The sequence below is a fragment of the Papio anubis genome, chromosome 11 (assembly GCF_008728515.1).
Source record: "Papio anubis isolate 15944 chromosome 11, Panubis1.0, whole genome shotgun sequence".
NCBI classification, from domain to species: Eukaryota; Metazoa; Chordata; class Mammalia; order Primates; family Cercopithecidae; genus Papio; species Papio anubis.
The window spans coordinates 40,649,365-41,198,139 of record NC_044986.1 but is presented as its reverse complement, the minus strand read 5'-3'; the positions used below and the strand labels follow the sequence as shown (position 1 = coordinate 41,198,139).

At 41.2% G+C, this 548,775-nt stretch overlaps 5 protein-coding genes, 1 long non-coding RNA gene and 4 pseudogenes across 21 annotated transcripts; 6 read left to right on the top strand and 4 right to left on the bottom strand.

Annotated features, from left to right (window-relative positions):
- Positions 1-12,194: 12,194 nt before the first annotated feature.
- LOC101010625 lies at positions 12,195-14,178 on the bottom strand (annotated as a pseudogene). The gene is made up of 2 exons (XR_001891677.3): positions 13,606-14,178; positions 12,195-13,297 (listed from the first exon to the last, which is right to left on the bottom strand). The product of XR_001891677.3 is annotated as a eukaryotic translation initiation factor 2 subunit 2-like (transcript).
- An 18,245-nt stretch (positions 14,179-32,423) lies between these two features.
- HHEX (hematopoietically expressed homeobox) lies at positions 32,424-38,119 on the top strand. The gene is made up of 4 exons (XM_003904001.5): positions 32,424-32,842; positions 34,846-35,024; positions 35,181-35,231; positions 37,023-38,119. Exons 1-4 carry the CDS (start codon positions 32,482-32,484, stop codon positions 37,242-37,244), a joined length of 813 nt encoding a protein of 270 aa, XP_003904050.1. The 5' UTR covers positions 32,424-32,481; the 3' UTR covers positions 37,245-38,119.
- Positions 38,120-137,315: 99,196 nt separating this feature from the next.
- Positions 137,316-138,561, top strand: LOC101011686 (annotated as a pseudogene). The gene has a single exon (XR_651846.4). The product of XR_651846.4 is annotated as a non-histone chromosomal protein HMG-17 pseudogene (transcript).
- Positions 138,562-175,566: 37,005 nt separating this feature from the next.
- On the top strand, positions 175,567-389,850 carry EXOC6 (exocyst complex component 6). Of its 13 annotated transcripts, none has more exons than XM_031652176.1 (24): positions 175,642-175,816; positions 179,130-179,241; positions 223,753-223,924; positions 225,207-225,254; positions 225,343-225,433; positions 229,894-229,939; positions 240,014-240,218; positions 245,536-245,691; positions 249,723-249,791; positions 256,295-256,378; positions 262,071-262,117; positions 262,236-262,356; positions 263,728-263,799; positions 268,574-268,671; positions 276,573-276,678; positions 280,578-280,687; positions 282,958-283,069; positions 283,899-284,033; positions 301,696-301,875; positions 324,994-325,135; positions 341,911-341,984; positions 385,494-385,606; positions 386,795-386,907; positions 389,722-389,845. In XM_031652176.1, the coding sequence occupies exons 1-24, from the start codon at positions 175,780-175,782 to the stop codon at positions 389,745-389,747; spliced, it is 2,469 nt and encodes an 822-aa protein (XP_031508036.1). In that variant the 5' UTR covers positions 175,642-175,779; the 3' UTR covers positions 389,748-389,845. The 13 variants fall into 13 exon arrangements, with proteins under 13 accessions (XP_009213242.2, XP_031508036.1, XP_031508035.1 ...); XM_031652175.1 differs by lacking the exon at positions 175,642-175,816 and adding an exon at positions 178,954-179,037; XM_031652177.1 differs by lacking the exon at positions 175,642-175,816 and adding an exon at positions 220,808-220,899 and having other exon boundaries at positions 179,045-179,241; positions 389,722-389,844.
- Positions 389,851-389,880: 30 nt separating this feature from the next.
- Positions 389,881-392,966, top strand: LOC110744052 (cytochrome P450 26C1). The gene is given in 4 exon segments (XM_031651920.1): positions 389,881-390,313; positions 390,525-390,850; positions 391,320-391,724; positions 391,726-392,966. Coding segments are annotated over 4 exon segments (1,257 nt in total). The 3' UTR covers positions 391,819-392,966.
- On the top strand, positions 390,507-406,572 carry LOC101013243 (cytochrome P450 26A1). 2 transcript variants are annotated; one of them, XM_021943479.2, is made up of 8 exons: positions 390,507-390,850; positions 392,966-393,121; positions 403,359-403,583; positions 403,830-404,120; positions 404,200-404,358; positions 404,880-405,014; positions 405,615-405,767; positions 406,039-406,572. In XM_021943479.2, the coding sequence occupies exons 2-8, from the start codon at positions 393,107-393,109 to the stop codon at positions 406,378-406,380; spliced, it is 1,320 nt and encodes a 439-aa protein (XP_021799171.1). In that variant the 5' UTR covers positions 390,507-390,850; positions 392,966-393,106; the 3' UTR covers positions 406,381-406,572. The 2 variants fall into 2 exon arrangements, with proteins under 2 accessions (XP_021799171.1, XP_003904055.1); XM_003904006.4 differs by lacking the exons at positions 390,507-390,850; positions 392,966-393,121 and adding an exon at positions 402,896-403,173.
- Positions 395,590-398,890, top strand: LOC116269429 (cytochrome P450 26C1). Its single transcript, XM_031652181.1, has one exon. The coding sequence runs from the start codon at positions 397,416-397,418 to the stop codon at positions 397,761-397,763; it is 348 nt and encodes a 115-aa protein (XP_031508041.1). The 5' UTR covers positions 395,590-397,415; the 3' UTR covers positions 397,764-398,890.
- Positions 406,573-415,931: 9,359 nt separating the features above from the next.
- Positions 415,932-417,705, bottom strand: LOC103887654. Its single transcript, XR_651847.3, has 3 exons — positions 417,182-417,705; positions 416,983-417,092; positions 415,932-416,500 (listed from the first exon to the last, which is right to left on the bottom strand). It is a non-coding gene; the product is annotated as an uncharacterized LOC103887654 (long non-coding RNA).
- A 16,390-nt stretch (positions 417,706-434,095) lies between these two features.
- LOC116269386 lies at positions 434,096-446,072 on the bottom strand (annotated as a pseudogene).
- A 92,359-nt stretch (positions 446,073-538,431) lies between these two features.
- On the bottom strand, positions 538,432-541,406 carry LOC101013826 (annotated as a pseudogene).
- Positions 541,407-548,775: the final 7,369 nt, after the last annotated feature.

Here is a 548,775-nt window from a genome sequence, read left to right as displayed (position 1 = left end):
TTTCCAGAGTTACCACATGATAGTAAAGTAATATTCAGCTTCCAACAAAAAACTGTGAAGCATGCAAAGAAATTACAGCCCACTTACAGCAAAAATTAAAATAAACTATTTGAGGAAGCATAGACATTGGACTTGAAGACAACATTTGTAAATCAACTGTCTCAAAAGTGCTCAAAGAGCTAAGGGAATACAGGGAAACAATGTCCCATAGAGATTTTCAAAGGAATTATAAAAAGGAACCATAAAAATTAGCTGAAAGGTACAATAAAAAAGGGGGGATAATCACTGAATGGTTCTAATAGCAGATATGGCCAGACAGTAGAAAGAATCAGTGAAGCTGAAGGTAGATCAGTTGAAATTACCCATCTGAGGAGCAGAAGAACAAAGGAAAGAAGCAATTTAAGAGGCCTGTGGATTACCACCAAGCATACCAACCTTTGCAAAATAGGAGTTTGAGAAGGAGAGAAGAGAGAAAGGGGCAGAAAGGATATTTGAAATAACGGCCCCAAACACCTCACATTTGTGAAAACACTTGAATGTACCCATCCAAGAAGTTTGCAGAACTCCAAATAGGATAAGTCAGGAGAGATCCATGTTGAGACATACATAAACTGTCCAAAACTGAAGAGAGGATCTTGGAAGCAGTAAGACAGTGGCCATCAGAGAAAAGCAAATCCAAATCACAGTGAGATACCACTTCACATCCAGAAGGATGGCTATAACAAAAAATACAGAAAAAACAAAGTGTTGTTGGGGATGCTGGAAAATGGGAACCTTTTTGTTTTCTGAGATGAAGTTCATTCTGTTGGCCAGGCTGGAGTGCAGTGGCTCTGTCTCAGCTCACTGCCACCCCTGCCCTCTGGGTTCCAGTGATTCTCCTGCCTCAGCTTCTGGAGTAGCTGGGATTACAGGTGCCCACCATCACACCCAACTAATTTTTTTTCTGGCTAATTTTTATATTTTTAGTAGAGATGGGGTTTCACCATGTTGCCCGGGTTAGTCTTGAACTCCTGGTCTCAAGTGATCCACCTGTCTTGGCCTCCCAAAGTACTAAGATTTCAGGCATGAGCCACCCCGCCCAGCCTGAAAATGGGAACCTTGTACATTGTTCATGGGAATGTAAAATGGTTCAGTCACTGTAAACAAAGAGTTTGGTGGTTCCTGAAAAAGATAAACAGAATTATCATATAGCCCAGCAATTCCATTCCTAGCTGTCTGCCCAAGAGAAAACATGCATCCACAAAAATGTATACACAGATGCTGTAGTAGCACTACTCACAGTGACCCAGTGGTGTAAACAACCCATCAATATATGAATGGATAAACAAAATGTATTATATACATATGATAGATTACTCAGCCATAAAAATGAAGTACAGATACATGCTACCATATGGATAAACACCAAAAACATTATGCTAAGTGAAAGAAGTAAGACACAAAAGTTCACATATTCTATGATTCTAGTTTTATGAAATATCCAGAATAGGTAAATTCATAGAATCACCAGACTGGTGGTGGTTAAATCTGGTGTGAGGAGGGGAATGAAGAGTGACTGCTTAATGGGTATGGGATGTTGGAAATATGTTGGAACTAGACAAGGAGGGTGCAATACCTGAGGTCAACAGTTCGAGACCAGCCTGAGCAACATTGTGAAACCCCGTCTCTACTAAAAATACAAAAAATAGCCAGGTGTGGTGGCAGACGTCTGTAATCCCAGCTACTCGAGAGGCTGAGGCAGGAGAATCGCTTGAACCTGGGAGGCGGAGGTCGCAGTGAGCCGAGATTGCACCACTGCACTCCAGCCTGAGTGACAGACTGTTTTGTTTGTTTTTGAGACAGAGTTTTATTCTTGCTGCCCAGGCTGGAGTGCAATGGCGCAATCTCGGCTCACTGCAACCTCCGCCTCCCAGGTTCAAGTGATTCTCCTGCCTCAGCCTCCCAAGTAGCTGGGACTACAGGTGCCCACCACCACACCCGGCTAATTTTTTACAGTTTTTAGTAGAGATGGGGTTTCATCGTGTTAGCTAGGATGGTCTCGATCTCCTGACCTTGTGATCCACCCGCCTCGGCCTCCCAAAGTGCTGGGATTACAGGCGTGAGCCACCACGCCCGGCCTGATTTTTGTATTTTTAGTAGAGACAGGCTTTCTCCATGTTGGTCAGGCTGGTTTCGAACCCCCGACCTCAGATGATTCACCCACCTCGGCCTCCCAAAGTGCTGGGATCATAGGCAGGAGTCACCGCACCTGGCCAGGGTTCTTAAACTATATATGAATCAGTATAATAATTTTTGAAAGTACACCATGATTAATTCGTGATGTATCTTGTAAGCCTTTGGGCAATAACTAGGCAACATTTTTAATGGATATAAAACAGATTCATAAAAGTACTCAGTTAATTTTAGAATTACAGAAAATGAGGGAAAGGGGACAAAGAACAAAGAAAACAAACAGAAAAGAAGTAGCAAATGGATATATTTAAGCCCAATAACCACATTAAATGAAGTGGTTTAAATAAACGAATTAAAAGATCATCGGATTGGATAAAAAGTAATTATAATCTATCTACAAGAAGCCCACTTCAGATAGAAAAGCTATATACAGATTAACAAGAAAAGGATGGGAAAAGATATACAAACCCTCATCCAAAGAAAGCTGGAGTGTCTAGATTACTACCAAAGTTGACTTTAGAATAAGGAATGTCACCAAGGATAATGAGGAACATTACATAATGATATTTTAATAAACATCTTAAATAACACAACTAGAGAGAAAATCAAAATGATATTGAAAACCTGACAACTCTGTCAACCAACTTGACCTAATGAATATTTATAGAACAATACACCCAACAATAGGAGAATATATTATTTGTGAAGTTCTTGAAACATTCAAACAATATGAACTATATTCTGAGTCATTAAAAAACAACTCCACAAGTTTTAAAGAATTGAAATCATACAAGTATGAAGTCAATACATACAACTTGAAGTCGATAATACATACAACTTGAAGTCAATCCAAGTCATACAACTTGAAGTCAATAATACATAGTTGGAAAATCCCCAACTATGTATTATTGACTTCAAGTTTAACTCAATTTTAAGTCAAGTTTAATTCCCCAAATATTTCCAAATATCTGGAAATTAAACAACACAATTCTAAACCCACTGATCAAAGAGGAAGTCACATGTAAAATTAGAAAATGTTAAATGGTGGCTTGTGCCTGTAATAGCAGCTACTCTGGAGGCTGAGGCAGGAGGATCTCTTCAGGTCAGGAGTGTGAGAGCAGCCTGGGCAACATAGCAAGACCCTATCTCTACAAAACAAAAAAAATAAAAAATTTGGCCAGGTGCAGTGGCTCACGCCTTTCATCCAACACTTTGGGAGTCAAATGCAGGCAGATCACTTGAGCTCAGGAGTTCAAAACCAGCCTAAGCAACCTGGTGGGGCCCCCATCTCTACTAAAAATAGAAAAAATTAGCTGGGTGTGGTGGAGCATGCCTTTATTCCCAGTTACTTGGGGAGGCTGAGGTGGGAGGATGGCTTGAGCCCAGGAGGCAGAGGTGGCAGTGAGCCAAGACTGGCATTCTGGCCTGAGTGATGGAGTGAGATCCCATCTCAAAAAAAAAAAAAAAAATTAGTTGAGTGTGGTGACACACACCTGTAGTTCCAGCTGAGGCTAAGACAGGAGGATCACTTGAGCTCAGAGTTTGAAGCTGTGGTGAGCTATGCTTGTGTCACTGGACTCCAGCCTGGGAGACAGAGCAGGACTCTAGGAAAAAAGAAAAAAATATATAAAATATATGTATATTATACAATATATAATGTGTGTGTTATATATATGTAAGTATGTACATACATGCATGTTTGCATATGTACATATATGTATACATAATATATACATACATATACATACATATATGTATGTAGGTATAATTATATAATATATGTAGGTATGTACAACTATAAATTTCTTTCTAGGCACTGCTTTAGTTACATCCCATAAATTTTGATATGTTGTATATTTGTTTCTTTCCTCTCATAGTATTATGTAATATCCCTTGTGACTTTTTCTTTAACCAACAGGTTATTTAGGAGTGTGTTGTCTAATTTCCTCATATGTGTGAACTTCTCAAATGTCCTTCTGTTATTTCTAATTTTGTTCTATTATAGTTGGAGAAAAATACTTTGTATTACTGCAATCAATTTAAATGTATTGAGATTTGTTTTATGGCCTAACATATGGTCTATCCTGGAAATGTTCCATCCCCACTTGAGAAAAATGTATCTTACACTGTTGTTCGGTGGAATGTTCTACAAAAATCTGTTAGGTCTAATTGGATTATAGTATTGTTCAAGTCTTTTATTACCCTCTTGATCTTCTGCCTATTTGTTTTATTAGTAAAAGTGGCATATTTGGCCAGGCGCAGTGGCTCACACCTATAATCCCAGCACTTTGTGAAGCCGAGGTGGGTGAATCAAGAGGTCAGGCGATCCAGACCATCCTGGCTAATACGGTGAAACCCTGTCTCTACTAAAAATATAAAAAAATTAGCCAAGCTTGGTGGCGGGCACCTGTAGTCCCAGCTACTCAGGAGGCTGAGGCAGGAGAATGGTGTGAACCTGGGAGGCAGAGCTTGCAGTGAGCCGAGATGGCACCACTGCACTCCAGCCTGGGGGACACAGTGAGACTCTGTCTCAAAAAAAAAAAAAGTGGCATATTTAAGTCCCCAACTGTTATTTTTTAATTGTCTCTTTCTCTCTTCAATTCTGTTATTTTTTGTTTCATGTATTTTGGGGTTCTGTTGTTAATTACATATGTTTGTAGTTAAGCCTTGCTAATAAACTGATACTTTTATCATTAAAATATGTCCCTTTTTATAATTGGTAACACTTTTTGCCTTAAAATCTATTTTGTGAGATATTAGAATAGCCACCTCAGGTCTCTTTGAGTTACAGTATGCATAGTGTAGCTTTTGCCGTCTTTTTTTTTTTTTTTTTCTTGAGACGGAGTCTCACTTGTCATCCAGGCTGGAGTGCAATGTCATGGTCTCTGCTCACTGCAACCTCCGCCTCTCGGGTTCAAGCAATTCTCCTGCCTCATCCACCTGAGTAGCTGTGACTACAGGCTCAGGCCACCACACCTGGCTTATTTTTGTATTTTTAGTAGAGATGGGGTTTCACTATGTTGGCCAGGCTGGTCTCGAACTCCTGACCTTGTGATCTGCCTGCCTTGGCCTCTCAAAGTGCTGGGATTACAGGCATGAGCCACTGCACCCAGCCGCCAACCTTTTACTTTCAACATATTCACGTCTTTGAATCTAGTGTGTTACTTGTAAGACAATATACAGTTGAATCATTTTTAAAATCCATTTGCCATTCTCTTACTTTTGACTGGAGTGTTTAATCAATTTCACGTCATTACTATTAAGGAAGGAATTACATCTGCCATTTTGCTATATTCTCTATATGTCTTATGTCATTTTTCCTTTCTATTTTCCATTATTCTCCTCATTTGTATTAAATAGATATTTTCTAATATACTATTTTAATTCCTTTGTCATTTCATTTTTTTTACCACGTATATTTTTGAGTCATTTCCTTTGTTGTTTTGAAGATTACAATTAACAACTTAATTTAACAATCTAGTTTACGTTACTACCAATTTAATATCAATAGTATACAAAATCTAGCTCCTACGTAGCTCTGTTTCCTTTCCCCTTCTTTGCAATGTTGTCATAATTACATGTTCATACATTGTGTGCCCATCAGCACAGGTTTATAAGTATAACTTTATGCAGTAGTCTTTAAAATCATTTAAAAGAAAAAAAGAATTATAAGCAAAAATATATTAATATGGTCTTTTATATTTATTTAGTTTTCTTTACCAGTGCCCTTTATTTCTTCATGTGGTCTCAAATTACTGTCTAGTGTTCCTTCATTTCAACTTGATGGACCCCCTTTAGTATTTCTTGTGTGACAGGTTTGCTAATGACAAATTGTCTCAGTTTTGTTTATCTGGGAATGACTTAAATTTTGCTTCATCTTTGAAGGTTGGTTTTGCTGGATATAAAATTCTTGGTTGACAGTCTTTTTCAGCACTTTGAATGTCATCCCATGGCTTTCTGGCCTCCATGGTTACTGATAAGAAGTCAGCTGTTAATCACGTGAAGGAGCTCTTCTAAATGATTAATTGTATTTCTCTTTCTTCAAGACTCTTCTTTGGATTTTGACAGTTTGATTATGATGATGTGTATAAGTGTGGATCTTTTTAAGTTTGTCTTAGTTGGAGTTCACCGAGCTTCTTGGATATGGAGATAAATGTTTTTCAACAAATTTATTTTGTTTTTCAGCAAAAAATACTTTTCGGCAAATTGTTTCTTCAAATATTATTTCTGTCCTTTTCTACTCTCTTCTACTAGGATTCTCATTATGTGTATGGTGGTAGACTTGGTGTCCCGCAGGTCTCTGATGTTGTATTCATTTTTATTTATCCCTCTTCCTGTCTGTTCTTCAGACTAGACAATCACAATTGACTTTTCTTCAATTTTTCCTCAACTGACTTTTTTAAGAACTTCAAGATGTCTCTTGCATGAACTTGTAGGTTTTGTTTGTGAGTTATTGTTGACTCTAAAGGAACACCTCGTTGCAGAAACAGGAACCAGGTCTAGGAGTTTTACTGTCAAGCCATAGAAATAGGCCTGAGAGTAGGCCTCGAGCCACTTAATATATTCTTCACTGACAATTCTGGTGTTTCCTAGAGATCCAATGGATCCAAAAGGACTTTTGCCGAGTCTTGGTTTTTGCTTAATCACATTTGCTTGTGAGTCCCTCTAGTGAATTTTTAATTTCAGTTATTGCATTTTTTAACTTTTTTTTTTTTGAGATGGAGTTTCGCTCTGTCACCCAGGCTGAAGTGCAGTGACAACATCTCAGCTCACTGCAAGCTCCACCTTCCGGGTTCACGCCATTCTCCTCCCTCAGCCTCCTGAGTAGCTAGGACTACAGGCACCTGCCACCAAGCCCGGCTAATTTTTTGTATTTATTTATTTATTTATTTTAGTAGAGGCGGGGTTTCACCATTGTTAGCCAGAATTGTCTCCATCTCCTGACCTCATGAAGCCTGCCTCAGCCTCCCAAAGTGCTGGGATTACAGGCATGAGCCACTGCGCCTGGCCACTTTTTAACATTTTTAAAAACATGATTTCCTTTAATGCTTTGAATACATTTAAAATATCCTCAAGGATAGTTTCTATAGATTGCTATTTTCCTGTGTAAGAACAATACTTTATTTCTTTGCTTGTCTCATAATTTTATACAGAAAGCTGACATTTCTTTGTTGTTGTTGTTGTTGTTGCTTGAAACAGAGTCTCACTATTGCCTAGGCTAGAGTGCACTGTTGCGATCTCAGCTCACTGCAACCTCTGCCTCCCGGACTTAAGTAGTTCTCATGCCTCAGTTTCCCAACTAGCTGGTACTAAAGGCATGTGCCACCACGCTTGGCTAATTTTTGTATTTTTAGTAGAGATGAGGTTTCACCATGTTGGCCAGGCTGGTCTCAATCTCCTGACCTCTAATGACCCGCTTGCCTCGGCCTCTCAAAGTGCTGGGATTACAGGTGTGAACTACCATGCTGGGCCAAAAACTGACATTTCTAATAATACAATGTGACTACTCTGGAAATCAAACTATTTCCCCTTCTAACGACTTGTTGATGTTGGGGTTTTTTTAGTGGCTTTTCCAAATGAATCTGTGAAGTATGTCTTCTTTCTCACTAAATTCTCTGCTCACTTAGCTTAGTCGTCAGCTAGTGACTAGATAGTTACTTAAGGGCCGGGCGCGGTGGCTCAAGCCTGTAATCCCAGCACTTTGGGAGGCCGAGACGGGTGGATCACGAGGTCAGGAGATCGAGACCATCCTGGCTAACACGGTGAAACCCCGTCTCTACTAAAAAATACAAAAAACTAGCCGGGCGAGGTGGCGGGCGCCTGTAGTCCCAGCTACTCGGGAGGCTGAGGCAGGAGAATGGTGGGAACCCAGGAGGCGGAGCTTGTAGTGAGCTGAGATCCGGCCATAGCACACCAGCCTGGGTGACAGAGCAAGACTCCGTCTCAAAAAAAAAAAAAAAAAAAGATAGTTACTTAAATGACTGAATCTGTTTACTGTCCCAGCCATTTCCAAGAGGCTCTGTGTATGTTTGTGTTGGGGCACCCTTCACACTCAGGCAGGCATTTAAAAATGCTGACAGCTTTTGCCATTTTTTTTTTTTTTTTTGCAGTGCTTCAAGGTCAGCCAGATGTTGTGTTAGAACTTCGGACCTTCTTAGGTCTTTCCTCGGCATGTGGACAGATTTGAGCATGCACATAGCCCATGCATGTGTGTGGCCTTCTAGAGTCCCATGAATATGTCAGCAGTTTTATTTGTTTCTTTTTTTTGAGATGGAGCTTAGCTCTTGTTGCCCAGTCTGGAGTGCAATGGCGCAATCTCGGCTCACTGCAAGCTCTGCCTCCTGGGTTCGAGCGATTCTTCTGCCTTAGCCTCCCGAGTAGCTGGGATTACAGGCGCCCGCTACCATGCCTGGCTAATTTTTGTATTTTTAGTAGAGATAGGGTTTCACCATGTAGGTCAGGCTAGTCTCCAACTCCTGACCTCAGGTGATCTGCCTGCCCCGGCCTCCCAAAGTGCTGGATTACAGGCATGAGCCACTGCGCCCAGCCCCTAATTTTTCTATTTTTAGTAGAGACAGGGTTTCAACATGTCGGCCAGGCTGGTTTCAAACTCCTTACCTCAGGTGATCTGCCTGTCTCAGCCTCCCAAAGTGCTGGGATTACAGTTGTGCAGTATGTCAGCAGTTTTGAAAGCCCCTTATGGACACCTCATTCCTCAGCTCTTCTTTTGATTTTTTTTTTGGCTGAGGGGGGCAGCTTGTTTGCCTCAACTGTTATCACTACCTCAGTTAGCTGCATGTTAGCCATGCTACTAATTATTTTCAACAAATGTCCCAGGTGAAAAGCTATTCTCACTGAGCATGGTCTGAGTTGGGTCAAATAAAAGCAAACATTTGTTTTTTAATTTTATTTATTTTTTTATTATACTTTTAAGTTCTAGGGTACATGTGCACAACGTGCAGGTTTGTTACATATGTATACATGTGCCATGGTGGTGTGCTGCACCCATTAACTAGTCATTTACATTTATTTTATTTTCTTTAGAGACAGGGTCTTGCTCTATCACCCAGGTTGGAGTGCAGTGGTGTGACCATAGCTCACTGAAGCCTCGAACTCCTGGGCTCAAGCAATTCCCCTGCTTCAGCCTCCCAAGTCGCTGAGACTATAGGTGTGTGCCACTATGCCTAATTTTTTTTATTTGTTGTAGGGGCAGTGTCTCACTCTGTTGCCCAGGCTGGTCTTGAACGCCTAGCCTCACACAATCCTTCCACCTCAGCCTCCCAAAGTAATGGGATTATAGGCATGAGCCACTGTGGCTGGCCAAGGCAAGTCTTGTGAATGAGGATTTCCAGGGAATTGTCAGACAGGCCAAATAAGGACAGGTCTCAAATAATGCTATTTTGGGGATCTCCAAACCCATTTTGTCCTAACAAGTGGCTGCTAGGCTACTGGTCTTCACTATGATTGTAGAACTGTTGGTTTTGAAGACTAATGAGGAGTTGAGGAGAGTGTTGAGAATAAGGCAAGTTAAAACACCACAAAGCTCACCATTCTTACTGAGGTACAGCCTTTAAAAAAAAGAAAAGAGTTCTTTGGGTTATTGCAAAGCTTTCGTTAATTTCAGAATTCTGAAAATTTTTATTTTACAAGTTATCTCAATATTCTCACTGCTTTTATGGAGGAATAGGTTTTTAGAGGCCCTTACTCCACCATTCCTACCGACCTCACCTCATTCAGTAATTTGAAGGCATCATGCCATTGTCTGCTTCATTTTTTCTGTTGCAAAATCATAGTCAGTTTAATTATTGTTCCTATGAAAATAATCTTTTTCTCCTTGGTTACTTTTTTTTTTTTTCTTTGAGACAGGGTCTGGCTCTGTCACTCAAGCTGGAATGCAATGGCACGATTTCAGCTCACTCCAACCTCCATCTCCCGGGCTCAAGCCATCCTCCCACCTCAGCCTCCTGAGTAGCTAAGAATATAGTCATGCATGACCATGCTCAGTTAGTTTTTGTATTTTTAGTAGAGACAGGGTTTTGCCATGTTGCCCAGGCTGGTCTTGATCTCCAGAGTTCAAAGCAATCCACCTGCCTCTGCTCTTTGGTTACTTTTAAGATATTTCTTTATCTTTGGTTTTTAGCAGTTTTGCTATGATATACCTCAGTGTGACTTTGTATGTATCCCGTTTAGGGTTTATACAGTGCTATAGACCTAATTGTGTCTCCCCACCCCCCAGTCCACATATTGAAGCCCTAACTCTCAATGTGAATGTATTTGGAAATAGGGCCTATAAGGAATGAATTAAGGTTTAATGCGGTCTTGAGGGTGGGGTTCTGGTACGACAGAATATATCCTTGTAGAGAAATACCAGAGAGGGCCCTTTCCCCCTGCATCCCACTCTGCCACGTGAGAACACAGCGAAAAAGCACCATCTGCAACCTAGGAAGCGAGCTCTCACCAGAACCCAACTGTGCTGGCACCCTGATCCTAGACTTTCAGCCTCCACAATTTGAAAACATTTCTGTTCAAGCCACCCATTCTGGCTAGGTGTGGTGGCTCACACCTGTAATCCCAGAACTTTGGGAGGCCAAGCCAGGAGGATCACCTGAGGTCAGGACTTCGAGACCAGTCTGGCTAACATGGTGAAACTACGTCTCTACTAAAAATATAAAAATTAGCCAGGCATGATAGCACACACCTGTAGTCTCAGCTACTTGGGAGGCTGAGGCATGAGAATGGCTTGAACCTGGGAGATGGAGGTTGCAGTGAGCTGAGATTGCACCACTGCGCTCCAGACTGAGCAAAACTCCATCTAAAAAAGAAAAAAAAAGCCACCCATTCTATGGTATTTTATGGCAGCATGAGCTGACTAATACATAGTGCTTCAGTCCCATTCTTTTTTTCCGAGACGCCAGTTACATGTATGTTAGACTTCTTTACCATAACCTCTTTATGTTTCTCATCCTTTTGCCTACCCATGCCTTAGTAACAGATGACCCTTAAATAATGCAGGGGTTAGGGGTGCTGTCCCACCCCATGCAGTTGAAAATTTGTGTATAACTTTTTTTTTTTTTAAAGACAGAGTCTTGGTTTGTCGCCAGGCTGGAGCGCAGTGGGATGATCTCAGCTCACTGCAACCTCTGCCTCCTGGGTTCAGGGTTCAAGTGATTCTCCTGCCTCAGCCTCCCGAGTAGCTGGGATTACAGGCGTGAGCTACCGCACCGGCCTTGTATAACTTTTCACCCCCCCCAGAACTCAGCTATGAATAGCTTACTGTTGACTGGAAGCCTTACTGATAACATAAACAGTCCATTAACACATATTTTGTATCTGTATTATATACTGTACTCTTACAATAAGTAAGTTAGAGGGAATAAAATGTTATCTTAAAAGGCATGAGGAAAATATATTTACTATTAAGTGGAAGTGGATCATCATAAAGGTATTTGTCTTTATTGTCTTCATGCTGAGGAGGAGGAAAAGGATGAAGAGGAAGAAGAGGAGGGGGAGGAGGAGGAGGAAGGGTTGGTCTTGCTGTCTCAGGAGCAGCAGAAGTGGAAGAAAATCTATGTATAAGTGGATCCACACGGTTCAAGCCCATGTTGTTCAAGGGTCAACTGTAACTATTTTCTTACAACTATCACCCAGTCTTTTTCTCTTTTTAACTGACTAGTCAGTAAGTAAACCCATCCCCTGTTCATAATTTTTTTGCATTTTTCAATTCTAGAATTTCCATCCAATTACTTTTTATAGTTTTCAGCCAAAGTACTCCATCTTGTCTTTAAAGTTTTTGAAAATTCAATTTTTAAAAACTTTGTTTGGGCTGGGCATGGTGGCTCACGCCTATAATCCCTGCACTTTGAGAGGCCGAGGTGGAAGGATTGCTTGAGGCCAGGAGTTCAAGACCAGCCTGGGCAACATAGGGAGACTTTTTGTCTCTACAAAAATTTTAAAAATTACACCAGTGTGGTGACATGCACCTGTAGTCCTGGCTACTTGGGAGGCTGAGGTGGGAGGATCACCTGAGCCCAAGAGTTGAAGCTGCAGTGAGATATAATCACACCACTGCACGCCAGCCTAGATACAGAGCAAGATCCTGTCTCAAAATCTTGTTTTACAACTCCATTAGCTGTATGGTGCTTTTTTTTTCACTGTTATAATAACTTTAATTTAACTTGCATTTTACAGAAGTCTAGGAACGATTTTAAAAAAGCACCTCCTTACCCCATATCATGTTTCTTTGACAGGTGTTAAAGTAGACAATGAGTATGTCAACAGCTTGAGCATCAGCGTCTTGCAAGGACTTCAGATCAATCAACCGCTCGCCAAAAATCTTGGCAGCTTTTTAAATCTTGCTTTTAATACAATGGTACATCCACTCTGATGGCAAACCTGTACAGCCACATCTCCACAACACGCTTTGCAAAATCAGTGATTAGCAAATTAGTTAGCTTTGGCACGGAGCTTTGCTCGCTTGCCCATGACAGCCTGGAAGCCGGTTTTGATGCTGGCAACAGAACATCTAGAATGACAAGTTTCGCACTGTAGGAAATAGAGTCACGTGTCCTTTTGCAGGATTGTGTCCAGTAATCGGCACGTGTGACAAGTGACATATTCCTTGATATATCTTCTCAAGGCATTTTCTATCTGTTTCTGTTGGAATCTTCCTTTGATGACAAGTTGATTATTACCAGCTATAGAACTACTTGTACCCAATTCAGCCAACAAAAATGCAGGAGATGTTTGAGCTGACGATGTAATAGTTTACAGATATGTGTAAAGTTGACAAAAGTTTTCTTGGTTCCTAGTTGGACGAACTGTGGAGGTTTCATGACAAATTTCCTTTTCTCCCCAGCAACCAGATCTGGATTCTTTTCCCTCGTGATGTTGAACACTCAATTCAGTAGCTCCTCATATGTGTAGTCTCTTTCTGAGCCTGCCCAAGCAGGGCCTATCTGATTACCGAATGAGATACCATCATCTTTTTTGCTGTCTTCATCTTCTAGAGCTTCATCTTTCTCTAGTATTTCATCCTCATCTGGGAATTTGACCTTCTTTTTCTTCTTTTTATTGCCAAGCATAATGTCACGGTCATCCTCTGGTTTAGTTAGTTCTTGAACATCACCTTTTTTTTTTTTTTTTGAGACAGAGTCACTCTGTGTCACCCAGGCTGGAGTGCAGTGACGCGATCTCGACTCACTGTAACCTCCGCCTCCCAGGTTCAAGCAGTTCTCTGCCTCAGATTCCCATGTAGCTGGGACTACAGGTGCTGGCCACCATGCATGACTAATTTTTGTATTTTTAGTAGAGATGGGGTTTCACCATGTTGGTCAGGCTGGTCTCGAACTCCCGACCTTAGGTGATCCGCCGGCCTCAGCCTCCCAAAGTGCTGGGATTACAGGCGGGAGCCACTGTACCCGGCTTGAACATCACTTTCAATCTTAAGATCCTTTACGCTTTATTTAGCTTCATCAGTATCAAACATCTTTTTAGTTTTTTTCTTCTTTTTCTTTTGATTAAAGAAGTTCAAGTCATCTAGATCACCAGAAGCATCTTTTTTCCCAGTGCCCTCTTCATCAGCTTCCAAATCTTTGTCCTCATTTGGCTCTGGCTCCACTTGTTTTGTTTCTGAAGGCTGGTTTTCTCAGTTTGGGTATCCCCTTCCTCATCTAACATAAAAGGCTTCTTTTTCTTCTTTTTCTTTTTGTTCATAGTAGGATCAAAAATCATCTCCTCCCCAGACATGGCTGCGGCTCGAGTGGGCTTGGCACGGACGGGAAGTCAGGCTGGTGAGCCCCAGGCCCCAGCGGCAGCGCTGCTCCTGCCGGTACCTCTCCCACCACCGCACCGGTGCTTTTTATGTTTATTTTTTTTATTGTCTGTCTTTTCTCTTGGTTTTGGATCAAGGGCTATCTTCTTGTATACCAGATTCTTTCTTTTCTTTTTTTCTTTTTTTTTGAGACAGAGTCTTGCTCTATTGCCCAGGCTGGAGTGCAATGGCAGGATCTCGGCTCACTGCAACCTCTGCCTCCTGATTTCAAGCGATTCTCCTGACTCAGCCTCTCGAGTAGCTGGGACTACAGGGCGCCTGCCACCACGCCCAGCTAATTTTTTGTATTTTTAGTAGAGACAGTGTTTCGCCGTGTTAGCCAGGATGGTCTCGATTTCCTGACCTTGTGATCCACCCACCTCAGCCTCCCAAAGTGGTGGGATTATAGGCGTCAGCCACTGCACCCAGCCTGTATACCAGGTTCTTTTTTTAAGGAGTGTAAACAGCTGTATTTTACGGGTGCACAATGTTTTTAAAATTGTAACATTTAAAAACTTTGTCATATCTGCTAATTAATTCTATAAACAATATTGATGTCTCTTTGATATACGATACGACACTGTTTATTTTCTTTTTAAAAAATTTTTAATAATAATAAAAAAGACTATCTGCTGGGCACAGTGGCTCATGCCTGTAATCCCAGCATTTTGGGAGGCCAAGGCAGGCAGTCACCTGAGGTCAGGAGTTCGAGACCAGCCTGGCCAACGTGGTGAAACCCCGTTTCTATTAAAAATAAAAAAAGTAGCCGGACATGGTGGCAGACACTTGTAATCCCAGCTACTCGGGAGGCTGAGGCAGGAGAATTGCTTGAACCTGGGTAGCGGAGATTGCAGTGAGCTGAGATTGCGCTATTACACTCCAGCCTGGGCGACAAGAGCAAAACTTCGTCTCAAAAAAAAAAAAAAAAAAAAAAGAAGAACCTAATAACAGTACACTTTCAATTATTCTCTTTAATCTTTTCTATGATTGCTTTTATTTTATTTATAAATGTGCAATAAACCCACAATACATTCCACTATATTTCTTTTTGAAAGTTAATAATTTTTAGAGATCAAAAATAAACGTAAAAAAGTTTTTATATGTAATTTTAGTCATTTCCAGAAATCTTCATTTTTTGTGTGTAGATTTCTTTGCTTTGTGTGTAATATCAGATTCTGTGCTATCATATTCCTCTGGCTTAAAGAACTTCCTTTTTTTTTTGAGGCAAGCTCTTGCTTTGTCACCCAGGCTAGAGTGTAGTGGCACAGTCACAGCTCACTGCAGCCTCTACCTTTTGGGCTCAAGCAGTCCTCCCACCCCAGCCTCCCAAGGAGCTGGGACTACAGGTGTGCACCACCATGCCTGGCTACTTCTTTCCTTTTTTTTTTTTTTTTTGTAGAGACAAGGTCTCACTATATTGCCCAGACTGGTCTCAAACTCCTGGGCTCAAGTGATCCACCTTGGCCTCCCAAAGTGCTGGGATTACAGACGGGAACGACCACGCCTGGCCTAAGAACTCCTTTTAACATTTCTTTTCTTTCTTTCTTTCTTTTTTTTTTTTTGAGATGGAGTTTCACCTTCACTCTTGTTGCTCAGGCTGGAGTGCAATGGTGCGATTTCGGCTCACCACAACCTCCGCCTCCCGGATTCAAGCAATTCTCCTGCCTCAGCCTCCTGAGTAGCTGAGATTACAGGCATGCGCCACCACGCCTAGCTAATTTTTGTATTTTTAGTACAGACGGGCTTCCCCATGTTGGTCAGGCTGGTCTTGAACTCCCGACCTCAGGTGACCCACCCGCCTCAGCCTCCCAAAGTGCTGGGATTACAGGTGGGAGCCACCGTGTCTGGCCAATATTTCTTATAGTACAGGACTGTTGGTAATAAATTGTTAGGTTTGTTTTCTAAGGAAGTATTTATTTTGCCTTCATTTTTGAAAAGTATTTTCATTGAGTATAGAACTCTGGTTAAAAGTGGGTTTTTTCAATATTTTTTAAATGTCACTTTATTGTCTTCTGGTTTGCACAGTTTTAATGAAAAACCTGGTATAATTCTTATCTTCATTCCTCTGCATTTAATGTGCCTTCTGTTTTTGGTTGTCTTCAAAGTGTTCTCTTTCTGGTTTTCAGTAGTGTGGTGGGGGGCTAGGTTGCTAGAGGGTGTTTCTTTTCTTTTGAAACAAGCATCTTGCTCTGTTGCTCAGGCTGGAGTACAGTGGTGTGATTACAGCTCACTGCAGCCTCGAACTCCTGGGTGGGAGTTGACTCCTAGGCAGGAGTCAGTACAGGGCAGCAAATGCTGAGGTTTCACAGGGGCCTCTCTGGAAACCTCGCCCTGAAGGCCCCTGCTTGTCTTACAGAGCTCTGAAATGCCTCTGCGATCATCCTTCCTTTGCCTTAATAAACGGAACCTGGTTTTCCTCTAGTCCTACTAATCTCTTTAGCAAATTGTTGCTTGGCCATGGCCTTGGTTTGCTCTCCTGAAGATGCCTTTTCACTCTTTACCAGGCCAGGCCGTGAATTTTCTAAATCTTTCTGCTCTGCTTCCCTTTTAGTGATACATTCAATCTTTAAATTATTTCTCATCAGGCCTGGCGCCATGGCTCACGCCTGTAATCCCAGCACTTTGGGAGGCTGAGGTAGGTGGATCACTTGAAGCCAGGAGTTTGAGACTATCCTGGCCAACATGGTGAAACCCTGTCTCTACTAAAATTACAAAAATTAGCCAGGCGTGGTGCTGCACGCCAGTAATCTCAGCTACTCAGGAGGCTGAGGCAGGAGAATCGCTTGAACCTGGGAGGTTCAAGTGAGCTGAGCTGAGATAGCGCCACAGCACTCTAGCTTGAGCGACAGAGCCAGACTCCATCTCAAAAAAGAAAAAGAAAGAAATGAAATTAATTATTTCTCATCAGTTCCTTCGTGGGAGTAAAAAAATTCTTTCTATCCTCTCATATCTTACTACATGCAGTTAAAAGTAGCCACGAAGCTCCTTCAATATTTTGCATCTTAGAGATTTTTCCACGAGATATTCTATTTATTTTTTATTGTTGTTTATTTTTTTGAGATGGAGTTTTGCTCTTGTCACCCAGGTTGGAGTGCAATGGCACAATCTTGGCTCACTGCAACCTCCACCTCCTGGGTTCAAGCAATTCTCCTGCCTCAGTCTCACAATTAGCTGGGATTACAGGTGTATGCTACCACTCCTGGCTAATTTTTTTGTATTATTAGTAGAGACAGGGTTTCACCATGTTGGCTAGACTGGTCTTGAACTCCTGACCTCAGGTGATCCACCTGCCATGGCCTCCAAAAGGGCTGGGATTACACGCATGAGCCACCGTGCCCAGCCCAGATATTCTATTAATAGTTCATCACACTCAAGTTCTGCCTTCCACAAAGCCCTAGGACATGGACGAAATTCTATCAAGTTCTTTGCAACGGTATAAGAAGGATGGTCTTTACTCCAGTTTGCAATATCTTATTCCTCATTTCTATCTGAGACCCATCAGAATGGCCTTCATTGTCCATATTTCTTCTTTTCTTTTTTTGAGACAGAGTCTCACTCTGTCTCCCAGGCTGGAGTGCAGTGGTGTGATCTGGGCTCACTGCAACCTCCGCCTCCCAGGTTTAAGCAATTCTCCTGCCTCAGCCTCTCGAGTAGCTGGGATTACAGGCACACACCACCATGCCCAACTGATTTTTGTATTTTTAGTAGAGACAGGGTTTCACCATATTGGTAAGGCTGGTCTCGAACTTCTGACCTCAAGTGATCCACCCACCCTGGGCTCCTAAAGTGTTGGGATTACAGGCATGAGCCACTGAGCCTGGACTACTGTCCATATTTCTATGAACATGCTAAGCAACATCACTCTAGTAATCTAGTAATCTAGAAGGTCCAAACTTTGCCAACAGCTTTTCTCTTCTTCTGAGCCTTCTTGAGAATTGCCCTTAGTGCTCCACTCATGGCAGTCTAGGTGTTTTCTTTTTTTTTTTTTTTTTTTTCGAGAAGGAGTCTGGCTGTGTCGCCCGGGCTGGAGTGCAGTGGCCGGATCTCAGCTCACTGCAAGCTCCGCCTTCTGGGTTTACGCCATTCTCCTGCCTCAGCCTCCCGAGTAGCTGGGATTACAGGCGCCCGCCACCTCACCCGGCTAGTTTTTTGTATTTTTTAGTAGAGACGAGGTTTCACCGTGTTAGCCAGGATGGTCTCGATCTCCTGACCTTGTGATCCGCCCGTCTCGGCCTCCCAAAGTGCTGGGATTACAGGCTTGAGCCACCGCGCCCGGCCCAGTCTAGGTGTTTTCTAGCCTGCTCTTCCAAATTCTTCCAGCCTCTATGCCTTACCCGGTTCCAAACTTGCTTCCACATTTTCAGGCATTTGTTATAGCATCAGCCCTGCTTCTTGGTACCAGTTTTCTGTCTTGGTCCATTTTGTACTGCTATAACAGAATATCTGAAGACTAACTTATAAAGAAAAAATGTATTTAGCTCCCAAACTTTTGAGTTCTGGAGCCCGGAAAGTCCAATATGAAGGTGCCAGCATCTAATGAGGGCTTTCCTGCTGCATCATCCCGTGGTGGAAGATGAGAGAGTGGGAAAGGATGAGGGAGGGCTGACTCGATTTTATAACAAACCCACTATCTCGACAATGAATCCACTCCCATAATAACAACCTTAATCCATTCATGAGGGCAGATCATTCATGACCTAATCACCTTTTACACATCCCATCTCTCAACACTGTTGCATTAGGGGATTACATTTACAACACAAAACTTTGTGGGATACATTCAACTCATAGCATTTGCATAATTTATGAAGTTAAAAAATCAATCAACCAAAAAATTGTTTGCCCTTAAACATGGGAGAAGGAAAGATGGGCTGAGCTAAGGTTTTTGGGTTTTTTGTTTGTTTTTGTTTTCGTAGAGATGGGGTTTCACCATGTTGCCCAGGTTAGTCTTGAACTTCTGAGCTCAAAAGATGCTCTTGCTTCAGCCTCCCAGATTGCTGGGATTACAGGCATGAGCCACCATGCCTGGCCTGAACTAGTTTTTTCTACAGCTATTTTTCTGCCACTAGGCAAAATTTATTCAACTCTCCTCAAACAGAAGGAAGTAGAGAACTTACTGGGTCAGGCATAGTACTAAACATTTTAAAACCATATGATACGAGTGTAATTATTAGCCGGCCTTTTTTTAAAAGGCTAAACTCAAAACAAAACAATAAAAAAACACACCCTGAGAAAGAGTAAATGCCTTGCCGAACGTCACAGAGTTAGGAAGTTTAGAGAAAAGTCCATACTTTTAACTACTGGGTAACACTACCTTCTATATTCAGGAATATATATAAACATTGTACAAAAAATTCAGTTGCTAAGCAAAGGTAAGAAGATGAGACTATTGTCCATGTGATATTTGGCACATTGCCACACTAGTGACTAGAGAATCTAGAGTATTAGATTCATTGAATTTCCAGCTCTTGAATCTTCATGTTATATATTTATTATAATTAAATCCACTACAATAACACCAACAAAAATCAGATAGTCTGGAGCTTTTCAGGACATTCATTTACCAATACCATTATAACAAAGCTCCTTGAGGGCAGGAGCCTTGTCCTATTAATATTTATATTCTCCACTAGATATTTATATCTAGTACGATAGACCCTGGGTAAATTTCTAACTGAAAACCTCCCTATAGTAACAGATTTCCAAAATTCAGACAAGGCACATTTATTTCAAGCAATATTTGCTAGAGAAATGCTCTACTTTACCATAAAAGAATTAGAAGAGCCCCTTGAGCTACTTTTCTCCATTATCATTATTGTAGTTGTCATTGGCATTATTATTATCACCATGGCAACTACCATTTATTAAGTGCTTACTCTATGCTACTGATTTACTGCAACAACTCATTTTATCATCACAATACTATTACGAGAAAGATATTACCATCCCTATGCTACCTGAAGGACACTGGGGCACGAAGAAGTTAAGAAACTAATCAGGCTGGGCTTGGTGGCACACACTTGTAATCCCAGCACTTCAGGAGGCTGAGGCGGGCAGATCTCAAGGTCAGGAGTTCAAGACCAGCCTGACCAATTTGGTGAAACCCCGTCTCCACTAAAAATACAAAAATTAGCTGGGCGTGGTGGGGCACACCTGTAGTCCCAGCTACTCGGGAGGCTGAGGCAGGAGAATCCCTTGAACCTGGGAGGCAGAGGTTTCAGTGAACCAAGATCATGCCACTGCACTCCAGCCTAGGTGACAGAGTGAGACTGTCTCAAAAAAAAAAAAAAAAAAAAGAGGAAACTAATCAAAGCACACAGTTAAATTGGTGGGACTTGAATTCAAAATCATGTTTGCATGTGACCCATTATTGGGTATATTCTCAAATAAATATAACTAATTCTACCATAAAGATGCATGCACTAGCATGTTCATTGCAGCACAGTTCACAATAGCAAAGACAAGGAATCAATCCAAATGTCCATCCAAAGTAGACTGGATAAAGAAAATGTGGTACATAGACACCATGGAATAGTACACAGCCATAACAAAGAATGAGATTATGTTCTCTGCAGCAATATGGATGGAGATGGGGGCCATTAACCTAAGCAAACTAATGCAGGATCAGAAAACCAAACACCACACGTTCTTGCTTATAAGTAGGAGCTGAACATTGAGATAAAGAAGGGAGTAATAGATGCCAGGGTCTAACTGAAGGTGGAGGGTGAGGACCGAAAAACTACCTAAAGGGTACTATGCTTATTACTTGGGTGACAAAATAGTATGTACACCAAACCCCTGCAACATGCGATTTATCTATAGAACCAACCTGTACATGTACCCCTGAAACTAAAAGTTTTAAACAATCATGTTTATTTGACTCCATTCATGCAGCTTTTCAAAAATACCTATCATGCACCTACTATATGCCAGACACTTTTTAGAAACCGGGTTCAAAATTCAAAAAGTACAAAAGTGGCAGCATAAAGCCACTTCCCATCTCATTCTCCCCTGCCTCTCTCCACCACTGTGTCTACACCACCAACCAGCTTCCCTCTTTTGAGCAACCAATGTTATCAGTTTCTGGTGAGGCCTGTAACTTCAGTCAGGGAGTTCCTTTTTGGGTCAAACCTTGGCATGGGCAATCTCTCACACCTCTCCGAATGACCTCAGACTTCTTCAATAAGCCAATCTTTTTTTTTTTTTTTTTGAGATGGAGTCTTGCCCTATCACCCAGCCTGGAGTGCAGTGGCATGATCTCGGCTCACCACAACCTCTGCCTCCCGGGTTCAAATCATTCTCCTGCCTCAGCCTCCCGAGTAGCTGGGATTACAGGTGTGTGTCACCACTCCCAGCTAATTTTTGTATTTTGAGTAGAGACGGGGTTTCACCATGTTGGCCAGGCTGGTCTTGAACTCCTGACCTTGTGATCCACCCACCTCGGCCTCCCAAAGTGCTGGGATTACAGGCATGAGCCACCGTGCCTGGCCAGCGATAAGCCAATCTTAAATAATTCAGTGTTTCAGGCCCATTTCACGTCTGGGGGAAACATGTCTCGGGAAGGCAGCTTATGTTTGAAACGAGATGAAGTCCTTATGGAACGGAAGGGTGAGTTCCTGTAGGTTAATTCACAATGTCTTTACCATGAAGCCTCTGTTTTTCTAGGAGGCGGCCATCCTCAGCTCTCATAGATCCCCACACTTAGAAAGTCCACACTGCTTCCCTTCCACCTCTGTCTGAACCGGGCTCTCTCTGACACTGGCAGCCCCGCAGAACACGGGTCTTGCGACTTCTTTGTGGGCCTGGCATCGTGACATTTGTTGCCTTTTCCTTTTCTCAGAGTGGAATCTTTACAGTGCTCCTTAAAGTGAAGGATGGTGGAATTTTGTGGCCATAAGATCTGAGAGGACATTGTGAAAATTTTAAAATCAGGAACAGAATTTGGACTGGCTTTCAGGTTTTCCAATAGACTTTGAGATCTTTGGCAGTAAGTCCCTCTTCCCCTACTTTCTCGGTGGTGATTAGAAGGGCACCTGGTTAGCGAAAAACATGCAAATTAAAAGGCACAGGATCAAGAGGAGCAGGCTGTTCCTCCTGAATAGAGGTGTCCATTGTCCAGACAGCATGAGTCCTGGTTTATCATTGAGATTAATAGTACCGGCCAGGTGTGGTGGCTCATACCTGTAATCCCAGCACTTTGAGAGGCTGAGGCTGGCAGATCACCTGAGGTCAGGAATTTGAGACTAGCCTGACCAATATGGTGAAACCCCATCTCTACTAAAAATAAAAAATTACCCGGGCTGTGGTGGCATGCACCTGTAATCCCAGCTACTCAGGAGGCTGAGACAGGAGAATTGCTTGAACCTGGGAGTCAGAGGTTGCAGTGAGCCGAGATCATGCCACTGCACTCCAGCCTGGGCAACAGAGAGAGATCCTGTCTCAAGAAACAAAAAACGGCCAGGCGAGGTGACTTGCGCTTGTAATCCCAGTACTTTGGGAGGCTGAGGCTGGCGGACCACCTGAGGTCAGGAGTTTGAGACCACCCTGGCCAACATGGTGAAACCCCGTCTCTACTAAAAATACAAAAATTAGCCAGGCATGGTGGTGGCATCTGTAATCCCAGCTACTCTGGAGGCTGAGGCAGGAGAATCACTCAGACCCGGGAGGTGGAGGTTGCAGTGAGCTGAGATCACGCCACTGCACTCCAGCCTGGGCACTCCAACAAAACTGAAACTCCGTCCCCCGCCAAAAAAAGATGTTGATAGTACTTTCTCAGGACTTATTGCCTAGGAGTTTGGCTGTATATCTACAGATTTAGATTATATGTAGAAATCTCACTTCTGATATTATAACCCTCGTTTAAAATTATTATAGGGTACATTACTGGCTTTCATATATCCTTTCATCGTCTAAAAAAAAAACTACGTAGAGGCTGGGTGTGGTGGCTCACACCTGTAATCCCAGCATTTTGGGAAATTGAGACAGGCCAATCACTTGAGGACAGGAGTTTGAGACCAGCCTGGCCAACATGATGAAACCCCATCTCGACTAAAAATACAAAAATGAGCTAGGCATGGTGGCACAGGCCTCTAGTCCCAGCTACTCGGGAGGCTGAGGCACAAGAATCACTTGAGCCTGGGAGGCGGAGGTTGCAGTGAGCTGATATCACGCCACTGCACTCTAGCCTGGGTGACAGAGGGAGACTCCGTCTCAAAAAAAAAAAAAAAAAAAAGAACCAAACCTACCAGTTGTATTGAGATATAATTCACATATCATAAAATTTACTCATTTAAAGTTTTTTTTGGCCGGGTGTGGTGGCTCATGTCTGTAATCCCAGCACTTTGGGAGGCTGAGGTGGGTGGATTACCTGAGGTTAGGAGTTCGAGACCAGCCTGGGCAAGATGGTGAAACCCCGTCTCCACCAAAAATACAAAAATTAGTTGGGTGTGGTAGCGCACACCAGTAATCTCAGCTACTCAGGAGGCTGAGGCAGGAGACTTGCTTGAATCTGGGAAGCAGAGGTTGCAGTGAGCCAAGATCATGCCACTGCACTCCAGCCTGGGTAACAGAGTGAACTCCGCCTTGTCTCAAAAAACAAAAAAAAAAAAAAAAAAAGAAGAAAAAGTGTTATTAAAGCTATTCACAAAGCTGTGTAACAACCACCACAATAACTGTTAGAACATTTTCATCACTCCAGAAAGAAACCCTGTATCCACCAGCAGTCACCCTTCATTTATCCCCAACCTCCTCAGCCTTGGCAAACACTACTCCACTTTTCATTTCTACACATTTGCCTATTCTGAACATCTCATATACAGCAGGGGTGTCCAATCTTTTGGCTTCCCTGGGCCACACTGGAAGAGGAACTATCTTGGGCTACACTAAAATACACTAACACTAATGATTGCTGATGAGCTAAAAAAAAAAAAAAAAAAAAAAAAATCTCATCATGTTTTAAGAAAGTTTCCGAATCTGTGATGGACTGCATTCAAAGCCACCCTGGGCCACATGTGACCCATGGGCCGTGGGCTGGACAAACTTGAAAGATACATACAATATGTGGGCTTTTGCATTTGACTTCTTTTGAAAATAAACCTTTTCAAAGTTCATCCATGTATCAGATGTATCTTTTTATTACCAAATAATATTCCATTGTATGGATATACCACTTTGAACATATACATTCATCATTTGAGGGACATTTGGGTTGTTTCCACTTTTTGGCTATTATAAATAATTCTGCTGTGAACATTAGTGAACGAGTTTTTGTGTGGACACATGTTTTCATTTTGTGGGAATATACCCAAGAATAGAATCATTGGGTCATGTGGTAACATTATGTTTAAACTTTTCAGGCATTGCCAGACTGCTTTTCCAAGCTGCTGCTTCATTTTACATTGCAATTAGCAAAGCATGGGGTTCCAAATCTCCACATCCTCACTAACACTTGTGTTTTTAAAATTATTATAGCTATCCTAGTGGACGTGAAGTGGCATCTCATTGTGGTTTTGATTTGCATTTCCCTGATGACTAATGACATTGAATATCTTTTCATGTGCTTATTGGCTATTTGTATATCTTCTTTGGAGAAATACCTATTCAGACCTTTAGCCCATTTAAAGAACTGGGTGCTCTTTTTATTATTGAATTCTTCATCACTTTTTAAATTGAGCAGTTACCTAAAGCTCTACCTAAAGCTCCATGGTCAGTAAAATTCACCCACATGACAGTGGTATGTGATGCACCTTGTAGTATGTAAAATGTGGAAAAAGGCTAGGCGTGGTGGCTCATGCGTGTAATCCCAGCACTTTGGGAGGCTGAGACTGGTGGATCACCTGAGGCCAGGTGTTCAAGACTAGCCTGGCCAACATGGCAAAACTTCATCTCTACTAAAAATACAAAAATTAGCCAGTACCTGTAATCCCAGCTACTCGGGAGGCTGAGGCAGGAGAATTGCTTGAATGCAGGAGGTGGAGGTTGCAGTGAGCCAAGATCACGCCATTGCACTCCAGCCTGGATGACAGAGCAAGACTCCATCTCAAAAAAAAAAAAAAAAAAATTGGAAAAAGACCATCACTGAAGCAATGTCATGATGCCTACTGCTTATGTATTTCAGGGCTCTGATTCCATTTCTGATGTGGATGAGGCATTTCTGTTTGATCAGGTTAGTATTTTGTAAGTTAGTAAACCACTAAAGCACTAACGAGATTTTGTCAAATATTTGAAAAATATATGATTTGATATGAAATTCAATAAATGCTTTAGTCATCCCAACAGTTGAAGATAAAACTTAGTGTAAGTATAAATAGAACCAAGTTGTTATAATAAAATCCACTGATGCTTTCAAGCTATAGCTAACTTGAATTTTTACCTCTACACATATTTATTAAAAGTAAGTTGCAAAACGTTTACCTAAATTCCTTCTAGATAAATTACAAGAACCTTCTCACAAATTTGGTCTTTTGCACAACAGCAATGGCTAAAATAAATGGGGCCAAATTTTTGGAGAAAGTCTTGTTTAATTCAGAATATAATTAAAATCTCATGTAGCTTTATTGGTTTTAGTATCCAGCAGAGAAAAAATATTGAAACTCCAAGAGATTTTGAATTAAATAGCTACAACAGTTTTGTTTTATTAGTTCTGACTGTGTGAAAAAAAATCATAAGGACAACTTTGGAAAAATCTAGTTCTTTTAGGGCCCCAAATGACTTTTAAAACAATAAAACAAACTATAAAACGTACACAAGTGATATTAAAAATTATGTAGTTCAATAAATGTGACATTCACAAATGTGGTTGTAATTTTTTTTTTAACTTTAGCTAAGTGAACATGGATCTGATGATTAGATGTAGAAAAGGTAGTGTTATATAGCTTAACAGAATTAAGTGCTTCAGTTTGCCAGTGAGAATTATGTAGCTGAATTGGAATGTTTTACCAATGCCTTCTCAGATCTCCATCTACTTCCCAGGATCTGTGGCTAAATCAAAGAAAGAGAGGATGCTTCCTTTATTAGTGATTATTTAATAATTCTATGCTAGTGATTATTTCCCTAGCATTTTAATATATATTTTTAAAAGATCTGTAGATTTAGATCTTTTGGCTGGTGGTTGAATCATGCACAGAATAAACCAGTACCATAAACTCATACTATTTCTGAAGATGGGGAATAAAGGCTGGCTAGTGATTTACTGTGAAAGCATTAAATGAATTGGAGTCATCATCTGTTACTTGCGGAGTAGAAGGGGCAGGAAAAAGGAGAACAACAAAAACAAGGGGGAAACATTTTGTGAGAAAAATAATAAGCACAGTTTTCTGCTTAGTTTACTGAGGTCCCAATCTTTGAAGACCCAAACATAACTTGTGAAGGTAGGTTTGAATTTCAGATAACTGTTCTTTCTTGGTCCCCAGAGCTTGTCTCTGTCCTTGGAACACAGAAGAGCACATTGAATTCATCAGGCCATTCATGAGAATGATGACTGGTGGAGATGGCATAACATTGGAGCTGACCCACAGAGGGATCAATGATTCCCAAATAACGCTTCACTGATAGTTTCCAGGGGCAAGGCACTACCTGAAATTGTACGCAATCTTCACAAATTATTCAAAACATTTTGCCTTTAAAAAAATGGATGGTAGGCCGGGCATGGTGGCTCATGCCTGTAATCCCAGCACTTTGGGAGGCCGAGACGGGAGGATCATGAGGTCAGGAGATCGAGACCATCCTGGCTAATACGGTGAAACCCCATCTCTACTAAAAGTACAAAAGAATTAGCTGGGTGTGGTGGCGGGCGCCTGTAGTCCCAGCTATTTGGGAGGCTGAGGCAGGAGAATGGCGTGAACCCGGAAGGCAGAGCTTGCAGTGAGCCAAGATGGCGCCACTGCACTCCAGCCTGGGTGACAGAGCGAGACTCCGTCACAAAAAAAAAAAAAAAAAAAAAAAGGATGGTAAAAAGGAATTTGAGATTTAAAAAAAGAAATGGTGTTTTCATTTTTTTCTCATTTTTACATTGAAAACTTTCAAATCTATAGGAATTATGGTAATTTAATTACTATGTGTAATTATAAAAAAGCTAAAATTAGAGTACAACAAATACTTATATACCCTGAAATTATAGTAAAACAAATGCCTGTATACTCTTCGCCTAAATTCACCAGTTAATAATTCTCGATACAGGCATACCTCATTTTATTGTGCTTCACGTTATTATGCTTTGCAGATACTGCTGTTTTTTACAAATTGAAGCTTTGTGACGCCCCTGCATCAAGCAAGTCTATTGGCACCATTTTCCCAAGAATATGTGCCCATTTTATGTCTTTGTGTAACATTTGGGTAATTCTTGTAATATTTATTATTATATCTGTAATGATGATCTGTGATCAGTGACCTTTGATGTTACTGCTGTAATCGTTTTGGGGCACCACAAACTGCACCCATATAAGATGGCTAACTTAATAAATGTCGTGTGTTCTGACTGTCCTACTGACAGGCTGTTCCCCAGTCTCTTTCCTTCTCTCCTTGGGCCTCTTTATTCCTTGAGAGACAACAATATTGAAATTGGGCAAATTAGTAACCCTACAATAGCCCTTAAGTGTTCAAGGGAAAGCAAGAATCGCATGTCTCTTTCAATCAAAAGCAAGAAATGATTAAGCTCAGCAAGGAGGTCACGTAGAAAGTTAAGATCCACCAGAAGTTAGACAAGCTGTGAACACAACGGAAGAGTTCTTGAAGGAAATGTAAGGTGGTACTCCAATGAACAAATGAATGCTAAGAAGTGAAACAGCCTTATTGCTGATCTGGAGAAAGTGCAAGTGGTCTGGATAGAAGATTAAACCAGCCACAACATTCCCTTACACGAAAGCCTAATCCAGAGCAAGGCCCCAACTCTCTTCAATTCTATGAAGGCTGAGAAAGGTGAGGAAGCTGCAGAAGAAATGGTGGATATTAGATGAGGTTGGTTCACGAGGTTTAAAGAAGGAAGCCATCACCATAACATAAAAGTGCAAGGTAAAGCAGAAAATGTTGATAGAAAAGGTGCAGCAAATTACCCAGAAGATCTAGCTAAGATCACTGATGAACATGGCTACACTAAACTGATTCTACATGTAGATCAAAAAGCCTTCTATTGGAAGAAGATGCCATCTAGGACTTTCATAGCTAGTGAGAAGTCAATGCTGGCTTCAGAGTTTCAAAGGACAGTCTGACTCTTGTTAGGTGCTAATGCAGCTGACACTTAAGTTGAAAGCAATGCTTATTGGCCATTCTGAAAATCCTAGGGCCCTTAAGAATTATGCTACATCTACTCTGCCTGTGCCCTATAAATAAAACAACAAAGCCTAGATGGCAGCACATCATTTTACTGTGTGGTTTACTGAATATTTTAAGCCTACTGTTGAGATCTACTGCTCAGGGAAAAAAAAAATATGCCTTTCAAATTATTACTGATCATTGACAATGCACCTGGTCACCCAAGAGCTCTGAAGATATACAAAGAGATGAATGTTGTTTTCATGCCTGCTAACACAACATCCATTCTGCAGGCCATGAATCAAAGAGTGATTTTGATTTTCAAATCTTATTACTTAAGAAATACATTTTGTAAGGCTATAGCTGCCATAGACAGTGATTCCTCTGATGGATGTGGGCAAAGTCAAGTGAAACCCTTCTGGAAAAGATTCACCACTCCAGAGGCCATGATTCATGGGAGGAGGTAAAAATATCAACATTAATAGAAGTTTGGAAGAAGTTGATTCCAACCCTCACAGATGACTTTGAGGGGTTCAAGATTTCGGTGGAGAAATTAATTGCATATGTGCTGAAAACAGCAAGAGAAATAGAAGTGGAGCCTGAAGATGTGACTGAATTGCTGCAATCTCATGATACAACTTGAATGACGAGGAGTTACTTCTTACGGATGAGCAAAGAAAGTGTTTTTTTGAGATGGAATCTACTTCTGCTGAATATGCTGTGAACATTATTGAAATGACAACAAAGGATTTAGAATATTACATAGCTGGATGCAATGGTTCATGCCTGTAATCCATTTAGGGAGGCAGAGGCAGGAGAATAGCTTGAGCCCAGTAGTTCGAGACCTGCCTGGGCAATGTAGTGAGACTCCATTCTCTACAAAAAGGAAAAAAAAAGGACAAAAAAGAGAGAGACTATTACACAACCACACTTGATAGAGCAGCACAGGGTTTGAGAAAATGAACTCCGATTTTGAAAGTTCTACTGTGGATAAAAATGCTATCAAACATCATCACCACATGCTACAGAGAAATCTTTTATGAATGGAGCAGTCAATAGATGTGGCAAACTTCATTGTTGTCTTTAAGGAATTGCCACAGCCACCCCAACCTTCTGTGCCTCCCACCCTGCAGTCATCCACATCAAGGCAACACCCCTCAAAAGCAAAAAGATTATGACTTGCTGAAGGCACAGATGATTGTTAGCAATTTTTTCTTTTTTGAGATGGAGTCTCATTCTGTTGCCCAGGCTGGAGTGTAGTAGCATGATCTCAGCTCACTGCAACCTCTTCCTCCCGGATTCAAGCAATTTCCGGCTAATTTTTGTATTTTTAGTAGACACGGGGTTTTACTATATTGGCCAGGCTGGTCTTGAACTCATGACCTCAAGTGATCCGCTGGCCTTGGCCTCCCAAAGTACTAGGATTACAGGCATGAGCTAACACCCCTTGCCGATAGTTAGCAATTTTTTTTAGTAACAAAGTATTTTTAAATTAAGGTATGTACATTGTTTTTTCAGACATAATGCTATTGAACACTGAATACAGTATAAAGATAACCTCCTTTATATGCACTGGGAAACCAACGAATTCATGTGACTTGCTTTATTGCTATGTTTATTTATTGAAGTGGTCTGGAACTGAACCTGTGATATCTCCCTCTTTATATATACATCTATGTGCATATACATAGATATGTGTGTATAAATATACATGTAGATGTGTGTGCACATATATGTATATATTGAAGCATATGAAAGTAAGCTGCAGATATGACCCATCACCCCTAAACACTTTAGCTTGCAACTCCCAAGATCGCAGACATTTTCCAAAGTAACTTACAATACCAATATCATATCTAAAAGAATACTAATAATGTCAACTAACATATACTTCATAGTTTGTCCCCACTATCCCCCCATAAAAAGCAATGTCTTTTATAGTTTTTTAAAATCTAGAATCCAGTTAATTGGGATGATATTATGAGGCCTTGTGAAAATCCTCATCCTCAACATTTCACTCGTTAGTTGATGATGACTCTTTCTTGAAAGAATTATTACGTTTTTTGATTGTACCAATTTTTCTGCATCTGTTAGCTGGCATTCTTCCAGCTTTCACATCCACTGCACGTTTCCCCCTCTGAGTACCACTACGGACTCACGAATTGTTATATTCAAAGTGGTATAAATCTATAATGTATTTTTAAAGCTTAAATCACCCCAAATTTTGCCGATGGAAACCACTCCAAGGTGGTCCCTATTTTCTTTTCACGGTTTCTGGCACAAGATGTCTTTGAGCTTACCTTGTACTTTTCTTGCCCTAGACCTAGAATCAGTCACTTCTTCAAGGACTTACTTATACGACAAATAGGTCATACATCCATCTAGTGCAAGTCTCCAAATATTCACAGCCATACATGTTCCCTCCAATCCATCCCTTTCTTCATAGTCAACCAATGTTCGTTATCCTTCCAGAGATAGTTTATGTCATATATAAAATTATAATTTATATATACTATATAATAGAGCAATTATATTCTTACCTACCCCCAACATGCTTTAACTCGAATGACAGTGTAGTACATTTCTGAGTTTGTCTGGGCTTGTAGCTCTTGTCTGTCCTTAGATTCTGAAAGATACCTGTTAACACTACCCTAAAAAGATTAGGAGCCTTTAGGCCAAGTCTCAAATGTTTCAGGTGAGAAAAACTCAGGGATGGTGACTTGATGAAAGTTGCATTAACTAACAACGCTCACATGCTGTTCTCTGGACTTGGAATGTGAAAGCACCCTGGGCTTGCTGACACCTACTCGCTTTTCAAACATCAATTCTTGGGAAGCTTTTCCCTTCCTTAATGTCCCCCAGATAGCTGATGTCCCCTTGTTACAGGTTTTAGATCATTATGTACATCTCCTTCCTAGCACATACATGTATTAAAATTTGTTTCCTGTCTCCGTGAGGAGAGGGACTACATCCGTCCTTTTCACTGCTGGCACACACTAGTTGCTCAACAAAAATGTGCGAAGTGAAACTCGAACAGGCGGTCAGGCTCACAGTCCACGCCTCTTCCTACTGTGGTCCCGCTGCGTTTGGACAAATAGTTCCAAATTATAAACTTTAAAACCTGAGAAGTCTCAGTAGAAAAAGCTGGGAAAAAGCTGGGAAGTCTTTCCATTTCCACGATTAATGGAGCACCTTAGCAGAAACCGCTCACCGCGAGGTGTGACGACCGCAGGAGGGCGTCAATCAAGAAAATGCCCCCTTGCCCCGCAGGCGAGTGGAGCCGCACAGAGCCGAGGCCATACCGGCCAGCGGTACGGACTGCCTCAATAGAAAACACGTGCAAAACCAGAGAGCCAGACTGCGCGCAGCTGCGACCCTCAAGAGCCGGCAGAAAAGACACGGAGCAGCCCCCACTGGATTGTAGACTGCATAGCCTCCGCCCGGCGCTGTAGAACCCGGGTCTCCCCTTGATTGCTGCTCGGTGCGGCTTCTGCCAGCATCCTCGCGGAAGTGGCTTGAGTCCGAGGCCTCCAAATGAAACCGGGTGGAGCGGCCAAGAGCCCGCAGCACCTGAACGCCAGCCATCCGAACCCCGCCGAGCCGCAGCTAAGGGCCGCGGAGCAGCCCTAGGAACCCAGGGCGCTGTCCCGCTCTGAGCTCGGGAGACGGCCGGGGTGACAGCCGGCGCCACTGTTAATCCAGGGAGCGCACCCACTGGGAAGGCGTCTTAGGCCAGCGGCCTCTGCTCCCGCCGAGTCCCGCTGCTCCCCGCCTGGAAACGCCTGCTGCCACCCCGGGCCCGGGGCCGGACGGCGCTCCCAAATTTCGGCAGAGGTGCCTCGGGACCGCGGACAGGGCCGCTGGAGCCCGCACTCCAGGCGGCCGCCTTCCTCGCGCCTCCCCCGACGCACGCGGCCCCGGGCTTCCCTCGAGGGCGTCCTCAGCCGGGGTGCCTGGAGCCCCGAGGGGCGACGGCGGCGGCGGGGCACCAGGGAGCCAGGTCCCCGGAGCCTGGAAGCAAGCGCGTCCCAGGGGCGGGGAGCTCGGCAGGCTGGGCGGGCCGGGGTGGGGGCGGGCGGCAGCTCCTGGGGCCCCGCGCCATTGGCCGCAGGGCCCGGCGGCAGGAAGGGGCCAGCGAGCGCGGCCCCACCCCGCGGCCGGCGGAGCCTATCGCCGGGAGCGCGGAGCGCGGATAAATGTAGCGCCGCGGCGCGAGCTAGTAGCTCTGCGAGGGGCCGAAGCGCGGCGGAGCCATGCAGTACCCGCACCCCGGGCCGGCGGCGGGCGCCGTGGGGGTGCCGCTGTATGCGCCCACGCCGCTGCTGCAGCCAGCACACCCGACGCCCTTTTACATCGAAGACATCCTGGGCCGCGGGCCCGCCGCGCCCACGCCCGCCCCCACGCTGCCGTCCCCCAACTCCTCCTTCACCAGCCTCGTGTCCCCCTACCGGACCCCGGTGTACGAGCCCACGCCGATCCACCCCGCCTTCTCGCACCACTCCGCCGCCGCACTGGCCGCTGCCTACGGACCCGGCGGCTTCGGGGGCCCTCTCTACCCCTTCCCGCGGACGGTGAACGACTACACGCACGCCCTGCTCCGCCACGACCCCCTGGGTAAGGCGGCCGGGCGAGGGTGGGGGTGAGGAGGCGCCACCCGGCAGGTGGCAGCGCCGGGGAGGCCAAGGGGGCGAAGGGGGCAGGCCGTAGACGGCTGTGGCAAAAGCGATGAAAAATCGGCTGTGGGGCACGCGCGGCGACAGGAGGCGCGCGGCCGGGGCTGACCGCACCGTGACTCAGATTGGTTTTCCTGCACCTTGCAGGCGTCGGGGCCCGCGGGCCGGCGATAGACCTCGCGGCGAGAGCAGCCGTGGACCGCGCGTGTCACCCGGGGTGGGGCTCCCTTAGCGGGAGGGATGGGGAAAGGGGCGTCGAGGCGCCTGGGCCGGCCCCCGTGGGGCAGCCGGGCCCGGGTGACTACGGGGCTGGACCTGGTTCAACAGGCTTGTGCAGTGAAAGAGCCTGACCCTTTCCGTTCATACAGGAAATCTTGAGTTCTCGATAGGAGTAAATCTGGTTTCAGAAGCTGTTAAGTGTTTTCCTGGCTGCATGAAGCAGACCCTTCCCCCGGAGTAGTGCACGCTGCTGATTATTTTATCGACATCCTCAATACAGACAAATTCAGGAAACACTCGACTTCTGATAGCCGGGATCCGTTTTTCTGATATTGTTCATTTCCTCTGTGTGGGATGTGACTTTATGGCAGCTAAAATAACCAGTTGCTTCCTATTTTTTTTTTCGAGGCTGTTTTGCACCAGTCTGAAGCCTGACGCAAGCAAAATCTCGAAAAAACAATGCTAGCTTTCAAAGCGTTGAGGTGCAGGCCTGCACACTGACGGACACACCGACCGACACTACTTTGGGAGTAGGAAGCAGCAGCTGCTGGTCGCCAGTTAGGAAGGGAAGCAGGGACACATAGGGCATATATTCCAGAACTTCGGGGCTTGTCCCCTCACTGTGCGGCCTAAGAAATAAGCCGCCCGTGGTCCGCGCTGTGGGTGACCCTTGGCGCCTTCGAGGTCTGGAGCCCTAGGGTAAATAAGGAAACGGGGCGCCTCTAGAGTTTTAAATGAACTCTGTTATTAGAAGCTTCAGTAGGGACCCTGAAAACAATTAACGTCTTAATTAGCATTTTAATGTCGCCATTATTATGGCGCGGCCTCTAGCTCGGCCCTCTACCTTACCTTCTCGCCGTTACAGGGAGGGGGATTGTATTTTTAGTTCATCTTTTTATGATTTTCAGTTGTTATCCTGTCTGATTCCAGCCTCGAGGGTTTGATGATGCGGCCCGAGCCTGGTTGTGGTCGCCTGTCGGGGCTGGAGCGGGACCCTCAGCCGGGCCGGACCTGGGGGCTAACGTTTTCACAGTGCGCCCTGAGTTTCCTTGGGTTACTGCTGGGACCGCGCAGGAGGAAGCAAAGGGTTTTTCGAGCTAGACCAACAGGAAACACATTGACGGAAATGTTGCCATAGCCCATGGGGTGGCTTTAACTGGCCGCCCCCGCGGGCTGGGTGTGAAATCAGAGGAGGCCGCGGCTCCCCCAGCCAGGATTGGAGGCTCCTCGCGCGGCCTAATGCGGGCGTCCGGGCCGGAGCGCTTCCCGCGCAGCCAGGCCTTGGCGGTGCAGCAGCCCCGCTCCTCCCCAACACGCACACACCCGGTGTTCGAAAGTGCGGCCCACCAAGGGAGATCCAACGGGGCAAAAAGTTATGTATAAATCCGAGATCCACTGGTGAAAGAGGGTCATGGTATTGTAAAACCAGCAGGTAGTGCGCATTTTTTTCGGGGTTAAAGATATGTCTGGATTTAGTTCTAGGTGTGACGGCTGTGTGTCTGTGTGTGTGTACAAGGCTGTGTGCATCTGCGGTGTCGGGTGTGACTTTGGGTATGTTTATGTGTTGATGGGAACGTGTTAGGTCCACGTGCCGGTGGGTGTATGTGAACGTGTCTGGTTGGGTGGCCTCCTGGCCAACCTTTGTCATCCCCTGGGCCCGGCAGCTCTGGGGTCTGACCAGGCCGCTCCAGGGCCGTGGGTGAGCGTCGCTCTTTCCGCCCGCAGGCAAACCTCTACTCTGGAGCCCCTTCTTGCAGAGGCCTCTGCATAAAAGGAAAGGCGGCCAGGTGAGGTTCTCCAACGACCAGACCATCGAGCTGGAGAAGAAGTTCGAGACGCAGAAATATCTCTCTCCGCCCGAAAGGAAGCGTCTGGCCAAGATGCTGCAGCTCAGCGAGAGACAGGTGAGCTCGTTCGGGGGCCTGGGGCCGCCTCCCGGGAAGGGAAGGCTTCTGGGGCAGGGGTCGCCGGGTCACCGAGAGAGAGGCGAGGAGCCACCCTGCCCTCTGGCACGTCCCGATGCGGGCTCGTGGCAAGTTTTCTTTCTCTCTTTCCTGTAGGTCAAAACCTGGTTTCAGAATCGACGCGCTAAATGGAGGAGATTAAAACAGGTATGGACATGGTTCTGTTTCTATGGAAATAAATATTTTTATCACGTTATCTCAGTGCAAGGCTGTTATGGGTTGTATGCAAAAGTCATTTAAGAGACTATTTAACCTCTTCACCTTGATTAAAAAGACAAATAGTCCTGCTGAAATTCAGGATGAGTTGCTCAGGTGGCAGTAATGCTAAAAGCACCTAATGGGGTTCCTATATCAATTATGCTTGGGTTTTCACACACTGGCTAGTAAAACTCCCAGCTAATTGTTTTATAAATCCCATATGTTGTTTATCTAATTAACGCAGGAAAGATAAAGTAATTGACAGTAAATGACTTAAGCAGTTATCTTTGGGAGAAAATTGTTTCTTTTATTTACACAGCCATAATAAAACCAGGCAGAACTCAAGGGTAAATATAAAGAAACAAACACCTTTAAGTTTTGTTTGCACTGTTTTTTTAGAAGAATTAAATGTCAGGGAGTTTAAAAATTATTTTCCATCTAATGCCAGCTCTTAAAATGAAATATAAAACTTGTAAGAAAATATTCAAGCCTGTTTGAAAAGTAGCTTAAACTTTCTAACAGTCTTTCTTCCAGTGACCTTGTTTCGCAATATGCGATAAAAAGTAAAGGCTAATTTGGTTTTTTAAAAGAAGGTCTATTGACTTAAAGCTAAACATTCATTTTTGATGTCCTAATCTGGATATATTCTCCATAGTTATCTGATAATTGCTGAATTGTTCACTTGTCATTGTATATACAGTTTATAATAAATACTTTGAAACAATGAGTAGAGAAATTTAAAGCAAAGTGGATTTTAAAATTTATTGATCATTACTTTTTCATTAAAAAGAAAGTGTCCCAAAGAATATTTTGAAATAGAAAATAAAATTCCTGTAATTTCATTACTGTAATGTGATTTAAATATTTGCAGATTCACTCTCAATTTGTGACCTTGTACATCTATTTGTTGAGACTATAGGCTTGCAACTATATAACAAATAGATGTTGTAATATTTCTGTGTAGTATTTATATGCATTTTAGACAAGCATAGGATTAAAAATTCACTAGCTTATATACTTAATAGTTCTTGGTCAAAGGCTTGACTCTAGTTTACCAGAGACCTTAAAAATAGTGGTTTCTATGTAATATGGGGATATTTCCCAGAAATTTGCCCCAGATTTTAAGTAAATTGTAGCTAATTGTCTACGTTCTCAGTTGGCAGCCTTCTTCCAGATACACATTTTTTTCTTTGCCATGATTTTTTAACTTGTTATACATTTACACATGTAGATGTTTATAAATTTGCTCCAGAAAATGAATGAAAAAAATCCAGTCTAATAATTTTGAAACTTTATTCTTAATTCACCATTTAGCATTCTTATTTTTAAAATGTCGGAAAGACTGTTAATTGGCAAGGTGTTTAAATATTTAAAGAATGAAGTTAAGGTGTATCTGTAGAGATTGGATTTTCTTTCCCCCTTAAACTTTTGAGAATATTGAAACCATGGGTCTGGGCTGGTATTAAGTAACCAGAATTCATGTTCAATTGGTGTAATATATCACACTTATGTTCATGATTGGTTCTCATCTTTTAAGCATATAATCTTTGATATGACAGAAACTTTTCTTACAAAGTGAGAGAAAAGCACAAGTATGTATCTCCTGAATGAGATTATAAACTAAAAACAGTAAACTAAAAATTAAAAGATGGAATCGGATGAGGAGACATTTTGATATATTCCTCTCACTATCCATATTTTATGATCCTTCCAATCTCCATTTTCATTTCCTTTATTCAGGAGAACCCTCAAAGCAATAAAAAAGAAGAACTGGAAAATTTGGACAGTTCCTGTGATCAGAGGCAAGATTTGCCCAGTGAACAGAATAAAGGTGCTTCTTTGGATAGCTCTCAATGTTCGCCCTCCCCTGCCTCCCAGGAAGACCTTGAATCAGAGATTTCAGAGGATTCTGATCAGGAAGTGGACATTGAGGGCGATAAAGGCTATTTTAATGCTGGATGATGACCACTGGCATTGGCATGTTCAGAAAACTGGATTTAGGAATAATATTTTGCTACAGAAAATCTTCATAGAAGAACTGGAAGGCTATATAAGAAAGGGAATCAATTTTCTGGTATTCTGGAAACCTAAAAATATTTGGTGCACTGCTCAGTTAACAAACCTACATGGAGACCTTGATTTTGACTTAACAAATAGTTTATGTACCGATCTTAGGTGGTTTTCATAAAGTGACATTGTAGTGATTAAATTCATCCCCCTTTAAAAAAAAAAGTTGTTTTCACTATTTATAAAAAAGTAATTTTGAGCTTTTTGTTAAATTTAAATTTTTAAGTTACAGCTTTAAGGGTTTTAATAGGACCTTCTTGAATGTCTTTTCTGTAATCTGTGTATCTCCCACTTAATGGAAAGGCAAAGGGATACCCCAAATCCAGAGGTGCCTACATTTCAGGCAGCCTTGGAGTATTTTAAAATGAAAACATTCTTTACTTTTATATGACATTCTTATACTGGCGTCTTAAATCCAAAACCATTTCAGAGCTCTTGTCTCAGAGATGTGTGTTCTTTTTGTCAGAGATATAGCTGATAAGAATCTTAAATGCTTGTTTTGCACTATCACTTAGTACCTGTTTGACCAAGGTGTTAAGGGGATAGTACCTCCCAATTCAAGCAGAGAAACTGACCTAAAATTAATCGCAGATGAACTAGAAGTCACAGCTTAATTAAATGTAAGTAGATTGTAGATACTGTTTTATATCAAACAATGTTTATAATGTGTATATAGAATTGTTCACTGTAAAAAAAAAAAAAAATGGCCAAAATGGTTTTTTTTAATAAGTAACTTGACTGTAAAATAAAGCCATCCGTGGGACGACTGACCTCGTTGCAAGTCTAATTCTTTGATTAAAAAAATCTGCATACCTTTTCTTGACCTCCTGGGTGCCTGGCGTGGTGCTGGGCTCTGGGGACAGGAAGTGACTGGAGCTGCATCTTGTTGGGGCCCTCGCTCTGAGGCCCGGGACCGTGGCTGGGTGCTTGGAATGTGGGTTGGGGTCTCTCCCGGGGCGTTTGCCTTGGGGCTCTGCTCCTGCCGGCGGATGGCGAGCCGGGCAGGTTCGAGTCCCGGGCACGCCAGGCGACGGGAAGAGCCGAGGCCCAGGCCCGCTACGCTGCGAAGCGCGGGACTGTCTGGACCCCATCGATTCGCCTCAGCCCCCAGGCTGGCCCTCGCCGTCCTTGACCGGCTGAGTCAACACCGCGTCATCTCTCTGTGGCCGGGGCTCAGGAGCCGGCTCCGCACCGCTGGGCCCGCGGTGGGGAGGTTCGTGTGGGGGGATGGGGGACCCTGGCCGAGAGGAGTGGGGAGGTGGTTTGCACTGAGAGCGGTTCTCGAACCCGGGGAACTTCAGAACCTCCTGCAGGGCTTGTGGAAACTCATTGCCAGCCCTGTTCCTGGAGTTCTGATCTGTTAGGACTGGGCTGGGACCGGGAATTTGTATTTCCAGCAAGCGCTGAGGTGACACCAAAGCTGCGGGCCCGGACACCACCCCTGGGGAACCACTGATATAAGCGCTTGAGGGTGTGGAAGAAGCAGCTGGGACCGGCACTCCTCCCTCCCACCTGCTTCCCCCGGGTAACTCTGGCCAGCAAGAGGCTGGGGCGGAGGCCTGAGAGGAAGGAAAGGCGAGGGGGAACAGAAGAACGCGGGGCTTATCCAGGCTAGTGGGAGTGAGGTTTGATGGCTGAGCCCAGGATGCAGGGTGGAGGAGGGGACACTATGAGATGGAGGGAGAATGGGGTGCTGAGGTTAGGTGGGTGTGGGGGCCCAGGTTTCTGACTCTTCAGGGTATTGCTAGTCTGTGCCAGCTGCTTGCCTAGCTGAGCCATCAGGTCTCTGACATTCTAGGTAAACCATGACAGAGACCTTTTCGGGAGAGGTCTGGAAATCTCTCCTCTAGCCTTGGCCTCCATGGAGGCCTCTAGTTGGAGAGTTGGGTACCTCCTGGCTAAGGACTTGTGAAGGAATGCCCCCTACCCCTGGCCTGGCTCCCAGGGCTGTGGTACCCCCAGATATGGACACTCAGATGAAGACAGTGAAAAAGTCATTGCTCTTAGGGACTTGTCATATCCTGCCTCCTTAGATTCTAAGAAGGCCCCTAGAATTGCAGGGGAATTAAGATTTCTGAGAAAAGCAGTCCTAGCCCTTAAGCAGAGAGGTGTGGTTAGACTTGGAAGATTTGGGTTGGTGTTTTAGTTATTGGCCTCAAATCATTTGTAGAATGAAGATGGTCTAGTTGAACCACACGAACCCCTTCCAGCTCCCAAATTCCCAACTCAGTTCATGCTGTCATTATTGTTCTCCCTACTCCCCATGTCTCCTCAGCCTTGGCACCCAAAGTGGCCACCCAGAGGGAGAGTTTCCCTTCCCATCAGCTGTAGGCTCCAAGCTCCAGACCCTGCCTAACAGATTACATCAGGGTTTCAAAGGTCATAATCTGTCTCGTCTGAAAATGGGATTGTCCGTATCAGATTTTTGGAGAATGGGAGGCTTATGGATGTAATATTAAAGTAATCCTGAAACCTGTGTGTGTGTTTCACTTCTGGAGATAAACCCTGGTTAATGTTTATTCTTGAGAGTAACCGTATCATGACTATTCAGCAGAGAAATACAGACTAATGTATTGATTGACACTAGAAAATTTGAGGGGTCAAATCTAGTTTTAAAGTTGACAATTCCCTGAAATCAGGCTGCTTTCCAGTTTCAAGCTTATCTTAACTCTCTTCAAGTCACTCCCATTCTGAATCTAAACATGTCCTTAAGAATCAAGAGCATGTTAACTGGAGGAGGTGCAATATTCTCAGGACACAGGTAGGCATTCACTTTTCTGAAGTACCCCATTGCAGATTGCCAATGAAGATTTAGAAATTCCTCCTACGATCCGGGCATTTTTCATTTGTTTGTCTTTTGGCTATTTCATGTCGAAGCAGCACGTATGACCTTTACAGCACAACTCCTGTCTTGTTTTTAACTCTTTTTATCAGGAGATTCAACTTGAAAACGGTTATCATTTAGCAGAAAGACAAACAGAAAAGCACATTTTTGTAAGCAAAACGTTAATGATTGGAAGAATTGCCCTAATTTCACCATGACAGTGTGTGATTAATCCCCTGGGTCGTGTACTTATACTTTAAGTTATTCAGTTCATTGGTCTTTGATATTCAGAACCCTTTCTAACTTAATATGATATTGATTTTGTTGGATGATGTACTTTGACTCTTTAAACAATATCACTTTTAGAGATGACTAGCCTACTGTGTAGTATTTTATTCAGAGAACTATTGCATAACATTTCTTTTTCTTACTTTTTATGGTTTTCTCAGGGTGAAAGCTGATAAGACATCTTGTGGGAAAAGAGGAAACCATCTCTGATAGTGAAAGTACCTTTTCTCTTTCAACTTTTCTGACAAGCTTGTGTGTGTGTGTGTGTGGTTTTCATTACTGTGAATACTCATCTTAGTTAATGGGGGCAGACAGGGATTCAAGAAAACTTATTTGGACTTGGGGAAAATGCATTTTGCTAGGGACAGAAGACACCAAAATTCCCACTCCAGATATATTGGCATGTGGAAGCTGATGAACTCAAAATCTCCTGATTTTGATTTTTTTTCAAGATCTACTAATCAATGATCCTTTAAATCTGTGATTAGAGGTACTTATGTGACTACTTACAATATGGGACAGAATGTGAATACCAAACAATCACCCAGGATGCTTCTAAATGATTGGGAGTTCAAGCTGGGCATGGTGGCTCATGCCTGTAATCCAGCACTTTGGGAGGCCAAGGTGGGCAGATCACTTGAGGTCAGGAGTTTGGGACAAGCCTGGCCAACATGGTGAAACTCTGTCTCTACTAAAACTACAAAATTAGGTGGGCATGGTGGCACGCACCTGTAATCCCAGCTACTCGGTAGGCTGAGGCAGGAGAATGGCTTGAACCCAGGAGGCAGAGGTTGCAGCGAGCTGAGATCATGCCACTGCACTCCAGCCTGGGTTACAGCGTGAGCCTCTGTCTCAAAAAAAGAAAAAAAAGAAAAAAGAAAAAAAGAAAAAAAAGAAATGATTAGTTCAGTATTTTGTGGTCAAAATAATCAGGTTGGACTGACATTTATTTTTCAGTCCATAGAAGTTTTAGGAAGTCCCAGTTGGGCTCTGTATATGTCTAATCTAATTTTGTCCCTTGATATGTATTTTTTGGTATTGCTGATAACTCCAGATAAGAAGCACTTTGGAGACTCCTCCCACTCATCCAAAGATCTGAGACCCCAGGTCTACAGAAGAGCAGTTACCCCTTCACATGTGGCTGTAGGAAAACCAGAATCACCCCGTTGTGGATACAAGCATGGCTCGCAGCAGGGGAGATGGAACCCCCTACCCTTCTCTTGCTGGCCGGAGCCCCGGGGGACACCGGCATCCTCTGCCTACGTCCCTCAGTTCCTAGAGCGGAAAGCGTCCGTCCCTGGCCCGCCGTGGGCCCCGAGTGTCAGTCAGAAAAGCTAGACAGCCCGAGTGATTCCCTTCTTCTGAGATAGCTCTTTGGTTCGCAGTTGCAGGCGGGAAACCTATTCAGTCGGATGTACACAAACCTCTCTGGAGGGCTGCGGCGAAGGGACCTTGGAGCTGGCAGAGGCATTTCCTGTCTGCGGAGGATCTTGACTTTGGAGCATCCGGCCGTCGCCGCGAGCAGCCGAACACTTTCCTGCGTCGCTACTTTAAAAAAAAAAAAAAAAGTCACTGCCAGTATCAGGCGACTTTCCACATGAAAGCCAATGAGGCCGCTTCCCACTTTAAAAACATTTGTTTAAAACATATTTTCTAAGCATTCCTTAGACTCCTTTTTATTTTGGAAGGTGAGTTTGGTGTCCTTGAAAAACCGTAAGTATTCAAAAATCTCATTCTCTCTGAAGACAACTTCATAGATGAACAAGTATGGGAAACAGTTAACAGTAGAGGATCCCTCCCCTGATGCTCGCAGACGCTTGCAGTAAGACATGCTCATAACCTTGTTTATGTTTTTCTTTCATGGTTCATGCCCTTCCATCCTTCTGCTCCCCACTTTTCCTTCCTCATCTTATTCATTCCCTTTCTCTTTTTTCCCCCTTCCCTTTTAGGATTCCTCATCTTCATTCAGTTTACTTCCCCATTTAGAATAGAAAATGACTAATCTCCGCTCTTTGGATGTCACTATTGGGGCCAAGATTTTCTTTACATTTCTAGAAATGTTCAACTTTTAGCTGAGGTGAGAATCCTGTTTGAGGGAAATGTTGCTGGAGTCCTAATGCGTTGCTCCCATCCCACCAGGGATTTTTTTTTTTTTTAAACAAAACAAAATAAGCAATAATAATAACATAGGCCGGGCACGGTGGCTCATGCCTGTGATCCCAGCACTTTGGGAGGCGGAGGCAGGCAGATGATTTGAGGTCAGGAGTTCAAGACCAGCCTGGCCAACATGGTGAAACCCCGCCTCTGTTAAAACAAATACAAAAATTGGCACGATGTGGTGGCAGGTGCCTGTAATCCCAGCTACTCAGGAGGCTGAGGCAGGAAAATCACTTGAACCTGGGAGGTGGAGGTTGCAGTGAGCCACTGCACTCCAGCCTGGGTGACAAAGCGGGACTCCATCTCAAAAAATAATTAAAAAAAATAACATAAATAGAAGAGTAATAATCCCTGTGTCTCTAGGGTCCAGGCACTCAGTAGCACTAGAGTGTAACGGAGCTGACACAGAGAGATGCTGCAATAAGGGGTGGACAGCAGATGCTGTGGCAGAGTCCGCCAGGGACTCCCAACCAGAGAAAAGGAAAAGGAAGGCTGTTCCACGGAGAAGGACGATCCTGTACACGGGCCTGGAGGTGAAAGAGGGCAGGGAGTATGCATGACTGGACTCCAGAGATTTTGGATTTGAGAATTTTGAATGAGGGATTGTGGACCTATGTTCTTTCTACGCACCACAAAGGTCTCTTTGTTCTTGCATTGGCACTTTCCTCTCTCTGGAACTCTCTTCTCCCCAGATATAGCCTCATGGCTTGCTCCTCCTCTACTTCAGACATGGCCTTCCCTTGCCGCCTTTCTACGTGCCAACCTCCTCTTCCTATCCCCAAAAACAATTTAATTTTCTCTATTTCACTTAATGCAATTGGATATAATATTTTTACTGCCTTATTTATTATTTGTCCTCATTGACATATGAACATCATGAGGGTAGGGATTTTTGTCTGTTTTGTTCACTGCTATGTATCTTCAGCCTGACCTATTAGGTGCTTGTTAAACATACGTTAAATTAATGAATTACTGAGCGTGTACTATGTGCTGCTAAATATTATGTAAGTCTTTCACCTGCTTTATATCATTTAATCATCAACGACTGTATGAGGTAGAGGCTGTTATCAACCCCATTTTCCAGATAAGGAAACTGTCACTGAGAAGTTAAGCCCAAAACCTCAATTACCATACTGGTCAATGTTGTAATGAGAAATTCCTCATTGAATCTGTTGCATTCTTGAGAAGGTATCAAATCAAGTCTAATTCTAGCTATCAGAAGAGAGTTGAGGCCTTTTTTTTTCTCATCTTATTTAATCTTTTGCCTTGATTCAAGTCTAGCATTACATCTGGAAGGGATTATGATACAGTATAGGGGATAAGCAATTTCTGTGTATGTAACATATTATTCTATTACATTAGGAAACTAATAAGCTGGGTGAAGTACCATTTTCCCCTCAGTTTTCTGGGGAAATGAGCATTATAAGATATACTTTATATCTTTCAAAGTGTTTAAAAAAAAAAAAAAGTTGGCCAGGCGTGGTGGCTCACGCCTGTAATCCCAGCACTTTGGGAGGCCGAGTCGGGCAGATCATGAGATCAAGAGATCAAGACCATCCTGACCAACATGGTGAAATCTCATCTCCACTAAAAATACAAAAATTAGCCGGGCATGGTGGTGCACTCCTGTAATCCCAGCTACTTGGGAGGCTGAGGCAGGAGAATCACTTGAACCCGGGAGGCAGAGGTTGCAGTGAGCTGAGATGGGGTCACTGCACTCCATCCAGCCTGGAGACAAAATGAGACTTCATCTCAAAAAAAAAAAAATATATATATATATATATATTTAAATGTCCATATATATAAAATATCCATATATATAAAATATCCATATATATAAAAGTTTGCCTCTCATCTGGCCCGTTGAGGCATGTTCCACAAGGGACTCTGAACATGGCAGTGTGATGGCTTACTATTTGTGTCCCCAGCATCCAGCACTGTGTTTGGCCTACAGTAAACTTTTAATAAATATCGTATTACAGAATGAAAGTGAAAGCCATGTGCCCTCCCTGAAGGAAAGGAGAGCCGTTTCTCTCCCTCCCCAAGCCCTGCACTCTCACTATACTTCCTATTCTTTGGCCACCAGAAACACAGCTTGCCTGAATGGCTTTGGGAGCACAGCAGAAAGCATAGTGGGTAGGGGCTGTAAGTGCTGCAGAGACACTTGTCAGGTGCCAACTTGGGCCACAGGTGAGGGGAGGACATATTTAGGTCTATTTAAGCCTAAACAAGCTCTAAAAGAAAATGTTCTCTCCCATCTTTTTACCAGCATAAATTTGAAGAGGAAATGCTTCTATGGTTTTATTAGCCATTTTTCCCTTTCAGACTTGGCAATTTCATTCAATTTCCAGTTCACACTTCTCAATTTCAATCAAGAGTTTTATTTAAAATATACCCAGTTTCCTGGAAAAAAAAAGATGACACTATTTGGGATGGGCTGTGATCACTACTATTTTTATCAGCATCATCTATTCAGAAAATGGAAGCAGGAAATCCAAATGTTTTAAAATTATTTCTGAAAGTATTTTATGAATTGCAAAGAAACAAGTGTAGAAGGAACAGAAAGTGTTTGCTTCACATGCTCTTTCAAAGTTTTAACTTTCCTTAGCTGCTTATGGAATCTGCATTACTACAGACTTTCCATTAATTGTAGATTAGACCAGACTAATTCAATAAGTGTTTAAAAAATGGACCCTGAGTGCAGGTTCAGACGTCTAAAGGAAATGACTTGACAGTACCGAGGTGGAAAGGAGTGAGAAGTTATGATGATATATGGTGCTGTTGATCAGTTAATTGAAGGTAAAATTTTTAGCTTCACCAAGCAATTACCTGATCTCATTAAGGTCTTTAAAATCACCTAAGTACCATTTTGCCTGAGGCAGCTGCCCCTTGTTTAGAAGTTATTTCAGGCATTAAGAAAAACACAATGTTAATGGTGACCAGGGAATTTATGTGTGCAGTTTCTGGTATATATTGTTCTGAATCTTAGCCATTATTCAGTATTATCCATCCTGTATCAACATGGAGCACTAAAATATATTTACATTTTGCATATATTTACATTTCGTATTTGTTTTACTTTTCAAATGTATTTTAAAGCATGTTTACAAGATAGTTTTTTTACAAGTAAAATTTGTCAAGAGATATGGATTGTCAATTTTTTTCAAGAAACTATTTATTAAAATATAATATATATATTTTAAAAGCTCACAGATCATAGGTGTACGGCTTACAGCCTGACTACACTATGTAACTAGAATCTGTATCTTGAAATAGAACATTACCAGATCCCAAGGAGCTCTCTTTATGCCCCCTCTAGGTCACTATCCCCAACCCCACTCCAAGGGACTCCACTAACCTGATTCCAAATGGTATAGATTCATTTGCCAATTTTTGAACTTTATGAAAGTAAAATCCCACAGTATTTTCTCTTTTATCTCCCATTCCTTTAATTTTTAGGTTTTGGTTTTTTTTTTTTTTTTTTTTTTGGAGACAGAGTCTTGCTCTGTCACCCAGGCTGGAGTGCAGTGGCGTGATCTCGGCTCACTGCAAACTTGCCTCCCAGGTTCAAGCAATTCTCCTGTCTCAGCCTCCTGAGTAGCTGGGATTACAGGTATCTGCCATCACACCTGGCAAATTTTTGTATTTTTAGTAGAGATGGGGTTTCACCATGTTGGGCAGACTGGTCTCGAAGTCCTGACCTCAAGTGGTCTACCCGCCTCGGCCTCCCGAAGTGCTGGGATTACAGGAGTGAGCCACCATGCCCGGCTGCCCATTCCTTTAGTTTTTTGCTGGTAAAATTCATCCACGTTATGGTGTGATGTTGTTTGTTCATCCTCACTGCTGCATAGTGGTCCATTGTATGAATTTTCATGTTAGTTCAAATAATGCATCTAAATATAAAAACTGTACCATAAAATTTACATTTGAAAATGACACTGCTCACATTTTACTGGACTCCAGGACTCCTAGGTGTAGAGAATGAAAGACAGCAGAAAGACCAGGAGCATTAGGCTGTCAAGAAACAAATTACTGCAACCTTTCACATATCAGAAGGGCTGGGAATATCAGTAACCAAAATATCACTTATTTTTCCCACTCATGTGGGTTAAATGAAAAATCACCTAGGTTGGGTGCGGTTGCTCACGCTTGTGATCCCAGCACTTTGGGAGGCTGAAGCGATTGGATCACTTGTGGTCAGGAGTTCGAGACCAGCCTGGGCAACATGGTGACACCCATCTCTACTAAAAGTACCAAACAACAACAACAACAACAACGACAACAAAGACTCTAAAAAATTAATCAGGCGTGGTGGCGGGTACCTGTAATCCCAGCTACTCGGGAGGCTGAGGCAGGAGAATTGTTTGAACCTGGGAGGCAGAGGTTGCAGTGAACTGAGATCATGCCACTGCACTCCAGCCTGGGCAACAAAGCAAGAATCCATCTCCAAAAAGAAAAAAAAAAATCTCTAAAGACAACTTTATTTTAATTCTGGACATAGGTCTTCCTGTAGTTACAGTATTTTATTTCAGTGGTTTTAGGAATTTAGTTTGCATTCTATTCCACTTTCATTTTCTGTTGCTTTGATGTTTATGATTATAAAGCTGCTATGGGATGGTGTACTGGATTTTATGCCTAGATTTGCTGTTAAGTAGCAATGTGACTTTGGACATGTCACTTACCTCTCTGTTTCCTCATCATAAAATGAGGCGCTTCCACCAGGTCATCTTTTTTTTTTTTTTTTCTTTTTTATTTGAAATGGAGTCTCACTCTGTCACCCAGGCTGGAGTGTAGTGGCGCAATCTTTGCTCACTGCAACCTCTGCCTCCCGGGTTCAAGAGATTCTCCTGCCTCAGCCTCCGGAGTAGCTGGGATTACAGGCACACACCACCATCCTGTCTAATATTTGTATTTTTTAGGAGAGATGAGGTTTCACCATGTTGGCCAGGCTGGTCTCAAATTCCTGACCTCAGGTGATCCACTCCCCTTGGCCTCCCAAAGTGCTAGGATTATAGGCGTGAGCCATTGCACCCAGCCTAGGTCATCTTTATGTTGCACTTAACACTAAGACGCTATATTTTTCTGTTCTATATCTTTCTAAGCAACATATTCATCCCCTAAACTTCAGTGGCTATGTGTTTTAGGTGTTGAGGGGAGTGAAGAATCTTTTATTTCACCAGCCTTCTGATGTTCACTCCCTGAGCAGGACTTGTCTTATACTTAAGGTCAGTTCTAAGGTTGAATCAAGGCTCAGTCTCTATCAAAGCCTATAAAAGCTCACCCTAGGGAAGTGTTTCCCAGTTGTCCATATATTTTCAAACAAATAATAGGGTATTGAAGTAAACTCGAATGTTGATTATAATTTTTCTATCAAATTATTCAAGTATTCATTCAGAAAATATTTATTGAGCACCTACTATGTGGCAAGTGGTATGAGAAGCCCTGGGGATATAAATTTGCATAAGGCACAGTAGGATGACTTTGAAGACCAGAAAAAACATCCTTTTAATTTCCAATATTCAAGGATGAACCTATTTTTATCCTAAGCATAATTATAATTTTGCTTGCTATATAATAATTTCATGCTGTTTAAGTTCTTGAGTTTGTCTTGCAAAACTTTTGCCAAGCAACCCATAGCAAAATATTTAATAACACATGGGCATTCCAAAGTCATAAATAAGAAATGAAGTGGACCTCCTTTTAGAGCATGTCCCCACAAATGCCCTCTTCTCTCCTCATTTCCATTCTGGGGTCAATGCCCACTTCACCTCCCACACAGTGTGGTTGAAATAACGATAAAAGTGTCTCCAACAGATGGCATTATCTGGCATCCCACACCCAGGACTGTCATCTCTCCCTTGACATTTCCTTCCTTTAGCATTGAGGCTGTGAATCTGCCCATCTCCCCTGGTTTCCTCCAGGTAACTCCACCTTGGGCAAGGTTTGCATTATGTGTATATATATATATCTATATTTACATGTATAAAAGTATATGTATACATATTTTTAGAGGCAAGGTCTCGCTCTGTCACCCAGGCTGGAGTACAGTGGCATAATCATAGCTCACTGCAGCCTCCAACTCTTGGGCACAAGGGATCCTTCCACCTCGGGCCCGCAAGTAGCTGGGACTATAGGTGCATACTACCACACTTGGCTAATTTAAAAAAAATTTTTATAGAGGTAAGATCTCTATGTTATCCAGGCTGGTCTTGAACTCCCAGCCTTAAGCAATCCTCCTGCCTCAGCCTCCCAAAGTGCTTGGGATTACAAGCATGAGCTACCCTTTGGGCACATAATATATTATTAGGTAGAGATGGCATGGTTTCTTAATTCTCTTGTTGGGTTAATGTTGTTTTGTTATTATAAAATTTTCTAAAATGAAAATGTTTTCCCTCCATTTCAGTTTAATTCCTTCTAGAGTATATTCGTAGAAAATGAATCATTGAGGCAAAGGGTTGAATATTTGATAAATACTGTGAAATTACTTCCTGGGAAAGTTCTATCAATTTATATCAGTGGAGAACAAGGATTATTTCTCTATATCTTCACCAATGGAAGTGCTGTTTTTCTAATCTTAATTATTTAGGAGAAGAATAGTATGCTGTATTTTAGTTTTATGTTTCATTTATTTCATTATTCCCAAAGGTGAATTTTAAAAATATTCTGGCTGGGCACGGTGGCTCACGCCTGTAATCCCAGAACTTTGGGAGGCCGAGGCGGGAGGATCATGAGGTCAGGAGATCGAGACCATCCTGGCTAACACAGTGAAACCCTATCTCTACTAAAAATACAAAAAATTAGCCGGGTGTGGTGGCACGTAGCTGTAGTCCCAACTACTTCCAGAGGCTGAGGGAGGAGAATCACTTGAACCCGGGAGGTGGCGGTTGCAGTGAGCCGAAATCACGCAACTGCACTCCAGCCTGGGTGACAGAGTGAGACTCTGTCTCAAAAATTAAAAAAATGTATATATGCTAACCTTTTATTTCTTTATCTTCTTTAGTATAATGTCTTTCATGTCTTAGTCCTTTTTGTGGATTTATTTGAATTTTTTATTTTTTTATTTTTTGAGACAGTTCACTCTGTTGCCCAGGCTGGAGTGCAGTGGTGCCATCTCGGCTCACTGCAACCTCCGCCTCCCAGGTTCAACCAATTCTCCTGCCTCAGTCTCCCGAGTAGCTGGAACTACAGGTGCGCACCCCCATGCCCGGCTAATTTTTTGCATTTTTAGTAGAGACGGGGTTTCACCATTTAGGTCAGGCTGGTCTCAAACTCCCGACCTCAGGTGATCCGCCCGCCTCTGCTTCCCAAAGTGCTGAGATTCCAGGTGGAAGCCACCATGTCCAGCTGATTTATTTGAATTCTTTATGTTGGAAGATATAAACTTTTTGCCTTATTTATTGCAAAAATGTTTCTCAGTTATTTAAGAAGATGTTTAGGAAAACAGAAAATTTCTGTGTAGTCAAATGTAACAATCTCTTTTATTATTTCTTTCTTTTCTCGTAAGCTTAGAAAGATTCCCTCATTCAGAAAGCAAATGGACATCCACATACATTAAACAAAAACCCTCCCCCTAAAACTCTTCCTTCTCTCCCCAACCCCTCATTATTTTACATTTAATGCTTAATCTACCTGAAATTCATTTTGCTCAACAATATCAGGTAAGGAACTAAAATAAAAAATTACCCCCAAATACCTAACTGTTTCATTCATGCAATAATCATTTCTTTTTGCCCTTTTCCTGGATTAAATGTCTAAAAACACCTTGGTTTCTGGACTAATTGCTATGTTCTTTCAATTTTGTTTTTGTATTTTGTGTGGCTGGGCTTACGGACTAGAATTTGCTTTCTGTAGCAGAAGGATGAGAGCTTCTGTTCATTCTTACATATAATCAGCTTTCTCCTTCAAAGGTGTGAGTTGGCTTTTAAAACAAACAATAGCTAGCCTTCTCATCAGATTCTCTTCAGAGTCTACCATATCTGGGTTTTCCTGTTTATGACTTTTTTTGTGTGTGTGTGAGACTGAGCCTGTCTCTGTTGCCCAGGCTGGAGTTCAGTGGCACGATCTCGGCTCACTGCAAACTCCGTCTCCCAGGTTCAAGTGATTCTCCTGTCTCAGCCTCCCGAGTAGCTGGGATTACAGGCGCCCGCCACCACGCCCGGCTAATTTTTGTATTTTCAGTAGAGATGCAGTTTCACCATATTGGTCAGGCTGGTCTCAAACTCTTGATCTCAGGTGATCCGCCCACCTCAGCCTCCTAGAGTGCTGGGATTACAGGTGTGAGCTATCGTGCCTGGCCTTCTGTTCATGACTCTTGCACTGCAGATGAAAGTGCTATCAGAACCTACAGAGCACTGAACTCAAGAAACAGAACGTAGGAAGCTTTATGTGTATCATTGGCTGAATCCTCTGACATGGAGGAGCAAGTGCCCTGCCTGCTAGTCCATTTCTATTTTAAATTATAGTGTACTACTCCAGTGGTGTATTAGAAAAAGTCTTTAGATGAAAACAATAGCTAACACTTACTGGAGACTTATATTTTTTGCATTTTTTTTCAAATCTTTATGAATGTCCTCAGTAAAGTTAAATATTTTCTTTAATACATACTCATTAAAAATTTTCAAGTTTATTGAGGTGAAATATTACATAAAATTAGCCATTTTAAAGTGAACAATTCAGTGGCATTTAGTACATTCAAAATGTTGTACAAACACCACCTTTATTTGTTCCAAAACATTTTCTTTTCCTTTTTTTTTTTGATTTAGCTTTTGGTGCCCAGGCTGGAGGGCAGTGGCATGATCTCGGCTGACTGCAACCTCCACCCGCTGGGTTCAAGCGATTCTCCTGCCTTAGCCTCCTGAGTAGCTGGGATTACAGGCGCGTGCCACCACACCTGGCTAAGGTTTTGTATTTTTGGTAGAGATGGGGTTTCACCGTGTTGGCCAGGATGGTCTCGAACTCCTGACCTCAGGTGATCCACCTGCCTCGGCCTCCCAAAGTTCAGGGATTACAGGCAGGAGCCACCATGCCCGGCCAGTTTCAAAACATTATCATCTTTCCAAAGTAAAACTCTGCATCCATTAAGCAGTCACTCCCCATTCTCTCTTCTCCCCATTTTCTGGCAACCACCAATCTGCTTTCTGGATGGGTTTACTTATTCTAAGCATTTCACACAAATGGAATAATACAATATGTGATCTTTCATTTCTTATTTATAAAACATTAGCATAATGTGTTTGAGGTTCATCCACGTTGTAGCATGTATCGGTACTTCATTCTTTCTTATGGCTGGACAATATTTCATTGTATAAATAAAACACAGTTTATTTATCCATTTGTTAGTTGATGGACGTTTGGGTTGTTCCCACATTTTGGCAATTGTGAGTAGTGCTGCTATGAACCTGTGTGTCCAAGTACTTATTTGAGTATCTGTTTTCAGTTACTTGGGGTATATGCCTAGGAGTGAAATTGCTGGGCCATATGGCAATTGTATATTTAACTTTTTGAGGAAATTCTAAATCATTTTCCATCATCACTGCGCCATTTTACATTCCTACCAGCAACGTTTGAGGATTCCAGTTTCTCCGTCCTTACCAATACTTGTTGTTTTCCTTTTATAGAAAAATTATAGCCAACCTCATGGGTATGAAGTGGTATATCTTTGTGGTTTTGATTTGCATTTCTCTAATGACTAATGATGTTGGGCACCTTTTATATGCCTATTTGCATTTGTATACCTTCTTTGCTTTTTTATTTTTTATTTTTGAGTAGCCAAGTGCAGTAGTGAGAAGGGGGAAAGAGTAGAACAAGGAGTTCGATCTATAACTGACTCTGAACAATCAACTGAGATAACTCACTATCTTCAGATCAGCCTGTATACCTTCTTTGGAGAAATGTCTTTTCAAATTTTTTACTCATTTAAAAATTGTGTTGTTTGTCTTTTTTGTTGTTGAGTTGTAGGAGTTTGTTACATATTCTGGATACTGAACCATTATCAGATATATGATTTGCAAATATTTTTTCCCCATTCTGTAGGTTGTCTTTTCATTTTTAAAAAATTGATACATAACAATTGTACTTATTTAGAGGGTACATGTAATATTTTGATACATGCATACAATGTGTAATGATCAAATCAGGGTAACTGGAATATCCATCACCTCAAACATTTATCATTTCTTTTTGTTGAGAACATTCCACATCTTCTAGCTACTTTGAAATATACAATAAATTATTGATAACCATTCTTTCACTTTTTTGATAATGTTCTTTTTTGTATAGAAGTTTTTAATTTTGATGAAGTTCCATTTCTCAATTTTTCTTTCATTGCTCAAGCTTTTGATGTCACAGTTAAGAATCAGTTGTCAAATCCAAGGTCATAAAGATTTACTCCTATGGTTTCTTCAAATAGATTTATTATTTTAGCTCTTATATTTGAGTTGTTGATTCATTTTGAGTTACTTTTTGGATATGGTATGAGGCAGCTTCATTCTTTTTGTTTTAATTTTTTTTTTTTTTTTGAGACAGAGTCTCACTCTGTTGCCCAGGCTGGAGTACAGTAGTGCGATCTTGGCTCACTCCAACCTTGGCCTTCTGGGTTCAAGCGATTCGCCTGCCTCAGCCTCCCAAGTAGCTGGGATTACAGGCGTCTGCCACCAGGCCTGGCAAATTTTTGTATTTTTAGTAGATACAGGTTTCATCATGTTGGCCAGGCTGGTCTTGAACCCCTGACCTCAAGTGATCCACCCACCTCGGCCTCACAAAGTGCTGGGATTATAGGCGTGAGCCATCATGCCCAGCCAAAGCTTCATTGTTTTGCAAGCCGATATCCAATTGTCCTAGTACCACTTATAGAGATTATGCTTTTCCCACTGAATGGTTTTAGCACCCTGTTGAAGATCAATTAACTATAGACATATGGGTTTATTTCTGTACTTTCTTTTTTTTATTTTAATTTTTTTTTAAATGGAGTCTCACTCTGTTGCCTAGGCTGGAGTGCAGTGGCATGATCTCAGTTCACTGTAACCTCCGCCTCCTGGCTTCAAGGGATTTTCATGCCTAGCTTCCCAAGTAGTTGAGACCACAGGTACATGCCACCATGCCTGGATAATTTGTGTGTGTGTGTGTGTGTGTGTGTGTGTTTTTGAGACGGGGTCTTGCTCTGTCACCCAGGCTGGAGTGCAGTATTGCGATCTTGGCTCACTACAAGTTCTGCCTCCCGGGTTCATGCCATTCTCCTGCCTCAGCCTCCCGAGTAGCTGGGACTACAGGTGCCTGCCACCACACCCCGCTAATTTTTTTGTATTTTTTAGTAGAGACAGGGTTTCACCATGTTAGCCAGGATGGTCTCGATCTCCTGACCTCAGGTCATCCTCCTGTCACAGCCTCCCAAAGTTCTGGGATTGCAGGCGTGTGACATCACGCCCGATCCTGAGCTTATTTTCTTAAGAATTACATACCGTCTCTGTCGAAGAGGAGAGACCATTGGCACTTAATACGTTGTTTACTTTAGGTTTACAAAAGGTTAGATAAACAAAAAGACTAAAAATCTGTTTGTACTAGCGAACGTTTCTTAATTGGTAACCCACAGTTAGGTTGATAGACATACTGAGCAATTTTTCTTGTTCACATATAGTACTTAATTTTTGTCAAGTTTGTGACTGCTCAGTTTTGCATCCTCCTTTGTCTTCCTCTTTTCATGACCTTATTTCTTCAGATGAATGTTTTGAGGTTATTTTCTATTTTGAGAAAACTATACAAATCTGATTTATTATCACAATAGCTCAAAAGTAGTTCCTGTTGAAGCTGTCCACATTGTCAATACTGTGACCTCCTGTCAGTCTCCTACACTGGATGGGAAACTCAAGCTGAGATTTCTCCAAAGTGCTTCCCACAGTGGCTGAACTAATTTCAATTCCCACCAATGGTATATAGGCGTTCCCTTTTCTCCACAGCCTCGCCAGCATCTGATGTTTTTTGACTTTTTAATAATAGCTGTTCTGACTGGTGTGAGATGGTATCTCGCTGTGGTTTTGATTTGCATTTCTCTGATGACTAGTGATGTTGAGCATTTTTCATACATTTGTTGCCTGCTTGTGTGTCTTCTTTTGAGAAGTGTCTGTTCATGTCTTTTGTCCACTTTTTAATGTGGTTATTTGTTTTTTACCTGTTGGATTATTTAAGTTTCTTATAATTTTGGATATCAGACCTTTGTCTGATGCAGTTTGTGAATATTTTCTCTCCCATTCTGTAGGTTGTCTATTTACTCTGTTGATAGTTTCTTTTGCTGTGCAGAGGCTCTTTAGTTTAATTAGGTTCCATTTGTCAATTTTTGTTTTTGTTGCAATTGCTTTTGAGGACTTATTCATACATTCTTTCCCAAAGCCGATATTCAGAATGATGTTTCCTAGATTTTCTTCTAGGATTCTTTTTTTTTTTTTTTTTTTTTTTTAGACAGAGTTTCACTCTTTTTGCCCGGGCTGGAGTGCAATGGCGCGATCTCGGCTCACCGCAACCTCCGCCTCCCGGGTTCAAGCGATTCTCCTGCCTCAGCCTCCCGAGTAGCTGGGATTACAGGCATGTGCCACCACCCCGGCTAATTTTTTTTTGTATTTTTAGTAGAGACAGGGTTTCCCCATGTTGGTCAGGCTGGTCTTGAACTCCCGACCTCAGGTGATCCACCTGCCTCGGCCTCCCGAAGTGCTGGGATTACAAGCGTGAGCCACCCCGCCCGGCCTCTTCTAGGATTCTTATACTTTGAGGTCTAACATTTAAATCTTTAATCCATCTTGACTTGATTTTTGTGTATGGTAAGAGGGAAGGATCCAGTTTCATTCTTCTGCAAATGGATAGCCAGCTATCCCAGCATCACTTATTGAATAGGGGAGTCCTTTCCCCATTGCTTATTTTTGTTGACTTTGCTGAAGATTAGATGGCTGTAGGTTTGTGGTGTCATGCCTTTTGAATGCATTTTTTTTTCTTTGTCACTTAGCACAATGCATTTGAGGTTTATCTGTGTTCATATGCTTATTAATAGTTCCTTTGTTTCTGAGTAGTATTCCATAGTATGCATGTACCTCAGTTTGTTTATTTGGTGCTTGAAGAACATTTGAATTGTTTCCAGTTGTTGGTGATTACAAATAAAGCAGCTGTAAACAGTTAACATAAAGGTATTTGTGTAAACATATGTTCTCGTTTCTCTTGGGTACGTATCTAGGAATGGGATTCCTGAATTATAGGATAAATGAAGGTTTAATAAGAAACTGCCAAACATTTTCAGTTTTGTAGAGCCACCACAACGAATTATCACGGTCTTGGTGGCTTAAAACAACAGAATTTTTATTGCCTCATAGTTCTGTGACGCTAGAAGTTCAAATTCAAAATGTTGGCAGGCCCATACACCCTCTGAAAGTTCTAGGGGAGAATTCTTCCTTCCTTTTTTTTTTTTTTTTTCTGAGACAGACTGTCACTCTGTCACCTAGGCTGGAGCACAGTGGGGCAATCTCAGCTCACTGCAGCCTCTGCCTCCCGAGTTCCAGCAATACTCCTGCCTCAGGCTGCCGAGTAGCTGGGATTACAGGTGCCCACCACCTTGCCCGGCTAATTTTTGTCTTTTTAGTAGAGACAGTGTTTCACCATGTTGGCCAGGTTGGTCTCAAATTCCTGACCTTAAGTGATCTGCCCGCCTTGGCCTCCCAAAGTGCTGGGATCTTTGGGGTATCGATTTTCTTCCTGGAAACCTTTGTGGCCGGTGGCACCTTTGCCTGAGTTCTTGTGTCCAGGAAGAATGAGGTACGCAGACAAGTGAAAGGTGAAGACGTCAAAGGGGAGCTTTATTTAGTGTTAGCACAGCTCAGAGGAGACCCACAGTGGGTAGCTCCCCTCTGCAGGCAGGTTGTCCCATGGAGTGTTCAGCTCTCAGCAGAGAGGAGGCCCTGGAGAGGGTGGCTCCTCTCCACAGGCAGGTTGTTAAGGGCATCTCTGCAGCTCTCTGAAGCTCTCAGCAGAGAGGGTAGCTCCTCTCTGCAGCTAGTCCTCTCATTGTCTGTCCATCCTCTGCCCTCTTCTTGCTGAGCCCAGGGCTCAGAGGGGAGGAAGTATGTGCTGATTGGCCCATGGCAGCCATAGGTGGCCTGGAGGAGGCACCACAACTCCTCACTCTGGTCTGTGGGACTGGCAACCCAGCCCCCTCTCTGGCCTGAAGGTGTGGCCTTACTGGAACGTGTTCCCTTCCCCGCAGGAATCTGTCTGCCTTCTGCTGCCATTCATGACCCCAGGGCTCAGCCCCCACGCTGCTCAGTGATTGGAGCAGGCACTGGGAGAGGAGAGAGGCCAGGCAGTGGGAGCAGACAACCCCAGGCATGCAGGTATGGGTGGGGAGGGGCCTTCTTGGGCCCCCGAGGGTGCAGGCTGCAGAGATGCCTGGGTCCTGTGCCTGGGAGGGCGGCTGCAGCTGCACCCTGGGAGCTACCACCCCTCCAACTTGGAAGCCTCTTCCTCTGCTTGTCCCTGGCTCCTGCCTGCTCTGTGGAGCAGGAGGCCCAGGTCTGCAGCTGCGGGTCCAGGGGCTGCAGTTGCACCCAGTGGGGCAGGGCCCCTGCCTGCTCAGTAGAGCAGGAGGACTGGGTCTGTGGCCATGGTCAGCTACCATCCCTGGGATGACAGGCATGAGCCACTAGCCTGACCCTTCCTTCCTCTTCTCACCTTCTGGTAGCTCCTGCAAACCTTGGAATTCCTTGGTTTGCAACTGTTCACTCAATCTCTGCCTTTATCTGCACAGGCCTTCTCTCCTGTGTCTTTCTGTGTTTTTTCCTTTTTTTAAGGACACTAGTCATTGGGTTTACAGCCCACCCTTATCAAGTATGACCTCACTTTAACTAATTATATCTGCAAAGACCCTATTTTCAAGTAAGTTCACATTTTTAGGTTTAGGGTGGACATGAATTTTGGGGGGAACACTTACTCAGCCCACCCTGGTGGCTGTACCATGTTGCATTCCCACTAGCAGTGCCTGAGAGTTACAGTTGTTCCCAATCCTCACAACTTCAGGCTTAGCAACTTCAGGAGATAGGAGAGTTTCATTAGAAGTCTCAGGACTGTCTCTCATTGGGCTGCCTTGGCATACATGTGCGTTCATCCTTGAACTTATCGCTACAGCACAGACATGGAACATGATGGTTGGCCAGGACGTGGTCATGTCCCTACTCCTAAAGGTAGGAATGGGCAGGGGTCAGTGCCACATGAATCATGTAAATTGACTGTGGATAAGGGGCTCCCTGGAAGAAAACTAGGGAGATGTTAACAGAAGAAGAGGAACTGAATGATTGTCTGGTAAAAACAACTAATTTCCTCTACAAATAGGAAAGTGCCTTTTGCAACGGCTTCTTATCAGTTTCCAACAACTGCTGGAATCAAAGCAATTGATTATTTTCAATGTGCTGGGCACTATGCCACGTGTTTTACATGGCTCCAATTTCCCCAGCATTCCTCTGGGGAAGATTCCACTACTCTCACCGTTTTTTGTTTTCTTTCTTTTCTTTTCTTTTGAGGCAGAGTCTCGCTCTGTCACCCAGGCTAGAGTGCAGTGGCACGATTTCTGCTCACTGCAACCTCCACCTCCCAGGTTCAAGCAATTCTCCTGCCTCGGCCTCCCGAGCAGCTGGGATTACAGGCGTCTGCCACCACGCCCAGCTAACTTTTGTATTTTTAGTAGAGATGGGGTTTCACCATGTTGGCCAGGTTGGTCTCGAATGCCTGACTTCAAGTGATTGCCCTCCTCGGCCTCCCAAAGTGCTGGGATTACAGGCGTGAGCCACCGTGCCCAGCTCACCCTTTTTACATGTAGGAAACTAAGACTTGGAGACTTTGGATAACATTCCAAAATTCACGTAGCTATTAGGGGGTACCCTGGATCCTGGGCCAGGTCTGCTAACGTTGGTGCGCATTATACTGTCCTCATATCTCTCCCCAGTCTCCCAACCAGCCAGTCTGTCCCTGTCTACCTGGATTTGATCCTTTCATTAACATGAATAATTTCATGGAGTGGTAACTTTTTTTTTTTTTTTTTAAACATTTCAGGGCTTTTCCTAGTGATAACCTCTGCTTCCTGCTGAGTTCTGGATCTAGAGCACAGGCAGGTTTCCTGCCCTTTCTCCCGTAGCTACTGAACTCTGACTTTGTACTGATGGAGTGTCTGGGGCCCAAAAGAGATTTCTGGCCTTCACCTGGCAGCAGTAGACCGCTAATTTATATCAGAGTGTGTTTCTTGCCCCTCCCCCAGGGGCAGACAGGCACCACCTTGTCCTCAGACAAGACTCAAGGCATGAATGGGCTTCTCTAGGTATGCCTGCTCCACCCTAAAACCTTGGCAGATGCTGTAGGGCTGTACTACCAAGGGGGAAGGGTCTCCTAGGCCTCCTGCGCTGTTTCGTCTTTCTCATGCACACCGAGTAGAGGCCAGAGGGAAAGGTGGCAAGCAAATGGGGATTTCTCTGTGTCCAGCATGCTCAGGACTTCTAAACTGCCCTGCTAGCTTATCCTTTGCCGGTAAGAATTTGTTTTCTTCTTAGCCAATTTTCTGATGATTGTCTGTTCTTCCTATTCTCTGCCAAAAGAGGAAACAGCTGGTGTGTCTTGTCCCTCTTTGGAAGGACTTGTGAGCTTTAGGAATTCAGTTCCCTTGATTGCTTTGTATAATAGCTCAATTTGCTGATGAACTAAAACAAAACTATGGTTTTGTATGTCTTATGGGTTATCCATTTTTTAATATATTTATTTGACACATTGAGGGTTTTTTTGTTTTGTTTTTGAGACAGAGTCTCACTCTGTTACCCAGGCTGGTGCGCAGTGGCGCAATCTTGGCTCACTGCAACCAACCTCCACCTCTTGGGTTTAAGCGATTCTCCTTCCTCAGCCTCCCAAGTAGCTGGGATTACAGGTGCCCGCCACTATGCCCAGCTAATTTTTGTATTTTTAGTAGAGATGGGGTTTCACCATGTTGGCCAGGCTGGTCTCGAGTTTCTGACCTTAGGTGATCTGCCCGCTTCGGCCTCTCAAAGTGCTGGGATTACAGGCGTGAGCCACCGCGCCTGGCTGTTTAGCTATTTTTTTCTTGTGTATGCCAGCCTCACAGAGTGTGGGATATGAGAAAGAAAGGATCCTAGGGTTGAATAAACCTGAGAAATTTGTCATGCATTATCCTCTTCTGGATATTTACATGGTACATTCACATCTTAAAGACCCTGAGAATTCCTGCAGAATAGAGAAATATATATATATATATATAAATATATATATTTGAAATGGAGTCTCGCTCTTGTTGCCCAGGCTGGAGCACAATGGCACAATCTCAGCTCACTGCAGCCTCCACCTCCCAGGTTCAAGCAATTCTCCTGCCTCAGCCTCTCAAGTAGCTGAGATTATAGGCATGCACCACCACACCTGACTAATTTTGTAGTTTTAGTAGAGACGCAGTTTCACCATGTTGGTCAGGCTGGTCTCAAACTCCTGACCTTAGGCAATCCACCAGCCTCGGCCTCCCAAAGTCTTGAGATTATAGGCATAAACCACCACACCCAGCCTAGAGAAGCAAATTTAACTTTGTTTAACAAAGTGTCCCTAAAGTTTGTTTGATCATAGAACCCTTTGCTTGTGTAGCACTCATTATTTCCCTTAGAATTAACATTCTGTGAACACAGTTTGGGAAATAGAGGGCTGGATGTTGATGTTTTATTGTCTGGGAACCTAGAACCAAAATAGCCAGGATCCATAAAGATAGTAACAGAATTGTTGTGGGTATGTCTAGAACCAAAAGCCATCCTAAAGATTGGGTGGAGGTTCTGGGTGATACCGAGGCACTCAGCAATGGCCTTGGTCAGTAGTCCGTGTTTCATCTTATACGCTATAACTTCAGAGATGGCCAGGTGTGGTCACTCACTCCTGTAATCCCAGTGCTTTGCGAGGCCGAGGCGGGTGGATTAGTTGCGGTCAGGAGTTTAAGACCAACATAGCGAAACCTCATCTCTACTAAAAATACAAAAATTAGCTGGGTGTGGTGGCAGGCAGCTGTAATCCTAGCTATTTGGGAGGCTGAGGCAGGAGAATCGCTTGAACCTGGGAGTCAGAAGTTGCAGTGAGTAGAGATTGTGCCGCTGCACTCCAGCCTGGACAACAGAGTGAGATTCTGTCTCAGAAATACAGAAACAAAAACAGAAACAACAAAAGACCTCAGAAAGGACACCTGGATGAATGAGACACAAAGTCAAAATAAAATGAAAGTCTCTAGATCATTCCATGGACTCTCCTTTCTGACACACCCATCTCACTCTCTGAAACCAGTAAGGAATCTGTTCCTGGCCCCTGTGTTTATACAGCTTGCTCTGATGGCTGGTCCTCACCAACCCTGCTGTGGTTGGGGCCGACTCTGAATATGAAGCTGCTATTATATAGTAGGGCTGGATGCGAACCTGTTTTGTGGATCTTCATCCTAATTGTAATTATTTCTCAGCCTCACATTTAAACTCCTTTGCTTCTGGGCCCTGGTCTGCCCCATGGATTTGAGAGTGGGCATTTAGTCTCTCTGCTCTGTGCCCCTCAGTTCCATTACCATCCCTTGAAGTAGACTAGACACCTGTTGTTTTCAGCTCCTTACATCCCTTTTATTTTTGCTTATGGGACACCACCTCTCTCCTCCATCCTATATTCAGGTGGGTCTGCCTGTCCGTAATTGCTGGTAGGGACCAAAGCTGGGGTTCAAACTCAAGGGATCTGACTCCAAAACTCACTTTCATAAAAATTACTCTAGCTTGCTTCCTGGTGCCAAATTGCATTGCTTTTCATTGCATTTAATTTTTAACACTCTAGATCGTGAAATATACTAGAGTTTCTCTCCAGTCATTTGGATAACCACATGTCAGACAATATTTGAGTCAAGGTTTAAGATTACACAAAATAAACCAAAGTTCTCATCTCATAACAGGGAAAAGTTTCATCTTACTAGTTTTAATGGTGGCAAAAAATTAAGGGTTCTGTTTGAAAAATTATTTTTACTCTAAGATCCTTAGCCTTTTTATTCCTCAACTACATCAGTTAAAATGTGGCCATGTATGATGATTAGGGAAGCAAACAGCTCTTTCTGAAAGATACTAACCTAATTACTCTGGAAATATCAACCATGAATCAAGAAGTATATTATGACTTAATTGTTCATTACACAAAATTTAGATAATCCTTCATTTCTTCCATGCCTTTCCTCTCTCCATCTAGAAGCATATTTAACTAAGTAATCAGAGGTACTAACTATTCACAGCCTAGGCAAGTGTGGGCAAATAACCACTGCAATAACACATTGCAGCCTCAGAAATGACTGGCTATGAATAAGCACATAGCACTTAGTCTGCTCCTTCTTATGTGTTTGCCAATACATTTGCAATTTCATGCACAGTTTTAAATGTTAAGCATTAATCTGAAATGGGCACTGAAGCATCAATAAAGTCTACAATTTGCCCCCTTTAATGAAAATGCTAGATATAGATTTAATGCAAAACTAAACATTTGGCTCAATATGTTCTACTCCAGTAAATTAGCTAGTGTTTGTCATCTTTTTAAAAAAACGGGGGTTGAATGCCTCATTTCACATGGTTTTGTTAGGAACAGATAGAAAGCTGATAAACAACCCATTTGTTCTATGACAGTAGCTCCTAGTCACACTACTGAAGTTAAGCTTCAGTGCTCATTTCCTTTACAAATCCTGTTGTGAGTTTAAGTGGCCTGCTGTTGAATATTTGACTGAAGTGTAGCCTTGATGAGAGTGTTTTCCCAGAGGAACACAGACGAAGCTTTTTTGGACGGTGGCCCTAGAGCAGTGGATTCTGAAATGACTCGGTGAACCTGAAAGGGAACAGGGCATCAGTGAGCCCTACTGTGTGCTATTTGAAACTGTCAGAGATGTTATCCCACAGCAGCCCCAAAAGGTTCATGTAATTGCCCTCTACTTGGCCAGATGAGGAAACCGAGGGCTAGAGATGAAGCTGTGTAGCTAGGAAGTGATGAAACCTGGATTTGACCCCACTCACTATTTCACACTGTCTGGCAGCTGGGAGCTGCCCTTCTTCTATCTCTACCAGTGGTGCATTATTTGTCATTCAAGGAGCTTACACATGCCACCTCCTCCAGGAAGTCATTGCTGACTGCTCACTATTAACCATCCTTCTTATGTGTTTTTATTGTACTTTGTCTGTTTCCAATGTAGTCCTTAATTTCGAACCTTTTGGTACATTAATTTTAATACCTGTCTGACTCTTTATAAGGGAAAGGGCTATCTCTTACATCGACCTTCTATATACTGCAGGACTTTCACTATCAAAGGCACTCAATAAATGTTCATTGAGGCTGGGCATGGTGGCTCACACCCCTAATCCCAGTACTTTTGGTGGCCAAGGTGGAAGGATCACTTGAGGCCAGGAGTTTGAGACCAGCCTGTGAAACATAGCAAGACCTCATCTCTGCAAAAAAAAAATTTTTTTTTGAGACGGAGTCTTGCTCTGTGGCCAGGCTGGAGTGCAGTGGTGTGATCTCGGCTCACCGCAACCTCCGCCTCCCGGGTTCAAGCGATTCTCCTGCCTCAGCCTCCCAAGTAGCTGAGATTACAATGGCGTGCCACCATGCCCAGCTAATTTTTGTATTTTTAGTGGAGACGGGGTTTCACCATGTTGGCCAGGATGGTCTCGATCTCCTGACCTCGTGATCCACCTGCCTCAGCCTCCCAAAGTGCTGGGCTTATAGGCATGAGCCACTGCACCCAGCCAAAACGTTTTTTTAAAAAATTAGCCAGGCGTGGTGGTGAGCACCAGTACTCTGAGCTACTCAGGAGGCTTAGGTGGGAGGATTGCTTAAGTCCAGAAGGTCGAGGCTGTAGTGAGCTATGATTACACCACTGCACTGCAGCCTAGGTGACAGAGTGAGACCTGTCTCCAAAAAGAGTTAAAAAACTGTTCATTGAAATGTTTATAAAATAGATGGTTCTCAATATCTCATATCCTATTTCCAGAATTATGAAGAACAGTACAGTCGAGGGGGCAGGTCTTGCAGTAAGCCTGGCTGAGTTTGAATCCCAGCTGTATGACCTTAGGAGAGTTGCAGAGCTTCTCTGAGTTTCCTATTCCTTCTGTTATAAAACAAGGATAGGAATAGTAGCTACTGCAAAAGGTTGTTGCAAAAGTCCAATAAGAGAAGGCACACATAGTGCTTAGAATAGTGCCTGGTACATAGAAAATGCTCACTGAACCTTGGCTATCATTTCCGGAAATGTTTGGAGATTTTTACTGCACAGGCGAGAAACTTTGTGGCACTGGTTGTTTACCATTTTAAAACGTAAAAAAAAAAAAAGGCAATATTTGATTTGATTAATAGTTGAACTGACAACGTGCAAGAACCATTTAATAATGACCAATAATTAAAGATTATGGAAAAAGAAATGATTTAAGAAGGCCAAGACCCAGGCCCGGGTATTGGTAAGCCCAGAACTCATCACATGCCTGGAGTTGACAGTTCGATCAATTCTAGTCTTGAATATGGGCAGGAGATTTTTGTAAAAAAAAAGTTTTTGGGCAATATGCATACTGCTTTCTTTTTTTCTTTCTCTTTTCCTGCCCCCTGGGCAATATGCGTACTGCTTTCTGAGAATGACTTTCCAAATAATTGTGTACCTACTGACGCAGGTGTCATAATTTCCAAACCCATCCAATCAATATGTACCGGAGAGAGATCTGCTCACAGTTCAGAGAGCTACTTTGGAAACTCCAGTGGGCCATTCTATTCCTTGTTCTGGATAACCAACTGACTAACCTACCTGCCTATTTAACACTATTTGACTTGGGTAAGCCCCTCAACATCCCTTGGGACTTGAATCTTCTTATGGATAAATATGGATCAAAATATGGATACCTCTCCTTCCTTTCCCTGTTTGGACCTCACTTTCTCATCTATAAAATGACCAGGTGGCCTCTCAGTCCCTCCTCTGGCTAACCTTCCATGGTTCTACCTCCTCTGGGATGCTGTAAAGTCAGTTCAATGATATTGACTAAGCTCCTGTGAACTTCCTGACCCACAGCCCAGCTGGACACCAACTGACTAGAAGAGTTGATGGCCACATGGGGAAGAACTGCCTCTCTTCAACTGCTGGACAGGGAAAGGAGGGGTGGGGCAGCTGCTGATGGCTATGTCTTCCCCTGTGTCCTGGTCACCTGGCCTCTGCTTGCATGTAACAACTCTATTTTTGGACAGGAGGTGGGTGGCAGGAGGGCCCAGAGGTCTGAATTTTCTTAAACAGTCAGGCATCCTTGGGCTGACACGGTGTCCTTGCTCTCACCAAAGGACATGATGAGTGTATAGAAAGTGAAGCTACATGAGCAGCCCATTGTGAAGGGAGGAGAAGGGCAGGAGGTCTTGTAGCCTAGACTCTTTGGCTCCAGATGGCTGGAAAAGTCAACAGCTCTAGACAGTTTCCCAAGCCGGCTGTGCACCAGCAGCACTTGGAAAGGTGGTTTGAAGTACAGATTTGTGGGCTGTAGCTTAGAACAGTCTGATTCAGTAGGTGAATGGCCTGAGCGTCTTATTTTTAGCAAACTCCCCAAGTGGTTCTTGTGCATAGCAAGGCTTGGGAATCCCTTTGGTTTAGGTCATAGGGAGATCGAAGCTGTAAGAGAAGAATGGCTCACGAAGCACATCAGCTCCACCCATGCTCCAGTGGGGTTGGCAGTATGCGGCATCCCAGCTCATTCCAGCTGTGTCTTGGTTGTGTCTTAAAATCTCAAAGCCTCGATGCTTATTTCTAAAATAGGAACCATACTGACAACCCTATAATATCAATGTGAGGGTGAAATGGATGATACCCATAAGGCATTTAGCAGGGGGCCTGGCATAGAGTGAGCATTGAATAAATGTTAGCTATTGTCATTCTTGTTGTTGTTGACATTATTACGGAGGGCCAGGTGCGGTGGCTCCCACTTGTCATCTCAGCACTTTTGGAGGTTGAGGTGCAAGAATTGCTTGAGGCCAGGAGTTCGAGACCAGCCTGGGCAACATAACAAGCTCCTGTTTCTATAAAAACAAAAACAAACAAACAAACAAAAACAACCTGAAAAAATTAGCCAGGTGTGGTGGTGCATGCCTTTAGTCCTAGCTACTCAGGAGGTTGAGAAGAGAGAATCACTTGAACTCAGAAGTTGGAAGTTGCAGTGAGCTATGATTGTGCCACTGAACTCATCTCTTAAAAAAAAAAATAAAAAGAAAGGATCTTTAAATTCTTAAAAAAAAAAAAAAAAAAAACCAAGCAAAAACCATTATTAACTAATGAAGCACTTGGCCATTCCTGCTGTTGTTCTCTTCCTTATTATAGGGTGGGTGTCTTAGTTTGGGCTGCTAGAACAAATACAACAGACTGGGTACTTAAACAACAAACATTTCTTTCACACAGTTCTGGAGACTGGAAGCCCAAGGTCAAGGTACTCACAGATCTAGTGTCTGAAGCGGGTTCACCTTCTGGTTCAGAGATGGCTGTCTTCTCACTAGGTGCTCACATGGCAGAGAGCCGAGAGACACAGGAAGCAACCGCTCATGTCTCTTCTTAGAAAAGCATGAATTCCATTTCTGAGGGCTCTACTCTCATGATCTAATCACCTCTCAAATCCCTGCCTCCTAATTCCATCACACTGGGGGTAAAGATTTCAACATATGAATTCTGTTCAGTCCATAACAGTGGGGTAGCCCTGGACAACATCTAAGTTCTTGTTCGCTACATGATTTGCTTCAGAGCCCCCAACAAACTGCACTTCTAACACATTTTACAAAGATGACTCATAAAAGTAGGCTAAAAAATGTTAATATTATTCTAACTGGGTGAGGAGTATTTAACTGGCTATTAAGATATTCCTTCAATTTCCTTAATATGAAATATTTCATAAAAACAACAACAATAAACTAAGCTAACATTCATAAATGCCAGCTGATTTGTTCATGTTAATCCCAGCTGGTGTGACCTTGATCAAAATGGGTAAGCAGACAAAATGGCCTTCAGGATCCTCCAGTTGTGTGACTATACTCCCCTCTTTTAGACCCCCGTCACTCCCTCCCAAGTTCTTCAGCCACCCAAGACCTCCCTTCCTCAAGGACTTGTTCTTCCAGAGCTCCTGATCTCATCTTGGAACTAGTCTGACTGGAGGTATTAACAGTTGATGGTGGCTTAATTTCGATTTCTGCTTTTTCTCATAAACCAAGTGGCATACACGTCGGACGCCTGCCTGTGAGTGATGAGGACATTTTGATGGAGGGTGAAAGTTGTACACTACCTTCGCAAACTACCAGGTGTAAAGCTGTTCCCTTGTTGCAGTGGAAAGGTCAACCCCATTTCAATGTTACAATGTTCAGTTTCTGTTCAGAGCAATTCAGAATGGTGCCAAACAACTGCTCAATTCAGGCGTGTGTGTGTGCATGTGTGCGTGCGTGCGTGTGTGTGTGCGTGTGTGCGTGTGTTTAACCTGTCAATTTGTTGGTTGAAAAAAAGTGATGAGTTGCCTTTATGTAAACAAAATAGCCAGTTAATTGACTGGGATTTTCACTTTTTAACCAGTCATCATTGCGAAGACAAAGAGAACTTTTGCTAAGTTGCTTTTGACAATGTCACACAGTCAAACAAGCACAAATTCAAGGTGAGATTTTCCTTTTGTTACTATCCTCCTCTGGTGTGAATACCTAACCTGATATCAGAGCTTTCTCTTCTTCCTTCACAGTCCTCCCGATGGGCTTTGATTCCCTGAGTCTTAGTTTTCTCCTGAGGAGGCACCTCTCTCTCGGATACCTGCAGCGCTGCCCAAACTTCAATCATTCCCATATCGCTCTCCTGGTTTTTGCCATATCCATGTATCACCCTTCCTATCATTGAACCAGCTTTCTTTATATAAAATCACTTAGAAAATAAATTTATTTTTGCCAGGCACGGTGGCTCACACCTGTAATCCCAGTACTTTGGGAGGCCAAGGCGGGTGGATCACCTGAGGTCAGGAGTTTGAGATCAGACTAACCAACATGGTGAAACCCTGTCTCTATTAAAAATACAGAATTAGCCAGGCATGACAGTACATGCCTGTAATCCCAGTTACTTGGGGGACTGAGGCAGGAGAATCGCTTGAACCCAGGAGGCGGAGGTTGCAGTGAGCCGAGATTGCACCATTGCACTCCAGCCTGGGTGACAAGAGCAAAATTCTGTCTCGAAAAACAACAACAACAAAAAAGAAAATAGATTCATTTTTAAAGAGAACTTTACATTATTACCATAAATGGGAAACCAGTATTACTCACCATACATACAGGGTAACCATAAAAATTAACACAGTGAAAACAAAACAGTGTTCCTAAATTCTAGCTGTATTCCCTAATAAGAATCTTGACCTAAGACCTGCTTTTTCTAATAAAAAAATAAAGGAGGGCCGGGCATGGTGGCTCACGCCTGTAATCCCAGCACTTTGGGAGGCTGAGGCGGGCGAATCACTTGAGGTCAGGAGTTCCAGACCAGCCTGGCTAACATGGAAAAACCCCATCCCTACTAAAAATACAAAAATTACCTCAGCATGGTGGTGCATGTCTGTAGTCCCAGCTACTCGGGTGGCTGAGGCAGGAGAATCACTTGAACCTGGGAGAATCACTTGAACCTGGGGTGAGCCGAGATAACGCCACTGCACTCCAGCCTGGGTGACAGAGTGAAACTCCGTCTCGGAAAAAAAAAAAAAAAAGGGAGTAGCAAGTGTTAAACTTTAAAAACATATTAGCATCAAACTCAGATTTTTTCTCCTTGATTTAATCCAAACAACCAAAAAGCTAATAACCTGTTTAAGTAATCAACTGTTATTTAATGCCTACAGTGATCCCTTATGCTAAAAGTAGCCACATCCCACTCTTTGGAGCTCTGGATCCCTGCAAATGGTCTTCTAATCAGGCTACCTGGTTCTATTCTGGCCTTAATACCTTGAATGCCCAAGCCACCCACTCCCTTGTTAGCTTTGGAGTCTTGCATTCTTTCCCAGCGTCTTCTACAAGTCTCTTCAGGCCTTTGTACCTTTGTACCTCACCTCACCTGCCACTCATTCAGGTCCACACAGATGCTAATTTTGTGAGCATTTTTCCTAAACCCTGCCTCAAAGACTTCCAAAGAAGGCTGACAGTGTGTCACTTAGTCTCTCAGAGCCTCCATTTCCTCATCAGCAAATCAGGGAAGTCTAATCATTCTGGCCTCACAGACTGTTGCAAGGATTAACTGATTCAATGGAGAGAAAGTGCCTTGCACAATGGTCGTAATATGTGCTCAATAAGCAGCCACGTGTTGTTAGCCATGGAGTCATCCAGTCTGACCCCAGTGCCAACTTCTTTCAGTCAGTCAGTTCTTGAACTACCTCTTAGCCCTTGCGACGCACATTCACTGGCTCTTACAAATGCCAATAAGTTGTTGCTTTACTCAGACTCCTGGTCAGTGATGGTTGATTGTCTGGAATGCCATGTGTGTTTGCTTGGTGCATCTCAAACCTGGATTAGCTACCGAAGTCAAGGAGTCCTGCAAGGGAGTGTGATTGGAGAGCATGTCCTACTGTTCCCACCAGAGAGATTCATGGCTTCGTGGACAGCCTTTGTTTTTCTCCCTTAGTGGACATAAGTAGAGGGACAGTTTTTACAAGGGACTGTGGCCATTTGCTCTCAAGGGGCTTTGGAGTCTCCTCCTGAGTATGAGGCAGTAAGTTCCCAAGGTAAGATCAGTTTCTTTGTGCAAGCCTCTCCAGCGCGTCTTTGCCTTACACACTAGACTCTTGGAACCCAGGTTCATCCTCTTATAAAAGGATGCCAAGCAGAGGGTCATACAGTAAAGGGAGGTAAACATTCTTTTAAACTAGTTATCAATTCAACACAGCACAGTGGTGTTGGGTTACCAGGGTCAACAGTCAGCGGTCACATTCCTCAGCTGTTTGATTGGGGCAGTGCATTAACGAACAGCCAGGAAAACTCTTTCTGATTAATTATGTTGATAAGTTTTTTTGTAGTGTGCTACAAGTTCTTTTAATTTAATCTGCTTGGACAGCAGCCCATTCAGGTGAAGTGTCTTGACTTATCTAAAGAAGCACTGATGAGAAGGCTACTGGGCCTGGGATTTTATTGTGCTATCATGTAATCATTAACACATGTGGCTACTGTTTTCCTGCATTTTGATTTTCTTCTTGAAAGGAAGGACATGTCTGTGGGGTGGGGGTATTAGGGAAGTAAGGATGAGGCCCGGCAGCAGTGACAGGAAAAGAGGATGCTATTACTAGCTTAGCCTGAAAACACTATCTTTATTGCCAGGAGTAAAAGTATTTGAAAGCACTAATAATGACTTCAGTGAATACTCATCTTTTAAAAAACAGCAAAGGATGACGAGGACATACTTCTTTCAAAGAGTGGAAATCTTCTGGATTAGGGTTGTCCAATCTTTTTGCTTCCCTGGGCCACAATGGAAGAAAAATTGTCTTGGGTCACACATAAAATACACTCACACTAATGGTAGCTGATGAGCTTTAAAAAATTGCAAAAAAACCTCATAATGTTATAAGAAAGTTTATGAATTTGTGTTGGGCTACATTCAAAGCTATCCTGGGCCATGTGTGGCACATGGGCTGCAAGTTGGACAAGCTTGTTCTAGATCAAGGTTTCTCCACCTTGGCAATACTGGCATTTTGGGCTGGATAAGTCTGTGTTGTGGGGTGCCTGTCCTGTACACTGTAGGATGGGTAGCCTCTTCCCAGTAGGTGCCAGCAGCACCCCTCTCCCCAACAATTGTGATAACCAAAAAGATCTGTAGACATTGCCAAATGTCTCCTGGGGCACAAAATTGCCCCCAGTGGAGAACCACTGTCCTGGATGTACAGATTCAAATCTTAAGTAGCCTATTATGACTCTCTGCTGATCTCTTTCCATCACCTCATTTAAGACACAATTCAGCCAGGCCCGGCTCACACCTGTAATCCCAGCACTTTGGGAGGCCGAGGCAGGCAGATCACGAGGTCAGGAGATTGAGACCATCCTGGCTAACATGCTGAAACCCCGTCTCTACTAAAAAAAAATGCAAAAAAATTAGCCGGTCGTGGTGGCGGGCGCCTGTAGTCCCAGCTACTTGGGAGGCTGAGGCAGGAGAATGGCGTGAATCCGGGAGGCGGAGCTTGCAGTGAGCCAAGATCGCGCCACTGCACTCCAGCCTGGGAGACAGTGAAACTCCATCTCAAAAAAAAAAAAAAAAAAAAAAAGACACAATTCAACACATAACTCTTCCAGGGTGCCAGTCCTCACTGACTTCTTTGTCATCTGTCCTCCCTACATTGAGACCTTGGGTCTATACTATCTCCTCCTTCCTTCTCTTCTTCCTCTACTCCCTTCTTGTTTTTTCATCCACAGAACTCTGTTCTGAGCAACTGTTCAATATCAAGTTGTGAATTAACCAGGGAATTATTTCTCCCTTATATTTGTGACAGACGTCTATCTCAGAGGCAACCCAGACAAAATTTCCCAAATGGTCCAAAAATAAAATGAATATTTTTTGATTAAAAACAGATGTCTAGGCCGGGTGCAGTGGCTCATTCCTGTAATCCCAACACTTTGGGAGGCGAGGGTGTGGATCACCTGAGGTCAGGAGTTCAAGACCAGTCTGGCCAACATGGTGAAATCCCATCTCTACTAATAATACAAAAATTAGCCAGGTGTGGTGGGGTGCCCCTATAGTCCCAGCTACTCAAGAGGCTAAGACAGGAGAATTGCTTGAACCCAGGAGGTAGAGTTTGCAGTGAGCTAAGATAGAGCCACTGCACTGCAGCCTGGTTCACAGAGCTAGACTCAGCCTCAAAAACAAACAAACAAACAAACAACAGAAAAAAAAAAAAAACACAGACGTCTAGGCCAGGCACAGTGGCTTGCGCCTGTAATCCCAACACATTGGGAGGCCAAGGAGGGAGGATCGCTTGAAACACGGAGTTCAAGACCAGCCTGGGCAATGTAGTGAGACCCTGTCTCTATTAAAAATAAGAGAGCGAGAGGGAGAGAGAAAGCAAAAAAATACGTGTCTAAATGGGGGCAATTTAAATTTGAGGTGAAAAGTAGCAGGAAGAAGTGGCAGAATTACAGAAATTTAAAATAGCTCACATTCTGCAAGCACTTAATCCACTATATGCCACGTGCATTATCTCATTTAATTCACACATTACCCCATTTTGTAGAGGAGGAAATAGAGTTTTAGTGAAGTGAAGAAATTTATGCAAGTCCCCGGAGTTGAACTGGCAGTGTGAGGATTTAAACCCCGGCAGCTTGATCCTGGGGTGGGTCCTCAGCCCCTGTTCACACAGTTACAGTCCTAAAGGGGTGGAAAGTCATCAAATGAGGCTGAGGACCAAGGGCAGGGTGACTTTTCAGGAGCTGTAAGAACAACTTGTCTGAATTCTAGAGGCCCCAGCTTTCAGTGTCTGGACCTATGCAAATCTACAAGTGAATGTGGTCCCATTTCTTTGTTTCCATCTGTCTTAGTGAAACTGCCTCTGCTTAGCGGTGTGGAGTATTGCTTTCCCAGTTTAGAAAGTTAATTTATCAAGGCAGCTGAAGTGAAGAATATGGTTCAAGAGGGTGCTTCAGCTAGCAGGTGCTAGGGGAGTGGGGTGGGGGCGGGGAATGTAGGGCTGGAGAATCAGGAAATAAATTAAATCTTTGACCCTTGATGACTGTGGGAGAAAAACATGTGTGGACATAGATCCAAAGCCTTGGCAGTACCTATCCCTTACCTGTCCTAAGCCGCGATTTTTGCTCATTTTGTATTTCTCATATGAAAGCACAAAGTTGTAGTTTCCAATTTCTTGGTGGCAAAATTGTGGGCAAACATTGAAAAAGAATTGAAAAATCTTTCCCCTTGTCATTCCTCCTCCTCCTCCTCCTCTTCTTCTGTTTTTGTTTTTTGTTTTTTGAGATGGAGTCTCGCTCTGTTGCCAGGCTGAAGTGCAGTGGCTCAGCTCACTGCTGCAACCTCTGCCTCTGGGTTCAAGAGATTCTCCTGCCTCAGCCTCCCAGGTAGCACATGCCATCATGTCTGGCTAATTTTTGTATTCTTAGTAGAGATGGGATTTGCCATGTTGGCCAGGCTGGTCTTGAACTCCTGTCCTCAAGTGATCCACCTGCCTCAGCCTCCCAAAGTGCTGGGATTACAGATGTGAGCCACCATGCCCGGCCTCTAGCCTCCTCTTGAGCCACCTTTTCTTCATCCTGTGCTCCTGCCATACTGGCCTTTCCACCGTTCCTGCCTCAGGACCTTTGCACATGATGGCCACTTTACATGGGTGCTGACTCCTTTGCCCAGGTAAGCTCCTCGGGTCTTTGTTTACATATCACTTCCTCAGAGGGGTTTCCTGGCTTCCTTCCCTAAGCTGATTCCTTCCTTCACTGTTCTCTCAGCACTTCCTTTTTTTGGGGGGAGGCAGGGAGCAGAGTCTCACTCTGTTGCCCAGGCTGGAGTGCAATGGCATGACCTTGGCTCACTGAAACCTCTGACTCCTGGGTTGAAGTGATTCTTTGCCTCAGCCTCCCAAGTAGCACACGCTATCATGCCTGGCTAATTTTTGTATTCTTAGTAGAGACGGGGTTTCACCATGTTGGCCAGGCTGGTCTTGAACTCCTGCCCTCAAGTGATCCACCTGCCTCAGCCTCCCAAAGTGCTGGGATTACAGGCGTGAGCCACCATGCCTGGCCTTCTCAGCACTTCTTTTGGAGAATTTTCCATAACTTAATGTTTGTCTCCCAGCTAGACTATAAGCTCCCTGAGAACAGAGACTTAGCATCCCATATGGCAGTGGCACACAATGGCCTGGCACACAGTGTTTTATAAATATTCGCTGAGGGAATACATGAAGTCTAGACTGAGTATTTGGTTGATTTGGAAGCAATTGTGTGTTTCCTGCCTTTTAACTTTAAAAATGTGTGAAAATTTTCAAATGTACATAAAATTAGAATAATACAATGAACTTTTATATACGCATCACCTGGGTTCACCAATTGTCAAGATTTTGCCACATTTACATGATTTTTTTTCCCTTTTTTAACTTAAAATTTTCCCTAGCCTTCTAAAGGCACAGAAACATTAGCTACTATTCATTGTGTTTACTACGTGCCAGCAAATGTGCTAAATGTTTCTTTCTTTTTTTTGAGACAGAGTTTCGCTCTGTCACCCAGGCTGGAGTGCAGTGGCGAGATCTCAGCTCACTGCAAACTCTGCCTCCCGGGTTCAAGTGATTCTCCTGCCTCAGCCTCCTGGGTAGCTGGAATTACAGGTGCCTGCCACCACACCTGGCTAATTTTTTGTATTTTTAGTAGAGTCGGGGTTTCACCATGTTGGCCTGGCTGGTCTCGAACTCCTGAGCTCGGGTGATCCACCTGCCTCGGCCTCCCAGAGTGCTGGGATTAGTAGGCGTGAGTCACTACTCCTGGCCTAAATGTTTCTTACATATGTTGTTATTTAATCTTCTCAACAGCTCTGCTGTGGGTATTATAACCCTCTTTTAGAAAGGTGGACGCTGTTGACACAGTGTAAGTCACTTTATGCAGTGTTCCCACTTTAGTAGGTGGAAATCTGGGACTCCAAAGTTCATGTTCTCAACTACCAAACGTTGCTCTTTATAGATTTTATCAAACACATTTCTCTCCCACCTGCCCTTTCTTCTTCATACCTACTTAAATGTTTGAAACATTTTTATTGTGCCTAACCTGGAGGGCAAGTGCTCTAGTGCCTGTGAAAAAAGAACAGCAATTGGCTTTATTATTCTCCTAATAAAAAATCAATTTGGCAATAAACATTTATTGAACCATTTTTTATTTATCAAGCACCATATGAAGAGCTGGGGAGACAACAGTGAATGAAATAAATATTGTCTCTAGTCTTACAGAGCACAGTAGAGTCAGGTTCTCCAACAGTAATTCAGATAGTTTGTGGTTGGATCCACCCCATGTAAAAATCCTCTTGGCTTTCCAACTGAGACTGTGGGTTTACAATGAGCAAAGTAAGATGGAGCAGCTGACGCTGAGGGTTCAAAACAGTCAACTCCACTATTTAGAGGTTTCTTCTCTGACACTCCCCTCTACTTTTTTCCTTGCCCTCTGTTTCCTGACTATCCTGGAGCAGTACTGCTTTCATCTCTGATTGGACAAAGGAAGGGACCAGATATGTAATTCGAATTTACTCTGATAGCTACAAAGGTCTTCTGTGTTCAGTTGTGCAATTTGTGCACTGCACAAAGACATCTGGTTGAGGAGCTGGCTGGAGCTGAAACCCTGCTTGCGCCCCATTTGCCAAGGGGTGGCCCCAACCTGGGGCTCTGCCAGCCTTGAGAAAGAGCCTCCTTTTCTACCTACCAAGCTTCCCACGGCAGACACACAGGAACCATGGGTCTATGAGCTACAGAAGCATCCCATGAACTTGAGGAAGCCCTCTTGGCCAACCTAGAAAGAGAATGGAAAAGGAGATCATTGAAACAGCTGGGTCAAATTGAAATTTTGGATTATGTGTGAAGCTCACCATTTGTACTCTCCATGTCACCCTTGGACTCAGTGGATGGAATTCAAAGTGCCTTCAGGTTTGATGGCAGTAAGAATGTCAGTTCAACACAGGAAAAAGGCATGGTGGTTAAAAGCATACACTTTATAGGGTACATAATGTGACTTGCGAGACTTCTTGCCAGCAAGTAATAGAAGAGAATGGGAAGAATTGGTAACAATTTTTAGGTGGTTTATTTCCTAGACTTAATTCCCAGTGTTAAGTGGATCGCCTCATCATAGTGATGAAGAGAATACTAACACCTGCCCAGCCCTCTCAGCATAAAGCAAGAGGTTTTCCACAGGGAGTATATTCACTGTTTTTATGATTGTGTATAGTAATATTAATAGCTTTCACTTAGTAAGCACAGATACGTGCAGGGCATTGTACTGAGAATTTCACCTACATTGCTTTATTGAATTCTCTTTATATCTGCATAAAGGAGGTATGATTACATTTTATGCATGGGGACACTGACATTTGAGTTACCTAAGGTTATATAATAAAGAAGTGGTACAGCAGGGCTTGAACCCTTGCCTTTTGACTTCAAAACCCACACCTGGCCGGGTGCAGTGGCTCACATCTGTAATCCCAGCACTCTGGGAGGCCAAGGTGGGAGGATCACTTGAAGTCAGGAGTTTGAGACCAGCCTGGCCAACATGGTGAAACCCCATCTCTACTAAAAATACAAAAATTAGCTGGGCATGGTGGCAGGCACCTGTCATCCCAGCTACTTAGGAGGCTGAGGCAGGAGAATCGCTTGAACCCAGGAGGCCAAGGTTGCAGTGAGCTGAGATTGCACCACTGCACTCCAGTCTGGGTGTCAGAGCAAGACTCTGTCTCAAAAAAAAAAAAAGACCAAAACCCACACCTGTAACCACCACGCATGCCTGTTTTGGGAGAAGAGTCTGTCCTGTTAGGTCTCTCTCCTGGCCTGGAGAACCTACCATGCACATCTCAGACTTCTGTTCAAACATATCAAACTTCCCCCAACTTGGGATCTTTTTTAGCTTTCTTTTCTTGAATACCCACTGTCTTCATGCATAACTGATGAATAGGAATCCTTCTTGGGGCCGGGCGTGGTGGCTCAAGCCTGTAATTTCAGTACTTTAGGAGGCCGAGACGGACGGATCACGAGGTCCGGAGATCAAGACCATCCTGGCTAACACGGTGAAACCCCGTCTCTACTAAAAAATACAAAAAAACTAGCTGGGCGAGGTGGCCGGTGCCTGTAGTCCCAGCTACTCGGGAGGCTGAGGCAGGAGAATGGCGTGAGCCCGGGAGGCCGAGTTTGCAGTGAGCTGAGATCCGGCCACTGCACTCTAGCCTGGGCGACAGAGCGAGACTCTGTCTCAACAAAAAAAAAAAAAAAAAAGAATCCTTCTTGGGCAGTGCAGCAAACTGGCCACTTTTTCTCAGTTAGTGTTATCACAACTCACCCTCATGTCACAAACCACACCCCAGCCAAGGCCTTTAACCTCTGCCAACCTCATGACTCATCAGAAGCACTGTTATAAGTATATTAAAACATTTTGTAAGGGTTTTTCTGCCAACCTCAATAGCTCAGCAGAAAACTGACATAAGAAAATATTTTTAAAATCTTATAAGGATTTTTCTGTTTGACTATCTCCCCACAGCTGTCCACAAGAGAGGACAGTAATCCAAAAGGCAAGGTGTGTCTTTTTGAGTAATGGGATTTGGGAGGATCAAAGATACTTCAGTTTAACAGGATGAAAAATGTCTTTCATGGGAACTTGGGGCAGGAGGTGTTGGCACTGTGAGGTGGTTTGCATGGTCCTAAGATCACAGGTATGATCAGGTGTTGACTGTAATTAGTTTTTGTTTTGGGTTGAGGCGAGAGAATTGGTGCGCAATTCTTGGCTAGCGTTGGTATTTTCCTTCACCTCTTAAATGGCAGAGTTCATAGTTTTTGTAAGACAAAGTTACCAACCTCATGATAACAATAACTCACATTTGTTTTGTACTTACCCTTTACTGTTTATGGACATTCTTTTATTTAATCCTCACAACCGCTTTGTGAAGAGGCATATTCATTATTGGCATTTTGCAGATGGCAAGATGGAGGCTCACAAAGGGTATGAAGCTGTGGCTGTGTAAGCTGAACAAGTGTAGAGAGCTAAGGTACGATAAGAAAACTACAGTTAATAATACTGTATTCTGTACTGGTGTTCGCCAAAAGAGAAGATTTTAGGTATTTTTTTTTTTTTTTTTTAAGACAGGGTCTTGCTCTGTCACTCAGGCTGGAGTGCAGTAGTGAAATCTGAGCTCACCACAGTCAAGACCTCTGCGGCTTAAATGGTCCTGCCACCTTGACCTCCCAAAGTGCTGGGTTTACAGACATGAGCCACCGTGCCTGGAAGATTCTGAGTACTCTTAACACACACACACACAAACACACACACACACAAGAAAGAGAGAGAGAGAGTTATCTGGGCACAGTGGCACATGCCTGTAGTCCCAGCTTCCCAGCTACTTGGGAGGCTGAGGTGGGAGGATTGCTTGAGCCCAGGAGTTCAAGGCTGCAGTGAGCTACTATGGCACCACTGTGCTCCAGCCTAGGTGACAGAGTGAGACCCTGTCTTAAAAATAGTAATAATAAAATAAAATAAAGTAAAAAAATGTAGCTATGAAGTGATGGGTATGTTAATTTGCTTGACTATGGTAATCACCTGGGCATGTGTATGTACCTCAAGATAAGTGTAGCCAAACATGTTACATACCTTAAGTATGTACAATTTAAAAACAAGACAGAGGCTCAGGAAGGAGAAATAACTCACTCAAGGTCACAGAGCTAGTAAGTGGCAGAGCCTGGATTCAAAAGTAAGCAGCTGCCTCCAGGTTGGGCTCATCATCATATTTCATGTACCCTCTAAATTCTTGTGGGGAAATTAGGATGCTTATTCAATCCATGCTGCATATAGAGGTTGTTAGGTGGTGAATACTTCTTGTCCATTTTTGTTTCAAAGATGGGGTTTCCCCCAAATACCCCTGGCCTCTGTCTCACCTTTACTCTCCCCCTGGGGAGATGAGAGGGTTGCCTGAGTGTGAGAAAGAAGGGAACACATGGCCTAGCCTTTTTTTTTTTTTTTTTTTTTTTTTTTGAGACGGAGTCTCGCTGTGTCCCCCAGGCAGGAGTGCAGGAGCCGGATCTCAGCTCACTGCAAGCTCCGCCTCCCGGGTTTACGCCATTCTCCTGCCTCAGCCTCCCGAGTAGCTGGGACTACAGAGGCCCGCCACCTCGCCCGGCTAGTTTTTTGTGTTTTTTTAGTAGAGACGGGGTTTCACCGGGTTAGCCAGTATGGTCTGCATCTCCTGACCTAGTGATCCACCCGTCTTGGCCTCCCAAAGTGCTGGGATTACAGGCTTGAGCCACCGCGGCCGGCCGGCCTAGCCTTTTAACGACACATCTTGTTCTGCTCCTCCAGGGGCAGGTCTTCCTAGCTGGGTGAGGTGGGAGGCCTTCGGAGTTCTAGTGCTCCAGAGTATGTGAGTCTGCCTATCTTTGGAGTTTAATATGAGGAGACCCTTGGCCCTATATAAGCCACAGTTTCCAAATCAGCTTATTAAAGGGGATATTTGGCCCCTATTTTATTATTCTCTTGTTTTCTTTCTCTGTTGATCTAGAACTCCAGATGGAGAAGAGAGTGTTATATATTCCCACTGTACCCTCTCCCAAGAGCTACTGTGGAAAATAAATAAAGAAATATGGGTCGGGTGCAGTGGCTCACGCCTGTAATCCCAGCACTTTGGGAGGCAGATCACCTGAGGTCAGAAGTTCGAGACCAGCCTGGCCCCATCTCTACTAAAAATATAAAAATTAGCCGAGTGTGGTGGCAGGCGCCTGTAATCCCAGCTACTCGGGAGGCTGAGGCAGAGAATTGCTTGAACCTGGGAAGCGGAGGTTGCAGTAAGCCAAGATTGCACCACTGCACTGCACTCCAGCCTGGGTGACAAGAGAGAGACTCTGTCTCAAAATAAAAAAATAAAAAGAAAAAAGAAAGAAAGAAGTGAGTTAAGTATTAAGACATCATATGAACGAAAGACTCTTGATCTAACATTCAATGAATCTACTGGGCACACTGGCTCATGCCTGCAATCTCAATTGAGGTTGGGTGGGTAGATGGCTTGAGCCCAGGAGTTCAAGACCAGCCTGCACAACATAGAGTGACCCTGTTCTACCAAAAAACACAATCTATCAGCCGGGCATGTGGCGTGCACCTGTAGTCTCAGCTACTCAAGAGGCTGAGGAGGCAGGATTGCTTGAGCCTGGGATGTTGAGGCTGCGGTGAGCCAAGATCACACCATTGCACTTCAGCCTGGGCTACAGAGCAATACCCTATCTCAAAAAAAAAAAAAAAAGAAAGAAAGAAAAGAAAAACCAAAAACCCATCCAATGAATCCACTCCCTCCCAGGGTAATTGGTTCATCAATTGAGTTAAAGAAGAACATAGCAGGTACTTTGCTTACATGATCTCACTTAACTGCTGTAATAATCAGGTGAGATGAAATTTATTATCTCTGTCTCATCCATAAGAAAACTGTATCTTATTCAGTCAACAAATATTGGGTATAGCCCATAGCCAGACTTTATTCTAGGAGGCTCAGGAAGGTCATGGGAATTGCTCAAGATTGTATATAGCTAGTCAGTGGAAGAACTAGGATTTGAATTCGGGTCTGACCAATGCCATGGGTTAGGCTTTCCTTGGAGAGATGGGAGAGTGGGAACAAATAAAATAATGACAATAAACATATTGAGCCCTGACTTTATACCAGTATGAAACTTTATACCACTCAGTGCTTGTGATGCATTACCTCATCGCGTCTTTGCATCATCCTTACAAAGCAGGTATTGTTATCCTCATTATATACATGAGGAACATGAAGCTCAGTGATGTTAAACATGAGGCTCAATGAGCTCAGGAGTTCGAGACCACCCTGGCCAACATGATGAAACCCTGTATCTACCAAAAATATAAAAATTAGCCAGGTGTGGTGGCGCATGCCTATAGTCCCAGCTACTCGGGAGGCTGAGGTGGGAGGATTGCTTGAGCCTGGAAGCTGGAGGTTGCAGTGAGCTGAGATTGCACTGCTGCACTCCAGCCTGGGTGACAGAGTGAGACCCCATCTTTTTTTTTTTTTTTTTTTTGAGACAGAGTCTTGCTCTCACCCAGGCTGGAGTGCAGTAGCATGATCTCAGCTTACTACAACCTACAACCTCCACCTCTCAGGTTCAAGCAATTCTTCTGCTTCAGCCTCTTGAGTAGCTGGGATTACAGGTGCCTACCACCACACCCAGCTAATTTTCATCTTTTTTCAGTAGAGACGAGGTTTCATCATGTTGGCAGATTGGTCTCGAACTCCTGACCTCAAGTGATCCACCCACCTCAGCCTCCCAAAGTGCTGGGATCACAGGTTTGAGCCACCGTTCCTGGTCAACCCCATCTTAAAAAAAATCAAAACAAAACAGTAAATGGTAGAGCTCCAATTGAAGCCAGGTCTTCTCATTCCAAACTGTTAGCCTATGTGTAGTATTGCCTTTGTTTTCCTGCCTTTACAAAGGTAGTTGGGAGACATAGCCTCTGATATGACATCAGAACACCTTGAAACAATTAATTAAAAAGTGCAGATCAACCTGGTGGATGTGCATGGAGGTGCCCCAGAGTGGGGGAGGAAGGCAGAGGATGAGGTATGTGGGAGAAAGGGCTAGGAAGCAGAGTGAAGTGATTAATATTGGGTAGGTTGAACCAGGCTTCATGGGAGGCATTTTCAGCCAGGTTTCAGCTGATATATGCTTGATGACAGCAGAGAAAAATAACAGGGCAAGTCTGAGAATCAGGGATAATTTTTGAATGGCGTGACTTTGTACATGGTAAGTCAGTTGTAAAAAAAACAAACAAAGCAACAGCAACAACAGCAAAACTCCATCTCCTCTGAAATGTAGGAATTGCCCTGTTGAAGAGATGGGCTGTATCCAGGTCCTCAGGGTTTTGTTTGCGTGAACATTCAAGACCCAGAAAATCCTGGATTTTATCATGGTTTTCTGTTGTTAATTAATTGGGGTGAGTATGGGGTCATTTAATTTTTCTGGACCTTAATATCCTTATCTCTAAAATGAATGTGTATCCTCCAAAGTTCCATCTAGCAATAATATTTCTTCTCCTTTCTTTCAGGGCAGAGGACAATACCAGCCTCTGGCACACAGACAATGGTTGAGAAATGCTTGTTGGCTGGGTGTGGTGGTGCAAGCCTGTAATCACAGCACTTTGGGAAGTCAAGGTGGGCAAATTGCTTGAGTCCAGGAGTTCGAGACCAGCCTGGGCAACAGGGCAAGCCTCATCTCTACAAAAATAAACAAAAAATTAGCCGGACATGTTGGTGCGCACCTGGGGTCCCAGCTGCTCAGGAGGCTGAGGTGGGAGGATCGCTTGAGCCCAGGAGGTTGAGATTGCAGTGAGCTGTGATTGTGCCACTGCACTCCAGCCTGGGAGACAGAGTGAGACTATATCTCAAAAAAAAAAAAAAAAAAAAAGTTGACTTGAACTAATTAAAGGCAGTGGTACTAATTGAAAACCAAATTCTCCCCGTGTGGGCATGTCCTGCTTGCCATCTTGTTGCCTGTGCTCCATAGGTCATGTGGCCTTGCACCTGAGTTATCCAGCTTGTCATCTCCTTGTTGAGGAAACCTCTCCCCGCCTTTCCCCACAAAAATCACTTTGCTTCCCTCATTCTAAACTCTCCCTGGTATAGGCTCAATCTCTCTATGAATCCCTTGCATTCTTAATTCTTCCTCTGCCTTCTAGCTTTCCTGTTCTTAGGTATGGCTGAACTGGCGGTGTGCTTACTTTTCATTTTTCCTTTGATGAATGGATAGTGTCTCACTTGCTCTCTTCCTGGAGACTGAACACATGCCTACATGAAGAGTGTGGAGGAAGCCATATGATTGAAGGGGCAATGTCTAGTAATGTCATGCCTTAATTGTAGGCTCAAATTTTAATGATGAATTAACTTCTTGAAAGTTGATCTTTAGGCCAGGTGCAGCGGCTCACACCCATAATCCCAGCACTTTGGGAGGGTGAGGCAGGAGGATCTCTTGAGCCCAGGAATCTGGGACCAGCCTTGTGACATGGCACAATGGCATCTCTACTAAAAATACAAAAAAAAAAAAAAAAAAAATTAGCTGGGCATAGTGGCGCACACCTGTAGTCCCAGCTACTTGGGAGGCTGAGGTGGGGAGATTGCGTGAACCTGGGAGGTTGAGGCTGCAGTGAGCTGTGATGTTGCCACTGCACTCCAGTCTGAGTGACAGAGCAAGACCCTGTCTCAAAAAAAAAAGAAAAGAAAGTTGATCTTTAAAATGAAGTGTGTACAGTGAGAGGAATATTTCAAGGAGGAATGGTTCTTTCATATATTTGGTTTAAGCAGATTTATTTAGTATTATATATAAATCAACCATGTATTTGATGGACTTCTTCACTTTTCACTTGCATGGCTTAGCACCGTACCTGCAAAGCCCAATCTTTCTTTCTTTTTCTTACCATAGGCATGAATACCATTTTATTATTATTATTTTTGAGATGGAGCCTCGCTCTGTCACCCAGGCTGGAGTGCAGTGGCATGATCTTGGCTCACTGCAACCTCCGCCTTGCGGGTTCAAGCGATTCTCCTACCTCAGACTCCCAAGTAGCTGGGATTACAGGAGCCCACCACCATGTCCTGCTATATATATATATAGCAGTTTCTTTCTTTTTCCTTTTTTTTTTTTTTTTTTTAGTAGAAATGGGGTTTCACCATGTTGGCCAGGCTAGTCTCGAACTTCTGACCTCAAGTGATCCATCTGTGTCAGCCTCCCAAAATGCTGGGATTACAGATGAGCCACTGTGCCCAGTCCCTCTCCTCTCCTCTCCTCTCCCTTCCCCTCCCCTCCTCGCCCCTTCTCTCGTCTCTTCTCTTCTCCTTTTCACTCTCTCTCTCTCTCTTTTTAAAGAGCTTGAGTCTCTCTGCTCAAAATTTCAACCTCAGAAAGTTTACTCACCTGGATTACTTTCATCTGGGCTTCTGAGACTGCGTCAGCGCCTTGGAACCCAGCTGATCTACCTGTTTGTGGCAGTAGAGCGGCAGATGCCCTGGTTGGCCTCTGGTCTCCAGTCTCTCCTTGTTCCTCACTAACAGGCCTCCAGCTGGGCTTAGGGCCAGAGCCCCTTGAAGCTGAAGTGTCTACAACCCAGGTCTGGCCAAAAAGATATCCGTAGAAGCTTCCTCCGGGGGCTCTCAGGAGAGCCCCATTGTTTCCCTGATAAAAAGGGACAAGTCCAATCAGTACATGTGTTTTGCCCTTGACTCCTCCCCTTCTTTCTGTGTGGAGTATGAGCACCATGCTGGAGGGGCAGCAGCCCAGCTTTCCATTGTGAGGAAGAAAGTCAGGCACTAAGAGTAGCAGAGAAAAGTTAGAAGGAAGCTGGGACCTTGTTTTCTGTAAGCAACTGCTTCAGCCTTATCTTAAGACTTCTATAATGTGAAAAAAAAAAAAAGAGAAAAAAACCCTATTTGGTTAAGTGCTGTGTTCAGTTACTTGCAGCTAAGTAAAATTTTAAATGATGCGGTGGCTCATACTTGTAATCCCAGCACTTTGGGAAGCCGAGGCAGCCTAATGACTTGAGGTCAGGAGTTCAAGATCAGCCTGGCCAACATGGTGAAACATTGCCTCTACTATAAATACAAAAAAAATTAGCTGGGCATTGTGGCGGGTGCCTGTAATCCCAGCTACTTGGGAGGCTGAGGCAGGAGAATCGCTTGAATCCAGGAGGCAGAGGTTGCAGTGAGCCAAGATCGCACTACTGCACTCCAGCCTGGGTGACAGAGTGAAACTCCATCTCAAAAAAAAAAAAAAAAAAAAAGGAAAAAGAAAGAAACCCTATCTCTACTAAAAATACGAAATTAGCTGGGTGTGGTGGCACGTGCCTGTAGTCCCAGCTACTCAGAGGGCTGAGACAGGAGAATCGCTTGAACTCGGGAGGTGGAGGCTGCAGTGAGTCAACATTGCACCACTGCACTCCAGCCTGGACGAGACAGAGTGAGACTCCGTCTCAAAAAAAAAAAAAAACAACAACAACTTTTTTTTAACTGATGCAACTAGAAAATAGAGGAAAATGTGAAAATTATAGGCCTCAGGAAACACTTGACATATCTTGACAATATTGGCAGCCAAATGTAGCTGGTCATTAGTATATTTTGCCCGGTGTTGGTCTATCCAGAGTTTGTCAGTGATTATTTGGGCCCTCTCTTTCTTCCTTCCTTTCTTTCCTTCCTTCCTTTCCTTTTCAACAAATTTTGCTGAACAGCTTCTATATCTATGAAACAAAATAGCCGTATCTGCCTTCAAATAATTATACAAATCTATAATTATGGAACAATCTAAATACAATAAAAGAAAATACAGATGACAGTGAGGATATGTAATTGAGGCACCAGATCTGGTCAGGGAGGCTGAGGGGCTGAGGTCTGCTCTGAGACTAGAAGGATGAACAGGAGTCTATTAGGCAAAGGCGGTGGCCAGAGTGAAAAGCAGCAGCATGCATGAAGGCCCCAGGGCTATAGAGAGCATGGTGCTTTTGAGGAACTGAAAGTAGTGCCCTGTGACTGAAATATTGAGAGTAAAAAAGAAAGTAGCACAAAATTAGGCTGGAGACATAAACAGGGGCCAGATGATGCTGGGCCCTGTGGTCAGTTTATATTAAGGATTTGGGTCTTTATCCTAGATGAATAGGAAGTCATGGAAGATTCTAAACCTGTAGGGTGACCTGACCAGATTTGAGTTTAACAAAACAAGTGCCATTCTAGTCATATGAACTAGAATGGACTAGAATGGAGATGTAAGGTGCAGGTGATGTGGGGAGCCCATTTAGGATACCAGACAGAGGATGTGGGCAAGGTGAGGGATGAGGGCAGCTTGGATTAAGGGGTGGCAGTGGAGGTGTAGAAAAGTTTTGGGATTTGAATACTATTTAAAATGTAAAACTTATAGGGCCTGGTGATGGAGTAGAAATAACTGTTGATGGGTGGAGGAGTTCCAAGAGGACTCCTCGATTCTGGCTTGCAAAACTGGATGTCCAGTAGGGGATGGGGGTGGCATTTACTGAGAAAAGAAACCTGGAGGAGGCCTGAGTTGGGTGGGGGGCATCACGATGAGTTCCCACTGAACACACCAAGCGTGAGGAGCCTGGAGACAGCCATGGGGCTGTGGGAGTAGGTGGTGTGAGTAGGATCTGGTGCTTAGCCGAGAGGTCTGAGCTGGAAGCATCAGCATTTAGATGGAGTGGATGAAGTCATAAATCATGAGATTATTTAAGGAGAGAAGACAGTGAACAGAGAAGGGGGCTTAGGACCAAGCTGATACCAAGATGAATAACCTTGTTTCCACCCTCAAGGAGCTATGGCTGCGTAGAGGTGATGAGCTATGCACGTATGTAATTACAGTATCGTCAGAAAAGGACTTATACTCTACCAATACCATAAATGATGCATTCGGAGGAGGGAAACACTATACCAGCTGAAGGGATTAGCAACAGCTTCATGGAAACACATTTAAGACCATCTTTTTTTTTTTTTTTTGGCAGGGGGGCAGGGTCTCACTCTGTTGCCCAGGCTGCAGTGCAGTGGCATGATCATGGCTCACTGCAATCTGGAGCTCCTAGGCTCAAGCAATCTTCCTGCCTCAGCCTCCCAGGTAGCTAGGACTACAGGTGCGTGCCACAATTCTTTTAAAAAATTGTAGAGATAGGGTCTTGAACTCCGGACTCAGGTGATCCTCTTGCCTTGGCCTCCCAAAGTACTGGGATTATAGTCATGAGCCACTGCACCCAGCCTTAAGACCATCTTTGTTGTATAGCTAGAATAAAGTGAGGCGGATGAGGGTAGCAATAGGCTTCCAAGTGGAAAGAGTGACTTGACAAAGAGTTTGAGGCTGAAAAACCAAGACCCATGGCAAATTTCAGGGAGTTCAGCTTATCTGGAGATAGGGTATAAGTGGGGAATCATTTAAAAGGCGAGTTGGAGCCAGACTGAGGAGGGCTGCAAAATTCCTGGCTGAGGTGCTTGACCTGTAGGAGTGGGGACCTAACTAAGGTTTGTAGGACAAGTAGGGGGAGGGTGCCTTGACTAAAACAGTGATTGAACAAGACTCCTGGATTCCCATGTGGGAAAAAAAATTGTGTGTGTGTATTTAGGAAACCTCATAGAATACAGCCCTGGTAGTCCTGTGGGCCCACAGGAAATGGACAGTGGTTTGTCTCTGTTTCCCTGGAGACACACGCATGGTCTCTTGTCTTTGCCTCTCTCAGCTCTCCCGTACTCTTTGCAGATCAGCTTTCTTGTAAGGGCCTTGGCTTCTACTTTTCCTTCACCTGCTTTGCAGGAAGTTTGGGTTGCCATGGCACCCATTCTGACCCGGATCCACTGGATCTTATATCAGACCCCACCATCATTTGCTGCAGTCTCTCTGCTGATCATAGCATAAAGACAGGCTGTACCTTTTGGTGACTCCAAGTTGATATTCTAGTCACAATCAATACAATAATCTAACAGATCTCCTGATCACATTTCCTGTTGGTGGGTAAGTCTAGCATTTGCACAGATTTGCTGGACACAACTTGACTCACATTGTTTCCACATTTGTTTAATAACAGGTTATTATCTGCTGTAAGAATGAGGACAGGAACTGTGTTTGTCTTGTCTCCCACTGTGTCTATTGCCGTATAACAAATTACCCCAAAACTTGGTGGCTTAATACAGTAGGCATTTATGATCTCACAGTTTCTGTAAGTTAAGGATTTGGAAGTAGCTTGTCTGGATGGCTGTGGTTTGGGTTGCTTATGAAGTTGCAGTCAGGATGTTGGTTGGGTTACAGTCATCTGAAAGCTTGAATGAAGCTGGAGGATCCACTTCCAAGATGGCTCACTCACATGGCTGTTGGCAGAAGGCTTCAGTTCCTTATGACATGGACCTTTCCATAGGGCTGCTTGAGTGTCCTCACGACATGGTAGTTGATTTTCCCCAGAACAATTGATCCAAGAGAGAGCAAGGAGGTGGACATACACTACCTTTTATAACCTAGTCTCAGAAGTCATACATCATCACTATTGCTACATTCTATTTGTTAGAAGTGAGTCATTATGTCTGTTCCACACTCAAGGGAAAGAGGAATTAGGCTCCATCATTGAAGGGAAAATTGTAAAATAATTTGTAGTTGTATTTTATATTTTTTATTTTTTTTGAGACAAAGCCTCACTGTTTTGCCCAGGCTGGAGTGCAGTGGTGCAAACACAGCTCAGTCAGCCTCAATCTCCTAGGCTCAAGGATTCCTCCCACCTCAGCTTCCCAAGTAACTGGAACTATAGGTGTGTGCCACCATGCCCAGCTACTTTTTTATTTTTTGTAGAGACAGGGTCTTACTGTGTGGCCCAGTCTGGTCTAGAATTCCTGGGCTCAAGTGATCCTCCTGCCTCTGCCTCCCAAAGTGTTGGGATTACAGATGTGAGCCACCATGCCTGGCTGCAGATGTATTTTAAAACCACCACAGCCACCGTAACTTTAGCACCTATTATGGTGCCTGACATATAGCAGTTAATAATGGCTTGCAAAAGGAACAGTTGTTCTCTCTCCTAAACTTGATTCACTAGCACTGAAAGAGTGGCAGTCACTATAAGGCAGGCCGTCATACCAAGGAATGGCCATTTCAGGCTTCATTCAGCTTTAGTGTCTTCCCATGTGTTGTTCTATCAGGAAATGGTGGGCCATTTTGAGAAGTCGCTTGGCCAAGAACACAAATATAGGCTGCTGAGATCCCTTTAGATGTTGGCATAAAACTAGCCAAAGAGAGAGGAGGTCTCAGAGGTTTGTAAGAGTTGAGTTCTGCTAGCGAATTAGAATTTTTATTAAATATTTATAATAGGGGCTTCTAATAAAATTATTAATACTATTATTTTGAGGAACAAATCCTTTATATTTAATATATCTCTGAAGACTTGGGATTATTTGTGTCTATAAGATCAAATGGCAGGGTGCGGGCCTGTAATCCCAGCTCTTTGGGAGGCTGAGGCAGGCAGATCACTTGAGATCAGGAGTTCGAGACCAACCTGGCCAACATGGTGACACTCTGTCTGTACTAAAAATACAAAATTAGCAGAGTGTGGTGGTGTGCGCCTGTGATGCCAACTACTTGGGAGGCTGAAACAAGAGAATTGCTTGAACACGGGAGATGGAGGTTGCAGTGAGCCGAGATTGTGCCATTGCACTCCAGCCTGGACAACAGAGCAAGACTTAGTCTCAAAAAAAAAAAAAAAAAAAAATCAAATAGATTCAGGTCAGAGCAGGTGCTGTGGAACATAACCATGGTGGAGCAGGAGCACAATGGGGTTCTTTATTACAGTTCTTTGCATCCCAAGTATTCAAAGAGAAAAGAAGGTGGGTGTTAGGTGCTGCGGCCACGGACTTGACATTCAGTGGGGAGGAGTGCAATGAGCTGCAGCACTGTTTTGTTGTTATTGTTGGAGATGAGGTCTTGCTATGTTGCCCAGGCTAGAATGCAGTGGCTATTCACAGGCATGATCATAGCACACCACAACCTCAGACTCCTAACCTCAAGTGATCCTCCTGCCTCAGCCTCTCAAGTAGCTGGGATTGCAGGTATGTGCCACTGTACCTGGCTACAGCACCTTTAGAATCCACCATAGCTTTCATGCTGGAGCTGTGCTCTTCCTGGTCAGCCCATAGCCAATGACAGAGAATGGTGAGTGCAGGCCTAGCTATTTCTGTCTAACGTGGGACTTCTCAAATGGCTCCCTGTGGAGCTGACTGAGATTCTGTCACATCTGTCTTGTGATCCTAGGCTCTCCCTGCCCAGTTCTGCTGCCTCCTCCTTTATCTTCCACGGGTGTCTCCCTCTCCCAAGTGAGCCTCTTGCTCTCTTGGCTTTATCTCAGCATTCCGGAGGACATGAATGACACGGGAGGAATGAGGCCATGTGGTCATGATAACCATTGGAAGACCTACTGGGCAAGCCTTTAAGATCTTCTAGCTCAGGCTTTGAGAACTAGTGTCTGCTGGATGGCGATCTTGGCTTTAGAAACTTATTTTGGAAGGAATTTCCAAATTGCTTACATGATATTGTAGGCCAAGGTGGAAGTTTGGGCGTCATTGTAGATGAGGGTACTGGTATCAAGGCTCCCCCGGAATGGAGAAGAACAGCGCAAGGGGCTCACCAGACAAGCTCCTCAGAGCAGTCAGAACTGTGTTTCCCCAGTGCTGGGACACAGGGAGGCAGTCTCACTGTGCACTATTGCCATTTGCAGGAGGTGACAGAGCTTGCCCAAGGAAGGGGCAGGAGATTGCGGTGGTTAAGTGCTTTGGAGGCAAATAGGCCTGGGTGTGAGCCTGGCAGTGCTACCTACTAGCTTTGTGATGTTGGACATGTGACCTAAGCTCTTCATCTCTCAGCTTCCTCATTGGGAAGATGGAGATGATAATATAAGTCTACTTCTTAGATTTGCTGGGAGGATTTTTAAAACTCCTTCTAAAATGCTCAGCATTGTACGTAATTGAATCAGGTAAAGTTCTCAGCTGTAAGCAACAGAAACTGACTCAGGTTGACTGAAATAGAAAAAAGAATGGATCAAAAAGCCAGTGGGCAGCTCCCAGAATCCCCAAAGAGGCTAGAAAGGCAGCTCAGAGAACAGATAGAAATAAGGGCAGTAGCCAGGGCCATAGTCAAAATCCTGCCATAAATCCAGCCTGGTGAGGATGCTGCTGCTGCCATCATTGATCGCTGGATGCCTTTGCTGTTTCCCATCATAGAACCCAGACCCTGCCCTTGGCCTTGTTGCCACTGTTGCCTGGAAACGGGTGTGGCTGTCACCACTACCACTGCTAGCCCAGCCACCAGAATGGCTTCTCTGTGGTTCTCAGCCTCTTTTCTGCTTCCCCTCTCCTTCCCTTTCCACCTCTACTTTCCCCTTCCCCCTCTTCTTCCTCTGCCTGCTCACCTTCCCCCCTATTTCTTTCTCTATCCTTCTTCACATTTTCTCCGTCCACTGGCTAGTTATCCTCATCCATTAGCTGTATCAATTTTTTCCCATTAAAGGAAGAAATAGGCCGGGCGTGGTGGTGCACGCCTGTAATCCCAGCTATTCGGAAGGCTGAGGCAGGAGAATTGCTTGAACCTGGGAGGCGCAGGTTGCAGTGAGCCGAGATCGCGCCATTGCACTCCAGCCTGGGCAACAAGAGCGAAACTCCGTCTCAAAAACAAAACAAAACAAACAAAAAAAACAACAAAAAAGGAAAAAATACATGACCAATGCTCCTTCTTCAACTTCCTTCCTATCTTCTTTCCTTCTTTAAATGTCTGGAAAGTTTATTTTTATTCCTCACTTCAATCTGTCCTCCACCTCTTTAATTCACTGTAACTGCCCTTCCCAAGGTCACCAGTGACCTCTCCATTGCTTTGCGAAGGCTGACTTTTCTGTCCTCCTCGACCTCTTGGGAACACTTCATCTTGTTGACTATGTCCTCCCTTTGAGACTCTTTCCTGTTCTTGGCTTGGTGATGCCATGCTTTTCTGGTTTCCTCCTTTCTCGGACCTGATTATCTTGATATTCTTTGTGGGCTTTTCCTTATAACAAAATACTACAAACTGTGTGTCTTCAGCAACAAAACTGTATTGTTTCATAGTCCTGGAGCTTGCAATTTGGAGATTAACATGTTGGCAGGACTTGTTCCTTGGCTTGTAAAGCATCACCCTGATCGGTGCCTTCATCTTCTCGTGGTGTTCTCCCTGTTACATGCCTCGGGTTCAAATGTTTCCTTTTTATAAGGACGCCAATCATATCGTATTAGCTCCCCTCCTCTACCATAACTTCATTTCTGTTGCTTATAACAGAATACTTGAAACTGGGTAATGTATTTACTTATTTATTTATTTTGAGAAGGAGTCTTGCTGTGTTGTCCAGGCTGGAGTGCAGTAACACAATCTTGGCTCACTGCAACCTCTGCCTCCCAGGTTCAAGCAATTCTCTTGCCTCAGCCTCCTGAGTAGCTGAGATTACAGGCACACACCACTACACCTGGGTAATTTTTGTATTTTTAGTAGAGATGGGGTTTTGCCATGTTGGTCAGGCTGGTGTCGAACTCTCAACCTCAGGTGATCCACCCGCCTTGGCCTCCCAAAGTGCTGGGATTATAGGCATGAGCCACCATGCCTGGCTGAAACTGGGTAATTTATAAAGAAAAGGAATTTATTTTCTACAATTCTGGAGGCTGAGAAATGCAAGGTCAAGGGGCCACATCTGATGAGAACCTTCTTGCTGGTGGGGACTCTGTGGAGTCCTGAGGCAGCGCACGGCGTCACATGGTGAGGGCGTGGATGTGCTAGCTCAGGGCTCTTCCTCTTGTTATAAAACCACCAGTCCCATTCCCACAATAACCCAGGAATCCATCACCCCATGAATCCATGAATGAATTCATCCCTTCAGGAGGGCAGAGCCCTCATGACCCAATCCCAATCATCTTTTAAAGTCCCCGTCTTTCAATACTGCCACAGTGGGGATTAAGTTTCAATGTGAGTTTTGGAAGGGACCGACATTTAAAGCATAGCACTCATCTTAGCTAATCACAGCTACGTTGGCTCTATTTCCAAGTAAGCTCCCATTCTAAGGTGCTGGGGGTTAGCACTTCAACACATAACATTTAGGGGAACACAGTTCAATCTATAGCACTCTTTAAACGTTGCTTTCCCTTGGCCATGTTCTTAGGCTCCTCCCCTGAGAAACTTTATCCAAACTCATGGCTTTAATGACCATACCACCTTAGAATGATGCTACCCCAGAGTGTTTCTCAAACCCAGTTCTCTCCCTCAGTTCTGGAGGAACAGATCTGATTACCCAGCAGTTATATTTGGATATTTACAGGTCCCTTTTTTTATTCATTTTATGAGTCAGGATCTCACTCTGTTGCCCAGGCTGGAGTACAGTGGTAAGATAATGGTTCACAGCAGCCTCAAATTCCTGAGCTCAAGCCATCCTCCTGCCTCAGCCTCCTAAGTAGCTAGGACTACGGGCATGTGCCACCATGCCCAGTTAATTTTCTTATTTTTGTAGAGATGGGTGTCTCTCTATGTGGTCCAGCTAGTCTTGATCTCCTGGGCTCAAGCAATCATCCTACCTCAGCCTTCCAAAGTGCTGGGATTATAGGAATGAGGCACTGACCAAGTCCTTTGTGTAATGTTTCAGATTGAATTTATCTTTTCCTTAAAGCTGCTGCTTCTCCTGAGTTTCTGATCTCAGAGACTGGCCCCATCATCTACCTTGCTCCCCCATGGTGGGAGACCACCCTGGAGGCTTGCTTCAGTTTATCACTGCCACCCCTTCCAGTCACCATGTCCTTCAATAGCATCACATGTTTCTTTTTTTTCCTCTCTCTCTCTTTTTTTTTTTTTCCCGAGACGGAATGCTCTCGCTCTGTCAACCAGGCTGCAGTGCAATGGCGCGATCTCAGCTTCCTGCAACCTCGGCGATTCTCCCACATCAGCCTCCGAGTAGCTGGGATTACAGGCAACCCGCCATCATGCCTGGTTAATTTTTGTATTTTTGTAGAGATGGGGTTTCGCCATGTTGGCCAGGCTGGTCTTGAACTTCTGACCTCAGGTGATCTGCCTGCCTCAGCCTCCCAAAGTGCTGGGATGACAGGTGTCAGCCACTATGCCCAGCCTATTTTTATTTTTTGAATTGAACATTCCTTCATACTTGTTTTATATGGTCAGTGTACTACATTGGTAGCAATGATTCATTTTGTTAGTCATGAAACAAACAACAACAACAAAAAAACAATTCTTACATTTTACTTTGTTTCTCAGAAGTGAGAGATGTTTTAAGAATGTGTTTTCATGAGATTTGCCAAATATTTTTCATTGCACAATAGCTTTTTTTTTTTTTTTCCTCTTCCTTTTGGAGAATTGTTGGGTTGATGAAGCTTTTAAGATAGGTAAGAACAGATGTGCTGACACAGTTTGGGAAAGCAAAAACAATTTAACTTGAAGAAAAGCCCCTAGAGAAATGACACTCTCCCAAAGATGTTCGAAACCCAGTTATAGGAAGTACTGTCTTCAGCCGACAATGTGATTTGGGTTAACAGCCAGCAGAGCTGGGGGAAACGCTGACAGTCCTCCAAATACCACAATGCAGTGTTAGAATCAGACTCGCTATGTTGAAATTTAAGAGGATTTACATTTTAATTACTTGCTCCAAATTTGCCCTCACAATTGGTCCTTTAGGTGAATGTTAATCCCATTTACTTCTCTCTAATTTTAATGCTCCAAACCCCACCAATTTAGAGAAGAAGTGTTCTTTCAAGTTTTTTAAGTGGTTTATTATATGATGTGAGAATTTTTTTTTCCTTAAAATGATATAAATGTGGGCCGGGCGCGGTGGCTCAAGCCTGTAATCCCAGCACTTTGGGAGGCCGAGACGGGCGGATCACGAGGTCAGGAGATCGAGACCATCCTGGCTAACAAGGTGAAACCCCGTCTCTACTAAAAAATACAAAAAACTAGCCGGGCGAAGTGGCGGGCGCCTGTGGTCCCAGCTACTCGGGAGGCTGAGGCAGGAGAATGGCGTGAACCCGGGAGGCGGAGCTTGCAGTGAGCTGAGATCCGGCCACTGCACTCCAGCCTGGAGGACAGTGCCAGACTCAGTCTCAAAAAAAAAAAAAAAAAAAAAAAAAATGATATAAATGTTCAGTCCAAATATGGAGGTACCACATAGCAGAAATGGAATTGAGGAATACCAGCTGAAAAAGCTCTTATTCACCCTCTAGTTCAATCCCAGCCTCACAAATTAGAAAACAAACCCAGAGAGGCCGAGAGACTTACTTAAGGTCACATGGTTATTCATAGATCTAGAAGTCACACTTTCTGGTGCCTGAACCAAAAGTCCGCTGTAGTAAAAATTATAGTCAACATTTACGGAGCACTTGCTAAGCACTAGGCTCTGGGCTAAATGCTTTTCAAAACTTTCAACAGTTCACAAAATCAATGAAATAGAAGGTCTTTCAAATGTAAAAGAAAAACATAGTCAGTCCTCTCTAACAATTTTTCTGTGTATGTTTCATTTGCTTTCTTAAACAGAAGCTGCTGACGTACATGCCTTTCCTCCCTTCCAGATTCAAAGTCTGCAAAGGGCTCCTAGGTGTACTCCACTGAGCTGTGTTATGAAAGCTAAATAAGCATTAACTTATTCACAACAAAAGCCTGATCTATTTCTATTAAGGCTGCAGAGAGGTTTGGAAAGCACAGATTTCTCCCCGTTTTTCCTCCCTTAGTTTGTTCACCAATTACTTCTTCCCTCTCTTCCTTCTTTTTCCCTTCCCTCCCTCTCTCCCCAGCTTCTCCCACTTTCTTTCCTCTCTCTGTCTCCCTCCCTTTCTTTCTTCCATTCTAGAAAGTGAGGTATTTTTCAGCACCTGTAATCTGTACACTTTGGGAGGCCGAGGTGAGAGGATTGCTTGAGGCCAGGAGTTTGAGATCAGTCCGGGCAACATAGCAAGACCCTACAGCAAATTTTTTGTATAAAAAATTTAAAAATTAGGCAGGCTTGGTGGCACATGCCAATAGTCCCAGCTACTTGGGAGGCTGAGGCAGGAGGATCACCCAGAAGTTCGAGGCTGTGGTGAACTATGATTGCCCATGGCACTCCAACCTGGATGACAGAGTGAGACCCCATCTCTATAAAAAATAAAAAATGAAAAATAAAGATAATCCCAGCACTTTGGGAGGCTGGGGGCGGCCAGATCACCTGAGGTCAGGAGTTCGAGACCAGCCTGGCCAACATGGTGAAACCCCATCTCTACTAATAGTACAAAAATTAGCTGGGTGTGGTGGCACACGCCTGTAATCCCAGCTGCTCGGGAGGCTGAGGCAGGAGAATCGCTTGAACCTGGGAGGCAGAGGTTGCAGTTAGCCCAGATTGTGCCACTGCATTCCAGCCTGGATGACAGAGTGAGACTCCATCTCAAAAGGAAAAAAAAAAAAAAAAAAAAAAAAGGAAGTGAGGTATTAAGGACTCTTCTCTGTTGTGATTCAAAACTCCTTTTGATTTGTCTTGAACATGTAGAACGTTGGAAATGCCGGGGCCTTAAGCATCATCCAAAGGGGAGTGGAGGCTAGAGAGGTAAAGGATTTTGCCTGAGGTCAACTAAATGAAATCCTACCAAGATCAGACAGTGACTAAAGGCAGGACTTCAATCAGCCCCGAGAGGAAAGCTACCAGAATAGCAAAGGCAAAGTCTAATTGGTTCTGGAGGTGTTATCCTTTTTAAATGACTTAATTCAATCTCAAACCAGCAAGCTCTTCACCTTCACTTGAAGGAGTGTAGGATCTTTTATCAGGAGCTTAAGAATGAAAAGCAAACTTCTAATCACTCTTTGAAACCCAGCTCTTCAAAATCCCCAGAGTTGAGGGCCAGGTAATGAGTGGGGCTTACACAGAGTAGGTTCTCAGTGATATAAGGGTTGGGACTTGGAAATACACATGACAGGCGGAGACAGAAATTTTATTAACCTGTACCTTAAAGTCCTTTAAAAGGACATTTGATTGTGGAATGAAACCAACACATTGAGAAGACTCAAAGTGGGGAGAACTTGAAATTAGTTTTGCACTTTCGAATCCCAGGTTTCCAGGCCCTCCATCCTCAGTGATTGGCTGGTGAGATTCTGAACGCTGAGCTGTTTATTTTCCCATCCCAATAACTTCAGCAAAGGAATCTCTGAAGTCCTGTGTGGAAGTTCAATGCATGGACCAGGCAGGAGGATCGCTTGAGGCTAGAAGTTTGAGACCAGCCTGGGCAACATAATGACACCCCCATCGCTAGACAAATAATAATAATAATAATAAAATATAATAATATTATTATAATAGAGAACCAGTGAGAGAGTGAGCCTGGGAGGTAAGTAGCATGCCACAGATCACTTAGCAATCTAGAAACAGATTCTGAATTCTAGGTCCCACTCAGAGAAGGAGGAGAAAGTGTGGCAGCCCTGACTTTTGTTCTTCAGAGGCAGCTTTGTATGGTGGAGATTGCCTGGAGCCAGGAGATAAGGCCATGTACTTTCTGGGCCTCAATTACTTCCCTTGTAAAATGAGAAAGAATTGGTCCACATCACTGCCAACTTCCTATCTATATGTAAGAACCATGTGACTTTAGAATCATATTCAAATGGTAAAATGACATGTGATCTAATTGATTGATTGTTTTTTATTGTCCTGATTTTCCCCCCATCCTGGTTTGTGGTTTGGCCGAAATGACTGAATTTAGGGAATTTTTGATGTCCCAAATTACCTGGAGGAATTTCATCTCACAATTTTTCTCAAAGGCCTTTAGGACTGCTGCATTTTTTTGAGATCCTTGCCTAGAAAACAATCTAGGAGCAGAACACGATGAGAGGTCAACAGCATTTTTTTTTTTTTTTTTTTTAAGATGGAGTCTTGTTCTGTTGCCCAGGCTGGAGTGCAGTGGCACGATCTTGGCTCACTGCAACTTCCACCTCCCAGGTTCAAGCAATTCTCCTGCCTCACCCTCCTGAGTAGCTGAGGCCTTCCACCATACCCAGCTAATTTTTGTATTTTTAGTAGAGGTGGGGTTTCTCTTTGTTGGCCAGGCTAGTCTTGAACTCCTGATCTCAAATGATTCACCCATCTTGGCCTCTCAAAGTACTGGGATTACAAGGCATGAACCACCATGCCCAGCCTTTTTTTTTTTTTTTTTTTTTTGAGACAGAGTCTTGCTTTTGTCGCCCAGGCTGGAGTACAGTGGTGGGATCTCGGCTCTCTGCAACCTCTGCCTCCCAGGTTCAAGCGATTCTCCTGCCTCAGCCTCCTGAGTAGCTGGGATTACAGACGTGTCCCACCATACCTGGCTAATTTTTGTATTTTTAGTAGAGACAGGGTTTCACCATGTTGGCCAGGCTGGTCTCGAACTCCTGACCTCAAATGATCCACCCACCTTGGCCTCCCACAGTGCTGGGATTATAGGTGTGAGCCACCGCACCCCGCCTGTTCAGCAGTATTAGTGAAATGTTTCCCCACCATGTTCAGTCTAAAGCCACACTTCTTCACGCCTACCAAGCGCTGCACTTTCTGGATCCTCCTTCCTTTCCAGCCTCCTATCATATCCTCTCTCCTCATTTAATTTATTTTGGACACACAGGCTTTCCTTTAGTTCCTCAAAGGCACAAAATTCTTTCCTAACTCAGGACTTGCGAGTTAGGAAGTCCTGAGTTAGGACTTTTTGGTGGCTTCCCTCATTTTTGGTTGCTTGGATGATTCAGGCCTGAATACCACATCATCAGTTGGGCCTCCATTGGTGTTAATATTTGGACCTCCACTGACCACCTCATCTAAACTGAAATTGGACCACCCTATCCTTTCTCTTCAGAGCACTTAACATTATTTGTGTGTTTAATATCTGCTTCTCTAGACTGGAAAGTCCATAAAGTCAGAGGCTATCTCTTTTTTGTTCACCACTGCATTTCCTAGCATGTAGTAAGCCCTCAATAAATATTTACTGGCCTGGTGTGGTGGCTCACGCCTGTAATCCCAGCACTTTGGGAGGCCCAGGCGGACAGATCACTTGAGGTCAAGAGTTCGAGACCAGCCTGGCCAACATGATGAAACCCTAGTAAAAATACAAAAATTAGCCAGGCGTGATGGCGAATGCCTGTAATCCCAGCTACTTGGGAGGCGGATGCAGGAGCATAGCTCGAACCCAGGAGGCAGAGGCTGCAGTGAGCTGAGACTGCACCACTGTACTCCAGCCTGGGTGACAAAACGAGACTCCTTTCCAAAAAAAAAAAAGAAAAAAAATTACTAAATAAATGAATGAATGCATTCACAGAACATTCCCAGCACAATCTGCTTTTATTGGTTGTTTCTATATGACACAATCTACAAAAACACTTAGTGAAATTGCCACGTTGACCCTGTTTTGGTATTGTGGGAACAGCTATTGGCCCTTGGATAAGTTGGCAAGGATTCCAATGTGTGTTTATTCAAACTGAATGGGCCTGTTTAGGGGCTCAGTAAGAACCCCAGGAGCCAGTTAATACAAACTCAGTTCTCTCAATCTGACTTCTTGTAAAATTTCAGAGACATTCTCTTGGCCAAGAAGATAACTGAGATTTCAAGTTAGAACTATAGTATCCTTAAGAGAGAAAATCAAGTGACTCTCAAGTGACCGATTTTGCCTGAGTAAAATCGGAATTAAATCATATGTGGAATTACGACAGAGTCACTGGATGGCAATCAGTTTTGTTTTGTTTTTCTGGGACCACATGAAAAAGAGGTTATTTATTAAGAATGGAATAGTTCCTTTAAAATTCTGTAGCAATCATGTCTCTCTTTTTTTTTCCTTCCAGTCCATGGAAAGTGTTATCTCAGGCAGCTTTGTGCAGGAAGTTGGGTTTATCACTTCCTCACAGTTGCAGTTTGTCTAGGACTTAGCTACATGCTATCAGATTGCATCAAAATGTAGGCCTTTGTGTGTTTAACTCATCAAAGGAATGGGCCCTCAGGACTTGATATCACTTCACTGCATACGCAGCCATGTAGCAAAACAAAGCCTATCTAAACAGGACACAACTATTTCTGTTGTACGGCAGCTCCGCTAGCTCGCACTTTCAGAAATGGTTGGGTTTTGGGTTTCAGGTGTCTGCACTGTTTCACTTCTTGTTTTTATATTTATATCTTTTTAGAATTGCAGCCATTTGCCTGGTTATGTGTGAGGAAGGAAAACCCAAAATATTACCTATGAGGGAGGAGGTAAGATTGCCCCAATCCAGTGTCAGTTGGAGGTAGCACTAACCCTTACCTCATCTTCTTGCTATTCACTTGAGAACTCAGTTGCTGCGGTCTCAGTAGTCTGGGCTTCAGGGCTGGCCATGTGGGGGTTTCAAACCTTGACTTCTCTGCGTCCTGGGGCAATTATTTCACCTCTGAGCTTCAGTGTTCCCATCTGAAAAATGAAGTTAATAATAGCACCTGCCCCATTGCTTCATGACATGGAATAAATGATATGGATTAAAGAATATATGAAGAGCGCTTGTAAGAAGTGCTCCCCATGGGAGGGATATCAGGATTTTAAAGCCTGAGGGGATACCACACCCCAGGCCCTGCGAGAGTAGCAAGACAAGCAGGCAAGGCAGCCAGTCCCAGGCTGGGCAGTTTCTCAGGCTGTACTTCCACCTTTGGGGCCTCATTACTATTTTCTTCTCCGTGGAGTTCCCTCTTCTCTGTGGTGGGCTTTCTGCCAGATGCTGCCTCTATTGGCGGCCACAGGAAGCCAATGCAACTGTGAAGTAATACTTCTGCCTCAGGCCTGGCTCCGCCCTGTTGACCAAGGGTTTTTAGATCTGCTCAGCCAACTCTTTTTAATGCCTTGCCTAAAAAGGACTTCTCACCCAGCCCTGCTGCACTAGGATATGGCTGGCTGCCCCGGAGGCTTCGGACAGAAAGTTTTCTGGAGAGCGAAAGGGTGGAGCGGACGTCTCCCTCTCAGCTCAATTCTTCAGGAGTTTGGGGTATCACTTTGTGGCAAGTCTCTCATATGATGCTCATTTACCAAAAGCAGGTGTCAAAGGAAGAGGGAGAGAGCTTGATGCTATACAATCTCTTTGAGCCAGTGGAATAGAATGAGGCACTCTTTAAAAAATGATTTGCATCAGGAAGTATGCGAACTTTCACAGGCCTATGACCGGAAAGAAATTTAAGTTACACCTAAAAAAACTGTATGCTTTAAGAAGGTAAATGGTTTTACTTTTTTAAAATCTGAAACAATTTTGCATAGAAAATTGAAACCAGCCTAAGGGTTTGTTGCTGCTTTTTTTTTTTTTTTTTTGCCTCACTTGGCCAGAGAGACTTTATTGCTTCTTTATACATCAGTTATTCACTGATAGCTTGCTATCTTCATAGCTTCCTGCCATCCAGCCCCTGAGGCGGCAGGTGTCCTGTGAGCCACACTCTGCCTCAGCTGTTCAGAGAATCACTTTGGACACCAGTCACCTCCATTCAGTGCCGCTAGCTTAGGGTTGGTGCCACAGGTTCCCATGCATTGGATTTTGCCTCTATCTAGCCCCTGGCATGGGCTCTTAGGCTGTCTTTTCAGCTTTTGCCCTTAGTATAATAGCACATGATACTGTGGAATAGCCACAGCCACTCAGATCGGTTTCTTAGACTCCTCTTAATGGCCACAGGGTCAGTTTCACCTCACCCTCAAATCCTAAGCAGCACACAGATTCCCTGTGTGGCTCTGGTATCCTGGGCTTCCCCTTGACTAGGAATAGAGTTGGGACATTTGCCTACAGCCCTCTTAGGATAAGTGTGACTGCTAAGTGAAGACCAGCACTTTCTGTTAGACTGATGAGATTAAACTTCTTTTTTTCCAATTATAAAAGCAATTAATGTGTTTTCTTTACACACACACACCCCCATGCACAAAAATGCATAAAGTTTAAATTTTAAGACCTTCATATTAAGGCTCCTAATGATAATTTGTTTGTTGGATGCTGTTCTAAGATTTATTTCAGTACAATAAAAGCATTATAAAAAAGAAAAAGATAATGGGATGTATACATACTCTTCTGAAACTTACATGATTTCCTTCATAGTATATGTTGTATAGATTTAAATGTCAGTCTACACAGATTTACCTTCTTATTTTGAGCAGCTCTGGCTATTCCACAGAATGATGTGCTATAATTTATTTACTCAATTCCTTATTGGTGGGCATTGGACTATTTCAGACTTTTTGTTTGTTTGTTTTGTTTAACAAACAGTACAGTACCACTGAACATCCTTGTGCAAACAGCTTTGTGCTTATGTGTATTTCTGTAGAATTGTTGGGTTAAAGGTACATACGCTTGAAATTTTAATATGCATTGCTAAATTGAGTACCAGTGTACCAGCTTGCAATCGACCCAAAAGTCTGAAAGGTCCTGTTTCCCCAAACATGTATCAGCTCTAGTATTAGCAAATTTTATAGAGCTGATAGGCAAAAAAAATTGTTTTCATTTGTGTTTCCTTTGTTATTCACAAAACCGAGCATCTTTTAAAGATGTGTTTTGGCTACCTGTATCTCTCCTCTGCGTTTTCTGTTTGTATTGTTTGTCCATTGAACAGTTGGACAAATGAACCAAAGTTGGACAAAGCTGAATTGTCTTTTTAATGACCTGAGCATCAGTTAGGATGTTTTGGGCTATAAATACAGAATTCTTGCTAAAAGGTGGCTTATATTTATTGCTTATTATATTCCAAACACAGTGTCTGGATGGAGGTAGGGCAATCCAGGGCTGGGAAGTGGCTTATTGATCTTGCACACAGACTCTTTCTGCTATGTTTTACTCAGCTTGTCCTCTTGTGGTTCCAGACGGCTGCCACAGTTCCAGTCATCACATAACAACCATCTCCAAAACCCAAAAGCCACTCCCCAACCCCCAAATCCTCAAGCTTCTCTTTTGATCATGGAGTAAAACTCTTCCTAGCAGCTTCCTTGCAGACATCAGCACCCCTCCTTCCCTCAGGTCTCATTGGCCAAGATTGGGTCACGAGTCCCTTTCCAAGCCAAGATGCCGATGCATCTGCTAATTTTTTTTTTTTTTTTTTAGACAAGGTCTGTTGCCCAAGCTGGAGTGCAGTGGCATGATCTTGGGTCACTGCAGCTTCCACCTCCTGGGTTCAAGTGATCCTCCCACCTCAGCCTCCCAAGTAGCTGGGACCACAGGGGCATGCCACCACGCTCAGCTAATTTTTCATGGAGATGGAGTCTTGCTATGTTGTCCAGGCCGGTCTTGAACTCCTGGACTCAAGTGACCCACCTGCCATGGCCTCTCAAAGTGCTAGGATTACAGGTGTGAGGCACCGAGCCTGGGCCTGCATCTGATATTTTAAATAAAAATTTCCCCCTTTAGTTATCACGTCTCCTGAATTAGTTGAAGCAGGCACATGCAATTTGACTGTAATGCAACAATTTGAATTTAGGGGCAAATGCTGTATACTATGCCTAAAATATAAGGATTGGGCCAGGCATGGTGGCTCACGCCTGTAATCCCAGCATTCTGGGAGGCTGAGGTGGGCAGATCACTTGAGGTCAGGAGTTTGAGGCCAGCCTGATCAACATAGTGAAACCCCGTCTCTAATAAAAATACCAAAATTAGCCAGCTGTGATGGCATGCGTCTGTAATCCCAGCTATTCAGGAGTTTGAGGGAGGAGAATTGCTTAAACCTGGGAGATGGAGGTTGTAGGAAGCCAAGATCGCGCCACTGTACTCCAGCCTAGGCGACAGAGTGAGATTCCGTCTCAAAAAAATAAAATATAATAAAATATAAGGATTGTTGGCTTTGAATGATGTATCTTTAAAGGCTAAATGTATGAGTTGAACATGAGCAGCCCAGCTCCAAAATATCTGGCCACTCTCAGTAAGTCATAATGTCACCACTCAGCTCCCAGAAGTAGGATAACTCCATGGCCTTCTCTTCCAGGCAGCCAAAGGTAGAAGGATTGCCTCTCACCTTTGTAGCCACTGTTAGCCCAGCCAGGGTCCACTGGTGGAATTTCTAGACTTCTCCAGATGAGATGAGGGAGATTGTTTTCTTAAGAGTTGTAACAATATCTACCTTCTTTGATAGATGCTGAGCTCTGACTGGAACCATGAGAAGCTGTAACCCTCTTCATCTCTTTTGGGCCAAGGATCTGCCCTCTTCTGACACTGGGCAGAGTAAGAATGGGAGGTGGCAGTTACAGTGTATTTTTGCTTTGTTTATGTCTGGTGAGTCAGCAAATCTCAGTCAGAGGAAATAGAAACCAATCTCAGTTATACCTTTGTAACTAGCAAAATGTCTTTTGATTGGACTAAGAGACCTCCTCGGGTTCACATTCTCTACTTTCAGAGTCTTGCTGGCATCTTCTGGGTACCAAGGCACTCAATTTTGGCTATGGACATGGAGGCTGCGTTCCAGAATCATTTCGGTGATTTTTATCCTTCTCCTTTGAGCTACATTTTTTTTTTTTTTTTTTTAAGACAGAGTTTTTCTCTGTCATCCAGGCTGGCATGCAGTGGCACGATCTTGGCTCACTGCAACCTGTGCCTCCCGGGTTCAAGCAATTCTCCTGCCTCAGCTTCCCAAGTAGCTGGGATTACAGGCGCCTGCCACCACGCCCAGTTAATTTTTTTATTTTTTGTAGAGACAGGGTTTCACCATGTTGGCCAGGCTGGCCTCGAAATTCCTGACCTCAGGTGATCCACCCGCCTTGGCCTCCCAAAGTGCTGGGATTACAAGCGTGAACCACCGCGCCCGGCCCCTTGAGCCATTCTTATTTTCTCTATAACAACTCCAAAATGAAAGTTCAAGCAAATGGCATTCCCCCTCTGCTTCCCTCCTTCCCCTATTCCCTATCCCATGATGAACACAGCAGTTACAGTGATACCTAAACTGGGTGGTTATTAGGCTGAGGAATGTATTTGCTTTCATTTTTAATAATAGAGAATCCCGGACAGCTATTATTCAGATGTATTCCTGATTGTTTGGTTTCCAGGTATTATTGTATATGGACTTAAAAATTTTCCTTTCCAATTTCTTGTTGCTAATGTCTAGAAATAGAATTGATTTTTGTGTGTTGACTTTGCATCCTGCTGTTTGTTTTAGTAGCTTTTTTTGTGTGTAGATTCCTTAGACTTTTCTGCATACATAGTCATACTCTGAACAGAGACATTTTTACTTTTTCCTTTCCAATTTGGATGGAAAGATGCCTCCTGCAGGCAGCCAGCTTGATGAGTAGTCACATGGTTTCAGTCTGGAAGCTGCTCACCCCTTGACTGGACTGCTTCAAGCAGTGAAATCCCTGTGCAAGCGATGGTCTTTTCTTGCTCTTTGGCTCTGTGCATGCTTTTTGTGCTTTTTATTCCTCCTAGCTGAGTCTTTCCTTCCTAACTTGAGTTTGATTTGAAAACAGGTTCACTTAGAGAAAGTTTTTAGTGTCCACTTAACTTCTAAGGCATTTTCCTTCTGGCTAAATGACAAATCTGCCATTCGCAAGCCATTGACCACCTCACCTTTTCCGTTTCCTTCTTTGGTTCTCTATGCAGCTGTTGGAATGATTCCCTCCAGACTCACCAGCCAGTCTGTCCACTGGCTGTTCCCTGATTTGTGCCAAGAAACCGTTCACCAGCGAGTTATCTGGTGTCCTTGCCAAATGAAGGTCTGGGACTTGTTTTGCCCCCACTGCCCAAAACTTTAAATTTCCTTTATCAAGTAGCTTCTCATGCTGGGAAAAACCACAGTTGGTCTCTACTGCTCCCTCCCTGTTTCAGCTTCTTCAGATTGCTTGATGGTACCTTTGGTGCTTTATCTTAACCACTTGTACACTTGCATTGTTTAAATATTTTATCCTCTAAGTACCACTTATTCTTTGTAATTATTTTTCTTTCCTTCCTTCCTTCCTTCCTTCCTTCCTTCCTTCCTTCCTTCCTTCCTTCCTTCTTATTTTTTTTTGTGAGATGGAGTCTTATGCTGTGGCCCAGACTGGAGTGCAGTGGTGCCATCTTGGCTCACTGCAACCTCTGCCGCCTGGGTTCAAGTGATTCTCCTGCCTCAGCCTCTTGAGTAGTTGGGATTAGAGGTGCTGGCCACCATGTCTGGCTATTTTTTGTATTTTTAGTAGAGATAGGGTTTCACCATGTTGGCCAGGCTGGTCTCAAACTCCTGACCTCAGGAGTTTGATCCATCCACCTCGGCCTCCCAAAGTGCTGGGATTACAGGCGCGAGCCACGGCGCCTGTCCTGTAGTTATTTTTATTTATTTTCCATTTATCTACTTCAGGGATTACTTCTTTTTTGTTTAGTTTCTTTCATTTTTAAAATGAAAGGATAACATAATATCCAAGCTCTGTAATAATTCTTAGATTTCCTTTATGGAAATAGTGGTGTAAGATTATTTAAAGCCCGCGGAACTGTTTTTAGCAGATTATAGTGAAAGAACAGCTTACCATAGCGATACAGAAGTATACCCAAGGGTCAGGATGAAAATGTGCCCAGGGAGGGCCACTTATAAGCACAGGGTAATCCTGGATTTTTGTTCTTCCTTTTTCACTTTTTACAGTTTGCTTTTGTATTTCCTTGCCTTCAGCACCACGTTGTTTTCCTTGAATCCTTTTTCTTTTTGGAAAACAGCATGGATAAGTGGAAAAATATGAACTCTGGAGTATAAACATACCTGAATTTCTTTCTTTTCTTTTTTTTGAGGGAGTCTCACTCTGTTGCCGAGGCTGGAGTGCAGTGGTGTGATCTTGGCTCACTGCAACCTCCACCTCCCGAGTTCAAGAGATTCTCCTGCCTCAGCCTCCAGAGTAGCTGGGATTACCAGGCACGCACCACCACGCTTGGCTAATTTTTTGTATTTTTTTTAGTAGAGACAGGGTTTTACCATGTTGGTCTGGCTGTCTCTAACTCCTGACCTCAGGTGTTCCATCTGCCTTGGCCTCCCAAAGTGTTGGGATTATAGGTGTGAGCCACCGTGCCTGGCCTGAATTTCAACACTACACTTTTCAGTTATTGACTGTGGGTCCTTTGGCAAGTTGCTTACCCTTTTTGAGCTTTAATTTTCTCTTCTAAGGATTGCCTTTAAAAATACAAGCATTTATGAGGCATCTAGCATAGTGTCTGGAAGACACTCCAGACATGGAAGTCACTCAGTATGTGTTACTTTTGATTACTATTGCCTTTATGCCTTTGATTTTCTTTCTTCTATTCTCTTTCTTTAGTCACTTGTCATTCATTATGGGGCTTGGATGAAGCCATACATTTACGATCTTTGAGAAAGATGGTTTACCTCTTCTTCCCTCTTAATATTAGGTCATCAATGTGCTATATCTGCCAAAAAAAAAAAAAAAAAAAAAAAGCTTCTGTGATCTTAGCCTGAATGACAAAGGAATGAATGTGTCTAGAATTATAGTTGAATATGCCCAGAATCATAGTATCAGAGCCTGAAGGTATTTTAGAGACCAGCTGCAAATGAACTAACTGATACAGCGAAGATAAGCAATTTGCCCTAACCTCACAGAAGAGTATATGTGGGCCTGGGATTTTCTTACTGCAGGAAAGAAGTTTTAAAAATTGCGGTGAAATTCACATAACATAAAATTAGCCATTTTAAAATGTACAGTGCAGTGGCATTTAGTGGTTTGCAGTGTTGTGGAGCCATCCACTTTATCTAGTCCCCAAACATTTTCATTGCCCTGTACTCATTAAGCAGCCATTCCCCATTCCAGCTCACCCCCAGCTCCTGATAGCTCCAAATCTGCTTTCCGTCTCTAGGTATATGCTGATTTTGGATATTTTATATAAATGGAATCGTACAGCATGTGGCATTTTGTGTCTGGATTCTTTCTCTCGGCACAATGGTTTTAAGGTCCATGCTCATTATTTTAAAAATTTAAACATTACAGGAAAGTTTAATGAAGAAAAGGAAAAATATTCTGTAATCCCACCTGCCACTGATGACAACTGTTGACAGTGTAGTGAGAGTTGCTCTTCCTGCTGTCTCCCACATAAAGATGTTTACACTGTTCACACCTTTTCATCAGTTTGTTTTTTTCCCTTAATGCTATATATGAAACATCTTCCTCTGTCAATACATACATATCTCTTCATTCTCTTTAGTGGATTGTATAGTGTTTCATTACATGATTATAGTTTAGGTTGTTTAATAAACCTACTCGGCCGGACGCTATGGCTCACACCTGTAATCCCAGAACTTTGGGAGGCCGAGGTGGGTGGATCATTTGAGGTCAGCAGTTCGAGATCAGCCTGACCAACATGTGAAACCTTGTCTCTACTAAAAATACAAAAATTAGCCGGGTGGTAGTGGCACATGCCTATAATCCCAGCTACTCGGGAGGCTGAGGCAGGAGAATAGCTTCAGCCTGGGAGGCAGAGGTTGCGATGAGCGGGGATCACTCCATTGCACTCCAGTCTGGGCAACAGAGTGAGACCCTGTCTCAAACAAACAAACAAACAAACAAACCTACTGATGGACATCCTCTTCCTCCCCGCTAATTCTGTGCATCTTAACCTGCTGAGTGTGAGTTACTTTGAAATTCCAATATTGGAGAAAAATAAACAGGAAAGGCTCCCATTTCTCTGGGGTCATCTTGGATACACTGGGAAATTCATGCATCAGTAGGAGCTAGATAAGCCTTGAGGTTATTTCTAATTTCAGATTCTTTGATTCTTGGGATTAATACCCAAATCATGTAGTGCTAGGGACATAAAGGAAAGTGCTAGGACTAGGAATTAGGCCTGGATTTAGCCTTCATTTTGTTAAAGAACAGTTCTGGGTCTTTGGAAGTAACTTACCTGTTTAGACTTCAGTTGTCTCATCTGTGAAATGAGGTAAATGGGCTAGCTGGTCACTAGTAGTATGGACTTCAGCGGGGGTCACCGCCCAGTTTACAGTGATTCCCCTTTCTGCAGGAACAGCTCTGCTTCACAAGCGTGGGCCCCCACTAGCCATGTCTGATGGATCTAGTGGAAGTCATTTGTTACAAGGTGAGTCCATCAAAACTCTTCTCTAGGATTTTTGAGTTTGAACCACAGAGAATATGAGCAGTTCTTCTCTTATGGTGGGAACATGTGAGAAGTGAAATTTGGTAGCCACTGGTAACCATATCACCAGTTTAGTGAGGCTCTAGTGTAGAGAGGAAAAGTATGGAACTCCCTGTGATATGGGTTAGTGGGGGAGTAATCACATAAAAGAAGATCTACCTCTAATGCCATATGGTATCCTGGATTCTTCCCTGCAACAGAAAAAGAACATTAATAGAAAAACTGATAATCCAAATGTGATGATTAATTTTATGTGTCAACTTGACTGGTCCGAGGGGTGCTTAGATATTTGATTAACCTTATTCTGGTTGTATCCATGAGGGAATTTCTGGAGGAGATTAGCATTTGAATTGGCAGACTGAGTGAAGCAGCTTGTTCTCCCTAATATATGTAACCTTAAACTGATATGTTGAAGGCCTAGCTAGAACAAAAGAGAGAGTAAGGGAGAGTCTCCTCTCTCTGACTGACTATCTCGAAGCTGGAACATAGGTCTTCTCCTGCCTTCAGACTTGTTCTCAGACTGGAACAGACAGCATTGGATCTACTGGGCCTCCAGCCTCCCAACTGCAAATCTTAAGACTTCTTGGGCCAGGTGCATGGCTCACGCCTGTAATCCCAGCAGTTTGGGAGGCCAAGGCAGGCAGATCACCTGAGGTCAGGAGTTTGAGACCAGCCTGGCCAACATGGTGAAACCCCATCTCTACTAAAAACGCAATAATTAGCTGGGTGTGGTGTCGCGTGCCTGTAATCCCAACTACTTGGGAGGTTTCAGGTGGGAGAATCACTGGAACCTGGGAGGCGGAGGTTGCAGTGAGGCAAGATCATGACACTGCACTTCAGCCTGGGCGCCAGAGAGAGACTCTGTCTCAAAAATAAGTAAATTAATTAATTAATAAAATAAGATAAAAGTTGAGATTATTTTTTAAAAAGACATGAAAATTTAAGATACTACAGAAACATATACAGAAGTGATTTGTACTGTTTTTTCCAACCTTATAAAAGCCTGAAATTATTTTAAAAATCCAAATTTAAAAGCTTAGAAAAAGGTGACATCATCAACATGGTGGTATAGGGAGTTCCAAATATCTCTCTCTCCAGGAAACATTTTTTAAATATTAGGCACTGTCAAAACCAATGTTGTCAGAACTCTGGAAAACAGTGAAAAAAAATCCAAAGCAATCAAGTGAATGCTGAATGAAGAGAAAGGCAACTTAAAAATGGTAAGAAGACTGGGTGCGGTGGCTCATGCCTGTAATCTCAGAGCTTGAGGAGACAGGATTGACTGGGGCCAGGAGTTCGAGACCAGCCTGGGCAACATAGTGTGACCCCCATTTCTACAAAAGGTGAACAAAATTAGCTGGGTGTGGGGGTGCTCCTGTAGTTTTAGTTCAATTTAGCCCAGGAGCCTGAGGTTACAGTGAGCTATGAGGTTGTCACTGCATTCTAGCTTGGATGACAGAGAGAGGCCCTTTCCGCCACCCCTGCAAAAAAAAGAAAAAAAAAAAGGAAATATCTGTGACACTTTTACTTGCACCACTTATCCCACCCACTCTCTGGAGAGATAGCTGTTTGGAAGATAGCAGCCTAAGCTCCCAGTGTGGGACCCTGACCCTGGTTCTGGAGGGAGCAGGAAAAAACCTTATTCACAAATTGTTGTGTCTAGCTATTCTACACTGTCTGGAGGCTATGTGAATGAAGGTCTGATGCGAGGTGCTTGTCTCTGTTTCACAGAACTTAGAACTTAGGGCAGAAAAGTAGTAGGCACAGCTCTCACATTATAAGGTAAACAAAAAACCTGCAGCCACCTGGGACAAAAGACTATGGTTGAGATATACAATATACTGCCCAAAGCGTGGGAGGAAAAGCTGGGGAGAGACTTTCTTAAGAAAATTAAGGTGCTCAAAAGAGCCAGTGTATACTGGGGAATTTAGAAAGCCACACACATGCCCAAGATAGGACACATGCTCAGAAAAGCCCTGAGAAACACCTATGCTTTCACCTTCTAGACTTAGCGCAGGCGACGAATAAAGGCTAAGGCAGAGTTGCAAGAAGGCTGGCTAAGTGTTAAAGGAGAGCCCCAATATGGCCAACCTGCAAAGAATAGGAAAGGTGTTTCTTTGTTGTTGTTGTTGTTTTTTAATCTCCTGGTGTCAAGGGTACCTCTTTGAAAACACTAGCTGAACACAGCTAAAGGAGCAGAGACTTTGGTGACCATACCTAAGAATGCAGGCTTTGCAAACATGTCACTAAACATGTCACTAAACAAGTCTTTGCAAACATGTCACTAAACATGTCACTAAACAAGTGGATAACTGTAAAAAGTCACTAAACAAGTGGATAACTGTAGCCTGCAACAATCAAGAACAGCAAACCCTGGGGATGGAAGAGAATCTGATTTCTAGAGTTACCACATTATAATATTCAAATGTCCAATTTTCAACAAAAAAAATCACAAAACATACAAAAAAATGAGAAAGTGTGACCTATTCAAAGGAAAAAAATAAATTGACAGAAACCATCCATGAAAAAGATCAGACATTAAAATTAGTAGCCAAAGCCTTTAAATTGATGGTCTTAAATATGCTTATAGAACTAAAAGAAATCATGTACAAAAAACTAGAGAAACCAGGAAAATGATACATAAATACAAAAAGAATATCAATAAAGAGAAGTTATAAAAAGGAAACAAATAGAAATTCCAGAACTGAAAAGTGCAACAACTGAAGTGAAAAATTCACTAGAGGGAATTCAATAGCAAATTTGAGCAGGTATAAGAAAGAATCAGTGAACTTGAAGGTAATAACAACGGAAATGATTCATTCAGATAAGTAGAATTAAGGCCAAAGTGGGCAGATCATGAGGTCAGCAGATCAAGACCATCCTGACTAACATGGTGAAACCCCATCCCTACTAAAAATACAAAAAATTTACCCGAGCGTGGTGGCGGGTGCCTGTAGTCCCAGCTACTCAGGAGGCTGAGGCAGGAGAATGGCGTGAACCTGGAGGCAGAGCTTGCAGTGAGCCAAGATCCCACCACTGCAGTCCAGCCTAGGCAACAGAGCGAGACTCCATCTCAAAAACAAACAAACAAACAAACAAAAAACAGATAAGTAGAATTAAAAAAAAAGAAAAGTGAAAGAGCCTAAGGGACTTGTGGGATACCATCCAGCTGATCAACATCTGCATTTTGGGAGTCTCACAAAGAGAAGAGAAAGAAAAAGGGATACGAAGATTACTTAAATAAATAGTAACCAAAAACTTTCCACATTTGATAAAAAGCATGAATCTACACGTTCAAGAAATTCAACAAACTCTGGTTGTGGTAAACTCAAGGAAATCCACACCAAGATATATTACAATCAAACTGCTGAGAGATGAGGGAGAGGGAGGGAAGAAGAGAGAGGGAGAAAGAGCGAGAGAGAGAGAGAGAGAACGAGAGAGAGAGAGAGAGAGAGAGAGAGAAAGTCCTGAAAGCAGCAAGCGGGAAGAAACATTCAGGTGATTCTCAGTAAGATTAATAGCCAATTTCTCATCAGAAACCATGGAAGCCGGAAGGTGGTGGGAAGATATATTTAAAGTGCTGAAAGAAAAAAAATACCTGTGAACCAAGAATTGTTAAGAAATAGAAATAATGATCTCTGGTAAAGGTAAGTATGCAAATAAATATAAAAGTCAATATTAATGTATTTTTAGTAACTCCACTTTTTATTTCCTACATGATTTAAAAGACAAATGCCAAAAAATAATTATTGATCTATATTGTTGGTATACAAAGTGAAAAATTCAAGGTATATAATGGTGTAATTAAACACTGCCAGTTTTGTAAAAACAAAAAATGTGTCTATGTACACATAGATCATACACAAATGTATACAAACGCATGCCTGTGTGGGCATAGAATATCTCTGGAAGGCTACACAAAAAAGCTGATAAATTGCTTCCCTTATAAGTTTAAGGGCTGAGTGGACACATTCTCAGCAGTTAATTTTTGTTCTGTGCCTCAAATCTGCCTCTCCTTTTATTTACCGATTTCCCTAAGGCACTATAATCACTTATTCAGTTGATTGTATCAGAAAAGCAGGAATCAGGTTTTTTCCTTCTCTTTTCTTCACCCCCCACCCATCCATTAAATCAACTATCAAATCCAGCTAATTTTACCTCCAAAACATATCTCAATTTTGTCCACTTCTATTGTGGAAGATGTTGGCCGTTCCTCAATGTTCGTTGTTCCTTTCATTCTTAGTTGTAGAACTCCTGATTTTCAGCCAGACCTGCAGTAACCTAAAGTAACTATTTTATTTTCTATCTTTCCTTGCATTCGAATGGGGCCATGTCACTAAGTTCTGTGCGATAAGCTGTAACTAAAATTGTCACGTATAATTTCTAGAAATGCTCTTAAAGGGAGGGACATCAGTCATGCTACCATTGCAAGAAGTAAAAAGAAAAAGATTTTCTTAAAAAGAGAGAAACATACCTTTTCTCCTCCCTTCCTCATTCATGTTGGCTGGAATGTAAACAAGATGGCTGGAATTAGAGCAACTACCTTGGACTGGGAGGTGGAAGTCACATGTTGAGAAATAAGATGGAAGGAATCTGGTCCCTAAGAACGGTGGAACCACCAATCAAATTCTAGGCTATGTACAGGCTTCAGTTATATGACAGAGGACTAAATATCTGTTTGTGCAAGCCGCTGTAATTTGAATTGCAGTTACAGCTACTCCAAATCCCAAATGACAAAATGTCTCTGCATTTCAATGGCCAACCACCTGGTCCAAGCTCAGCCATCTCACTTGAACTGCTACCTCCTAACTGTTCTCACCACATGCCATCCTTGACTTCTCTCTCCATTCAGTTCTTTACCTTCCAACAAGAATATTCCTTTAACTATATGGGCAAGATTAAATCACTCCCTTGTTTAAAATCCTTTAATGAGTTACCATTAGTTTTATTTTATTTACTTATTTATTTTTGTTGTTTCTAAAACAATTTTTTGGTTTTTTTTTTTTTTGAGACAGGTCTCGCTCTGTCACCCAGGCTGGAGTGCAGTGGCCGGATCTCAGCTCACTGCACCCTCCGCCCCCTGGACTTAACCTTAGACATTCTAATGAGAGAAGCTCATTGGCGAAAACAGGCATTCCTGTGATAGAGACTCCTGGGAGGATGAGCCAGGAGAATAACTTGAGCCTGGGAGTAGAGTCCAGCCTGAATAACATAACAAGACATCATCTCTAAAACAAACAAACAAACAAAACATCCTTCTAAATGGCTTGTTTTTCTTGCTTTTCTTGCTTGTATTAGTGAATAACTGTTTATATTTAAGGTTCAGTTACAACCAGAATATATCTCAAAGTTGCTTGTGCTGTATCATTTTTTCCTTTGCAACTTATACATCAGTTACCTTTCGTTGGCTTGTTTTTGTCTGTCTTCCATTTCTGTTATTCTCTCTATATTTACTTCAATGTCTTTGCATTTTTCCTGGCATTTGTTAAAAAGCAAAACTGAAGCCCATTATTTGCATTAATAATTCCATTTTAGACTGGGCACTGTGGCTTATGCCTGTAATCCCAGCACTTTGGGAGGCCAAGAGGGATGGGTCAGTTGAGGCCAGCAGTTCGAGACTGGCCTGGCAGATATGGTAAAACCCCGTTTCTACTAAAAATACAACAATTAGCTAAGTGTGGTGGTGCATGCCTGTAATCCCAGCTTCTTGGAAGGCTAAGGCGCAAGAATTGCTTGAATCCAGGAGGTAGAGTTTGCAGTGAGCCAAGATTGTAGCACTGCACTCTAGCTGGGGTGACAGAGCGAGACTCTGTCTCAAAAAAAAAAAAAAAAAGAAAAGAAAAACTAATAATAATAGTAATAATAATAATAATTCAATTGTAAGCAAATGTATATTATTTTCCCAGTATATTGTTTATTTAATAGTTTTTCTATAGTATTACTTTGGCCTTTGATTTGTTTCCTTAACCTCTATCTCTCTTTTCATCTCATTCTATTATCATAGTATCTTTGAACTCTTTTTTCTCCTGTCTTTGCTGCAGGATATTTGCATAGCTGCTGTACTGCTTTTGAAAATCTTGCTCATGCTTAATATGAGGAGCTATTTTCAGACCTTCTATTTGCTAGGCTATTGTTTGGTGAATTCTTACTACTTTACCTGTTTTTCTTTCTTTCAAGTTTCAACTTGAGGGCTAGGTTTTGTGCTCTACCTGCTTTTAACTAGCTTGAGGGCATAAAGGAAAGGGAATTACTGCTCAGCTGAGCTGTGCCCAGGGAGAATTCACCCTGGGAGAAGATTCTAGATTTAGAATCATGCAGTCTTAGCAGAGCTAAGCTTGAGTAACTATACCACCAAAGTTCATCAGATGTCACAGAAGCTTCTCACAAGGATGGAATAACTGTATGGTAAACAACACTTCATTCAGCATCTACTCTGTACCAGACACTGAAAGAAAAAAATAGTTGCCGCCTTTATTATGTATTTATGATGTCAGGCTGATGGTAAGTACATTATGTATAATTTCATTGGCTCAATACAACTTTATGAAATACCTTTATCAGCCCTCATTTTTTGAATGAGGAAACTGAGGCTCAGAGAAGTTACATTATTTGCCAAAATCATATAGCAAATAAATGACAGGGTTGAGCTTTGAAACCATGTCTAAATCATAAACATTAAATAGATTCTTTACCAGGAGATTAACATGATATTGGAGAACACTTGTAGAACTTTTAGTCCACTGTGGTATGCATGTAATCCATTAAAAGCTTAACAATTTTCTTTTCTAAAAAAATTCTGGTTTATAGATAAAATATGACCTAGACTTGCTTCAAAATAATTTGAGGGAGGGAAATCTGAGTGAGGGAATAGATGGGACAAGATTGGCCATGAGTTAATGATTGAAGCTGGGTGAGTTAAAGCATGAGGGCTCAGTGTACAGATTTAAATAATGACTGCTCAACTAATCACTTTTTACCATAGCAGCTCTTGAAAAGGTATACCTCTTTTTGGGCAATGACCCACTTTCTTTTGGTAATGACTTTTCAGTGCATCATACTCCACAGGTAAATATACCACAAGAAGTGCTATTTCAACATTATGGATTTAAGTAAAGACACATTCGCCAATTTACTCAAAAAATTTGCATTGCCTACCATTTTAGGATGAACCCAAACCATTTTGGTTTACATGCAGATGCAAGAAAGATGTGAAGATGCAGGACCACTGACCACTCTTAGGTCTGTTTCTTACATGTGCTCTTTCTACCTTTAGCTTTTTGCCTTTTCTTTGCTTTAAAGGTGGTTTTCTGTGCCATAACTTAATTTTTTTTTTTTTTTTTTTGAGACGGAGTCTGGCTCTGTCGCCCAGGCTGGAGTGCAGTGGCCGGATCTCAGCTCACTGCAAGCTCCGCCTCCCGGGTTTACGCCATTCTCCTGCCTCAGCCTCCCGAGTAGCTGGGACTACAGGCGCCCGCCACCTTGCCCGGCTAGTTTTTTGTATTTTTTAGTAGAGACGGGGTTTCACCGTGTTAGCCAGGATGGTCTCGATCTTCTGACCTCGTGATCCGCCCGTCTCGGCCTCCCCATAACTTAATTTTTAAGTGCAGTTTGAGTGTAAGATGACCCCGAAGTTTGAAAAAATAGTGGAGGAAAATGGTGCAGAAACTGCCCCTTCCAATAAAAAACATTTCTTATCTCCTCTCTCCACCCCTTATGACCCCCATGAAGTCCTTTCTTCCTCTTTGAGTGAATACAATGAACTTCCATTATGTTACAATTTATGTATGAGTGGTGTTTATTTACTTTCCAATTGTCGTTAATTACTTAGAGTTAGAGGTTGAATTGTGTCCCTCCCTAAATTCATATGATAAAGATCTAACCCCACAACCTTAGAATGTGACTCTATATTTGGAGACAGTCTTTAAGAAGGTAATTAAGTTAAAAATGAGGTTATCAGGGTGGACCCAGATCCAATATGAGTGGTGTCCTTATAAGAAGAGGACATCTGAACACTCTATGTACATAGGGAAGATGGTGTGAATATCCAGGGAAAAGACAGCCACTTAGAAGCTAAGGAGAAAGGCCTCAGAAAAAACCAACCCCGCCAACACATTGATTTTGGACTTTCAGCCTCCAAAACTATGAGAAAATAAATTTCTGTTGTTTAAGCCACCCAGTCTGTAGTACTTTGTTATGGCAGCCCTAGCAAATTAGTATACTTATCTAAACTTGTTTTCCTTATTCTCTTAGAGAAAACATTATAAGGAATGGATTAAATTCATAAAGTGAGGGATAGGTATTTCCCTCACCTTTTCAATACGCTACTTGGGAGGCTGAGGCAGGAGAATGGCTTGAACCGGGGAGGCGAAGGTTGCAGTGAGCAGAGATCACGCTCCTGCACTCCAGCCTGGGCAACAGAGTGAGACTCTGCTTCAAAAAAAAAAAAGAAAAAGTAATAGCTGGTCAGTGGAGAAGGTCTGTCCCTTTGCTGGTGAGGTCCAGATACCAGTGGTGTTGGATGTCTGTGAATGACAATCTGAACTTTGGGCCTTGGCCATCTCTGACATGTGGATCAAGATGACTCCAGGATTAGGTGATTTGGTTGGTTCTGCACCTCATGACCCCTCTGTATTGGTCTATTTCCTATTCAAGGGCTTTGGCTGTTAGATAAGGTAATGTGACAAAGTGGTTCAGCGCATTTTGTTTAGGAGTTGGACGACCTGATTTTGAATCCTGGCTCTACTCTTCACTATTTGGGTGATTGATCTTGGATAACTGTCTTCTCTAAATCCTAATTTCCTCATCTGTAAAACAGGGGTAATAATACCTATCTTTTTTGGTTATTGGAGGGAGTACATGAGATTATGTATGTAATATGTTTAGCATGGTGGCTGGTCATATTATTATGCTTTAGTTTAGGTCCATTTGACACGACCTAGACTGAAATGTCCTGAGTGTCATTTTCTGGGTGTTATCATTTGTCTTAAGGTGATAAACTCAGCTGGCATCCTTCTCTTTATTTAATAATTTTAAGCCTCATGTGAACCTCAGAAAATAGATTTCAACATGTTTAGGGAAATGGAAGTCTCACATGGGAAGAAAGTCTACCTACCATAGAAATTCCACAGAGGTAAAAGATTCATTGATTCATTCAACAAACATTTATTGAATACCTAATGTATGTCAAGGACTATTCTATATGCTGGGGATATAGCACTGGATAAAACTGACAAAAATTCCAACCTGAGAATGAAAGTGACATTCCTGGGCTGGGGGTTGACACCATGCATCTAGTAGGTGTTAATTTAAAAAAAAAAATTTCCGGCCGGGCGCGGTGGCTCACGCCTGTAATCCCAGCACTTTGGGAGGCCGAGGCGGGCGGATCACAAGGTCAGGAGATCGAGACCACAGTGAAACCCCGTCTCTATTAAAAAATACAAAAAATTAGCCGGGCACGGTGGCGGGTGCCTGTAGTCCCAGCTACTCAGGAGGCTGAGGCAGGAGAATGGCGTGAACCCGAGAAGCGGAGCTTGCAGCGAGCCGAGATCGTGCCACTGCACTCCAGCCTGGGCGACAGAGCGAGACTCCGTCTCAAAAAAAAAAAAAAAAAAAAAATTTCCCTCACCTCTTTGAGTTTCTATAGTAGGTGTTATTTATTAAGTGTATATAGTGGCTAGTAAATACGCCATTTACTAACGGCTATATATTTCTGTGTGGAATATAAATTTCCTGTGTGGAACCAGTGATCAAATTGCTCTTGAAGATATAAAATAATATATGCTGGTGGGGCGCGGTGGCTCACGCCTGTAATCCCAGCACTTTGGGAGGCCAAGGCGGGCAGATCACGAGGTCAGAAGATAGAGACCATTCCGGATAACACAGTGAAACCCCATCTCTACTAAAAATGCAAAAAATATTTATGTAGCATCTACTATGTGCCAGGCTCTTTTTACATGGTATATCTCATTACTTTTTCACAAGAAAACTTTATGAGGAAACTAAGGGTATCTACAAATAAAATTTACAGAAAATGTGCAAGACCCTTATGACAAAAATTATGAACCCTTCTCAAAAGATACTATGATTTGAATGTGTGTCCCCTACAAAATTCATGTTGAAACTTAACCCCCATTGTGGTGGTATTAAGAGGTGGGGTCTTTTTAGGAGGTGGTTAAATCGTGAGGCCTTCGTCCTCATGAACGAATTAGTGCCTTATTAAAGAGCTGGAGGAAACTAGCTTAGGCACCTTTTTACCTTTCCATCTCTTCTCCTTTTCCTCCGTGTGAAAACACAGCATTCAAGGTGCCATCTTGGAAGCAGAGACCCAGCCCCCGCCAGACACTGAACTTTCCAGTACCTTCATCTTAAACTTCCCAGACTCCAGAATTGTAAGGAAATACATTTCTGGTTTTTTAAGTAAATTACCCAGTCTCAAATATTTTGTTATAAAATAACAAATGGACTGAGATGAAGACCTAAATCAAGTGAGATATGCCATACTCATAAATGGGAAGACTCATTATGATAAAAATGTCATTTTTTCCTAATTTAATCTATAAATGTAATGCAATTAAAATAAAAATTCCTGTAAGGTTTTTCAAAGATCTTGAGGAGCTCAGAAATTCATATGAAAGAGCAAATATCCAAGATTCATCAAGACAATATTGAAAAATAACATAGTGGTACTCATCCTATTAGACATGAAAACTTGTTATGAAGCTATAGTAATTAAACAGTATCATTTTTACCTTGAGAGAGACAAACAGACAAATGGAATGGAATTGAGAACCCAAAAATAAAGCCATATATCTAAAGATATCTATCCGTAATAATAGCACTTTGGGAGGCCGAGATAGAAGAATCATTTGGGGCCAGGAGTTTAGACCAGCCTGGGCAACATAGTGAGACCTTGTCTCTAAAAAAAAATTTTAAATTAGCTGGGCATAGTGGTGCATACCTGTAGTCCCAGATACTGGCCGGGCATGGTGACTCACACCTGTAATCCCAGCACTTTCGGAAGCTGACGTGGGAGGATTGTTTTAGCCCAGGAGTTTAAGGCTGCAGTCAGCCATGATTGTGCCACTGCACTACAGCCCAGGCAACAGAGCTAGACTCTGTCTCCAAGAAAAAAAAAAAAAAAAAAAAAGGTAAAAGAAATCTGATATATGATAGAAGAGACATTATAATCAGTGAGGAAAAAGAAAGAACCAGTCAATAAATGATGACCCAATTGTTTATCCATACAGAATACAGAAAAACAATTTTTGACTCATACCACATAATCACAAACAAAAAATAAATTCCATGTGAATTAAAGATATCTAAATGTGAAACTCAAAAAATCAACCATAAAGGAAAACAATGGACAAATATGATTATTTTAAAATATAAAACTTTTGCATGCCCAAAGATACCAAAAACAAAATTTTAAAAAATCACATTGGAAGAAGATATTTGCAATGCAATAAATAGTAAATGACTGACACTTAGAATACTTAAAGAACTTCTAAAATAAGAGGCTGGGCATGGTGGCTTGTGCCTATAATCCCAGCACTGTGGGAGGCTGAGGAATGAGGATTGCTTAAGCCCAGGAATTTCAAGACCAGCCCCAGCCTAGGCAACACTGTGAGACCTTATTTCTACAAAAAATTGAAAAAGTAGCTGGGTGTGGTGGTATGCACCTGTAGTCCCAGCTACTTTGGAGGCAGAGGCAGGAGAATTGCTAGAGTCCAGAAGTTTGAGACTGCAATGAGCTATGATCATGCCACTGTACTCCAGACTAGGTGACAGAACAAGATTCTGTCTCAAAAAAAGATGGGAAAAAGACAAAAACCCAGTAGAAAATAGGCAAATAGATAAGCAGAAGGAGAAATACAAATAGCTATTAAACACATAAGAAAAAGCTGGGTGCGGTGCTTCATGCCTATAATCCCAGCACTTTGGGAGGCTGAGGTGGGAGGATCACCTGGGAGTTTGAGACCAGCCTGGCCAACATGGTGAAACCCCATCTCTACTAAAAATACAGAAATTAGCCAGGCATGGTGGCACATGGTGGTGCATCCCAGCTACTTGTGAGGCTGAGGCACGAGAATCGCTTGAACCTGGATAGTGGAGGTTGCAGTGAGCCAAGATTGAACCACTGCACTCTAGCCTTGGCGACAGAGTGAGACTGACTTAAAAAAAAAAAAAAAAAAAAAAAAAAGATGTTATTCAATCTCACCTATAATCAAAAAATCAAAGTAAATCAATAATGAGTAGTGGTAAGCTCAATGGGTTCTTCTTGCCCACTGCATAGATAAAGCCAATTCACTGAGACAACAATTTTGCAGTAAAGAAAGGATTTAATTACTACAAGGCAGTCACACAGATGGACAGGAGACAGTTCTCAAATCCACTTCCCTGAAAGCTCAGAGGGTAGGGCTTTCAAGGATAATTTGGTAGTCAGGGGGTTGCAGAATGGGTGCTCCTGAGTGGTTGGGGATAAAATAATAGGATTATCCAAAACGGTCTTCAGGCACTGAGTCAGTTTCTGGGTGAAGGTCATAGGACCAGCTGAGATAATTCCTTGGTGTGAGTCACAGGTCTGGGTAAAGTTGGTTGGTTGCCAGAATGCAAAGGTCTGAAAAGTATCTCAAAGACCAATCTTAGTTTTCACAAGAGTGATGTTATCTATAGGAGCTACTGGAGAAGTTATAAATCTTGTGATCTCTGGCTACATGACTCCTGAGCAGTAAGGAATTATAGGAAAGTAGGCTGGGGAACAATGATTGGTTATGGGTTAACTAATGCCCGCATCTTAGCAGAATTCAGGCCCCTCCCTTCATCCTAACCTTGTGTCCTTTTATTAGTTTTACAAAGGTGGTTTCCGTTCCAGGATGGAGTCAGTTTTGGGAGGGACTATTATTGTCCTTGCTTTAAAGATAAACTATAAGCTAAATTCCTCCCATAGTTAGCTTTGCTTACACCCAGGAATGAGCAAGGGCAATTAGCTCATGAGGTTAGAAGCAAGATGGTTAGATTTATTTCACTGTTAGGCCGGGCGTGGTGGCTCAAGCCTGTAATCCCAGCACTTTGGGAGGCCGAGGCGGGTGGATCACGAGGTCAGGAGATCGAGACCATCCTGGCTAACATGGTGAAACCCCGTCTCTACTAAAAATACAAAAAACTAGCCGGGCGTGGTGGCGGGCACCTGTAGTCCCAGCTACTCGGAGGCTGAGGCGGGAGAATGGCGTGAGCCCGGGAGGTGGAGCTTGCAGTGAGCCGAGATCGTGCCACTGCACTCCAGCCTGGGCGACAGAGCGAGACTCCGTCTCAAAAAAAAAAAAAAAAAAAAAAAAAAAAAAGATTTATTTCACTGTTAGTGAGACAGCCAGGGGGGAAGGTGTCCCAGAGAAACTCCAACCAGCTTGCACGCACTAGGAGGAGTGCACACTGGGGTGGAGCCGCAGAAGTTTGCGACATTTGCAGCAGGGAGGATCCTGGTCCCTCCTCTTCCTGGGTGGAGCCTGGAATTCAACCGGTGAGGTGGGAAGCATATACTGGCAGGATTGTCGCTCTGGCTTTGCACAGTGTACCTGTTTCCTTTTTTTTTCTTTTCCCCTTTTTGCTCAATACATTCAATTTTTCTCCCCCTTCAAATTGTCAGCAAACCTAAATTTTCATGGCTGTGTGACAAGGACCCCATCTTTAGCTGAACTAAGGAGATGACTAGTCCTACAACGTTAGATTATATTTCTTCCACTGTTATAATTTTTTGTTGCTATTCTTTGAGACAGGGTTTCATTCAGTTGCCCAGGCTGGAGTACAGTGATCATGGCTCACTGCAGCCTCCACCTCCGCAGGCCCAAGCAATCCTCCCACCTCAGCTTCCGGAGTACCTGGGACTACAGGTGCATGCCACCACGGCCAGCTAATTTTTAAATTTTTTTGTAGAGATAGAGTCTCATTATGTTGCCTGGGTTGGTCTGAAACTCCTGGGCTCAAGCCTCTGAACTCTCCCACATCAGCCTCCCAAAGGATTGGGATTATAGGTGTGAGCCGCCATGCCCAGCCCACTGTTATACTTTTTGCAAAGGCAGTTTCAGTAGCATTTCATGCATATCAAGCTGGCAACAGTTATAAAAATCTACAATTCCAGGCATTGGTAAAAATGTATAGCAATTAAATTATTATATGCTACAACGGGAGGGAAAATTAATAAAACCTCTATAAAGGGAAATATTTCTTTTCCCTTGGACCCCCTATCTACAGGCAGTTTTTGGGAAAAATGGGAGAATGTGTATGGTAGACACGAGTGTTGTTGTCTAATGTTTCTGATTCTACTCTTGATCCAGGAGCACAGGAAGACTGTTCTCCAATTCTTTTTTTTTTTTTTTTTGAGGCGGAGTCTCGCTCTGTCGCCCAGGCTGGAGTGCAGTGGCGCGATCTCGGCTCACTGCAAGCTCCGCCTCCCGGGTTTACGCCATTCTCCTGCCTCAGCCTCCCGAGTAGCTGGGACTACAGGCGCCGCCACCACGCCCGGCTAATTTTTTGTATTTTTAGTAGAGACGGGGTTTCACCGTGTTAGCCAGGATGGTCTCGATCTCCTGACCTCGTGATCCGCCCGTCTCGGCCTCCCAAAGTGCTGGGATTACAGGCTTGAGCCACCGCGCCCGGCCTGTTCTCCAATTCTTGAGTTAGGTAGGCCAAGTGGCTTACTTTAGCAATGAAATGTGAGTGTAGCGATGTGTGTCATTTCTGGGCAAATTTTTTAGCTGCTGGTGTGCTGGTATCTATGCTGTCTTTTTCCTGCTGCTAAAATCTGGAGAATGTGTGTTGATATGGAGCCGCTAGAAGAGCAAAGCTGTTGAGAAACAAGAGCTGACAAGAAGAGGCCAGCTTCCCTGGAGAGTCACCTATACTCAAATGGACTTTATGTGAGCAACAAAGAAACCTTTTATACCATTGACATTTTATAGTTGGTTATACTGCAGCAAAACCTAGTCTTCCTGTCTAACAAATGCATACCCTATTATGACCTAGTTCTACTTCTGAGTATATGCCTTAGAGAAGCTATAGCAAATATGCACAAAGAAATATTACATTTTAGATAGTACACAATTAGAAATTACCTAAGTGTTCATCCAAAGAAAAATAAATGAATAAATTGTATGTTCATAAAATCGAATACTATAGGGCAGTTAGATAGCATTCTGTGCAGAAAAGAGGGGGATGTATGTTGAATGGCAGTGGACAGTATCTGCTGTGGAACCTCCATTTTCCTTTAGGGAATCCATTCTTTCCCATATTCAGCTCATGTGGATCAGATGGAGTATCCCCATTCACGAGTTGTGTCTAGGGGTGATGGGCAGGATGACTGCAATACCGGCTAGAACATTTGCTGGAGCTATTGAGGAATGAAGCCTTCTTGGCTGGGAGTGCTAAGGAAATCGTGTGCATGGGGCTTGTCTGAGATGCAGTAGTTGGATGCAGAGAGGGCCTGATAGGCTAGGACCCTCGTCCAAGGAGGTCTGAACTAGAGTCTAGTCTTCTAGACTTTTGAGCTACTTGAGCCTATGAGTTCTGTGTCTAGTCTAGTTTAAGGTGGATGTGGATTTTGCTACCAAAAGAGTCATAACAGTGTATTCAGAGAGTCACTTTTCTCAGGAGGTCAGGAGTTCAAGACCAGCCTGGCCAATGTGGTGAAACCCCGTCTCTACTACGAAATATAAAAATTAGCCGGATGTGGTGGCAGGCACCTGTAATCCCAGCTACTTGGGAGGCTGAGGCAGGATAATCGCTTGAACCTAGGAGGGGGAGATTGCAGTGAGCCGAGATTGCACCATTGCTCTCCAGCCTTGGCAACAGGGTGAGACTCCATCTCAAAAAAAAAAAAAAAAAAAAAAAAAAAAAAAAAATTCATTGCACTCATTCTCCAAGCCCAGATATAATCCAATTCTTCCAGTACACCGAGGCAAGAAACCCTGGGATACAGAAAGCCCTCTGTCCTTATGACAAGGTAGAGGATCTAATTGAGCTGACTAACACAAGCTGCCTATAGATGGCAAACTAAAAGAGTACCCTGTAAGAGAAAATTCCACTGACAAAATGGAAATTGGGCTGTATAGGTAAGAAGGAATATGACAAAGCAGCCCTGTCTTTTAGGTATGGAATAAAAAAGTCAAACCAGGAGAAGATGCACCTTTTAAGGAATATCAAAGTGAATAGCATTAACTTTCCAGCTCCAGCAAGTGAAAAGAAGGAACAGCAACGCTATCACCAATGGAGAATGTCTTTAAACTAGAAAGATGGTGAGGAGAAAAAGAAGAGACCATTAAATACTTTTTGCTCCTTTAAAAAATTTCCTTCTTCCTGAGAAAATGCTCTGTGACTAGAAAACTAGAATAATCTGAAATGAAAAAGCAGCCAAACAGCACAGACTAGGAAATGGTGGTTTGGAAATCATCACCTCTTAAGTGCTGGATTCATGTTCTACTTTGAGAACGTGATGAAAGCTAGGTACTCTCTTTCCACAAAAAGGCACATTCTATCCCCCAAATTTTGCACACAGTTTCAGAGATTCACACACATTTTGATAAACTATCCATGGACACTCTCATCCCCAACATAGGGATCCACGGATGTTAGGTTAAAATCCTTCTTTTAGGCTGGGCATGGTGGCTCACACTTGTAATCCCAGCACTGGGAGGCTGAGGCCGGCGAATCACTTGAGGTCAGTACTTTGAGACCAGCCTGGGCAACCTGGTGAAACCCTGTCTTTATTAAAAATACAAAAATTAACCAGGCGTGGCGGCATGTGCCTGTAATCACAGCTACTCAGGAGGCTGAGGCATGAGAATTGCTTGAACCCGGGAAGCAGAGGTTGCAGTGAGCCGAGATCACACCACGGCACTCCAGCCTGGGCGACAGAGCTAGACTTCTTCTCAAAAAAAAAAAAAAAATCCCTCTTTTAAAGAAGTGGATTCAGTAATGTCATCAATTGGCACATCTTGACTATTTCTGGTGGAAACAGTGGAAATGGGATGCCCAGATGAAAACAAAAAGTTGGGGCAGGGAGACAGGGAAATGACAAGTAGAAGGATGGTGAGTTTTGGTGTTAGACAACCATGGGTTTGAATCCCACCTTGTTGTGTGACCTTTGTGAAGGTATTTAACTCTTTAAGTCAGGCTCACTTTCCCCATCTGTAAAACGTAGACTAACGATAGTGTCAGTTTCGTGGGATTCTTGTAAGAACTCAACAAGATAATATACACAAGACTATTAAACCCAGTGTCTTGTCATACTTTAAAAAGCTTAAAAAATGATGGCTATTATTGACCAGAACGTCACAAATTGGCTATTTTTGAGACAGAGTCTTGCTCTGTTGCCCAGGCTGAAGTGCAGTGATATGATCTCGACTCACTGTAACCTCTGCCTCCCAGGCTCAAGTGATTCTTGTGCCTCAGCCTCCTGAGTGGCTGGGACTACAGGCATATGCCACCACACCCGGCTAATTTTTGTATTTTTAATAGACAGTGTTTTACCATGTTGGCCAGGCTGGGCTCAAACTCCTGGCCTCAAGTGAGCTGCCCACCTCGGCTGCCCAAAATGCTGGGATTACAAGGGTGAGCCACCATGCCCAGCCAGTTAAATTTTCTTTCCCCAAATAATTTTAGAACAATGATTTACATATTTAAAAGAGAACTTGTGACTGGATGTAGTGGCTCATACTTGCAATCTTCACACTTTGGGAGGCTGAGGTGGGAGGATCTCTTGAGGCCGGGAGTTGGAGACCAGTGTGGACAACATAGCAAGACACCCATCTTTACAAATAAAAAAAAGATAATTAGTCTGGCGTGGTGTCACACACCTGTAATCCTAGCTACTTGGAAGGCTGATGCAGGAGGATAGTTTGAGCCGAGGAGTTTAAGGCTGCAGTGAGCTATGACCACACCACTGCACTCCAGCCTGGGTGACAGAGCAAGACCTTGTCTCAAAAGGAGAGAGAGAGAGAACTTGTTAACTTATGGTCCATATGATTTTGTGGGAAAAGACATCCTTCTATTCTAAAATAAATGTCTGTGTCATGCTAGGCAATCACAGCCATGTTCCAAGTCTGCTGTTCCTCCCTTGACCTCTGCCACCCTGGTCTCAGCTTCCATCATCTTTCCCTGGGATTCTTGCAATAGCCTCTTCGCTTGCTTCCCAGTAACTCTCCAACACATGTAGCATAAGGTCCCTCTTAAATGGCTCTCAGAATCCCATATAACCTGGCCCCCAGATAGGTCTTCCAACCCATCTCCTTCTCTCTTTCTCCTCTGGTCATACCCACCTCCACGCTGTCTCCCCGGTACTGCAGTCCTTTCCTTTTCCGGGCATTGCCTCTTGCTGCTCCCTTTGCCTGTGGGTCTCTTACTTCAGAGATCTACATGGCTTGCTCTGTCCTTTCAGTCAGGTCTCTGCTCAAACTTCACTCCCTTGGAGAAGCCTTCTCTGACCAACTCATCTAAGATGGCACCTCACTGTCCCATCCCTCTCTATGCCCTTACCTGTCTTTTTTTTCTTCATGGCACCTCCCATATCCCCACTTTTTTGTTTTGTTTTTTGTTTTGTTTTGAGACAGGGTCTCACTCTGTGGTCCAGGCTGGAGTGCAGTGGCACCATTATGACTCACTGCAGCCTTGAGATCTGGGCTCAAGCAATCCTCCCACCTCAGTCTCCCGTGTAGCTGGGACTACAGGTGCACACCACCATGCCCAGCTAATTTTTGTGGTTTTTTGTGTGTGTGTAGAGACAGGGTTTTGCTATGTTGCCCAGGCTGGTCTTGAACTCCTGGGCTCAAAGGATTCTGCTGCCTTGGCCTCACAAAGTGTTGTTGGGATTACTTATGTGAGCCACTACACCGAGCCTGTATCTTGACATTTTATCACGTACTTGGTTATAATTTTTTTTTTTTTTTTTTTTTTGAGATGGAGTCTCGCTCTGTCACCCAGGCTAGAGTGCAGTGGTGCAATCTCGGCTCACTGCAACTTCTACCTCCTGGGTTCAAGCAATTCTCCTTCCTCAGCCTCCCAAGTAGCTGGGACTACAGTTGCGTGCCACCATACCCAGGTAATTTGTGTATTTTTAGTAGAGACAGGGTTTCACCATATTTGTCAGGCTGGTCTCGAACTCTTGACCTCAGGTGATCCACTCACCTTGGCTTCCCAAAATGCTGGGATTACACGTGTGAGCCACCACGCCTGGCCTCTACTTATAATTTTATTGTCTGCCTCTCCATCCATTGAAAGCAAGGATTTGGTTTTATTTCCTGCCTAGCACAGAGCCTCGCACTTAGGAGATGCCCTGCAAACATGTTTGGATGAAGGAAAGAGTGAACGAGGAAGCAAGGGGAGAAGTACAAATCCGGTCTTTGTTTCGCCTCATGTGGCTCTTGCTTTAACAAGCTCGGAAATTCCACACCAATATTTCCCCAGCTGGCGGGAAGCTCCGAGGGACGTGGGATGGCACCTGCTAAGGTGGGTGCCTGTCAGTGCAACCTCTGCCCTCTGACCTCTCCACAGCCATGGCAGTGCCCTTCTTTCCTCCCGATTCCTCCCTAATGGACCCTTTAAATAGCACTGACCCCAGGACTGACCTCTCAAAACTCTCCTCGGTTCCTTGATTTAATGAGAATCTTTGCCTTTCCAGCCAAGAACAATGTCACTGGACTTCTGTTTCCTGACCTTTTAGAAAACCCAAGGATGTGGGACAAAAGTCTCACTACAGTTAGCCAGGTCGGTTCTGCTCTGCTGCTGCTGTGCTCTGGATAATCTGTCTTCTTAGCCTGACCAGAGTTTTTCCTAATAAAATTAGTATTGTGTACTCTGATCTCTCGAGGGGTTTGAAAATTGGTTGTATTAATTTTTTCCCTTGTATTTTCTTGGGCACCAAAATTAAGCTTACTGGACTTTATTTCTCTTTTATAACATGGTCAACTTGTAGCTCTTTTTCAGTCTTTTGTATGAATTTGAAAGCATTTTGGAAGGGTAGCTGTTATATAATAATCATGACATTTACTTATGTCGGAGGCAGGAAGATCACTTGAGCCCACTTGAGTTTGAGACCAGCCTGGGCAACATAGGAAGACGCCGTCTCTACAAAGAAATTTTAAAATTAGCTGGGTGTGGTGGTGTGCACCTGTGGTCCCAGCTACTCAGGAGCCTGAGGTGGGAGGATCACCTGAGCCTGGGAGATAGCACTCTCAGGGAGCTGTGACTGCACCATGGCTGCATTTGATTGAAAGTTGTTTTAGCAACATGATTGCATTTAACGTTATTTAAAAGTTTATAGGCTGGCCATGGTGGCTTACACCTGTAATCCCAGCACTTTGGGAGGCTGAAACACGTGGATCACCTGAGGTCAGGAGTTCAAGACTAGCCTGGGCGATGAAGCAAGTCTATCTCAAATAAATAAATAAATAAATAAATAAAAGTTTATAACCATGTTTATAGTTACAATTTATTAAGCACCTACTATGTGCAGGTATTGTACCAAGAATATCACATTGATTATCTCACTTAGTCCAATTAACAATCCTATGGCATGGGCTATAATAACTAGCACTTATTGTGTGCCAGTTAACCTATTACATATATCATATTATTACATATATTATTTCACTTAATTCTCTCAGTAACTCTATGGCAAAGGTAATGCGATTATCCCCATTTTACAGATGAAGGATCTGAGGCTCAGAGAAGTGTATTTGCCTGTGAGGCCTGCCGTAAGAAATGATACAAACTGGGTGGTTTAAACAACAGGAATTTATTTTTTTCACAGTTCTGGAGGCTGGAGGTCCAAGATTAAGGTGCCCCCAGGGTTGGTTTCTGATGAGGCTTCCCTTCCTGGCTTGCGGACAGCTGCCCTCTAGCTGTGTCCTCAAATGACTTTTCCTCTGTGCCAGGACAGAGAGAGATAGTTCTCTGATGTTTCTTCTTCTTTTTATAAGGACTTCAATCCTATTGGATTAGGGCCCCACCCTTTTAGCCTCATTTACCTTAATCACCTCCCTAAAGGTCCAGTCTCCAACTACAGCCACATTGAGAGTCAAGGCTTCAATCTATGAATTTCAGGGAACACAGTTCAGTCTATAACAAGAGGATTTTCTATCAGGAGACTGAAAAACAACAACAACAACAATAACACTAAGAGGGCATATAAAGTATCAATGCAGTCCTGTCTTCCTGTTAATTCTCCAGAATAATTCCTAATGTTCCCAGCCGGTCTTTGAAAAATGCCTTCTTTCAGCGGCTAAGGCTGAGTCTTGCCATAGCTTACCCATCTCAACAAACACAGATTATTCTTTCCTAGTGTGTGAAGGCTTCCACTGCTGCTATTAAAACAGCTTAAAGCCAGGTACAGAGGCTCAAGCCTGTAATCCCAGCACTTTGGGAGGCTGAGGCGGGAGGATCGCTTGAGCCCAGGAGTTTGAGACCAGCTTGACGAACATAGGAAGACCTTGTCCCTACAAAAAAATTTAAAATTAGCCAGGCCTGGTGGCGTGCACCTGTGGTCCTAGCTACTCGGGAGGCTGAGGTGGGAGGATTGCTTAAACCCAGGAGTCTGAGACCAGTCTAGGCAACATAGGGAGACCCCATCTCTGCAAGTCATTTAAAAATTAGCCAGGTGTGGTGGCATGCGCTTGTGGTCCTAGCTCCTCAGAAGGCTGAGGTGAGAGGATTGCCTGAGCCTGGGAGATAGAGGCTGTAGTGAGCCATGATTGCACTGCTGCACTCCAACCTGGGCAACAGAGTGAGGCTGTCTCAAAAGCAAACAAACAAAAACTTAAAAAAAAGTTTTGTGTGCCTGTGTGTGTAGCAGTTAGAATGACAGCTGAGGTAAAACATGTATTACAAGCTTCTCCCTTGCTGTTCTTCTCTCATCTGCTTCCCCTTCCTGTTTCAACAAGGAACCTGTCACCTGCACTGCCTGGTTTTGGTAGACAATGCCCAGGTGGCAGCGTCTTCCCTCTGACCTCACCACACCTGTGCCTCCATGCTGCTGAAGCCCTCTCTGGGATAGGTTGGGACACTTGCTCCTGTCGCTGTCACACGTCTTTTAGTAACTCTTTTCTTGTTTCAGCACACGAGAAACTTTCTCCTGCTCGTCTGCTCTTGTTAACTAAATGCAGGAGCAGGCAGAGCTGTCTTTGCTGCAGGAAGTCACACACACCTGCAGACATGCCTCTGCCATCTGGCCCTTGCTTCTCCAGGTGTGGTGGGAATCCCTGGGAAGCTTGTTTACACAAGCTTCTGGGGTCTCACTTTCGGGGATTTTGATTCATAGGAATAAGGTGGACTTAGAAATCTCCGTTTTAATAAGCACCCCCAACCCTTCGTCAGAGATCTTACTATAAAGCTCAAGAACCATTCGTTGGTCCAGGTTCATCTGGTCTAGGAAAGTATGAAAGGGAAGTGTAATGAAAGCACGTGTTCACTCATGGCTGCCCTTGACTCTTCCTTTGGAGTTCTCACTTCTTTTGGCCCCAGTTCCATGGGTCTTTGTACAACTGACTGCCACCACCATGCCTGGTTCTGGGGCTCCTCCATTCCCTTGGCTTGGCTGTGGACAATACATACTCTCTTTGGCCTAGTGCAGCTGCGATGCCTGCCAATTGTTTTCTAGTCCTTACTCTGCTGCTAAGAATTAGCTCACACCAAGTTTTGATCCCACTGATTGAGAAAAAGCCCAATCAGGGCTCCTGATTATGGTGGCTAAGAGCATGGTAGTTACGGCCTTGGCCATGGAAGTTGGAGGGACCTGAGTTTAAATCTCAATCCCACTCAGTAACATGGCTCTGTGGTTTAAGTCAGACACAGGATCTTTTTGGGCCTCTACTTTCTGATCTGCAAAATAGGGTGAAGATATTTTCTGTACCTATGTCAAAGAGTTGATGAGTGGGAACAATGAAAACATATTCTAAAGGTAAGATTGTGACATGTGTGACACGACTGTTGTGCTATAGAGAAAAATATTCAAATTGGTTGCCATGATCCCTTAGAAATCATAAGACTCCAACATTCTTTTATGTTGGGAGAAATCCCCCAGTGTTCTGGAAGTAGCGGGGAGGATGGAGAAATTTTCCTTTACAGGAAACTTTAAAAAAAAAAAAAGTTGAAATCAATGAAAGCTGACCACCTACCATGAAACCAAGATCAAAGCTGTTCTCTTTCAAATGCAAGAGGAGAAGTTAACTGGTTGTGTTTGTCTTTCTTCATGTGGAGTGGCTTCTCAGGGCTTGCCACTTGGGGAGTGTGAACCTAGACAGTGGTCAAGGCAAACCCATATCCTCCCTTGTGAAACGGGAAGGACGATTGCAGGGTCCATCTCAAATTTTATTCGTTAGTTCGTAGACACCCATTGTCAGGAAGAAAATGACTCTCGGAGAGCTGGAGGCCTTCACACCTGCCAGCTGAAGCATTTAAGGCTGTACCGGCTGCTTCTGAGAGGGCCCTAGTTGTCACACTTGAGCAACTGAGCATCTGGGTGACTGGAAACCCAAGAACAGCGCCTAGCTCGGCTCTGTCCGGCCTCGAGTCCCCTCGTCCCAGACTGAACTGCTGGGGGTGCCCTCTGGAGGTTTATTGGTTTTGGTCTCCCGGTGTTGAAGAATCTGGCTCCTTTTCTTCTTCTTCTTCTTCTTTTTTTTTTTTTTTAAATCATTTTTATTTCTTATTGATTAAGGCCTCCAGCTTTGCAAAAGAATCTGGCCCCTGCTTTAAAAAACAAAAAAATAGAGTTTTTTTGTTTTTTCTTTTTTTTGAGACAGAGTCTCGCTCTGGTTACCCAGGCCAGAGTGCAGTGGCATGATCTCGGCTTACTGCAGTCTTGACTTCCTGGGCTCAAGTGTTCCTCCCACCTCAGCCTCTTGAGTAACTGGGACTATCGTTGTGGGCCACCATGCCCGGGTAATTTTTGCATTTTTGTAGAGACAGAGTTTCACCATGTTGGCCAGGCTGGTCTTGAACTCTTAACCTCAAGCGATCTGCCCACCTCGGCCTCCCAAAGTGCTGGGATTACAGGCATGAACCGCCGCACCCAGCCTGGCCCCTGCTTTTAACAAGATCACTAGCTGTACTCAGCTGGAGTCTACCGCATGCAGTAGGTGCAAACCTGGGCCTATAATTCTGTACTTTAATTTCGCAGCAAGACTTTGAAGCAGGCCTTTCCCAAACTGGTGGTGTGCAGGGGAAATGCCTTGTAGATATTGCTCACAATAGGGAAATCCTTTCCAGTATACGCTGACTGGGGCAGAAAGCCTCAGTAAAGGGTTGGGCTTTGAGATATTTCAAAAGAGAGATTAACACTTATTGTAGAAGTGCTAATCACTGATTTAATTAATCAAGGGCCAAACTACAAGGTGTTAACAAGAAAGATTAGTGACTTCGGGTGTGAATATTCAAAACCAGTATTGGGAAGCCTGGGACCTGAGGTTTTCCGATCACACAACAAAAAAAAGGACACACAGAAGACAGGGTAATGAACGCACCTGGCGATTTCTCCCTAGGCAGGGTTCAGGAATCATTGTTGGAAATATTAAATATGAAGTACATGTACAGTGTTTAATTTATAATAAGCACGCATACATGTCAGTTGTTGTTATCCCTTTTGTCTAGTAAGACCCCTTGTTAGAAATATCAACCAAGACCTAGAGCGAAACATTTTTTTTTCTTTAGAGAGAGAAAAAACAACTGGCTCAATTGCTTTTTTAAAAATTGAAGAATAATTTGCCTGCAGGAAATTTAATAGCTCTTAAACAGTGTAAGTTCAATTTCTTTTATAATAAAAGATTGGGAAACAGATTTCAGTGCTACAACATACAGTAAAATGATTTTTACTTCCTTTCTAGAAAAGGGGATCTGTAATTAGAGAACCAAATAACCAAGGACATATAACTTGAAAGTGAAATTAGAGCATGTAAGGAAATGGTTGCTTCAAACAAACAGCTATGTCCAAATCACTGAGGCTGTAGGAAATGGTTTTCTAGGAAGTCTGTATTTGCAGGGGACACAGTGGGGGGGCAGTGGGGAGGAGGTGGGTACCTGGTGGTGGTTTCTTAGAGAACAAGGAGCTTCGAGAATAAAGTGTTAATTTTAGAAGAATATGATGAACAAATCCAAAAGAAGGAAACAAACAAACAAACAAACAAAAAACAGAAAGAGATAATATATTAAGTGGAGTTAACTTGGAAAAAGTCATTTAAAAAAATCCAGGTGGGGCCGGGTGCAGTGGCTCACGCCTGTAATCCCAGCACCTTGGGAGGCCGAGGCAGGTGGGTCACCTGAGATCAGGAGTTCCAGACCAGCCTGGCCAACATGGTGAAACCCCCTCTCTACTAAAAATACAAAACAAGCAAGCAAACAAACAAACAAACGAAAAACCGGTCATGGTGGTATGCGCCTGTAATCCCAACTATTTGGGAGGCTGAGGCATGAGAATCGCTTGAACCCAGGAGGTGGAGGCTACAGTGAGCCAAGATGGTGCCACTGTACTCCAGCCTGGGCAACAGAGTGAGACTCTGTCTCAAAAAACAAAATAAAACAAAAAAACCCCACGTGGAACAATTGATAGGTGAATGAATGCTTTTCTTACAACTGAATAGAGGAAGGAGGAGGACACTAACATTTATTGGGCTTTTGCAGGGCCATTGAAAGACAGGGAGGGGTAAAACCATAATATGCTTTAGGCTTCCAGCCCAAAGAGGACTTCACATTTAGACAGTTGTAGACTAAGGACCTTGAGTAAATGATCCCTTGTAAACATCACTATAACATACTACAAGGTGGGTAATATTACAGATGGGGAAACAGAAGCTCAGTTTAAGGTCCTGGAGATATCAGTGTACTTTTTGGATGTAAACCAGCCAAAATGGATTCAAAGTTGTGGAAGCACACATCTAACTTTTCTTAGGTGGAAAAATTTGTTTACGATATGAATACAGTAATTTATACAATTATTTAGGTAATCAGCATGTATAAAATTTTTATCACCTAGACTGGCGCTGTCCAGTAAATATGTAATGTGAGCCTGAGCCACCTATACCTATGTAATTTAAACTCTTCTAGCAGCCACATTTTAAAAAGTAAAAGAAACAAGTAACATTAATTTTAATAGTATATTCTATTGAATATGCCATGTCAACAAATAATCAATAACATCATGTAATAACATGTGATACAAAATTATTAATGAGGTAGTTTACTTTTTTCCATGTTAAATCTTTGAATTATGGCATATATTTTTAGACTTATAGTCTATCTCAATTCAGCCTAACCACACTTCAAATGCTCAGTAACCACATGTGGCAATCATATTGGACAACAGAGACACAGATTATGTAAAGTACAAAGGCACTGGTTCTACCCTTGGAGGTGATGACCCCATCAGCCAACAGTATGAGAGATCCACCAGAATGTGAATTAATAAATGGTGAGTGTCTCCCTTTTTGTTTTCCCAGAGAAAAGGCCATAATTTGAGGGGTTTTTGTCGTTGTTCTCAATACAGCTAAAGCAAAAGTTACCTTTTACCCCTTTGCCTCTGGTCCTAATTCTCTCTCCAGAAGTGGCCACGGTTAGCAGCGTGGTGTTTCTGGATCTATTTTGTATGATTTTACATATATGTAAAGCATGTCTTTGATGTGTGTGTTTTATTTCATTTAATTTTTTTTAATTTTTTTTTTTTTTTGAGATGGAGTTTCGCTCTTGTTGCCCAGGCTGGAGTGATGTGGCACAATCTCGGCTCATGGCAACCTCCACCTCCTGGGTTCAAGCAGTTTTCCTGCTTCAGCCTCCTGAGTAGTTGGGATTATAGGTGCCGACCACCATGACTGGCTAATTTTTGTATTTTTAGTAGAGACAGGGTTTCATCATGTTGGCCATGCTGGTCTCGAACTCCTGACCTCAGGTGATCCTCCTGTTTCGGCCTCCCAAAGTGTTGGGATTACAGGCATGAGCCACCATGCCCAGCCTATGTGTGTGTTTTTAAAAAAAAGCTTAGTGAGCTGAGTGTCACGGCATGTACCTGTAGTCCCAGCCACTCGAGAGGCTGAGTCAGGAGGATCATTTGAGCCCAGGAGCTCAAGGTTGCAGTGAGCTGTGACCTTACCACTGCACTCTAACTGGGTGATAGAATGAGACCCTGTTTCAAAAAAAAATTTTTTTTGATGACATAGTATAATTTCTTTCAATTCGCTTTTCTCATTTAACAATATGACTTTGAAAACTCTTCCTGTTGGTAGATGTATCACCCTCATTCTTTTAAACTGTTCCATAGTAGTCTGTAGTTTATTTAACCATTTCCCCGTTGATGGACATGTAAGCTAGTTCTAATTTACTGTTGCTATTTTTAGAACAACAATGGACAAGACAGCCTCTTTTTGATGGTGAAAATAGCATCATTGTTAGAAAGGAGAATGGAAAGTCCGTCAGAGATTGAGAAATTAAATACGTTTGTTCAGCCAGATGGGTGGCTCACGCCTGTAATCCCAGCACTTTGGGAGGCAGAGGCGGGAGGATTACTTGAGGTCAGGAGTTCAAGACCAGCTTGGACAACATGGTGAAAGCCCATCGCTAACTAAAAATACAAAAATTAGCCTGGTGTGGTGGCAGAAGCCTGTAATCCCAGCTTCTCAGTAGGCTGAGGCAGGAGAATCACTTGAACCCGGGAGGTGGAGGTTGCAGTGAGCTGAGATTGCACCACTGCACTCCAGCCTGGGCGAAAGAGTGAGATTCTACCTCAAAAAAATAAAAATAAAAATAAATAAATACATTGTTCAAATTGTATAGCCTGGGGCCATTGCTGATGCCTCTCTTCGAGCTATACCATTTCCCCCGAGATTCTCAAATTAAGTCTTTGCAAGGTTTTTTTTTGTTTTGGTTTTTTTCCTTTTTTTTTGGTTAGAGGACACCTTGGCTTTTCAGGGAGAAACAGAAAGAAAATAGTTGGGTTTTTTTGTTGTTGTTGTTGTTTTAAATGTTTAAATTAAATCTCAGGAGAGTGAAAGCCTTTGGCAAGAAGAATAATGTGCTCCCAGTTTGGAAAATTACCTGCGACTCTTCACCCCCTCACCCTATCCTTCAGCTTTCTTCCTGGCTGCTCACTGATGTCCTGACGCAGGCCTGCCTCCTTGTCTCTTCTCTGCTAGTGCCCCATGCTCCAGAATTCCTCTTTAATCCTTCCTGGGAGAAACCAATATGATTAAATTAGTGACAATGATCAATACTTCTCTAACCATCATAAGGAAGGTCTGTACTTTGAACACTGTGTGTTAAATTAATGATTCTCTATATCCATCTATCCATGCATTCAACAAATATTTAATGAACATCTAACATTTCCCCTGGGCTAGGCCCTTGGGATGCAAAGACGCAAGACAGCCCATGATGTTATGAGTGGTATCCTAGAGGACATTACAAAGGGAAATAAAGACATTCAGGTACATGCTGGGAGTGACAGTCATCTTTGGGGTGGTATTAGAGGAGCATATTGTAAAAAGAAACCATTTCAGGGTCTACCCAAAGAGATATTTATTTACTTGACACAGGGTCTTGCTCTGTTGCCCAGGCTGGAGTACAGTGGTAAGATCATGGCTCACTGCAGCCTTGACCTCTGGGCTCAAGCAATCTACTCACTTCAGCCTCCCAAGTAGCTGGTATTATAGGAGTGAGTCACCATGCCCTGCTAATTTTAAATTTTTTTGTAGAGCCAGGTTCTCCCTATGTTGTCCAGGCTGGTCTTAAACTCCTGTGCTCAAGCGATCCTCCTGACTTGGCCTCTCAAAGTGCTGAGATTACAGGCGTGAGCCACTGTGCCTGGCTCCAACACAGTGTTTAAAGATAGCCTATAGGATGATCATGTGATTTTTGTATCCAGTGAAACTAAGCATCATATATGAAGGAAAGAGAGTCTTTTTCAGACAAACAAATGCTGAGAGAATTCGCTACTATCAAGCCACCACTGTAAGAACTGCTAAAAGGAGCTCTAAATCTTGAAACAAATCCTGGAAATGCATCAAAACATAGCCTCTTTAAAGCATAAATCACACAGAACCTATAAAAGAAAAATACAACTTAAAAAGCAAAACCAAAAAAACCAAGGTACACAAGCAACAAATAGCATGATGAACAGAATGGTACCTCACATCTCAATACTGTCATTGAATGCAAACGGCCTAAATGCTCCACTTAAAAGATACATAACTGCAGAATGGATAAGAACTCACCAACCAACTATCTGCTGCCTTCAGGAGACTCACTTAACACATAAGGACTCACATAAACTTAAAGTAAAGGGGTGGAAAAAGGCATTTCATGCAAATGGACACCAAAAGTGAGCAAGAGTAGCTATTCTTATATCAGAGAAAACAAACTTTAAAGCAACAGCAGTTAAAAGAAACAAAGAGGGGGAGCAGTGTGAAGAAGAAGAGGCGAGAACGACCCCCAGACCGACCAAAGCCAGCATGCGCGCTGCATCCCGCATCCAGCACCTATGTCCTGCCACCGTCGCCACCATGCCCAAGAGAGAGGCTGAAGGGGATGCTAAAAGAGATAAAGCCAAGGTGAAGGACGAACCACAGAGAAGATCCGCGAGGTTGTCTGCTAAACCTGCTCCTCCAAAGCCAGAGCCCAAGCCTAAAAAGGCCCCTGCAAAGAAGGGAGAGAAGGTACCCAAAGGGAAGCTGATGCTGGCAAGGAGGGGAATAACCCTGCAGAAAACGGAGATGCCAAACAGAGCAGGCACAGAAAGCTGAAGGTGCTGGAGATGCCAAGTGAAGTGTGTGCATTTTTGATAACTGTACTTCTGGTGACTGTACAGTTTGAAATACTATTTTTTATCAAGTTTTATAAAAATGCAGAATTTTGTTTTACTTTTTTTTTTTTTAAAGCTATGTTGTTAGCACACAGAACACTTCATTGTTGTTTTTGGGGGAAGGGGCATATGTCACTAATAGAATGTCTCCACAGCTGGATTGATGTGGGGAAAACACCTTTCCCTTCTAGTTTTGAGAGGCTTCCTCTTGGTTCCCAGGAGGAGGGATTCCCTGACTTTGACACACATGGCCACCTTGGCACAAAAGCCTTGTGGTATGGAAAAACAAATTTGTTTTTATGTCCTCTTCTCCCTTTCCATCTTTCAGCATAGACTTAACTCCCTTAAGCCCAGACATCTGTTGGGACCTGACCCCTCGTCATTGGTTACCAGTGTGTCAGGCAATCTGGACTTTCCAGTGATGCCACTGAGAGGGCACCTGTCAAAACAGCATTGGTTCCATTTCTAGATTGTGGATCTCCAGATAAATTCTGCCATTTTCATTTCACTTCCTGAAAGTCAGGGTCGGCTTGTGAAAAGTTGTTAAACAACATGCTAAATGTGAAATGTCAACCCTCACTCTAAACTTTCCCTGTTCAGAGCATCAGATGAAGGCTTCATTGGGTTTTATAGTGGCTTTCTGATTTTTGGTAGTCCGTTGAAGAAGGGAGTTTGAAAGTTGTTGTATACTGTTAACAATTGTCTGCCCATGTCCTGCCTGAAATACCATGATTGTTTATGGAAAGTATCTTTAATAAAGCTGGATACAGTTTGGCTTGGGGGAAAAAAAAAAAAGAAACAAAGAGGGACATTATATAATGGTAAAAGGCCTTGTCCAACAGGAAAATAGCACAATCCTAAATATATGTACACCTAACACTGGAGGTCCCAAATTTATAAAACAATTACTAATAGAACTAAGAAATGAGATAGCAACATAATAATAGTGGGGGACTTCAATATTCCACTGATAGCACTAGGCAGGTCATCAAGACAGAAAGTCAACAAAGAAACAATGGATTTAAACTATACCTTGGAACGAATGGACTTAACAGATATACACAGAACACCAACAACTGTAGAATATACATTCTATTCAACAGCACATGGCACTTTCTCCATGATAGGCCACAAAACAAGCCTCAATAAATTTAAGAAAAGTGAAATTATGTCAAGCACTCTCTCAGACCACAGTGGAATAAAACTGGAAATCAACTCCAAACGGAACCTTCAAAATTTTGCAAATACATGGAAATTAAATAACCTGCTCCTAAATGATCATTGGATCAAAAATGACATCAAGATGGAAATTAAAAAGTTCTTCAGACTGAACAATAATGACACAACCTATCAAAACCTCTGGGATACGGCAAAGGTGGTGCTAAGAGGAAAGTTCATAGCCCTAAATGCCTACATCAAAAAGACTGAAAGAGCACAAACTGACATTCTAAGGTGACATCTCAAGGAACTAGAGAAACAAGAACAAACCAAACCCAGCAGAAGAAATCAAGAAGGTCCAAGGTCCAAGAAAAAAGGACCAAGATCAGAGCAGAACTAAATAAAACTGAAACAAAAAAAAATATGAAAGATAAATGAAACAAAAAGCTGGTTCTTTGAAAAGATAAATAAAATGGATAGACCATTAGCAAGATTAACCAAGAAAAAAAGAGAGAAAATCCAAATAATCTCATTAAGAAACGAAACGGGAGATATTACAACTGACACCACTAAAATACAAAAGATCATTCAAGGCTACTGTGAACACCTTCATGCACATAAACTAGAAAGCCTAGAAGAGATGGATAAATTCCCGGAAAATACAACCCTCCTAGCTTAAATCAGGAAGAATTAGATACCCTCAACCGACCAATAACAAGCAGCAAGATCATCTCAATAGATATAGAAAAGGCATTAGACAAAATCCAGCATCACTGTATGATTAAAACTCTCAGCAAAATCGGCAAACAAGGGACATAGCTCAATGTAATAAAAGTCACATATGAGAAACCCACAGCCAACATAATACTGAATGGGGAAAAGTTGAAAGCATTCCCTCGGAGAACTGGAACAAGACAAGAATGCCCACTCTCACCATTTCTCTTTGACATAGTATTGGAAGTCCTAGCCAGAACAATCAGACAAGAGAAAGAAATAAAGGGCATCCAAATCGGTAAAGAGGAAGGCAAACTGTCACTGTTTGCTGGCGATATGATCATTTACCTTGACAACCCTAAAAACTCCTCCAGAAAGCTTAGAACTGATAAAAGCATTCAGCAAAGTTTCTGGATACAACATTAATGTACACAAATCAGTAGCTCTTCTATATACCAACAGCAACTAAGGGGAGAATCAAATCAAGAACTCAACCCCTGGCCAGGTATGGTGGCTCACCCCCATAGTCCTAGCACTTTGGGAGGCCAAGGCAGGTGGATTGCCTGAGCTCAGGAGTTCAACACCAGACTGGGCAACACGGTGAAACCCCATCTCTACTAAAACACAAAAAATTAGCCAGGCATGGTGGTGGGCACCTGTAATCCCAGCTACTCAGGAGGCTGAGGCAGGAGAATTGCTTGAACCCGGGAGGTAGAGGTTGCAGTGAGCTGAGATCAATGCCACTGCACTCCAGCCTGGGTGACAGAGCAGGACTCCATATCAAAAAAAAAAAGAAGAAGAAAAAAAAGAAAAGAGAGAGAACTCAACCCCTTTTACAATAGCTGCAAAAAAAAAAAAATTACAATACTTAGGAATATAGGAGGCGAAAGACCTCTACGAAGAAAACTACAAAACACTGCTGAAAGAAATCATAGATGACACAAATAAATGGAAACACATCTCATGCTCATGGATGGGTAGAATCAATATTGTGAAAATGACCATACTGTCAAGAGCAATCTACAAATTCAATCCAGTCCCCATCAAAATACCACCATCATTCTTCACAGATTTAGAAAAAACAATTATAAAATTCATATGGAACAAAAAAAGAGCTCACATAGCCAAAGCAAGACTAAGCAAAAAGAACAAATCTGGAGGTATCACACTACCTGATTTCAAACTGTAAGGCCATAGTCACCAAAACAGCATTGTACTGGTATAAAAGTAGGCACATAGACCAATGGAACAGAATAGAGAACTCAGAAATAAACCCAAATACTTACAGCCAACTGATCTTCGATAAAGCAAACAAAAACATAAAGTGGAGGAAAGGACACCCTTTTCAACAAATGGTGTTGGGATAATTGGCTAGCCACATGTAGGAGGATGAAACTGGATCCTTATCACTCACCTTATACAAAAATCAACTCAAGATGGTTAAGGACTTTAATCTAACACCTGAAACTATTAAAATTTAGAAGTTAACATTGGAAAAACCCTTCCAGACATTGACTTAGGCAAGGATTTCATGACCAAGAACCCAAAAGCAAATACAATAAAAACAAAGGTAAATAGCTGGGACTTAATTAAAATAAAGAGCTTTTGCACAGCAAAAGGAACAGTCAGCAGAATAAACAGACAACCCACAGAGTGGGAGAAGATCTTTACAATCTATACATCTGACAAAGGACTAATATCCAGAATCTACAACAAACTCAAACAAATCAGTAAGAAAAAGACACAATCCCATCAAGAAGTGGGCTAAGGACATGAATAGACAATTCTCAAAAGAAGATATACAATGGCCAACAAACTTATGAAAAAATGTTCAACATCACTAATGGTCGGGGAAATGCAAATCAAAACCACAATGTGATACTACCTTACTTCTGCAAGAATGGCCATAATCAAAAAATAAAAAACAGTAGATATTGACGTGAATGCAGTGATCAGGGAACACTTCTACCCTGCTGGTGGGAATGTAAACTATTACAGCCACTATAGAAAACAGTGTGGAGATTCCTTAAATAACTAAAAGTAGAACTACCGCTTGATCCAGCAATTCCACTACTGGGTATCTATCCAGAGGAAAATAAGTCGTTATACGAAAAAGATACTTGCACACGCACGTTTATAACAGCACAATTCACAATTGCAAAATTGTGGAACCAACCCAAATGTCCATCAATCAACAAGTGGATAAAGAAACTGTGATATATATATATATATATATATATATATATATATATATATATATATATATATATGAATACTACTCAGCCATAAAAAGGAATTTGCAGCAACCTGGATGAGAGTGAAGACTATTATTCTAAGTGAGGTAACTCAGGAATGGAAAACCAAACATCATATGTTCTTGCTGATATGTGGGAGCTAAGCTATGAGGACGCAAAGGCATAAGAATGATACACTGGACTTTGGGGACTTTGAGGGAAAGGTGGAAGAGGGGTGAGGGATGAAAGACTATGAATAGGGTGCAGTGTATACCGCTTGAGTGGTGGGTGGACCAAAATCTCACAAATCACCACTAAATAACTTACTTATGTAACCGAATACCACCTGTACTCCAATAACCAATGGAAAAAAAAAAAAAAAAAAGATAGCCTATAGGATTGCTTGAGGCCAGAAGTTTGAGACCAGTCTGGGCAAAATAGAGAGATCCTGGCTCTACAAAAAATAACAACAAGAAAAAGTTGGTCAGATGTTGTGGCATGCACCTGTAGTCCCAGCTATTTGGGAGGCTGAGACAGCAGTATTGGTTGAACCCAGGAGTTTGAGGCTGTAGTGACCTATGATTGTGTCACTGCGCTCCAGCCTAAGTGACAGAGTGAGATCCTGTCTGAAAAATTAAATTAAACTATATTATTATTATTATTATTTGCGACAGAGTTTCACTCTTTTTGGCCAGGCTAGAGTGCAATGGCACAATCTTGGCTCACTGCAACCTCTGCCTCCCGGGTTGAAGTGAATTGCCTGCCTCCGCCTCCCAAGTACCTGGGATTACAGGCATGCACCACCATGCCCAGCTAATTTTTTTTTGTATTTATTAGAGACAGAGTTTCACCATGTTAGTCAGGCTGGTCTCGAACTCCTGACCTCAGGTGATCCACCCACCTCTGCCTCCCAAAGGTCTGGGATTACAGGTGTGAGCCGCTGCACCCGGCCAAATTAAACTAAATTAAAAAGACCACTCTGAGTTAAAACTTAGTGAAAAGGTAAAAGTCCGTTTAAAGGTGTTCCAAAATGGAACATACACTCCTCTGCCATACACTCTGCCCCTAAGGTTTTTCCCTCTACCCTGCTCCTTGTTCCTCATGGCCTGTCCTGGCCCTGGATGATTCCTTTGCCCCTTCTCACCTCACAGTATAGCTTCTTCTCATTTCAGACAAGGAACAAATGTGGCACATCAGAGGCAGGTGGTCCAGAGCCCATGGTGTAAAACATCATGTAATGAAATCTCAAATCTCAAATCTCATCTGTGAGATAAGTTACCATGCAAAGCAGGATATGAGTACAGAATTGGCACCTTCTTCTCTACTGCAGCATTTCATAAAATCATGTATGGAATATCTTTAATAATAAATTATACAATTTAGAATTATAGTAACCTAAAATATTTTGAAATAGATTTCTGCTTCCTTCCCTCTCACATTGACTAGACAAGCCTGGCATCTATCCAAAAAGGATTTTTAATTAGTGAGTCATTAGGCTGTGTAAAAAGAGCTAACCTTGTGTAAAGGTTCTCCCTTTCACGAAACAAAAAGGCTTCAATGACCAAAACTCATTAAAGTGAAGATTAAACATTTTAACACGAAGAGTGCCCTAATTCAGCAAATTTTATTTATTTCCAAATGTAGTGCTACCGACAACGAAGGCAATTCAAAAAGTCATAACCCAAGACAATTATTGTGCAGGGCCTTTGGAGTTCCCTGTAAATTTTCTCTGGTGACCTTAGAGCCCACGCTGGACCACATAGTCAAATATTTGTATTAGGTGTTCCTGTGTTTAGCACACTAATTAAAAAGATGGAATTCTTTGATTCTATCTCAAATCATTTTACTTCTAATCTCTTTCTGGAAAAGCCTGCTGAATAAATGGAACTAAGAGTAGGCTTTCTGAAAAGAGGCTTTACTGTGTTGCAATAAATCCAGGGACTGAGGACATTAATGTACTTGAAGTGCTCTTAATGTGTCAATGGTGCGGAGCATCCTTAGAGTCCTGTTTCAGAGACCTTTACCTTGAAGGTTATAAATTCTTTGAGAAATTACTATAATGGGGAAAAGCTTTACCAAAGGAAACATGGAGTTCAAACATAGCTAAATGCACTGGCCAGAAGGGCAGGGTTAAGGACAGGTGAGGAAGCCATGACACTTTGAGGCATTGACACAAAAAAAACTTGTTTGCAGTGAGGTCACATGACTGACCCTGAAATCTACACAGAGGAAACCAAAACACCATTTTAAATCTCTCCATTGACCCTAAAATAATATATTTCTCTTCATTCTTTCTGTTTACGCTTTAGGAGTGAGAGGGGCCTTAGAGAGCACCTGTCTGAAGGGTAGATGAGGACCGCCTGCATCATGATCGCCTGGGGGAATTATACAAAATGAACATTTCCAGGCCCAAGTCCATTCCTATGGAACCAGAATTCTTGGTGCTGCTGGTGGTGGGAGGTGGCAGTTTGGGGAACTTAGAATCTACATTTTCACAGTTTTTAAATATTTATTTATTTTTTAAAAGCAATAATGAAATCATTATGTTAATGCACATTGCGTATCATGTGAAAAAAATAATTAGATCATCTCAAACAACTAATAATGTAATTTAAAGTCTTCTAGCAGCCACATTTTAAAAAGTGGCTATTATTTTACATTTTGGCTATCATTTTATCATTTTACATAGTGGTATCACTTTACATTTTTGCAAATCTCTTTAATATCTTATAATATTAATATTAACAGAGGACAGCTGGGCTCTTTTCTGCTTCTGCATTGCATCTGTTATGTTGTTTGGTTGAAGTCTGACCTCATACAGATATGTAGTTGAAAAAAAAAGAGGAGTATTTTAATAGCATTTTCAGATTATTGCGAATGTTTTTCTTTGCAATTTCACCAAAACTATATAAATAGCAATTTCTTAAAGGATAATTACAATGTGAAATCTGAAATCATATAATTGATTATATCATTGCCTATATCATTATTATATTGTTACACTAAAATATATTATCTACCTGGAATCTGAATTTTTGTTAACCAGCTACTTAGTGCGATGCTTATACAGACCGTAGTTTGAGAACCATTAAATCTAATTCAGTCCTTTTGTCACACAGATGTAAACTGAGGTCCCATGAATGTATCTTTTCTTCATGGAGTCCAAAGGCCTTTCCTTTTATGATACTGGTTAGTGAATAATAAAGTGCTAGAAACATAGTGGGGACCTGTACATTTCTCTAAATTCCTCTGTAAATTCTTTGAGTTCAGGCCGGGCGCGGTGGCTCACGCCTGTAATCCCAGCACTTTGGGAGGCCGAGATGGGCGGATCACGAGGTCAGGAGATCGAGACCATCCTGGCTAACACGGTGAAACCCCGTCTCTACTAAAAATACAAAAATTAGCCGGGCGCGGTGGCGGGTGCCTGTAGTCCCAGCCACACGGGAGGCTGAGGCAGGAGAATGGCGTGAACCCGGGAGGCGGAGCTTGCAGTGAGTGGAGATTGCACCACCGCACTCCAGCCTGGGCGACAGAGCGAGACTCCGTCTCAAAAAAAAAAAAAAAAAATTCTTTGAGTTCAGAAGGCCTACTCCAAAGAGGAAAATGGGGAGAAAGGGGAGAATGGGGAGAAATGTTAACCTTTCCCATTTTCCCCACCTTTCCCTATTAGATATCTGGATAGGTAACCTTTCTCCTTATTATTCGGTGGTCAAGATATTCAGGGAACTCAATAGGAGGCAGAAGCCAAACCAGAAAGCAAATTACTTTCTTTACATAAAGAGGCAAACCTGGGTCTTCACAACTTTGTAATGACTTTAGTTTTCACAGATTCCTAATACATTAGATCAGAGTGAGATGTTGGTGTCTTTGATCAAATCATGACCCCTCTCACAATGTGTGCAAACATTCATATTTATGCCAGTATTTCTCTATGTAGTTTTACTAGAGCTTTCTTTCCTCCCCTAGACCAGGGTAAAAAAGACTTTTAAAATTGGGTCACACCTGAAATAAACAGGCATTCCTCAGGAGGGGGAGGGAGAAGAGCACTCATGTTGCATGCTCCCAAAACAGAGACCAGTAGCTGACCCCTAATATCCGTTTTCACTTTCTACCATAACAGAATTTGCAGCTATGCACATGGCCCCAGAATTAAAACTACATTTCCCAGCATCCCTTGCAGCTAAACGTTACTTAGTCTGGCTAAAGGGATGTGAGTGGATGTGCCAGGTGGCATTTCTGGAAACCTTCCTTAAGAGGTAACTACTGTTTACTCTTCACAGTTTCTTATTTCCTTGCTCCTGGAGAGAGCTGACAGGAGCTTCATCATGGGCCATGAGGACAAGGCCTAACTAAGTGTAGGGTCTTTGGAATGGTGAGCAGAAAGTTGGAAGGAGCCCAGGACCCTGAGGACTTTATAGATTAGGACTAGCATCTCAGTCTGGGCTTACTTTTTTGACTGTTACATGAGAAATAAACATCATTCTAGTTAGTTTGAGCTGCTATTATTCTGGGTCTCTATTACTTGCAGCTAGCTCTAACCTCACGGACACCTCCTTTTGTATGGGAGAAAAGGATAACTAGTTGTAGATTCCTCACCGGGCTGCCAGTTGTCCTATGATGTCACCGCCTAAAAGAGCTCTGCAGTGTGCAGCAACAATGAGACAGTGGTGCGTGCCTAGGGAGTCTCTGGGGAGCCTGGCATCTCCCAGCTGCCCATGGGACAGGTGGGCTTGCTTGGCATCCTGGGCATGCATGGTGTTTCCAACTAGATGGAGGACAGGAACCCCACTCTGCTTGATTCCTTGGCTCTGCCCTCCCCTGGGCGATGTGGGTGAGTGTAGTGTCATTGAACCTGGAGGATCACATTAGGAGTGGACAGTACCTGTCAATTTGTCTCTGTGGATAGGTAATTGTATTAGAGATTCATTTTTAACACTTTAGCTTTAACATGTTTGTATTTGTGTGTTATAGCACACTTTTGAATCGATTTATATTTCTTTTAATGTTTCACTAATTTTTACCTGTTTTAGCTTTGATATCATTTTATTCTTTTACATCTGAGTTTTCGGTTTTTAATCTGGTTTATTCTTAGGTATTTTAATTCATTTGCACTGTTATTTTCCACTTTTATTATTTTATTATTTCATATTTCATTCCTTTAATCTTTTGATTAGATTTTTAAAAATCGACCTCTACTTTCTTTTTACTTATCTTTTTTAAATTTTTAATTTTTTTAGAGACAGGGTCCTCCCACCTCAGCCTCCTGAGCAGCTAGGACTACAGGCACTCATCACCGTGTCTAGGGACTACAGGCACTCATCGCCATGTCTAGGGACTACAGGTACTCATCGCCATGTCTAGCTAATTTTAAAAGGTTTTTTTTTTTTAGACTCACTCTGTCGCCCAGGCTGGAGTGCAGTGGCACAATCTCAGCTCACTGCAACCTCTGCTTCCTGGGTTCAAGCGATTCTACTGCCTCAGCCTTCTGAGTAGCTGGGATTATAAGCATGTGCCACCACGCCCAGCTAATTTTTTTTTTTTTTTTTTTTGTATTTTTAGTAGAGACAGGGTTTCACCATGTTGGTCAGGCTGATCTTGAACTCCTGACTTCAAATGATCTGCCCGCCTCGACCTCCCAAAGTGCTGGGATTACAGGCATGAGCCACCGAGCCTGGCCTAAAAGTTTTTTTTATAGTGACAGGGTCTCACTGTGTTGCCCAGGCTGGTCTCGAACTCCTGGCCTCAAGTGATCCTCCCACCCACCTCGGCCTCCCAAAGCATTGGGATTACAGGTATGAGCCACAGTATCTTTTTATTTATCTTAATGTTACTAACATTTTCTTGGCATCCAGTTTTAAAAATGTTATTGTTATTTTAGCTTGTGGTCTTTTGATTCTTGTGGTTTTAGTTCAATTTTTTTTTTTTTTTTTTTTTTTTTTTTGACAGAGTCTCACTGTCACCCAGGCTGGAGTGCAGTGGCACAATCTCGGCTCACTGAACCCTTCGCCTGCTGGGTTCAAGTGATTCTCCTGTCTCAGCCTCCTGAGTAGCTAGGATTACAAGCGTGTGCCACCACGCCCAGCTAATTTTTGTATTTTTGGTGGAGACAGGGTTTCACCATGTTGGTCAGGCTGGTCTCAAACTCCTGACCTCGTGATCTGCCCACCTCATCCTCCCAAAGTGCTGGGATTGTAGGAGTGAGCCACCGCGGCCGGCCTCAATCTTTTTTTCTTCAAAGTTTTTTCTTGGCTGGTTGTGGTGACTTATGCCTGTAATCCCAGCACTTTGGGGGGTGAGGCAGGAAGACTGGTTGAGCCCAGGAGTTTGAGACCAGCCTGAGCAACATAGCAAGACCCTGTCTCTAAAAAATATATATATATATATATATATATATGTTTCTTTCTTAAATTTTTTACTTAACCTTTTCATTAATTTGTTTTATTCTTTAATATTAATGTGTCATAATTTTCTCCTTTAAATTTTGGGCTTCTGGCTTTATTTCTTTTTCTTTCTTCTTCTTCCTCTTTTTTTTTTTTTTTTTTTTTTTGAGATGGAGTCTAACTCTATTGCCCAGGCTGGAGTGCAGTGGCATGATCTTTTGATCTTGGCTCACTGCAACCCCTGCCTCCTGGGTTCAAGTGATTCTTCTGCCTCAGTCTCCCAAGTAGCTGGGATTACATGTGCCTGCCACCGTGCCCGGCTAATTTTTGTGGTTTTTAGTAGAGACGGAATTTCTCCATCTTGGCCAGGCTGGTCTTGAACTCTTGACCTCGTGATGCACCCGCCTCAGCCTCCCAAAGTGCTGGGATTACAGGCATGAGCCACTGTGCCTGGTCCTGGCTTTATTTCTTAACTTTAGTAGTCCCATTTCTATTATGCTTATTTTTAATTTCCTCTTCATAACTCCTGAATTAATTTTTATTCTTGATCTATTTGTTTTAATGGTAAGTAGAAAGTATGGCTACAAATGTGAAGCCGTGGTATTCTAACTCATTCTCTAACTTGCTTCTTAAACTACAGGTACCTTGGCTGCAGGCTGGGGGATGAAGGGGAGGAGTCTGTAGTTTCTCTAATGGGTCAAAAGGTACTGGAACTACAGGATAAACATTGCATTTTCTTGAAGGATTCATTTTACTCAAAGTTCTAGGAGAAAGAAAAATTCTGTGTCCTTGATGATCCTAGAAGAAAAGAAAAATTCTTTTTCTTTCCTTTTTTTTTTGAAACAGGGTCTCATTCTGTTGTCCAGGCTGGATGATCATAGCTCAATGCAGGCTTGAACTCCTGGGCTCAAGTGATCCTCCTACCTCAGCCTCCCAAGTAGCTGGGACTACAGGCATGCGCCACCACACCCGGCTAATTTTTTTATTTTCATTTTTAGTAGAGATGAGGTCTCACTATGTTGCCCAGGCTAGTCTTGAACTCAAAGCAATCCTTCTACCTCGGCCTCCAAAATGCTGGGATTATAGGTGTGAGCCACTGCATCCCCCTGAGAAATTATTAATATATGGACTCAAAATGCAGTGTCAACTTTAAAAATTCACCCCAAGTGTCAAAAATTGGTAGATTCAATGTAGAGACATCTCCACCATACACCAATGAGAAAAAGAAAATCCTTCGGATGACATTTATGTCCAATAAGTAAACTGAAATGCTTCTGCCTTCTCTTTTCCTCCTCTTTAATCCCCCTTTTAAAATTAAATTCCCAGCCGGGCACTGTGGCTCACGCCTGTAATCCCAGCACTTTGGGAGGCCTGAGGCAGGCAGATCATGAAGTCAGGAGTTCAAGACCAGCCTGACCAATATGGTGAAACCCTGTCTCTACTAAAAATGTGAAAGTTAGCTGGGCGTGGTGGTGCGCATTTGTAATCCCAGCTACTCCGGAGGCTGAGGCAGGAGAAACGCTTGAACTTGGGAGGCAGAGGTTGCAGTGAGCTGAGATTGCGCCACTGCACTACAGCCTTGGCAGGCAACAGAGCGAGACTCCATCTCAAAATAAATGAATAAATTCCCATCCCTTCTTTTAGCCAACCTTTGACAAGCCTTTTTTGCTTCCCCTTGATTTGCTAAGGCACCATCCTTCCATCACAATTGTCCCATGGGGCCCAGTTTCTCATGCCTGACTGAACTCATAGACAAAAGGGGCCTTAAAACATTGACCTTTCCTTTCATTTTATGTCATGCTCAGTGTAGCAAGGGATTATGTTTTACCTGGATATTTCTCAGGAGCCTAGCACAGCGTCCTGTAGATGCACTGCAGATGTTCAATGAATGCTGAAAAAACGAATGGATGAATGAATGAACGAATGGATGGAGAGATGCTCAACATGCCAGGTCATCGTTGACTTCCTGACTGCCAAATCTAATAGCCTACTCTCAGTTCTCATCATTGCAAACTTTTCTACAACCTAACCTTCTCAACTTTCTCCTCTGTCCCTTATCCATTTCTAAAATATCCTCTCTCCCTTGGCTTTCAAAATTTAATGCTATTCTGATATCATCACAACCCTTCCAAATACTTACCTCTATACTGTTTACTGCTTCTTATTCCTTCTGCTGGCCTTAATTATGGACATCCCAGGGCTCAGGCACTGGATTAATTTCTTTATTTTCTACCTGGTTCTACCCAAATAGTTGTCACAGCTTCAACCCTCACCTCCATGCTGATAACCCCCAAATCCGTATCTCTAGCCCTGACCTCTCACCTGAGTTCCTGCCTTTTATCTCTGTCTGTCTACCACTGGAGATTTCTGCCCAGATTTCTCACCACCGCATATCCTAAACTCACCTCCTCAAATTCCTCTCTATGGAAAGTGTGTGTGTGTGTGTGTGTGTGTTTATGTGTGTGTGTGTGTGTGTATTTTACTTGCTTTTGCTACCACTGCAAACAGGTATGATAATAATAGCTACTGTGTGTCAGATACCTCATATTATTATTAGCTATTTAATCCTCAGAACAAACCTGAAAGGTAGGAATTATCTTCATTTTCATAGGAAAGGAAACTGAGGTTCAGAGAAGTTGAACAACCTGCCCTGTATCACACAGCTACTATGTGGGATTCAAATTCAAGACTATCTAGCTCCAAAGCTCGTATTCTTTCCTCCAGATCATACAACTATGAAACTTGAAAATTTGTAGCCAAATTCCTTGACAGGTGGGGGGCACCAGTGATCTCTATGAGTTTTTGGAATTTGGCATGAGCCACATCCCTCCACAGACAATGTTTGCCAAATAACGGGTGGTGATTAAACATGAAGGCTTTGGACTCAAGCAGACCGAGATCAATCCCAGTGCCGTTATTTATTTATTTATTTATTTATTTATTTATTTATTTATGAGACAGAATCTTTCTCTGTCACCAGACTGGAGTGCAATGGTGTGATCTTGGCTCACTGCAACCTCCGCCTCCCGGGTTCAAGTGATTTGATTCTCCTGCCTCAGCCTCCCTAGTAGCTGGGACTACAGGTGCACGCCACCACGCTCAGCTAATTTTTGTATTTTTAGTAGAGATGGGGTTTCACCATGTTGGCCAGGAGGGTCTTGATCTCGTGACCTCGTGATCCGTCCACCTCGGCCTCCCAAAGTACTGGGATTACAAGCTTGAGCCACTGCACCCGGCCTGCAGTGCCATTCCTTATATAAAGGGGCAGGATAGTTAGTCTGAGTTTCAGTTTACTCATCTGTAAAATGAGGACAGTAACACCTACCTCCCAGGAGTAGTGGAAAGAATAAATAAAAGAATGTATATTAATAATCAACCCCAAATGTCCATCAACTAATGAGTGGATAAATAGAACGCTATGCATCCATATGATGGAATACTATTTGGCAATAAAAAGGGGTGAATTCTGCTACATGCTACACCATGGATGAAACTTAAAAACATTATGCTAAGTGAAAGAAGCCAGACACAAAGAAAGCCATATTGTGTTCTATTTTTGTGTGAAATGCCCAGAACAGGCAAATCTGTAGAAACAGAAAGATTAGTGGTTGACTAGAGTTACTGGTCAGGGTGGAAGGGTAATTTTGGGAAGGGAATAGGGAGCGATTGCTAAAGAGAATGGAGATTCTTTTTGGGGTGACGACAGTATTCTAAATTGATTGTACTGTTGGTTGCACAACTCTGTGGATATAGTAAAAAGCATTGACTTGTATACTTTTATTTTATTTTATTTTATATGTTTATTTATTTTTTGAGATGGAGTCTTGCTCTGTCACCCAGGCTGGAGTGCAGTGGTGCGATCTAGGCTCACTGCAAGCTCCGCCTGCCAGGTTCACACCATTCTCCTGCCTCAGCCTCCTGAGTAGCTGGGACTACAGGTGCCTGCCACCATGCCTGGCTAATTTTTGTATTTTTAGTAGAGTCGGGGTTTCACCATGCTGGCCAGGCTGGTCTCAAACTCCTGACCTCAGGCGATCTGCCCACCTCGGCCTCCCAAAGTGCTGGGATTACAGGTGTGAGCCACTGTGCCCAGCTGACTTGTATATTTTAACTGAGTGAATTGTTTGGTATATAAATTATATCTCAATAAAAATGTGTTAGAAAAAGAATATATGTCAAATGCTTAGTTCTCACTGTTCTCCCTCAGTTCTCAGTGTTCTCACTGTTACTACTTTTTCCTCTTTGCCTCGTTTGTCACCAGCCACTGATTGTGGACATGTGCTCCTAGTTGCAAGTGCCCTGGCTTTCCATTAGATTAGCTTAATTAAGTGCAGGGATTTTATTTCTTCTTGTTAAACACTTGGTGGACTTGCTTTGTCTCCTTTTGAGGTGCTTAAGGGTTTCGGGGAGGTCTACCTGCCGCTCCTTATTGCTTGACCTTGGTCTTTGCCTAGGCTGTTCTGAATGTGCCCTCCTTCACTGAATCTGTCAAATAATCTTCCTCATCTACCTTTCAGACCTTCCTCAGCTCTTCATCAACAACCATTTGTTAGGTAACAACCCTAAGTGAAGCCCCCTAGGCCTCATGGGTGATACAAAGAGGTTAAACATTCAACCACTAGTCCAAAGAGTTCTTTGATTGTAGTTGGAGAAATAGCACATAGATATAAAAACGCACCTAAGATAGGGACACAGATCTGTTAAGTGTTAAGTGTGCAATTCTCACTTGGGTGCTATGAGAGTTTAAAGATGTGAGAGATCATTGGTCAAGGAAGTCTTCAAAAAGCAGTTCGGGCCAGACGTGGTGGATCATGTCTGTAATCCCAACACTTTGGGAGGCCAAGGTGGTTGGATCACTTGAGATCAGGAGTTTGAGACCAGTCTGGCCAACATGGTGAAATTCTGTCTCTACTAGAAATACAAAAATTAGCCAGGCATGGTGGCATGCGCCTATAGTCCCAGCTGCTTGGGAGTTTGAGACTGGAAAATTGCTTGAACCTGGGAGGCAGAGGTTGCAGTGAGCCAAGATCACGCCACTGCACTCCAGGCTGGGCAAGAGCAAGACTCTGTCTCAAAAACAAAAACAAACAAACAAACAAAAACAGTTCGTTCTTGGGAATGCTAAGCTTTATATTGAAAGAGGATGGAAGGCAGGTGCGGTGGCTCATGCCTGTAATCCCAGCACTTTGGGAGGCCGAGATGGGCGGATCACCTGAGGTCAGGAGTTTGAGACCAGCCTGGCCAACATGGTGAAACCCCGTTGCTACTAAAAATACAAAAATTAGCCAGGCCTGGTGGTGTGTGCCTGTAATTCCAGCTACTCGGGAGGCTGAGGCAGGAGAATCACTTGAACCCAGGAGGCGGAGGTTGCAGCGAGCCAATATTGCTCCACTGCACTCCAGCCTGGTCAATAAGAGTGAAACTCTGTCTTGAAAAAGAAAGAAAGAAAGAGGATGGAGTGTGAGCAAAAGCACAGATGTGGCTCTTCCTCTTCCTGCTCTGTATACTTATTAGTACATACTATATGCTAGACTCTGGGGATATTTGAAAAAAAAAAGCAAGATTGAGTCCTGCCCTCTAGGAGCTTACAGATGTAGTGAAGCTAGACACACAAAGAAATTACAAGAAGTCCATGCATATAGTGGAGCGAGTGAGTGAGCTATATGAGGGAGCTTGTAAGACATCGCAGAAGAAGTGATCTTTGGACTTTCGGGGCGAAGAGCAGTTTCACATCAGGAAGCGGGAAAGCAGGGTACAGTGAAGGCAAAGGCACAGGCAAGGAGGCACATGCTGTGGAGCCAGGGCAGGTGTTCGAAGATGAGTAGAGCAGAGCTGGGAGCTGAGACTGTGGAAGTGTGTTGGGTTTCATTGCAAAGATTTTGTTTTGTGTGTGTTAAACAATGTATGTTTTATACTGAGGCAATCAAAGATGTTGGGGGCACACTTTCCACTTCTCTCAGGCAGAATTGTCTAACCCTCATTCTTTCTTTCTGCTTTCTCTTAAACTCCGGCCCCCTTCCAATGCTTCCTGAAGCAAGGCTTTTTCTTGCCCGGATTGAACTCTGAATGCTGTCAGAGTCATCTCCTGAAGCTGTGCCATGCAGGTTCCCAAGAAAACCACACTTCCTTGATCCTCTTCTATCTAGCACATGCCTTACTGCGGGGTGGGGAGGGAAGCTTGAAGAGCAACCCCCGTGCAGAAGTCACTAAATTCAGAATCAAAATAATGTTGAGCTCATGGATTTTGCCTCTGGTCAAACACAACACATCTACTGCATGGCTTTCCAAATTTTATTTTAGCTCTAGCCTTTTTAAATGCAGCCACGGACTACCCCCAAAATAAATCCTTATCCTGTTCCCTGCATAAATTAGGACACTATCCATAGATTTTTTTTTCTTTCTAGGTACTGAAAGATTTAAGACATCTTTCCCCTTAAAACGTAAATCCCTTTGTAGATCACTGAAGGATTCATAGAAATGCATATAACACATTCAAATGTACTTAAGAAGCATTTTTAAATAGAATGCCATATAGATTATTTCTACAATCTACAAGCAAAATGAGATTATAGCTTCCAAACAAAAAAAGGGCAAGTTTGTTGACTGAATTCATACTCATTTATCACACTCTCCTGTATGCATTAATATCTTTAACTGGCCAGTCAATCATAAAAAATTAAATTCTCAGTAAATCTTATCGGTACTACAAAAATAATGGGATTTCTGTTTACAAGGTGTCGATTGTGTTCAGAGTCTTTGATAATGACTGCAGACAGTCAATAAACACTGAGACATTTACATGGCCAGTAGGAGCCTAACTAAACTATCTAATCTTTCAAAAGACAGTCAACACAATGAACCCTAAACCTAATCCCCTCAAATACTGGAGAGACAGTTTAGTGCTTTAAATACTACTCAACTCCAAACCCCACACTAAAAGGAACCATTAGAGGTTTTTCTTAAACTCACAGAAGCGGAACATTTTGATTTCAGTTCCATTCTCTAGTGGCAAATCTTTACCTTACCTAAGTTCAACAATATATAGGACCTGGGATTTGTGAAGGGTAACAAGTATTAGTAGTATTGACTAAAAGTGAAAGAGGAGTACTATCTGACACTTACTTAAAAATTCAAAAATGGCCTTTAAAAAAATTTCAAGAAATCAAAGCACATTACTTGCTGGTTTTGTTCATTATAATCAAGTAAACTCCAGTTCAAAACTTCTGGATAGTTGGTGCTGTATTTATTGCTGGAAGATTTTTTAAGAAGCTAAAAAAAAAAAAAGACTATTGAATGACCATTTCTTCTCTCTTAGGGCTGTATACTCAATGAAGAGAATGGTTTAAAAATTCTAAAATCCAGATAAAAGACTTTTACATAAGGGAAGCTGAAAATGCCTGTCATGAATTTAGATAGTAAATAAACTTGGGGCTTTTCAGTGGCATAGAGAGAAAGAAGGAGAATTTCAGCATGACTTGTACAAATGTGTTTTTGACTCTGGTATTTTTGTAATGTCAGTCAATAATATGAAGATGCTCGGGATGGTATTTACTAGTTAATGGCTGGAGAAACGCAGCCCTCACAACACACTCAGAAGGAATGTCTTTCCTGAGAGATTTGATTCAGGGCTACTTTGTTCCTTTCTTATACACCTCCAAGGTGTTGGGTTCTTCCTTTTTCGTATTTAAAGAGCCTGGCCAGAGACGTTCTAATTTCTCTCTCTATTCCACACCTAAGGCAAGAGTGGGAATCAGGAAAGGGAAAGGGCAGCCCCAGTACATGTGGAGCAGCTTTAATGAACCGCTTCACGCAGATGTGGTCTTGCCCTGAAAGGCGGTTAACACAATAGACTGCCAGAGATCTGCTGTTCAGTTCTCTTCAGGCTATAGAAATGGGAGATTCTTTGGTTGACCTGGCATTCTGCCCTGTCACAGAGCCCTCCTTTGTCACTGAACTCTCTTCTTTGCCATTTGCAGAAAATGGCAGGAAGTGTGTAAAAATCTGGAATCCTGGAACGGGATTTAATCCTGCCATGTTAGGAGGCCACTCTGTGTGTCTCAGGTCAGTGTTGGAGAGGACTGGAAGAAAGCTGATTGATTTTATTTTTGTGGGTGAACTCACACTGGCAAGCCCCTATGTTGTAGACACCTTCGGACATCATTAAGGCTTAGACTTGAGAATTTCAGGACTTTTGTTGTTGTTGTTGTTAGTGGGCTCACACATACTCTGTGAGCTCCAATAATCCTTCAGCTCTATTAGAATCTAAAACCCATTGATCCTCTTATGTGTTTTCTGTCAATAACTTTTTCCATGTCATTTCCCTCCTTGCCCAGCTCAAATCTGTGGTCAAATGTTTTCATCACTCACTTGAATATACCTTCAAGTTCCTTACCCCTCTCACTTTGTTGAACTATCTTGGCTAAACTACCATCTTTGTTAAATTCAACTTTTCCCTACTCCATCTCACAGTTGAACAAAAGCACACAGCTAAGCTGACCTCATTTTACATTCTTTTTTTTGAGATAGAATCTCGCTCTGTCACCCAGGGTGGAGTGCAATGGTGCGATCTTGGCTCACTGCAGCCTCCCCTTCCTGGGTTCAAGCGATTCTCCTGCCTCAGCCTCCCAAGTGGCTAGGATTACAGGCGCGTACCACCATGCCCAGCTAATTTTTGTATTTTTAGTAGACACGGGGTTTCGCCATGTTGGCCAGGCTGGTCTGAAACTCCTGACCTCAAGTGATCTGCCCACCTAAGCCTCTCAAAGTGCTGGGATTACAGGTGTGAGCCACAGCACCCGACCTCATTTTATATTCTTGATCACTCATCTCTGGTGGACCCTTAGCAATCATACTATGTTTCCCTAGCCCATTCATTTATTCATTTACTCTATTGGAAGAGAATTCTTTCATACCTTTTATTCTTTTTTTTTTTTTTTTTGAGATAGAGTCTCGCTTTTTCGTCCAAGCTGGAGTGCAGTGGTGCAATCTCGGCTCACTGCAACTTCTGCCTCCTGGGTTCAAGCAATTCTCCTGTCTCAGCCTCCCAAGTAGCTGGGACTACAGGCACACACCACCATGCCTGGCTAATTCCTTTTGTTCTTTTCTCAAAAATTCAACCACTCTTCTCCATCTTCATTGTCATGATAACCTTTCTTCCTATACACTGAGAAAGCGGAAGTGAGCAGAAGAAAACTTCCATGAGGTCCCACAACCACATCTACCCACCTACCGAAATCTGGGCTCATAGACTCTGCCTTCTCTTGTTTCCCTGGAAGAACTCTCCACGCTTTTTACAAAGACCAACACCTCCACTTACACACTAGAACCCTAACTTCTTCCCTTCCTTGCGTACAAAGTCAATGACAGTGCTGCAGGCAATCCTCCCTTCACTCCCCTGCATTGTCACTTTCCGCCTTTTCCCCAGTGCCGTATAAGCATTCTCTCATCATAAAAAAAAACTCATCTCTTGATCCCACTTTCCCTTGTAGCTTGCTACACCCCCAACCCCCATTTCTGTCTTTCCTCTTATAGCAAAATTCTGCAAAATAGTTGTATCTACTTGTTGTCTCCAATTCTCCTCTTATTTCTTCTCTTTTTACCCCCACCACCCACTGAAATTACTCTTAAAAGGCAAACATAGCAAATGTTGTGGTCTTATTTGACCTCTCAGTAGCATCTAAAACAGTGACGCCCTGCTCCTAAAGACTTCTTCCACATGGCTTCCACCACACTGCTTCTCATCTTCTTGTCAGGTTCTTTCAGTTTTCCTGGGCTCTCTGTGCCCTACGTGAGAACATGCATTCCTGTTCTCCCGCTCAGCCAGTTTATGGCCAAGCTGGTTAACACTTAGCCATCCACAATGGTGGACTGCCCCAGGGCTTACTCTTTAGAGCTCTTCCATTTTTCATCTGCACTTACTACTTTAATGATTTCATTCAGTCTCAGGGATTTAAATACTATCTATGTATTGCTTACTTCTAAATGTATGTATCTCTAGTGTGTACCACCTCCTTGTGCTCCAGACTCTATGTCCACCTTCCAACTCAACGTCTCCATTTGAATGTGTAATAAACATCTGAGCCTCTGATCTCCTTCCACTCCCATTCTGAACCTGCTCCTCCCACCATGTTCTCTTTTTCTCAGTAAGTGAACAACTCTATTCTTCCAGCTGCTTTAACAATAACAACAAAACTTGGTGTCACCCTGGATTCCTCTTTCTCTGAGACGTCACATTCTAATCCATTAGCAAATCCTGTTGGTTCTACCTTCAAAACATATTCAGAAACTGACCACCTTTCCCCATCTCCATCACTACCACCCTGGTCCAAATCCTGTTCTAGCTGGTCTCCCAGATGCGGCTACCTCTGGTAAATAGCAGACATGAGATTCAAACCCAATTATTCTTCCTATTTTGAAGACTTTGATCTTTTATGTGGGCTTTTCTGTCCCTCTGCTTCATCTTTTATGGTTGCAATTGTGGATACCTCCCTGTATCCATTCCCCCATTCTTTCTTCCTTAGACCAGATAAAGACTATCTTTCCCAACATCATGTACATGTAGGTTTGGCCATGTGACTAAGCCCTGACCAATGAGATAAAAGCAGAAGTTGCCGGATTGAATTTCCCGGAAAACCCTTATGAAAGGGGGACACACAGCTGGTCCACATCCTCTTTGTCCTTCCCCAGCCTCCTTCCTGCTGCCTGGATTGGGGGTTTGGTGGCTGGATCTACAGCAGTGTTTTTGTGTCCTGAGATGAACTTGAGAATGGAAGTCACTTGCTAAAGCTAGAAAGCAGAAAAGTAGAAGCAGTCTGGGTGTCTGATGACTTTGAGGGGCTGCCATACCAGGCTTAGACTGCCCTAGTGCTTATCTGGACTCTTTTGCATGAGAAACTTAATAATATAATTTGCGTTAAATATAAGGTATGGCTTACAAAATAATGAGACTGAGTCCATAGATTTTCACCAAAGGTAAGTTCCATTATTTTAAGACTCTAAATAAAGATTAAAGCAGTTACTACTCTCAATTCCTTCCACTGAAACGTCATCATAAGACAAATGTCTGTATAATATAAACTTTGGATCTTTATGAAGATGTAAACATTACAAACTCTTCCAAAAGAAAAGGAGAATAATGGGATTGCCCACTGTGTCAGAATTTGATTAATAAGATGTTGATGCCTTATAAATGACTTCAAAAAACGCATGGTCCTCATCTTTCCTGTTATTGAGATAAAGTTTTAAACCTCCAAATCACAAACCTACCTCCAAGGGTGTAAGTTGCAAGCCTAGTTAAGCAGAGAGAGAAACAGTTAAGTCTTATTTACCAGTGTGGAAAGCTGGTTGGGAGGTGGTTTGTACCATGTTGGGTCCCTCTTGAGATTTAGGCCATGGATCTGGGCATGATTCATCTTTAAGATGAATTCTGATTGGTGGAAAGAACATATTCGTGTTGTCTCTTTCACTTACTAGACAAGTCATTTAACCTCTGGGAGTCTTAGTATTTTTTTTTTTAAATTAATAGAATGGAAATAATACCAAAACCAGCTATTCCATAGGGCTGCTGAAATAAAATGAGGGCATATATGCAAAAGTACCTAGTTCATAGTAGTCACTCAATAAATATCTGTTCATTCATCTTGATAATATGTTACATTTTATAAATGCTTTAGAATTTTTGAAATGCTTTCACATACTGTACAAGTTATTGTCAAAATACCAAGCACTGATCAACACTTCCTCTAGGGGCTTTTGGATGTATTTTAATTGTTTTAGGATGTGACCAACTGTGTGGAGCCGAGTTAGTTGGCTTCATTATTCCCCTGCAACATTTCCTTTGCACTCGTTGATTTCCATGGCTACATGATGATTACTTCCTGAGAAACAAAGGAACACATGTGTTTGGAAGTCAAAAGGAAGCATACAGATCACCTATTGAACCATAACCCTGTAAAACATGGTATAAATGGAAACTTTTCTTTTTATCATAGTGTGTTTGAAATGAAGGAATTCACATTAGTCATTCTCTCAATTTCTACTCTACAATAGCTGTCCTTGTAAGGGGCCAGATTGTGTCAGGCCTTACAAACCAAATTAACTCCAAAAATTTTGTAAGATAAACATTTACAACATCAAAATTTCTGAGTGGTGACCAATCCAGAAAAGTGACAGTAGACAATGGGAAATTTGAAGACAAAGCATGGGTGGAGGAAGGAATAACTCACTACTCAAACATACTGGTTCCATTTTACTACATTATGTGTTATTGACTACATTATTAATTATTTACTACATTGATTAATTATTCCAGCAAACATTTATTGAAGACTTTTCCATAGGAGGTCCTATACTAAGTGCTCACTACAAAAGTAGTAACACCCAAAAGTGGGCTTCAAAGAATTCAGTTTAACTTTTTAATAAACATGTGAACATTGTGGTCACCTAGCATTTTCATGGGCAACACAAGATATTGTGTATCCATTTTATATAAACCATTTTAGAGAATAAAAGAGCAAAAAAATCCCTAATTAAAACTGTAAGTCAACATGAACTCAATAGCAAACCAGATGAGAACAGCTTATACCAATATAACCCATGAAAATAGAAGCAAAAATCCTAAACAAAATATTAGCAAACTAAATATGATCTTCTATAAGGTAGATAAAGACATCATGACTAGGTTGGGTTTGCCTCAGAAATGCAAAAGTAGGCCGGGCACGGTGGCTCACACCTGTAATCCCAGCACTTTGGGAGGCCGAGGCAGGCGGATCACCTGAGGTCTGGAGTTTGAGACCAGCCTGACCAACATGGAGAAACCCCGTCTCTACTAAAAATACAAAATTAGCCAGGTGCGGAGATTTGTAGATGCTGTTCCTTTCGTCTGGAATGCCCTTCCATCTGTCTATCTGGTAAACAGATTTCTACATATTCTTCAAGATTCAACACAGACAGCCCCCTCTTCAAAGCCACTCTAGGTCCTGAATGGTACTTCTCATAGGATGTAATTTGGATAGGACATATTTACTTTATTTTCCAACTGATCTTTTGGAAACTGATCATTGAATATCAGAGAAATATCCACATGTGTCCATTTGAAAAGATGTAGAGGAACAATCGTTTTCACCAGACCAAAAAATAGAAATTGGTTAATTAAAATAATTATCTTCAGTGGTACATAATATCTTTCCTCATCATGCCATGGCATAATACTAATGCTTCTATAAGGTTTATTACTTTCCTGGCACTCTACTGAAGACCTTCTTTTCATTACTTAATTAAATCTCCCAACAAACTTATGAGACAGGAGCTTGTCTATTATGTAGAAAAGAAAACTCCAGGTACAGAAAAGTACCCAAGGTCATATCACTAATAAGTAGCAGAGGTAGGATTTGAACCCAAGCAGTCTGACTCTAGAGTCTTTGAATCTAACTGCTACACTACACAGAAGCCTCCCTTGATTCTGAGACCTGACCACATAACTGGACCCATTTTGTTCATCACCTGGAATGGAAGGAAAGCTACATTGTGATGTGAAATGAGGCTTTCTCATCACAGCTTCTATGGGGGCAGGTGGGGAGGGGGCAGGTTGTGGGTAATGTATTTGTGTTAAATTAGACAAGAAGCATGATAATTATTTATATGAACAGAAGTCATAATCACATTATGTTCTGATTTGACAATGTACCTCTCCCAGTCTCATAGGCAGGGGGCCTCAGTCCCTTGTCACAAGTTCTCATTCATAAACTGAAAGAGAGGCTCGGCACCTCTGGACAGGGCCAAAAAGCATGTACGTTTTAGGAGTCTCCAGGGAGCACACTGACCCTGTCTGTCCTCGATGACCCTGCTAGAGTTTTCTGAAGGGCCCTTGTATCTTTTAGTTGGTCTCTAGAAGCCCACACTGTCCCTTATCTGAGAAGTAACTGAGAGAAATCTCAAAAGGAGTTGGGGAGAAGAGGCTCCAAAGCATAAGGTGGAAACATTGCCCCAGTCTTGAAGGGAATTTGAATCCAAAATGATTACAGGCATACCTTGGAGACATTGCAGGTTTGGTTCTAGGCCACTGAAACAAAGCTAATATCACAATTAAATGAGTCACACAAATTTTTTTTGTTTCTCAGTGCATATAAAAATTATGTTTACACTATGCTCTAGCCTGTTAAGAGTGCAATAGCGTTATGTCTAAAAAACCCAATGTACATATCTTAATTAAAAAATACTTTATTGGCCGGGCACGGTGGCTCAAGCCTGTAATCCCAGCACTTTGGGAGGCGGTGAGGCCGGATCCGAGGTCAGAGGTCGAGACCATCCTGCTCAACGGTGAAACCCGTCTCTACTAAAAATGCAAAAAGGAAACTTAGCGAGGCATTGGTGGTGAGCGCCCTAGTCAGCTACTTTCGGAGGAGCTGAGACAGGAGAATGGCGTGAACCAGGGAGGCGGGAGCCCCGCAGTGAGCTGAGATCAGGCCACTGCACTCCAGCCTGGGTGACAGTGAGACTCCGTCTCAAAAAAAAAAAACTTTATTGCAGAGCCGGGCGCGATGGCTTATGCCTGTAGTCCTAGCACTTTGAGAGGCCAAGGCAGGTGGGTCACTTGAGCTTAGGAGTTTGAGACCAGCCTGGGCAACATGGTGAAACCCTGCCTCTACAAAAAATGCAAAAAAAAAAAAAAAAAAGAGCCAGGGGGAGGTGGTTGCATGCCTGTAGTCCCAGCTACTCAGGAGGCAGAGGTGGGAGGATCACCTGAGTCTGCAATGTTGTGGCTGCAGTGAGCTGTGATTGCACTCCAGCCTGGGCTACAAGATGATGAGATCTTGTCTCACAAAAAAATAAACAACTTTATTGCTTAAAAGTACTAATGATCACCTGAGACTTCAGTGAGTCATCATCTTTTTGCTGGTGAAGGGTCTTGCCTTGATGTGGATGGCTACTGACTGATCAGGGTGGTGCTCATTAAAGTTGAGGTGGCTATGGCAATTTCTTAAAATAAGACAACAGTGAAGTTTGCCACATCAATTGACTCTTCCTTTCATGAAAGGTTTCTCTGTAGCAAGTAATGCTGTTTGTTAGCATTTTATCCACACTAGAATGTCTTTCAAAATTGGAATCCATCCTCTCAAACCCTGCTACTGCTTTATCAACTAAGTTCATGCAACATTCTTTTTTTTTTTTTTGGGGGCGGAGTCTAAGCTCTGTCGCCGGGCTGGAGTGTCTTGAGATCTCAGCTCACTGCAAGCTCCGCCTCGGGTTCACACCATTCTCACCTCAGCCTCCCGAGTAGCTGGGACTGCAGAGCCCGCCACCCTAGCCAGCTAGTTTTTGTATTTTTTTAGTAGAGGAGCCCAGGGTTTTCACCATGTTGGCAGGATGGTCTCGATCTCCTGACCTCGTGATCCGCCTGTCTCAGCCTCCCAAAGTGCTGGGATTACAGGCTTGAGCCACTGCGCCCGGCTAGTTCATGCAACATTCTAAATCCTTTGTTGTCATGTCAGTGATGTTCACAGCATCTTCACCAGGGGTAGACTCCATCTCAAGAAATTACTTTCTTTGCTCATTCATAAGAAGCAGCTCCTCATCTGTTCAAGTTTGCTCATGAGATTGCAGCAGTTCACTCACATCTTCAGGGTGCACTTCCAGTTCTCTTGCTATTTCCACCACATCAACAGTTAGTTCCTCCAAACCATGAAATGGAAACTTTACCCCTACCTTGAAGGGAACTCGAATCCAAAGTTCTTGAATTCTTGAAGCCTTGAACCCCTCCAACTCATCCATGAGGGTTGGAATCAACTTCTTCCAAACTCCTGTTAATGTTGATATTTTGACTTCCTCCAAACAAATCTTAATGACATGTAGAATGGTGAATCCTTGCCAGAATGCTTTCAGCTGACTTTGCCCACATTCATTAGAAGACCTGCTATCTATGTTAGCTACAGCCTTATAAAATGTATTTCTTAAATGAAATGACTTGAAAGTGGAAATTATTCCTTGATTTATGGGCTGCAGAATGGATGTTGTGTCAGCAGGCATGAAAATAACATTCATCTCCTTGTACATCTCCATCAGAGCTCTTGGGTGACTGGTTGTATTGTCAATGATTAGTAATATTTTGAAAGGAATCTTTTTTCCTGAGCAGTAGGTCTCAACAGTGAATTTGAAATATTCAGTAAATCATGCTGTAAACAAATGTATTGTCATCCAGGCTTTGTCGTCAATTTCTAGAGTACAGGCAAAGAAGATTTAGCATAATTCTTAAGGACTGTGGGGCTTTGGGAATGATCAGTGAACACTGCTTCAACTTAAAGTCGTCAACTGCATTAGCCCCTAATAAGAGAGTCAGGCTATCTTTTGATACTTTGAAGCTAGGTATTGACCTCACCGCTGTAGCCATAAAGTCCTAGATGGCATCTTCTTTCAGTAAAAGGTTGAACATTTTTCATCTACGTTGAAAATTTGTTGTTTAGTGTAGGTGCCTTCATCAATTATCTTAGCTGGATCTTCTGGTTAAGTTATTTACTAACTACAGCTTCTCCAACAGCACTTGCTGCTTCACCTTGCACTTTTCTGCTGTGAAGACAACTTCTTTCCTTAAACCTCATGAACCAACCTCTACCAGCTTCTAACTTTTCTTCTGCTCACCCCTCTCAGCCTTCACAGAATTGAAGAGAGTTAGGGCCTTATTTTGGATTAGGCTTTGGTTTTAAGGGAATGTCATGGCTGGTTTGATCTCTCCAGAGCACTAAAATTTTCTCCATGGTAGCCATAAGGTTGTTTCTTTATCACTCATGGGTTCCCTGGAACTTTTCCTTTGCATTCACAACTTGGCTGTTTGGCACAAGAGGCTTAGCTTTCAGCCTGTCTCGGCTTTTGACGTGCCTTCCTCACTAAGCTTAATCATTTCTAGCTTTTGAGTTAAAAAGAGAGATGTGTGACTCTTCCTTTCACTTGAGCACTTAGAGGCAGACCATTGTAGGGTTACTAATTGGCCTAATTTCAATATCATGTGTCTCAGGGAATAAGGAGACTCACAGAGAGGAAGAGAGATGGGGAACTCAACTGGTAGTTGGAGCAGTCAGAACACACACAATATTTACTGATTAAGTTTGACGCAGTATGTGATACCACAGAACAATCACAGTAGTAACATCAAAGATCATGGATTACAGATAACCACAGAAAATATTATAATAATGAAAAAGTTTGAAATATTGCAAGATTTACCAAAATGTTATGCAGAGAGGCTAAGTGAGCACATGATGTTGGAAAAATGTGCCAATATACTTGCTTGACACAGGGTTGCCATAACCTTCAATTTATTTAAAAAAATGCAATGTCTGTGAAGTGCAATAAAGCAAGGTATGCCTGTCTGTTAGGCTGTTCTTGTGTTGCTATGAAGAAATACCTGAGTCTGGTCATGGTGGCTCATGCCTGTAATCCCAGCACTTTGGGAGGCTGAGGCAGGCGAATCATTAGGTCAGGAGTTCAAGACCAGCCTGGCCAACATGGTGAAACCCTGTCCCTACTAAAAATACAAAAAATTAGCTGGGCATGGTGGCGGGCGCCTGTAATCCCAGCTACTTGGGAGGCTAAGGGAGAATTGTTTGAACCTGGGAGGTGGAGGTTGCAATGAGCCGAGATTGCCTCACTGCACTCCAGCCTAGGTGACAGTGCAAGACTCTGCCTTAGAAAGAAAGAAAGAAAAGAAAGAAAAGAAAGAAAGAAAGAAAAGGAAGGAAGGAAGGAAGGAAGGAACCTGAAATTTGGGTGTGGTGGCTCATGCCTGTAATTCCAACGCTTTGGGAGGCCGAGACAGGCAGATCACTTGAGGTCAGGAGTTTGAGACCAGTCTGGCCAACAGGGCGAAACCCCATCTCTACTAAAAATACAAAAATTTGCTGGGCATGGTGGCAGGTTCCTGTAATTTCAGCTACTTGGGATTCTGAGGCACAAGAATTGCCTGAACCTGAAAGGTGGAGTTGCAGTGAGCTGAGATCATGCCACTGCATGCACTCCAGCCTGGGTGGCTGAGTGAGACTCTGTCTCAATAAAATAAAATAAAATAAAATAAAATAAAATAAAATAAAATAAAATAAAATACTGAGGCTGGGTAATGCATAAAGTAAAGAGGTTTAATTGGTTCATGGTTTTGCAGGCTGTACAGGAAGCATGGCAGCATGGCGGGACGTCTGCTCAGCTTGTTGGGAGGCCTCAGGACGCTTGCAATCAGAAGGTGACGGGGAAGAAGGCATCTCACAGGGTGGGAGCAGGAGCAAGTCCAGGAGGTGCCACACACTTTTACAAAACCAGATCTCATCAGAACTTACTCACTATGGTGAGAACAGCACCAGGCCATGAGAGATCTGTCCCCGTGACCCAAACACCTCCCACCAGGCCCCACCTTGAACAGTGGGGATTACATTTCCACCTGAGATTTGGGTGGGGACAAACATCCAAACTATATCAGCCTGTATTTGCAATCCCTCCAAAACCTGTTATTGCACATATATTTAAAAATAAAGTTCAGAACAAAATATTTCCTGAGGTTATACTCAGTTAATGAAGACAATTAGGTTTGCAATTAGCTAACTCCTACTTAAATATATTTAACATCACTTACAGAAGAAAAGAACCCCAAACACATACAAATAAATCAGATTAGGCTTTGTCTTTTGATTAATGTTTTTTTCACCGAACAGGAAAATACTCATTAACAAAAGTTTCGAGAACAATAAAGCAACTGGAGGTTATTAATATGAAAATATTGTCGATTGTTCCTCCCGTAGAAATCTCCCTGGACAGCCCACTTCCTGAAAAATGACTCAGCAAAAGCTCCCAGAGAAGAGTTGTTCATACTTCAGACAATTGTTCAGGCCGGAGCTTATTTCTTATCTATAAAGTCCCCTTGTGATGGATGAATCATGTTTCTTTTCATTTATGGGCTTTGAATGCAAACTATTTCTTAATGTCAACAAATGGCTTCAGTATTTAAAGCAAAATATTTCCGTTTGTTTAGTACTATTTCCTATTTTATGCCTGAAACTGTGTTTTTGAAGGAATTGTTTGGTTTCAAAAGAGGGAAAAGGGAATGATTGTTTAAAAGAATGTGTGCAAAGGGGCGTGCCTTTGTCATGGGCAGCCTTTGAGACCTGCCTGGAGTCAGAGGGGGCGTGTGGTAGGTAGCATGGCCCGAAGAAGCTGGTGTCATGAATTCTGCCTATACAAGTTCCGGTTTCCTGTGGGAGAAAAGGGTATTTGGCAGCTTGATAATAGGTCTTCAAGTATGTCTTTAAATTCTCTATTCGCTGAAGAGATGCAAACTAGGTGAATGGAAGAGAAATGACGCATAGAACAGTTGCTAAAGATACTAGAGAGAAGAAGAGAGCAAGATCTTCAGTGATTTCTTTTCTGGTTTTTTTTTTTTTTTTTTTTTTTGAGATGGAGTTTCCCTCTTGTCACCCAGGCTGGAGTGCAGCGGCGTGACCTCAGCTCACTGAAACCTCCAGCTCCCGGGTTCAAACGATTCTCCTGCCTCAGTCTCCCGAGTAGCTGGGACTACAGGCACGCGCCACCATGCCCAGCTAATTTTTTGTATTTTCAGTAGAGACGGGGTTTCACCATGTTGGCCAGGATGGTCTCTATCTCTTAACCTCGTGATCCGCCCACCTCGGCCTCCCAGAGTGCTGGGATTACAGGCTTGAGCCACCATGCCTGGCCGATCTTTAGTGATTTCTAATGACATTTTACAATTGTCAATATAAAAAAACAAAATGAAAACGTACAAGAGCATAAGACTGTTTCAATGACGTATGTGCCAAAAACTGACCACTAGGTAGCACCATAATCTAGCTCTAGTACTCTAGCACTGTGTTGATTCTGTATTGGCCAGGATGCAAACATTTTAAGATTTTTGCCTGAGAAAAGACCAACAAAAGCAGCTGTAAATTATTCAATCAGAAGACCCTAACATAACAAACTGAAGAGGTATAAGGTTCACCAGGTATTTATTTGGTGAAGTTTCTACTATAGCAATTATTTTTATTCAGAACACAGAGAAACGAACATTATAGATGGAAGAGATTTTGAGCCTTCTCTTAAAAAAACACCTAGATTTGCATGAAGATAAAGAAGAAGAATAATTATAGTTAATTAAAACAATTAGTCTAGAATTTTCTTGTCGAATTAGAAAAACGCCAGTTTAATGAAGTAGTAAACATTACTCATACTTGTTTTGATTAATCACTGTCTTTATCATTCCTACTTAAGTCTTCCATTCACTCGGCAATCATTCAGTACATGCCCACTACGTCCCTAACATCGTCTAGGTGCCTTGAATCTAAAGAAGCATGAGGCACATGCCTTGCCTTTGCATAACACATGGCCCAGCAAGGTAGATAAATATATAACAAAACAACAATATTAAGGGATAAGAACTTCAGTAAAGACATGTTCAAAAGATTTATGGGAGATAGCAGCAAATTACAAAACAAGTGGCGTTTGAACAAAGTCTTGAAAGATGATAGTAATAACTGACACTTATTGATGCTCATCATATGTCAAACCCTCTCCTAAATACTTTACCTAACAAATGCTTAGAAGTCATGTAATCATCACAACCACTATTTGAGGAAGGTGACGCTATATTATCCCTATGTTAGAGACAGGAAAACTAGTTTGGGAAATGTATTCTAGATAAAGGAAGTAACATGTATAAAGGCTTAGAGATATATAAAACCATGGCATGTTCCAAGGAGCAGGTGGATTAGACCAGTAGTAACATTCTAATATTCATAGAAATGCCATGACCTCTAGGATTTTATAAACAGAAAAATGGGGTAAGTCATATCAGAGATTTTGAATAGATTTTTTAAAACTATGTTTTAACTAAAAAAATTTAATTTTTAATTTATTTTTAAAAAGTCTTTTGTAGAGATGGGGTCTAGCCATGTTGCCCACGCCAGTCTTGAACTCCTGGCCTCAAGTGATCCTTCTGCCTGGCCCCACAAAGTGCTGAGATTACAGGCGTGAGTCACTGTGCCCAGCCACCTCTTTTCCTATTACTAAGAAATTTTATTCTTTAAAGAACAGTAGGAATATAGTTTACTGAGAAATCACAGATCCATTGAAAGATCAAACCATTTTTGTAATGAAATGTTATATCCTGAATTTTTAAAAGATGATATAGAAAACATATAATGGCTCTGTAGAATCACGATTTTTTAATGCCATAGATTTTTCTTAAAATACTAACTTTCTGGCCGGGCGTGGTGGCTCATGCGTGTAATCCCAGCACTTTGGGAGGCTGAGGAGGGTGGATCACCTGAGGTGAGGAGGGCGGATTACCTGAGGTCAGGAGTTCAAGACCAGCCTGGCCAACATGGAGAAACCCCACCTCTACTACAAATAAAAAAATTAGCTGGGTGTGGTGGTAGGTGCCTGTAATTCCAGCTACTCCAGAGCCTGAGGCAGGAGAATCACTTGAACCCAGGAGGCCCAGGTTGTAATGAGCTGAGGTCATGCCACTGCACTCCAGTCTGGGTGACAAGAACGAAACTCCGTCTCAAAACACAAAACAAAAAACAAAAAACTAACTTTCTAATAATGAACTGTATTACTATAAGTCTGCTGAAAATAACAATGCTATAGTTTTAGAGCTTAACTGAATATCTTGAAAGATTTCCTAATGTTGAAATACTACTACTGATATAATGAAAACAACTTTTAACTATTTTATTTTAGATAGCATTTGCAAGACAAACTGTGATATTATAATTAAATATTTATTGGTTGCTCTTTACTTACAAACCACTGTGTTCCTGTGTCCAGATTATTGTTGAACAAATATTTACCAAACACCTATGTTGTGCCAGCCATGGTGTTAGCTTCTGTAGCAGCAAAACAACAATAAGGGCCCAAGTCTCTGCTTACTTTTCTGTCTCCACACTTGTCTCAGGCAAGCAGCCCCATGCTCACCACCCTGGCCATACTTTGACTTCCCTAGCCATGTCCTCTCTCCACATTAGCGGTTCCTCTTCGCACCAACTTCTTTGCATATGACTTGGCTATGAGTTTTTCCACCACCCTGGAATATCCAAATGGTATCCACTCTCCAATTCACAGTTCCAATGATCCCTCCTCTGGATACTCTTATTCTCTTCTGAGCCCCTCTGTTTTTAAAAAATCATGGTAACCATTTTTCAGTGTACAGACCAGTAGTGTTAAGGATATTCACATTGTCATGCAACAGATCTCCAGAACATATTCATCTTGCAAAACAGAAACTCTACATCCATTAAACAACTCCCCATCTCCCCCTTACCCTCACCCCTGGAAACCACCATTCCACTTTTTGTTTCTATGAATTTGGCTATTTTAGATTCCTCATGTAAGTGGAACGATACAGTATTTTTCTTTTTGTGACTACCTTATTTCACTTAGCATAATGTCCTCAAGGTTCTTCCATGTTGTAGCATGTGACAGGATTTCCTTTCTTTTTAAGGCTGAATCGTATTCTATTGCATGTTTATACCACATTTCGCTGATGCATTCATGCGTTGGTGAGTGCTTGGGTTGCTTTTCCTGGCATTTTCAATCCCTTCTTTTCTAGCACTCACCTCTTACCTTCATGTATGAAATCTATTTTTTTCTTTTCTTATCTATGTGTTTCTTCATTTTTTAAAATCTATCTATTCATCCATCCATCCATCTGTCCGCCCGTCTGTCCATCCATCCATCTGTCCATCCAACAAATATTTATTGTCTCCTATGTCCAGGCACAGTTCTAGGCACTGGAGATAATATCGGTGAACAAAACAGAAAAAAATTCCCTGTGCTCATTAATCTGCATTCTTATAGAAGAGACAGATAATAAACAAGTGAAGTGTACAGTGTGTCCAAAGACAGAAAGTCCTATGGGACAGAAACAAAGCAGAGGGAGTGAGGTAGGGATAGAGAGTCCCAGCTCAAGGTTAAAATGCTGGATTTTATTTTTAGCAAAGCTGTCATTGAGTAGGTGATTTTTGAAGGAGTGAGCCAAGTGAATATCAGAGGCGAAAGCATTTCAGAAAGGGGGGAGAGCAGGAGCATAAGCCCTGAGGTGGAGCATGCCTGGCAAAGCGTGAGGAACACTGAGGTCTGTGCAACTGGAGTGGAATGAGACACAGGTAAGGAGCACAAAATGAGGTCAGGGCAGTCCAGGGCAGAGGGAGAGGCAGAATGTGGAGGGCTTGTAGATTATTTTAAAAGCAGGATATGTTGTCTGATTCATAATGATATTATTTGAAAGAATATTATTTGAATGAATAAGTAACAGTCTCCTATGAATGCACTACGTGTAAACCATGTCTATAGGACTAATGTGCCTATGATGCATTCCATGGCCCACACAGTATTTTTTTAAATATTAAACTTGGCTGCGTGTGGTGGCTGGCACCTGTAATCCCTCACTTTGGTAGGCTGAGGTGGGCAGATCGCTTGAACTCAGGAGTTCAAGACCAGCCTGGGCAACATGGAGGAACCCTACCTCTACAAAAAAATACAAAAATTAGCCAGGCATGGTGGCATATTCCTGTGGTTTCAGCTACTCAGGAGGCTAAGGTGGGAGGATGGCTTGAGCCCAGGAGGTGGAGGTTGCAGTGAGCCGAGATGGCACCACTGCACTGCAGCCTGGGCGACAGAGTGAGACTCTGTTGCAAAAAAAAAAAAAAAAAAATTCCCCATGTTGAGTATTATGGAAAGGAAGTGAGAAATACCTGTGTCCACCCTGGGCAGCATTTCTGTCTTTCAGCTTACACTATCAGATTTGTATAAGGCAGAGTGTTGGAGGGGACAGGCAAGTGATATCTTGTGGCAAATAAAAAGCTGCTGCTATCTGTGGCATCACCTCTGACCCTTAAAGCCAGAAGATCCCCCCGCAGACCAAATGATTCCAGAAAAGCAAGTTGCAAGAGCTAAAGGTCATTCCAGGCTCAGGGGTTCCCACGCCTTTGTTACTCCTGATTTTCCTGGATTTTTGTTCATCTTCTAGGCCCCCAATTCAACGCTGACCTCTGGCTCCACTGGATTTGGGAACTCTCATTCTGCCTTTCCGAAATCTTGGACCGTATCATTTCTTAATGTTTTATGACTCTGTTAGCACTTTCAGCTATGGCCTATCAGCTCCCCAAATCGTAGTCAGTAGCATATAACATTCCTAGATATTTGATGTATTTTGCTGCTTTTGTATATGGTATCGATTTTGTATTTCATTTCCGAATTGTGACTAACATATAGATGAGCATTTTTTGGTCTACAGTGCTTGCTAGATTCACTCATTTATTCTGTTTGTTGATCTCTCTAGATTTTCTATGTATACAATCATATATTCAGCAAATATCAATTTTTCTTCTTTCTTACCAATCTTTACATCTTTTATTGCCCTATCTTGACTTATTACACTGGCTACATTTCCAGGACAATTTTGAATGGAGCTAGTGATTGTTGTTTTCCTGAGATGAGGTGGTCAACTTTTGGCATTTAGTCAGCAAACAAGATATTACTGTTTTGTTTGTTTGTTTGTTTGTTTTAAAGAGTCTCACTCTGTCACCCAGGCTGAAGTGCAGTGGTGCCATCTTGGCTCACTGCAACCTCTGCCTCGTGGGCTCAAGTGATTTTCTTGCCTCAGCCTCCTGAGTAGTTGAGACTACAGACTTGTGCTACCACACCTGGCTAATTTTTGTATTTTTAGTAGAGACAGGGTTTCACTATGTTGGCCAGGCTGGCCTTGAACTCCTGACCTCAGGTAATCTGCCAGCCTCAGCCTCCAGGGTGCTAGGATTACAGGCGTGAGCCACCATGCCCAGCCTGTTTTGTTTTTGTTTTTGTTTTTGTTTTAATAGACTTCTATTTCTAGGTTGCTGAGAGTGTGTGTGTGTGTGTGTGTGTTTACTTTTTGTTTTTTTGTGGACCTTTCAAAATGCACAGGAAGGAGTGGGGTAGGGATGGGAGGGAAAACTCCAACTCCACCAAGACTCTGAGCAGGATTAAACACCAGGTGATATTTACCAGGGATGGGTCACTTTCATCTGGTATTCTTCTTCTACTGATATAGGAGTTAAGAAGAAATTATTTAGGCAGATAGAGTAAGGAAGTCCTCCATAAGCTTTTCCTTTTAATGAAAAGCAACCCCCAAATCATTTTCTTTTCTAACAAAGAGGAGCCTGTAAAATCGAGTTGCAGACATAGAAAGGCAGGCTAGAAGCTTGCATGGGTGAATGCTGGCAGCTGTGCCAATAGGGAAAGGCCACCTGGACTAGGCATGTTCAAAATGACTACTCCATCTTCCCTTTTCCTTTCCACCCACATGTGCCATAGGGAGCAGACAACATGGGGCTGGCCAAGTGGAAAGCCCATTTGCACAATAAGATTAGGGTGGGGTGGCCAGCTTCTTCATGCACTATGTAAATGTCACAACTGGTCCAGCCTATCTGTGCGCCTTACGCAAATCAGACATCACCCCCTCGAGCCTGTCTATAAAATCTGATGCACTCCCCACAGGCTGCAAGTCCCATTTAGACGCCCCTCTCTCTCGCAGGAGAGAAAGCTGTTCTCCTTTCTCTTTCTTTTGCCTATTAAGCCTCTGCTCTTAACCTCACTTCACATGTGTCCATGTCCTTGATTTCCTTGGCATGAGGCAACGAACCTCAGACAACAAGGCCAGACAACAACTCCACTTCACTACCTTCTGGGGCACCCCTGCCTTGTCCCTAGTTTCCCAGATATGTTTCCTAGAGACTGTGAATTGTAGAGGGGGTTTCTGTGCCAATGATACACATGAACATGTCAGAAGCATTTGAACCAGTGTGACTCCATCTTGAATAAAGTCTGGGTTAAATGAGGCTGATACCTACTGGGCTGCATTCCCAGGTAGGCATTCTAAGTCACAGGATGAGATAGGAAGTTGGCACAAGACACAGGTCACAAAGACCTTGCTGATAAAACAGACTGGTGAAAAAGCCAGCCAAATCCCACCAAAACCAAGATGGTGATGAGAGTGACTTCCGGTCATCCTCACTGCTCATTATAATGCTTTAGCATGCTAAAAGACACTGGCACCAGCACCATGACAATTTACAAATGCCATGGCAATGTCAGGAAGTTACCCTATATGGTCTAAAAAGGGGAGGAACCCCAATTCTGGGAATCGCTCAGCCCTTTCCCGGAAATCTCATGAATAATCCACCCCTTGTTTAGCATATAATCACGAAATATCAATAAGTATAAGCAGCTGAGCACCCATGCCACTGCTCTGCCTATGGAGTAGTCATTCTTTATTCCTTTATTTGCTTTATAAATTTTCTTTCACTTTATGGATTCGCCTCAAATTCCTTCTTGTGTGAGATCCAAGAACCCTCTCTTGGGAGCCCTTTCTTGTAACAAACATAATGCTTCCCACTAGTGGTTCCAGTACAGAGCAAGGAGCCTGGGAGTCTAGTCTTGGTGATGGAGTGAGAAAGGTGAGCGACTGATGCCGTTTTATTTGCAGAATAAACTTACTTTAAAAAAAAAAGGTTGATTTCCAGTTCTAGAGGGACAGGGGTTCCTAGCAGGCCAATGGGACAGAGACTCAGTTATAGAGAAAAAAGAAAACGGCCTAGAAAAGGGCCCCAAGGAACAGGACTATATCAACTTCACACATGGCTTGATGGTGCGTCCCAAAGATCAGCCTGGGCACTACTGGCATTTCAGGCTGGATAATTCGTGTGTGTGTGTGTGTGTGTGTGTGTGTGTGTGTGTGTGTTGCAGGCCAGGTGGGGGTTTGTGCTGTGCATTGTAGGTTGTTTAGCAGTATCCCTGGCCCATTCCCACTAGATATCAGTAGCACTACCCACCTCCCATGGTGACAATCAAATATGTAACCAGACATTTCCCTCGAGCAGGGCACCCGCAAGATCACCCAGTTGAGAACCACTAGCCTAGGGTCACTTAAACTTCTCTTGTTAGTGGTCAGACTTAATTCTAGGAAGTAGTCAAAGAGTTTGAGCTGCAGCTGGGAAGAGAGGTTAAGGGTCCAGACTGGGAACATTCCAGTCACACACGCCATTCTTTTTTATGGACATCTTGGAATATGGCTGTTTCAAAACTTTCCACTTCCTCCTTTTATTTTCCTCATTTGATGAATTTGTTGTCAGCACTATGAGACGGGGGAGGTTGTTTTCTCTCTTACTTTTGGGAGGAGAGCCTCTCTTGTTCATTTAATCGTGCAAACTTCCGGCAGGAAATGGCACTCAAGGAAAGTTTTGAATAAAAGGAAGATGCTGGTTTAGTCAGTGGAAACAGGAAGTTGTTGCCCTTGTCTCAAACGGTATAGAAGAAAGTAAGAGGCAGAGAGAAACTGCACTTAGCAGGACTGGGAGGAGCAGAAGACAGTGGGGTGGGAGTAGAGGGAGGGTGGGGAGAGCTGAGGAGCAGAGGGAGGCAACCGGGCCACCAGGACAGAAGACCTTGAATCTCCAGGCTGAGCTGGCTGTACCGGAAGAGGATGAATGTGCTGTGTAGGAGGAGTGGGGTCATGCAGTGACAGTAAGTCAAAGCTATAGTGGTTTGTTAATTAAACTACTTTAGGGTATAGTATTCTTCTATACTATATTCTATTTTTTTTTTCTTTTTTGAGATGGAGTCTCGCTCTGTTACTCAGGCTGGAGTGCAATGGCATGATCTCGGCTCACTGCAACCTCCACCTGCCTGGTTCAAGCAGTTCTCTTGCCTCAGCCTCCCGAAGAACTGGGACTACAGCCGTGTGCCACCATGCCCAGCTAATTTTTGTATTTTTAGTAGAGACGGGGTTTCACCATACTGGCCAGGCTGGTCTCGAACTCTTGACCTCAGGTGATCCGCCTGCCTCGGCCTCCCAAAGTGCTGGGACTACAGGCGTGACCCACTGCGCCCAGCCTATTCTATTTAAATTAATACATTTTCTCTCCAATATTAAGAGCATATGCCTACATTGTAAAATCTCCTTGAATAAAGAGAGAGAGAGAGAGAAAGCAAATGTGGCAAAATATTAACAGTTGGTGAATCAGATGAAGGGTATATTTTTGTTCAGTTTATATTCTTCTTGTAATTCTTCTATAAGTTTGAAAATTTTCAAAATTAAAATTTGTGCTGTGTGGAGAGAAGAATGAATTTTTAAAACCATAGGATATTTAGAACTGGATCAGTCATCACAGATGTATGTGTTCATGAATATGTGGCCTTATTTATGAATTTTTTTCTCTTCAGTGTAATATAGTGATGCTGATGGCTCTCTTAAGAGTGATAGCTCATCATGTATTTATGTATTTTCAGGTCCTGACAAATACAATCTAGAATTGTCAGAGTTTTGCATAATTTGCACCATTTCCTTACAAGGCAGAGGTAACTCAGCTTGTAGCTTTCACTATCATTCATTCATTGGATAAGCATTTCTTCAGTATCTACTATAACTGTATACAAGGTGTATACTCTCTTTTTTTGAGACGGAGTTTTGCTCTTGTCGCCCAGACAGGAATGCAGTGGTGCAATCTTGGCTCACTGCAACCTCCGCCTCCCAGGTTCAAGCGATTCGCCTGTCTCAGGCTCCGGAGTAGCTGGAATTACAGGCGCCCGCCACCACAGCCGGCTAATTTTTAAATTTTTAGTAGAGATGGGGTTTCACTATGTTGGCCAGGCCTGTCGTGAACTCCCGACCTCAGGTGATCCACCCGCCTCAGCCTCCCAAAGTGCTGGGATTATAGGTGTGAGCCACCGCGCCCGGCCTACAAGGTGTACACTCTTAAGCATTATGGGGAATACAAATATGAATCAGATAGACATTCAGCACACGTATAATCTTATAATTTGGTATAAGTTTAAAACCTTGCACATAAAGAACTTCTTTTTTTTTTTTTTGGCTGGAGTGCAGTGGCCTGATCTTGGCTCACTGCAACCTGTACCTCCCGGGCTCAAGTGATTCTTGGGCTTCAGATTCCCAAGTAGCTGGGACTACAGGCATGTGCCACCTTGCCCAGCTATTTTTTGTATTTTTAGTTGGCCAGGCTAGTCTCGAACTCCTGGCCTCAAGTGATCCACCCGCCTCGGATTCCCAAAGTGGTGGGATTACAGGTGTGAACCACCATGCCCGGCCAAGAACTTTAAGATAGATTGAAAATTATTATTTTTGTCAAGTCTCAAAGGACTTACTCATCTTATTGGGAAATGGTGTGAGGCATATTCGTGCTGCATTTGTTCCGTCCTGCCATGGAGCAAAACTAGGGCTGAGGGTTGGGGGCTATTGGTGGGGTTGAAGTGAGGAATGCTGCATTGGTTTGCCATTGCTCTATAACCCATCAGTTTGTGGCTGAAAACAACAGTCAGTTAGTATTGCTCTTGTGTCTGTGGTTGAGTTGCGGCTTGGTTCATCAGCATGGGTTTGGATGGGCAGTTCTCTTTCAGGCTACTGCAGCTAGATGAAAATATATACCTTCCCCTGAAGGTCTGTGGACCCGTGGGGATTATTCTATTTCACGTAGCTCTCAGGGATTGCTTTTCTTAGGTGATGGCAGAGGTGCAAGAGGACAAACAGAAATATGCCTTAGAGGCTTTAGAAAGTCTAGGCTCAGAACTCACATGCTGTTATTTTAGCTTATGTATCACTGGCCAGCAGAAGTCACATGGCTGAGCCCAAAGCCACGGGACAGGGACAAATTAGTGTGCCCACAGTGAGGTACTGGCAAGGGCATGGATGCAGGCAGGGGTGACAAACTGATGCAATCTATGACAAATGCCACAGATTGTAGTTATAGCATGCTTTGAATACTACATTTTTAAGAGAACAAACTTCAATTTTTTGTCAGAGCTTTTAAAAAAGTCTGATAAAAACTAAAAAAAAAAAAAAGCTTCATATGGAAGAATGTCACTACTCATTCCTTTAAGTATTGTCTTTCTTGTATTAAGCAAGAAAGCTGAGCTTAAACTGAATTGAAGAAGATCAAGTGCAAGTGGTGATGGGAAATGGGAAATACACGCCCATTAGTTCTTCAGGCCTACTTGGGGCTGGCTGTAGGGCACGTTTTCCTTTGCTACTTTGGGCCTCTGGTTCATGCACTCTTTCTTCCTCTCAGTGGCAGCTAGCCTTCTTAAAACCCTGACATCTTCATTCTCTTTCTTCCTCTCCATCAAAACCTACTCTGCAGAAGGGATCTAGCAAACTCATTCACAGTGAGGCATAAGGAACTGAAAAGGAGTAAGATCTAAATGCCTCCAGCAGCATTTGTATTTGAACAAGAGATAAAAGAACTAATGGCTCTATCGCTAATGGAGGAAACTGACACTGCAGAACAGAGAAGCAAAGGAGATAGACAGGGCACCAAGGAATTAGCCTAGTGACCTCAAAATCACATCCCATAACACATTTCATTTTTCCTGGGCAAATTACCTCCTTGGGTTTGTGGTCAAGGGCATAGTTGCAGTAACAACTAGAAATGTAGCTTTGGTTATGTATTTAGCATAAATAATATTAATATATATGCCTTGTCAAATCACATGCATTTAGTAAACTTATATAGTGTAATGACTCTAATTCCTACATACAGTTATTGTCTTTGAGAAACAAGTGAATAAATATAGCCGGCACTAGGCAGGAACTTTCCGAACTGTGTCAAGGTTAATAATAAGTAAAATGTTATAAGTGGAGACAGGACAGCAACAGCTGTGCAACATTTTTGGAAGCAAAGACTTTGATAGCATGAAGTCAGACAGTGAGCTTGTTTTTGTTGCTCCTTTGGGTAAACAGAGAATCCTTCTAATAATTATAAGGAAAACGACATTTATTTTTATAAATTACAACAGTTTTTCACTCAATATCTGATGTCTGCAGCTGGGAAATCAGGAGCTTGTGGAACGATGTTGGAAGAAGAAACAGATCAAACCTATGAGAATGTCCTGGCTGAGATTCAGTCTTTCGAGCTGCCTGTTGAAGCTACTTTAAGGTAGGGCACCACTGCGTTTTATTGTGTCTTCTCTAGCGGTGGTAAGGTGGTCCTTTTCCTTGCTTTTTATACTTCTTTATAAGAGTAAAAAATATTTTTGCAAAACAGTTACAGTTCTGTATGTACTTAATCTCAAAGTTTTCTTATCCTTAGAGAAATTACAGGACATAATTAATCCATTTTATTTTCCATGTTTCCTAACTCATCACCGTAAGATTAAAAACTATGACTTTCAAATGATCAAAAAGGACCTCAATTACCTCCAAATAAATGTATATGAGGTTTCAATTGTTTTCTTTAACGTATCACTTAGTGAAAAACATCCAGAACAATTAGACATATCAATGAAGCCAATTTACATTTGGGTGGATATGAGTTGTAGGAAAAAATGTGGACCATTTATTTGTATTTTAGCTGCTTTCTTGAGTGTTTGGTGACCGCTCATGTATTATTTTGTTTCCATATAAGGTTTATTTATTTTTTCTTTTTAACATCTTCTTGGATACCAACATATAAGGTTTAAAAATAGCTTATTTGGTAATGTGGGTATTAATTTGCACAGTTCAAGAACAGGATTAAAATGAAAAACTATATGTCATTGTGTTCAAAGGGCAGCTTTTAAAATTTAATTCTTTAATTCTCTATGTCTGCCTGTCTCTGACACCTATCAGTGTGGGAACAAGATATTCATCACTGAATTTGATAGTGACAGTCAATAAATATTTGTTGACTAATATTTGTAGATTAAGGGGAAGGATGTGTGTGTGTGTGTGTGTGTGTATGACCTCTTCATTCTCAGAAAGGCCCCAGGGCCAAGTGCTTCTAAATCCACTAAAGTTTAAACCTGAATAAATTTCTCCCAGCTATTTAAATCTTATTTTGCATTAAACATAATTTGAATGTCTTCAAAGCTCTTAGGGTGGTGTTCGGGACATGGTAAACAATTGAGATTTGTTGGTTGATTCTTGGATTATCAATGTGTAGGTATAGTTGCAAAATAATTAAACTCCATTATAACTATTATATATACCTTCATCCTATCTGAGCTTCATAAATATTCTGTGAAAAAGGGCTGGTAATTTTCAGTGGTAGAAACCAGAGCTTTGTAGCAATGGAAAACTCAATAATTTTCTCCATACGGAGCATACTTTGAATTGTTCTATTGCCTTCTAAAACTTGTGTATCCGCCTGGTGGCTAGGTAGGTGGTCAAGTGCTAGGTGCTAGGTAGTTAAGTGCTAGGTGCTAGGTGGCTAAGTCTAAGTGAAAACAAGAGAAAGGGTGAAGGGAGCCTAGATGTGTTTATGGCCTCTACTCCCATTGCTGCTTCAGAGCCCTTGGTGTTCAACTTGTAACCCCTTCTACCTCTCCCTGGTCTCACAACCCTGGCCAACATCTACAGACTTTGTCTGTCCTTAGAACTATCCTGTCAGCTAGTCTGTCTCTGGTGTTGGACTTGACTTCCTTTCTTGGTGCTTGGATCTTTTTTATCTTCTCTTCTTAGGACAAATATCCGTGGTACCAATCTTGTACCTGGTCTTTCTACAGCAAAAAATCATTTAGATTTGGCAGCCACAGCACTCTCTCAGCATCACCCTCAAGGGCAGAGCCTGCATAGATATGTTCTCCAGGTGCTACCTTGTCACCACCATGCAGTGGGCCTAAAATACCAATTGTTAGCTTAATGTTTGGGTATTAAAAAAGGGTGAGAACACTCCTTTCCAAAGGTACTGTTAAAACACACTGATGTTATTTTGGGGTGTAGAGTGAAGTTACAAGCCCCTAACAAGACTTTATCTGGGACAGTATTCAACAAAAAGCTTTCCTAATTTTCTAAACTGTTCCTCTAATAAGTTGATTAGATGAAGACTTCTTAGATTGGCGTTTGATGCCTTTCCATACATATGTGCGTGTGTCACCGACTTTCTATTGCAACTGTGCTTCAGGAACACATCAGCTCATATGGCCAAATATGAGGGTTGAAAAATAATGACGTGACTCTCATTTCAGTCAAACTAGACTCTGCTATTTGACAATATGCTTCCTAGAGCTTAGGGTTCCTTTCCCCTGTTATTCACTCTTCCTTCTGCCTGCTAAAATCCAACGTATCTTGCAAGGCATAGCTCTAATGCTCTTTCTAGCGCTATTTACCTAGCTGCTAGGTGCCGGGCACTGTGGAAACTTCTATAAAGGTTACTAAGATGTAAGTAAGACACAGGCCCTGCCCTCAGGAATCTTTAGCCTGAAATGGTTATAACACAATGCACACACATAAACACACACACACAAGCCAGAATAAATGCTCTGGATTCTTTGAAGCCTCTCCTATCTAGATGTGAATATTCCATTGCGAATCCCCATCTAGATGTGAATATTCCATTGTGGAAGCCCCTAAGAATGTGATTCGTATGAGCTCATGGGCTAATGGTGAAGAAAATACTTACCTTTCTAATAAAAATGAAAAGGGGCAGTCCAGCAAGAATGTCATCATTTCAGCAAAGAAGAGAAGGAGGAGGAAGGATTTTAAAATGTCAAGCTCTGGCTGCTTGCAGTGGCTCAATCCCAGCACTTTGGGAGGCTGAGGTGGGAGATCGCTTGAGGCCAGCTGAAGACTAGCCAAAGCAACATGGTGAGACCCTGTCCCTATAAAACACTTTTTAAAATTAGCTGGTGGCTTGTGCCTGTAGTCTCAGCTACTCGGGAGGCCAAAGGGGGAGGCTCACTTGAGCCCAGGAAGTCAAGACTGCAGTGAGCTATGATCACGCCACTGCACCCCAGCCTGAGTGACAAGAGTAAGATCCTGTCTCCAAAAACAAAACAAAACCAAAACCAAAAGAAAACTATAAGCTCTAAAGGCTGAGAGGGTGGAAAAGGAGTTTGGCTGGAGGCAGCCGAAGGCCCTGCCGTGAGGCCTGGAATGAACAGGGAGAGAAAGGTTAGGATACCGGGACTGGAAATGCAAGACAGAAACATTCCCAGGGAAAAGCTTGCACCTGGGAATTGAGGTAGAGAGAATATTGAAGAGTTTACCTACGTGTTTTTCCCTGTCTCAGAAGAAAGGCATTACTTTGACAGATATTTTCTGCTGTAAAATCCTGAATGCTGTTAGCTTCCTTTCCCGTCCCACCTTGTTTTGCAGGTAGTCAACCTGAGGTGGCCTATTTGAGGTCAGAGTTCATATCTGGGCCAGGTGGAGTTTACTCCCCTAACAAGTTGAGCTCAGAGAGTTCAGTGACTCAGGACTCAAGAGATGGTTTCTACCAGTGTAATTTAAGGGCACCTGAACGACATTTCTTTTGCAGAGCATTCAAACCTTCCTACATACTCATCCCCACACATCATCTGGGAAAACGAGTCTCCTCTGTCTCAGGCGTCACGAGTGGGTTGTAGAGACAAGGAGTCATTGTCAATGGCCTATAATGCCTTTCACCACACCAGTCTGTGTTCTTTCCACCTCCTGACTTTACTCATGGCTACTCCCAGGACAAGCTTCTCCCAGATGGTCCAGCTCGTTTGCTGCCTGACTTTCCCAGTGAGCCCTTTTGTTGGCTCCTTTGGCCCTCTTTTTGAAACAGTGGACAAGAATCAGATGATTTTGAGGTCTTGCATTTGTTTTCACTTTTTGTGTGAAATGGAATTTAAGGCCCATAGCATTAAGTTTGAAGGAAAGATAGTTTCAGGGGAGAGCTGAGACTCTATACTTTTCCCGTGGTTTACTTGCATTGCCAATGAAACATCCATGAAAGCCATCTCAGACAACTACAGAGTTTGAATTGGGGAAGAAAATACCAGGGTGGAAAAGTGGAATTTGATGTTAGCCATGCAGATGGCGACTGAACTTAAGAAAAAAGGGGAAAATGTAAAGGAAGGCCTACTGCTAGTGCCTGTGTTGTCCCAGCATGGTTTAGCTTTGGGCATTCAAAATCCCCTACCTAGCCCAGGCGGGGTGGCTCACACCTGTAATCCCAGCACTTTGGGAGGCTGAGGCCAGCGGATCACGTGAGCTCAGGAGTTCAAGACCAGCCTGGCCAACATGGCAAAACCCCATCTCTACTGAAAAATACAAAAATTAACTGGTCGTAGTGGTGCATGTCTGTAGTCCCAGCTGCTTGGGAGGCTGAAGTGGGAGAATCACTTGAAACTGGGAGGCGGAGGTTGCAGTAAGCCAAGATTGGGCCATTGCACTCTGGCCCAGGTGACAGAGTAAGACTCTGCTTAAAAAAAAAAAAAAAAAAAAAGAAAATCCCCTAGCTTGCAGAATATTGGTAGGGTGAAACTTAACGGGCAAGTAAAGTCTGCAATTAGTTTTCCTGCCCTAATCCTTTTGCCCTGAGCATCACTGTTTTCATTACATTGCAACTATAGGCTAATTTCCACTGGATGTTCTCATTCTGTTCAGGTTTCCTGATTTTCTCTCTAGCCTCTCCATTTGGTGTAGATGTGCCTGGCTCGTTGCCAGCTCCTTCCGCTAGGGGGCGTACCTGTCCCTGGGAGACTTAATGACTGTCCAGAGCCATGTTCAAGGAAACAACATTAGTCCCTGTTGTACTCAGTATTACCAACTTCCTTGCACAAGGATGGTCAATAGGTTTCAAGTAGCATATCAATTCAATGCATTGGGAATGGTTGCCTGAATCTTCATACTGAGGATGATCCTGATAAATTAGTGACGATAGCTACGGTCCTAGGATAGGGTAGTAGCAGTATTCGCAACATTTATTTACCATATTCACACTAGAACTTCCTGCTGTCAGGCATCACCCATCAGACCTGCTGCCATGGATACTGACTCATACCTGGATGTAGCCTGGGGCTCACGATGCCCCTTGGAGTCCTGCAGGTGTGTTATTAGCCCCTTAGATCAGGTCCTGAAGTCACAATGTCTGAACCGACTTGGATTCAGAAGTCACAGCATGTTTTGTGGCTGTAGCTGAGCCTGAGATGATCAAATCATGGACACATTGTAGGGTACTGCACAGTTAGTGGGAGGTAGAAAGGTAGGGGACTGTGGGGGTGGGGGTGGATGTCTAAAGAAGGCCCTGCAGAGGACTGGGAAAAATAGGAGGAAAAGGGAATTGTACAAGATGACGTACCAGAAGAAATTTTTGTAATTGTTTTATGATAACATAATTGTTTCACACTTGTATTCACAGACTCTCTCAGGCACTTTTCCAAAAGCTGACCATGAAGTTTTATCAGTTTAAGAGCAAACAGGATATCGTATTTCTTTGACTTTCATGTTTTTAGGAATAAAGATAACGTGCTTTTAGGAAAGGAAACATTAAAAAAAAAACCAACCCTAAACTGTATATACTATAAAATCTTAGAATGACATACTAAAAAAAAACAAACTAAATTTAACTGTGGATGTTCTAGAATGTTCTTGCTATTTATATCTTTATAAATGTAAGATTTCTATTAAATCTTATTTTATCAAGTATATTCATTAAGATCAAAGGTCTAGATTTTAATCTGGACTGGACATTTACCACTTCTATGATTTTGGCCTTAGTTTCTGAAACTATAAAGTGGGGATTATGATAAAACCTATCTCAAAGGATTAGTGTCTATAAGGTGCTTAGCATAATAGTTGGCTGGTACAGAGTAAATACTCAATAATTAGTGTTGACTATTATTGTCTAGTTTACATTTGGGATGGATATTCCACTATGACTTAACAAATATATACTTTAGAGTCCTGAAGTAAACAATCACTCATAACATCTTGAAATTCTGAGCAGGTGTGAAATATTGAGTTATGCAAATTTTTTAAAACTTTTTTTTATTTGACAAATAATTGCATATATTTAGAGTATAGAACTTTTTTTTTTTTTGAGACAGAGTCTGGCTCTGTCATTCAGGCTTGAATACAGTGGCACAATCTTGGCTCACTGCAGCCTCTGCCTCTTGGGCTCAAGCAATTCACCCATGTCAGCCTCTTGAGTAGCTGGAACTACAGGCATGTGCCACCACACCCGGCTAATTTTTGTATTTTTTGTAGAGACGAGGTTTCACCATGTTGTCCAGGCTTGTCTCGAACTCCTGAACTCCAGCAATCCGCCTGCCTTGGCCTCCCAAAGTGCTGGGATTACAGGTGTGTGTCACCATACCCGGCCTATTTATAGGGTATAATGTGATGTTTCACTGTCGGTTTACATTGTAGAATGATTAAATCAAGTTAATTATATCTATCACCTTACATATTTTTTTTTGTGGTGAGAACATTTAAAATCTATTTTGAGCAATTTTGAAATATGCAATATATTATTATCATTAATTATAGTCACCATTCTGTGCAATAGGTCACCAAAGCTTATTTCTCCTAACTGAAACTTTGATTAACATCTTTCCTTTTCCCATCTACCTCTCTCCTCAGCCTCTGGTAACTACCATTCAACTCTCAACTTCTCTGAGTTCAACTTTTTTAGATTCTACATATAAGTGAGATCATGCAGTATTTGTGTTTCTGTGCCTGGCTTACAGTAATGTAAATTTTATTTTGGTTGCATAATATTCAGGGGAGAGAGGTGTTAATTTTAAAAATCACATTCACTAATGCTTATATTTTATACTAATGCAATATCATGACCTGATTTAATCTCTAATGAGAATAGTATAGTGTTCTGCATAAAAATGGAGTCCAGAGAAATTGTTCAGAAATAAATTGGGGACTGAGGCTTGCTGCATCTGTGGCACCTCAGAAAAGTCTGGAATGTCTTATGAGAGTGGGCTATACAGTTACCCAATTTTTGCTGGACATTTAAATGATATCATTAGCTATTTGATGTTTATTGCAACACTAGATAAAGCTTTAAAAACATTTTTATGTTTAGGAGCCAAATATTCCAACCAGGGAGACAGTTTTGGTTATTTAGTGGTTAAGTGAATGGGCTTTGGAACCAGAAGGATACGGGTTCAAATTCCGCCTTTATAATTACTAATAGAGCTGTTGAAAGGATTAGTTGAAGTAGGCATGAAATGTATTAATGAAATGTAATGTATCATAGCAAATGCTCATTCACTCATTCATTCAGTTAATAAATAATAATGGCACATTTACCATGTGACAGGCAGTGGTCTGGTTGCCGCTGATACAGTGAGATCAAGATCTGGAAAGTCCGTGCTCACAGGGAGCTTGCATTTTAGTGGAGAGAGCCAGAAATACACCAATAAAAAAGTGTTAATAAGTGCTATGAAGAATAAAAAAAAAAAAAACAGGCCAGGCGCGGTGGCTCACGCCCGTAATCCCACCACTTTGGGAGGCTGAGGCAGGCAAATCATGAGGTCAGGAGTTCGAGACCAGCCTGGCCAACATGGTGCAATCCTGTCTCTACTAAAAATACAAAATTTAGCCAGGCGTGGTGGTGCACGCCTGTAATCCTAGCTACTCAGGAGGCTGAGGCAGGAGAATTACTTGAACCCGCGAGGCGGAGGTTGCAGTGAGCTGAGATCATGCCACTGCACTCCAGCCTGGGTGACAGAGTGAGACTCTGTCTCAGAAAAAAAAAAAAAAAAAAAAAAAAAAAGGAAGGAATAGGAAGGTTTAGGGATGCTAATATCCCTAGCCAGGGAGTAAATGTCAGCTATCATCATCATCGTCATTTCATTAGCTACATTTCTAATCCTATTTTGCCAAGAGGAGAGAGAAAAATCGGACAAGTGAGAGGAAAGGGAGAAAGGGCAAAGGGCAGTAAAGGAAGGCTAAGCAGGGAAAGAGGGAGGAATAGAGAGTGCATTGAACAAGATGACGAATAAGAAAACCAACAAGGAGAAGGAAGGTAAGAGGAGACAGCAGGGACAGTTGCTTGTCTTATAAACTGGTGGTGGCGGTGGAGTTGGTGGTGGTGGTGGGGGGTGTTATTTGAAGGAAAGACAGAATGGAACTCAGAGAAAATGATACTGTTCTTTAACTGCTCAGTGGACTTTAAAATGTTTCGTTTTAGGGGCTTTCAGAACATTTTTCTGAGGGCAGGGTTGGCAACATAATTTGTGGGGCCCAGGGCAAAATGAAAATGTAGATTCCTTTTTCAAAAATCATTAAGAATTACAAGATGGTGATGACAGAGTATTAAATCAAAGGCAACTGCATAGGTCACACACCATGAGCCAGCCCTGTCTGAGAGCAAGTACACAACAAACATTTAATAAAAATAGTTGTTGAATGAACAAAACCCGGGGCTTAGTTGCTTTTGAACTCCTCTGAGGACTGGCCCGTATTTTAGAAAAAAACTGATTTTATTTGGCTTCAATTTCAAATTTCCTTCTATTGTTCTCCACCGTGGGGTCCAGATCTTTATGGAACAGCCGATTCCTGCACAGGGTTTTACAGCCGGCATCCTCCCAGACCAGCTGGGCTTTGTTTATTCTCTTGCACTTACACAGTGTGGCCACTTGGGGTCACCACAACAAAAAGGCAGAAGCTGGAGGAGGGCCCTTGTGACGGTGGACAACTGAAACGAGTGGTTAAAAGCCGCGGGGAAGGATTAGTTTATCAGAGCCAATGTATAAAGACTGTCTGTACTTTACATTTTGATACAGTTCTATAATTCTATAACAAGAGCTCTAAAACTCTTTAAGAAACATTTGAATGATGCGAAGTTTTGAGAGGATAATGATAGGGTTCCCAGGGGCGAGGAGGGGAATCTTTTTGTAGATGTGTACCCTACCTCCAAAAACATGCATTTGGCCGGGCGTGGTGGCTCACGCCTGTAATGCCAGCACTTTGGGAGGCCGAGGCGGGCGGATCACGAGGTCAGGAGATTGAGACCATCCTGGCCAACATGGTGAAACTCCATCTCTACTAAAATACAAAAAATTAGCTGGGTGGGCTGGCGCGGTGGCTCATGTCTGTAATCCAAGCACTTCTGGAGGCCGAGGTGGGTGGATCACGAGGTCAGGAGTTCAAGACCAGCCTGGCCAAGATGGTGAAACCCCATCTCTACTAAAAATACAAAAATTAGCTGGGCCTTGTGGCTGGTGCCTGTAATCCCAGCTACTCGGGAGGCTGAGGCAGAGAACTGCTTGAACCTTGGAGTCGGAGGCTGCAGTGAGCCGAGACCGCACCACTGTACTCCAGCCTGGGCAACAGAGCGAGACTCTGTTTAAAAAAAAAAAAAAATTAGCTGGGCGTGGTGGCACATGCCTGTAGTCCCAGCTACTCAGAAGGCTGAGGCAGGGGAATCACTTGAATTTGGAAGGCGGAGGTTGCAGTGAGCCGAGATCGCGCCACTGCACTCCAGCCTGGTGACACAGCAAGACAGCGTCTCAAAAAAAAAAAAAGGAAAAAGAAAAACATGTCATTTACAACATTAAGCTTAATACAAGAAGTAGTCGCATGTCGATCATTCACTTACTAATTGAGCCCCTACTATATGCAAGGCACTGGGCTGGACAATGAACAATACAGGCATCGTCCCTGTGCTTGACGTAGGAGCAGTTCCTGGAAATGGAGACAGACTCAGTGATTTGTTCACCACCATGATATGTGCTTCCAAGGATGAGTGAGCACTGCCCCCAAAGACAAGGAAAGGTGCTTGCCTTAAAAGCACAGGATCCAGAGGGTTCACTAAAGTGGGTCTGGAACCAAGAATCCAACCCAAAGACACGTTCCTGTTTCCCTCTCTACAAAAGCAGGAAACATATTTCAGGTGGTTTACACCCACCAAGCATGCAGAAAACCCTGATACACAATCAGGTTATTTTTTTTTTAATGATTAGAAAAAAGAACATTTATGTGTCTGGTTTTTATTTTTATTTTATCAAAGAGGAGGCTAAAATGCTGGGCTCTCTGGCTTACTAGCAAATGCCTGATAACCCTAGTCACCAAGGCTAATATTGACTGAGCTCTAGGCTAAACATTATACATATATTACCTTCTTTAATCCTCACACAATTTGGTAAGCTAGAGATTCTTATTGTCCTTAATTCACACTTGAAGAAGCTGAGGCTTAGTCAAGTTAAGTAACACCCCGAGGCCTAGCATCTAGTAAGAGATGAGTTGGAATTTGAACTCAAGTAGTTAAATGCCAGACCAGAGCAGTTGCACTCTACAACCTCATTCTGAGGGAGGCGCTTTCCCAAGACAGGTCATTAGTCTGTAGATAAATGATGCAAAGATAAGTTGCTAATGACTAAGAGTTTATTTACAAGTCAAATCCTTACTTTGCCAATTAGTTTTATACTGGACACAAAATACATCTCCTGCTCTGCCGGTCTTCCTAGTGTATCTTTCTTCTTCCAGGAGTCCTGAAAAGAGATTTTGGATTGATCTCTGAAAGTCAATATCCACTGCCAAAAAATAATTCCACATGCATCTGCAATCTACCTGTCTGTGCCCTGCTACTCCATAACCTTCTTAGTGCAGACATTAAATCATTCACTCCTAGGGGCTGGGCGTGGTGGCTCATGCTTGTAATCCCAGCACTTCAGGAGGCCGAATCAGGGTGATGACTTGAGGGAAGCAGTGCGAGACCAGCCTGGCCAACATGACGAAACCCCGTCTCTACTAAAAATACAAAAATTAGCTGGACGTGGTGGCTTGCACCTGTAATCCCAGCTACTCAGGAGGCTGAGCAGGAGAATCGCTTGAACCCGGGAGGCAGAGGTTGCAGTGAGCCAAGATCGTGCCACTGCACTCCAGCCTGGGCAACAGAGAGAGACTCCATCTTAAAAAACAAACAAACAAACAAAAACCATTTATCCATTGGATGGGCTTCCCCCACCCCACATTTATATATTTGATATATCTATGTCCATGATTAAAATTAGGGCTGGGCGTGGTGGCTCACGCCTGTAATCCCAACACTTTAGGAGGCCGAGGCCGGCAGATCACCTGAGGTTGGGAGTTTGAGACCAGCCTGACCAACATGGAGAAACCCCGTCTCTACTAAAAATACAAAATTAGCTGGGCGTGGTGGCACGTGCCTGTAATCCCAGCTACTCGGGAGGCTGAGGCAGGAGAAACGCTTGAACCCAGGAAGCGGAGGCTGCAGTTAGCCAAGATCACGCCATTGTTACCCAACCTGGGTAACAAAAGCAAAACTCCGTCTCAAAAAAACCAACCGAACAAACAAAACAAATGTACAGTTAGTTATTTAGGACATTTAACTTTGAATTCTTAGCTAAAACCTCCCGGTACTCATGGAACTGTCAGAAGTCTCAGGGGGAACCAGCAAAAACTGTTTCAGAAGGAGAAGTGGTAAATGGACTTCCTTCCATGTTCACTTGAATTTCGGGGAAGATACTGCTGCTTATGTTGAAGTAATCTCTCTGGGCAGGTGTTGAAACAGGCCTGGCCTGAGGAGTGCCTAAGCAGGGCTGGTTTCCCAGAGCAGGGGCACACTTGGAGCTGACTTTGGAATAAAAGATATCAGGACGGGTGAAGAAAAGGCGGAAAATTCTAGGTAGGGAATGATCAGGAAAGTAATGCTCCAGCTGGAGACACTGGTCAAATAGGAAGCCGACCTGTGCCACATGCCCTGCTCTCCTCATCTTGCTCGCTATCATAGTTCACTGCAGCCTCGAACTCCTGGGCTCAAGTGATCCTCCCACCTCAGCCTCCCAAAGCTCTGGGATTATAGGTGTGAGCCACTGTGCTTGAGCTAAGATAAGTTCTTAAGAGGGGAAAATAACCTTTTGAAAATTGAAACTGAGACATAAAAAAATGAAGACAAACTTTGTCCCCTCCCACAAAGAGAATGAAAAGCTAGGTCTCTCTGCAGGAAATGGAAGACTATCTTAGCTCAATGGATGTGTATAGCCGGAATCCATTGCTCTGAAGATTCCAGATTAATAGGAAGGTGGGCATTAGCAATGTTTTACAGGGCCCTTCCTAAGTTTGGTAGGCAGTGGGTCCCACTGATGCTCACATTCTAATCCCTGGAACCTGTGAATATGTTATTTTTACATGACAAAGGGGATGTTGCATATGTGATTAAAGGACCCTGAGATGGAAGATTATCCTGGATTAAATGGTTGGGTCCACTCTAATCATATGGGTCCTTAAAAACTGAGCATCTTTTCTAGCCTAAGTCAGAGTCAGAGGAAGATGTGACCACAGAAGAATGATCAGAGAGATGCTACTAGATTTGAAGATGGATGAAGGGGGCCATGAGCCCAGGAATGTGGGTGGCCTCCAGAAGCTGGAAAAGGCAAAGAAATTCTCCTGCAGGGTCTCAGGCAAGGAACACAGACATGCTGACACCTTGATTTTTAGCCCAGTGAGACCTGTGACAGACTTCTAACGTACAGAACTGTAAGATAATATGTCTGAGTCATTTTAAGCTACTCAATCTGTAGTGATTTGTTATAGCAACAATGGAAAACTCATACACCATGGGACAGCAATATGAGGTAGACACTGCTATTGTCATTTACAGTCATTTAACTGACATAGAACTAGGTTCTTGCCCAATGTTACACAGCTGTCAAGTGATATTTATCCAAGAATTAATGTCTTCAGACACTGGTCTTCAGAGCTCATGCTCTATTATACAAAACCACCTCCCAGGATGTTTGTGGGGAGGAGGCTGGAGGTAGGTTTCAAGTAAAAGCTCACTGAGGGTGAGTGAGTTACACAGTTGGATAAAGAGCTGGTTGACTCAAAGGGAAGCTTTTCAAAGCCCTCGATTAATGTAGAGCAGAAAGTAGTTGTTCCTCAGGCTAGGTTTACATTCTGTTCCTGTTTAGTCTTCCTTCCTCCCTGCTTCGATCATGACAAACTGGTTTACTCAGTGTCCCACAAATATGTCATTAAGCAGGACTTTTTTCTACACTGATACTTTTGTCCAAGCCTCCCTGCCTTCTCTCTCCCACCTCCCTGCTGCTAACCCCCTTTCAAGAGCTCTCACCCCTCCTCAACCCAACTACCCTGACCTGGGGGCACTGGGATTCAGGGACTTTGGCATGAATCACACATCGCCCTGGGCTTTTTTTTTTTTTTTTCCCAGTATCTTTGCCATCAAGTGCCTTAATTTCTCGTCACTTCATTTTTCTGTCGCTTATAATTTATTTCCAAGTTGACTGGCCACTGGTGGACTTCTTGCAGGTGAGGACATGAATCCACCTGGAGCGGTCTTCATGGTCAACTGGGATCTTTATTCGTTCCTAAAATAAATCTTACTATCACACGCAATTTTGCTTTTCGTGAGCGCATGTGTTCCTTTCTCTGATTGCCCACAACGCAGAGTACATCAGGCCCTTGTTAAATGTCCCCGTGGCTCTTATTACAGAGGCAGGGTGATGATCTGAGTGTCCACCTCGCTGACTACTACGGTATCCCCAGCGTGTGGCACAGGGTGTGGCACGCACAGAAGACAAGAATATATGTTAAAGCCCAAAGGCCGGGACTAGACGCCCAGGAGGGGCTAGCCGCGAGGGAGAGCAGGAGGCCAGCTGGGTACCCGGCAGCCGCCCGCAGCCCCCACTCACTCCCGCAGGTGCGGGGGCGGGAACCGGGTAGCGCGCCTCCTGCCCGGCGTTCCGCGCGCCCCCCAGCCGCCGACTCTCGCGCCCCGCCCCCGCCCCGCCCCTCCGCGCTCGCGCCACCTGGCGCTCGCCCCCGTCGTTCCCGCGGCGCCGCGCCTCTCCGGTTCCTCAGCTTCCAGCCAAAATGGCGGAGAGCAGCGAGGGTCTGGGCACCGTCCCCGAGCACGAGCGGATCTTGCAGGAGATCGAGAGCACCGACACCGCCTGCGTGGGGCCCACCCTCCGGTAAAGATCTCATCCCCCAAGGACTTCGGCTCCCCGCCCTGCGCCGGCTGCTCCTCAGGAGCCGGGCGGGGCGTCCGCCGCCGGCCGCGCGCGAAGCTCCCCGACAGGTGGTGCGCGCGGGGGCGGACGGGGGCGCTCGCGGGTGGCGGAACTCCAGCCCGGACCCGGGCGGGACCGAGAAGGCGGCTGCACCTGTCGGCGCGGCCTGCCTCCGCCTCTGGAGCTGTCACCCCGCAGCCGGTGGGTGTGGCTGCCGCAGCGTCTCTAACCCCGGACGCCGCGGTGCGGCCCCGCGTTCTTCTCCTGGCTGCGGCCCCAGGGCCCGAGGACACTCCTGGGGCCTGGCCCCGTCTCGCTCGTGGCAGGACTGAGGGCTGCTCGGCCGCGGGCGTGCCAGGCTAGGGTCAACAGCCGGCAGTCGGCGTGTCGGAGGTGGCAGGTCGCGCGCGGGTGGAAAGCCTGGTGCGCCAGGCTGCCACGGGCGTGGGAGAATTGAAATTGAGCGGGAGACGCCGGCCCCTTCCCCCTGCTCCCCCGCGCGGCCGGAGTGGGCGAGAAGAGCGCGTGGGCTGGAGGGGAGGAGCTGCTTGCTGCTTGGGAACGCACTAGGGTGACCCTGCACTCGCGGGATCTAAGCTGCTTTGGAGGCAGAACAGCTTTTACTTATTTACAAACATTTCATTAAAATTTTATTAATTGTTCTGGTTATTTTAATCGAGTTCCTCCTCATTCATTTTAAGAGTAGTACCAGGTAATGCATATTCCATGCCAGACTGAATGAATACCTGCTGTTCCGATAGAATATTATTAGCCAGGCACCGTAATGAGCCATGGGTTAGGTTAGGCACTGTCTTCAAGAATAAGTTCCTTTTACATATAAGGTTTCATCTTTTGGAGTGATGATATGATAAATGAAGTTATGATTCACTTACGGAACTTGAGACTGATTATGCTTTATCATTAGTATTTATTCGGAATACTCTTCCTAGAAACAGAGCCCTGTACAGTTTGTGAACCGGTGAATGTAGTGTAAATTGAAGCCAGTTCAAGTTATGTAAATACACCTTGCCGTTAAGAGTCAGGAGGCCTGGGTTCTTGTTTTGCCCTAGTCCTGCTACTGATGAAATGTGCAGTCATGGAAAACAATTATTTAACCTCTCTGGATCTCGGTTTCGTTGTTTGTAGAATGGGGAGGGGAGAGTATTCAGATGTCCAGGAAGCTCAGAACATTAGGGACCTTGCCTATTTGTTCACTGCTGTATCCCTAAGACCAAGCATGTGGTAGGAATGTTACAAATTTTTGTTACATAAAGTTTCTGCTATGATATGATAATGCATAATTAGTGCATTTCCTTAATTTTCCAACATTATTATGTCTTTTAATAAACTATACTTGGTAATGAAAGAAGATTAAAAGGAAACTTTGTTTTCATCACTGCATCTTGAAACAGTGCAGTGCGTGATAAAGTTACTAGTTTATTTGTGAAGATAGTACTGGTTATGAAAGAGGTGCTTCATCTTGGGAAAATGTGCTAGGTAGTGTCCTTGAAAAAAGATGAAATTAACTTAGAAGAACATTTTGAGATATATTGAGAGATTTTTGGGACACTCAGTAACAGAGTATTTGTATTCATAGTGTTATTCTGTTCTCTTTTGTTGGGCAGTTGTTTCAACTGGCTCATTTTGTTTGAACCCACTCTCTTTAGCAAACTCTAGTGACTCACACTTATCCCATATATATGTATATTTATGTCTCACTTATAAGCAGACGCTTTTTGCACACATATAGAGGGTACTGCTAGCAGTCTTTTCTCTTGAACATTGTTTAAGCTACTACTGTTTTTTCCCTGTATTTTTTTTTCCAGGTTTCACTAAGTGAAGTGTTAATACTGCATTTTTAAAAACCATTTATTATGGAAGCATTTTAAATGTTTAAAGAAGTAAAATAGTGTAATGAACCACCATGAATGGTCATCTAGCTTCAATTCATTCCCTGGCCAGTCTTGTTTGAGCTTTTCCCTTATCTACTCCCCCTCATCTTGGATTATTTTGAAGGAAATCCAAGACATCAATTTATTCATAAATATTTTAGTATTAAGATTAATTTTTGTTGTTATTTCCTATCTTTTAGCTGGCCTGAGACTTATTTTATTTATATTGTTTTTTCTCAGCGGCAGGATTTTTCGGCCTGACCTTTTCCTGAGAAGCATGTGATAAACTTTCCACAGGCCCTGACATATAACATGGTTCTTTGACCACAACAGAAGTATATTAGAAATCAATAGTAAAAACGAAAACAAAAACTATCTGGAAAATTCCCAAATATTTGGTCATTGACTAACACACACAAAAAATAAATCAAAAGGGAAATTAGAAAGTATTTTAAACTGAGTAAAATGAAAACACAACATATCATTTGTGAATGCAGCTGAAGAAATACTTAGAAGTTTATGGCACCAAACACCTCTACTAGAAAAGAATGGCTTCAGCTTCTAACCTAAGAAACTAGGAAAAGAAGAGTATATGAAATTCAGAAGAGTGGAAGAAAGGAGATGGTAAAGATCAGAGTGGAATTCAGTGAGACAGAAATGCAGAAAATCAGTGTTATTGTAATAGCACAAAAAAAGGGAAAGAAGGAATATAGCTATATAAGAGTAACATTTCTATATTTTACTGGATGAGAATAATTCTGAAGTAGATTCTGAGAGCAACCACTAATAAATAACTTTTTTCTAAATTCCAGAAAAAAATCACTAATTAAGATGTTACACCAGAAAATATTTGCTTAATGCAAAAGAAGCAGTAAAGGAATAGAGGAGCAAAAAAAAAAAAAAAAAAAAAAAAAAAAAGAAATGAGACATAGAACACAAGATGTGAATCCAGCTATATAAATAATAACATTAAATATGAATAGAGTAAACAATCAAAAGGCATAGGTCCTCAAACTGGATAAAAATCAGATCCAAAGATGTGTTATCTACAAGAGATACACTTTAGATTTAATGACAAACATAGGTTAAAAGTAAACAGAAAAACATGTATCATGAAAAGAGCAACCATAAGAAAGCTGCAGTAGCTATACTAATATCTGACATAACAGACTTTAAAACAAGTCTAGAAATAAAGGATATTTTATGATGGCAAATGATCAATCAATAAGGAATATATAAAGTATAAACATATGTGCGTCTAACAACAGAGTCTGAAAAGACATAAAAACTACACATCATTCAATAATGGATAGAACAACTAAGCAGAAGACCAAAAGGGAACAGGAGACTTGAACAATACTCTTAAGCTAATTAGACCTACCAGACCGCCATAGAATACTCCCTCCAACAACAGTAGGATACACAAGGGAACATGGAACATTATCCAGTACAGACTATGTTAGGCAATAAAATAAGCCTCAATAAACTTAAAATAAACTGAAACCATACAAATTATTATCTCTGACTGCAATGGAATTAAATTAGAAATTAATAACAGAAGGACATTTTAGAAATTCACAAATATGTTGAAATTAAGCACATTTCTAAATAACCAGTGAATCAAAGAGGAAATAATAAGGAAAATTAAAGATATTTTGAAGAAAGGTAAATGAAAACATACAATGCCAAAAATGTTTAGATGAAGCCAATGCTGTTCTTAGAGAAAAATTTATAGCTGTAAAAACCAATATTAAAAAATAAGAAAAATCTCAAATTAATAACCCAAACTTCCATCATAAGGTTGGGTTCCATCATAATGAAAAAGAGAGCAACCTAACCCAAAACAAGGAGAAGAAAGAAAGTAATAAAGATTACATCAGATGTAAATGTAACAGAAAAACAACAGAGAGGCCAGGGGCACTGGCTCACACCTGCAATCCCAGGAATTTGGGAAGCAAAGGCAGGCGGATCACCTGAGGTCAGGAGTTCAAGACCAGCCTGGCCAACATGGCAAACCCCGTCTCTACTAAAAATATAAAAATTAGCCAGGCGTGGTGTCGTGTGCCTGTAATCCTAGCTACTTGAGAGGCTGAAACAGTAGAATCGCTTGAACCCAGGAGGCCGAGGTTGCAGTGAGCCAAGATTGCGCTACTACACTGCAGCCTGGGCAACAGAGCAAGACTCAATCTCAAAAAAAAAAAAAAAAAAAGAAAAAAAAGAAAAAAACAATAGAGGAAAAAAATCAATAAAACAGAGTTGGTTCTCTGAAAAGATCAACAAAAGTGACAAACCTTTCGCTAGAATGACCAAGAAAAAAACAAAGACTCAAATTACTCAATTCAAGAACAAGAGAGAACGTTACAGAACTAAAAATAAGAAAAAGTTAGGAACAATTTTATGTCAACAACTAAAACAATCTAAATGAAACACAACAAATTCCTAGAAAAACACAAACTATCAAAAGTAATTCAGATTTTCTATTTTTCTTTGAGGAGTTCTTTGGAGCTCTTTGTACTTACCTTCTGCCTCACCCCCGATTATAATCCTTGAGCCACTGCTCTAGATCTGCGGGCACGAACAGTGGCCTTCCTCTCTTGGAGTGATATCCTTGCTTTAAGAGCATGGTGCTGGGTGAGATGGCAGTCTCTGGTCTTGGCTTGCCTCTCTCAGTGTGGAGCCTCTCTGGTATGAGCAGGCCGAGGTGAGGGCAGCTGGGTCCCCAATATCGGTGGTTGTTATTACTGTGGTATAGCTTCTGTTCTATGACATCCTCCAGGGGCTGGGTGGATGAAGGAGGACTGGTTGGAAGAATGGAGCCCTTATTCTCTCTGCCACACTCACCTCGTATTTTGGTTCTGCAACACAGTTGGGGTAGGGGTAAGAAATTCTGAATGCCTGCCCTTTCTTTGGCTCTTGACTGAAACCCTGGTGGGAAAGAGAGCCCCACCTTCTTAGCCACTCCCACCTGGGTAGATCTGTCACCTGAACAGGTGGTTGGGAAAAGGTGGTTGTGGGTCATGGGTCAAGGGCCCCAAACTCTTACTGTTCTTACCAAGTATGCAGTAGATTTTCTTGGATAAATGTTTCTTCTTTTGCTGTATGCTCTTACGACAATTTTCAGAAATTCAAATGGTGTTTCTAAAAATAATTTTCATTGGTTAGAGTTGTTTCATTAGGGAACAGGTTTGTGGAATTAGGGTTGTTTCATTAAGGAACAGGTTTGTGGAATTAGGGTTGTTTCGTTAGGGAACAGGTTTGTGGATATCCTCACACTGTTATTGCAGAAGTGTATCCCCCTCAAATATTATTCTTGTTTTATTTTTTTTCCTAAATAGAGTTAACATCAATGTAAAAAAAAAGCCATTTTAAAATGTGTATTTCAGTGACATTTAGTACATTCAGAGTGCTGTGCAGCCATCGTCTCTATCTAGTTTTAAAACATTTTTCATCATTACAGAAAGAAACCTTGTACACATTAAATAGTCACTCTTCATTTTCTCTCCTTCTAGCCCCTGGCAACCAGTTTTCTGCTTTCTGTACTATGATTTTACCTATTTTGGATATTTCATGTAATAGAAGAATATAATATGTGGTTTTTGTGTGTGTCTGGCTTCTTCCACTTTAGCATGCTCATCTGTATTGTAGCATGAATCAGTACTTGTTATGTCTGAAGTTTCATGTCCCCCCACCGTAATTCATATGTTAAAACCTAAATCACCAATGTGATAGTATTAGTAGGTAGGGCATTTGGGTGGTAGTTATGAGGGCACATCACTCATGAATGGGACCAGTAGTAGTCTTAGGAAAGAGAGAGAGAGATTCCGAGAGCTAGCTTGCCCCTTCTACCATGCGAGGATGCAGTTACAAGGCACCATCTATGAACCACAACTCACTAGACACTGAAACTGCTGTGATCTTGTACTTCCCAACCTCCAGAGCTGTGAGAAAGAAATTTCTGTTGTCTGTAAGCTACCCAGTCTACAGTATTTAGTTATAGCAGTCCATATGGACAGCTATGTGGGCAATATCAAGAAAAACCTTGTCTCAAGGAAAAAAGTACTATTCTTTTTATGGCTGAATAATTCTCATTATATAGACATTCCACATTTTATTTATTCATTCATTCGTTGATGGACATTTGTTTCTACCTTTTGGTGGTTGAGAATATGCTGCTGTGAACATTCATGTACAAATTTTAGTTGAATGCCTATGTTCAGTGTTTGGGGGAATCACCTAAGAGTGGAATTGTTGGGTCAAATGGTAATTCTGTATTTAACTTTTAGAATCTGTTTTGTGAAGTGTCAATAGTTTGGAGTACACAAGTCTCTGAAACTGCCTTTCATTGTTGAAGATACAAGCTCGACTTAACATCTTTTTTTCCTGACTTTAGCAGGGGAAACCTTTAGTATTTCTTTATCAGGATAACTCTGGCTTGTGGGCATTTTGTTTTGTTTTGTTTTTTGAGATAGAGTCTCACTCTGTTGTCCAGGCTGGAGTGCAGTGGTACGATCTCGGCTCACTGCAACCTCTGCCTCCTGGGTTCAAGTGTTTCTCCTGCCTTGGTCTCCTGAGTAGGTGGGTGCCCACCACCATGCCTGGCTAATTTTTGTATTTTTTTTAGTAGAGACAGGGTTTCACCATGTTGGCCAGGTTGGTCTTGAACTCCTGACCTCAGTTGATCCGCCCACCTCGGCTTCCCAAAGTGCTGGGATTATAGGCGTGACCCACTGCGTGAGGCCCAGCTCTGGCTTTTGAGCTGAGGTATTTGTATTTTATCATGTTAAGGAAGTATTCACCAATACTGCTTTTATTAGCAAGAAAGGCTGTTGAATTTTGTCAGATGTTTCTTCTGCATCTGTGGAGATGGTCATATGATTTTTTCTTATTTGCTCCATCAGTATGATTGAGTTTATTAATGGATTTCCTATTATTGAAATAGTGCTGCTTCTTAGTATAAACCCCATTTGGTCATGATGATTTGCTCTTTCAATGTGTTTTTGAATTCTGTTGGCTAGTACGCTTTTAAAGATTTTTTGCATTGATATTTATAAGTGAGATTGCTTTGTAGTTTGCACTTCGGTGCACTTTGCACATTGGTGCAGACTTTTTCAGATCTTTGGATCAATGTTACACTCATTTCATTAAACAAAATTGGAAGTTTTTCTTTTTTTGGCATTATATAATTAGTGTTGGTGTTATCTTTTTTTTTTTTTTTTTTGATATGGTGTCTTGCTCTGTTGCCAGGCTGGAGTGCAGTGATGCGATCTCGGCTCACTGCAACCTCCGACTCCCTGGTTCAAAGCGATTTTCCTGCCTCAGCCTCCTGAGTAGCTGGGATTACAGGCACGTGCCACCACACCCAACTAATTTTTGTATTTTTAGTAGAGATGGGGTTTCATCATGTTGACCAGGATGGTCTCGATCTCCTGACCTTGTGATCCACCCACCTTGGCCTCCCAAAGTGCTGGGATACCAGGTGTGAGCCACCGTGCCTGGCTGATGTTATCTATTTTTAAAAGTTTCTCTGAATTACCCCTGTGAAAATCAATGGATCTGGTGCTTTTGGTAGAGGAGTCTTTTAACTCTTTTTTCTGTTTCTTCTGTGATAATTGGTCTGTTTTAGACTTTCTCTCTCGAGGGTCAATAAGTTGTATTCTTTTGAACAATTATTTCTTCAAGTTTATCAAATTTGAGTAGACTTGTGCAGTCTTACTAAAAATAAGATTTTGGCCCAGCACGGTGACTCATGCCTATAATCCCAGCACTTTGGGAGGCTGAAGTGGGAGGATCATTTAAGCCCAGGTGTTTGAGACCAGTCTGGGCAACATAGGGAAACCCATTATCTACAACAAACAAACAAAAACTACATTAGCTGGACACCTGTGGTCTCAGCTACTTGAGAGGCTGAGGTGGGAGGTTGGGGCTGGAGTGAGCTATGATTATGTTCCTGCACTCCTGCCTGGGCAACAGAATAAGACCCTGCTCAAAAAAAAAAAAAAAAAAAAAAAAAAAGTATAGGCCTGTTGTGGTGGCTCACGCCAGTAATCCCAGCACTTTGGGAGACTGAGGCTGGAGGATCACTTGAGTCCAGGAGATCGAGACCAGCTTGGCCAACATGATGAAACCCTGTCTCTACTGAAAATACAAAAATTAGTGGGTGTGGTGGCAGACACCTGTAATCCTAGCCATTCCGGAGGCTGAGGCAGGTGAATTGCTTGAGCCTGGAAGGTGGAGGTTGCAGTGAGACGAGATCGTGCCACTGTACTCCAGCCTGAGTGACAGAGTGAGATTCTGTCTCAAAGAAAAATAACAATAATAATAATAATTTCTTCTCTTTCAATGGTTATATCCCACTTGTCAGTCCTAATTTTAGTATTTTTTTGTATTTAAATTTAAATTTTGTGTATTTGTAATTTCAGTCATTGTTTTCCCCTTTTGTTTGGTTAACTAGTGGTTTTTCTGTTTTGCTGATTTTTTTAAAAAGCTGTTTTTGGATTTAGTAGTTCCACACATTTTCTATTTTCTAGCTCATTCTTTTCTGCTTTTATTTTTAATGATTCTTTCCATTCTTTTATTCTTTTCCTAGATTTTTGCATTTTGTACCTAATTCATTTATTGATGTTATTATTTAATGCTATTCTTCCTCACTGACAATTGCTCTAGGTGTATTCTACATGTTCTGCTATATCTCCCTTATTGCCCCTTTAAAGCAGTTCTGCTGTATTTCTTTCCCCTTTGATCCAAAAGTTTTTTCATAGTGTGTGTTTTTTTATAACTTTCCAAGTGTAGAGAGTCATTTTTATTTGTTAAATTTTGCTACTGATTTCTAGTTTTATTACATTATAGTTAGCTTAGTCTGTTTTTATTCTATTCTTTAAAATTAATTGAGGTTTTATTAGTGGCTTAATATATGGTTAGTTTTCATGAGCATTCTATGTGCTCTTGAAAATAAAGTATTCTTTTTACATTAGGCCCCAAGTGAGACAGAGTCTCCCTGTCACCCAGGCTGGGAGGCAGTGGTCGATCCCAGCTCACCTGCAAGCTCCGCCTCCTGGGTTTACCATTCTCCCGCCTCATCTTCCCGAGTATTGGGACTACAGGCTTCCACCTCAGCCTTCAGGTTTTTTTTGTATTTTTTAGTAGAGAGCCGCTCACCTGCATTAGCAGGATGGTTCCGATCTGCTGACCTTCGTGATCCGGCCTCCGCCTCGGGCCTCCCAAAGTGCTGGGATTACAGGCTTGAGCCACCGCGCCCGGCCAGGCCTCGTAGTTTTATACACATACATGTCTTATTAATTAAGTTCATTATATCTTCTAAACTCTCATGTTCTTTTTTACCTGATCATTCTTGGATTGAGAAAGGTATGTTAAAGTCCCCTTTTATTAATTTGTTTCTCTTTCTTCTTGCATCTCCTATAGTTTCTGTTCGATGAGTTTGGTTTTGAATTTTAGGGTGTATAAATATTAATGTTATACCTTTATTTTGAAAAATAAAGATATTTATAGACTTTATAGTCTTTAGCATTGTAAATCATTAGTGCATTATAAATGCACAAATAATAAGTGCAAATTCAATTAATTTTCTGTTTTGTTTTCTATGATTGAGCAGTATTCTTTTTGTTTTGCTGTGAAGTTAGCCCTTCAGTGAATTTCTTCTTAACTGTAGATTAAGATTCCTGTAAAAGACTTGGGTTAAGCATATAGTTCATCTCTTAAGCTATTATGCAAAGTGCACATTAGATCTGCTCTAGTCAGTCTGATATTTTTGTTTAATTTTCTAAAGTTTTCTAGGAAAGCAGTCTATTTTTGCATTCATTAATCTACTTAATTGTTTAAACTTTTTGAATTAAAATTTATTTTCGCAATTCAATTTATCCTAGAGGACAAATACAATTAAATATAGTGAGTGTTTTCATTTCTCATTTTTTGCGTTTTACCAAATGCCCAAAAGTCAACAGGAAGAGATACCTCTTTGGTCAGGAATGTAAAAACAGGAAGGAGGAAGTCTATTGCAAATCTGTGTTGGCTGATTATGAATTCAGGTTTCACCATGGAGGATGTTCATTAATGATCATCAGTGTGCTGTGCTGTTATCCAGAATTACAGTGAGTATTAATGTCAGTAATACAGAATGTCAACACTAGTTATAGGAAGCAATGTTGACTAACACACGGCACTAGACTTTTTCCTGTGCATGGAAACAGGATACTATTTGTGAGAACAAGTCAAGTAAAATTCAACATCAGAAATACAGAGAAAATCGTTCTTCACTTTTTTGCTTTTGCTTGCTCTTGATGCTTTGAAGGGTCATATAATCCTTTAAGATATGAATGTGTCTTTTAAGAAACATATTAAGGTATATCAATTCTGTCATTAAAAATTCTTTGACAGAATGTCTTCAAATAAATTAGAGGAAGCATCTGGGCATTATTTTATAAAACATTTTATGAGCACATGTACCAAACTAGATGAAATATTTCATGGAAAAGCACATAGAACGTGAGTATTATGTAAACAAGAAATATTTTTCAGTATTCCGCGGTGAAAGGAATTGGATTCTGGGCCAGGCGCAGTGGCTCATGCCTGTAATACCAGCACTTTGGGAGGCTGAAGGTGGGCAGATCGCTTGAGGTCAAGAGTTTGAGACCAGCCTGGTCAACATGGTGAAACCCCATCTCTACTAAAATATTAAAAAATTAACCAGGTGTGTTGGTACATGCCTGTAATCCCAGCTACTTGGGAGGCTGAGGCAGGAGAATTGCTGGAACTGGGCGGGTGGAGGTTGCAGTGAGCTGGGATTGCACCATTGTACTTCAGCCTGGGCAACAGAGCGAGACCCTGTCACAAAAAAAAAAAAAAAAAAAAAAAAAAAAAAGAATTTTGGATTCTATGTATATACATTTTTTCCCCTCTTTAGTTGCTAGAAACTGTCAGTTATTCTGTAGCTACAGGATATAGCATTGGTTTGAATACCAAGCAACAATATTTTAGGATACTTACCTTAACTTCAGTTTTTTAGTTAGCAGTACAATATTGTTGATGTTTTGAAAAAACTAAAAGTGTGTAAAATTTATATGACATACCATCATCATCATCATCAGTCTGGTGACCTCTTTGACATGCTATTTTCCTCAGGAGTCTAGTAACGTAAACCATGTCTTGACCCTTACTTCTGGATTATTATGTGGTAGGGCTTCCCAGCATTCTTTATGTTATGACACAAACAGAAAATTAGATCGAGAGCTGAGATGATCAATATTGTGGTATTCTCATAACTTATTCATTTGGGAAGATATGCTCTAACGTACTAGTCAGATGAAGGTGTCTGTAAACCTTTTTTTTTTTTTTGAGAGGGAGTGCAGTGGCCAGATCTCAGCTCACTGCAAGCTCCGCCTCCCAGGTTTACGCCATTCTCCTGCCTCAGCCTCCCGAGTAGCTGGGACTACAGGCGCCCACCACCTCGCCCGGCTAGTTTTTTGTATTTTTTAGTAGAGACGGGATTTCACCGGGTTAGCCAGGATGGTCTCGATTTCCTGACCTCGTGATCCGCCCGTCTCGGCCTCCCAAAGTGCTGGGATTACAGGCTTGAGCCACTGTGCCGGGCCTGTAAACCTTTTTTATTTGTAAGAAATGTGTGTGTGTGTGTGTGCGCGCGCGCGCTCACCCACACATGCACACCCATGTGAGCGTCTTTGTCCAGGATTTAAAAAACATTTGTAGTTGTGGTTAATCAAACCAACTTGAGTTAGCTTAGAAAAAAAAGAAAAAAGAAATGGTGAAGGTAACTGGGGTATTTTATGAAAATTTTAGGGCAGCCAAACTTTTTGAAAGACTGGAACAGAGAAGTGGAAAACCATGTTTCTTTCTATTTCTCCTTGATAACTTTCTTTGTCTTCATCCTTCTGTGAAGTCTGACTTTCTCTGCTTCTCTCTGTGCTTGGTGGAGGATGACCACCTATAGCTTTTATATGTTACACACATACCTGACTATATGAATTCCAGTTAATTTAAAATTCCTGGGAGTATATCAGATTGTACACCCCTGTTACAGTGTACTTTGATTGAAAGACACTATGCTGCTTGTCCAACCTTGTCAATGGGTAGCAGCTCTCATAGAGAAGGTATGTATTATAGCAGTGTTTGTGCACTTTCCTAGGGAGAACTATAACTTTGATTGTAACTATAATCAGTTATTATATATAACTTTGATATGACTATAACTTTGATTATAGAAGAGTCATGCTATCCCCAGGCACAGCCTAAATAAAGATTAAGAATCACTGTATGGGAGTTACAGTGAAATTCCCAGTAACAACAGATATCTTTCATACCAGCTAAACTGTTTGAATTATACACAATGCCATGTTCTTTCCTGTCCGTCTTTACCCATGATTGAATACCCTCCTCCTCCTTTCTCTACCAATTCAAATACTACCTATTTTTGAATTCTCCTATTTCCTCCATGAAATGTTTGCGTCTTAGAATACTGCATTCTACGTGGATATGCACACACATATATTTTATATGTCTGGATTCTTATAGCATGAACTTTTAAAATGCTACACAGCGTTTTTTTTGTTGTTTGTAAATGTATGTCTTTGTATATGAATAAGTATATTTTGAATATAGGCCTAATTAGATTCCCCCTGAGACCTGTGATTTCATACATATCTCATGAGTTCCTACTGTGTTACATAACAGAATGCCATGAGTACAGTAGATTTAGTAAATCCTTTTGGACTGAATTAATGAAAAACAAAAACTTTCTTTATAGAAAAACTTAAAAAATATAGAAGAATAGAGAGCAGAAGAAAATCACTTTTATTCCCACTAAAGGATAATCATTGTTGACATTAATTTGAGTTTTTTCTATGTATAGTGGGCATGTAGTAAATATTGAATATTTGTTGAGCAAAGTTATGTTATTCAACATATTAAATGATGATTACTATTAAATAGTAGTGAAGTGAAGCAGTGGCTACATTGTATATAATTTTCATCCTGTTTTTTTCACCGAAATAAAAATACAATTTTTTTGATTATAAAAATACTAAATATTCATTTAAAAATTCAGAACAAATGTGTATGTATAAAAATCACTTAAAACTTATGGAGTAACCAAAAGTACGCCATATTTGATGTGTGTATTTCTGAGTTTGTCCTGTGAGTATATCTGTATTTGTGTGTTCATCTTTTTGAATTTAATATTGGCAATGCCTATTATAATGTTATAAGCGCTCTAAGGTAATTCTTTATGGTTGATTAATATTTTAAAGTTCATATATCTTAGCTTATTATTTCCTTATGTTGCACATTTAAGTGGTTCTCATTTTGTGTGAAATTTTATGAAAATAATATTAAATCTAAAATAATTTCTTAGTCAAGATCTTCATTCCTGGAGATAAAAGTAATCATGTAGGTAATTATAATAGCTAACATCTATTGAACATTTACTATGTGCCAATGTTTTAAACACTTAAATGCATTATTTAATCTTAACAAGAAGCAAATCAGGTACCATTGTTATACCCATTTGCAGCTGAGGAAATTGAGGTAGGGATAGATAGATTAGGTCATTTGCCCCCTGCACCCAGTAATTGGTAGAGCTAGATGTGGATGCAGGCCATTTGACTCCAGAGCCTACGCTCTTAATCACTGTGCTTTGCCTTTTAACCTGGAGTATCAGATGGTGAAAGCTGCAGTGTCAAACATTATTAAATTTTAACCTAAAAAAGAGAGAGGGTTTAAAGAATGTGACCAGAATTGCACACAGGAAGGGAGGATCCTGTATGAGCAACCTGTGCTAGGGCAGAGGAGGCTCAGATCTTGAGATGAACTTACAGTAAAGTGATGTAGGTTCCTTCTTCCTCTGCAGTTCCCGGACAGGCCTCCAGTAGCTTCAGTGAGACCAATCTCCTGTTCGTTTTCCTTAGGAGATAGGGGCTGCTTAGTGTAAGAAAAATCACTGACACTTTTATCCTATGCATACCGCTTTTCCTTTCTCAATGATGGAAAAAACAAAGCAATGCAATCTTTTCCTACCTTCCCTTTTCATTGATACCCTCATTCATTCATTCTGGAGGTAAAAAAGAACTTAAACCAAGTTTGCTTTTAGGGCTGTCTTACTAGAAGGGATGGTTCTTTTTAGTTTGATAGAGCAAGCCTAATAGAATCTGCATAATGATTTTTTGTTTTTTGTTTTTGTCATCCCTGAATGGGAAGGCAGGCAACCACCCTTTGTGGTTTGTAAGGGAGTGTATGTATTGATATTTTGGTATTGCCCACTTCATTGTGCAGGAGCTTAATTTGAAGAGAATTCTTTACTACAGGCATTGCCGTAATAATCAGAAAGGTACTGTGGAAATCAGCAATGAATGTATTACTGACATTGAACATAAATAATATCAGCAACTGAATGACGATTTTTGCAGTCATCTCCTTTTACCTTTTTTTTTTTTCCTGTAATATCCTTCAACATTCCTTATGAGTCTTAAGATTTGTATTGTATACCTAGCTCTGGCCTTTTAGAAGCCACATGGTGTTGAATAAATCCCTTAACTTCTTTGAGGCTCATTTTCTTCGTCTGTGACATACATGTAAAACCAGTTGTCCTTTATACTTCTCTAGGTTCTTGATATCAAATGCAGTGATGTATGCAAAATTGCTTTGTGGATTGCAAAGCACTAATATGGATGGAAAAAGATGATTTTTATTTTTTGTTTTGTTATTTATATTCTGCTTTTGAGTGGGAATTGCCCTTTTTCAACTTCTTGTTTTCTTTCCGATTCTTCTGCAGCGCTGAGAAATGACCAATAAAAGTGGACTGTGTGGTCAGGGACAGTGATGGGAGTTGGGATCAGCCTTATATCACTAACTATTTTTGTTTTCCTCCATACTACTTCTGGATATACTTATATGGCAAAATTCTTTTCCTTTGGAAAACATTTAGCAAATTAAATGTGTGTATATATATTACATATTTAGTTTTAAAAATGTATTTTGTCATTATGAAAAGGATATGTCTTTAGGTAAAAATAATACAAACCTTATGTTACATAGATAATGCAGATAGTTCCAGTTATCTGGTCTGTGGGCAAAAAGCAAGCACTTAAGGTCTTCAGCTCCAATATTTTGTTCCGTTTCCTATTGCTGGAATTTTCTATTCATTTCTTCTTGTTGGATAATTAAACTGGATGATGGTAGAGATGGTAAACCGGCATTTATTTATCCTTGCCCTGCTCAGCCTTGGGAGTGGGTGAATTCTAGCTGGTGGATTGACTGCTTTTATTTGTTTGCCATGTTATGGTTTAGGTTTTTCTGAGCATCTGCATCAGTAATTTGAAGTTGCTACAGTACTGATGGTGAGGTGACTGCTGATCTTGAGTCTCATCTACTTGTGATTTTCCTTATCCTCTTCATTGCAGTTCTTTCTAGGTTGTCTTTGGCAAGAAAGGTCCCTGTGGACATCTCTTTTTGGTAATGATGCCAAGCAGGCACATGAAGGTCCAAGACAGAGAAGAGGGCAAAAGAAGACAGCAGAAAAAGGGGCCTTAACCTTGATCCTAGGACTTTATAGGCTCCCCCTTTCCCATGATTCTTCCCTTAGGGTGGACTTTCCGCATGCCCAGTGCCCTCCTTACCCTTTGGAATTGAGCACACGCAGTGTGTTTAGGGAGTGATACGCATGCCCATCTGAGATTTCCTTTCCTGTTTTGGTGGAGTGCGCCCCTGGAAGATCATACTTCACCATTTTTGTCTCTTATCACACATGCATGCCTAGGAAGTGGCTTCTTCCTGGGGGTGCCAAATTATCATTTTTAGAGAGACAATGCGATAGTTGTCAAACTATCACCTGACATTTCTGGTGGGTGGCGGGGAGAGCCCTCTCCTGCCCTGCCCATGCCTATCTACTTGTAACAGTGACAAATGTGTTGTTTTTTTAAGCCAGGTTTTTCTCAATATACCTTAAAGGTTTTAAAATTGTTTTATACCTAGTCAAGTTAAGATTTTTAAGAACTTCATTTTTAATTTGTAATAAGAGCTTATTACTTTTTTTCGAAGAAATCAGCAAACTGACGCCACTTGTTAATAAAAGTCTTTAGAAATATATATGTATTTCAGGGGGCTCTTTGTTTCAAAGTTAGAATTAAATATATTTGCATCTGGCTTTCATTTTTAAAATTTTCTGCAATTTAGTAAAGTTCTTGCTTCCACCTCAGGATATACTTTACACAATGTTGTCTTTGCCAGGACTGCCAAAAATTATCTTTTTAAACATTAACTTTGCTTAATGTTTTCCCCCTATAAAATGCTAATGTTATTATATAGTTTAGAAGTAGGTTAAAAGGCTTATAGAGGCCAGTTGTGGTGGTTCACACCTGTAATCCCAGCACTTTGGAAGGCTGAGACTGGAGGATCCCTCGAGACTAGCCTGGGCAACATAGGGAGACCACGTCCCTGCGGAATTTTAAGAAAATTAGTTGGGCATGGTGGTGCACACCTGTGGTCAAAGCTACTGGAGAGGCTGAGGTGAGAGGATCACTTGGGCCTGAGGTCGAACCTGCAGTGGGCTGTGATCACACCACTGCACTCCAGCCTGGGCAACAGAGTAAGACTCTGTCTCTAAAAGAGAAAAAAAAACTCATAGGTCTGTTAGAAATTTTAGGTTATTTTTCATTCAGTAATTTCAGTATTATCCTCATATATGACATCTAACATGAATAAATCATAACAAATCATCTTTTGTAGATTTTCTAGTGCTGATGGAGAAGACAAGTAAAGTATGTTTTTGTTTGTATTTGATTGATATTTAATTCCTTGTGGATCTTATCCATCAGTACTGATTTCTCATCAGTTTTCATATATGTAACTTTTATATATTTATTGTAAATTCAAACACTGATTTTAAGATATTCTTTAGTAAAATTATTATATGTGTTCTTTCAATATTTGAATGCCTGTTGTATGTCAGGTAGTCTGTAATGTATAAAAGTTTATTCTGTGCTATATTGTTTATACTTACCCATAGGAGCCTAGAATTGCCAGATAGTTTTTGTGCTGTTTATAATTCTGTTCTATGTTTTTTTAAAAAAACAGTTATATTAAAGCAATAGGTAACAGGGTAAAACCACTTCAAAAAATGGGGAAATTTTATTTTTATTTTGATTTCATAATACTTAGTTGTTGATCAGGTTGAGTATGAGATTCACATCATATTTTGATGCAGTACTAAAGGAAAACACAGTCATCTCGGTTTTTGTGGGGATTTGTTTCCGGGAACCGGCATGAATACCAAAATCCATGGATGGTGTAGTCTCCTATATAAAATGGTATAATATTTACATATAACCTATGCATATCCTCCCATGTACTTTAAGTCATCTCTAGATTACATATAATACCTAATAACAATGTAAATGTTGTGTAAATAGTGGTTTACTGTATTGGATAGAGAATAATGGCAAGAACAAAAGTTTGTACGTGTTTAGTATAGACGCAACCACCCATTTTTTTTCCTCGAATATTTTCCATCTGTGGCTGGTTGAATCCAGAGATACGGAACCCCCAGATACAGAGGGCTGACTGTACTTGGATTTCTAGAGGTTACTTTTTGGTAAAGGGTGCCCTCTAGTGAGCCTGTTTTTTTATTAAGATTTGTAGTTTATATCCTCACAGCACTTGTGAATTGGATGTAGAAATAGAAGACACCTTCAGTTCTCAAGGACTTTAGAAGATAAAATATACACTAAGTAGGGGGAGAGTAAGTTTGATGTGTTGTACATATTAATAAAAGATAATGTAATATAGACCTTATGTAAAAAAAAAAAAACTGGGAAAATTCCTGGTAATGGGAAAGTTATCCAGTATAGCTATTTATGAAATTAGCATTAAGGAACTGTCTTGAGCTGAAATTTGAAGGGAGTTTAAAATTAGTATTGAAGCATGTAGAGGGGGAAGGGCATCCAGGGGGTAGAAAATAAGTTTAGGACAGCATCAAAAAGCATTAGTGCCAAAAGGGAAAAAAATGGAGAAAAAAGGAATTATCTTGGGAAAGATTTTAAATTTAATACTATTTTAAATATTTTATGCAAGTTTCCAAGTAATTTGTATTCTACATGAAAACTTTTTCTTTCTTTTTTTTTTTTTTTAGGAATTCAGGAAAGACTTGGCTGGGCAGTTGTAGGTTGGGGTCTCTTATGTGGTTGTAGTCAAATGGATATTGGTTGCTGTCAGCTACCTGCTGGGACTGAAGTAATCTGAAGGCTCAACTGTACTAGACAGCCAAGATGGCTCACTCACATTGCTGGCAGTTGCTGTGGCTGTCATTTGGGAGTGGCTACATGTGGCCTCTCCAGCTTGTCATTTTTAGGATAGTCAGATTTCTTACATAGTGGATGGCTTTCTCCAGATTAAGTGTCTAAAGGAGGCAGGTAGATATTGCATGGCCTTTTCTAGTCTTTGAAGTCACATAGTGTCACTTCTGTCATATTCCATTGGTGAAAGTAGTCACAAGCCTGCCCAGATTAAAGGAAGGGAGTGTAGACCCTTCCTCTTATTATAAGATGTGCAAAGAATTTTGGACCTATGTCATAATACTACTTCATTTACTTTCTTGCCTCTCTGAAGAATAGGTTCAGTGTAGGTAAATTTTAATGATTTAAGGAATAATTGTGCTCTGTATTAAAGTTGCCTGTGTATATGCCTGTTTTCTGCACTTCATTTTCAGTTTCTATTGCTTATGCACTTACACAGTACTTAATATTGGTAGAAGGAATCTTTTCTTGACCTACCTATTATTTCCTTGGAGCGATTGTATTTCTTATTTGCTTCTGGATTGCAGAGTATCAGCAATATAGTTTGACTGTGTCCCCACTCAAATCTCTTCTTAAATTGTAGTTCCCATAATCCCCACTTGTCATGAGAGGGACCAAGTAGAGATATTGAATCATGGGGGTGGTTTCTCCCATCCTGTTCTCCTGATAGTAAGTTCTTATGAAATCTGATGGTTTTATAAAGGGCTTCCCCCTTTGCTTGGCTCTCATTCTTCTTCTCCAGGCTGCCATGTGAAGAAGAACATGTTGGCTTTTTCTTCTGCTATGATTGTAAGTTTCCTGAGGCCTCCACAGACATGTGAAACTGTGAGTCCATTAAATCTCTTTTTCTTTATCAATTCCCCAGTCTCGAGTATGTCTTTATTAGCAGCATGAGGACAGACTAACACAATCAGGGAATGTTATGGGAAGGTTGTTATTCATGTTTGCTGTATTTGATAAAATGGTTGAAAAAATGTTAGGAGTACTGGATATGATACTTTTATATAGATTTTTTTCTTAGTATTTCATATTGTTGACTACTGTAGTAGAAATATTTTTATTCCAAAATTGAGTGGCTACTTTGAGCAGATCTTTTGTGCATTTAAGATAGGGAGGTGGTGGCCAGGCGCAGTGGCTTATGCCTGTAATCCCAGTACTGTGGGAGGCCAAAGCGAGTGGATCATCTGAGGTCAGGAGTTCAAGACCACCCTGGTCAACATGGTGAAACCCCGTCTCTACTAAAAATTCAAAAATTAGCCAGGCATTATGGCAGGTGCCTGTAAGCCCAACTATTTGGGAGGCTGAAGCAGGAGAATCACTTGAAACTGGGACGCAGAGGTTGCAGTGAGCCAAGATCGCGCCACTGCACTCCAGCCTGGGCAACATGAGTGAGGCTCTGTCTCAAAAAAAAAAAAAAAAAAAAAGAGATAGGGAAATGGTGTCTTTACTATTTGTTGTTTAAAAGAAAATAATTCCACATCATGTGGCTTTATGAAAAAAGACCCCATCTCTCTAATGATAATTTATTTACTATCTTTAAATAATATTTTAGCCCTTTGTTTCTCACATGGTTGTTACTGAAATTTTGTGTTCTTAAGTATATTTGGAGGCTACTGAAGAGAGTTGCAGTGTTTCAAGTCTCACTTCTGAGTCTAACTTCAGGGTTTCAAGTGGATTATAAATTGATATTGCAGAGGCTGCTCCACTGAAAGATTAGATCAGATTCTCAATTTATATCACAAAGAATACAAAGATTTACTGGAAACTGTCTCAGTGTAGCTTCTGCTACTTTTCAGGATCCATACAGGAGGCACAGAAAACTGCTGATAACTTTATCTGGGCAATGTAGGGCAATGTTCTCCATCTCAGAAAGCTTACTATTTGCTATATAACTGCCCTTTCATACTTGGGGCCTAGGTATGTCCTATTCTGAAAGAACTGTAACAATTCATGTGCTTCTGTTTAAAGTAATGTTTCCAAATCTTGGCTTTAAATCCATTGTGAACTAATTTGTTGCAGGAGAATTTGGTGAGTTTACCACATTTACTGATACATCTAAATTCTATATTTTGAAATCATTTTGATATTGACAGCAAGTGATGTGTATTGGATAGGATGATTTTAATAGCTTTTGGTAATTTCTATTCTGTTTTTTTTGTGTGTGTGTTTGCTTTTAAAACTGTCTTTATAGCAGCATTTTAAAGAATGTTTAGTTTGTCAAAAGCTGGTAATTATCACATGGTTAGTTGTCCTATATAAATATATTTAATATTCAGAAAAATATAGTTTATAGTTAGTAACCAAAATTTCAGTATTAGTCAATAAGATTAGTACCTAGAATCTGAAAAGAATTCAGTTTAAATGTGAAATTGCTAAAGAAGTATCATATGTACTCTTACTAATATGAAATACCAAAGTTTAATTACTAATTATGAGAAATATAAAATTAAGATTGATATGCTAGAAATTAAGCTTGATATGCCATTTGAAGAACTGGTGAAATAATAGTAAAACTGCCTATAATGGAAGAATGAAGAATGCTCAGAAGAATGTGAAAGCAATTTTTTATTGATAGAAATACAAACTTAAGGCTAATGTATCATTTGAAAAACTGGCAGAAAATAGATTAGTGTTTGAAAAGGTATAAAATGACATTAAAAAGCATCCAAAGGAAGTCAGAAGTAACTGATAGTATTTTGTCAGGGGTAAAAGAGTTAAGTTTTGTTTTCTTTTTGTTTTGTTCTTTTCTTTTCTTTTCTTTTTTGAGATGGAGTCTTGCTCTGTTGCCCAGGCTGGAGTGCAGTGGTGGTGCGATCTTGGCTCACTGCAGCCTCTGCCTCCTGGGTTTAAGCGATTCTCTTGCCTCAGCCTCCTGAGTAGCTGGGACTACAGGTGCGTGCCACCACGACTGGCTAATTGTTTTGTATTTTTGGTGGAAACAGGGTTTCACCATGTTGGCCAGGCTGGTCTCAAACTCCTGACCTCAAGTGATTCACCTGCCTTGGCCTCCCAAAGTGCTGGGATTACAGGCTTGAGCCACTGTGCCTGGCCTAAAGTTTTGTTTTCTGATAAAGGTTTGTAGAAAGCTTTGACACCAAAAGGTGTCAGTTGACACAGTGTCAATGCCCAGGGATGCCTGAACAACATTTCTTCTTCTCGTTTTCCGGTATTTGTAAGGCCATTTTCTTGCTAGTCTTTGTTTTTTCTTAAAAGCAGTTGATCGACATTAGTAAAATACATGAGAAAGTCAGCCAGTGACTAGCGTTTTAATGGCAATTGCTCTAGGTACTTTCTCACATTACACTCTATGCAGATGTAGCCCCTGACCATGCTCTTTTGTGGTTATGCGACCAGTATATCTATTCTGTTAATGAACAAAGTATTCTGGGACAGAGAAAAGCCATTTTTATTCTGTCTATAAAAGAAACTATACTGCTCTAGTAAATATAAGTAATTTCGGGACATTTGAATTAGATACTTTGAGATTATATCAGATTTTCCTCAAAGTGTAGACATTATTTTAGTAAAAAACAGTAAATACATTTTATTTTCTTCACAGTTGTAATGGATTTATTCTTTTCAATGACGATTGCAGTGAATTAAAAAGATACCCAAAATAGTGTAAGGATATTATGTGATTTTTAACAAAAAAAGTATATAATATGTTGCCAGTGATGAGGTTTTTTTTTCACAGTAGTACATCATGAATGTTTGTTTTCATCAGAAAGGGAACTTTTCCTTAAAAAAAAATACTGTGGAATATGATTACTAAGTCATTTATTTACAGAATATAGCATCTTTCCAAAAAAATTTAAAGTGACAGTAGTTTCTCAGTTAAGACATTTGATTTGATGATAAAAGCATTAATTTCCAGTGAACCAATTTTAACATTTTAGTATCTTATCTTTCTTTTTCTGTTTATTTTACTACCACTAGGTGGAGCCCTAAACACACAATTCAAGAAAGTATCTCTGCAAGATACTTCGTTTAAATTCCCTAAAGCCAATTTATGATCAGTTACAGTGAATTAACTCATGTTTAAACTTTGAAAACTTTTCGTTTTCAAGAGTTGATATAATGAAGATAGAAAATGTGTTTGGTACTTAAAATTTTTTTAGCTATACTTTTGAGACACATACAGTATTTTTATACATTCCTAGTTGCTAAAATTAAAATATGTAAGTAAAATCTTTAGTGTGTCATAAGCCATCTTTGTTCTCTGTTCACATGAAGGTTAAAGTCATCTCTTTTTTTTTTTTTTTGAGATGGACTCTTTCTCTGTCGCCCAGGCAGGAGTGCAGTGGCGCAATCTTGGCTCATTGCAACCTCTGCTTCTTCCCAGGTTCAAATGATTCTCCTGCCTCAGCTTCCCAAGTAGCTGGGATACAGGTGTGCACCACCACATCTGGCTAATTTTTGTATTTTTAGTAGAGACAGGGTTTCACCATATTGGCCAGGCTGGTCTGGAACTCCTGACCTTGTGCTCCACCCACCTCGGCCTCCCAAAGTGCCGGGATTACAGGGGTGAGCCACCGTGCTCGGCATCTCTTCTTTTAAAAATGATTTTGCATCTGTACTTCTGTCTTGAGTTGCATTACATTTTGCCAGAAGTAGACATTTTATTGTGTTAAGCTTTTGGAAGGGATGACTGAGCTAACCCCCACCCACTCTCTTTTTTACTTTTAAACAAATTTTATATTACTCATTTATTTATTTTACCTTTGCCCTGAATTCTCTTACATTGATGTGTCTTATCTATATATAGAGCACTAAGGTATACTCTTAGTGTATGTGGGAGAATGGAACATTTACTAATTTTCTAATGTTCGCTCTTGCTGGTTCTAGCATATAAATATGTGTGTGTTTGTCTGTTTATAGGAACTTGATTAGACTTACCAATAGAAATTATAAAATTTTGGGAGACAGTTTGAAAGACAAAAATCATTTTCGTTAAAATTATTTATTGATTCAAAATTTAGAATGGCAATAAATCTAGCACTTTCATATATGAATTAGGTAGCTATAACTATAAACCAACCTAGGCTGAAAGAGTTGATACTGCTAAACAGTATTTCCTTTCTGTTCCTACAAATCAGAATTTCAAAGAATAGTGATTATCATTTAAAGAAAAATGGCTTTTTCAGTCTCTTCAACTGAGGTCAAGTACAGGGCCCTTGGTTTTCTCTACTTCTTTTTGCTCCTCCTTATTTTGTTGCATTTGTAATTTAAAACTGCCTATTAGCTATGCCTCAGTTATCATCTGCCTTTTCTGTCCATTGGTTGATTTCACCTGATGGGTGCAACAGTGCACATCAGGGATTCCCTATTGAGTCATTCTCAATTGTTGATCTTCAAAGGTGATCTGGTTGGTTGCTATGCTGGTAACTTCCGTCTGCATTCCATGCCACTTATCACCATTTCTGACTGGAGAGTCTATGTAACATAATAGTTCAGAGCACTGACTTTGGAGTCAGGTACACCTGGGGTTAAGTCTTGACTCTGTTACTATATGACTTCACACTCAATGCCTTAATCTTCCCAAACTACATTTGTAAATTGTGATGCTAACAGAATCCATGTAAAGCTGCAATGATTACCATAATTAAGCCAGAAGTATGTCTGGAATAGCAAATGGTTATCTAGGGTCAGGAGAGAGTTGGGACAGCCTGAGACTTAGTAATTGGTAGATCAAGACCTACTCTTCTCATTCACAGTACTAATTATTTAATTTTTTTATTGGAACTTATGGTTCTGTTTTTAACAGTGAATACTTAATGAGATAATGCATGTAAAGCACTTAATACATAATAAGTACTTGGTTGGTTGTTATTATTTTTGTCATTACCATCATTAAGCCAGAAGCAGCAGACATGACTCCTGTCTGGCCAGTTAAGTCACTGTGGGGAATTGCTGACCTGAAGAGCACATCTTCTCTTCATTTTCTTCTCCCTCCACCATCTTTCTAAATTATCAGGCTGTCCCTACTCTCTCCTGGCCCTTGGTAACCATCTAGGGTTAACCCTAGATGATTATCAAGAGAAAAGGTTCATAATTTATGCTATGCATACTGTGTGTCAAGAAATTCTTGGGATAAGAGTAGCTTTTGTTTTTTTCCTCATTCCAGTGTTGATACGTATCCACCTTTTCTCCTTTCTTGCTTCTCTCCATTCAGTCACCTATTTATTATTGGCCTTATTAGCAAATTTCTAGACTATTTTAAATATTACTTTTTATCAACTTAAGTAGAGGATTAAGTCAACTACATATAGTGACTAATTTCATTTTTTTTTTAGAGACGGAGTTTTGTTCTTATTGCCCGAGCTGGAGTGCAGTGGTGTGATCTAGGCTCGCTGCAACCTCTGCCTCCCGGGTTCAAGCAGTTCTCTCCTGCCTCAGCCTCCCGAGTAGCTAGAATTACAGGCGCCTGCCACCACACACAGATAATTTTGGCATTTTTGGTAGAGACAGGGTTTCACCATGTTGGCTAGGCTGGTCTCAAACTCCTGACTTCAGGTAATCTCCCCGCCTCAGCCTCCCAAAGTGCTGCGATTACAGGCGTGAGCCACCACACCCAGCCGATTAATTCCATTTTGAGTGCTTGCTTGCTGGCTTTTAGATTTGTTCTGCATTTATTAAAATGACATAGATCTAGGAACTTTCTAGGCTTTTTCTAGGGCCAGCATTCTATCATTTGATGAATTTTTGATTCTGGCACTTGCCTGATCCTTCAGTACATTCTTTAAATGCAATTTATTCCTGTGGTTTGGAACTTTTACTCACCTCGATGACTTTATTTCTGTGTACTCTGCTCATTGATATGGATTGTGGGTGACAAGTGGTGGTATGAGCTATGAGTACAGCTTGGTGCATGTCTGGAATAGCAAATGGTTATCTAGGGTCAGGAGAGAGTTGGGACAGCCTGAGACTTCATAACAGATCAAGACCTACTCTTCTCATTCACAGTACTAATTCCTTAATAATATTTTTTATTTCTTTCATTGGAACTTACGGTTCTATTTTTTAACAGCAGAAGGCATGGAATGTTTTCGTCTCTCAGGCTTTGGTTTTCTATTAATGGAGGGTGGGTATTGCATATATTCCAATATTGTTTTTCTCCATTATAACATCAACAGAAAAAGAGGAGTTCACCTCTGATGCTATAATAGATGCACTGGCAGTATCCTGAATTACTATAAAACAGGAGGAGTTTTGTTTTTAAAACTTTGAAGAATATATTGGAAAAACATACCAAAGGATTTACTTTGAGAACTTTCTAAACTGAAATAGACTTCTGAGAAAGAACTATTGTTCTCTTCTCCCTGTTTATTTATATGTTGTTACTCTTTTTTTAAAGGGATAACAGTATTTCTTTTATACCCACAAAGGTAGTCAGATCCTTCCTTGAAGGGACTCTGTATTCGGGTAGTCCTGAAATATCTCTTGCTAGATTTTTGCTCCAATGTGATAATTGTAATAGAAACAATTCTTTTGGTATATTATGTTTATTATTTGGTATTTTAAGAGCCAGATAAATGTCCAACTTTTAATAAAATGTTAAAAAACATAGAAATGTGTCTGTATATTAAATAAATAAAATACTTCTCATAATTATGAAATAAAAATTTATTTATAAAACAGCAAGATCAGTTCGATAAACTTCTTGCACAAGAATTTTCCTTAAAAATAATGTTATTTAGTTAGTAGTTCTTGTTATACATGTTAATTGTGGGAAAAGTACGAAGTTACTTCCCAGCTAGGCTATGTTGAGCAAATCATTTTTCATTTTTCATTTATCATTTATCATTTCTATACCTGTTTATTCATTTGTGAAAAAGAGGCAGTGATATTTTCTCTGATGTGTATAAGAAATAAATGAAACACTAAATGTAAAAAATGCAGAAGGACATATAAAAATGTTAGGTGTTAGTGGTAGTTAGATCTCTTGGTGTGATAATTGAGTGTTGGTCATATTTATTTGATGTTTGTCTCTAGTACTCAATTGTTCAGCCACTGGTTCACTTGTTTAACAAGGATTTGGTTGTCTCTTATGTGCATACTATACTAGTCGTTAGTATATGTTGAGCACTTACCATGTGTCAGTTATTGTTTAAGAATTTTTCATGTTTACTAATTTAATCCTCCTAACACTCTAATGTAGATATTATTTTTTTAAAGACTTCTTTTCTTTAGAGCAGCTTGAGGTTTCCAGCAAGATTGGGAGGAAGTACAGAGATTTCCCATATATTCCCTATCGTACTCATCCAAAGCCTCCTCAGTGTCAATATCCCTCATCACATTAGTAGATTTTTAAAAAAATGATGAACCTACATTGACACATCATTATCATTCAAGGTATAGTCTAGATTCGTTTCCTTGCATGTGGATGTCTGGTTGTTTTAGCACTATTTGTTGAAGACTATCTTTTCTCTATTGTATTACCTTTGCTCCTTTGTCAAAATTCAGTTGACTGTGTTTATGTGGGTCTATTTCTGGGCTGTCTGTTCTGTTCCATTGAGCTGTTTGTCTATTGTTTCGCCAATACCATGCAATCTTGATGACTGTAACTTTATAGGAAATCTTGGGTCGTGTTGTCAGTATTCCAATTCTTTTCTTTTCTTTTCTTTTCTTTTCTTTTCTTTTCTTTTCTTTCTCTTTCTCTTTCTCTTTCTCTTTCTCTTTCTCTGAGTAGGGCTTTCTCTGTCACCCAGGTTGGAGTGCGATGGCACAATCATGGCTTATTGCAGTCTCAAACTCCTGGGCTCAAGCAATTTTCCCATCTCAGCCTCCTGAGTAGCTGGGACTACAGGCGTATGCCACCATGCATGGCTGAATTTTGTTCTTTTTCAATATTGTGTTGGCTATTTTGAATCTTTTGCCTTTCTATATAAACCCACGGATCAGTTTATCGATGTCTGCAAAATAACTTGCTGGGATTTTGATTGAGATTGCCTTGAATCTATAGATCAAATTGGGAAGAACTGATATCTTAATGATACTGTCTTCTTCTTCATAAACATGGAATAGTTCTTCATTTATTTAGTTCTTTGATTTTTTTTTTAAATCAAAGGTTTGTAGTTTTCCTCCTATAGATGTTATGTATTTTTTAGATTTATATCTAAGTATTTCATTTTGGAGGATGCTAATGTAAATGGTATTATGTGTTTAACTTCAAATTCCACTTGTTCTTTGCTCTGTGTGCTATTTTTATCCCTATTTTATGGTTGTGAAAACTGATACTTAGAGGATTCAGGTGGCTTACCTGAAGTTAAACTGCTAGTAAGTGCCTTTTCTAATTCCATCCATTCATCTATTAGTTCATCCATTTATTAATGAATTATTTGTTGAGCTTCTGTTATATGATAGACACTATTCTAGGGCTCGGGATACAACAGGGAACAAAACAAAAACTCTGTGTTCTCATGCAGCTTACATTTCAGTAGGGGAAGACAGATAATACTTAAAAGGGTGAAACAAAGAATATATTCTATAGTGGAAATAAGATATAGTGATAAACTCCTTTATTTTAGAAGATTAAAAAATAAAGCAGGGAAGGGGATAGTGTGTGTGCGTGTGTATATCTGTCTGTCTGACTGTCTATCTGTGTCTCTATCTAGTTTCTCTAGGTAGCGTAGATGGGAATATGCCTGTGTATTAAGGAAGCCACGAGGAGGCCAATGTTGCTGCCGTGAAATAAGTAAAATGGAAAGTAAGTAACAGGAAGTAAGATCAGTGAGGTAAAAGAGGCAAAATTATGTAGGGTCTTACGGGCTGTTGTAAGAGAAATTGGATTTTGAGCAGAAGAGAGACATGGGATCTGCCTTAGGTTTTAATGGGATAATTCCCATTACCTGTCTTCTGGCCACTATGTTGAGAACAGACTGAAAGGGAACAAGGATAGAATCAGGGAGACCAGTTAGGAAGCAGTTGACAGTAATCTAGGCAAGATGTGTTGTTGGCTTAGTCCAGGGTGATACCAATGGGGAGGTAGTTTGGTGGAGAAAGAGAATAATCAGGGATGAGTCCAAGGTTTTTTGTCTAAGCAACTAGAAAAGTGGGGTTTACTGAGATGAGGAACACTATGGGAAGGGCAGGTTTTGTGGAAGGAGATCAGGAGGAATTCATTTTCGGACATACTTGAGATGCTTATCAGACATCTAATTGGAAAGATATATGAGTTTGAGGAGAGGTCAGGGCAGAGATAAAAATTTGGCAGGTGTCAGTGTGCTTATGGAATTTAAAGCTACAAGTCAAGATGACATGGAGAGAGATAGAAAAGAGAATATGTCCAAGATCAGAGCCTAGTTCTAACTCAGCTCTTACAGAACCTAAATTCTTTTTTAAAAATTAAAAAAAAAATAGAACTTATATTTGACCTACATTAGAATGTAGGCATAGATGCTAAGAGCCTAAATTCTTTTTTTTTTCTTTTTTAGATGGAGTCTCACTCTGTAACCCAGGCTGGAGTGCGGTGGCATGATCTCTGCTCGCTGCAACCTCTGCCTCTCGGGTTCAAGTGATCCTCCAGCCTCAGCCTCCCGAGTAGCTGAGATTACTGGCACCTGCCACCGCACCAGTTAATTTTTGTATTTTTAGTAGAGACAGTGTTTCACCATGTTGGCCAGGCTGGTCTCAAAAACTCCTGACCTCAAGTGATCTGCCCGCATCGGCTTCCAAAATGCTGGGATTACAGGTGTGAGCCGCTGGCTGCCAAGAGCCTAAATTCTTTTTTTTTTTTTTTTTTTTTGAGCTGGAGTCTCGCTCTGTCGCCCAGGCTGGAGTGCAGTGGCCGGATCTCAGCTCACTGCAAGCTTCGCTTCCGGGTTCACGCCATTCTCCTGCCTCAGCCTCCCGAGTAGCCGGGACTACAGGCGCCCGCCACCTCAGCTGGCTAGTTTTTTGTATTTTTTAGTAGAGACGGGGTTTCACCGTGTTAGCCAGGATGGTCTCGATCTCCGGACCTCGTGATCCACCCATCTCGGCCTCCCAAAGTGCTGGGATTACAGGCTTGAGCCACCGCGCCCGGCTAAATTCTTAATAATTGCTGTCCTGTATTAGAGAGTGTACTCATTAAAAACCTAAGACAGAGGCTGCCCCTCAAGAAGTTTATGGTGTATTTGGGGAAACAAAATATAAACACAAAACTTGTAAATTATAATACGAAGTAATATATGATTACATGTCAGAATAACTGTAAGGGGTTGTAAGTTTACCTGTCCTGCAGAAGAAAAGATTACTTGGCATGGGAATTATTGGCAAAGGCCTGCTGGGAGAAATGGGACTTGAAATGAACCTCAGACAATGGGCAACAGATGTGGGGGTGAGGTTTGGAAAGTTCCCAAGACCACTGTCGGGTTCAAAAATTTGCTAGAGGGACTCACAAAATTCAGCAAAGTTGTTATACTCATAGTTACTGTTTGTTACAGAAAAACAACAACAACAAAAACTTTCAAAAAACTACACAGATTAAAATCAACAACAGAAAAGGCACATAGGACAGGGACTAGGAGAGTTCCACGAGTGAGCTTTCAGTTGTCCTTTCTCAGTGGAATTGTGGGGACAACACTTACTGCTCCTAGCAGTGATGTGTGGTAACATGCATGGAATATCGTCAATCAGGGAAGCTCATCCAAGCTTTGTTATCCAGGATTTTTACTGGGGTTTGGTCATATAGCCATGACTGACTACCCATGTAGACTTGGCTGTCTGCCCACATTGCTGACCTCCTTCCCCTCCACAGCTAAAACCGTGTGGCCTCAGGCCTCACCACCAGTCACACTGTTAGCATCTGCTATTTGGCAGTCGGAGGCTTCCAGGTAAACGAAGAAGACACTTAGGCAGGGCATGCCAAAGGCTTTCCTCCCAGGAATCAGTGGCAAGGGTAGTCCTTTACTGCATGGTGAATAGAGGGGTGCACTCTCTGTGGAGACAGCATGAGCTGAGAGACAATAGGAATGAATATGCCATGTTTAGAAAACATTGTGGTGACTGCAATATGGGCTCGCACCTGAGAATGTGAACCCTGGAGTCGGACTGTCAGGAGTCATATCCCAGCTATTGCTTGCTGGTTGTGGAATTTATGGCAGTTCAGTAATCTGTAAGTCTTCTGTAAAGCAAGGGTAATGACAATACCTACTTTATAGCCTTGTTGTGGGGATTAAAGAGTTAACATATAAAGCATTTAGAACATGAGCATTTACTTTACATAGTAAATGCTGTAAAAATCATGAGTTTGTTCATTCATTCTTTAATCATTCATTCACTCAGTGATTCTTTTTTTTTAATGTTAGTGTGTTAAAAACTTGTATTAGATCCACATTTCCTGAGCCTCATACCTTTATTTTCAGACACCTCATGTTATATCTGGAGCTTGTGTGGCTCTTTTAATATTATCATGTTCAAGAAGAAATAAAATACTTTCACGCAAATGATTTCTACTAAAGATAATATTATCATCAGTTTATTTGTTCAGGGATTTAATTTTAAGATATCAGCTCTTGCAAAGATCAGGCTTACTAAAGAATACATTTTGGTTAATTTTAGCTTTCTTATATACATTCAGGTCTGTGTATGATGACCAACCAAATGCACACAAGAAGTTTATGGAAAAGTTAGATGCTTGTATCCGTAATCATGACAAGGAAATTGAAAAGATGTGTAATTTTCATCATCAGGGTTTTGTAGATGCTATTACAGAACTCCTTAAAGTAAGGACTGATGCAGAAAAACTGAAGGTAAGAAATATGTTAAAATTGTTTACCTTTGTTCTCATTAAATTACTCAAGTCTTATAGTACATATGTACAAGTCATTATTAAGTATGTTACTTTCAAGAAGTGAATTTGTGTATGTATTTGGGAATGCTCTGTATGCTCTATTAACACAGTTGTCATGCTAATGACAGGAGTAATCTCTTTTTCTGAAGCAAGTAATGCACTGACTTAACAGAATTTCTTTCCATGCAGGGAAGTGAACTCAAAACATGCATACAATGAAAGGCCCTATTTGCAGTTTTTGAATTTCTAAAATGACAATTAGTACAATATTTATAAAATGTTACCCTCTAAAGTTCCTTTAAAAACTTACCATAAATAGTTGTTTATCATAATGCTGATTGCCTCAGCATTATTTAATAAGTTAAAACTTTTTGAAAAGTTTAACAGCAGTGTGTATTTTCTTAAAGAAAGTTGGTCTACACTTTCTGCCATACAGCTAAAGCATTATTTATTAAAAGAGACCTGGATTTGTTCAGTCAGGATAAAAAATATTTAATTATAAGAATTGTCCTATTTATCTTTCTTTACGTTTACAGCACTAAGCAGACAAAATGACCCTGGTTCACCAAAGGTTATGATTAGAAAACCATTGTATAAAGGATATTCAGATAACAAGAGACTAACTACAGCATCAATGAGGTCACTGAGCATCTTTGTTCAGAAATTAATGAGATTTTTAATAAACCAGAATGTGCTTCCTTACTATGATGACCTAATGAGTCACTTAATATGTGGGAAAATTTGAGGTTGAGCTTTGCCTGCACCTGCAGCATTAAAATGTTGCTGTGGATTGAAATTTCTGTGTTTGATGTTAATCAACCACCCAGTGTTTGCATTCAGCAAAGTATGAATGTTTAATTACCATAAAATGCAATCACCATTTCCTACAGACAATGAATGGCACATAGACCTCATTGAAGTTATCAAAAGGGGACCAGTGGTCAATTGGGTCAGTGATTTGAATTGTTTGACAGACTTAGAGAAGCAAGTAAAGTTCAAAAATCCTGAGTAAATTTGAGAAGTTTGCCACAGAATCTGTTAAAAAGAACTGTCATAAGTAATTGAAGTTAACAAAAGCCCTTTTCAATCAAAAGTTCAAGTTCAAGCTGTAGAGTTAATTTGAATTTGCATTTCTTTGTTCTAAGTTTCTCATGAAGCATGATCTGATTACAAGGGTGAGCAGTTACATCAGGGCAGTTTTATGCATATTTGTCTAACTAAGGTGAAATTAAATTTTTAAGGTGCAAGTTACTGATACCAACCGAAGGTTTCAAGATGCTGGAAAAGAGGTGAGAAAATGATACTTTTCTGTGTATTCAGTATGTAGTTATTTTTTAACTGTTTGTTTAAAGATATGAACATTCCTTCTTTTCTAAGATGATAGTCCACACGGAAGATATCATTCGATGTAGAATTCAGCAGAGAAATATTACAACTGTAGTAGAAAAGTTGCAGTTATGCCTTCCAGGTGAGTTAAACTTGTCTATAATAAAATGTTTGGCTTGGTAAAATTATAATTTAATAATAGCAAATAGTGATTCTTTAGTATGGGAATTACAGATTATTTGGTGATTGCCTCCCAACATAGACCATGCTTTATCTTTCAGGTTCGTTTTATTCCGTGAATTTTCATGCTTTTGTCATGTTAGAAAGCTCCTGTTTGATTATATGTCACATCAGTTTCCTAGAACAGCAACTTCTACATTTCCGTTTCCTGTCTGCCTCTTTTGCCCTTTGTCCCCCATAACCCTTTTTTGTTTTTCCTTGGAATACTTTCCCATGGGGAGAGTCTTTTGGTTACCTTTACCTGATTTGCCTGATTTTTTACCTCTAGTTTTCCATTGTTTTTTTGTTTGTCACTTAGCAGGTTGTTTTTGCTTTGCTCACAATCTCATTGTGCTGATAAGGTAAGAAAAACATCAGAAGTGCCAGATCGTCACCATTCTTGCCTTTCCTCCTGTTATTTTGGAAATGCTGTTTCTGGTCTCTTTGTTGGGGCTAAATATTACTTGGGCATCAGATAAGTTCTGAGGAAACTAACCAGTATTTTCTTTACCTGGATTTAATATACTTTTAAGTTAGATGCATTCTATTCAAACAAAAGGAAGCAAGTATATGACTTTTTAAAATTTCTTTTAATTTTTACTTTTTTTAGAGATAGGGTCCCACTCTGTTGTCCAAGCTAGAGTGCAGTGGCTTGATCATAACTCAGTGCAGCCTTGAACTCCTTGGCTCAAGCAATCCCCTTGCCCCAGCCTAGTGCTGGGATTACAGGCATGAGCCACCACACCCGGCCATTTTTTTTTTTTAATATACTAAGCTAAACATCCTTTGTCCCGTTTTGAAACTTATTATTGTTTTTTTTAGGAAGGAGCCTAAACCTCCATATTCAGCAGAATAGAATGAGATATTTTATATAATATATATATACACACATATATATATAAAATTTTTTTTTTTTTTGGGGTGGAGTCTCACTCTGTCTCCCAGGCTGGAGTGCAGTGGTACGATCTCTGCTCACTGCATCCTCCACCTTCTGGGCTCGAATCATTCTCCTGCCTCAGCCTCCCGAGTAGCTGGGATTATAGGCGCCCACCACCATGCCCACCTAATTTTTGTATTTTCAGTAGAGATGGGGTTTCACCATTTTGGCCAGGCTGGTTTCGAACTCCTGACCTCAAATGGTCCACCTGCCTCTTCCTCCCAAAGTGCTGGGATTATAGGCATGAGCCACTGTGCCTGGCTATATGCTATTTTTATAATGTAAATTTAGCTTAGACTACAAATTAAATTGTTAAAACTGTTAGCAGATTTTATTGGCTAAAAAAATTATTATTATTATTATTTATTTATTTATTTAATTTTTTGAGACAGAGTCTCACTCTGTTGGACAGGCTGAAGTGCAGTGGCTTAATCTTGGTTCACTGCAACCTCAGCCTCCCAAGTAGCTGGGATTACAAGCATGTGCCACCACACCTGGCTAATTTCTGTATTTTTAGTAGAGACAGGGTTTCACCATGTTGGCCAGGCTGGTCTCGAGCTCCTGGCCTCAAGTGCTCCATCCACCCCAGCTTCCTAAAGTGCTAGGATTGTAGGCGTGAGCCACTGCCCCTGGCCTGTTTTTTGACTTGTGAGAATAGCTTTTCTTTTTTTTAGAATCAGTGAAATTCTACTCTGCTTAATCTCTGATGGACCAGGCATATTTACGTAAAAACTTTGAGTAAATAAAATGTTGGCTTATTATGTTAAGTTTCAGGGTTGAGAAACCTATTTCCTTATAGTCATGTTTAACAATACCTCTTTGCTACCATCAGGTGCATTGTAATAGCTATGAAGGTGTCCTCTAAGTTTGAATGTTTTGTCCCTGTGTGATAATAAACCTTAAAAATTGGTTATTGATGGAATGAGCAAGAGCCAAATTCAGCTTATTCACCTACTGGGCTTTTTAAAATAGAGAAATAAAGGGAAGTAGAGGTCAGGTGTTTGTTACTGCTACTGTCTTTGTTTTTAAGGCTAGACAGCAACTCTTAGTTCATATAGATATTGTGTTCCTAATGGCCACATCCAGAACTACCTGCTTTCCTCTATTCATCTTTCTGTCCTACTATCCACTTATAAACCTGTGTGTGTGTGTGTGCGCGCGCGCGCGTGCGCGTGCATGTCAGGCATCATGGTAGGTATTGGAACTATAAAGTTGGAAATAACACAATCTCATCTTTTGAAGGATCCTATAATCTGTGAAAGGAAGATAAATCTCGGGACCCCAAAATCACTAAGCCAAGAAAAAAGTCAAGCTGGGAACTGTGTCAGGCAAACTTGCCTCCCATTTTTCTCCTGAATAAGATAGCTGTAAAGATAAGAAGCTACATACTCCCTCACAATTTGCCCACTGAAAATTCCTTGTGGACAAAGGACAGACAGAACTCAAAGTCATCCTTCTGAGGCTCACCTGAGACAAATGCATATCTGATTGCTTCCTCTGCCCTGTAAAATCTGTAAAATCTGTAAAAATGCAGATTCACTGGGCCAGACTAAATTGGATATTCAGTGGAAGGCTCATCAAGGACTCAAAAAAATGCAGCCTTTTGTCTCTTACCTACTTCTAACCTGGAAGCCCCCACTTCTGAGTTGTCCCGCCTTACCAGACTGAACCAATGTATATCTTACACGTATTGATTGATGTCTCATGTCTCCCTAAAGTATATAAAAGCAAACTGTACCCCTGACCACGTTGGGCACATGTTTTCAGGACTTTCTGAGACTGTGTCATGGGCATGCCCTTAATCTTGGCAAAATAACGTTCTAAATTGACTGAGACCTGTCTCAGATACTTAGAGTTCACAGATCTTATGGGAATAAAGACAAGTAAGTCATTAGTTACAGTACAGTTGCCTAACTCCTCCTTGGATTAGGAGGAGTATGAGAGGATATAAGAAGTCATAGCTTGGACATGGTGACTCATGACTATAATCCCAGCACTTTAGGAGGCTGAGGTGGGAGGATCATTTGAGGCCAGGAGTTTGAGAACAGCCTGGGCAACATAGGGAGTCCCTGTCTCTACAGAAAATTAAAATAAAAAAAAAATTAACCAGGTGTGGTGGTGCACTGGTGGTTATAGCTACTTGGGAGGCTGAGGTGAGAGGATTGCTTGATTCCAGGAGGTTGAGGCTGCAGTAGGTCATGATTGTGCCATTGCCCTGTAACCTGAGTGACAGAGCAATACCCTGTCTCAAAAAAAAAAAAAAAAAAAAAAAAAAAATCACAGCATAAACAATGGATTTATTTTCCTGGTCTGTTCGTTTTTACTGTTTTTGAGGAAAGCATTATTTTTATATGGAAATGGTATGAGATAGATATGAAATTTACATGAATTGTTAAGATTGGAGACTTCAAAGAAAGTTTATACTTATTGCAGCAGGCTCTCTCCCAGTTTATGAGTTCCGTCTAATGCTTTGGTTGGAAAATGTGAAAAAAATTACATTACCATATGTGTATAGAGATATACATAGGGTCCTGTGAGGCGACAGAGTCGGGGTTGATTCACTATAGCTACCATTGTAGTTTTTATGGTTTTCAGACACATAAACAATGTTTTTTGTAAACTTGGAGGCCCATAGGAGGAGTCATATGACTGTAGAAAAATCTGGAAAAAAAGTGTTGTCTATCCATATTGTAGAGGGAAAGCAAAGTGTGTACTCATTCTGTACTTTGAAATTCTAAGTTTAAAGGGTAATCTACGTGGTTAAAAACCCTTTTGGTGACACTATATTATATTGGCAAAGATTAATTTATTGAATAATTGCGTTCCTTTCTATAAAACAATTGCATTTGATAGAAAGGATGAAATGAATCAAGATGCTTTGCTATGTTTATTTCTGGCTGTATTATAATTCACTCCTACTGCTGTAAGCATGTGACATTTTTCTTTCTTTGTGGATTTGGTATAAACTTTTGTTTATAGTGAGTTTAACACAAGTGTGTTATTTTGTTTGTTATGTTGTATGTTGAGTCAAAAATCAATAAATCTCACACTCAACTTTCTCTCTCAAATAACTAAAGTCTAAAGTGCCAGTTCTATTTCAGGGAAGAAACATTAGTAATTTCTGGATAGGATAATTGTTAGTAGGCTAATGTCTCAGTTATATGTGTTAGCATATACAAGTGTTCCAGGTTCAGTGTAATACATCTATATGTGTGTGTGTGTGTGTGTGTGTATGTGTATATATGATAAAACGTTCAGTATATAAGGAAATTAAAATGTTTTTATATACTTGAAGTATTTAACATTTTATTTGAAAATATTAGCCTAACTCAAGGTGTAGAAGTGTAATGAATTTGTAATATACTCTTTCCTGCTTTGATTATTTTCATCTCTCAAGATATTTTCTTTTCATTTTGAAAGCTAAAATGTTACATTTTTTAATGCAGTGCTAGAAATGTACAGTAAGCTGAAAGAACAGATGAGTGCCAAAAGGTGAGTTGGTTTTTTTTCTTATTGTTTTAAATAAGAATTTTTTTCTGTTATTGAAAGGACAGATACATTTACTATAAATCATAGTGAATCATGAGTTTTGCTGTCTACATTACCCTAACCTTTGTACTTAAAATTCGTGCATCAGGATAATCCACTAAAACAAATCTTAGCCTTTTATTAGTGAATCATTGTCCTTTATAAATGATATAAATGATTAGTAATGTTGATCAAGGACAAATAGCTGAACAGGAATGAAAATATTGATTAACTTACCAACATACTAATATTGCATGTAACTAAGGGCTAGGTGCATATTGTGGAAGGAAAAGAGTGTAGGCAGTTATATTTTGACAATCTGGGTGAATGTAGTAGGTCACATTCTGTTTTATAACTCAAATGCATATATGACAGATGAAAAAGAAAGTAAAGTAGTTTATTGATTGCCATAGGAGCATTGGATATAGTGATGTTTAAAATATTTTAAAGACAAACAATTTTGGCCAGGTATTGTGGCTCATGCTTGTAATCCCAGCACTTTGGGAGTCTGAGGCAGGAGGATCACTTGAACCCAGGAGTTTGAGACTAGCCTGGGCAATATAGGGAGACCTCATTTTGCCCCCAACCCCCCACAAAAAGAAAAGAAAAAAATCAAACGATTCAGAAGTAACATAGAAAAAACAGAATAAATGAGACAGTTTGGACTAGGGAAAAAATGATTTCTTCTTGGTTAGTAACTACTTAATTATCAGAACACATCATATACAGACCTGTAGTAAAAATGTGTGTTCTGCTTCATGGTGCTACATGTTGAATTTCATTAGGCTTTACCAGTTAGTGCAATTTAGTAGAATTATTTTTTCCCTATAATGAACAAGCCAAAAACTATTCTGAAAGTCTTATTTTCTTCACGTATGTATTAATAATATATTCTCTTTTTAAATCAGTGTTATATATCCTCACATTTTAAAGATCCAAATAATTGCTCTATGTGTTTGCTGCAAAACAACAACAACAAAAAACAGCTATCACCTTTCCTATTTCCCATTCACCATTCCTTCTTTATAGGAGCAAAAACTTCTACCTCTTTTAATGGATTATTTTGGTATTTACATTTATGTCTTTAAATAACTAACTTTTAGTTATTACCATATTATTTTCCAGTTTGGGGCATTATTGGTTTTTCAGTAATATAATCTAATATTTATACTCACATTTCCTCGACTATTCCCAAAATGTCTTAGGTCTTTTTCCCTTCCTGAAAACATTGATTGGTATGTGTTCTTTTGTCCCTTTTAATCTAGAACAGTCCTCCTGTTCTTTGTGTTTTTCAATGGAAGACTCCAGGTCAGTTCTCTTGTAGACCAGGGCATTTTGGATTTATCTAGTTGTTTCTTCATGTTTAGATTCAGGTTAAAAGGTTTTGGCAAGAGTATGACATAAGTGATACCTCACATTGCATGACATCAGGAGGCTTATAAAGTCATGTTGTCCTTAGATTATGCTAAATTTGATCATTTGGTTAAGGGGAAGTCTACCAGTTGTCTTTTGAAAAAGTACATTTTTCTCTTTGCGATTAATAAGTAATCTGTGGGTCCTGTTTCCTAACAGCTTTTCATCCAGTAGTTTTATCATTCTTGCCTTAATCGTTATTATATTGGATTTACAAGATGTTGATTTAAAAAAATGCTATTATTTCTTTAACATTTATTAACTGGCTTTTTTATATATAGAGAAGAGCTTTTTATTCCCCACCACCACCTTTTTTCTTTTTTTCCTGATTATTGTTGTGAACTTATGCATTTTAAAAATAAATATAATTTATTATTGTCATTATTCATTTTGATGCACAAATTGTTTCAAATTTAACAAGAGAAACCCCTCAAGCCAGTTCCTGTGTCTCTGTCTTTGAGTATTTTTGTGTTTATCATACAGTAAGATGTTCGAAGCTCTCATTGTCCTTTTTTTTTTTTTTGCCTCAGATCTGGAAGCAGCCATTCTCCAGGGTACCCTAGCTCCTTTTAGTATTAATGGTATTTAGAAACTAAGATGTATAGGTTGGGAGCAGTGGCTCACACCTGTAATCTCAGCACTTTGGGAGGCTAAGGCAGGCAGATCGCTTAAGCTCAAGAGTTTGAGACCAGCCTGGCCAACATGGTAAATCCCCATCTCTACTGAAAAACAAACAAAAATAGCTGGGCATGGTGGCGTGTGCCTGTGGTCCTAGCTACTAGGGGGTTGTAGGGGTTGGGTGCTGAGGCAGGAGGATCTCTTGAGACAGGGAGGCAGTTGCAGTGAGCTGAGATTGAGCCACTGTACCCCAGCCTGGGTGACAGCGAAACCCTGTCTCAAAAGAAAAACAAAAACAAAAACAAGAAACTAAGATGTATGTGTGTGACGACTTATACACACACACACACACACACACACACACAGTTTGAAGTTGTCAGTTTGTGACCTACCTTTTCTCTCTTTTAGAACGTTCTCTTTGTCCTCTGTGGTCTATCATTTCCTGATGATGTGCTTTGATGTGGGTCTATTTACCTTCTTTGTGGTGGGTACTTAGTGAGCCTTCTTTTAATCTGGAAATTATCCTTTAATCTCATAATATCCTTAAGCATTAGGAAGTTTTTTTGAATTATTTTTTTCTTCTGTCTTCTTGATTATTTCTCTAGGATATTAATAGTTCAGTCTTCTAGATTGGTTCTCTAATTTTCTTATCTCTTTTTTGACATTTTAAAATCTCTTGGTCTGCTTGCCCTTTTTTCTATGAGATTATTTCATCTTTACCTTCCAAAGGTGGTGCTGATTTTTAAAAATTTCTGCTAATTTTTAATTTCTAGGAGCTCTTTTTTGATCTTCAATTTTTTTTTTCAGGTAGCCTCTTGTGTTTGCTTTTTAGAGATTCTTGGAGTTGTAGACTTATGACTTGTGCATTTTTGTTTATGTTATACTGAAATAAACATACCTGTGTAGCCACCAGGTTTAAGATGTTGAATGTTATTGCTGCCCAAAAGCTTTCTTATACTTCCTCACAGTCACCACCACCAAAACAAGATACAGAATACTTCCGTCACCCCCACAGTTTGCTCATTCCTCTTTCCAATTTCTCCTCCCGTCTCTAGAAATAACCACTTTCTGAGTTTTAGCATCATAGATTAGTTTTGTTTGTCTTTAGAACTGATTTAAATGGAATCTTCTTCACTCCTGATAATGTTTTTAAAATTCATCTGTGGTTGCAAATTTCTTTTTATTGTTAGAATTTGTTTATGTATCCATTAGTTGCTATTTGGGTGGTTTCAGGTTTGCGGGTATTATGAATAAGACTGCCGTGAAACTAAGGTACGAGTCTTTTTTGTAGGGATTTGTTTATATTTCCATTTAGTAGATATATAGGAGTAGAATTGCTCAGTGATAGCATAAATGAATGCTATACTTTTTAAGAAACCGTTAAATACTTTTCTATTTAAAATATGATTTGAAAAATAGACTTTAAAAATATAATTTAAAAAATAATTATTCTAGTAGTACCATTTATACTTCCATTAGCAATGTACTAATAAAAGAATTTCATTTGCTCCACATCCTTGCAAATTAGTTTGTTCTAGTTGAGCCATTTTGGTAAGTATAAAATAGCATCTCATTGTTTCAATTTGCATTTTCCTGATGACTGATTGTTTATAGATCAGAGTTAACAGATTTATTTATTTATTTTACCCCCAGTGAAATCAGAGGTAGAAAAATCATGGGTTTAGACTGTAGAAGGAAAGGATTTAGGTTAGACACAATGCAGGGCATCTAGATGATAAAGGTTTGGGAATGTTGAATTTCGGTGGCAAGAAAATCTTTGGAATTGGCTTCTCTAGAGATCTTTAAGTATCATAAGTGCGTTTTTATTTGGTATTTGGCTGTTTGTATGTTTTCTTTTGTGAAGTGTTTGTTCACATCTTTTGCTTATACTTTTTATTTAATAGATTTTATTTTTTAGAGCAGTTTTAGGTTTACAGAAATATTAAACACAAAGTACAGAGTTCCCATATACTTTTCTCTTCTTTCCAAGCAGTTTTTCGTTGTTAATGTCTTGCATTAATATGGCATATTTACTGTAACTAATGAACCAATATTGATACGTAAGTATTTACCAAAGTCCATAGTTTCATAGTTTTACAGTAGAGTTCACTCTGTGTTGTACAGTTCTATGGATTTTGGCAGACATATATCATGTATCCATTACAGTATTATACAGAATTGTTTCACTGCCTGAAAAATTTCCTGTGTTCCCTGTCTTTCCCCATCCTTCCCAGCTGTGAACCCCTGCCAATTACTGAACTTTGTACTGTTTCTATAGTTTTATCTTTTCCAGAATGTCAGATAGTTGAAATAACACAATATATATATAACATGTTCAGACTGGCTTATTTCACTTTTCAATATGCATTTAAGATTCCTCTATGTCCTTTCGTGACTTGATAACATTTCTTTTTTAATCACTGAATAATATTACATTGTATGGATGAACCATAGTTTATCCATTCACCTACTGAAGGACATCTTGGTTGCTTCCAAGTTTTGGCAATTGTAAATAAAGCTGCCATAAACATTTGTGTGCAGGTTTTATGGACGTAAATTTTCAGTTAATTTCGGTAAATACCTGGGGATGCGATTGCTGGATCATATGGCAAGAGTATGTTTAGTTTTGTAAGAATCTGCCAAACTGTCTTCAGAAGTGGCTGTACTGTTTTGCACTCCCACCAGAATGAATGAGAGTTTCTGTTGCTCCACGTCCTCCTCAGGATTTAGTGTTGTCATTGTTTCGGATTTTGCCTGTTCTAATAGATGTGTAATGATATCTCATTGTTACTTTAATTTGTAATTAGCTAATGACGTATGATGTTGAGCATCTTCTCACATGTATGTCTTCTTTGGCGAGGTGTCCAAGTCTTCTGATCACTTTTTAATTTGGTGGCTTATTTTTGGACTTTTGAGTTTTAAGTGTTCTTTTTATATTTTGGATACAAGTCCTTGATTCAATTTGTGTTTTGAACGTATTTTCTCTCAGTCTGTGGCTTGTTGTTTCATTTTCTTAACAGTGTCTTTAAAGAGTAGAAAGTTGGCCGGGCGCGGTGGCTCAAGCCTGTAATCCCAGCACTTTGGGAGGCCGAGGGGGGTGGATCACGAGGTCAGGAGATCGAGACCATCCTGGCTAACATGATGAAACCTCGTCTCTACTAAAAATACAAAAAACTAGCTGGGCGTGGTGGCGGGCGCCTGTAGTCCCAGCTACTCGGAGGCTGAGGCGGGAGAATGGCGTGAACCTGGGAGGTGGAGCTTGCAGTGAGCCGAGATCGGGCCACTGCACTCCAGCCTGGGCCACACAGTGAGACTCTGTCTCAAAAAAAAAAAAAATAATAAAGAGTAGAAAGTTTTAGTTTTAATGAAATTAAATCAGAAAAGTCCAATTTAGCTTTTTTCTTTCCCTCATGGATTGTGCTTTGGTGTTTCTAAAAACTAATTGCCAAACCCAAGGTCATCTAAAATTTCCCTTGTGTTATCTTCTAGAGTCTGAGAGTTTTATGTTTTACATTTAGGTCTGTGATCCCTTTTGAATTAATTTTTATAAAAAGTGAAGGTCACTGTTTACATTTATTTGTTTACTTTTTTGCATGTGAATGTCCAGTTATTCCAGCAGCATTTGTTGAAAGAACTACTCTTTTTCCATTGAATTTCCTCAGTTAACTGTATTTGTGTATCTCTGTGCTTTCTGTTTCATTTTATTGACCTGCTTGTTAATCCTTTTGCCTTTACCATACAGTCTTTAATATTGTAACTTTACACAGTATTAAGTCTTGAAGTTGGATAGTGTCATCTATCCTTCAACTTTGTTCTTCAATATTGTGTGGCTATTCTGGGTCTTTTGCCTGTCTATATAAACTTCAGAATCACGTTGCTGATGTTCACAAAGTAAGTTACTGGGGTTTTGATTGGGATTGCATTGAATCTGTAGATCAAGTTGGGAAGAACTGGTATCTTGATGATACTGAGTCTTCCTATTCATTAATATGGAATATCTTTCAATTTATTTAGATTTTCTTTAATTACTTCTATCAGAGTTGGTATTAGTTCCAGAAAATTTTTTGTTGAAGGTTTTTACATAGATAGATTTCATGTTACCTGCAGAGACTTTTGTTTTTTTTTTCAGTCTTATTGCCTCTTTTTTCTTGTCTTATTTCACTAGCTAGTAACTCCACATAGTCCAGTGTTGACTAGGAATGGTGAGAGGGAACATCTTTGCCTTGTTCTTAATCTCATGGGGGAAAAGCATCTTGTTTCCCACCATTAAGTATGGTACTAGTTTTGTATAATTTCCGTTTCTTTAAATTTGTTAAGGCATGTTTTGTGGCCCAGAATGTATCTGTCTTGATGTTCCATGTGAGTTTGAGAAGAATGTGTATTTTGTAGTTGTTGGATGAAGTATTCTATCAGTGTCAATTAGATCCAGTTGATTGATGGTACTGTTCAGTTCAACTATGTCCTTATTGAATTTCTACCTGCTGGATCTGTCAATTTTTGTTAGAGGCTTGCTGAGGTCTGCACTTGTAATAGTGTATTTATTTATTTTCCTTTACAGTTCTATTAGTTTTTGCTTCACATATTTTGATGCTCTGTTGCCAGTTACATACACAATAAGGATTGTTATGTCTTCTTGGAGAATTGACCATTTTATCATTATGTAATGTTCTTTATCCCTAATAATTTTCCTTGCTCTGAAATCTGTTTCATCTTAATATAGCTGATCTACCTTTCTTTTGATTAGTGTCAGTATGGTATATCTTTCTCTATCCCTTTGTTTTTTATCTCTTTGTGTCTGTACATTTGAAGTGATTCAGACATTATATAGTTGTGCCTTATTTTTTTCCACTTAGAATTTAATAAAAATTTTGTACTTTTTCATGTATCTTGTAAATTTTTTGTATGCAGGACATTGTATTTAAAAAGAATAGAAGAGACTGAAGTAACCAATTCCATGGTAGGACAAACTCTGGTGAAATGTACATGCTCAAGGGAAGGCAAATGAAGTAAGAACAGTGGCATAATTTGTACTTTGTAAGCCAGAGAATCATTAGAGTACTCACATGTTCTCCATTTAGTGATGACACGTACATTTTTTGAAGTATCTTGTATTTATAGAAACAGACACCTTGTCAGAGGTTTAATATATAGGGAAATTTGGTCTACTGTTGTTTATTTTTAAAAATCAGAGACTTAACATTCCAATTATAAGGACATCATTACCTTATAATAAAAGACTTTACAAATAGGGTAGTAATTTGTTTTAAAATAATTTATAAGGTAAATTCCATTATATATTGTTGAATAGGGTATGCGCTTACAGAACTGGAAGTGTAGATATATAACTGGATGGAAATGTGGCCCAATGCTGATGAGTTAATTACAACAATGATAGCGTCAGATCATAGGTGCTTTTTATATTCCCCTTTTAGGTTTTGTATTTTTCTAGTGGTTATGGATTACTGTTATAATTTTGTAAAAACAGCGTTAAGTGTATCTAAAGGAGAAATGGTAATCTATTGTAGTGTCATTTTTGCTTGCATTTAGAAACAGATAAAACATAGGAGATTTGTGGCTAAATTTTAGAAAGGATCCAGGGCCTGGTCTCTGACTTCTGCTTTCTGTCTAAGATGATAAACTTTCCATATATCTTCACCGGAATTTTCCCAGAAAGCAGAGTCTGAGGTAAAAATAATATATTTTACTACTTTTTTAGGGAGTATAATCCTAGGGAAGTTCCCTGAATCCTAGTTTTAGGGAAAGGGAAATGAGACAGGAAATCAGTTGAGAGAGCAAATATGAGGGTGAGTTATTGAGTTATTTAAATACCTTTAGGGAGGGTTGTATATGTTTTTGCAAATCATAACCTTCTTTTCAAGAAGAGGAAAGGAGACCTTATCTCTGACTTGCTTTTCCTATTGGTTAAGAGTTCAACCCCCTGACATTAACTCTCCACATTTCTGGGTTGTGTGTATGTGGGTGCTAGGTAAGTCTTATGACCTCTCATGCCTCTGATGATGTCTCATGGGAGCACCAAGATGGGAGGCACAGTTGTGCTATGAAGTAAGTTGACTGTGTCTGTGGTATGTTGCAAAAACTACTGGTAATATTTTTCATTTATTCTACACCACTTAGGATTTTGAAATCCTATTTTGAAATGTATTTTGAAATACATTATAGACATTAGCATGAATTTTCAGAAACCATACCTGTTGTAGAGAGAATACTTTTGAAATATACCTAGTTCATATAAAATCAGGAAATTAGTCCAGGATCAGGTAGTGTGGTTTGACTGTTGATTGATCTGTTGCATCTAAAATGTTATGGGTTATACTGAAAATACCTAATTCATTATTTCACTTCATGTAAGCCTTTAATATTTCAGGCATTATCAAAATTATTGTAATGACAGCTCTCCCACCCATACCACCACCTAAATATTTTAGTTTCTGACCAAATGTATATTTTGTTTATATTATAAGCATGCTAATGTTTACCAAGATAAAATTTAGATGGTCTAATTTTTAAATTAGTGGTAATATTTTGTGACAATTTGCAGAATATACTCTGTCTTTGAGAGTATGTGCCAGAAAACTAATTGGTATTTTAAAACAGCTTTTGAATATAACGTCTTTTTTGTTTTGTTTTGTTTTTTCTTTTTTGAGAAAGTTTCTTACTCTGTCACCCAGGCTGGAATGCAGTTGCATGATCTCACTGCAACTGCTACCTCCCAGATTCAAATGATTCTCATGCCTCAGCCTCCTGAGTAGCTGGGATTACAGGTGTGCACTGCCATGCCCGGCTAATTTTTGCATTTTTAGTAGAGACAGGATTTCACAACGTTAGCCAGGCTGGTCTTGAATTCCTGATCTCAGGTGACCCGCCTGCCTTAGCCTCCCAAAGTGCTGGGATTACAGGTGTGAGCCACCACGCCCGGTGGGTCTTTTCAACTTAACTTTGTTTTCACTTATGTCTCATAGTTTCTATCAACTTAGTTTTGATTTTTTTGTACATTAATTAATGCCTTTTCCCAATTTTAATGTCATCCAATTCAATAGAAAGATATAGAATACTATGTAATTAATTTTTAAAGTTCTTCTACCTAACTCTCAAATAGATTTTTCGTGGTGAATATTATTGTAGGAAACTGACAGTTTGGTAAGGTCTCAGTCCTGCTACCAATTAATATGGTATCTTGGCCAAATTTTATACTCTTTTTCTGTATTTCAGTTTTCTCATCTATAGAATGCTACTTGTAATATCTGCCATAGAAGTGTACCTCATAGAAGTCTAAAGAGAACTAAATTATGTATATGAAAATATATGTCAGTTTATCTAGGGCAAAGGCTATACTAATTGCTGCATACCCAGCATGTCACACTGTGAAATAGTAGCCCCCAAAGCCCGAAAAATATTCAGTAAATATTTGTTGAATTGAAGAAGCACTCTACCAGTGTGGATTTTTACCTGTTTTTTTTTGTGTGTATGTGTGTGTGTGTGTGTGATACTTAACAGTATTTCTAATTGCCTTAAATAGTAGTATGACATTTTTTAAAAAGTTAAATAAATTTTTTAAAAATTAGAATTATATTCAAGTTATGTACTTTTTTGTATGGTGAATCCATGTGGACGGATATTAGGATGGGAGACAGAATACAAAATCATATAGCAAATCACTAAATGTTGTAATTCAGAAATTTGAAACAATTATACATATTCATTTAAGGTATTGAGATGACTATGATAATGCTTTTGATGTTATAGATTCAGATGAAGTGAAATAAGGAAGTTTTACATTAATGTATGCCATGAACTTTGAGCCTGTGGCTTGTTTATGTGGTTTATAGTTTGTCCTTGACAAATAGATGTAAATATTAATTTTACTTAGTTTAACTATGACTAGGTCCTTTTTAATGAATAATCAGTGTAAGACTGATTATTTAGACTTACTTGTAAATTTATTGTGATAAGAACTTTTTATAGAGTTTTCTTTTTAACTTCTCACAGGTACTATTCTGCCCTAAAAACTATGGAACAATTAGAGAATGTGTACTTTCCCTGGGTTAGTCAATACCGGTTTTGTCAGCTCATGATAGAAAATCTTCCCAAACTCCGTGAGGATATTAAAGAAATCTCCATGTCTGATCTCAAAGACTTTTTGGAAAGCATTCGAAAACATTCTGACAAAATAGGTGAAACAGCGATGAAACAGGTGAGATTAAAAATAATTTTGATTTAATATTATTTAGTAATACAGGATCTGGAAAATATCCAAAGTTTACTTCTTTTTTTTTTTTTTTTTTTTTTTTTTACTTCTTTAACTTACATAAAATGCTTAGTTTTGTTTTACCTTTTTCTTTTCTGGTTATTGTTTAGAAAGGATTCTATCAGTGTTTTGTTTGGCTTCACAGTTACTCCTCTTTTAAGTAAAATCAGTCTAACTTAAATTCTTCACCTGAACTGTCAGCATTCTTCTCCATATATTTGGTGTTATATTATCCTTTATCACCAGCCAAATCTGGTATAGAATTAGCTAAACAGTGGCAGCCACAGAGGCAAGTGGGAGCCTTTTTACGCTAAGATTCTAAACTGTTCTGTATTTAAAACAAATTAAAAGTATTAACCATGAATTGAAAACTATTATAGTTCAATAATGAACGGACAAACAATGGGAAAAGCCTCAGCAGTTATGAAGTTAATATATCTACCTTTTGAGTCAGCAGTTCCACTGCTAGGTGTTTATCAGTGAGAAACAGAAAACATGGCCTCATGATATTCATAGCATCTTTGTTCACAGTTAGCCCCAAAGTGGAAACAGCCCAAATGGCTATCAGAAGGAGAATGGATACATAAATTGTGGTATATTCATACAATGGAGTACTACCTAGCAATAAAAATGAATGAATTACTGATAATGCAACAACATGTATAAATCTCACAGATATGTTGAGCTACAGAAATTGAATGCAAAAAGGCACAAATTGTGTGATTCCATTTTTATGCCATTCGAAAGCAGGTAAAACTAAGATGAAAAAAATTAGAACAGTGGTTACCTCTGGGTGGGGAAATTGCCTAGGAAAGGACACAAGGGGACTTTCTGGGGAGATGGAAATGTTTTATACCATGATAAAAATGTATTTGTCAAACTTCTACAGATCTTAGCTATATATTTCAATGTATATATATCCTACTTAAAAAAAACTATAAACAATAATAAACTGTAAATAGAAAACTATAAAAAATAATTTGGGGCCGGGAGGGGTGGCTCACGCCTGTAATCCCAGCACTTTGGGAGGCCGAGTCGGGCGCATCACGAGGTCAGGAGATCAAGACCATCCTGGCTAATGTGGTGAAATCCCATCTCTACTAAAAATACAAAATAAATTAGCCGGGTGTGGTGGCGGTTGCCTGTAGTCCCAGCTACTCGGGAGGCTGAGGCAGAAGACTGGTGGGAACCCGGGAGGTGGAGCTTGCAGTGAGCTGAGATCACGCCACTGCACTCCAGACTGGGTGACAGAGTGAGACTCTGTCTCAAAATAATAATAATAATAATAATTTGGAGTATATATGGAGTGAGTGGATAAAGGTATAGATGAAACAAGAATGTAAAAATATTAGTTGAAGATAAATGATGGGAGTTCATGATATTAATCTGTTTGAAATTTTTAATAATAAGTTTAAAAAATTAAATTTTCTAAGAGCTGTTAAAACTCATAATTATAATGTCATAGAAATAAAACAATGCCCAACACCATTTCTTCTTTTTGTCTTTACATTGCACACTCTTATATGATTTCTAATGCTTGATTTTTTTCCCCCAAATATTACAAACTACTTTGGAAACTCCTCAGTTTTTCTTACTGATTGCCTCTGGTCAGTGAGGATCTTCCCCATTGGAGAGGTCTTCACCATTGTATTCTTCCCTTCAATATTACAGTGTTTTCAATACTATTTCTCCTACCTCTGGCCAAGGAAATCTGTGCATGCCATGGGGGTTAAAAACACAACCACTTGGTAAATTTCTTCAGTATGAGAATGCAAACAGTTTAAAGTTCATATTCCATTATATATTTTAATTACAAGTGTCAATATTAAACTTGTCTTCTTTGACTTGTTTTTCATAGACCAGTTTTGGATTCTTTCCACTTAGGGAGTCCATCAAATCATGGACCCTAGGATTTAAGATTTACAATAATTTATTTCTGGGAGAGAATAGACTTTCTTGGTCCACTATCATTATTTCCTCATAAAAGTCGTCAAGCTCCCGATCATTGCAGTTTAAACAGACATTTCATACAGAAACTTTTCTTAGCATCTCTCTGTGGGGATGTTTTTCCTTATAGTTTCTTCTTTCGGAAATAACTTCCACAGAGTTGAGAAGTTAGAGAGTTTTCCTTCTAGTGAGAGTTAGACTTCTCAAGATTTGATAAGAAAAATTGTATTTTGTTCTGTCTTGGTATCCCTTCAGGCCACCTTTCAATTTCTTGTGGGTTTCTCTCTCTCTCTCTCTCTCTCTCTCTCTCTCTCTCTCTCTGTGTGTGTGTGTGTGTGTGTGTGTGTGTGTGTGTGTGTATGAGAAGCCTCCTGAAGTCTCTCATCTGCTCTGCTCAGTTTGGCAGAGTCACAGTTTAGTTCTGGAATCTTATAGGTGGCATGAGTGTAAAGCTCATACTTTGCAAAGAGCTCCCTCCTTTGGGTGCACTCTGTATCCTGTGCTTAATTCTGTGATCTTATATCCCTTTTATGGATGGATGGACTTATGTATTCACTTAAATATCTTATAGCTACCCCAAACCCAGCATTTCTAAAACTAAACCCATTCTCTTTTTCCTAAATCTATTTTTCTTACATTTACTATCTCAGATAGTAGTGTCTCCTGTTTCCACAATCCAGTAACTGGGGAATATTTTAAACTTTTCAGGAGTATTGATACTATTTATGTTATTTGTTACTAAGTCCTACTTAGTAACTATCACTTCTGCTTCTAAATACCTGTAGATTCTGTTTCCCCCCTACATAACTGAACTCTTACATAGAATCATTTGTTTTCCTTATCTGTATCTGTATGTTCTTTTCCTTTTGGTTACTGTCCTAAAATGCAAACAAGACCACACCACTTCATCTTAAGTGATTCCCTGTTACCTTTTACTTAAGTCGAAGTTCCTCAGTCTCATCTTGCTAGTTGTCTCCCTTCTATGGTCTAGCAGTATCTGCTGTCTTAAGATTTTGGAATATACTAGCTGTTCACCAAGAATGTCTTCCATTCTTTCACATTGCTCAGTCAGATGAATTCCTGCTTTTTCCTCCCAAAAGCTGGCTTGAGCATCACCTTGTCTGTGAAATCTTCTGCTATCACCCATTACACTGCTGCCAGTGAGAGATGGTCACTTCATCCTCAGTGTGTATACCATTGTACTTTTTACACTACAATTGGTTTTTTTATGTTCTTAACTAGACTGTGAATTTTTTAAGTGAAGGATTTTGCCCTGCTTATTTTTGCCTTCCTGGGATCTAGCTATTATGCCTAACATGAGTGGCATAAAAAAGTTATTTTTGAAAATTAGTTTAGAGCTGAGTTTTAGATTGTCTAGGGAGAATTTTAAAAATTCTAATATGAGAGATGAATCCACTCTTGTCTAATGTTTAATTAGCAATAGATATCTAAAATTTATATTGGATAAGTTAACATTTTCCATATGATGTTCTCTGGCACACATGTTAATATTGCTCTCTAGGGCTGGGGTTCCTAGCCCCCCAGCCACAGACTGGTACCTGTCTGTGGCCTGTTAGTAACCAGGCCACACAGCAGGAGGTGAGTGGCTTGCTAAAGAGGATTACTGCCTGAGCTCCGCCTCCTGTCAGATCAGCGGCATTCGATTCTCATAGAAGCGCGAACCCTATTGTGAACTGTGCATGCGAGGCATCTAGGTTGTGCGCTCCTTATGAGAATCGAATGCCTGATCATCTGAGGTGGAACAGTTTCATCTGAAACCATCCCCCCACAAGAGAAGGCTGGGGACCACTGCTCTAGGGAGAACAAAGGGACTAAATAGTCACATAAATTTTGGAAACCTAGGTTAAATAAAGTTAAACAGATTTATTTACTTATGAATTGTAAATCTCCTAGAAGGAGGATATAATATGTAATATTTATATAACTCATTTGAGCTTAGAACCCTTTTTTCAAGGAACATGTGTTTTTACTGTGTGAATGGTTAGTTTTGTGCATAACATAATTTGGAAACAGTACTCTAAATAAATGATTTTATACTCTGAGGACCGAAAATCATTGACAAAGTTAGTTTGGGCACAGAGGGTAAAGGAATACATGGGAGTGATAATAATTTTCTCCAGTACGAGCCTCTGGGGGGCAGCCAGGATCAAAGTCTAGGTAAGAGAGGAGCCAGATTACTGCATCTTGCATGGTCTGATAACCTAAGAGTAGAGAAGGGCTGATATGCAGTTACATATGCCTTAGAGAGAACTCACCTAAAAGAGCCAGCGCATGACCTTTCTATGTGCTGACAGAACAGAATAGCAACAATCTGACTCATCAAAGCAGAGAGAATGTCTCACAGTGTGTAAGGAAATTAAAATCCTGGAATTAAGTTTATATTTTTTTCTATTTCTGGTAATGAAGTTCTGATAGGGAAGTATTACTAAAATGCCTAAAAATATGAGGGTTCTCAACTTTTTATTCTGTGTAAATGTTGTTTTTTGTCAATGATCAGTTGTGAGATAACAGCTTCTGCATTCTTAGTCTTCCCAAACTGGGCATTTTCAGTGGGAAGTAAAATAAGCTTGCAACTTGATGTTATAGTTCCTTCTGTGAGGTTAATGGCTAATTCAGGAAGTTGGGAGTATGGCCAAAGAGTGTTGGCCAGTCTTCCTTGCCAACACACAATATGCTAACTGAGGAAAATACATAGTTCTACGTAATTTTAAGACTGTTTAAAAAGGAAGAGAAGCTGGGTGTGGTGGGTCACGCCTGTAATCCTAGCACTTTGGGAGGCCAGGGCAGGTGGATTGCTTGCGTGTGGTGGGTCACGCCTGTAATCCTAGCACTTTGGGAGGCCAGGGCAGGTGGATTGCTTGAGTCAGGGGTTTGAGACCAGCCTGGGCAACATGGCAAAACCCCATTTTACAAAAAAAATACAAAAACAAAAACAAAAACACAAACATTAGCTGGGTGTGGTGGTGTATGCCTGTAGTCCCAACTCCTCTGGAGGTTGAGGTAGGAGGATCACCGAAGCCTGGGGAGGTTGAGGCTGCAGTGAGCTGTGATGGTGCCACTATACTCCAACCTGGATGACAGAGTGAGACCCTGTTTTTTTTTGTTTGTTTGTTTTTGTTTTTGTTTTAAAAAGGAAGTGAGAAGACAAAAATCATGAATGAGAAAGGGGACATCACTATAGATTCTATACCTACAGACATTAAAAAGATAAAAAACAACTATGAACAAATTTTTTGAACCAGTTTTGACCATAATCAGTTTTGAAATAATCTGAATTTTTGTCTCTTCAAAATAGGCACAGCATCAGAAAACCTTCAGTGTTTCTCTGCAGAAACAAAATAAAATGAAATTTGGGAAGAATATGTATATAAATCATGATAGGATTCCAGAGGAAAGGAATGAAACTGTATTGAAACATTCACTTGAAGAAGAGGATGAGAATGAAGAGGAGGTGATGGGTTTCTTTCTTTCTTTTCTATTATTAGATAATTTTTTTTTTTTGGATTGTCATGTACATTTGTGTGATTCAGTCTTCCCATATGCAAAATGAATTTATGTTGTAAAAGTTGTCAGAGTCAAAATGGAATCACGTGTGTCAAACTTTGACAAAATAGAGGCTGAGAAGGCCGTGAAGGGAGGGCTGTCATGGACGATTTGCCTGGTATCAGGAACTATCACAATAAATTTTTTGAAATCATAGCTTACTGCATCAGCCCTGCAAAGACAGCTAGCCACTTATATGTGAACAATTATCTGGTTCAAAACAGGCCAGGCACAGTGGCTCACACTAGTAATCCCAGCACTTTGAGAAGTCGAGGTGGGTGGATCATTTGAGGCAGGAGTTCAAGACCAGCCTGGCCAACATGGTGAAACTCTGTTTCTACTAAAAATATAAAAATTAGCTGGGCATGGTACTGGGCACCTCTACTCCCAGCTACTTGGGAAGCTGAGACACGAGAACTGCTTGAACCCAGGAGGCGGAGGTTGCAGTAAGCCAACATTGTGTCACTGTACTCCAGCCTGGAAGACAGAGTGAGATTGTGTCTCAAAAAAAAGACAAAAAACAAACAACTATCTCACAAGGTCAATCCAAAACTGTAAGGGCCTAACCATAACTCCAAAATTACAAGTCCTTTCTAGCAACTAGTGACACTCACCAGTGAACTTTCTTTCAAAACAATTTGCATAACAATCTGTTTCCCCAATAAAACCCTAACCTTCTTTGTTCTCCAGACATGCCAGAGACCACCCTGGTCTATGCATGTCCTGGATTGTAATCCTATTTTTTTTGTTTATTCTCAAATTTTTTTGCTTGGAAATTTGTCTCTATATATTTTTATTTCAAGTTGACAAAGTCAATCAGACTGTACTGAACTATTAGGGCAATGGAGTCATCTGAAATGTTAGGCTAGATAATTTACAGATAAACACGATATATTGTAGATTATATTTGTAAATCTCTGGTAGTGGAATCTGTAGTAAAAGTGTAAATCTAATTTTTTTGTTTTGAGGCGGGGTCTCGCTCTGTCACCCAGGCTGGAGTGCAGTGGCACAACCTCAGCTCACTGCAACCTCTGCCTCCCGGATTCAAGCAATTCTTCTGCCTCAGCCTCCCAAGTAGCTGGGATTACAGGCGTGCGCCACCACGCCTGGCTGGCTAATTTTTGTATTTTTAGTAGAGACGGGGTTTCACCATGCTGGCCAGGCTGGTCTCGAACTCCCGGTCTGGTGATCCATCCACCTTGGCTTCCCAAAGTGCTGGGATTACAGGTGTGGGCCACTGCGCCCAAATCTAATTATTTTTATAGCGATTACTTATATTTGAATTACCTGTTGTCAGATTTTTGTCGTAATGTCTTGTCATTTGACCTAATTCTGGATAGTCTACCTTTTTAAAAAGTTGGTGCTGAAATACTACAAAATAACTCTAATACGATTAAAGTCGTTTAATGAATAAAAAGTCCTAGTAAGTCTAGAAACCTTAAAATTATCCTTAAATATTTTCTTTCTTTCAACTTCTATATCCAAATTCATTCTCTCGTTCTTTTTTTTTTTTTAAGAGGTAGTGCTCACTCTGTTGCCCGTGAGTGTAGTGGTGTAGTCATAGCTCACTACAGCCTGCAACTTCTGGGTCCAAGTGTTCCTCCCACTTCAGTCTCCCTAGTAGCTGGGACTACAAGCATGCCATCACCATGCCTGGCTAATTAAAAAAAAAAAAAATTCTTATAGAGACAGAGGTCTCACTGTGTTACCAAGGCTGGTCTTGAACTCAAATTATCTTGGCCTCAAATTATCCTCTCACTCAGCCTCCCAAAGTGCTGAGGTTACAGGTGTGAGCCACCATGCCTGGCATCCTATTGCTTTTGAAAGTTTTTTCTACAGGGCCTGGTGCCGTGGCTTGTGCCTGTAATGCTAGGACTTTGGGAGGCCGAGGTGGGCGGATCGTTTGAGCCAGGAGTTCGAGACCTGCCTGGCCAACATGGTGAAACCCCTTTCCTACAAAAAAATACAAAAAAAATGCCAGGTGTAGTGCCTGTATTCCCAGCTACTTGGGAGGCTGAGGTGGGAGAATCACTGAGCCTTGGGAGGTTGAGGATGCAGTGAGCTGTGATCATGTCACTACACACCAGCCTGGGTGACAGAGTGAGACCCGCATTCCAAAAAAATAAATTATCTCCACAAAATCTTCTATTGAACTTACCTTTTATCATCTTCTTCAAAATTTTTTTTTTTAAATTTAGCTACTGTCATAGGAACTTAGTTATTCCCAATTAATTTATAAGTTTTGCCTTGCCAATATATTTTAAATTCTTTTTCTAAGGACATAATTGGGATACAGTAAGAACTTTTAGTTGAACCATATGACTGTGTGCTCATGACTGCATTTGTGAATGGATGAACAGCTGAGTGTTTACTATGTGCATTTCTTTCTTTCTTTCTTTCTTTTTTTTTTTTGAGACAGGGTCTTACTCTGTCACCCAGGCTGGAGTGCAGTTGGCATAATCATGACTTACTGTAACCTCAAACTCTCGTGTTCAAATGCTTCTCCTGCTTCAGCCTCCCAAGTAGTTGGAACTACAGGCACGTTCCTGTATATACTATATCCAGCTAATTTTTTTGTATTTTTTTATAAAGATGGGAAACTGCTGTGTTTCCCAGGCTGGTCTTGAACTCCTGGCTTCAAGTGGTCCTTCTGCTTTGGCCTCTTAAAGTGCTGGGGTTATAGGTGTGAGCCACCACACCCAGCCACTATGTACATTTCTGCTGTATATCTGAGGATGGGGTGATACATGTACACATATTCACACAAATATATGTAATATATATGTAATATATTTGTGTGAATATGTATGCATGTATATGTGTGTTTGTATGTATATATATGCTATGTAGTGAATGCTATTGTACTGAATACAGACAAATGAACAGCATTAAACAGTTAAATGCCTTCCTAATGTGGAATTAGTATGTCCTGATTAGTCCCTTGAAATTATTATTAGGTTTTTTTGTCCCTTTAAATTAAATAAATATTTTTGACATCTGCTTTTTTGTTCTTAATATTCAGAGGACCTCTGTGTTATTTTCTCCTTTGAGGTTCAGAATGTTGAAAAAAGACCATTTAGTCTTCTTACTTCAATTTTCCCCTTCCTGTTCTGTATATCTTTCCTGCTGAGAGCATCACCATCATGCCTTACCCCCAGACCTGTACTCTTAGAGGAGCTTGGTTGTTTCCCTGTTCTCTCAGATCTATTTTACTACTATACTGCACTACATTTTGTTTTTATCATTTTTCCTAATAAGCAGTATTATATTAAAAATAATTTAAGTTCACCCTGGAGATTCACGTGAGTACAAATGTGTTCCTTTAAAAAGGGTTTATGTATTTCTCAAGTTTGAGAAACTTTATAGTACTACATTTCATCAATTATAAGCTTTTTTTTTTCATATAACATTTCGGAATATAGGACACATCTTAAAGTTGATGGTGTTATAGTTTTAAGTGGTAGTGTTTTTTTCTTTCTTAGCGGTCCGTAAAATAATACTGATAGTGTCTTTAATTCAGTGCAATAATGACCGATCATATGATATAGCTGCATAAGAACGGGAACTTTGTCTATAGCTAAATCAAAAAATCTATGTATCATTTTTACCCAGAACAGTAATGAGGTATCTGGTTATCCATAGCAATTTTCTGTTAATCTGTCATACATATTAAAAATATACAATTTCTCTCCTTTGTTATCTTAAATTGAAAACAGTCAACAGTGATAATAAACATACTACAAAGAATAAACTGCTGAAGAAATGCCAAAACAAAATAAAGAAGATTTTGTGTTTATAGTATATGCTTTCTATGGGGGAATTGAATACATATTCTAACACAAAGTTCATTAATCTTTTCGCCTGTCTTTAACTTTACATTATCTAATGGTGGTCTAATGATTTGACCTGTAATTTTTTTAAAAATGGTTTAATTTTCAGGTCTTAACTGTTCAGGATCTTGTTGATTTTTCACCTGTTTATCGATGTTTGCACATTTATTCTGTTTTGGTAAGTATGTTTTATATTTATGTATATATAGCTTTATATTATTTAAAAGGCATATATATATTTTAGGCCTTAAAAATTGATCATATGCTGAAAATCTTCACATAATTATTTGTGAAATATCCACCGTGTGTAACGCACTTATATTTTTTGTTTACTTATCATAGTGTAATTTCAAGTGATATACCACTTCATGTCTATTTTAAGAACCTTGTAATAGTATACTTCCATTTCTCCCTATTGCCTTTGTGCTGTTGTTGCATCACAGTCCTTATAAGTTACTTCTATGTGTGTATTCCATACTACATTGCTCTTATTTTTTATTTGATGTTCCTTTTTTAAAATAACTGCTTTATTGAGATCTAATGCACATACCAAAAAACTTACCCTTTTGGAGTATACAATTCAGTGGTTTTAGCATATTCACAAGGATGTGCAACCATTACCACTACCTAATTCCAGAAATACTCATTACCTACCCCCCAACCACTCCCCAAAACACCAAAAATGTGTATCTGGCTGTTATTAGGTGGTGTGTTCTATAGATCTCTCTTAGGTGTAGTTGATTTATAGGGTTGTTCACGTCTTTTACTTCCTTGTTGGTCTTCTACCTGTTCTGTTATTGAAAGTAGAAGTATTGGAGTCTTTAACTATAACTGTCGAATTGTCCATTTTTTCTTTCAGTTTTGCCAGTTTTTTATTCATGTATTTTTAGGGCCTTGTTGGCAGGTGAATAGATGTTTATAATTGTTATGTCTTCCTGATGGATTGACCTTTTAAAAAATATCATAAAATATCTTTCTTCATAATGTTTTTTGTCTTAAGGTCTGTTTGGCTTTAATTAGTATAGCCACTCCAGCTTTCTTTTGAGCACTCTTGGCATAGCATGTTTTTCTCCATCCTTTTACTTTCAGTCTCTTTGTATCTTTGAATCTAAAGTGTGTCTCCTGTAGGTAACACATAGTTCAGGCTGTTTTTTTCAAATCCAGTCTGCTGATCTCTGCCTTTCAATTGGAGTGTTTAATTCATTTACATTTAACGTAATTACTGATAAGGTAGGATTTATGTCTGCTATGATATTCGCCATTTGTTTTAACATGTCTTATATCTTTTTTGTTCCTTTATTCCTCCATTAGTACCCTCTTGTGCATTAAATAGATATTTTCTTATGTACCATTTCATTTCCTTTGTCATTTCCCGTTTTTTTTTTTTTTTTTTTTTTTTTTTTTGTGATAGAGTTTTGCTCTTGTTGCCCAGGGTGGAGTCTAATGGCATGATCTAAAGCTCACTGCAACCTCCGCTTCCTGGGTTCAAGTGATTCTCCTGCCTCAGCCTCCCGAGTAGCTGGGTTTACAGGTACCCACCACCATGGCCAGCTAATTTTTTGTATTTTTTTTAGTAGAGATGGGGTTTCATCTTGTTGGCCAGGCTGATCTCAAACTCCTGACCTTAGGCGATCCACCGGTCTCAGCCTCCCAAAGTGCTGGGATTACAGGTGAAAGCCACCTAGCCTGGCCTATTTTTTTAGTATTTGCCCTGAGGATTGCAATTAACATCTTACTTTAAAACAATTTAGTTATATTAATACCCTCTTCTTTGTGCTACTGTTTTCTCTTTTCTTTTCTTTTCGTTTCTTTTCAGACAGGGTCTTGCTCTGTCACCCAAGATGGAGTGCAGTGGCATGATCACAACTCACTGCAGCCTTGACCTCTTTGGGCTCAAGTGATTCTCTCACTTGTGTCTCCCAAGTAGCTGGGACTACAGGCTCATGCCACCATCTTTGGCTAATGTTTGTATTTTTTGTAGAGGTGGAGTTTACAGTATGGTCTTACTGTTTTATGCTATAAATTTAATAAACTTTCATTAGCATGATAACTTCTGGCTGGTATTTATGACCAAAAATTATTTGGTAAAGCTAATTTCTTTTTTTGAGGCAGAGTCTCGCTCTGTTGCCCAGGCTGGAATGCAGTGGCGCAGTCTTGGCTTACTGCAACCTTTGCCTCCTGGGTTCAAGCGATTCTACTGCCTTAGCTTCTCAAGTAGCTGGAATTACAGGTGCCCGCCACCAAGCCTCACTAATTTTTGTATTTTTGGTAGAGACAGGGTTTCTCCATGTTGGCTAACCTGGTCTCGAACTTCTGACCTCAGGTGATCTGCCCACCTCGGCCTCCCAAAGTGCTGGGATTACAGGCATGAGCCACCGTGGCCAGCCACTAATTTCTTAGTATTATTGCAAGTCCTCCTCCTCCTACTCATTATTCCAGTCCTCCCATTTCCCAGCATTATAGCATTGGGAAGATTACTTCTCTTATTTGAGTTCCTCATTTGCAAAATATGGTTAACAATTTCTGAGGCTATGTTGGGTATTAGAGTCAATATAAATGATAAAAGTGCTTGGTATAGGACCCGGTATAAAATAGCAGGCAGTAAATGTTAAAGGGGTTATTATAAAAGGGTTACATTAATATGTATGATTTCAAGGACTGTTGACTATAAGTCTGTTTTAGCCAAAAAAGCTCTATGTCCAAAATCCTAAGATATCCTACTCTATTTGATAAAATATGAGTATTCCATGAAAGGAAAATAGGTATAATCTCAAAACAAGGGATTCTCTTTGGAAAATGCTACACACAATATTCACAATGTAGCTTATTGTAGCTTATTATTTTTCAGACTTTGAGAAGTCCTAAGAGCTTATCTGACTTTTCTTAGCTGGCTGTGTCCTAAACTTTGAGTTTAGGGATCATTTTTCTTAGAATACTGAATATTGAATGAGTTAATTTCCTAATTATCTGATGAATACTGAATAATTTAGTGTGCAAATTGCTGCCCTAGGAGTTTTTAAGGGTATATGAAGGCTTTCCAAGGGGCCCTGGGCTAGAAACATTAGGGAAATAAATTTTAGGTCCATAGCTTTCTTTCTAAAAATGATCTGTTTGGGAACCCCAACCTGTCTTCACAATAGTTCTTCTCTTACTATTGGTGCTCTGCTCAGATTCTTTTCGGTCCCTTTTCAGCTAGAAGCTACCCCACATCAGATTACCAGGGTTGAGATTAATCAGTTACGGTTTGTGGATATGGTGTTTGAAAGCCTAGATTCCTTGCCTAGATTAGGACAACACTGAGGTATAACTTATGCTCTAAAGTTGCAGTGTGGAATCAGGCACCCAATTTTTTTACCTGAGATGGTACCCTTGGTTGGTTTCCTCTTGTTCCTTTTACTTTCTTCACTTCCTGAAAAGTTTCCTTCTTGAACATTTTTTTAGTTTATCATTGATCTCAGATTCTGTTTCTAGGACAGCTACCTAAGATACTGACCATATTAGTTATCAATTGCTGAATAACACACTACCTTAAAACAACAAACAGTATTATTTCACAGGGTTAGCAGTCAGGGAGTGGCTTAGCTAGGTGGTTCTGGCTACAGGTCTCTTATGAGATTCTAGTCAAGATGTCAGTGAGGACTGCTGTCATCTGAAGACTTAACAGGGACTGGAGGATTTGCCTCTATGATGGCTGTTGGTAAAAGGCCTCAGTTCCTTGCCACATGGGTTGTCTACCAGGCTGCTTGAAAGTCCTCATGACATGGCAGCTGGCTTCCCCCAGAGGGAGTCATCCAGGAGAGAAACCAAGATGGAAGCCATAATTCCTTTCATAACACAATCTCAGAAGTGACATATCATTACTTCTGCTTTATCCTATTCGTCACATAGATTAACTCAGGTGCATTGTGGGAGAGGACCACACAAGGGTATGAATACCATGAGGTGGGGATCTTTGGAGGCCATTTTGAAGGCTACCATGTTTACTTTATAAATGAAAATCATACCCTTCACTGATACTCAGTACTACCATGGTGCATTGTCTTGAGGTGTAAAAACTTCCAGGGTGCCAAATAAAGGAGAAGTCTCCTTTAATTCTTAATCAAGGAACTATATTAGGAGTTCCTTCCTTTCCATTTTTGCACAAATTTCTGTTAAGGGTAAAATCATGTTAGAAACAGTATATTTTGTCCTGTGGTAGGATATTCTGAATTTAGATCTTAGTAGGGAGTAATGACATAGGTAGGAATAATGATAGTTTCCTTTTAATGACCTATTCTTTTTCCCCGTAGCTATTGACAGCAAGTATATTGCTTTTAAGAGAGCGTCCCTGTGAGAGTACAGCAAAGAGAACACAGAGAATTTTGAATGCTAAAGCTATGTCCTATGTGTTTAAATGTAAACAATGATTTTGGCCAATCTTAATGCTCTTCCTTAGGATATATCATTTGCTGTAAAGAAAAACACCTTTAAACAGCCAAATGACATGGGTTAGTAAAGCTGTATCTTTTAAACATGAATGGAGTGTTTTCTGGGGCTGCCAAAAATTGAGTTACACTGGCTAACCTTATTTTTTCATATTTATGTACATTATGATTCATTGAAGAGGGTAAAATTGTTTAGCTATCATAAGTCTAAGTCCAATTGTTTAATGTTTTCTAATTCATATTTAGAGTAAACCCTGGCTATTCATTTTTAACAGCGTATACTATTCTCTTGTTAAACACCGAGAAAAAGCATGATCATCATATCTGATGAAATTAATGGAGTTATGCCTGATTTTATTGTTTGATTTATTGATTAGTAGGAATGCATTTTATTTATGTATTTGTATTTATTTTAGTAGCTTTAGGGGTACAAGTGGTTTTTGGTTATGTGGATGAATTGTATAGTAATGAAATCTAGGCTTTTAGTGTACTTGTCACCTGAATAGTGTACATTGTACCCAGTAGGTGATTTTTTTTCATCCTTCACCCCACTTCTGAATCTCCAGTGTTCATTATAGCACCCCACATGCTCCTGTATACCCATAGCTTAGCTCTCACTGATAAGTGAGAGCGTGCAGTATTTGGTTTTCTGTTCCTGAGTTCCTTCACTTAGGATAATGGTCTCTAGTTCCATGCAAGTTGCTCCAAAAAACATTATTTTATTCTTTTTTATATCCCTGATTTTTATACTTGGTTGTATTTAATTATTTCCAAAAGTTGAACAACAGAGTTTTATGTATGTCCACATGTTAATGGAAAGCATGTAGTATTGTTTATTATGCTCCTTACTTCATAAAAGCTTAGAATTTCAGGTGTATATTACATTGCATTATTGTAAATTAAGTAATGAGAAATAGAATGAGTAATGAGAAACTGATTTATTATCTTGATTTTAAGGTGTGTGAATGCACAAAACAATCACACTGGGTTTAAATAATATTGGCTGCTTTTTGTAATCCCATAATTTTTTTTTTTTTAAGACAGAGTCTTGCTCTGTTGCCCAGGCTGGAGTGCAGTGGTGTGATCTTGGCTAACTGCATCCTCTGCCTCCCAGGTTCAAGCAATTATCATGCTACAGTCTCCCAAGTAGCTGGGATTACTGGTGTGTGCTACCACGCATGGCTAGTTTTTGTATTTTTAGACAAAGCAGGGTTTTACCATGTTGGCCAGGTTGATCTCAAACTCCTGGCCTCAAGTGATCTGTCCTCCTCGGCCTCCCAAAGTGCTGGGATTACAGGCATGAGCCAATGCACCTGGCATTGGTGAAATTATGGTGTAAACCCATAATTTCTCAGTGGTTTTCATGATGTAATTTTTTTTAAGAGATGGGGTCTCGCTTTTGTCTAGCCTGGAGTACAGTGGTGAGATCATAGCTCACTGCCACTTTGAATTCCTGGGTTCAAGTGATCCTCTGGCCTCAGCCTCCCGAGTAGCTGGGACTACAGGTGCATGCCACTATGCCTGGCTAATTAAAAAAAAATTTTTTTTTAAAGAGACACCTTGACATGTTGCCCAGGCTGATCGTGAACTCCTGGCCTCGAGCAATCCTCTGATTTCAGCCTCATCTTTACTTTTTTTGAAGTGAAACTTGGGAGTCAGACTTTTCCAGAGAGACACTAAGTACAATTTGACTTATTAGTTTGAAAATGAGTACTGGCTTTGCTAATTAGATTTTAGGTTTTAGGGTGGACTTTAAAAAAAAAAAAAATCAAATGCCCTAAGTCTGCAGGTCAGAATTTGAACCAGAAAGTGTATTATTAATGGGGGAAAAAAGTCTCACTCATTCTATTAAGATATTTATTTCCAATAAAAACGTACTTTTGGGTTTACTCATTATCAAAATGTGTGATATAGTTAGGCCATTTGCATCAGTTAAGTACTGATTATGATAATTTCACCCCAAGGGAAAAAACCCACTATGACACCTAAAGCCTTATAATCTCAAAGATACAAGTAAAACATACCATATTAGACAGTGTTTTTTAAAATTAAGTTAGAATGTATATATTTTATATTTTTTTAAATATGGGGTTTCATGGTAAAAAGGAATCTGAGGGGAAAAGAAAAATGAAAAAAAAAAAAAAAAGAAAAAAAGAAATGAGGTCTTACTCTGTTGCCCCAACAGAAGTAAAGAAGTATCTGTTTTAGTTGTGTGTGTGTATGTGTATTTTTCATTACTCTGCTGATTTTATTTTAGGGTGATGAGGAAACATTTGAAAACTATTATCGAAAACAAAGAAAGAAACAAGCAAGACTGGTATTGCAACCCCAGTCGAATATGGTAAGTATGGGATATCGTGAGCTGGTTATGTTGTCACTCTTTATCCCCTTATCCTGTTTTAATTTCGTCAGAGCATGTATCACTATTCATTCAACTACAAATATTTATTGAACACCTACCATTTCCAAACATTGGTTTAAGTGCTAAGGGTACAACAGTGAACCAAACAGATAAGTCCCTTTTCTCATGAACTTACATTCTATTAGAAAAGATAGATAGCGAATTAAAAAAAAAAAAAAAAAAAAAGGACCAACAAGAAATATGTAAAATATCAGGGAATGATAATTAGTTTCTGACAATGTAGTGGATTATGTACCTTGATTAATTGTCCCACTGAAAAATACAACTGAAGATGCTAGATAGACATTTAAAACAAACAAACAAAAAGACCAGAAACTAAGTAAATAAAGAACTGTTCTATATATTGGTTGTGGTGATGGTTAGTAGATGTGTTTGTAAAACTCATAGAAACTGAATATTAAAGAGTATTATTGTATGTGACTTATACCTCAATACATCTGACTATAAAGCAATCAAAACAGTAAAACCCAAATGAAGGCAGAAATGCAGATAGGTTTAATGAAACATTGAATATAGCTTTTATCCTAGGAGCATCTGGTGAGTAGGAAAGCATGAGTTTTGAGGACATTGGGTACAGAGGGCTAAGCCCAGAGCCCACCCAAAGTAGGTGTCTAATAAGAGATTGTCTCCCTTGTAAAGCTGAGACTCCAGAGGATTTAAAGCCCCATTATTAGGATGAACAGATAAAGCCATCTAAAAATCCTTCTGTTCCCTCTGGCAAATACTGTAAAGAAAATTACCTATCTCAAATCTTAGTGCTGAGTGAACGAGAGAAAAAATCCCGCTGAGAATTCATAACAAGGAGTTTGTTACCACTTGTGTTTGCAACCCAAATTCATCATACTTGGATAGTCAAAGACATCTCAAGCTCAACTTTTAAAGTATTTTCATGCTGATACTATCTCCAGGTGCCTGGCAGAAGCAAACAGAGATCTGTGCACCTTCATTCCAGAGTTAAAATGAGCAATTCACAGTCAGAAATAATTACCAAATGAGTGAGAATCATAAGAAATTTTAACAGCAAAAATAGATTCTAAAAGACTTGATATTTGAATTATTAGCCATGGAGTATATAACAGTGCTACTTAGTGTATTTAAAGAAATAAAAGCCAAGATTGCTAATATAAATAGGGAACAGAAACTATAAAGAATGACCAAATAGATGTGAAGAGATATCAGGTAGAATATCTAGAAATTAAATAGATATTAACTGAAGTTAAAAATATTATGAATAGGTTTAACAGTTGATGAATTCTCTCTTAGTTAATCTAAAGAAACTATATGGAACTAAGCATCACAAAGAGACAGAAGGAAAAATTACAGAAGTGAGATATGAGGGATACAGAGAAGTCTAACATATATCTAATTGGAGTTTCAGAAAGAGGATAGAGCAAATGAGACTGAAGAATATTTGATGCCATATGGCTAAGAATTTTCTGGGACAAATGAGAAATAGTCAAGCCCAAGGAATCCCAGGTACCTTAAATAAAAAGAAATACACTCTTAGAAACCTTGTAATTAAATTGCAGAACACCAAAGTTAAAGAGGAATAGAAGATCTGAAAACTGTTATCAGCTATCTTGATCTGATTAACATTTATTGAATACTCCACCCCAGATGGAAGAATACACATGCTTTACATGTGCACATGGAAGGTTCACCAATATCATATTCTGGGCCATGAAACAAACATCAACAAATATAAAAAGCTGGGCTGGGTGCAGTGGCTCATGCCTGTAATCCCAGCACTTTGGGAGGCCAAGGCAGGTGGATCACCAAGGGAGTTTGAGACCAGCCTGGCCAACATGGTGCAACCCCATCTCTACTAAAAATACAAAAATTATCCAGGCGTGATAGCGCGTGCCTGTAATCCCAGCTGCTCAGGAGGCTGAGGCAGGAGAATCGCTTGAACCTGGGAGGTGGAGGTTGCGGCGAGCTGACATCGCATCATTGCACTCCAGCCTGGGCGACAAGAGTGCGACTCTGTTTCAAATAATAATAATAATAATAATAAATAGAAAAGGCTTGAAATCATACAAAATCTGTCCTCTGACTGCAAGAGAATTAAATGATCGATACGCAAAAAATGAATATTGACTTACCTCTTTCAACAATTCAAGTGGATCATGGACCTAAATGTAGGAGCTAAAATTGTAAACTTTTAGAAGAAAACAAAGAATAAAATCTTTATTACCTTGGGTTCTACAATATTCTACAGTGTATTTACAGTGTTTTTCTATGTGAGATACATAAAGCATGAGCCATAAAAGAAAAAAAGTAGATGATTTGAACATCAAAATCTAAAACTTTGGCTTTTCAAAAGATGTTGTTAAAAAAATGAAAGGGCTGGCTCATCCCTGTAATCCCAGCACTTTGGGAGGCCAAGGCGGGCGTATCATGAGGTCAAGAGATCAAGACCATCCTGGCAAACATGGTGAAACTCCATCTCTACTAAAAATACAAAAATTAGCTGGGCGTGGTGGCATGTGCCTGTAGTCTCAGCTACTAGAGAGGCTGAGGTAGGAGAATCGCTTGAACCTGGGAGGCGGAGGTTGCAGTGAGCCAAGATCGTGCCACTGCACTCCAGCCTGGCGACAGAGCAAGACTGCATCTCAAGGCGGGGGGCGGGGGGGGGGGGGGGGAAGGAAAGGAAAAGGCAAGATACAGACTTGGAGAAAATATTTACAGAACTCATGTCTATAAAGGGTCTTTATCCAGAATATGTAAAGAATTACTTTACAGTTATACAACTGAGTTGTATAACTCAGTAATTGAAGATAGATAAACCAGTTTTAAAAATGGACAAAAAATTTGAATAGATATTTTACCAAAGATATACTGATGGCAAATAAGCACAGGAGCAGATGTTCAGTATAATTTTTTCATCAGGGAAATGCAAATTAAAACCACAATAATTTACCACTACATACTTACTAGAATGACTTAAATTGAAAGGATTGATAATAGCAAGTGCTGATGAGGATATGAATCAAGTGGAACTCTCATGCACTTCTAATAGATATAAAATTATACTGCCACTTTGGAAAATGGTTTGGCAATTTGTTACAATGTTAAGCGTACTCTCCTATGACCTAGCAGTCCTACTCCTAGTTAGTTATCCATGAGAAATGAAAATGCATCTTTATACAGTGGCTCATATGTGAATGTTTGTAGTAGCTTTATTATAAACGCCAAAAACTAGAGACATCTGAATGTCTATGAACTAGTGAATAAATTGTGGTACATCCATGTGTATAAACAAATTATCGTATGTTTTATATAATGGAACTAGTGGGCACTAAACGGGAATTGATACATGCAGTGATATGGATGAATATCAAAAGTATTATTCTAAGTGAAAAAATCATATACAATAAAGTTATATACCATATGAGTTATGTTACATGACATTTTTGAAAAGACAAAACTCTAGGACAGAATGGGATCAGTGGTGGCCAAGGCCTATGGGTTCGGCAGGGTAATTCTCTACAAAAGGGCAAGAGGGAACTTTCTGAGATGGATATGTTGTATACTTTGATTTTTCTGGTAGTTACACAACTGTCTACATTTGTCAAAACTCAGTGAGCTCTACATGTAAAAAAGGGCTAATTTTATTATATGTAAATTATACCTCAATAAGGTTAACTTTAGAAACAAACATAAACAGAAAAACAGAAAAGTACCCAAAGAGAAAAGAGGTTATTTTCAAGTAAACAAAACAATAAAATATTTTCAATTCTGAAAAAAGTAACTGTCAACTTAGGATTCTATATCCAGTGAAACAAGGGCAGAGATAGACATTTTCAGACAAAGAAGAGCAGAGTCGGCCACTAAGATGCGCTTACTAAGGAGATTCTAAGGATATGCTTCAAACAAAAGGAATGTGATGCCAGATGGAAGATGTGAGATGCAAGAAGGAATGAATAGCAAAAAAAGTATAAATATTTAGGTAAATCTAAAATGACTGTAGGAAATACTATAAAATATTATGGACATTAAAACAGCATAGAATTTTAATTTGTGCAGCAGCAATAAGAAAAAAATAAGATAGAATTAAAATACACAACAATAACATAAACATCAGAATGAGATAGAAGTTAATGAAATTAAACTATCCTACGGTCTAAAGTGTCCAGCAGAAGAGTAAAAACATTGACTAGCTTTAAGAGTTTGGTTACTTAAGGATGTGTAATGTGATTTCTAGAGTAACCACTGAAGGAATAGAAACAGGGTATATATACTTTTATATAATACAGGGAGAGCTAGAATGATAAGAATACAATTTTTTGTTTGTGTGCTTTTGAGTTGATAAAAATGGTAATTCTAAACCTGTAAGCACTTGATAACATTGACTCAAAGTATTTAAAGCACAATTGCCACAACTACAAGGAGAAATAGAAAACCCGCAAGTATAGCGAGTTTTGTTTTGTTTTGTTTTGTTTTTTGAGACAGTCTCGCTCTGTCACCCAGTCTGGAGTGCAGTGGTGTGATCTTGGCTCACTGCAAGCTCCGCCTCCCGGGTTCATGCCATTCTTCTGCCTCAGCCTCCCGAGTAGCTGGGACTACAGGTGCCCGCCGCCACATCCGGCTAATTTTTTGTATTTTTAGTAGAGACGGGATTTCACCATGTTAGCCAGGATGGTCTCGATCTCCTGACCTCATGATCCGCCTGCCTCGGCCTCCCAAAGTGCTGGGATTACAGACGTGAGCCACCGTGCCCGGCCAGCGAGTTTTAAAATACGTGTCAGTATATTCTAAATCAAGTAGACATAACATTAGTAAGAATACAAAACATGCTTAATAGGCTTCATCTAATGGAATATATAGAATCCTATTTCAACAACTATAGGAACATACTCTTTTCAAGCACACATGGACCGTTATTAAAAATTTGACTACATACTATGCTATAAAGCAAGTATAGGAAATATCAAGCATTTGGTGTCATGTAGACTATATTTTCCAGTCACAGTATTTCTAAGCTAAAATGTATTAACAATCCTCACCCCAAAACACCTGAAAAAAAACCCCAGATGTTTGAAAATTTGATCACGTTTATGAAATTTGCAAAACATAGCCTTTGAACTTAATTGAAATATGAAATATTTCATGTAATAAACTTTTTATGAATGAAAGTCAAATGATCAAATATTTTTCTATATGCCTTTTGTTAAAATTATAAACAATAGACAATCATAAAACCACAAAAGGTTTTGGCAGAGATACAATCTGATTACGATTTGAAAAATATCATTCTGGCAGCTGTATAGAGAATAGGCTGTAGGGGACAGGCTGGGAGTTGGGGAGATTGTGAAGGAGGATGGTATAATAAATAGTCCAAGTAGAGGTGATGACAGCTTTGACTAGTCTACTGAGAAGGGGGTTCTGAAATCATATTTCCTTTTTAACTTGTTTATCTCCTTTCAAATGTACATTCCATGAGAGTAAGGACTTTTTGTTATTTACAAATATATCGCTGGTACCTAAAAATGTATGTGGCATGTAGTAGGCTCTCAATAAATATTTGTTAATGAAGTTGTAGTGACTTGGAACTTACCTTTATGTTACCGGTATTTATTGGTTTAAATTGATTTTTATTTTTCATTTTAAGCATGAAACAGTTGATGGCTATAGAAGATATTTCACTCAAATTGTAGGGTATGTATCTAATATGGAAATAACTATTATTAATTTTATATTATGTTAAATGCCAGAAATACTTATTTTCTATTTGGGTTTTTTTGGTAACACGTACTTTGGTAATTACTGTTTTTAGGTTCTTTGTGGTAGAAGATCACATTTTACATGTGACCCAAGGATTAGTAACCAGAGCATACACTGATGAACTTTGGAACATGGCCCTCTCAAAGATAATTGCTGTCCTTAGAGCTCATTCAGTAAGTCAGACAATTTACATTACTAAAATTTTAATTCAGTTACTTCAAGAACTGAGCTGCATAATGTCAGAGGAAAACTGTACCTCCATCATTCTGCATTTTTTTAGTAGTTGCTCAGATTTGGAAGTAGTAATGTCAGACTTTTGTTTGGTGATATCAGGCTATGATTTTGCAACTGACTAGGGCTTCCCAAAATACTTTTTTTCTAGCATTATAGAAAATGAAGAATTAAGCAGGTCTCATTAGTCTCAACTGACCTCTTAATTAGATCACTGAAAAGCACCATGAAGAAAATGTTTTTAATTACCATTTCAATTCTTTGTTTCTCAAATAAACTCTGCCATTAAAACTCAATAGAACTTGTTCTTCAGTGTTTACAATTTACAGTAATACACTATAATAATGCATTTCTTTAAAATTTGCAGTTTTCAAAATTTCAACTCATTTGAAATATTGAACCTTTGTGTAATGAGAGGTTTTTATAGATGAAAATTAAATGATCAACTATTTTCCTAATGCCTTTTCTGGAAATAACAAATATGTTAGTTTTATAAAGACAATACTTAGTATAGACCTTTTTAAAAGATAGTAGTTTTACCTTTATTAATATATTTTCATATTTAAAATTTTGTCTATAATTTTATAATTGATCATTGAGATTTTAAAAATATTGAAGAAAGATTGTTAGCTTATATGATATTAAGATTATAAATAAGCTACATTTTTATTTATCAGGAATGTAGATTCTTGATACACTATCCAATGAACTACAACTTTTCCCAGCGTAAATAAGGAACAATACATTTTATGGTCAATATTCAGATCAGCTCTGAGTATATAAAGTATGTTTCCTGTTAATTCCATGATACCAAATGTGAAGTCATATTAGATACAACATATCACTTTCAAAATCTTATTAAATGCTATGAAAGGGACAGAGTAAATCTCACTGTCCCTTTGAAATTAATAATTTTCTTTTGGTTAATTACTAAGAAAATAATGAAATTGTAATTCTTAGTATTGGAAAAAGTAATACATAGTGTCTCTTTTATAAGATGGAAAATAAGTAAATAGATGAAATGTGAAAATACATAGTCTCTATATAAACCTTTTTCAGTTTAAATAACTAGTTCCTTAAAATCTAAAGACTTTTGAAACGTAAACATCGTAAGTATCATATTATGATCTCCCTCTAAAAGTTTATACTGAATAGAGAAGGTCAGTTGTGGATCTAACCAACCAAGATTTTAAACTTATTATAAGTCTGGCAGATAAAAGAAACATTATCAAGTTCTTATTTCTTAGTTTTTAATCATGACTCTGGTTTGTTGTTTTCGGTGTTTTGTTTTGTTTGTGTGTTTCCACCCTCAGTCCTATTGCACTGATCCTGATCTTGTTCTGGAGTTGAAGAATCTTATTGTAATATTTGCAGATACTTTACAGGTGGGTGATAACCTAACAATTAATGGTTATTCTGATCACTTAAAAACATACAAAATGTAGACTATATTCATTTATGTTGTTGTAGATTAGTGGCAGTAAATTAGTAGTAATAAATGTTTACCTACGTATTGGTATTCTGCTATTACCCAGAACTATTCATACCACTTCCTTTTCAGTTATGAAGCTTAGACAGAGCTCAGGGATGCTACCATCTTTTAAAATATTGATCATTCAGTTGGAATAAAGTCTTTTTACAGTTAAAAAAATAAAAAAAGAATACAGAATATAATGGAAAGAACCCTGAACTAGAAATTAGAAGATATAAATTCTGCCTTAGGACAGTGAGAAATGGGTTCTAGAATCACATAGACCCAGAGTTTCTGTTCTACCTGTGCTGTTGACTAATTGTATGCCTGCAGGTTCTTTAAGCTTTAGATCCTTATTTGTGAAAATGGGTTTATTACTAATTTCAGAATTGTTTTTAGTTTTAAATATGATACTTTGTATGAAAACATGTGATTTGAAAACTGTGTTCATATTCTTCCTGGTTTCTGGTTTTCCATGAGTTCTGTGAGCAAATCATTTTACTTTTTTGAACTGTTTTTTTCTTTTTAAAAATAAGGAGGATTGTTTGAACCCAGGAGGTGGAGGTTGCCGTGAACCGAGATTGCGCCACTGCACTCTCCTGGGCAACAGAGCGAGACTCCATCTCAAAACAAACAAACAAACAAAAAACACGAAAGAAACAAAAAAATAAGATTAAAACTAAATATTTCAAAACTCTGTTTTTGCGATTTTCAGTATCAAAGTTTTGAGATTTCTAGCTTGTCCTTCCTCCTTGATCACAGATAATAAAGAATTGATTGCATTTTCTTTTCCTGTGTAAATTTACGGGATTTTTATGGTTAGAAGTAACTTTTCATGAAGTACAGACTAGCATTTTCCAAAGTGTGATGAGCTGTTACTTAAAAAAAGTGTCCTGTGGTCCAAAAGTAAAACATATTTCCCTACTGAAAACTTTTCTTTTTTTTTTTTTTTTTTTTGAGACGGAGTCTTGCGCTGTGTCACCCAGGCTGGAGTGCAGTGGCGCGATCTCGGCTCACTGCAAGCTCCGCCTCCCAGGTTCAGGCCATTCTCCTGCCTCAGCCTCCGAGTAGCTGGGACTACAGGCGCCCGCCACCACGCCCGGCTAGTTTTTTGTATTTTTAGTAGAGACGGGGTTTCACCATGTTAGCCAGGATGGTCTCGATCTCCTGACCTCGTGATCCGCCCGCCTCGGCCTCCCAAAGTGCTGGGATTACAGGCTTGAGCCACCGCGCCCGGCCTTGAAAACTTTTCTGAGAGCAAATTTATACCCATAAGTTTCCAAAAGGAAGATGATTATGCAGCATTTTCCCAATATATTTGACCCTTGAATCTTTTTCCCCCTTAGAACAGCTTTTAGATCTAGAACTTTATATAATAGCTTTGGGAAATCCTGATTTAAACTCTTTGCTTTATCACAAGAGTCTTTGCCTCTTAGAATTATAGTTTTCTACTTTATTCTTAAACCTAAAGAGAAGATTCCACAAGCTCCTTTAGTAAATTATTTTATTACTCACGTCTATTATATATTAATTTGTATGGCTTATATTGTAGCAGTGGAATAATGTGGGATTTTTTGTTGTTGTTTTCATAAATTTTGTGATGACTGTATAATATTGATCTCACTGCAATAAAACTTTTAGTAAGCTTTATTTGGGGCTGTCCAAATTTTGGGCACCCATTTCTAAGTAGCTTGAGATATTAGGTTGGTGCAAAAGTAATTGTGATTTTTGCCATGGAGAGTAAAAGCAATAGTAATTTTAGATAGTAATTTTGCTGTACTTAATGACTTAAAGCACTTCTATTCAGAGTGTGGTCTGGGGACCACTGGTCTGCAAACTGTTTATTACTAGTCTGCAAATTATCTCTTAGATCCATAACAAAAAGGAGCTTTCCTCGGAATGTAAATTAACTATATCCCCAAGTACAAAGTTTAGTGCGATTGGCATCTTGCTACAAGCAAGACTTTTTTCAATATAGGTAGCAGCATCAATTTGTATTCTGGTGCAAACTCCTTATTTCTTTGTAGACTGTAATAAATAGTTATTGGACTGGACTTTGAGTCAGCTGAATCTACAGTATTTGATATGGTACCAAGGAATTCTCCAGAGAATCAAAGGAAAGTCAAAGATAATATTTAGGTAATATTGGCACTGTAAAAGCAACAATGATAGTTACATAAACCCTTGCAAGGATACCTTTCTCATATTATTGCTTTGAAATATGACTGGAGAAGTCAACCACTCCTTCCTACTTTTTCAGAGTTTCTGCAGTATTTTCATTTCACTGAAAGCTGACAGGTTCAGTATTAGATCCATCTTATACTGAATTAATGATTGCTGGCTTTTAAATTTATAACTATTAATTAAAGAACTGGTAAGTGTCTTTTCATGAAAACTAATTAAAGAGTGTTATATAATATTTAGATTTTTAAATTGGCCCTTGCCACCCTAAGGAAATCTTGCTTTTTAAAATGCTGGTATTTTATCATCTAAAACAAAACTGACTAAACAATAAAGTAAAAAAAGTAATACCAGCATATTTATATTCCTTACTACCTATTAGGCAAATAACAAGTAAACATTTATTGATTCCTTTATTAACATTTTTTGAGTACCCAATACATGTTAGCAGACTAGTTGATGTATAAAATAGTAGAGACATAGAAGTCAGTAAGACAGTAGGGACGTAAAAGTCCTTGGCTTCAAGAAATTCACAGTTTAGTTGTAAACAAATAAAATGCTTAATAAGGCATCCTAATGCAGCAAGCAATATGTTAGCTTTGAGCTTGCAGAAGATGGAATGACTAACTTAGATTCTAGGAGTTGAAGAAAGCTATACAGAAAGTTGAAACTTGAGCTGGGTTTTGAAGGTGAGTTCAGCAAATAGATAAGAAGGAAAGGGTATTAATGGAAGAAAAAATAGCATGTGTAAACTATAGATAAAAGCATGGTGTGGTGAAAGTGAAATGGAGCAGCTTGATGGTATTAGAAACTGTAGAACATAGGTGTGAACAAGGAAGGGCAAATAGTGGTGATGAAACTGACCCAGATTATGGGACGTCTTGTGGGACTTTAGTAAGCATTTTGTAGTTTTTAGGCAGGGGAATGGCACAATCAGATTTATACTTTTGAATGGCAATTTTGAGAATCTGGGAAATAGATTGAGAGAGAGAGAGAGATGGTTGAAAGTTTAGAAAGCTTTTACAATGGTCTAGGTAAGAGATATTAAGGACCTGAGATAAAGCAGTGGCACTAAGAATATTTCTGGAAGAAAGATGGGTAGATAATGGAGAATGAAAGATTTGATTTATAAAAGAGGTAAAATCAGAAGAATTTGGTGACTACTTTGTGTGTGTGTATGTGTGTGTGGTGGGGGTAGGGTGTTTAGGTGGTTTTCTAGATTCTCTGTTGATAAACTAGGTTGATGTTAGCATTATTATTATGGATAGGAAATAAGAGGAACACTTGATTTCACTGGGGAGAGAGGAAGTAAGCTTAATGTACTTGCTGACTGAGTGAATGGAGATGAAACAGGTGTTGGAATTAAATATTTGGAATTTAGAGAGGCCTAGCTAGAGATACAGATTTGAAGTAATCATCAGAGGTTGAAATCATTAGACTTGAGATTGCCCTAGGGAGCTAGAAGTAAAGAATAAAGGATAGAGATAGAAGTTACACAAGGAAACTGGAAGGACTGTTCATAGATGTAAAAGGAGAATAAGAAGAGTGATTGGTGTTACAGAATTGAAAGCAGAAGAATTTCAAGAAAGAGATGTCAGGTAGAGTGAGATCATTGAATTTGATATTTAGGAGATAGTCTGTTGTGACGTTGTTGAGTAGTTTAAATAAAGGAATAGAAGTGAGAGATTGTAGTACATTTGACTGTGAAGGGAGTGACAGCGGCAGCTGACAGGCTACAGAAAATTGAGGGAGAGCTGTTTTGGTCTCTTGTTTTTCTTGGCTTAAAGATGGAAAACAGTTTAGCATATTTATTTAGCCGAGAGAAAGGTGCCTGTGGAAGTTAAAGACATAATAGAGTAAGAAGTTAACCCATGGAATGGTTTATGTGGAAGGAGATAGGCTCAAGAACAAAGATGGAGAGAGAAACCTTGGAGAGACAAGTGGAGAATTCTGTGCGGTAAGAGAGAATGTTTGGTCCCAATATGGGTAAGATTTCAGTTAGTTTGGAGTCAGAAAAGAATAAAATTTGGAAGTGTGAATGTTTAATGGAAAGATGTAAATTTTCCCAATAGGACAAACTCAATCTTAAATTGAAGGTGCAAAAGGAAGCCAGCCTGTCTCAGACAGAATCCATTCCCTTTTCTTCTTGTATCCTATTTAGGCACCACTTGCCAAGACACTGTTATGTAAAAACTTATCTTGAATTTTTTCCTCCAGCTCTGACTTTTAATACTTTCTAAGGCTAACGCTGTAATCATTACTGAAAAGAGAAAAAATGGAAAAACCATTCTATTCTCATAAAACTCTTTCTGGACCTCTTTTTTTTACCAAGTGCAATGTAGTAGAAAGTCAAAATATATCTTTTTATTTTCTTACTGTGAGAATGCCATACAATGGGATCTAGTGATTCCTTCCAAATGATTCTCTAGTATTCCCAACATTTTTAATGACTATTTTTGTACACTTGTTTATCTGCTTTGTTTTTTTTTTGTGTGTGTGTGTTTTAGGGTTATGGTTTTCCAGTGAACCGACTTTTTGACCTTTTATTTGAAATAAGAGATCAATACAATGAAACACTGCTTAAGAAATGGGCTGGAGTTTTCAGGTTAGTCTAAGTCATGGTGCCTTAATATAATGAATATGTTTGTCAAATACTCAAGTGGTTCATTTGCATATATTAATAAAAATGCTTATAATCATTTTTCTTGTAGTAAAGTACACATAGAATTTACCATCTTAGCCATTTTCAAGTGTATAGTTCAGTGGTGTACACTCACATTGTTGCAACTGTCGTCACCATCCATTTCCAGAACGTTTTCCTCTTCCCAAATAGAAACTCTTACTCGCTTAACAATAACTGTCCATTTCCCCCTTCCCCCAGCCTCTGGCAACCACCACTCCTGCTTTGTCTCTAAAATTGACTGCTCTAGGTACCTCATGTAAGTGGAATCATATATGTTTGTTCTTCTGTGTCTGGATCATTTCACTTAAACACAGTGTCTTCAAGGTTCATCCATGTTGTAGCATGTCAGAATTTCATTCCTTTTTAAGGCTAATATTCCATTGTCTTTATATATCACATTTTGTTTATCAGTTCATCTGTTGATGGACATTTAGGTTCCTTCCACCTTTTGACTATTGTGAATAATGCTGCTGTGAACGTGAGTACAGTATACATATATCTGTTTGAGTCTCTGCTTTCAAATCTTTTGGGTTTATACCCAGAAGTGAAATGCTGGATCATATGTAAATATACCTTTAACTTTTTGAGGAACTAGCATACTGTTTCCATACTGGCTGTAACATTTCTAATCAGTTTTTAATTATACTTACTTGTAGTTCTAATATCTGTAATTTTTTCCTAGTAAATGATTAAATACTTACAAGGCTGTAAGTATTCAAAGATATTTTGTATTAGAGGCAGAAATTTACAGCTTTTAAATTTTGTTTTGGGCAAGTGCTGTTTTTACAAACAACATCACTAGATTAAGAATCTTAAAGAAGCTAAAGAGCAAATTACTTTTGCTTTAACCACTTCTCTGCAGGCCATGGACAAAAGCATTTTAATATCTATATAACTTTTTAGTGACATGAGAAGAGAAATATGCCCCCCCAGTTTAATTGCTAGAAGTTTTCCTCCCTCCCTTCTTTCTCTCTTTCTCTTTTTGTCTCTTTCTCTCCATCCTTCTTCCTTTCGGGAAGAAAAAGTCAATCTTGAGGTTTTACATCTTGTTTACCCAAAATATGATAGAAGTAATGTGTCAATATTTGATGATGTTAAAATAAAAGTATGTTAGATGATTTAATACCAGGTTAGCACTTATCCCATCAGCTTTCAAAGCTATGGAGGTTGACCTTCTAAATACTGTAATAGGAATCTTTGAACAGGGTGAGGTGGCTTATGCCTGTAATCCTAGCACTTTGGGAGGCCAAGATGGAAGGATCGCTTGAGGCCAGGAGTTTGAGACCAGCCTGGATGACATAGTGAGACCCTGTCTCTACAAATAAAAAATAAAAAAATTAGCTGAGCATAGTGGTGCGCACCTGTAATCCCAGCTACTTGGGAAGTTGAGGCAAGAGGATTACTTGAGCCCAGGTGTTTGAGGCTGCAGTGAGCTATAATCACACCACTGCACTCCACCCTGCACAATAGGGTAAGACTGTGCTCTTAAAAACAATTTTTTTAAATGCCTGAGTGGCTCATAAGGTGATACACATCTAGTAAAATCAACTGAACAAGTCCTTATTTGAGTTTTTTGTATTTACATTCTTCAAGAGTGGTATTATCAGGATGCTATCCCAGATGGATAATTGACAGTCCTGATGAGTCATATGTAACTATCAACAATTATTTTTATTAACTATTTTAGAAATAAAGGTAGCATTTATTGATAAAGATGGTAATCTAGAAAATATATGCTATGGTACAATGTATAATATGATGTAATATGATATTTTTATAGTTATAAAATCTTATAGAGTTGATGTTATTTAATTGGCCTCTTCAGAAGGGTGTTTATGTTTTCATAACTGTTGATAGATTGTATTGGGCCAGCTATTCTCTCTTACCTATCTTAAGACTTCTAGTAGTAAGATTGTTCCTCAAGACTGGGGAAACCATGTGGTGTTGTTTTCTCTCTGGGAAGCTAATGGCTTCATTCACATAGAGATAGGATTAATTTTATCCTCCAGAGTAATAGTGGAGGAGAACAAATGATAGCATGTCAATTTTAATACACAATTTCCAAATATATTTTGACTCCTGTTTTTAATACTCTTCCAGATCGTGCTTTTTGCCTAATTTTTTTTTTTTTTTTTTTTGAGACGGAGTCTTGCACTGTCACCCAGGCTGGAGTGCAGTGGTGCGATCTCGGCTCACTGCAAGCTCTGCCTCCTGGGTTCACGCCATTCTCCTGCCTCAACCTCCCTAGTAGCTGGGACTACAGGTGCCTGCCGCCACGCCCGGCTAATTTTTTGTACTTTTAGTAGTGACAGGGTTTCACGATGTTAGCCAGGATGGTCTCGGTCTCCTGACCTCGTGATGCACGCACCTTGGCCTCCCAAAGTGCTAGGATTACAGGCGTGAGCCACCATGTCTGGCTACCTAAATTTTTAAGAAGTAGCAGAACTTAAGCTTTGTTTACCTCTGACCCGTATCCTCAAATATTTTATAAATAGTGAATTGACAAACCAACAATTAAATGGGGGAAAAAGAAAAATTATCAATATTGAGTGATATTCAAAACTTGACTACTTCCATGACAAAATTTATAACCCGACTACTGTTATAGTTTATCTGTATGCAGCTATCTCTCACTATATTATGAGCCCTGTTTTATTTTTGTATTATTTTTTGATATATGTGCTTTTAGTTTTTAATTGACAGTAATTGTATAGATTTATGAGGTACAGTTTGATGTTTTGATATATACATTATGGAATGATTAAATCAAGCAAATTAACATATCCATCACCTCACATACTTATTTTTTTCTTTTAGTGGTACAAACATTTAAAATCTACTGTTAGCAATTTGAAATATATGTTACATTATTATTAACTGTAGTCACCTTTTGGAATAGATCTCAAAAACCTGTTTCCCTGTCTAACTGAAACTGTACTCTTTGACGAACATCTTGGCATTTCCCTACCCTGCCTACCCCACATTCTGATTGCCCTACCCTCTGGTAACCTATAAACCAGAAATCATGCTTCTGTCTACTTCTATTAGTGTGACTTTTTTAGATTCTTCATATAAGTAAGATTATGCAGTATTTGACTTCCTGTGCCTAGCTTATGTCACTTAGCATAGTGTCCTCAAGGTTCATCCTTGTTGCAAATGACAGAATTTCCTTCTTTTATAGGGCTGAATAGTATTCCATTGTGTATATCACATGGTTTTTTATCAATTCAAAGGTCAATTGCATATTTTGGCTATTGTGAATAATTCTGCAGTGAACATGGGAGTGCGGATATTGCTCTGAGATACTGATTTTTTAAAAAAATTTTTATTATTATTTTTTTGAAACGGAGTCTTTGCTCTGTTACCCAGGCTGGAGTGCAGCAGCATGATCTTGGCTCATGGCAGCCTTCGCCTCCCAGGCTCAAGCAATTCTCCTGCCTCTGCCTCCCAAGTAGTTGGGATTACAGGTGTGCACCACTATGCCCAGCTAATTTTTGTATTTTTAGTAGAGACGGGATTTCACCATCGTGGTCAGGCTGGTTTCAAACTCTGACCTCAATGATCCGCTTGCCTCGGCCTCCCAGAGTGCTAGGATTACAGATGTGAGCCACTCTGTCTGGCTTGATACTGATTTTAATTCTTTTGGTTATGCACCCAGAAATGAGATTATTGGGATCATATAGTAGTTCTATTTTTAGTTTTTTGAGGAACCTCCATCCTGTTTTCCATAATGGATATACTAATTTACATTGCCACCAATGGTGTGCAAAGGCTCCCTTTCTCCACATCCTCACTAACACTTATCTTGTGTCTGTTAGATAATAGCTATTCTAACAGTTGTGAGGTGATACCTCCTTGTATTTTTTTTTTTTTTTGAGATGGAGTTTTGCTCTTGTCACCCAGGCTAGAGTGCAATCTCAGCTCACTGCAACCTCTGCCTCCCAGGTTCAAGTGATTCTCCTGCCTCAGCCTCCTGAGTAGCTGGGATTACAGTCATGCACCACCATGCCTGTCTAATTTTGTATTTTTAGTAGAGATGGGGTTTCTCTATGTTGGTCAGGCTGGTCTCGAACTCCTGACCTCAGGTGATCCACCTGCCTCTGCCTCCCAAAGTGCTGGGATTACAGGCGTGAGCCACCGTGCCTTGCCAGCCTTGTTGTATTTTTAATTTGGATTTCCCTGATGATTAGTGATGTTGAGTTTTGCTTATTCCTGATCTGTATACCTGTTGGACATTTTTGTGTCTTCTTTTTTTTTTTTTTTTTTTTTTTTGAGACGGAGTCTTTGCTCTGTAGCCCGGGCTGGAGTGCAGTGGCCGGATCTCAGCTCACTGCAAGCTCCGCCTCCCGGGTTTGTGCCATTCTCCTGCCTCAGCCTCCCGAGTAGCTGGGACTACAGGCGCCCGCCACCTCGCCCGGCTAGTTTTTTGTATTTTTAGTAGAGACGGGGTTTCACCGTGTTAGCCAGGATGGTCTCGATCTCCTGACCTCGTGATCCGCCCGTCTCGGCCTCCCAAAGTGCTGGGATTACAGGCTTGAGCCACCGCGCCCGGCCTTTGTGTCTTCTTTTGATAAATATCTATTCAAGTCCTTTGCCCACTTTTTAATTCAGTGATTTGTTTTCTTGCTATTTATTTGAGTTCCTTATGTATTTTGGATACTAACTCCTTATATGTATCAGATATATATCAGCAAATATTTTCTCCCAATCTGTAACTTGCCTCTTCATTCTGTTAATTGTTTCCTTGCCGTGCAGAAGCTTTTTAGTTTGATGCAGTTTATTTGTCTACTATGGCTTTTGTTACCTGTGCTTTTGGGGTTATATTTTAAAAAGTCATTATCTAGACCAATGCCATGGAGCTATTTATATTCTTGATTGCCTAGCCCTAGTATAATGCCCGACAGAGTAGGAACTTATATGTGTTTATAGAATTTGGTTCTATAAACAGATCATTTTAATACTACATTAACATTTTTAGAATATAAATGTGCCTTTCATTAAATTATCTCTTCTTCCATAGTAACTGATTCCATGGCGTTTGTATGAAGTTAGTAGTTTATTGTCTTCTAGTGGTTACTTTCCCTGTAACTTGCCTTTTGACCTTTCATCATTTTTATTTTTAAAACAGAGATTGGGTTTTTGAGGCGGAGTCTTGCACTGTCACCCAGGCTGGAGTGCAGTGGCGCGATCTCGCCTCACTGCAAGCTCTGCCTCCCGGGTTCACGCCATTCTCCGGCCTCAGCCTCCCTCGTAACTGGGACTACAGGCGCCCGCAGCCATGTGTTGTTGCCCAGGCTGGCCTGAAGTGTTCTGCCCGTATCAGCCTCCCAAAGATTATAGGCATGAGCCACCTCATTTAGCCCTGCCTTTTAGTGTTTTACCTTTTAAAAAAAAAACTCTATGTAGAATGAAATAGAATTAGTGGAAGTAAATACCAAAAAAGTAATTTTTAAATTTTTTGGTAGAACTGGGTGTGGGTGATTAGTGGCACACGCCCTGTAGTCCCAGCTGCTCGGGAGGATAAGGTGTAAGAATCGCTTGAACCCGGGAGGCAGAGGCTGCAGTAAGCCAAGATTGCACTACTGCACTCCAGCCTGGGCGACAGAGTGAGACCCTGTCTTTAAAAAAAAAAAAACAAAATTAAAAAAATAAAGCTCTCATTTATGCTACTTCCTTTCTACCTCTACTGTTGCAGCTTTAATTCAGATCCTCATCACCTTTTATTTAGATTATTCTTCAGTTTTTCTAAGTGATCTCTCTGTGTTCATTATTAGGCTTTTTCCAGTTTATCCTCCACACAGTGAATATCTTCCTATGACATTCCCTTTCCTAAAACCTTTTTTTTTTTTTTGAGACGGAGTCTCGCTCAGTCGCCCAGGCTGGAGTGCAGTGGCGCGATCTTGGCTCACTGCAAGCTCCACCTCTTGGATTCATGCCATTCTCCTGCCTCGGCCTCCTGAGTAGCTGGGACTACAGGCACATACCACCACGCCTGGCTAATTTTTTTATATTTTCAGCAGAGACAGAGTTTCACCGTGTTAGCCAGGATGGTCTTGATCTCCTGACCTCGTGATCCACCCGTCTCGGCCTCCCAAAGTGCTAGCATTACAGGCGTGAGCCACCGCGCCCGGCCCCCTGAAACCAGAGTAAAATCTGGATGTCTGTTTGCCCACCTGTCCAATCTCATTTTTCACTATGTCCCTCAGACTTTATACTTAGTAATACTGCACTACCTGTGGTTTTACACCCCCTCCACACACACTAATGCTTTTTCACTCCTTATGCCTTTGCATATATATTCCAGTGGTCTAGAATGCTTTTCTCCCATAATCTCTTTACAATTTTTTTTCATCTGTAAAGACCCTACAGGACCCCTAACTTCTCTGTATAACTTTCCATGAGATGTTCTTCATGTAATTTGATAGTCATTTCCTTCTTTGTCCTGTTTCTGAACCTTGTACTTCTTGTATGTATAGCACAGCATTATAGATGTTATAAATTGTTTGCATATCTATCTCTGTTAGATTTGAGAACAGGTATCTTGTGTTTATCTTATGAGATAGGGAATTTTCATCACAGCCCAGAGCCTAGCACATAATTGGTGCTCAATCAATATTAATCAAACTGAATTCATTTAATTAAAAGGAAATCAGTGATTGGATGACAGTTACATTAGGACAGCCTAAGTTATGCTGTAGCAACAAAAATTCCCCAAATCTCAGTGGATGAACACATTTTATTCCTCACTCATACAGAAGCCCACAGTAAGTTTACTAGTTAGAGATACAAGCTATTTGCATTTGTGATTCTAACTTTTCAACATGTTGTCTTCCTTGTCACCATGGAAAGGAGGTTTACACAATTGGCTTATAAAGGCTTTAAACTCAAAGCAACACATGTCACTTCCATTCACAGCCCAGTGGCTAAAACTAGTCATATGGCCCTACCTAACTGCAAGGGGGTGTACAGGAGAGCACATGGATATTTGAGGAGTAGTAACTGTTTCTGCATCACCAACTATAAAAGATCCATTTTTAATCACATTATGAGAGGCTAAACAAATATAACACACTGTTTCGATCTTCAAGAGTTTATAATCTCATTGGGAAAAGAGAAGACACGAGATACACAACTTGAAAATTATTCCTATCAAGAATTATGACAGGAAGCCGGGCATGGTGGCTCAAGCCTGTAATCTCAGCACTGTAGGAGGCCGAGGCGGGCAGATCACGAGGTCAGAAGATGGAGACCATCCTGGCTAACATGGCGAAACCCCTTCTTTACTCAAAATACAAAAAATTAACCGGGTGTAGTGGCATGCGCCTGTAGTCCCAGCTACTTGGGAGGCTGAGGCAGCAGAATCACTTGAACCTGGGAGGCGGAGGTTGCAGTGAGCTGAGATCACACCACTGCACTCCAGCCTGGGTGACAGAGCGAGACTCCGTCTCAAAAAAGAAAAAAAAAAAAAAAAAGAATTATGACAGGAATACTTTCCATTACATGGATCCTTTTTTAGTTACAGATAATGAACTTGTTGAGAATATATCACCTTGAGAATTGTTCTACACTAGAAAACTAAAGTGCTGAGAGGTTGTAAAACAAACTAGTGGAAAAAGGAGATTGTACCTGAATTTTGAGGGACAAGACTTATTTGTTGTTGGATTTTAGAATTCTGGATGCTTAGGCTGTATCTTCCTATTTGGACCTTTAACTGACAAGTAAAAACTGCTTTTGTAATAGTTGGGGTTTTTTAAGGTATTGTCTTTTAGTACTCTAATAATATGTTTTGTAATGATAAGTTTTCAATTTTCCTTTCCTAACAGGGACATTTTTGAAGAAGATAATTATAGCCCCATCCCTATTGTCAATGAAGAAGAATATAAAATTGTCATCAGCAAATTTCCCTTTCAAGATCCAGACCTTGAAAAGGTACAAGCTAGTTTTTAATTCAAGTATTTTCTTAAAAATAAATTTGTGGTATTTGTTACTACTTAATATTAAATATTAAGCTGAGACTGTAAATAAGAGTGGTTTCTTGGGGGACAAGTTTTTGTTGTATTGAGAAAACTATGTTTTGTTAAGTTTTAAAGAGTGTGTTACTACTACTACTACTACTACTACTACTACTACTACTACTACTACTGCTGCTGCTGCTGCTGCTGCTACTGAGATTTTGATGACGTTAAGAAGGGACTTTCCTGGGGATACTAGAAGTAGTTGCCCCAAACGTTAGGTGGATTCCCAGGAGAGGTGTTACTAATGTTGGGTGGATTCCAAATGAAAAATAGATTTATAGTAATAAGAGTATATCCTAGGGAAAGAAACAAGAATTTCTTTGAATTGTTTATCACTGTGGAAGATTTTAAAAGAAGTACACTTTTACAAAAAGTTTATCTTGGTTAAATAAGTGATATGTGAAAGCAATAGCTACCTGTAGATTTCTTCCTGAAGTAGGAATATATACATTTTTTGAGTCAAGATATCTGAATAAAAGACAGGGTAGACAAAGTAAGTAGACCAGCCATGTAGGAGATTCTCAGAATGCACATGAATCCATGTGTATGTGCATATATACGTGCAAACATGCTCCCTTGTACCTATCCAGTATCTTTGGGTAGAATTAGATCTCATTAGAAAAGAATGTCATAGTAACTATAACTGTCACTTTTGTATTCTCTTTATTCTTGTTTTTTCCTCCTTACTCTTCTTTACTATTTTCCCAACTTTTTATAATTCATTACCTTTCTAAATTTTTATTACTTCAGCATGAGCAAGACCAAATTCTGAGTGAATCATGACTGTAAATTTTTGTTATATTTTTGTATATAAACTAAGCATATTATGTGTATTAGTCACTAAATACAGAACCAGGTAATTAAATGGATAGCTTCTAGATTATAGCTAATGCTGCCATTGCATATACCTATTAGCTATGTTTTAATACAAGAAGCCAGAATAATTATTCTAATTCTGTATTTTTTGAAAGCCCAGTGAAAGTTGTTCTGTCAAGAAATATCACCAGAATATTCTGCATCTCATGGCTTAGTTGTTTTTTTTTTTGTAGTTACTGGTAATGAGTTTGTTCAGGCTAGTGTCTATATAAAGAGCACTAGACTAGGTCTAGATTCATGTGCCAGCTCTGCTTGTGGCTTTTTTTTTTTTCTTTGAGATGGAGTTTTGCTCTTGTTGCCCAGGCTGGAGTGCAATGATGCCATCTCAGCTTACTGCAAACTCTGCCTCCTGGGTTCAAGTGATTCTCCTGCCTCAGCCTCCCGAGCAGCTGGGATTACAGGCATGCACCACCATGCCCAGCAAATTTTGTAATTTTTTTTTAGTAGAGACAAAGGGTTTCACCATGTTGGTCAGGCTGTTCTCGAACTCCTGACCTCAGATGATCTGCCTGCTTCAGCCATACAAAGTGCTGGGATTACAGGCGTGAGCCACTGCGCCTGGCTGCTTGTGGCTTATTATAGGCAAATGACTGAGCCTGTGTGGGCATTTGTGCCTCATCTGTCAAATGAGGAGTTTGAACTCAGTAATCTCTAATATCCTTTCCAATCGTATTAAACTATTCTAAATAGGTTTATAATTGAAAGCAAATTTAACTTTTCTTGCAGAGAGTTTCTAATATGTGCAGTACCTCTTAAGATTAAGTTCTTAGGAGTTGTATTCATTGATCTATGTATTACTATCAAAAAGAAGAACTACTGTTAATAGTTAAAGTCACATGGAAAATTAAAATACGACAACTGAAAAATCTCATAGATTATTTAATAAAGTCTTTTGGTTGTGTATGTATATTTTTTCCTAGTTTAAGTATAATTTTCAGTTAAAACTATTAGAAAATATATAAAACTGTCAAATAACTTGAGTTATTTCCAACATAAATTATCAGTGGAGGAGTAATAGTAAACATACATGCAAAAATATTTTTGTAGATAGCTATGTTAATTTTATTAGAATCATTTGGCCAAAATAAGAACATTTATATTCTGCCTTTAATGTCATTAAAATAATTTCAAATATTTTTCATATACCTACTATATACCAGAAACAGTACTATGTGCTAGATTTTTAGTCTTTGGTGTCAAGGAGCTTATAGTCAAGTGAGGATAGATAAAATAAATAAGAAATTATAATTCACAGAAGTTTGCATTGCTTAAGATAGGGGATGCACCATGCAGAAAGGCTGCATAAAGGTCAAAGTAGATGAATACAAGAGATGAAGATCAAGAGATGTAAATTGGAGTAGAAAGGGCCAGACCATAATGGCCCTACTAAACAGTGTTAGAGAGTTTATCCTTTTTCCTGAGGGTTATGGGAAGCCATGAAAGAATTTTAAGTGGTAAAAACATAAACAGATTTGTGCTTTAGGAAGATCTCTCTGGCAAATATGTGGGAATGGATTGGAAAAGAGTAAGACTGGTGGCAGGGAGACCACCTAGTAGATTTTTGCATTTATCTTGATGAGAGAAGAGGGTTATGTAGCCTGAATGGGGGTTATGGTCATTGAAGCTGATTTGAGATGCTTAGGAGGTAGGAGCAACAGGAGTTGCTGATTACGTGCATATGAGGGGTAACATAGATAAAGGAGTCAAGTAAGATAACTAAGTTTCTACCTTGGATGGTGGCAGCATTCACTGTGATAAGAAACACAAGAGGAGCAGATTTAGAAGAAAAAGATGATAATTTCACTTTTGGACCTATTGAGTATATCTCAAATGGTACAGCCAAATGGAGCTGTCCAATGGGTAGATGCGTGAATTTGGACTTGAGAAAGATTTGATCTGGAGTTGTAGATTTGGAGATATTGGTACTTGCATGGCGATTGCATGGATTGAAGACTATATGGGATCGTCCAAGAAAAGTATACGTAGTAGGAAGAGAGGGTTTAGGACAGAACCCGAAAGCACAACAATAATTAAGTAATGGCTAGAGGAGAAGAAACAGAGTAGGTAGAGAAAAAGGAGGAAAACCAGTGTGGGCAGGAGTCCAAGGAAGGAGAGATCATTTATGAAGTAGGAATGGGTCAACTGTGTCAGATTCTTCAAAAAAGTCAGGTAACATGAGAGCTGAAGAAACCACTGGATTGAACAACTGTGAGATCACTGGTGGTCTTGGTGATGGTACTTTCACCAGTATAACAAGGTTGCAATGAAGGTGAAGATAGAAGGGTATATTAGACTTAATGAAATAGAAAAGAGGGTTTTTTTGGTAACAATCTTGGAAGGAGTTTACCTTTTAGAGACTGAGAATTTCAAATGGATAATGACTTATAAAGTAGTTTAGCCAGGAAGCACCCTGTAAGCCATTGGCTGCATACCAGTGTTTAATGGCATGGAGGTCAGAAACCTGCTATAAGGTATTCTAGGAGTAATGGAATAAACTCGATAACTTCTTGAAGTGGCATCAAGCCTTCACTGAAGGTAGGTGAAGAGAGTCTTAGAATTATTTAATTACTCTGAGCCAGAAAGCTGGCCTGTAATTTTCATGGCCACTCTGACTCTTGCATGATAAATACACAAAGAAGCAGACAGCTAGGCATCACCTACAGACAGAATACTCATCGTCAGAATACACCAGAGGTACTGGTATGTGTTTTCTCTGCTTGTTGGAAGTCTGATAATATGATTTAAGAAACAAGGGTAAATTGCCACATTATTTTCTTCAGAAATACTTTGATAAAATATCAAAAATATAGAAATATAACAGGGTTTTTGATGCAGGTATTTGCTATTCAAGTGTGAAATCAATTTAATTACATTTTTAGTGATTAGCATGTCTTTTTCTAAAATTTCAAAAACAATAGTAACTTTCTTTTTCTACAGCAATCTTTCCCAAAGAAATTCCCCATGTCTCAGTCAGTGCCTCATATTTACATTCAAGTTAAAGAATTTATTTATGCCAGCCTTAAATTTTCAGAGTCACTACACCGGAGGTAAGTTTACTAATCACAAATGCATTTTTGTCATAACTTTTATGAAACATTAATACTATATTTTTATGCCATAACTTTTTTTTTCCTCATCTTTTATTTTAGGTTCATGGGGTACGTGTTTGTTACAAGGGCATATTGTAGAATGCTGAGGTTTAGGGTATGCTTGAACCTGTCACCCAGATAGTGAGCACAGTACTCAATAGGTAGTTTTTCAACCCCTGCCTCCCCTTCTTGTAGTCCCCAGTATCTGTTGTTTCCATTTTTACATGCTTGTGTATCTAGTGTTTAGCTCCCACTTATAAGTGAAAACATGCAGTATTTGGTTTTCTGTTTCTGCATTAGTTTGCTTAGGCTATTAGCCTCCAGCTGCATTCATGTTGCTGCAAAGGACATGATTTTGTTCTTTTTTATGGCTGTGTAGTGTTCCATGGGGTTTATATACCACATTTTCTTTATCCAATCCAACATTGCTATCAATGGAGAGGCGCTACTTGGAACTAGTGGGTAGAGGCCAGGGGTGCTGCCATAGACACCTAGGTTGATTCTATGTCTTTGCTATTGTGAATAGTGCTATAGTGAACATATGGGTACATGTGTCTTTTTGGTAAAATGATTTATTTTCCTTTGCATATATCCCCAGTAATGGGATTGCTGGGTTGAATGGTAGTTCTTTTTGTTTGTTTTTGTTTTTGTTTTGTTTTGTTTTGAGACAGGATCTCACTCTGTTGCCCAGGCTGGAATGAAGTGGCACAATTATGGCCCACTGCAGCCTCGACCTCCTGGGCTCAAGTGATCCTCCCACCTCAGCCTTCCAAGTAGCTGGAACCACAGGTTCACACCACTACACCTGGCCAATTTTTGTATTTTTAGTGGAGACGAGGTTTTGCCATGTTGGTCAGGCTGGTTTCGAACTTCTGGCCTCAAGCAATTCACCCACCTCGGCCTCTCAAAGTGCTGAGATGACAGGCACAATCTACTGTGCCTGGCCCCAGATTTTTAAAAGTAGTATTTTAATAAAAAGTAAAAGGATACAAAAATGTTAGCTTATATCTAAGGCAGTAGTTCTCAACTGGGTATAATTTTGGTTCTCCTGCCACCACCTTCTCCCCACAAATTTGGCAATGTCTAGAAACATGTTTGGTTGTTACAGTTCGGGGGAGAGGCGCTACTTGGAACTAGTGGATAGAGGCCAGGGGTGCTGCCAAACATCCAAATGTGCAAGGCAGTCTCCACAGCAAAGTATTATCCACCGTAAAATGTCAGTAGTGCCAAGATGGATAATCCGTGGTCTAAGAACAGTTCAACTGTTGTGATAATGAGGCTGTATCCAAGGAATCATTATTTACTTAAATTGAAGGCCTAATGGTTAGGAGAAAAGAATTTGTTTTTTTAGTGCTAGCTTAGTAATACTTAGGATGTTAAGAAACATCATATTAAAATTAGTTTAAGGTAATTTATTTCTTTGATGACTTAAAAAATCTTGATGAAAATGTATAACTTAGTTATATTAAAAATTAAATTTGTTAATTATATCTAGAAAGAGCTCATGTCAGTTTGTATTTTAAAAATAATTTTTAGCTGTAGTTGTGTATGAAGTTTCTTTCAAAGTGCCTGTCTTTTGGGGCTGGACGCGGTGGCTCACGTCTGTAATCCCAGCACTTTGAAAGGCCAAGGTGGGAGAATTACTTGAGTCCAGGAGTTCAAGACCAGCCTGGGCAACATAGCGCAACCCTGTCTCTATAAAATATTCAAAACTAGCTGGGCATGGTGGCATGCACCTGTAGGCCCAGCTACTCAGAATGTTGAAGTATGAGAATCGCTTGAGTCCAGGACTTTGAGGCTACAGTGAGCTATAATTGCACCACTGCACTCCAGCCTGGGTGACAAAGTGAGACCCTGGCTCAAAAACAATAATAAAAATAATAAAACGGCAAAGTTACTATCCCATGACGGAGTTGGAATTTAGGAATAGTTTTATTTCCTTATACCAAGTCCTCCATGATTTTTCTGTAGTTGTTAATTGGATACATTTAAATTATGCCATGTATGAATATTCTACTTTATGGAAAATGTGCCTTTTGCAAAGTTAAATTGAAGTTTGCGATTTAATAAATGTGGGTCATTGTAGTTTATTTAAAGATATAAATTAATGACTTGGGGAAAATTATTTTAGTAAATTGTGTTAAATTATTTAGGATGTTAACTAACCATATTCATTCTTTTTTATTAAAGTTTGTAAAAAGTTTAGTAATAGCAGTCTTTCTGTTTAGCTCAACAGAAATAGACGATATGCTTAGAAAATCAACAAATCTGCTGCTGACCAGAACTTTGAGTAGCTGTTTACTGAACCTTATTAGAAAACCTCATATAGGTTTGACAGAGGTAGGTTAAAAAGACACATACAGTGAAATGTTTCATTGTATGAAACAATTATTTTAAATTATTGCTGAACATCATTCTGTAAAACTAGCTTCCTGTTTTAAATGTATTAATGTAAGCAGATTTGTTTTCAAAATGAAAATAACCAGTGTAAATTCCAGAAATGTGAGGATGCCAGGCACAGCGGCTCACACCTCTAATTTGAGAGCTTTGGGAGGCCAAGGTAGAAGGATTGCTTGAGGTCAGGAGTTTGAGACCAGCCTGGGCAATATAGTGAGACCCTGTCTCTACAAAAAATGAAGAATATTAGCCAGGCGTGGTATTGTGCAACTGTATTTCTAGCTACTCTGGACTTGAGCTCAGGAGGTTGAGGCTGCAGTAAGTGACACTCATACCACTGCAGTACACAGCCTGGGTGACAGCAAGACCCTGTCTCTGGAAGAAAAAAAAAAGTGAGGGAAAAGGGTTCATATGGGGAATAGTAGATAAAGATGTTAGAACATCTGTTTAGATTTCTGATTGCCAGACTACAGGAAAAGCCAAAATCCTAATTTTTTACTTGCTAAATGTTTAAGATTTGAAACATACTATGAAAAGTTATTTTAAAATAACTGGCAGTTAGAGTCTTGATTTGTGTGTGTGTATATATATACATATAAAAATTCATAAGCAGTATTGCAGCAGGCTTTTAAAATCAGATAGTTGTATCCTATAATGCTGTAGTTATGTAGATATGGTGCAGTTGCTGGAAGTAATAATCCTATTTTTAAAAATTAGGTGATTTTACATACATGTAACCTGTATTTTACTGGATATATCTTGTGTTTTCTAGCTGGTGCAAATCATCATAAACACAACACACCTGGAACAAGCTTGTAAATATCTTGAGGACTTTATAACTAACATTACAAATATTTCTCAAGAAACTGTTCATACTACAAGACTTTATGGACTTTCTACTTTTAAGGTATGTAAAAATTTGACCAAAAGTTTTCATTTCAGTCACTGTAAACAAACGTTAAGAAATTAAAGACTGTTCTTATTATATGCAAGATCTACTATATTCCTAAAAATTAAGAATAGAGATAATCATTGTCAACAATGAGCAGATAAATGTAAGTTTTTTTTGGCACCGTAAACATCTTATTAACATGGAGAAAAGTATACTTATTTTCTACAATGTATTACGCTTTGTTCATGTTTTGATGATTTATAGTAGTGCTGAATAGGTCTAACTGAATTAATATTTCACAGTTTAAAAATTAATTCTATATGAGTGTTTATGTTTGAAAATTTTAAATGTAAGACAAATTAAATAAGGATAGATTTGTTTTCCATCCTTGACTGGTTCTGATCTGAAGAAAAATAAGTATTATTACATGTCATTGAAGTCCTGCCTGTTTTGTGGATGGGAGGATTTCTGTTTGAATAATATACAGGATATACTGAGGATTAATTAACAGTTGTTTTAGGTAGAATGTAAGATTAAATAATTTCATAAGCTGTTTTATTATTTTATTGATTTGGAGTCATAGATGAGACACTAGCTTAGTCTAGTGTATATAAATCCCCTTGCATTGAATATTTTGTTAAACTAATGATAAACCATGTACTGATCACTTATCTGCAAAATGGGCTTGCTAATTCAACCTTATAGCTCTTTCTAAAAGTTTCCTGTTAAAAAGAATTCTCTTTAACTACTTTTGTTATATTATCAATCACCCCCAAGATTTTGTTGTAATAACTTGCATTTTAAAAAATGAATGTACTGGCTGGGCGTGGTGGCTCACGCCTGTAATCCCAGCACTTTGGGAGGCCAAGGCTGGCGGATCACAAGGGCAGGAGATTGAGACCATCCTGGCTAACACGGTGAAAGCCCGTCTCTACTAAAAATACAAAAAATTAGCTGGGCGTGGTGGCGGGCGCCTGTAGTCCCAGCTACTCGGGAGGCTGAGGCAGGAGAATGGTGTGAACCCGGGAGGTGGAACTTGTGTTGAGCGGACATCAAGCCACTGCACTCCAGCCTGGAAAACAAAGCGAGACTCCATCTCAAAAAAAAAAAAAACACAAAAAAATGAATGTTCTTCTGTTTAAAAATAACTAATTTAATGTTAACATTTAACCATACTTTGAAAGTGTGAAGTCCACAAACAACCCTGGAATGCTAGAATTATCTGCTTGGCCCCCAAATATTATGCTCCTCTGGTGCCTCTTGAGCTAATGTAGTCATTTCAATACATAAGACACAAATGCAGAATGATATCTGAATCAGCAGACTTAACAAAATTAGTTATTAAAACTTAGAAGCCTAAAAAAGCAGGCATTCATTTATTCAAATAATATAGTACAGTGATTAAATTCATATACTCTTAAGTTAGATTGCTCTGTGGTCTTGGGCAAGTTCTTTAATGTAAGTGATCCCAAGTTTCTTTATCTATAAAATTAGAGTAACAGTACAATACCTACTTCATGTGATCATTATGAGGAGTAAAGTAGATACTTAGCACAGAACCATTCACTGTATATAAATCATGCTCTGAACACTCTGTTTAGACTCTGAGAATACAAAAATGTATCCCTGCCCTCAAGAAGCTCAGAGGAGGAAAAAAATAAAAGACACTTAACAATGTGGTATGGTAAGTGTGATAATATAGGAGGAGACGCCACAAGTTTTTAGTCACTTACTTATCCAAGGACAAATTGATTCTTAGCTTTTATGTTAGATTTTACATAATGCCTCTACTTTCTCTTCATTGTTCTCTCTGTCCTTACATCCATGTGTTACTCATACTCTGTCAAGAAGGGATTTCTCAGGCTTAGAATTGTAGGCATATTTAACTGTAACATTACATTTAATATGCTTACCCAGTACTCTCTGATTAAAACATGAATTACTTTAGCATCTTGTGTTTCTAGGGATCTTAGAGTAATTTTCTTATCGATTATAAGCCAAAGAACCAAAGATACTGGAACACAATGCTCTTAGAGTAGGGGATCTTGGAACTGTATTTCTCAAAATCTGCCTGTTGGGAAAGAATGTTTAGAAATGTTAACTCTGGTTCATCATTCCAGAGTTGAAACCACAACTATCATTGCATACTCCTTGGTGGGTTTCCTTGGAAATCAAGTTCTGCTCTGTAAATAGCGAAGCGTCTTTGTTTTTTGTTGTTTATTTGTTCGTTTTGTTTTCACACAGAACTCAGTAAATGCTTTTCTGTTTTCTAATATGTGAGCAAGAGCTGTTTTCATCTTAATATTTGAAGGTCAAGTATTTTTCAGTTCTATCTTTTGGTCTGTTTCAAGAGGAATTTGTCTCAAAATGTGATAAGGGGAAGTACTTCAACAGGGAGGATTGTTAAATCAATATTAAAGTGAATTACTGAGGGACACTGGGGAATTTCCATTCACAGTGAATAGTCTGTTGCCTCTTTCACAGAAACGATTGAAGTACAGTCTTGACTGTAGACATTTGATTGGATTATTCAGCCTATTAGCCTGATTTTTTTTTCAGTTCAGTGACCCTAGAAAACATATTTCTATTTGATTGCTTAATGATTCTGGAAACAAGCGCTTAATGATACCTATACCTCCATTTGCTTCCGTTCCAAAAACTACATATGCACACACAAACTGCCTGATCTTGTGTCATCTATATTTAGGTTATGAAATAGTGTATAGACAGTTTTGTTAACTTGTTTGCTAACTCTGTAAGTGACATAAAAGAAGTTCATTAAGTCGTTCCTACCCTCAAGCAGTACCTCAGCTTTTTGAAAGTAACTCAGACCCAAATAGAGAGCTACTTAAAGCTAATATAAGACTTCTCCTAACTGGAAAAATTTGCATCAATATAGACGAAAAAAATGGAAATACCATTCCCTTTCTAACTTGTGTGGTAGAGAAATGGTCCAGTTGTTTCTCTTTGGCATCAGGGATCTTTAACTTGACTCCAAGGAGCTCTTCCAGCCTGCTACTCTGAAGACTTTTCTTTTGAGTCCTGGCAGTAATTGCAATTGTCAATGCCTAGAAGAAATGCACTTCTGATTCTTTTTCTAACTTGCTTTTTTTTTTCTTTTTGTCTGCTAATGACTATGTAGCAAAGCTTTTCAGGATTGTGGCTGAAGTGACAGTAGTAAATTGTCTTTAAGGGCTTGAAATTCTCTTCCTATGGAGCAAGGACATGGTACATGTCAGTTCTCCCCAACTTGATCTACAGATTTAATATATTCCCTGTTAATATCCCAGCAAGTTTTTCTGTGGATGTTGACAAAGTGATCTTTAACTTTATGTGGAGACAGAAGACCCGGAAGAACCAACAGAGTATTGAAGAAGAACAGAGTTGGAGGACTGATACTACCCATCTTCAAGACTTTCTATACAGCTGTAGTAATGAGGCCGGGTGCCGTGGCTAACACCTGTAATCCCAGCACTTTGGGAGGCCGAGGTGGGCAGATCATGAGGTCAAGAGATCAAGACCATCCTGGCCAACATGGTGTAACCCTGTCTCTACTAAAAATACAAAAATTAGCTGGGTGTGGTGGTGTGCACATGTAATCCCAGCTACTCGGGAGGCTGACGCAGGAGAATCGCTTGAACCTGGGAGGCAGAGGTTGCAGTGAGCCGAGATCGTACCACTGCACTCCAGCCTGGCGACAGAGTGAAACTCCGTCTCAAAAACAAAACAAAACAAAACAAAGTTGTAGTAATAAATAAGATGTGGTATTGGACAAACAACAGACAAATAGATTAATGGAACAGATTAAAGACCCCAGAAATAGACCCACATAAATATAGTCAACTGAATTTTGACAAAGGAGCAAAGGTAATAAAATGTAGCAAAGATAGTTTTTTCAGCAAATAGTGCTGAAAAATGAATCTAGACCAGACCTTATACCCTTCACAAAAACTGACTCAAAATGTTTCACAGATCTATATGTAAAATGCAAATTGATAAAACCCCTAGAAGATAACATAGGAGAAAATCTAGATGACCTTGGGTGGGGCAATGACTTTTTAGTCTTGATTGTTCCCCAAAGGAACAATCCATGATAGAAATCATTGATAAACTGAACTTCATTAAAAATTTAGACTTCTATTCTATGAAAGACTGTGTCAACAGAATGAGAAGACAAGCCACAAAACTGGGAGAAAATATTTGCAAAAGACTTATCTGGTAAAGGACTCTTGTCTGAAATATGCAAATAACTCTTAAAACTCAACAAGAAGAAAATGAACTATTGATTTTAAAATGGGCCGAAGATCTTAACATATACCTCAGCAAAGAAGATACAGAGATGCAGATAAGCATATGAAATGATGTTCCATATATATATCATAAGGGAAATGCAAATTAATACAACAGTGAGATACCACTACACACCTATTAGAGTGGCCAAAATTCAGAACAATGACAGCATCAAAAGCCGACAAAGATGTGGAGCAACAGAAGCTCTTACTCATTGCTGGTGGGAATGCAAAATGCTACAGCCTCCTTGGAAGACCGTTTGGCAGCTTCTTATAAAGTGAAACACAGTCTTACCATATGATGCAGCAATTGTGCTTCTTGGTATTTATTCCAAGGAGTTGAAAACTTAGGTTCACCCAAAAACTTATACATGGATGTTTATAGCAGCTTTATTCATAATTGCCCAAACTTGGAAGCAACCAAAATGTCCTTCAGTAGGTGAATGTATAAATAAACCCTGGTATATCTGGACAATGGAATATTATTAGGTACTAAAAGGAAATGAGCTATCTAGCCGTTGATATGGATGAAACTTAAATGCATATTATTAAGTGAAAGGAGCCAATCTGAAAAGACTACATATTGTATGATTGTAACTATGTGACATTCTGGAAAAGAGAAAGCTATGGAGACAATAAAAAAATTAATGGTAGCCAGGGGTGAGGGAGTGGTGGAGGGGTAAATAAGTGAAGCTCAGAGGATGTTTAGGGCAGTGAAACTATTGCTCTAGAAGTATATAATTGTGTATACATGCATCAAAACCCATAGAATGTAAAACACTATGAGTGAATCCAGTGTACACTGTGGACTTTGGAATTTGTGGGGTATGTAGTAAATCTCTGTAGTTTCTGTTCAGTTTTGCTGTTAACCTAAAACTACTCTAAAAAATAGTCTGTTTAAATTGCGAAAGAAAGGTGAACACACTTGTAACTATGAGATGAAGAAATAAAGCATTACTAGCACTGTAGAAGCCTTCCTCATTCCTCTCCTTTGTCACTATCTCTTTTCCTCTCAGTACTGACTTTTAACGGCACAGAGTAGTTTTGCCTGTTTCTGAGTTCTATTTAAATGAAATCACACAGAGTGCTTCTTTTTGTGTGTCTGACTTCTTTTACTCAGCATGACTTGGGGTATTTCATTTGTGGTGTTGTATGTAGCTGTAGTTTATTTATTTTAAATTCAATATGGTATTCCACGATAGAATTTACTACACCTTATTTATTTGTGTGTGAACTGTATCACTTTTGGCTATTTAGAAACTTTTCTTTTGCTTTCTTACTGGTTATTGACTGGATACGTGACCTCTTTCTGAGATATTACCGTATGAGTAAAAGATAGTTTACGTTTATTTAATTTTTAGTTGTGAAGATACAAATTCAGAAACTGGCATAAACATTTAGAACTAATGAGGTATTATTGGCAGTTTAAAAATTTTTCATTTTAATTAAAATGTTATACTGTTTTATATATGTAAAGTTGATTTATTGCTTTGTGAAGGCACTTGCAAAATTATGCCTTGACTGATTAATTGCATGTCAGCTTCTGATTACTTATATGCTTTTTTATTGATGGAGTGTTCCTTTGTAAAATTCCTTGTATTGTGTATGCAATTTGATTGCCATTTTAAAAAGGCAGTGTATATGACATTTATTTCTTTTGTCATCCTTTACCACCAACTTCTTCTTTTCTGGTCTTCCCCCATTACAGAGGACTGTATAAAGCAGTTTTATGCTTACAGCTGATTTAATACATTTGAATGATATAAAATCCTAAAATGTAAGTTAGAAAACAACCAAAAGCAAAAGCAGATTGAATAACAAATATATATGGAATAGAATGAGTAATTAGATTCCTTTGTAAATAGAATAGAAAAGTAAATAAGGGACATGCTACTTTGCCAAAAACATGAAAGGTAACAGGAAAAATAAAAACATTTTTTCAGTTCTGTAAACAAAAGAGGAGGATCAACAAAATGTAGAGACCTCAATCCTCATAGATAAGAGTGCTCAGCTTTCTGTTTTTTTTTAAATATCATCAGTAATCAGTTAATTATAGCAAATGCCACTTACAAAGATCATGGAAAGCAGAAATAGAGTATGGAGAGAAATGGTTGAGGACTACTTTAAAAAGCTATTTATATCAGATGATTTGCAAACCTGATGACAAACAACCACTTAAGGAGTGGCAGATGCTACCACAAAGCCATTAGTCATTATTTGTGAACACTTTTGAGGTACAAAAGCCCCTGAAAAATAGAAAGGTAAACATGTAGCACCCGCTTTTTAAAAAGGAAAAGAAGATAACTTAGGTAATTGGAGAATTAGAGAAGTATTTAGTTTACAGTGACCTGTGACAATCTCAGATAATCCAAAGACTGGATTTTGAATTATTCCAGACACTGAGTATAGCTCAAAACCCATATATCCTTCTACAAGTAAGGTAATTAGCAGGTGGCTCTATGAGAGATTTAGGTTATTCTAGGCTAGGCTACTTTGATAAAGAACAAGAAATGAAATACTTTGTCTTGTCTAAAGTAAGGCTTTAATTGTGTCCCAAAAGATAGTCCTGTAAATAAAGCAGTCATTCCTTAGATGGTTCTGTCTAAACTGAGTGTCATTTTTCACTTGGGGGTGTATGTTAAATGATGTTTATTGAGCAAAAATGTATATATAATGTAATGTAAAAATGTTAAAAAAGACATATATATATATGGGTTTTTTTTTTTTTTTTTTTGAGACAGGGTCCCACTCTGTCATCCAGGTTGGAGTGCAGTGACTTGACCATGGTTCACTGCAGCCTTGACTTCCTGGGCTTAAGCGATCCTCCCACCTCAGCCTCCCAAATAGCTAGGACTACAGGCCCATGCTACCACCCTGGCTGATTAAGAAAAAAAAATGTTTTGTAGAGACCGGATCTCACTGTATTGCCCAGGCTGGTCTCGAACTCCTGGACTCAAGCAATCCTCTTGCTTCAGCCTCCCAAAGTGCTGGGATTACAAGTGTGAGCCACTGTCAGGCACCAAAATGTATTTCTGTGGTACTGTGCTGATTGCTGAGGGGAAGATGTGGAATGGTTCTTGACCACTAGGATTCTTTTAATCTAGAAAAGCAGATAACTACAAACAAATAACAACAGTGTGTAATAGCGGATGAATTTGGTCCTGTAGACATGTTTGATTTGGTTTTGTGGTTTTTCTAAATGTTTTGAATTTGCATACCCTTAGATGAGACTTAAACTCTATAATGATCCTGCCTACTGTAAATACCCTGCCTGCCATACTCATTCTTGTTACATGCCTGGACCCTGAAGGCATTTAAGTATTTGTATCAGTTTGGAGTATGGGTAAGATTTTAATCAGCAGAGATGAGGAGAAGGAAGAATTGGTATAAACCAATGCACAGAAGGCGGAAAGCTGAAGTTATATTCAGACATTCAGACAATGACCCAGAAGATGAATATAAAATCATATTTATTCATCTTATGTTAATAAGGATGCTTATTTTTGTTTTAAAATAATGTTTGGTTTACATGTGTTTTGAATGTATATTCTGGGGGAAAATGTAATTTCTTCCAGAAGCAGTTAGTGTCAGTTTCCTCCACTTAAATTTCGATCTTCAGCTGTGTCTGGGCCATAGCTTTACCTGATACTTCACCTTGCATTATCTAACTCTCTAAGAAGTACTTTGGATTTCCCTCTCAAAATTGTTTTTGGTATAATTAACATAACTCTTACAGTAACCTACCTTTGTAATATAACATTTAGTATACTATTTATGATCTGCCTACTTTAGAACTGTGATATTATTAATCTCTGACTTATAGTCCGTGATGACTGTATTTCTTTTTACAAAGAGCAATTTTTTTTTTTTTTTTTTTTTTTTAATCATGGTTCACTGCAGCCTTGATCTCCTGGGCTCAAGTGATCTTCCCACTTCAGCCTCCTGAGTAGCTGGGATTACAGGTGCACACCATCTTACCTGGCCAATTTTTTAAAGTTTATTTTTTGTAGAGATAGAGTCTCACCATGTTGCACCTGTTAGTCTCAAACTCCTGGGCTTAAGTGATCCTCCTGCCTCAGCCTCCCAAAGTGTTGGAATTATAGGCGAGAGCCACTGTTCCCAGTAAGATAATCTTTTAGAGAGATTTCTAGAACTTTATGATACTTCAGTTCTTGTAATTGATACAAGCTTTTCATGGCTTTTAACTTTTGATTTCTTAGTTCATTATGGAGCAGATCTTGAGCTTTGTTTTACCCAGAGTATTGATCAAATGGTAATCTGTGATTTGCATGATTTGCATGTGTATAAGGCACAATACATATCCTAAAGCCTAATACTATTTTTTTAAAAAAAAATCACAGTAATACCATATAATGAAAAATCCTGATGAATAGTAGCCAGATGAATTAGTGCTTTTTTCTAATTTAATGAGAAGTGTAGCAAGCAAATCCCTCTTTTTTTTTGGTTGATTTAAAGTACTAAATGTAAAGAAAACAAATAATAAAACAAGAATATAAAAAATAAAACAACTTCTTTTTATTGCCACATTGACATCTAAAATAAATAATGGAAATTATATATATATTTAAAATTTTTAATTTATTAATTGACTTCTCTGCCCATTTTATTATACCTTTTCCTTCATCATAACTAAATACTATTAATAAATTACATTGGTTAGTCTTATTTGCTTTTTCCCTTCTGCATTAGTAGTGACATTGGATAATGAGTTGGATGCTATATGCAGTGTAACTAACATTAGAAATTTTTAGGTCAAGATAATGGATTATTGGAATTTTGTTTATTAGAGCAGGAAGAAGTTAACTAGGGAGGACACCTTTATGGTGATAGCTCTAACTTTATCTCTTGCCTACATAGTTGAGGCCCATAAAAGTATAGATATATTCCCCTTGCTCTAAATGAGCAAAATTAAATGTAACTTTTTTCTTAAATATTGAATAAATGTTTCTATTAAGATAGTTGTATTAATCTAGGTTATTAACTGAAAATTGACAAGAACTGATGGAAAAACCAACTCAAACTTTCTTAAATAATAAAGAAAAAATTATTGGCCAGTGACACTGAGATGTCCAAAGATAGGGCACTACTGCTCAGTAGATGTCACCATGGACCCAGCGTCTCTCCGTCTTTTAACTCTGCTTCATGCAATTTTGGCCTTATCATCAGACTACTTATAGTGGCCCAGCAGTTCCCAGCAGCTCTAGGCTCTCTCAGTCTGGTAGCAAAATGACTGCCTGGTCACAGTCCCAAACCTCACATTGTCATGTCCTGTCATCTAAAGGAACAGAAACTGTCTCCCTCTACTAGCTGCTATATAATTTTTTTGTAAGAGGATGGGACTGGTAATTGACTTAAATTTAGCAAGACCCATCCTTGGAGCTAGATATAGGTTCAGTCTTACCCAAATGAAATAGCTGTGAATGGGGGCAGAGCGATTTTCCAAAACTTATTTGGAAATTATTCCAAGGGGGGAATGGACGATGTACAGTAAATTGTAGATGTTTTCTAAAATCTTTAGCTATTACTACTTAGCTTTTATTCAGAACATACGTGTTTATGCTCCAGGAGGTCTAGGTGGAATTTGTGCATGTGTATGTTTTAAAAAGTTCCTCAGGTGGGTTCTGTTGCACACCTATGGTTGGGAAACACTCATGGTATATTTAATTCTTACACATTGAAAATTTGTTTTAAAGTTCTCAAATTATGCTAGATACATTTCTGCCTCCAGAGGGCACTATTTCCTTAACAAAGGACGAATTACTTTGTTTATAAACTGAATCTTTACATTTTATTTAAGAGTTAGCTGATATGCTGACTGACTTCTTAGAATGTCAAGAGTTGATAATGCTTCTGGTAAGGTCATAAGGATTGAGACTATTCTGGGTTCAACTGTAGAACTCCCCAAGAAGTTCTAACTAATTTCCTTAGCAATCACTAAATCGCTAGTAATCATTAGTAATCATCTCTTAGGAATGTCTTACCAAATAATTCAGTGTATTCCTACGTATAACTACAGGAAAAGTTGCATTGAAAGCCTTTTCTATCTCTTCTTTCTATCCTTGCTCCCATTTCTTTAAAAAGAAAATGTAGTGAGTCAGTTCATGCAGCTATAAAGATCAGACACATGTTTTCTAATGATTATATTTGTCTGAATTATAAAATAAGCAGAATTCTTAGTCCTTAGAAAAATCCTTTCAAGTGTTGACTTTAATCGTATTCCTGCTCGGGAGTACTGTCTGAAATTTTTCTTTGACACAGTACAGCCAGTGATTCCCTGACATAGATTTATTTGCTTCCTATTATAGCCCGTGGAAAGCATTAATAAACTTTAAAAAATATTAGGTACCTTTCCCCGAAAGTTTTTTAACATCTTGAGAAAAGGTTATTTTAACTTAGATATTTTATGGGAAAAGTGGAACCTGCTCATGGTGTCACCTCAGAAACATAGACTTATCAACAAAGTTCTAGTGACAATACCAAAAAGCAATACATCAATTTTTATGTTTTCCCTTTTATTTTGGCTTAGTTTCTTTTAGAAAGTAGTGTTTTCTGAACCACTTTTTCACTAAACGTGGTCTAGAAAGCATGTAATTATAATTATTTCACGTGATGGTGTGAATGGTTTTGTCATTTTTAATTTTCTTCTTTCAGATAAAAATAGTGTTTTCTCCCTCATGACTTAAAAATTTCTAGATATTTAGTCTCTACCACCCCGTCAACTTTTGGTTAATATTTCAATTGTCCCATATTGCTTTTTAAATCTAGGAAAATGTGAACTAACATCTTTTTTTTTATTTTAATAAAGTTCTATAAAGTAAAAAAAAATTAAAGCTGGATTTAAATTTGGCTTTTAATGAAATCGCCAGTTTTATATCAATCTAAAGTTTAACCAAGTACTTCAGCTCTATAAGTTTGGAGGAGGGGAGCTTCTTGAAACTGGCTTTTAAAATCTTGTTATGCATCTCCTTCTCTTCCTGCCTATATTAGAGGCATCCCAAAAAAGCAAAAGAAATCATAAATAGCGGTCTGAGTGCAGATAGAAAATGCAGCGGAAGATAGAAGCAATCAGATTCTCAATTTTCTTTGCCCGGTGATAGAAGGGAAGCAGGTTGAGTATTTATGAGATGATTGTACATAGTTCTGAGGTTTAGGGTTCTCTTTTCCAGCAGCCTTCTGGAATTACTGCCTGTCTTCAGTTGTGTAGTGACCTATATTCATCTGCTTAGATTCAGTAAAAGTAGTGAGACATGAATGAGGGAACTGATTATGAACACTGGGGCAAAATGCAAAATGCTAAATAAATATTTTTATATTGCTTTGAGAAAACTGACTTACAAATGATGTCATTAAGGTATGTTATGTTGTAGTTCTGTAGGTCATAAGCATTTACCATCTTAGGTACCTGCCCCTAATGTTAAAGAAGTTAAAGAGAAGTAGGTGTTACTGCCATGAATTATACATATTAAATATGACACCCCTTTCCACTGGTTAGTGTTTCACTTTTTTTTTTTTTTCCTAAAGACGAGGTCTTGCTCTGTCACCCAAGCTGGAGTGCAGTGGCGCAATCATAGCTCACTGCAGCTTCAAACTCCTGGGCTCAAGCGATCCTCCCACCTCAGTCTCCTGAGTAGTTAGGACTATAGGCACAAGCCACCATGACCAGCTAAATTTTTTATTTTTTGGTAGAGACAGAGTCTCACTATGTTGCCCAGGCAGTTCTTTAACTCCTGACCTCAAGTGATCCTCCTGCTTCAGCCTCCCAAACTGCTGGAATTATAGGCATGAACCACTGTGCCCAGCCAAGTTTTACATTAAAAAAATCCTGTTAATGTTCAATACCCAATTTTTGCTCTCTTACATAAAAATAACTACACTAAGTTAAGCCAACTTGGGCAATTTGGAAGGCTTGGAATTCTGATATATTAATAGTCTCCATACAGTTCTTTTAGTAAGACATTTATTGAGCATTACTAGGTATAAAACACAAGTAAGTGTAGGAAAACTGATTTGTTTTAGCCCCTTCTGGGTGCCAAGTACTGTTAGGTACTTTGTATTGATTATAGAAGCTTGTGTAATGTTCAAAACAGCCCTGTGAGATGGGGAGGATTCTCATTTCATAGGTAAGACGTTAAGTTAATTTGCTTGAGATGTAAAGATAAGTGAAATAGTGGGAATCAGATGCCTTCCCATTTCCCCAAACCGCTTTTGTTTTTTTCTGTTAAGTAAATGGAAGTACTAACCCATCTTCTTTATGAGCCATTTCTTCGTTATTCATTATTAGCAGGAATGGTGATTTTTTAAATGGCTACAAATTCCTTGACACTTCTCTTATTGAGAAGTGGGGATCTGTATCCCCTTATCTTGATCTGGGCAGACTTGTGACAGCTTTGACCAAGAGAGTACAGTAAAAATCATTTGAGACTTTAGACTTCTGAGGCTAGGACATAAAAGGCAATGTGTTATTGCCTTTATTCCAAGCATGGAACACACATGCTTGGAGCCCTGTGCTGCCATGTAAGAAGCCCAATTACTCTTTAGCCACTTCAGTGCTTTGAGGAGACACTAAAGTGCTTGGCTTTGAGGCAGCCAAGCAACATGGAAAGGCTACCCATCCCCGGTACCAGACATAAGAGTGAGGAAGCCTCCAGATGATTCTAATCCCCAGCTGTTGAGTCTTACTGCCGGCCTTCAAGTCTTTTCCAGCTGAGGTCACAGATAGTGTAGTACAAAGTCATCTCCACTATTTCCTGACCCATAGAACCTGTGAGTATAACAAAATGTTTGTTATTTTAAGCCACTAACTCAAAAATAGTAACTAGAACAGCCACCACATAAATACTTCTTCTAGATTCCTATTTTTCCATATCACCACGTTGCTTTTCCTCCATGAAACCCTCTTTCTAGCCAACATGATCTCTTCTTATTTGGCATACTTTTACTATACATGTAGTTAGTGTTAATTTGTGCATATTTATTCATTCTATGATTATTGTATTTTCATTCTTTTATTTTTATTTATTTATTTTTTTGAGATGGAGTCTCACTCTATTGCCCAGGCTGGAGTGCAGTGGTGCGATCTCAGCTCACTGCAACCTCTGCCTCCCGGGTTCAAGCAATTCTCATGCCTCAGCCTTCTGAGTTGCTGGGATTATAGGTGTGCACCACCAAGCCTGGCTAATTTTTGTATTTTTAGTAGAGACGGGGTTTCACTATATTGGCCAGGCTGGTCTCGAACTTCTGACATCAGGTGATCCACTCGCCTCAGCCTCCCAAAGAGTTGGGATTACAGGTGTGAGCCACTGCGTGTGGGCGATTATTGTATTTTCTATCCTTATCTGGATTTTCTATCCTCAACTAGATTATAAACTTTTTTCAAGACAGGGGTGATTTCCTTTATTCATTTAACAAGTGCTCATCTACTGCTTACTATGTGCCAAGCACTGTTCTCAGTGCTAGGGATACATCAGTGAATGAAAACAGACACACCCTTCCTGCCTTCTTTCCATATCCATGGGTTCCACCTCTTGGATTCAGCCTATCATGGATCAAAAATATTTGGAAGAAAAGATGCATGGTGCATCTGTACTGAACATGTACAGACTTTTTTTCCTTGTCATTATACCCTAAACAATACAGTGTGACAACTATTTACATAGCATTTACATTGTATTAGGTGTTATAAGTAATCAAGAGATTATTTAAAGTATACAGGAGGATGTATGTAGATATGCAAATACCACACCATTTTATATAAAGGACTTCAGCATCTGCAGATTTTGGTATCCGAGGGAGATCCTGGAGCCGGTCTCTTACCAGAGGATGACTGTATAAGTAACTATTTTGAGTCAGAGCTCATCTTGTTACTACCATATTTAATAGTGCTTCATTAAAATTTCAATTAATTATCATTAACATTAACTTATTTTAAATATCTGTTTTATCTAAAGTAATGTTTATTTTAACTTTTTTCTGTATTTGAGGGGAGGCTGTGTTGAACTCAATGCCTCTCCTTAATGTCAGCTTTGTGTTGGACCACTGAATGGGGAGAGAAGAAATAATCTTGGAATTCTTATTCTAATCCTACTGTGAAACCAGGCATGCAGATAGAAAGATGTCTGTCAATAGTTGGTTTTCCCCAGCCCACCATGGCAGTGAGTAGTAAGTGGTTAGTGTGAAAATTGGAGAGGAAGCCAAAGAAGTGTTATAATGTGGAAATGGTACATTTTGATTATACACCTCAGAATAATGTGTGGTCTGCTCTTGTTGAGTGGAGCGTTCAATAGATGTCTGTTAGATCCAGTTGATTTATATTGTGGATCAAGTCTTCTGTTTTTTCTGCCTGCTCAAATCTGCTGTTGAACTCCTTTAGCGATTTTTTTTTCTTTTTTCTTTTTCTTTTTCTTTTTTTTTTTTGAGATGGAGTCTAGCTCTATTGCCCAGGCTGGAGTGAAGTGGCGCAATCTTGTCTCACTGCAAGCTCCACCTCCTGGGTTCACGCCATTCTCCTACCTCAGCCTCCCGAGTAGCTGGGACTACAGGCGCACACCTGGCTAATTTTTTTGTATTTTTAGTAGAGATGGGGTTTCACCGTGTTAGTCAGAATGGTCTCCATCTCCTGACCTCATGATCCACCCGCCTCAGCCTCCCAAAGTGCTGGGATTACAGGCGTGAGCCACTGTGCCTGGCCTAGTGATTTTTTTTTTTCACTTCACTTATTGTACTTTTTTTTTTTCTTTTTTTGAGATGAAGTCTCACTCTGTCACCCAGGCTGCAGTGCAGTGGCGGTAACCTCCGCCTCCCAGGTTCAAGTGATTCTTCTGCCTCAGCCTCCCGAGTAGCTGGGATTACAGGCACCCACTGCCACGTCTGGCTAATTTTTTTGTATTTTTAGTAGAGATGGGGTTTCACCATGTTGGCTAGGCTGGTCTCGAAATCTTGACCTCAGGTAATCCGCCTGCCTCGGTCTCCCAAAGTGCTGGGATTACAGGCATCACTTATTGTACTTTTTAATAATTTATATTTATATTCCCCATTTGTTGATGTATTCTCATAATTTTCTTTTAGTTCTTTAGATATGGTTTCCTTTTGTTCTTAAATTTTTGTCCTATAAGTTCAACATCTGAGCTGCCTCACAGTTTCTGTTGGTTGCTTTTTTTCCTGTGTATGGGTCATATTTTGTTTCTTTGCGTACCTTGTCATTTTTTGTTGATAACTGGACATTTAAAATAATATAAGATGGCAACTTTGGAAGTTCTCTCCTCTCCCAAGGGTTTGTTGTTTCTCCCATTTGTTGTTTGTTTTGTGACCTTTCTGAATTAAGTCTGTAAGTCTGTGTTCTTTGTCATATGTGGCCATTGAAGTCTTTGCTTGGTTAGCTTAGGGGTCAGCTAGTGATTGGATACAGATTTGCTTAAAAGCCTGGAACCTGTGAGTCCCCTAGTCTTTGCCAAAGGGCTCTGTGTGCATGTTGGGGTATGTCTTAAACACTGAGATAGGAAGTTAATAATTCTGCTTTGGCTTTTACTTCCTGCTTGCACATGATACCAGTGGGCTGGGGGAGGTCCCCAAATGTTGCTGAGATCTCAATCCCAGCCAGTGTCCAGGCTCTTGACACTGTTGTGAGAAGGAATTCAAGGATGAATCAGAAAATAGTGAAAGTGTGGAGACTTAATTGCAAAACAAAATACACATTCAAGAAAGGGGAGTGCAGGCACACTTGAGAGAGAGAGTGAGTGAGTCATACGCAAGGGGGAGTGGGGCTGCTACCTTTATGAGTTTCTTTAACCAAGGGATGAAATATTCATGATGATTCCCGGAAAAAGATGGAATTTTTTTTGGAATTGTGGTGCCACCCATTTTTACATCAAATATGAGTGTTCCTAAAACTGTCATGGCACTGGTGGGTATGTGATTGAGTATGTTATGAGTGTACATTGAGTCCTGGGTGAAACAGGTTAAATCTAGCACCATGTTGAGTCTAGTCAGTCTTAGCATGGTTTACACCCTGCTTTTCGGGGTCTTACCAGCCCATAGCTTCTGCAGCTATTTCAACAGTTTCCTTTGGCTAATCACATAAAACTGCTGCCTAGAATTTCCTTTTCTCCTGTCACTACCTTGTATTATTTCTGTCTTGCACAGAGCTTCAAGGTCAGCCGTGAATGAGAGCTTAGAGCCTTCTTAGGTCTTTCCCAAGTGTGTACACAGCCCTATTTATGTATGTGGCCTTTTAGATTCCCAGGAATCTGGTAGAGCTTTTCAAAGTCATCTGTGGACATTTTATTTCCCAATTTTTCCTTTTAAGCCCTTTGGTTGACCTATTGTTTGTCCCAGCTGTTACCTACCATCTCAGGCATCCTCCATGTTAAACTTATTGCCTCTTACTGTTTTTGATAACTGCCCCCTGGGGAAAAGGCTTTTTGTACTAGGCAGTCCTGATTCAGGTCAAATAAAGACATCCCTGTAAACAGGTATGGAGTCTTCCAGGGAACCACCAGATAGGTCAAATAATGATAATTCTCTGAGAATGTGGCTTTGAAGGTTCTGCAGTTCTGTTCTGTCTGCTTTGATGGCTGGCAAGCTCTAGGTTTCCACCAGAGTTTTAGAATGTTGTCTTTCGAGAGTACTGTAGAGCTGGAACAGAGGAAGAATAATGGAAATAGGGCATATTAAAATGCTACAAAGCTAATTTTTCTACCAATATTCAGCTGTTTTTCTTGAATAAATGATGCCTGTATTTCTGCAAGTTTTGAGGTAATTTTCAGAGTTCTGAAAAGGTTGATTTTTATAATTTTTGATAAGTTTTCTGGTTACTTCTATGAATGAGAAAATGTTTGGAGATCCTCCCTCTGCTATTTTTGCTGGCATCACTCCTGTTGTTTCTTTCTCCTCAGAGAAATTAACTATCTCCATCTCTTTCTCTTCTGCCTCCACCCGTTCTTAAACTCAAAGCACTGGCATATATTCCATTTCTTCTGTGATAGTCCAATTGAATTGTTCTCAGTGAATCGGGGTTAGAAAGAGGTCGTCTTCTGTGTTCTTGGCAACTTCTGTTTTTCCACTTCTGTTTCTTCTAAGGGTCCTCTTAGAGTTTTAAGAACAAGTCAGGAATTAATATCTCATAAAGTATTCTATCACATAAAGACACAAAAAGGTGATAGATTGGAAAGGAACTAAGAAAAGATGTGATATCCAGTCAAATAAATAGAGTACTGCCGGAAAACAACAACAACAACAACAGTTTTCCTGGACTTTGAATAAATGACTAAAATATTTAACCAAAGGTAAATGTAAAATAATATCTAGAATTGTAAGAACACTTGTTTTATTATCTGTTTCTTATCTTTTGTTGTTATTTTGTCCCTTGTCAGGATGCTCGACATGCAGCAGAAGGAGAAATATATACCAAACTGAATCAAAAAATTGATGAATTTGTTCAGCTTGCTGATTATGACTGGACAATGTCTGAGCCAGATGGAAGAGCTAGTGGTTATTTAATGGACCTTATAAATTTTTTGAGAAGCATCTTTCAAGTGTTTACTCATTTGCCTGTAAGTATAAAAAATTTCAAAAATTGTTTTATGTTTGCTTACTAAAAAGTATATTTTAGAATTTAGTTTGAGGTTTACTTACTTAAGCCAACTTCCTGGAGTGCATGTTTCTTTTTCCATTATTATAAATCCATTTGCAAGGAATTATAACTTAGCCAAATTGCTTGAAATTTTGATTTATTTTATTTTTAACCAAAATAACTGTAACTCTGTTTCCACCAAAGCCAAGGCAAAACCCTGAAACTGACAATACAGACTTAAATAGAAATAATCTCTAATAGAAATAATTTTCGTAGAGTCAACATAATTAATGACTTTTCCAGTTAGAAAGGACCAAGAAATTACTGGCTGTTTTTGAGCCAAGAGAATAAAAGCAAAACTGAAGCATTGTTCTATCCTGGCACGTAGTCATAGCACATCTACATTTTGGACAGTTGGTTGATGAAACGTAAAAAAAAAAAGATACAGCAAGGACATTTGGGTATAAAGAAGCTGAAATGTTGGATTCTTCAGATGAGGACTGCAAAGACTAAAAATATGGTGGGATGAACATACTCTTGTTAGGTATATCCAGAAATAATAAAACTGTTAAAACATGAATGCAATAGTTTTATACAAAAAATATTGGAAGACATTTTATCAACCTTTTAATCTTGTGATACGATATAGCTGAACACAAGAATAAAGTGTTTAACCCATTTATGCTGGAGGTTGCAAATTATTTTGTGTGAAAAATCAGACCTTGGAGATGACTTTGAGCAGTGTGATATAAATAACTTCCACCAGCTTAGCGTTCCAATAATGGAATGCTAGGCTTAAATGGGTTAATCTGGAACCTACACAGCTGCCCCCAGCCACCCTCTCTCTGCTTGGAATCAGGGGGGGGGGAAAGGTAATTTTCCTCATCCTTTAGTCTTTCCCCATCAGAAACTGCTTCAGAGAACCAATTGGCGAAGTTAAGGGAAGGTGTTGCTAAGAAAAATTAATGGAAGACTATTTTAAAGAGATCGTCATCATGGATCTGGGCCAGAGAATTTTAGAAGCTTACCCAGGGATGATACTGTATTCCCAAATGCTGTCTTTGAACTGAAAAAGGCAATCTGTAAATACAGTTAATTTTTATATCAATGAATTTTTATAGAAGTGTTTTTTATATAGTTTATACTAAATAATTGTTAAATTAATTTGAATTCACCTTGTCAGTGTAAATCTCCATGCTTCTAACCAAAAGCAATCCCCAAGAACAAACACATGCACAAGCTTGCTCACACACACACACACACACACACACACACACACAGTTTTATGTTTTAATATCTGTGTCATGTATTGCTTTGAGGTGATGGGTAGGAATTTTGTACATAAATGGAATAGGATTAAGAGATATTATATGTTAGATATGTTTGGGGTAAATGTCTCACCTTCCAAGGTCACCTTCTAGGCTGACATCCTAGAGGAAATCCTGCTTTTTCATAAGACATATTCTGGTGACATTGAGAGAAATAGACTCCTGATCTAACTAGATCACTCATCTATCTATTATGACATTTTGTATGACTTTAACTGAGTCTTCATATGCCATTTTGGACTTTTATGTCATCTAACATAGATTTTTCTATAAAGGAAATAAAGTTTTATACAATGTAGACCAATAAATTCAACTATAAATACAAGGCATAACCATATAAAAAGAAAATAATAGTTTACATCTAAGAAAAAAGAAAAGTGGACTGGGTGCATTGGCTCACACCTGTAATCCCAGCACTTTGGGAAGCCAAGATGGGAGGACCGCTTGAGCCTGGGAGTTCGAGACTAGTCTGTGCAACATGGTGAAACCCAATGTCTACAGAAAATACAAAAATTAACTGGGCATGGTGGCGTGTACCTTTACTCTTGGCTACTTGGGATGCTGTAATCATGCTACTGTGCTCCAGCTTGGATGACAGAGTGAGACCTGTCTCAAAAAAAAAAAAAGAGAAAAATGGTCCTAAAAACAGTATATTGTTATTCAAGAATGAACTAAAAGCATAATCTTCAAGCAAAAATAGTAAATTATTGACTATGGTAAATTTTAGAATCAATAGAGTCATTATATTGTGGCTTTGTTTATTTTCTGAAATCCTGAAATTGTATTAAAAATTCAACTGGATTATTTTAAGCAAAGAGAAGAGGCAGAGGCATTAAATCTATTATTTTTCTAGATGAAGTATGGCATTACGTTAAGCTACCATTTTTATTTGAATGTTTTAAGTTGAAAATGATTTCTTGGTTTAAGGTTATTCTTGGACCCAAATAGGGTGAAGGGCCAATTCTGGACTTCTTTATCCCTCAAAGAAGCTTCAGACAAAGCTTATCACATTTAACCGCAAATCAGTCTGCTTAAGCAGAACAAGCCATCCTACTTACAGACGTGAGTTAAGTAGTGGTTCTGGTTTGGGCCCCATGCCCTGTCTTTGGTTTTGGTAGTGTTCAGGAACAATGGAGTATGTTAGAGTCAATGGAAGCTGAGAAACTAAGGGCCACTCTATCAAATAGTGCAAATATTGGCCAATAGTGCAAAAATTTGGAGATTTTCTGGGATAGAGGTGACTCTCTCACCCCCTAACCCTGAAAGTTACCTAAGATTGAACACTTTTAGCTTAAAAGCTCCACCCTTAGTTTCACTGAGTATTTAGTTTCTGTCAGTCCCCTGCCAAAAGGACTCCCCTCCCCTCCGGTGAAGTCTTGCTCTGTCGCCCAGGCTGGAGTGCAATGGTGCAATCTTGGCTCACTGCAGCCCCCACCTTGAGGTTCAAGTGATTCTCCTGCCTCAGCCTCCCAAGTATCTGGGACTACAGATGCGGGCCACCATGCCTGGCCAATCTGAATGTTTTCTTAGTCAAAGATTGTCATGATGTGCAATTGATGACCACCATTGCCCAGTGAAAAGTTCCATTTGTTCCAGAAAAGTTATGATCTATCCAATGAAATTTTGTTCTCTGCTCACGGGACACGAGAACAGTACAGATTAATAGATAAAGATGGTTTTGATGAAGTCTAGGGAAAGTACTCTGTCATTTTCACAGACTGCGGTACCAGTGGAAACCTGTAGGATTTGGAAAACCACAATAACCCGAATAATGTTCACTTTAAACACCTCTTATCTCCAAGGTTAGATGAGTGAGAGAATTGATTACTTCCCTTACGGGCTGTGGTGACTCACATCGGTAATCCCAACACTTTGGGAGGCCGAGGCAGGAAGGTCTCTTGAGCCCAGGAGTTGGAGAACAGCCTGGGCAATATAGTGAACCTCGTCTCTACAAAAAATTAAAAGATTAGCCTATTGGGAGGCTAAGGCAGGACTGCTTGAGCCCAGGAGGTGGAAGCTTCAGTGAGCCAAGATCATGCCACTGCACTCCAGCCTGGGCAGCAGAGGGAGACCCTGTTTCAAAAAAAAAAAAAAAAAAAAAATTCCCCTCACCTTGCCTCCAGATTAAAATACCGATTCATCTGCATTTTTCTGTGCTCTAGCTGAGAAGGCAGACTCTCTTCTGGCTACAGGAATTAACAGCAAGCTAAATAGTATTGATAGAAATAACAAATATTTTCCCGTTACCCAAAATGTTAAGCTTCTCTGCTAAATATATTATCTTCAATTAGAATAATAAAAGGGCAAACTCCCGTGAGGAATGTTTATCTTTTATTATTTCTAGAGGTCTGAGTGCTTGACAATGTGCATAGATGGGCTGTAGAGTTAGAAATACTTATATTTGAACTTTAGGTTTGTAATTTACTTGCTATGGGATCCTGGCAAGTTGCTCAATCTCTCTGAGCCTCTTCCCTTCTGCAAAATGAGCATAATCCATTTTTCCCATAGGACTGTCATAAAATGAATGAAAATAGTATGTAGAAAAGTTGTCTGGTAGGGTACTTGGCAAAAAGTGGGTACTGTTAATAAATGTTAGTTTGGTCTTTTATTCTCCTTTCTTCCCTTGTTACAATTTTAAAATCCTTTATAGTATTAGTTTCATTGTGTAATGACACTTTTTTTACTTTTTTTCTTGTATTTATGCCTGTGTTTTAAACTTGATGTTAGGTTTCATCCTTATGACTTTGCATTATACAGCCATTTGAAAATGTTCTTTATTATGAAAGGCATTCATTGTAAGGCATATTTGAATCATTATTATAGCTTGAGTTGCAGTGCTTACAGTTGCTAACAGTCAGATACTAGCTAATGCCAATGAGGTCTGATTAATATGTAAGTACAATTTTATCTCTAAATTAGTACCCTTGGAAATCATGCCAATTTTCAATATTTTAAATGTGTAAGTTTCTCTTCTTTCTAATAATTTTTTTCTGACAATTAGAAAATATAGCCAAGTATAGAGAAGGGGACAAAAATCACCTTTATCTTGTTAAAAGATCATCATTGTTTTAACTGGGCATGGTGGCGGGCACCTGTAATTCCAGCTACTTGGGAGGCTGAGGCAGGAGAATTGCTTGAAGCTGGGAGGCAGAGGTTGCAGTGAGCCTAGATCGCGCCATTGCACTCCAGCCTGGGCGACAGAGCAAGACTCCGTCTTACAAAATAAAAATAAAAATCATCACTGTTAACATTTTGGCAAGTATTCTTCAGGTTCTCTTTTTCTATGCATTTATGACACTATTCTAAAGTGAATTTATAAACAAGCTTTGTTTTTTAAACAAGATTTTATATTAGCTAGAAAATTTAAACCAGAAGAATTTTAAAAAACATTAAACATTCATTCATCACTGACATGAATATAAGTAGAATAAGTTGTTGAGCAGCTTGGACATATCTTGTTGTTCTTCATGACTGCCAAATGCAACTCAGTAACGTTTTACTGTGAACTTACTGCCTAACCACCCAGTACTGGTCTGTTTCTGGAAATAACAACTAACATTTTCTTCCTTTATAAATGTTAATTGTGTATTCATTTTAATGAGGATAGTTTATTGATTTACCATCCATTGGGGAGACATGTAAATGACAATGAGTTTTTAAAATGTCTTCACATGTGTTCATCACTAAAGGTACCCAATTTATCTGAATATTTATACTAACAAATGGTTGTCTTTTATGTTAGAAGTAAATAGAAGATCTGGAATGATCATTTTGTTCATATTTCTTCCTTTCTGGAAACTCTTCATTGTTTTGTCTTTAACTATAATGTAATCTTCTTTGCTTAATTTTGCTACTACTCTAGGGATATTAAATTAGTAAATACATCTGGTTCTAGTTTGAATTTTAAATATCAAAGCATTTATTCCCAGAAAGATATCTTTTCCTTTGCCTTCAAATATGCTTAACTTTTGATTTTCTGCATTAATGGAAGTGGTATGATGGACAATTTTTAAAAAAAACATGATCGGCTGGGCACGGTGGCTCACGCCTGTAATCCCAACACTTTGGGAGGCCAAGTTGGGCAGATCAGGAGATCAGGAGTTCGAGACCAGCCTGACCAACATGGTGAAACCCCGTCTGTACTAAAAATATAAAAATTAGCTGGGCATGGTGGCACATGCCTATAATCCCAGCTACTCAGGAGGCTGAGGCAGGAGAATCACTTGAACCTCGGAGGCAGAGGTTGCAGTGAGCCAAGATTACACCACTGCACTCCAGCCTGGGTGACAGAGCGAGACTCTGTCTCAAAACAAACAAACAAACAAAAAAACAGACATGATCTTTGGTAATAATACGAATTTACTGTTGGCATATGGTTTTCTAATTACGTGGTAATTTGGGGTATTTTTCAAGAAAATCTCACATCAGATATTAGATGCCTAAAAAGCTGTCCATTAAAAAAAATCTTTAACAGGATTATTCCTCTGAATATCTTTTACTCTGAGATTAGAAATGCCTTCCTACTAATAGTAAATGGCCTCAAGATCATGTTGGGAAATATATATTCCAAGATCCAATTGTGCACACTTCTTTCCAGCTGTGCCTTCAGTGGCATCACATTGGTAGCCATGGTAGGAGTGGTTAGACCATTCTTTTTATAAAAGGGTACAAATTAAGGCTTTTTCCCCAGAGAATCATTGTTACATATTTACTAGCACACCACTAAATAAAGCATAACATTTAAAATCATGCTGTCAGAGAAAAATTGTTTAGTTTTTATTAACTCAAGAAATCAAGCACAGTATATGCTCAATAATAAGATTTAAAAATATTATAGTAGGAACTTCTTTCAAGATGGGGAAATGTACAAGTGTTACTCGATTTAAACAGCATCTACTTATCCATCTGTCCCTTTTAAGGTGTTTCTCTTTTCAGGTATTTCCTTTGAAGAGTTTTTTTCCTTGGTTTAATTGTTTGCTTTGGGCTGTAGTGTTTTACTGACGTGCCAATTTAGTATCCTTTGTAAATTATTTTCCCAGTAAACGTATCTGATGTTACTAAATTTTTAATTTGCATTTTTAGTTTCCATTAACGATTTTAGAACATAATATGCTTTCTTTAATTGAGAAACAAATATGTGCTCCAGAACAAATAAAGGTACATTATTTGGATAGAAATGGATAGTACCTAACTTTTAAAATCATTCTCTCCTTAAGAATTCTTTCTGAGAATTCAGCACTATCTTGAAATTTTTGAGATTTGGGTTTTAGGCCTGATTCTTCCGATTAACTGCAGTTGTGAAAGCAGACAAATTATTTAGCCTCTGGATTAATTTGCTAATGTCTATTTTATTTCATAAAGCTAAAAATAAAGGTCGTTCTGTTTTGCTTTCATTCCAGTTAATATACATAAATGGTGTGATAAGTAGTCCAAAAGAGTTTGGAATGGAAAATAGCTCCTCTCCTTTCCCTTTCCCCACTTCCACTCCCAGTCTTCTAGACTGCTATTTTTCACTATTTGGTTTTATTTCTTCTGGTGGTTATCTTAATAAAAAACAGGGAATATCTAGTGATCCTGTGAAGTACAAAAGTACACGTAGCAACCTTTCCTTTCCCCTTTTTTAAACTATTGATTGTTACATTTTAAAATTTCTTCTATTTCTTTCTTCTTCTTCTCCTCCTTTTTGTTGAGACAGAGTCTCCTGTGTTGCCCAGGCTGTAGTGTATTGGCGTGAGGGATCTCGGCTCACTGCAATTTCCTCCTTCTGGGTTCAAGTTATTCTTGAGCTCCAGCCTCCTGAGTAGCTGGAATTACAGGCATGAGCCACCACGCCCTACTAATTTTTGTATGTTTAGTAGAGACGGGGTTTCGCTGTTTTGGCCAGGCTGGTCTTGAACTCCTGGTGTCAAGTGATCCACCCACATTGGCCTCCCAAAGTGATAGGATTACAGGCACGAGCCACTGCGCCAAGCCTATTTGTTTATATAAAATAGTTATACTGTACTTCTATTTCTGGTTCTCTCTACTTTAATCAGTATCTTAATTCCCTTCTATTTGAAATAAAGGAGTTAGCCTCCCTCTCCTTTGCTCCATCAGTTCTTCCATCTGTTCTCTTCTGATAGCTATACTATTATTTTTATCTTATTCAGGGTATTAGTATGTACATTCTATTTGACAACCACAATCAAATCTATCCTTTCTCCTAGGCTGGCTTTCCAAGCTAAACACCAGTAAACAGTACTGGTGTTTGTTATGATTATGCTCATATTGTTCCCTTTACACAAAGCATAGTATGCTTGGATTTTTTTTATTTTCCTTTCATTTTTGGATCTAGTATCCAAGTTCTGGGCACTTGAAGGAGAATAATTCTAGCATCATGACCAAATAGATTTTTTTAAATTATACTCCATTATTTAATGAAATTATACACATTTTAGTTGGCTTAATATTTAAAACATAATTTTTTTCCTTTTTGATAAGTGAATATTGTACCTTCATCATATTGAGTGTTCCGATTTCCTTTCCTTCCATTGTGTGAAATTGTCTTCTTTCCAGGAGGCCTCTTTTAAGAGGTATTTGTCCCTAACCTGTACCAGTTGCTGTCTAGAATTGGGGCATAGCTGTTACCCTGGGACTTTCGTTCCTTGCTGTCCTGTGTTAGGAACTGTTTCTTGGAATCCCAGGCTTCTTGTTTTTTTTTGTTTTTGTTTTTGTTTTAATTACTTTACCAGTCAGTTTTGCTGAATTCCCATAAAACTTCAGTAACTTTAATAACTTTCCCACAAAAGGAAAGTATACTATTTAAGTCCTTGCATATTAGAAAATGTCTTCTGTCTTCATGCTTGATTGATAGTTTGGCTGATTATATAATTATAGGTTGATTAGCTTTTTCTCTGATGACTTTCATTGCATTTCTCCATTGTCTTCTGGCATACAGGTTTTAGTATCTATTTTAAAATTTGAATTCTTCAGCCTGGGCAACATGGTGAAACTCTGTCTCTATAAAAATTACAAAAAGTCAACCGGGTGTGGTGGCACACATCTATAGTCCCAGCTACTTGGGAGGTTAAGGTGGGAGGATCACTTGAGCCCAGGAAGTCTAGGCTGCAGTGAGCCGTGATTGCACCACTACACTCCAGCCTGGGCAACAGAGCAATACCTAGTCTCAAAAAAAAAAAAAAAAAAAAAACCAACAACAAAAAACAAAACAAAACAAAAACGCTGAATTCTAAGAAACATGAGAATGTATTCCCTTCTTCTCCCTCTTCCTCCTTTTGCCCCATCCCCCTCTGCTCTCCTATGCTCCCCTTTACTTCTCCCTACAACAGGAGCCTCAGCTCTCTCCAAAATATTCTTTCATTAGGGAAATTGCCTGTGCTCTCTGACTCTCTGGCCCTCTGGGTGGGGGATCATTGGTACAATTGTTTCAGAAATCTTCAGTAATTTTCCATTTTCCATCCCATTTCTCATTTTTATCCTCTTTGATACCTGCAGCTCTGGACTTCTAATGCATAGCTGGCTCCAAACTCTACTGTACTACTTCTTTGTTAGCATATAATGGGCAGTGGCTTTCTGTTCTCTGTTTCATCTGCTTTCTGTCTTGTAGAAAGCACCCCTTGATGAATTCCCACCTACACCTTCATTTTTTCTGCTGTTGAAAACACTTTATTCTTTTTTGCAGTTCTATGCTTTTTATTTTACTTGTATCTCAGGATGGATGAGAAGCAAACACATTAACTTAGTCTACCATCTTGATTCTGAACAACTTGTTTCCTTCTCCTAGAAGATTGGATCATCTCTTAAAGTCCCTGTATATAATATTGTATGTTTCTAAGCATCATTCTTTCAGACAAATGTGACGTTTCAATCCAAATGTTGATTTATTTATTGTGACACCTCATGTCCTCTTTTAGCTCCGTACTTTTCTGCCCTTTATTTTTTGGTTCACACTTTTTTCTAAGTATATGGGTTCAGATGGTCTTTTACATGATTGAAAACTATAAAGGAAAAAGGTAATAGTCAACAGTACAATCATGGCTTTAATAACCCTTTATTTTATGTGACACTGAAAAGAATTGAAAAATACAAGGATTGAGGTTTTTAAATTATGGTGTAGGCAGCTTTGAATACATTTATGTGTTTTCCCTATCAAATGAAAATATAACCATATATTGTGTATATATATCCTTAAAAATTGGATTTTCTTATTTGAATGTTAATTTTTAAAAATTTATAATGGCATTGAATAATGTTGATGTGATTTATTGAATTTAATTCATGCAAAAATGATATATTGTGAACTATGATACTTTCATTATCACATCCTGTGACATATATAGTAGTTATATGTTGAATGTTGTTGACAGACTTTTATTGACTAGGTTACTAAATTTTATCTGAATTTCACGTTAACTTTGTGGCCTTTATATCTCCTAAGACATCTTTATATACACTTTGAAAGATTATGGAAAATATAGTTGAATAAAATAATATGATGGTGGGATAATTTTGCTAATGCAAATAAGATTTATTCGAAGTTAATCTAGAAAAAAGTTAGTGTTTATCTAGGGTCTAGTCCAGTCTTCCAGAAGCGTTCTTTGTCTGGTTAACACAACTGCTGTCTCACTGCCTACTAGGGTTAATTAGGTTGACCAGCCTGGCTAGTGAGTATCTGCTTCCTCCGTTTCTGCTTGTGGTTTCTCCTTTACTCGTTGTGTATTTGGTGAAGAGGGCAGCTTCCGATATGGAGGGGGACCTTCAGTCTAGGCGATACCAGAAGTTCAACTTCCACTAATACATAAATTCTGAGTTTCATTGACCTAATATAATAAAGTTAAATCCATATGTCTGGGTAAATATCTTTTAAAAAAAGTACTTAAATACCATATATTTTATTATTAAAATTTGAAAAGTAAATTAGGTAATTAACAAAATTAAATAGACTTTAAGGATATTTTAATTAATTCTTGTTATTTTACAGAATTAATGTTTAATCCTTAATGTTTTTAAGGAATAAGCCAGTACTTTATAATTAGTACAGAACTACAACAGGGGCATATATGTATTTAAATTGAGACCAGTGATTCAGTTTTTACTTTGGCTTGCTATTCACTCCTTGAGGGAGACAAAACATTTAAATAATTAGCTGTAAAATAATTTAGTGTGCTATCTTTCCTTGAGTAATTTATTTAAGCTACATTAGCAGATTATGTGAAGAAGCAGATTTATCCTAAACATCTTCAGAATCATATATTCTCTATAATTTTGTCGTTTGTGAAGAAATTGACATTTCTTTCTGTATTAAAATCATCTGCGGGAAGAGCTTCTTGTTAAATATTTAGATTCCAGTGCTTGGCCTTAGACCTAACTGAACTAAAATTTTTGAAGCTTAAGAAGTTGCATTTTTTGCTTAATGTTTGAGAATCACTGCTGTATAGTACAGAACCTTGTCAAAGAACTGATGTGTTCTAAATTTACTTATTCAGTAGACATAACTGCTAAAGCTCTTGGTATAATTCTGACTAGACAACTTGATGAGAGAGACAAAAGTTTGGAGGAGGATTTGTCTGATAAGTATGGATGTAAAAACGCATGCCTAAATCTTCAAAATAAAAAATGATGGTCACATTTATGTGATAGATGAATGCCTCTAAATTAGCAGCACACACAGAATGAACTTGCTTGTTTTAGAGTATATTCCCTTTTGCTGCTTTAAACACTGATTCTGCTGTTACTAGAATACATTTTCTTTTTTTATTTGATTGCCTTGTGACTCCTTTCTCAGACTAACAACAGTGATCACGCAGCCATGTTGGTAAGTAGATACAAACTAAAGCTAGCATGTAAATTAGAAAATAATGAACTTCCTGCAGGCTTATTTTTCTCTGCTTAGGTATTTAAATTAAAGGCTAATTACTTTGGCAACATCCTTGTTTTGTGGAAACCTAAATTTGAAGGTAATATTAGTTGTTTGTGAAACAGTCAAGATTCTCTGAGACTAGTTTGTAAAAGCACTGTGCTCACCTCAAATGCATCTTAATATTAAGGTGCATTTGGAAACTTCTCTGTGGTCTTTCCTCATCTGTAAAATGAGGTATATGACAACATATACCCTACAGATTTTTGTGAGGTTAAATTAAATAGTATACCCAAAATGTTTAGAAAAGTGCTTGGCATATAATAAATACTCAGAAAATATTAGTTGTTATCGTTACTTGTTTCAAAGATGGTTTATGCTTTTCCTGAATGCTTTTTCTCTACCACCTTGATCCCAAACTGCACTCGTAGAAGTCTAACCCAGTGCATGACCCAGTGTGATTCATGACCCAGTGCAGGTATTTCTTTCTCACCCCAGCCCAGTATTGCTCTTCTGAAATGCCTTAACTCTTACCTTTTTTATGGCTTTATCATATTTTGCTTTTTTTCCATATTTGTTTGTCTTTTTCACCTTGTGAGCTCTTGACAGAATAAGAACTAACAATTATTCTTTGAATGTATAAATATTGAAAATTCTTCTTAGGGAAAAACAAAATGTTATCTAGCATTTGAAATGTAAATGTTCCTAACCTATATCTTCTTCTTTCTGTTCTTATTCCTGTTACTGAAGTTCAAGTTTTGATTATTGTAATTGTCTTCTAATTGGTCTCTACCAACAGAGTCTCCTTACTTCAGTCCATCCTATATACCAGTGCTAGATTATTCTTTCTGAAGCACAGTCTAATTTTATTTCCCTATTCAGAAATATTAGGGATTCTTGATTATCTATTGAATTAAGTAGAAATTCCACAGGCTAGCAAAAAGAAAATGATCTCAGCCTCTTTCCACATATATTTCTGAGGCTGAACATGGTGGCTCATGCCTGTAATCCCAACACATTGGGAGGCTGAGGTGGGTGGATCACTTGTGGCCAGGAGTTCAAGATCACTGGCTGACATGATGAAACCCCATCTCTACAAAAAATACACACACACACACACACACACATTTCTGACCATTACTAAACATGTGCATCCAAACTGGCATATTCATTGTGTCTTGGATCTATCTTCGATTTTCTGCCTTAGCTTTATTTATAACTGTAAAAATCCTGGATCTCTTCCCAAAGACATTCTAATGCCACCTCTTTCACAAAGCCTTTGCTGATTCCACTTGACTACATGTGGATACTTTGTCTTGCTTTTATGGCCCTGTTTATATGTTATACTACTGCTGTTTGTAGACTTGCCTTCTTTTCCTTATTGTAGAACTTACACCTCTTATGTCAGGAACTACATCTATTCATCTTTATATATTCAGTAGCACTTAACACAGTGTCTTACACAAAGTAGTTGCTTTATAAGTGCTTTTTAAGTAAACATGAAAGAAATAGTGAAGAAATGGACAGCATGAAGGTCATTTTCTTGTCTGTATAAAGAATATAAAAGTTATACTGCCTGAAAATCAGTTTTCATATTGAAATTTGTCAAATAGAGAATACTTTCTAGTTTTGAAGTGAAGGTGCAATCTATTATTCTCAGGCAGAAACTTGGAAAGTATCTATATAATAGTTATTTAGTAAAGATGATATCAGTACTGATTAGAAATATTCATATGTATCCTTTACTCATTTCTTGTACACCTCCATGAAGGAAAAATACAGTAACTAAAACCACAACTCTCTAGACTCAACTGTAAATTTAGTAGTGATTAAAACAAAAGACCCTTTAGCAGCAGAATAACTGTTGCAAATTCCCAATGTTAGGGAGAAATACTTTGTCCTATTGAAGACACAAGCCTTTAGGCTTTCATTTGCCCTTTTTACTCAATATAATAATCATTGAGTACTTATTAAGCTTTCTAACAGATTTCCTGCTGATGAACCATGTAATTCAACATACAGAAGTGATATTCAGAAGTAAAACTGACCATGCCATCCAAAAACTCAAATTGTTATTGTCAATTTAAGGAGGCAGGGGCAGATTTTGGGATCAGTTTTAGATAAATTTGCATTAGAGATTTTGAAAGTTTGGCACTTGAACATCCAGTATTTTCAAAAAGTTCTTTATGTTGTAGTTATTTCTGTGGAAATGAAAGTGGTATTTCTATGACATATTTTGATATTCATTTTTATATTATATCCATTGTTAACGAGTTAATTCCAAGTATACAAAAATCATCATGAACAAAATATTGACAATCTAATATATCTCTGTATTGGAGAGAGTTAAAAAATACTTTGAGAGAAAATGTTTGAAAAAGTTGTAAATAGTCAAGGTCCACTCTTTGAAATATAATTTTTAGGCCAGGCATGGTGGCTCGTGCCTGTAATCTCAGCACTTTGTGAGGTCAAAGTGGGCGGATCACGAGGTCAGAAGATCGAGACCATCCTGGGTAACATGGTGAGACCCTGTCTCTACTAAAAATACAAAAAATTAAACAGGCGTGGTGGCAGGCACCTGTAGTCCCAGCTACTTGGGAGGCTGAGGCAGGAGAGTGGTGTGAACCTGGGAGGCGGAGCTCGCAGTGAGCCGAGATCGCGCCACTGCACTCCAGCCTGGGTGACAGAGCGAGACTCCATCTCAAAAATAAAAATAAAAAATAAAAAAATGAAATAGAATTTTTATTCTTATTAAGCTTTTTCTTAATGTTATAAAACAATTGATTTTCACTACTAGATGTTAATTTTTTAAATTCTTGCTTCTTAGTTGAAAATGAACATATTTATATTTGTAACTTTAATCCTTTTAGACATTTACTAAGTTGTCTGTTAGCCAAATGCTGACTAATCTTGGTGAGAAATTTAATTTCATAAATTGTAAGTCTTAAGTTTGTATATAGCATAGCATACTTAAATATTTTCCTGATGTCAAACATTGCAGAAAACAATATTTCAAATTGCTCTTGGTCAGGACTTAGTTGGAAGTAGTAGTAATGAAAGGGCTTTTAAAAGGAAACAACATGAAAGTTTTAGTAGGAAGCTGGTGGATTAGGAAAAAACTGCTAGACCTCACCTGTAAGTAACAGCTAAGATGAGTATAAATGGAAATAATTAAAATGGACTCTTCTTTGTCTATAGACTAAATATATGTGTATATATACTGTATTAGTGTACCTATGTACATATGCATATATATACACACATGTATATGTCTCTTATAACTTCACTCTTTAACAGAACTATAGATGAAATAGACTAAATCATTGGTCCAGGCTTTATGAGCAAAGTACCATCTTGAACAGGAAGATTCAGTACAAAAAACAAATGAAAGTGTAGCGTGTGGTGGTTTTACTACAAGATAACAATAGAGAATTCATGTTTATAAAGTTACTTGAGGACCAGCATGGTGGCTCATGCCTGTAATCCCAGCACTTTGGGAGGCCAAGGTGGGAGGATTGCTTGAGCCCAGGAGTTTGAGACCAGCCTGGGCAACATGGTGAGACCCTGTCTATACAAAAAAATAGAAATATTAGCCAGATGTGGTGGTGCACGCCTGTGGTCTCAGATACTGGGGAGACTGACATGAGAGGATTGCTGGAACCCAGGAGGTTGAGGCTGCAGTGAGCCACGTTTGTGCCACTGCACTCTAGCCTAAGTGATAGGGTAAGACCCCTGTCTAAGAAAAAAAAAAAAGAAAGAAAGAAACTTGACTTTTTGTAGATAGAAGTGACAGAGTTGTAGGAAGCCAACTGATACCTTCCCCCTTTAATCTGTTTTCCATGATAGAAAAAAATAGAAGATGCTTTGCACCCCTGGGTTAAGTGGGCAGAAGTTGAAATGGGGGAAGAAGAAAAGGGACTAAAAGGTGTGGGGAAAGATTGAGTTGAAATTACCTTTTATTGTGAGCAGAAAAAGACAGCAAAAAGAAGGCCAGATCTCTGAGGAGCAAGGAGATGGTAGAGCATGATGTTGGAGTTAGAAGTTTCTGGTGCAGGCCAAGAACTGGTGATGCCAAGGAGCCTCTATTTTTCTTTTTTTCTTCCCTCTATGGAGGGAACAGTAATAGAGAAAGGTCAGGGTGGAGCTAATGAGAGAAGTATAACAGTGTTGGTGCATTCATATTTACAAGGTATTTGCAAGTCAGGTAGAAATAACAGAAAACCAACAGGCCAAGATGCTGACATATACTTATAAATACGTATGCAAGATACTATAATGCGAAAAGTATAGAGATTAGACTTTACAGAGTTAAGGTCCCACCAAAGGAGCATATTCAGACTAATATTACATATAGGGAAGTAGTTCAGAAGGTGGGCAACAAACTTTTAATCATTTCCTCTTCTTTCACTCAGGAGACTTTAGGTGCTGTAGGAAAGCTGTCATGTTGTTTTATATCTTTCTGTCTCTTATGTAAGTCAGTGTGGTAGCTGGTAGTGTTGAGATTAAAAACCTCTTTCAATTCTTTGGAAGCAAGAGGGGAGCAATTGGCAAACGCCTAATGTAAATGTCTGTAGGATACATTATTCACTCTCAGAGTATTGTTAAATGCCATGTGCAAGGTTGTTTCTAGAAAAAAAAAAAAAAAAAACAAGAAGTAGTTTATGTTGATTGCCCCTTCCCACTTTTTATGGGTTTTGTTTTGTTTGAATATGTATCTTCCCTTCTCTTGATATATTCCCTTTACTTTTTAAAAATCCCATCCCAGGTATTCCATCAACTGGAAATGACTGTTAGTATTTACTGCAACCCCATTTCCACGATCTAAGGCTTGGGCTAGTGAAAATTCAGTAAACCCTTATCATTCAGGATGAGTAAACATCAAAACTTTGAGAATCCCCAAATTTGAAAATACTGCTATGCCGTATAATTACTTTCAGAAAATGCTATAAAATGCAATTGAAGCTGTAGATCTTAATGAGAGTTACTTCATTCACATTAACTAACAGAAGAAAGCAAAGCCACATTGTGGGAGGAAGGTTGAGACTTTGTTTTTATGAGTTTTAAAAAAAATTTTAAGTTCCAGGATACATGTGCAGGATGTGCAGGTTTGTTATATAAATAAACATGTGCCATGGTGGTTTACTGCCCCTGTCAACCCATCACCTAGGTATTAAGCCCAGCATGCATTATCTGTTTATCCCAATGCTCTCCCTCCCCCAACCCCGGGGAGGCTGAGACTTTGACTGCACTCAGTCTCTGAGTCATTTTTCCCCCATCATAACCCGTTTCACAGAACATGTTATTCAAATGTGTGCCTCAGCAAATGAAGTTCTACTTGTACTGGACTCTGAGAGTCAATATCAAGAATTGAAACCTAAATACAAATTCATGAGTGACAAAGGCCTACTTTGTGCTATCTTTTTATATATGGCTGTTTATAATAGTCTTCCACCTACGTGTATGAAAGAGGAGCCAGTTTGCTTGAGTGACATTTGTCCAGTTTACTAATTAATGATTATATGTAAACCACTTCTGTTGTCTAACCCGTTAATGATTCTGGAAACTTTTTTTTTCCCCCCAAGGCAGAGTCTGGCCAGGCGTGGTGGCTCACGCCTGTAATCCCAACACTTTGGGAGGCTAAGGTGGGCGGATTATGAGGTCAGGAGTTTGAGACCAGCCTGGCCAATATGGTGACACCCCATCCTACAAAAGAGGCCAAACATTAGCCGGGCATGGTGCCTCGGCGCCTGTGATCCCACAGCTGGGGTGGGGCGGAAGGGCCAGGACACCGGGAGGCTGGGAGCTTGCAGTGAGAGCTGAGATGGTGCCACTGCTCCAGCCTGGGTGGAAGTGGACTCCATCTCAAAAAAAAAAAAGTTAAGAGTGAGTTTAGCTTATTATCAATGGGACTGCCATGGCAGAAGCAGTGATACTTGTAGAAAGCTAAAAATTTGGATACTGCATGCCTTCTAAGGCCATGCTCAAAAGATTGTTTTTTTTTTTTTTTTTTTTAAAAAAAGATTGCCAAAGTTTGATGAGCCCTATGATTGGGATAGAGGAAGTTTTGAGGGAAATAAAAATATGCCATGTATTATGCAGTCCTGAGGTTGTCCCAGTTCAGGAAAAAATTTTTCAACTTTAAGATGATCATGTTCTATTTCTCTCTCTCTCTGTCTGTATATGTGTGTGTGTGTGTGTGTTTGTGTGTGTGTGTCTTAAGAGTAGACATTTCTGTTACTGTCTCATACCCTTGTGATTGGTAATTGTTGGAAGGAGAACAACCTGAGAGGGGAGAATGGGAATTTATAGTTGACTGTGGGATTGTGGTTAACTGATGTCCCAATTCATTCTTTCAGGGCTGGAAGTAGTTAGAGACAGACAGAAATAAGAGTATAAGAGGAATATAGAGTGTAAAGAGGTATTTGGGGGAATGTTGTGGCTGTTAAAATGAGTATATTTTGATAGATCTATGAATTTTAGAGCATAATTTCAAAAATTCGTCTTCAGGCGGGCAGATCACCTGAGGTCAGGAGTTCAAGACCAGCCTGGCCAACATGGTGAAACCCTGTCTCTACAAAAACACAAAAATTAGCTGGGCATGATGGCAGATGCCTGTAATCCCAGATACTCGGGAGGCTGAGGCAGGAGAATTGCATAAACCTGGGCGATGGAGGTTGCGGTGAGCCGAGATTGTGCCATTGCACTCCAGCCTAGGTGGAAGAGTGAGACTCTGTCTCAAAAAAAAAAAAAAAAAAAAAATTGTCTTCAAGGTAGTATTAATGTTATTTAAACTCGCTAAGGGAATTCATCTTGATATTTAAACCTTTATAACGTCTATTCTGTATTACTGAGAATCAGACATTTCAGTGTTATGTACAGTGTTCAGCCAGAAAATGAATTAAAACTGATCTTACTAGGTAGAGAAATTCTTATGCATTTGTGAAATAATCTTGGGGAAAGTTTCATATTCTATGTTTTAGGTATCTTTTTCCTGATTTCATAACAGTATTTACATTTGAACAAGATGTTTCATATAGTAAAACTCTAGATTAGTGATTCTTATATAAAATGGAAGAATAACAGATTTCTTGAATTAAAATACCTGTTTTTCAACTATACATCTTTTTTAATATTTCAATTAACTTTTTAATTTTTAATTTTAGTATTTCCATCTGATGAAATACCTCATTCTTTCAGTATTTTTTTTAAAAGGCTCTCTCCTAAAGAGAGAGTTACAATTTATAGCCTTTTAAAATACACATGCTGAAATGAAATTAAATTTATTAATTTATTAATTTATTAATTACTTCATTAATGAATTAAATAAAAATTTAATTCTTGAAACTACTTCCCTTGTTTTGCTTCTGAAAAAGACTATTTCATAGTCTCATAAGTGAAATTTATGTAGTAAATGATGATAGTGAGTTTGTATAAAATGACAATATTTTACTGTGTGAATTTAGATAACTTTAAAAAGCCATACAGAATCAGAATTAATGAATTCACTTATCAGTGTTAGGTATAATATCCAAATTGACCATGATTTTATTTCGATTTTCCTTTTTTCTTTGACAAGAGTTAGACTTTTTAAATAAAACTTTTTATCAATGTAAAGAATAATATAATGTACAATATATTTGAGTCTGTGTATTTTTTCCTTAAGTAAAAAAGTAGTTTATTGTACAAAGTTAACCTTTTGAGGGAATATAAATAAAGAAAAATGGACTCTCCTGGGTTCATTAAGGAAGAGTAGACCAATACAGAAAGAATGTGATTTCAAGAGCACATTTTAACATTAAATGTACTTGAGAGAATGAAAGCGGCATTGGAAAGTGCTTTCAAAAAATCACTGTTGAAATCAAACCTTTTTAAATAGATCTTTGAAATAAGAATATGGTGAGACACAAATGAAAACTTCAAATGAAAATTTAAATGGCCCAAATTAGTTTTTAAGTATTCTACATTTCTCTTACAATTATTTTAGAGTAGATCTATGAAAACATTACTTTGAAAACAAACCAGTTTTGAGCCATAATATAATAAACTATGTTGTGTTTTTACCTTGTTATTTTATGATATTTCACAGGAAACAGAGTATCTTTAGCCTAATCTATGATAGTAAATTATTTTGAAAATTTGTCTTGACATACAAACAGATGTGTTTTCTTAATTCCTTTTAAGCTGAGGGTTGGTGGTTTGTGGTTTATTGTTCCTGTGATTGGCATTAAAAGCCTTATTTCACAGCTTGCAGTGAAGGACTATTGGGTAAAGAGTGGCTGTGTTCCACAAACTAAATTCAAAAAATGTCAATCAAGGTCTCACATAGGTTACTTAGAGAATGAGTTTTCTTACTGATTTCACCAAATGTCGCCTCATGCTGTCTTTGATTGGCACAGCCTGGCAGGGAGGATGGATGAATCTGTCACCGGCTGGTTAATTGTGTTACTGGTCTCAGTCTGACATCAGGTCTTTGACTCTTAAGTGGCTCAATACAAAACAAATTAGCAGATTGTAGTCATATTTCTCATTCTATATGCTTTGACTTTGTTGAATGCAGTCCATAAATCATATTGACTGACACACAAGTAAATGATGAAAGCTGTTTTTGAGACATGAATCTAGAAAGCAGCACTGTGAAGGTGCCATGGAAGGATGCATATGGTTGACCCTTTGGGAATTTCCTAGGAGCCAAATGTCTCTTTACCACAATTGTTCTTAAAAGAAAAGCTTTTCGGTAATGCGAAAAGGATCTAATATGTCAGCAGATTCTCTTTTACAAGTTCCTTTGAAATATAAGAAGTTTGTCTAAGGGTTTTTCTCTCTTTGCAAGTTGTTTTCAGCCAAATGTTACAGCAGGGTAAAAAAGTAGTTACCTTTAAAAGCTTAGCAGGTGTTTTTACTTATTTATTGAACTTTGTAAAGAGAGGGAAAATGTTGGTAATAGTTGCAATTAATTTTTCAGATGAGGGCAGGAGAAATTTTGAGATGCTTGAAATTTATTAAATGTGCCGTGTTTTCTCAATCACTTCACTTAATTATTTTGGCTTTTTTTGTTACAATATTAAAAACTAGAGCATCTCTAATGAAAAGGGCTAGTTTTTAAAAGATCATTGTAAAAGTACTCAGACTATTTTTATTCTAGAAAATGATATATTATTAAAGGCATCAACAACAACAACAATAATAATATAATAATAGTGTTCAGAAGATTATACCAGAGTGTGCCAATGGCTATAGACATTAAAAATAAATTATCAAATATATTTTTGGGTGTGTAAATTTTTGGAGTGTTAACATTTCTATCTAAAAATATGTAGTAGATGAAGTTTAAGAATAGTTGTATGCATTTTATAGTTACAAAGTAAACATTTAAAAAATATTGTATAATCTTATGGAATATAACTTTTTAAAATTTTAAAGAATCTGAACCTTTGATATTATGAACTTAAATTTTGAGCTATTTATTTCATCTGAAGATTTATAAAATATAAATATTTTAATCTTCTATCTTTGAGAACAATAAGCCTGTATTTAATATGCCTCATCAAAAGAAATTCAATGTTAGGATTTTAGTATTACACATGATATTTAAATGAAGATTTTATTAAATATTTATTTAAATTTGTGTGGGTGTATGTATGTGTGTGTGTGTGTGTGTGGGTTTTTATTACTTATTTCCACCAGGTTTGTGGAATAGCCTGTGTCTACTCTTACCATCATTTTCAGCTCCAGTGCTATTGCTATGTAGTCGTTTGTAGCATCTGAACCCATGTTAAATTTTAAAGGTTTACATAAAACAATACCACTTATATTGTACAGTGTGTTTGCTTATGAAATGAATTTAATAGTAATTTTCTGGCAATTTATTAATCAACTTTTACAGTTAGTATATGATAGTGGCAGCATGTATGGGACATGGAGCTTATTTGATGGAGAAGCACATTAAACTAAAATGGCACTAGCTGTTCCATTGGGTCAAAGTGACATTTCCATTAAGTATTCTGAAGCCTATTACATTGTAATTAAATGACAGGCCATTGATTTCTCCTTTCTCTGCTTCCCCACTTCTCATTCATATTGATATTATTCTGCTTGGGGAATGGAGCTGCATGTCTCCCAGACTAATTCCTCTTGAGTTTGGGGGATCTTGAATCATGCTGGGTTTTGCATTGTTTGTTACATTCCTTTTTGGCAGTTCATCAGTATCTGTCAAATATATTGTTTGCATCAGCTTTTATCTCTTAAGTTTTTGATTGAGAAATTGACATTCCGTTTCAGATATGTAGTTTTTCACTGTGCATAGTGTCTAAATGCAAAAAACTCATTCAAAAAGTTGTTTCTTGTCTGACTTTTAATGTGTGATTTAACAAATGTTGTAATAAGCATCTTGAACAAGTATTTATGTTGTTTATTACCTTTCTCACAAGTCAATCCTATGTAAGATGTTTTTGTACTAATATATTGTAACATTTCTATTAGGGAGATTTTGGTCATGATTTTGTAGCTTTCTGGCCTTTGAGATAAGTAGGAAAAATATAATTATCAAATATGACTGGGTAAATATTTGTTAATGCAAATGAGGCAAAACATGGCATGTCTTCCAAAAGTAATTATTTCTAATGATATTCATAGATCTTTGAATCCTATCATAGTAGTCAGTCCATCACCAAATAACATAATTGTCAGTTGAAGGTAGCCATCCTAGGAGCAGTATTATATGGGAGAACTTTACCTAAAAGAGTTTTTATAATATTTTAAACTTCTAGTTGAAATGCAAAACCTGCTTAAAAAAATAATTTATCTTTGGGAGGCCAAGGTGGGCAGATCACAAGGTCAGGAGATCGAGACCATCCTGGCTAACACAGTGAAACCCCGTCTCTACTAAAAATACAAAAAATTAGCTGGGCGTGGTGGCAGGGACCTGTAGTCCCAGCTACTAGGGAGGCTGAGGCAGGAGAGTGGCGTGAACCCAGGGGACAGAGCTTGCAGTGAGCCGAGATTGCGCCAGCCTGGGTGACAGAGCAAGACTCTGTCTCAAAAAAATAAAAAATAAAAAAAAAATAAATTATACTAAAAGTGGTGTAGTTTTGTGAGTCAGCTGTATAATGCAGAGGCTAAACATTTAAAAAGGCTATTTTTAAGAAAACAATTTAGGCTATCAGTGAAAGTTCACGTAGAGTTTTAGGAGATTATTATAGTAGGAAATATTTTTTAATGATGTGTATTATACTGAAAGAAAACCACAAATATTCAACCGCATACTTCCAACCTACCAGATGATTTAAAAACTTAATTTCTAAAGCTAAATGCACATCTGTAGAAAATCTTGAAGCCATATTGTTAGACAAACCTTTTTCTTTCTGCCAGTGATTGAAGCTATGCTATAGACTAATGTTCTGATTAGAAGTAAGCACTTACGATTCGAAGGGTATTTGGAATTTTAGCTGTAATTTAAATAGCAATAATAGTAAGTTATACTGTTAACTTCCTTTATTCTGACTTGGTTAATTATGTAAAGGAGAGATTAAGGAGCATTATGTGGATAAAATGTTCTGTCAGTATGACTTATTTTATGTCATAAATGTCATTTTAATATGCATTTCTAAAGTGCTTTCAGTATTTGAAGAGATCTGAAATAACAGTTTTTAACTGGTGTTTTAATTTTCCTTTGCGCAATTAGAGCTTTAATGATATTTATATCCTGAGAAAGCCAAGTAAACTAAAAATATTCATGTTAATTTCTATAATATAAAGGCATAACCACTCAGAATACAGAAACAGGAAGGAAAGTAATCACCATTGTACCAAGCATAACCAACAAAAAGAATGCCAAGTGTGTGATTTTTCTGATCCTTTATGATGTATTTCTATGTTTATTTATTTGTTTGATTTTTGGTTTGATTGTTTTAAACAGGGGAAAGTTGCTCAGACAGCTTGCATGTCAGCCTGCCAGCATCTGTCAACATCCTTAATGCAGATGTTACTGGACAGTGAGTTAAAACAAATAAGCATGGGAGCTGTTCAGCAGTTTAACTTAGATGTCATACAGTGTGAATGTAAGTACTATATTGGTTTATTCTTATGTATTACTGGGAATCCATACTTAAATTATATGAAAAAAATGTATTCAGCAGGATAGTTCAGAAAGGAGGGAAAAGGCCTGGTTCAGCTAAACTTTTAGCAGCCTTAGGAGTAGGCTTCCTGAAACAGAAAGATAAAAATATCTCAGCTTCACATTTAGGGCCTCTAGAGAGAGGCACTGAAGTGGCATTCCAGATTGGGATATTTAAAAACATGACTCATTTTCCTTATTATTCCTTGTCTGGTCATTCTTGCCTTTTTCTAGGACTCTCCTAATGTTTGTCATAAGTGAATGAAATGATTCTGTCATTCTTACTTGCCCTGTAAGTAACTTTTTAGATACTTGCTAGAAGAATAACCCCAGGACCTTGCATTGCAAGTGAAGTATGCTATTTGGTTATTAGCCTTGTTATATGTGCTTTTGGATATGGGTTTTATCAACCCTCAAATTATAATTCTTTAAGTACAAGATATGAGTATATGTGAGCAGTTTTCAAGCAGTGCTTTCAAATAAGTAGTACACCAATTAAACAGTGAAAATCCCTGGTTGACAGTTCTATCAGGCACCACAGTTGATAAATTGAAAATCAGTGGGGCACAAGAAGGATTGTAAAATATTTGAGGAAAAATTTTCAATAATGTATTCTTTGTGAAAGACATTAAAAAATTAAATGTCAGCAGTTTGCAACTGAAGCAGAAATGACTCATTTTTTTCAACAGATAACAAATATTTGTGTGCCCACTGTGTATAAGGCATTGTGCTAGGAAAAACATCATTAATATTATAGAAAATTATTAGGCTCTTTGGACAAGATCAGTTGTCTGTTGTACACCACACACACACACACACACACACACACACACACACACTCTCCAAAGTTTCTAAGAACCTACCCATTTATTTTTTTTTTAAAAAAAGAAACATTTGTTTAGAAAGCAAAAGAAAATTTTTTTTCCTAGGGAAGAGATAGATTAATTTTCTTTTCCTAGAAAGCATTTTTTATTTTCTCTAATTAGAAAACTTTTATTATATTTCTTTCTCAAAGTAAAGCTATCGTTTGACAAATATTTATTTATTTATTTATTTATGTTTTAGGTTTTTGAGATAGAGTCTCACTCTGTCACCCAGGCTGAAGTGCAGTGGCACAGTCTCAGCTTACTGCAATCTCTGCCTTCTGGGTTCAAGCGATTCTTGTGCCTCAGCCTCCCAAGTAGCTGGGACTACAGGTGCATGCCAACACACCCGGCTAATTTTTATATTTTTAGTAGAGATGGGCTTTTACCCCGTTGGCCGGGCTGGTCTCAAACTCCTGGCCTCAAGTGATCTGCCCACCTTAGCCTCCCAAAGTGTTGGGATTACAGGTATGAGCTACCACCCCTGGCCTGTTTTTTATTTACAACAATATCCCAAAGAAACACTTTTTTTTTTTTTAAATTACAGATGAGGTATTGCTGTGTTGCCCAGACTGGTCTCAAACTCCTGGGCTCAAGTCTTCCTCCTGACTTGGCATCCCAAAGTGCTGGAATTACAGGCATGAGCTACTGTGCCTGGCCATTTTTATAAGTTTTTAAGCTGAAAGTAATTTTTATTCCCATTCCACAAATACTTTGAAACTGGTTTCTTAAATTTCTTTAAAAGTTGTCTTATGAGATCATTTCAGTATGACATTGTCTGTATAAATATCTTATATAAGCATTGCTCAAGACATTTTTGTGTTACAGTAGTCCCTCTTTTTTTTTTTTTTTTTTTTGAGGTGGAGTCTCGCTCTGTCGCCCAGGCTGGAGTGCAGTGGCGCGATCTCGGCTCACTGCAAGCTCCGCCTCCCGGGTTCCCGCCATTCTCCTGCCTCAGCCTCCCAAGTAGCTGGGACTACAGGCGCCGCCACCACGCCCGGCTAATTTTTTTGTATTTTTAGTAGAGATGGGGTTTCATTGTGTTAGCCAGGATGGTCTCGATCTCCTGACCTCGTGATCCACCCGTCTCGGCCTCCCAAAGTGCTGGGATTACAGGCTTGAGCCACCGCGCCCGGCCTACAGTAGTCCCTCTTATCCACAGTTTTGCTTTCTGCAGTTTTTGTTACCTCCTGTATAGTACATTAAGACATTTTGTGTGTGAGAGAGAAAGACACCACATTCACATAACTTTCATTACAGTATATTATATGTCCTCTATTTTATTATTTTTGTTGTTAATCTCTTATTCTTCCTAATTTTTTTTTTTTTTTTTTTTTTTTTTGAGACAGAGTCTGGCTGTGTCTCCCAGGCTGGGGTGCAGTGGCACAATCTCGGCTCACTGCAACTCTGTCTCCTGGGTTCCAGCAATTCTCCCGCCTCGGCCTCCTGAGTAGCTGAGACTACAGGCGCCCACCACCAGACCCAGCTAATTTTTTGTATTTTTAGTAGAGACAGGTTTTTAACATGTTGGCCAGGCTGGTCTCAAACTCCTGACCTCAGATGATCCACCTGCCTCAGCCTCCCAAAGTGCTGGGATTACAGGCATGAGCCACTGTGCCCGGCCCTGTGCCTAATTTTTAAATTAAGCTTTATCATAGGTATATATGTATGTATGTGAAAAAAACATAATTAATATAGGGTTCATTACTATCTGCAGTTTCAGGCATCCATTGGGGGTCTTGGAACATATCCCCCATGGGTAAGATGGGATTACTGTATTACATCTTTAGTATGGCTTCAAAATAACTAGACAATTGAACTACCTTTGTTGGCATTTGATGTGTCTTCTAAATTAAATTTATTGCTCAAAGATGGAAATTACTGTTTGATTAGACAAGTTCAGTTGTCTAAATCTTCCCTCTATTCTCTTACCTCCCTCTGAAGGGCTAGCCTATTGATATTTAGAGAAATGTCCAAACACCCTGGAATCTTTGCCTCGGTATCCTGCCATAGGATAGTTTCCACTTTCAGGTACTCCTTTGGGCAGAGTTACTAGAGGCTCCTTTTAAAACACTGATGTTTTCTTTAAGAGCTAGTCTCTTGGAAAAGACCAAGAAAGGTCCTGAGTATGAGCTATAACTCAAGGAAGCCTGGGGCCATTTGCAAGAGGGGTAAACCCTAGCCTGATGGGGGCTAAGGTCCTGGCACTGTAGATATGAAAAGGAAGAGACCAGGACTCCAAAGACAAACCATAGAAGACAGCTTGGATTCCTTTAAGATTTTGCCTATGGTTGGTTCTACTTCCTAATACTTCTGTATTACCTTAATCATTACTTCTTAATAGAGTGACATGCATTTACTACTCATGGGACAAAAGAAATGGATTAAAAATGTTTGTGTTTATTTCACTGTCTCTGGTGTTCTCTTTTCCAAAAGACATCTTTTTACTTAAGTAGCATAGCATGGATAAAGAAGTCTTTCTGGTGCAAAAGAACCATCCACCCCTCAACTTCTGACTTTCAGTGATTGATACATAAATCATTTTTAAAATGAAACTTAACTTTCTCTAATAAATATGTTAAAAGAATTTTAAAAATAAGTTTTCATCTTAAGTTTTTTTGTTTAAATCTGGAGAAAAGTAGTTCTTTAAAAATAGAAAACTTATTCTCAATTTTAATGTAGTATGTATGCTTTCTGCATATTGGGGCAGGGAAGGGAGAAGAAAGAGAGACAAGAAGAAAAATCTGGCTAGGTAGTAGGAAGGCTAAAGTGCCTGGTAAGTCTGTGAAGAGAAAAGGTCTGGATACCATGGGAATCAACTGGAATATGAAGAAGAGGAGAGCCAGGTAGTTCAGATGGGGACTAGAAGCTAAAAGATCATTGAGTTTCTTCACACACCTGTTAATAACATAGACATGCTCACACACTCCTCCATCTTGAAATCCTTTCTATAATAAACCTGCCAAGTAATTGTCCAGCCATTCCTTGAACATCCAATTTGGGAGATTAATTCTATACAATACATCACTCTATCATAATCTCTCACACTGAACTGAAACCACTTTCTCTCTAAATTTCTCTTAATAGACCTAGTTCTACCTTAGGGTTAGAGTCACTACCAGTCTATATTGTGTTTTTGTGCAAATTAGAAAAGGTGTTCTCAGTAAAAAGGAAAAAGCCCTCTAGAGTTGCCCCCTTTATCTGAATTAGAGAAAGTTTACTTATTCCCATCTGGACTTGGCCCCTATCAAGGCACATAGCTTATTAAATAAAACATTAGCTGGGTTTTACTCTCCCCTTCCCATTTTTCTCCTTAGTTGGGCACCTGTGTATAGCAAGCAGCCTGACACCTATATCTGAAGTTTGGCTTAGGGTCACACAGGAAAAAACAAATCCTTATCCACAAGCCAGTTACATGAAAACTGCTCTTATAGCTCTCTGAATCTTCTGAAGGCCAGACATCAATAATTCCGTATTCTTCTTATGTGATATAGTTTCAGATCCAAAAATCTTCTCTGATCAAAGTGGTTTAACTATCTTCTCTTTCATATCTGATACCCAGATTAAATATAGAGATAGGTGTACAGAACAAGTATAATTATGTAGCTTTGCTATCAAATACATTGTTTCATATTCTATAATTGATTAATAAAGCCAAAACTGTTAAACCTTTTTCAGTAGCTAGAGTATACTTCCAAATCATTGAAGCTACAGGATTCTATAATCTCTCTGTATTTTCCCCTCTTTTTTGGTGATTGCTAAACTCTGTTTTTCTTATCCTATATATGTATGGTTGGTTTTTATTTTAGGATTTTAAGGTTATCCCTAATAAATGTTGAGATGTGTTCCGTAACTAGCCTATTGAGATCTTTTTATATCAAAAGTTAGTATCTGTGGATTTGTAATCATTCTTTCTACATATTTAACAAAGTCATTAGCAAAATATTGAACAAAACCTGTTATTCGTATCCTTAGATACAGAACGTCAATATCCTGAGATACAGTGCATCATCAAAATGTGGTCCCCAAATGAGCAGCAATAGCGTCACGTGGGAACTTGTTAGAAATGCAAATTCTTGGGCCCCACCTGCTGAATTGGGAACTCTGGGGATGGGGCCCAGCAGTTTGCTTGAATAGACCCTCCAGTTGATTCTATTGCATGATAAAGTTTGAGAACCACTGTATTACAGGGACCTCTCCTTTGTATCTATTTAGGTCAATTATTCAGAACCTTATGGGTATCTTAAGATTTCTCAGCCAGTAGCTAATCCCCCGATTGAATCCAACTCGCAGTTTGGCATCTTGCTCCATGTTATGAGCAGCTTCTGTCAGAAGCCTTGCTAGCATAAAGAGCTAATAATGGCCATTTAATTTTCCTTACCTACCAGTCTGATTACCCTTTCAAAGAAGAAAATGACATTACTCAGATTTGTCATAAATCCATATTGACTTATAGTGATCACTTTCTTTTGAAGACTCTCAGAAATCTTTACTTAATAGCCTGTGATTGGTTCTCAGGATTAACATAAAATCCTGCTAGTCTGTGATATGCTAGCAAGAGAGCCATAGTCCAAGAAGTCCAGTAGCAGGGATCAGGTACTCAGATTGGAAGTCATGAGCCACCAAAGAAATGCTGGGCAACTCAGAAAAGGTGCTTAAATCATAAAATGTAAGCAACAGGAAGTGAGTTTCACTTACAAGATTGAAATATAAGCACCAACAATGACCGTTATTCTGTGCTAGATTTTCTTTTTATTTGATTTAATTAGAATGCAAATGTTTGTTTTCCCATTCTTGTTACTCTGTGAAAAACATCATACATGTATTTCCTCAGCCTCAGAATGTCAATCTGCAGGTAGAAACAAATAGCACATCTAGATGTAGTGGGGGAGGTGGAAGGGTGGAAATAATTCAGTTACTGACAAATTATTCTGTACCATCATTCAGCCATGTACTTTTTGTTTTTGTTTTTGTTTTTTTTTTCTGGTGATGAAGAAGAATTAGCATTGACCCATCTGTGTGCTCACTTGTTTTTTGAAACAATGTGTTGATGCTTTTTTTTTTTTTTTTTTGGTATTCCTTGTGACAAGTGACACACATACCAGTGAGGTAAATCAGCTTGAGCTAAAATTTCAGTCTGTAATTACGAAACAGAACTTTTTCCCCTGTTAAGTCAACTGCTTTATAGGAAGATTCATTTGTGCAAATGTTTAATGAGAACCTATTATATGTTTGTTATATACTGGGAAATCAAAGATAAATCAAACTTCAAAGATTTCATAGTCTGGCTGGGTAGGAGACAGATACATAACTGTAATAGAGCATAATTAATTATTTATAGAATATGTATTTTGTGTAGAGAGGGGGCAATTAATTCTGTATGCCATGGGATTGAGAAGATTGACTATAACAGAAGTAAAATTTGAGCTGGGTCTTAAGGAATGGATAAGATTTCACCAAAAGCAGGGAAGGGCATTCTGAACAGAGGTAATGAGATAGGCAAAAGCACTGTGATGAAACAATGTTTAGGGAATCTTCAAACAATCATATGTTGATGGACTACAAAATGGAGCTTTTTAATTAGGACCATGACACAATTAAATCTGTGTCACAGAATGTTAACTCTTTTGTCATTTGGAAATTTGTACTGGAATGAGGGAGAGACTGAAAGCAGGAAGACCTATTAAAAGACTATTGAACTCTTTCATGTGAAATATAAAAAGAGCTTAACCTTGGCCAGTGGGAATGAAGAGTATGGATTCCAGGCATTTTGGAGGAGGGAATACATAAAAAGAGTGAGTGAGTAAAGGTATGATTTGATACGATTTAACCATCCAGGATAGATAGTTTAATTAAATTCAACATAGAAGATTTGAAATTGCAGGTACCTTACACAGTGCTATGCTCATAATAAAAGGTCTACAGATGTTTATTTATTGAATAAATGAACAAAATAACAAATCAGGAACTCTCTGTAACCAACACTGGTCTCTTCTAGAGTTCTACCTTTGTTGTCAGAAAGTTAAGACCCAGATGATATTGCCGTATTTCAACTCAAGATCATTTAACTCCTTGATCTAAACAAAACTGATCATTATTTCTTTCATAAAAATTCTTCACATATTTGATGACTGAAGAATGACCTTTTAACTTTATCTTTTCTGAGCTATGTAGTTATTTTTTAAAATGTTTCCTTGTAGGATATTTTCACATGCCTTTTTGTAAATTTTCTTTGGATCTTTTCCTGTTTTTCTACTTTTTTAACCTATACTTGGTGAAAGTGGATACAATGTCTAAGTTCAGGAATATAGAATTATATGAACTTATATAGAACTTTTCTTTTTTTAAGTGCTTTCAGATCAGTCTTAAGATGGTCTGAGTACATGTCAGGAAGTTGAGACCTTGCTTCCAGTCCTGGCTCTGCCTCTAACTTGAGCAAGGTGACTTGGACAAACCCTTCATCCATCAAGAGGCCTAAATTTTTCCCGTAACACATGGAATTTGGAATTGATAATTTTTTCAAGATAACATCCTCATTCTAAGATTCAAAGGCAGTTAAATGTTAAGACATTGAAGAGTGTGGGGCTTTGAAGTCATATATTAATTATTTCTTCATATCTATTATGTGCATGGCATTGGGGGAATACAGTGGTAAGCAAAACAGAACAGAAAAGGTCTTTACCCTCTTGGAGTTTAAGTCCAGTGGGGAAACAGTCATTAAATAACTTCGTTAGTGAATGTGACTATAAATTGTTAAACTTTGTAAAAGGATACGGTATGAGAATACTAGGTAGGATTTATGTGTGAATGTAGAGGTTAACTTTTGGTTAATTTGACCATAACCATAATACTAGTATAACTGCATGTTTGGAGACAGTCAGGAAGATACCCAGGAATACATACTTGGAAATTGCAAAAATAGCTCACTCTGAAAGCTACATTGAACCTTTGATCTTAGTATAAATTTTGTGTAAGTTCAAGATAAATGTCTTCTTATTTGGAGGAGCATTTGCCAAGGTATGAGAATGATATTCTGAATCAGTGTATGTACTTTGTTTTATATTTATTAAATACTTATTATATATTCGGTGCCAATATAGGTACCTTATAGATATAACCATATAGAAGAAAAGACTAATATGTTTTCTAGACAAGTTCTTACAAAGGTATCGCAGAAATTCTTCATATTACTAACAAAATGCAGACTGTTTCCAAAGCATCAGGCAATCAGAAAGATTCTGTTTTATATTTTAAGAATCCAGAGTAGGTCTAGAATATACTTTTTAATTCATTCTACCCAAATATCTAAGTTAGGTTATCAGATCCTAAGGGTTTAACATCTGAAATCTGTAGGTATTAGAAAAGGCATTAGAATAGCTCCAGTTTAAAGAGTGCTGGCACTATTTCAGTGGTGAGTTATTGAGGAGTAGGTAAGTTTCTTAATGTGAAACCCTTGGTCTTTCTTCATTTTTGGATAAAAACTTAACCTGCTGGGAACGATGGCTCATGCCTGTCATCCCAACACTTTGGGAGGTCAAGACTGGAGAATTGCTTGAGCCCAGGGGTTCGAGACCAGCCTGGACAAAATAGGGAGATTTCATCTCTGCAAAAAAAATTAAAAATTAGTCAGATGTGATGGTGCACACATGTAGTCCCAGCCACTCAGGAGGCTGAAGTGGGAGAATTGCTTGAGCCTGGAAGGTCAAGGCTGCAGTGAGCCATGATCATGCCACTGTACTCCAGCCTGAGTGACAGAGTGAGACTCTGTCTCAAAAACAAAACAAAACAAAACAAGAAAGCTTAACTAAAAAAAAAAAAAAAAAAAAAAAAAAAAAGAATGCTGTTTATAGAGTTTTAGTGGCTATGACCTCTAATGGTAGCCTTGAAAAAGGCCTGTGCCCCATGATAAAAGTATTAAGGCCAAATCATTTGGATGGTAAGAGAAGAATATTTCAGTGCCTTTTTAAAAAGTAAGCTGGATGCTGTTACACTGTTTGGATACCTGAATTTGTTCCTGGTTTGGATACCTGAATTTGATACCTAAGCTATCTGATGAAGGATACTTTGCCCAGGTTTAATTCCAAGAAATGGAGAAAACTAGATATTACTCTATATAAAAATGAGGTGATGAAGGTAGAGTAACAATTGGTCCTTGAGGTTTTCATCCCACTGTCGCTAACCGCTTATAACAGAAAATATATCTAAAAGCCAAGAATCCTAACTCTCCTAATTCCCAGGCATAAGTTATTCACTACCAGAAAAACCACTAGATGGTGCTCTTAGTCATTCCTTCTAATGACACAGCTGGTCCACACGGGGTGCTTTGCCTAATAACAAAGTTTGTTAAACAAAACTTGAGTTCTTACTAGCTACTTTAATCTTAAGATGTAGATAGAAATGGAATTACAAGAAGTGTCTTCAAATAGAATGAATATTGGCCTTCATATTCAGCCATCTATTTAGTTACAGAATTATTCCATTTTATATGCACCTGTGTGGTCATTTGCAAGCAAGGTCTTAAAACTGTAGCCTAACCTCCTTACCCTTTCTTTCAATCTTTTGTGAAGCTTCTGGTGTATTCACTCTTATGATCCATGGGCCCTTTTTCTCCCCCACCCCCTTTACCCCCTGACAATTCTACCTACCTTGTATGGATGTTTTCTATATCTACATTGTAAACAGTCTACATTCTCTGCCTGATGATAAAGATAACTGTCTGCCTAGAACAAGATTTTTCAAGGACTTCTGAGTTTAATTCCCTCTGAGTTTAATTTCAGAGTAGGTTTTATATTTTCTAGTCAGGATAAATATTTATGGCCTGACCTCTTCGCAATTTTCCTTCCCCGCTCGTACCAAACCCTTTACATTTTTCTTAGATCCTGAGAGGAAGGGCCTGTTTTCCTACTTAAAAAAATTTTTTTGTTATATATACAAATAATTCATGTTTTGCCTACAGATATTCTTTGTTCTCTTAAAACTTCATAGATTGCTAGCTGGGCGGAATGGCTCACACCTGTAATCCCAGCACTTTGGGAGGCCAAGGTGGGTGGGTCACCTGAGGTCAGGAGTTCGAGACCAGCCTGGCCAACATGACGAAACCCCGTCTCTATTAAAAATACAAAAAAATTAGCCGGTTGTGGTGGCACATACCTGTAATCCCAGCTACTCAGGAGGCTGAGGCAGGAGAATTGCTTGAACCCAGGAGATGGAGGTTGCATTGAGCCGAGATCATACCCCACTGCACTCCAGGCTGGGCAACAGAGCAAGACTCCATCTCAAAAAAAAAAAAAAAAAAAAAAAAAACCCAAAAAAACAGGAAAAACAACTTCATAGATTGCCAATTTGGAAGATACTTTTGTTATAATCACAGCTTACCCTGCATACATTATTTTTTGTTTCCACTTTCATCTAAATTGATTCAAACTAGTCTTCTTCCAAGTTAGGCTGATATAGCAGTTTTATTCTATTGTTATAATATACCTTCCCAATAAGATCAGATACCTCCTTCTCTAATCTAAGAATATTTGAAAACTTGGAATCAGGCCGGGTGCGGTGGCTAATGCATGTAATTCAGCACTTTGAGAGGCCAAGGTGGGCAGATCACCTGAGGTAAGGAGTTTGACACTAACCTGGGCAACATGGCAAAACTCCTTCTCTACTAAAAATACAAAATTAGCAGGGCCTGGTGGCGTATGCCTGTAATCAAAGCTACTCAGGAGGCTGAGGCAGGAGAATCTCGCTTGAACCTGGGAGGTGGGGGTTGCAGTGAGTCGAAATTGTGCCATTGCACTCCAGCCTGGTCAACAGAGTGAGACTCCGTCTCAAAAAATAATAATAATAATAAAGAAAACTTGAAATCATTTATTATCATTACAGAAAATAAGAGGAAATGAATATCCTGAAGTTATTTTGTTTATTAAAAAGGAAATAGCCAAATTGGAGGCATTAAGAGAAAAAAACAAAGATTTGGAATCTCTTAAAAAAGAAAACTTTATAGAATCTGGAAATGATTTTTACGTATCTTATTGGGTAACCAGGATCAATGTTTTTTAAAAATACCCTTAAAGGCATGGCTAAATGACAAAAACAAAGACACCATAATAGGAGGGAAGTGGGTGTTATTGTTTTTAAAATTTTAACGATAGTCCAAGGGAGGAGAATTAGGAATCCCCAAAATATGACAAATTATATACAAAATGAGAATCTGGATGAGCCAAAAAGTAATTTGATGATAGTACTTCAAGAGATTTCAAAAATTAGTCATCAATTCTTTAAAAATTTAAAAGATTAAAATTGACCCCATGAATTATTGGGACCATAGACAATATTAGCAGAAATGATTTATATTGCTATTTATTCATTCAACACACATTTATTGACTATTTCCTAGGTGACAGGCATCATGTATGTAACTCCTTCCCAGGAACTTCTTGTTTAGTGGAAGAGCTTATGATTTAGTTTTTGTTGAAGAAACTATTAGGAGTATTCTCACCCACCCTTAATTACTTTTATAAATACACTGAGTGTATACAGTTATGTTCTTGATTTGCACTGTTAAATAAACACATATGGCTAGGAAATTTAAATTAAGCTGGATGCAGTGCCTCATACCTGTAATCTCAGCACTTTGAGAGGCCAAGACAAGAGGATTGCTTGAGGCCAGGAGTTTGAGACTGGCCTAGGCAACATAGTCCCCCTGTCTCTACAAAAAATTAAAAAACCAGACATGATGGCACCTGTAGTCCCAGATACTCAGGAGGCTGACACGGGAGGATTGCTTGAGCACAGGAGGTTGAGGGAGGCTGCAGTGAGCTGTGATGGCACCATGACCCTCCAGTCTGGGCAACAGAGTGAGACCCTGTCTCAAAAAAAATTAAATAAAACCAAAAATTAAGTTTAGCATGGACATTACATTTCATTATTGCAGAATGTTCTCTTGGACAGCATCATTCTAAATCTAATCAACAAGCTAGATAATATATCAGTATCCAATACTGGGTGGCATTCCCTTAGCATTTATTTATTTATGGTTCTGTTTTTCTTCATTGATTTAAGAAACTTTCATTGAATACTCATTATGAGTCAGGCATTGAGCTAGGTGATAAGAGTGTAGAAGTGAAAGTACTGTCCCTGCTCTCAGGGAGTTCATGGTTTAATGGGAAGACCCAGACAGATAAACAGTTACAAGGCAGCCAAGTGAGTGCTGAAGTTAAGCTGTGCACAGAAAGTTGCGGTGAGAACACGCAGAAAGAACATAACCCAACCTGCAGGGATAATGGAAGTCTTCCCAAGGAAGACAATGATTGAAGGATAAATAAGAGTTTGCCCAGATGGAAAATAAGAAGAGGAAGGATGCTCTAGGCAGAGGGATCAAAGCATCATGGAAAGAGAGTGGTATATGCACGGAAGTACAGGTAGTTTGGTGTGGTATAGAAACTGAGGTGCCCCTAGGGAAATGATGAGATGAGGCTGGCAGATAGACAAAGGCTAGATTGCAAAGGACCTTAGCCTTATTTTATTTTAAGATGATGAGAAACTACTGAAGGATGTTAAACTGTGAAGTGGCACAAGTTACATCTACGTAAATCTTACTGGGATAAGTGGATGGAGAGGTTGCACCAGAAGCAGGGAGGTCAGATAGGGTGTGTTTTAGTAATCCAAGCAAGAAATGATATTAGTTTGTACTAAGGTAGAAACAAATTCAGTCTCGAGATATTTTGAGAAGTAGAAACAAAAGGATTGACTGCATTTGATTTTTAAAGAAATAAAGGGAAAAATACGAAGCTGTGAATCAATAGCATATCGTTACGAATGTCCTCTGTGCCAGATGATTATCAGGTCACTAAATTGCCTTCTACCCCTAAAAATTTTTGAGAAAAAGCCCTGAGTGTTATAATCTAGTGAATTTCACTTCCCTATTGGTTAGATTCTTATGAGAGATGTGATAAAAGATGAGAGACTGAATACTTAATCAGATTCTGGATTAATGGAGTAAATGCCAGGAAATCTGAATTAGTTGTGTAATCCTGGGCAAGTCACTTTCCTTTTAATTTTTTCTGCCCTATAAAATGAAGGACCCAGCTGGGCGCAGTGGCTCACGCCTGTAATCACAGCACTTTGGAAGGCCGAGGCGAATCACTTGAGGTCAGAAGTTGGAGACCAGCCTGGCCAACATGGTGAAACCCTGTCTCTACTAAAAATACAAAAATTAGCCAGGCGCGGTGGTGTACATCTGTAATCCCAGCTACTTGGGAGGCTGAGGCACGAGAAACGCTTGAACCTGGGAGAAGGAGGTTGTAGCGAGCCAAGATCGCGCCACTGCACTCCAGCCTGGGTGACAGAGCAAGACTCCATCTCAAAAAATTAAAAAGTCTCAGCAACTTTTAAACTGAGTCCTTAGGGGACTGTTGGACGTGTTTCAAAGAGGTTGTCTCTTTCAGTTGCAAGATTTTATGATCCATCATCTGCATGCCCTATTTACTAACATAAGTTATTGTGATGCTCAGAGCAGATGGTGTGTGAGAAAGTGCTTAGTAAACTATAAAGTGCTATATAAATTTATAGTACCTTTAATTTTGACATTGAGCTCTTTGGTTTACTGCCAAGCCATTGGGTCTTAAACTGTAGTATCTTAAACCTAGGGAAAAGAAAAATTATTTTAAGATTATTTTTAATGTAGAAAAATTCTGAGCATTAAATAGATAATAACTATATGTCTAAATGAAATTGAGCTTATTCTTGTGCCTGATAAAATGAGTCTCTCTGCATCATAGGAAGTCTTTATTTATGAGTGTGTGTGTGTCTATCCATGGTGGTGGTAGAAGCTATGGTAACATTTACAGCCTTGGTTGAGAACCACTAGGGATTTATGGTAAACGGTTACAGACAGTAGCCTGAGACTGTGGAAAAAAAAAAAAAAAAAGGCCAATAAAATGCTGGATGGTCTTGAGTTTTTTTTTTTTTTTTTTTTTTTTTTTTTTTTTTTAAAGACAAGATCTCACTTTGTCACCCAACCTGGAGTGCAGTGGTACGATCATGGCTCACTGCAGCCTCAACCTCCTGGGCTCAAGTGATCCTCCTGCCCCAGCCTCCCCAGTAGGTGGAACTACTACAGGTGCATACCACCATGCCTGGCTAATTTTAATTTTTTTTTTTTTTTTAGAGATGGGGTCTTGCCATGTTTCCCAGGCTGGTCTTAAACTCCTGCTTCGAGCCGTCCTCCAACCTTGGCCTCCCAAAATGCTAGGATTTATAGGCATGAGCCACCATGCCCAGCCAAAAAAAGTATTTTTTTGAAGTTAGAAAACACCTTTACTTTTAACACCTTTTATGATTATAATATAAACGGCTAACATAAAATAATAATATATTTTACAATGTAATATAAAAGGTATTATAATTTTGCTTATCGTTTTTCAGTTAAGATGTAATGATACTAGAGAAAGGCAGCTTGGCTACCTAGGGCGTAGTAGCAGGTAACGGCAATACCACTATATGAAAGTATACCACTTTTCATTGTATAAAAAGACAGTGATATGAATAAATTGTACTAAATACTGAAAAATGTGGCTAGATTTGGTCACTAAATTTTGGTTTTCTAGAAAAAAGGGGTCTGAGAATGGTGAATTTAGTCACTTATCTAATGACCATAACCTAGCAGAGAACCAAGAACAAAGGGAGAAAAGTGGTGCATCTCTGAGTAACCAAAAGGTTACTCATTCTCTAAAGGTATATACGCTCCAAGGTATGTATATAACACCTATTAACCTTACTAGTAGGAGAGGCCCTTGCTTAGCTTGTGTTTGCTCTTACTTTAGACATAATTCTAGTAATTGATTAGCTGGCTTACCCGCTCAAGAAGAGTAAAGATAAAATTAATAAGAGAGATGAGGGAGTGAGTAGGGAGTAAGAATTCATGTTAAAACTACCAGGGAGGAGAAGGCAGAAAAATTAGAAAAGCTAGACATGAGAACTCAAATAGCACAACTTTTTAATAGAACAAAAAAAAAGCTCTAACTTCCATAACAACCCCTGGGAATTTTACTTTATAGAACAAAATGTATTCTTAATGATGACCCACAGGATTAATGATACATTTTAGAATTTTGTAAAAAATGCTTAAGATTTAAAAAAAATTCTGATGCTTAAAGCAAAAATTATACGACAGCAACAGAAACTTATTTTGAACTCAACATTCCCCAGAGATGCCAGATAAATTAAGCTGTGCAAATTTTCATATATTTATTGTTTCTAATTGTTGATTTTGAGCCTTTCTAAACTATATTTCACACAGAATACACAAAATTTAAGAATTGCTTTTGTTATCCCAAGAACTATATAGGCTGAAATTTAAATAGCTTCCAAAATTCTAGCTCAGATAAATTCACAAATGGAACGTCTATAATGTTCTCTTAAAAAATTAGACTCTCCAGCACTTTGGGAGGCCAAGACAAAGGTATTGCTTTATTTAGGCCAGGAGTTCAAGCCCAGCCTGTGCCACATGGCAATAACCTATCTCTACAAAAAAAAAAAAAAAAATTGCATTAGCCGAGTGTGGAGATGCATGCCTGTAGTCCCAGCTACTTGGGAGGCTGATTGCTTGAGCCCAGGAGTTCGAGGTTGCAGTGAGTTGTAATCATGCCACTGCAGCCTGGGTGACAGATCGAGACCCTGTCTCTTAAAAAAAAAAAAAAAAAAAAAAAGAAGAAGAAAAGAAAATCAGAATATTAATGGAGTGGGAAAATGATTACAGGCATTCTTACCAGAGAAGCTTGCATGTAAAATGACAGGGTCTTTTTTATGAGCCAAGTCTTTTAAGTTTTTAAAATAACTAATATTGGAATTGTCTTTAATTTAATTAAATAAGCTATGTTAGTAGTATTAAAAATTTTGAGCCACAAAAAATTATTGAAGGAATCTGTGGAAATTTTAAAAATTCTTGTTGAGATATTTTTTAGTTGAGGCATGAATCTTTTATAAAAAAAATTACTGGCCAGGCACAGTGGCTCACACCTGTAATCCTAGCACTTTGGGAGGCCGAGGCAGGTAGATTGCCTGAGCTCAGGAGTTCGAGACCAGCCTGGGCAACATGGTGAAACCCCATCTCTACTGCAATACAAAAAAAATTAGCCGGCCGTGGCGGAACGCACCTGTAGTCCCAGCTACTCGGGAGGCTGAGATAGGAGAATCACTTGAACCTGGGAGTCAAGAGGTTGCAATGAGCCGAGATGGTGCCACTGCACTCCAGCCTGGGCGACAGAACGAGACTCCATCTCAAAAAAATAAATAAATAAAAATTTGTAAAAGGCATGAACAGGCATTCCTGCATCATCCTGATTTTTCTACTTAGAACATTTTACCTATTGTCTGCATGTAAAGTTGGCTTCTTACCTTGTTGTCTGCCTTTTATTGCTATTAGCTAGAGGTGGGATTTTTTAATAGCTCCTATTCTGTAGCAAAGCAAATGTTTCAAAATATGTTGACAGCCATGGAATTGATATAATTTTTAAATGCTTCTACAATCATTCACCTAAGGCTAAAAAGAGTCAGAAAGCTTTACTTGATTGAAGTACGTTAATATTAAATTTTAGTAAGAAAACCCTCCTAAATGTATTGTGATTAGGATTAAAATGATTACATGGCAGATTCGAAATTTAAAATTATTAAAACACTTGAGGTAGTGGATGTGGAGAACTTTCTCAGTAGCGGAAATTGAAGGTTATAAATAATATTCATTTGAACTGATTATGTGTAAATATTATAATGCATTTATAATGAGTAGAAATTAATTTATCAGTTAAACTCTTGTATATTTTGCAATCTCATTTTTATTCTCGTTTTTTCTTTCTTTTAATAGTGTTTGCCAGCTCTGAACCTGTGCCAGGATTCCAGGGGGATACCCTGCAGCTAGCATTCATTGACCTCAGACAAGTAAGATGTAATAATGTACTTCCCATTTGTTGCCCTCTAACTCTTGCCCTCGCCTCACTTTTTTTTTCTTAATGCTACAGGAATGCCTGTTTGCCTTGAAACAACCTATCTTAAGAAAAATGCTTCCTTGATAACTATGTATTTGACACTTCTCTTTGAACCTGTAATGCATTCAGTACCTCAACTTCATAGAGCATTCTCATCAGTGAATATTTAATTTATTTAATAGTTATTACCTGCTAAGCACATTACTAAATCATAACTTTGTAGCTTGGTTTAATGACACTTGATGTTCAGATTATTTCTTAATAATCTTGTCATATATGAAAATTGGTGGTATTAACATTAATTTCAGGACCCAAGTTAAATGTAAATTCTTACAACCTAGAAAGTAACCCCTTGCATACAATTTTTTCAGTGGTAAAGAATGCTATTTTTATAAATTTTCTGTTGGTCCCAGAAAGAAGGATAAAATACGTTTTAAAAATGTAATGAGATATTTACACAGTTCTTTTCTGGCCACAATACTCTAAGTGTAGTAACAAATATGATCATTTAAAAAATCTATTCATTTTGCTACTCTGACATCTCTATTGTCGTTTTATTTATTTCTTCCCTTTTTCCACCTCTTTATTTTTTTTATTCTTTTCCTCCTCTTTTCTCTTCCCCCTTTTGTTTTTTTTAATTCCTATTATTAAGTAGCTTAAGAAAGCTGGGGAGTCAAGTCACAAGGGAGTTGTAGTAGGAAAGGAGGATCCAAGTTAGAGGGCTCAGGAGTGCTAGAATAGACAGTAGGAGTGACTGTGGCCTTTGCAAGAAGAGCCATATGGAGATTGAATTAAAACAAAGCCACTATGGTATCAGTCTATTAATAGTTCCCATTCCCTTTAGGGGATAGAGATGAGGCTTCATCATTGGTACGAACAGACTCTACCACAGTGATGTTCGGAGCAGGACCACTTTGAGCAGTTAAGAAACTCTGACTTCAGTAAATGTTTGAGAATATAGATAATTCCAACCCATTGTTTCCTAAATACTTACTATTATATATTCATTATTTGCAGAGGAAAGATGTGTTTGAAATAAATATAAAACTGTATAAGAAATAGTTTTATCCTGATGGAGCTTAAACATACTTTAGAGAAGCAAAACATATACTGGTTAGGAATCCTTATAAGACAATGAGTTGCCGGCTGGGCGCTCTCATTGTCTCAGTGACTCACACCTGTTATCCCAGCACTTTGGGAGGCCAAGGCAGGTGGATCACAAGGTCAGGAGATCAAGATCATCTTGGCTAACACTTTGAAACCCCGTCTCTACTAAAAATACAAAAAATTAGCCAAGCATGGTGGCACGCACCTGTAGTCCCAGCTACTGGGGAGGCTGAGGCAGGAGAATCGCTTGAACACGGCAGGTGGAGTTTGCAGTGAGCCGAGATCGTGCCACTGCACTCCAGCCTGGGCAACAGAGCGAGATTCCGTCTCAAAAAAGAAAGATAAGTCATGTGGAAATAATTGGTATATCTTCAAGTCAGGTTTAGAAGGAGACTTAAAAAGCAATTCTTATCTCCAAATTATGTCTGTAAAGTATGGTACATATAAAATACATTCATATTTACTTCTGTTTGCAATCAGTGCTCAGATATTATGTCAAACAAGGAACACTGTTATAGGTGACCTAGATCTATAGATGATTAACCTTGCTGAGTTGGGAAAGATAGTAGAAGAAGAAGATGGTCTTTGTTAGGTCATTTAACTCTTTAAAAAGCTGCCTTCTCTTTATCAAAGAATAAAAAAAATTTTGTGTTTTGAAATCTTTATCACTGGCTAAGTAAATGACTGTTATTTTAAGTCACCTGTGATCCTGTATTTGTTTGTTTGTTTATTTATGAGACAGAGTCTCACTCTGTTGCCCAGGCTGGAGTGCAGTGGCATGGTCTCACCTCACTGCAACTGTGCCTCCAGGGTTCAAGCAATTCTCCTGCTTTAGCCTCCCGAGTAGCTGGGACTACAGACACATACCACCACGCCTGGCTGATTTTTTTTTTTTTTTTTTTTTAATTTTTAGCAGAGACAGGGTTTTCCCATGTTGGCCAGGCCAGTCTTGAACTCCTAGCCTCAAGTGATCTGCCTGCCTTGGCCTCCTAGAGTGCTGGGATTACAGGTATAGCCACAGTGCCCGACCACCTGTGATCCTATTTTAATCAAGTTTTTAAACCTTTGGTATTTAACATACTTCCCCAAATTTCAGATTCCAAAATTGTCTTTTTGAACAAACTTTTGGATATTCCGGAAAGGGCCCCTGGAAGCTCAAGAGAGACACATTAGTCTTTTTCAATATAAGAAAATCATATGAGAAACATTGTCAAATAAGAAATGGTATTTAACTTGCTTTGAATTTTATTTATACAAATATCTTATTCATGTGTTCCAAAATGATTCCTGAAATTCTGATGTCTTGATATATGTTATGAGGCATAATTATTATGTTAAGTTATTATGTGTCGCAAAAAATAACAAAATTCCCTTGTCAATTGGTGTCTTTTACCATGGCTATTTATTTATTTATTTATTTTTTTTTGAGACAGAGTCTCGCTCTTGTCACCAAAGCTGGAGTGCAGTGACAGGATCTCAGCTCACTGCAAACTCCACCTTCTGGGTTCAAGCAATTCTCCTGCCTCAGCCTCCCAAGTAGCTGGGACTACAGGCATATGCCACCACCCCCAGCTAATTTTTTTTGTGTTTTTAGTAGAGGCGGGGTTTCGTCAGGTTGGCCAGGCTGGTCTCAAACTCCTGACCTCAGGTGATTCACCTGCCTCGGCCTCTCAAAGTGCTGGGATTACAGGCGTGAGCCACCGTGCTTGGCCTAATCATGGCTATTCTAAGTCCTTTGTCATCTACAGAATATTAATTGTTTTTCTTTGGTTCTCCTCAAAAAGCAGTTTACAATTGGCTAAAGTCCAAAATTTGCTTCTTGGCATACAGAGTTATACAATGGACTCTGGAGACTCAAAATGGGGAGGGTGGGAGAAGGGGTGAGGGATAAAAAACTACATATTGGGGGCCAGGCGCGGTGGCTCACGCCTGTAATCCCAGCACTTTGGGAGGCTGAGGCAGGTGGATCATGAGGTCAGGAGATCGAAACCATCCTGGCCAATGTTGTGAAACCCCATCTTTTCTAAAATACAAAAAATTAACCAGGCATGGTGGCGGGTGCCTATAATCCCAACTACTTGGGAGGCTGAGGCAGGAGAATCACTTGAACCCAGGAGGTGGAGGTTGAAGTGAGCCAAGATGGTGCCATTGCACTCCAGACTGGTGACAGAGCAAGACTCTGTCTCAAACAAACACACACTACATATTGGGTACAATGTGTACTACTTGGATGATGAATACACTTAAAACCTCAGACTTCACCACTATACGATTCATCCATGGAACCAAAAACCACTTATGCCTCAAAAGCTATTGAAATAAAATAAAATAAAAATTTTAAAAATGAAATACATTCTTTCTGCAGACCATCATATAACCATCTTTGACATAAATCACATTCCCCTATATGTAAAGATTAAATAAGACCTCATAACCAACAGCAATGTACAGACCATATTTACATCTTAATTTGAACAAACTAGTTATAAAAAAAAGGGAGGGGGCAGGTTTGAGATAATCAGGAAAATATGGATATTAGATATTTGGTATTAAATTATTTGTAAAAGGTATAATAATGAAATGGTGAATATGTTTTTTAAATGCCTTACTAGAGGCATAATAAAGTATTATAGGTAAAATGAAAAAGTACATATATATAAGTTATACATGTTTTCAAAAAACATTACAATATACAAAAAAATAGAAAAAGTTACTCATAGTCTTACTGCCCAAACACATCATTATTGGCATTCTGTTTTATTTCCTGCTGGTCTTTTTCCATTCATTTTTTTTCCCCATCCATGCTCCTATCCTCACCAAAATATGATTGCTGGCATACTGTCCTCACATTTCCTTCTTTGCATTTCAGATAGTGCTTGCCTCTTAAATCTTAAAAAGGAACTTTTTTTTTTTTACCAGATATTTCAGAGCCGTAAAACCCAAATATAATGTTTGTAACTTGTTTTGATCCCAATTCAGACAAATCAGTGGGAGAAAGCAGGGAAATGTATTCTGTGGTTTGTTTTAAAATACTTTAGCAAAGAAAAATTATTGATAGTAGCTGAATCTGGGAGGTGAGGATGATGGGTTTATTGTGCTGTTTACTTTCATGTATGTTTGAAATTTTTCACAATAAAAATAAAAATATTAAAGTAAAAAAATAAAAGACCTTGACAAATGCTCTTAAATACCGGTGTCTGGTAACTTTGGAAATCATACCATTGGACTAGGTAAAAAATTCCGGGACTCTAATTAAACAGCTCATACATTCATAAAGATTGCTAAAACAACATCAAGCAAAATAAGAATTACATGGAACTGAACTGATGATGGACTAAAATAATTTTTTTATTATTTTATTTTTAAATGTTTATTTATTTATTTATTTATTTACTGATTTATTTATTTTGAGACCAGGTTATGTGACTGGCTAATTTTTGTATTTTTGGTAAAGATGGGGTTTCACCATGTTGCCCAGGCTAGTCTTGAACTCATGGGCTCAAGCGATCCACCTGCCTCAGCCTCCCAAAGTGCTGGGATTACAGGCATGAGCCATCACACTTGGCCCAAAATGATTTTTTGATGACTTTTTATTTAAAACATTGCTGATTCTTTCTATGTTTTGTTTTTCAGAGCCAAGAAATTTTTTTCTTCTAAGCTATTCGTAACTTATAGCAATTAGTTAAAATACACTTATGAACAAAATCAAAACATTTACCTTTCTCTTACATGATTTCTCCAGAATTTAGGAACTATCCATAAATATTCTAGTTTTATGACAATCTAATTATTTACATAAGTTCAATAAGAATCCTTTCTTTTGTAACAGGACACATTGAAAACACTGGTTATTTTACCAAGGATTTGACTAAACTCTCATGTTTTCATATACGACCAGACTGCTTTGAGGGATTGAGGTTGACTTTATAAAGCCAATAAAGTTTAAAAAAAAAAAAAAAAAAAAAAAGGCTGGCCCTGTACCCTGTCCACACAGTTCCCTTATAAGGTTCCTGACCTTGGGATAAGTTAAAAAATGTCACTTTCTGGCAGGCCTAAGAACCTGAAGATATTTCGAGGACCTTGAAAAGAGAAAATTTCACCCAGTTCATACTGATATTAGAGGCACAGTCTGATGACAAATACTCAGCTTGATTTCCTACCCTTAAGGCTTTTAAAAGTCTAATCCAAAATTTCTTATTAAAAGTTTCAACGAAGTCCATTTTTAAAAAGTCCATATGGTGAATCACTATTCTTGCTGCACTATACAAATAATCAGGCCAAATATGGTAAGACTAAAATTTATTTCACAAATAAATTAGTCCTAGTATAATTTGATTTTTTAAAAAGGGGGACTAGAAAAAATATATATTAAAAAAAACTGTAATATACCTGTTACTAGATTCTAGCCTTGTCCATTATTTTTGAGTTTTTATTATTTGCCTGCAATTTGGACCAAATCCTAAATTCTTTTTTAGCTACAAGTCTCCAAACTAATGTCTTCACATTTTTCTCACTTAAAATCACTAAAAATTAAAACTACTTTTCTTAAAGTCCTAAAACTGGAGCTTAATATAAACTTCAACAAAAATCACCAGAGCAACTTACATATTAACAGCCTTTGTGCCTACAGATATACGGACTGTGCAAAAAGTTTGCTTGAATACCTGATTCAAACCATAATAATGATAATCTGTCAGATTGCCACTGCAACCTGAAGATGCTTCAGAGACTCTGATAATTAGCTTATAGACTACTCCAGACATTGAACATTGTTTTTCTTCTGTTTCTGTAGAGATGCCTCTTATTAAAAATATGTTTGCAGGCCTAGCTTTGAGGGCCCATCTGCAATGCTGTCTTCTAAAATAAGACACAGCTGTTGGCTGGGCGTGGTGGCTCACGCCTGTAATCCCAGCACTTTGGGGGGCCGAGGTGGGTGGATCACGAGGTCAAGAGATTGAGACCATCCTGGCCAACATGGTGAAACCCCATCTCTACTAAAAAAAAATACAAAAATTAGCCAGGCATGGTGGCGCGCACCTGTAGTCCCAGCTACTTGGGAGCCTGAGGCAGGAGAATTGCTTGAATCCCGGAGGTGGAGGTTGCAGTGAGCCGAGATCACGCCACTGCACTCCAGCCTGCCAATAGAGCGAGACTCCATCTCAAAAAAAAAAAAAAAAAAAAAGACACAGCTGTTTAATTGAACTGGCCTATTCCCAAAAATAAGAGACTGATTTGATGAGATCTTTTGCCATTGAGCTACTAACTTGATTTGTCTTTTCACAGCCACTAACTCAGCTTTTGATATGTGAAACTTCTAGGGAAATTTTAGACAGGGAAATGTTGGGGCTCAGAAACCAGTACTCTAAAATACGGTGCTTTGACATGCTGAACTGAAGCAGCAGCATCGAGGTCTCTCTGACCTCCTTCCTACCCCCCACCCACTGCCCCACCATCTCTCAATACTTTGTCTCTCCCAAAGTACAGAATAAAGTTCTCTAAAATTCCCTCATCTGCTTGAAGTTTGGACCTGTCAAGGAAGAAAACGGTTACCTCTGGTTCCTTCCCTTGTTGTATTAGCTAAACTCATGCAAGAGAAAGACTGAAGTCTGTCAACACACCTGGACAGTCTTTTGTCACATATCAAACCATTATCTGTAGGCTTAACAGACTTTTTCCCAGATCATTGTATGTTCCTCATTCCCATTAAGTTCCCCTAAAAATCATTCACTACCCTCCTAAAATCATACACACTTCCCCCATCTCCCTTTCCCCTAAGAAAAAAGATACAGGATCAGGCATGGTGGCTCACACCTCTAATCCCAGCACTTGGGAGGCAGAGGTAGGAGGATCACTTGAAGCCAGGTGTCAAGACCAGCCTGGGCAACATAGCAAGACCCTACCTCTAAAACAAAACAAAACAGTAACATGTAACCATTTATACCCCCATTGCAAAGTGGAAAAATCACTCTGCCATTCTCCCTCCTGCGTGCTAATAAATGTATATGCTATTTCTCCTATTAATTTGCCTTTTGTTAATTGATGTTTCAGTTAAATTTCCAAGGGTGAGGGAGTTTTCCCTTTATCCCTACAACTCTTAACTTCCATTCCAGTTTACCAGAAGAGATTCTTTCTGTTGACAGTAAATCCATTTCCTTTAGAAGGTGTTCCCTCTGTTGCAGTGCTATTTCCCTGAACAAGGTGATCTAATATTGAAAACAGGATTCTTTAGCAAGTTGAAAGCAGGATTGATTGTATATTCATTTCCCAGTTAGTTTAAGGTCACTTAGTGGGGTAAGTTTCCTACTGGTGTAAGTTGCAAGGACATAAACATATTCTCCAATCCAAAGGACAGCTTTAAGAGGAGATGATTTGAGAATAATTCTCATTATATATGAATAATCTGTTTATAGAAAATTTGAAATTTATCATGTGATATTTTCTCAGTTGTATATGAATTTTTATGGTGGTAACTCATTTGTGTGATGTTAACTAGTTTATAATCTCATTGTAGGATTGTGAGTAGGACCACATAGTTTATGAAACTGTTCGTGTAAGGATTCTGTTCCTTGATTTTTCCAGATAGATAGGTGGTTGGTTGAATGGAGATTAAAACACTGATCCCAGGTACTTCCTTCTTCCAAAGATAATCATCATTTGACAGCATAGAAGGCCTCTTTACAAGTATGTAGCTCACTAGGGAATCGTTACTAACACATACTTATAAATATTAATAAACATCTCAAGTCATTTTTGTTGAATTTACTTTTCAAGTATGTGCACTTAGAGGGCATTAAGTCCTGGTTGACTTTTCCTCATCAATGTAATCTAAGAGACTTCTAAGTTAATTTTAAAAATCTATTATGAAACATGTAGAATTGTGAAATCTGTGATGACGTGTGTAGAATTGTTAGAATACAAGATTTATGTAGGAATAACTAAATATAAAACAATTTTTGAGAATAGTAGTAAATATGCAATGGAAGAGATCAGTGGATAGAAAATTTTTGATGAGTTATTTTATTACATTTTAATTTTTTCTAGTTTTAAAAGGGACTTAAAATAATTTTTTCTGATTATTATTATCAAAATTTAATCATACTGTATTCTTGGACTTTTGTATTCCAAAATAAGAATATGCAACTAATTCCTTAGCTGCTAGATCACTGTGGCATGGCTTGAATTTTATTATTTTAGCAGCCTGGACTTCATACATTGAAAAAGATAGATGTTTTTCACCTATATTTGTTTTTTTTTTTTTTTTTTTTGCTTATATTTGTTTTTAAAATTAGTTTACAAATACTTAAGTGGTGAAATGCCAAGTATGGGAAATTTGGCAAAAAATAAAAATAAAACGGTCTTGAAAATTTAAGTCTCACATGAGGTGATATAAGCTTTTTTTAAAATCAGATGTTAGTGATTATTTAAATAAGGATGCTTTAAAGTTTCGATAGGGCATTTATGTTCCTTATTTCATAAAGATGTTTCATAGCATATTGCTTTAACACTTTTATGTGAAGTAGTATACCACCAAACGTAAAGGGGTTGCTAACACCTTTATTTACATTTCAGTTGGGGTTCTGCACTTTTCCTTCTTTTTTTTTTTTTTAGTCTGTGATCCATTTCTGTCTTAATAGGGTGGTTGACAGTTCTTTTCAAGTATACTTAGAAAGGCAAAAGAGCCCTTTTCTTAGTACTTATAAGGGGTCATGCTTCTGTTTTTTAGTTTGAATTTGATACTGCTTCATGAATTGCTATGAAAGATTAGGAAGTAGGTCCAGTGGTCACATTTTACCTGCCCACCCGGACTTTGCCCTGAGGTCAAACTCCTGATATTTGCTCTTCTGAATAGAGGAGTTGATGACAAGTATGAGCTGATACAAGAGGAAAGTTAGAACCATATCAAAGCTGAAGGCAAGAGAATTGGGACTCTATGAGAGACTAGCTAAAAGATGGATCATCGGGATTGCCCTCTTCTAAGGAAAAGGAAATAGCTGACCTGTGAGTGAAAAGACTTTATCATCCTGCCAATCACATACTTGCTAATGGAAGCCAGTTATCTCAACAACATCTTAAATCCTACAGCCCTAGGAGACAATGTGGAGGATTAGTGGTACTGGTGCCACATTATGTGAATATGCTGCCTCCATCAATTTAAATGTGCTGTGTGAATATGATTTGTTTGTGTAAATTTTTTTACAAGTAAAGCCTATCATCCTGTTACCCCCTATTCTGAAATTAAGTTGCTAAATGATGAAAGACTTGATATACTTATTTGTGTCTGTTTTCATTTACAAAGACCATATGTTTTGTTAAATATAATCTTTCAAGTGGATTTCAGATGAATACGTGAAATTCTCTTGGCAATATATGAAAACTTAAAAAAATTTAAACTATATTATTATAAGATTCTTTGTATAATATGCAGTATTCAGTGATAATTTTTTATAACTTATTCTTTCTTAATAACTCATTCTTAATACATAGAAATATTTCACTAAATATCACTGGGAAATGAGGTGTCACATATAACTGAATTTTCCAGGTGACCAAAGATTATTTTTTAATTGCCAAAGCTTTTTAAATATAGCTATTTTGATGGAAAACTTTAAAGAAGGTGTCTTTCACTTTCATAGCTTCTTCTTAACGGCATGTAATTTTCACAGTAGATTGGGCATCTATTGCTTCACTAATACTATACTAAATCCTCTTTAACTGATCCTGTTTCATTTTGTGAGAAGTTACTTCCATTGGCAAGATATCATTATTTCATTTGACAGTATCTTGATAATCTTTTAGAAAACATGGAGAAGTTTAGGTAGGTCAAATGATAAAGCAGTAAGGTGGGTTTCAAGCTAATGAAACAATCCTTTGCCCAAAGAATGCTGGCTGATGCATCGTTATCATCCTAGAGCTTCATTTCGCAAAGGGTCTTTCCAGGAATACTGATTTCTCAAGATGAGAAAAGGTTTCCAAGTCAGATAAGTTTGGGAGGCACTTTATATTTTAACCCCTCTTAGAGACCATATTTATTAGAATTTTATTTTATTTTAATTTTTTGGAGACACAGTTTCACTCTGTTGCCCAGGCTGGAGTACAGTTGCACAGTCTCGGCTCACTGCAACCTCTGCCTCCCGGGTTCAAGCAATTCTCCTACCTCAACTTCCCGAATAGCTGGGATTACAGGTGCACACCACCACACCTGGCTAAGACAGAGTTTCGCCATGTTGGCCAGGCTGGTCGCGAACTCCTGACCTCAGGTGATCCACCCGGCTAGGCCTCCCAAAGTGCTGTGATTACAGGTGTAAGCCACCGTGCCTGGCCTTTTATAGAATTTTAAAGATAGGAATTCTGCAGTGACCCAGCATTCCCAAACTCATTACAGGGCACCTCCCTCGCTCATTTTAGGGTTTATCACATGAAACATCCTTTGGCAAATGCTTTAAGGAAGATGCTGGCAGTGCCCTCTAAATGTCTTTCTTTGACAATTTGGGATCAACAGTTTTCTTTTCTCTTTTTTTCCTGGAAAGCCCAACCAGCAGGGATCAACATATTTTTAAAATAATAATTTGAGTTAAGACAGAGAAAAAATACGAATTGTATGTGTAGATTATATGAGGCCAGGAGAGTTACCCAAGATGACAGGAGACAGAATCAAAGTATTCTCAGTAGGCTTGAGTGATGAGCCAAAGCCAACAAAGTTAAATTTAGTAAGAAAAATATTAAGTCTGTGTTTAACTTTTTAAAAAATAAATTTTTAAAATTTCGGGTTGTAGGAAATCTGACTTATAATGGGAAAAAGATCTGGTTGTTTTAGTTAACCTCCATGAACAAATCGTGTGATGGTAATTCCTAGACTGCATTCATGAAATTGTGGTATTTGGGTTAGACCACTGTGCTTTGGGGCTGTTAAGACTATGCCTGGGTATTGCGTGATGACATAGACACTCACAAATTGGAGAGCACCTAAAAAGAGAGTTACAAGGCTAGTGAGGGATGAGATACCTTTTCATACGAGAAGCCGTTTTTAAATTTTGGGACATTTAATTTAAAGCTTAGAAGTGTAGCTTTGCAGAGGAATATAAAATAGGTTTTTATTGGCCTAGATATATGAGTCAAGTGTACTATTTTCTTCTTCCAAATATAATCCTATGCCATAATAATAATTTTGCTTACCCCATTCAGGATTAGGTTTTGTTTTCAAGTATTTAATTTATTTCAAGTATTTTAATTTTGGGCAAACTGGAGAAAAGAGGAGTGGTCATTCCTTTGAATGATATGTAGAGAATTTGAAAGGCAATTTTAAATGTGCAAAATATATGTGGACCTCATAGCACTTTTCAAATAAATGTTTTATTAAAGTACATTATGTATTCAGGCAAATCATATATATACTGCTGCTGATTTTTCACCAGGTGACTACATGTGTAGAACACATAGATCAAGAAAGAGAACTTGACCAGTACCTCAGAAGAGAGTTCCCACCCCACACTGTGCCTCTTTCTAGTCATTATTCCTCTCCCTCTCAAGGATAACTACTATTATGACTTTTAGCACCAAAGATAAAAGTAGCCTGAGTTTGAACTTTGCATACACCAAATCATGCAGGATAACTTTTGGTTCTGCCTTCTTTTGCTCACTGTCTTTGAAATTTATCCATGTTGTTACATATAGCTGGTTCATTCACTCCCTTTGTTGTGTAGTCTGCCCTTGCACAAATAAACCATAATTTGTGTATATGTTCTGCTCTTGGTAGACATATGAACTGATTCCAGTTTTGCTGTTACAATAGTACTAACATGATCATTCTTTTACATGTTTTTTTGGTGAACATATGCACACATTTCTGTTTAAGTGTTTACCTAGGAGTGGAATTGCTGAGTCAGGGAGTGTATACATATGATCAGTTTTAATAGATACTATGAAGCAGTTGTGCTAGTTTATACTTCAGCTTTCAGTGTAGAGAAGTTCTAGCTGTTCTGCATCCCTGTTATCACTTGGTATTGTCTGTCTCTTCTTTTTTAGCCATTCCAGTGGCTGTGTGGTTGTTTTACACTGTGGTTTTAATATGCAAGCATACCTTGCTTTATTGTACTTAGCTTTGTTGTGATTCACAGATAATGTGATTTTTACAAATCTAGGGTTTATGATACTGCTGCATCCAGGAAGTCTTTCAGTACCGTTTTTCTAACAACATATGGTCACTTAGTATCCTTGGTCACATTTTGTAATTCTCACAGTGTTTCAAACTTTTTCATTATTACTATGTCTATTTTTGATCTGTGATCAGTGGTCTTTGATGTTACCATTGTAATTGTTTTGGGATGCTTGAACCACGCCCATATAAAATGATGAACTTAATCAATAAACAGGTATGTTCTGACTGCTCTACCAACCAGCTGTTCCCGTCTCTTCCTCTCCTGGAGCCTCCCTATTCCCTAAGAGGTAACAATATTGGAATTAGTCTAATTAATAATCCTACAGTGGCCTCTAAGTGTTCAAGTGAATGGAAGAGTCACACGTCTCTCACAAAAGCTAGAAATGATTAACTTAATGAGGAAGGCATGTCGAAAGCTGATAGACCAAAAGCAAGGCCTCTTGCACCAAACAGCCAAGGTGTGAATACAAAGAAATAATTATTGAAGGAAATTAAAAATGCTACTCCAGTGAACCACAAGATTGATATGAGAGCAAAATAGCCTTATTGCTGATATGGAGAAAGTCCAAGTGTTCTGGATAAAAATCAAACCAGCCACAGCATTCCCTTGAGTCAGAGTATAACCCAGAGCAAGGAGGGCCTAACTCTGTTCAATTCTGTGAAGACTGAGAGAAGTGAGGAAGCTGCAGAGGAAAAGTTTGAAGGTAGCTGAGGTTGGTTCATGAGGTTTAAGGAAAGAAGCCATCTCCATAACATAAACGTGCAAGATGAAGCAGCAAGTGCTAACAGAGAAGCTACAGCAAGTAATTTATCCAGAAGATCTAGCTAAGATAATTGATGAAGTGGCTACACTAAGCAAGAGATTTTCAATGTAGATCAAACAACCCTCTATTGGAAGAAGGGATCAACTGTGACTTTCATAACTAGAGAAGAGAAGGCAATACTTGGCTTCAAAGTTTCAAAGGACATTCAGACTGTCTTGTTAGGGACTAATGCATCTGGTGACTAAGTTGAAGCCAGTACTTAATGACCATTCCAAAAACCCTAGTGCCATTAAGAATTGTTACATCTGCCTGTGCTTTATAAATGGAGCAACAAAGCCTGGGTGACAGCACATCTCTTCACAGGATGGTTTGTTGAATATTTTAAGTGCACTGTCGAGACCTCCTGCTCAGAAGAAAAGAATCCTTTCAAAATATTACTGCTTATTGACAATGAATTTCATCACTCAAGAACTCTGATGGATATGTACAAGGAAATAAATGTTTTCATGCTTGCTAACACAGCATTCATTCTGCAGCCCATGGATCCAGGAATGATTACAACTTTCAAGTCTTATTATTTAAAAATACATTTTGAAAGGCTGCAGCTACCATAGAATAGTTCCACTGATGGGTCTGGGCAAAGTTAACTGAAAGCCTTCTGGAAAGGATTCACCATTCTAAATGCCATTAAAGACATTCGTGATTGGTGGTGGCTCACCCCTGTAATCCCAGCACTTTGGGAGGCCGAGGCGGGAGGACTGCTTGAGGCTGGGAGTTTGAGACCAGCCTGGACAACATAAGAAGACGTTGTCATATATATATATATTTTTTAATTAGCCAGGCATAGTGGTGCTTGCCTGTAATCCCAGCTACTCTGGAGGCTGAGGTGGGAGGATCGCTTGAGCCCTGGAGGTTGAGACTTCAGTGAGCCGTGATCGTGCCACTCCACTCCAGCCTGGGCAACAGAGCAAGACCCTGTCTCAAAGAAAAAGAAAAAAGTTTCAATGCTCATGGATGATTTTGAGGGGTTCAAGACTACAGTGGAGGAACTAACTGCAGATGTAGTGGAAATAGCAAGAAAACTAGAACTGGAGCCTGAAAATGTGACTGAGTTGCTACAATCTCATGATAAAATCTGAATGGATGAGGTATTACTTCTAACGGATAAGCAGAGAAAGTGTTTTTTTTTTTTTGAGATGGAATCTACCCCTGGTGAAGAGGCTAAGAACATTGTTGAAATGACAACAAAGAATTTAGAATATGCCGGGTGCAGTGGCTCAACGCCTGTAATCCCAGCACTTTGGGAGGCCGAGGCAGGCGGATTACCTGAGGTTGGGAGATCGAGACCAGCCTGACCAACAGGGAGAAACTCTGTCTCTACTAAAAATACAAAATTAGCCAGACGTGGTGGCGCATGTCTGTAATCCCAGCTACGTGGGAGGCTGAGACAGGAGAATTGCTTGAACCTGGGAGGCGGAGGTTGCAGTGAGCTGAGATCGCGCCATTGCACTCCAGCCTGGGCAACAGGAGCGAGACTCCATCTAAAAAAAAAAAAGAATTTAGAATATTACATAAACTCAGTTGATAAAGAAGTGGCAGAATTTGAAAGGATTGACTCCAATTTTGAAAGATGTTCTACTCTGGGTAAAATGCGGCCAAACAGTATCCCATGCTTCAGAGATATCTTTTGTGAAAGGAAGAGTCAATTGATGCAATAAATTTCATTGCTGTCTTTTTTTAAGATACTGATATAGCCACCTCAGCCTTGAGCAATCACCACCTGAATGAGTCAGCAGCCATCCACACTGAAGCAAGAGTCTCCACCAGCAAAAACATTACATCTTGCTGAAGGCTCAAATGATCATTAGCATTTTTTTCGTAGTAAAGTACATTTAATTAGGGTGCGTACATTGTTTTTTAGACATGCTATGGCACACTTAATATAGTGTAAACATAACTTTCATTTTGCACTGGGTAACCAAAAATTTGTGTCACTCACTTTATTGTGATAATCATTTCATTGAGGTTGTCTGGAACCAGACACACAGTATCTCTGAAGTATGCCTGTTTATTTCTTGATGACTTATAAAATTGAATTTTTTTTCATCTGTGTATTTGCCATTTGAATGTTCTCTTTTGTGAATAACCTGCCCAGATTTGTGGCCATTTTTCTCTATTGGATTGTCTATGTCTTACTGATTTATAGAATGGGAGTTCTTTATTGGGTCTATGTATTGCAAATATCTTCTACTCTGTTGCTTGTCTGTTCACTCTTAATAGTGTCTTTGGATGAGCAGAAGTTCATAATAGTGATGAAATCCAGTTTATTATTTTTTATGATTCTTTTAATGTCCTGTTTAAGAAATCTTTGCCTACGCCTGAAATCATAAAGATATTTTCCTTTGTTTTCTTCTGTAATTTTATTGTTTTACCACTCATATTTAAGTTTATAATCTATCCAAAGTTGATTTTTATGCATAGTTTGGGATGTAAAGTTCAAGATTCATTTTGTTCCATATGGTTATTCAGTTGACCTAGCACCATTTATTGAAAAGAAATGGATCTCATAGTGTTTTTCTTTTCTTTTTTTTTTTTTTCTTGAGATGGAGTTTCGCTCTTGTTGCCCAGGCTGGAGTACAATGGCACAATCTTGGCTCACCGCAACCTTTGCCTCCGAGGTTCAAGTGATTCTCCTGCCTCAGCCTCCCTAGTAGCTGGGATTACAGGCATGTGCTACCATGCCCGGCTAATTTTGTATTTTTAGTAGAGATGGGTTTTCTCCATGTTGGTCAGGCTGGTCTCTAACTCCAGACCTCAGGTGATACGCCCCCGTCAGCCTCCCAAAGTGCTGGGATTACAGGTCTGAGCCACCGCGCCTGGCCTCTCATAGTGTTTTAATGTAAAATAATTATAAATCATGAGACAATGAGATATAAATGATACTTGTTTCTAATGTACAAGTAAAATGTTTTGTCTTTCAGTTAACTATATGCCTGTATTTCATGGTTTATGCCATCCCTCATAAGCAAATTAATTGATTGCACATTTGAGGTTTTTAAATATCAGCCTACCTATACTCTTACCACATCAAAGGTAGTTTTAAAAATAAAACAGTTCCAGAGCAAGTATTATAACAATATAGGCCATATAAAAGAAATAAAAAGCTAAATTATAAACTTTATAAGAAGCATGCCTTTTTTGTTCACTGCTGTATATCCATGGGCTAGGACTATCCTGGCACGTAGTAAGCAATCAATAAGTTTTGAATAAGTAAATGTAGATCTTTTAGCTATGCTTAAAAACTTTTTTTGCTGTACAGCAACACTTTAGGAATTGAGGTATTATGGAATAATAAACTTATGTTCCATATAAATAAACATCCTTTAAAGGAACTAAAATTTTTTTCTTTTTAAATTATTTTGGTGAGAGTATTTCTAAAAATACATGACCCATTTCTCTGCCTTCTCTATAAGTGTAACAAACATAAACCTTTTTTTGATTTCTCGTCATCGGCATTAGGGATAATAAATAATAATAAACAAGTAATGTCAATTATTTCTAAGAAATATTGTCATCTCTCCAGGACCAACTGCTGCTTATTCTTTTATGGATAAAGAAATATTTTGGACAAGGAAATTATAAGAATTTAGACAAAGGCAGTGTACATCTTAATTAAGTAATCAGCAATGACTGATATAAAGCAGAGTTTAAGTAAAGCAGTATTTCCTAAACTGTTGTTTGGGACAGTTAGTCATGGAGAAAGTGAATTCAAATAAGCATAGGAATCTTTACATATTGTGTGTCTTGTAAATTCACAATTTCATTAATGTATTAAAGGCTTTAAGAAGTCCTAGAGTAAAGGTATAATTCTTTTTCCCCCCAAAACCATGTATTGAATACTTTTCAAAATGAAAAGTTCTTTACCATCCTGCAAAGCAGTGCTCTCTGGCACACAGAAAACAGACATACCTGGACCACCATTACATTAGTCTATTGGTTCCTGCAACTATATGGTTAAAACAGAAGATTCTAATAGCAAATAAATAAGCTTTTCAGGAGATGAAATATAAATATTAAAATGAAAATAATACAAAAATGATGAAAAATGGTAAGTTTTCTTTTTTTTTTGTCTTGGGGACAGAGTCTCGCTTTGTTGCCCAGACTGGAGTGCAGTGACACAATCTCAGCTCTCTGCAACCTTTGTCTCCTGGGTTCAAGCAATGCTCATGCCTCAGCCTCCCGATTAGCTGGGACTACAGTTGCGCACCATGAGGCAGTGCTGTTTTTCTTTTTTTGAGACGGAGTTTCACTCTTGTTGCCCAGGCTGGAGTGCAGTAGCATGATCTTGGCTCACAGCAACCTCTACCCCCCGAGTTCAAGCGATTCTCCTGCCTCAGTCTCCCAAGTAGCCGGGATTGCAGGCATGCGCCACCTTGCCCAGCTAATTTTGTATTTTTAGTAGAGACAGGGTTCCTCCATGTTGGTCAGGCTGGTCTTGAACCCCCAACCTCAGGTGATCCGCCCGCCTCGGCCTCCCAAAGTGCTGGGATTACAGGCCTGAGCCACCGCGCCTGGCCTAGTTTTTTGTACTTTTATTAGAGATGGGATTTTGCTATGTTGCCCAGGCTGGTCTCAGACTCCTGAGCTCAGGCAGCCAGCCCACCTGAGCTCAGGCAATCTGCCTGCCTCGGCCTCCCAAAGTGCTAGGATTATAGGCATGAGCCACTGCGCCTGGCCAAAAAATGGTAAATTTTCGAAAATAATTTGAACTTCTAAAAAAAGCATTCAGATAATTTTATGAAGGATGATAATTACTAGAGAATTAATGCTGCTTAGATGCAGTAAACCAGTCAGTCAGTCATACAGAATAACTTGTTTTTAAGAAGCATGAACAGTGACACAGGATTCCTTGGGAAGAATGAAAAGATTTAAGTGAGAAATTAAAATACCAGCTCATGTAGAGTTCAAATCCTAACAGTTGTTAGATTCCTTAGTGAATCATAAAGGCTTTTGTTACTGAGCCACAGTCTGCAAGTATGCAGAGAAAGTATGCAGTCTCCAAGTATGGAGAAAAATAAAGAATATGTTTTTACTTTTCTCTTACTAATATACTTCATAAAGTATAAATGAGATGGGAACAATTTGAAGGGTAGATGTTTTAGTAAAATGATCAAGATAGGTTCTATGTTTTTCTGTTTGTTGTACAATGTCTCAGTATTATTAACAAAAAAGAAATACAGTTAAAGTGACATTTTTCAAGATATACCTTCCCTTAAGGCAAACAATCTAATTTTTGCCAAAATAAGAACCTTAAAGCCAAACTTCCAGGAAGAAAATAGTATTACTATTTAGTGTACTAAAAATAGGATGAAAAAATGTTGTAAGTCCTTTAGAACTTACGATATTTTTGGGCCGGATGGTTTACTTTTCACGTTAATTTAGCTGTGAGCACCTACAGATACAGAAAGAGGAGGGAATAGAGGAACAAAAGCTACTTTGTTCAGTTGATCTCTTTACCTGACACCAAGCTCTCCCTGCAGGTTGGAGAGGAAATTTACACCTAGATATGTTCTTTTTCCTGTTATCACTTCTTTGATACAACATCATTTTTTAAAGAATACTTAAAAAAAAAAAAGCCATTTTGTTACCCTGCACATGAATCTTTTTATTAATTGAAACCAGGGAATATTCTCTATCTCCAGGAGTTCATGAATTATTTCTGAAGGTAAAGCCCATTCTTTTTCATTTTTCGATTGGTTTTTAACTTTATCAACTCTTACAACTTGACTTGTTCTTATCCGTGTCCTGATCTAATATGATCTCATTTAATTGGACAAGAGTGTAGTCCATGCCTTTTCTTTTCTCTTTTCTTTTCTTTTCTTTTCTCTCTCTCTTTTTTTTTTTTTTTTTTGAGACAGAGTCTCCGCTCTGTCACCCAGGCTGGAGTGCAGTGGCACAATCTCAGCTCACTGCAACCTCCGCCTCCCAGGTTCAAGTGATTCTCCTGCCTCAGCCTCCCAAGCAGCTGGGATTACAGGCGTGTGCCACCATGCCCAGCTAATTTTTGTATTTTTAGTAGAGATGGGGTTTCACCATGTTGGTCAGGCTGGTCTCAAACTCCTGACCTCAGGTGATCTGCCCGCCTTGGCCTCCCAAAGTGCTGGGATTACAGGCATGAGCCACCGTGTCCAGCCCCATGCCATTTTTAAAAGAGGAACCCCATAATACTACCCCTCACTTCACAGGTTTGTTTTCTAATAACAAACGAATGCATGTATCATGAATATATATGCCATTTCTTTCATCATAAATTGTAAGTCTGGGCTTCTCAATATGATACACTACAAGAAGACTAAACAACCATTAGCCATTGGCATTACTCATTTGACCACTCTTACGTTCTACCTACCACTTGATAGAGAAATCTGTTATGAATAATTTGTAGTTTTTTATTGATTTTTTTCCCCCTTAGCCTTCATCTCCACAGACAGGAATTAGTTGTGACATAGGTTGCAGACCAGGTGTGGTGGCTCATGCTTGTAATTCCAGCAGCTTGGGAGGCTGAGACAAAAAATCAGCCAGGTATTGTGGCACACACCTGTAGTCCCAGCTAGTCAGGAGGCTGAGGCAGAAGGATTGCTTGAGCCTGGGAGGTCAAGGCTGCAGTGAGCTATGATTGCACCACTGCGCTCCATCCTGGGCGACAGAGCGAGACCCTGGCACAAAAACAACAGCAAACAACAACGTAGATTGCATTGCACAAAGGCCATTATATGCCTTTATGTCAGGGGTTCTAACTTGAGAACCATGGGTTGGTTTTAGGAGGTTCATGCAGAATTTTGGATGCACATTTTTCCGAGAAGAAAGTCTAATGTTTTCATCTCAAAGGCAGCATATATGACCTAAAAATAGATAGCTACACACCACTGCTCAGCAAAACTGAAAGCTGTCCAGATTAAGCCAGATCACCAAGAGCTGTCCTGTTTTCAGATGCTTCTTCATTTACTCGACAAATGTTTGAGCACCTGTTTTGGGCACTGTTTTAAGTGCAGGAGACACAGTGGTGAACACGATAGGCAGGATCCCTCCTCTCACAATCCACCTTTGTTGGAGGGAGATCCACGACAAAGAGTGCTAATTTAAATAGTTTTAGGTGGAATTTCAAATAGCTTTTAGATGGGGTGAGAAAAACAAAACAGGTTAATGTGATAGTGACTGGTGGTGAGGTGGGCCACTTCAGATTCGGTGATCAGGGAAACCCTCTTTAAGGTGGTGGCATTTGGGCACATAACTGAGTGAAATTGGGAAATATAGGAAATAGCATTCCTGGCAGAGGGAAGAGCAAGAGCAAAGTCCTAAGGTGCTGTTAGGAAAGAGAAAGGGTAATAGTATGGTTATAATGGAGTGTGCAAGAGGAAGAGGGGCAAATGAAATTAGGAGGATTATCAGAGCCAAATCATGTAAGCCTTGAGAGCTTTGTTAAGGAGTTTGGATCATAAGTATGATGGGAAATCATTCAAGGGTTTCAAGCAGGTTAGTGTCATGCTCTGATTTGTATTTTGGGAGTTTACTCTGGCTGTTTTAAGGAGAATAGATTTAAAAGGGACAAAATTAGAATCAGGGAGAGCAATTAGATGATTGTTTTGGTAGTCTAGGCTACAGATGATAGAATTGCTGCAGTAACTACTGATGATTGGGTTCACTATATTTCATAGTAGCTCCCAGCAGACTCAGAGATTTCTGCTTTCAGTATTACAGATGGTTGAATTTACCCTAAGCAACTGGTTTGTTTTTATTTCAAGAGAACTGTGAGTTGTATAATTAATAATATTTTATTCTTTATTTTGGAGACAGAAAAACTCAGGAACATAGCATAGCATCACATGTAATTTGTATACTATCCTCATCTTCTTTCCTACTCTCATTTTCTCGTGGCCCTGGCTTTTCTCAGTTAACTAAGTTAAATTTGTCTTGCATATGTTTTTGTAAATTGCCTTAAAACCCTTTTGGAACTGTGCAATATGTAATTAAATTGTTTGTTAGTGGACTTCTAAAACTGTTTGCAGTAAAAAGCATTAGGTGTGGGTAGATTTTGATTTATTTGCTTGTTCATTTACTCATTTATTTATTCAACAAAAATGATTGAGTGCCAGGCACTGAGGAGAAAGAAGTGAGTAGTAGACAATTAAATAAGAGCCAGACTATTGGAGAGAGAAGTTAGTTGGCATTAATGAGATAAAGTTGAAGACAAAAGACTATTGGATTCTGAAAGATAGCTAAAGGATAAAAAGTTAGGAGTGTAAAAAGAAAACCACCAAAGTATCTGAATGACTTGTTGACAAGAACACTATTGTGTAGGAAATCGGAGACAGGATGGAGTCCTGCTTTTCTTAATAACTACTGCATGACTTTGGAGACTGTTTTCTGAACTATTTCAACTGTATATATTACAATGGTTTAATGAAATCTGTAAGGGAAAATGTTGTAGAGTTTACTTCTGGGAGAGAGCTTTTACCTAGCATGCTTAATCTTGATTGCTAAAGTTAGGAATTATGTGAAGCTTGCAGTAAAGAGATTATTAGTTGATTGAGTCAGCAGCTACCATCTATTGGTTTTTAACACTTCAACAGGGCAGTGGCATGGCTATGCCAGGTCATGTCATAGGTGAACTATTAAAAGCTGACAGTTTCTTCCACCAGTCTTGCTTGAAAAGGGAAGTACCCTGGGTACCTACCTCCTGTTCTTAGCCCTTCACCTATTTTCTTTTACCCTTCTATACATGACCTGATAATCTCTCTTTACCATACCCCTAAATGATTATAAGGTTTAGGAAAGAAGTTCCCATGTACATCACCATAGAAAGATAGGAAAACCCTGATAAACATACACTTGTATTTGACTCAAAATGAACAACTCTGAGTTCTGTCTAAAGGCACATGAACAAGCCTTGAAACTTATGAAGGAATTGTTTGGCCAGAATTCTTGCCATGGAGACTGGACGTCTGCCAGGACTTTACTTTGAAATTTCTGTCTTCTGTTTCTAATCTTAAGGCATCACAACATACAATTCTTTTGCCACTAGTCCAGTTTATTCTTTTATGATGAGGAAGAAGGCACTTTTAAATAACAATTATTTCCACTATAATTAAACAAATCTTCTTTTGTTTGCATTATTTTGTTACTATATTGTATACACACCCTGCTTGCTTAAACTTGCCCCTGCTACTACTTCACAGGAACTTTCTTTAGAAGTTTTAAAGTCGTTGACTTCTTAAAGTATTAATGGGATTTGCCAAAGTTGTAGTATCTGAATGCTTGACTAGATATAGTAGCAGGACAACAAGCTTGTTCACACAGCTCCTCCAGCAAGCATTTTTTCCTCAGACAATCCTAAATTCATTTGAAGTGCCAAAGAATTAAAGGAAGATAAATTTGGGTTTACTTCTGAATATAACAAGACCAGACATCTCACAAAGTTTACCTTAAGGTCCAGATATTAGAAAAGTATGCTGCCCTTTTGGGAAAGCTTAGATTATACAGGATTAGTCTGAACCTAAATGGCTTTTGCTTTTTTCTTCTTTTTGCTCCAGTGTCATAATTCCGGAAGTTTACAGTTTATGTGCTTAAATATGTAGGTGATTTGTGCTTATGCCTTCAGCTATCGATATGAACTTTGAACTCAGATTTTTATGATGATTTCAAGAGTTAACGTTAGAGCTGTTTTGTAGTTTGGAAAATTACCCTGTAAAATGATTTTTCAAAAACCAAAAACAAACACTGTGATAATTACAAAAATTGTATATGCTCAGTGTTTTTTAAAATTTCTTAAAAGAACTGTAATTACACACTCACAAAAAGTTACAAATATAGTTTAGAGAGGTCCCTTGTACACTTGCCCCAGTGCTAACGTTTTATATAGTTATAGTATTTGTCAAAACCAGGAAACTGGGGCCTGGTGTGATGGCTTACGCCTGTAATCCCAGCACTTAGGGAGGTTGAGGTGGGTGGGTCACTTGAGGCCAGGAGCTCTAGACCAGCTTGGCCAACATGGTGAAACCCTGTCTCTACTAAAAATGCAAAAATTAGACGGGTGCACTGATTGGCACATGCTTGTAATCCCTGCTAGTTAGGAGGCTGAGACATGAGAATCACTTGAACCTGGCCTGTGGAGGTTGCAGTGAGCTGAGATCTTGCCACTGCATTCCAGCCGAGATGACAGATCAAGACTCTGTCTCCAGAAAAACAAAAACGAAAACGCAGGAAGTAGATATTGCATGTTCACTGTTAAACTAAAATCAAACCTAAAGAGAAAACTCTCAGGCTGAGCATGGTGGCTCACACCTGTAATCCCAGCACTTTGGGAGGTCGAGGCGGGCGGATCACTGAAGGTCGGGAGTTAGAGACCAGCCTGACCACCATGAAGAAACCCTGTCTCTACTAAAAACACAAAAAATTAGCCAGGCATGGTGGGCACATGCCTGTAATCCCAGCTACTCGGGAGGCTGAGGCAGGAGAATTGCTTGAACCTGGGAGGTGGAGGTTGCGGTGAACCGACATGACACCATTGCACTCCAGCCTGGGTAACAAGAGCAAAACTCCATCTCACAAAAAAAAAAAAAAAGAGAAAGCTCTTATTTTTCCCTCCTCTTCAGTCTCTCACAGTTATTGGTTTATTTCCCTCCAGACCTTTGTAGCATACATTCGTATACATGCAGATACTTACATGCACACATACAGTTATTTCCTTTTTGGGGGAGGGAAATGGGATCATTTATGTTATAATTCACATTTTTCATGCAGTATATGCTTTCATGTTGGTAAATATGGATGTTTCATTCTTTTTAATTTCTTTGAACTGTCTATAGTGTACATATACCATAATTTATTAAACAAGTCCTCATTTGTTGGATATTATGGATTCTTTAGTTTTTTCCATCTATAAATGAAGCTGCCACTAATATCTTTATACATATATATCGAGCACTCGTGTAAGTATTTCTGTAGGCATTTAGAAGTGGAATTACTGGGTACTGCTGAAAAAGCTCTCCAAAAAAGTATATAAATCAGAATTATTTTTAGAGAGATACATAACTTGGCAATACGACAATAAACAAAGTTAACAGATTCATGGAAAAAATTATGTCATTTAAGTGTGCAGTTGGGCAAATATGGAATATTTCTTATTTTACAATATAAGCATTATTGTAATGTGATAAGTTTTAAGGTAAATTTTCAGTGAGTTACACAAGGATTAAGTCTTTGTTTCCACAGACTGTGCATAATGTAAAAAGAGACAGTCTCAGATTTACCTGTTTTCAATCATCAATATTCTTGCTGTTTTTTTCACTGGAAGGGATAAAATTTTTGGAACAGTCTGTCAACTATAGAGGGTAGTGATATTCTGGCCTTTGATAAATATATATGCAGTAAACTAATGATTAACGATTAACATTGGCATTACTCAACAAGGAACTATATCTTTTCTCTCAAAATCAATTCACATTTTTGCCAAACTTCCTATTCTTCTTCTGCTTTTTTTTTTTGAGACAGGGTCCCTCTCTGTCACCCAGGCTGGAGAGCAGTGGTGTGATCACGGCTCATTGCAGCCTCAACCTCCCCAGGCTCAGGTGATCCATCTCAGCCTCCAGAGTAGCTGGGACTACAGGTGTGTGCCACCACACCCAGCTAATTTTTGTGTTTTTTATAGAGGCAGAGTCTCACCATGTTGCCTAGATTGGTCGAAACTCCTGGCCTCAAGTGATCCTCCCGCCTCAGCCACCCAGTGTGCGGGGATAAATAGGGTCACTGCATCCGGCCCTATTATTCTCTTTTTCTTTTTTTCTTTTCTTTTCTTTTTTTGAGATGGAATTTCTCTCTTGTTGACTAGGTGGGAGCGTAGTGGTGTGATTTCAGTTCACTGCAACCTCTGCCTCCCAGGTTCAAGTGATTCTCCTGCCTCAGCCTCCTGAGTAGCTGGGATTACAGGCACGTGCCACCACACCCAGCTAGTTTTGCTATGTTTAGTGGAGGCAGGGTTTTGCCATTTTGGCCAGGTTGGTCTCAAACTGCTGACCTCAGGTGATCCGCCTAGCTCAGCCTCCCAATGTGCTGGGATTACAGGTGTGAGCCACCGTACCTGGCTATTACTCATTTTTAAGAAACATTTTTCTCTAATAAATTTTTTTTGTTGACTGGAAATATTTTTTTTCTTGTTATAGGTTTCTTTGAGTTTGGAGGATAGTTATGAGAAGTTTAAATATTAAATGCTTTGTTAGAAAAACAAAAAATGCACTGTTTATTTTGTATACTAGTGAATATTATAACCAGAATTCCTATTTTCAGTTATGATCTTTTTGCTACATAAAATAATATTCCCCAGACAACCTATACTGTATTTGCCATATCTAGTGTGAATATGACAACAGAGTTCTAAAAAATCCTACTAAGCATTCTTTTTGAAAGCAGATTGGCTACACATATAAATAAAAGGGAATGTTTGTGTAAATTAAGCCATCCTAGTCTTGATTGTTTAAGCAGTTAATTTATCAGTTGAGGAAATTATCTTTTAATCGTATTTTACATATAAATTTGAACATGACACGTAATTTCCCTGAAACTCAACTTCTACTTTTATAGAGAACAGCCAGCACTCTACTTGAATGAGACGTATATATACATGACAGAGTTCTAGACTCAAACAATATTGATTCAACAATATTGAGCTTTCCAGTGGTTTAAATTAGAAGCTTTTTCATGTATAATCTCTGCTTTTCCTTCGTGGCTGTTTTGTCCCAGAAGAGACACAATTCTTAAACTTCTGCTTCTTAAAGTGTTCTATGAAATATAAGTTAACTCAGTTCAACAAGCTTTAATTGAGTACCCTAAAGGGAGAAGAGCTATTACCTCTACCCTTGAAGAACTCAAAATTTGATTAGAAAGTGAAAACAAACATACAAAAGAAAAGTAAGTATATGTACACACTCCGCACTTTAGGAAGTTATCAGTGGCCCGTAGAGCCACCTATCTTCTAATTTAGATGGTACAGAGAACTCAGTGCTGCCAACACTTCGCTAGCACTTCAAAGGGATGTATTCTTCCACACACACACACACACACACACATATGTAAACACACATACACACCATCTATTAAAAAAGGCCGGGCATGGTGGCTCATGCCTGTAATCCCAGCACTTTGGGAGGCCAAAAGGTCAATAGTGACCTCTTCAGAGCTAAGTGGATAATAGTTGTCATGAAGATTTTTACTAATATACACCAAAAGGCTGATATTGCTGAAGGGTTTTTTTTTTTTTGAGACTATCATTTATAGCATTATTCTCTAAACTTCCTTGTTAGATATGCATTGCAGTGCTTAGTACTCATAATTAAGTCACAGTTCAGTCCCTAGAGTATTTTGCAATGTATGTTTCTCTCCTTTTCTTTGAACCCATTTGTATTTTCGTAAATATCAGAACATCTACCAATTACCTTCGGTCTGTGATTCAGTGATTTTCATGGTCATAAAATCCTAAGACTTGAGAATTGGAAGGGACTTCCAAAAATCTAACCCCTGGCTCCAAACCTCTTAGAAGCTCTCCCCAGCAAGTGCCCTTGCTGCTGCTCCAGATATCTGGAGATTCACCCCATCCAAACAGAGGCTTCTCTTCCTTTGAAAATCTCAGGGCAGCCTTCACCATTTCTCTCTGAGACTTGGTCAGACACTGCTGTTTCTGTTGCTTCCCATTCACACATCCTTCATCCTAGAAAATTAAAATATTTGATTATTCAATGAAATTAAGTAGTTTCCACTTCCTTACTCTACCCCTTCTCACCTTCCAACTTTTCTCCTGTTTCATTCACTCCTTGTTTTGTCTACTCATCTTTTCACTTCTTCTGGCCCTCTTATTCTATGCCACCTGAAAACCCTCATTCCTGTGTAAATGGCCCTACTGCCTCAACTGTGTGGCAGAATGCTTTCTTCACTTCCTTTTCATAGAATTCGGAGGATACTGTTAACTCTGCAGCTCTCTCTAGTGGCAAGATGCATTCTTTCACGGCTGCACAGTGTGAATGAGATTGGTGTTCCCCTGGCTCCTCATTTCTATTTGTAGACCGTTGTTCCTCTACTCTTGAGTGAAAGCTCCAGCCCCTCTGAGCCTCTTGTCTTCCATCTCCATCACCGTCAACCTCTCACTGTTGCTTTTGTAGTCAGCTTATCTATATCCACACCCATCCTTCCTGCCCTTCATTCTCAGATGTTAGGAAGCCTTTTTAATGAGGCTTTCATCTTCCTATGCCCTTGACCCTATCTTTTCTATGGGATTTTGTTTCATCATTCATCTACCTTTCCTCTACTTTATCCTTTTCTTAGCCTAAAAACATTTTAGCTATTTCCAATTTCTCTTCCCTCATTTGCATCATTAAAAGAGTGATTTATAATTGATTATTCTTGTTTTCACATCTCTCATTCATTCCTCAATCTATTCCTATCTGCTTTGCCACATTGCTGAAATAGTGTTCACTTAGGTCACCAGGGAAGGCCAGTAGACATTTTTAGCCCATATCCTACTGGTTCTTTCTGTTGCATTTGGTAATGTGAATCATGTTCTCTTTAAAATTCTCTCATCTTCAAAGTCGTACTCCCTTGACATCCTTCCTCTTTCTTTTTTGTGGTCTCCTTTTCTGCCCCCTGAATGTTGGTTTCCCCAAGGTTTCGGTCCTTAGAACGCTGCTCCCTATACTGCTGACCTAAGTGAGCTGACCCGCTGTCATCAGATCTCTGGCATATGCCTTAGATACATATCCAGTTGCTTGGTAAACCTTTAGACTTAGGTGTGTGTCCCACTTGCTGTGTGACCAAAACTGTTGACTTGTCGTCTTCCCTTATTCTCAGATCACATCTCTTTTTCATGTTCTCTGTTTTGATTGGTAGAACCACTCCGCCATATCCTGGACAATCATCATGTCCTAGGGATTTTTTTTCTCCTAAGTATTTCTCAAATCCATCCTCTTCTCTCCATGTTAACTACTTGCCTACCACCTATTCATCATTTTCTCTCTATCCCAGCTATGTACCTGTCTGTCCCAATGTATTTTAAGATTGTTACTACAGTCTCCTAATTATTTTTTCTGCCTTAAGTGCATTTACTACAGAACTGAAGTGGTGAATCTGACCATGTCAGCTCCTGTGTTTGTTTATTTATTTATTTGAGATGGAGTCTCACTCTGTTGCCCAGGCTGGAATGCAGTGGCATGATCTTGGCTCACTGCAACCTCTACCTCCCGGGTTCAAGCAATTCTCCTGTCTCAGCCTCCCAAGTAGCTGGGGTTACAGGTGTCTACCACCACACCTGGCTAATTTTTTTGTGTTTTTAGTAGAAACAGGGTCTCACCACGTTGGCCAGGTTGGTTTCAAACTCCTGACCTCAAGTGATCCGCCTGCCTTAGCCTCCCAAAGTGCTAGGATTACAGGCATGAGCCACCGTGCCCGGCATTATTTATTTATTTATTTATGAGATGGAGTCTTGCTCTGTCTCCCAGGCTGGAGTGCAGTGGTGTGATGTCAGCCTACTGCAACCTCTGCCTCCTGGGTTCAAGTGATTCTCCTGCCGCAGCCTCCTGAGTAGCTGGGACTACAGGCACATGCCACCAAGCCCAGCTAATTTTGGTATTTTTGTAGAGAGAGAGTTTTGCCATGTTGGCCAGGTTGGTCTTGAACTCCTGACCTCAAGTGATCCACCCTCCTCAGCCTCCCAAAGTGCTGGGATTACAGGCCTGAGCCACTGCACCCAGCCAGCTTCCTTGTTTAGAACCTTTCAATGGCTACCCAAAGTTCCTGAACAAGGCATATATATCCTTTTATGACTCAGCTCCTGACCTCTTCTCTAGCCTGTCTTGTACTACCCCCTTACTCATATTTCAGTTTAGCAGCACTAAAGTGCATGGAATTTCCCCATAAGCACAACTGTTTCTTGTCCTTGTGTCTTTCCTCACACTGTTCCATCTGCTTGAAATACCACCACTCCTCCTTTAATTAACTCCTTCTTTAGACTCAGTTTGGGTATCATCTAAGACAGCTCCTTAGGTCTACTTCCCACCCCCTAAGCGATAATTAATGCTCTGATAATAGCCTATACATATGTCCATCTGTGTAATCAGCATGTTAGTTTGTAATTATGTTTGTGTGAATATCTTTCCCTTTATACTTATGAACTTCTTAAATCCAAAGACTAGGCCATTACCATTTTTTCATCACTAGTGTCAAATATAGTGCTTGTCACATGTGAACACAGTCTCTTTTACAGAAGAGGAAGTTGGGACTCAGAGTTTGTAACTCCCTTAAATGATTCATTCAAAATGAAAGTAGCTTGATTTTTAAAAACCTGGGTTGGGAGGAAATTTAGTAGGGCATAGACGTAAACACTACTGGTGCCTGCTATAGTATGCACCAGAACTGTGAGAAATACATTTGTATTGTTTATAAGCCACTCGATCTATGGTATTTTGTTATGGTAACCTAAACAGACTAAGACAGTGTCATAAGAAGTATTAGCTCTTAAGTATTTTCTGATTTAAGTGAAGTATAATTGGATAGGCAAATAATATCCGTAGAGTATTGATTAAGTGATGCAAAGGAAGAGCTTGATTTTTTTCCAGCCAGGTGGTATGGATTTCTAACATTCTGAAGCACCATAATCAAATATCAGATATTTTACAATTCTTCTTTTTTTTGTTTTTTGAGACGGAGTCTCACTCTGTTGCCCAGGCTGGAGTGCAGTGGCGCAATCTGGGCTCACTGCAACCTCCGCCTCCTGGGTTCAAGCAATTCTCTGCCTCATTCTCCTAAGTAGCTGGGATTACAGGCGCCCACCACCACACCCAGCTAATTTTTTGTATTTTTAGTAGAGATGGAGTGTTACCATCTTGGCCAGGCTGGTCTTGAACTTCTGACCTCGTGAGCCACCCGCCTCAGCCTCCCAAAGTGTTGGGATTACAGGCTTGAGCCACGGCTACAATTATTCTTTTAAAATGCTGACTCATGTTAAGTTGCGTTGTCTATTGAGCTTTCCTTAAAGTCATTGCATACTCTCTTAATTATTCTGGATTCTTACTATGAATTAAGTTGTATTTTTAATATTTTATGAATTTACTTTCAACCAATCTGTAAATACTTAAAGAATGCTTCCAGTTTTCTTACCTGTTTGTTATTTCTCTTTCTGTTCTTTGTTCTCCTCTTAATTATCATCAGCAAACTTTACCTCCTCAACTGTGTTGAGGGCACTGGGCCAGGCACTGTTTCTACGTATTACAAAGAAGAGACACCATGGCTTGAGTTTTTCTGATGGCCTAGTGTAAAATGTTTATGCAAAGTGTCAATGGAAACAATTATCTTAACAGGATAACAGCCTATTTTGCTTAGAAACATCCTAATTTCCTGTTTTTAGGTTATCCAGAGGTCAGGTAGGGATTCCTTTTTGTACTCTCATAGTGCAGATTCACATTGTGCAAGCATCACAGGACTTAGATCACAATCCATTTAATTCCAGTGGCTGCATTTATCTTCCCAAGAAAATAATTCCCTCAACTGCTGTTTTTATTTAGTGTCTCTTTTTAAATTTTATCCAATAACCTGTAGTGAAGGTGTGACTTCAGTAGCTGTTTACCAGTAGCTGCTTCTTAACTAAGCTGCATCTTAAAGTTCATCTGTTGCCCATTTTGAAGTTCATGTGGCTACCTACACTGGTCAGAATGTTAACAGTGTTGTCTCTGTTTCCCTCTCTCAGAAATCTGTTACTAACTAAGCATTCAAGCAAGCATCAGGCTTCCAAGTAAGCCCTGACTACATGCTGTGAACTTCTGCCTTAGTGAATCAACTTCAGCATAGTTTGATAACTGCCTTTTTTCTTCATGTTTAATTGTGCCTTGAGGCTATGGAAAGACTACATTTATCTGTTGAAACAGACTAAGCAGCAAGTGTTCTGACATGTTTGTCGCGCAAATTATTGTACGTGACAAAAGGTAATTACATATACAATCAGGTCTGGAAGTAAATGGATAATTAGGAGTTAATATATTATCTAGCATAAGAGAAGTACCTTTGAGATTCAAGAAAAGTAAACTAAATACATATCTTTTTAATTGAGTAAAGGTTATAAAATATAAGATTTGAAAGAAATGAGATTGTAAACTCTCCTAAATACAAATACTCACCAAGATATTATAATATTATCTTTAACAGAGACCGCAAAGATCCTTAGTTTCCTTATTTCCATCAGGCTAAGTATGGTAATCCAACTTTGCATCCCTTCAGGAATCCAAGGCGAAATGGTAATGGGTCTGTATTTATACTCTGGGGCACAAAACTGAGGCCTTATCTCTATAAAGCATAAGAAATGAGATTTGAGTCTGAAATTCAGGTCATCACTTCACCAAAGATTTATTGCCAAAATTGGAGTCTATTTTTTTTCCACTAATTTATTGCCATAGAAGTGATCTCCCTTTTCCTCTTGAGGCAATTGGGATTTAATGATCTTGGTTTGTTTCAGTTACCCTGAATGGCTTGAATTCCATTTTAAATAAGAGAATAAGATGCCTGTGGGGACTTAAATATTTAGTTTTGGGGGATTTTTTGTTTGTTTGTTTGTTTCTGTTTTTGGAGACAGTGTCTCATTCTGTTGTCCAGGCTGGAGTGCAGTGGTGCAATCTTGGCTCACTGCAACCTCCACCTCCCGGGTTCAAGCGATTCTCCTGCCTCAGCCTCCTGAGTAGCTGGGACTACAGGTACCCGCCACCACGCCCAGCTAATTGTTGTATTTTTAGAAGAGAAGGGGTTTCACCTTGTTGGCCAGGCTAATTTCAAACTTCCGGCCTCAAGTAATCTGCCCACCTCAGCCTCCTAAAGTGCTGGGATTACAGTTGTGAACCACCGTGCCCAGCCAAGTATTTAGTTTTAATTTTAGTTCAGCCTTAAAGAAAACAAGCCAAAGTCATTGTTTATAACAAATAGCAAATTATAAGTATTATTTGACTTTCTAAAATTTTAGGGTAAAACATATGTGAGTACTTATATTGAAGACTAAACCTAGCTATTGGGTTCTCCAAGTGTTCATTTGCCTTATTTTAAGTCATAACCATTGAGGTGGGGCAAGAGGGGAGAAGAACCACTTAGATTCTTTCAGATTTAGAAATCTAGTTATTCTCTTCCTTCGTGTTTTTCTTAACAATTGTACTGCGGAAACCCTAGCCTGGTCTGGCTTCCTTCATTCAAGCAACTGCCATATCCTGGAGTATAGATATGTTGGCATACCATTTTTTTCACTGGCTAATTCATATTGTCTTCCTTTGTTGCTCAAGTTCTTCCAAAGTCAGTTCATACAAGCAGATCTTGTTTCTTCGTAGCTTCAATGGAGCAAAGTGACTCATCAGAGAGAACTGAAAGTCTGTTGAACACCTCTCATCATGAGTTTCAAGGTTTGATTTCCTTAGTATTAGAGGTCTTTGAGCTTCATTGGTGAAGTCATTACATAACTACTTGTTATGTAAGTATAGCAGATGATGTAGTGAATCTGTACAGAAAATTAAATGTATGACCTGGGAATGTTTATTTAACACGTTTGATGGTGGCATCACTAGTTTACAAAAGGAGCAGAACTTTGGTTGTGAAATATTTTAGTACATCCTATGGCACAAATTAAATCAATCAGTCAATAGCCTAGTCTGGCTTTTAGAATAATTATAAAACATTACTAAAATTCAGAGATGTCTTAATTACAAGTAGTTTACATGTCAAGTAAATGATAACATAGCCCTGTTATTAGTGTATATGATATGGGTTCAGTGTAGCCTTATGAAATTATGTATCAAAAGGTAACATATGCAGTGAATCTCAACCAATACTTAGTTGATGCCTAGTATTTGCCAGTTACTGGGCTATGTGAAGATACAGATACTAAGCAAAACAAGTCACTAGCTTTGAGGCACTTACAAAGTACACTATTAGAAGGAGGGAAAAGGCACGACAACTGTTGAGATATTGGAAGGAGACAAGTGCTGGGATAGCTATGATTCACCCAGACTAAAAATGGAATTATTGATATTTGATTCTTTGGTGGATAAACAAACTAACCCCTAACATCAATATACTGTGAAAAACACTGTGATACAAATGTATGGAGGGTAGTATGAGGACACAAAAGAGTGACAGCTAACCCAACCAAGGTGGTCTGGAGAGGCTTCCTGGGAGACTGATTTAGACTTAAGTGTTACGGACTAAGTAAGAGCTACCTGGGTGAAGAAGGAAGGAAAGGAGATTCCATACAGAAGAGCTGAGGAATGAGGAGTGTCCTAGGGTAGACATGGTTTATTTATTTATTTTTTTTGAGACCGCGTTTTGTTCTTGTCGCCTAGGCTGGAGTGCAATGGCATGATCTCAGCTCACTGTAACCTCTGCCTCCTGGGTTCAAGCAATTCTGCTGCCTCAGCCTCCCGAGTAGCTGGGGTTACAGACGCCCACCACCACGCCCAGCTAATTTTTTGTTTTTAAGTAGAAATGGGGTTTCACCATGTTGGCCAGGCTGGTCTTGAACTTCTTACCTCAGGTGATCCACCCACCTCTGCCTCCCAAAGTGCTGGGATTACAGGTGTGAGCCATCGCGCCTGGCCCAGTCATGGTTTCTAAGAGAACTAAGAGTAGTTCCTCATTTAGGAGCCTGGATTACATGAAGGGAGAGGAAGCCAAAAGGTTGACCTGGATAAGGCGCAAGAGAGCTTTGCGTGTCATGTTAATGAACTTCAACTTTATCTTGTAGGAAATGGGCAGCCATCAAAGGTTTTAAACAAGGGAATGGTGTAATCAAATTTGTGTTTTAGCTAGATCTCTCTGGCAGCAGTGTGGAGATTGGCTAACCTGGGATATTGGAAGAGAGAGGCAGAGGGTATAGGCAAGACAAAAGGCCACAGGGGAGAGATTATGATGTCTGAACTAGGACAGTAGTAGTAGTAATAGTAGGGATGGAAAGCTGGGAGAGGGCCAGGCGCAGTGGCTCACGCCTATAATCCCAGCACTTTGGGAGGCCAAGGCAGGTGGATCACTTGAGCCCTGGAGTTCCAGACCAGCCTGGCCAACATGTGAAACACTGTCTCTACTAAAAATGCAGAAATTAGCTGGGCATGGGGGCATGTGCCTGTAATCCCAGCTACTCGGGAGGCTGAAGCACAAGAATCACTTGAACCCAGGAGGCAGAGTTTGCAGTGGGGTGAGATTGCACCACTGCACTCCAGTCTGGGCATCAGAGTGAGACTATGTCTCAAACAAGATGACAAAAAAAAAGAAGAAGGTGGAAGAAAGTAAATACAGGAAATATTTAGGAAGTTATATTGGTACTATTTGTCAATAAATTAGATGGAAGAATTGTGAGAGAGAGGCCAGGCACAGTGGCTCACGCCTATAATCCCAGCATTTTGGGAGGCTGAGACAGGTGGATCACGAGGTCAGGAGTTCGAGACCAGCCTGACCAACATAGTGAAACCCCCACTCTGCTAAAAATACAAAGATTAGCTGGATGTGGTGATATGTGCCTGTAATCCCAGCTACTCAGGAGGCTGAGGCAGGAGAATTGTTTGAACCTGGGAGGTGGAGGTTGCAGTGAACCAAGATCACGCCACTGCACTCCAGCCTGGTGGACAGAGCAAGACTCCATCTCAAAAAACAAACAAACAAACAAACAAACAAAAGAACTGTGAGAGAGAGAGAAGACACAAAGCAGACTAAATCCAGATTTTTGGTTTCAGTAATTAGGTAAAGTACTGCTAGTTCATATATGACCTACCTTACAATATCAGGAAGCTGAACTCTTATGTTCAGTACTCTCAAGAAAAACAAGCTGTGCCTGTGTGTTTGTGTGTGTGCATGTGTTGTGTGTGTGTGTGTGTGTATTATAAAAATCTAAGTCACATTCAACTATTTGAAGTGAATCTACTTGAGGAAATTATATGACAGGTTCTTTCTTCTATTGGATAATTGTAGGTTTTTATTATTTTTCAAAAATAGGGAATAAAAAAATTATTAAGAATTTATTAACATTGGCCAGGTGCAGTGACTCACGCCTGTAATCCTAGCACTTTGGTGAGACCTTGTCTCTACTAAAAACACAAAAATTAGCTGGGGTGGTGGCGCACACCTGTTATCCCAGCTACTTGGGAGGCTGAGGCAGGAGAATCACTTGAGCCCAGGAGGCAGAGGTTGCAGTGAGCCAAGATTGTGCCACTGCACTCCAGCCTGGGCAACAGAGTGGGACTCCGTATCAAAAAAAAAAAAAAAAAAATAACATCTTTTTGCATTCATAAAGAATTTTTAGGAAACTTTAATCAAATATCTATTTGTTATTTAGGTTTGAATACATAATATAAATATTTTATCCCAATTGCCAAAAGAATTATTTTAAAACTCAACTACGTAAGGTGCTAATGTTCTTATACTACTAAATGGAAAGTCAGAAGATCCTGTTAAAAGTTTATATAACAAATTCTACTCCTAGATATATACCCAAGAGAAATGAAAACAGTTGTTTACAAAATCCTGGTACATAAATGTTAATAGCAGCATTTTTTTTTTTTTTTTTGAGACGGACGGAGTCTTGCTCTGTTGCCCAGGCTGGAGTGCAGTGGCGCGATCTTGGCTCACTGCAAGCTCCGCCTCCCAGGTTCACGCCATTTTCCTGCCTCAGCCTCTTGAGTAGCTGGGACTGCAGGCACCTGCCACCACGCCTGGCTGATTTTTTATATATTTTTTTTAGTAGAGACAGGGTTTCACTGTATTAGCCAGGATGGTCTCGATCTCCTGACCTCATGATCCACCCTCCTTGGCCTCCCAAAGTGCTGGGATTACAGGCGTTAGCCACCGTGCCGGGCCTAACAACATTATTTTTAATAGCCCAAAAAGATAAATGTCCATCAACTGATGATTGGATAAACAAGGTATAGTATATCCATTCAATATATTATTATTTGTCAATAAAAAGGAATGAAGTAATAATGCATGCTACATGAACCTTGAAAGCATTATGCTTACGTGAAAGAAGCCAGTTACAAAAGACCAGGTAGGTCTTTTTGTTTTGTTTGTTTTGTTTTGTGTTGTTTTGTTTTAAATAGAGGCAGGGTCTTGCTCTGCTGACCATCCTGGAGTACAGTTCATTGCTCACTGCAGCCTCCACCTCCTGGACTCAAGCTAGCCTTCCACCTCAGCCTCCCAAGTAGCTAGGACTTCTGGCGTGCACCACCACTGCCAGCTAATGTTTTAATTGTATGTCGAGACAGGGTCTCACCATGTTGCCCAGGCTGGTCTCAAACTCCTAGTCTCAAGCCTTGGCCTCTCAAAGTGTTAGGATTACAGGTGTGAGCCACCATGGCAGGCCAGAAGACCACATGTTATTTGATTCCCATTTGGAAAGTGATTGCTAAGGGCTATGGGGATTCATTCAGGGGCTCTAAAATTGGTTGAGATGGCTGCACAATTCTGTGAATAGAGTCAAAACCATTGATTTGTGCCCTTTAAATGAGTGAACTGTATGGTACATCTCAAAGCTGTTTAAAAAAAAAAAAAACTTTAAAAGTTATGTAACAAGAAATAGAGGTTTAATTGTATTAAAATTATAAAAACAAAAATAGACAAAAATGGTAAGATAGCTACCCAAGAAGAGAGCTGGTATAAAGTAAGGTAAACTCTCATATGTGATAGCTGTAAAATAATACAAAATTAGAAAAATAAGCCTATTAGGGATAGTGAGATAATCACTAGAACTAAAAGAGGAGTTAAAGGCCAGGTGCGGTGGCTCACGCCTATAATCCCAGCATTTTGGGAGACCGAGGAGGGTGGATCCCTTGAGGCCAGGAGTTCGAGACCAGCCTGGGCAACGTGGCAAAACCCTGTCTCTACAAAAAACACAAAAATTAGCCGGGCGTGGTGGTATGTGCCTGTAGTCCCAGCTGCTTGGGAGGCTGAGGCACAAGAATTGCTTGAACCTGAGGCCAGGCGCAGTGGCTCATGCCTGTAATCCCAGCACTTTGGGAGGCCAAGATGGGTGGATCATGAGGTCAGGAGTTCGAGACCAACCTGACCAACATGGTTAAACCCCGTCTCTAAGCTAAAAATACAAAAAATTAGCTGGGCGTGGTGGCGTGCGCCTGTAATCCCAGCTACTCAGGAGGCTGAGGCAGGAGAATTGCTTGAATCTGGGAGGTGGAGGTTACAGTGAGCCAAGATCACACCACTGCACTCCAACCTGGGCAACAGAGCAAGACTCCATCTTAAAAGAAAAAAGAATTGCTTGAACCTGGGAGGAGGAGGTTGCAGTGAGCCAAGATCGTGCCACTGCACTCCAGTCTGGGTGACAGAGCAAGGACTCTGTCTCAAAACAACAGAAAACACAAAAAACAAACAAATAAATAAGGAGTTAAACATGGTTACTTCTGAGTACGACAGTGAACTGTTGGTTTCATGATATGCTCCATTTGATTATTAACTATGTATTTGATAAAATTAATTTTAATAACCTCATAAATTCACATGTATGTATCTATATGCTATTTTAGCCATGGTAGTGACAAAAAAAAAAATCAAAATAAAGCAAATATGGACATGTGTAAATCCGATTATGTAAATTTTACTGTGTGCCTCTTTTTTCTTTTTTTTTTTTTTCCAAATTGCATACTCACCTAGAGATTATCTAGGACTACTACATTGGCTTAGCATAAAAAAATAAGAACATTCTACCTTTGCGTGTACAGTTCACCTGAGTGAAGTGACTTGAAGAGACCAATTCCTTTAAGCAGCTTCTGCAGCATGAAGTGCTCAGAACTCACTCCTAGTCCTCACAGAGGTGGGAGTGAAAGGACTGGCTGAGAGCAAGTCTAGCAGATGGGACATTGGAAGAGGGCAGGCTTGGGTTAGGGTACATAAGATCCAGAAGGTAGCATGAAGGCAATTAACACCTGAAGGGAAAAAAGTTAGGTAACTGAAGGCACAATACTGATTTGCTTTTTTTGTATTGTAGTTTTCACTTATCTTCGGACTGCTACTTAAAATTCTGTGCTACATGTGGAGTTTTCCAAATGTGGTGTTAAAGATGGCTAGAAAGGAAGGAAAATCCAGGTGCTTTAAAAATCATATGGAGTTCATCATTTGACCTCACAATATATTTAGAAAAGGACTTGTAGTTCTTTCCAATGTAGCTAGTTTAGTAAGACCCATTTTTCTTGAATTCCCAGTGGCGAATTACTCAGGATTTGTTTGAAGGACAAGTATTTCTTCCTTTAAGCAGTACTAGGGTTTAGGACTTTTGTTGTTTAAATCTCTGGAGCACTCTAGGAACCCTGGTCTCAACTTTGTTTTTTGGTGGCAAAGGAAAAATGATCTCCTGGTTTACTTTTGGAATCCACAAAGCAACTCTGAGGTCCCAGGTGGATTTAGTGTTTGGAAAAGGGAACTTGGGGGACTGAGGTTGACCCGGAGCCCCCAGGTCACTGTTCACGTTTACAAAAGCAAACCTGGTATCCCCAGTTGCTTTTCTCTTGAGGTTGGCTTAACTTTATTTATCTTCTGTCCTGGGTCATTGCCCCTGAGGTGCTTCAAAAGCAAAACCCAAAAGACCTAAAACAAAGAAAGCTAAATCAGATTCAAGGAAAATATGACCTGGCACTGTGGGTTCCCTTTTTAAAAGGCAAAAAGTCACTTCAAGAGTTTCATAGAATAATTTTAAGTCTGCCTAGATTCATTGTGTCATTTGTACAAAGTGATCTCAACAGGTCTGAGACCTCAAGTTCCTTGGGCATGGATTGAGAATGAGTCTGTAGGATGGGAAACTGTCAGCAAGCTAAATGGGTTGACACAAATGAATTCCTCAGTGATTCTGAAGTGATTCGACTATTTGGAGCTATATGGGACCACCCATGTAACACTTCTTTCCTTAAGCTGATCTTTTTGTTTGCTGGACACACACAGGGAATGCTGAGGAAGTGAAACGTACAACTCACTTACAAATATTGGCATACATCCACTTTATGTTATCAGATTAGTTATGAAGGGTATTTTTGAATCCTTGGTGAAAAAAAACTTGGGATACTAATTTCAGATAATCTTACAAATCGTGATGAGGTAGAACTCAGGCACATGATTTTGCTTTTTCATTTTTATATCATCTATACTTTGCTTACTTCCCAAAAGGATTTAAGGTGGAATTACTTTACTTGACTATTGGAAGAAACCCATTTATAGAACTTAATACCAATTTTCATTATCATATGCCCGACTTTATCCTTTAATAAGTAATTGTAAAATTGCTTTTGGGTAATCTGGGGAGATTTTTGTTTTTGTTCATGTTTGATCTACATCTTTGAACTTCAGGTATATGTGTTAACTAATAAATTCACCTGTTGAGACCATGTCCTACTGTTTATTTACAAGACTGAAAGAGATTTTGTGTGATTAATAACGAACATATTATTTGTGCATATTGCCATCTGAAGGAAGCAAAACTTAAGTAGAGAAGTGAGACTTTTCATAATGTAGATCTTAATATTAAGAACATAGTGCATCCTGTGAAGCTTAACCAATTGTGAGAGGCAGTCCACAAAGCAACGACTGTTGGGGTGGAGCAAAGGCAAGTATCAGTGTTTGTACCTGGCAACACCCCCGTTTCCCCTTTTATTCCCATCACACTCTGACTCCAGAGCAATCATGTTCTTTTAAAGTCATCCCAATCAAAGACCAGGGTCATCTTGGTCAGAACAGGCATGGATAGCCACCTGTAGAAATGGGTTCAGTCCATAAAATCTGGCTTGGCATAATGTTAGGTGGGACCCAGGAATAAAGTCCTGGTTTTATGTTTTATCCTTCACTTCAGTAGAACTGAATTATAAAAAGTGAAAAATGACCTTATAATTATTATGGGTGAAGGAGACTGGTAGACCATTCAGAAATATTAATGCTACTTTCTCTAGGAAGATCATTTAACTCACTTAACGTTAGACCCAGTGCTGTATCATGATAGAGTATCTCCTCTTTATCAACATCCCAGTGAAAAGCTGAGAGAGATACAGAGATGTCACTTCACTATATTCACTTGCCATAGTTTGCCTGCAAGCCAACATTGGCCTTTTTCAGAGAGCTATCAACATAAGCTAAAGTAGCCTGTAGCCTAAGGAAAAAGCTCCCAAGGAAACTTGGAATAATGGTCTGGCATCATCAATTAATCAGTTATTTCCCGAATACCTACTGAGTGGTTACACTGTGCTAGACACACTTTATGAGCTTGCCTGCCCAGCTTTGAAGTTTGTTTCTATTTACTTGTTCCAGCAGTACTATGCATTTGAAAAATCCTTACACACATGAAAATGAGAAATGAGAATATGAGATCAACATGCTTGCTGGCTCCATCTTTGCTCTCTGCCCACGTTCATGTGTGGTCTTTGGGACACAAACACTGAAATGTCTCAGCCATTGAATCTTCAGCCATTGGATTCATAGACTGAGCGGAATGAGCAGGCAGTCACCAGCTTCTATATAAGTTAATGGCTTCGGTCTTATTCTATATTAAAGGATAGTAGCTTTCTCATGTGTTACGGTAGTTTAAATTACTAGGATTCTATGTGAATAGCTTTTCTTTATAATTTCTTCCATGTTAACATCAAAAGATTACTGCTTTATTCCTATCTTACAATGTAAGCTCCTTGAGGAAAGATATTTTGTTTCGTTCCAATACTGTATCTCTGGTACCTAGCACAGTATCTAGCACGTGATAGGTGGGCAGACAATATATGCTGAATAAATAAATGAATTTTATCTAGATCATTGGCCTTTTTATCTGCATTGGCAATTAATTCCTTAACCATTAATTTGCAAATTCATGCAAATTTCTATAGATATCTGTAAATTAACTGTGTATAATATGTATTTCTGTACATATTTTTACAAAGATTAATGTAAATATGAAAGCATATAGATTTGTCTACATATGGGCAGGTAGGTTTAATTTTGTGGTTCCTGTAATTTCTAGGGGTTTGCACATAAGAGATTTGCATATGAGTATCTGACCATATGTGAACATTGTAAGCATAGTGTTTCTTTATCTAGGACAGTCTGGTTTTGTGCTGTAAAAGAATCAATTCTGTATTCACAGTTGGAGTTGGTGCGGGTTTTTCATTCATTAAGTCAGCTCCTCCTTTCCCAGTTGGGGGTAAATCAGCCTAGAGAAAAAGAGCCTTAAGAGGTTGCTTTCTGCTGACACTGTGCATTGCACATGCACAGTTGTGCAAATACACACATACACCTGAAAGAAGAATCCTTGAAAATGAGGCTTCTGTTGACAACTCTGTGAGGGGTGTTCATTATTGAAATTTATTTTAATATATAAATATATAAACCTTATTTATAACTATAGTATTAACACATATTCATTGTAGAGTATTACAAAAATAAAGAAAATAACAGATAACTTTAATCCCACCACAGAAATAACAATTGTTCTTTTTTAAAAATTATTATTTTAGAGGTGAAGTCTCATTATGTTGCCTGGGGTGGACTCTTAACTCCCGGGCTCAAGTGATCCTACCGCCTCAGTCTCTAGAGTAGCTAGGACTACAGGAACACACCACCATGCCCAGCTTATAACAGGCATCCTTAACATTTTTGCAAATTTTCTTCCAGTCTTTTTGGATGGGTTTTTATGTAACTTAAATAGCAACATTTATCATAAACATTATCCCATGTTGTTTAAAATTCTTCATAAATGTTAATTTTAATAACCACATGATAGTCATCATACAGATATACCTCACTACTTAACCAGTCTCTTAATATTGAGATTTAGGCTTTTTTCAGTTTTTGATAACACAAATAGCATTTTTGAGATTATCTTTGTGCATAAATTTTTTTTTCTGTTTCCCAAAGTTGCTTTCCAAGAAGTAGGATTGCTGAATCAAAGGGAATGGCCATTTTTAATAAGGTTCTTAAACACATTGCGGAATCACATTCCAGAGAAGTTATACTAATTTACACTCTTACCATCTGAGTGTATGACAGTAACTTTTCCTCTTTGTGAAAGGAGGGAAAAATGTGGCCAAACACAGTTAAAAATTACACAGAACTTTAAATAAGTTCCCTTTTCTTTTTCAGACAGTGTATCTTTAACATTGTCTCAGTATAGTTTCTATCCTAGTGTTTCAACTTTTGGTATGGCCCAGAATGGTATCTTGTCTGAAAGAAAATAGAGTGGCTTTTCATAGTTAATATTTTCATTATAGAATTTTCTGCCTGTTGCGAGAAAATCTCTATTAATACCTGTAAATTGGATAGGGAAAGAGTCAAACAAGTTTTTTACCTTCATCAAGAAAAGCTAGTTTCTGGTAACCTACCTTTATGAGATTTTAATCACCCCAGAGTTTTATCCCTCTCAGAGTCAGTGGTTGTCTCTTGTATCCCATGAGTAAATGCAAATGTTTCCTCCATTTGAGAGCAAAACCAGTAAGACCCCTTACTTATAAAGTGAGTTAAAACAAAAAGAAAGAATATAAAACTAAAGGAAGGTAGTAAGTAAAGCATTTAGCTTTCTGAAACAATTCAAATGGGGATAGGAAGTTGGGTTTTAAATGGCTTAAAGGGGATTAGGGTTTTAAAGTTGGATAAAGAGTTTGGTGCTTTGGTTTAGGCATGGCATTGCTTTTAAAAGATTACTTCCATATTTGACAATGATTCTAACTGGAGATTATAAAGTAAATAGTCAATTTTAAGACACCACGGGAAACAAGAGGGTTTCTTTTTTGTTGTTGTTTGTTTATACAAAATGGTAGCCTAGAGTTAACAGGCTGAATCCTGAAGCCCTCATTTCATAATACTACGGAGGATCCATCACCAGAGAAAATCCAGCAGAGGTTGTTAAATGCACTTAATTGAGATTATCTGAGCTTTTGGTTTAAATTACTTTGGAAAAAGTCTTAGGTGCAAACAGCGTCCTTGAAAGGTAAACATACTTACCTCTAAGAAAAAAAGGTTCAATTTAAGTTCTTTAAAATTCTTCATACAGGTTAGTAGCGCCAACCTTTATTAATTACATCTGGGTACTGACTAATGCGTAAAGATAAAATTTTTATACATCAGTACAAGGGTTAATATATATTATATTAACAGTGTTTTCATTATTTTACAATTATTTGAAAACACAAAGTATTTTACCAGAAAACAACCCCTGGCGCTTTTAGTAATTTCAAAGTAAAAAGATCTATTTTCGTTGTGAAGTACAGTTAATGAAGTTTTAAAAATGAATTTCCTTATTCTGTGCTATCTAAGAAGCAGGCTATATTAAAGTAGAACAAGGATAGCATATAATTTATATGTTAACTGGGTAAATAATCAAAAGTTGATTTAACATTTCCCCCATCTTTCGCAGCTCCTTGACCTGTTTATGGTTTGGGATTGGTCTACTTATCTAGCTGATTATGGACAGCCAGCTTCTAAGTACCTTCGGGTGAATCCAAACACAGCCCTTACTCTTTTGGAGAAGTGAGTACATTCTGAAAACTTTTTTTGTATAACATTTTAGCACCTTTTGATTCAGTGATAAACTAAAGAACTAAAGATTTCTGTCAAAAAAGAAAAGTCTAGATAGAGCTTAAAAGCTCATTCTAGTTTAATGACCAAAAAAGAAGCTTTTCTTTCTTGCCCTTCAGAGTTGGTGTCATTTCATAAGCAACTGCTGTTTATATTGATGTGAACAAAACATCTTTCCTTTTGTATCCTGAATTGCAAGCTTAATTGACCTTAGAAATATGTTTACTGGGGATGTGACAATTGGAGCTTTCTTTAAAAAAAAAAATTCTGTAACTCAGGAAAGAAGGTATTTTGTCAAATGTGACCAGGAATTGGAATGTTTGCCACCAGTGTTATCTAAATCTCAGCATTGTGGACTTGGATTCTTTGCAGGTAGAGAAATATATGGTTTGAAATAAACAATACAGTAAAAACTGAGGTAATAGGATTTACTGATGCATCTTGTCCAACTAAACATAAATTTAGGTGTTAACTTTTCCCTCTCATTATGTGACAGACTTTTTCTTTACTCAATCATATTTCATTTAAAATATCACTATTGGGAGGCCCTCTGAATCTGCTGTGATTCTGGGGGCTGCTGGAAGAAAATAAAAATTAAAAAGTATCACTATTAAAATTTTCAGCTTTTAAATTAAAATTTTTATTATTTTCCTATATTTCAAAATATTTATAGTGAATTTGATGTGAAAGGACAAGAGGAAGTGTTTAAAATAAATGTAAATTTATTTTACAATGTCATGCAACTGAGGCAAAAACATTGCTATTTTACGTTTTCTAATGTTATTTTCCTTTCACCTTATCTTGCTATGAATATGATTAGCTGAGTCTATACAGGGTATGTATTTTAGCATACTTTGTGGAATAATATTAGAAAATAGTATGATAGTAGCAAACCTAGCATATTTTAGATGTACATATTAATGCAAAAATGCTACTTAATATAGAATGTAAAATAAAGCTTCTATTTTTTTGCATGGTTACTATATCTGTATGTTTATTTAGAACCTACTTTCTTTGAACTATATTTTTCAAGCATAGGATTAGTGTGGGATAATTCAGAGCATGGCAAGATATTTTACTTGTGACAGCTTAGCTTTTAATTTTCTTTTACTAAGCTTCTTCATTCACATATGTTTCTAGGATGAAGGATACTAGCAAAAAGAACAATATATTTGCTCAGTTCAGGAAGAATGATCGAGACAAACAGAAGTTGATAGAGACAGTTGTGAAACAGCTGAGAAGTTTGGTGAATGGTATGTCCCAGCACACGTAGACCTCACGTCGCTTGCACTCAGTGACACCAAATCCATGATTCAACATTGATCTTGAGCAAGTATTGGTCATAATATAGTAATTTGTTTACAGAATCCAAAAATACAATAGAGAAGATACATGAGGGCTTAAACAAGAAATAGTAATAAATGTCATTTGTATGGATTTTTAAATAATCGAATACTATTTTATATATGGAAAAAATGACCATTTTTTCACTTTTAGGGGAAAATGCAAAAGTGTAAAACATAAATTGTCACAAATTGTACATGAAATTGATTACAAATACATTTGAAAAACGTATGCCTGTACTCATAAGTAGTTTTTTCTATTTAGACTTGAATGATAATCTGTTTTTTGATCAGTATATGGCTTTGGAATTCAATCATGTCTGATATGGTAGTTTTTCACTACCATTTTCTGACTTTTAAGCTTTTATTTTTACCTCATTGTGATTTAAGCAGACCAAAATTTCTAATTCTGCTAATTCTGAAGGGGAAATAGACAAATCTTTAAAGCTTCCTGAAATCAAACTTGATTTAACTCAGTAAGAATGTGAATTATTTGTTCTACTTGGGTGGTTTAATTTAATCGTACTGAATATGAACAAAAGATTTTGGATTTTCTGAAGATGCAGTGTTGTTTCTGTTCATCAGGGTTAATATTTCTAACTATATTGCTTGTAGCTGACCCCATTCTGGATTTGTTTGGTTTGGTTTGGTTCCAGTTAAAAGAGAGGACAGGAACTAAATGGGGCTAACCACTTCAGGTGCAGCTTGTGCGAGGGTAGATGGTTCCTGCACACAGAAGTTACCACAGGGGTCAGGTTACTTTCTTCAAATAGCAGATTTCAGTACTGTATCCTCATTGTGGAAACAAGCCAAACCAAATGAACTCTGGAAAACCTAAAACAAATGTACATTTTCCTTTGTGTACGTTTCCGTGGTCCAAATGACAATATAAATCCAGTCTTTATTATACCTTTGTTGTATTTATGCTGAATCCTCCCTTTGCCTTTTCAGGATTTAGGCCTGTAAGAAACTATGCCTGACTCTGTAAAATAAGTGTAAAGAATTATACGTACATCTCTGGATTTTGTGATGAAATATTAAAAATATTGAGCAAGTTGTTGAAAATGCATTACTATTTTGTCTATTCAGAGCTTACTGATTTGAAACAAGTGCTTCCTGGAGAAAAGGCATATTATTTCCTAGTTATTGGAATGGGAGTGGCACCAAAACTATATATATATATATAGTTTGGCTTAGTTCAAATATAGTTCAAAGAAAGTAGGTACTAAATAAACATACAGCTATAGTAACCATGCATATATATACACACTTATATGTGTGTACACACACATATATATATGCGCACTTGTTCTCTTGATCATCTCTTAATCCAAAGTATTTAATGTTTTTTAAAATACTACATGAAAAGCATGGTACTTCTTCAGGCACAGGGAAATCTGGAAGAGAGGAGTGGTGAACAGCTAACTCTCTTTGAAGACCGGAATGGGGCTGTCCTTCGCACCTTACCCAACCCTCCAGTGTACTTAGGGTGTCTCCCCTGCTTTGGCTGAGACGTCTCGGGATTCAGAGAGATACCACCTTTGCACTACCTGGAGCAGACCACTGTGGGTCCTCTTTACTCTTTTCAATAATATAAACACCCAGCACCCTCCACACACACCCCAGGTTGCGCTGTAGGGACAAGGACAAGTGAGTCCTGGGGCATTTGGAACCCTTGAATGGGACGCACAAAGCCCAAAACGCAGCAGTGTAGATTGACAAGAGTCGTCGGGCAAACTCGGGGGAGGGAGGGAAGGATGTGCAGGGAAAGATGAATTCGGTCCTTGAGACCGGAAAGGTGCTGTTGGGTATCCGCTTCTGGAGGCTTAGGACGTCTTTATGAAGCCTAGGGCAGCAGTGGAACTGCCATCTTTGGAAGGATACCTGATGTGGTAGATCAGAGAGCCGGGAGAGGTGGTTAGCTGTCGGAGAATCTCGGCTGCGCTATCCCTCGTGGGCTTTTGCGATGCCAACGCAGGCGTCGACGACTGCAGTTTCCCTGAAATAGTCGGAGCAAAGGAGAGAAAAGCCCAGTTCTTTCACCTTGGAGTGGCGAGAGAAGGGCACCTAGAAGCTCGAAGGCGGGGACCGAAGAGAGAGCCAGCAGCCGGGGGTGGGCCAGGAGCGCTGTGGGGCGCAAGCCTGGGTCAATTCTGCGCGTTGGGTTCGCCCACTTTCCGAGCGCTGAGAAGAGCCGGGAAGCTCTGGCGCGAACCCGCAGGTCCTGCGAGGCGAGCCCCTAGCCCAGCTCGAGCGCCCCAGCGCCTGCCACTCACTACTCAGAGCCCCTCCGTGAGTGCGCCACTGCCCACTGCCTCCAATCACCACTCTGCGTGGAGCGCTTTAAATATGCAAAGACACGTCACGTTGTGTGAACCGGGATCGGTCCGTAGGGAGGGAGCCAATATCTATATAAACATGTCCAGGGTGGGCCAAGAAGGGTTAAACGACTGGAGGAGGGAGAGGTGGGGCGGGGGTCTGCAGACCAGGTTGGTAACACTGGTGAGTTGCTCTTCTTTCGCCCTCCTTCGCTGCTTCTATGCAAAGGGAGGTGAGCCCTGCGGAGCGGGGAGTAAGCGTTCCCCAGGCAGCGGGCACCTTCGAGAGGGACTGGCATTTGGGCCCAGGAGCCAGGAGAAAGTTCTGAGTGCGCCGGCCTCGAGGAAGGCACGTTCCCTAAGGGCGCACGGTCACTACAGTCTTTCACCGCCTGTCTGTTTTTAGAACGGAGTTCTCCGCGGAGCTTATAAATCTCGGACTTGGCTCCCAAACCCCAGGCCTTTTGCGGACGGAACAGGTGAGCACTGCGCACTGCTCGCGCCCGGGTTCTTGCGTCCCCTTCTGTCCCTGCGCTCTGAGCGGCCTGGCCCCCGCGGGCTCATCATGTTCCCTTGGGGGCTGAGCTGCCTGTCAGTGCTGGGGGCGGCGGGCACTGCTGTCCTGTGCGCGGGCCTGCTGCTCAGCCTGGCCCAGCACCTCTGGACCCTCCGCTGGATGCTGAGCCGGGACCGGGCCTCCACCCTGCCTCTGCCCAAGGGCTCCATGGGCTGGCCCTTCTTCGGCGAAACGCTGCACTGGTTAGTTCAGGTGAGCAGTCCTTCGACCCCAAGCGCTAATACGGTCCCTTCTCCCTCCGGCTCCCACTGGACCCTCCTCAGTCTCAATGCCCATGGGATTTGTAGCCAGTCCCTGCCCATCGCCCACGACCCTGGGAAGCGCGCACAACTCTCGCCTTTGCCTGGCTCCTCCGTTCCCTCGAAGGGACCTCAAGTCATTGGAATTCTCCCCAGAGCAACTCCCCGACACAATGCAGGGGGTAAACAGAAGGGGTTTTAGGAAGGAGTCTGAGGAGCACGTCCTGTAAGCATAGAAAAGGAGCCTGAGGCTTGTCTCAGCTGTGAGCCCTTGGGCGCTCACGTCTTCATTCTGAGTCTGTTTCCTCATCTCACCAATAGGAACAGGAGCATGTACATTCCCATAGTGTAGTTGCCAGGCCCACTGGGGATCTTGTTTTGTAAACGCGCCAGCCAGAGACAGAGTTGTGATCAAAAGGCAGCTGGGAGGTCTGGGTCAGATCCCCGGCCCAGGCCCAGAAGTTCCAGCTCTCCACGCTCCGCCTCGCTCGCAGGGCTCGCGCTTCCACAGTTCCCGCCGAGAACGCTATGGGACAGTGTTCAAGACGCACCTGCTGGGCAGGCCAGTGATCCGCGTGAGCGGCGCGGAGAACGTGCGCACCATCCTGCTGGGCGAGCACCGCCTGGTGCGCAGCCAGTGGCCACAGAGCGCGCACATCCTGCTGGGCTCGCACACACTGCTTGGTGCGGTCGGCGAGCCACACCGGCGGCGGCGCAAGGTGAGTGGAAACGGGAATGGGTCGTAGAAAGGTCGGATCCGCGGTCCCCAGCATCTGCCATGGGCCAAGCCGGGGCCCCGGTGTTGGATTCACTGTGAACCTGACCAAGGTCCCTGGTAACCAGCGGGTGGCCTTGGACGGGTCCGTTATCTTCAGCTTCTGTTTACGGAGTTACGACTGCTCTAAAAGGTTCTTTCATCTCCCATCTTCCGTGGCTGTGATAGCAGAAGCGCTGGAGACTCAGACCTAGAGAGGGGAGCCAGGGAAGACTTCTTAGAGGAGATGGCAGCTGGAGCCTGGATGGATGGGAGGGACTGTGTGCATCAGAGCAGAACTGGGGGGAATGGCGAAAGCAAAAGCCAGCAAGTTTAGGTCTGGGCCTCTTAGAAGAGGGGGAAAGGACCGGAACTGACCTCTTGGCTACTCCGGAATCGCCAAGCAGAGGAGGCCCGACCGCCGCCAGCGCTGATCACGCGCGCTCCCACAGGTCCTGGCGCGCGTGTTCAGCCGCGCTGCGCTGGAGCGCTACGTGCCGCGCCTGCAGGGGGCGCTGCGGCATGAGGTGCGCTCCTGGTGCGCGGCTGGCGGGCCGGTCTCAGTCTACGACGCCGCTAAAGCGCTCACCTTCCGCATGGCCGCACGCATCCTGCTGGGGTTGCGGCTGGACGAGGCGCAGTGCGCCACGCTGGCCCGGACCTTCGAGCAGCTCGTGGAGAACCTCTTCTCACTGCCTCTGGACGTTCCCTTCAGTGGCCTGCGCAAGGTACGGCTGCCCGGGCTCCAGACCTTCTTCTGAGACTCCGCGGCGCGGACGGGCCTCCCAGACCCAGACGGGACGCCCACGGCGCACCCCACGCGTCCGTCACCTCTGCTGGGGAACGGCAGCGAGGTCCGGGGGTGGGAGGCGTCGTGGCGGTGGCGTGGCGGTGGGCTCTGGGCCTGGCCTCTGTGCTGGTTCGCTGGTGTGACCTGGGGCTGGCCACACGCCCTCCGTGGGACCCCTGCCGCTACGCGCTCCAGCCTTAGCAAGCGCGAGCCGCCAGAGTTTGGGGTCCGACTCCTTCCCACAGCGGCGCCTCTGGGGCCGGCCTCCATCACTTATTCGGAAGCCCAGATGGCTGTGGAACCGAGGAGAGCGTGAGGGCTGCAGATGCGCCCTGGCCCAGCCCGGCGCCAGCCCCCGACCCAAGGGGGTGGGCGTCAGCTCCACGGGCCCTGGATCCGCTAGGTTTCTGGATCAGAGAACCGCTGCTTCTCCAGACTTCAGAACAATGGGCAGGACCCGGAGAGCAGCTAGGATGCCCCATCCCGCCTTTTGGTCCCCCTGTTCTGGGACTTCCCACTGTTTGATTCCCTGGTTTTCAGTCACCTGCATAAAAATAATATGTGTAAAGGATCATGCTATATGCTGATCACCGTGGATACATTTTCTGATCTAATCCTTGCAGCCTGCAAAGTGTTATTATTCTCATTTTATTGGCCAAACTTATTTTATTGACTTACCCAAGATCACACCGTTGGTAGGGGCAGACACAGAACTTGAACCCCATCTCCTCTGACTATGGAACTCAAGTGCTGAATTACAGTGCTTTCCCGTAGGGGGGGGGGGATGCTTTTGCTGTGGCTATTCCCTGAACTCTGGAGAGGCATCCCCTCTTGCCCACGCCCTTACAGAGGCTAATGCTTACAACATCCAATAGTATTCTCTAAGTCAGAGCTTTGCTGGGTGCATCAAGGTGCCCCAGCCTGAGCCTACTGCAGAGAAAGGGCAATGGGCTGACCCTAGCCGCACTGGGCTCTGTGCCAGGCATGGACATGGACAGCTGTGTGACTCTGGGCAATTGCTTGACCTCTCTGAACCTCAGCATCCTCTCCTCAGGATGATAGTAACTCTGCTGTGGCTTAGAGGGGGCTTGTGATAATCAAGACAGAATGGTGTTTGTGGACAGTGGATATATCCCTGACCATTTACTGAGCCCAGCCATATGCCAGGCCAGGAGCTAAGCTGGGGAGCTGTTAACACAAGGATGTTGGCAGAGCCAGTGCTGAGAAGGTTTTCTGGGTAAGTGGCCAGGCCTGGCCCCCTTAGCCTTCCTGCCCCATCTTTCTTCTCAGGGCATCCGGGCAAGGGACCAGCTGCATCAGCACCTGGAGGGGGCCATTTCTGAGAAGCTTCATGAGGACAAGGCTGCAGAGCCGGGTGATGCCCTGGAGCTGATCATTCACAGTGCAAGGGAGCTGGGCCATGAGCCCTCCATGCAGGAGCTGAAGGTGGGTGCTGAGAGGCTGCTCCTTCTCCCCTCTTTTGCATCCCCAGCAGGTCCCTACACCAATGCTGCATCCCCAGAGCCACATCCTGTGTAGCCTCACTTTGAGGCACAGGCAGTCCTCAAGATGAGGGGCAAGAGGAGACCTGGGTTCCAGTAATGACTCAGCCACACTCACTAGCTGTGCAGCCTTCAGCCAGCTGCCACCCTGGTCAGTAGGAGACTTGAAGGCAAGAATGCTAGGCCCATCTTTGCAGGTTTCTGGACACAAACGGCTCTCTCTCCATTCCTTCCCCCACTGCCCTTCTCTGCCACTCCATGCCTTTGCCTCTGCTGTCCCCCTGCCTACAAAGCCCTCATTATTCATTTTTTCTACAAACTCTAAGGGGCTCAGGGTCAAACTCCACATCCTCAAAGTTCCCTTCTTCCTTCCAAAATCACCTCTCTCCTTGTATGAGCTGCCTTGGCACCTGGCACCTCTATCTGTCTGTCTTGTTGCTGTGGATCTCCTGGAGAATTAGGACCCCTCCCCTTGTACACACATCGCACACACAGTGGAGGGGAGGTGGGAAGCTTTGGAATGGCCCCAGGACTTGCTTGAGCACTCAAAAAGGAGTGGAGAAGTTGGGGGGAGGGGAAGTTACAAATAGGGAGACCTCAATCTTCCATAAGCAACTCCCACCCATCCTTTCTCGGGCCTCAGTTTCCCACTTTCTACCAGACATCCCTGAAGGGTGGGCCTCAGCTTTAGCTTCTTTTCTGAGAATGGAACTAATAAGAACATGAGCAATGGGCTCATGAGTCCTGGGGGAGCCAGGTGGACAGGGACTGTTCAGGGCTAAGGGGAGTGGAGTAGAAAGGAGTAGACAGGACTGGGGAGGAGTGACAGCACCCTCCAGGTTCTCAGGAAGGGACTCACTAGCCAGGAATCTTCAGTTCTGGGCTGGACATCAGGGAGGATGCTGGGGCTCTAGAGTCTCCATCCCAGTTACCCTCTTGTCTGGGGCAGGGCGGGTTAGTGAGCAACCAGGTCATTCATTCCACAAATATTATGATGTACCTATTCAGTGCTGGACTCCACACTGGGACTGGGAATACAGTGGTGAGTGAAACACAGCCCATGTCCTCCAGGTTCAGGAAGGGAAGGAACACGTTCATCCTGTGATAGCAGGAATCAGTGTATAAAACAAACGGTGGGTGCTTCCAGCAAGGAAGACACTGGGACCTGAGAGGACAGAGGCAGGGCATTGGAGCCTGGAGGATGAAGCCACCAGGCCCCTTGCGTGCCCTTCCTGGGCAGAGCAGACCAGGAAAACATTTAGTGACTCCCTGGGACCATTCCGGTAGGGAGAGGATGAAACCATGATGCCGACATTGGTACGAGGCTGGCACTGCTGCTGCAGGTGCCTTTGTTACACAGCAACCATTGTCAGGCTGTTCCGCTGGGGTTGGCGGTGGCACCACCAGGTGGTTAAGAGCTCTGGACTCCTAAGCCCGCCTGCCGGGAGTGCTAGCTGTAGGGACCTTGAGCACTTCTCTGGAGCCTCCGTTTTCAACTCCATAAAACAAGAGCAGCAATTGTGCCTCACAGAGGGGAGGTGAGAACCGAATGAATGAATATGCTTAAAGCACTGAGAAGAGTGCACAGAGTAAGTTCCCGCGTTCTCTCTGGGAACCGTCGCAAGGTGCGTGGAGAGATCCTAATTTTACCTGTTGCTATAGGTGACTTTCCCAAGTGGCGGACTTGGGATTTAATCGACTTCAAAACGGTGCACGCAGTCGCGGCGGTAATAGCACTTCCCTGCCCCCTGGCTTTGCGCAATAGTAAATTTGAGTGCTTTTTCATCTCTACGGGGCTGTCGAGTCAGCTCCTCGGGCGACTGCACCGCCGGAGACTCAGTGCCGCACGGGGCTGTCTTGCAGGAGTCGGCTGTGGAGCTCCTCTTCGCCGCCTTCTTCACCACGGCCAGTGCCAGCACCTCGCTCGTCCTGCTGCTACTGCAGCACCCGGCCGCCATCGCTAAGATTCGGGAGGAGCTGGTGGCGCAGGGGCTGGGACGCGCGTGCGGCTGCGCGCCTGGGGCCGCGGGGGGCTGCGTGGGGCCCCCGCCCGACTGCGGCTGCGAGCCCGACCTCAGCCTCGCGGCGCTGGGCAGTCTGCGCTACGTCGACTGCGTGGTCAAGGAGGTGCTGCGCCTCCTGCCGCCGGTGTCCGGGGGCTACCGCACCGCGCTGCGCACCTTCGAGCTCGACGTAAGTGCGCCGCGCCGGCCCATGGCCAGCCTCCTGCCGCCTGCCTCTTGCCTCCTGCCTCCTGCCTCCTGCCTCCTGCCTCCTACCTCCTGCCGCCTGCTGCGGCGCCCAGGTGGGAGGAGGGCGGAGGGACTCGGACGGCGAGGTCTCCTCTTTTGCTCTCAGAGCCTCAGCCTTCGGTCCTGTAAAATGGGCTGAGCCTTGTTTCACGTCCCCGGATCCCCGGCTGAGGGACGCGAAGTCTGGCGAGCCGGCAAGGTTAGGGATCTCGTACCCTTCAGCTTTTGGCAGCGGTCCGGAACGGTCAACTCAATGAGAGCCGAGTTTTAGAATAAAAACACTCTTTTATCCGTGCAGCACCCCCTCCCAGCCAGTGAGTGTGGATGGAGAACAAAGAGAACCCCTCAGTATGTCCTGTACTCCACCCCTTTGGCTCCCTCGCAAGAGCAAGGAATCCCTCATTGCGACCCGTCCAGGGCTCTGGCTGGGGCCAGATTCCAGGGGAGGGAGGAATTAAAATACCGGGTAGACACTTCATCTCTGATCAGGCCGGTTTGGGCTGAGCAAGGTTAAGGTCTAGAACTGACTCCATCTCCGTATGACCTTGGGCAGTTCCCTCTTCACTCTGGGCCTCAGTTTACTCTCTGCAAGGAAGCTGTCTTTCCAGCTCTGATGCTCCATCCAGGTGGGGCTGGGCTGTGGGGGTATGGTGGTGGCCTCAGGCAGTGGTGCTCTGGCTGTGCCAAACTGAAAGGCTGTCACTGCAGTCCCCTGAGCACCATGCTTGGTGACTGGGTGGCTCCAGGCAAAGATGGACATTCCACAGTGAACATTTGTGGCACAGTGCGTGCCAGGGTTCAGGAGGTATCAAAGGGACTGGGACTCTACCCTGGAGGAGCTCCACTTGGAGAGGAAGGGGCCTGGCCTGACAGCCTCAGCCCACTTGTGGTGTGAAGAGAGTGATCCCTAGTGCTGGACGACAGCAACACATTTTGAGAGCTGGAGTCTGAACTGGAGCAGTGAAAGTTTAGAATGGGAGAGCCCATTACAGAGAGAGCAGACTCAGACAAAGGTGGATGTTGAGAAGTGTCTTGGATGTGGGATCAGTCTTGGAACGCAAGCTTCATTCTGCAGGCGCTGGAGTGCCCTACAAGACCTTAGGGAAGCACAGAATCAGGGAGGTGAGCAGAGGAAAGGAAAGGGTCTTAGCCACCCTCCAGTTCACAGATGAGAACACTGATGTCTAGAGAGGAGAGAGAGCTCCTGGGATGATTCCAAGATGTTCTGTTCCACAGTTAGAAACTTTTAAGTATTCACCCTGGAACTTGATATGAGGGCAGCAGTGTAGTCAAGGGGTTGAAAGACAGATCAAAACGCCAAATGGTTGAAAATGCTAGGGGTGGGCAGAGGGAACATGAAAGCTGCCTTTGAGCATTTTAGGGAGGGCCAATTTGATTCGCATGTGCGCCTTCTTAAAGTGTGGTACCAAATCTGAACATTATTGTCCAGCTGATAGATGGGAAGGACGGAAAGTTTTCAGTTCAATGCAAAGGAGAGCTCCACCATGGAACTGACCTCGAGGAATTGTCACGTGCATTTCTCCCACTCTAGCAACTGGTAGATGTAGCACTGGAATTTAGGTCTTCTGATCTAAGGTCAGAAGAAAAAAAGACAAAACCAAATGGGAACATAACTAATAGTTACTGTTTACTGAATACCCGTATGTGCCAAGTCCTTAATTTGAATCTTCACCAACAAAGTGGGCATTTTTCCCCTCATTTTTTTTCAATGAGGAAACTGAAGCTCAGAGAGGCTGCGCATCTAGCCCAAGGTCATACATTTCACCAGCGAAGGAGTTGAGATTGGAACACAGAGCTTTCTCCTTGTTTCCGGATTAATCGCGGGTTCCTCCCGGTTTTCGGAAGCCTGATGAAAGCACCGGGGTGGAGGGTCAGTTCAGGGCACCCCGTTTCCAGGTGCCTCGTGGTCAGGCTGGTCTCCTCGCCTCTCTGCAGGGCTACCAGATCCCCAAGGGCTGGAGCGTGATGTATAGCATCCGGGACACGCACGAGACGGCTGCGGTGTACCGCAGCCCTCCCGAAGGCTTCGACCCAGAGCGCTTCGGCGCAGCGCGCGAAGATTCGCGGGGCGCCTCCAGCCGTTTCCATTACATCCCGTTCGGCGGCGGTGCGCGCAGCTGCCTCGGCCAGGAGCTGGCGCAAACCGTGCTCCAGCTGCTAGCTGTGGAGCTGGTGCGCACCGCGCGCTGGGAGCTGGCCACACCCGCCTTCCCCGCCATGCAGACGGTGCCCATCGTGCACCCAGTGGACGGGCTGCGGCTCTTTTTCCACCCCCTCGCGCCTTTGGTTGCGGGGGATGGGCTATGCCTCTGACATGCTTGCGCTGTGGGACACATTTTGGCCGGTGGCTGTGGCGCGCACGCAGCGCCACCCATCTGCGGCTCCCCATTGTAGCGTAGCGCGCCCACTAGTTCACTCGTTCAACAGTCGTTCAACAAATGTTCGCCAAACGCCGATGTGTGCCGGACTCGAGGGAGGAGGAGCGCGAGCCACTGCTGCAGCGCCAGAGAAGCAACTAAGCCCATGGGAAGATGCCTTCTGCGCTCCGCGCCCAGAGGAAGGAAAAAGTCGTGGGCCAAGCAGGAATGGAGGAAATAGATAGATCCTCACGAGATGCTGCTTGGCTTCCCCATCCCGAGCCAATCCAGGGAGGGTGCATGAATGGGGGAAGGCGGAGTAGGGGTGGCAGGGGAGTGGGGATATTGCAACTCCGAAACCTTGCAGAGAGACCCGACGCGCGCAGTGGGACCTGCAACCCTTGTAAGGAAGCCGGGACGCCGTGGGCGCAACCCTGGCCTGGCTTTGGGCCATAGAAAAACACGCAGAGGACGCCCAACGGAAGGCCCTCTGGCAGCTGGCCTCTGGCTTCGTGCGCCTTGGCCACTCTGCCGGTTTCGGCGGAAACTCGGAACTGTGGGCACTTCCAGGGCTCGAAAGGGCTCAAGGTCACCGGATTCTGCTGGCGACTTCTTAAAAGGAAAAATTCCTACTTTAAGAACGCATTTACTCTTTTCATGTATACAGGGGAGAATAGGCACACCAACACGTCTCCACTGCTGGATTATTTTCATGGGAGGTTGAGACATAATTAGAGAGGCTTGAGATATTTGTACCAAAAATAGGAAGGCCACGAAATAAAGTGTCTTGGGAGCGGTTGAGTGAGGAGGCTAGGGCTTAGCTGGGCAGCTCCTCCCTGCGGGGAAGGCACTAGCGTGCAGGGTTGGGGAGGCCGGGGAAGGACCCACTCCAGAGTATACCCAGAGAGGGGCTGGGAGCTGGGCAGCCTAGGGCCTGGGCTACCCTGACTTCTCTCTGAATATAACCCCGGAATCTGGGCTGCGAATTGTCTCCAGGTTTCAGGGACCCTATTTTTATTTTTTTTTTTTTTGAGACAGGGTCTTCCTCTGTGGCCCAGGCTGGAGTGTAGTGGCACAACCAGCTCACTGCCACCTCTGCCTCTTGTGCTCAAGCCATCCTCCCATCTCAGCCTCCCAAGTAGCTGGGACCACAGGCATGTGCCACAATGCCTAGCTAATTTTTTCTATTTTTAGTAGAGATGGGGTTTCACCATGTCACCCAGGCTGATCTCAAACTCTTGGGCTTAAGCGATCCATCTGCCTTGCCTTCCCAAAGTGCTGGGGTTACAGGTGTGACCCACCACGCCCTGGAGTCACTCCTTTCCAGTGACTCCAGTTTAGTCCCTGCACCCTCACCCCTCCCTGCCATTTCAGGGACTTCTGGTTTTACGGCTTCACCATCCTCTCTATCACAGAGGAGAAATTGAGGAGCAATTGAGGTGAATGACTCACCTGAGAAGCCCAGTAGTAGGCTCCTGGACTCCCCAGCCAGTGCTCTCCTCCACCCCTATCCCTTCACTCTTCTGCCCCAACCTCTGTTCCTGTGGCCATCAGGTGGGGCTGAACCGTTTGGCCTCCTTTTCGTGATAAGCCCTAGCTTGACTTGAGGACTCTCTCAACTGTTCCAGTACAGAGGTTCCAACCAGTGTTTAAATCAAAGCCAAAAGCATCCATGTCATCATTCCAACAGCCCACTTCAATCTGCCACCCAGCTTCCAACAGGCTGGGGCAGCTGGACGTAAGGGGTGAGCCAGGGAAGTAGCTGCCCAGGCCTGAGCTGACCCCTTAGTGAACCAGAAGAAAGCCAGTGCCCTCCTGACCTCATGCTTAAGGTGGATCCCAGGGCCAGAAGGAAGGGGGACACAGCAGGCACTTACAGAGTTGGTAGCTCCAGAGTGCAGCGGGCCCTTCCGACCTGGGCTGACACCATAACCCCCACACAGTGCAATTCATCACCCATTGCCAGTCAAGGGCCTGGCGCCAGGCCCTGAGCTCGGTAGACGCCAGGGGCAGCAAAGGTGGCAGGATGTGAGCCTGCCCTAAGAGTGCTCTTGCAAATGCAGAGGACAGCCTGGCCTGAGAAGCATGGGTTTGGGTGAGGATGAGAAGGATGCAGGCTTCAGGGTTGGTTGTGATTTAGAGAGAGGAGAGAAGAATGGGGTAGGGACCCTCAGAAGCAGGTCGGTTGAGCTGGTTCCAAGAAGGCCTGGTTGACCTGCACTGGGGTCTGGAATAACTATAAGCCTCTGTAGGGGTGGCTCCAATTTTAATTTTCCATGGGTACATCATGCTCAGTAATTTCAAGGGATATCTGAGCTCCTGTTTTAGTAGCTGCAGATTCCATGGGGAAGGAGCAGAGGAGGTTCCTTCCCTCCTGCACTTGATATGCTCTGGAGGGAGGCAGACAAGAAATAAACTAGCAAACAAAAGGGTAAGAATATGTCCAGTGGTGATAAGCGCTGTCATGGAAATAAAACAGGCCTGTGATAGAGAGGGTCTGGGGCTAAATTAGGCTGGATGGGTGGGGGGAACCTTGGAGGAGGTGACATTTAACTTTGGAAGGAACCAGCCAGGCCTGAGGGAGGGGTGTGGCATGCAGAGGGAACAGCAGGTATAGAACCCTGAGACAGGAACGCATGTTCAGAAATGAGAAGGGGGGCTGAAAGGAGAAAACTGGAGGTGGACTGTTCTGTTGTGACTCCAGTCTAGTCCCTGCACCCTCACCCCTCCCTACCAGCAAAAAAAAACACACAAAAAAACAAAAAAACGACTCCGCATCCCGCCTCTTAGCAATAGGGAGGCTGTTTTGTAAACATCTTGGAAACAAGTTGTTTTTCAGTGAACCCACCCCCCTCCCCGCCCACCACCACCCACGAAAGCTTGGCAAGATTTCTAGATCAAAGTTCCTATTGGGCTGGTAATTTATTGACACCCCCCCGCCCTGCCCCCCTTCAAGATGTTCTTTAATGATCGTTCACTCTCAAATTTAATCCTTTCCTGCCGGACGCCCCCGCTGGCCTCGATGTGCAGATAGATTAAAACGTTTTTTTCCCTGCGGCAATTTCCAGCGTGCAGGCCCCGCTCATCTTGTGACCCGGCGGCGTGCGCTGAACTTGGCGAGGTGGCCCCGCAGAGTTCACTCGGATGTCACGGTCCGGCCTGCAGGGGTCACAGGCGGGTCAGGCCCGAGGATTGGGAATGGGCCCCAGGTCACGTCCCCGTTCGCCGGCTTTGCACCCCGGCCGGAGGCGCTGTCCAGAAAGGGGCGGACCCGGGATTTCTGAGAATTACCTCTAGCTCGATTGGCCTGGCTTCCTGCAGTGGCCAGAGGTTGGCTCGCCGTGTTTACAGCCACCAAATCGTTTGCCGGAGACTGAAACCCTGCCCAGAGCCTCTGAAACACTGGGCAGGTTATGGGGAAACGCTGACCCCCGGAAACACGCCCTGTGGCGGCGACTCGGGCTTGGAGCGTCGCTAGGATTGCGCGGGTCCCTCCAACCTCTGCAGATATTTCCTGATACCTCCAGGTTTGGGGACCACCGCGAGAAGGGCAACGCATTTAAGCTCTCAGGAGCAGAGTTTTCCACCTCCAAGGGACGCTTTCCAAGGTGTGCGGCGTGCTTCTGCCAGAGCCAGTGTTCGGTTCTAAACAAATGCAGGTCATTCTGTTTCATTTTCGGCGCCGCTGGTGCGTTCAGCGCCCAAACCCAGGTAGCGTGTGGCCCTGGCTGGTCCCGAGCCGGGATGCTCCGGCAGGTGGAGAAAAGAGAGCGCAGGTGCGCGTCCCGCAGCGTCTGAGCTCCGGGCATTGGCTACAGTAGTTGCTGATTGTAGTTAGGCAAAGTACAGAAGACTTCCCAGTACAGATTCCTTCACCGCCCCCCCGCTTAGGGGTCGGCAGAGGCCTGAGTTTAGGGCCAAGCACCCGCTCACCTGGGTGATTACAGTGGCTTTACTCTGGGTGGGACTTGGGAGAGAGGAGGACTCCAGTGCCCGTTGTACTGGACAGGTAACGCAGCCTACCGTGCCCGGAGCTGGGAAGAGTAGTTGCAACCGGAGCCCCCTTTTGGGAACTCACAACCCTGAGGCTTAGACAGATCGGGAATGATCGCCTGCCTGTTAAGAAGGAGGAAACAGGCACAATGATGTGTGGTGACTTGCCCAAGGTCACGCGCAGTAGAGATGGAGCCGGGACTTGAAGCCAGGACTCCTGGGCTTCCCTTCCTCTTACACCATCTCTTTATCCTGCCAGGGCTGAGGACCCCCTTCCCTGCTGTCCAGCTGGGGCGCCAAGCCGCAGGGCCCTCAGAATGGGTGGGCTGTGCTCGTATCTCAAAGACGGGCACCGACTGCCGAGCCCCAGACGAAGTGCCCCAGGGTCGGGGATCAGGCTTGTGCAGGGTAGCACCTGGGGACCTGAGGGACCTGGATGCCCTCTTGTATACTGAAGTAGGACCTCCCAAGACTTCACAAGTGCTGGCCCCCTTGCGGGGATTGGGGAGCTGGGAATCCCAGATCTGCCTGTTGCGCCGGATGCCCCGCGGCTCTCTCTTGGACTCTGGCACTGGGCTCTTCTGCTCGATCCTTCGGAAAAGTCGGGAGGCCTGCTTTATGCATCTCTCTTGGACCTCAGTTTCCCCACTCGTGGGAGGAGGCAGCTGGACGATTCCTGAACGGACTTCCCCTTGCTTTCTCGGCAGGTGGAAGAGAGCCCACGCGGCGCCTGGAAATGGAAAGCCAGTGAAGGCTGCTTTGGGTCGGGGCAGAGGGTGGGACCCGGCGGGAGGGATTCCAAAGAGACCGCCGGGAAGGCTAGAGCTTGGAATTCCGGCTCCTCGGAGTCCTGGCCCTCCCCCACCGCCGCCTCGGAGCTCGGCACACCTTGGATGGGGGAGGCGGGCAGCTTCTAGCCGCGCACCCCAGGAGGCGCGCTCGGAGGGAAGCCGCCACCGCGCCGCCTCTGCCTCGGCGCGGAACAAACGGTTAAAGATTTTGGGCAGCGCCTCGCGGGGGGAGGAGCCAGGGGCCCAATCCGCAATTAAAGATGAACTTTGGGTGAACTAATTGTCTGACCAAGGTAACGTGGGCAGCAACCTGGGCCGCCTATAAAGCGGCCGCGCCGTGGGGTTTGGAGCGCTGGCGGCGGCGGCAGGTGGCGCGGGAGGTCGCGGCGCGCCATGGGGCTCCCGGCGCTGCTGGCCAGTGCGCTCTGCACCTTCGTGCTGCCGCTGCTGCTCTTCCTGGCTGCGATCAAGCTCTGGGACCTGTACTGCGTGAGCGGCCGCGACCGCAGTTGTGCCCTCCCATTGCCCCCCGGGACTATGGGCTTCCCCTTCTTTGGGGAAACCTTGCAGATGGTACTGCAGGTAAGGGAGCATGGGGCGGGACAGGCCGCTTTCCCGGAGCCCGGAGCGGCTCTGGGCTTCTGCTAAAGTCGGGGTAGGCGCCCCAGGGAGGCAGGCGATTGCGGCTAGGAGCAGGGCTGGCGCGAGGCGCGGCGCTCCCCGGCGCCCCCTCATGCCCGCCTCTCTCCTCGGCCTTCCTCCCACAGCGGAGGAAGTTCCTGCAGATGAAGCGCAGGAAATACGGCTTCATCTACAAGACGCATCTGTTCGGGCGGCCCACCGTGCGGGTGATGGGCGCGGACAATGTGCGGCGCATCTTGCTCGGAGAGCACCGGCTGGTGTCGGTCCACTGGCCAGCGTCGGTGCGCACCATTCTGGGATCTGGCTGCCTCTCTAACCTGCACGACTCCTCGCACAAGCAGCGCAAGAAGGTGGGGGCGGGAGGCGACGGATGGACAGGGAAGGGGACCCCATTTATGACAGGAATTCCGGCTGGTGGATGCTGGGCGCGGGCTAGCAGCTTGAGGTAGGCTAGGACCCTCTGCCAGCTCCAGGTTAGCTTTCCCAGCTCGGAGAGTGCCATGTGTCTGGCAGGACTGGGGGTGTCTGGAAGGGGACGGCGGTAGACGAGAGGGGCGGATGGAGGGTTTTAACGCTCTCCGCTCCTCGGGGCTCAGGTGATTATGCGGGCCTTCAGCCGCGAGGCACTCGAGTGCTACGTGCCGGTGATCACCGAGGAAGTGGGCAGCAGCCTGGAGCAGTGGCTGAGCTGCGGCGAGCGCGGCCTCCTGGTCTACCCCGAGGTGAAGCGCCTCATGTTCCGAATAGCCATGCGCATCCTACTGGGCTGCGAACCCCAACTGGCCGGCGACGGGGACGCCGAGCAGCAGCTTGTGGAGGCCTTCGAGGAAATGACCCGCAATCTCTTCTCACTGCCCATCGACGTGCCCTTCAGCGGGCTGTACCGGGTAAGGGCGGCAAACGGGCTGCGGACTAGGGGCGCGGGACCCGAGCGTCTGCTCACCTCCGCGCGCTCTCTGCGCTCAGGGGATGAAGGCACGGAACCTCATTCACGCGCGCATCGAGCAGAACATTCGCGCCAAGATCTGTGGGCTGCGGGCATCCGAGGCGGGCAGGGGCTGCAAAGACGCGCTGCAGCTGTTGATCGAGCACTCGTGGGAGAGGGGAGAGCGGCTGGACATGCAGGTGAGTGACAGCTTCAGACCAGGCATTGCGGAGTTTGGTCCCCTGGCTTTCCAAGCGTGGTTCCTGGGGCCCCCAAATCGCGCGCCTGGGACCCAGCTTTCTGGAGGGGGCGGCCCTCTCAGACTACAGCGATGGAATTCTGAAGGCTGAGACACCGGGTCAGGAGAGCTGCGGAAGGGGCTGCGGCGGAACTGGGAGCGTCCCCTAACCTTTCCAGGCTTCAAAGGGAAAATTGGAATTTGCAAAAATGTTAATAAAGAACCTTGCGATTTTAATAAAACTAAGACTTTAACTCAGGAGTTTCCGGTAGAGTGGGGTCGTACTCGCCTTACTGCTCTAGCTGAACTAAAGGGACTTTGCATTTTGTTTAAAGATATTGCTTTCCTTGACTTTCTGTCAGCAAAACATTTAGCCCTTTTAGTCTTCCCTCCAGAAATCTAAGTTCAATTCTGAGTAATCCTTCCGTCAAACCGCACGCAGACTTGTGGACTTGTGAGAACGTGGATCTTACTCTATTTTAGGCACTAAAGCAATCTTCAACCGAACTCCTCTTTGGAGGACACGAAACCACGGCCAGTGCAGCCACATCTCTGATCACTTACCTGGGGCTCTACCCACATGTTCTCCAGAAAGTGCGAGAAGAGCTGAAGAGTAAGGTAGGGAGACTGGGACTGGGGGTGTCCTTACTAGCTTAGGAAATTCAGCTGCTCCCTAGCCAACTTCCGAATAAGTCAGTGTGCTGCCTTCATTGAGTGTTTTGAAAGTGCAGGGCCCAGGGCTGTGTGAGCCAGTGGGGAGAAGTAGCTTTGTGAATAAACAGGATGGAGTCTTGAGCTGTGATCCACTTACGCAGGGTTTGACCTTGTATTCATTTTGACCCCTCCTCCACCTTTTGCTGAACCGAGGAGATTCTCAGATAGGTTCCACTTTCTTGAATTGGTGTGTCCGAGGGCATACATAGTGTGATCAGTGTGAATAGCTGATTAGTGTGGGTGGTGGTGAGTGGGAGGGTTGTGGGGGGCGGGGCGAGGGGAGAAACTTGGCCCTTCTAACTGGTGAGCAGCATTCTCTTGGGATTGTAAATAGATAGTGAATTTGGGCAGGCAAATGGCCACTAGCTGCTGTTTCCCCCTCCCAGTCTCTCCCATCATGGGGCCCTTTGGGTTTAGTCTCCACTTAAGCCCTGTTTACGTCTGCTGGGATGATTTTATTGGAACACAAAATAACTGTTCACCTCTGTATGACTGTTTTGATAGGGTTTACTTTGCAAGAGCAATCAAGACAACAAGTTGGACATGGAAATTTTGGAACAACTTAAATACATCGGGTGTGTTATTAAGGAGACCCTTCGACTGAATCCCCCAGTTCCAGGAGGGTTTCGGGTTGCTCTGAAGACTTTTGAATTAAATGTAAGTTAAAATTCTCTTCTCTCTCCCTTTTGTTGTGGTTTAAAAAACTCCTCTTGCTTCCTTCCCTATGCTGTGGCTGCAATTCTTACGCTTTTGATAATTGTTCTGCCCTATATGAAGGTGTGTTTCAGCAACCTGGATCCACCTTTCTCTTTCTACCTCTCCCTTGCTTTTAGCTCATAATTTTCCCCAAAGATATCAGTGACTGCTTTTTGTTGTTGAAAGTTAAATTCCAGTTTGTCAGCCCTTGGGGTTTCATAATCTTTTGCAGGGATACCAGATTCCCAAGGGCTGGAATGTTATCTACAGTATCTGTGATACTCATGATGTGGCAGAGATCTTCACCAACAAGGAAGAATTTAATCCTGACCGATTCATGCTGCCTCACCCAGAGGATGCATCCAGGTTCAGCTTCATTCCATTTGGAGGAGGCCTTAGGAGCTGTGTAGGCAAAGAATTTGCAAAAATTCTTCTCAAAATATTTACAGTGGAGCTGGCCAGGCATTGTGACTGGCAGCTTCTAAATGGACCTCCTACAATGAAAACCAGTCCCACCGTGTATCCTGTGGACAATCTCCCTGCAAGGTTCACCCATTTCCATGGGGAAATCTGATGAGCTTGAATGCTCAAACCTCAGACTTATTTCAAGTGTACATATGAGTTTTTAAGGAGTGTTGTGTTGACTTTATATTTAATTTCTAAATGTATATTATAATATTTATGTGTTTTGACTATATTACCACAATCTTTAAATATTAAAATAATGAATTTGTATTATTTCCAAATAAAGTAAAATTTGAAGGTACTTTTCTGGTATTTAAGATTCCTGTCGGGTAAAATTCACCAGTTTAATATTTGCTTAGTGTATTTAACCAGATTTTACAATGCCCACCTGGGCTTATCTGTGCATCTCTGTTTTCTGTGAGAAGAAATCTTAGCTGCTTTTTATGTTAACAGTTATTAGAAAATACATGTCTGTGTGTGTTATTCCAGATGTTTCTCTGTAAATTCTTCTACAGTCATTGAGATTCCCTATTTGGAAAATTGATCCAAGTTAATTAAAAAATTTTTTTGGTTTGCTTTACTTTAGGGAAAAAGGTAACACTGAGAACTGTCACTCTAACCCCTCCAGCTCATCTAACATGTCATAAACATAATAAATCTGTTCTCTGAAGTGAAGGTTTTAGATAAGACAAAGCCAGTCACTCCAGTTATGGACAGTTCTTGACTAAAATGAGACCAGAAATCACTGACGTGTCACCTTTACTTAGAAGTTGCATATGGAAACAGTATTAGGAAAGGCGCATCTCTGGTTTAGATAAGCTGAGCCCAGGTTTTCTTTATTCAAAATGAGGCAGGAGGAGCAGATTTAGCAAACTGACAGATAAAGTTTTTATCTATCCCAGGCAATAGGGTGTGAGCCTGACATGACTGATAAAATGGCCCAGTCATGACCCTGTGAACCTTGGCTAACCTCCGTGAAAGCGCAGTTTTGTCACATTTCTGACCCTGGCATAGCCACGGTCTGAACTGAAGGCCAGACTCTCAATCCAGAAAGGTTAGCCCTGGTGACTTGCTTATGCAAGCACATTTTCGGTTTTGGAATGGCACAATCTGCTCACTGAACCTCTGATGACTTGTAGGTTTAAAAATTTACATTTTTCATTACAATTTTAGAATTTGGCAATGCTGCAGAAACCAGGTGGTCTAAATAGGTGTTTGAAAAGTGTTCTGTCTACAGTTACAGTTATGTGTTCTACCTGACTGTAGTTTTTTAGGTAGAACTTGGGTTGTTCTTATTGTTGGACTACTCTGAATTTTAAAGGATGTTTATGTAATAACTCATAATGCCTTCTAATGCCATTAAAAAATGAGACATTACAGGCTATATAGTTTCAGCCAAAGCTTTAGTGTACTATAGCGTGCATAGATGACTCTTCTACCCCTAACATTTGTCCATACATTTCCAGCTAGGAGCGTGCTAGACTGAGGGCATAATTATTTCAGATAATTTATAAAAAGGCATTTTTAAATTCAATTTAATTAATTTATTTTTTGAGACAGAGTTTCACTCTGCACCCAGGCTGGAGTGTAGTGGCATGATCTTGGCTCACTGCAACCTCCGCCTCCTGGGTTCAAGTGATTCACCTGCCTCAGCCTCCTGAGTAACTGGGATTATAGGTGCACACCACCATGCCCAGCTAATTTTTGTAATTTTGGTAGAGACGGGGGGTTCCACCATGTTGACCAGGGTGGTCTTGAACCACTGACCTCAGGTGATCCGCCCACCTTGGCCTCCCAGAGTGCTGGGATTACAGTTGTGAGCCACTGCGCCCGGCACAAAGCCATTTTACAGGTTTTGTTTTGTTTTGTTTTTGTTAAACAATCTTGCCCTGTAGCCCAGGCTGGAGTGCAGTGGTACAATCTCAGCTCACTGCAACCTCCACCTAACGGGTTCAAGTGATTCTTGTGCCTCAGCCACCTGAGTAGCTGGGACTATAGGTGCATGCCACCATGCCCGGCTAATTTTTGTATTTTGGGTAGAGATTTGGTTTCACCACATTGGCCAGGCTGGTCTCGAACTCCTGACCTCAAGTGATTCATCCACCTCGGCCTCCCAAAGTGCTGGGATTACAGACATGAGCCACCGTGCCCCACCTAAAAGAGTTTTAATACTTTTCATTCTTTTGGAGGACAGCTGGCCTTTAAAACACTATCTTCACTGACTCGGTGGCTCTGTTTCTCTGTGAGTGTGGTGCAGTTGGAAATCTGAGCCATCTTAACATATCATTCATTTTTTAATCTGGGGCGCTTCGAGGAAAGTGCTTCTGGTTTGCATTTCCCAGGGCTAGATTTAGCCCAATTATCCTGATCAGTTACAGAGTAGCAAAGAATTCATCTTGAAAATATGTTAAAAACACAATCTTTGATCATGTGCTTCGTGCAGAGTAAAAGCAGTCTGGAAGCGTGTGAGCAAGGCTGCTGTCTTGGACAATGGGCCTAGGTTACATCTCTCTGGGTCAAGCATGTTTTATGGCACAGGCACCTCTGGGCTGGTGTCCACGTGATGGAGAAATGATGTAGATTTGGCCAAAACTGTGGAAGGAGGGGACATGACCCCTCTTGGACTCACTCTGGAAAATGACCCTTTGGGCTCCTAGCAGCATGGTGTAGTGATAGGGGTGCTGTGCTGTCCAGGGCTGCGGGTGGATGGCCAAGCTGATGCCCTCTGCTTCCCCTTGCACAATGCCCTTTGCCCTTGCTGCCTGCCATGTTCTCTTCAATCAGGAATGTGGTGCCACCAACCACAGACCACTGTCAGGACTGAGATGTGAAAGCCTGAGGTTTCAGCATTCAGAGGGATTGGAGCCTTTAACCTAGCAAGGTCCTTGGAGGCCCAGAGAGAGACTGTAGTTTTCCTGGGGCCACACAGGGAGTGGCAGAACCAGGAAAGACTTCCAGATGCCATTTTTTTTCTGCTTTCTTTTTTTAAACAGCTAATAACACTTGCCCGATTTCTTTCTAACTCATTGTTGCCAGACACATAATCCAGGGGTCTCAACTTCCTAACTTCGTTTTATGTCCCCTGCTACCACTCCCGTGACAGCACAGATCAGTTCTCTTGCAGGTCCCCAGAGGCGGTTGGTGAAATGGGAGCACTGAGAGGAGGTGGCTGCTCCCGGAGACTCCCTGTCCCCTGTTAGGGTTTCAGTGCTTTTTGCACCGTGTTACTCTCCAGAGATCCACAAGGGGGCGGGCTTCTCCCTTCTATGCCAGGCTCAGAGGCCAGTGGTTTTCCCCACCAGTGTCCACGAATTCCAGTGTCCAAGACTCTGGCCCAGGGCCCGCTTTCACCTCGAACTGTGAGAAGCTACAGGCCACCCAGGGCTTAGGAAGTACTTAGCACCAGGCCTGGTCAAGGCTGCCTGGCCCCTCTGGAAGGGGTCACCCCAGGCTGGGCTGACCTGCGCGTCTTACAGATCCTGAAGCAGCCGCCAACCCTTGGTGGTCTGTGGGGTTAGTGGCCCAGGTTTCCAGCATTGCCCCCACACTGCCCACGTGTGACTTATGCTGCTTTCACTCCACCTGGAAAATGAGGGAGCAGGGAGCGCAGTTTACAAAGAACGCGGGTAAACTAGTCAGTGTCCGGATGACCGCAACCATGTTGGGGAGCCACCGCACAAAAGCATCTAGGGAGGAACGAGGGAAGTATAGGGAGGTTGCAGTGGCTCCTTCAGACAGTCAAACGGCTGCTGTAGTCAACACAGGCTCAGACCCGTTCTGAGGGACACAGCATGAGCCTAGGAGGGTATCTCCACCTCCTGAAATATGCTGGAAGGCAGGAACTGTGTCTCATTGTTCTAATCTTATACATTTAATCCATTTTCACATACCTCTACAACCTCCCCTGGAATGTACACGTAGTAGGTGTTCTCGGGAAGAAAAAGCTTTTTGGGGCCAATTGACACCATTTACCTTATGTTTCTCCAACTTACATGGTGCCATGTTTTTCTTTGAAAAGTGAAACTTTCATCCTTGAAAAATCTCAGCGGCTGCAAGCATACACGGCTGTGGTTTAACAGCATGTCACATTCCTGAAACCGATGCTCCACGGGTATTTGGCCAAACAAGCTTTCCTTCCTTTGAAGTAGAGTCAACTCGAGTTAGAACCCTGGGACAGGGATGAAGACTCAGCCCGGGACTACATGGTGGGTTTTCTGGGTGAGACATATCATTTTGCAATATTCATAACCACGCACCCTCAGCACAGAAGCTGCCCCACACTGTAAGATTTCTCACTGCTGCGGAGCCCTCCCTTAGTACGTTGAGGAGTTAGAAACCTGTTCACGCCTTTAGGATGGTAGATGCTTCAAGATTTTCGTTTTGTTTTTTGTTTTGAGACGGAGTCTCACTCTGTTGCCAGGCTAGAGTACAGTGACACGATCTCAGCTCATTGCAACCTCCGCCTCCCAGGTTCAAGCAATTCTCTTGCCTCAACCTCCCCAGTAGCTGGGATTACAGGCATGCTCCACCACGCCCAGCTAATTTTTGTAGTTTTAGTAGAGACGGGATTTCACCATGTTGGTAAGGATGGTCTCAATCTCTTGACCTCGTGATCCGCCGGCCTCGGCCTCCCAAAGTGCTGGGATTATAGGCATGAGCCACCGCGCTGCCCTGCTTCAAGATTTTCATCTGAAGTCACTAATGGGTTCACTTAAATGTATTGTGAAAAGAGGACCAGGTGCTTTGCTTATAATAGATATGTGACAAAACAAATTTGTTAAGTACAGCCAAATCAATTCATTGACTGGTTCATTAAGTACAGCCATATTGTCCAACATAACAATGACTTAATGATAGATGGGGGCATTCAGTATTCCGAAACTGAAAGTTCATTTAATGTCAGGTAGTCACAGACTTTTAGAGCCATAAAGGAGGACAGATAATCTGGCCCCTTAGTTTACAGTTGAGAAACTTGAGGTTGAAAGAAATTTTAGGTTACAAGAGAGAATGTGCCCAGCACACTGTAGGTACTCGACCCTGCTCTCAGCTTAAAAAAAAAAAAAATCAACTGTATTGTTTACTTATATACGTGTCAGAGAAAAAAATGCAGGTGAGCAGGCTATTTGAGACCAAATAGTTCTTATTTGTCATGATACTGCTGAGAGTGTGTGGACTCTGGGAGGTGTTGTGAGAACTTGGAATTTTGTGGCCTCAGAGAATTTGACACAAAACCTGGCAGAAGGTACAGATTACTGGCATTTATGGTGGGGGTGGGTGCTGAAGCCTTCACATTGGTAGAGATGGACTTTCAGATCGTTTGAGTCCCTTCTACTAAACAGTAGATAATGGGTTTTAAAGGCAAGAGCACACCGGGCATGGTAGCTCACGCCTATAATCCCAGCACTTTGGGAGGCTGAGGTGGGTGGATCACAAGGTCAGCAGTTGGAGACCAGCCTGACCAACATGGTGAAACCCCGTCTCTACTAAAAATACAAAAAAATTAGCTAGGCGTGGTGATGAGCACCTGCAATCCCAGCGACTTGGGAGGCTGAGGCAGGAGACTCGCTTGAAACTGGAAGGCGGAGGTTGCAGTGAGCTGAGATTGCGCCACTGCGCTCCAACCTGGGCATTAAGAGCAAAACTCCATCTCAAAAAAAAAAAAAAAAGGCAAGAGCACTTCCTTGTGAGAAACAGGGGTTCTCAGACTTTACAGGGCATCAGAATCATCCGGAGGGCTGGCTTAAACAAGGATGATTGCCCATTCCAGAGTTTCTGGGTTGATCCAAGAATTTGCACTTCTAGCAAGTTCCCAGGTGATGCTGATGCTGTTGGTCCGGGGACCGTGCTTTGAGTACCATTGGTGTAAAGGCTTCTCATCTGTGGGTCAAGGACCACAGACTTAGGAGGGCTGGCAGATAATGTTAACAAGTAATGTGAGCCAGGTGGAGAGACAGTAGGATATGGTGGGCGTGCTGCTGATGTGAGCTTCCCTCTAAAGTGGGCAGTTGCTGCTCAGTGCTGACCTACTCTTGACCTGTGGGAATGAAGACCTCGGTTTGAAACTCTTTCAGTGTTTCAGGAAGTGCTAGAAATCCAGGTTTACCTAAGGAATATATAAAGGGAATATCCTGTTTTTTTAGATGTTGGTGGCTAATTACCTTTTTAAAAACTGTGCAGGCAAAATAAAACTTGTTTGTGGCCCTGCTGGTGGCCAGTTTGCAACTTCTTGGGTCTTTGATCTTTGGAGAGTTTTTAGAGTGCTTGATCAAAAGTGGCTTAGCTGAGTGGGTCTGTTTCAGAGCCTGGCATAAAGTTGCAGTTAAGATGTGGGCCAGGTTGCAGTCATCTGAAGTCTTGACTGAGGCTGGAGGGTCTGTTTCCAAGATGGCTCCTTCATATGGCTGTTAGCAGGAGGTCTCAGTACCTTGCTATGTGATTCTCTCCACAGGGCTGCTGGGGTATCCCCATGGCATGGCACTTGGCTTTCCCCAGAGCAAGTGATCAAAGAACAAACAAAACAGCAAGATCAAGGCCTCAATGCTTTTTATGACTTAGCCTTGGAAGTCATACTTCTTAATGTCTACAATATTCCATTGATTACACAGGTTAGCTGTATCCAGTGTAGGAGAGAAGCACACAGGGCATGAATGCCAGGGGGCGAGAATCACTGGGAGTTATCTTGGAGGCTGGCTGTCATAGTGAGTTTTGTTTTGTTTGTTTGTTTTGTTTTTGTTTTGAGACAGGGTCTTGCTCTGTCGCTTAGGCTGGAGTACAGTGGTGTGATCAAGGCTCACTGCAGCCTCGATCTCCTGGTCCCCACCAAACCTCTCACCTTGGCCTCCTGAGCAGCTCAGGGCCACAGGTATGTGCCACCAGGCCTGACTAATTAAAAAAAAAAAAAAAAAAAAGAGGTAGAGACAGAATGTCACTATGTTGCCCAGGCTGGTCTTAAACTCCGGGGCTCAAGCAGTCCTCCTGCCTTTGCCTCACAAAGTGTTGGGATTATAAACGTGAGCCACTGTGCCTGGCCTATAGTGAGTTTTTCTTTTTTTTCTTTTTTTTTTTGAGATGGAGTCTCCCTCTGTCGTCCAGGCTGCAGTGCAGTGGCGCGATATTGGCTCACTGCAACCTCTGCCTCCCAGGTTCAAGTAATTCTCCCTGCCTTAGCCTCCCGATTAGCAGGGATTAGAAGTATGTGCCACCATGCCTAGCTAATTTTTGTATTTTTTAGTAGAGATGGGGTTTTGCCATGTTAGCCAGGCTGGTCTTGAACTCCTGACTTCAAGTGATCCGCCCATCCTGGGCTCCCAAAGTGCTGGGATTACAGGCATGAGCCACCGTGCCTGGCCCATAATGAGTTTTTCACTGGTTCTATAGACTCTTTCCCTGACTTCTCTTTAAGTCACTTTCATCTTGTTTCTGAGTAGTCCTTGATTCCTACTATTGTCATTGTGACCTGTCATCCATAGATACTTAGAGTTACCATCAGAAAAAAAACATGTTACAGAATGTCTTAGCTGGATGCAGTCTACAGGGTCATCCAGGACAAAGTTGCAAGTTGGAGACTCTCGGGTAGAGCCTGAGTGAGCAGGTGTTTAAGTTCTGTTTGCCAAAGTTTTCAACTAGCCAATTTCATTCATTTATGTTTTCAGGCCTCTGAGTCATCTGAACTTGAGCTAATACAACCCCTAGGGTGACCAACTGTCCTGGTTTGCCTGGGACTCAAGGGTTTCTTGGGACTGGGGACTTTCAGTGCCAAAACTTGGATAGTCCTGGGATTCAGTTCAGACAGTAGATGTGAATTGATCTGATCCTTACAACTCGAAGTGTGGTCCATGGGTCAGCAGCATCTGTATCACCTGTTTGCTTATTGGAGCTGCAACATCTCAGGCCCCACCCCAGACCTAATGAATCAATCTGCAGTGTAACAAGAGCCCCAGGGGAACTGTATGTACACTAAGGTTTGAGACTCTCCGGATGGAAACAAAACCTCAACTTGGGCTCTCTGAGGATTCCAATTTGCTGTCTCTGTGGGTAAAATGGACTTAACAATGATCCACTTGTGCTGTGGTAATCAGACCTTGACATACACGTTGTATTTTTGGTTCCTGCCTCCCCATAACCCCCCAGAGGAAAGACAGCTAAAATGTAATTGCTGGAAGGAAACTAAAAGTCCCAGCTCTCACCTGGGTTTGAGCTGTGGTTTTCACAAAATACTTTTAATGGTTGAAATTTTCCCCCTCCTGAAACAAAATGCCATGAACAACACAGATAAGGGGAGATGGCTGGGCATTTAGGTTATTTCCAGTTCCTGACATTCCAGGCAACGTGTACGAAGTATCCTGCATGCGCAGCCTTATGTATACACTAGTGCTGTATTTCTGGGGTTTGGTTCCTGAAAGCGAGGTTGCTGGGTCACTGAGGGTGTGCATTTAAAATGGTAATGGATATCAAAAAAGGTGCCCATCCAAAGAGGAGGGCTTGAAAAAGAGTGGTGTATTTATGTTATGGAAAATGATGGTGCCATAGTGGAGTACATACAGTAGACATCCGTTGACCTTGAGGGATGGCTATGACATGCCATCACACGGGGAGCATAAGTTGCAGAGGGACGTGGCTAGTTGGGGGAGAATTGAGGAGGATACTCTGCAAGGTGATCATTCACATTTTCTGAATACATTCATGGATGTTTCTTCTGGTTGTAAAGAATGTATTGATTTTGTAATTCAGAATTTTAGGAGAGAGAAAAAGTGGAGGTGTAGTGGTGGGAGTGGACAAGACTCTAGAGATCAGCTGTCAGTCTTCCCTTTCAACCCACCTTTCCTGTCTCCACCCATCACCTCCAACCTTCCTTCTCCCTACTTTCAGAAGCATCGTCTCTTGTCAGTTGCAAAAAGACAACTTTTGCAACTTTTGATTGGCTGAGCGCAGGCCAGGTGCCCATGACTGGGCTGCCAGTGGAAGGAGAGGGAATGTCTGACTTCTTTTGTCTAAGGGGCCCCTGTTGCCCACCTATGACGGCTTGTAGCCCCAACCGCTGCCCCAAATAGGAGGTGTATTGTAATGCTATTTGGCCCCTAATCAACAACTAAGGTAGAAAAATCTTATAGCTCTACCCTTTTGAAAACCCCCAGGCATTTGGGGAAGCACTTCTGAGTTAATCAGCCTGATTTTTGTAGCATGCAAGGACAACTAACAGCCAAAATTCATTGAGCATTTATTATAAGTGCCAAGTATTTCACACCGTTTCATACACGTGACAATATCCGTGATGCAGACACAATGTTTAACATCCCTTGTGTTAATGGAGCCACTGTTGGATAACTTGCCCAGAGTCACGCAGCTAGTAAGTGGTAGAGCCAGGGTTTGAACCAAGGCCATCTGAGTAAAAGGTTCTAATGATTACACTGCACTGTATGTGCTAGGTTTATAGAATTTGAAACTGGCACAGATAATGATTCCTCTGCCCTCCCCACCCCTTCCCGACGGAGTCTCACTCTGTCGCCCAGGCTGGAGTGCAGTGGTGAGATCTCGGCTCACTACAACTTCCACCTCCCAGGTTCAAGCAATTCTCCCACCTCAGCCTCCCTACTAGTTGGGACTACAGGCACATACCACCATGCCTGGTTAATTTTTGTATTTGTAGTAGAGACAGGGTTTCACCATGTTGACCAGGCTGGTCTCAAACTCCTAACCTCAAGTGATCCACCCACGTCGGCCTCCCAAAGTACTGGAATCACAGGTGTGAATCACTGTGCTGGCCTAGGATTCCTATTTTCACTGAGCACTTAGTATGTACCAGGAACTGTCCTTACCACTTTGCATGAATTAATTCATTTAATCTTCGCAACAACCCCAAATGAGAAAACTAAAACTCAGAGATATCAGCAACTCACCCAGCATCCCTCAGCTAGTAGGGGACACAGTCGAGGTTCAAATCAGAAAATCTATTTCCAGAGCCCACACAACAGACTCTCCAGGGCCATTTGCTCCTTTTATTTATCAACACACCAATATGCTTTTTTTCTTCTGCATTGATCTGAAAGCAGTTCTCTTAGGGGATACAGAAATTTAGACAATTATTAAGATAATTCAACTATAGTTCTGGGTTTTATTTCAATTTTCCGTTCCATTTTGATACCAAGGATCTGGCCCGAAGCTGATATCAGCTAAAATAATTTAAACTAAAGCTGATCTCCATTGTCTGTGGGGTTTTGTTGGGAAGAAATCTGAAAAGACAAAGGAGGTATGTGTGTGATTGTGGACTGGGCAGTTCTAAATTTCCTTCATTATGGAAAATCATTATGATGATGGGAAAGAGCAAGAGAAGAAAAAGATTAATAGAATTTTCTTGTTAAATGTTGCACATATGAAACATAAAGATATGGCTGTTTTGCAGAGATTTATTCAAAAGAGTTTCTTTGCTAGAGGGAATGTGTTTTTCTAAGTGAAAATAGTTTATCCTCAATTTGAATTGCAAATCGTTCCAAAAGCAGAGTGAGAAGGCAGGCTAATGCCTGGCCGGAATGAGTTCTTTCTACTTTGTTTTATAAAAACTTCCTGAGACAAGCTTTTAAAAAAATTATAATTATTTTTAAAATTCAGGTATCCTCTTAGTCTAAATATTTTAGATAAATCAAAACAACCAGATAATTTTATACAATATCAACTTGTTTTAAGATTAAAAAACAAAAAAAAAGATACTTATTACCTCTGCAGCTGGATTATTAGAAACAGAAAATTGCAGGGTGTATTTGGCAAATGGTGACTCCAGAAATCAGATTGGTCTCTAGAGGATGAAACACATGATGGAGAACAGGGCTGCAGAAATGGGGAAAGGAGAGATGAATGAGCATTTGTGTGGCAAAGGCTGAGCGCTGTGCTAGTTGATTTATATTTATGTATGTTACCTCGGTTCGCAGTAACTCTAGATCGAGAAGCAGGAGCCCAGGTTTGAAAGCTGTGGTGACTGGGTACAGGCAAGGTCCCCAGGAGAGATGCAGACCAGGAGCAGATGCTGGTTTGGGGAAGGGATGCTGAGTCCTGTCTGGGCCTGTGGAGTGGAAAACCACAGGGCACTGGGTGGAAGTGTCACAGGCAGGTCTGCGTCTGCGGAGAGCTCCGCCTGTGGAGTAGGCTTGGAGGGAGTGGATGACGTCAGCAGGGAGAAGGGGAATGGGCCAGAGGTGGATGGGCCAGAGAGGAAAGAGAGAGGCTGGGGAGCTGCGATCACAGAAGCCAAGGGAGGAGAGAGACTTTTGTTGTTTTGTTTTTTCAAAGATTCTTCAGGAGGTAACTCCAAAGGGCACTGAGCTTGATGTGGGCCTATGAAAGAGAGAACTCTAGGCTGGGCGCTGTGGCTCATGCTGTAATCCCAGCACTTTGGGAGGTCGAGTCGGGCAAATCATGAAGTCAGGAGTTCGAGACCAGCCTGACCAACATGGTGAAACCCCATTTCTACTAAAAATACAAAAATTAGCCAGGAGTGGTGGTGTACACCTGTGATCCCAACTACTCAGGAGGCTGAGGCAGGAGAATCACTTGAACCTGGGAGGCGGAGCTTGCAGTGAGCCGAGATTGCACCACTGCACTCCAGCCTGGGCAACAGAGCGAGACTCCGTCTCAAAAAAAAAAAAAAAAAAGAAAAAAAAAAAGAAACAAACAAAGAAAAAAGAAAAAGAGCACTCTAAAGGGAAAGGGAGGCTGGGACATTGAACAAAAGGCAAGACTGGATTTTGAGGAGCCATGCTTTCATGATTAATAGAGGCAGGGAAAACTAAGATCTACTTATTCTCTCTGTCTTCCATCTTAATGAATATGGTGGTCTTCTTGCAAGAATGAAAACACCATGTAATGAAATGGCATTTTATGAGCTTTAGGGAGGCAAGGAATGGGTCAACTCAGGTGAAGGAAGAGAAAAGAGGGGAGCCCCTGTGGAAGTGGGGCATGATTGCAGCCTGGTTTGGGGAGGGGCCTGGGGTCACCCAGTTCCCAGCATCCCACAGGGTCCCGTCTGGCACTGACACACACTGCGGCAGGAAAGCTGGAGGAACAGCTCAGGTGGGGCTGCGCTCTAGGCCCAACAGCCCCATTCTGTGCCTCATGCGTTCAAGGCTGCCCATTCATGAGTGTGGCTTCTTCTGCCCACTGGTAAAGCAGCAGGGATTTAGGAATTTACTAGAGGAGCCTGGAGTTCCACCCAGTGCACCTACCATGAGTTTTATCAGCTCCTGGATCCTGGTAGTGGGGTGGCCACAGGCTGGGGACAGGGCAGATTTCAGGCTTCCAGAGGAACTTTCCTGTTCACACCCCTTGAGAACTTGGTGGACGCTGTCTTTGGAAGCAGTCTGTGTGCTTTCAGGAGGTGTCGCTGGGCAGATATCACCGTATAAGAGCCCCATCTGCTCAATTTTTTTTTTTTTTTTTGAGATGGAGTCTTGCTTTGTTGCCCAGACTGGAGAGCAGTGGTATGATCTCGGCTCACTGCAACCTCTGCCTCCCGGGTTCAAGAGATTTTCCTGCCTCAGCCTCCCAAGTAGCTGAGATTACAGGTGTCCGCCACCATGCCCAGCTAAGTTTTGTACTTTTAGTAGAGACAGGGTTTCACCATGTTGGCCAGGCTGGTCTCAAACTCCTAACCTCTAGTGATCTGCCTGCCTCGGCCTCCTAAAGTGTTGGGATTATAGGCGTGAGCCACTGCACCTGGCTGTTTGCCCAGTTTTGAAGACGAGGTGGGCCTTAGTCAGCTTGGACTGCCATAACATAGTACTACAGAATGGGTGGCTGATACAAGAGAGTTTTATTTTCTCATAGTTCTGGAGGCTGGAAGTCCAAGATCATGGTGCTGGCCAATGTAGTTCCTGGTGAGGGCTCCCTTACAGATGTGCAGATGGCTACCTTCTGATTGTGTAGAGAGAGCTCTGGTGTCTCTTCCCATTCTTACAAGGACACCAGCCCTGTCCAGTTAGGGTCCCATTCTTTTAACCTCATTTAACCTTTATCCCCTCCTCATTGGCCCTATCTCCAAATACTCACATCGGGGATTAGGGTTTCAACATATGAATTTTGTGAGAGGACACAAACATTCAGTCCATAACAGGTGGGAAATTAAAATCTGCCTTCCAACGTCCCAACTCTAATCAAGTGTCTTTTGTCTTCAGAAGCTATAGGCAATAAAACCAGAAGAGTCCTTTTGATTGTTTCCTAGATGAGGAACTGGGGTCCAAGGGGGAAGTGCTTGCAAGTCCTCCCAGTGTTACTGGCATAGCCCCTCCAGGACAGTGCCAATGATCTGGTATCATGTCTGCCTCCTCAGCAAGCCTAGAGCCTTGGAAGACCAAGTCCATGTATACTATCAGGATGTCCTTGATTCTCCAGATCTGGCCCATGGAATGGGCTTAGACGTGTTCATAGGGTCCATGGTTTTCTCACTTCCAGGACCATAAGGCATGACCTGGCTAGGCTGGGGTTACTGGATAGATCTACCCTTCATTCCATCCTCTTGCTGAGACTGGTAAGCTGTCTCTTTGGCCAAATTCAAATTCCTGGGAGAGAGAATGTGATCGATCCAGCTGGGGTCAGGTGTCTACCTGTGGGCGTGGTAGGAGTGGGCCTTCCGGGGCTTCTAGGGAAGAGACAGGGGTACTGTGAGTTGGGAAGGTGCTGGTACTTCAAAATTACTTGAAAGAGGGCTGGGCACAGTGGCTCACACCTGTAATCCCAGCACTTTGGGAGGCTGAGGCGGGAGGATCACTTGAACCCAGGAGTTTGAGACCATTCTGGTCAACATGGTAAAACCCCGTCTCTACTAAAAATACAAAAAATTAGCTGGGCGTGGTGGCGGGCGCCTGTTGTTCTAGATACTTGGGAGGTTCAGGCAGGAGAATTGCTTGAACCCAGGAGGCAGAGGTTGCAGTGAGCTGAGATCACACCACTGCACTCCAGCCTAGGTGAAAAGAGCGAAACTCTTTAAATAAATAAATAAATAAATAAATAAATAAATAAATAAATAAATAATTGCCTCTTTCTTCCCTGGGCTGCTGCCCTTCCCTGCTTTGCTATTCTCCAAACCACTTTCTCACCATCTCCTACGCTGTATAATTTACTTATTTCTCTGGTTTCCCATCAGTCTTCTTCACTAAATATAAGGACCTTGAGGACAGAGATGTTTTATTTTTATTTTTGATACTGCTGTACCTGAGCACCTAGAACAAAGTACCTTGCTCACTGTAGGTCTTCAACAAACATTGCTGCACGAACGAGTGTACATTTCAGCCAAAAGGTATCTCAGAAAGGGTGGACCCCTCTTGAAGGAAGAGATTTGAGGGTGAGAGTGTGAAAATCCAAAAGACCACATGGCAAGGACTTGGCGGTAGCCTTCAGGAGCTGAGAGCAGTCCTTGGTTGACAGCTAGTTGGAAAATGGAGACCTTAGTCATGCTACAGCAAGTAAGTGAATTCTGCCAATAATTGGAATGATCCTGGAAGAGGATCCCAAGCTTTAGCTGGGCACATAGTTCAGCTGACACCTTGATTTCAGCCTTATATGATGCTGAACAGGGACCCTAGTGATGCTGTGCTTGGATTTCTGACTCCCAGAACTGTGAGATAATGAATGGGTAATTTTTTTTTTTTTTTTTTTTTGAGATGCAGTCTCACTCTGTCGCCAGACTGGAGTGCAGTGACGCGACCTCGACTCACTGCAACCTCTGCCTCTTCAGTTCAAGCGATTCTCATGCCTCAGCCTCCTGAGTAGCTGGGACTATAGGCACGTGCCACCTCACCCAGCTAATTTTTGTTTTTTTGAAACTGAATCTTGCTTTGTTGCCCAGGCTGGAATGCAATGGCGCGATCTTGCCTGCTGCCACATCTGGCTAATTTTTGTATTTTTAGTAGAGGCAGGGTCTCACCATCTTGGCCAGGCTGGTCTTGAACTCCTGACCTCATGATTCACCCGCCTCGGCCTCCCAAAGTGCTGGAATTATAGGCGTGAGCCAATGCACTTGGCAAATGGGTACCATTTTAAGTCACTGAGTTTTTTGTAATTAAGCAGCAATAGATGACTAAGACAGTCACAAACCTTAATTGCCTACTGTGGCATTGGGCTAGGTGCTGGGGACAGAGTGAGGAACAGCACAGACATGGCTCTTAGCCTTGAACTATTTTTCTAATTAGAGGAGAGTACGTATAGCCCAGTGTTTAGAAATGGGGTCTTAAATTGAGTCAGTGTCTTGGGCTCTAATTCTGGCTCTGCCATTCGCCACCAGTCCAACACTGGGTGACTCGTTTAAGCTTTTATGCCTCAGTTTTCTCATCTGTCAAACAAGGACAAAAGTGGCACTACAAAGATTTTGGAGGCTTAAATGGGATAATGTATGCAAGTGTAATGCTGAGTTTGTGTCTCGTGTAGGTGGGAGTGAAATAAATGGCAATTGGTGTTAGTTAGTGTTCTATTCTGGGACATTGGGACTTAGGGGATTGCAGCTGGTGGGAACTCCAGGCCATGATCCCACCTTCCAGGCATTCACCTCCAGAACAGAGGAATGAGACTCGGTGTGTCATGCTTCACTCATTAGAAACCCCAGGGCTGAGATGAGCACTCCTGAGTCCTAAGCCCCCAGCTCTCTGTGCTCTCCGTGCTCCAAGCTGCCTCCCACTGGACTTAGCCAAGGGACTTCGGGACATTCTACACACTGTTCTCCCCCTTGGTCACTGACAGTGACTGTTCGGTGACAGTGATGGAGACAAAGGCATTTCTGAGAACTTCAGAATTATTGACCTGACTCAATTCAGTGGAAGTCGTTCTCATTCTCTCGGCCCCAGACTCCTTTCTGCTCAATGTCTGGCCTCGGCTCTTCTGTGATAGGAGGATGGAATTTCCAATGGAAACGGTTGAGCTACCCCAAACCCCTAATTAATCTAAATTGTATATGATTTGTGGCAGAATTTGAGCTGCCTCTAATCACTTGGATGAAGAATGCTTTGTATTCTAGTATGGATGAGGATGTAGGAAGTATATAATTGGGTTCATTATTTTTGAGGACCATCTTGGCAATATGTATCCAAAAAAGCCTTAAAATTATACATATACTTTGGCCCAGGGATTCCAATTTTAGCTTTTGAGCAAATATTGAACTACGAGGATCTTTATCAGTGAAGGTATCACAGAAAACATTGAAAACAACCTCTGTTCATTGATAAGGAACTGGGAAAATGATGGTACATCTGAACAATAGAGTGCTATGTAGTCATTAAAAATGATGCTGAAGGCTCAGGACTTAGATATTAATAGAATTTTTAGTCAGTCTCAAAGCAGTCAGAGTGAGAGTGGTGGTTCTGGAATCAGATCTCCTGAGTTGGAATCTCAGCCCCACCATTTAATTGCTGGATGACATTGGACAAGTCACTCAACTTCTTTAAGCCTCAATTTCTCCATCTATAAAATTGGGATAATAATGACATAATCACTCAGAGACTTATGGTGAAAATTTAATGAGATAATCCAAGTGAAAGGTTTAGTTAGTTCGAGTCAGGGAGTCAGCCTGTAATCCCAGCACTTTGGGAGGCCGGTGATCGGCGGATCACTTCCAGGTCAGGAGATCGAGACCATCCTGAGTTAACAGTGAAACCCCATCTCACTAAAAAAAATACAAAATCAGTCGGGCAAGGTGGCGATGCTTGGTCCCAGTTACTGAGGCTGAGGCAGGAGAATGGGATAGAATCCAGGAGGCGGAGCTTGCAGTGAAGACAGACTCACAGATGAGACTCCATCTCAAAAAAAAAAAAAAAAAAAAAGGTTTAGCTTAGTCTAGTGCATAGTAAGCACTTGCTTAATAAATATTGCTACTACTATTATGATTCCATAGTTTGCTTATTTTATTTTTATTTTGAGATGGAGTCTCGCCCTGTCACCCAGGCTGGAGTGCAATGGCGTGATCTTGGCTCACTGCAACCTCCACCTCCCGGGTTCAAGCAATTCTCCTCTCTCAGCCTCCTGAGTAGCTGGGACTATGGGCGCATGCCACCATGCTCGGGTAAGTTTTGTATTTTTAGTAGATATGGGCTTTCACCATATTGGTCAGGCTGGTCTCGAACTCCTGACCTCAGGTAACCCACCTGCCTCATCCTCCCAAAGTGCTGGGATTACAGGCATGAGCCACCACACCCAGCCCCATGTTTGCTTTTAAAACACATGTGTAGCAAAGGTAAGAAGGAAGGAATGGAAGTCAAATTTAAGTGGTCATCTCTGGGTGATGAGATTGCATGTGGTTTAATTTTTTACCATGATTTCTTTATTTGCAGAATGCTCTGCAGTAAGTGTGAACTACTTTTATGTAAATGGAAAAAAAAGGCACTACAATTAAGGGAGGGAGGAGAAAGTGGTCTTGCATTGTTGAGATCCTTAGAAAATGTGCAAACCTACTTGCTCAGCTGTCTCCACTTAAAATCACCTGAGGGTGGGCCTCGTGAAGAGAACCAGCAGGAGCCGGGCCCTGCCAGTCCTTCAGCCCACCTGCTGCCCACACCTGCTGCCCAGCACACTTGCTTGCCTGCCTTGCCCCAGCCAAGTGGGGGGCCCTGGAAGCTGCAGGCCTGGGAGCTGAGCTGATCAGGAAGATGAACTGGAGCTGTACTGACCTAAGTCCAGGACACAGGCAAGTCCCCGGTCACTCGGTCACTCGTTTGCATCTTATCAGCACAGCAGCCAGGAAGAATTCATTAGAGGCCCTTGGGTCAGCCGGCTGTTCATTAGCATGTGTGACAAACTCCTCAATGCAAACAGAAGCTTTCAGTGAGAACCAAACTGTTTCAATTTCTTTGGAGGAGTGGCATGGAACTTCCCCAAAAGTGACTGACAGAGGGGCTGGTTGGAGCTTTGAGAGCCTCAAGGAGGGCGCTGGAAGGGCTGCCCTCAGCTAGGAAGGTGAGAGAAGAACCTGGAGCAGAGGGGGGTCCCCACTACAGACTTTCCAGCTGTTGCTTGGGGACAGCTGATAAGCCGGGAGGGCAGTTGGAGCACAGGCTGAGAAGGGAAGAAGCGGGCAGTGCAGAGGTAGGGGTTGGGGATTTGCTCTTCTTTTCCAGTGAATCTGCAGGAGGCTGAAAGGGAGGGAGATGGAAGGCCCTGGAGTCTGTATTGGGCCTTGGAGAGACCTGGGGGTGAGGCGTGGAGCCTGGTTTCTTGCTGATCACAGCTACTCTGGCCCGTATCTCCTGCCCTATGCAGCAGGGAGGGGACGTGAACAGGAAAACAGCTGCTACAAGACGTTCTGGGGCTGGGCGTGGTGGTTCATGCCTGTAATTCCAGCACTTTAGGAGGCTGAGGCGGGTGGATCACTTGCAGTCAGGAGTTCGAGACCAGCCTGGCCAATATGGTGAAACCCCGTCTCTACTGAAAATACAAAAATTAGCCAGGCATGTTGGCGGGTGCCTGTAATCCCAGCTACTTGGGAGGCTGAGGCAGGAGAATCACTTGAACCCAGGAGGCAGAGGTTGCAGTGAGCCAAGATTGCACCACTGCACTCCAGCCTGGGCCACAGAGCGAGATTTCTCAAAAAACAAAACAAAACAAAACAAACAAACAAAAAACCTGAAGGAAAATTCTGACACTGGACAGATATTAAAAATGTATTATGGGCTGGGCGCGGTGGCTAATGCCTGTAATCCCAGCGCTTTGGGAAGCCAAGGTGGGAGGATCACTTGAGGTCAGGAGTTCAAGACCAGCCTGACCAATATGGTGAAACCCCATCTCTACTAAAAATGTAAAAATTAGCTGAGCATGGTGGCGGGCGCCTGTAATCCCAGCTACTTGGGAGGCTGAGGTAGGAGAATTGCTTGAACCCAGGAGACAGAGGTTGTAGCGAGCTGAGATCGCGCCACTGCACTCCAGCCTGGGCGACAGAGCGAGACTCTGCCTCAAAAAAAAAAAAAAAAGTATTATGTTTGTATTTAATATTTTAACTGCTTTAGTAAAGAGTAATTCACATACAATAAATGGCACCTATTAAAGTATATAATTTTATAAATATTGACATTGTTATACACCTGCAAAACCACCACCACAATCAAGATAGGGAACAAATCTGTCACCCACAGAAGTTTCCTTGTACTTCTTTATCATCCCTCTTTTGTTCCTTCCTGCTCCTGTGTCCTCAAGAAACCACGGATATACTGTTTGTCATTGTAGATTAGTTTGTATTTTCTAGAACTTTTTATAAATGGAATCATACAATATACCCTTTGCTGTTAGATTCTTTCACTCATCATAATTATTTTGAGATTCATTCATGCTATTGTGTTATTTCTTTTTATTGTGGAGTAGTACTCCATTGTATAGATAGACCACATTTACCTATTCAGATATGATGGATATTTAGGTTTCAGTTTTTGGCTGTTGCAGATAAAGCTGCTAAGGACACTTCTGTGCAAGTCTCTGTATGGGCATATGCTTTCATTTCTCTTGAGTAAATACCTAGGAGTGGAATGGCTAGGTCATATAGTGGGCATATGTCTAACCTATTACAGAAAGAAAAAACTACTTCCAAACTGTTTTCCAAAGTGGTGTTACATTTTATTTATTTATGTATCTATTTTTTGGAGACAGAGTCTTGTTCTGTTGCCCAGCTTGGAGTGCAGTGGCATGATCATGGTTCACTGTGTCCTTGACCTCCTGGGCTCAAGTGATCTTCCCAGCCCAGCCTCCTGAGAATCTGGGACTACAAGTGTGTGCCACCAGGCATGGCTAATTTTTTCTATTTTTTTTTGTAGAGACAGGCTCTCACTTTGTTGCCCAGGCTGATCTTGAACTCTTGGGCTCAGGTGATCCCCCTGCCTTGGCCTCCCAAGTTGCTGGGATTGCAGATGTGAGCCACCACATCCAGCGGACTTGACATTCCCACTAGCAGTACATGAGGGTTCTACTTGCTCCACATCTTCACCAATGCTTGGTGTGGTCACTGTTTGATTTTAGACATTCTAATAGATGCACAGTGGTATGATTGTAGTTTTAATCCACTTTCCCCTAGTGACAAACAATGTTGAATATCTTTTCATGTTAGTACTGTATTTGCCATTTGTATATCTTCTTTGGGGAAGTGTCTGTTCAAATCTTTTGCCCATTTTGGGAGGGGGGAGGAATTGTTTTTTATTTAGTTTTGAAAGTTCTTTATATATTCTGGGTACAGGTAATTTGTATTATTTCCAAATATTTTCTCCTATTATGTGAATTGTCTTTTCATACTTTTAATATGGTCTTTCAAAAAGGGTTTTTAATTTTGCTAATATCCGGCTTATACATTGTTTCTTTAACAGATTGGACTTTTGGTGTCATGTCTATGAAACCTTTGCCTAACCCAAAGCCACAAAGATCTTCTGTGTATTCCGGTCTATACTGCTTTTTTTTCTTTCTTTCTTTCTTTTTCTTTTTTTTTGAGTTGGAGTCTTGCTCTGTCACCCAGGCTGGAGTGCAGTAGCATGATCTCAGCTCACTGCAGCCTCTGCCTCCTGGCTTTAAGCGATTCTCCTGCCTCAGCTTCCCTGGTACCTGGGATTACAGGCATGTGCCACCACGCCCAGCTAATTTTTGTTTCTTTAGTAGGGACTGGATTTCACCATGTTGGCCAGGCTGATCTTGAACTCCTGACTTCAGTTGATCCGCCTACCTCAGCGTCCTAAAGTGCTGGGATTATAGGCATGAGCCACTGCACCCCGCCTAGGGTCTGTATTTCATTAATGTTTGTATGTGGTTTGAGGTATAGATCAAATTTCATTTTTCTGCATATGGATATGCAATTGTTTCAGCACCAGTTTTGAAAAGATTGTTCTTTATTGATTTGTCTTTGTACTTTCATAAAAAATCAGTTGTCCATATATGTGTCTATTTCTGGGCTCTCTATTCTGTTCCATTGGTCTATTTGGCCATTTTTACAACAATGCCACAGTCTTAAGTGTAGTTTTATAATAAGTTTCGAAATCAGGTAGTATAGTTCTCCAACATTGTTTTTATTTTTTGAAGTTGCTTTGGTTATTTTAGGTCCCTTGTATTTCTGACTTCTAGAATCAGCTTTTTAATTTCTTAGATAGCTTTCTGAGATTTTGGTTGGGAGTATATTGAATCTATACATCAATATGAAGAAAACTGACATCTTAACAATATTGAGTCTTTCTACCTAAGAACATGGGATACTGCTTCATTTTAATGTCTCTTAGGAATGTTTTGTAATCTTTAGCATACAGGCCTTGCATATCTTTTATCAGATTTATTCCTGCATATTTCATGTTGTTTATGCCATTGTAAATGATATTACTTTCATTTCCAACTTCTGATTATTCATTGCAAGTATATGGAAATAAAATAAATTTTTTGTACACTGATTTTGTATCTTACAATGTAGATGATTATATCACCTGTAGATAAAGACAGTTTTACATCCTCCCTTCCAATTGGGGTGCCTTTTATTTTTTTTTCTTGGCTTAGTAAACCTCCAGTACAATGTGGAATAGAAATGAGGAATTGAACAGGGGTGCCTTGTTCTTTGTCTTAAGGGGAAAGCATAGAATCTTTCACCATCGAGTGTTGCCTGAAGGTTTTTCTTTTTCTTTTTTCTTTTTTTTCTTTTTGAGACGGAGTCTTACTCTGTTGCCCAGGCTGGAGTGCAGTGGCGTGATCTTGGCTCACTGCAACCTCCGCCTCTTGGATTCAAGCAATTCTCTGCCTCAGCCTCCTGAATAGCTGGGATTGCAGGTGCCCGTCACCAGGCCCGGCTGATTTTTTTGTATTTTTAGTAGAGATGGGGTTTCACCATCTTGGCCAGGTTGGTATGGAACTCCTGACCTCGTGATTCACCCACCTCGGCTTCCCAAAGTGCTGGGATTACAGGCGTGAGCCACCGCACCCAGCCACCCGAAGGTTTTTCATAAATGCCCTTTATCAAGTTGAGGAAGTTCTTTCTATTCCTAGTTTGCTGACAGTATTCTTAACAATAAAGGATAGATGTTAGATTTTATCAAATGTCTTCACTGCATCTATTAAGATGTTCATATGATTTATCTTTTTCAGCCTCTTAACATGGTGAATTACACTGATTGATTTTAAACTAGCCTTGCATTCCTGGGATAAAGCTTACTTGGTCTTTTTATATATTTTTAAGATTTTATTTGTTAAATTTTTTTAAAATTATTTATTTATTTATTTAGAGATGGGATCTCACTCTGTCACCCAGGCTGGGGCAGTGGCATGATCATAACTCACTGCTGCCTTGAATTCCTGGGCTCAGAAGATCCTCCTGCCTCAGTCTTCCAAGTAGCTGGGACTATAGGTACATACCACCATGCCCAGTTAATTTTTGAATTTTTTTGTAGTGATGAGGTCTCACTGTCTTGCCCAGGGCTCAAGGGATTCTCCCACCTTGGCCTGTTAAAGTTACAAATTACAGGTGTGAGCCACCAAACCCAGACTTTTTATTTTACTTTATTATTATGATGATGATGTTTTGAGACAGTGTCTTGCTCTGTCACCCAGGCTGGAGTGCAGTGGCGTGATCTTGGCTCACTGCAGCCTCTGCCTCCCCAGTTCAAGTGATTCTCATGCTTCAGCCTCCTGAGTAGCTGGGACTACAGGCATGTGCCATTATGCCTGGCTAATTTTTGTATTTTTAGTAGAGATGGGATTTCGCCATGTTGCCCAACCTGGTCTTGAACTCTTGACTTCAGGGGATCCACCTGCCCCAGCTGCCCAAAGTGCTGGGCTGGGATTACAGGCAAAAGCCACTGCATCTGCCGCCCAGGCTGGAGTGCAATGGTGAGATCATGGCTTACTGCAGCCCCGACCTCCTGGACTCAAGCGATCCTCCCACATTATCATCCTGAGTAGCTGAGACTACCAACACCCACCACCATGCCAAGCTAATTTAAAAAACTGTTCGTATAGACAGGATCTCCCTGTGTTGCCCAGGGTGGTCTCAAACTCCTGGGCTCAAGTGATCCTCCCACCTTGGCCTCTCAAAACGCTGGAATTACACAGGTATGAGACACCGAGACAGGCTCTGATAAAATTTTGTTAAGAATTTTTGTATCTATGTTCTTAAGGAATGCTGAGTTGTAGTTATTTTTCCCTGTAATGTTTCTGTATGGTCCTGGTACCGAGGTAGTCCTGACATGATAGAATCAATTAAACAGCATTCCTTCCTTTTTGCTTTACTGGAAGAGTTTATGTGGAAGCAGTATTATTTTGTCCTTTAATGTTTGGTGGAATTCACCTACAAAGCCATTTGGGGCTGGACATTTATGGGAAGGTTTTTACTCACAAATTCAATTTATTTAATAGATATAGGCCTATTAGGCCAGGCAAGGGGGCTCATGCCTGTAATCCCAGCACTTTGGGAGGCTGAGGTGGGTGGACCACGAGGTCAGGAGATCAAGACCATCTTGGCTAACTCGATGAAACCCCATCTCTACTAAAAATACAAAAAATTAGCTGGACGTGGTGGCGCCTGTAGTCCCAGCTACTTGGGAGGCTGAGGCAGGAGAATGGTGTGAACCCGGGAGGCAGAGCTTGCAGTGAGCCAAGATGGCACCACTGCACTCCAGCCTGGGCAACAGAGTGAGACTTTGTCTCAAAAAAAAAAAAAAAAAAAGTATAGGTCTATTTAGGTTACCTTCCTTCTTGAGTGAGCTTTAGTAATTTTTGTCTTTCAAGGAATTTGACCATTTAACCTAAGTTTTCAAGTTTATTGGCATAAAGTTTTTTATAATAATTTCTTATTCTTTTAAAATCTGTGGAGTTTGTGGTGATGTCACCTCTCTCATTTATGTTAGTGGCAATTTGCATATTTTGTCCTTTTTTCCTGATCAATCTGGCTAGAGGTTTATTAATTTTATTGATTTTCTCAAAAAGAATTAGTTTTTCCTTTTATTTATTTTATGTTCTTTTTCTGTTTTTTTTTTTTTTTGAGACAAAGTCTTGCCCTGTCACCCAGGCTGGAGTGCAATGGTGGATCTCAGTATACTGCATTTGGGGCTGGACATTTATGGGAAGGTTTTTACTCACAAATTCAGGTTCAAGAACTCCCAGGTTCAAGTGATTCTCCTGCCTCAGTCTCCCGAGTAGCTGGGATTACAGGCGCATGCCACCACACCTGGCTAACTTTTGTATTTTTAGTAGAGATGGGATTTCTCCATATTGGCCAGGCTGGTCTTGAACACCTGACCTCAGATGATCTGCCCATCTCAGCCTCCCAAAGTGCTGGGAATACAGGCATGAGCCACTGCTCCGTCCCCTCTTTTTTTTTTTTTTTTTTAAATTGATTTTTGATCTGCTCTTTATTCTTTTTTTTTTGAGACGGAGTCTCGCTCTGTCCCCCAGGCTGGAGTGCAATGGCGCGATCTCCGCTCACTGCAAGCTCCGCCTCCCGGGATCCCGCCATTCTCCTGCCTCAGCCTCCTGAGTAGCTGGGACTACAGGCGCCCGCCATCGCGCCCGGCTAATTTTTTTGTATTTTTAGTAGAGACGAGGTTTCACCGTGTTAGCCAGGATGGTCTCGATCTCCTGACCTCGTGATCCGCCCGCCTCGGCCTCCCAAAGTGCTGGGATTACAGGCGTGAGCCACCGCGCCCGGCTATTCTTTTAACTTTAGGTTTCATTTGGTCTTCTTTTTCTAGTTTCTTAAGGAGGAAAATGAGGTCATTAATTTGAGACATTTGCACTTTTCTAACTAGGTGTTTTAGTGCTATAAATTTCCCCCTAATGTTGCTTTAGCATGAAATTTGTGCTTCTTGAGCACAAACTTTGATATGCTGTGTTTTCATTTTCATTCACTTTAAAATACTTTCTAATTTCCCTTTTGATTTCTTCTTTGACCCATAGGTTATTTCAAATGTATTATTTTGTTTCAAATACATGGAGAAATTTTCAGATATCTCCCTGTTACTGATTCATAATTTAGTTCTATTGTAGTCAGAGAACACACTTTGTTTGACTTGAATTCTTCCAAATAAGACTTGTTTTATGGTTCAGTATATATTCTATCATAGTAAATACTCCATGTGCACTTAAGGGCATTTTGCAGTTGTTGGGTGGAATGAATGATGTGTAAATATGAATTATGTCAAGTTGGTTGACAGCATTATTTGATTCATCTATATCCTTACTGATTTTCTGACATGTTCTAGTATTGTTTTTAAAAAGTGTGTTAAAATCTCCAACAATAATTGTGATTTTATTTCTCCTTTTCATTTCTATCAGTTTTTGCTTCATGTATTTCAAAGCTATATTAATAGGTGCATAAACAAAATTAATTATGCCTTTTTGATGCTTTGACCATTTTGTCATTATGAAATCACCCTCTTTATCTCTGGTAATTTTTTTCTTTGAAACTTACTTTTCTACTTTGTCTGAAATTAATATAGCCACTCCACTTACTTTTGATTAGTGTTAGCATGATATATTTTTTCCATGTTTATACTTTGAACCTTATTGGTTCTTTACCTTTAAGGTTAGTTTATTCTAGGCAGCATATAGTTGCATTTTGTTTTTTTACCCAATCTGGCAGTCTCTGCCTTTTAATAGGGATATTTAGACCATTTACATATAATGTGATTGTTGATATGGATAGATTTAAATCCACCATTTTGCTACTTATTTCACTTTATATTACTGTTTTTTGTTCCCCTTTTCCTCTTTTTGAAAACTTTTTGAATTTTATTATTCCATTTCATTTCAATAGTTGACTTGTTAGTTGTAACTTTTGGTTTTGTTAGTCTGAATTTATACAGTCTATCTTCAAGTGATATTATATTACTTCCTATGTAGTATAAGAACCTTACAACAATATACCTCAAATTCGTATTTTTACCTTTAGGCCTTTATGATCCTGTTGCTATATATATATATATATATATATATATATGTATATATCAACATTTTATTTCTTATAAGTATACACATTTAAACATAATATTTTATAATCCTCTTGATATATTTTTTAAATTAAACCTATTATCTATATATATATATATAGCATTTAGTACAATCTATAGTATACAGGATACCTCTCAGGCTTTGCCTGACTACCCTTTTCTTAAGTAGATTCTTCCTTCCATAACATCTATTGTATTAGCTATTATTTTAAAAATTTTGTTTTTCATTCCACCACTAGATCATAAATCAGGAGAAGGTCAGTCTTGTTAATGTATATTTGAAACCTCATACAGGGCCTAACAAATAAATATTGTTGGATGTATGAAAGATTATTTTTCAAAGCTTTTAATATTCACTTGATTTTTTTCTTACAGCAAAGCTGTGCCAGTTTACATTCTCACCAGCTTTGTGTGAATTGTTTACTTTTTGCCTAAGTGTCAATGATATTCAGTACGGTTGTGTTAAAGAAAGTGTTCCAAATTTTGAGGGTGTAAACTGATCATTTAAAAAAGTTGTGCTCTTTGTCTTTTTTGAAGAGGGACTCTTTTACATTGTATAATTAGTTCTAGTTTTACATGTTTTCTGTTTATGTTCTTCATTCTCATTAATAAAAAATAAAGATAGAATAAGGGTAAAAAAAAGAACAAACCCCCAAACTGTTAATTATTTTTAAAGATATTTGCATATTAAGAATGAATCTTGCCAGGCGCGGTGGCTCAAGCCTGTAATCCCAGCACTTTGGGAGGCCGAGACGGGCAGATCACGAGGTCAGGAGATCGAGACCAGCCTGGCTAACACAGTGAAACCCCGTCTCCACTAAAAAAATACAAAAAACTAGCCAGGAGAGGTGGCGGGCGCCTGTAGTCCCAGCTACTCGGGAGGCTGAGGCAGGAGAATGGCGTGAACCCGGGAGGCGGAGCTTGCGGTGAGCTGAGATCCGGCCACTGCACTCCAGCCTGGGAGACAGAGCCAGACTCCGTCTCAAAAAAAAAAAAAAAAAGAATGAATCTTGTATAGCTAACATTTTTGGTGTTCTTTTTTCCTTTGTGTAGATACATTGTTCTATCTGGTATAATTTACCTTCTGCCTGAACTCTTTTTTTCCTGTGAGTAAATTATGTTTCATGAAATCAAAGTCATAAAATAAAAAAAAATTTTAGTCTGGGATCATTCCATCCAAGAAAAAGGCCAAGGAAACAGCTTGTAAAAAACAAGATAATGTAGGCCAGGCGTGGTGGCTCACACCTGTAATCTCACCACTTTGGGAAGCCGAGGCGGGTGGATCACTTGAGGTCAGGAGTCTGAGACCAGCCTGGCCAATATGGTGAAACCTCATCTCTACCAAAAATACAAAAAAATTAGCTGGGCGTGGTGGCACGTGCCTGTAATCCCAGCTACCCGGGAGGCTGAGGCAGGAGAATCACTTGAACCCAGGAGGCGGAAGTTGTAGTGACCTGAGATGGCACCCATTGCACTCCAACCTGGGTGACAGAATGAGACTCTTTCTCATAAAGCAAAACAAACAACAACAAAAAAAACAAGATAATGTAATCAAATGACACTCATAAGACCCCACACCTCATAATAGAAATATATAATATATGTACTAGAAAAATAACTCTTACCATTTATTCAATACATAACATTTCCCAGGCACTGTGCTAGATGCTTTACAATTATGATTTCTAATTCTTTTTTTTTTTTGAGATGGAGTTTTGTTCTTGTTGCCCAGGCTAGAGTGCAATGGCACGATCTTGGCTCACTGCAGCCTTCACCTCCCAGGTTCAAGTGATTCTCCTGCCTCAGCCTCCTGAGTAGCTGGGATTACAGGCATGTGCCACCATGCCCGGCTAATTTTTTGTATTTTTTGTAGAGACGAGATTTCACCACATTGGACAGGCTGATCTTGAACTCCTGACCTCAGCTGATCCACCCACCTTGGCCTCCCAAAGTGCTGGGATTACAGGCATGAGCCACCATGCCTGGTCTGATTTCTAGTTCTAAAAACTATTCTTAGGTAAATGATTAAGGTTTTAAAAAAAAAGTTTTGTGATTTTTTTTTAAACAGAAAAAGAAAATGATGCTTATTAAAGTTGAATGACTCATCCAAGGCCATATAGCTGGTCGGCAGCAGAACCAGGGTTTGAACCCAAGTTTTTCTTCCACACCATACAGAATTTACTGTATAGAAAAATAGCTGAATAAATTTCTCTTGTTATTTTAGCCAAATTTCATTTGTAAAATCCCAGAAGTGGCACAATATCTATCTCTCATGATGTGAATAAACAACAGAGAAAATCCATTTTGCTCTTATGAGTTTGGAAAGAAAAGTGTTATATCACAGATATTCTTGTCTTCAGTTCCAATGATTTTGAACCTGTTATTCAGAACAAGAAGCCCTCTGATTCAAATACAGAACAGAATATTCTATTTAGTGAAAACACAAAGATCTGAAACTCCATTTTAAAGCCATTTCTGTACAGTAAGAATCCAGCCTGCATTTGTCAGTGGTAGAGAGAATAGTAAACGGAGGAGTCCCTGAAGAGGTCACAGTGTTGACAAAGTTCAACAAGGTAGTGGAGTCTACACAAACCCAGGGAACAAAGCTTGGCCCTTCCACACAGCTGTGAGGCCTTAACTTTGTTTTAAATCAGTGTCATTTCATGTCTCACATATTCCCCAGTGTCTGCATGATGAAATACCACAGTCACCAGGAGGTCCACTTTTCTGCAGTCTTGTGTAGATTTTCCTGCCACCCCAAAACCCAAGGAATGTCTGCCATGGAGCACACCACCACTCGCTGGTACTGAGAAGTCTTTTTGGTGATTCAACCCAGACCATATTTCAACAGATGGTTCCCATATGGGAAGGACTGATCTGCTCCAGGAAGAAGCTCTAGGCTTCATCCGCACTTTATACTTGGCATAGGGTACAAGGTAATCCAGAGCTGTGATGTGCAACTGAAACTTGTGGGTCTTAGTGAATTTTCCGAAGCAGGTTCCCAGCAACACCAGCTTGTCCCTGGAGATACTGACAGCCAACTTCAGAATCTTCTCACTCGCATAGCGTAGGTGCCATTGGGCCTGTCAAGTGGCAGCAGATTCTCCCCGATGTATTTCATGATCTTCTCAAACATTATATGGGCCTGCTCTTCAGCCAGGTCCACATTTTCCCGCTAGAATGGAACACTGGATCCTCATGCCCCATTGGCAGGAAAACCTGAACTTTTAAAAAAACCTTTCATGTAAGGTGTGTCTGTTCTAATTAAGTCTTTCAGCTTTTGTATGCCTAATAAAGTCTTCATTTTGCTTTTGTTTTTGAAAGATATTTTTTTACCACATAGAGAATTTTAGATGAATAGGTTTTTTTATTTCAGTATTTTAAAGATACTGCTCCACTGTCTTACTTTTTTGGATTGTTTCTAGCAAGTCATTTATTGCTGTCCTTACTTCTGTTTCTCTGTACATAATGTGGGTTTTCTTTTTTTTTTTTTTTCCCCTCTGAATGCTTTTTAAGATTTTCTCTTTAACACTGGTTGGGAGCATTTTGATTATAATGTACTTCCAAATTCCTTGTGCTTGGAGTTTGTTGAGCTCCTTGGATTTGTGGATTTATACTTTTCATCAAATTTTGTAAAATTTTAGCCAATAATTTTCTTCAATAATTTTTTCCTTTCTCTCTTTCCTCTCCTTTGGGGACTGCTTGAAGTCATCTCATGGTTTACTGATGCTGTTTGCATTTTTAAAATTCTCTTTTCTTTGTTTCATTTTGGGTAATTTTTATTGCTATCTATTCAAATTTACTATTTTCTTCTTCTGCGTGTCTCATCCGCTATTAATCCCATCCGCAGTATTTTTTTTTTCCTTTTTGTTTTTCTCAAGACATAGTCTCGCTCTGTCGCCCAGGGTATAGTGCAATGCCGCGATCTCAGCTCACTGCAACCTCCATCTTCCAGGTTCAAGTGATCCTTCCTGACCTTAAGTGATCTGCCTGCCTCAGCCTCCCAAAGTGCTGGGATTACAGGCATAAGCCACTGGACCCAGCCCGCAGTATTTTTCATCTCAGACATTGTAGTCTGCATCTGTAGAAGTTCAGTTTGCGTGTCTTCTCCCAGCCCTCTGGTATTATCTTCCTTGTCTCTGCTTAACTTTTTGAACACATGAAATATAATAACTGTTTTAATGTCTATCTCTGCTAATCCTGACATCTGCATTAGTTCTGGGTTGGTTTAAACTGGTAATTTTTCTCCTCATTTTGGGTCATATTTTTTAGCTTCTTTATTATACCCGGTAAATTTTAATTGGATGCCAGACATTCTGAGTTACGTCTTGTTTTTTGTTTTAATAAGATATTTTGTATTCCTATAGTTATTGTATTCCTCTTACTGTCTGGGTCTTTCCAGACTCTTAGCTGTGTCTCCTCGATTGAGGGCTCGGCTGGATTCTGCTTGAATTACTCCTCCATGTGCTGTGGCCTGGAAACTCTTTCAAGTCCATAAGCTGGGGCGGTCACAGGCTTCCCGTCATTTGTTCCTTATCACGCAGGGATCACTGTCCTTTGTTGCCTGCTACCAAGTGTCCTGGAAACTGCTGTTTCATATATTTTGCCCATTCTTTTTGGTTGTTTCAGGCATGGGGGTAAATCTGGTTTCCTTTACTCTTTCTTGGTTGGAAGTAGAAAGAAATCTCTTTTTATTGACGTGAAATTCAGATAACATAAAAGTAACCATTGAAAAATGAACGATTCAGGGACATTTAGTATATTCACAATGTGGTGCAACCACCACCTCTGTCTAGTCCCCATTTTCATCACCCCAGAAGGAAACCTATTACCCCTCCCTCAGTCCTTGGCCTGTGCCTTCTCTCTGGATTTAAATATTCTGGATATTTAATATAAATAGGATCCTATGAGATGTGATTTTTTGTGTCTGGCTTTCACTCAGCATAATGTTTTCAGTGCTCACCCATACTGTAGTACATATCAGTACTTCGTTCCTTTTTATTGCCAAATGATATTTCTTTCATTCTATGTTGTAGGGGCCAAGGGAAAACTCCTCCTTTGCCCTGTGAAATTTTGCTGAAAAATCAACTGACAAAAGGCAAATTAATAAGAGAAAAGGCACACAGATTTATTAATGTGCACATGAGAGAAAACCACAGAGTAATTACCCCAACCCCTCAATAGGGTTCAGAAGCTTATACAATATCTTGAGGTTGCAGAAAGAATAAGGGCTTAGATTACAGCAAAGCAGGTTATGGGAGGGGGAGAAGGGGAGGTGTGGCTAGCGTAGGTGGTCTTGTAATGTAAATGAAACTTCACAGGTAGCAGCCCTCAGAGAGAATAGGTGGCAAATGTTTCTTCCAGACTTTTAAAGGTGTCAGACTCTCAGTTAATCTTTCCTAGATTAGACAAGGGAAGGCCTCAGAGAAAGCCTGGCTGCATCCGTGCAGATTTTCTTTACAGATGCAAGCGTCTTCCACAAAAGGCAGCTTTGCAGGCCTGCTTCTGTTTGCAGGCCCTCTGATCTCAAAATATGTCCAATTTTTGGTTTTGGGTGTGCTATTTTGATTTCCTTTCATGTATATGCCACGATTTGTTGATTCATGTATCTGCCGACGGACATTTGGGTTGTTGCACCTTTTGGATATTGTGAATGCTGTGGCTACGAGCACGCGTGTGTATGTGTTTGTGTCAGTACCTGTTTTCAATTCTTTGGTGAATATACCTGGGAGTGGGATTGCTGGGTCATATGATAATTCTATTTTTAACTTTTTGAAGAACTGCTAAATTGCTTTCCACAGTGGCTTAACCATTTCACATTTTCATCCTCTTTTTTTTAATAATCAATTTTTTGGGGGTGTGAATTTACATACCTTAAATCACACACATTTTAAGTACACAGTTCTGTGAGTTTCCTCAGATGAACGCATTTGTATAATCACCATCACAATCAAGGAAAAAACCTTTTCTATCACCTTAGAGAGTTTCCTCATGTCTATCTGGAGTCAATCCGACTCTTTTAGTCAACCACTGTTTTCGTTAACTGTAGATAAACTTTGCTTGTTCCAGAACTTTATATCAATGGAATCATGCAGTGTGTACTCTTTTGGATCTGAAGTCTTTTGTTCTTCCTAATGTTTTTATGAGATTTATCCATGTTGGTATGTGTAGTACAGTCTGTCCCTTTTAATTGCTGAGTAAAATTATATTTTATTGCTATACCATGATTTGTTCATCTGTTAAATGTATATTTGGGCTGTTTTCAGTTTGGGGCTCTTATAAATAAAGCTATAAGCATTTTCAGTCTATGTGTGTCTTCGTAATGAACCTTTATGTCTTGTAGATAACATATATTTCAGTTCTACTTTTCTTTTTTTTTTTTTTTTTTTGAGACGGAGTCTCGCTCTGTCACCCAGGCTGGAGTGCAGTGGCCAGATCTCAGCTCACTGCAAGCTCCGCCTCCCGGGTTTACGCCATTCTCCTGCCTCAGCCTCCCCAGTAACTGGGACTACAGGCGCCCGCCACCTCGCCCGGCTAGTTTTTTGTATTTTTTAGTAGAGACGGGGTTTCACCGTGTTAGCCAGGATGGTCTTGATCTCCTGACCTCGTGATCCACCCGTCTTGGCCTCCCAAAGTGCTGGGATTACAGGCTTGAGCCACTGCGCCCGGCCTTGAATTCTACTTTTCATCCACTTGGCCTACAGGCACGCACCACCATGTCTGGCTAATTTTTTTGCATTTTTTGGAGAAGGGGTTTCACCATGTTGCCCAGGCTGGTCTCAAACTCCTGGGCTCAAGTGATCCTCCCGTCTTGGCCTCCGAAAGTGCTGGAATTATAGGTGTGAGCCACCATGCCGGGCCTCAATCTCTGCCTTTCAATTTGAGGCTTTTACATTGAAAGTAAATTTTGATATGGCTGTGTTTAAATCTATTAAGTTGGTACAAAAGTAATTGCAGCAAAAACTGCAGTTACTTTTGCACCAACCTAATATTATTTTGCTACTTATTTTCCATTTGTTTTTTCAGTTTTTTTCTTCTTTGTTGCTCCTTGTCTGCCTTCTTTTTGGTCAACCAATTTTTTTTTTTTTTTGGAGATAGAGTCTTGCTGTGTTGCCCAGGCAGGAGGGCAGTGGTGCGATCTCGGCTCACTGCAACCTCCGCCTTCCAGGTTCAAGTAATTCTCTTGCCTCAGCCTCCCAAGTAGCTGGGACTACAGGCATATGCCACTACGCTCAGATAATTTTCGTTTTTTTAGCAGAGATGAGGTTTCACCGTGTTGGCCAGGCTGGTCTCAAACGCCTGACCTCAAGTGATCTGCCTGCCTTGGCCTCCCTAAGTGCTGGGATTACAGGTGTGAGCCACCGCACCCAACCACCAAATGTTTTTTGATATTCCATTTTATTTCCTCTATTGTTTCTTTCGTTTTCTTGTTTTTGAGATGGAGTCTCCCTCTGTGTGCAGTGCCACGATTTCAGCTCATTGCAACCTCCACCTCCCAGGATTAAGCATTTCTCCTGCCTCAGCCTCCCTAGTAGCTGGGACTACAGGCGTGTGCCACCACGTCCTGCTAAATTTTCTTTTGTATGTTTTGTAGAGATGGGGTTTCACCATGTTGGCCAGGCTAGTCTTGAACTCCTGACTGCAAATGAACTGCCCTCCTCGGCCTCCCAAAGTGCTGGGATTACAGGCTTAAGGCACTGCACCCAGCCTGTTTTCTCTATTTGTTTCTCTGTTTTTTGGAGATGGAGTCTCACTCTTTTTTTTGAGATGGAGTCTAGCTCTGTCGCCCAGGTTGGAGTGCAGTGGCGCGATCTCGGCTCACTGCAAGCTCTGCCTCCCAGGGTCACACCATTCTCCTGCCTCAGCCTCCCGAGTAGCTGGGACTACAGGCGCCCACCACCACGCCCGGCTAATTTTTTGTATTTTTAGTAGAGACGGGGTTTCACCGTGTTAGCCAGGATGGTCTCGAACTCCTCACCTCATGATCCTCCTGCCTTGGCCTCGCAAAGTGCTGGGATTACAGGCGTGAGCCACCGCGCCTGGCCGAGTCTCACTCTTGTTGCCCAGGCTGGAGTGCATTGGTGTGATCTTAGCTCACTGCAACATCCACCTCCCAGTTTCAAGCAATTCTCCTGTCTCAGCCTCCTGAGTAGTTGGGATTATAGGAGCCCGCCACCATGCCCAGCTAATTTTCATATTTTTAGTAGAGACAGGGTTTCACCATGTTGGCCAGGCTGGTCTTGAACTCCTGACCTCATGATCTGCCTGCCTTAGGCCTCCCTAAGTGCTGGGATTACAGGCGTGAGCCACAGTGCCCGGCCGGGAATTTAATTTTAAAAGGTGAAACTTGCAAAGTTGGAACAACAGGCAAGAGGAAGGCTTGGAAAGGGACTGAAGGGAAACCATCCAAGAAGATGGTGGCTTGTCAAGATTCCATGCTCCAAGGGAGCATTAGTGGTTTCATCCACTTTTCGAATATTCCATCTGTCTTTCTGCTTCACCTAAGAGGACATTGCATGTTAACTGAGTATGTGTGGTTTTTTTTTTTCCCCATCATTAATGTACCAGTATCTGCTTATCAAAGCCCAAAGGAGGGGTCACACGACCAACCCAATGGATCACCAATGGGTCACAATCCCTGCCACCATGCAAGGGAAAGAAGGATGAGGCACCCGTTTCTCACTTTCTATCCCCACTGAATCTTGTCTTCATGCAGAGCCTCAATGAAGGTGAAAGAAGCCACCATTTATTGAGGACCTACTGTGTGCTAGGCACTGTACAGACCATTTATTGACATTATTTGTCCTTCCAACCTCAACAGAGAAGTGTGAGAATGCTATCAGCTAGCGGAGGAGGGGGGACTCAAAAGGTCAGAATTATGGAATGTATTTATGGCCTGAAATTTTTGCCATATTCACCTATTTTTCCTTTCTAGTATTTCCCTCCTCCTCTTTCTCTCATTCAAACAGAGAGTCACCCTGTGCTCCTGAGCTCCAGGTAGATGTGAGACAGAATTTCCTGGTGTTTTGTTTCCAAAATTTTAAAAACATTAATAATAGTATTTGAGGAAGGTGAGGAGGGAAGGATTTTATTCACACTTAAAAAAGTGTGTATACACACTTCTGGGGCTACAGATGAATGAGGAGAGCAGAGAGCTCTCTTGTCACCAGAGCTGCAAGGGAAGTGCTTTCTAGTGTGTGTACAGGGAGGGAACAAGGACAGCCAGGCAGAGGGTCCATGTCAAAGGTGGCACAGAAAGGGGATGAGAGAAGCATTGCACAGATGCTTTGCAGACAAGAGTAAGCATCATCTTGGGGCTGATCTGTGTGAAGCCCTGGCTGAAAACGGATGGACCCTTTTCCATGACCAAATGTACCCTCCACCTCTTCTCACCTCCCAACCTTGATGCAGGCCTTGGGAAGAGAAGGGGATCTGTGGTGCACTAGTGATCTGGGTCTCCAAAAACCAAAACTGAACATCACTGATTGGTAGCGCAGCTCCTACTGTGGCGGATTTCAGGATACCAATGTGAGCTCTCTGCAGAACTGGGAAGGGAGCATGCAATCGGCTCCCGTGAACCATACGAGCCAGCTCTGCCACACCACCGAAATCCTCCTGGAAAAAATCCTCCTGGACGGCCGGGCACGGTGGCTCAAGCCTGTAATCCCAGCACTTTGGGAGGCCGAGACGGGCGGATCACGAGGTCAGGAGATCGAGACCATCCTGGCTAACACGGTGAAACCCCATCTCTACTAAAAAAATACAAAAAACTAGCCGGGCGTGGTGGCGGCGCCTGTAGTCCCAGCTACTTGGGAGGCTGAGGCAGGAGACTGGCGTGAACCCGGGAGGCAGAGCTTGCAGTGAGCTGAGATCCAGCTACTGCACTCCAGCCTGGGAAACCCCCATGGAAAAGACTAGAATTATTATTTCTCATCAGCAAAATAGAAATGAAGTTGAAATTTAAAAAAACATACGAATCTCTGTTTCTTGCCCACCTAATTTAGGGACAGAGATGGTATGTTACTTAATTATAAACACAAAGAAAGTGGCTGACCTGAGACTTTAACCCATGGCTGCCTGAATCCAAAGCCTTACCAGCTTTCTGACTGGCTCTTCTCTGGGCTGAATTCCTGGGGGTGCTTGGCTCACACTACTGTCTGAGTCTGTTCCCATTCCTCACTCTTGCCCTTCCAGGGTCCTAGGAAAAGAATATCTTTGGCTGTGAGAGGGTGGTTGCCAGGGGCATGCCTCTTTTTCAACCATCCTTCTCCTTGCTCTAGTCCACATTTCCTAGGAAATCACTGGGTAAAGAGTTTACGTTTTACTTTCGGATTCTGGACATGACCTAATTGTGGACATTAGGTAAGAGAGCTGGATAGGGAGGTGAAGGGGAGGGACTCTGTTGATCATCATCTTGGCTTTGTGGCTCAGCTGTCCATGCCCTTAGAAGTAAGGAAGTGGCATTCACCTCTCCTGCTCACTGTGGCGGGTAATTTAGTCACCAGAGAAAGGGCTAATATGTGGCATTCAGGCCACCACTTCTCTTTTCTGGGCTTATGGCTGACATCACCAAGTTATCACAAGATGACAAGGCCCCATAAGCCTCAATGCTGCACTCCAGGAAGCTACAACCAAACCCAAAGAAGGTGGCTGGGCCAGGTGGTGAGTTTGGAGCTGAGAGCTCCAAACTCACCCTTCCATACCCGCTTTGTGATGCTGGGGCTGCGACTCTGCCCACCAGGGGGAGCTAGAGGAAAGCAACCAGCCAGGAGGAGGAGGAGGAGGAGGAGGAGGGAGAGGAGGGGGAGGGGAAGGGGGGGAGAGGAGAGGGAGGAGGAGGAGGAGGAGTAGTAGCATCCCTCCTTCCTATCTGCTTGTGGTTCCTGTGCACATCACCCAGGCAATGCTTGTCCTTCCAGACAACAGCAGTTTCTTCTTGTGGCAAAAGCTGAGCCAGTTTGCAGTTTTTCAAAAATTTGTGACACCACCCTCCTTGTGCCCCTCAAAGACAGTGGCACCAGCCTGCCAGCCCCTTCCTCAGAGGTCTGAATTTTGCTTTTTCCAACCTTCCATGTTTCAATACTTCCTTTGGGCTCTGGCTGTGTGGGTGGAGCTGCTTTCCATAGTTGCCATCTCTATGATGCCCTAGAGTTCCGTTTATACCCTTTTGGATACCTAGCTAACAATTCCTCATGTTCAATGCTGACTATTAAATTCACTGGTGTGATTTCTGTCCCCTGACTGGACCCTGACTACCATTGTGCAAATGAGAGAAAACGCATTTGCCATCCCTGGACCAGGCCATTATGGTGGTGTTCACGGCAGAAGCTTCTGCTACACAAAACCCAAGACTCTTGTAGGGCCTGAAGACAGCGCACATCTAGCTCTACAAGCACAGCGAGGCAAAAGAATGCACAAAGGGCCTTGAACAAAGTAGCTCTCTTGGTTCCATTCCTCTAGGAAAATTCTGTTTTGTATCACTCAGGATGGGGTATCCAGGTGGCAGGCTGCCCCAAGAGTGCACCAATTATATCCCAAGCTTTAGGGCTGGGTTGGAGGGAACCTGAGAAATTGGCCTTCTTACCTTCGAAGATGAATCCAAGGCCCAGAAAGGGGAGGGGCTTGACTCAGGTAACAGCAAGTGAATGTCAGGCTGGGATCAGACCCCAGGTCTCCCGAACCACTGGGCCTTCCTGGGTCATGGACTTTTCTCAACTCTTCCGACTTAGGAAACTTGCCAGAGATGGCTGCTGTTGTGCCAAATGGTTTCTCTACTATATCCAATAAAATAAAGACATTTCTTTTCCAGAAATGCTTAAAAATAGTTAAAACAATTCTTTTGTTGTTGTTTGTTTTGTTGTTTGAGATGGGGAGGTCTCGCTGTGTTGCTCAGGCTGATCTCAAACTCCTGGGTTTAAGCCATTCTCCTGCCTTGGCCTCCTAAGGTGTTGAGATTACAGGCATGTGCCATCATATCCTGCCACACAGCTGTTCTTTATGTTTCAAAATACCTAATCACTAAGTGTAAACCACTTCCAATTCTAAATTTAAAATATGAAATAAATATACCAATATCCTATAAAAGAGTATGCATATACCTAGGTATAACTAACGGTAAGATTGTGGATCAGTTTCTTAACTTCCGTTTCCTGCAAAACGGCAGTTAAAATATTTCCCTCTCCAGGTAAATATTGGGGTAAAGTGTTCTCTTAATAGATGGTAGCTGTTGTTGATGAATGACTAATATTCATCTCAAGTATAATATATACACTTCTTTTTCTCATTGGTCTTTTTGGCTCTGAAACCAAATCTGTTTTTTTTTTTTTTTCCCAGTAGCAGTAATCCTGGCATAAAGCCCAAGCTCATTAAATGTTAGAGATTATTAAGTGGTCAGTATCAGCATGTTGCATTTTCCTTTAATTCCCACCCAAACAGTGGGTCGAGGCTATTTCTTTGTGGGAATTGAGGACTCTTCTCCCATCACCTCTTTCTAACCCTGGAAGAGGTCTCTTCTGTAACTGAGCAAGGCCTGATGACCCATTGATGGGGTCATCGAGTGTGGGGCCTTCTGGGCTTGGCCTCCAGGAGAAAGGACCCCCTAAGGCCATCACGAAGCCCCACTGATTCACACCCAGTGATTTACCGAGCACTGGGGCCGCTGACACCTTTTATGCCTCTTCTTCTAGGCCAAAGAGACAAAGCTGGGGAAGACGTGGCAGGGAACCCATCCCTGGGTCACCTCTGCAGAACTCTCCCATCATTGATGGTGTCCCTTTGCCCTGGAAAACAAAACCTAGGCCCCTTGACTTTGGGTTACCAGCACTTTGGCACCATCTTTGAAGCAATGATCTGAATTTACGACACAGGCATGAAAGCCCGTTTAAGGCTCTGCCCTATTCCCCGGCCGCTGAACTTCATGTGGTCCAGAGTAAATCACTGTAATAGCCATTGGGCCGGCATTGTTGCGGGATGTTTTATACCCGCGCTGTCAGTTATTTGGGGTGGTTAAACTGAATTGCTGAGTCTCAAGTTACAGTTGTTGCTTTCTCTTGCCTTGTGCATATTTATGGAGAGACATAACAGCCAAAGGTAGGTTCAACAACTAGATTCATAAAGGAGAGAGGGGGGAAAAAAGCAACCTGCTTTCTAACCCATGAAGGGATTTCTTTTCTCCCTTTCTCTTGGGACAATGAAGTCACTTTCTCCTGGGAGAAGGGGTGGTACCGATTGCCAGGTGGTCCCTAGACTCACTGCCCTGATGAATGGACTGTGTGTCCTGGAGCCCTCAGGTAGCCACGAACTGAGCCTTCCTGGCTCTGGGTCTTTGGTGGGCAGAGGTGGGCCAGTTGATGCTGCGGTCAGAAAAAAAGGCTTTACCCGGCTGGGCGCGGTGGCTCATGCCTGTAATCCCAGCACTCTGGGAGGCCAAGGTGGGTGGATCACCTGAGGTCAGGAGTTTGAGACCAACCTGGCCAACATGGTGAAACCCCGTTTCTAATAAAAATACAAAAAAATTATCTGGGCATGGTGGCGGGCGCCTGTAATCCCAGCTACTCGGGAGGCTGAGGCAGGAGAATCACTTGAACCCAGGAGGTGGAGGTTGCAGTGAGCCGAGATCGCACCATTGCATTCCAGCCTGGGGAACAAGAGTGAGACTTCGTCTCAAAAAAAAAAAAAAAAAAAAGAAAAGAAAAGGCTTTACCCTCTTCTCCACCCACATCTGTACCTGGCACATGTTTCCATCATGGGTGCCTTGCATGGCATGTGGATAGCTGTTTGCATTTCTGCATCCATGGAAGGCCAATAAAGGCACATACTTCACTGAGCCCTTCACTGAGGCAGTCCTGGGGCCCAGGTGCTGGAATAGGAAGTCTCCAGGACACGTCATTTACGGGTGTGTAAGCTTCTTCTCCTGCCCCATCTGTAACTCTTGGGTCGGGAAGATACAGTTGATGGCTCACTTTTTTTTTGACTAGGGGTGGGGATCTCTGCTCGTTCACCTCCCAGTGGGGTGGAGAAGGGCGGGGCAGAAGAGGAGGCAGACATGCAAATGCAGCCTCTTCCCAGCCTGGGTGGCCCTGTCCCCACTGCATGCTCCCCGAAGCCCTGACCTGGTACCTCTTCCTTCTTAAGGATTTTTGCCCTTCATGTATTTCTGGCTCAGTAACTACTTTGTTATTATAATGCAATAAGCACTAATGCATTCTCCTGGTTAAAAGGAGACAAAGGATGTTGAGTGAAGTCTCCTTCCCTCCTCGGACCCCGTGTCTCTATTCCTCACCTTCCAGAAGAAGCCATCATTATTGATTTTTGGTTTTGAATGTCCATCTGTGCATTTAATTTTTTTTTTTTTTTTGAGATGGGGGTCGTGTTCTGTCACACAGGCTGGAGTGCAGTGGCACAATCTTGGGCCATTGCAACCTCCGCCTCCCGGGTTCAAGCAATTCTTCTGCCTCAGCTTCCTGTATAGCTGGGACTACAGGCGTGCACCACCACACCTAGCTAATTTTTGTATTTTTAGTAGCGATGAGGTTTCACCCTGTTGGCCAGGTTGGTCTCAAACTCCTGACCTCAAATGATCTACCCACCTCGGTCTCCCAAAATGCTGGGATTACAGGCATGAGGCACTGCACCAGACCTGCATTTACTTTTATTTGTATGAAAATGTGGGGGATGATGCCGGGCATGGTGGCTCACTCCTATAATCTCAGCACTTTGGGAGGCTGAGGCGGGCAGATCATGAGGTCAGGAGTTCGAGACCAGCCTGGCCAACATAGTGAAACCCTGTCTCTACTAAAAATGCAAAAATTAGCTGGGTGTGGTGGCACATGCCTGTAGTCTGAACTACTCGGGAGACTGAGGTGGGAGAATCGCTTGAACCTGGGAGGTGGAGGTTGCAGTGAGCCGAGACCATACCAATGCACCCCAGACTGGGTGACAGAGTGAGACTCCATCTCAAAAAAAAAAAAAAAAAAAAAAAGGGATGAAAGAGGCGGAAGCAGAATTGTAATTTGCCTCTTGCCCCGGCTGTGGAAGGACAACGGCAAGGCTGGACAAATCAGTCCGCTCCCTGTCTAAGAGCAGAAGGCTGCTGGCATGAGGGCCTTGAGAGGGTGGGCAGGTCTTTCTGAAGAGAGAGGAGGGGGCGATATAACCCTGGTAACAGTGCATGATTCTTCCAGAAGCCCTGAGGCGTCTGTGCTTCCAGAGTCGAAAGATCGGGTCTACTCTCAAGTCCACTAGGAGACACGTGCAGAGAATTCAAATTCATGGTGATCTCCAGGTGCAATAATGATGGGGTACAGAGGGAGCAGAGGGAGAGGAGAGTAACTTAGTTGTGATGGTTGGTAGGGAAAGACTTCCTGAAAGGTCATGTCTGAGCTGGGGTTTGGAGGATCCCTAGGGGTGAACTGGGTTAATGGGAGGGCTGTGAGGGAACCCATGTGTGCAAAGGTTTGGCAGTGGGGAATTGTAGTCAGATTGGCATCATAGAGCCTGAAGTGTGTGTGTGTGTGTGTGTGTGTGCGCGCGCGCGCAGTGTATGTGTGTAGGGGTGAGGTTGGAGATGAAGCTTGACAGGCAGGCAAGGTCTGGACTGTGAAAGGAGCTGCTCTGACTGATGGTTGGGGACAGTGCGTGCTTCCTTCACTCATTACTCACTCCACAACGATGTGTGGAGCAGCAGCGCATCTCAGGCACAGCACTAGATGCCTGGGACACAATGGAAAGCAAGGCAGAAGGATCCTCCTGGACTGACATTCAAAGGGTATATGTTACGGGGGAGGTAGGGGATAGGCAGAAACTGCAGAAACTCCACAAACACAGACAAATCGTCCGTGTTCCAAGGAAGAACATAGTGGGGGAGCCCAGGGAAGCCTCCTTTGAGGAGGCGATGTTTCAGCAGAGACCTGAGAAGGAGAAGGATCTAGGTCCCGAAGAGCAGGGAAGACACCTCCGGGTGGAGGGAGCAACGGGTGGGTCAGCTGCTTGAATGAAAAGGGAGGCGGGGAGCCACTGTGTTGCCAGGTGAGGGTAGAGGTACCCAAGCAATCCTGGTGGGATCAGAGGGGACCAGTTTAGGATCGTATTTGGGGAAGCAGAATGCCAGGCTGCCAGGCAAGGGGCATGTGGGGGCAGGTGAGGCTGCAGATAGGAAGACAGGCTGGGTGGCATCACAGGATCCAGGTGCCAGAGCTCAGGGCCTGGGACAGGGTCAGGGCTCCACTGTCCACTATCTAGTCCATCATCACGTCAGCCTCACAGCTCCTCCTAGTAGCTCACGAACCTGTCTGTTCTTCTCCATCCCCAGTTCCCGCTGGCATCCTAGATCAGGCCACCATCCTGCCTAGATCCAGTGCCTCCTGACTGGTCTCTATGGCTCCATTCTTAACCCCCTGTGATGCAGTCTGCAGCCAGCAGCCAGAGCGATGTTTTGAAATGGAAATACAATCATATCATTCCCCTATTCAACATTCTTTGGGTGTTCCCCGTTGGAACAGGGAGACCTGGGAGATTATGTTAAGGCCTCAGACTCCTTAATAATCCGGCCTTGCTGGGCTCAACATCATCACCCCTCAGAACTCTCCGCCCCGTCCACCTTCCTTGACTCCGTTTCCAGTCAGAATGAGCTCTTTTGAATTTCCTGAGCTGGTCTTACTGGCTCCCCTGCCTCTAGGCCCCTCTGTGTGCTCTTCCCTCTTTCTGAGATTTTCTTCTTCACCCCCTCAGCTGTCTAATTTCTGCTCACCTGCCAGGTTTCTCTGTTCAGGAAGACCTCTCTGGCCACACAGGGGGCAGGTGCCCCCATGGCAGGCCATGCCTATCCACACCCTAGCTCTTAGCATACTGCCTTGGAGCTGCCTGACTTCTTGTCTGTTTCCTCTACTGGACTCTAAGAAGAAAGGGCAAACTGTGTCCTTCGCACTTAGCACAGTCTCCAGTATCTGGCTGGTCCAATAGGTCTTTATTGTTGGATGACCACAGTCTGAGAGACGAGAAGGAATAGCAGGAGCAAGAGCAGGGCCGGGGACGGAGGGGTTGAAGGTGATGTCATGAGGAAGGAGGATGGCCAGGGGACAGCAGTGACGACCATGGTGAATGTTCATTGGCCCTTCCTCTGTGCGAGGACCAATGTGTTTTACATGTATTACTCCATGAATCCTCCTGAAAACAATACGAGAGGTAGACACGGTTAGTATGCCTGTTTTCCAGATGAGGAAACCGAGGCACAGCAAGCTTAACAAATTTACCCAGAGTCATATAACTAGTAAGAGAGAGGCTGAGAATCAAGCCCCGGTAGTTTAGTGCCTACACTGTACATAAACCATGAAAATACACTCACCCCTCCCGAAAATATATTTGGGCACTTCAAACTTAAAGTGACAGTAGTTTTTAAAGTGACAGTAGTTAAAGACCCGTTCTCTCAGTAGCTTGCACTAGCCATACAGGGGTGTGAACAGTTCAGCTGGTTCCAATTGGACAGGTTAAAATATTCCTCTAGAATTGGAATCCCAGAGGTGTTACTTTGGCCAATATGTGAGTTCTAAGCTGGCCCCAAACTCCAACTCAGTGACGCACTCCAGTGAACAGCTGTGAAGTGATTGCCTCATGCTGGGGGTCTCCTCGCAGTGACTTTCTAAATAGGGAAGATTGTGAGTAACAGTGGATTTTGTTGACAAAATGACTATGCCAGCTATGAAACTTACATCCTGCTTGGCAATATAATAACTGGCCATATCTTAAGTTACTATTAAACATTTACATCTTATGTAATGTAGAGACGGTGAAACCCTGTCTCTACTAAAAATACAAAAATTAGCTGGGTGTGATGGCACGCCTCTGTAGTCCCAGCTACTTGGGAGGCTGAGACAGGAGAATCGCTTGAACCTGAGAGGCGGAGCTTGCAGTGAGCCCCAAACTCTTGTAAACTTGGAGGCACATGTGATATAGGTAGCTTTTTGAGGGACAAAGATGAATCATTTGATTATTCAACAAAAATTGATGGAGCATCTGCTCTGTACTGGGCAGAGGGCCAGGTGCAGGGCTTACAGTGATGAATAAGACAATGTGGTCCCTTGTGGAACGTACATTATAATGAGGAACAAAGATGAGAAATGAGTAAAAAGCAACTACTTCTGTGATTAATGTTTGCAGGTAACACATGAGGGGGAGGGGCTGGGTTAGCTAATAATGGGGTAGTGATGGTGGGTTTCAGGCTGTTCCACATGCTGACCACTTTTAGTGCTAGGGCCTTTGGGGTTTCACTAAAAAGAGGGTGTAGGCTGGGGGCTCAAGCCTGTAATCCCAGCATTTTGGGAGGCCGAGGTGGGAGGATCACTTGAGTCCAGAAGTTTGAGACCAGCCTGGTCAATATAGTGAGATCCCATCTCTACAAAAAATAAAAAATTAGCTGTGTGTGGTGCCACGTGCCTGCAGTCCCAGCTACTCAGGAGGCTGAGGTGGCAGGATCACTTGAACCCAAGAGTTCAAGGTTACAGTGAGCTATGATTACACTACTGCCCTCTGGCCTGGGTGACGGAGCAAGACCCTGTCTTTAAAAACAAGAAACGGTGGAGAAATGTAACGTAGTGTCAGAGCACAGGAGTCATTTGAAGTATGGCACCTTTTTAATACACCTGAGGTTCTCTTGAAAATAAACAACAGGAAGCAGTGTGAATCCCTCTCGAATGCTCTGGTGAGCAGCCCTTCACAACCTCCACTCAGAAGCTGATGGGCTGTGTCTCCAGGACAAGAGACTAGAGGTGGGCCTTTTAGGTCCCTCAGACTTTGCTGATGGAATTGTAAAGTGGTACAACCTTACTACAAAAGTTTTGCAATTTGTATAAAGAGTATCAAGTGGGATAATCCATTCTAACCCCAGCAATCCTCCTACAGAAATTGATACTGAAGAAGTACTCAGAATTGAGGACAACAGATTTCTGATAAAAGTGTTCATTCCAGGGTTGTTTAGATTAGACATGATAGAGGAATATATAAGTACTTATGGTGCATTTACATGATGAATTATGGTACAGTCATTTTTGATGAATATTGAATGCTGGGAAATGTTCACTACATAAGTGATAAAGCAAAGCATGAAAATATAACAAAAACTAAACAATGTTAGGAGTCTTTTTTTTTTTTTTTTTTGAGACAGAGTCTCGCTCTGTCACCCAGACTGGAGTGCAATGGCATGATCTTGGCTCACTGCAACGTCTGCCTCCCAGGTTCAAGAGATTCTCCTGCCTCAGCCTCCCAAGTAGCTGGGACTACAGGTATGTGCCACCATGCCTGGCTAATTTTGTATTTTTAGTAGAGACGGGGTTTTACCATGTTGGTCAGGCTGGTCTCTAATTCCTGACCTCAAGTAATCCACCCAACTGGGCCTCCTAAAGTGCTGGGATTACAAGCATGAGCCACCACACCCCGCCAGGAGTCTATTTTTAACAAACATAGAGATATACATGTGCAAAAAAGATTGTGAAATGTTATCCATGGTTATCTCTGAAAGGAGGAAGTTAGGTGATTTTTTTCATCTTTGAACTTTCTGTGGTTTTCTAAATTCTCTTCAATAATCATATCCTATTTATAAACAAAGGAAGAAATTTAAAAGTCTACCTTTACTTTAAATAACAAATAAAAGTGTGTTCCAAGGTGAAACTGCTTTTGCTAGTTCCTGAACCTAAGAGGCTGTCAAGTCTTGGAAAATAGGGAAGAAGAAAAGTGAATCTTCTTTAGGAAAAATCCTGCAGGTTCCTTACCCCCACAAAGGCTGTGCTGTTCACGTCTTCTCTGCTGGTACCTTAACACATCTTCTGGCAATAGTGAAAATGAGTCTGGCACATGAAGAGCCAAGGAAGGAGTATTGCCCTGGGGTTCGTTGGCAAGTTCATGATAGCCTAGGTGTAAGACACAAAGGAACTAAAAAAGCAAGGGCTAACATTTATTGAGTGCTAGCTCTGTGCCAGCCATGATGCTAAGTACCACAAGTACCACTGCCCACCCCTCTGCCACCAAACACACACCTCTGTTGTTTCTTAATGTATTTAACCCTCACTGTGACCTTACGAAGTTGGTACTGTCACTATTCTCATTTTAAAGATGGGAACACTGAAGCCTTGTATTAGGCCGTTCTTGCATTTCTATAAAGAAATACCCAAGACAGCTGGGCATGGTGGCTCATGCCTGTAATCCCAGCACTTTGGGAGGCCGAGGCAGGCAGATCCCGAGGTCAGGAGATCGAGACTGTCCTGGCTAACACAGTGAAACCCCGTCTCTACTACAAATACAAAAAATTAGCCAAGCGTGGTTGCAGGCGCCTGTAGTCCCAGCCACTCAGGAGGCTGAGGCAGGAGAATGGCCTGAACTCGGGAGGCAGAGCTTGCAGTGAGCCAAGATCGTGCCACTGCACTCCAGCCTGGGCGACAGAGCGAGACTGTGTCGCAAAAACCAAAACAAAACAAAGCAAAACAAAAACAAAACAAAACAAAACAAAACAAAACCCCAAGACTGGGTAATTTATAAAGAAAAGAGGTTTAATTGGCTTACGGCCCTGCAGGCTTTACAGAAAGCATGGTGCTGACATCTGCTTGGCTTCTGGTGAAGCCTCAGAGAGCTCTCAATCATGGCAGAAGGTGAAGGGGGAATAGGCATGTCATATGGCATGAGCAGGAGCAAGAGAGAGTGTGGGGGCAGATGCCATACACTTTTAAATGACCAGATCTCATGTGAACTCAGAGCAAAAGCTCACTATCACCAAGGGGATGGCCCAAGCCATTCATGAGGGATTTGCCTCCATGATCCAAACACCTCCCACCAGACCCCACTTCCAATATTGGGGATTACAATACAACATGAGATTTGGTGGGGACACACATTCAAACTATATCAGGCCTAGAAGGGTGGCATGCCCTGATCACACACGCCTAGTAAGTGGTATTGCCAGAACTTGAATCCAGGACGAAGCTATGCTGGGGAGTGGAAAAGTCAATGAATAGGGAGGAGGGAAGGACAAATGATGGGAGAAACAAACATGAGTATGAGTGGGAGACCAGAAGCACCGGGTCCTCTGCAGTCTGAAGAGCACAGCAGACTGGGATGCCAAGAAGCAATTTGGAGGAGGGGAAAGATGGCTGCCTTCATATAAGAGGGCCCCAACAGTTCAGCACAGTCTCTTAGGAGGGCCACCCCTATGACCTGGACAAAGGTTTCTTCCCTCTCAGAGCAGCAATAAAAAGATTAACAAAGAAATTGTTTGTGACTGATTATGAGTGCTGGTATTTGAGAAAGTTTTTCTTAAAGGTTAAGAAAGAGGCAGAGTTCTGAAGAGAACTTCTGGGCACCTTCCAGGACCCCCAAGGTTGATAGCAAAGTTTTTCATTCTAACTTCACTTTGAACATATGGCTTTTCTGTTCTGTGACACAGACAGGCGAGCTCCTAGAGCTAGCCTTATGTTCATCAGCTTCTGTTGAGGTTGTTTTTGGCACCAAGATGGATAGTGAAATTGGAGGCAGGTAAGAGGAAGAGTTTTCAGAGGTTTGTGAGCAAAAGAAAAGAAAGAAAATAGAGGTTTCATATGAAAGACAAAGCCTGGTCCTGGTTATGGAAGGGAAAGTGGTGGCAGGAAAAAAGGGAGAACACAGCCTGGGTGGTGAATCTCTCCAGGAGAAAGAAGTGAAGGGAGGACCAGTTCTTCATATCTGTCACCAGGGGGCAGCACTGGCACAATACAGCTTGGTTGTGCCTAGTATTCCAGTCCCAACAATTGGTAGGTTGCTTAGGGATGCAGAATTCTCAAATAACTAACACATTATCAAATCAGTACACCTTTGAATAGCTCTGTTTCCTTCCACCTGACTTAATATCGACATCTATCCAAGCTAACAACACATCAAAAAAATCATGCAAGGATACAGGATTTCATGAAACATTCTAAAGGGTGATATTGGAAAAGTCCTATGGTTTCTGAAAAAGCTGTTGAAAATATGAATATCACTAAATTAGTCCACCACCAATTGAAGAAAAGAATGGTGGCAGGATGCTTCAAAACAGAATGACTTGAATAGGAAAGGCTTCAGGAAATGGGTGAAGTCTTGTAATATTTTTGTGAAAATGACTATTTTTATGATCATGCTATAGAATAAAATCTGAAGTGAAGGTATTGCTATTGTACTGTCATGTAACGTTGACAGAAAATTGCACCAAAACCCCTTAAACTGATACATTTATTGTTTGTTCTAAGAATTAGAGCACATTTACCATTATTTTCCAAATTTCATCATATAAGATGAAATAAACTATTTAGCTTCATTTAAAAAATTATTTTCATTATTTTTTGTCATTTATTATGTTACTATTTACTACAATTTTTTTTGTAGGAATTCTTTTTTTTATTATTATACTTTAAGTTCTAGGGTACATGTGCACAATGTGCAGGTTTGTTACATATGTATACATGTGCCATGTTGGTGTGCTGTACCCATTAACTCATCATTTACATTAGGTATATCTCCTAATGCTATCCCTCCCCCTACCCTCTTCCCACAATAGGACCCGGTGTATGATGTTCCCCTTCCTGTGTCCAAGTGATCTCATTGTTCAATTCCCACCTATGAGTGAGAACATGCAGTATTTGGTTTTCTGTTCTTGTGATAGTTTGCTGAGAATGATGGTTTCCAGCTGCATCCATGTCCCTACAAAGGACATGAACTCATCCTTTTTTATGGCTGCATAGTATTCCATGGTGTATATGTGCCACATTTTCTTAATCCAGTCTGTCACTGATGGACATTTGGGTTGATTCCAAATCTTTGCTATTGTGAATGGTGCCACAATAAACATACGTGTGCATGTGTCTTTATAGCAGCATGATTTATAATCCTTTGGGTATATCCCCAGTAATGGGATGGCTGGGTCAAATGGTATTTCCGGTTCTAGATCCTTGAGGAATCGCCACACTGTTTTCCACAATGGTTGAGCTAGTTTACAGTCCCACCAACAGTGTAAAAGTGTTCCTATTTCTCCACATCCTCTCCAGCACCTGTTGTTTCCTGATTTTTTAATGATTGCCATTCTAACTGGTGTGAGATGGTATCTCATTGTGGTTTTGATTTGCATTTTTCTGATGGCCAGTGATGATGAGCATTTTTTCATGTGTCTGTTGGCTGTATGAATGTCTTCTTTTGAGAAGTGTCTGTTCATATCCTTTGCCCACTTTTTGATGGGGTTGTTTGTTTTTTTCTTGAAAATTTGATTGAGTTCTTTATAGGTTCTGGATATTAGCCCTCTGTCAGATGAGTAGATTGCAAAATTTTTCTCCCATTCTGTAGGTTGCCTGTTCACTCTGATGGTAGTTTCTTTTGCTGTGCAGAACCTCTTTAGTTTAATTAGATCCCATTTGTCAATTTTGGCTTTTGTTGCATTGCTTTTGGTGTTTTAGACATGAAGTCCTTGCCCATGCCTATGTCCTGAGTGGTATTACCTAGGTTTTCTTCTAGGGTTTTTATGGTTTTAGGTCTAACATTTAAGTCTCTAATCCATCTTGGATTAATTTTTGTATAAGGAGTAAGGAAAGGATCCAGTTTCAGCTTTCTACTTACAGCTAGCCAATTTTCCCAGCAGTATTTATTAAATAGGGAATCCTTTCCCCATTTCTTGTTTTTGTCAGGTCTGTCAAAGATCAGATGGCTGTAGATGTGTGGTATTATTTCTGAGGGCTCTGTTCTGTTCCATTGGTCTATATCTCTGTTTTGGTACCAGTACCATGCTGTTTTGGTTACTGTCGCCATGTAGTATAGCTTGAAGTCAGGTAGCATGATGCTTCCAGCTTTGTTCTTTTGGCTTAGGATTGTCTTGGCAATGTGGGGTCTTTTATGGTTCCATATGAACTTTAAAGCAGTTTTTTCCAATTCTGTGAAGAAAGTCATTGGTAGCTTGATGGGGATGGCATTGAATCTATAAATTACCTTGGGCAGTATGGCCATTTTCACGATATTGATTCTTCCTATCCATGAGCATGGTATGTTCTTCCATTTGTTTGTGTCCTCTTTTATTTCACTGAGCAGTGGTTTGTAGTTCTCCTTGAAGAAGTCCTTTACATCCCTTGTAAGTTGGATTCCTAAGTATTTTATTCTCTTTGAAGCTATTGTGAATGGGAGTTCATTCATGATTTGGATCTCTGTTTGTCTGTTACCGGTGTATAAGAATGCTTGTGATTTTTGCACATTGATTTTGTACCCTGAGACTTTGCTGAAGTTGCTTATGAGCTTAAGGAGATTTTGGGCTGAGACGATGGGTTTTTCTAAATATACAATCATATCATCTGCAAACAGGGACAATTTGACTTCTTCTTTTCCTAAATGAATACCCTTTATTTCTTTCTCTTGCCTGATTGCCCTGGCCAGAACTTCCAACACTATGTTGAATAGGAGTGGTGAGAGAGGGCATCCCTGTCTTGTGCCAGTTTTCAAAGGGAATGCTTCCAGTTTTTGCCCATTCAGTATGATATTGGCTGTGGGTTTGTCATAAATAGCTCTTATTATTTTGAGATACGTTCCATCAATACCGGATTTATTGAGAGTTTTTAGCATGAAGGGCTGTTGAATTTTGTCAAAGGCCTTTTCTGCATCTATTGAGATAATCATGTGGTTTTTGTCTTTGGTTCTGTTTATATGCTGAATTACGTTTATTGAATTGTGTATGTTGAACCAGCCTTGCATCCCAGGGATGAAGCCCACTTGATCATGGTGGATAAGCTTTTTGATGTGCTTCTGGATTCAGTTTGCCAGTATTTTATTGAGGGTTTTTGCATTGATGTTCATCAGGGATATTGGTCTAAAATTCTCTTTTTTTATTGTATCTCTGCCAGGCTTTGGTATCAGGATGATGTTGGCCTCATAAGATGAGTTAGGGAGGATTCCCTCTTTTTCTATTGATTGGAATAGTTTCAGAAGGAATGGTACCAACTCCTCCTTGTACCTCTGGTAGAATTCGGCTGTGAATCCGTCTGGTCCTGGACTGTTTTTGGATGGTAGGCTATTAATTATTGCCTCAATTTCAGAGCCTGCTATTGGTCTATTCAGGGATTCAACTTCTTCCTGGTTTAGTCTTGGGAGAGTGTAAATGTCCAGGAAATTATCCATTTCTTCTAGGTTTTCTAGTTTATTTGCATAGAGGTGTTTATAGTATTATCTGATGGTAGTTTGTATTTCTGTGGGGTCGGTGGTGATATCCCCTTTATCATTTTTTATTGTGTCTATTTGGTTCTTCTCTCTTTTCTTCTTTATTAATCTTGCTAGTGGTCTATCAATTTTGTTGATCTTTTCGAAAAACCAGTTCCTGGATTTATTGATTTTTTGGAAGGTTTTTTGTGTCTCTATCTCCTTCAGTTCTGCTCTGATCTTAGTTATTTCTTGCCTTCTGCTAGCTTTTGAATGTGTTTGCTCTTGCTTCTCTAGTTCTTTTAATTGTGATATTAGGGTGTCAATTTTAGACCTTTCCTGCTTTCTGTTGTGGGCATTTAGTGCTATAAATTTCCCTCTACTCACTGCTTTAAATGTGTCCCAGAGATTCTGGTATGTTGTATCTTTGTTCTCATTGGTTTCAAAGAACATCTTTATTTCTGCCTTCATTTCGTTATGTACCCAGTAGTTATTCAGGAGCAGGTTGTTCAGTTTCCATGTAGTTGAGCGGTTTTGACTGAGTTTCTTAATCCTGAGTTCTAGTTTGATTGCACTGTGGTCTGAGAGACAGTTTGTTATAATTTCTGTTCTTTTACATTTGCTGCAGAGTGCTTTACTTCCAACTATGTGGTCAGTTTTGGAATAAGTGCAATGTGGTGCTGAGAAGAATATATATTCTGTTGATTTGGGGTGGAGAGTTCTGTAGATGTCTATTAGGTCTGCTTGCTGCAGAGTTGAGTTCAATTCCTGGATATCCTTGTTAACTTTCTGTCTCGTTGATCTGTCTAATGTTGACAGTGGGGTGTTAAAGTCTCCCATTATTATTGTATGGGAGTCTAAGTCTGTTTGTAAGTCTCTAAGGACTTGCTTTATGAATCTGGGTGCTCCTGTATTGGGTGCATATATATTTAGGATAGTTAGCTCTTCCTGATGAATTGATCCCTTTACCATTATGTAATGGCCTTCTTTGTCTCTTTTGATCTTTGATGGTTTAAAGTCTATTTTATCAGAGACTAGGATTACAACCCCTGCTTTTTTTTTTTTGTTTTCCATTTGCTTGGTAGATCCTCCTCCATCCCTTTATTTTGAGCCTATGTGTGTCTCTGCATGTGAAATGGGTCTACTGAATACAGCAAACTGATGGGTCTTGACTCTTTATCCAATTTGCCAGTCTGGGTCTTTTAATTGGACCATTTAGTCCATTTATATTTAAGGTTAATATTGTTATGTGTGAACTTGATCCTGTCATTATGATATTAGCTGGTTATTTTGCTTGTTAGTTGATGCAGTTTCTTCCTAGCACTGATGGACTTTACATTTTGACATGTTTTTGCAATGACTGGTACCTGTTGTTCCTTTCCATGTTTAGTGCTTCCTTCAGGATCTCTTGTAGGGCAGGCCTGCTTTCTCTTATCTCTAAGACAAGAGAAAAAATCTCTAAGCATTTGCTTATCTGTAAAGGATTTTATTTCTCCTTCACTTATGAAACTTAGTTTGGCTGGATATGAAATTCTGGGTTGAAAATTCTTTTCTTTAAGAATGTTGAATATTGCCCCCACTCTCTTCTGGCTTGGAGAGTTTCTGCTGAGACATCTGCTGTTAGTCTGATGGGCTTCTCTTTGTGGGTAACCCAACCTTTCTCTCTGGCTGCCCTTAACATTTTTTCCTTCATTTCAACTTTGGTGAATCTGACAATTATGTGTCTTGGAGTTGCTCTTCTCAAGGAGTATCTTTGTGGCATTCTCTGAATTTCCTGAATTTGAATGTTGGCCTGCCTTGCTAGGTTGGGGAAGTTCTCCTGGATGATATCCTGCAGAGTGTTTTTCAACTTGGTTCCATTTTCCCCATCACTTTCAGGCACACCAATCAGTTGTAGATTTGGTCTTTTCACATAATCCCATATTTCTTAGAGGCTTTGTTCATTTCTTTTTACTCTTTTTTCTCTACACTTCTCTTCTCACTTCATTTCATTCATTTGATCTTCAATCACTGATACTCTTTCTTCCAGTTGATGGAGTTGGTTACTGAAGCTTGTGCATTTGTCACGTAGTTCTTGTGTTATGGTTTTCATCTCTATCAATTCTGTTAAGGACTTCTCTACATTGGTTATTCTAGTTAACCATTCATCAAATCTTTTTTCAAGGTTTTTAGTTTCTTTGCGCTGGTTATGTAGTTCCTCCTTTAGCTCTGAGAAGTTTGATCGACTGAAGCCTTCTTCTCTCAACTCGTCAAAGTCATTCTCCGTCCAGCTTTGTTCCGTTGCTGGCGATGAGCTGCGTTCCTTTGGAGGGGGAGATGCACTCTGATTTTTTGAATTTCCAGCTTTTCTGGAAAAAGCACTGCTTTTTCCCCATCTTTGTGGTTTTATCTGCCTTTGCTCTTTGACGATGGTGATGTACTGATGGGGTTTTAGTGTGGGTGTCCTTTCTGTTTGTTAGTTTTCCTTCTAACAGTCAGGACCCTCAGTTGCAGGTCTGTTGGCGTTTGCTTAAGGTCCATTCCAGACCCTGTTTGCCTGGGTATCAGCAGCGGAGGCTGCAGAAGATAGAATATTGCTGAACAGCGAGTGTTGCTGTCTGATTCTTGCTCTGGAAGCTTTGTCTCAGGGCTGTACCCAGCCATGTGAGGTGTGAGGTGTCGGTCTGCACCTCAGATGAAAATGCAGAAATCACCCGTCTTCTGTGTCACTCACATTGGGAGCTGGAGGCTGGAGCTGTTCCTATTTGGCCATCTTGGGCGTGCGCCCTCACTACAATTTTTAAGTTTTGTTTAAAGAGGTTTCACTTTGAGTGTGAGGATGGAAAAAATCAATGAAAAGGGAGGAGAGGAGGACAGTTATTACAGGTAAAACAGCACCCCACAATTTTAGTTATTATTTTTATTAAAGTGTAGTTTTGTGTTTTTGAGACAAGGTCTGGCTCTATTGCCTAGGCTGGAGTTCAGTGGAGCTATCTCAGCTCACTGCAACCTCCACCTCCTGAGCACAAGTGATTTTCATGCTTCACCCTCCCAAGTAGCTGGGACTACATGCATGCACCACCATGCCTGGCTAATTTTTGTATTTTTTGTAGAGACGAGGTTTTGCAATGTTGCTCAGGCTGGTCTTGAACTCCTGAGCTCATGTGATCCACCTGCCTGGGTCTCCCACAGCACTGGGATTTCAGGCAAGAGCCACTGCGCCTGGCCTAAAGTGTAATTTTTCTGGCACCAATTTTACTTGAATATGAGGGCAGTATGTTTAACATTTGATCTTAACAGTAACAGTTACCCTTTATTACATACAATTTACCAGACACATTTTGCGGTATATGACTTCATTTGATTCTCACAACCTCTCTAGGAAACAAGTAGTATTTTTAGTACCATTGCAGTGAAGGAAACTGAAGATAAATAGTAACCTTTAAGGGAGGAGACCACCCCTCACATTGTCTTATGCCCAATTTCTGCCTCCAAAGAAAGTTGTAACTAAAAGGCAGAAATGAAATCTACAGGTAGACAGCCTGGCGCCGTGCCCTGGGCCTGGTTAAAGATCGACCCCTGACCTGACTGGTTATGTTATCTATAGATTCCAGACATTGTATGGAAAAGCATTGTGAAAATCCCTGACCTGTTCTATTCTGTTCTGATTACTGGTGCATGCAGCCCCCAGTCACATACCCCCTGCTTGCTCAATCGATCATGACTCTCTCACGTGGACCCCCTTAGAGTGGCAAGCCCTTAAAAGGGACAGGAATTACTCACTGAGGGAGCTCCATTTTTGGAGACCCCAGTCTTGCCGAAGCTCCCAGCCGAATAAAGCCCTTCCTTCTTTAACTGGGTGTCTGAGGGATCCTGTCTGCAGCTTGTCCTGCTACACTTTGAGCCTTACAGCTGGTAAATGGAAGAGCCAAGATGTGAATCTAAGTTTGGCTCCAAAGAAAGGGTCTCCCAGCCTAGGTGCGATGGCTCACGCCTGTAATCTCAGCACTTTGGGAGGCCAAGGCAGGCGGATCACCTGAGGTCAGGAGTTTGAGTTCAGCCTGACCAACATGGAGAAACCCCATCTCTACTAAAAATACAAAATTAGCTGGGCATGGTGACGCATACCTGTAATCCCAGCTACTCAGGAGGCTGAGTCAGGAGAATCGCTTGAACCCAGGAGGCGGAGGTTTCAGTGAGTTGAGATCGCACCGTTGCACTCCAGCCTGGGCAACAAGCGTGAAACTCTGTCTCAAAAAATAAAAAAAAAGAAAAGAAAAAAAAATGGCCTTACTTTTTTTCCTTTCTCTCCTTTCCTTTCCTCCCTTTATTCCTTCTAAATTTTTATTATAGAAAATTGCAAACATACCCCAAAATAGCAAAATAGTACAATGAATTTCCATATAGACTCTCTCTAACTTCAATAAATATCAACTTTAGGTCAATCTTTCAACTCTATCTCCCACCTCCCCTTTCAACCCCAGGATTTTTGCACAAAATTTGCAAGATCACATCATTTCAGCCGTCAGCCCTTAATATTTCAGTGTGTATTTCTAAAAGATGAGGACTCTTTTATTCTAAACACAACCACGATATTGCCATTACCCTTAAAACAACAATGACTATATTATCCAACATCCAGATAGTCTTTGAAACTTCCCTGATTATCTCTAAGTTTAACCTTTGGTTTGACTCAGATTCCACATTGCATATGGTTCATCTATTCCTCAGATCTCTCTTAATCTGCAGATTTATTCTCTATTTTTTTTTCCCTTGAGATTTGTTGAAGAAGCATGTTTGTCCTGAGCGTTTTCTGCAATCTGGATTTTGATGATTTCATCCCTGGGTGCTGCTTGGCATGCTCCTCTGTGAATTATTTTCTTACTTTTTAAACACATTTTTGCTGTGCTCCCACTGTGTTTAAGGTGGGAGCACCTGAGGCTTAGAGTCTAAGGAGGGACATATAAACCAAGCAAGGAAACGGATACAAAATTTTATTTGTATTATTTTATATAATATATAAATATGTATTGCTTATGATATAACTCTATTTGTCTTCAGAATACCATGAAGTAAAAGCTTTTTTTAAAAAAAAAATTTACCAGGTGCAGTGGCTCACGCCTGTAATCCCAACACTTTGGGAGGCCGAGGTGGGTGAATCACCTGAGGTCAGGAGTTTGGGACCAGCCTGGCCAAACCTGTCTCTACTGAAAATAGAAAAAAATAGCTGGATGTGGTAGTGTGCACCTGTAATCCCAGCTGCTTGGGAGGCTGAGGCAGGAGAATCACTTGAACCTGGGAGGCGGAGGTTGCAGTGAGCCGAGATTGCAACATTGCACTCCAGCCTAGGCAACAAGAGTGAAACTCCATCTCAAAAAAAAAAAAAAAAAAAAAATTGTACCAAAGAAGACATTGTGATGTCAAAGAGAACCAGGTTTCAGGTTTTCCCTCTCAAGTCAACTATGTATGACCTTGAGGGAAGGGGTGTCCCTTACTACCTCTGGGCTTTGGGGTCCTCTTCTTAAAATGCTAGGTGTTGACTAAATGAGTGTTTTTCCAATCTTCTTAAAGCAATGGAACCTTTACGTCCCCTGCATGAACTCTCGCCCTGAATCCTAATATATAAAACAGCTAACAGGGGAGTTTCCCTGGATGAAGTAGGGGAGAGCCATTAGGTCCTGCCTGCTCTCACTCTCTGACCCTAACTTTCACATCCACCTCTCACCCCCTAGGGCAGCCGCTGAGACACTTCTCTAGAACCTAGGTCTCCATGGACCAGTCAAAACCACTGGATTAGATAATGTTCGACATTCTTCTAAGCATCACCAAACCATGAAAGATGTGGGTGAGTAATGCCTCAGTTTCCACAGTGGGGTTGGAGCTCTGTGTATGTTACTCTGTGTGTGTGAATTTATCTATCAATGGAGGTATGACGTGCCAGAGCTGAAATACTCTATTCCAATCTCCCTTTTTAGTCAGCCCTCCTTCAGTTGCAAGTGACAGAACCCAATTCAAACTTGCTCATGCATAACAGGGAAGTTATTAGTACATTTCACTAGGGATTCCCTCCATATTTTTGGCCTCTGGCCATGAGTTCAAGAGGTACCATCATGCTGGTCCTTTCCCCTTCTCCATTCCTCCACGGTCTGCACGGCTTTCTTCTCTGGCAGATGTTCCTCATGTCATGGCCAACAGCAGCCCCAGGCTGACTTCCCACAGCCCAACAACCTCACTGGAAAGAGAGGGCCTCTTGCTTGGTAGTTCCTATAAAAGTCCTGCATGCCCACCTTCACTGGCCAGGTGTAGACCATGTGCTCATCTCTGAAACAGTCACCATGGCTGGGAGAATTGGGAATCTTAATTGGCCATCTTCAGCTGCCTAAGCCATATGGCTTAGGCAGGAGGATTCCTCAAGAAACATTGAGGTGCTAATATTGAAAGAATGGGAAATATTCTCAAAAGACGAACACTCTACTTAAAGTGACCCTATAGCTTATCCAGACCAGAACAGTTTAGAGAGTAAAAAGGGGCGCCATTAACCATCACAGTGGGATGAACACTCGTAAACTAGTAAACTGTTTTGGGCAACCTGGAACATGTGGTCATCCTAACTATTTCCCTCAGAGAAGCTAAATGACTTTGCCAAGGTTCTCAAGCTAATGAGTGAGAGAAATGGCTGTAGAACCGATTCCAGTACTTTCTACCAAAAGGTCATTGTCAGCCATGAGAAACTTGTTTCTGCGGTAGACTTGTCTCACAGAATAGGGTATGAGAGTAGATTTTATGGAAAAATCAGACCTTTGATGAAATTAGGCCAAGTGAGGAATCCTTTGTAGGGTCATGTCAGTGACCATCTGTAACAACTTTCCATCGTTGACATGTCTGGATTGCCTGTGTTAAAATATTTTGGGTGCACAGACATATTTACCCCCAAATGGTATGGTATTATCAGTGGTTAAAGAGTGTGGGTTTGAACCCAGCTCTACCACTTAGGAGCTGTGTGACTTTGGGCAAATTACTTAACCTTTCTGAATCTGTTTCCTTGTTGGTGTCAGGTCCTGCCCTGCCTGCAGCCACCCACCTGCCCAGGCATTTCCCTGCATCCTGCCCTTCTGTGGTCTGATCAGCTCGTTGCAGTCCTGGTCCTACCTCTAATTAACTGGCGAGTGGTCAGCCTGTGTGTGTGGCCTCAACACTATATTGAAAAGTGTTAGTAAGTAAACCATAGGGATTTTATGGCATCTCTAGGGAATATTAAACTGCAGGGAGGAAAAACTGTGAAAAGGACAGTCCAAACTGTAATTCAAAAAAAAAAAAAATCAAGTCACGCCATCACCAACTCTCAGTAGTTCACAGAGCTAAAATTCCAAGTCAAAAAGAAAAAAAAAAAGCAACCCAAATATTTTAGTGGATGTCTTTAGCCTCAGACACCTGGTTTCGAAACACACCACCACCTGTGCTGCATTAAAGCTGCGAAAAAGCCAGGAAGGAAATACAGTGTATGAGGCCAGAAAAGGGTGGGCTCCTGGATCCCTTAGGTCAAACAGCAGGCTGTAAATGACTCTTTTCAAAACAGACACATTACTTCCCAAGATTGCGGCCTGCCACAAAAGAAGGTACACACAGCGGTTGTTCCCAGCAAGGGTTATACTATATGGTTATTAGGGGGAATAGAAGCAGCTTGATTCTCGCCAATGACAGGAAATAAGGTCAAGTAAAGATAACAGGTCTTTGAATTAAAGAGGCTTTAAACACACATCCTGGCCTCTTGGCTTTAGTAACGAGTAAGAATTATGGAATGAAGCCTTGGGTTTTCTTACTCCCTTGAAGCTGGGCTCCTGAAACACACCCTCTCCCCGATTAATGTGAGGGAGTCCTGTGTCGGGAAGGCACCGGCTTCCTCATTCATGCCTTTGGCTTGTTTATGTTCTTTCTAAATAGACCTCGCTGCTGCATTGCTAGTGAGCTCTGGGCTGGGATCATTTCACTAGTTAGAAGTCTCACATATAGCACATTTGATGGTCTTGGTGGTAAATACCTTCAGATTTAGAGGTCAAGAATGCATGACTTTTGTCTAGATATTGGGGAAGGGAGCTCGCAAACCCCAGCCATCATGGATCAGTATATTTCTATTTTGCCTTATTGTTCAAGGACAAGGTATCCAAACAGGTTTGACTTAATTCAATGAGACGGAATATCAGTTCAGTTCAGGGAAAATGTAAAAAACCCCAAACATCAAAAGATTGTTTGTCATGTGGAGAAACACCTGATTGTGAGTGTGGAATCCCCGCCCTAATGTGCAGACTGCGTTTATTAGATACCCACCTAATTCTCCTGCTCTTGGATAGGGAGGAGGGTGCAGGATGGGAATAGGGAATGGAGGGCAGTGGAAATTTAAGTCGAACAACCCATTATAACATTATAAAACCAATCTGGTTTATTTGGCTAGCCCACTGGCTCTTGTACAAATAATCCACTGGTTGAACAAACTCAACTTTTCTTTGGATTCTCGTTGGCATTGGTTCTAGTGCATGTGACTGTAGACCTGGGTTAACTCTCTTCCGCCATAACAACTAAAGAAAATGCACACATTCTTTGTACTTTTAAAGCTTTTCTTCTCTGATAATCAAATAGAAAAAAGACCTTGATTTTGACAGCTAAGCCTGGTTACAACCCTACTCACTCTGTCGCCCAGGCTGGAGTGCAGTGGCGCAATCTTGGTTCACTGCAGCAACCTCCCGCCTCTTAGGTTCAAGCGATTCTCCTGCCTCAGCCTCCTGAGTAGTTGAGATTATAAGCGCCCACCACCACGCTCGGCTAATTTTTGTATTTTAGTAGAGACCGTGTTGGTCAGGCTGGTCTTGAACTCCTGACCTCAAATGATCCTTCTGCCTTGGCCTCCCAAAGTGCTGGGATTACAGGCGTGAGCCACCGCATCCAGCCAAGAGATAATAGCTTTTCATTGCTTGGTCTCTATGATCTCTAGTAGCTCACATATGCCCTCATCAGCTTCATGGAGAGTCTACAAATTTATAAAATGTTAATATTATCTCTATTATGTAGGGAATGGTTTGAAACCTTGCTGAGTTTCTTTGCTGTTGTTTGATTTTAAATAGATCTTTGGTTCCTTGGTTTTTATCTGAATTAAAAGCACAATTCTAGGTTCTTACAGTTCTGCAGTATTTAACGATTGTTCGTATGTAGAGAATAACTTTTTTTTCTTTCCACAAAGCAACCCATGTTCATTGTTTAAGAAAAGTAGACGAATATTTGCAAAAAGAAGAATATAACTGGTAATTCTGCCTCTCAAAGATGATTACTATCCACATTTTGGTGAATTATTATTGCACATGTTTTGTAACTTTTCACCTAATTATATATCAAATATCTTTTCACATCATTAACTGGCCTTCAATGTCATGTTTAATGGCAACAGAGAATTCTATCCACAGGCACCTCATTTATTTAAGTAATCCTCTATTATGGACCTTCAGACTGTTTCCAATTTTTCCACTATCAAATAACATCATCGTTAAATAAACTCCAAATCATCAAATCCCAAGATGTGGTTTCCAGTTTCTGGGCCTTCATGTCATATCTGCTCAAACCTGTAGGTTTTTCTGAAAGTTAGAAATTCGCTGCATCTCAAACGAGCACCAAGGACACCACTTCGAAAGGTTGAGATGTGAAATTCCTCTCTTGTTCCCAGCAAGAAGAGGCAAAATTGGGGTCGTTTTCATGACAGCCATTACTGTGTATGAGGTTCTCCAGTAAGGCACCTCCCCTTCACATCTTCCCCTCATTGCAGGCCATTTCCTCACTGCAGCAGCAACCTCACCTTTCATGGGGATGTCCAAATGTGTCATCCCAATAAACTGTCCCTAAGACAAGGAAAAAGTTCACACACGTGTGCTCTGTGCAATGCTCTAGTGCCTTCAGACAATGTCTCACTTTCTGTTCTGGGAGAGAATTGACTGGGTGAAGCCTTTTCCTCTTTAACTGGACGTGGACTCATTTGAAAGATGTAGACATGACTTCACGGGCTGGTGAAGACAGGTTATTTATCCAGAAGTGGAGGCTTCAAAGGGATTGGGAAGTATGGATGAACTGCCCCATAAAGAGAAATGGCTCAGGAGAGCACAGGAGGGATTCATGGGAAACCCTGGTGAGCTTCCCAAGCCTAGTTACGACCTGCTAATCCTGGGCAAAACTGCCAGGTGAGTAAGGGTTATCTTCTGCGCTTCTCCTTGCATTCTTGCTGCTGCAAGCACTTAGGAGCATCGTGGACTCCATGGGTACCTAGGGCTCTCGCTGAGCCAGCTCTTCAGGCCAACTTTTAGAGTAAACCCTCAGTATTGGTTAGAAATAGGTCCATCCCCTGTCCTAGAGGAGGAGAGTATTTGTCTTTCTTGTGGCAGACAGAGGTCTGTAGGAACACAAAGATCACTGTGGTGATAAGATACCTTCTTGTGGGTGAAGCTGGTATTTGAAGGAGCTTTGGGTAAGGACTATCTAGAGGAATCACTAGGAGAGTTGCCAGATAAAATACAAGACACCTAGTTAATTTTTTTGTTTTTGTTTTTGAGACAGGGTCTTGCTTTGTCACCCAGGCTGGAGCGCAGTAGCATGATCATAGCTTACTGCAACTGCTACCTCCTGGGCTCAAGTGATTCTCCCATCTCAGCCTCCCAAGTAGCTGGGACTACAGGCAAGTGCCACTGCATCCAGCTAATTTTTTTTTTTTTTTTTTTGAGATGGAGTCTTGCTCTGCCGCCCAGGCTGGAGTGCAGTGGCCGGATCTCAGCTCACTGCAAGCCTCCGTCTCCCGTGTTCCGCGCCATTCTCCTGCCTCAGCCTCCCGATGAGTTGGGACTACAGCCCGCCACCTACATGCAGCTGGATTTTTTTGTATTTCTTTAGTAGAGACGGGGTTTCGTGTTAGCCAGGATGGTCTCGATCTCCTGACCTCGTGATCCCGCCCGTCCTAGGCCTCCCAAGTGCTGGGAGTTACAGGCTTGAGTACGCCCGGCCGCTACATCAGCTAATTTTAAATAATTTTGCTAGGTGGGGGTTTGTTATGGTTCCCAGGCTGGGCTCAAAGTCCTGGGCTCAAGTGGTCTACCTGTCTTAGCCTCCCAAAGTGCTGGGATTACAGGCATGAGCCACCTGTACCTGGCCCACCCAGTTAAATTTAAATGTCAGAAAAACAACACTTTTTTTTTTTTTAGTATAAGTATGTTCCAAGCAAACAAAAAATCCTGAGTATCCAGTGTCTTACATGTATTATTTCCCCCAATCTTTTGCAATTGTTTGTTTCTCTCACACCAGGAACAAGCCCATCTTACTTTTGAAGAGCGCAGAGCTCACTTATGAGGACAGGATGCGTGAGTCTACTCGGGAGAGGCCAGCTAGCCTGGGGTGTTCAGCTCACTGTGCTCATTAGATGGCATGACTTGCGCAACTAATGATCGGTGGCCAACCAGTGAGTTTGTTAAGTGGAGCCTATAAAAATACTGGCTGTTGTGCCAAGTTCACAGTGCCAGGCACTGGAAGTGGCCAATAAACATTAGTATGATGATGATAATTATTAACTAATCCATTGTTTGATACTTAATTTGTTTACAGTTAATTTTATGAATAACACTGTGATAAATACCTTTATAGTTTAATCTTTGGATAAATCCTTGGTGATTTCCTTAGAATATTTTTCTAACATTTAAAACATTTTTTTTTAAAGTTAAAAGTTTTTGTAGAGATGGGGTCTTGCTACATTGCCCAGGCTAGTCTCAAACTCTTATTCTCAAGTGATCCTCCTGCCTTGCCCTGCCAAACTGCTGAGATTATAGGCATGAGCCACTGTACCTGGACTAAAGTTCTTTATTTTAAATGAAATACTCCTTGAGCTTTTTTTTGATCCATATGAGTACTATAGTTTGTGGCCCCAAATCTCTCTATGTGGCCAAATTTGTGTTATAAAATCTCAGGGAAATTTTATTATTGTTTTTGCTATTTTTACCTCTACAATTTTCTTTGCTGTCTGAAATTGCTGGGTGGGTTTTCTTCTAGTTCATCTTTTTCTCAGGGCATACTCTACTTGAATCTTGGCTTTATACAGGGTGGTCTGGCTCTTTACTCCTTATGAGATACTTGAAGATCCATAGATGCCCCCAGGTATGCAGTGGTGGCAATAGTTAATTTAGCTCTGATCTCCTGCTTCAACCCTGGCCTCAAGGAGTGAAGTACTCTTATTTTCTCAGAAGCTTGTTTGCTTATTTAAAGAATGTTTTTGTCTAACATTTTAAACTTTCCTTGTAGTCATGAGATGTGCTAGGATTGGCTGAGCTCAGAGCCTTCCCTCTTCAGACCATTTCCTAGGGAGGGAAACTAATGAGAATTTGCTACTGGAATGGATCTGAATTCTTATATCGTCTCACTGTAGCTATTAGACTAGCTCTGAGCCTGCTTCCTCTTCTGTAGAGTGAGAGTTGCTACCACTGAGTGCTAAGCACTCAAGAGACAGTGTCCTTACCTTTTAGAACACATGTGAAAAAGAATCAGAAAAGGGGTTTCCACAGTGTCCTAAGTAACAAGAAAAGATCATCCTTAATCCATAATGCCAATAAGTCCATGTGGATCCGTTTTGCTAGGATGGATGGTTTTTGTTTGTTTGTTTGTTTGTTTTTCTGAGACTGAGTCTTGCTCTATTGCCCAGGCTGGAGTGCAGTGGTGTCATCTCAGGTTGCTGCAACCTCCGCCTCCCGGGTTCAAAGGATCTCGTGCCTCAGCCTCCCAAGTAGCTGGGATTACAGGCACCCACCACCATGCCTGGTTAATTTTTGTGTTTTAGCAGAGACGGGGTTTTGCCATGCTGGCCAGGCTGGTCTTGAACTCCTGACCTCAAGTGATCTGCCTGTCTTGACCTCCCAAAGTGCTGGGATTACAGATGTGAGCCACCAAGCCAGGTGGATGGATGTTTTTATAGCTTGGCTTACATTGGAAAAGATGGACCAGTAATTTCTGTGAGCTCACCACTCTTCTTCCTCAGAAAAGGAGGCTTGCCAAGTTTTCTCTTTAGCTGTCATTCGTCGAATGGAGGCTGCTGTCAAATAGAGTATCCAGCTACGAGGAGGCCAGAGTCGTTCACATAAGGCTTCACTTAGCTATGAAATCATAACAATCTTAAAATATCTTAAAGTTGGGGAACTTGCTTTTTCAAAACTCAATCCTGTTTGAGTATATAAGCCACAAGAAATAAACAACAAAGAAAACAAACATCTTCTTACCCTGGAAAAAAGCCATAGCTCATTGTTGGATGAACAAATGGATCCAACTCTGCTCTCAAATACAACTCACACTCATTTTAAAACTGTCAGGAGTAATCTTTCATGACTTCAGAGTTAGGTTCCAGACTCCATTCCAACTCCAACCATGGAAGCAGGATTCCTGGACAGGTCAGTTTGAAGTAGCTTGTGCATGCAGTGGCTGGCTGGGAGGGGTGTAGGGGTGTGGTTTGGACACTCATGGGCAATATGGGAATACGGGAAATACAAATGAGCTGGGGTGACTGGTGCTCTTGCCAAGAACTCGTTGTGCCCCACGTGTGGAAGGTAACATGCAAGAAGGACTCCTGCTGACTTGGAGCCTATGAAATGGCTCCGCCTCACCCTCCCCTACTCTGGGGGTAAGAAAGTTTGCTTACTGAGGAGAGTGAATCGGACACGGATGCTGCAGGCCGTGGGCTTGCCCTGGCTTGCCCGTCTTCCTGGCAAGACAAGCAGTTATTAGAGGCTGGTGATGACTCCCTGTGTCTGGGGACAAGCTGTCTGCATTTCTAGGAGATGGCTCCTTCCTAAGGGGAAAGAAAAGGTGCCAGGCTGTGGAAGGGTCCAATTATTGGCGGCTCTGTTTTACAGAATGATTGTCTTTGAGTGAAGTATGTGTTATAAAATCAAGCTGGCATTTTTAATTAACATAAAAGAATCTCAGTCCTTACATGCTATGTACATGTATAAAAAAGCGAAATTCTTTATACACTTCTCAGGAAATGGCTTTCAGAGCCACCTCGCCGCTCTGAGAATCTCCCTGGACAATGTCCCAAGGGCAATTGCAAACATATTTCATAAATGGGTTTGTCTAATTCTTTTGTCTGTTGACTAACACCTTTATTCAACTATCTTAAGAGTTTGTGTGTGTGTGTGTGTGTGTGTTTGAGACAGGGTCTCACTCTGTTCCCCAGGCTCCTGGAGTGCAGTGGTGCTATCATAGCTCACTGCAGCCTGGAACTCGTGAACTCAAGTGATCCTCCTGCCTCAACCTCTCAAGTAGTCGGGACTACAGATACATGCCACCATGCCCGGGTCATTTTTTGTGTTTTTAATAGAGATAAAGTCTCGCTAGGTTGCCCAGGCTGGTCTTGAACTCCTGAGCTCAAGTGATCCTCCTGCTTCAACCTCCCAAAATGTTGGGATTATAGATGTGAGCCACCACATCCAGCCTATTTTAAGATTTAAAAAAATTCTAAATACTATCATCAAAGGCAGCAATTTCTGTTAATATCATTGTAATCAGCTCTGAGGGGTCGAATGGGCTGTGGACATCTTACTAGGGCCAAATACCTGTGACAGAAGAGTTTCTCAAGAGCTTCTGGAATATGGCTTAGCGTCGCAAGCTGGAAAGCTGGTAACCATATTCCAGGGTCTCAGAGTGGATCTGTGCTCAGTGGCTAATGATTCAGCGGACCATCCTGACCTTGACCTTTGAGCTAATGCCACTGAACTAGCACTACAACAGCAAGCAACTCTGGATCTCAGAATCCTATTTGACTTCCAATCTTAGTTCTGCTATGTATAAATTGTGAAATCTAATCAACCTCTCTGAGTCTTATAAAATGAGGAAATAACTTCTTCTTTACAGGGTTGTGGGAAGGCAATAGAAGGAGATAATGTGTACAGAGTGCCAAATTCAAAATTTGCCAAGTGGACAGTCAAGGATGATAGTGTTCCAGCCACTTCCACCTCTGGAAGTCTACCCCTTTGAAAAAAAAAAAAATCACAGTTAGAAAGGCCTCAAGTTCTGTTTTTAAATTTTATTTATTTATTTATTATTTTGCTTTAGGCACAGAGAACAACTTGATCCTCTTGAAGCAGACGATTCTCAAATGCACATTCTAAACTTGAGACATCTTCCAGCTTTCAGGCTTATGTAGAATATTCACAAATGGTGGTTCTATCACGTTAACGCGTCTGAACATAAAACTCATCTCTGTCTTATCACCCCACCTCAACAAACACACAAATCCCAAGTAATCAACAAACCTGCTCTTCCTTTCAGAGTTTCCTGTTCTGTTAGTGACAACGCCATTGTTCAAGATGCCCAGACTCTTTGACTTCCATTCTTACCCAATCAGCCTCCAAATCCAGCTAAAGTCTTTTTCCTTCTTCCCTCCCCACCCGTGCTCTGGCCCCCTTGCCTTCCAGCCTTTCTGCCATTCATGCCATTTCCAGTACCAGCAGTTCAGATGCAATGAGAAATGTCTGAACTGTTGAGGTCTTCTCATTCCATTCCAGATTGTAAATTCAGAGCCTCCTCTGACTCTGGAATTGGCATGGCCTTTCTCATCCATCCTGTCATTGTTCCCCCCACCACCTCCATTCAATTACATTCACAGATTCCTTTATACCACTTTTGGGCTCAGGCTCTATATGGACTATGAGAAAGATTCCTTAGTTCAGTCTCCCCCAACTTTCCATTCTTTTTTTGTGGGGGGGATTGAGTTTCATTCTTTCACTCAGGATGGAGTGCAGTGGCTGATCTCAGCTCACTGCAACCTCTGCCTCCCAGGTTCAAGCAATTCTCCTGTCTCAGTCTCTTGAGTAGCTGGGATTACAGGCATCCGCCACCACACCTGGCTAATTTTTGTATTTGAAGTAGACATGGGGTTTTGCCATGTTGGCCAGGCTGGTCTCAAACTCCTGACCTCAGGTGATCCACCTGCCTAGGCCTCCCAAAGTGATAAGATTACAGGCATGAGCCACCCCCTCAGCCCCAACTCTCCTTTCTGACCCAATCTCTCACTTTCTGCTCCAGCCATATACACCATTTACTCCAATCGTCATTCCCTTCCCCAGTCACATTCTTTCATCTACTCATCTACTCACCTCATTCGGTGGTTCCCATGTTGCCTAAGAGACCTTCTAAACTCTTTCTTTATCAATTGATTGGAACCATGATCCTTTTTGACATTTGAATGCTTTCATCAATCTGCATTTTCTCATTCTATTCTTGGGGCCACCATATTAGAATCAAATGAGATATGATTTCTGAGATGTCCCCAATAACCACTATACCACCCTAGGAGATAACACAGATTAGAAGTTAAGAATTTGTTTTTCTGGTGTTAGATGAATCTGGGTCCAAATCCCAGCTCTATCATTTACTAGTTGCATGACCTTGGCAATTTCTTTAGCCTCTCTTCCCCTCTGTTCTCTCATCTATAAAACTGAATAATAATGCCTACTTCACGTGGTTGTTATGCACTAACGGGATAATGCATGGTGAAGCTCTTAGCACAGTGGCTGGCACCCAATAAGTGTTCAATAAATGATTGTGCCTGTCTTTTCATTCTTGCTTTGCTTAACTTTCTATGGCTAACCAGCAATGAAGACTGACTGTGACACTTAATTGCTTGTTCTAGGGCTGTGTAACCTTTAAGATGTAAGTGTCAATGGTTAAAAGATGGCAAATGGAAGTCTGAAAAAAGGAAGTAATAGTTGACTGGGTTGTAAGATTTTCAGGGGCAGGGATAATGTTACTTTCATCTTTACATCTCCAGTCCTAGACTGGGAATGTAGTAAGCACTCAAAAATATATGTTTAAGTCAACTAAATGTTGAGTTGCAAAAACTTCATTGCAATGACTTCTGGTCACTTTTCATCTCTGTCTCCGTATTTCTTATAGCTGTCAAAGCAAACTTCCAGAATTCTGGGATTCATGCATTCCCTGCCATTAAAAAAAGAACGTGTGTGTGTGTGTGTGTGTGTGTATGCGTGTGTATGTGTGCGTGTGTGTGTGTGTATTATGTAGCAACACACACACATTTAAATTAGCACAGTTCTAGTCTAGCTTCACTGGATTTAGTGTGTGTTGTTCTTCCTATCTTCCCACTGTAGACCTTCTGGGTTTGGGTCTGTCCTTAGATTTGTCCGTGGATTATAACCACACCAGAAGAGGCTTCCTGGAAGGACAGCCACCTGCATCTGTCATACCTGAATTTTGCCCTGGGGTTAAATCCTCAGGAATCCAGCTTTCACAGTGAGTTGGAAGAGATCACGAAGGAGAGACCCATTAGGTCTTCAGATTTCTGATGAGCCATTGCCATTTTCTTGAAAATCGATTGCCTTTATTTCTGGGCCATTACATTGGATTTGTCACAATATACTTATACATTGTATAGAACTTACATATGTACTATATAAGTTCCTAGTGTAGACGTACAGACGGACATTTAAGGTGCTTGTTTTATTGGCACTTCTTAGGTTCTGAGCTTTAAAAATAGAAATTTAATGTATAAATTTTAATTCAATTCCACACATTATCGAGTGTTTATTATATGTCAGGCACCATGTTGGGCACCATTTCTAGGGGCACTGAGACACTTACATGGTTACCAGGGTGATGAGTGAATGGTAGGTTGGGTTTTTTTTCCTCCTTACCTCCTCCTTTCCTTTCTCTCCCCATGCTTTGTGGTATAGAAAAAGACTTTCTGAGAAGAACCGTGCGTCTGAGTTATGACCACTCTGAGCTATATAAGCATTTGTCTGTATTGTAGATGTTTACTGTGGAGTGCAGGAAAGATCTGGTGCCCCTGGGGGTCTGGGGGACCTCAAGGATGCCCTGCCCCTCCAAATGGAACCAAGACCCTGAGGGGAGGACCAATGTGGTAGGAAGACCCAGGTGTTCATGAGGTGGAGGGAGAAAAGAGACTGGAGACGAAACAAGGGAATCCAGGGAGGGACCTTTGAGACTCTCTTCAGTCATCATTGTCAGAGGGCTGATCTCCTTGAGGGTTTAGGAAGGGGGTAGGTGGAGAAGCATTTGTAGGCTTTGTGGCTGGTGCACTGTGGTCACAGTAAGATTGGATATAGTCCTGCTTTTTGACTTCAGATAATACTTCACCAAGGTCTGATTGTGTCATTTCTTCCTGAGCCTTTGGTTTCCCAAAATAAATCATTTCACTTCAGCTTTGGGTTAATATCACTCTGGCTCCAGGGCTTTGGCCAAGCTGACATGGGTGGGGCTTGTAGAGCTCTTTGTCCTTCCACTTCTGGATTTTGGGTCTACAGATTGGCTGCTGACCTGAGCTGATAGTTCCTGAAATGTAGTCCCTCTCTGCTCCAGCCCTGCTGATCGCCTCCTTCCCATACAGGGTGTGAGGGGACTGCTGTGTACCTATAGCCTCTCCTGGCTTCATCTAGGGAAAGCAGAGCCATCTTTTCTGGGACATTTCTGGTAGGAAGACACCTTTTCTTTGGTGGTGAGCTTTGCCGTTAGATTGCTCTGGGCTCTTATTCATGCTCTGCTAGCTATTCGCTTTATGGTTTGAAACCTCTGGGATAGGGAAGTTGCTGGTTGTGCAACTTGGAGCATGTGATTTTACCTCTCTAAGTCCCAATTTTCCCATTGAAAAGTGGATAAAATAATAGCTCCAACATATTATTGTTGTTGGAAGAATTAATGGGGTAGACTAAACTGCTAGGCATGAGAAATGCCTAATGAATGGGAGATACTGTAACATTCAGAACACTGAAGTTTTAATATGACCGTGCACTTATCAGTGAACATTAGCTGATTTAGCCTTTATGTATTAATAAGTCCTGATTGTACTGGGCCATCTTGTCCTGGTTCTAGAGTAAAGCCTGCATTCCAGGTATGTGTGTAGATGAGGCAGGTAGGTATACACTATGCTATGGGGTGAGGTAGGGCTTTCTTCGTAGGGGATCCTATCAGTGACATCAGCACAGATCTAGGCCTCTGGAGAGGTCTCAGAATTGTAGGGACTGTGGCTGTTTCCACATGGAATATGGTACTTAGGACTGATATAGAAAAAGCCATCTCCTGAGGGCTTCTGTATGATAGCAGCTCTTATGATAGAATGCTATGGAAACTTCTTTTCTTTCATGGACCACATTTAGGAGCACTGAACACTAGGGGCTCAACTCCATCTTATTTACTTGGGACCTGAGGGGAAACTTGAACTTGGCTCACAACTTAGGTTTGGTGATGTTAAATCCTGTTTGAGATCCTGGAAAAGTGTTTCCAAAGGGGGCCAGACTGGAGGGAGGACCATGGAGTCTCTGGAGGGAAAGTCACCAGCAGTAAAGAAGCTTGGCAGAGACAGTGGAGAGCATCAGAAGGCAGCCAAATGCCTAGGCAGATAGGGGCGGAGCCCCAGTGAAACCCCACCTCTAAGCAAAAGACAGTTTAAAAAGCCTGAAAGCCAAACTACAAGTTCAATCCTTGGACCGGTTTGAGAACTTGTCTTCCTGTTTGGCACACTTTCCTCTGATTGTTCCCCACCCTTCATCTATTTCACATATACCTACCCTTTCCTAATTGGTTTTCTACACTATCGTGCCCACCTTTGAGTGGTGTTTTTTTTTTTTTTTTTTTGACGGAGTCTCGCGCTGTGTCACCCAGGCTGGAGTGCAGTGGCACGATCTCGGCTCACTGCAAGCTCCGCCTCCCAGGTTCACGCCATTCTCCTGCCTCAGCCTCCGAGTAGCTGGGACTACAGGCGCCCGCCACCACGCCCGGCTAGTTTTTTGTATTTTTAGTAGAGACGGGGTTTCACCATGTTAGCCAGGACGGTCTCGATCTCCTGACCTCGTGATCCACCCGCCTCGGCCTCCCAAAGTGCTGGGATTACAGGCTTGAGCCACCGCGCCCGGCCAGAGTGGTGTTTTTGCTTTAAGCTTTTTTGCACACTCCCAAACCCATCAGCAAACATTCCCCATTCTGAGTCCATAAGAGGCCCTGGGTCCAGCCGTATGAGGGGAACTTTCCTGCCTTTGGGTAGGGGGACCACCTGCGTGTCCCCTCTGCTAAAATCTGTTTCATCGCTCAGTAACATTCTTCTCCCCGCTCCTCACCCTTCAATGTACAGTGCATCCTCATTCTTCTTGGGCACAGTACAAGAGCTTGGGAACCACTGAACATGGGTACAAGCTACAACACAGGCAAGCTGGGGCACCTTAGCATGGCCAAGCAAGGCCCAGGTGGGGCATCATTGGCCAGGGGTCCCTGACATGCGAAGTGACTGGGAAGAAAAATCCTGCATCACAGTCAGATTAAACAGCAGGCAGGGCTGAGAGGGGTCCCAGGTTTCCGGGTGTGCATGGCCCCCATTTCCATGCCTGTTCCCTCACTGGCCCTCCTACAAAGGGTGCTCTGGAAAAGGGCTGGGGTAGTAAGGTAAGAACTGTCACTTGGAGCCCAATGTCTCTGCTGTGGAGAGCCCAGGAAACAGGAGAAGATCGCTGGAAGTGGATGGTCAGGAGAGGGTGGTGGCATTTCAGGCAATACCCGGTGGAAGACAGAAAAATAGTGGCCCGGCAATCACAAGGCGGTAAGTTGGTGTGGCCCTGAGTGAGGGGCTATCAAGCTACATTTTACATGGTGAGGCTCATGTAACACAGTTCTTACCTCTGTGGAAAGGGCATAATAACAGTACCTATCGTAGGCCGGGCGCAGTGGCTCATGCCTGTAATCCCAGCACTTTGGGAGGCCAAGGTGGGTGGATTGCCTGAGGTCAGGAGTTTGAGACCAGCCTGGCCGATGTGATGAAACCCCATCTCTACTAAAAATACAAAAATTAGCCGGGGGTGGTGATGGGCGCCTGTAATCCCAGCTACTTGGGAGGCTGAGGCAGGAGAATTGCTTGAACCCAGGAGGCAGAGGTTACAGTGGGCCAAGATTATGCTACTGTACTCCAGCCTGGGCAACAAGAATGAGGCTCCATCTCAAAAAAAATAAAAATAAATAGTACCCATCTCCTGGATTACTGACAGCCAAGAACGGTGCCCAGCACAAAGTAGGTGCTCAGTAAATGTTAGCCATTATTGTGTGAGAGCTGTCCAGGAGACAGACCTCCTGAAGAGAAGAGTTGGAAGTGAAATCCTAGGAAAAGCCTGGGCAACCTGGGGTATGGCTATCAATGGGACCATGGTACTCACTCTTGGGTAAAAACATGGGAGATCCCAGTAACACACACACAGGATCTGCTCCCCACCAGCTCTCTCACCAGCTCCTTGGTCCCTGTGGGCGCTGATCCTGGGACTGGACGCAGAGAAGACACTAGTTTGTAATAAAATTCATGGTTGATTTGTCTGCATCAAACTGATGGCTCTGATTGTGGCTTGTTCAAACAGCCTATTCTGGGGCAGTTGAGGTGGAACAGTGTTTCTAAAGAGCCCTGAATATTCCCAGTGTTTTGCCTTTGGTGCAGGGTTGTATGGTAGGACAAAGCCTGCTTGCTTCCTTTTGCAGTGATCTTTCAGCTGGGAGATTACTCTCTTTACTTCTCCATCACAGCAGTTAACTCCCTCTACTTGCAGATATCTCCTTCCCACTGGGATCCTACTTAATTTCTAAGGCCCGGCTCATGTTGGATCAAGTCATTCCTTGCTCCTAGAACTCTTTGTTTATCTATTACCCTTGGTCATTATCCCATTCGTATTCTGCAATGGTTCATGAATCTCTGCCTCCCTTGCTTTGTTGTAAGTTCTTTGAGAAGGTGCGCACATGCATGTGGCATCTCATTCACCATCTTATTCCCCACAGGCTTCTGTGATGTTTACTACAACTACAATGAAATCCCATGAAGTAAGAAATACAGCATCCCCATTTCACAGATGAGGAAACTGAGGCATAGAAAAGGTAAGTGCCTTGCTCAAGGCCACTCACCTGGTGGGCAAAGAAGTCAAGATCCAAGCAATCCAGGGTCCCAGCTTCCTCACTACACTCTACTGACTTTCATGGTAGGAACTTCAATATTTCATGAATTGAGTATGGTTAGTTTCACAGGCTTTGTTCTGAATATTATCTATAATACATATTCCTGCCATTTGGGGATGATAGACCACTTTCCCTTCTGAAATGACTGTGTCCAAAAGACTGCCAAAAGCATCTTATCGAATTGCCTGTCATTAGCTTAAAAAAATTTCCAGAAGATAAAAAAGAAAGCAGCACATGGTGACAATGCAGCTTTATCCTTGGCACAGACAGGCTTCTTTGGGGCTGCTAGATACATGAGTAATGTTTCAAGTTATATGCCTTTCAGTTTGGAAGACTTTGAATAAGGCTTAAGATCAGCATTTGGAAGACCTTTCTTCTACTTTTCCCCAGCTAACATTGCAGTCCCTCTGACTGAGTAATTTATCCTGAAACATCAGTATATAGGGTCTGTTCATGTCTTAGGAAATGTTCTAATAACTCATTTTCCCTTCTCTGTGAAAGTCATTGAATTGAATCATGCTCTCAATGAAACTCTCTTAAAATCCATTAATGAAAATGTTAGTATCTTAACAGAGTACCACGATATCCATCTAGATTTAAATATTTATTGGGCAAACAGGAGAAATGATTAAACCCTCTTAGGAAAATCAATCAAAACTTCCCCAAAGCCTTGTCTTGTAACTAGTGTCACATACCAGCCACACTCACCCTGTCATCTGCTTTTTTGGCACTAAATTCAGTCAGCTGAGACCAAGCTACCGTGTAAGGAACAGATTAAACTAACATCCATCAAGGTGAAAGATAATTATTACTTGTGTCAGACAACACCTGTTTTTGCAGCATTCTTCAACTTAGTTAAACTGGAGACAGGCTAAACTTTCCACTGAATTTTCCATTTGACAGTTGCTTCAGGCAGTGTGTCTGCAGAACACCCTTGCTATGTTTACATTTTTGAGGCAGATTAAAAATGTCATCTGTGAAATATAACCTGAAAATCTCAAACTGTAATATATTCACCTATATAAATATAGAGGCTGAATGGGAGTCAAACGGAAGGCGAGTCAAACGCTTAGCTTACTCTGGAGCAGAAATCTTTCATCGGACATCTTTTATGATGTTAAACGTGCAGGTTGTCTACAGATAGTCTTCATACTTCAAATTGTGGTGGTGTTGATCACTCTTCACTTTCCAGTTTTAGGACTATTCATCATTTCTCAACAGCTTGTGGTATTTTCTTACAAACGGGGAGCCAGAAGTCAGGTGCCGTTTGGAATATGTGAGCGTGGGTCTCCTTTTCACAGTCTTGACTCCATGCCTATGATGGCATTTTTACCTGAGAAAGGAATCTGACTTGGGGCAAAAATCTGAAAAGGAGTGTTTATTTTTTGTTTTGTTTTGTTTTGCTTTTTAAATTGAAAAGTGACACTGGTGTGGCTACTGCAGAAGTGCTAATGTCATTGCCAAGTTCGCTCCCAGGGTTGTCCTTTGTTGGAAAGGCCCTGGTGCACTTCCAGATGTTTCAGTTGGGGCACAATTTGGTACATGTCCAAGAGACAAAAGAAGAAAAAAAGAGAACACGTCGGCTCCCCTCTGGGGGAAGGTTATGGGCCCTGCAGCTTTTCTGGGTGTTAATCTTACTCTTAACATCTGTGTTGACTTCAATCACTGTTTCTTTTGACGTACTTTAAATACAGGCTCCAGCCCAGCTGAAATGGAGGGGAAGGAGACTTGAGGCTTCCCTTTATTATAGCTGTAGACATTAAAAAGCATTTAAGATACTTTTTATTCTTGGGATTACAGTAATGAGTGTATTTTTAAAAATTCTGTAGTTGTCTCTACTTCTCATGCTCTGTATTCTCTCAGGTTCCAAGTCCTTTGATGGGACCTGAATCTCGTCTCTTTTCCTCCCCACCTCCAAGCCATCCCTTGGTTCAGCCCACCTCACCTGCACTGTTATGGTAGCTTTCTGTTCTCTCCCCTCAATTCAGTCTGTTCCAATCCCCTTTTATCTTCTGTGTCCTAACAGTCATTTGTTCCAAACACAAGTTAGGTCACTCCCCTATTAAAAATGTCTAACCCCTGATGACAGGTGCCTGCATTGCTCATCCCTCACCATGGCCTTCAAGGTCTTTTGTAAGCTGGCCTTGACCTTTTAAATTAGCAATGTCAGTTAGGATGCTTTGGGCTGCAAGTAACAGAAACTGCAGTTCAGATAATAGGAAAATGTATGATTTCACAATACAGAAAGTCCACTAAAAGAGAAGACTTCAAGTTGCTTAAGGACTCAGTGACATCCATGAAGAGCCAGATTCTTTCTACCTGTCCATTCTGCTCTCCTTTGGGTGCTGATTTCTTCCTCCAGTTGGGTATAAGATGGCTAGAGGGATTCCATGACACACAGCCAGACCAACGATGTCCAGATGAAGAGGAGAGAAGAAAGCTTTCCTCAGGGCCCCTGCCTTTGGTGACTTCCCTTCCTCTCACTGGCCAGAACTGGGCTCATACCCATTGGCTGGTGTCACTCTCAGGCCAGTGGGTCTCCTCCCACCCCAGAGAGGGGAGCGGTGCCAGCTTCCCCTGAGGCATGTGGCTTTGTGGGGTAAGAGGTACCTGAGAAAACTTGGGATTTGGCTAAGAAGGTAGTAGGGGGCACTGATGCCGGATAGGCAACCAACAGCATCCACTACCATTTGCCAGCAGCTTCCCCCACCCACTGTGTTTTGTCACACCTGTCATGGTCTTTCTATTTCTTCTCAAGAATGTCTTGCAGCTGGGTGCAGTGGCTCACACCTGTAATCCCAGCACGTTGGGCGACTGAGATGGGTGTATCACCTGAGATCAGGAGTTCAAGAGCAGCCTGGCGAACATGGTGAGACCCCCGTCTCTACTAAAAATACAAAAATTAGCCAGCTGTGGCGGTAGGTGCCTGTAGTCCCAGCTATTTGGGAGGCTGAGGCAGGAGAATCGCTTGAACCTGGGAGGCAGAGGGTGCAGTGAGCCAAGATCGTGCCACTGCACTCCAGCCTATGTAGCACAGTGAAACTGTGTCACTAAAAAAAAAAAAAAAAGTCTTGCTTCTCCATGTTTCTTCTAGAAGACTTCTTCATCCTTTATGACTGGGTTAGTTTACTACTGCTGCCATAACAAATTGCCACCTGTTTAGTGGCTTAAATGACGTAAATATGTTATAGTTGTGGAGGGCAGAAGTCAAAAACGGGTATCTTGGGGGCTAATATCAAAGTGTCTGTAGAACCGCGTACCTTCTGGAGGCTCTAAAGAGAATCTGTTCCTTGCCCTTTCCAGCTTCTAGAGGCCTGCTGCATTCCTTGGCTCATGGCCACATCATTCTGACCACTGCTTCTGTTGTGACATCTTCTCCCTCTGATCCTCCCACCTCTCAAATGAACCTTTGTGATCACATTGGGCCCTCCCCGATAATTCCCCCATTTTAACACCCTCAACTTAAGTGCATCTGCAAAGTCCCTCTTGCCATATAAGGTACCATATTCACAGGTTCTAGGGATTAGGATACATACGTATTTGGGGGGCCATTATTTTACCTACCACAATGACGTAACTCAACCCCACCTTCTCTGTGATACCCTCCCTGGTTCCATTCCAGAAATGTCATTCTAGAAGAAATATAAAGAAGAGATTGGGAGGGGGCAGGACATTTGCCACCCTTGGGGCACTGGTCTCAGTGCCACCTCTCTTGGCTGTCCAGGGAAGGCTGGATCGCAATGATCTGCGGCCTCCACCTTTCTCTGACCTGCTCTCTGGGCATGTTCTCTCACCTCCCTTTCCCTGTTTTTTGACCTGACATTGAACTTCCTTCAGGTCTGAGTCAAAGAGACTTCATACCCAACCCATTGTGGTTTGTGGAGGCGTTCACTAAAGGAAATGAAGAGGAAATTCTACCCACAGGACAAAGTGTTGTCTTTTTCTGCCCCCAGGTTACAATGATTTTTCTAGGGTGAGCCCTTTTTTTCTGACCATATGCTGTCCTGGCCAGGCCTGAGTTCTTGTCTATGGACAGAAGCAGCTCAGGTCATGCTAGAATGTCCCTCTGCCTCTGTCTGTCTCTCTCTCCAAATATTTAACATGCACCTGTGCAAGGCATGGTGGTAGATACCATTGCTGCGAAGCACAGTTCCCCAGGCACAAACCCTGAGATGTGAAGGATTCTTGCCAAGTGATTCATTTATAAGTATTCCCAGGAAAAACCAGAGGGCAGTGGGGAATGAGGCAGGCAGGGGAGAAAGCTAACCAGGGGTGCACTATCAAGCACAGCCACATAAGGCTGCTTTGGTTCCATCCTCTGGGGATGCACTGAGGCATGTAAGTCACATCTCAGATGGTCCTGATCAGGGGGCGATTGTCATTGGTTAAGGGCTGCCCCCAAAGAGACAAATTCCCAGGGAAAGGGATTCTGACTGCCAGAGGGGAGCCCTCCATTAAAAGAGGTGCAGGTGCTGTTGTGAATAAAAGGCTACTGGGAGCCAGTATGCCCCAAGATGGTGCAGCAACCCCAGCAGGTCCGGGCAGAGAGCTCATATCCTCCATGCACTGGAGAAGGCCCTGTATTCAGGCATTTCCTCTTCTCACGTGGCGTAGTCATCCCTGCCCCAACTCCACTCCCAGCCAAGGCTCTAGAGCAAGACTCCTGGCCTCTTCAGAAGGCTGATCTTCTGGCTGATCTTCCCAAGCTCAGACACTCTGTGTAGGCTTCAGGTCATGCTGTGCAGCTTCTTGGGCTGTCCAGGCTTTGAAATCCTTTTAGAACTGAAAATTGCTTGCTGACTTCCTAGTCACCACCATCCACTAAAAACTGCTTGATTGCCTGAGGATGATGGATGTATCTATCTCCGAGGCAGGCCAGGGTTCTTGCCCTCTATCTATTGCTATGTGCCAGCCGTTGGGCTACCTCCTGAGCACCCAGATAGAGAGGAGGCCATGTTGTCCCTGGCTGGTCATCTTGTCTCACTGGAGGCTCGCCTCTCTCTCCCCACTCCTTGCAACTTGACCCCACTCTTGATTCTGCTTACCTGGTCTATGCTTCCCTACCATGTAGCAGAAGTTGGTTCTGCATTCAAGGCAGAGCTTCTGGCTCCCTTTTCCTGAGGCTCTAACAGTCACCAGGTGCTAGAATTACTTCCTTGGGTGGTAACACGTGATGCTGCCTCCTCAAGTAACTCAAATGGAGGACTTTCCAAAAGCACATCATTGTTTTAAAAATGTAATCATTATTGTATTCTACTTAAACTGATACATAAATTATACTAATGATAATAAGCAGAACAACAGCTCATATGTGAGTACTGTGCCATGTGCTTTACATGCAACATTTCATTTCATTCTTTACCCCCAAATAGTCCTACAAGGTTGGAACTCTCGTTATCACCACTTACTTGGTGGGGAAATGAGGCTCAGAGAGGTCAAATCAGAGCTTGCAGAGCTAAGACTTGAACCCAGGTCTGGCTGAGTCCATAAAACCCACCCTCTGCCTTGTCACCCTATGTTGCCTCCCACCTCACAATGACAGAAGGGGTCTCCTACTCAGAGTTGAGGGTATTGAATAGGGATGGATAGGTCTGGCAGATGAGAGTGTTTTTCCAGAGCTTTAAATTCCAATGGTGTTTAGTCACATCATTTATTAGATTTCTTACCCAAGAATTAAGTTAAAAATGGGCTCTTTCTCTAAAATCCCTTTCAGATGTGTTGGCCAGCATAGCAGCCTTCATCACCCCAAAGTGAGTCATCATGCAAAACTGTTGTACTTCTCTGGGAGAGGGGCTTAGACCCTCCATATAAGTTCCTTTTGAAAGAGTTTTTCCTGGAAACCCCACAGAGTATCTGTTGCTTTTGTCTTGTTGGCCAGAACTGTGTCAAATGACTACTCACCCTTAGCTGCAAGGTGGGCTAAGAAGTAAAGTTTGAGTTTTTTTTTTTTTTTTTTTAAGTTTGGGCTTCTCTATTCTTCCCCCCTCTGTTTAGCAAGATACAAAAAGCATAATATATTGTTATCAACTAAGGTTTATACCAGGGTTACAAGGATGGTTCAATTTTAGGAAATTTATCAATGTAATTCACCATATTAACAAATTAAAGGAAAATAATCATGGGAAGATCATAAACTGAGAAAAGTATTTCATAAAATTAATACTTTCTTCTACAGTTAGAAACAAATAAGAATAAAATACCTAGGAATGAATTTAGCCAAATAGGTGAAAGAATTATACACTATAAACTATAAAACATTACCAAAAAATCAGAAAAGACCTAAATAATTGAAAAGACATCCTGTGTTCATGAATTAGAAGGCTTAATATGGGTGAAATGGCAATACCACCCAAAGAGATCTACAGATTCAATGCAATAATTATCAAAATACCAATGTCCTTTTTTGCAGAAATGGGAGAGCCAGTCCTAAAATTCACAGGAAATTGCAAGGGACTCCAAATAGTCAAAATAATTTTGAAAAAGATGAACAAAGTTGGAGGGTTCACTCACACTTTCCAATTTCAAAACTTACTATAAAGTTACAGTAATCAAAATGGTGTGGTCCTGGCATAAGGGTAGAAATACAGATCAATGGAATAGAATTGAAAGTTGTCTTAGTCAGCTTGGGTTGCCATAATAAAATACCATAGACAAGTAGTTTGAACAGCAAAAATTTATTTCTCATAGTTTTGAAGGCTGGAAGTCTAAGATAAAGGTGCTGGCTGATTCAGTTCCTGGTGAAGACTCTCTTCTTGGCTTGCAGATGGCGGTCTTTTTGCTATGTCTTCACATGGCCTTTTCTTGGAGCATGCCCTTTGGAGAGGAGGGCTGAGAGAACTCTCTTCCTTCTGATAAGTCTACTAATCCCATCATGGGGGCCTTGAGATTATGACTTAATCTAAACCTAATTACCTCCTGCTATGGTTTGAATGTGTCTTCCAAAAACCATGTATTGAAAACTTAACCCCCAATGTAACAGTGTTGGGAGGTGGGGCCTAACTGGGAGGTGTTTAGGTTATGCGGACTCCACGTTCATGAATGAATTAATGCAGATTAGAAAAGGGCTTGAAGCTGCAAGTTTGAAATATTGCTCTCTCTCTTGCTCTCTCTTGTTCATTGCCTTCTGCCATGGGATGATACAGCAAGAAGGCCCTCACAAGATGTTGGCTTGCCTGATCTTGGACTTTCCAGCCTCCACAACCATGAGACAATAAATTTCTGTTTATTATAAATTACCTAGTCTCAAGTATTCCATTATAGTAGCACAATATGGACTAAGATACCTCCTAAAGGCCCATCTCCTAATACCATTGCATTAGGGGTTAGGGCTTCAACATATGAATTTTGGAGTTATACAGACATTCAGTTAATAATGAAAGTCCAGAAACAAACCCAACATCTGTGGTCAATTTATTATTACAAAGGTATCAAGGCCATCCAATGGGGAAAGAGACTACTCTTTGATAAATAGCGCTGAAACAACTGGATGTCCACATACAAAAGAATAAAGTTTGGCCAGGTGCAGTGGCTCATGCCTGTAATCCAAGCACTTTGAGAAGTTGAGGCGGTAGGATTGCTTGAGGCCAGGAGTTCAGGATCAGCCTGGACTACATAGCAAGACCCTATAAAAAATAAATAAGTTGGACCCTTATTTTATATCATATACAAATATAAAACAGATAGAAGTCCTAAATATGAGAATGAGAGATTGAAATATCTTACAAAAAAACATATGGGTAAATCTTTATGACCTCGATTTGGCAATGGTTTCTTAGATATGACACCAAAAGCACAAACAAGATAAGAAAAAAAATAGATGAATTAGACTTCATTAAAATTAAAAACTTTTGTTCCTGAAGGAACATTATCAACAAAGTGAAAATAATACCCACAAAATAGGAGAAAATATGTGGAAATTACATATTTGACAAAGGACTAGTATCCATAATATACAAATAACTCTTGCAACTGAACGACAGCAACAAAATAGGCAACTAAATTGAATAGGCATTTCTACAAAAAAGATATACAAGTGGCCAACAAGTATATGGAATGATGCTCAACAGCAGCAGTCATTAAGAAAATTCAAACCAAAACCACAAGGTATTACTTCATACCCACTAAGATAGTTATCATAAAAAAAGAAAGAAAGAAAGAAAACAAGCATGGGCAAGTATGTGGAGAAGTTGGACCTCTTTAACATTGGTAGTGAGAACGTAAAATGGTGCAGAGGCTGTGAAAAACACTTTGACATTTCTTTCGTAAGTTAAACATAGGATTAGCATAGACCCAACAATTCCATGCCTGGGTATATAACTGAAAGAACTAAAAACAGATGTTCAAACAAAAACTTATACACAAATCTTCATAGCAGCACTATTCACAATAGTCGAAAGATGGACACAATTTAAATGTTCATCAACTAACAAATGGATAAACAAAATGTGGCATATCCAGATAACAGAATATTATTCAGTCATAAAAAGGAGTGAAGTACCAATACATGCTACAGTATGGGCGAACCTTGACAACATTATGCTACGTGAAAGAAGCCAGACACCAAAACCACATATTGTATGATTACATTTCCAGAATATAAAATGTACAGACATAAAACAGATTAATGGTTGCCAGAGGCTGGGATTAGGGGGAAATGGGGAGGATTGCTTCACGGGTGCAGGATTTCCTTTTGGGGTGATGAAAATTTTCTGGAACTAGATAGTGGTAATGACTGCAAAAGATTATACATATACTAAATGTTACCAGTGATAAATTTTATGTTATGTGTACTTTCTCTCACACATGCACACACACACACAGCCCAAAACAAGCAAACATTACAAACATTACATTTTTAGCAAAATGGGAATAGAAGATAACTTCCTCAACCTGATAAAGAGTATTGACTAGAAACCTATATTAATAAGTCTAAATGAGAAAGCATTAGAAATCTTCTCACTATAGTTAGGAATAAGCAAGGATGTCAATATCATCTCTAATACCAGCATTGGACTATAAATCCTAGACAAGGCAATATGACAAGAAACAGAAAAAAGCTGCTTGGGGTCTTTAAGATGCTGCAAGTTTTCAGTGTCCTCTGCACAAATGTATTAGTTGAAGCCTTAAGCATAGATGACTGGAAGAAGCATAGATAAGTCAAGCCTTAACTTTGAAAACTCTTACGTGTATGTGGTGTACAGAGTAGAGAATGGAGAATAAGAAAAAGGAAGGCTTAAGAAGAACCACATAATTTATTATTATAGAAGTATTGGAAGAGTTTTAGGAAGGAGGGAGTGGTCAGGATGTAAATTCTACGGAGAGGCTGAAAAGAACAAAAGCTGAAAACCCTATTTTCTTTGTCCACTAAGGTTATTGGTGAGCTTCAAGAAAATGGTCTCAGTGGAGGGAGTAGAAACCGGTTTGAAGGGGAGATGTGGGAAGGAGAGGCAGCGGTACAGACCATTCCTTTGAAAAGCTGGGTGGTGACTGATAGCAGTGGTGCCAGCTGAGATGGCTTGTGTGGCAGTGGTGTGGACATAGCTTTTACTTCCTTGGCAGTTCTATTAACCCTCACAAAACTACTCTAGATAGACAACTGAAGTAAAAATAGTGCTCTTTGAAAAAGCCCCCATGTCTAATTAGAATATTGTCACCAAATCACTCATACATTGAAATCCTTATTGGTTAGGCCAGGCACGGTGGCTCACGCATGTAATCCCAGCACTTTGGGAAGCCAAGGCAGGTGGATCACCTGAGATCAGGAGTTTGAGACCAGCCTGGCCAATATGGTGAAACCCTGTGTCTACTAAAAATGCAAAAATTAGCCGGGCATGGTGGCACACGCCTATAATCCCAACTACTCAGGAGGCCGAGACAGGAGAATCACTTGAACCCAGGAAGCAGAGGTAGCAGTGAGCCAAGATTATGCCACTGCACTCCAGTCTGGGTGATAGAGCGAGACCCCGTCTTAAAAAAAAAAGAAAAGAAAAGAAAAAAGAAATCCTTATTGTTTAAGTAAACGGCTTTAGCATCTCTGTCAGGGCACACTCTGAGCCTGGTTTTGAGTCTGTATTATTCTGTGTGCTCAGTAATGAATCCCTAACTGCATGCCTGTGCAGCTACAAAAGCAGCAAAGTAGGAGTAAAAGTCAGTTGGAGGTGGCTGGGTGCAGTGGCTCACGCCTGTAATTCCAGCACTTTGGGAGGCGGAGGTGGGCAGATTGCTTGAGGTCAGGAGCTCGAGACAAGCCTGGCCAACATGGCAAAACCCTGTCTCTGCTAAAAATATAAAAATTAGAAACCCTGTCTCCACTAAAAATACAAAAATTATCCAGGGTTGGTGGTGCCCGCCTGTCGCCTGTAGTCCCAGCTACTCGGGAGGCTGAGGTGGGAAAATCGCTTGAAACCAGGAGGTGGAGGTTGCAGTGAGCTGAGATCTCTCCACTGCACTCCAGTCTGGGCAACAGAGCAAGACTCCATCTCAAAAAAATAAAGTCAGTTGGAGGCAAGGTGCAACTTCTAATATTGCTCACTTTCATCTTTCTGCATAATTTGAAAAAACTTGCCTGCCATTTGCATATTCTCTTTCATTTTTTGGCAACAGTACTTTCTCTTATTAAGAGCTTAATTTATTTTTCAAATTGATCCATGTGGCTTACAAAGTGCCACATCTACAACCACCTCAGGTGCCTTCCTGAATTCTGTTCTTTGTGTCTGCTGCAATACTACATTCGGATTTGTAGAATTCACATGTAATGCTTTTGCTCCAAATGTTAGTTGTGATGTGTGGTCACAAGAGAGCAAGTTGTGATCACCTTTCCTTTGCTGAGGAAATATTATAGGCCCATTTTATATTTTACATAGTAATTTTTTATTCTATTTATTCTCAGTACATATCTGGCACAGAATTCTGTAATACTCTATAGATGAAACAATTCTGATATGGTTTGAATATTTGTCCCCTTTAATATCATGTTAAAATGTAATCCCCAATGTTGAAGGTGGGGCCTGGTGGGAGGTGTTTGGGTCACGGGGGCAGATCCCTTATGAATGGGCTGGTGCCACCCTCACAATAATGAGTGAATTCTTGTTCTATGAGTTCATGTGAAATCTGGTTATTTAAGAGTCTGAGACCTCCTTCTCACCCTTGCTCAGTCTCTTGCCATGTGATGTGCCTGCTCCTGCTTCAACTTCTGCCATGAGTAAAAGCTCTCTGAGGCTTCACCAGAAGCCAAATAGATGCCAGCACCATGCTTCTCATATAGCTTGCTGAACTGTGAGCCAATTAAACCTCTTTTCTTGGCCAGGCACAGTGGCTCATGCCTATAATCCCAGCACTTTGGGAGGCCGAGGCAGGCAGATCACCTGAGGTCAGGAGTTCAAGACCAGTCTGGCCAACATAGTGAAACCCCAACTCTACTAAGAATACAAAGATTAGCCGGGTGTGGTGGCGCCTGCCTGTAGTCCCAGCTACTTGGGAGGCTGAGGCAGGAGAATCACTTGAACCCAGGAGGAGGAGGTTGCAGTGAGCCAAGATCATGCCACTGTGCTCTAACCTGGGCGACAGGGTGAGACTCTATCTCAAAAAAAAAAAAAAAAGCCTCATCAGGAAAGACTGATGGGGCCTTGAGTTCTCCAGGCACAGGGAAAGGGTTTTCTTGTTAGAGAAAACAACAAGTGCAAATGCCTAAAGATACAAAAGACTGGAAATTCAATGTGGTGGTAACATACATAGAGGTGGGGCTGAAGAAGATGGTTTGATCATAATGATCTGTATTCTGGGAAATGTGGGCTTAAGTTACAGAGGCCCAGTGGAGGTTTTTAGGCAAGAGTATGACATAAGATTTGTTTTTTCAAAAGGTAACTCTAGAAACTTAATGTAAATGATGGACTTCCAGTGCTAATAACGTTTTGATATAGGTTCATCTGTTGTAAAAATGTACCTCTCCAGTGGGGGATGCTGATAATGAGGGATGCTATACAAGTGGGGGAAGCAGGTATATAAAAAAAAATCTCTGTACTTTCCTCACAATTTTGCTGTGAAGCTAAAACTGCTCTACAGAATAAAGTCAATTAAAAAAAAATAAGGGTAACTTTTGCACTAGTGGGCTTCTAATGGGTGGCCTTTGTAAGATCATTTTCTTCATGTGTTCCAGAGATGGAAGGGGCTAAATTTTTCATTGGGTATTTTAACTGTCAATTGTCAGAGTCCCATAAATCACACTGGATCTAGGCATGTTCTTCTGACTAAAAACAAGAAGTGAAAAGGAAGACCTTAGAAAGGTATCAGAAGTTTGAGCCTAGAAAAATACATCTCATGTTTTCCAGCAGGAAGTATTAAACTGGACAAGTAGAGGGCCAGAAAGACAAGGTTATGTCCAGAAGCCAACTGGGCAAGAGACAACAGAGAACTGGATGGGATGAGAGCTAGGCAAGAGTATCTGTGAAGTTGGGAGGTTCCACAAGTGGCCAGATGGAGTTTCTTTTAGGATTACAGAATGTGGTTGTTTAACAAAAGTCTTTGTTGCTTCTAAGGGAATTCTTGAAAAAGTAGTGTGATGTAGGTTTTAGAACAAATAACGTTTTACTTTATCCTTTTCTCTACCAGGTCCTAACTGTGTTCTTTGGATGAGTTTCTTAATTTCTCAAGTCCTCAATCTCCTTGTCTATAATATGAGGATAATGACACTTCACATGTGAGATTATTGTAAGAATTAGAAATAATATACGTACAAACCATTTAGCAAAATACCTGTAAATTACATAGGAATTACCATTCTTCTTAGCCTATATTTAAAAAATTTGACTTTTCCAAGGGAGGAAGACATATTGAAGTCTCTTGTCTTTGCATGATTAGCACGTTGTTCCCTTAGGAAAGGCTATTCCTTTGGCAGTTGTAGCTTCCTCGAGTGGGTAGGTCAGAGTTCTCAGGCTACATCTTACACGAGGCTCCTGCTGGTGGCTCTGTTCCCCACGTGGGCTGCCCTGTGTGAGGAGGCCCCCACACATGGTGTGAACGTGGGAGGCCTGGCCTTTGCTTTTGTGTGTGCCCAGTGTCTGATGAGGCGCTCCTGTTTGTGGCTTGGCCTCTCTGCTTCCCACTCCGCCTAGGAGGAGCCACGCTGTCTGTTCTATGAGCCAAGCCTGTCTGCTACTGCTGGTTCCTGGGAATCAGCCACTTCCCTCTTCTGGGGAAGCACATCGTCATAGTGTGGATGACCGCCACTGGGAAACTCACTCATGACTGAAATAAGGCAATAGCTTTCAAGGCAGGAATAGGAGAAAGCAAATTATGAGCTGAGTGTACTCCGGTGAGTCTGGGAGTGTTTCCTCCCAGCTCAGCTATGGTGGACACCCAAAGGTGGGCAGAGAGAGTAACAGAGCCTCAAATCACCATGGAGTCCTCCAAAGAGGAACCTTTTGACCAGAACTCTTGCCATGAGGAAACAATCTGCCCATAAAATTAAGTTTAGGATGGGTGTGGTGTCTCACGCCTATAATCCCAGCACTTTGGGAGGCCGAGGTCGGGGGGATTGCTTGAGGCCAGGAGTTTGAGGCTAGCCTGGACAACATAGGTAGACCCTGTCTCTACAAAAAATACAAAAATTGGCTGGGCATGATGGTGTTCGCCTGTAGTCCCAGATACTGGGGAGGCTGAGATGGCAGGATCACATGAGCCCAGGAGTTTGAGGCTGCAATGAGTCATGGTTGTGCCACAGCACTCCAGCCTGGGTGACAGAGTGAGACCTTGTCCCTGCCCCCTCCACAAAAAATAATGAAGTTTAGTTGAAAGTTGGGGACAACTTTCTTTTTTAATCACAGGGAACAAAAATTCCCCTTAGGGAGGAAACCGTCTTTGTTCAAGAAAATAACTCAATAAGCCTCTTCAGGCAGAAGATGAGATAATGAAAGCATGAGTTAGCAAAGTTCAAGGAAACAAATATGACAACGAAATTGATTATCATCATAAAGGAAAAGAAAGAATTAAGAGGCTGGAGAAGAGAGGGGGTGGCAATTGCAGTGCAATTAGGAGAAGCAATAGGGAAGGGTAGTAGGAGACTTTTTAAGAACAGAAAATGTCCAATATTCAATTTAAAGTTTGGGTCATAGTATTTGGCCTGTCTTGGTGAATGTTCTGTGTGTACTTGAAAGTAATTTGTATTCTGCAGTTGTTCGGTGCTCTATAAATGTCAATTGGGCCCAGTTGTTTAATAATGTTCTTTCAATCTATACCCTTACTGACATTATGCCTTTTTGTTCTGACAATTACTGAGAAAGGAAGTGTTACAGTCTCCAAACATAATTGTGGATTTATCTATTTCTCTCTTTAATTTTGCCAATTTTTGCATTGTATATTTTGAGACCCCATTACTAGATGTATATGCAGTTAAAATTGTTATATTTTCTTCATTAATGTTGTAAAATGTCTCTCTTTATTTCAAGTAATTCTCTTTATCTCTGGTGTTTATCTCTGGTAATCCATGTCAAAGGTATTGAAGTATTCTCTATCTGATGTTAACATGCTTAGTGTTTGTACAGTAACTATTTTCTTTCTTTCAATTTGTGTTTAATGTGTATTTCTTGTAAACAGCACATAGTTGGATCTAATAATATCTAACTTTTAGTTGGAGTGTTTAGTCTACTTATAGTTAATATAATTATTGATATGATTGGGGTTAAGTCTCTAATCCTGCTATTTGTTTTCTATTTGTACCTCTGTTCTTTGTTTCTCTATTCCTAGTTTTGTGCCTTTTGGGGAGCTAACTTAAAAAAAAGCAGTGTTTCATTCTATTATATTAAATGTTTAGCTTTTTTTTCCGGTTTTATTGTTTTACTGGTTGTTCTAGGGGCTATAATATGCATCTTTGTCTTAATCACAAATTGTGGCTTTCCTTGATTTTATTCAGCCTGAAGTTCCCTTGATATCTTGGGTGTGTGGGTTGATGCTTTCAATCAGAGAAGAAAAAAATTTGGGCCAATATTACTTCAAATTTATATGTTTTTCTACCCACTCCTTTTTTTCTCTTACTTTTTGGGATTCCAATTATCCATATGTTAGGCTAATTAATACTTTCCGATGAGTCACCATGACTCTTTTTTTTTTTTTCAACCTTTTTTCTCTCTGTTATTCAATTTGTTTACTTTTTTCCCCTCTTTTTCTTTCTTTCTTTTTATTTTTATTTTTTGAGACGGAGTTTTTGCTCTTGTCACCCAGGCTGAAGTGTAGTGACGTGATCTTGGCTCACTGCAACCTCTGCCTCCCGGTTTCAAGTGATTCTCCTGCCTCAGCCTCCCGAGAAGCTGGGACTACAGGTGCCCACCACCACACCTGGCTAATTTTTTTTTTTTTTTTTTGAGACACTGTCTGTCTGTGTCACCCAGGCTGGAGTACAGTAGTATAATCCCAGCTCACTGCAACCTTCACATCCTGGACTCAAGTCATCCTCACACCTCAGCCTCCCAAGTAGCTGGGACTACAGGCACATACCACCAGGCCCAGCTAATTTTTGTATTTTTTTTTTTTTTTGGTAGAGACAGGGTTTTACCATGTTGCCCAGGCTGGTATCAGACTCCTGGGCTCAAGCAATCTGCCCACCTTGGCCTCCCAAAGTGCTGGAATTATAGGCCTGAGCCACCACATCCAGCCTTGTTTAATTTCTATTAACCTGTCAAGTTCACAAATTTTTTTACTGTATTGCCAAATTTACTGTGAATCTTAAATAAATTTTTTTTTATGTCAAATACTTTATTTTTCATATTTGCGAGTTTCATTTGATTCTTTTTTAGAGTTTCTATATCTTTCCTGAAATTTCCCATTTCTCATCTATTATATTCCCCTTTTCCTATAAAATTCTGTAACATATTTATCAGAGTTACTTTAAGGATTTTGTCTACTAATTATAACATTTGGTCACCTTTGAATGTTTCTATTGACTGCTTTTATTTCTTTTCATGTCTTAATTACATTTTCTGCCTTTTCATACATTTAGTAACTTTTGCTTGACTGTGGTACACCATAGATATTTTGGGTTCTGTTTTCTTTTTTTTAACTTTTAAGTTCATGGGTACATGTGCCGGTTTGTTACATAAGTAAACTTGTGTCATGGCGGTTTGTTGTACAGATTATTTTATCACTCAGCCTAGTACCCATTAGTTATTTTTCCTGATCCTCTTCTTCCTCCCACCCTTCACCCTCTGAGAGGCCCCAGTGCATGTTATTCCCCTCTATGTGTCCATGTGTTCTCATCACTTAGCTCCCACCTATAAGTGAGAACATGTGGTATTTGGTTTTCTGTTCCTGTGTTAGTTTGTTGAGGCTAATGGCCTCCAGCCTCCTTCCATGTCCCTGCAAAGGACATGATCTCGTTCCTTTTTATGGCTGCATAGTATTCCATGGTGTATATGTACCGTATTTTCTTTAGTCTATCATTGATGGGCATTTAGGTTGATTTCATATCTTTGTTATTGTGAATAGGAATTTTTTTTTTTTTGGTAGAACAATTTATATTTCTTTGGGTATATATCCAGTAATGGGATTGCTGAGTTGAATGATATTTCTGTCTTTAGGTCTTTGAGGAATCACCACACTGTCTTCCACATGGTTGAACTAATTCCATAATGGTAGAACACTCCCTTCAACAGTGTATAAGCATTTGTTTTTCTCCACAACATCACCAGCATCTGTTAGTTTTCGACCTTTTAATAATCACCATTCTGACTTGTGTGAGATGGTTGTCTCATGATGGTTTTGATTTGCATTTCTCTAATGATCAGGGATGAGAGTTTTTTCATATGCTTGTTGGCCACATGTATGTCTTCTTTTGAAAACTGTCTGTTCACGTCCTTTGCCCACTTTTTAATGTCTTTTTTTCTTGTAAATTTGTTTAAGTTTCTTATAGATGTTGGATATTAGACCTTTGTCAGATGCATAATTTTAAAAAATGTTTCTCTCATTCTGTAGGTTGTCTGTTCATTCTGATGATAGTTTCTTTTGCTGTGCAGAAGCTCTTCAGTTTCATGAGAACCTATTTGCCAAATTTGCTTTTGTTGCAATTGCTTTTGGTGTCTGTGTCATGAAATCTTTGCCCATGGCTATGACTTAAACAGTATTGCCTAGGTTATCTTCCAGGGTTTTTATTGTTTTGGGTTTTACATTTAAGTCTTTAATCTACCTCAAGTTAATTTTTGTATATGGTATAAGGAAGTGGTCCAGTTTTAATCTTCTGCATATGGCTGCTGGGTTCTGTTTTCTTTCTTTAAGGAGTATTGATTTAAGGTAGTTCCAGCAGACAAATCACCTTGATCCTGTGAAGGCATGGTATAAGGTTCATTAGAGTTGGTTTATTTGGACTTTGCCCTTAGATCTAGAACATAGCCTTTACACTGTGCTGTGATCCTTACTCCTAAGGATTGAAGTTCCTCCTAAATATGGCCTTTCTGGGTTTCAGTGGAAGACTTGGAGTGTTTACCAACTATCTGATTTGCTGGGACTTGAACTTCAAACTCCAGATCCCCAGCACTGGATAGCTGCTCAGTCTTTTTCAGTCTCTCAGTTGTTGCTTTCCATTGGACTTCTTGTCATCTTCCCCATGCATGCATGCACAGCTCAGGGGTTAGTAAAGGATTGAAGGATAATTTCTATGGAAAATGTGATGCTCCCCTTCTGTGACTCACTGTTTTGGGAATTTCTCCCTTCAATTTTCAGCTGCTATGACAGCCCTGAATTCCAAACTCTGACTCCTCAACCTGATAAAACTGATATTTTCTGCTTGAGCCACTTCTGTTCTGCACCACTCAGACTGAGGAATGCCCTCAGGTGGAACTTTATGTAAAAGTAGATTTCATCCATTTCAGTTCCATTCTTTAAGTGTCTATCCCCTCCAGTTTCTGCTGTTTTTTTTTATCGCTCTCTAGCGACTTTGAACTATTATTTTATTTTGTCGTGTCTATAATTTTAATAGGAAGAGACAGAACTAGAGACAGAATTAGAAACAGACAGAACTTCCTAAGTGATTCTTTAAAAATACAATTATATTTCCTTTAATGACTCCTATCTTTTTGCTTTGAATTCCCTCAGAAGCAGGTTCCAATATAAGGGTTTTTAAGGCAAATAGTTTATTTGGGAGGTGATCCCAGGAAACACCTGCAAGGGAGTGGAGAAGTGAAACCTGGAAGCCAAATAAGGTGTGTTAAGTTACAAGTTATAACTGGAGCCCAGTCCTGCCAAGGAACTCTGAAAGAAAGTAAGGCCATGCCTCAGAGTTATCCCAACAAAGGTATAGGGTAGGGTATTTATCCACCAACTCCCTGTATTTATCCAGCAGTGCTGGTGGTATTTATCCACCAGTGCCTTACCAGAGAGCAGCTTCCAGGTGCATTGATCCCTGGAACTTCTGGCTTGCTTTGCATGCAGTCGTCAGGTAGACAGGCACTGGTGTTTGCAGTAAGCAAACTTTGTTGTTTAGATATGAATGCTGAGAAGATCTGGGTGGGGCATCTACATATTATAGTACTAAGAAAAACTACTACTACTACTACTAGGAAAAAAATCAAAACTCCCTATCCTATCTTAAAAAGCATTGCCTACCGCTCCTACCTGATCCCCATTCTCCCTCTCACCTACCAGGACCCAAGCGTGCCTCAGCCTCCTGAGTGGCTGGAACTACAAGGCATGTGCCACCATGCCCAGCTTATCTTTTTATTTTGATTTTTTTAGAGACAGGGTCTCACTGTGTTGCCCAGGCTGGTCTCAAACTCCTGGCCTCAAGCAGCCCTCCCACTTCAGTCTTCTGAGTAGCTGAGACTCCAGGCGTGAGTCACCTTGCCTGGTGTTGGCTCCTTTCTTACATTCAAATTTTTGCTCACATGTTATCTTTTCAGATATGTTTTCCCTGAGCACCCTGTCGAAAGTAGCCTCCAACTTGTTAACTATAACGTCATTCTATTTTAATTCTATGCATATCACATATCATACTGCATGATTTTTGATAATTTATACACTTGCTTGTCTATCATCTGCTTCTCCCACCAATATAAAATCTGTGTGAGAGTAAGAACCTTGTTTATCTTGTCATAGCTATAAACCCCTGAGCTTATAATAGGAAAGAATACATATTTGTTGAATGAATGAATAAATGAATAGATGAACATACTCAAATTTGCAAATAAAATAAGTTGCAAATAAAAAAGTTAAGGTGGAAGCAACCCAAGCGTCCATCAACTGATGCATGGATAAACAAGAGATGAAATATACAACAATAAAATATTCAGCCTTAAAAAGGAAGGAAAGGCCAGGTGCAGTGGCTCATGCCTGTAATCCCAGCACTTTGGGAAATTGAGGCATGCAGATCTCCTGAGGTCAGGAGTTTGAGACCAGCCTGGCCAAATGGTGAAACCCTGTCTCTACTAAAAATACAAAAATTAGCCATGCGTAGTGGCAGGTGCCTGTAATCCCAGCTACTCAGGAGGCTCAGGCACAAGAATCCCTTGAACCTGGGAGGCGGAGGCTGCAGTGAGCTGAGATGGCACCACTGCACTCCAGCCTAGGTGACAGAGCGAGACTCCGTCTCAAAAAAAAAAAAAAAAAAGGAAAGGAAATTGTGACACATGCTATGACATGGATGAACCTTGAAGACATTATGCTAGGTTAAAGAAGCCAGTCACAAAGGGATAAATATTATATGATTTCACTACATGAGGAAATTAGAGTAGTCAAATTCATAGAGACAGAAAGATGAATGGTGGCTACCACGGGTTAGAGGGAGGTGAGAATAAAGAATTAGTGTTTCATTGGTACAGAGTTTCAGTTGGGGAAGAGGGAAAACTTCTAGAGCGGGATGGTGATGATAAGTGCACAACAGTGTGAATATACTTAATACCACAGAACTATACATTTTTAAATGGTAAAAAATGGTAAATTTTATGTATTGTATTAATCCATTTTCACATTGCTCTAAATAACTACCTAAAACTGGGTAATTTATGAAGAAAAGAGGTTTAATCGACTCTCAGTTCCACATGGCTGGGGAGGTCTCAGGAAACTTACAATCATGGTAGAAGGCAAAGGGGAAGCAAGACATGTCCTCTCTTGGTGACAGGAGAGAAAGAGAGAGTGAAGGGGGAAGGGTCATATACTTTTAAACCATCAGATGTCATGAGATCTCACTCATTATTACAAGAACAGCAAGATAGCAGACAGCAAGTCTGCCCCCATGATTTAGTCACCTCCCCCCATGCCCCTCCTCTGACACATGGGGATTACAATTTGAGATGAGATTTGAGTGGAGACACAGAACCAAACCATATCATGTATATTTAATGAAAATTTAAAACTTAAAAAATTAACCCCCAATTGCTAAAGGAAGATAAGCCTGGATTTAAAATCTGACTTAATCCTTACTTGCATAATCCTAAGGAAATTATGTTATGAAATTTTTTTTTTTGAGACTCCATCTCAAAACTCCGTCACCCAGAATGGAGTGCAGTGGTGCAATCTCAGCTCACTGTGACCTCTGCCTCCCAGGTTCAAGTGATTCTCATGCCCCAGCCTCCCGAGCAGCTGGGATTATAGGCATGTGCCACCATGCCTGGCTAATTTTTGTATTTTTAATAGAGATGGGGTTTTGCTGTGTTGGCCAGGCTGGTCTCAAACTCCTGACCTCAGGTGATCCGCCAGCCTTGGCCTCCCAAAGTGCTGGGATTACAGGCGTAAGCCACCGATGGAGTTTCACTCTTGTTGCCCAGGCTGGAGTGCAATGGCACAATCTCGGCTCACTGTACCTCCCGGGTTCAAGTGATTCTCCTACCTCAGCCTCTCAAGTAACTGGGATTACAGCATGCACTATCACGCCCAGCTAATTTTGTGTGTTTAGTAGAGATGAGGTTTCTTCATGTTGGTCAGGCTGGTCTTGAACTCCCAACCTCGGGTAATTCACCGCCTTGGCCTCCCAAAGTGCTGGGATTACAGGCATGAGCCATGGCACCCGGCCCTGGCCAGAATTATATTATAGAACTTCTGTGAAGCAGTCTCCTCATCTGTAAAGTAAGAATAATAATAGTGCCCACTCTATAGGTTTATTATAATAATGTAGGTGTTCCTGAATTTATAAGCTTTATGACTCATTAACATTTCAAAGGAATTTTGGGAACTGCTATTAGATTGACATTATTTTTGGTCAATATGATTAAAAAAACACAAAACTTTCATTTTGCTCTGATCATCACTTTCTAAAAGAAAAAGGATTTTAATGTAAAAAAAAACTAGAAAAAGAACAATCTCAATGTAAAGAACATTAAAAATACTTTTTAAAAAATTTTCACTGTTAATAATTATAGAATAGGTAATTTGGACCAATGCTACTGGTGAGGATGAGTAGTAAAGCTAAACAAACTATATTTTAAAAAAATCTCTGTGTAGTCATTAGAAAGACATAGAGATAGTGAAGAACTACTGGTATAAGATCCAAGAAAACAAGGAAATCCAGAAAGGTAATTCTGGCACTTAGGGTGTTTGTGGAATCTGGAAGAGGTGGTTGAGAGAATGACCTCTTCTTTTAACAGTCTCATGGGGCTAAGGTAACAAAAGGTAGAATGTAAGGCCTGAAAAAGTGATTGGCTAACCCCTCCCACTACTGTCTCTTTGAGGTAAGATCTTGAGAGGCTACACCTTAGGTGTAAAGGTGAACTTTAGGCTTTCTCTGTCCAGCTTTGAATGGTATCAGTCCAAGAAATTGGATTAGGGTAAGCCTAGATTGCTAGTGCCCCTAAGCACTGGAATATGAAAATATAAACCCTCTCTAGAAGAAGATAATACCCTAGCCTTCAAAATAATTTTACAAATAGTTTTACAAACACAACATGTGGCACACAATAAAAAATAACCAGACACACATGGAGACAACACAAAATAAATCAGAAGAAACAACAGATAATAGAACAGTCCCATATAGACTCTAGATATTGAAATTATTAAACACAGACTTTAAAACAACTATGCTTAATATTCAAAGAAAAAAGGACAAGATTGAGAATTTTGTCAGAGACCTAAAAACCATAATAAAAGACTTGGTAGATCTGAAAAAGAACCAAGCAGAAAACTTAGAACTGAAAAATACAGTAACCCAAATTGTTAATACTATTGATAGGTTTTATAAAGAATAGATACTGTTGAAGAGAGAATTAATGAAGTAAAAGATATGTCAGTGAAAAGATCTGGAATGAAACACAAAAAATTCAGAAAGGATAGAAAATACAGAAGAGAGAGTAAGAGACACAGAGGATGAGAGGATTTGGAATCCCAGAAGTAGAGTGGGGGAGACAAGGCAGAAATAATTATTTGGAGTTGAAGGCTGAGAATTTTCCTAAACTGATAAAATCATCAAGTCACAGATTTAACCCCAAACAGGTAAATATAAAGAAACACACCTGGATACGTCACAGTAAAACTACTAAAAACCAAAGACAAGGCCAGGCGCGGTGGCTCACGCCTGTAATCCCAGCACTTTGGGAGGCCAAGGTGGGTGGATCACCTGAGGTCAGGAGTTCGAGGCCAGCCTGACCAATATGATGAAACCCCGTCTCTACTAAAAATACAAAAATTAGCTGGGCGTGGTGGCATGCTCCTGTAATCCCAGCTACTCAGGAGGCTGAGACAGGAGAATTGCTTGAATCTGGAAGGCAGAGGTTGCAGTGAGCTGAGATGGCACCATTGCACTCCAGCCTGGGCAACAAGAGCAAAACTCCGTCTCAAAAAAAAAAAAAAAAAAAGAAGACAAGATGTCTTAGTCAGTTTTGTGCTGCTGTAACAGAATACCCAGACTGGGTAATTTATGAAGAAAAGAGATTTATTTCTTACAGTTCTGGAGGCTGGAAAGTCCAAGACTGAAGAGCCCGCACCTGGCAAAGGCTTTTGTGCTGTGTCATCCTATGGTGGAAAGCAGGACGAGAGAGTGCAAGAGAGCAAGAGAGTGTCAAACTCGCTTTTACAACAAACCACTCTCATGATAATGACATTAATCCATTCATTGTCTTCATGGCCTAATCATCTCTTAGAGGTCCCACCTCTCAATACTATTTTACGGGGGATTAAATTTCCAACACATAAACGTTGGGGAACACATTCAAACCACAGCACAAAACAAAATCTTAAAAACAGCCAGAGAGGCTGGGCTCAGTGGCTTACGCCTGTAATCCTAACACTTTGAAAGGCTGAGGCAGGAGGATAGCTTGGGCCAGGAGTTCAAGACCAGCCCAGGCAACATGGTAAAACCCCATCTCTACAAAACATACAAAAATTAGCCAGGCATGGTGGCAGGCCCCTGTAGTCCCAGCTACTTGGGCGGCTGAGGTGGGAGAATTACCTGAGCCCAGGAGGTTGAGGCTATCGTCAACCATGATTGTGCCACTGCACTCCAGCCTGAGTGACAGAGTGAGACCCTGTCTCAAAAAAACAAGACACAACAAAATGAAAAACAAAAACAGAAAACAAAAAACAGCTAGAGAGAAAGCAACATTTAGACTAACACTAAACTTCTCAAAAAATATAATGGATGCCTTCACAACAGAAACAATGGCAGACAGAAAACAATGGGATATATATTTAATGTAGTGAAAGAAAATAACTGCCAACCTGCTATTCTAAAGCCAGGAACATATCATTTAAGAATGATAACCAAAGTCAAGAAAATGTATCATCAGCAGATTACACGAAAGGAAATACAAAAGAGTGTTCTTCAGACAGAAAAAAAAATAATCCACACGGAGGGTCAGAGATTCAAGAAGTAAGAAAAAAGGCAAATATGTGGTAAATCTAAATGTGTATTACTCATATAAAACAGTTATAATATCTAGGAAGGCTCAAGATGTAGAGTTAAAATACAAAATCACGGTATAACATTATGGAGGAGAAAGTAATAAGAAATGGGTAAAAGTATCAAATAACACTAGAACCTGATAAATCAAGGATGAGTGTTATATCTTTAGGTGTTGTGGTCTGAATGTTTGTGTCCTCCCAAAATTCATGTTGACACCTAATCACCAATGCGATGGTGTTAGAAGGTGAGGCCTTTGGTGGGAGGTGAACAGATCATGAAGATGGAGCCATCATGAATGGGAGTAGTGCCCTTATGAAGGTGACCTGAGAGAGACCCCTTACCCCTTCCATCACAAGAAGACATGTGAGGAGGTACCATCCATGAACCAAAATGCAGGCCTTCACCAGTCATCAGATCCACTAGCACTCTGGTCTTGGACTTTCCAGCCTCCAAACTATAAGAAATAGCTACCCAGTTTATGATATTTTGTTATAGCAGCCTGAACAGACTAATGCACTACGGTAGCCCCTAAAAATTAATATAGTGTACATATCTCCAAACTAATGGTGGCATGGGTGGAATAATAAAACAGTATTTTATTTATCCAAAAGAAGACAAAAGTAATGTAAATCAAGTAGGGAAATTCAGAATGCAAACTATAACATGGCAGCCTTAAACCCACATAAACTAGTAATTAAGCTACATGTAAATAGATAAAGTGTCCAATTAAAAGACAAAATAATGAAATTTTTTAAAACCCCAAATCTACACATTGCTATATATTAGGCGTATATAAAATGTAAGGGAGAAGTCCTGTTGGACATTGATAATGGCCAGGATATGGAGTGGGAGGACCTTGTGTTCTTATTTTTCAAGTAGGAATAACCACAATGTAGTAATAGGTAACTTTGTTAAGCATTTACTAAATAACTAGACTAAGCATTTTATGCATTTTTTCTCAATTATTAATGTGCAGCAGGTTTTCTTCATTGGCTTCCTCAAGAGCAGTCACACCAAAGGCAATGCAACCAGGGACAGCAGGGGTTAGCACCACACTGTAGGAGAGCTTTTGGACACAGTTACTCCCAAATCCAAGAGGTGAAGCTTTTGTGTTTTAGAATAAAAACTCTGAAGCAATAACTCTGATATTTAGTACAAACAAACCCTCCTTCCCACCCTTAGCCTGCCAACCTTCACTCTCAAACTCAATAGAAATTTTTAATGTGGAGGTAGAGACCCAAAGGACATCACACTGACTTTGCAGTCAACAGATGGAAGAAGCATAAGCTTTAGGGCCTGGAATTTTATCCTAACTTTGCTCCTGCCAGCTGTGTGACCTTGGGCAAGTCAACTCACCCATGTAAACTCAATTTCTTCAATAAAGTTGAGGTTGAGGTTATCCTACCTCAACTTACTTCATAGGTCGTGTTGGGATTACAGTGAATGAAAGCTCTTCTATCTTCCACATGGAATTTCCCTCTCTGACTGCCGCATGCATGTAAGCCAGCACTTAAAACCTCAACTCTGAGATCACTTAGTCCAACATCTGTTTTGCAGATGAGGAAACTGAGGCACAGATATCAGCTGTATGATCTTGGACAAACTGCTTAACGTCTCTGGTCTCAGTTTTCTCATCTATAAAATGGAGATGGCAATCCTAGCCTGGCATAGTTCTTGTGAAGATTTAATGAAGAAGTGTGTACCTGGTACTGGTCCTTGGTAGTTATTCAATGCATTGTGGCAGCTACTATTTTTTAAATGAATATTCTTATTATTTTGTGTGGCATTTGAAAGGTCATTCTGCACTGAGGTATTGAAAGCTGGCAGGCTGCAGCCATTTGGTCACAAACCTTAGAGTTGTTGGGTTGTCCTGGGGAGACCTTCCTCACGGGGTCAGGTAGAGTTCAGTGAACTCGCAAAGAAGCGTGATTTTAGACGCTCCAAGGTACATCCACTCATCTCCTCTCCACTCCCTCTGCCTGTTATTAAACTGGTAGTTTTTACAACATCAATAAAGAACTTTCCTACCCAATTACCCCAGACAATAGGCTGAAAAGCAGTTTCGACTATGAAAACTTCGTGTTGGGTTCATTTAGATTGTTTTGCTGTGTCAAATCCTCACTTGAGTTCAAAAGTTCAGCTGAACCATGAACTTTGTAATTTCACAGCAGGCAGTTCTACAAATACAGTGGAAAGTGAATAAACATACAATATTTAAGGTGGGCTTGTCACATTGTATATAATATAGTTAGGAATGGTTTTAGGTAAAACAGCCCTTAATTTCCAGAGCACAGTGACGTATCAAAAAGAAAGAGGGAAACAAAATTAAACCAAACTGTTCCTTGAGTTACCTGACCTCTGAGGCTTCCAAGGGAATGCACATTCAGTGACTAATCATTAGTGGACAAACTAAAGCCAACTAATCTTCTTAATAAATTGTGAAGTCTTGTATACCTCTTGGTTTTAGTGGTGGCTTTTCTGCCTGTCTGGACCAGGCAGCATATCAAAACAAAAGGGTCATGACTTTATGTATTTGTTAAAGTTAGAATCCACGTTCTCATATAACTCAGGCTTGATTTGACCTGGTTACACAAGTGTAGGTGGAGTGAAATTTTCACAGGAATGAGAATAATGCTGTGTTCTCACTTGTCTATTAATAAATACACGCACACTCAAATTCAGTTCAAGATCCCCTCATTTCGTAAGCCTTGTGTTTGCAGCTTTAGGGTTGGGGCTAAAGCAAACAAGATAACAAGCCTCCTTGGGTTAGGGTGTATTTCAGCTTAAACCCAGTGAAACCCTCAATACCGTGGAATGAGATTTCATATTGCATCAACGTATTATGCTTCGTTTCTTACGAAGAAATGTGTTTCTCATTGGATTTTAGGTTGCAGTGTGTAAAAGCAAAGGGACAACTTTGAGGCAGACCATTTGGGGCAAGTGGAGTCAGTCCAAGCAAGGTGTTTTTATATGGCAGCTGTTTATCCCTCTTTGTTTACCAAGGGATTGGTCTGCAGGGTCACAAGAAGAAAGCTACGCTTGGTCATTTGTGGAAGCAGAGAGGAAGGGATGGGGTGAGAAGGTCAAGTCCTGTGACGGATGGTTCTTCATGAGTTAAATGAGACTGGCTTTTCAAAAGCAGTTTCCTCCCTGTCCTGACTTTTATCTCAAAGTTGCCCAAATTTTAGCTCTAGCCAGCTTAGGACTCTTTTTAGAAAAATCCCCCAGCAGAGATGGTCCGAGGCTATCCTGCTGTCCTGAATGGTATGTTTTTCCATACAAGAAGGTCTTCTTCAGTTCAGTCAAGAATTGATGAGATTTTTCCTTTTTTCCAGACATAAATCATCACAATAAATTTAATGCCTCCAACCAAGAACTGAGAACCATGATGATAAAGGGAGAAAGTATGGGGTGAAGACTGTGAAATTTGGTTGACCTAGTTAAAGGTGGTCTGTCTTCCTGGTGGGGTTGTGAGGCTGGAAGGAAAAACAAGGTTCACTGCTTTTGTGGCTGGCTGAACTGGGCTGCCCAGATTTTACGGCTCTGTTTCTGGTTGACCTGCCCTGTATAGTGGCGCTGCGTGTCTCCTGATGAGGCCAGGACAGGAGGGGAGTTGGTGGCATTCTTTTAAAGAGCTTGTAAGATAGTGAATAATGACAGGAGTTTTTGTTCACTCATAAAGCGTTTATGGAGAACCCACTTCAGGGGAATGATGGCTGAGGGTCTGTCAGGAGGGGGTCGGGTGGGAAGTAAGAGAGATTTCTGTGGGGACACATCAAGAGAGGAAATCTGGGAATGGAAATGGGAGCTGCGGTCCGGTCTGCACCCTTTGGTCGTATCTGTAGGACAGTGAGAAGGGGATATGGATTCTCGAGGGACAAAAGTCCATGGCAGTGACTCTAGAATACAAGGCAGATGTACGAGAAAATGACAGAAACCAGACTTCTGAGGGCGTCGGGCTGAGAAGGTCCCATTCAGCTTAGGAAAGGCTGACTGTAGAGTGTGTGTGTGTGTGTGTACGTGTGCGCATGCACGCATGTGTATTGAGGAGAGTAGAGACTGGCAGAGAAGACAGCATTTCAATGCAAAACTGTCCAGTATTCCACTCACCATGGATTTGTGCTGTGTCCCGGTGACTTCCTGTCTATATGGATGTCACTCTGCATTAGTTTTTAGGACTCCCAACAGCTGTCTAGAGGGAACCCTAACTAGCAGTTACCTATCAATTTCTTTCTATCAATATTCTTATGTATACATGTTTTAGCTCTAATCCTTAAACAGTCTTTTGAAGTATGGGCTAGATCTGTAGTTTATGATTGAGGAAACTGAGGCCCAGAGGTTAAATGACTTAACTGGGTACGCCTGTCTAGAAGGTAGTGGGGATGGTCTGGAAGCCAATTCCTCTGATGTTAGGCCTTACTTTACCTTAAGGGAAGAAGGATTCACTTGAGTCTTTGGATGGTGGGGACAGGAATGGCTACCTCTGTGGGTAGCTTTCAGGCCACCAGGAAGACTGCCTGGGTCTGTGCCTCCATGCTCTGGGATGGATTTGAGAAGCCCCAGGCTGTCCTGGGTGATATCCTTGGCCACGTGGTCTCAGTATCCCTCCTGTAACCACCACAGGACAAGGTTTCGAACCTGGGCTCCTATCCAACAGGACTTTGTAAAAAGGAATAAAGCTTTTTTTAGTTTATTTTTCTTTCTTTCTTTCTTTTTTTTTTTTTTGAGGCAGAGTTTCACTCTTGTTGCCCAGACTGGAGTGCAATGGCACAATCTCAGCTCACTGCAACCTCTGCCTCCTGGGTTCAAGCGATTCTCCTGCCTCAGCCTCCCGAGTAGCTGGGATTACAGGCATGCGCCACTATGCCTAGCTAATTTTGTATTTTTAGTAGAGACGGGGTTTATCCACGTTGGTCAGGCTGGTTTCAAACTCCTGACTTCAGGTGATCCGCCCGCCTTGGCCTCCCAAAGTGCTGGGATTACAGGCATGAGTCATCGCGCCTGGCCAACGTTTTATTTTATTTTTTATTGAGACGGAGTTTTGCTCTTATTGTCCAGGCTGGAGTGCAATGGCGCAATCTCAGCTCACTGCAACCTCTACCTCCCGGGTTCAAGCAATTCTCCTGCCTCAGTCTCCCGAGTAGCTGGGATTATAGGCATGTGCCACCACGCTTGGCTAATTTTTTTTTTTTTTTTTTTTTTTGAGATGGAGTCTTGCTCTGTCGCCTAGGCTGGAGTGCAGTGGTGCAATCTTGGCTCACTGTAAGCTCTGCCTACTGGGTTCACGTCATTCTCCTGCCTCAGCCTCCCGAGTAGCTGGGACTACAGTCACCCGCCACCACGCCCGACTAATTTTTTATATTTTTAGTAGAGACAGGGTTTTACCGTGTTAGCCAGGATGTTCTCCATCTCCTGACCTCGTGATCTGCCCGTCTCGGCCTCTCAAAGTGCTGGGATTACAGGCATGAGCTACCACGCCCGGCCTAATTTTGTATTTTTAGTAGAGACGGGGTTTCTCCTTGTTGGTCAGGCTGGTCTCAAACTCCTGACCTCAGGTGATCTGCCTGCCTCAGCCTCCCAAAGTGTTGGGATTACAGGAGTGAGCCAATGCACCTGGTCAAAGCTCTTTTTAAATTAACTAAGTCCAGAATAGTTTGAGACCTGTCAGTGACAAGAAAAGCAAAAGGAAAAATCAGGCTCAATTTGCTGTGTACTTTTTCAACTTCTGTTTCATTCTCAGGAACATTAGCCTGCTCATGGTGGTGCTGAGGGCCATGGCGCCAGGTAACTACGTTTGGATCATGGGATCTGTCTTCCAAATCAGAACTGATTGAATGCAAGGGTTGCCAATTTATAGCTTTGAAACTGGCAGAAAAAATAAATGGCACCATTTGAGAGCCTTTGGCTTTGGGAAATTGAGCAAGTGAGTGTACTGGGGAAATTGAAGCTTGAAAAGGCAGGATTTGGAGGAGTTGAGGGAAAGGAGAAGATGTTTTAGGTAATAGAAACAGCATGATCATATTCACAAAGGTGACAGGGCCTCTCTTCATGTTTGGGGACAGTCAGTTGATCACTTTGCCTAAAGTGGAAGGTTGCAGGGGTGTGGCAGAAGGCAGGGAGGAGGACTTGGTTCACAGTGGGGAACTGGGAGAGACCTTCAGATGCCAGGCTAAAGAGTTTGAGTTATAGATTATGGGAGGTTATTGAAAGTTAAGCGTTGGGGAGAAGACAGGAAATACATTTTCAGAATTTTAACCCCACAGCATTGTGCAGAATGGATGGAAGGACATGAATCTAGTAAGTAATTAATGTCAGTAATCAAATGTCATAATCACAATTTGGACCAACTTCTAAGCTAACACAAAGATGATCATTATTTGAGTGACTTGTGTCTCTGCTGCCTCCTCTATTCTCAAACTGATTGCTGGTTTCTATTCACTCACCACATGTTATTTAGCACTTCTCTTCTGGCACTGTGCTTCTCCCTGTTTAGCACTAACAACCTTCTGCTTCATATATAGCTATTTATATGTCTGTCTCCACCATGATAGCACCTCCCCAAGGAATCCAAATGTTCAACTTGAGTCTGTTTCCTACAGTGTGCCTGCACTAAGATCACTGGAGCCAAGGAGATCTCTATCAAAGAAATAGCAACCCTGCCTCCCAGTTCCTGAACTTGACTTCCAGGGTAGACTCTATTATTAAATAAATAAGGTATTAACCAAATTAAACAACTTTTAATGACCCAGTATTAACCAAATTAAACAACTTTTAATGACCCAGTATTAACCAAATTAAACAACTTTTAATGACCCAGAAAAAATAACTCAATTCACAGAAAAAAATAAAGAGAAGAGCAGATGTCTCAGCAACCTAGCTCTCAACGAAGAAGTGTGAGCATGCTAGCAATGCGATTTCAGTTAATCTTGCAAGACTCCTGTGCTGTTTCCTGGAGAAGATAGAGTCCTGTCCTGTAGACTTTGTTGACATGTGCTCATGGACAAGAAGAACAGCTGGAGGTTATCATTCCTTCCTCTTTTCAGTAAGTACTGAGCACTGTGCTAGGCTCTGAGGGTGCAAAGATGAGGAGGACCACTTCTCAACCCTTGGGAAGGGGGAGGTAGATGTGTCAACTAATCCAGTGTGAATGGGGGCCCCACAGTGGCTGGTTCAGAGGAGTACTTAGGAACAAACCAGTAGCTCTGCTACTGGGGGTGTAGATGGACTGATCTCCCCTCAGAAGGCTTCCTAGTGGAGATCAGTATGGAACTAGGCCTTTGAGGAAGAACAAGTTTGGTGGAGTGGAGTGAAGGCAAGAACACTCCAGGCAGGAGACACAGCAGGAACAAAGACCAGAGGCATGAACTCTATTTCACAGGGGCCCAGGGTTCTTCAGCAGGGCTGCTATTGGCATTTGGTACAGGATGGTGATAGACTGCCACATCGCAATTACACCTCATACAGTTTACGTCCCTTTCCCATCAAGCCCACCTGCAGCGACAAGCACAGGCTTCCAATCATTTCCAAAAGTCCCTGGATGTGGACATAGTGGAGGGAGACGGCCAGCTCCTCCCTGCATGAGAACCACAGGAGATGGTGCTTGAGACTTGAATGGGAGGCTAGGGCTGCAGTGTATAAGACCTTTCCCTTAGAGTGTGAAGAACCAGTGCAAATTCTGGACAAAGGAAAGACCTGATCAGAGAGATCTGGGGTTATAAAGGTCACTCTGGCATCAAGGTGAGTTAAATTAGAAGAGGCAGAGGCTAAGAACAAAGTGGATTCTCTCTCTCTCTCTCTCTTTAATGTGGATCAATTTTTTACCAACACAATTAGCTAATTTTTCTCTGCTTTCTCCTTGGCCACTCACAAAGAAATCTGGAAGAATGAGGCCTCTTTCCCATTAACTGCCATGATTTCTGGAAACACTTTTCTGAAGTGGTTACAAATGATCTCAGCTGCCACACCAGGGCCCTGTGCTTTGGACAATCCTTGCATCATGAAGCAGGAATTATTGAACCTATTATATGGATGAAGAAATTGAGGCTCAGAGGTCTGAATCTAAATCCTGGACTTTTGGGCCAGGTGCAGTGGCTCAGGCCTGTAATCCCAGCACTTTGGGAAGCCAAGGCAGGCAGATCACCTGAGGTCAGGAGTTTGAGACCAGCCTGGCCAACATGGTAAAACCCCGTCTCTACTAAAAATACAAAAATTAGCTGGGCATAGTGCTGCGTGCCAGTAGCCCAGTTATTCGGGAGGCTAAGGCAGGAGCATTGCTTGAACCTGGGAGGTAGAGGCTGTAGTGAGCTGAGATTGCGCCACTACACTACAGCCTGGGTGACAGAGCAAGACTCTGTCTCAAATAATCAATTGATCAATCAATCCTGAGCTTTTAACCACCTTATAATAGCGACTAGGGAGTTTTTGTTGGCATTTTACTATTAATTTTCTAAAAATCATCATCAGTGTGGTACCCAAGAAAACATCCCTGAAAGATGGAGACTGGTTCTTTCCCCTGGTTTTCTCTTTTCCATCAGCTTTTCTTCTCCTGTGAGCCTTACTTCCTGGCCACCATGCTTTAGTTAGCACCTTTGTCTAAAGCGAGAGGCCCCAGGCCTTTGGTTTCCCTTCGAGTAAATTTTTTTTTTTTACTGAAAATCACTCACTGTCCCCAACATCTTTAGCCAAGATGTTCTCATTTTCTTGGAGCCAGAATAAGCTGGCAGGGTGCTAGAGTCAACGCCGGCTGCGACCCACGTGTGCTTCCGCTGGCCGGGGAGTGATAGGCCAGGCAGCAGCATCCTTCAACTCAGACTTCTCCCGGCCTGATTTATTGCTCTGGCCTCCTGCTCTGGCTTTTCACTAACATTTCCTTCCAAAATCTTTGCTGCTGATCCAGGATTGTCCATGTGCGTTTTCACTTTGCTGCAGTTGACGGAGAGCTTTGGGTAAAAGCTCTGATACCACCCACTCCTGCCCTGTCTGCAGGAGCCATCTTTAATCTGTCAAAACCCAGGCCTGTTCACATGCTGCGAGGGTGGCGCAGATCCAAAGCCACTTCCGCCCCTTCCCGTGCTCCAGGCACATGGCGGCTGAGCAACCGGCTTCAGAGGCTTCTGGACTAGGCCCAGCCTCTTTGAATCCCGAACCAGGCCTCCTAGTGCTCTCCCTGGTCAATTGCATCAGGGATCTCTTCTGTGAAAAAAAAAAAAAAAGAATCATAATAATGTTTTCTCAAGAGAACAGGAGTAGCCATTTATTTTGGCTCCACCATATCGATTCAAGGAAATCTCTTCCCTCACCTTTAAATTGTCCCTGGAGTCAGCAGGGTGTTTGTGTTCAAACATTTGCCCAGGGCAAAACCCCTTAAAGCCAACCCCTCCAGATCACATTTGCCAAAGTGGGATAGCACTCAAGCAAAATACTTTCCCCAGAATTAGTGAAAGACTCTTTTTGAGGCTAGTTAATAAAAATCAGGCATTTCTTTTGGTGTGATTTTTCATTCCAGGAGCCAAAATATAGACTGGCTTTTAAGACATGCAAAGGCACCAGGCTTCCCCGGGTGGGTGAAGGCGCCTGGTGGGTTCCAGACGCCTGGGGCTCTGGAGTCCCTGCATTGAGAAGAGCCTGTCTGCCTGCATGCGAAACTCGCCCTCCCTCACATAGTTCACATTTTCCCGTCATTGCAGTGTCACTCCAGTGGCACTGTGCAAAACGAGTACTTTTATTTTTGACCTTTGAAATTTCTTTTTTTCCTAGTGCCTAGAGACAGTAAAGCTGGACTATGAGTCTTCATGGGAAAAGAAAAATTCCCTTCTGTTTCCCCAAATTGCAGGGCATCTATGTCTGGTCTCAGGATTTTCTTGTATCAGCAACTGCCACTCAGTCCCTTCTCTTTGGGGAGGAGGGGAGGACAGGTATGTGTGGTTTGAAAGAATTCTCAAGATGGTTCTGATAAACATCATCTGCACCCATTGAAATTCCAGGGTCTAAACACAGGCACAACTATTCAGTCTCTTTGACTTAAGTCACAGGATTCTGGGTCAAGGTTTCTAGTCTGAAACCTCAACCAAACCATTTAATAGTGCTGATTCGGTCAAAATGGTTAAACTCATTATGTCTGGATGTCTAAATATAGCTGCATTTCAAGTTCCTTAGTTTTTCTGAGAAGGCTGTAAACTTTTGCACAATTCCTTTTGCGCAGTTTCTGCTCCATTGGGCTTAAATTCATTGTGAAAACTTACCATTTGTAATGTCAGATTGTTTATCTGAAAAATGGGAAGGATATGTACCTTGCAGTGTTACAGGGATTAGAAGCAGGATATATATGTTGCCAGGCACAGTGCTGGGCATGCAATAGGGCACTCGATAAATGAATAACTGCCACAATCAAGACAATGATGGTGATATTTACAACTGTGAGTAAAATGGCTTGATTTTCTTCTCCCCAACACACCCTGATATCCATGGTTGAGGTAAACTGAGAGGCCCAAAATGGAAAATAAGTGTGACAATCCACTAGACATTGTGTTGAGCTTCTACTATATACATGATGTAGGGTTAGGGGCCTTCATGTGCTCTCTCATTAGTTCTCCTCTCAGTACTCTGAGGCAGCACCCATAATCCCATTTTATAGATGACCACACTAAGACTGAAGAGGCTATTAATATATCAGAGCTTTGATTGCAAGTAACACAATGATTTAAGCAGAAAAGAAGTTTATCAGAAGGATATTGGGGAGGTCATAGAATCGCTGGGAAAGTTAGGGGACGAGCTTGGAAAACAGGGCAGGAACAGGCTTGGAATACATGCTCTAAAGACTATAGCCAAATCCACATTGCAGAACTGTTCACCAGTACCACTAGCTCTGGGCCCTAGCGGCTGCTGCTCCTGCCACCACTGCAGTCATTTGAAAACTGGATGTTGGTACTACTGCTGTGGCTGCAGAAATAATTCCCTTTATCTTGCTTCATGAGTTGCCAGCTCCCAATTCTGTGTCTGAAGTGGGCACTCTGCTTCTGCCAGTTTGGACCCCATGCCCTCACCGTAGTGCAAAGGATGCTGGGAAATTCAGTATTTGGCTTTTGGGAGAAAGGAAAACACTGTTCCAAGGTTCATATGGTAGGAAATTCCCCACAAAATGTCAAAAGGGAAATCAGACACTAAGCCATCCTAAAAACTACCAAATGTTTACCTTATTGAGAAATTTGGATTTGTTGCCTAACTTGGACACATCCAAAGTAAGGATACACCTTACTGTGACCTTTCATGAGATGTGTGAAGTCCTATCTGCCTATTCCAAGCTGGGTATTTTATTGTTGCCAGACTAAACACCAAATCTTTTCCCTCAGTTAATGTTTATTTGGTTCAGTTTAAATATTGGAGCTTATAATAAATAAAATACATGTTAATAGTGCCAAAAAAAAACAAAAACAAAAACAAAACAAAAAAAAAACCATCCTTGGATACCTAAATGAATGAGAGGGCTGAAGATTGAGGATTCCTGAGAGCAGTCTTTGATTCATGGATGGAGTCATAGGTATTTGGATGGAAAGCACTCCTGAGATGGTCTAACCTATCTCTTCACCTGCACCTGTAAGTGCACGGAGGACTCCATCACGTGTTACAGACAGGTTGCCCTAGAATTTGCCCTAGAATTTCAACTTATAAAACACTCTGAGGGAAGGAGGCAAACTTCCTTCAAAAATAAAATTGGAGGCCAAGGCGGGAAGATCACTTGAGGCCAGGAGTTCAAGACCAGCCTGGCCAACATAGCGAAACCCTGTCTCTACTAAAAATACAAAAATTAGCTGGGCATGGTGGCGCACACCTGTAATTCCAGCTACTTGGGAGAGCTGAGGCATGAGAATCACTTGAACCTGGGAGGAGGAGGTTACAGTGAGCAGAGATCATGCCACTATATTCCAGCCTGTGTGACTAAGACTGTCTCAAAAAAAAAAAAAAAGAAAAGAAAAGAAAAAGAAAATCAAACCAGCAGGTAAAGCAAAAATTGGTACAATCTTCCTTGAGGACAATTTGACAATATGTATCAAGAGCCTCAAAAACGTTGGTTCATGAATAAAGCATGGGGAAATACAGACAGAGGTGAAGAGAAAGTTTGTTCTAGGATGTTCACTTATAACAGGGTAATTTATGCTAGAAAAAATTTGGTACTGATTTTTATTTTAAGTTTTATTTTAGGTTTGGGGGTATGTGTGCAGGTTTGCTACATAAGTAAACTTGTATCATGGGGGTTTGTTGTACAGATTATTTCATCACCCAGGCATTAAGTCTAGTACCCACTAGTTATTTTTCCTGATCCTCTCCCTCCTCCCACCCCCAGCCCTCTAAGAGGGTTGCTTCTCTCTGTGTGTCCATGCGTTCTCATCATTCAGTTCCCACCTATAAGTGAGAACATGTGGTATTTGGTTTTCTGTTCTTGCCTTGGTTTGCTAAGGATAATGGACTCCAGCTCCATCCATGTCCCCACAAAGGACATGATCACATTCTTTTTTATGACTGCATAGTATTACATGTGTATATGTACCACATTTTCTTTATCCAGCCCATCATTGATAGGCATTTGGGTCGATTCCATGTCTTAGCTGTTGTGAATAGAGCTGCAATAAACATACACATGCATATGTCTTTTTGGTAGAACAACTTACATTCCTTTGGGTATATACCCATTAATGTGATTGCTGGGTCAAATAGTATTTCTGTCTTTAGGTCTTTGAGGAATCACCACACTATATTCCACAATGGCTGAACTAATTTACACTCCCACCAACAGTATATAGCATTCATTTTTCTCCACAACTTCACCATCGTCTGTTTTTTTTGACATTTTAATAATAGCCATTCTGACTGGTGTGAGATGGTATTTCATTGTGGTTTTGATTTGCATTTCTCTAATGATCTGTGATGCTGAGCTTTTATTTATATGCTTTTCGGATGCTTGTTTGTCTTCTTTTGAAAAGTGTCTGTGTCATCTGCCTGCTTTTTAATGGTTTTTTTTTCTTATAAATTTGTTTAGGTTCCTTATAGATGCTAGATATTAGGCTTTTGTCAGATGCAGTTTACAAAACTTTTCTCCCATTCTGTAGGTTGTGTGTTCACTCTGTTGACTGTTTTTTTGTTTTGTTTTGTTTTGGTTTTTTTTTTTTGCTGTGCAAAAGCTATTTAATTAGATATGATTTGTCAATTTTTGCTTTTGTTGCAATTGTTTCTGGCGTCTTTGTCATAAAATCTTTGCCTATTTCTATGTCCAAAATGGTATTACTTAGGTTGTCTTCCAGGGTTTTTATAGTTTTTAGTTTTATATTTAAGTCTTTAATTTATCTTGAGTTAATCTTTGTATATGGTGTAAGGAAGAGGTCCAGTTTCAATCTTCTGTATATGGCCGGTTATTTATCCCAGCATCATTTATTGAATAGGGGTCCTTTCACCAGTGCTTGTTTTTGTCAGGTTTGTCGAAGATCAGATAGTTGTAAATGTGCAGCCTTACTTCTAGGTTCCCTATTCTGTTCCATTAGTCTATGTGTCTGTTTTTGTTCTAGTACCATGCCATTTTAGTTACTATAGTCCTGTAGTATAGTTTGAAGTCAGGTATCATGATGCTTCCAGCTTTCTTCTTTTTGCTTAGGATTGTCTTGGCTATTCAGGCTTTTTTGGTTCCATATGAATTTTAGAGTAGTTTTTTCCTTTTTCTTTTCTTTTCCTTTTTTTTTTTCTTTCTTGAGACAGAGTCTTGCTCTGTTGCTGGGCTGGAGTGCAGTGGCACGATTTTGGCTCACTGCAGCCTCTGCCTCCTGGGTTCAAGTCATTCTCCTGCCTCAGCCTTCCGAGTAACTGGGACTACAGGTGCATGCCACCACACCCCGCTAATTTTTGTATTTTTAATAGAGATGGGTTTCACCATGTTGGCTAGGATGGTCTCGATCTCTTGACCTCATGATCCACCTGCCTTGGCCTCTCAAAGTGCTGGGATTACAGGCGTGAGCCACCACACCCAGGCTAGAGTAGTTTTTTCTAGTTCTGTGAAGAATGTCATTGGTAGTTTAATAGGAATAGCAGTGAATCTATAAATTGCTTTGAGCAATATGACCATTTTAACAATATTGATGCTTCCTATCCATGGTCATGGAACGTTTTTTCATTTCTTTGTGTCATCTCTGATTTATTTGAGCAGTGTTTTGTATTTCTCCTTGTAGAGCTCCTTCACCTCCCTGATTAGCTGTATTCCTAGATATTTTGTTCTTTTTGTGGCAGTTATGAATGGGATTGTGTTCCTGATTTGGCTCTTGGCTTGACTATAGTTGGTGAATAGGAATGCTAGTGATTTTTGCACATTGATTTTGTATCCTGAGACTTTGCTGAAGTTGTTTATCAGCTTAAGGAGCTTTTGGGCCAAGACTATGGGGTTTTCTATAACAAGATAATTTATGCTAGAAAATTTTAGGTAATTTCTTATATTGTGGGTAATTTTCCCTGTATTTTACCTAATATTTTGGGTAATTTCATAAATTTTAGGTAATTTCTTTTAACAGGGTAATTTTTGCTAGAAAAATGTTGGTCCTGATTTTTAAAATACACATCCACACCCAAGTATATTTACATAAAAAATCTAATAAGAAGTATACCAAAACATCAACTGTGAGATTATCTCTGGGTGGAAAGATAGCGGTTGATTTTTTTAAATGTTACTTTAAATATTTTCTTAGGATTTCCAGAACTTTCTACATAAGTATGTTACCTCTTTTACAATTAGAAAAATAATACATATTTTAAAATAAGTTCCATCATATAATACCATCTTCAAAGAAACCAAAGTGAAAAAGAGTTAAACCAGTTTTTAGGGGGAAGGGCTATTTTCACCTTCCCAAGGGGCCATGTGGGTAGAAGGCAAATTAAAACCTGAAAGTTTAAAGTCAATCAGTTTGTCTTAATGGGCCCTAGATGGGGGAAAACTTCAGTCATTTCCCTTGCCTGGCACTCTTGTGGTCAGAGGATGAAATCCAATCATGGGGTCAGTTGGGTTTGTACATTCCATGGCAAACCAATTTGGCCATTTCTCTGCATTTCCCAAAAGTTCTCTGACTTCCTAGACAGGAATTGTGAGCACAGGGAGACCTTTATGCTGGTTGCTGCAGCACATCTGGTTTACAGCCTGTGCCAGATGGGCTCCCTTTCATCTGGGAAGAGGGGCAGGAGGGGACACCCGAGCCTCTGTAGGTCCAAGGAACTTCCTCAGTGGAGGCTCTAATTTTTGGTGAAGTGTTTCAAGTTAAGATGTAACTATATCATGTTAGAGTCACAATGTCCCTTACATTTAAGGAAATATGCTTTTCATTAGAGTTTGCCCACCTCACCTTTAGGTTCATTGCTCAGGCCAAAGAGGTTTTGAATAAGCTGTCAGTTGGTTTCTGAAACCATCCTGCACTACGTAAATATTTAGTGAGCATCTATTATGTACCCTTGCACTGGAGAACAACAATGAACAAGATAGATGTGGCCCCTGCACTCAGGGAGCTCTTGCATTTGAGGACAGACTTCTGACTTCCTGCCTTCACTAACCCCAGGTTATTTTTGGTTTATACCTGGCCTCTGATTGTACCAATCACTCCATCACCTTAGATGTGCTGGGTTAGAAACAAAATGCTGGAAAATACTCAAATCTACAAGTCCAATAATAGTAAAAGAAGGCCGGGCACATTGGCTCACACCCGTAATCCAAGCACTTTGGGAGGCCAAGGTGGGAGCATGCCCTGAGCCCAGGAGTTCAAGACCAGCCTGGGCAATACAGGGAGACCCCATCTCTACAAAAATTTAAAAAAATTTTTTTTTAAATTAGCCATGTATGATGATGTACGTCTGTAATCCCAGCTACTGGAGAGGCTGAGGAGGGAGGATTGCTTGAGCCCAGGAGTTTAAACTTACAGTGAGCTCTGATAGTGCCACTATACTCCAGCCTGAGTGACAGAGTGTGATCCTGTCTCAAAGAAAATGAAAGGAAAAGGAAAGCTATTGCTGAAAGAGGGAGACTGGGTTCATCTGGTGGCTGGGATAGGTGGTACTGATGCCAATATCACCAAGGGGAAAGGAATAAAAGAAAAGAGAGGGACTGAGAGGCAAGCACCACTGCAGCCATGAAAGGCTCTGGTGAATCCTCCGTGTAGACCACGTTCAACCTCTTTCCAGGAACTTCTTCTAGCCGTGCCGTTGCCCACTGTACTCTTCTTGAAGATTGTTCTTTTATTTTCCCTTCCTCGCTGAAACTCTGGGGGAAAGGTAGCCAGATTCATCTTCCCCTTTCCCTAGTTACCACCAAATTTTTCCCATTGAGAAATTCTCTCACCCCAAAGCCCTGTGTAATCCCACTCCCGGACTTTCCTGGACAACCAGCCCAATGGGCCTAACCAAGTCTCATGTCACATCACAAGACATTTCTCTTTATCCAGAAACCAAACAACCAGAAGCCCAGCCACTGAAATGCTCACTCTTCTCTTCCAAACACTAATAACAACAAGTCCAACACTTTAAGAGCTTAAATTGCCTTTTTATTTATTATAGATAGAAGAAATGGTGTTTCGAAACGTTCTTGGCTTATGAGTTTGGTGCCATTCTTCAATTTTAAAAAATGTTAATTCATGTATGCTTTAAATACAGGACTTCTCAGGGTCCAAAAACAGAATAAACCTCAGGTGGTTCAAATTAGGAGACTTTGTGAAATGACCAATTATAGAGAAGTGATCAGTGTTGAGGGAATTCCCAAGGGAAACTGAGGCATCTAAAGACTAGCAGTAGTGGGGATCCATGACTATACTGGGGCCTTAAGTGACAAGGAAAGGAAGCATTGTTGCTGGAGAGGGCTGGACAGCCGTGGAGGAAGGAGCTGGTGGCGTCCATTGTCTTGGAGGGATGTAGCCTCTATGAGAACCAGGGTGCTGAAGTGGAATAGGAACAGAGAAGAAATATCTTGACCTCTTTCTTTTCCAGCCTGCTAATCTCTGCTGACCAAATCCAACTGGAAGCCAGAGGTGAAGGTCAGTCACTCAGGATACAGAAAAGGGCCAAAAAAAGTAGAGAATGAATTGGGTGGGGCAGGGGTGGGTGGAATTCAGAGAATAACCAACACCAGGTACTAACTCTCTCTCATACCCAGAATATGTATTCACTCAGAGCATTATTTTTCATCACTCTTGCTAAATGTCATTTTATCGGCCGAACTTCTCAAGAATTGTGGGTTGGGACACCCCCAGCCCCACCCCAGTACAATCTGAAAGTCATGGCTGGTTATCCCTGTAACACAATCATTTTCATTCATTCAAAAATATTCATTGAGTACCTGTTATGTACCAGATACCATTAGAAGAAGGTCCCATTTACCCCCCACCCATCATTCTCATTCACAGGGATCATTTTCTCCCATTTTTCAATGAGATTCCAATTAATCCTCTCCATTTGGATCAGTATTTATATAACCACATCTGCTTTACTTTTCTGGTAAATCCCAATTTTGTTTGACTTGATAGTCTGTCTGGACAACTGAATCCCAAAGCCTCTCAGAATCTAAGAGAAAGTTTATAGTTTTTTCTGGACAAGAACTCAAGTTGTTGGTGTCCCAATTTTTTTTTTTTTTTTAAGCAGAGGCAGTACTTTTGATTCTGTGAAGAACTTTAAAAATAAAACTTGTTCTTGCTGAATGTAGATAATATTTTAGCAAAATTGTCCTTTCTAAGAACTATAAGCAAAACAGTCTATATCAGTGACTTTCAAAATTTTTAACTGCAGCACACAATAAAAATTCATTTTGTGTCTTAACCCAGTTTCATGAAACAAAACTCAACATTACTTTGTTTTGGTGCATTCTGTTGTTTTCTATTCTATTCCATTTCCTTGAAAAATGCTGACCAGACTGCTGGCTAACTCCTGTAATCCCAGAACTTTGAGAGGCTGCTGCAGGAGGATCAATCAAGGCCAGGAGTTCGAGACCAACCTGGGCAACATAGTGAGACCTTGTCTCTATAAAATTAATTATTATTTTTTTAAACGCCAATAGCAACCCATTAAATTGATTTTATACTGTATTAATGGGTTGCTTTCTGCAGATTGGAAAATCTTGGCCTGCATAATATCTTGAAACTATTTTTAAAATAGACCCAGCAATGGAGTCAATATTTAAAGAGTGGTTAAGATGCCCTAAATGTTTATTTTTCAGCCATCCTCAATTGTGCCGATCTCACCATTTTTCTTTCATTTAAGGAAAGTCAAACAGGTTTGACCAGTTGCATTCCCCTATTCTCCCCCAGCTCCCCATTCTGGCCGAGGGTCCTGCATTTACTGCCAGTTTGGCTTGTGGCTGGACCCGATTGGCAGGAGGGCTTGGCAGCTGTGGCTTGCCAAACCCTATTGGTAAACACAACCAGTGGTTTTTTTTGTTTTTTTTTTTTTAACCTGAAGAAATCTGCCTATGTTTGACTTGCAGTTATTGGGAGAAAGGGTTCACTGTACAGGTGGGCCTGGGTAGGCTCCTGACTCACGGATGAAGTGAACTCTCCCCACCACCACATGGTCTCAGGATCAGGAGGGTGAAAATCATAGCTGCTATTTGTCAGGCACTTACAGTGCGTTAAAGATGTTCTATACATTATCTAATTTAATTCTAACAAGCCAGTGGGTGGGTATTGTTATCTTTACTTTAGGGCAGAGAGAAATATTATCATTGTCATTTAGACAGGAAGAAACTGAAGTTCAGAGAGATTTCATAACTTCCTGAAGCTCCCACTGGTAGTGTGTAGCAGAGCTAGAAACCATGTTCAGCTCTTATTCACAATGCTCTAATGCTTCCTCGTTTGGCTTTGAACTGGTATGGGGGAAAGAAGAGCAGATAGAAACATTTCTTTTTGCTACGGAGGCATTAGATGTAGCATTTGAGGAGGGGAAGTTCTCTTCTAGTTTCTGGGGTTACACTGGGAAAGATGTAATTCCTGTGTCTGGATTTCTCATTGGAATTTGGAATTCCAGGAGTAACTCAAAGAAATAATGGGAAACTAGAAGACAACTAATATTATCTCAGCTTGATAATAAAAGCAAACATACTTCCGTGAGCCATGTAGACTGTATATATCATGTGTAACACAATCTCTGTGGGGTGGGGTGGAGCGGAGCATGTTAAGTCCCCAATAACATACTTTTGAAATAGATTTAATTTGTGAATTGGTGGATGCCTACATTTAATGTAGGTAAACCATATCTGGTTGCTTTTTTTCTCCCTAATCATAATTCATTGTGCATTTACATATGTGGAAGAAGAGAATTGGAACCTACAGAAGTAAAATGACATTATAGGCTTCTGCTACAAACAATAGAGAAGATACAGAAAAGAAAGAAAAGAGTAAGAGAGGGTTGCTTCTGGACTTGTTGAGGCTGTTTCAGAAAAAGAAAGTTAGCAGAGACTTGATGCCCTGAGAACCTAGAAAGAATTAGCAAGTACGTCAAAGACATAGTGATTTTTAGCCATCTTATAGGCAGCTAAATAGTGTTAATGTGGCCGGGCATGGTGGCTCATGCCTGTAATCCCAACACTTTGGGAGACCGAGGCGGGCGAATCACCTGAGGTCAGGAGTTTGAGACCAGCCTGACCAACATGGAGAAACCCCGTCTCTCCTAAAAATAAAAAAAATTAGCCAGGCATGGTGGCGTGTGCCTGTGATGATCCCAGCTACTCTGGAGGCTGAGGCAGGAGAATCACTTGAATTCGGGAGGTGGAGGTTGTGGTAAGCCGAGATTGCGCCATTGCACTCCAGCCTGGGCAACAAGGAGCGAAGTTTCGTCTCAAAAAAAAAAAAAAAAAAAAAAAAAGAAAACATAGTGTTGATGTGCTTTTAAAGACCTCTCCATTTGAAATTCTGCTTAAAAGAGCCAAAGCAATAGGTTCACAGTCAAGGTCAGAGACCTAGCCTATTTTGGTACTTTAACTTTTTCATTTTCTTTATGTGATGTTATTACAGTTATGTTTGACAAGTGAATTAACTAGAGATTTTTAAGCTTAACAGATATTTTTCTGTATTATATAAACATTTGCAAGCTATCTCTCTGAGTTTTAGCTTTCCAGGACTTAAATAGTCTAAATAGTTCATGAAAGTACTGTTTTGCTCATTACATTAGCCAAAAAAAAAAAAAAAAAAGCAAGGCAGATCAACTGATGGTTAGAACTTGAGGTCGGGGTAGGGGTAGGGCTACTTTTGAGATATGTTCCCGAACGTTAAACCTGGATAATAAAATTACCAAAAAATAGAAAGAAACCATGAAGAAAACCCACATGCGATTATAAAATGATTACATTACATAAGTTGTACAAGTTCCAACACTGGGGACCCACAGAATCAAATGCTTGTAGTGCCTGGGAAGTAATACGTATCCTCAAAAATTCAATGGCTCTGGAAATCTTTTTTATGTTGCTTTTCAGAGAAATGCCCAAAAGATTTGCAATCAAAACAGTTGAGACCGTGGTTCTATGCAGATGCCGCCCCTGAAAAATCACAGGTGACTTTCTAATGACTTTCTGCTTAGATTTTGGCCTTATGAACAAAGATGTTTCTGTTAGATTTGACCCATTGAGGAGAAAGAGAGAGGGCCAGGACGCTATGAAGACTCCTTCCAGCATCCAGCCCAGACACTCCGTCTTGCGGGGTGGACCATTTTGACGCCCTGTCTGTAAGCTGCTCCTTGAAGCCAGAGACCAAGGAACCAACCAATTTATGTTCTCACTGAAGTTGATATTACAGATTAGATACCAATTCCCTGGCTGAGCCACGGTTTCTGAAAGATGGGCTCTGGATTCTCGAAGCAAGTTCCATTTTCTTCTCTATCAGTCTTGGTCCATGTGTAAAGAAAAGAACAGAAAACCAGGTTTGGGGCCAACAGGAAGAAATGCTATGTTGATACATTTGTTGTGGTGATTAAAAGGGCCGATTCTTATTAAGTGGAATTTGCTCTCTTCCAACTGGACGTGCACAGGAGCCTTTTTTTTTTTTCTTTTTTAGTATTAACTTATTTTTTTTTTCCCCCTTCAAGCTTAGCCAGAGACCTCATGGAGGTCTAAACCCAAGCCAAGCTTGATCGGTTTTAATTCAACCACTGTTGATTTATGGCTTAGCAAAAAATGTCTGAGAATTTTTTTAAGCTAAAAAAATTTTTTTACCCCAACTTGACTCTCTCACATCTCAAATCCAGCTGAAGGGATATTTCTTAGACTTTCAAAAGACAAAGTCATCATTGGAATGGAAGGCAGCACTGAAAGTTTCAAATCCCACAGAGAAATCCTGTGAAAGCGTATATACAAGTGAAAACAAATACATTGGAAGGCCATATGACACATTAAATGGGTTCATTTGATCCCCTTTGAATAGAAGCTAGAATAGAATCAACCCAAGGCTGGAGGGGCGGTATGGGGTGGGTTGGGGGTGTTTTTTGAGGGATTGCACCAGAAGAGACACAAAAGTTCTCTCTTTGCTTTCTCTTATAAGCCCCTCTTCCTCTTCTTAACAGCCAGACCAAAAATGATACATGGTAAATTTTTTTTCTCTACCTGGCTCTGGAATGTGCATTGTTATACAATACAAGCAGGAATTAGACTAATAAGCTATTACCAACTGCAAGAAGAAAAAACCAATACCAAGCCACTGGTGCCTTCCAGTTCTGATATTTAATGGGTCTAACCTAGTTCACAATGCATGATCCTTTCTCTGCCTCCTGTAACATTCAGGCCGGGCTGTGAGATTTAACCATTTGTTACTGTGGGTGTATAATTTGTACCTTCTGTCTTTTCCTGTGTGAGCATCCGTCTTTCCCATAAGACTGTAAGCTCAGTGAGAGGAGGAACTGACCGCATATTCCATCTAATTTCCCACAGCCATGACCTCCAACCTTCCTCTCGATTTCTCACATATTAGTCCCGTTACTGTCCGAGTCCCCCGCCTCAAAAGAACACACAGAAGGAACAAGGTAAAAAGTGCCTTTCTTCGTAATGCGGAGGAAGAACCAAGTATATAATTCCTAATAATTGCGTTGTACTCTTTTTCCTGAGGGATCTTTGAGAAGCAGGGAAGGGGCACTCTCTGCTGTCATATATTTGTGCACTGTGTGCTTCTCCACTAAGTGCATATCTTCATGAAAAAATTGCTGGTTATACAGCAGCTTTGCTTATGAACGTTAATACACATCCAGTACTTAGACTGCCTTGGCTCAGACATAGAATTACTGCTTTTACTTCTAATGCTTTAAATTCCTTCCATGGTTTTAGTTTTTCAATGTCAAGAACAGGTTTTCACTCATCTCTCCTGCGCCTGCGATGAATTCCTTAGAGACCAAGGCCACATCTGTGCTGTACATTAGCTTTCTTGCCTCAGACATCGTCCTGGTTTCATATCAGATAAACAGATTAATGGGAAAGGAATAGACCTGCCCCAGAAAACAAACGAAGTAATGGGACAGAATTTGTGTTTAAGTACAAAAAAGTCTGATTCTTGTTATATACACTTTGTGCCAAAACACACCCCACCAGTGTTTATAACTGAATTTATGTGAACAACATCCTGAAATTTATTGAGCATTTACATTATTCTGTACACTATCCAAAGTACTTCATAGATATTATCTCATTTAACTTTCAGAATTCTATGAGCAGTTACTATTTACAATTAGGTTCTATTGCTATTAAGTTTGTATCATCAATATTCAGTATGACTCATTTGGTCCTTACATGAGGTTATGATGTCTTTTGTGTGATTATCTTGTGCTGTAGGAAGACTTTGCAGGGTTTATTATATGTCTCATTTGTGTTTGTTGTATTAATTGCTACAAGAAGGAGATCTCCAAGACCAGTTGCTTAAAGAACAGAAACATGTATTTCTCTCTCATGTAAAAATTCAGGAAGCAGGTTTCAGATTGGCTGGTGCCTGTAGTCCACATAGTCATTCAGGGACCTTAGTTCTTTCCATATTTTTTCTTTACCATCTCCTAGGTGTAGCCAGTGTTAAGACACCAGAGGAGAAGTGGCATCTGTCACTTCTACTTACCTTGGAGAAAACTTAGTCACATGGCCACAGCTAACTCTACAGGAAACTAGAACATGTATCTACTGGGTACCCATGTGTCTAGCTATAGTTTTATCACTATGAAACAAAGGGAGTACTGGAATTTAGTGAATAGCTCACTATGTTCATCTTAGTCTTCAATAAATAGATGGTAAACCATTGGAGAGCTAGGCCTGTGTCTTATTCATATTTGTCCCTATCGCAGGGCTAAGCACCTGTCACAGAAATTCTGGGCTCATGTGCCAGCACTCCCTACTCCGGTGTAGGGATGTATAGGGTTTGTGATGGCAGATATGGCAAATGAACCATGGCACTACTCTTTCCTGATATGCCCTCAGAATATTTTGCAGTACAGTGCCTCTGGAAGCCACTTGCAACGGGTGGGAATTGGCACATGATCTGAATCCTATTAGCCCTCCCTGATTGTAGGTATTCAAATATTAAATAAAGAAAGAACTATAGTAGTTTTTCCTCTATTTCCGTGGAAACAGATACGATGGTTACTGTGGCGATTTTAATATTTCAAATTCTTTGACACACCTTCCTTTGGGAGGTAGAGTTTAATTCCCTTCCCCTTGAATGTCGGCCATTGGTGAGTCACTTATAACATAGAATATTGGCCAGGTATGGTGGCTCGCGCCTGTAATCTCAACACTTTGGGAGGCTGAGGTGGGTGGATCACCTGAGGACACGAGTTTGAGACCAGCCTGGCCAACATGGTGAAATGCCGTCTCTACTAAAAATGCAAAAATGAGCTGGTCATGTTGGTGGGCACTTATAGTCCCAGTTACCTGGGAGGCTGAGGCAGGAGAATTGCTTCAGCCTGGGTGGTGGAGGTTGCAGTAAGCCAAGATCGCGCCACTGTACTGCAGCCTGGGCAACAAGAGCGAGACTCCATCTCAAAAAAAAAAAACAAAAAACAAAACAAAAAAAATATAGAATGTCATAGAGTGTGGCAGAAGTAATGCTATGTGGTTTCCAAGCCCGTCATTAAAAAGATATAGCTTCCGCCTGGCTCTCTCTAATATTTGCAATGCACACTCTGGGGAAGGCCAGCTACCATGGCATAAGGACACTCAAGCAGTCCTGTGGAGAAGTCCATGAGGAGAGGAACTGAGGCCTCTTGCCGACAACCAGCATCAACTTGCAAACCACATGAGTGAGCCAGCTTGGAATTGGATTCTCCAACCTTCGTACAGCCTTTGGATGATGCAGCCCCAGCCAACATTTGACTGTAGCCTCATGAGAGACCCCAAGCCAGAACTGGCCAGCTGAGCCACTTCCAAATTTCTGGCCTATAGAAGCCATAGAGATCATAAATAGTTGTTTTAAGCCACTAAGTCTTGGGGTGATTTGCTATGCAACAAATAATGTAGACAAATAAATAAATAGATAAATAAAATAGTTGCCTTCTCAGAATGGGAATTTGGAGAGTGTCAGGAGAACTATGGGAGGATTGAGGAATAAAAATTGTATAATTATTTTTTGGGTTGTTGTTTCAGTGCTAGCAGCTCCTGACTTGGACTGGACCAGGAATGAGCTCATTTTATTAGATTGCACAAAGCCGGTTTGATCTTTGAGGAAGAATCAACAGATTCACAAGAAATAGAAACTTAAAGTTATTCTGTGATTTTCCCAACCAGTTAGATCACAAGAGCTGCAACAGTTCCAAATTTCTTTTTGAATCCAAGACACCTTCCAAACCATACTCATATCCTACATTTCCACATGACCTTGTCCCAGTCATCCATAACTGCTCCTGGGATTTCTGGTCCTACCAAGCGCTGAATGGAGATCTCATCCATCTACAAGATGCTGCTGCAAAATGTTTCCCTCCTCTCCATTTCTCATGGTCCTGTTTTCCAATCTAATTATCCCCTATACCGCAACTAGGTGAATGGGGATATACCCAATTTCCTATCAACTCTGTGCCTGCTCTTGTGCCTAAGGCAGGGGTTCTTAAGCTGGGACTGTTATGTATGATCATATAATCATTAGAGCTTGTTTGGGGGCAAGGAACAGAAACACACTTGAACTTTTAAAGCAAAGATAGACAATTTATTATTGAGATTCAGGGACATTCTACTAAATTAAACAGTAGGAATGAGCCAACTTTCATGGGGGGTTGGAGTTAGGAAGTGGGAAGTCTGCACAAATCTTCTTGTTTCGTGGATCTCTGCTTCTCTCTGGACCTCTATGTCATTCTCACTGCATACCAGATCTCTCTGATATTTAGTCTATGGGACAAATGCAAAGAATTACCCACAGTGCCCAAATGCACACATATGACAATTCCAGACAGTCTGAAATTCTAACTCTTTCTCCATTCCAATTCCAGATTCCTACGGTAAGGACTTTGATAGCTTTTGGGAACTCACCATAATGGGTAGATGAGAGGGAGTTAAAGGAGTCTATGTAAGATGAGGTACTTCTAGCCAGGCGTGGTGGCACATGCCTGTAATCCCAGCTACTCGGGAGGGTGAGGAGGAGAATCACTTGAACCTGGAAGCTGGAGGTTGAGGTGAGCTGAGATCACACCATTGCATTCCAGCCTGGGCAACAAGAGCAAAACTCCATCTCAAAACTAAATAAATAAATAAATAAGATGAGGTACTTCAAAATATGTCCACTATAGTGTATGCATGCATTTTGAGGGGCTAGCGTATGTTATTCTGAGCAAACTACTTAAGTCTCTGAGCTTCCATTTTCTCATCTGCAAGAAGAAAAGAATATGTTTAAGAACAAATAATCTACATTTGCACTTAGAATATACCTGCCATATAATAAGTACTCAACAAACATTAGGTGTTACCAAACTGTGCACAGTGAGCTACTACTAAGAAATTAGGCAGTACCTAAATCCTCATTCTCCATAGCTGAGAGTTAATGGATAATATGAAAAAATCATGAAAGTACTAGAAGCTGTAATTTATAAAAATGGAGTAAAATATAAGAAATAGCTGAAAAGATAGTAAGTAGTTACCTCTGGGAACAAGAATTGGGAGTGGGGACAGATGTAGTTATTTTAAAAATTATAAACCTAGCAGTACTATTTGACTTCTAAATCCATTTAGTCAGTGTAATCCCAATTTTGTGTTACTAAACACACACTCACACACCCCTTATATATATTATATGAATGACAATACATACTATATACATGTATGATATATAACTATTACATTGTATACCTATATCTATGCACATTAAAATTATAGAAGAAAACATACAGAAGTCAACTATGGCTGTCTCCTGAGAGGCGAGAAAGAGACAGGAAGGAACCAGAAGATACAGGTTCAACCCCAGCTGTGCCACTAATTCAACTAATTCACTGTGATCTTGAGCAAACTGCTACCTCCCTGGGCCCCTGTTGATCCAGCCATAAACACAGGATTGAGTTGAGCTCTAAATAATAACAATGCAAAGAGCTACCATTTATCTAAGGCTTACTATGTTGCTGACTATGTGCTAGACACTTTAGTTACACCAGTGGTTATCAAACGCATTAGAATCACCTGGAGAGCTTTTTGGGTCAGAGGTTGCAAAACCTACCTCCTGAGCTTCTGATTCGGTGGGCCTGGGGTGAGGCCTGACATTTTGCATCTCTAACAAGTTTCCAGGTGATACTGATGCTGCTGACCTGAGGACCACTGACTTAAATTAACTTATTTAAGACTTGAAAAAACCCTGTGTTATATTCTTCATCCTTTGGATGGGGAAACTGAGGCTCAGAGAGGTCACACGGTGTCAGAGCTATGATTTGAATCCTAGACTATTTAAACCAAAGCTCTTGCTGTGATGTTGCCGTCCTCTGAGGTTTCCTCTCAGTTTCAACTTCCTATGTTTCTAGTTTACAAACAACAAAAACCCACACATCTGAGACCAAATCAAAACTCTTCAGAAAAATCCCAAGAAAATCCCGACATGTGCAACTTCTGCCTGGGGCAGATGAGTCTGGCGCTGAACACCAACAGGGAGGGTGATAGACCGCAGAGCTGACTGGCTTGCACGAGGCTAGCAAAGGGATTGCAGCTTCATTAAGGCACCCCTGCAACTGACTTGAACTTTTCTTTCTCTTATCCTACGGTTTATTTGGCATTCTCTGGGGTCTGTTAATCCACAGTCATTTGGGTGGCAAAAAAAAAAAAGAAAAAGTGGAAATGAGTTTTCATTAATGTTGACTTTTGTGGTGTCCCCAGGAGTGGTTATTTTCTTCCCTTTCTCCCTAGTGTGAATTCTCAAGTAAGTAGCAAATGATTTCAAATGCATGCCGATTGCAGTGGCCAGCTGCCAGGAGAGAAGTGAAAATAAACTGGTGACAGGAAGTGTCTCAGTTCACAGAAAGGGCAGCAAGGATATAGTGGAGCAAGCCCATGACACTCCTGGGTCCACATGCTGAAAGACTTACCCGGACGGGCTGTGTAGCCACAAATCTCTTAGTAATTCATTAAGTAAGGGGAAACGCTCCCAGAAGCATTTCTCTCCTCTCCTAACACCCTTTGTCTTTTAATTTCCAAACTCCGGGTTCATTCCTATGTCAAGCGAGCCTGGGTGAGTCTCTCTAAACAACTCCTTCATTCGTGATGGAACACACTGCCACAGACTAATGCTTTGACTCTAAGTGTTTTAACAGGCTGAGGTTTCCAAGCTTTAGGATCACAAGACGGATATATGATCAGTGTGAACTAGAAAATAGCATCAAAAACAGCATGAAGGATGGTGGAAAGAAAAGCGAGTTATGTGGAACTTTGCCCAGTGAAGGGCTTACAGGCTGGAAGAAAAGTTTCAAGGATAAAAAAGTATTTTTGAAGTTAATAATAAGATAAAATAAGATGATAGAGCAAGGTCAAACATATCAATAATATCAAAAAATGTAAATAGGCTTAATTTACCTACTAAAAAAAGGATTTCCACATTGGCTAATGTAGCAAAATTTAACACTGCTCTACGTGAGAGACACACCTAAAACAAGAGGTCCTGAAAGGTTAAAAAAAGAAAGAAAAAGATATTAAAACAAATGCAAATTAAAACTTAAAAGCAGTTACAATTTTGATAGCTGACAAGATGGAATTTAAACCAAAAAGCACTAAAGGAGGCAACAAGGAGACTTTAGAATGCTAAAGGTAACAATTCACATTGAAGATACATAAGTTATTAACATTGAAGCACCTAACAACTAAAGATGCAGGGGAAATGGAAACCCAAATACTTGATTTTAATCCATGTCTGTCAATCCAAGAGAGATCAAGCGGACAATAAGGATGCAGGAGATACAAACTTAATCAATAAGGTAGATCTTAAAGATGTATGTAGAAACCTGGACCCCGATAGTGACAAAAACACCTTCTCAAATGACTACACTTTGGGCCATAAAGAAAACCTCATTAAATTTCAAAGAACAAAGAGAATACTCTCTGATCATAATTTCCTCTACAACAGACTAAAACATGTTAACTATGTTTGTTGAGTTTATGATATAGATACCAACTGGTATTAATACAAAACCAAACAAAACCACAAAAACCAAAGCATGAACAAAATTAGAAAACCAAAAAGACCAAAAAGAAAAAAGAAAAAAACTGAAAAGATTACTCTATCTGAAAATTAGGAAAAAACCATGTTATTAAGCAGCTGTTAGAGATAGAAGAACAACTTGAAATTACAGAATTTCTGGAAAAGAATGATAATGAAAACACAAATAATCAAGTCCTGGCTATTCAACTAATGCAATTAATAAAGGAAAAAGTTTAGCATTAAATATCTATGTCAGTAAAAATGAAAATAAATGAATTAAATGCCCCATTCAAAAAGCAAGAACCACAGAGTGAGCCAAAACAATCTAGAAGGAAGGAATTAATAAAGATGAAAGCAAAAATTAATAGAAAGTAGAACTTAAAAATAAACCTAAAGCTGAAACAATCAACAAAGTATACCAAGCAACTACTAAACTGGTCAAGAAGATAAATGAGAGGAAGAATGGACACACAAGATTAGAAATACTGGGTGTGGGTAGATGAGTAGGACCATCAGAGCAGAGGAAATCCAAACCAAAAACATAAGAGACTGTTTTTTTCAACTCTATGCAAAATATATGAAAACTTAGATGAAATGGATAGTTTTCTAGAATAATGTAACTTACCTAAATTGATCTCAGTAGAGACACAAAGTCTTAACAGACCAATTATCATAGAAGAAATGAAGACCTCGCCAACAAAAAGCACCAGGCCCTAACAGTTTCGCAGGAAAATTCTAGCACACCTTTAAAGATTGACTAATCCCAATACTACTTAATAACAAGAAAAAGAAGAAAAACTTCAGATAATTTGAGTTTTAATAATTCATTCTACAATAGACTAAAACATGTAAACTATGTTTAATGTTTTTGAGTTAATAATATAAATACCAATGGATAATGACACAAAAACAAAACAAAACAACAACAAAACTCATTGGTCACTTTAGATGATGCCAAGGATCTTTATTTTGAAAGTTGGCCACAAAGAATCAAGCATTGCTGGGATCAGTGGCTCAGGAGGATCACTTGAGCCCAGGAGTTTGAGACTAGGCAGCAACCTAGTGAGAGCTTGTCTCTACAAAAAAAAAAAAAAAAAAAAAAAATTGAAATTAGCTGGACATGGTGGCATGCACCTGTGGTCCCAGCTACTTAGGAGGCTGAGGTTGGAAGAATTGCGTGAACCTGGGAGGTTGAGGCTGCAGTGAGCCATGATGGTACTACTGCAATCCATTCTGCGAAACAGAGTGAGACCTTGTCTCAAAAAAAAAAAAAAAAAGGAAAAAAAAAAGCATTTACTTTGCTTTTCCTAGACAAACTATATCTCACAATGAGGTAAGTTTTTCTTTACAGAAACATTCTAGCTAATACATGGAAAGTACTGATGGGTTTAAAATACCACTCTTTTGTAACCCCTGATGAAATTTGTGGATCTGGGCTATGATCATCAAAGGCTGTTCACTTCTCAAAGTGAGAGATTAAGAGACAGACATTACATGTCTCCCAGTGGAAGTCCACCATACCATCTATAATGTATTCTTGACACAGAACTTCTAATTTACAAGAAATACACAGTCCAGGGGATATGTGAACTAATACTATAAGGATACAATCAGCAAAATCCAGGCTATGGAAACTCTATAGGACAAATAATTCAATTTCCTAAACAAATGAATTACAAGGAGTAAAAAAGAGATGGAGGAGGAATCTATAGATTAAAAGAAATTTGAGAAACCTGAATCAATCCAACATGTGGATGCAATTTGGGTCCCGATTCAAACTAACATTTATGAGACAATTAGAGTAAATTTGGACCTGGTAATATAATATTAAACATTATTAATTGTAAAAGGTATAATATTAGAATTATAATTTAAGAAAAGAGAATCTGTATATTTCAGAGATGTATGCTGAAATATCTGGAAATGAAATTATACAATGTCTGGGATTTGCCACAAAAGGTTGAAGGTAGAAATAGGAGAGAAGCAGATGGGGCTATAAATGAAATAAGATTGGCTGAAAGTTAGTATTTAAAGAAGCTGAGTGATAGGAACATGGAGGTTCCCTATACTATCCTTTTTTCATTTTTATGTTTGAGATTTCCCAAAGTAAAGAGCTTTTTGTGGTTGTTTTTGATTCGTTGCCATTACAGGTGATTGTTATTGTTCCCTTTATATTTACATCCCTCTTTTTCAAATTTTTCACAATGATAGTGGTTTACTTTAAATCATGGGAAAAATACTTTTTGGCAGTAAAAGGAACAAAAGATTTAGTCACTGCCAAATTTTTTAGTAGCTCATTGTGCAAAATTTGTTAACACCTAATGTTTATCTACTGCTTATAATATTCTAAGTGCGTATGTGGATTATTTGTTATTAAATATCTTCTTATTTTCTTCTTGGAGATGAAGAAATGAAAATCCAGAGACTTAGCTGGGCGCAGTGTCTCACGCCTGTAATCCCAGCACTTTGGGAGGCCGAAGCGGGCGGATCACGAGGTCAGGAGATCAAGACCATCCTGGCTAACACAGTGAAACTCCGTCTCTACTAAAAATACAAAAAAATTAGCTGGGCGTGGTGGTGGGCGCCTGTAGTCCCAGCTACTTGGGAGGCTGAGGCAGGAGAATGGCATGAACCTGGGAGGCGAAGCTTGCAGTGAGCCGAGATCGTGCCACTGCACTCCAGACTGGGCGACAGAGCGAGATTCTGTCTCAAAAAAAAAAGAAAGAAAGAAAATCCAGAGACTTTAAGTAACTTGCTCGGAATAACACAGCTGGGGTAAGGATAGAACTAGAATTTGAACTCGGGCTGTCTGGCTCCAAATTTTATTTTCTAAACTGTGATGTTGTTTAGTGAAATTGGCATCCTCTCTCTTCTCCCTCAAATCAGAGCTGCCTGGGCATGTGCTGTGAAGGTGGCAATGAGTCTGGCTCTTCTTCGAGACATTATTAGCTGGGTGACTTTGGGCACAAGTCACTTCATTCTCTGAGCTTCAATTGTATTGCCTTTTAAAATAAGACAGGTGGAGGGGGTTGGACTATTTGATGCTGGCTCTTGTTGCTTACCAGCTGTGCAGCCTTCCAGAAGTTGCATAACCTCCTCTGAGCTTGGTTTTCCATCTCTGAAAAGAGGATTATTATTCCTAACTCATAGGGTGTTTGAGAAGAAGAAAGGCCATCTGTGAAAAATGTGGGATAAAATAATAATACTATAAATGATAATTGTTATTATTCTTCTAGAAGAATCCCTGAGTCTGGAAGGGTTGGGAAAAAGGAACCACTTACCCAGGGAGGCTTTCCTGGGCCTTCCATGTCCATGCTGGTAACTCTCTATGGAGAAGACTTTGCAGCAGCACAGGCACAGGATGAAGAGGGCCCTCAAGTCTTGAACCAGAAGGGAGCCTAATAATTTGTGGGAGCCACCATGTATTGAACCCCTACTATTCTAGATGCTTTACAAATATTCCTACACTCAACCTTGGCTCAGCCTAGCTGGGCAGATCTAACAGCATGCCCGTGGCTAGTTAAGTGAGTAGAAGTGCCAAGATTTAAACTGTGCCTCTTTCTCCTTTGTCACTTTGCTTTGGTTATACTTAACCAGTTTTTTAATCCTGTGTACAATAGGGTCTTATTATTGCATTTAACATGAAAATACTTAGGTCACTAGTCAAATAGATTATTTTCAAGTATAGAGCTAGTACATGCTTACTATAGCAAATAAAAGAAACATTCAGAAAAATAGAGAGACAATTCACTCACAAATTCACTACCCAGCATTCAGAGACAACCATGATTAACATTTTCTTCTAGCCTTTTTTTTTTCTTTGTAGGTTTTTCTTATATTTGAGATCAGGCAATAGTAAATACATTTTAAAAACCTAAAATCACTTAAATAATGAAACGACCTTGGATTGGAAGCACCTCGGAGTAGCATCAGTATATTGAGGTTGGTCTATTTCAGTGGGTCTCAGCTGTGTGAGATTTTGCCCCCAAGGGGATATTTGGAAATGTCTGGAGACGTTTTTGATTGGGGGGATTGCTACTGGCATCTCGTGGGTAGGGGGCAGGCATGCTGCTGAACATCCTACAATGCACAGGACAGCCCCCACAAGGAGAAGTATCTGGCTCAAATGTCAGTAGTGCCAAGATTAAGAAACCCCTTATCTATCTGATTAATAATTATCAGATACAGTGGTTTTGTTGGTGTTGGATGCAGGGAGCTGCATCCTGCTTCTCTCCATGGCAACAAATCAAAATGCAGGCCGGGCGCGGTGGCTCAAGCCTGTAATCCCAGCACTTTGGGAGGTCGAGACGGGCGGATCACGAGGTCAGGAGATCGAGACCATCCTGGCTAACACAGTGAAACCCCGTCTCTACCGAAAAAATACAGAAAACTAGCCGGGCGAGGTGGTGGGCGCCTGTAGTCCCAGCTACTTGGGGGGCTGAGGCAGGAGAATGGCGTGAACCCGGGAGGCGGAGCTAGCAGTGAGCTGAGATCCGGCCACTGCACTCCACCCTGGGCGACCGAGAGAGACTCCGTCTCAAAAACAAACAAACAAACAAACAAAAAAAAACAAAATGCAGAGGAAGCAGCATGATTGAGTGGCGGGGAAGGCCTGTAGCTTTGACTGCGTCCTGGAGGGGTCGGGATCTCACGTTCTGCCTCTGGGTAGGACTTTGGACTGTCCCTCTCAGTGATGCTTTCCCAGCCAGGTGACATCTTCACTGCTTGGTCAGGGGTCAGTCGTGAGCACGAGGCCTGAGAGGGAAGCTGAGAGTACCACTCCCACTGACTGTGATGGTCAGAGGTCAGAGACACTGTGGAACTCAGGAAGAGGACACAAACACTTCTACCAGAAGAAGGGTCCTCAGTCTATCCACACAGCCACTGGGGTGCCACGAGAACCGACCTCGTCCCCACAAAGAGAGGGCCTGGGACTGGGGAGGTTCCGCACATCAGTTCCAGTATCTCCACCTCCTCCCACTGTGAGGGAGCTGGATCAGGAACCACTGCTGGTGAATGCGGAGGAGAAGCAGCAGAGACTTCTCCCCCATGGATGAGTGTGCCAGGGCTGCAGTGACAAAGTACAACACACGGATGCGACTTACACAACAGAAATTGATTCTCTCACATTCAGAGAGCTGGAAGCCTGAGACCAAGCTGTTGGCGGGGCTGTGCTGCCTCTGAGGCACTAAGGAAAAATCTGTTCCAAGCCACACTCCTGGCTTCTGGTAGTTCCTGGGTAGTGGAGGCACTCCTCCCATCTTCACGTAGTGCTCTCCCCATGTGCACACCTGTCTCCAAATTCCCCCTTTTCAGAAGACACCAGTCATGCTGGATGAGGGGCCCACTCTACTCCAGTATGATCTCATCTTAATCACTTACGTCTACAACAACCATGTTTCCGAAGGTCACATCCTGAGGTACTGGGGTTAGGACTTACATCTATAAATTTTGGGGGGACACAAACCCACAACAGACCCCGTGTTTGGAAAGTAGTTTCAGTGTCCCTAGCCAAGCAGGAGGATCTGAATCATGCTGGCTGCTCATGGATGCTCGTTGGTGATAGATTCTTTCCTTGTAGATATCTGTCTCCTGGAGGGTCTCCAGACCCTTCTAGTACCTGGAAGAGGTAGGGATGAGGGAGCCCCTCAGAACCCCAGCTGGACCAAGGTCCCCAAGCAGGACTTAGATAAGAGGACTTAATGTGTCAAGGCAATGGCAGTGGGGAAGTTAGCCCGCAGCCAAGAATCCATGTGACCTAAACCCAAATAGAGAAAAAAGTAAAAAGGAGGAAGGAAGGTTGGAGATTGGGGGTGAGATGTGGACAAAAAAGGACAGTTGTGCCCTGGCACACTCTGCAAAGGAAGCCCTGCAGGCTGCAGAAAATATTTTTGCACCCACACTAGTTAAATAGATTGGGGCTTCCCAAAGTGGATTCTGTGGAGTACCAGTTCTATGACAGATTAAATAGGTATTACATGAAGAAAGGGTTCCATAGCAAAATAAGTATGGGAAGCAATGCTAAACTGGATTTTAATTTCGACAGCAAAATTTTCAGAACCTTTAATATGTTAATATGGACTGTGCCTCTTCAAGAAGAGTGAATAGTAATTGGCATTCATCCACGTGATTGGATCACAGAACCTTTTTTCTCAGGAGCATCTGGCAGGGTGCATTTGAGAAATGTTGAACCGGGTGATGGATGAGCCCATTGTGAACAAAACCACAGAGCTGGTGGATGCTATAGATGATATGGCATAATATGAATATTAGATATTAAAAATTCCCAATTGACATTATCACCATATGTTCCACCTTCCCTAGATCTTCCGTCGGTTGCTATCATTGGATTCCCTTGGTTTGAGAAACATTTCTTGACGTTTATACTATTTCTTGGGAATAACTGATAAAATCGTCAACCTCGATGACACAAGTTAGCAAAGTCATTCTACGTAAAGCCACAAGCCTAGCACCAGCTATAGACATATATCCCACTTTCCCAACCCAGCCCTCCCTAGCAGGCTCCCACCTACTCATCTAAGGTGTTGTGGGCCCCCAGAAACCTGCTTAAACCAACATGGAGCAAAAACCATCATTACAGGACCCTAGAAAAGCCTCCCAGCTGCCTGTGATAAGGCATACTGAACAGGCAAAAGGCCTGAGGCTCATTTTCTTTTCACTTTTTTTTTTAATAGTACAAACTTAGGACTCTTTATTCAGGCTGTAAAGTAAGGACAGCAAAGTGGGAGGGCTACACCATCACCATGCCAACAGAAAGTCTCAAAAACTTAAAGTCCCTCGACTTCTGTTGGGCAGACTCTTCCTAGCTCAGAAGAAACACATTTTAACTGGCTGAAAACAAGGCCAGGCAGCCTGGGCACGGTGTGGAAGGGTGGCTGCATGGCCTCTGGTCAGTCCTGGAAGTGCCTGGTGAGGGCTTCCAGCAGCTCCTGCTTCTTTAGCGTGCTCTTCAGCCCGTCCACCTGGCAGGCCTCTTTCAGCATGAGCACAGTGAACTTGCCCAGCGTGCCCTTGCTGATGTGGGTCTTTAGCTCCTCTTCTCAATACTCCACCTTGGGCCTTTTGCTTCCAGAACCTTCGTTATGGTGCTTTCTCTTGGTAACTTTCCCTTCAGGATTGTAATCTGGTGGGTAAACAAGCTCCTTAAACTCATCCACCAGGGATCCCAGTCTTTTGCTTCAACCTTGGGCAATATCAGGTCCACTGCTTATTCAGTCTCCATCAAATCCAAGGCCAAGGCCTCCAGGTTCCTGAAGTACTGCTGCAGCACGGGATTCCCAAAGCTGCCACGTCTGTATGTGAAGCGGAGATTCTGAATGATAACCTTCATCTTGTCTATCTGCTCTGGAGTTGCCATGACCTTTTCAGTAAAGGGCATCTTCACCAGGCACAGCGGCTCACGCCTGTAATCCCAGCACTTTGGGAGGCCGAGGCGGGCAGATCATCTGAGGTCAGGAGTTCAAGACCAGCCTGGCCAACATGGTGAAACCCTGTCTACTAAAAACACAAAAAAATAGCTGAGCATGGTGGTAGGCATCTGTAATCCCAGATACTCGGGAGGCTGAGGCAGGAGTATCGCTTGAACCCAGGAGGCAGAGGTTGCAGTGAACCGAGACCACACCATTGCACTCCAGCCTGGGTGACAAGAGTAAAACTCCATCTCAAAAACAAACAAACAAACAAACAAATAAATAAAGGGCATGTTCATTTTATCATCAGCAAAGGGTAAAAAGACCAGCTGGAAGCCTGGAGGAGTCACCTGAATTTTCTGGTCATCCAAATCCTCTTCCTGTGGCACCAAAGCCACAAAATAATGGGGAATGTTCCTGCGGGGTATGTATCTGCGCAATGCTGTGACCTCCTTCTCCAGACACATGATGAGCAGAGTGCTGAACAGGGTTGAGCTCCCAATCAGCAGCGACTCCTCAGGGTACATGAACAGGGAGGGCCTCAGGTAATGGTGCTTCTTCAGCATTACCAAGGGCTTGAAACCCATGAGCATCAAACCTGGATCATCAAACCATTTTAGCTCTTCTGTTTCCTCTTTTTCCAGTATAATCTGATGACTTCCATAGATCTGAGACTTCTTGGTATCGCTAAGCAGAAGCAAACTGCATGTATTTGTGTTAAATGTCCAGGTCTTGGTTTGTTTCTTTTTTTCTTTTCTTTTTCTTTTTTTTTTTTTTTTTTTTTGAGACAGAGTTTTGCTCTTGTCACCCAGGCTGGAGTGCAGTGCCCAATCTCAGCTCACCGCAACCCCCGCATCCTGGATTCAAGCGATTCTCCTGCCTCAGCCTCCCAAGTAGCTGGGATTACAGGCATGCACCACCATGACTGGCTAATTTTGTATTCTTTTAGTAAAGACGGGGTTTCTCCATGTTGATCAGGCTGGTTCGAACTCCCAACCTCAGGTAATCTGCCCGCCTCAGCCTCCCAAAGTGCTGGGATTACAGGCGTGAGCCAACGCACCTGGCCAGGGTCTTGGTTTTCACTGGTTCATTTGTTTCCTGATAAAGCTTTATTGCAGAAGACTTGAGAGCCTTCTGGAGCAGATTACAAATGCCCACAGAGATCACTATGTCTGTTGAGCTTCAGCTTTAACCTGCTGAGTGCTTGCTTCCTGGTCTCCTTGGCGCGAACCTTCCGCAACAGGTCTTCTAGCTTGCTGGATTCCTCAAAGTGAACCCTGAGGTCCTCATTCTCGGCTATGTTGATGGTATCTCTGTAGACCCAGGATATATCAAAGCCCCTAGGTTTCTTCAGGTGTGTCAAGTCAAGGAAGATGCCTGTATCTCGGAGATCACCGGCTTCAATCCTGGCCCAGCTGGTTTTAGAACTGTCACTGCCATGGGGGTTGTCTTCACTGGTGAACAGCATGATCCTCGTATGACTCATCTTGAACTGGAAATCACTAAAGCGGCTGGCACAGACCCACAGCACTTCACTGAGTGAGTAGTCAGATCCGTGGCCCATCAGGTCTTGGAAATGTTTTTGTCTCTGCTGCCCCTTAAACTGGTCAAGCTCTAGAATTTGTTTTGCACTTGGATTGTCCAACTCCTGTAAGATATAAATATTTTTAAAATTCACTGAATTTTTGTCTTTCTCGGTACCATAGAACACCCCTGCCAAGAGATCTCGATCACTGCTTATGATCTCACTACTTATGATCTCACTGTTTATGATCTCACTGCTTATCATCTCACTGCTTATCATCTCACTGTTTATGATCTCACTGCTTATGATCTCACTGTTTATCATCTCACTGTTTATGATCTCACTGCTTATCATCTCACTGTTTATGATCTCACTGTTTATGATCTCACTGCTTATGATCTCTCTTACTGCTTATGATCTTACTGATGTACACACTTTGGATACACTGGATGCTCATGTCAAAAGGAGTCAAATCTTCACTCTGAGATTCAAACATAGCCCTGGAGGCATCAACCAAAAAAATCAAACTATGTCTTCCTGAATATTTATGGTCTCCACTTGCTTCAAGGTTCTCTTCTTGTTCTTCTGCTTCTTCATCGCCCTCGGTTTTGTAGTATGACTCCCACCCTGACATGTTGGCTACTGTTCACTTTGGTGCAGGGAAGTGACCAACTTGGACAGAAGACAAGAATCTCTTTTCGGCCGGTAGCGGTGGCTCAAGCCTGTAATCCCAGCACTTTGGGAGGCCCGGTGGGTGGATCATGAGGTCAGAGTCCAGAGACCATCCTGGCTAACATGGTGGAAACCCGTCTCACTAAAAAATACAAAAAAAAACTAGCCGAGGCGTGGTGGGGCCTGTAGTCCCAGCTACTGGGAGGCTGAGGCAGGAGAATGGTGAACCTGGGGCCCGAGGCTGCAGTGAAAGGCGAGATCCAGCTGCCACTGCACTCCAGCCTGGAGTGACACAGCAGCGAGACTCCGTCTCAAAAAAAAAAAAAAAAAAAAAAAAAAAAAAAAAAAGAATCTCTTTCACTCTTAGCAGAAATAGTTCATGCATTTGAGTTTCCTGCCCTCCCTCCTCCCCGCCCCCAAAAAAAACCTGGGGACAGGTAGTTTATTTGGGTGGTGATCCTAGGAAGCCCAAATGAAGAAGTAGGGAAAGTGAGACCGAGAAATAAGAAAAGTCAATAATGGGTACATTAATGAGCAGGGCTCTTGTGGCAGTTGAGGTTTAGTCTTACCAGGGAACCTCTGGGAATTCATGTGGAACACGTCTTGGAATTGTGCCACCAGAGGGTGGGGTGGCTGGAGCATTTGGCTACCCACTCACCTCCCCCGTCGGCTGAAGGCTGCCCCCTGAACTGGGTTGAATAGTGTGCCCCCAAAAGTCATGTTCTTTCTGGAACCTCAGAATGTGACCTTATTTGGAAATAAAGTTGTTGCAGATGTAATTAATAAGATGAAGTCAGGCTGGGCACAGTGGCTCATGCCTGTAATCGCAGCACTTTGGAAGGCCGAGGTAGGGGGATCACTTGAGATCAGGAGTTCCACACCAGGCTGGCCAATATGGCAAAACCTCATCTCTACTAAAAATACAAAAACTAGCCAGGCATGGTGGCAGGGCCTGTAATCACAGCTACTTGGGAGGCTGAGGCTGGAGAATCGCTTGAACCTGGGAGGTAGAGGCTGCAGTGAGCCGAGATGTGCCACTGCACTCCAGCATGGGCAACACAGCCGAGACTCCATCTCAAAAGAAAAAAAAAAAAAAAAAAGCTGAGGTCAGCCTGGAGTAGAGCCAGCCATTAATCCTATAAGACTTGTATCCTTGAGAAGAGAAGAGACACAAGAACAGGGACATACAGCAGGAAGGCAGCCATGTGAAGATGGGGGCAGGACTGGAGTGATGCTGCCACCTGCCAAGGTGTGCCAGGGACTTTCAGCAACCCCCAAGAGCCAGGAAGAGGTGAGGCAGGACCCTCCCCTAGAGCCTTCATAGAAAGTGTAGCCTTGCTGTATCAACCACCAAGGTATCAACCTTGCCTTCAGACTCTAGCCTCCAGAACTGTCAGAGAATAAATCTCTGTTGTTTTAAGTCAACCCGTTTATGGAACACTGTCATAGCAGCTCTCTGACTCTAGTGCATACTCAAAGGTGCTAAGTCCCCCACAGCTCCCCAGGTGCCCAAGAAAGCCTTCAGGCAGAGAAGCAGAGATGCAGGCACTTGAGGTGGGATGCTGCAGTGAGCTCAGATGTGGACCAAGAAGATACAGTGTGGGACATCAGCAGCATCTGCCACTATAAGTATTCCCATAAGAGGCAGTACATCAAGGCTAAGCTCATGTGCTTGGAAGTCAGGTTCGAATCTGTTCTATTACAAGTTTCAAGACCTTGGACAAGTTACATGACCTCTCTGAGACTCAGTTTTCCTTATCTGTAAAATGGGTATGAAATCATACTTCACAGAAATGTGAGTACAAATTAGTTCAAGTCTATAAACTACCTGGCATGGTGCCAGGCACATGGCATCATTCAATAAACATAACCTGTTATTAGATATTATTAATAACTAATTAATAATGGTACTATTGGCTGGGCTCAGTGGCTCATGCCCGTAATCCCAGTACTTTGGGAGGTCGAGGTGGGCAGATCATCTGAGGTCAGGAGTTCGAGACCAGCCTGACCAACATGGAGAAACCCCATCTCTACGAAAAATAAAAAATTAGCCGGGTGTGGTGGTACATGCATGTAATCCCAGCTACTCGGGGGGCTGAGGCAGGAGAATCGCGTGAACCTGGGAGGTGGAGATTGCAGTGAGCCGAGATCACGCCATGGCACTCCAGCCTGGGCAACAAGAGTGAAACTCCATCTATAATAATAATAATAATAATAAAAGTGTTATTAAATCTTCAGTGCAGCCTTTGGAATCAAATAGACTTGAATTTAAATTTCAGCTTTGTAGATGAAAAACCCTGGGCAAGTTACTTGAGTTTCGATTTGTCCATGAAGATTATAACAATATGTGTGAAGCCGGCCAGGCACAGTGGCTCATGTCTGTAATCCCAGCACTTTGGGAGGTCGAGGCTGCTGGATCGCTTGAGCCCAGAGTTCGAGACCAGCCTGGGCAGCATGGCGAAATCATATCTCTATTAAAAAGAAAAAATAAAAGTGTAAAGCCCTTGCTGGCTGTAACTTTTCTCCACAGTTCTAGAAGGCAAAAAGGATTGTCCTGGCGGTGTCTTTCGATGCTTCCCCTCAAGCAGTGCTGTGAGGTTCCAAGTGATATTTCTGAAATCTGTGAACTCTCCCTGTACCCATGGTAGAGCAGATATGCCCTTCTCTTGACCTTGTTTGCTGGTGCTAATGCTTCACCCATCGTCCCCTGGAACTTTGTCCCTAGCACCTGCTCACCACTACCACCACCCCCATCACACTGCATCTGACTTGTGCTAATAAAGCCCAAATCCCCAAAGTGACACGTAGAGTCTGGGCTGTGCCCCGGCTGGCCGCCTGGTGGGCATTCCTTTGAGTGAGAAAAGGAAGCTCAGATGCCTGCCACCTCCTCTTGCCTTTGCGTCTGAGCTGGAAACATGGCCTCTGCCTGCGGAAACGTTGGCAGCAGCTCTATGGAAAGGGGCTGGGGACTGTGCCCGGGGACCAGATAGGCCTGCGCTTCTTTGGCTTCTCCTTGGTACGCAGACAACGAAGTGGCCAAGCAGGTGTGGCCTGGCTTGACATTAGCTGTGACAGTTTTCCACTCTCACTCTGAACTAGCAGTCAGTTGGGGGTGTGAACAGGGCAGGGAGGGTCACACCTACGGGACCCCTCCCCACTGTCCCATGCAGTGATTCCCACTATGCAAAGCCACGTGCAGCAGTGAAGCCCCTGAAATGTGACTAATGCCGTCACAATTGTATATTGATTCAAGTTTAATTTAAAAACCAATATTAAACAGAAGGAATGGGTTCTGGTATCCTGCAGCACTGTGGGGTAAATGTGGTTAACTGTCATTTATTGTATGTTTTCACAAAGCTAGAAGAGAGGATTTTGAATGTTTGCAACACAAACAAGTGATAAATATTGGAGGTGATGCATATGCTAATTACACTGCTTTGGCCATTGTACACTAAATATATTGAAATATCATGCTGTACCCATAAATGTGTACAATTATTACTTGTCAACCAAAAAGAGCGGAAAGCCTACTGCTTGATTCGGTTATTGGAAAACATTTTTAAATGTCTCTGGAACAACTTAGGTATGTGGGTCATACCTTTTACAACTGCAAATTTTATGAAATCTAAAAACAGATCAAGTATTTCCAGTTAAAATGTAGCATCTTAATTGAGATGTGCTGTAAGAATAAAACACACACTGGATTTTGAAGACGTAGAAGGAAAAAAAATGTAACATATCTCATTATAATTTTTAAAACAGGCTGGGCCCTGTGGCTCATGCCTGTAATCTCAGTACTTTGGGAGGCCAAGGGGAGGGTGGATCACCCAAGGTCGGGAGTTTGAGGCCAGCCTGGCCAACATGGTGAAACCTCGTCTCTAATAAAAATACAAAAGATTAGCTGGGCTTGCTGGCGGGTGCCTGTAATCCCAGCTACTTGGGAGGTGGAGGCAGGAGAATCCCTTGAATCTGGGAGGTGGAGGTTGCGGTGAGCCAAGATGGCGCGATTGCACTCCAGTCTGGGCAACAAGAGCAAAACTCCATCTAAAAAAAAAAAAAAAAAAAAAATTAAAACACTGCTTAGTGGTTGAGATACTGATATTTTGGATGTATGGGGTTAAATAAAATATATTATCAAAATTATTTTACCTACTTCTTGTTACTTTTTTTTTGAGACAGAGTCTCGCTCTGTCACCCAGGCTGGAGTGCAGTGGCATGATCTAGGCTCACCGCAACCTCCGCCTCCTGGGTTCAAGCGATTCTTCTCCCTCAGCCTCCCAAGTATCTGGGACTACAGGCGTGTGCCACCATGCCTGGCTAATTTTTGTATTTTTAGTAGAGACAGGGTTTCACCAGGCTGGTCTCGAATTCCTGACCTCGTGATCTGCCCCCTCAGCCTCCCGTAGTGTACTTCTTGTAACTTTTTTAGTTGGTGATCAGATAATTTAAAATTATCTATGTGGCTCACATGGTATTTCTATTAGAAGCACTGTTCTAGATTGGTAGAAGCCTAAGACATTAGAACTGGAAGGGCCTCAGGCATCTCCTAGAGTGTCCTCTCCTTTTAGAGGTGAGGAATTGGACACAGGAGGAGTTTAAATGATCTCCAGAGAACTGGAACCCAGACCTCTTTTCTCCCAGCCAAGGTTGCATAGAATGCAATGACAAGCCAAGTTGCGTACGTTGAGATAATGGATTGAAAGTATCGCACATGGTTATAACAAGATGGTAGTGTCAGTAAGGTGTTTCAAACATGAGATGACATGTATTATTTTTGCCCTTCTCCAAGGAACCAGAGAAGATAGGAAGCATACCTTGAGATTACTCAGAGGGTCAGATTGCTTTTTCAGACATCTGCGCGCTTGGGAACCTGGATATACAAGGCCTCTTCCAGAAGTAGGATGCCTGCTCCTGTAAGGAATGTTCTTCTCTTTGCTCCTACAGGGGCAATGCAGGGAAGCAGGCTCAGGGCCCAGAGGTCATCTAGTGCTTTGGGCTGAGTGTCTCCTCTGCTTCTTTCCTTGTCTCCCTCCCTTTTGTCCTTTCCAGCTTCTCCCAGTCTTTGGGGGGACAAAGGCATCTTGCTTGTGTATCTGGCTGTACCCCTGGGGGATGTGGTTGTGCATTTGAATGTGAGCTGAGTATGGAGTGGTAGTGGCTGTGGGCTATGAAGGCTGGTGGGGGGGCCTCCCCAGTGTCTGGGTGAGTGGGGAGTGGACAGGAGTGGAGGGGTGCTTTTAAACAGGTCCTGTAGACCAATGGAGAACTGGGGAGTTGAGACTGTAGTGTGAGGCTATCTACCCAGGTGGATGTGGCTATGGCCAGTTGTGCGTAGAGCGGTGTGCCTGCGGTTATGTGCGCTTGTAGAGCATGGTGTTGTGTGGCCATTTTACATCAGAACACAGCGTTTCCTGTCGACACCCAAAGCATTGCAATAAATTGCGATTAGATCACTATCACCTAGTAATTTCCCTTCCTTTTCCTTCCCTTCTTCCTTCCTCACTTCCCCCTCTTTCCCTCCTTCTCCTGTCCCTTCTTTTCCTCTCTGTATTCCATTTCAAGCTTACAGAACTCTTGCTGGGAGCCAGGCACTATACTGGGTGTCATGCATGTCCGTGTGAAGAGACCACCAAACAGGCTTTGTGTGAGCAATAAAGCTCTTTAATCACCTGAGTGCAGGCGGGCTGAGTCGGAAAAGAGAGTCAGCGAAGGGAGATAAGGGTGTGGCCATTTTATAGGATTTGGGTAAGTAAAGGAAAATTACAGTCAAAGGGGGGTTGTTCTCTGGTGGGCAGGAGTGGGGGTCACAAGGTGCTCAGTGGGGGAGCTTTTTGAACCACAATGAGCCAGGAAAGGGAATTTCACAAGGTAATGTCATCACTTAAGGCAAGGACCAGCCATTTTTACTTTGTTGTGGTGGAATGTCATCAGTTAAGGCAGGGGCAGGGCATTTTCACTTCTTTTGTGATTCTTCAGTTACTTCAGGCCATCTGGGTGTATACGTGCAAGTCACAGGGGATGCGATGGCTTGGCTTGGGCTCAGAGGCCTGACACTGGGATTATTTGTCTCTTGTCTTTTCTCCCCATCAACACACCCCTCAAAGTCCCAGTGTGACTGACCTCCATTTTAGTGTTGTGATTATGACAGCTTCAGATTTAGTGCTGTGACTATGATATGTGGGGATCGGGTCTCACTCAGTAACTGGTGGAGGCTGGTACTGTGTTCCCTCAATAAGTCGTGGTTGATGTAAACTTGCTGCAGCCCCTCCTTTCCAAGAAGAAGGGGAGTGTGGGAATGAGCTGGGGGAAGCTGTGACTAAGTGGCTTGTTTTGTTGAGGACAGGGGTACCTGACCAGACGGGTGATTCGAGTCTGATAGCCTGTGTCCCTGCTGTGTCCTCTCCTGGAAGGTCCATCCTAGACCCTGGAGATGTAACCAGGTATGCAACAGCTCAGTCGTGGTCAGCACAGTGTATGACCTGGGCTGGCTCTGAGATGCTGGGGCTTGCCTTTGTGGTCACCACAGTCTTTCCCCCTGGGAAGAGGCCTGAACTGCCTGGCTGCCTGCAATAGTCTCAGGGCCTCAGGACCCACTTACAGGGCTTAGCCCCTGAAGGGTATCATAGGATCTCTCAGAGGTGCCTGGTCCTCCATCAGGGCCAGCAGCCATGGGATCATTTCTCTTCCCTCAGGCTGCTGGTGGCTGAGTGGTCCATTGTCACCCTGGTCCTGGCTCAGTGGGAAGGGGTTCTGGGTGCACATGTGTCTCAGAACCTAGTGACTGCCACATGACACACTGAGCCCTGGTTTGTCTATCCTTCCAGGCCTGTACTCAGCCAGGCTCATTGTCCAAACCTGGGACCTCACTGGCACAGCTGCTGTGGTGCTCATGAATGGGTTTGAAAAGCAAAGGGACTTGCTGTCTTCAAAAAAGACTCTTTGGAAACTAGAGTCTGACTCCTGTTTGCTTCATCTTTTTGCTCAACCCCATTTTCATACAGCAAATTGAGGAGAGATAAGGGAATGTCATGGAATTTGAAATGTCAAGAGACACGGGTGCCTTGGAGATCTGCAACACCACCCAGCCCCATCACTAACTCTTTTTTGTGCAGTTTCTGAACTTCTCCAGGCCTCAGGTTTTCAAATCTGTCAAATGAGAACATCTAATCAATCAGTGGATAGGGGTGTTATTTAGGTGAAATGAACTACCCAATGAGAATATAGTTTGCAAAAGAACAAAAGGAAGGAAAAAAGCAAATGGTTATTTGGCACTATGGTACGCTTCATAGACTGCATCTCAGTTTAGACTTTGGCTCTGGAGATCAACAGACGCCCTGACTCCACCAACCTTTTTTTTTTTGTATTTTTTTTACTAGAGACGGGGTTTCACCATGTTG

What these genes read in the sequence shown, in the direction of transcription:
- HHEX (XM_003904001.5), top strand. Translation starts at nt 32,482, where the DNA reads ATGCAGTACCCGCACCCCGGGCCGGCGGCGGGCGCCGTGGGGGTGCCG. An exon ending in GCTCCGCCACGACCCCCTGG is followed by an intron (nt 32,843 to 34,845) that starts GTAAGGCGGCCG and finishes TTCCGCCCGCAG; the next exon opens with GCAAACCTCTACTCTGGAGC. An exon ending in TGCAGCTCAGCGAGAGACAG is followed by an intron (nt 35,025 to 35,180) that starts GTGAGCTCGTTC and finishes TCTTTCCTGTAG; the next exon opens with GTCAAAACCTGGTTTCAGAA.
- LOC101013243 (XM_003904006.4), top strand. Translation starts at nt 402,985, where the DNA reads ATGGGGCTCCCGGCGCTGCTGGCCAGTGCGCTCTGCACCTTCGTGCTG. An exon ending in CCTTCAGCGGGCTGTACCGG is followed by an intron (nt 404,121 to 404,199) that starts GTAAGGGCGGCA and finishes CTCTGCGCTCAG; the next exon opens with GGGATGAAGGCACGGAACCT. An exon ending in GAGAGCGGCTGGACATGCAG is followed by an intron (nt 404,359 to 404,879) that starts GTGAGTGACAGC and finishes ACTCTATTTTAG; the next exon opens with GCACTAAAGCAATCTTCAAC.
- EXOC6 (XM_031652172.1), top strand. Translation starts at nt 192,445, where the DNA reads ATGTCCCCGTGGCTCTTATTACAGAGGCAGGGTGATGATCTGAGTGTC. An exon ending in GAACAGATGAGTGCCAAAAG is followed by an intron (nt 229,940 to 240,013) that starts GTGAGTTGGTTT and finishes AACTTCTCACAG; the next exon opens with GTACTATTCTGCCCTAAAAA. An exon ending in TGCACATTTATTCTGTTTTG is followed by an intron (nt 249,792 to 256,294) that starts GTAAGTATGTTT and finishes ATTTTATTTTAG; the next exon opens with GGTGATGAGGAAACATTTGA.
- LOC116269429 (XM_031652181.1), top strand. Translation starts at nt 397,416, where the DNA reads ATGTATAGCATCCGGGACACGCACGAGACGGCTGCGGTGTACCGCAGC.